Here is a 574,246-nt window from a genome sequence, read left to right on the forward strand (position 1 = left end):
CTCTTTTGTCTTATATAAGGATTTCTACCCTGTGTTTTTTTTGATGTCCATTAGCATGATAAATGGTTCTCCACCCCCTCACTATCCATCTGGAGGTGACTTTGGGTCTAAAGGAGTCTCTTGTAAACAGCATATGGATGGGTTTTGCTTTTTTATCCAATCTGATACCCTGTGTCTTTTGATTGGGGCATTTAGCCCATTTACATTCAGAGTAACTATTGAAAGATATCAATTTAGTGCCATTGTATTATCTATAAAGTCCCTGTTTCTGTAGATTGTGTCTGTTTCTTTCTGTTCTATGTTACTTTGGGATCCCCTTTAATATTTCTTGCAAAGCTGGTTTAGTGATCACAAATTCTTTTAGTTTCTGTTTGTCTTGGAAGCTCTTTCTCTCTCCTATTCTGAATGACAGCCTTGCTGGATAAAGTATTCTTGGCTGCATATTTTTCTCTATTAGCACCCTGAATATATCATGCCATGCCTTTCTGGCCTGCCAGGTCTCCTGGGATAGGTCTCCTGTCAGCTTATGTTTCTACCTCTATAGGTTAAGGACCTCTTGTCTTGAGCTGCTTTCAGGATTTTCTCTTTGTCTCTAAAATTTGCAAGCTTCACTATTACATGCTGATGTGCTGACCTATTTTTATTCATTTTGAGGGGGAGTTCTCTGTGCCTCCTGTACTTGAATGCCTGTTTCCTTCCCCATGTTACGGAATTTCTCAGCTATAATTTGCTCAAATATACCTTCTGCCCCCCTCCTTTATTCTTCCTCTGGGACCCCAATTATTCTGCTACTGTTTTGCTCTATGGTATCACTAATCTCCTAAATCCTCCCCTGGTGATCCAGTAGTTGTTTGTCTCTCTTTTTCTCATTTTCTTTATTCTCCATAATTATCTGTATCACTGATTCTCTCTTCTGCCTCATTTATCCTAGCAACTAGAGCGTACTTTTTTTAATTGCATCTCAGTAATACCCTTTTTTATTTCAATTAATTAGATTTTAGTTCTTTTATTTCCCCAGAAAGAGATCCTCTAGTGTCTTCTATGTATTTTTCAAGCCCAGCTAGTATCTTTATAATCATTATTCTGAATTCTAGCTCTGATAGCTAACCTATGTCCATATTGATTAAGTCTCAGGCAGTTAGTACTGCCTCTAGTTCTTTTATCTGGGGTGTTTTTCTGTCTTGTCATTTTGTCCAGATAAGAATAGATGAGTGAGGGAACCAAATACAAAAATATCAACCATGACCCCAGCAAAATATACACTAAAAAAAAAAAAAAAAAAATCAGAAGAGATCAGAAACCAAAAAAGAAAAAAGAAGGAAAAAAAGAATATAATCAAACGTGGACAGAACAGAATAATACACTAGGTCCTGCATGTGTTTTGGTCTGTTTGTTAGGAGAAGCTAGATGCTAAAATTGTATAGAAAGAAAACATATGTATACAAAAATAAAATTGAATACAATGAAAGGAAGCCAAAAATGAAGAATATATATTTAAAATGTAAAAATGAAAATTAAAAAAGACTTTAAAAAAGAGTTGATAAAATAAACTAGTTGAAAAGGAAAAAAAAGAATATTTAATCTGAAAGACTAAAGAATCATAAGGAAAAAAACATGAATTCTATACACTGTTTTCCCCTAGTGCTAGAGTTTTGTAATTCTATGTGATTGGTAAACTTGGTCTTAGCTGGATGTTCCTGCTGGTCTTCTGGGGGTGGGGCCTGTTGCACTGATTCCCAAGTGTCTTTGCCCTGGGCAGAATCACACCTCCCTTGACAGGGGGCCAGGCTAGGTATAAGCAGCTTCAAACTGCTCTGTGTGGCTTTTGTTAACTGAAGGGTTTCCATGCCACCTTAGAGGATGAAAATGAAAATGGTGGTGTTTCGATCCCCAGCCCTGGAGCTGAAAATTCATGCCCCCCACTCTTCAGTGGGCCCTCAGGGGAAAGCAGTCAAATACTCTTGTCTCCCTGGTTTCCGTCTGCACTCTGTGTTCATCCGGCCTGTGACCAAGCATTTTATCTCAGGCACCTGACCCCGTTTGGAGTCTCCAACTTTAGAGACTCCTGTGGCTCCCACTTGTGCCACCCCTCCCAGGGGAGGGAGGGGGGTCCTGCAGCAGTTCTGCTTGCTGGGCCCCTGCTCAGAGAGCAGTTTCTAGACTCTGCTGTGGTTCGTGGTTTATGGCAACCCTGAATTGAAAGCCCACTCCTGGGATCACTGATTGCAGCCAGCTTCCCTGCTCCAATGCCTGGGAACTCTCACACTCAGGCACCCCCGGTCTTTCTGTGACCCCGGGAATCCTGAGACTTCACTGTCCCATCTAGAATTCCATCCCACTTCGCCACCTGAGCATCTTTCAGGCAGGGATGGCCCTCACCAGAACAGACGTCTGAAAGTTCTGATTTTGCGCTCTACTGCTTTATCACTTTCCAGTAGCTGGCTTTCGGAGGCTCCCTCCCACCACAGTCTATCTTCCCTTATATCGTCTAGGATTCACTTCTCCACACCTCCTACCTTGCAGAAAGTGGTCTCTTTTCTTTTTGTAGAGTTGGCAGCAATTCTTATATCTCCAATCGAGTTCGCAGGTCTTCAGAATGAATTGATAGCTATCTAGCTGAATCCCAGGAACCAGACAAAACTAGAGTCTCCTACTCCTCCACCATCTTACTTCTGGAAGTTTGTACCTTTTGACCACCTTCCTCCACTTCTGGTAACCACAAACCTGATTTCTTTTTCTATGACTTTGGCAGGGTTTTGTTGGTTGGTTTGTTTTTAACATTCCCACATATAAATAAGATCATACAGTATTTGTCTTTCTCTGTCTGACCTATTTGAATTAGCATAATACCTTCAAGGTCCAACCATATTGTTGCATATGGTAGGATTTCCTCATTTTTTTTTTTTTATGGCTGAATAGCATTCATCATGTGTGCTTGCACACACACACACCACCACCACCACCACCATCTTTATTCATTCACCCATGCATGGATACTTAGGTTGTTTCCATGCCTTGGCTATTATAAACAATGCTGCTGTGAACATAGGGGGTGCACATATCTTTGAGTTAGTGTTTTGTTTCCTTTGATATTTGCCCGGAAGTGGAATTACTAGATCAATGATAATTCTCTTTTTAAATTTTTGAGGATCCTCCATACAGTTTTCCATGTGGCTGCTCCAATTTGCAGTCCCACCAACAGTGCACAAGGCTTCCCTTTTGTTCACATCCTTGCCAGCATATGTTTCTCTTGTCTTTTTGATGACAGCCATTCTAACAGGTGGGAGGTGATATCACATTGTGGTTTTGATTTGCATTTCCCTGATGACTAGTGATGTTGAGCATCTTCTCATGTACCCATTGGCCTTTCATATATCTTTTCTGGAGAAATGTTTATTCAGGTCCTTTGCCCATTTTCTAATTGGGTTGTTTTTTGTTACTGAGTTGTAGGAATTCTTTATATATTTTGGATATTAACCTCTTACCAGATACAGGATTTGTAAATATTTTCTCCCATTCAGTAAGTTGACTTTTCATTTTGTTGATAGTTTTCTTTTGCTGTGCTGAAGCTTTTTAGTTTGATGTAGTCCCACTTGTTTATATCTTATGTTGTTGCTTGCACTTTAGGTGTGATTTTACAAAGTCCCCTACCAATGAGGTTTATTCCTATGTCTTCTAAGAATTTCATGGTTTTAGGTTGTAAGTCTTTAATCCATTTTGAATTAATTTTTGTGAGTGGTGTAAGATAGAGGTCAAGTTTTATTCTTTCACATGTGAATATCCAGTTTCCCCAGCACCATTTACTGAAAAGCCGGTCTTTTTTTTTGTTGTGTATTCTTGACTCCCTTGTCAAATACTAGTTGACCACATATGCTTGGGTTTATTTCTGGGCTCTTGATTCTGTTCCATTGGTGTACTGGCCTGTTTTTATGCCAGGGTCATACTGTTTTAATGACTGTAGCTTTATAGTGTAGTTTTGAAATCAGGTGTGACACCTCCTGCTGTGTTCTTTCCCAGGATTTCCTTGGCTCTTTGTTTGTTTTGTTTTTTTTTTTGTGAATCCATATAGATTTTAGGAGTGTTTCTTTTTTTCTATTTCTATAAAAATGCCATTGAAATTTTGATAAGGTTTGCAGTGAATCTATAGATGGCTTTTGGTAGTATTGACATTTTAACAATATTAATTTTTCCAATCCATGAATATGGGATACCATTCCATTTATTTGTGTCTTCCTCGATTTATCAGTGTCTTGTGTTTTTCAGAATAGAGATCTTTTACCTCCTTGGTTACATTTATCCCCAAGTACTTTATTGTTTTTTTGGTTGTTCTTTTTTTTTTTTTAAAGATTTTCTTTATTCATTTGACACAGAGAGAGAGTACAAGTAGGGGGAATGGCAGGCAGAGGGAGAGGGAGAAACAGAGTCCCCGCTGAGCAAGGAGCCTGATGACATGGGGCTCAATCCCAGGACCCTGGGACCATGACCCGAGCCAAAGGTAGACAATCAACCAACTGAGCCACCCAGGCACCCCCCCCCCCCAGGTACTTTATCTGGAACTTCTGTGGTATCAGTTTCCCTTCTCATTTATAATTCTGTAATTTTGTTGATTTGGTCTTTCTCTTTTTTCCTTGGTTTGTCAATTTTGTTTATCTCTTCAAAGAGCCAACTCTTAGTTTGGTTAATCTTTTCTATTGTTTTTCTGTTTTCTGTTTCATTATTTCTGCTCTGATTTTTATTATTTCCTTCTTTCAGCTAACTTTGGGCTCAGTTTGTTCTTTCTCTAGTTCCTTAAGGCATAGAGGTAGGTTATTTGTTAATGTGGGTGTTTATTGCTATGAATGTCCCTGTAAGAACTGCTTTTGCTGCATCCTATAGATTCTGGTATTTTGTGTTTCCATTTTTGTTTGTCTCAAGAAAATTTTATTTCCCCTTTCAAATTACTCTGGTGCCTGTTTCTTTCAGTGGCATTTTAAGCTGTAATAGTGTAGACAGCATTCCAAGGTAAAGTACTGTCTACACGCCTGTAGTAATTGGGCAAATGTTTTTAAATTAAATCTAGAATATGGATGTTATAAAAATAGCAGCTCCTTTCATTGAGGGCCCCACATGGCAAGCACACTCTGTCCTCTAGTCTTTCCATGGGTGTTCCTGTTGGACAGGTAACATTTAAAAGCAATAGCCCATCAGGCATATTAATTTGAGATAAGGCTAATATTTGAACCACCCAGGTCTATAGTCTCCAAAATCTGTGCTGCCCTTTAATTGTAAGTAGGAAATCTTACAGAAGTGGGACAGATGCCAAATCACCTTAGAGGCCATGCCAAAGATGGGAGTGCCCTCACTCAGGGAAGACAGCAAGTGAGGAGGGGTTGGGGTCACCTGGCCCACACAGTGGGGGAGACTGACCTTTGTACTCTGGCTTTAAAGCATGCTTCCTCTGTTTGTTAGTGTGGCTTGCTAGAACCTTTGGTGCTTACAGATGCATGGTAACAGTAGCCACAGTACAACTCTAAATGCAAATGGCTTTGTAAACTGGTTAAGTTATACAGGAGCTACTATATACAGCTCTCTGTAAATATATATACAGACTTCCTGATAAGGCCTTTTGAAAGTCTACATTTCAGTCACCACCATGCTGTGTTCAAATGATTAAAACTGTAGCTTTGGCATTTCTGATTTTTTAGAAAAGTGTGTAAAGTAGGGCGAATGAGGTTTGTAAAAGCTGAAGTCTGAACAGAAGCATGATGTTAAAACAAAGAACTTCACAAATGCAAAGTTTTTACTTTGGGTCTGCTATTTTAAAATGTACATTGGAATTAGAATCCAAAGCAAAACAGCGTAACGAGCAATCTAATTATGATGTTCTAAGTAACAGACTCATTACAGAATGTTATGTGCAAGTATCAGCATGGAGAGTCACAAATACAGTGTTTTATTTCAAGGCTCACTATGAGTGGATCTCTGGAAGAGAATGCCCTGTGTTTCCAAATGTTCTCCTAAGGGGGCAGGAAGCGGGCAGCCGGAGGAGTGTGATTACTAGTTGCTCTGCTTAGCAGCCAGCAGCCCTGCTGTTTCACAAACAAGCTAATAAACAGAGTAAGTTGGTCAAAGGAAGCCAGAGATTGGAGGGGTTCGGGGTCTCGGGCAGGCATGTTTTGGCAGCACTGAAGTACTATGCCTCCCAGGTTGGGACACAAGGAAGCCCAGGCAGAAGTAGAGGTCATCATCAAGAAGGCGAGCTGTTGGGCTCTGTTCACGTACTGTGCTGAGTGTAAGCCTCTCTGGGAAAATGGTGGGTCCAGAACTGGGGGTTCCTCTCCCCCATCAGCAGTGCCTGGCTTTTGCAAGGACCTACTTGAGTGCAGTGTGCACCGTGGCAGAAGCGTGAAAGTTCCACTCCGGTGCTCCTTGGTCATGGTCATTTCAGCTCCAACTGGGAGGGATAGTTCCTACGCATGCTGGCAGCTTCCAGACATCAGTTGTCTGGGTTTTTCTACCTCGGAGCTTCTCCAGAAGTCTTTAGTTTGTTCCCACCCAGGGTGTCTGGGAAGATAATCCCAAAGGGCAACCCTCAACAGTGGAGATTGGTGTCCCCGCCTCCCCTCCTTCTTGGCACCATCTTGAGCCCCAACCACCTACAGTGGAAACCAGTGTGAACACCTTTGCCTGTCTCCTCTCTCATTACCTGCTTCATCCTCTGAGAACAGCTCCCAGGCAAGCTACCTGCATGGAGATCCTCTTCTCAGCTTTTGCTTTCAGGGAACCCCACACGGAGATAGCTACCAGGGGACACTTGGTATAGGTTCCTTGTGGCAGAGAGGGGTGGGGGTGCGGAGCTGTTTCTTTGCAGACCCCAGGGTTTACTGAACAGGATCAAGGAGGCATCTCAAGCCCTGAACCCCCTCATTCCTATGCAGAAGTTTCTCCATGAGGAAAGTTTATACTAGTCTTAGCTTCACTCAGGGATAGCAAGTTTGGGGGATATTTTTTAACATTTCTTGAATGATCTACTGAATAAGAGATTAGAGAATTTATTCCAGAGCATAGGATGATCTATCAATGACTATTTGCTATTTTGAGGAAAAGAAATTATTTTCTTATAGCTGTTTTCCTCCTTACACCTTTTTAATCCCCTTTACAAAACAATTTTAAAGAAATTAATTGAGGGGCACCTGGTGCCTCAGTTTCACATCCAACTCTTCATTTCGGCTCAGGTCATGATCTCAGGGTCATGAGATGGAGCCTCACATCAGGCGGGCATGGAGCCTCCTTAAGGTTCTCCCTCTCCCTCTGCCCCTCCCCATCTCTCTCTCTCTCTCTCTCTCTCTCTCTCACTCTCTCAAGAAAAAAATTGAGAATCTAGAATGGGTGTTATTACCAAAAATTATTTGCATGGCATTTTTTAAGATTTCAGTTTCCAAAGTTAATTTGTTTCCGAAGTTCATTACTAACATAGACATGCAAAAATAATTGTGTTTTTTGCAACCATGTTTAGTTCACTTATTCTAGTAATTTGGAAGATTGTGTGAGGTTTTGTGCATACACAATTATGTTATCTGTGAATCTGTATATGTAATTAGAGCTTAGAGATATTATTCTAATCTCTCAATGAAGGAAATTCTGAATCCTTTTGCTACGTGGTCACAGACTGAGAACCTCTAATGCCAAGGAACTTAAACCTCTGAGGCATCTGTCTCCAGGTTGAACAGTTCCCATTGCTAGAAATCTTTTTTTTTTTAAATATCTTCAGTTAGCCAGCATATATAGTACATCATAAGTTTTTAATGTAGTGTTCAACGATTCATTAGTTGCATATAACACCCAGTGCTCATCACAACACATGCCCTCCTTAATACCCATCACCCGGTCACCCCATCCCCCACCCACCTCCCCTTCAGCAACCCTGTTTGTTTCCCATAGTAAGAGTCTCTCATATTTGTCTCTCTCTCTGATTTCTTCCCATCCAGTTTTCCCTCCCTTTCCTTGTCATCTTCTGCACTGTTTCTTATATTCCACATATGAGTGAAACCATATGATGTCTTTCCCTGCTTAACTTATTTCACTTAGCATAATCCCCTCCAGTTCCATCCATGTCAATGCAATGGTGGGTATTCATCATTTCTGATGGCTGAGTAATATTCCATTGTATATATGGACCACATCTTCTTTATCCATTCATCTGTTGAAGGGCACCTTGGCTCCTTCCAGAGTTTGGCTATTGTGGACCCATTGCTAGAAATCTTGTTCATGTTTTGGTCTTAGCTGGTTTCTGTTTCTCTGTTACAGCCATCCCGAAACTGGGAGACAGCTACACAGCCCTCAGGTACCTCGGCTCAGGTGAAGCCATTCTCAATGGCTCCTCCCATGATGAGATCTGTGGGCAATTCCTGAACATTTCTATGTAGAACCTGGGCTTGAGGAAAGGTTAGCTGGGAAACCATAAGAATAGTGTTTCTTTGAGACTGGATTTTAAAACACATGTAGTTTCTCCCCCCCTCCCCCACATACGTGCTTTGTTTTTGAAAGATTGCAAAAAAGAAAAACAGGAGACACATGTATATCACTGATTATTTTTAATGATTTTGTGCTATGGTTTGACCACAGCATTAAGAACAAGCAGAAAAAGCTGATTTCATAACTAACAAACAGCACTTAGAGCAACATCTTTCTTTAAAAGTATTGCAGTTACAGACCTTAGGTCTAAGAACTACATCACCATTGCTCAGTTAAAAGAGGCAGATACACAACAGTTGGAAATATTTCTCTGTATATAACTTGGAATTATGTTGAAAAGTAAGCACAAAGGGCTGTTACAGACTTTAATGACCTGGTTATCAGAGCTCACATGAACTACTGAAAAGTTTGAATACAGTTGTACTTTTTTAGTTGGCTGCTTTATAATAAAAATTAAATGAACTCAATGCTATGAATAATGTTGTACACATTTAAAAATAGCTTTCCACTAGACAAAGTCAATTAGAAAATGTGATCTTTGAAAGCCATGAAGTGAAAAATAGCAAGATACCAACAAGCACATTAAGATGAACCAGTACCATTAACAGTAAAGTGTAAGCCTCAGTTAGTTCTGTAGAAAGGAAGCAATGGTGTGGTAACACAGTTTAGTACCTCTGAGTCTAGAACATTCTCTGATGACACTCATGCTCAATAGTTCTCCCAAGAGAAGGAACCGGGAAGGGTGGGAGTGTTGCTCCTGACAGCAGAGGGCCTTGGCTCCTAATGCCAAACCAGAACCACAAGGAGCCCCTGCAATTCACAAGGGAAGCAGACGGGGGCTGGACGGGGACAGAGCCCCCAGGAGATAGCGATCTGTCATGCCCTTTCAGAAACAGTGCGAGAAGGGCTGACTTTTCATCCTTCGGCATCAAGGGTCACATTGTAGAGGTGTTCTCAATGTCAGGAGAATCTGTAATAGTCTGCTTTCTGGAGGATAAGGGCATGATTCTCGTGATTTTCAAAATCAGAACATACGCCACAGAGCAAAGAAAAAACATGGGTTTTATTAGAATATCCTCTGGTGACAGAGTAGAGTGGAAATATGGATCAGACGGGCAAAATTTCCCTGACTGCCTTTATGGATGACACTGGAAAGGAGGCACACACCCATGATTCAACCGTGGTTTTGGTGAACACGTGATAGGCCTTTTCCTTTTTTTAGTATTAGGATATTTGAAGAAAAATGCAGAGGTCATAACGGACACTTAACACTGAGCTGAAAGGATAGATGCTGCGTAAGAGGTGTGACAGAACATGCGACTGAAAACGTCGTCCCTAACTGCTGGCAAAACCTAGCTTGTCAAGATCACCACGAGACACCGACAGGAATGGATAGAAGGAATATTCTTCACCTGACTGGCTGGTAGCTAATTCTCTGTGAATGATAACCCAAAACAAAACAGTTGTTTTTCTAAGAGTGGGGTCTTCTCCTAAGTGGATTTGTTTTTCCTGAGATACTCTTGCCCTACACACGCATTCATTCATTGGCTCCACAGCTTCCGTTTGTCAAAGAAAAAGGCACAGAGAGACTAGGGACACAGACGGCTGCCAACGCCTCTGTACGGAACAAAGTCCTCTGCTGCTGGCCAACTTACTGAACTTGGACATCATTTCTGCAGTTTTAACGAAGTACGTGCTTCTCCCTGGGGCCTGACGTCTCCACTATTCTACAACATGAGCTATCTTTTCATAAAGCAAAGGTGAAAACAACTTTTTTTTTTCTGACTACCACTGGTCCAACTGAGCCTTACTAAAGAGATGAAATTGAAGCATCTAGTGGCAACCAAAAAGCTGTGGGAATTCTTTTTAAATTATTTTTTTTAATAAAGGGTTTTCACAGCAAAGATGCAACTCTCAATTGCCATACATATGCTGGTCACAAACAGTGGCTTGCTTGTTCAGACTTCTTTCCCTTGTGTTATAATATTGATATTTAATAGGAAAATAAACTACATAGACTTTTATCTGTATGCATCCATTTGCAAATTTCCTTACAAAAGAGGACAAAGCACATAGGCATTCACAAATTCTATGCCATTTCTGTTAAAATCAGTATCTATACATTATATTACAGTATTAACAATCTTTTGTTCTACCCATTGGGTAGGATATGTGCATAATATATTCAAGTTATATACAGCACCTTACAAATAAAAACATAAGAGAAGACAGACAACTGAAAAAGCACCATTGTAAGTGAGGCACAACAAAGGTGGGGGCAGAGTGCGGTGGTGGGGGGCTCAGTTCCTGCGCCTGCTGAAGTCAGCAGGAGCCCCCGGCATGCAGAGCTCTTTGGAACGCCACGGGCGACGCGACATGCGGGTAGGGCGTCGGCACCCCCACCACACTGCACACAAACAAGCACACGCCGAGGAAGGAGAGAGGATCAGAGGAAGGCCGCGCTTTCTTGGCAAGGCCTTCTGACTCACACACCCCAGCGTCCTGATGGCCTGAAAGCGCTGCTGCAAACGACTAAGTCTGGCAGTAAATCACAAACTCGAGCTACGTGAAAGACGCAGTACTTTGGGTGGTAAAATAACCTCGGATGAAACCTTGGGTCCTGAAAAATGCAGGGTATGGCGAGGCAGGAGTATTTTGCAAGATCTCCTGGCCGGCCTTGGCAGCTGGTGCCAGTCAGGGGAGCTGCGAAGCTGCCAAGACTGGCTTTTGTGGTCTGGGGCCAAAGTGGTTTCTTCATCTGTGACTTTGGTGGGCACTGGTGGATACCGTGTGGCTCCCACTGAGGAGAGGAGACCTGCCAGCCCGTCACCCAATCATGTCATTTCATTCAGGTTCACCAAGGCCAAGGTAATCTGGGTGAGCGTCGGCAGAATGGAGCCCGTGTCGGACCCTTCAGCTAGGATTGGGGGCTCTGGCAGAGAGGGGAGGTGGCCTTGGGGGGGCGTGTCACCATACAAAGGCTTGGTGCCAAGCGTGGGCGTATGTCTTGTTTTAGCCACAGACAAAACCGCAAAGTTAAAAACCAAGTGTCCTTCCCACTTTCCCTCACCACCCCCCTTTGCACACTGCTGAGCTTTGGAAATCTGAAGAAAAATGAACGGCATACGAGACAACATGCAGTTAACGGTGCCGCTCTACATAGCAAAGCTCACCGCAGGAGCCCCGGCACAGCCAACACCAGACGGAGGCTGCAGGCAGGGAGGCACAGAGTGGGGGTGGTGAGGGGGGAGCGGCCCCCAGCCCTGCCCCAGAGGACCCTGCCAGGACCCTTCTACAGGAACCCCCTAGTCAGAAAAGCAACTGGACGGATGGCCAGTTGCAGGAGGGCCCTGTCAAGGGGGACAACTCTGCTTCTGAGGGGAAGGCTGTGATTTGACCAGATTCTTCCAGGTCAGTGCAGCTTTCTAGCAGTGCATGCCGTTTGAGCCCTTCTCATTCTTACGAAAGTAGACTAAAGGTGAAGAAGATCAAATGAAGATGTTCAGAAGCCCGAGGTGTGCTCATCTGTGCACCACATTCCTACGCCAGTGCTTCTGAAGGCCTCCCAGCCCCTGTCCTCTCCGAAGAGTTTGAACTAAAATCAGCAGATACACGTGAAGTCCTCCTCAGGACAAGTCTTTGCAAGTTTTAAATACTCTCTTCGGCTATCTTGAAATTTCTTGTGGGCTGTGTGTCTATGTGCCTATGCGGCAGGGAAGGACAGAAGGCATGCTTGTCAAACTCCTTAATACTAACTTTTGGTCAGGGACACAAAGAATGGAGCAACGTTTACTCAATTACACAGTTTGTTTAGCAAAATCTCATTTGTACTAAGGACTGCTTTGGCGACTGAAGAACACAGACCTCCTGAAAAAAGCAAATACACCCCTGAAGACTATGTTCCTAGAAACGGGATTCAACACGCCTTGGGTTTCCTGCTTCTGGAAGTCTGGGGACGGCAGCCGGATGCCCGGGAGCACCAGTTCCCACCCACTGCTCCTTTGAACAATGCAATCCTTTATCCTAACTCTCTACTGAAATAATAAACCTACCACGGATTGCCTACATCACAGGTTCCCAAGCCAGACCCGCGGGTCTCCTTAGTACGTGGGCTTCTTGAACATTGGGCCCCCGTACAAGCTGCCCCCTCACATCACCTCTTGTCCCTCAGCTGGCCAGTAATGTGGTACGAACAGGGCGGCCACACCTTCCAAGAAGCCACGGATCTAAATCACCTTTTCCCCATGTCGAAGGGAACTGACTAGTAATTCAATTCATGACCTTGGCTTTCAAACTAATTCATCACAGAGGTCCAGCCTCAAAGACCATCAAGTCATGGTTTGATAGGTCTGTGTCTTGAAATAACTATTTAACTCCAAAGGGCAATTATTCTCTAGGGAGGCCAAATGGGAGGAACCTCCTTTGAAGGACGATTAAAGTTATTTGAATTAAATAATTGCTTTGCCAATTATTGTGGACATCTGCAAAACATTCATAAACTTGCAAAGTAACTAGGGAATTTACCAGTTTCTGACCATAGCTCATTCCTGTAGCAGGTAGGAAAAAGGACTGTGAAACCATTTTGAGCAAGAGCTATATAAGGCGGGTTCACCACTTTACCAAAATTGCAGGTGAGGTTTGGAATGATGACTAAGCTTCTCCTTTTGCATCTGACAGGACACCTAACCTACCCTGAGCCCCCACCTGGGGGGGGTCCTGACTGGGTCACGTGCTAACATTACCCTGCGGGGCCAGGTCAGGCTTCAAGCCAAGGGGATGCCCAGCTTGCTTAAGTGCAGGCCTGTGACCCAGGCAGCGAGCAGAGCTGCGGGAGGGCCTGGGGCTTGGGAGAGGCAGTCTCTGGGTCTGAGTCCGGGCTCCCAGGGATCTGCCCGGTCTCAGAATCCCCGAGGCAGCCCCCGGAACACAAGCCTCCAACAGGCTCTGAGGCCTGAGTGTCAGCTTCTGCCCCACCTTTTCTCTCTCTCCTCTGAAGAGTGACTAGTCCTGTGGAGGTTACTGTGTGGAACGGGTGAGTCCAACGGACATTCCGATCCTCCAAACAAAACAAAAACCAGCCACCTCCTGACCAAGAGAAGTAGCAGAAAGCAGTGGATGGGACAGTCTCCAGCTCTGAGCCCACAGCACCACGTCACCTCCCTGAGAAACCACCCCGGAGACCCACAGACAGACATGAACACGCATGTGCAGATTCGGCAGGAAAACTGCAGAGATCAGAGTCACTGAGCCATCATTCCAAATTCACTGTTTTACACGCAGAGGCCAAAGGGGACGAGCCCTCCCGTGGCCTGGTGCGGGCCAAACCCACAGGCTACGGCTGTCACATGGGCCAGATGGGCTTCCACACAAGGAAGTTATCTATTCTACAGAAGAGCAAATGCCCGGAAATATCAGGAGTAGTAAAGCGAAGACTAGCAATATTTAAAATTAGCCTTCTAGTTGCATTGAACTACTTGTGCTTTTTATCCTGTGCGCTTCCAGTCGCTCCCCGCCCTGCACTGTTGGGTAACCGTCCGGGGAGCTGAGGACGCTCCCCCTGGAGCTGGGGTGGGCTCTGAGCACCGCATTCCTCCAAGAGCGCAGCGCCACCGGCAGTGAGGTGCAAGGGCTTGTTCCGGTGCGGGGCACCTCGGCGTGCTCTCATCTGCTCCAGGGGCCTCCTGCGCATGAAGAAGCCTTGCACACCGTGGCCAGGTAGGCCGCCCCGGGGGCCACGGCGGAGAGCCTCCAGAGCCCTGACCAGCCATCCAGGCCTGAACTGAACTACCTATCTAGAAAAGGAGAGAGAAAACGGGGAATACACTGAGAAGTCACATAGTTCAACAGTATTAAAAATAACCACCTTGCATTTTAAACAATTTATTGCATAAAATAATGTATGTATCTGAGTATATTTCATGCTACAGTGGAAAAAAAAACCTCTAAATTACTGAAGAAACTGCACCGCGGGAGGATGGGCAGCACTGCATGATACCGGGTACATAAATGCATGTGTTGGGGTCAAAGTTAATCAAATATGCAGCCTAAGACTAGCAGAGTAACTCAAACAAGTCAGAAATGCTGGGATTTAGTATTTCCTATCTTCCATCCAAAAGTCTCCAAATACTTCAGTGATGCACTGCTATGTGAGGCCAACTCCTGCAACAGGAATGGCTTCCAGACTTAGGTAAGTTGGCGTATGTGAGGCTACATCCCCAAACATCTTTTCTCGCGTGATTCTGGGGAACACTCCAGGTATTCCTCGGGCCTAATAATAATCCACAGGTGATAAGACAACATACAGAACTTCACATGGAACAGTCCCCTCATATATAAACATTTAGATAGTGCAACTTTTTAAAAACACATCGTCACAACACAAATTAACTCCTTGCATTCATCTGACTTCTTCACTTTATACCTTGGCACACAAAACAGGAATTTTGAATCATGTTTTTAAAACAAAATAAAAGTTCCACACCTTGGGAGAAAAAGCAAACTGGCCGATACTTCCCCATGATAATATATAATAATGCATCCTTCTTTATCAATTAGTTATAAAATGGGCCATTCTGGCCTCTTTCTCTGCAAAGTCTCCTTTCATAATTAAATAAATCAAATACCTCTGTGGGTCTTATTTCATGATCTCTTCCAAGCATCCCTTTCTCTGTGTTCCCAAGCCCGCCCTTTGCCAAAACCAGCCCCCACCCCCACCCCGTCCTGACGCCTGTCCCCAGATAAACACTGTTCGCGGTCAGACCGGATGGAAGTTTGTATTATTTCAGTCTAGTCTGCATGCAATTCCCCTGAAAGGAATCAGAAACAAAGACCACGTTTGCACATTTGGTTTTACTTCGTTGTAGCAGGTGAGACGGACCACCACCGTGCCGGGGGGGTGGCGGAGGCCGCGCGGCCCTCCTCCCTCCTCGGCATCTTCCTCCTCCTGCGCACGTGAGTGGGTCAGACAAGGTTGCCGGGCTTCCTGTCTTTGCCCTGGAGGGGCAGCACTGTGCCCCCTGAGCTGTCCTGCTGAAACGGCAGTCTGCTCGCCCGGTGCGCGCTGCTGTGCTGGTGATGGAAGAAGGAGGCGCCTGGGTAGTGGCCCATCACCTCGCTGTACGTCGGGGGCGGCCCCTCCATCCTCCGTTACTGCTGCGGGTGCTGGCGCTTATGCCTGAGTTGCTGCTCGGCGGACACGGGCCCCCACTGCACACGGAAATGTCTATCAAATCACTGTCGAATATGGTTCGGTTGGGCGGGGCCCGCACAGATTCTCGGTTGAGTTCCCTCTGCTGTTCAGGGTCCCTGAGCTGCAGGGCGCAGGGCCCCTGGTAAGGAGGCGGCTCCTCCCCGTCAGACAGGGAGATGGTGGGAGGAAGGTCGATCTCGTGCTGCACGTAGGGGTAGGTGGGCTGGAAACGGCTGAACCGGTCCCTCTGGATAAAGGATGGGGCGGTAAACCTGTCCCTGGACCTCGGGGCATACATGATCTGCAAGGGAAGGAGGAGAGGGTTGAAGACATCCACGACACAAGGACCACGAATGTGATGGTATCAAGAAAGTTCATGCCTGGTCTGTGTTCTCAGCAGTTTGGAGACTTTTTTTTTTTTTTTTTTTTTTACATTTTCTTTATTTATTTGACAGAGAGAGAGAGACAAAGCGAGAGAGGGAACACAAGCAGGGGGAGTGGGAGAGGGAGAAGCAGGCTTCCCCTGGAGCAGGGAGCCCCCGATGCGGGGCTCCATCCCAGGACCCTGGAATCGTGACCTGTGCGGAAGGCAGATGCCTAACGACTGAGCCACCCAAGCGCCTCAAACAGTCCTCAAACAGGAAACAACAGGAAAAGTCTACTTCAGAAAAAAAAAAAAGTCGTTTTCTTATTCCCTGTGACTTACACCACTCATCTTGCCAAACCACAGGTAATCTAGGATGGTTCAACAGCGGAGACTGTGGTTAACTGGTTTAATGGGAGTTACAGTGTATGCTATGCATACATTTTCTGGTTCCGGTAGAATACAACAGCAATTTCCGGAGTTCAGTAAACAGGAACGGGGTGGAAGAACGCTGTGCGGGTGGCACTGCAGTCCTGCCCACCTGGTGACAGTTCTGGGCCCCCAGCCCTTCACCTGGAGCAGAAGGACCATGCTGCCTGCTCTCTCACCTATGATTCAGAAGAGTAGGGGGCCCCTCAGAGTTTTCATTGTAAATGTAAGTTTAATTGCACACAATGGTACTTGGGGTAGGTACAAGGCACTGGGTCAATTTATGAATTATTTACAGGAGCATGTTGATCTATCAATTACTTAAGAAAATACAGAAAAAGTGCGTTCTTTTTCCTTCTAGGTTCTAGGCTTATCCAGTTGTTTCATTCTGGATAAAAGTTTCCTGTAGTTATTTTTAGTAACTGACATGAAAAATATTTTGTACTCCAAAGTAAATATAATTACAGATTTGTTTTCCCAAAATGAATCCAAGTACTATTCTTCTTACATAATCCTCTCACCTAGTCCACCATCCAAATTTCTTCTAGAGGAAAGAGATATATACAGATCTAAAGATATATATCTCCACTGACTTCTCTCACACCATAGTTTTAGCTTATAGGCAAAAATTTTGTTATTTAAAAAAATCATATTATTAAACTTGGAGATGTATTTATAAACTATGCCCACATCTGCCAAGCCTCATTATTAGCAGCTTATGGGATCATGTAAAGATCAGTGATTCTCAACCTGGTTTCTGTAAGGAGCTTCAGACTAGCAGGAATCATCTCTAGGACATTCCAGGGCAAAACTCCTCCCCACCTTTTGAACCCAAAGTTACAGCACATACCTTAAGGGAAATGCGTTATTTCTTACTCTATGCTGTTAATACACTTAGCCTTTCCACCAGTTCTGCTGCAATGGTTTTTCCCCTCCTCCCTCCCCTGACATGGGTGCAGCAGCTACCTCTGGCGGCCCACCCCCCACCCCTGCCCAACTCCTTACCTCTGAGGCCCCTGGCCGAGGCCCGGAGCTGCCTGAAGGCCACAGGCGCCCTTCCTGGCAGTGGGAGGACAAGAAACATCACAAGAAAATCATTAGTTTCATACAACAGCACCCAAAATCAAGGGATCACATTCCTCTTTGACAGAAGCAGACCTGTTTAAAACATGGAGTGACAAAGAACTGGTCCTTTTTCACACCTAACATCTAAACAGAATTGTGACCATAAGGAAAAGGTAGGAGGTTTTGGTCTCAGCCATAATAGATTTGAAATAGATCTGAAATCAAATATCTTCCGAACTATACACCTGTGTGTTTGCAATACATTCAAAATGTCCTCAAAACTGCATTCAAAACTGCATTCAATCACCACCCGGATCTGCGTAGGGTCTGGGTGAATCCAAGCTCTTATTCGGAGGCCTGCCTGCACAATGGATGCTAGCGGCACGGGGCCGAGTGCCAGACAACACCCTTCTGAACTGCAACCAGCTTTGACCTAAGCAACAGCAGTAGTAGAAGGAAAACGCTAGCTAGCCACACTGGTTGGCTTTCAGACCCAAAACTGAGTTTCCAAAAGCCCAAATGCCCTTCGAATGTCTTGTAGTGAGTTTATTCTTCAGTCTATATATTCATAAGGCAGATGTCACTGGACATCTAGTTGTTTAATATCTTTTTCAAAAATGTTTGACCAGACCCACAAGGTGACAAGCAAACAGTAGACATGATTAAGGGTCATTTCTAACTCCGTAAATTTGTTTACAAAGCATTTCAATATGTCATCGCTTTTGAACCCAAATTGTTGGCTATTAGCCAGTGTCTGTTGGGCTATTTATTAGCTTAAGGCCTGTTACTCTAAGAAAGAGAGTAAGAACAGCTGGGTTGGTGGTGGTGGTGGTGGTGGGGAGAGACGCCTGTATTTTTGGATTCCTAGAAATATGCATACATGACCTTGTGCCATCACTGAGCCTCCTGAAGTCTAAGAACGCCCACGAGTCGACCTGCCAGGTAAAACACCCCTACGTCTTTGGACACGAAGGCCAACCCTCTCTCGCTCCCTTTTGTAGGTCAGAATTCTAACACAAACACTCCCTTCACAGCTAAACAGTGTACTTGTCCGGTACATATAACCTGTTCCTAAGATACCCGCAGGACGACACGGAATCAGGGGCAAAAATATGAACAGGCCCAGCTGCACTTAAAGGAAGTTGGGGCTTAGGGTCTGACTATGAAATCACGTAATGGGCAGTTTTGGCTCCGGCGTGGCGACAGGTGACAGACGGCGCCAAGTCGAATCTAATCAAGCAGCTGCCCCGCACCCACAGGCAGCCCTTCACCAGGCCCAGAGCTGCATGGAGCTGGCGCAGCTTCCTCGGGGTCAAAGGGAAACGATCAGTATGCCTCTGGGTGGACGTCGCCACTCTCAGATTGAAAACAGCGGGAAAACGAAGCCTTGCATAGCTCTGTGACTTGTAATTTTGCCCCAGCAACTCTTCGTGTCCGTCACGTGAGCTTGGGGCCACTCCTGCGCCTGCACACACTGGCCACCCCCCTGACCCTGGGGGCTGGCACCAGGCGACAGCCAGAGCAGGAAGCTGACACAGAGTGAGCCGCCTAAGGGCCAGAAATAACAGCACCATGTGAGGTGACCTAGAAGTAGGGGCTCGCACGTTTTCTGAAAATGGAAATAGCCATCCTCGATGGTTTTACTTCCCTAGAAATGAACCAAACTGGGACACTGCCTGCAAGAGACCAGGCCTTGTGGTCTTGAGCCTCCATTCACCGAAGTCATACCCGACCCCCGTTGCCAGTTCCACTCGGTGCTTTGTGACCTCTCACTGGGACTCCTCTGAGCAACGCCGGGGCCGCTCTCCTGCCTTTGGCGCCACACTGCCTTCCTGGTCTGTGCTTTCGCCTCCCTGGCCACGCGGCCCCAAGCTCGGTGGTGCCTCCAGCTCTGCGTTTGGTAAAATGTGGGGAGGTCCTCAGACCCCGCCTGGGGCACGTCTGCTCTCACTGCGGGCTCCCTGGGCCACTCCCTCCCGCCCCCCTCCTTGCAGGGCCATCCTGGTGGGGGTGGGTCTACGCCACTGCACCTCCTCCCGGGAGCTCCAATACCCAGCTGTGGGGGCCTCCTGGATTCCAACGGAATCCCAGCACCGACCTGTTTGCACAGGAGCTCATCAGCTTCTCCCGGAATTTCATATTCCTCTGCCACTGGGGCTCATCATCCTCTTACCATTCCCCCTCGCCCCCACTCTACCTCCCTCATTGCCATCATGAATATTTTATTTATTTATTTATAATGATTTTATTTATTTATTTGTCAGAGAGAGAGCACAGGCAGGGGGAGAAGCAGGCTCCCCACTGAGCAAGGAGCCCGCGCAGGGTTCCATCCCAGGACCCCGGGATCATGACCTGAGCCGAAGGCAGCCACCCAACCGACTGAGCCACCCAGGCGCCCCTCCATCATTAATATTTTAACAATGACATGGTTTATGGACAACTCTCTGCCCCCTGATTCATTCGTTTTTACAGGACACTTCTTTTTTAGGGCTTTCACCCACACAGTACACAGGAGCCCATGAAAACTATGAGATCTCCAAGATGCCATGGTGAGAACAGTTAGGGTCAACAGCCCAGAAAAGCTGTCATTCTAGTTCTGTGCTGGTACATGGAGAACTGAGACCCAGAAGATGGCCAGAATTCTAGAAAGTCTGGCTCCCAGCCGACTTGATGGTTAGGGACCTGCCTCACTCAGGCCCTCATGCCATAAGCTGCAGTGGCCACACCCCGGGGGCTGTCCCATCACCAGACTGTCCTCAGGAGCACCCAATCCCACACTGCTGGCGAAGCCCGATGATTCCTGCCCCCCAGGTGAGGTGAAGTCCTTGGACTATGATTTGACCCCATGACCAGTGTCCTCCAAGGGGCCTGTACTATCTTTTCAGAAAGCTGTGGCTAGCTGAACTCAAAGACATGGGCCCTTTTGCCTAGACCCCTCTGTTTCTGCATCTCCAAACACTAGTGGTGACATTTTCAGGGAGAAGGGGCTCATCCTACAGCTGGATTTACTCAAATGGCAATATTTCTGGATCCTCATTATGGAAGCAATTTTTATTTCAACAGAGAAGTCTCCATTGTTCCTGGCTAATGCTTATATTATTACATGGTATTATACTTGGAAGAAGCTGTGAATTAAGATAATACTTAAAATAGTTCATAGAAATTTGAGCAATAGGAATAAAATTTTGCTAAACAAATTCCTTCCCTTACAGCTTTGTTTCTTTCCCTTGTTAGAATACCCACCAAAAGGAAGGGAAGCATTCGTTCATTACTTCATCATATATCTACTGAACACCTCCTGACAAGAGGTCTTGATCCCAACACGTGAGATGATGTGCATAATCGAATAGCCCCTGCACCACACCTCCCCATGGGATGGGGGGTTGGGGGAAACAGAGGGTCTGGACAACCCCCCGAGGTTAAGCTGTCACTCCTCCCTCCCCCTTGTTCCACTCAAGAAAGCATTCTGGAATATCATTTGTCGTGACATCACTCTATCACTGTGAATCAATTCTAGTTCATTTTTTTTTAAGGTATATTATCCTCAAGTCGCTCATGTTGTATCTGTTATTAGTCCCAGTTACTTGAGACACACATTGAAACTGAGGACAACACATGGGGGACTGTCACACCTGATCTAGGATGCTTACAAGAAAGGCACTCAGTTGGGTCCCTCTCTGTATGTGCACGGCCTTGCATGTATGTTTCTTACTCTCTAGTTTTCTGCCTGGAACAAAGGCTCTGTAACAAGAAAGGTAATGACTGATTATCTGACGACAACTTATCCAACGACAACCCGGATGGACGACACAGCTCTTGACACAGGCGGATCTGTAAGGACAAGTGAACTCTTGAGTTGGGAAAGCCCTTGGCCAGAATCCTGGCCCTGCACTCTTCAATCTGTGACTTCAGACAAGCTTGTTTAGTTTCTTCACGCGTCAGTTTCCTTATTTGTAGAAGAGTTTGTTGTGAGCCTCAATTACAGCAATGTATGTAAATTCCTTAGTCCATGCCTTGCACGTAAGTATTCAGTAAATGGTAGCTCTTAACGTTATAGGTAATGGCTACCTGCTGTTTTACACAACTAAAGTGGGGGCAATTTTCAGTTACGCTTTTAAAATAACAAAGTCATTGAAATTTCCTTATTTGTTTATTTACAAGACTATTCCAAAGGTGGCATTTTGCCTTTTTCAAAAAAACTGTTTCTGAGTCTAGCTGACACACAATGTTACCTGCGTTTCAGGTGTACAGCACAGGGATTCCACATCTCTGTACGTTAGGCTCTGCTCACCAAAAGTGTAACGACCATCTGTCACCAAAGGTGGCATTTTGAGTGGAAAGACTGGAAGCATCAGAAAGACTGAAGCGAAGTTGCATTTACCTCCGATTTCTTCAGAACCTTTCTCATAAGGTCGGGAGCTGATTTCTACAAGGGGCCTTACCCATGAGACCCCTCACAGCAAGGTCTTCTCCACAACTTCCTGCCACTGGGTTCCAGCAAGACCCCAGGTGCTACATAGAAGAAAGGCCCACTGCTGCATGATGACTCTCTGTGCTCTTTGGTCATTCGCTCAGCTGACAGTAGCCGTCCACTGAGGGGACCACCGGTAAGTACAGACATCAGCAGAAGCTGCCTAGGCCGTGCACCGCTCCTTCTGATGTCATGAGGTGAAAGCAGGGAGGCAGTAAACAGAATAAGAGCTTATCACAAGAGCTTATCTCTTACATCTTCTTTTATTTGCTAAAATGAAATCTTTCCTGTGAATGAGTCCTTCACCATTTGTCATTCTTCTGCTAATGCAGTCACTGTGGACTCATTGTTTGACCATCTCTGAGTCGGGGGACATTATTTCTTCTGAATCTGCAAGGCTGTGGGCAGAGCCTGGACTGCGGAAACATGCCAAGAGAGAGGCTTCCCTCATGGCAGTGCCTATCAGCCCAGATCCACAGAAAAGCACCCTGAACCCCTTGGACCACCCTGGGGGTGCTGGCTGGTCATCAAGAGGTGCTACTGAATCTACACCTTATGGGAAAAGGGCCACAGGACAGCTCTTAATCTTGCAGGCTTAAAGACAGGTATTTTCAGACCCTTCTATACTTGAGAAGTCGCTTTGTATTCTCCTCCTTCCCAATCGTCAATGAACAAACAGCCAAACTGACAGAAAAATTTCCTGTTAAGTCAAACCTGCTTGACGCTAAAACATCTGCATTAAAGACAAAAAAGATCACCTATCTTCCAAGTGATTGTCTTTATGATGCCAACAATCAAGATGTGTTATTTGCAGACCTGGAACACAGTGACTGCATTTTTTCCCTTTAAATCTGACCATCTGGTACATTTCAGGGGGTGGGTGGTGAGTGGGAAATCAAAACCAACTTGTCTTCTTTGTATTTTTTTTTATTGTGGCAAAATGTATATACATGAAATTTGCCATCTTAATCATTTAAAAGTGTGTTCTATGGCGTTAAGTACATTCGTATTGTTGTGCAACTATCACAACCATCCATCTCCCAGAACCTTTTCATCTTCTCAAATCGAAATGCTGGCCTCATTAGCCACTGACTTCCCATTTCTTCCCCGCCCTGGGCCTGCTGGCAACCACCATTCTACTCTCTGTCTCTGTGAATTTGACTATTCTAGGTACCTCTTATAACTGGAATCATACATTTGTCCTTTTGTGCACAGGTACAATATTGTATCCTTTTTTCCCTTAGCATAATATCTCTAAGGTTCATCAATGTTGTAGCATGTGTCAATATTCCCTTCCTTTTTAAGGCTAATTTCCATTATAGATATATGTCATTTTTTGTTTATTCATTCATCCATTGATGGATATTTTGGTTGTTTCCACCTTTTGGCTATTGTGAATAAAGCTGCTATAAACAGGGGTTTACAAATAACTCTTTGAATCTTTGCTTTTAATTATTTTAGGTCTAAAACCACAAGTGGAATTGCTGGATCATATGGTAATTCTATGGTTAATTTTTTGAGGAACCAACCATACTGTTTTCCTAGCAGCAGTACCATTTTACATTCCCATGAGCAATGCACAGGGTTCCAATTTCTTCACATCTTCACCAACATTTGTTATTTCCTGGGTTTTCCTGATAATAGCCATCCTAATGGGTGTGATGTGGTGTCTCATTTTGGTTTTGATTTTTGTATGATTAGTGTATTAAGTCAAGGTTTTCCAGAGAAACAAAACCAATAGGGAACATTGTTTTATATATATATATATACACACATATATATACACACACACACTATATATATATTTAAAATATATCATTTAATTTAATGTATATCCTATTATATATATAATAGGATAAATATATAATAGGATATTATAGGAATTGGCTTATATGGTTATAGAGACAGAGAAGTCTCACAATCTTCCATATGCAAGATGGAGAACCAGGAAAGCTCGTGGTATAATTCCAGTCAGTCTGATGACCTGAGAAGCTGGGGCGGGGGTGGGGGTGGGGAGGGTGCACAAATATAAATGTTGGAGTCCAAAGGCCCAAGAACCATGAGTTCTGATGTCCAAGGGCAGAAGATGTACCCCCCAGCTCAAGAAGAAAGAGAGAAAATCTACCCTTCCTTCACCTTTTTGTTCTATTCAAGCCCTCCAAAGATTGTATGATGCCAGCTCACACTGGAGAGGGCAGATTTTCTTTTCTCAGTCAGCTGAGTCAGATGTTCATTTCTTCCAGAATTACTCTCACAGACACATCCAAAAATAATGTTCTATTACTTATCTTAGCATTGCTTAGCCCAGTTAAGTCGACACATAAAATTAACCATCACAATTAGTTATACTGAGCTTTTCTCATGTGCTTATTGGCCATTTGCGTATCTTCTCTGGAGAAATGTCTATTCAAGTCCTTTGCCTATTTTTAACTTGGGTTGTCTAGGTGCACCTGGGTGGCTCAGGCGTTAAGCGTCTGCCTTCGGCTCGGGGCATGATCCCAGGGTGCTGGGATCGAGCCCCACATCGGGCTCCCTGCTCAGCGGGAAGCCTGCTTCTTCCTCTCCCACTCTCTCTGCTTGTGTTCCCTCTCTAGCTGTCTCTCTCTCTGTCAAATAAATAAAATCTTTGAAAAAAAATTGTGTTGTCTAGTATTTTGTTGTTGAATTGTAGGAGTTCTTAATATATTCTGGATATTAATCCCTTATCAGATATATGATTTGCAAATATTTTCTCCCATTCTGGGAGTTGCCTTTTCAGCTCTGGACATCTTTTTAATTTCTGAATTCTAATCTATCTTTTTCTTTTGTTGCCTGTGCTTTTGGTGTCATAGCCAAGAAATCATTGCCAAGCTCAACTTTATGAAGTTTTCCCCATTGTTTTCTTTAAGAGTTTTATAGCTTTAGCTCTTACATTTAGGTTTTTGGACCATGCTGAGTTAATTTTTTGTATATGGTATTAAATGATAAGGTTCAATGTCATTATTTTGCATGTGGACATCCAGTTTTCCCAACACCATTTTTGAAAACACTGTCCTTTCTCCTTGAATGGTCTTGGCATCCTTGTCAAAAATCACTTGACCATGTAGGTGAGAGTTTATTTCTGGGCTCCCTATTCTATTCCACTGGACTCTATGTCTGTCTTTATGCCAGTACCACACTGTTCCTTTGCAGTAAGTTTTGTAATCAAGAAGTATGAGACTTCCAACTTTGTTATTCCTCTTCAATATTACTGGCTACAGTGGGGGCCACTATCTCCCTGGAGATGGCATATGCATTTTAGGATGGACTTTTCTTTTTCTGCAAAAAACCATCATTGGGATTTTCACAGTATTTACACTGAATCTGTAGATTGCTTTGAGTAGTATTGACATTTTAAGAATATCAAGTCTTCCAATCCATGAACATAAATGTCTTTCCATTTATTTGTGTCTAAATTCTTTCAGCACTGTTGTATAGTTTTCAGTGTACACATCTTTCACCTCCTTGGTTAAGTTTCTTCCTAAGTATTTTATTCTTTTTGATGCTACTTGAAAAATTGAACTGATTTCTTAATTTCCTTTTCAGATTGTTCACTGTTAGTGTAAAAAATGCAACTGATTTTTGCATATTGATTTTTGTATCCTGCAACTTTGATCAATCTGTTTATTAGTTCCAGCAGGTTTTTGTTTGTTTGTTGGAATTTTTACGGTTTTCTATATATAAGATCATGTCATCTCTGAACAGAGATAATTCTAATTTTTCCTTTCTAATTGGAATGCCTTTTATTTCTTCTTCTTGCCAAGTTGTTCTGGCCAAAACTTCTAATAAATACTATGTTGAAATAGAAATGGTAAAAGCATGCATCCTTGTCTTGTTCCTGATCTTAGAGGAAAAGTTTTCAGTCCTTCACCACTGAGTATGTTAGCTATGGGCTTTTCATAAATGGCCTTTTATTATGTTGAGGTAGTTTCCTACTATTCTGGTTTCTTGAATGTTTTTAATCATAAAAAAGTACTGAATAATTTCAAATTCTTTCTCTGCATCAATGAGATGATCATTTACTTTTTTCCCTTCATTCTTTTTTTTTTTTAGAGATTTTATTTATTTATTTCACAGAGATAGAGAGAGCACAAGTACACAGAGTGGCAGGCAGAGGCAGAAGGAGAAGCAGACTCCCCGCTGAGCAGGGAGCCCGACGTGGGACTCAATCCCAGGACCCTGGGATCACAACCTGAGCTGAAGGCAGATGCTTGACCGACTGAGCCACCCAGGCGACCTTCCCTTCATTCTATTAACGAACAGTAGATTGATTTTCATATGTAGAAACATCCTTGCATGAGAGAAATAAACCTCATTTGGTTATAGTGTATAATCCTTTTAGTATGCTACCGAATTCAGTTTGAAGTATTTTGTTAAGGATTTTTTATTAAATTTTTTATTGTTATGTTAATCACCATACATTACATCATTAGTTTTGGATGTAGTGTTCCATGATTCATTGTTTGTGCATAACACCCAGTGCTCCATGCAGAACGTGCCCTCTTTAATACCCATCACCAGGCTAACCCATCCCCCCACCCCCTCCCCTCTAGAAACCACAGTTTGTTTTTCAGTGTCCATCGTCGCTCATGGTTGGTCTCCCCCTCCGAATTCCCCCCCTTCATTCTTCCCCTCCTGTTATCTTCTTTTTTTTTCTTAACATATATTGCATTATTTGTTTCAGAAGTACAGATCTGTGATTCAACAGTCTTGCACAAGTCACAGCACTCATCATAGCACATACCCTCCCCAATGTCTATCACCCAACCCCCCACCACTCGAACAACCCTCAGTTTGTTTCCTGAGATTAAGAATTCCTCATATCAGTGAGGTCATATGATACATGTCTTTCTCTGATTGACTTATTTCACTCAGCATAACACCCTCCAGTTCCAACCACGTCGTTCCAAATGGCAAGATCTCATTCCTTTTGATGACTGCATAATATTCCATTGTGTATATATACCACACCTTCTTTATCCATTCATCTGTCGATGGACATCTTGGCTCTTTCCACAGTTTGGCTATTGCGGACATTGCTGCTATAAACATTGGGGTGCACGTACCCCTTCGGATCCCTACATTTGTATCTCTGGGGTAAATACCCACTAGTGCAATTGCTGGATCGTATGGTAGCTCTATTTTTAACTGTTTGAGGAACCTCCATACTGTTTTGCAGGGTGGTTGCACCAGCTTGCATTCCCACCAACAGTGTAGGAGGGTTCCCCTTTCTCCACATCCCCGCCAACATCTGTCGTTTCCTGACTTGTTAATTTTAGCCATTCTGACGGGTGTGAGGTGGTATCTCATTGAGGTTTTGATTTGGATTTCCCTGATGCCGAGTGATGCGGAGCACTTTGTCATGTGTCTGTTGGCCATGTGGATGTCTTCTTTGGAAAAATGTCTGTTCATGTCTTCTGCCCATTTCTTGATTGGATTATTTGTTCTTTGGGTGTTGAGTTGGATAAGTTCTTTATACATTTTGGATACTAGCCCTTTATCTGATAGATCATTTGCAAATATTTTCTCCCATTCTGTCGGTTGTCTTTTGGTTTTGTGGACTGTTTCTTTTGCTGTGCAAAAGCTTTTTATCTTGATGAAATCCCAATAGTTCATTTTTGCCCTGGCTTCCCGTGCCTTTGGCGATGTTTCTAGGAAGAAGTTGCTGCGGCTGAGGTCGAAGAGGATCCTGCCTGTGTTCTCCTTTAGGATTCTGATGGACTCCTGTCTCACGTTTAGATCTTTCAACCATTTGGAGTCTATTTTTGTGTGTGGTGTAAGGAAATGGTCCAGTTTCATTCTTCTGCATGTGGCTGTCCAATTTTCCCAACACCATTTGTTGAAGAGACTGTCTTTTTATCATTGGACATTCTTTCCTGCTTTGTCAATGATTAGTTGACCAGAGAGTTGAGGGTCCATTTCTGGGCTCTCGATTCTGTTCCATTGATCTATGTGTCTGTTTTTGTGCCAGTACCATACTGTCTTGATGATGACAGCTTTGTAATAGACCTGGAAGTCCGGAATTGTGATGCCGCCAGCTTTGCTTTTTTTTTCAACATTCCTCTGGCTATTCGGGGTCTCTTCTGGTTCCATACAAATTTTAGGATTATTTGTTCCATTCCTTTGAATAAAGTGGATGATGGTATTTTGATGGGGATTTCACTGAATGTGTAGATTGCTCTAGGTAGCATTGACATCTTCACAATGTTTGTTCTTCCAATCCATGAGCATGGAACGTTTTTTCCATTTCTTTGTGTCTTCCTCAATTTCCTTCATTAGTATTTTCTAGTTTTCTGAGTACAGATCCTTTCCCTCTTTGGTTAGATTTATTCCTAGGTATCTTATGGTTTTGGGTGCAATTGTAAATGGGATCGACTCCTTAATTTCTCTCTCTTCTGTCTTGTTGTTGGTGTATAGGAATGCCACTGATTTCTGTGCATTGATTTTATATCCTGCTACTATACTGAATTCCTGTATGAGTTCTAGCAGTTTTGGGGTGGAGTCTTTAGGTTTTCCACATACAGTATCATATCATCTGCAAAGAGTGAGAGTTTGACCTCTTTTTTGCTGATTTGGATGCCTTTAATTTCTTTTTGTTGTCTGATTGCTGTGCCTAGGACTTCTAATACTATGTTGAATAGCAGTGGTGTGAGTGGACATCCCTGCCGCGTTCCTGACCTTAGGGGAAAAGCTCTCAGCTTTTCCCCATTGAGAATGATATTTGCTGTAGGTTTTTCATAGATGGCTTTTATGATATTGAGGTATGTACCCTCTATCCCTATACTCTGAAGAGTTTTGATCAAGAAATGATGCTGTACTTTGTCAAATGCTTTTTCTGCATCTATTGAGAGGATCATATGATTCTTGTTCTTTCTTTTGTTAATATATTGTATCACGTTGATTGATTTGCGGATGTTGAACCGACCTTGCAGCCCAGGGATAAATCCCACTTGGTCGTGGTGAATAATCTTTTAATGTACTGTTGGATCCTATTGCCTAGTATTTTGGTGAGAATTTTTGCATCCATGTTCATCAAGGATATTGGTCTGTAATTCTCCTTTTTGATGGGGTCTTTGTCTGGTTTTGGGATCAAGGTAATGCTGGCCTCATAAAATGAGTTTGGAAGTTTTCCTTCCATTTCTATTTTTTAGAACAGTTTCAAGAGAATAGGTATTAATTCTTCTTTAAATGTTTGGTAGAATTCCCCTGGGAAGCCATCTGGCCCCGGGCTTTTGTTTGTTGGGAGATTTTTGATGACTGCTTCAATTTCCTTAGTGGTTATAGGTCTGTTTAGGTTTTCTATTTCTTCCTGGTTCAATTTTGGTAGTTGATACATTTCTAGGAATGCACCCATTTCTTCCAGGTTATCTAATTTGCTGGCATAGAGTTGCTCATAATATGTTCTTATAATTGTTTGTATTTCTTTGGTGTTGGTTGTGATCTCTCTTCTTTCATTCATGATTTTGTTGATTTGGGTCCTTTCTCTTTTCTTTTTGATAAGTCTGGCCAGGGGTTTATCAATCTTGTTAATTCTTTCAAGGAACCAGCTCCTAGTTTCATCGATCTGTTCTACTGTTCTTTTCATTTCTATTTCATTGATTGCTGCTCTGATCTTTATTATTTCTCTTCTGCTGGGTTTAGGCTTTATTTGCTGTTTTTTCTCTAGCTCCTTTAGGTGTAGGGTTAGGTTGTGTATTTGAGACCTTTCTTGTTCCTTGAGAAAGGCTTGAATTGCTATATACTTTCCTCTCAGGACTGCCTTTTATGTATCCCAAAGATTTTGAACAGTTGTGTTTTCATTTTCATTGGTTTCCATGAAATTTTTAAATTCTTCTTTAATTTCCTGGTTGACCCATTCATTTTTTAGTAGGATGCTCTTTAGCCTCCATGTATTTGAGTTCTTTCCAACTTTCCTCCTGTGATTGAGTTCTAGTTTCAAAGCACTGTGGTCTGAAAATATGCAGGGAATAATCCCAATATTTTGGTACCAGCTGAGACCTGATTTGTGACCTAGGATGTGATCTATTCTGGAGAATGTTCCATGGGCACTAGAGAAGAATGTGTATTCCGTTGCTTTGGGATGGAATGTTCTGAATATGTCTGTGAAGTCCATTTGGTCCAGTGTGTCATTTAAAGTCTTTATTTCCTTGTTGATCTTTTGCTTAGATGATCTGTCCATTTCAGTCAGGGGGGTGTTAAAGTCCCCTACTATTATTGTATTGTTGTCAATGTGTTTCTTTGCTTTTGTTATTAATTGCCTTATATAATTGGCTGCTCCCATGTTAGGGGCATAGATATTTACAATTGTCAGATCTTTTTGTTGGATAGACCTTTTAAGTAGGATATAGTGTCCTTCCTCATCTCTTATTACAGTCTTTGTTTTAAAATCTAATTTGTCTGATATTAGGATTGCCAACCTGGCTTTCTTTTGGTGTCCATTAGCATGGTTAATTGTTTTCCACCCCCTCACTTTCAATCTGGGGGTGCCTTTGAGTCTAAAATGAGTCTCTTGTAGACAGCATATGGATGGGTCTCGTTTTTTAATCCAATCTGATAGCCTGTGTCTTTTGATTGGGGCATTTAGCCCATTTACATTCAGGGTAACTATTGAAAGATATGAATTTAGTGCCATTGTATTGCCTGTAAGGTGACTGTTACTCTATATTGTCTGTGCTCCTTTCTGGTCTATGCTGCTTTTAGGCTCTCTCTTTGCTTAGAGGACCCCTTTCAATATTTCCTGGAGGGCTGGTTTCGTGTTTGCAAATTCCTTTAGTTTTTGTTTGTCCTGGAAGCTTTTTATCTCTCCTTCTATTTTCAGTGACAGCCTAGCTGGATATAGTATTCTTGGCTGCATATTTTTCTCGTTTAGTGCTCTGAAGATATCCTGCCACTCCTTTCTGGCCTGCCAGGTCTCTGTGGATAGGTCTGTTGCCAGTCTAATGTTTCTACCCTTATAGGTTACATATCTCTTCTCCCGAGCTGCTTTCAAGATTTTCTCTTTGTCTCTGAGACTCGTAAGTTTTACTATTAGATGTCGGGGTGTTGACCTATTTTTATTGATTTTGAGAGGGGTTCTCTGTGCCTCCTGGATTTTGATGCCTGTTTCCTTCCCCACATTAGGGAAGTTCTCTGCTATAATTTGCTCCAATATACCTTCTGCCCCTCTCTCTCTTTCTTCTTCTTCTGGGATCCCAATTATTCTAATGTTGTTTCGTTTTATATCACTTATCTCTCAAGTTCTGCCTTTGTGATCCAGTCGTTTTTTCTCTCTCTTTTTCTCAGCTTCTTTATTTTCCTTCATTTGTTCTTCTATATCGCTGATTCTTTCTTCTGCCTCATTTATCCTAGTGTTAGTGCCCCCATTTTTGATTGCACTTTATTAATAGCCTTTTTGATTTCGATTTGGTTAGATTTTAGTCCTTTTATTTCTGCAGAAAGGGTTTCTCTAATAACTTCCATGCTTTTTTCAAGCCCAGCTAGTATCTTTCAAGTCATGATTCTGAACTCGAGGTCTGACATTGTACTAATGTCCGTATTGAGTAGGTCCCTGGCAGACGGTACTACCTCTTGTTCTTTTTGCTGAGGTGATTTTTTTCGTCTTGTCATTTCGTCCAGAGGCGAATAGATGAATGAGAGAACAAAATGCTAACAGGTTAACAACGTCCCCAGCAAATATACTCTAAACAAATCAGAAAAGACCTGAAACCAGGGGAAAAGAAAGGGAAAGAAAAAAGAAGGGAGAAAAAAAAAAAAAGAAAAAGAAAAAGATAAAAACAAACAAACAGGAAAAACAGAATGTGATCAAATATGATCAGGCTAGTGCATAGATCAGTGCCACACACTAGATTTTGGGCGTATTTATGTCTGTTAGAAAAAAGTGCCTCCTAAAATTTTAAAGAAAGAAAGACTTATATATGTACAAAATAAGGGCTGATACAATGAAGGGATGGAAGATACTGTAAAGATGAAAATTAGAAAATATTTTATAAAAGGAAATGATAAGAAGTTGTTTGAAAAAAGAAAGAAGAAGTTTTAAAAAAAAGAAAAGAAAAAAAAAGGGAGAATGTGATCAGGCAGGAGACTAGAACAAAGCCATACACCAGTGATTTAGGGTATATTTTGATCTGTTAGAAGAAACTGTATCTCAAAATTTTAAAGAGAGAATAACTTATATATATATATGCCAAAAATAAGGGTATCTACTATGAAGGGATAGAATATGACTCTAAAAATGAAAAATAAGAATTTTCTTTTCAAAAAGGGATCGATAAGATGTTGGTTGAAAAGGGGAAAAAGAAAAATTAAAAAAAAAGTTAAAAAAATTAACTTTGAGAAACTAATGAATCATGGTAAAAAAGCCATGAATTCTATGTGCAGTATTCCCCTAGCAGAGGAGTTCTCCCGTTCTCCTTGATCGGTAAACTTGGTCTTGGCTGGCTGTTCGCGCTGATCTTCTGGGGGAGGGGCCTGTTGCCGTGGTTTCCAAATGTCTTTGCCAGAGGCGGAATTGCCCCGCCCTTGTCGGTCCAGGCTAAGCAAGCTGCTTGGGTTTGCTCTCGGGAGCTTTTGTTCCCTGCCAGCTTTCCATACAGTTTTGGAGGAGAGTGAAAATGGCAGGCTTCCAATCTCTGCCCTGGAGAGGCAAGAACTCCGGGCCCTGCTCCTCAGTGCGCCCCCAGAGAAAAGCAGTCACTCCCGTGTCCCCGGTCTCCGGCCGCACTCTGTGCTCACCCGGCCTGTGACTGAGCGTTGCTATCTCTGGCACCCGACCCCGTGTGGAGTCTCCAAACCCAGCAGATCCCTGCGGTGTGTTCCCGTGCCGCTCCTCCAGCGGAAGGAAGGGGAGTCTCCCCGGCTCTGCCGCTTGTTGGGTCCCTGCTGGAGGAGCAGTGGCCCGACTGTCACCGATCACAGTTTATGGCCACCCCGAGCTGAGAGCCCGCGCCTCGGCTCCGTCTCTGCAGCCGGCTTCCCCGCTCCGATACCTGGGAGCTCTGCTGCCCTCAGGCACCCCCGGTCTTTCTGTGACCCCACGGGTCCTGAGACCACACTCCCGCGAGGGTTCCACCCCCCGCTAAGCCACTGGAGCGACGTCCCTCCGCGGAGCCGACTTCTAAATGTTCCAATTTTGTGCTCCGCGGCTCTATCACTTGCCAGAAGCGGCCAACGGAGGCCCCCTCCCCCGCCGTCTATCCTCCCGAATATCGCCTCGGATTCACTTCTCCGCACGTCCTACCTTCCAGTAAGTGGTCGCTTTTCTGTTCAGAGAGTTGTTGCTATTCTTTTCTTCGATCTCCCCTTGAGTTCGTAGGTGTTCAGAATGGTTTGATCCCTATTCAGCTGAATTCCTGAGACCAGACGAAATCCAGGTCTCCTACTTCTCCGCCATCTTGCTCCGCCCCCTCTTGTTGAGGATTTTTACATCACTATTCAAAGGGATACTGGTTTTCTTTTACTGTTGTGTTTTGTCCGGGTTGTGGGAAATGCTGGCCTCACAGAATGAGTTAGAAAGTGTTCCCTCCTCTTCAAATTTTTTGGAAGAGTTTGAGAAGGATTGGATTAATTCTTCTTTAAATGTTTGGTATAATTCACAATGAAGGTATCTGGTCTAGGTTATTTTCTTTGTTGTGAGGTTTTTGAATATTGATTCAATCTCCTTACTACTTACAGATCTATTCAGATTTTCTATTTCTTCATGAGTCAATCCTAGTAGGGTGTATTTCTAGGAATCTATCCATTTTGACTTGTTCATAGTACTCTCTTATAATCTTTTTTATTTCTGTACCTTTTTTGGATCTTCTTCCATCTAAAGTATACAACATTTATAGCATTAAAAGAGAGTAATATGTGACCATGATTTACTGGGGCTTCTGCTGTGACCTGCAGCTAAAGCCTTGCATCCACGTGCACTGTAACCATGTGTAAGGCCAGTCCTGTGCCCCGAATCTTCTTTGTTTTATGCTCTCAGTTCAACTCTCCTTTCCATAGACAGAGGACCACAGGAAGCATATTCGAGGACTGGAAACAACCAGATCTCTGCAAGACTGTAAACACCTAATACGGTGTTTTTCAAACTGTGAGCTGCAGCCTCTTAGAGAACTGGAAAATCGATTTAAGTGGGTCACAACCACCATTCCAAAAAACTGAAACAGAACAGATAATGACTGAGTACATTGTCTGTAAGTATTGTTTTTGCAAAACTTCTGCCTTAGTTGTGTAAATGAGTATTGTGGATTATGATGTAAAATGTGTTCTTTACTGTTCTTCAGGGTCAAAAACAATCTGAAGGCCTCTGATCTAAAAGCCAATTATCACTCATTTTAGATGGGAGAAAGGTGAGCCCAAAGAAGGTACACTGCTCATTGGAAGTGATAGCCAGTTTGTGGTAAAGCAAGGCTGTTGCTGGATATTTTGTCTTCTACCCTTCAAAGGTACCTCCCAGTGAATCAATGTATTGTATTGGCATCAAATATTTGGAACTCTATTTTCTCCCCATCTCAGGGTGAGAACTTCAAAGCACAGGTAAAACCCATCTTTGGATATTCAGCAACACCTTTACCATCTGGTAAAACATATTTTCTTTCATTTCTTCCTTTTCCTCACACAGTCTCTCACCATCCAAGTGCTTTAGTATTACTGTCTTTCCACCCTAGATGGCAGTAACAGCTTAGATGCAAAGGCGAGACCTCTAGGTATCAGTGACTGTTTTCTTCAGCACTTCCCCCTTTATTCCTCTTCAGGAATCCACCATCAGACTTACTCTCAAGACTTAAAATATCCTTCCCAACTCTACTCAATCTAGGGCACATCCCTTAAGAGAAAGACAAATCATCCAGGAAGATCTGTTGGGAGAAAAAGGGAATCCTCTATATTTCCAGAACAATGCAATGGGATCAGGGAGGTCTATAGGCTCTGAGGAGCAAGCAGAAAAGGAGCCACGAAGGCGCCTCTCCTGTACTTGGTGCTGGGGGAGGAGCGAGCGATTAGACCTGGAGACAAACCAGCCTGGGAATTAGAAAGCTCGGGGCAACAGAGAAATGTGGAACTACATGCTGTCAGCCCAGGCAGGCACAATCACCTCTTTTGTGAGATTAAGCCTAGGGACAGGGCCAGTGCTTTTCCCAAGGTCATAGAGCTGGTAGGGGATTAACACAGAGCCCGAACCCAGCTACCTCCCTTGGCGTCTTTTGATAGCCCTGGAGAGCCTCCTCAGCTAGGGCCACAGAATGAGAATAATTTAGAGAACTTTTCTTTCCCCGGAACAAATTTACACCAATTTCTAAGGACTAATTAAAAATAAACAAAACAGGCTTTACCATTAGATTATTAATGCTCCAGGGTCTATCTAAAACATCACTAAAACTTTATTAAAATTTTCATCTATTTTCCTTAAAAATCTGATTTTAGCATGCTTTTGTCATAATACAAACCACACTCCAACTCAGATGAGTTACCTTGGGAATCTACAGACGCTCAGAACATTATTGGACTTGTCTTCATCATCAGTTTATGTGAGCAGAGGATGTTTTTTAATTGCAAAAGTAACATATGAATATATTCTTATCAAAAAAGTTTTAACCCACAAACCAGGTTCTCTTTGTCTACCTCCTCCCATCCCAGCTCTTCCCCAGAGGAAGCCACTGGTTTGCTGTGAGTTTTTCCCGACCTTTCTCTACAGCATCGGTTTGTAACTCAGACAACATCAGTCTTAACTAATTGAGCCTCACTTGGTTTTGCACCAACCTTATATCATTTAGCCTGATCAGTCACATCATTTGTAAGATTTAGTTCTAAATGGATTTTGGCTGGTACGAAAAATCAAATCCATCCTCAGGGAGCAAGTAAGAAAAAGGAAGATTTGCCATCACTGAGATATTAAAAAAATATTTTTCCCTTGAAAAACCTCCAAAATATGACCTGCAAGCTCTGAAGGTAATTCCAAAACTGTTCTGAGCATTGGCAACATCAGTGGAGGGACAATCTGCACTACTCACATTGCTCTAAAGAAAAATCTTGGCTATTAAGAAGGACTTTCTACTTTTGTTCAGATGAGAATCTGCTGTGTAACGGTGTGTCCCAGCAACCTTACCCAATTTTTGCTAGCAACTTCACCTCCTGTTTCTCTTACTTGAAGGGAGACATCCTCATTCCGAAGCTGTTAAAATTATCTTCTAATGCTTCAATCAGACAGACCAAAGTGTAAAACCTCTGAAATGACCAGTCTGGCGGCTGGACTGCATCTTCACTCATTCAGAGAGAAACAGTTTGACATGCCCCTTGCCGTCCCTGTGATGTTAGGAAATGTAGTTCCAGAGGCTCATGAAATAATGAATTGTTCTGGGACAAAGTTGACAACAAGTACCCCTGGTCTTACAGTGCAGCAAGAATCTGCCTCAGCCACAGAGAAACTGTCCCCTGCCATCTTTCATCTCAGTCCAATGCTAAATAAAGCCAGTGGCTCTCTTCTCTTTAGTCTGGGGTGGTTAGAGACATGCCTATTATAACCACATCATCAAGCCCTTTAGTTTTTTTTTTTTTTGCACCTTGTTAAAATACATTTCTATCATTTTAGAAATGTTTTTCGAAATGCTTTTCTAAACCTAAGTAGAAATGAGAAAAGGCAGGTACACAGCAGCCCACCTCTCCAGTCAGAGCGGGAATGAGCTGTGTGTGTGGTGATGCCCCCACTCCCCGCACCCTTCACTGGGCCCAGGACACAGCCTGTGGGCTTCGCAAGCACCGTGAGCTCTGAGCCCAGTGTGGTGGATTCCTGAACTGCTTCTGTAAGGAAGTTCTCTCCCATTCCTTTGGAAATTAGTGGCTCTCTTGGTCTATCTTTTGTTTTCACCCTTGTGATAGAAGCATGAGTGCAGGATATACTTTCTCTAAAAACAACCACCACTGTGCAAAGCGATAGATGGCCACGGCACCCTACCCACAACTGAGGGCTCCCCATAGAAAGATGGGTGCACAGTCAAAAGGTGAGCACTAGTCCATTCAGAGTGGCCCCATCTTGGGGCTGCCAGGGAAGACTAGAGGCCAGTGTGGACTGACATGCTGACTTTTCAGAGAAGAGGTAAATTCCAGTTTTTATGTGAAATCTCCCAGTGTTTAGCGTTCCATCAAGTTTTGTCAGAACACCCTGTGAGGCAAGCCATACGCACTTGGCCACACCTTAGGCCAAGTCTGCAACATCTGCAGGGAGGGACTTTGCGTGTGGACTTCCCGCACCCTGGGTCACTTTGCATCTCCGGAACCCACATTTCTGTACTGACACAGCCGGTCGCTGTAGTCATGTCCTCCCTCCCAAAAGTGGGGAGACAAAACAAAGGGTGTCCTTCCCAGCATCCCACCTGCACCTTCCCGCGGAGCTGGGATGGCACAGGCGGTGCCGAGCGCTGGCCTGGCGCCGCTCCATCTCCGCGGGGAGGCCGAGGCACCCGTGTTTTCACGAGGGATTTAATCCCGGCAGCACTTAGCAAGGAAGAAATGCTTGACAGGCCTCCTTCTGTTAATTTTTAATTGAAATTGCTGTTTTTATAGGTCAGAATGGCTGAAGAGCCCCAATTTCATATAGTTCAAACTAAGTCAAATGTTTCTGTCCCTCTGCTGTTCCTCAGTAAGTGGCTGAGGACCTCACCTCTTTCCTCTGTCCACTGCACCCTGGGCTGTCCCGGTGGGTTCGCTACAGGCTGTCAGAGAAGGCTGCTCATGCCCCCATCACCCCCCGCAAACTCTGGTGAGAGAGGCTCCAGTGACGTGTGCAAATACCTCTCAGGGCTGTGTCTGGAATATTTATGCCCCTTTATTATTTTCCTGTTACTTGGCAGTCTAAGGTGATGGAAAGAGATCTAGACAGTCTCAAAGCCCTGAAATCACATAAACCCAGGCTCTGAAAAATAAGCCAAGGCTACCTCAGGGAGAATACATACAGGTTTCTATCACAAAGCCACTCACGGCTCTTTGCCATTAGTTAAGCATTTACTTTTCTTGTAATTGACGCCTAGGCTGCTACTTCTCATTTTCATCCAGAAATGGCGGCTTCTACCACATTCGTGGCCGGGACTGTCCTGTCCCTGGGCCCTCATGGACTGGTGTCTCAGAGATACCGCGGTGACGGAAGCTGACTGGCCGGGGCCAAAGCAGATTGCCATCCATTGCTTCCTTTGCCAGGGCGAGCCGGCACAGAAAGCGTGTGCTTCCAAAAGACACTGTCAGAGCTGGGGAGGGAGTCTCTGGGAGCGGGGGCCATGGGCGGAAGGAGGCGTGTGGTGGAGTCATGGAGGAAGGTACCTTTGACTTTACAAAGCAAACCTCCCAGAATCAGGGTGAGCCTGACACTCGGCCCAAAGGGGCAACTGGTCCAACCAACCATTTTCCATAAGAAGACTCTCCCTGAGAACCAGGGATATTCACAGCTATTAAGACTCTATCTTATGAACCTTAGTTCTGCTTTTCCCTTTGGTCTAAGTGGAAAGCCCATCAGTGAGGAGAGGGGGCAGCTCACACCAGGGCAGTGAAGTTTCCTCAGTCAAAACAGGACATCTACATGTTCAACCTCTTCCTCGAAAATGAAACCCAACTACTGTCTCACCTGCTGAGATCAGGGGTTCTTCACTTTGGCACTACTGACATTTAGGGTCTGATCGCTTTTTTTTTTGTCGTGGGGGCTGCCCTGTGCATTGCACAGCCCTTTTCACACAAGTTTAAAATGAATACGTCTTTCCTAACATGCGCAGCAGGCCTCACATGGTTCTAGAATAAATGGGCTAAAAGGCTCCCAGAAGTGAGGGGGTCTCTCAGCAGCGCACAGGCTTAGAACCATGAGACGCTCACCCATGGTGAGGCCGACGGGTGGCATCCTACACCCACAAGCTGCCAGCTAGCTGGGTCCTGCAGCCCCGCCACTCAGGCTCCAGGGAAGGCAGGATTTTGATGCTGATGTCCGGAAAGGTGCTTCAGTAGCAGATCACCTCAGGTGCTCTGATGACAGACAGGACTCTGAAACCACATGGACAGCAGCAACCACAAATGCACCCAGCTTCACCAGTCACCTTTCCCCCAAGGAGCGCAAATATGTACAACACCACGGGGAACCTGGGAGGCCATCAGCAACAAGCTCTGTCAGTAAGAGCCGGGCCTTCCTCAACGTCAAGTTCCGTCTAAGCCCCTCAGGGGAGGAGGCTGGTTGGCACAGGTGGTCAGTTTGGGATGCTGAGGGAGGGCCACCTGGATGTGCAACTTGAAACTTTCACTCTGAGTCCTCATGCCCCATCCCAAACCCCTCCTACCGTTTACACAAATGGCCACTGGAGACCCCTGGCCTGTCCCAGTGAGACTGATAAAATGCCAAACAGAATTAGCCAGCTGGATGTTGCTGATGGTAGCAGGGATGGTAAGGGGCAAGGAAACATCACACTGTTTCTTCATTATTTTGCTCAGCAAACGACTGAATGAACAAAGGAAGGCAGAAATGGGTGGGGGAAACTATTCCGAGGCACAGTCTCGGACCAGGACCCTCTGATCATGCAAGGGACCCCTAATACTTTCCACCATGCTGTGGGAAAGTGTTCTCTTCACTCTGTTGAAGCCTCAGCGCCAGCCCTGTGAGACCCACTTATACTAACAGGCCCCCTCTTCGAACAGCGAAGTTTCTCTAGAAAGGGTGGCATTCAACACCTGCTGAGATCAGGGGTCCTCCACTTTGGCACTACTGACATTTAGAGTCAGATCGTTTTTTTTTCTTTTTGTTGTGGGGGCTGCCTCGTGCCTTGCAGGATGTTTAGAGCATCGCTGTAGCATCTCCAAGTTATAACAACCAAAAATGTCTCCCAACATTGTCAGATGTGCCCCAGGGGGCCACAATCGCCCCATCGGGGAACCATGAGTGTAAATTAATCAATTGCTCTCCTAGTACTGTCCTAAGGGAGGCAGCATTTCTTGAAAGGCATTAAGGAGGAGAGGCAAGCAAAGAGGAGGCAAGAAGTCTGGTTGGGGGCACATTCCTGGGTGGCCAGGAACACTGTAAGTGGCCCACAGTGCTGGCGGTATTCATATTTGTGTCCAGAAGAGAAGTTAAGGTTTCTTTCTCACCCTCTCTCTTCCCTCTTTGGATTATACACAGATCAGTTGTCCTAGTCATGAAATGGGGCTATAGTCTGGGCCTGAATTGTCTCTAGTCACTGTGTAAAAATACATCTTGAGTTTGTGAAACACTGAACAGAGCCTATTGCTAAGCTGTGCCATATCCCCATTCCCATTTTATCGAGAAGGAAAATTCAAGCTTTGAGAAGCAACGGCACTCAGTACTGGGTCACGCAAAGAAAACACAAAATAGTAGAGTAGCAGCAAAGGAATTAAACCCCAAGTTGTGTGCAGCCCGCATCTCGGTCCAGCTCTCAGAGCTAAAACTTTCAGACATTTATTAACAAAATTAGGCACACAGTGGGTTAAAGACCTCTGTGGACGCGAGCACTAGATATTGATTATCTTCATTTGCTGTGTGGCCCTGAAGAGACATCCAAAAATTACTAATTACCTTCTCAATTTCAAGAAATGGAGGCTCTGCTGCCCAGCAACCCCTGGAGCAGGGTAGACACAGGCAAGCCACCACCCCCCGGAAGATGGCTCCACAAAGACCCATTCCCAAATGAAACAGAAGACACATTCTACATAAAAACAAACTTAAATGTTCACTTTTCTGCCTTTATAAAATTGTTATCCTGCTGGTAAGTGTGTGACTGTGTGTATGTATGTGTCCCATCATCTGATTGGGTTATGGAGCTCCCAGTCTGGGGAGCAGACCCATGGGCTGGTGCTTAGGCCACAGTGGACAGGGGCGGTGACAGCAGACATCGCCACATCTGCACTGAGGAGTGGAGGAAGGAGCCACCTCATCAATGCGAGGCAAGTCACGTGGAAGCAAGGTGAACCCTAAATGAAATCTGAGGGGAAGACAGAGGTAGGTGGGGACCCAGGCCAAACACAAGAAAGCAGTCTGAGTCCCTGTGTGCAGTGACTCCAGATCCTCTGGGGATTGGAACAGAAAGCCTAAGGCAGGGAACTTGGGTAAATTCATGGCAGGCACTTCATGGAAACTTGAGAGCTGCCTATTGATGACAAGGAGTGAGGATGGTTTTACCTCTTTCCCCCAAGACTGGGGGTCAGCACTTATGATCTTTGCATTAAGTCTTAGGCAAAGCAGTGATGGCTGATCCTTTTGCAGTTCTGAAACTGTTGCTATGAATATGCTTTTCTCTCTGTCCTCTCTCTTTAAACTCAGGGGAATTATGTGTCTTGTCTGATTGGGTAGGGGTTACACAGGTGTCTTTGGTTTGTGAGAACTCACTGAGCCTTACGCTCATGATGCACAGGCTTTTCTTGAAGTATAGGAAACTGCCATAGAGTTTTTGACACCGATGGGCCACAGTGGGCTGACTCAAGAGGCTGTCCTGCTTTGTGGCCCTTGCGGGCACCCAGCCTCACTTCTGGAGCCCGAGACAGAGGCGTGGGCAGCACCAAGAGGCTCAGGCCCACACTTACCGGCTGTAGCCCGTCCTCCTGCCTTCCGCTCTGATTCGGGCGGTTGATGAAGGACCGTGTGGAGACTTTGTAGTGATTTAGCAGGCAGACGATGACCACGACCATCACCGTGACCACCACGACGATAATGATGATCTGGGCAAACTCCAGCTCCGCTGTGATGGAAAGGGAAAGCCCGTTAGCCACGTGTCCCTTTGTGCCATCACCCAGCCCTCTGAGCAGCACAACTACCAGGTGCTGAGGGCTTCTTGCAAGCACCCGGTCCTCTCAAGGACCTCAAGAAAGAGAAACTGTTTTTCCCCAGCCCTGTTGCCCAAGGCCATTGCCAAACTTCGACAGTTGAAGAACATCTGAAGAAAGAGAACCCCTGGCATGGGGTTCTTTCCAAAAGACCTCTGGTGGTCAGCCCATGCACAGTGCTCAGACAAACCTTGCCTTTGCAAATTGCTTAATGAGTAAGGGCCTTAGGAAAATGTATTCTGCTGGCTCTACAAGACCTCTAGAGGTGCTGTGCTGTAACTGACCCTGTTCACACCCGGAACTCGAAGTTCTGGCCCTGTGTGCCTGCCACAGGTTGAGGGCTACACAGGCTACCCCTTCCCCTGGGCAGGCAGGCCCTGGAGGATGGCCCTGCCCCCGGGGGAGGTAAGAAAGTCTTGCAAAACTGAAGTTGCTCCTCCCAGTGTAATCTCTCCAGGAATGTTAAACCCATCTTTAGAGTTGAGTCACATTTTCCAAAGTACATCCACACAGGATCTACACAATACACCGAAGGGAAAATATGTTGATAAAAAGCTCCAACTTCCTTTACTCAGGGCCTTGCCTTTGGAAGTAATTTAGAAAACATATTTCCGCTGTCTCCAACCCTGCAGGCACCATATTTTACAAGCAGTCAGAAACTGCATTCCTGACACTGTCATTACGAAGGATTTCCGAACTGCCATTAACACATGCGTCACACTCTAGGACAGCGCCGTGGAGCTACTTCTAGAACACTGAGTTGGCACTGAGAGGTGGGTGATTCAAGCCCTTCAGATTTGCAGGGAGGAAGCAGAGGCTCGTTGCTCAAGGTCAATCCTAGAACCCAGATTTCCTGCTTTCTAACTTACAGCTCATGGCTTTGCTAAATGTTGCCCACCCGTTTCCTCAGAGTCAGTGAAAGGAAGTGATTGTGCAGGGGTGTCAACTTAAACAGTGAGAGGCTCTGGAAGATGGTGAGGAAGACAGCACACAACTTTGTTGTGAGGTAGGGAGGTATGGGCTTTAATGAAGAGGAAGAGAAAGGGGAGAGCTCTGTCAACTGTGTCCCTGCCTGGAACCTGCAACACACACATGCACACACCCACACATACACACCTGCATGCACACACATGCACACAGCCACACATACACACCTGCATGCACACACATGCACACACCCACACATACACACCTGCGTGCACACACATGCACACACATGGGCACAGTGCATTCGTGCACACACATACACACATGTATGCATGTGTTCGAGTAAATAACACATGTACATAGATATGCATACACACAAGGCATGCACGCACACACACACACACACACACACACACACACACACACCCTCTTGCTGTAGAACACAGGCTGATGGCCAGTGGAGAGGTGTTATCTCTCAGTGTATGGGCTCACATTTGGGATAACGCAGGAAGGGACTAGGTAGCACTGTCTAGACCCCAATGTCTGCACCTGTGAGCGCCCACTATCCATACCCTGGAAACAGGAGGGGTAGAGTTGGCATGGGAATAAACACAGGGTGTTCCTGGATCTCACCATGTCCAGTCCTGTGACACTGCCCTCCACTCTTGCCTTTGGCCCATACACACCCAAGGGACAAAGATGTACAAATGTGCTCGCTGGACTGGCTGGACTGTACTTGGCATGGCGCCTATAGCGGGATGGGCCCAGATGTGCACCCTGGAGAATGGAGAGCTGAGTGTGAGGGAACCGAACCGCTGCAACGAGGCAGTGAGTAGTTGAGGCCAGGTGGGTTTGCCAGGCACAGCCCTAGTGGGCAGTAAAAGGGTAGATCCCATGGTGGCGGCTGACTGAGGAAGCTCAAGAGGCAATGCTGGTAGTCAGCAAGGCCCTGGGGCTGTGCTACCTACCTTACCCCCACCCTGCATGGCTGTCATTGTTCTGGACACCACCCGAGGCCTAATGGCTGATCATCAGGTTAAATCAAGCCCTCGAATTGACAAATGTTTTCTTTTCTCAAAAAAGCTTCATTGAGGGGCGCCTGGGTGGCTCAGTCGTTAAGCAACTGCCTTTGGCTCAGGTCACGATCCCAGAGTCCTGGGATCCAGTCCCGCATTGGGCTCCTTGCTCAGTGGGGAGCCTGCTTCTCCCTCTGCCTGCCGCACCCCCGCTTGTGCGCACGTGCTCTCTCTCTCTCTGACAAATAAAATCTTAAAAAAAAGAAGCTTCATTGCTCTATGGACATGGAAAGAGAAGAAAATGATGATTACAGTGAGGGGTCCTGCACAAAGTCTTCAGGGGTTAATTCTTCACCTGGAGGATGTCTTTCTAGGTTATCTTTTCCTGTATATAGAAAGCTATGCAGATAACAATTTGTAACCACACAGTCAAATTATATTTTCCATAATTCTACGGGCACTGGGGGTATATCTGTGTTTCATTTGAAAAGGATTTTTATTATAAAAATAATGAAGACTTCCTTAAACTGTAAACAATACTGAAGGAAATAGTGTACAATGTCAAAGTTCTCCTTTGTAGGCCCGCAGCACTCCCTGGCCCCACCCAAGCCCATGCCGCCCTGGGAGACAGCACAGTTCATCCATTGTATGCAGCTGCGTGTTTGCCTATTGAATAAGGGCTTTCTTCTTTCAATGAGTGAAATCGTTGTACAAATACATTGTTCTGCTTTTTTTCACTTAATATATCACAAACATTTTTAAACAAGAATATATAAAAACCAACCTCATTCTTTATGGTGGCTGTCTATTCCAGAATACTGATATACTGGAATTTATATTCTCCAAGTGATAGATGTTTGGGTATTTTTTTTCCTTTTCTATTATGATCAAAAGATTGTGTGTGCATGTGTACGTATGTGTATGAATATGAGTGTTGACCCACATTTTGAGTATCCCTACAGGAAAGATTCCTAAAATTGAAATTTCTGGGTCAAGGACATATCCTTTTAAATGCTGATGGCTACTGAGACTGCCTTAGGAAAGGGCTCCACACGCTCATCAAAGCTGAATACTCGCACTTTTCATTTGCACTAATCTGATGGGCAAAAATACATATCTTGTTTTAATTTGTATTTCCCCAATTACTAGTAATTTTACATCCTCCCCTATGGTTACTGGCAATTTGTATTTTTCTTTTTCATAATCATATTAGTTCATATTAGCTTATTTGTGATTTTCTTATTTATTGGTAAGCAGCCTTTACGTATTATGACCACAAAGCTTTGTCTGTTACATGTGTTGCAAGTATTTTCTCCTAGTCTGTCACTGATTTTGCCATGAGTTTCTCCACAGAAGATATAAATAATTTTTATGTCATGAAATACTATTTTTTCCTTTTATGGCTTCTAAGCTTCCTGTTTGATTAGGAAGGTCTTCGCCAATATTCTAAAAATACTTTTTCTAAGGTTTTTATGTTTAGATCTGTATTCACTCTGGATTTGACTTCTTTTGGCCTGAGACAGCACATAGAACATTTTATATCATCTGAAAGGCATGAATCTTCTGATCTAACATTACATTAAAAAGTTCATCACAAGCAAGAGTTCTAAGAAAGATCTCAGTTGTGGGAAACAGTGTATGGAATCTTTCTTTTAAAGGAGGACTACCGCTTGAAGGTTGCGCCTCTTTAGCTTTCTTATGGACATGCCGTGTGCAGTGCACCCTACCCTGGCCCTGCTGAGGGCCAACACCTGGAAAGCCCACCCACCCCCACGACATGTCCTAACTTGCTGGCCTTCCTCCCTCGGCTCCATGCTCCCGCTCTGCTTACACTAACAGCTCTCCAGTGCTTTGCTCTCAGGAGCCCTCTATGCTCTTAAAAGCTACTGGTAACCCCCAAAAGAGCTGTATTCGTATGGATGACATCTATTGATATTTGCCACATTTACAACTAACACTGCAACATTTAAAAATTTATTCATTAAAAAATAAACTCATGTTAACATATATAACAATCAAATACACTGTTTTTCAAAACAAAAGTTTAGTGATAAGAGTGGCAATTGCTTTACCCTTCTGCGCGTCTCTTACAATATACGCCTTAATAAAAAGACAGCTGGATTCTCCCCTCTGCTTCACCTTCCATCTGTTGTGACATGTTTGTTTGGTTAAGGTGTTGAAGGAGATCTGCCCTTACTGACCACTGGAGACTGTTCTGGGAGACCCCCAGAGATCCTTGAGCCACAGTTGGAGAAATGGTGGTCTAGACTGGCTGACAGCAGGCACTCTAGTACAAACACTAATGGCCTGGACATCTTGGGGATCCTCCTGATGCCAGGATTTGAGACGTGGCCAGAACAGCTCCTGGGCCACTGTCCTGAGTTTCCATGCACAAGTACGACCACGGCAGGTGCACCTACAGAACGCAGGACATGCAGAGACCCCAGGGGTTCATGGCCATCGAAACAGTGCAGAGCTCACCTGGGGCAGGGCAAGGGCACAGGCTGTCAGGGACTGGGTTCCCAGGGTGCCACTCAAGAAGGCAAACAGCCCAGCGGTGTAGCCCTGTGGGCCAATCTGGGTGACAGAAGCCCAATCAGAGCCTCAGCTGCTACAGACCCCGGACCAGCGTGAGAGGCAGTTCTTCCCGCAGGGCCTGACCTGGGTCCCAAAGGTCATGGTCCCAACAACCAAGTCCTAACCAGATGCAGGAGCAACAGTAAACACAGCAGAAGCTAGTCGGCCCCCGCTGCAGTCCAGGGTCACCTGGGGTGCTCCCTGAAGCCTGAAGTGCGGCCTCTGGGGAAGGAGCCTCAGCAGAGCGGCGAGCCCCAGTCAAATGTGTAGCTGACCTTCACTTTGAACTCTGGGCAAAATACACAGTCAATAAAAACAAGACTGCTTTCTCAAACACTAACAACAGGGAAGTATGAAGGTTCTACTCTCTTTGGGGCTATCAATACTTCTCCAAGAGGGGTCCTGAGAATTCTCCGAGTGAAAATTGGAGTAAACAGAGTGAGTTTTCTTGGGGACAAGCCTGATGACATCCAGACTCCAGAGACCTCCGCTACTGATAACCTCTCCCTTCAAGACAAGGGGGTATGTGAGCAGCCCCTCCTCATACTGGTCCTTCCACACCCTCTTGTGCTTTAAACAGGAAAATTCTACTAAAACATGCATCATAAAAGGCAAATTAAATAAAGACCACACCACTATAGGATATCAACAGCCTGGACATGGTAGGTGGGAAACCCAGTCCAACCCCCTCCATACATGGTGTAATCATGGTGATGGTAATTTCTGTCTCTTCCTTGGCTGCTCCTGAACCCTTCACTCCTGCATGGATACTGCTCAGAGGCCGCGGGGCCCCTAAAGTGTTTGGCAGTCCCTGGGTGTGGCTTTGTTGCCAAGGGACTGATTTTACACCTTCTCAAGAAAATAACTCACAGGACAAGTAAAAGAAGCTTTACATTAAAAAACAAAACAAATCTTGCTTTCTCACTTCTGGATGCAAATATCAGATGAAGTTCAGCATACCTGTTCTTCAAGGTGTCCAGTTTCAAGACTGTTATACTCCTGATCTCAACCACAGACCTTTTGGGGGCTTCTGGGGACCTTATCCAGCAGTTTCCTGTACTGCACAGTCAGGGCTCAGGCAGGTTGAACACTTCACTTCTTGCTGAAACCACCTGCCCTTCAAGGTAGCAGTTCGTGACCACGTGTTTTCCCACACGTGTGCATGTCTATGGGGGTGTGCTCATGCGCCCCCACACACACCCTCCTCCTTTACACATCACTTACACATCACTGATTCATCTTGGAGGAATGTTCCTCCAAGCTTGGGAGGCCCAGGGTGCAAAGGCTGTATATACAGAGCAGCCGAAGGTACGGTGAGTTCTGTTACCCACCCCGTAGGAGACGCTTTTGACAGACCCTGAAGAGGCATATTCTTCAGACAGGCGCATGCATGCTACTGCTTCCTGAATCAAGGGGGCGTCTCGGAGCAATAGTCTGTGCACAGGAAGGAGGCAGACGCCTAATGAGGCCTGGTACTGCACTGGGACCTTGCTGCTTCTCCCTCTCTCACCCTGGGCTGCCCACATCTGGCCTGACAAGATGCTGTCTGTTTTCTCATGGTAGAGGAGAGGCAATGTGCAATGGTGCCCAGAAAGGAAAAATGCCTGTGATTTTGGTTTTGGGAATGGGGTGGAAAGAGGAGGCTAAGGAAGAACAATTTAAAACAAAGATTAAAAGATTTTTTAAAAAATCTACAGGAATAGTAGAGCCCTGAGAAAATAATAGGATATTTTAGGGTTTCCAAAATTTCATGCGCCAAGTTCGGACTCCGAACACAGCCCACTGGTCAGTTTTCCTTGATTCCAGTAGATACTGACATCAACAGAGGAATGCCAAAAAGCAATCCATGCAAGGAAATAATTTTAGGCCGAAGTCAAATTTTCACACTCCCCCTCCTTTCATGGGGCTCTGGTTCACAATGTTACAATGGATGAGTCACTGCAATCCAAACACCAGAAATCTTATGATAAATTTAGCCTAAAACTTACAGGAAGGCATCACAGCACCTTATTTTATTACTATAAAACAGAGACAGTGATGATAGTGATGATGGCATCTCTCTATTTTTATAGAATATCCCCAAGAAACTCCAGGCTGTGCAGTGGAGAACTGCAAGAACAGAGGAAATTGTGTGAAGCCTGTTGGTCTATTCTCTGGTTCAATGAAGAGCTGAACTGACTCATACTAGAGGCATAAGCATCTGTACTATTTTTAAAGAACTCGGGGGAAGCGTGGTTCTACCACCTTAGGTTCCTAATATAACCCTCATTTCTATTTGTGGGATGGTTAACACCGTCTTCCACTTGGTCTTTCCTCCGTTAATATATCATCCTTCACAGGAGTCCTATTTTCTCAATGTTTAATTTTAAAGCTCCAGATGTGTAATTTATGCCCTTACAGACTCTATAAATGGGGTGGGGGGTGCAAAGTCTGAGCCTCTCATCAGCCCCGCCCTCCTTCACCCAGCCCAGGAAATACCTTGGCGGCCCGCATTCAGAGAAGTTGCCATGCAGAATACCGTAATGTCACTGAAAACACCTAATGCTTTCCACAAAGCCCTACACACCACCGCAAACGGCTCCTGCCCCACCGTAAACGATGACAGCACTCCACTTTGCTCCCCCAAGTGCTACAGTCTATTGGGAATACTGAGACTGTGGCTAGCTGCCTCACAGGCCTACTCTGGGCAGCCCTCTCTCCCAGGAAGCTTTCCTAGGTCTCCAGCAGGGCTCATGCACCACGGATGAGTATGTGCATTTCCTGCCTCTCTGTCCTACTGGGCAGAGAGGACAGCCTCAGAGGGCGTCTTACTCTTTATTTATGGCTCTGTGACACTTCTAAAGTGCTGAATGTTCCTAAAGCCTGGTAAGTTCTTGCCCCAATCCTACAGAGACCGGGCGGTGGGGGCAGGAGTTGGAATCTACATAGACCATAATTGCCTCAAGTTTGTGAACTGTTAGTTTAAAAATACTCTTGGAGATTTTAATGGCTGAATGAAAATTCACACTCATTAAACACCATGGTTGAGGGGGGAAAATTCAGCCTGTGTTATATGAATAATTTTACAGCTTGAAGTTCAGAAGGCAAAACAGTAAGAGCTATAATCATAATAATTAGATTATATATTTTGAATTTTCTTTTCCTTGGGTGGGTTGGCTATTCCAATCTATCCTATAACAAGTAGAACAAAAGAAGGGGAAAAGAACTACCCCCAGAAATACGCCAATGTGGTGTCACCTCCCAGGCTTTATCTTCCTTAAGGAGTTCTTTCCTAACTGCTTGATAATGGTTCCCTTGGGAGGCTCCCTAGCATGCAGCTAAACCCTGTCACAGGACTTATCACTTACACTGCCCATTTTCTGGTCTTCTTCCTCATGGAGTAATCTCTGGGATAGTATCTTGATCTCCTTTAATATCGTCAGTAGGCAGCACATGACTTGCATAAAGTTAGTGTTCATTTTAGATAAACAGCTAAAGAGATCCATAGAAGGAAGGGTCCCAATTGCCTAATCTGCTTTTAACAATGTCTAGCACAGAGCCATATTCCACCAAACATTTACTAATGACTTCAGTGATGAAGTTTTGCCAAAGGTTTTCATATTTCCTAAAAATTACTCAACTATTACTATTCTAGGCAATGTGAACTATCACCCAAAAAAGAACCTCATGGTTGCTATAAGTTACCTGTTTACAGAATCCTATTTCTATTAATATATTTATATAAAATGTTTTGCATGATACTAAATGTGGGAAATGATACCTATGATCTCTAGGAGGAGAGGGGAAAGCAGAGCGCAGTCAAACGGCACAGGACTCTCTGAGGGCAAGGTGTGGCCCACATCTGCCTGACTCGAGCCCACAGCCAGGTGCCTTTAATGACACTGGCAGGCAAGGAGCAGTGACCAATAAATTGACTGACTACTGAATCCCTAGAACGCAGACACTGCAGGGCCATCCAGCTAGAAAAACGTCTTTTTAAATTACTAAGGTCCAAGCATTCATCCAATTCAACTTCTCTTCATACATTTTAGAATCTAGAGTCTCATGATCTCTTCAGAAAGAAATCTAGCTAAATATGTTCCACTCAAAGATGATTGACAGGATTTTTCTGAAAACATAGCAGAGGAGTAAAAGCAATTACAAACCTTTTAAAAGTCTATCCCTCCAAAAAAAAAAAAAAAGTCTATCCCTCCACTATGTTATAAATGGAAAAAAATACATACATAAATCCATAACTCCCTCTATAGGATTCATTTAAAATCCACCCCCACCCCACCCCCACATTATTAATTTAGGAAAATGTATCCGAAAAATATACAGCTGCACAAGTAACCATCTCCTTCACATTTAAGAGCAGAGTGGCTTCTGAATGCTCCCCAGCTAGCAGTCTCTGTCCCCACAGGCTGCCTCTCAAGAGTCACAGCTGGCTTGCCTCAGGTCTACTGTTACTAGACTGGTGACCTGAGAAACAACCCAGTAAACCACCCACATCCTGAGAAACACATCTTTTCTTTCAGATGCTGTTTTCAACGACTCCGGGTGAAAAAAAAAAGTACCCATGAATCTAGCAGTGAGTAATAGAATTTCCGGGGGTGGGGGAGAGTTAGTCTCAGTATAGAACATTTGAAAAAACAAAGCTCCAAAGCAACAAACCTGTATATTTACATGTATAGCATCTCCAGCAGGAACAAACTGATTGCAGATGAGAAAGAAGATGAGAAAGCCTAAAATACATCTTCCCACAGAGAGTCAAGCCCTGAGGCATTCTCAGAGCTGAAAGACCCTTCTTAGGTAGATATGAACTTCTTGAGAAAGAGTTCTTACTCTTCTCAACTCTGTCCTCAGACCAAACTCCAAGAACAACCACCACAAACCCCAGAGAACAGGTATCACCCACAGCTGCCCTTTGAAAGTGTACCTTTTTTCAAGAACAGGTCTTTAAACTGGGCCTCCTTCAGTGTGCTGTTGTTCAGGTGGTCACTGGACATAATCGGGTCCTTTGCAAGGGGGAGTCCACCGTGATGCAGCCCCCCCACCCCCCCAAGTTCAAAGCATCCCTTCAGCTTCAGGCCATCTCCTCTTTAGGCAGCTCAGAGCTGCAGTTATAGCCAGCGTGGGGTGTGAGTGTGTGACTGTGTGTGTGTGTGCGTGCTTCTGTCTGTCTCTCTCTCTCTACTGTATCAGCGGGGCCCAGCCCAGGTGCTAGACTCAAATGCTATGGCTCTGACCGCAGACTGTGGCTACCAATTATCAACTGCCATCCACAGAAATCAGGAGCTCTGTGGCAGGAAGCGGGCGGTGTCACAGAGCAGATAACAAGTCCAGGGTCTCAAATCCTGAGAGCAGCTGAACACCCAGTGTCATCATATACAGCAACAGACAGCAACGATTAGTCTGCATTTCTCATGTCTGGCCTCACCTGGGACATGTTACGCGCACAGACGAGCAAAATGCAGCTAGACAGATCATCGTGTTCCATTGCATTCAATAATCTTTTTAACAGGCAAATATCAAACTGGATAAGGCAGAAAGGGGGAGATCTACAAATCCCAATACAATATTTCTTCCCTTGATCCCTGCTGGAAGCTTTCAAGGTTGAAGAAATGAAGCGAGGGCTTACCGAGGCAGCGCGTGCAAACAGGCAGGGATGCTTAGCCACTTAGGCTTCTCTGCTGTGGATCGAGCTTCAAGAGCACATCCTGGCTTGAAGTGCCCACAGCGTCTCTCATACCAGGAGCCAGGCTGCAGGCTGTCCTCAGGGCCCTCCAATCCCCAAAGTTTCTCTCTAACTGATGGGAGCAGTTCACATAGCTCTCGCAGCTAAGCTGGGCACTGGCAACTGTCAAAGTCATAAGCACAGCAGGAAACACTCAGTTCTCCCCCCACTCTCACTTTCCTGTCGGCTCTGCCCTTTCTCTCCCCCCCGCCCCTATTTCTCAATGCATGGTGGCGAAAATATACCTACAGGGGTGCTGTAAAGGCAGGACTCTTACTACTAGGCGGTTTTAGTTTACAAGGTTCAGAAATTAGAGAGAAGAATCCAAATGGCAAAGCAGAGACAGCTCTCAGGAGGGCGCTTTTTCCTGGTTCATTTTGTGCAAGCACAGTCTGGGTCTCCCCTGAGGTCTAGGCAGTTTTTCATATGTGCGTAAAACATCTCCAGTGCATTCTGATGCCCTGGGGCTGTGTGAAAAGACTTAAGAGAAGGCCGTGTGTCTGTTGCAGCACTTTTCAGAAAAATCACGGTGTGGCCACAGTGAGAAGGGCAGCGTGCCATGGTAATATTGCAAATAAACCCAGCCACAAGCCCTGCTCTACGCCCAGAATAGCCTTTGTTTTTCCTTATTTAGGATAAATAGCAATGACATGTGGGCCATAACAATAGTTTTGGCTGTAGGAGGAGTTGTCAAAGCAAAACTAAACGCTGTTGGTTACTACCAGCATTAGAAATGAAGACAGTTACGTCAGCAGCCCGTCCCTGCTGTTGGCCCCAGCATGTCACCTGGGGCCAACAGCAGTGGCCTGGGCTTGATGTCACCACCAGGTCCTCAGGTTGGCCAGAAGACATCACTATTTCATGTTTTAATTACTGGGGGTGGGGGCAGAAAGGGAACAAAAGAATCATCAAGGAGATTCTTCAGAGATTTCGTGTGGATAAAGGAAATGGGAATTTCAGCAAGAAAATTAACAGTTGCGTACATTTGCATGTGCCAATCAAGACAGCCTGATTTTTCTTGAGCAATTTCCAAATTTAAAACATAACTCTCCTCTCTTGTTCTACGTGTCCCTGAATTCATCTCAGAGTCACATGGCTGGGTGAACGAAGAGGGTGAGGCTCAGGAGACTGGGCTGGGGTGTGATCACCAGGGCAGGGGACCCTCCTCAGAGAAGAGCCAGCATCAGAAAGCATCAGGCTTCAGGCACTGGCTTCAAGCCAGCCCTGCTGCTCTTTGGCTCTCCTTTGTCCCTGTAGTCCCTGGTCCTTGCCACCCGGGGATGGCACTTCCTTGTCGGTTTAGTCAGAGTGACAGGATCACTCCGAAATCAAGTCCTCAAAAGGGAATGTTCACAAGATTGCATATGACTGCTATGAGAGTCCGTTTTTAAAAATTAGGGATTTAGTCAATATGATGAAAACATTAGTCAACATTATGAAAATCGGTTCTGCCATTTGTTAATGATTATACCTGCATTTTTGAAATGGTTGCAAATAGTCCACTTCGGGGTTCAACATTAGTAAAGATGCATATTTCACGTATCTAAAAAAACTAACATATTTTTCACCTTTAATGGCCGCGTTGTATTCCCACTCTGCCTTAACACACTTATATTGTCTGGCTGGCCTCCTTATCACTGGGTATTTGTGCGGGATGGGAGGGGTGGGGGGGGTCAATCTTAATTAAGCTCCTTGTTCATTCCTTTTCATTGTTCTCAATGTTTATTAGGTTTATAAATTATAAATTATAAATAAAATCACTTTGACTTTATGGATGAGCTTGTTTTCAAAATGTTGCCCAAACTGCACACCAGGCCCAACCGCAGGCTGGCACAGGTTCCAGAGCCACTCTGGGCTGTGTCTGGCGTGTGCTGGCCACACTGCCTGACTAACACCAGCATGTCACCAATCTTCAGCATCCACTAAAGGCTAAATCACCCAGTGGTGGCCTTAATTTTGTTCTATTTCCTTTTAAGCCCTGGCCCGAGGACTTTAGGAAGAAAGCACAGAGGTCAGACCGGGGGTTCCCAGAAGCCAGGGGTTCGTGCCCTGATAAACACCTCATTCTAGCTGGCCCTGATGGTATGTGGATCCCTGGGGCTTTTTAACTGATAGGTGCCAATATTTCTCTTCCTTTAATTCGGAGAAAATGGCAGCACACACAGCAGAAGGGTGTGGGAAGACACTAGTCTGCTGAACAAAACACATAAGTAGGAAAGTGTAAAAGCCATTTGCATTTAAGAATTCTTTCCTCCCTCCTTGTCTTTAAATATGCATCTTTAAAATGAGTACTCTGATGGGCTGCTTTTGCTAGTAGTTAAAAAAATGTCCCAAAGCTGTATGTGGTTTCCCTGTGTACCCCAGAGGCCTTGGAAATGATGCAAGGAAGGGTCGGTCGCCTGCAATAGACATTTTCACAGGGTCTGTTGACAGCAACGATGACCTGAAGAGCCTTTGTCTCCATAGACCCACTCTACCAACATCTTCAGGTTTCCTCTATAAAGGTTTTCATTTCGTTTTTTCATCTGACAAATATTTACTAAGTGGTTAGAGACCTTAGGAGGAAATATACTGGACCTTCCATGTAATCTGACCGACACGCGTTTACCGTAGGGCTGAACTTGTCTTAGATGCCATGTGTAGGTAGTTCCTTATTTAAGGAACTTAACAAGCTCTAAGGATTGGCTTCCAGCCAGATCTGAATATGACAAGTTGAGGTGATTGGGAATATCTGTGACCTGAATGGCCAAAAGAGACAGCACAGAGCAGGGATTTTGGCTCAGGGGCTACTCAGGGCTCATTAGCTTCAGAAAATACCTCTGGGTGGTGTAGGGGAGCTCTGCTATACCAGAATCTTCCTCTGTCACATATAACCTGGGTTAGCATCTTGCCCGGCCCAATCCTTGGATTTAATCGCCATGCGCTTCTTGGCCATGCCCTGCTGTCTCCCGCACCATGTTCCCACCTTCAACAGGTATCCCACTCACAACAGAAATTTTGACAGAGAAATATCATTTGGAGAGTTAGGAATACTTTTATAATGGTTATATAGCAGAAAATTAGCATTTATAAACATTTCTAAAGATCTATTGCTATGTTCTAGGCACTTTCAAGTGCTGTATATCTTTTTACTTTCATGTCAACCCTGTGAGGAGGAAGGTGAGGTTCAGAGAGGGTGAGTACTTTGTCCAAGGTCAAGTTGGCTGCTAAGAGGCAAGCTGGGGTTCTCGGGGTCAGAGCCCTGGGCAGGCTGACTCAGAAGTTCCTACCCACCCCACCCCACCCATCATTCTGCTCAATGGGCAGTGAACTTATAATCTTCCAAACGAAAGTTCCCTGAACTAACTAAAGTATGTCAGCAGATCGATAATTGGATTTTTAGAGCTGGACTGCCAATTCCTTTTAGGCACTAACTTGCAAATCCATGTTAAAGATTCTGTATGTCCACATGTTGCCAGAGGCTCTTGGAACCATTTTATGTGTCTTGTATACCTGTTAATGTGACTCCTGTTAAGAATCAATGGCCCTGTCCATTACAAATTCCTATTCTTTGAGGTTTATAACTATGCTGTAAAATTCTGCTCTGAGGTGAAGTTTTCCACATAAAAATTAAGTCCTGGAATTTGGCCTTCAGAAAACAAAACAGTTCATTTTCAGTAACTTTGCTATGCTTAAAGTCATGAATGAGGATTTTAAAAGAACGCTGACTTCTGCAGACTCAAGACATAGTAATTGTTTGATATTTGTGGACATCAGCCTATAGCATGAAATAATGTACTAATGCATTCTTAGTGCTTAAAAAATTGTGATGGGGGGGCGCCTGGGTGGCTCAGTTAAGCACTAGACTCTTGATTTTGCCTCAAGTCATGATCTCAGGGTCATGAGAACAAGCTCCAGGATGGGCTCTGTGCCGGGCGTGGAGCCTGCTTAAGATTCTGTCTCCCTCTCCCTCTGCACCCCCACCCCTGGCTTGCTCACACACTCTCTCTCTGTCTTAAAGAAAAGAAGAGAAGAGAAGAGAAGAGAAGAGAAGAGAAGAGAAGAGAAGAGAAGAGAAAAGAAAAAAAAAAAAAGAAAAGCAACAGAGAGGTTTTTATGTAGAAATATGAACACTGCATATCCCCCAATCACAGTACTCGATACCCCCATCATTACCGGTAGAAATGTCAGCAAATATAAAAATATGCAACACGATGGAACTAGCAAGCTGACAAGGTAGATTAAAAGGTTATTAAATAAATTAGTCTAAATTAAATAGCCTTAAAATACTTCCTAATATGCAACAATACCCCCTGTATTAACAGACTTTGGCATTTACCTTACACATTATCTATGCCACCACAATACTTTTTCTTCTAATGGAAAAAAAAGAATTATGTATTATTCTGTGTTTATGGTGGTATAGATTTTCATAATGGCTAAGCAACTCCTTACTGAGTTACACACCTTTGAAAACTGCAGTTATTCTTCCAAGTCCCATTTAAAAAAAGGAAGGCAATATAAAGTTTTTACAGTGGCCAAATTCTGGGGCCAGTTAGACCCAAGTTTGAGTTCTAGTCCTGCCATCTGACAGGATTTAGCTAAGCCCCGTTTCCTCAACTGTAAAATGAAGCTAAGAATACCTGTATCACAGGGTGGTTGGAGGACAGAATAAGATGTCATATCTACACCCTTACCACTCAAATTAGTCCAGGGAACATCAACATCAGCATCACCTGGGAGCTGGCGAGAAATACAGGATCTTGGATCCTGCCCTGGACTTACTGAACCAGAGTCTGCATTTGAACAAAATCCCCAGGTGATTCACCTGCACATCAAAGTTTCTTCCAAAATTTTGGTCTAATTCAAACTCCTCATTCAGTTTAAATGAGCAAACTGGGGCTTGAAGGATTTATGACTTGTTCACATCACCCAAAGGAAATGAGAGTAGAATCCAGGTCTCCTGTTTTAGGGCCCAAGCAACTGCTACGCAACAATGATTTTAAACAATGATACTCAACATGCACGCATTTGTGTGCACATGTGTGTAAAATCATAATGCCGCCCTCTTGGGCTAAAGGCCAGGCCCAGTACCACAGGGCAGGTGCTTCCTGCTGTCCTCCCTGCTTGTGCTAATGGGCTGATACTGATCCACCCACACCTCTTGGAAAAGGTAGTAGGGGTGGACAGTGTTGTCAGGGCTCACAGTAGTGGTGAAGCTAAATTAGCTTATGTTAAAAGAGTGTGTTGAAATACAATTTCTAGGATATTTGGCATTCTTCATAAAAACTCTGGAAGTCCTTGAGGACTTCTGGATATCATATGTTAAGAAAGAATTCTAATTTTGCTTTCTGGAATAACTCAAGTGCCATGAGCAGACTCTTCTTAAAGACAGAATTATGAAGATGCCATCAGTCCACTCCATGAATGTGGCCCAGCTATCAGGTCCTCCCAGCCTCCTCGTTCCCTGAGAGAGCCAGGCACCAGGAAAATAGAGTCCTGGCACTGGGGTTAAGGAATCAGCTTTCTACTTCTGTTGCATGCATTCTTCCAGTGGCACCTCCCAAACTGTTTTTCCTATCAACAAGACTTATTGATGGTGCCTTCATAAGACTGCCACATCATCATCAAGGGAGGCCTTTTAAAGGTGTTGGTAGCCTCTTCCCATTTCAGGTAAAATATACACATATTCTATATAAAAACACACCAAATATTTTAATATTTAAAACATTCAATGTGGTTATTCAGAAAAATATTTTATTTTGCTTTTCAAATTTATTTATCAATTTTGTCTAAAAGCTAGAAGGCTAAATAACCTTCACAACTCATCCTATTTGTGGGCAGACCATAAAACATAAGCTCAAAATGTTTTTTTTTTTAAGATTTTATTTATTTATTTGGGAGAGCAAGAATGAGAGAGAGAGAGAGAGAGAGAGAGCACATGAGAGGGGGGAGGGTCAGAGGGAGAAACAGACTCCCCGCTGAGCAGGGAGCCCAATGCGGGACTCGATCCCGGGACTCCAGGATCATGACCTGAAGCTCAAGATGTTTACAACTCAGATCTTAGATACTATGATTCCATTCCTAGTTCTTAACCCTGTAAGAACTTTGACCCCTTGAAGATGGAAATACCAATTTCAATAGCACTATTCTATTGGCAAACATTGTGCATTCTTATACACATACAGTATATGGCACAATATATGGTATCTATATTTGGTGGGTGTTATTGCTAAATTACTGAACAATGCTGTGATCATAATTCTTGAGGATTCTAAAGCAGTGGTTTATTTGCAATCATAAGCATTTCTTGGACAATCTGAATTTGGAGGAGAGGCGCAGGCTATTGTCTCTGGAGCCCCTCTTTTGTCTTGCTTATAAATTCCAGGATGTGTCTGGGCAGTTCCAAGACCTTTAGGTTCCTGGCTTTAATGAAAGTGTTAATTTCTTCAAAAGTTGAGAAAAAGTCATGGCACATTCCAGAGTTTTAGTTACTGTTTTAAAGCATATACTAAGGCAAACACTAGAAAAATCACAGGCTAAAATCCAAGTTAATCCAAAATCACATCAGATCTATAGAACTATACTCAGTTCTCATCCTTGACACTTTAAGACAAGCCTAGCATACATATGCTTTAAAAATAAGAACCATTGTTCTCTGGTATCAGGTCACCCTTGAAAACATGAGGTCAATCCTCATTTATGTCAGAGCCGAGCACTCATTAAATACCAGTCACTGTGACAGACAGAATACAAAGAAAGCTGGGAACTGTCCCCGTCCATGACATTCCTAGTTCATCCTGAGCAAGAGGTAGTGAAGTAGTGAGAGTAGCAGAGTGCTCAGCAAGGAGCAGGTGAATGAATGAATGAATAAATGAATGAGTGAACAAGGGTCCTGTAGGAGGAGGGGTTCTTAACCTAAATAATAACAATAATACCTGACACTCATACAGCACTTACTACGTGACAGGCAGTATTCCAAAGCACTTTACTATTTACTTAAGCCATTTAATCTTTACAGGTAACATATGAATACTGGTTATTTTCCCAATCTTACAGATGAGGAAACTGAGTCATAGAGCGACTGTGTCCAATGTCACACAGCTAGTAAGTGGTGGTGCCAGGACTTGAACCAGGAAGTCTCACTCCAAAATCTATTCTTAACCACTAATCAGGTTAATTCTAAATGTGGCAGGTCCAAGGAAGACCCCTGAACCAAATCCTATTTTTTAGAAGGACCTTGATGGACAAGTCCCATTTAAAAGATTAAAGGAATGAATTAATTATCTGAGACCAAGGCTCTTGTAAGGGCCGACAGAACACAGAGACCGCTTTACTCTCTGAGAAGGAAGTCTTCCCATCTCAAGGAAGACACAGTTAGAAGCAAACTTAATTGTACCTTTGGGCAATTTTTTCTTTAGATTAAACTAAACCTCTGATAAATTTCCTTTTTGGGGGCTCTGAAAGGATGAAGTGGCTGGCTCTATACTGGTCATATAAAAAGGTAAATAAAAATAAATGTACATATTTATAAGAATCAGAGTTTTCAGGGGCGCCTGGGTGGCTCAGTCAGGTAAGCGTCTGCCTTCGGCTCAGGTCATGATCCCAGGGTCCTGGGATCGAGTCCCGTGTCCAGCTCCCTGCTCAGTGGGGAGCCTGCTTCTCCCTCTGCCTGCTACTCCCCCGATTGTGCTCTCTCTCTTTCTCTCTCTCTCGTTGACAAATAAATAAAAAATCTTTAAAAAAAATCAGTTTTCCAGAAAAAAAGCATCCCATCCTTTTTTTTCTCTATCTCTAGCTTGTTATGTCCATAGCCCTTTCTTTTCTTTCTAATTTAAAATGTCTTCATTTAGATTCACTGGAACCTATTCTAATACTGAAAATTGTAATGTGATTGAAGGAATTGTTCAGTTTAATATCTTACTCATTTGTGAATTGAAAAGTACTGAAACTAAAAGATAATTTTTAAGCCCACTATAATGTCAGTCAGATTTCTTTGTTCTTTCTACAAAGGCAATGAAATAACCACAAGGAAATGGGAAAATTTTAGGGGTGCCCATGAGGCCCCTGATTAGCCAGAGATAATGAAGATCAATTACGCTTTGAGGACATCTTGCCACCGTGAAACAGGCAGAAACCAAAAAGGTTAGAAGAGCAGGCACTCAAGAGTGCCTTTCATGTGGATAAGGTGAAATGTGGTCCCGTTTTTATTAAAAGTGACCTTAATCAAGACTGTTATTCTTAACCATAAACACCCAAATTAGTAAAGCAATAGAATACAATAAAATATAGTGGCAATAATAAAAATGTTTGGAATTTTCACAGGACGAATGGTTTTCTGGCAGAAACTCAATCTTGGTCATACAAATAAAACCAAATTTAAAAAAATTCAAAGGCCCAGAAATAGTAATGTTGCAAATGCCTTTATAATTTTTTCCCTGTAATGTACCTTAAAGAAAAAGCTTTCCAAAACTGTCTATTTACCATTTAACCCTTTTAGAAATAGAAACCCTGGTGAAGGTTGGCTGCAGTGTGGCAATTTGGTCACACATACCCTTGTTGGTAAGTTTTAGTTCAAACAGATAAAACAGCAAATGGAGAACCTTGATCAGATTTCAGATCAATGGCTCCTAGGTCTTAAGCTACATACAGGTTCTCTCTGCAGTCATTATGCCCAGAACACTTTGGCCTTAGCTCCTCCTAGTGTGGTCTAACCCTGGTCAGGAGACCAGTTTCTGGTGCTGCCTCCACTGTTGCCTGAAATTGCCATTAGCAAGTCATGTCAAGGCTCAGTGCTCATATGTTTTCTCACTTCACTGCTGGGACCAAATTCCAGTGTTCCGTATATTTCAGTCCTTCAAGGCCCGCACTCAGGATTCTTAAAATATCTGCATTCCACCTGTACTATTATTTACTTAATAGCAACTTTTAATTGGACTTTAAATTAATTCATTTGAAAAAATTTCAACCTAAGTAATAATATCTATGATATCACAGGTTTGATATGCTAGGGATTTTTTGTGAAGTATATTATTAAAAATTTATAGCAAAATTAAATTTCAATACAATCTTTAATACTACTTATAAAACACAAAGAAAAATATCTTACTGTTGCCCATTTAAAGAGAAATGTTTGCTATAAAATTTAGTTTCAGTCAATTATGTAAGGAAAACATGATTTATCTACATGTATGTTATAATATGTTTGAAACTGAACATATTTAAAATATAATCTGGGAGAGCCACTTCTAAAATAGTGGAGTAAGGAGGTTCATGGTAGGGGTACCTGGGTGGCTCAGTTGCTTAAGTGTCTGTCTTCAGCTCAGGTCATGATCCCAGGGTCCTGGGACAGAGTCCTGCATTGGGCTCACTGCTCTGCAGGGAGTCTACTTCTCCCTCTCCCTCCGCCCCTCCCTCTCCCTGGTCCCCGCTTGTGCTTTTTCACTCTCTCAAACAAATAAAATCTTAAAAAAAAAAAAAAAGGAGCTCCATGGTCCCACTCCCCAGGAAAATAAGCAATAAAAATTATTAAAAATTAACCATTTAAAATCTCTGAAAACTGTCTAAAGGGCATACAGCAAATTAAGAAATATTTAGGAGCAAATGAAATCGAAAGAAGGAGGGGAGCGGCACCTGGGTGGCTCAGTTGGTTAAGCGTCTGACTCTTGATTTCGGTCAGGTCATGATCTCAAGGTCATGAGATCAAGTCCTGCATCGGGCTCTGCACTCAGCATTGAGTCCACTTGAGATTCTCTCTCTCTCCCTCTCCCTCCACCCCTCCCCCGGCTCACATGCTCTCTCTCTCTCTCAATAAACTCTTTTTTTTAAAAAAGGAGGGGAATAATTAAGATTAGAGCAGAAAATAATGAAATATAAATAGAATAATAGAGAAAATCAACAAAAACAAAATTTCGTTCTTTGGAAAAATCAACAAAATTGACAAACCTTTAGTAGACTGACAAAAAAAGAAAAAAAAAAAGACTCGAGTTACTAAACTCAGGAACAAAAGAAGCAATGTCACTGTCCCCATCTTACAAATATAAAAAGGATTATAATGAAATAACATGAACAACTGTATGCCAACAAATGAGATAACTTAGATATAATGGAAGAATCCCTAGAAAGGCCCCTACTATCAAAACTGATTCAAGAAGAAATAAAAAATCTGAATGGACTTATAACAAGACATTGAATTAGTAATTTATAACTTCCCACAAAGAAAAGCCCAGGCCCAAATGGCTTTATTGGTGAATTTTACCAGACATTTAAAGAAGATTTAACTAATTCTTTACAAATTCTTCTAAAAAATAGAGAACATTTCCCAACTTATCCTATGAGAGAAATATTACCAAGATAACAAAACCAAAGACATTATAAGAATAGAAATAACAAACCAATATCTGTTATGAAATTAGATGAAAAATCCTCAACAAGAAAGTAGCAAACCAAAATCCATCAATATATAAAAAAGATTATGTATCATGATGAATTGGGATTCAGTCCAGGACTGCAAGGTTGGTTTAACATCCAAAAATCAATTAAAGTAATATACCATATTAATAAAATAAAGGACAAAAACGACATGATCAACTCAAAAGCTGCAAACAATGTGGTCCTGGCATAAGGCTAAGTACGATCAATGGAACAGAGGGTCTAGAAATAAACCCTCACATTTATAGTCAATTCATTTTTGACAGAAGTTTTGATCAATCATTGGGAAAGAAGAGTCTTTCCAACAAATGGTGATTGCATAATGGATATCCACAAGCAAAGAAATGAAACTGGACCTCTTCCTCGACCATACACAAAAATTAACTCAAAATGGATCTAAATGTAAGAACTAAAACTATTATAAAATTCTTAGAAGAAAACACAGGAGTAAATCTTTGTGATCTTTAATTATGCAAAGCCTTCTTAATTATCCCACCAAAAGCACAAACAACAAAAGAAAAACAGATATACTGTACTTAAAATTAGGAACTTGTGCATGAAGGAAAAGTGAAAAGACAACCCACATAATGAGAGAAAATTTCTACAAATCATGTATCTCATTATATATCTAAAATATATAAAGAACTTTTACAACTCAATAATAAAAAAGACAATCCAATTAAAAAATGGACAAAGGATCTAAATAGATAATTTTCCAAAAATATATACAAATGGCCAACAAGCACATGAAAAGATGTTCAGCATCATTAGCCATCAGGGAAATGCAAACCAATACCACAGTGAGATTCCACCTCATACCCACGAGGATGACTATAATCAAAAGACTGATAATAACAAGTATTGGTGAGAACATGGAGAAATGGAAACCCTCATACATTGTCGACAGGAATGTGAAATAGTGTAGCTGCTGTGGAAAATGGTCTGGCAGTTCCTCAAAGTTAAACATATATTTACTATATGACCCAGCAGTTCCACTCTAGGTATATAACCAAGAGAAATGAAAACATGTATACACACAAAAACTTCTATAAACGTTCACAGCAGTAATATTCGTAATAGCCAAAAAGTGGAAACAACTCAAATGTTCAACAACAGGAAAATGGCTAAACAAATTCACAGAATGAAATATTATTCAGCCATAAAAAGAAATGAAGCACTGATACATGCTAACACATGGATGAACCTTGAAAACATCATCCTAAATGAAAGAAGACTGTCACCAAAGACCACATATTATATCATTCCCTTTATATGAAATGTCCAAAATTGGCAAATCTATAGAGACTAAAAGTAGACTGGTGGTGATCTACAACTGTGATCTTGGGAGAAAATGGGAATGACCATTAACGGGTATGAGGTTTCTTTCTGGAGTAACAAAAGTGTATTGATTGTAGTGATGATTGCACAACTCTATGAATATACTAAAAAATACTGAGGGGCACACCTGCCTGGTTCAGTTGGAGCATGAGACTCGATCTCAGGGTCGTGAGTTTGACCCCACGTTGGGTATAGAGATTGCTTAAATGAATTAAATGAATAAATAAATAGGGGCTCCTGGGTGGCTCAGATGGTTAGGCATCTGCCTTCGGTTTAGGTCATGATCCCAGGGTCCTGGGATCGAGCCCCGCATCAGGCTCCCTGCTTGGCAGGGAGCCTGCTTCTCCCTCACCCTCCTACTGTTTCCCCAGCTTGTGCTCTCTTGCTCTCTCTGTCAAATAAATAAATAAAATCTTAAAAAAAAAGAATAAATAAATAAATATATATATATATTTTAAAGATTTTATTTATTTATTTGACACAGACAGAGAGAGAGGGAGAGAGCAAGCATAAGCAGGGGGAGCAGCAGAGGGAGAGGGAGAAGCAGGCTCCCTGCTGAACAAGGAGCCTGATGTGGGACTCAATCCCAGGACCCTGGGATCATGACCTGAGCCAAAGGCAGACCGCTTAACTGACTGAGCCACCCAGGCGCCCTGAATAAATATATTTTTAGAAATACTGAAATATATACTTTAAATGGGGGGGGAATGTATGGTAGGTGAATTATATCTCAATAAAGCTGGAATAATAATGAAATAAAATTGTTTTATGATTAACAATTAACTGCTTTTACTAACATTAATAAGTTTTGTATTTCCAACTTTAATAAACAATGAGCTTGCTTTTGCAATTTTTGTTTTGTGCCATTGTTTGCAAACACCTTTCTAGGTGCGAATGATGCTTATTCTCAATAAATATAAACTTAACCAGAATATAATTATCAACATATTTTTCCTCTTTAACATTACATTGTAAAAAACCAGAAACATCTATCAGAATAATTAAACATATAGATCTGAGCAAGGCATTGAGATAAATTTGCAGAGTGATTATAGTTTTTTAATCTTCTCACTAGTATTTCAACATTAGTGTTTTCTTCGTTAACCAGGGTTCACAATGGGAATAAATTAAACAATATTGTTTGGAATGAGGACAAGTTGAACCTCTAGCAGTCAGAATCACCATGGGGTCTGGCAGTGTCACCTGAAGGGCAGACACGCAGACTGCCAGGACTGAGCCAGGAGCCACCTCCTTTAGGTTCAGTTCCCACCAGGTGAGCCCATGGGCACACACTCTTGCGTGTAGGGGGTAGTTACAACCCTGCACATATAAATATATGGAAATGCTAAATGAGGATGCTGATGGAAAATCAGGATATAAAAATGTTTTGGAAGAAAAGAAAAATTTTAAAAAGGCTGCCCAATTTTCCCATCCTCAAAGTCTTCAGCATTCTCTTCTCCATTTTCAGGCTGTGGGCCAGACACCTAGGTGCAGGCTGAGCCTCCCTGTGACAAATGATCACAGAGCATCTCCCACGTAACCATCTCAGGCAAAGCACTGTGAGGAAGAAGAGAAATCCATGCCCAGGCCAGCTCGCAAAAACTTCACAATCATGCTTGTTGGAATGCAAGACCGCCCACCCCCCAAAGGCAGTTAGAAAAATTTAAATAATATTATTTTGCAAATGGTACTTCATATATTTAAAAATACCTTTGAAAGGCACTCTACATGTTGACTCTCATTTAATACAATCAGGTTTTAAAATGTAAGTCAGATAATTTCTTAAGAAATTGCTAGAACCTGGGGTGTCTGGGTGGCTCAGTCGGTTAAATGTCCGACTCTTAATTTCAGCTCAGGTCATGAGATGAAGCCCCAAGTCAATCTCCATGCTGGGCATGGAGCCTTCTTAGGATTCTCTCTCTCTCCCTCTCTATCTGCCCCTACCCCCCCCCCCCCCAAAAAAAGGAAAAACAAACAAACAAACTGAAGAGATCACAGCATTCATTATCCTGCCTTGGAAAAACCATATTCTTCATTGTAAGATTTTTCCTTAAAAGGGTTAAAAGCCTGGCTGAACACATAGCATCAAGACACCAAGCTTACAACTAATAATATTACCTATACACTGTACCAAATGATATTCATTCTTTGGCCTACAACAGATCTTTCCATAAAGGCTGTGTAAGACAGGTCATTCACTTCTCTAATCATGATGTTACCCTTTCTGTGGCCTTCAGAGAGAAGGGAAGCTGTACAGTTTTTCAGGTCATGGGTCCCAGTCCATTAAAGCAATCAGTGCAGCAGATTGCAACCAGCATTTAAAGAAATAGAATAGAATGGAAAATATTGGAGTGCAAATAGCAAGGGTAAGCACTAGTGAGACAGTTTACCTACAGTAAGGATAAGCACAATGAGAAGGTGTGTTCGGGCTCCGAATATATATATCTGTGTTTGTACTGGGTTTTGATAGAAGACGTTATTTCTCACTGGAGGTCAGGGGTAAAAAACTTTGAAAGGCACTGGCTGAAAAAGTAACCAACTATTCAAATATTTCATTCCTCCCCAATTAAACAAGGTGACTCATCTTCTACAAAATTCCATTCTTCATCAGGAACACACTAATGAAAGTCTTTTTGAGGTTTGTGGTTGTAATTTAGAGAACTAATACATGCACACCAGGGCAGCGTCCTTCCAGTTGGAGGTGCCGGGCTAGAACCAGACCCACTAACTGCAAATTGTGTGACTCTGGATTAGTCACATAAGCTTCTTTAGCCTCAGTTTCTTGATCTATAAAATGGTCATCATCACCCCTAAATGCCGTAAGGGTGTCATATAATTATAAAGCATGCATTATTTCTCATTAGCCTCATTTACAAGTGAGAGCTGAGTTCTATATTTGGCTCTATTGTTCACAGTCCTTGAATTCAACTCTGCACATATTCTTTAGAGCAGTGGCTGTCCTCACCTGGCTGCAGATTTTATCACCTGAGTATTTTACAAATACCAATACCTAGGCCTCATCTCAAACAGACTAAATCAGAAATCTGACAGGTGGGCTTAGGCATCTGTAATTTTTAAAGCTCCCCAGGGGATTTTAGTGTGCGGCTGGGGTTAAGAATCACTGTCCTTGACTTGGATTACTGCTATATTTTCCTTATTTTAAAAATTCCACCTGCTGTCTTCCTCTCTCTGTATATTCAGGCAGATAGGCACTCATGCACATACACACACATCTTTTTGGAATACATTCCTTCATATTGCAGCTGACTTCAGAAAGAGACAAAAAGCTAAGGCTGATTTACTTAAACCTCTTAATTCCTATTCTAATTACCTGGTAATGTTAAATGTGAAACTCAAAATCTTTGATACCAAACCAGTTTATATAATAAAAGTCTTAAACTAGACAAATTATTACTTTGGGTCTTCTCAAAGAAATCCCCAAAGAGTTTTTATTTATATGCCATTATTTTAAAATTGTTAAGAGAAGAAATGAAATTCTACAGTGAGTAAACAGAGGACAAGATTTGAATTCTTTTTTCTTCCAGATATTTTAATTGTTCAAAGATAGTAAGGCAGCCCCAAACTCCCTAATCAAAGGCACTCAAACCCACACATGATTACTGGGTTAGAGCCTTCTGCTCCTTTTTATTCATACCTAAAGAAACATCTGAAAACAAAAAGCCCCATGAATTCCACTGAAAAGACAAGCATCAGCCTCCAGGCCACCAACTCATTCTGCTGTTTTTTCCATTTCATAATAATGAGTCCTCTGGATTAAAACTAATAAATTGGTCTTTCAAACTAGTTTTAAATATAAGATGCTTTATAAATTTAAAACCCCAAAGTTACACTCAATCCCTAGTGCAAGTATTCAGGAAGTACTTCCTGAACTTTTATTTTTTAAAATTATTTATTTATTTGAGAGAGAGAGAGAAAGTGCACGAGCGGACAGAAAGGCAGAGGGAGAGAGGGAGGGAGAAGCAGACTCCCCACTGAGCATGGAGTCACTGCAGGGCTCGATCTCAGGACCCTAAGATCATGACCTGAGCCGAAGGCAGACGCTTAACCGACTGAGCCACCCAGGTGTCCCCTTCCTGAACTTTTAATGTGTTTACAGGTGTGGTGGATACAGAAGGACTAGTTATGTACGTCAAACAAGATGGGGCCCTTTTCAGCCAGAATTCCATGGTGGGTTAAATCGTTTGTAGTGATTATAAATACTGCAGATTTTAAGAGGAAAAGAAATCAAAGAGGACTGTGTGGTCAAGGGGGTGTTATATCAGAGGTAGCCCTCAGGAAGTGTGGCTGCTCCAGGGACATGCAAATTTTTATCATACAAATCAGAACATTTAAGAGGTGGCGTGCCTACATGGGTGAGGTTTCAGATTCTGGGTCATTTACATTTCTTGCTACACATGAGTGAACACTCAACACACGTGCACGTGTGCACACACACACTCCACTCTCTGAGTACCTGCTTGGTGTCTTTCCTCATTTGTTTTATGTTTTACCATTGTAGGGAAGGCCCAGCACCCCAAGCAGGTAGGGATTTTCTCCTCTGTCCTTTACTCCTTTTGCTAGTTTACTCCCTTCCAGCACACCTTCACCTCATTTACCTCACCTGAGAGTTCCTTAATTCTTAAGGCATCTTTCCTTTTCTCCAACACCCCTCTTCGTCTTTCTCTAAGCCTCTTCTCTCCCTTTTGACTTTTTCTTTCTTTCTAGCTTCACTATGGAGGTCTGATCAATACCCGCAATCTAAGGCCTGTTACGCTTGTAGCAACCCTGGATGCAATGACCCTACCTCGGGGAAAGATAGACCAAGGGTGCTAGAACAACTGGTAACATAACTATGGGTTCTGTTAGAGCCAGAGCCCATACCTATGGGTTCTGTTAGAGCCAGAGCCAAACACCGTCCCTCTCTGTGGCTACCCTGACTCAACTCTTTCTTGACTTCTGAGGTATGTGTGAGCGGGCATGGCTGTGCTACCACAATCCATCCTCAAGAAAAACATCAAAACAAGCCAGGCTGTGAGAAGAGTCAGTGGGAACAGCAACAAATACAAAAAAAAAAAATACAGTTCCTGCAAACTCTCCCTGGATCTCCACCAAGAATTTGCCAACAAAAACAAACACCTTAGGTCTTTCTGGATGAAGCTGAGTGTGTCACGGAGGCCTAAGCTCCTTTTCTACATCTCATGAGCCACCACACAACAGACTAAAACCCAAGCCGAGGAGAGCAACATACAGTGGCTTCAAACTGTTGTTTCACAGTCTTTCTCCTACCACAGATTATTTTAAAAAGATTAAAAGATTCTGGAGGCAGGTGCTAACAATAAAAGAGAAAAGCAAAAAAAAGGGTGATGGATGACTTAGCTGAGCTTCCTGAGTACACCAACAGCTGAATGAGGGCACATCAAACATAAAATCAATGTTGCTGGACTCTGGGATTAAGAGCGCATTTCCTCTAAAATAGGGTCAGGATATTTCCAAGGAACCAGTGGTGATCATAATTCTTCGTGAGGAGATTATGTTGATAGCACAAGAACAATTCAGTCCTAAGAGCACAGAGGAAGTAGGCCTAAAATACGTCTTCCAAAATTGAAGCTGCTTTATGGAAAACACCAGGTGAGTCTGCTGCAAACCAAATCATGGGGATACAAATGTGCCTTTTGTTTCTTCACCTGGTAAGGTAAAACAATCAGATACATTATACTTTTCTTAAAAAATTCTAAGGCAAGGGAGGTAAAATAATGCATTATTTTGATGATATATTTTAAAATATATTCCATATTGAAGTCCCATTTGTGAATTTATTTTAATATTCTGCTAAAAAAATAAAGAATAATAAAAAATAAAAAATAATAATCCAAAAATTTTCAGAAAATGAGGAAATCAACATACAGAATTTGTTTCCTCACCTCCGAAAATTATCAGTTTATCTATAAAATCCCTGTGTAAAAACGTTCAGCTCCAACTAGTTCACTCAGAGCAAAGAGACTCAAACTGATATTCAAATGGGGAATAAAAAGGAAGCATCTGCCAAGGGGGAGAGAGAAAGCACAGGGGTGTCCCCAAACACAGTGACACCACTTCTAGTCTAAATGTCACCAGGGGTTTCAAACTCAGACAGGAATGAGTCTACCTTTTCACAGTATTTTCATAAAGCTCCTCAAAGTGTCAGTGAGGTGAGAGGACAAGTAAATCATTCTTGTGAAAACAGTGTTTCATAATGAATGATGTTGGACTGTGTCCTCCTCAGGAACCTAGAAAACGGCACAGCTTACAAAAAGGCTTTCTGAATTCCAGATATGAGGTGTTCTTGAGTCTAAAATAAAGAAATTATTGGTAACTTAAAGGACAGCCATCCAATATACGTGAAAGAGATCCAAGGTCAGCTATTACTATTCCAAGTTATTTGGGGGCTAAATTTTTAAGGTTGAAAGTGACCTCAGTTATTTGTAGATACTCTATAGCTAAAGAAACAAAGGATTTGATGTGACTAAACAAGACTATGAATAAGTAAAGGCTTGATCATAAACGACAGTTCTTAAGTACTGGAGAAAAATAACCCTACTGTGTACCTGACCTGGGTAATGGCCCCAGAAAGGATCCAAGGACCTACAAATGTATACAAAAATTCATCTATCCAAGAAAGAGGTTGCTCTGCAAAACCTAACATCACATGTCTACTGGAGATGGGAAAGAGGTCTCCCAAGGAAAGGGAAAAGCAATTGGAATTGTTTACCCTTCTGTGTCTTGTAAACTAAGTATAGACCCAAGAATTACCAGATCTTCAACTTATCCCTGTAGGTGGACTAAGGGTAAACGCGGATTTTTCTGTGAAGGATGATGAACAGTTGTTTGCTCTCAATAAAGGCCAGGGGAGTGTGTTTCCCATATTCCATGCATCTAGCACAGTGCCTGGTACCTGGTGAGCATCTAATAAATATATGCAAAATATATGAGCATGAGACCCCAGACAGAATTCTGGAATGTGATGCCTAGGGCAGTTGTTCTCAAAAAGTGTAGTTCCTGAACCAGCAGCATCGGCATGAGTATCACTTGGGAACCTGTAAGAAATGCCAGTTTTCAGGCCCATCTCAAATCTACTGAATCAGAATCTCTGGGGATGGAGCCAACAATCTGGGTTTTATGGAGCCCTCCAGGAGACTGCAGTGTGTGCTAGAGTTCGAAAACCCAGGGAAGAGGTGGCATTTCAAGACTGAAATCTCCAAGAAGAAAATGAAAGCACATATAATGTTTTGATATTGCCAGATTCCTAGGCAATCAGACTTCCCTAGGTCTTTCATTTCCCATAACTGGACTGGCAACTCCTTCTGTCTTTTTGATTAGATGCAGTGTAATGTTACAGGGACACATACACATACAGGTCCACCCTAATTTTTTAGGCACTCAGACTATTTCAGAGTTAGATCCTTGAATATTTTAGTGTTTGTGAGCACACATGTGTGTGAGTATGTAGGTGTGTTATGAATAAATATAGAATCAGAAAGTGTACAGCATCTCCAACCGACCCATTCTGAAAACAAAAACAAAAACATATGATGGGAAACAATTTCCTTAAAGGGACTCTTGTAAAATCACAGTCTTGTTACATGCACTCTCTGACTTCCCATGAGACCACAGAGAAAACCAATGCCACCCGGGAGCAGAGAGTCTCAGGGAAGCCCTTGCCTACACAAGAAGCCTTCCCCTATTTTCCTAAGTAGGGCCTCTTTTTGATACAGTTTTACTTTTTTTTTTTTTTTAGCAAGCCATTATTTCAAGTTAATATTGTGACTGAATCAATTCCTTCTCTCTCTAACATCTTTCATTTGTGCTCATTTCATATGTAGGTCTAATTTTTTCAAGAATTCCAGAGATGAAGATAAACATGTGGACTATTCTGTATTTTGAGTTTCCTCAATTTCCATTTTGACTCAGCATCTGTAATGGGGCATCTAGAACTTATAGCCATGTTAATTAAAATGAATTTAAAAAGGGAATACTGAGTCAATATATCTTAATGATCAAAAGAAAGCTCTACTTCTGAACACATTGCACCCTCCCCCTCTCTGGCTGAGAGAATCAAATTCCTCTTTTCGTCATTTCAAAACCACATGAATGTCACAGAAAAACTAAGGTCAGGAGGGCATTTAGGTGCTAGAGTAGAGGAGGGCATGATAAATAATTCATGGAGGGTGGGGGCATAGTAGCTTTCTACTTTAATTCTCACACTCTCATTTTAGTTACAGCAACTGGCCAGTTCATCTTTAGTATTTATTCTAATACATTTCATAATATTTTCATGAGACTGTGTCTGTTACACAGATTTTTATTCTGTCATAACTGAAGGATATAAAAAGCATCCATCTATTAAGCCCTAGCAGATAAATCCCACAAACTCCCTGCCCTGGCTTCCACCTCATGCAGACAAGTATGTAATATGCAACAGAGAACATTCTGAAAAATTAAAACTTTTCTTATCAGAAGTCATTCTACAAACTTCCTACTTGAAATCTTTAGGTTTTAGAACATTCAAATGAAACATAGAAGCATTTTTTCTACATTCTAGGTTTGAAAAATAATTCTCCTTAGCTAATGTTCTTATTTCCTCTCTTGTTACTTTGCATTGTCTGCTATGTCTCAGCTCAAGTGATCGTCTTTAAAAAAAAAAAAAATAGAATCAAACAAATACCCAAGGAATGAGATACTGTATATTTAGGTAGGGAAGGAGAAAAAGGGGCGGGAAGGGGAGAGAGGAGGGCAGGAGAGACTGGGGCGGGAAGGGGAGAGAGGAGGGCAGGAGAGACCTCGTGCGTTCCGGGGCTCCGAGGCTTTCCTTACAGCGGGACAACTATGATCACGAACTGACTCACTTGGCTACAGTAGAAGAGAGACAAAATACTAACTGTAACTCAAAACCCTTCTTGGCTTCTATTCTTTACTAGGTACTTTGTTCAACTCCTAAATGACAGTAATTTTAGCTTCAATGATTTTGCCACACTTTTAGCTTTCATTCACTTCAATTCATCAGTTATTCGGGTATTAGCTAGCTCGCGCATTACAGGATATTTCTGATCAGCTTCTTTAAGGAAAGAAGCAGGGGAAATCTGAGGGTTTGGTGGACAAGTCCATTTGGGAGGAAGTAGGTTTACAGATATTAGCTAACTTTCTGTCCCACTGGCTTGGTTCAATGTTGAGATATTTTTCTTCCAACACAGGGCTTATTGTTCTGTAATATATTACCAGGAATCTGCAATCTCCACACAATTTAACACCAGTCTGAGTTACGTACAGATATTTTAGTTGATGTAGCAATTGTGCTTACATTTGGAGAGAATCTGGGAGAGCGGTTGTCTGCACCAGTAAAATTCATCACTAAAATTAAATGTTTTAATTTTCCTAATGGGCTTCAAAAGGGGAGGGAAACCAAATGTGCTTTTGAAAGGTAATCTCCTGGAAGAGGAAGTCTGTACAGAGGCTTAATCAAATCTGGGGCAGAAGTTATGATGCCAAAATTACTAATCATCAAAATGAACCTTCTTGCTCATTAGCACATTAATACGTGTGGACACCCTTCACCTGGAGTGAGCCACTAATCCCTGTGGTCAGGCACAATCCGTTTCTTCTCCCCTCTCTTCACCTTGACTTTAAAGTCTTTAAAAAGACCCCTTTTAAAGACAAAGCTTAGAAGGCACTGTTATTTACCACCAAAGATAACAAATTAATGCAGCTTACAGCATTTATGCCAGAATAAAGAGAGCTGGTAACAGATTTGTTCCTGATGCATTAGAAATAAGACCCTGTGACAAACTCCTGCTCTCTCTCCAGCAAAGCTGATGTATTGACTAGACAGGTAGATATTAGGTACTCAGGCTGTCTGGATGCTATGGAAATTGCGTCAAGTGCTTTTGACCATCGGCAACGGGGCCAGACAAGCATGAGGCTCATTCTTATTCCAGCCAGGGAAGAAGCCTCGTCTGCATTCGCCTTTTCATTGAAAGGCTGCCATATTTGTCAGCTCAGCCGTGTGTAAGATGAGCTCTGTCCTCGTTATCTAGTATTTCGCCAGGCAGGAGAACCAAAGGGCAGGGACAATCTAAATGCCCGTGTAGGCAGGAAAGCTTGAGTGCCGTCGGGCCGAACACAAAGCCTGAAGCCTGGACCAGAGGAAGTTTACGGTGGAAGTTAATCACTTCATTTGGAAGGAAAGCTAAGGGACTTGGACAAACAATTCTGATTGATCCTGGCTAGATAATGAATCAGGAGACAGATCTTAAGGCACTAACTGCAACATTACCGTTAGATAGGTTCTTCACTTTCTTCCCCACTACATGCTCTTCCCTTAAGTTTATCCTAAATTAAACAGAACTAAAAGAAGTGGAGATACGTAACCACTGGTCCAGAGCTAAAGAGGAACAGGTATAAGGAGAGATCACTTTTGCAGCCATCCCTCCACCTAGCCGCCCAATGGTCCATCCATTTCTTAAAGCTTCATGAGTACCAGACACAGTGCTAGTCACTGACGAGAACAAGTGGACAAGTGCCTGTTCTCAGAGAAGCCTGGAGTTGCTGGGGGCAGGCAGGGCCTAAAGTGATTGTTACAAACTAGGCAGCAAGGGCTGTACAGATATTCCAGACCACAAAGGGAGCAGACAGGAAGTACCTAGCCAGTGGGAGGAAGAGAGAGGTGGGAGAAGGCTTCCTGGAGGAGGTGGCCATTAATCTTAGTGTGAAGGGATAAGTAATAATTAGCCAGATGAAAGAGGGACGGGAGAAGGGTGCCAGATTCCAAAGCAGAGAGACTACCATGAAACAAAGTCTTCGAGATGGCAAAGAGCTTGGTCTATCTGGGGGCAACTTTAAGCAATGGGCTTGGTCACAAAGGGCTTTGTGACCAAGAGGCTAAACAAGGTGGGTGCAGACTCCAGATCCTGTGGGTGGGGGAGCAACTGAAGAGTGTGGGGTTATGTGATCTGGTTGGGGCTTCAGATCAACTGAGTTCTATGGAAAATGGTCTGTGTGGAAAATGGATGAGAGGAGGACCCGGGGATGGGTTAACAGGCCTAGCAGTACCCCAGGGACGAGGAGATGACGACATGAGCCAGGGTAGACTGGGAAGCGTTGGCAGGTCGTGGAAATACATAGCAGTACAATGATAGGACTTGGTGGGAGAGGAAGAAGCGGGTTCCAAAAGGACTCCTGGTGGTCAGAGTGTGGTGTAAAGTGGGTTACAAGTTCAATTCTCTTCACTCTGAGCATAACATTTTTTAAGCCCAGGGATACACCAGAAATGTGGAACTGAGAGAAGCCCCAAAGAAAGCCACAGGCAAAGCCAGAAAACAGTGACAGAATCTTGCCAGCAAAGCCACAAGGCAGGAGTACCCTGCCTCAGGGCGTGACCTGCTGGTGGACTTCTGTGATGGTGGAGATGGCACCCACAATGACCCAGGCAGTCCTTAGCATGGGGTGGGCACCCACAACTACTTATTAAGTGAGTAAATAAGTGAAAACCATATTTACTCACTTAATAGTGGTCAAGCCACCTAGTTTCTTACTCTGTGTATCTTTGGATAAATAACAATGTCTCTCAAAACCTCATTTCTCAGTTGAAGGTGGTGATAATAAAATGTCCCCCCAAATATCTTAGGGGCCAAACCACTTTCTTTTTGGAACTCTAATAAAACTTGCCATTTCTCCGAATTACTTGGGCTCCCAAGTCAGTTTTCTAGAATTACTAACTAGATTCTAAGCATCTGAAAGGCAGTGGGTGGGCCACATCCTTCCCAGAGAGTTCAGCAGCATCTAAGGGCACTCACGAAACACATGGGAATCAGGAGAGCAGTTCTAGCCCTGGCCCCAGGATCTGGGCATCCTTCAGTGAGGTGGGCATCCTTTCTGCACCTTATCCTATCATCAGCATACATAGGCAAACATTATTTCCTCTACCCATTTCATAAAGCTGTTTAAAAAAAAATGAGATCATAACAAAGGAAGTACTTTGACATCTTAAATTATATATATTTATAGGATTCAGTGATAATATTGCAACTAGAGCAACTAGTTTTTGGATAGCAAATAGTCCACTCTAGTAGTAGGAAGCCTTAGAATAAGAGCTAGGACTCACAACTGTCTTACAGTACAGGTAAATCATCTAATAAAACAATACAAATAAGAAAGCTCCTGGGCAGGAAATGTATCAGGGTTTGATCTAGACAAGTGTCAAGATGAAGTGAGGCCATTTGAGAGGTGGGCCATCCAGGGGCAGAGCCCAGCAGTGAGCTGGTGAGGACACAGGCCCAGGCTGATGCCTGTTGCCCACCATCCTGTCTCTGGCATTCAGCCCAGTGGGTTCGGGGTATTGAAACCCACATGTTGTCAAATGCCTCATCATACCCACTCACAGGAACCAAAGTGGATGAAGTAAAAGAGTTGTATCTAAGCTACCCTCCTCTAGGCCTGACCACTGGTCTTAGGACAGGCACCTGAGAAAGAATTATCTTTGCTCTGAAATAGCGTGCTCCTCTCAAGTTAATTCACATTCAAAGGGAGGTTTAGATGTAATTCTTTGATGTGCAACTACCATTATGCTGCCCAGAATGCCCAGTCCGGGCTCGGCACGGTACCCAGGACAGAACTGATATGGATGCAGATTCATCCCCTCTCCTTCTCTTCCCAAAAGCTTCTTGCCCTTTAGGTAGCTTGAAGGTCAAAGGGACCAGGAACTTACAGTTGCTAGCTGCTTCGGTACCACACATTGTGCTAACCACTTTATGTGTTTTTGGTTTTTCTTTTCTCTTACTTTTGCCAGGAATCACTCTGCACACTTTGAGAGAGGTAGATATTGAGGATGAGCAGTATGTTACTCGACTAGAGACGCCTGGCCAGCAAGTGACAGTGACTCCAACTCTCCAAGGCTATGCTTGCTTCAGTGTGGAGCAAATCATGAAAAAGACATATGCATTTTTAAGAAAAGCTCTAAACTGTCAAATGCTGTGATCTGACCCCCACTAACCTCCCGCCCCACACATGCATATACCCATGCACCTACGTACACACAAGCATGCACACCAGTCCTAGTAAGCATGGCAGCCAGGCTCAGAGTGCTCAGGTGCCATAGTGTCCTGAGTCCTCAGCTGCTGCCTACTCACACACTCCCCAAGATGGGTTTGCAATTTTTATTTTTAACGACTGGGTAAGTGTTTGGGAGCCAATAGAAACCACAGAACTAAAATTACCAGGTTCAAATTGCTGGACAAACTTTAGAAAAGGATGAATAGAAAATGAATGGTAGACAAAACAGAAGCTAATGCTAAGATGCAATTTTATAGCTGGATGATCTCTAGTTTCTTTTTATAACTGCACGAGTCCCTTTTTCATGTTCCCAGAGAGAAGGCTCCAAAGAATTTAGAAGAGTCTATCCAGAGAAGACAGAACACAAGCAGCTCAGCTGTTTGAAATATGCTAGACTGTCTCCAGACAGTTTGCTAGGGAGACAGAAAATGAGAGACAAGCCTCTGTAAAAACTGCATCACAAGAAAAACAGATCAGCAGAAATGTATCATAGGGAGCACAGATCCAGGTATCAACCACGTGGTAACCCCGTAGCTATGCAATTTCAGAACTAAAAGTCATATGCTATTAAATACAAGGTGAATTTGTAATAATTAAGTGATGCTGCTTCTCTCTTTGCTGAGGGCTCCCTTAAAAAAGAGAGCTGTAGTTAGTTTAAAGACATGTTATGGTTTCATAAGCCAGGAAAATGGAAAATCCTTAGGAACCATTATTAGGTCCAGAGCTCTGCCTCTCCACAACACCACGATCCAGTCAACCAGAAGAGGAGATGAAAGGTGGTCAGTTCCAGGAGAGATTCAGGGATGGGGACAGTCATCTTGTGCTTCTGTTAAGCAGCTACTCCAGTGCTAATCGTCCTCAGGTTCCAGAAGAGTCCTTCCGACCGCGGAAGTCATGTTCTTGTTGTCATTTAAGCTTATTCCAAGGGCATCCTTGTCAGCAGCAGCCAACCCTCACTGAGTACCCTCTCCTGTTGTCTGGGGGATCCTGGAGAACCCAGCAAATGGAGACACATCCCTGAGCTGGAGGACTCACCCTCCAGCTGGAGAGATAGTCCTATTACACCCCCAGGGATGTAAAGCCTCAGGGACTGAAGATGACTGCAGAGGCTGGGGAGGGTGGGGAAGCTTGCAGGAGACTGAGCAAAGGAATGGAGGCGGAGATACGCACCTCAGGGCCTGGAGTTGAGGCTCCTAAGGTCATCCAGAGGAAAGGTGTCAGTAGAAATGAGAAATTTATAAACAAAGAATGTGTGAAAAGCACCGCATTAATAATGTAGATTCATTTATAGCTAACGTGTGGTGAACTAGGGGAAGGGAAGGGAGAGCTAGGAGAGGCTTTAAGAAGGAACACTTGATGGGACTTGGCAGCTCACAGTGTCCACCACCAGCTCCGCTGAAAAGGGATGTGGCACAGAGAGGAAAATCTGACTCGGGCCAACTACATAAGGCCCCCTGATGCAGTACAGACAGACTGCATTCCAAAAATACACACAAAAGTCATTTGGAATTGGGAACTAATTTCTCTATAGAAAAAATATACCACAAATGGTGGGCTGGTGTCCAGGATACCTCACAAAAGCCTCTATAATCCATATATAACTGAAATAACAAGCTGTAGGCAAAGGTGGCATTTCAGCCCTATTATACATAGAATCTTTGGTGACTTTGCCTGCGAGGCCAAACCCAATGTTATCATATCTTCATTGGTTTAAACTTCAAATTCAGAATGATCCCAGGAATAGCTGGACTATACTGGCATCCACCAGCCACAGCAACCACCAGCCAAGAGAATGCCCTTCAGCTACCATGTGTAGACAAGGAGTTTTCTTCCTTTCAGCCGTGCGAGTCATCCATGAAGCAAGAGGTCCCTCAGGCTGGGAGAAGCTGGAACGCTCTGGGCTCAGTGAATGGGGAAGAAGTGATTTCCTATTAAAAAGGAATTCGCCCACTTAAGCACTTTCCATATACATTCAGATGACCACACACACACACACACACACATACACACACACATCAAAAGACTATAACATAATTACTTCTTTTGTGAGGATTTTCTGGATATTTCTCACACTCCATAAATCACCACTATCATTTTCAACACACACTATTATATCACCAACTCATAGCAACTTATGGTCCACTGTGATCCTCGACTCAAAAAAAGACTTGGACAACTTTTAAACCGGTCACTGTATTTCCATTCCATGGATTCTATTTTGATCTTTTGTATTTATCCCCACTGAACTTCAGCTTGTATTTCATCCCATCAAAAACCAAAAGTTGCTCCAAGCTAAATAGATTACAGTTAGTTAATAAGCCGGCACCCACATCCTATTCAGCTGTTTTCCATGATCTGCAATACATATCCACAAACACTATGTGTTTCTATTATTTCTCCCAAGGGGGTCTGTGCTTTCTTCCTTTGAAGGTTAATGCTTATATATGTCTCTTCTTTTTTTTTTTTTAAAGATTTTATTTCTTTATTTGACAAGAGAGAGACACAGTGAGATAGGGAACACAAGCAGGGGGAGTGGGAGAGGGAGAAGCAGGCTTCCCGCGGAGCAGGGAGCCTGATGTGGGGCTCGATCCCAGGACCCTGGGATCATGACCTGAGCCGAAGGCAGACGCTTAACGACTGAGCCACCCAGGCGCCCTTCTTCTTTTGTATATATATCCCCTCCAGCTCCTTTTCTGGTATCTCAAACCATAAGCAGCAAACATATTTGGAGGAGGGCAGAGAAGAAGATGGTGGTGGTGGTGGTGGTGATATGCTGGTCTGGCAGGTCACAAGGTGAGACTGGGAAGTCATTCTTATCTCCTGGGACAACAAGCAGGGTCTCAGATTAGTTTATCTACTTTGAGGGACATTTTCAAGGTGTTCCACGGGAATATAAATAGCTATTAAAATTAGAAAATAAAATAATAGCAAGGTAATCATTCATCAAAAAGATGATGCAACCAATCGCTTTATTTAAAAAATGTTTACAGCAGGTGCTTTAAACTGAGAATCCACGGATGGGCTTCAGGGATGTGCAAACCCCATAACTATATGTGAAGGTTGATGTATTTGCATTTTTCTGAGGTGAGAGTGGTTGGCCTGTGTTACATTCTCAAAGGCTAAGAACCACAGGCTATTAGAGATGGATTCCCCCCACCTGACCTGTTGTCACAACAAAAAGGATTGGAAAAGCACTGACCTCTCTCTCCTCACTCTCATCCCAGCCTCATTTGGGTGTGGAAGATATGCAGGTATACAATTTTTATCTCTAAATAGATAAAATCTCAACTTTAGAAATAACAACAGAAGAGCCCATCCACGATTCAGGAGCAAGTAAAAAATTTCAGGATAAAACTATGCTATGTCATAATTGTTTTTTTTCACCTAGAAAATAAGAATCCATTTTCATGTAACCTGATTTTGTTTTCTTAAGAGGTATAGTCAAACTATATTAGAATTAGCCCACAGCAAATCAATTTGCAACTGATAATGCAGCCCGTAGTTTTCTTTATCAAGGTTCCATTTATTCATTAAAGAGGATTTGTATAACTAAAGATACTATACACAAAAGCTCCCTTCTTCCTTCACCTTTTCTCTTTCCCTCACTATCCCTAAGAAAGAATTCATAGTTTAGATTTTAGAGAATAAGAACATCCTAATTTCTTATGTTTTCTCTTAAGATTTTTCTTAAAAGTTGTTTTTCCCCCTAATTACAATCAACAGAAAAGACTGGCCTCAGCTGAGCAAAAGCTGCTTGCTGGCATCTCTAGGTGTTGCCCAGCGGCTGGCAAACCAATTTCAATACAAGCCACTCTGAGACTCAGTATTAAAACTGCAGAGTAGTTAAATATCAATTCTCAAAGCCTGGCGATCATGCTTTTTTTGTCCATTACACAACCATTGAAATATCAGTCTCACTTCCCAAAGTAATCAAATTTCTTTCCAGTCAACGCAGGCATGGAACAGCAGGCCCAAGACTTTCCCTTACTTTCCCTTTATGAATCCTGTTTGTGTTTACTATCATATCTGCTTCAAATTGCACAGGTTGAAATTTGCAGAAATAGGAACCTCGTTTCATGTAAATTCAGACACTTAAGAAAAGGCTAAACCACAAAGCAAAACAAAAATGCCACCGAGATATTAAACACAGAACTTATTTGTTAAATGTCAGGTCAAGACATCCAATAGTGTTTCTAAAATTTATGCCTCAGCATTTCCACAGAAAGCGACATATTGTTTTGCTTAATGTTGTCAATTCTTCCTTCAAAGCCAGGTCCTCGCTGCCATCAAAGCAGCAGGTTTCCCTAAGTGGTGCCCATGGCCCTCCTCTGGGCCTCCCTCCCGAGATCCCAACACCAAGCTGTGGACATTCCTCACTTAACACTCCACCTTCCACTGCCACCAGACATCCTCTTGCTACTGCCTTTGAAAATGACTTAACTCATGGGTCTTTTGTTCTCTCACCAACAAATCCTAAAGGTCTGACAAAGGGCCTAGCAGAGTGCCATAAACAGAACAGATAATCGCGTCTGTTAAGTGAAAAGAGGATGAGGTCTTGATTTGACTAACCCTACAGAGCATTTGTCATCCAACTCATAGGCTTAGTTAAAACAATTTTTAGTTCCGGGAGCAAGATGGCGGAGCAGTAGGAGACCTGCATTTCGTCTGGTCTCAGGAATTCAGCTGAATAGGGATCAAACCATTCTGAACACCTACGAACTCAACAGGAGACCAAAGAAGAGAGTAGCAACAACTCTCTGAACAGAGAAGCGACCACTTTCTGGAAGGTAGGACGTGCGGAGAAGTGAACCCGAGGCGATAGTCGGGAGGATAGACGGCGGGGGAGGGGCCTCCGCTGGCCGCTTCTGGCAAGTGCTAGAGCCGCGGAGCACAAAATCGGAACTTTTAGAAGCCGGCTCCACTGAGGGACGTCGCTCCAGTGGCTAAGCGGGGGGAGGAACCCTCGTGGGACAGTGTGGTCTCAGGACCCTCGGGGTCGCAGAAAGACCGGGGTACCTGAGTGCAGCAGAGCTCCCAGGTATCGGAGCGGGGAAGCCAGCTGCAGAGACGGAGCCGAGGCGCGGGCTCTCAGCTCGGGGTTGCCATAGACTGTGATCCGCAGCCCAGTCGGGCCACTGCTCCTCCAGCAGGGACCCAACAGGCGGCAGAGCCGGGGAGACTCCCCTTTCTCCCCCGGGAGGAGCGGCGCGGGAGCGCACTGCAGGGATCTGCTGGGTTTGGAGACGCCACACGGGGTCGGGAGCCAGAGATAGAAACTCTTGGTCACAGGCCGGTGAGCACGGAGAGCGGCCGGAGACCGGGGACACGGGAGTGACTGCTTTTCTCTGGGGGCGCACTGAGGAGTGGGGCCCCGAGTTCTTGGCTCCTCTGAGCGGAGATTGGGAGGCCACCATTTTCACTCTGATCCTCCAAAGCTGTATCGAGAGCTTGCAGGGAACAAAAGCTCTCGAGAGCAAACCCGAGCAGATTGCTTAGCCCGGACCGACAAGGGCGGGGCAATTCCGCCTCCGGCAAAGACATTTGGGAACCACGGCAACAGGCCCCTCCCCCAGAAGATCAGCAGGAACAGCCAGTAAGCCAAGACCAAGTTTACCGATCAAGGAGAATGGGAGAACTCCAGCGCTAGGGGAATACTGCACATAGAATTCATGGCTTTTTTACCATGATTCATTAGTTTTTCAAAGTTAATTTTTTAACTGTTTTTTTTTTCATTTTTCTTTTTCCCTTTTCAACCAACATCTTATCAATCCCTTTTTTAAAAAAAAACATTTTTTATTTTTCTTTTTTAGAGTCATATTTTATCCCTTCATAGTAGTTACCCTTATTTTTCGCATATACACATAAGTTGTTCTCTCTTTAAAATTTTGAGATACAGTTTCTTCTAACAGATCAAAATATACCTAAATCACTGGTGTATGGCTTTGTTCTAGTCTCCTGCCTGATCACATTCTCTCCCTTTTTTTTTTAAATCTTCTTTCTTTTTTCAAACAACCTCATCAATTTCTTTTATAAACTCTTTTATAATTTTCATCTTTACAGTCATCTTCCATCCCTTCATTATATCAACCCTTATTTTGTACATATATAAGTCTTTCTTCCTTTAAAATTTTAGGAGGCACTTTCTTCTAACAGACCAAAATACGCCCAAAATCCAGTGTGTGGCACTGATCTATGCACTAGCCTGATCATATTTGATCATATTCTGTTTTATTTGTTTTGTTCTGTTTCTGTTTTTATCTTTTTCTTTTACTTTTTATTTTCTCCTCTTTCTTTTTTCTTTCTTTCCCTTTCTTTTCCCCTGGTTTCAGGTCTTTTCTGATTTGTATAGAGTATATTTGCTGGGGACATTGTTAACCTGTTAGCATTTTGTTCTCTCATTCATCTCTTCTCCTCTGGACAAAATGACAAGATGAAAAAAATCAGCTCAGCAAAAAGAAAAGAGGTAGTACCGTCAGCCAGGGACCTACTCAATATGGACATTAGTACGATGTCGGACCTAGAGTTCAGAATCATGACTTTAAAGATACTAGCTGGGCTTGAAAAAAGCGTGGAAGTTGTTAGAGAAACCCTTTCTGGAGAAATAAAAGAACTAAAACCTAACCAAGTCGAAATCAAAAAAGCTATTAATGAGGTGCAATCAAAAATGGGGGCACTCACTGCTAGGATAAATGAGGCAGAAGAGAGAATCAGTGATATGGAAGACCAAATGATGGAAAATAAAGAGGCTGAGAAAAAGAGAGAGAAACAACTACAGGATCACGAGGGCAGAATTCGACAGATAAGCGATATGATAAGACAAAACAATATTAGAATAATTGGGATCCCAGAAGAAGAAGAAAGAGAGAGAGGGGCAGAAGGTATATTGGAGCAAATTATAGCAGAGAACTTCCCTAATGTGGGGAAGGAAACAGGCATCAAAATCCAGAGGGCACAGAGAACCCCTCTCAAATTCAATAAAAATAGATCAACACCCCGACATCTAATAGTAAAACTTAGGAGTCTCAGAGACAAAGAGAAAATCCTGAAAGCAGCTCAGGAGAAGGGATATGTAACCTACAATGGTAGAAACATTAGATTGGCAACAGACCTATCCACAGAGACATGGCAGGCCAGAAAGGACTGGCAGGATATCTTCAGAGCACTAAACAAGAAAAATATGCAGCCAAGAATACTATATCCAGCTAGGCTGTATAGTATAGAAGGAGAGATAAAAAGCTTCCAGGACAAACAAAAACTAAAGGAATTTGCAAACACAAAACCAGCCCTCCAAGAAATATTGAAAGGGGTCCTCTAAGCAAAGAGAGAGACGAAAAGCAGCACAGATAAGAAAGGAACACAGACAATATACAGTCACAGTCACCTTACAGGCAATACAATGGCACTAAATTCATATCTTTCAATAGTTACTCTGAATGTAAATGGGCTAAATGCCCCAATCAAAAGACACAGGCTATCAGATTGGATTAAAAAACAAGACCCATCCATATGCTGTCTGCAAGAGACTCATTTTAGACCCAAAGACGCCCCCACATTGAACGTGAGGGGGTGGAAAACCATTTACCATGCTAATGGACACCAAAAGAAAGCTGAAGTGGCAATCCTTATATCAGACCAATTAGATTTTAAATCAAAGGCTGTAATAAGAGATGAGGAGGGACACCATATCCTACTTAAAGGGTCTATCCAACAAGAAGATCTAACAATTGTAAATATCTATGCCCCAAACATGGGAGCAGCCAATTATATAAGGCAATTAATAACAAAAGCGAAGAAACACATTGACAACAATACAATACAATAATACTGGGGGACTTTAACACCCCCCTGACTGAAATGGCCAGATCATCTAAGCAAAAGATCAACAAGGAAATAAAGACTTTAAATAAAACACTGGACCAAATGGACTTCACAGATATATTCGGAACATTCCATCCCAAAGCAATGGAATACACATTCTTCCCTAGTGCCCACGGAACATTCTCCAGAATTGATCACATCCTAGGTCACAAATCAGGTCTCAACCGGTACCAAAAGATTGGGATCATTCCCTGCATATTTTCAGACCACATGCTTTGAAACTAGAACTCAATCACAAGAGGAAAGTCGGAAAGAACTCAAATACATGGAGGCTAAAGAGCATCCTACTAAAGAATGAATGGGTCAACCAGGAAATTAAAGAAGAATTAAAAAAATTCATGGAAACCAATGAAAATGAAAACACAACGGTTCAAAATCTTTGGGATACAGCAAAGGCAGTCCTGAGAGGAAAGTATATAGCAATACAAGCCTTTGTCAAGAAACAAGAAAGGTCTCAAATACACAAACTAACCCTACACGGTTAGTGTAGGAGGAGCTAGAGAAAAAACAGCAAATAAAGCCTAAACCCAGCAGGAGAAGAGAAATCATAAAGATCAGAGCAGAAATCAATGAAATAGAAACCAAAAGAACAGTAGAACAGATCAACGAAACTAGGAGCTGGTTCTTTGAAAGAATTAACAAGATTGATAAACCCGTGGCCAGACTTATCAAAAAGAAAAGAGACATGACCCAAATCAACAAAATCATGAATGAAAGAGGAGAGATCAAAACCAACACCAAAGAAATACAAACAATTATAAGAACATATTATGAGCAACTCTATGCCAGCAAATTAGATAACCTGGAAGAAATGGATGCATTCCTAGAAATGTATCAACTACCAAAACTGAACCAGGAAGAAATAGACAACCTGAACAGAGCTATAACCACTAAGGAAATTGAAGCAGTCATCAAAAATCTCCCAAGAAACAAAAGCCCAGGGCCAGATGGCTTCCCAGGGGAATTCTACCAAACATTTAAAGAAGAATTAATACCTATTCTCCTGAAACTGTTCCAAAAAATAGAAATGGAAGGAAAACTTCCAAACTCATTTTATGAGGCCACCATTACCTTGATCCCAAAACCAGACAAAGACCCCATCAAAAAGGAGAATTACAGACCAATATCCTTGATGAACATGGATGCAAAAATTCTCACCAAAATACTAGCCAATAGGATCCAACAGTACATTAAAAGGATTATTCACCATGACCAAGTGGGATTTAGCCCTGGGCTGCAAGGTCGGTTCAACATCTGCAAATCAATCAACGTGATACAATACATTAACAAAAGAAAGAACAAGAACCATATGATCCTCTCAATAGATGCAGAAAAAGCATTTGACAAAGTACAGCATCCTTTCTTGATCAAAACTCTTCAGAGTATAGGGATAGAGGGTACATACCTCAATATCATAAAAGCCATCTATGAAAAACCTACAGCAAATATCATTCTCAATGGGGAAAAGCTGAGAGCTTTTCCCCTAAGGTCAGGAACGCAGCAGGGATGTCCACTATCACCACTGCTATTCAACACAGGATTAGAAGTCCTAGCCACAGCAATCAGACAACAAAAAGAAATCAAAGGCATCCAAATCGGCAAACAGGAAGTCAAACTCTCACTCTTTGCAGATGATATGATACTCTATGTGGAAAACCCAAAAGACTCCACCCCAAAACTGCTAGAACTCATACAGGAATTCAGTCAAGTAGCAGGATATGAAATCAATGCACAGAAATCAGTGGCATTCCTATACACCAACAATAAGACAGAAGACAGACAAATCAAGGAGTCGATCCCATTTACAATTGCACCCAAAACCATAAGATACCTAGGAATAAATTTAACCAAGGAGGCAAAGGATCTCTTTTCAGAAAACTATAAAATACTCATGAAAGAAATTGAAGAAGACAGAAAGAAATGGAAAAACGTTCCATGCTCATGAATTGGAAGAACAAACATTGTGAAGATGTCAATGCTACCTAGAGCAATCTACACATTCAATGCAATCCCCATCAAAATACCATCCACTTTTTTCAAAGAAATGGAACAAATAATTCAAAAATTTGTATGGAACCAGAAGAGAGCCCGAATAGCCAGAGGAATATTGAAAAAGAAAAGCAAACCAGGTGGCATCACGATTCCAGACTTCCAGCTCTATTACAAAGCTGTCATCATCAAGACAGTATGGTACTGGCACAAAAACAGACACATAGATCAATGGAACAGAATCGAGAGCCCAGAAATGGACCCTCAACTCTATGGTCAACTAATCTTTGACAAAGCATGAAAGAATGTCCAATGGCAAAAAGACAGTCCTTTCGACAAATGGTGTTGGGAAAATTGGACAGCCACATGCGGAAGAATGAAACTGGACCATTTCCTTACACCACACACAAAAATAGACTCCAAATGGTTGAAAGACCTAAACGTGAGACAGGAGTCCATCAAAATCCTAAAGGAGAACACAGACAGCAACCTCTTCGACCTCAGCCGCAGCAACTTCTTCCTAGAAACATCACCCAAGGCAAGGGAAGCAAGGGCAAAAATGAACTATTGGGATTTCATCAAGATAAAAAGCTTTTGCACAGCAAAAGAAACAGTCCACAAAACCAAAAGACAAGTGACAGAATGGGAGAGGATATTTGCAAATGACATATCAGATAAAGGGCTAGTATCCAAAATCTATAAAGAACTTATCAAACTCAACACCCAAAGAACAAATAATCCAATCAAGAAATGGGCAGAAGACATGAACAGACATTTTTCCAAAGAAGACATCCAAATTGCTGACAGACACATGAAAAAGTCCTCAGCATCGCTCAGCATCAGGGAAATCCAAATCAAAACCTCAATGAGATACCACCTCACACCCGTCAGAAAGGCTAAAATTAACAAGTCAGGAAACGACAGATGTTGGCGGGGATGCGGAGAAAGGGGAACCCTCCTACACTGTTGGTGGGAATGCAAGCTGGTGCAGCCACTCTGCAAAACAGTATGGAGGTTCCTCAAACAGTTGAAAATAGAGCTACCCTACAATCCAGCAATTGCACTACTGGGTATTTACCCCAAAGATACAAATGTAGGGATCCGAAGGGGTACATGCATCCCAATGTTTATAGTAGCAATGTCCACAATAGCCAAACTGTGGAAAGAGCCAAGATGTCCATCGACAGATGAATGGATAAAGAAGATGTGGTATATATATATATATATATATATATATATATATATATATATATATATATATATATATACACACACACACACACAATGGAATATTATGCAGCCATCAAAAGGAATGAGATCTTGCCATTTGCAACGACATGGATGGAACTGGAGGGTGTTATGCTGAGTGAAAGAAGTTAATCAGAGAAAGACATGTATCATATGACCTCACTGATATGAGGGAGGAATTCTTAATCTCAGGAAACAAACTGAGGGTTGCTGGAGTGGTCGGGGGTGGGAGGGAGGGGGTGGCTGGGTGACAGACCTTGGGGATGGTATGTGCTATGGTGAGCGCTGTGAATTGTACAAGACTGTTGAATCACAGATCTGTACCTCTGAAACAAATAATGCAATATATGTTAAGAAAAAAAAAGAAGATAGCAGGAGGGGAAGAATGAAGGGGAGTAAGTTGGAGAGGGAGACGAACCATGAGAGACGATGGACTCTGAAAAACAAACTGAGGGTTGTAGAGGGGAGGGGGTGGGGGGATGGGTTATCCTGGTCATGGGTATTAAAGAGGGCACATTCTGCGTGGAGCACTGGTTGTTATGCACAAACAATGAGTCATGGAACACTACATCAAAAGCTAATGATGTAATGTATGGTGTTAACATAACAATAAAAGAATTAAAAAAAATAAAATGTAAAAAAAAAACAAAAACAATTTTTAGTTCCAATCAGAAAGGTTTAAAATCAGAATATCAGAACGTGATTTGGTGAACATTAAATGGTGGGGTATAAACTAAGCAAGAAATTGGACAAGGAATCTACTGTCTTGACACCTGCAATAACTTTTAGGGGACAAGATATCCTCCCCAAAGACTTTTTCATAGTAACCCTCCCTTTCAATGTTTCCTTTGTATTTCTGGGAGTTTTCCTTTCTTTAAAGCATAACCAGTGACTCAGCTGGGGAAGGAGACAAAGGGGACGATATATCCTATCTCTTCCTTCTAAAAAAGCTTTGGGCTCTAAGGAGGTGTTGTATGGGGGCAAGAAACAAAAAGGGAGGGGTCTCTAATACAAATTCTCCCACCAGAAATACAAACTTTAAGCTTCGGATTCTTACTTTTTGGCTACTGTTTGGAACCCAGTAGAATCTGACTGAAGAGCAGCAGGAATGTCTTTGTTTATAAAACTTCACAAACATCTGTGACGAGGCTCTGAGAACACTTGCCACAATGGGAGTCCCTTCTAAGTGCTGGCATTTCAGAGGGCCAACCAGGAATAGTGGCCTGGGAAGTGCTCACACCTAGTTCAATGGAAGGTGGAAGTGCTGTCTCCATCAGCATCAAGGCCCAGGACTCTCAGGCGGCAAGGACAGTGAGCCCTGAGATAAGAAAGTGCAAGGAAAAGCCAAATTACCTCGCAGCTCTGCACACCTCGTACAGTAAACATTTCTGGAGCGCTTAGATACTGGATGCGGGTTGGGGAACAAAGATGAACAGAACATAGTTCCTGTCCCAAAGGAGTTAGTGCTGCGATGAGGAAGATGTCCAGCTGGATGGGTCACAATGTCACAACGCTCTAAATCACTGTGGAGAGCGGACAGAGCAGTCACTCTACCTGGGCTGGGGACAGCACCGGAGCAGGTCTGCCACAGCTGGCTTCACCCAAGAGCTGTAGTCCAGCCATGTTCTGCTTTTATCCTAGAAGACTTTCTAATAATACAGAAGCAATCAAGTAACAGGTAAACATAACAGATGACAGAACAGCCATTATTAACTTTGATAACAGTTGGATGTACTTATGCAAATCTGGTCATCTTAAAGCCTTCTTAATTGTCAAAGAAGAGAAGTGAGCATTACAAATGACTGAAAGTTACAGACTTCCACTAGGTGATCAAGAAAATTAAGCTTTCTTCAATGTCTTTTCATCAGCAGGCCAAAGGGTCTCCATCCAAGACTATGCATGAAGCCCAAAGACCTCAAACTGGTTATAGATGTCAGCCTAGAAAAGATGCAGCTTCTCTTTCATGAAGTTCTTGACTAGAAAATATTGAGATGAGGACATGAGATGGAGCATGTCAACTATAAAATACCTGGCTTCTCTTTCCTACAGAAGATCTAAACCTGTGGTCTCACCTTCATTACCTGAGAAAGTTCTAAACATGTGAAATTGAATTTGTCATCAGACTCCCACCCTGAGTTGGCTTCTCTGAAAATATTCCTTCTACCAAAAATTTATTACACTCCTCCCCTAACAGAAAGTGAATTCCAATCCAATGTTCATTTGCTTACAGTGTATGTAAGCAACACATATCTATCCTCATGACCTCTCACTTTAGCCCAGAATACTCCTAAGATTTCTATGGAAAAACTGAGAAAAACTTCATAGGAGAATCACTGTGAAACACAACTTTGAAAGCAACAATTCTTTCACAATTGAATAGTGCCCTTCCCAGTGTCCTGTAATAAGTACCGTATACAGGAAGGAGAAGCTCCATTCATAGAGCAATCACACATGCATCCCAGACTTCACTTGGGGCCTTGCAAGTCTAATTTGTGCTATCTGGCACCATCTATCCTCCTACTATTAGGACAGGAAAATTCAAGTCCTTCAAGTAGAACACTCATCCCTGGTATTGGTGAAAAATTCCCCATTATGAAGGTTCATGTAATAACGATCACTTCTGGATGAACAAATAAGCTACCCCGAAACACCACCTGCTGCGTACCGGGGTTTAGTGGTCCTAACTTAGGTAAAAGACAGTAAACTCTGGGCACTGAGAAACATTAGCAAGAGGCATGACGTAGAAATCATAAACCAACTCTAAGCACATCAACTTTGCTCCACTGATTGTTCCCTTCTCTGTCTTCCATCTGGGGTTTCTTACTCTATGTGCACTGAAGCACAGCAAAAGATTTATAGAGCCTCTTGACAAGGACTGAAGGATCCCTAAATCTTCTAAGGCAAACACAAAAATGAGCAAAAAGGCTGAAGGGTTCTCAGAGTCTCCTTCCATTCCAATCCCAGGTCTGCAAGCACTGTCGTCTACATTTAGATCCCCCTTCAGAGTGCAGGAGCTGAGGAATTCACAGCTAACGTTCAGCAACTACAGAATGACAGCTGGCTCAGAAGGCAGCCAGGGGGAGGGTGTGATGGGGGGCTGATTTCTTTCGATACTTGAAATCTATCATAAAAATCTGTAACTTTTTGGGAGCCTGGGTGGTGCAGTTGGTTAAGCGTCCAACTCTTGGTTTTGGCTCAGGTTGTGATCTCAGGGTCGTGGGATGCAGCCCCGTGTTGGGGCTCCTGCTCAGCAGGGAATCTGCTTGAGGATTCTCTCTGTTCCTCTGCCCCTCCCCACTGTGCTCTCTTTCTCTCTCTAAAAAAAAAATAAATAAATCTTAAAAAAACCACTGTAACTTTAAACCTTTTTCACTATACCCCCAAACAGTTAAGACACTGGCCCAGTCTAAAAAATGAATCCTATATATTCTTCATCCATCTTAGCAATGACTAATGAATTAATTCCAGTTTATGAATAATCGTTCTACTTTTTGTTCAGAATTCTGAGAAACACTGGCATGTGAACAGTATCAGGCAACCTCAAACTACCCAAAAAAGATGATCTACAATTTTAGAAGAACACATTTTCTGTGACTCCGATGAAGATTAAACACAGGTGTTCATCTCATTGGTCACCAGAGACAGCAGTGGGCATAGAATGGCGTGGAAGCGGCATGGCTTCTTGGTAATCCCCACGCTGATGGGGCAGTGGGTGGAGGTGGTGGAAATAGTCCTTGCTTTTTCTGGGGTCGTGTTCAGCTTCATATGCTTTATATATAGGGGCCTTGGAGCCACTGGGAGTTTCAGGGAAGTGGAACGCTTGTTTGAATTTAGTGCTTCTCAGCTTCTGACAGCTTTCCAGAGGGAAGGGAAGACATGCTTACTAACTCCACACTTCAAAAGTGCAGCCCAAAACTATACCTTATGGTCACCATGGTGGTGCTCACCACAAAGCAGTCCTGGGCACAGGAGACCTGGTAGACCCTGTTTACCTCTCCAAGCGCAAAATCAGGAGCATACCCTTTAAATGTACCTAGAGCTATGCTGGCCAGTGCCATTTATCCACTCATTAAGTGCTTGGCCAAGGCCATGTCACTTCCTTGGTGCCAGACTCCCGCCTTTCTTTACCGCCCAGCATCAGGAAGGTGCCTGGCAGAGCACTGAGAGTGCTGTGAGCTCTCCCATTCTCACTGAAGTCTTTGCCTCTCCCTGGCTCCCAGGATAGCTGATGTCTGGGCTCCCATTTGGCAGCAGTCTAAGCAACAAGCTGCAGGACAAGGTCATTTCATCCTGGACCATGTAGTTGCATTTTGAGAAGGGTGGGGTAGGGCTGACACACAGAGCCAGACTTCCACTTCCTATTGTCCAAACCCTCCTGAATGGTCACATGTCTGTAATTCTTCGTTGTACGACACAAAGTATTACGAGGGTCAGTTTGCTCAGCAAACTAAAATGTCATCTTCTATCACAGCCTTTTATCTTTGCTTCAGTTAGATTGAGACTGTCCTTCAAGGGCTTAATGATCTTTTAAAAAGAAGAAAAAAAACCCTGCAAAATAAAATACAACCATCACCTCCACCAAAATACACTTCTTAAGCCCTGCCCCTTAATTTTGCTGAAGACCAGCTGTCTTGCCTCACTTATGCGTAACAAAGAAAACAAATACATAAAAATAAATACTACCTTATTCTTTCAGGGGAAATTTCATACAATTCAACCAAATGGTTGGTACAATTATCAGTTATTATCGAAAGAGAAATTAACTCAAAGTAATGTTAATCATTAGCACAAAAGACTTTTAAAAAAATATTTCTTCCTCAAGAGACATAAAAGAGATTTTTCAAACAAGGTGAACATAAACAGAGTCCAACTTAGGGATTAGATTGGTTCCCAAAATTCAATTATAACTGACTTATCCTTCAACTGATAAGCATTTTTTTCTATGGAAACAAGAGTACCGTGATTTATTCCCTTGATAGCTCAGCTCTATTACTGAGCTAATATTTCAGTCTGAGTCTGAGCCCCTGTGCCTTTAGGAGGAGAGGGTGGCCATGAGAGAGCAGAGGGCTGGAAAGAAGCTTCTGGGGCTGAGCAGCATGAGGTGAAGGTTTCAACAGCAAGGAGGAGGGAGGAGACTTCAGCTTCTACTAAGTGCCAGGCTTCTTAAATGAAAGCCATTACCTAACATGAGCATCTCAAGACAATAAAGCCCCTAACACTGAATACATGTCACAACTTCTCTTACCTTACTTTTTTTTTTTTAATTATGTATTTGCTCCTGTTAATCTGCTGAAGTCAATTCATTCACAAAATGTTTATATACTTAGTGCCCATGAAGAGAGTTAGATTGAGCAGAGGGTGTAGGGTGAGTGGAGCTACCATCCCTTAAGACCTAGGTACTTGTCAAGGTGGGGGTATGAAGGCCTTTCCACGTGCCCTTTCACAACAAGTGTGCAGACTAGGTATGCTTATACTGACCAAATAGATGAGTTTATCCAAGCCATCAATTTAAATAACTTCACTAAGAAGCAGTTAGACCTGAAAAATCAGACCTAACTGGCCTCTAAGCACATGCTCTGCCTACCACAAACTGTGAACCCGGAATTAAGGTCACATGGGGCATGAACCTCCCTGGCTTTAATTCCTCCTTCCCTTTCCTTCTTTAGCAAGAGGGGGGCAGTGCCCAGCCTGTCCTGCCACCAGGTATGGCCATATGATGACCTTCTGGCCATGAGACATTCACAGATGTGTTTTGTAGGACTTCTAGGAGGGATCTTCAAAGGAAAGAAGTGAGTATCATTTTAGACTCTGTTCTTCCTCCATGGTCCAGCCTGCAATATGGATGTCAGGGTGGGTGGTGTTCCAGCAGCAATCCTAGACCAGGAAGCAACCTCAAAGTTGGAAGCAAAGTGCTGGGGGGTAGAGCTAAAAAAGAGAAAGATGCTGGGTCCATAAGGACTTAGTGGAATCACTCTACCACTCTACCAGCCCTATGCTAACTTCTTCCAGAATTGTTTTTAATGTGAGTGAAAAAATGCTTGTGGTTTTAAAGCTCTACAGACAGATGTCTGTTACTCACAATTCCTAATAGCTACACCCAATATAATAGCAAATCCATAGCATTATAACTGTATTAAACAACTACATATCTCCAAGAAACCAAGACATTTTCAAGCTAGAGTTCAAAAGCAGCAGTTACCATTTTGTTAATCTCATTTGAAGATAAGCAAATATTCTAATATTTTTGGCAAAAAGGTTCTCATAGTTTCATTTTAAAGGGAGAACCTTCTCTATTCCACCAACATAATAATTATGACTAGTAAGATGAATAGAAACCAGCAGAGGAAATTCATTTGCCTTCAGGAGAAAGAGAAAAAGAAGCCCAGAGAAAATGCTTGGTTTGGTGTTAATAGTCTCAAATCTTCAGAGAATTTCAATGCTGAGAAAAAGGCTTTTAAAAACTGTAAACAATTTGAGAGTTTTTATTCTTATTTAGGTGGCTGGGTCTTCTGCAAAAGCATAAGTTCCTTAGGGCTCCTGCAATGCAGGATGAAGAAAGTGTTTCTGTGAGCAGGCCTATGGGGACAGCCAAGTGTGTAGTTCCACTCCTGAATAACTATGAAGTTGAGCGAAATTAGCTTAGAAGAGCTTCTAAGCCAATAAGCCCGCACAGGTGAAAAGGCCTCATCTCTGCTTTCAATCCATCTACCCCAGGAATTTCAAGCAATTCAGATACCTCTGAATTAGGAATATATGAAGTACAAGTTTTTCTTCCCTAAGTGTATTCATTTCAGCTGCATCTAGGAAGGCCTATTGGGCTCACAGAAGTGTATTCCATAGCTCAAACAGCGACACTGTGGGATGGGGGAAATGATGAATACTGACCAAAACAAACCATAATAACAACATGAGATGAGGAAAAGGTCGGTGAACCCCAAATAGAAATAACTATGAGAAGTGTTAGCTGTGTTCCTTCCCTTGTAGAATATGGACCAGGCTTGGGCTTGGATTCTGCCTAGCCCCTCCGCATTAGCTGTGTGACTTTGGGCAAGGTACTTAACCATGCTGGGCTTCAGTGTTCTCTTCACTTCAGTGGGTACAGTAACACTCTTTAGAGAGATACCGAATTGATTAAATCTGCAGCACAGTACTTAGCACACAGCTAATGTTCAGTAAATCTAAGTACTTCTCACTTTCCATGACACTTTCATATCCTTTTGGGTAGATGCTTATAAATAAAACAAAGCAAAACAAACTATATATATATATTTTAATCCTCCCTTCTTTTTTTGGTGGGGGAGACTCATGTGTCAGGGATAGTATATATAAAACTATAGTATATTGGGGCACCTGGGTGGCTCAGTTGGTTAAGCGGCTGCCTTTGGCTCAGGTCGTGATCTCAGGGTCCTGGGATCGAGCCCTGCATCAGGCTCCCTGCTCCGCAGGGAATCTGCTTCTCTCTCTGCCTGCCACTCCCCCTGCTTGTGCTCTCTCTCTATCTCTCTGTCAGATAAACAAAATCTTTAGGAAAAAAAAAACTATAGTATAATACTACATTAGTTATTTTCACAGGGCCAAGACACACCCGTCATCATTTAACACCTACAAGGCATGACAGGAACACCATTCTATTGAAAACAAAAGAAAACTCAAGCCCATCATGCCAAGCAGAAGACAAATGTTGGGTTCCACTCTAGTACTATACTGACCTTTAAGAGACAAAGAAAGTTGCCAAAGAACACCTTGTTCACCTTGCCCAATGGCCTTCCCTATGATCACTTCTATGCTGACTGGAGGTCTGTGCCTGAGGCCCTTCAGTCTTATCCAGCAAATGGGTATGACTACCAAAGCCCCATGTCCAAGACCCTTGTCCCTTCCTACCAGATGCCATGCTGCTGGGAGCAGGGATCGTGGAGGTATGTTTCTGTATCCCCATGAGCAGACGGTGCTTGTATTAGAGAAAATTCACGACTCAGATTTGCTGAATGAAGGACATGATGACTCACATGCAGCACCCAAAGCTTTTTTTTTTTTTAATGCTGCATATAAAGTCATCCTATTCTTCAAATCCACATCTGATCAACACTGATGGAATTCTTCCCTCTAGTACAAACACAAGTCCTTTAAGGCTCCATCTGAAATGTGTGACCCAAGAAGTACACAGGAGTTCTGTCCTAGGAGCTATGAAAATAGAAAATAACACATTTCCTCCGCTCACACAAAAACAATGCATAGGTATAGAATCCTGCTATCCATGAGTGCAACCATTTCTTTCCCTCAGCTAAGAAAGGTTCTGTTCACTGCATGAGCCATAATATCATCCCTTTTGTTTGTTTGCCTGTTGATGAGGGAGTGTGAGATGGGAGAAAAGAATGAGTATTTCAGTACAGCTGGGCTGGCTCCCTCCATAGGCTCAAGACCAGGTGCCAGGACAGCCCAGCTGTGAGGGGCAGCTCGTGCCAATGTCACAACCCCGCTACTACAAGAGACTGTTATTTCCTGCTGCTGGCAGACGGCAGGCCCTGCCTGTGTGGCTGGGGATCTGCAGTCCCCTTCTGTCCAGCACCCTGGAGGGCTGCCCAGCTGTTCTCAGAATGGCACTGGCGGGCCCTGACTCCAGCTTGGTGTTGGAGATAGCTCTGTTCCCTTCTGCTGCTTAGGCCCCTTGCCACACAAGACATAGCGAGCCGTCTGAGGCCACAGAAGACACTTTCTTCAGCTAAGGCTGCTCTAGTCCCACCCCTCGGTGTCCCTTGTCGTCCCCTTTATTATTAGACAACTGGTAGACCTAAAAGCCAATGCATTACCAAAGCCCTCTGAGACATAACTAGCTGGGGATACTGTATGTTTTACGGGGAACTGTAGCCATACAAAGCCTATTTTTAGGGTGGCATGGCTCTGTTTTACATTAATACTTTGAGGTCAAATCATGATAACATGAGATTTCATTGCCTTTATTTTTCAGACAAGGGCATACAGGGTGAAATACTCTATGTTCCAAAGTAGTAATGTAGGCATAACTGACATGTGTGGAGCAAGTTTCACTACAAATTCCCACTGGCTGAGCCTCACTTTTAATGTGTCTCTTTTTCCTTTCTCTTTCTTTTTTTGGCAGGGGGTAGGGGGACAGTGTGGGCAGAGGCACAGAAAACAAGGACTCTTCAGAGGATTCAGGAGATTCAAACTTAAGTTGTGCCAAGCCTAAAGAATAATATACACCTGGACTCTTTAATGATCCCACAAGCTACAGGGAAGTTAGCAAGGGAAGACTGGATGGCTGCTACTGTAATGAAAGAAAAATGGTTTCCAGGCAAACTGCCAAATCAGGAGAAATGGGAGGTGGTGAGAAGAGGGAAGAGCCAGCAGGAGCAGAGGAACAGTCGCTGGGGCCCCTCAGTGTCCTTTACCTGCTGTGGGTAAACACTGACTTAGTCCCCAAGAGGTTTTAGGTTTGGGGTTTTTTTTGTGTGTGTTTTTTTAAAAAAAAATGGGAACATATAAATAAACTGTCTACATTCTCAAAAACACAAAAACTAAGGACAGCAGGTGAGGAAAAGGGTCTCAAAGCAGGTCTTATCAGGGAAAGACAAGCAACCCCAACCCTCAGGGACTGGCCCACTTAGCAGAGGTGGGCAGCACAGCGGCTGGCCTCGGTTTACAAACAGGAGGGAAAATTGCCAGAGATGTGTGATTTACCTTCAGACATAACAACTTACATTTGTTTCCAAAGAGGACTACTAGAATAACAGTCATTTTCTAATCCAGAACACTACTCCATGGGGGGGGGGGGGGGAGGAAAATAAAATTACTGTAACTAGCAACAAAAAGCATAGGAAGGGGAGAAATCTGGTGGTTTGAAAATAGTCTAGCTATGACCTATGAGGATTTAAACCACAGTTCAGACAATTATTGAGGGGTCTTGAAAGGCCATCTGTTCAGAGATCCTTGAGAACAGGGATCTGTTTTGTGGCTTTTCTATCTCTCATGGGGCCAGGCATTTGATAAGCACTTAAGTATTTCTTGATGTATAAGAACTATGGATCCTTCTGTTTATCAGCCCAGTAGGTATGACCATCTATCCCCGTAGACCTGCTAACGTTACTACTGTCAAGGCCTTCTGTAAGGAAACTCTGTAACTATATTTCTTTGGTTCAACTGAAAAGAGTAACATAGAAAAGCCACAGAAAATGTCATTTCTATAGACTTACCTAACCCTAATTGAGAAATAGCTAGCTCTCTTTTACTTCCTTCCTTATGCCATATATCTAGAAAACTATTCTTATGTGAACAGATTTTGGGAGTCAGGTCAGGACACTCAATATTCACTCACCAACAACTCTTTCAGTTGACGTACAGTCCACCCATCCAGAATCCACCTGCTCTTCCTACTGGCATCTACAGGCATGGCTGGAAAGATTTTCATTTGGGGTGCTTGGAAGGCATCTCTGTAATTCCACCGCCCACCCAAAATTAAACTGGATCTAATTATCAACCTTATAAATGCTCTATGGATTTTGGTTTAAAGATTAATTAGGTGTTGTGAACATGCTCACGTTACCAAAAATAATCAGTAGTTATCCCTAAAACCTTTGAAAGATATCTGTAATGCCCAATGATAAAAGTATCGTTTTACTAAATAAATAAATAAATAAATAAATAAATAAATAAATAAATAAATAAATAAAGTGACGAGAAATAGTAAGCCTTCAGGTATACCGATGGTAAACCATCAGGTGTGTCCCCAAATAGTCAGAAATGGGAAACGGAGGGTTAAGTTTCCTCCTCTCCCAACAAAGAACTGTACTAGTTACACTAGATCAAGCAAAACAGTCTCAATATAGAGGGTAACAGTTGGTTCAAGTTCTACCTTCCCTTCTCAGTCTGATCTATTTTAAGTCTGCAGCAGAGGAAACTTGGCAGCTGAATGTTTCCAAAAGTTAGCATGTCACTTCCCTACTTCAGATCACATATGAGGGCATAGCCTGAAAAGTACAGAGATTCCTGGGGTGGGAGGAGGGCAGGTGACAGCCCAGAATGCATATGTCTCATAAGTTCATCAATGTCCTATCAATAGCCTTTCCTGAAAACTTTTTTTAAAATTGAAATTCATTGAAAATAAATTTGAAAGGAAAGGACCTAGTTAAGTGGGTTGAGAAATGGGACAAGATCAGGTTTAACTGATTTGGGTCAGCAGAGCTGGCTGAGAGTTACAAAGTCTCAAGGTAGCCAATCTGGGTCTTAGGGGTCAAGGATGATGATGTCCCTGGCAGACCCTCTACCAAATACAGTGTACATTGTCATTTACTGTCCTAACAACCTACATCTACCTATAAAGCAAGTATGATTATCAACCTTTTTTTTACAGATGCAGAAAGGGAAGCTTGGAGACATTAAGCAACTTGCCCAAGGACACATCTTTTAAAAAGAGATGAAACCATGATTTGGGGGCCTGAATCCACTTAACCCCAAAGTTCTCAAACACTCTGTGACCCCAGAGGTGATATCAGATGGGTGAGTAAAACTGAGGAGCTATAGGATTCTTACTGGATATTTTAGACTTTCCATTTTTTCTTTCTTACTATTATTCATTCTTAGACATCTTTGGGTTTTTAAGTTTTCTCTAGTATAAATAATACAACAATTATCTGTAATGACAGGGGGATTCGATAATCAGAAAAACCTTCCGGTTCAGCTTTTCCAAAATTAATTTCAGATTCATAGTGCATTCTTCTTGCACTGTATCACTAAAGTAAACAAACATATATTTTAATGCCTGATCTTTCCCAAGGTCCAAGAAACACCAATGTAAGTCCCTCATCAAATAAAGGTAAGTTTCAGTGTATGTGCTTGTGAATGGGTGTCCTCACATTCCTGATTTCTCTGAATGTGTTTCTTGAACTATAATCAGGACACCACTCATGATGATGAAGTACACTTCCAACAAATAAAATGACTCCTCTGCTCATCAAGTATCTCAGCTGCAGTGTTTAATCACATGGCAGAAACCATTTATTTTCTCATATATTTCTCCTTCTTGAAAGATCTCTTAATTATCTCATTTACTCCAATATAAAAATGGTACTCAAAAGTTTAATTACAAGTGCAAAATCTTAAGGAGTAGTAAAGTTGCATCTACCATTGAGAAATTTTCAAAATTCCAAATTGTATGAGCTGAGGAAAAATAACTGGGTAATGCTCTAAGAAAAGAGCAAAGGACAATAAGATACATTAACAGAAGCCATCTTAAAAAGGGTAAAACAAAACTAATTTTCAACATGCTGTCTCCCAAAATAATTTGAGTCATTCTTTTCAGACCAAAAATCTGAACACCTTTCACCTTAAAGAATAGCTATAGTGGAGGGTCCCTAATATCCACTTGGGATATTTCCTGAGACAGTAAGATCTGGAAACTGAGAAGTTTTATACCCTCCAAGGTCATGTGATATATCATAGCCATTGTAGAAGTGAGAAAATAGAATCAAAACTCTTAGGAGACTTTCCTAGGGTCCCATAGATTGTATACAGAAAACTCAGGACTAGGCTCACTATCTTCCTTTATTCCACACAGACCTGAAGTTTCTTTGTTGAGAGAGCCAGAGTTACGGGTACCGAGTAGCTCACGTTCACCTGCAGATTCTTCAGTGGCTAATCTCAACCACAGCTCTGCATTCTATTTCCTGTATTTCCTATATTTTTATAATCACACCAACAAGAACTACTACTGCTTCTTGAACACTCAAAACACATGAAATTGGAGTCTTCTTTAATTATTATTCTCAAGATAAAAGGCTGAGGTTGAAAGAGGAAGCCTAATCTCATTAAGACACTTTCACAGACAAACCAAGATGAACTCAGATTTCTTGTGGGAAAAAAATTAAATTCAAAAATCATGGATAAAGAGAAAGATTATTGTTTTCCAAATCTTGTCACTTAGTGTCCTAAAGATCTTTAAGTGAGTCACTCGAAATCCTACTGAGTCATGGCTGAAATCCAAGTCACTTGGGATCTTTGGAAGAAGTGTCCGCCCCACCTTTTCCCACTGGCATGGAGACTGATACTTCTGATGCGGGGCTCTTCTAGAGCTAGCCCAAGTCAGTAGTCCCAGCCTGGGAAGGAGGAAACTAGAATACCCTAGAGTTCTGAGATTGTGTCAAGTTACCTATCACTTCCAAACATTTGTTCAGAAGCCACAAAGAAAAACTCAGCCATCGGACAGACGCTTAGTGACTTGGGTTGTCACGTATCTTCCTTTAGCAGTTTTACCTATGGTATTTTTTGGGGTGTAGCAGGCTCATGCCCGTAGATACAAAAGCAAAGGGACACTCTTATAATTGCCTCACCTGCTGAGGGCTTCAATTCCCTAAAAATAATTTATTGGTTCCTCTATTTGTTTTGAACACATAAATTTAGAAAGAATACACAAAAGCAAAACAGGAACCGAGGAGTTCCACTTTTTCTGCTAACAGTTAACCTAAAAGCTAAAAATACCCAGTATACCTGCAAATGACCACACCAAAGGACTGAACTAGAGATTCCTTATTGTTGGATTCAACACTCAGCCTGGTAGATTATGAAATGGCAGACTGAACATTTCACAGACAGAAGACTCATGCCTCCTGATTAGAGGGTGTTAAGGTACTGCCCAGACACATGCAGCAATCTCACAAACCACACAGTCTTTGAGGTAGAAGAGGCCTCACAGATTTCCAGCCAACTCCTGTGATGGGGAAGTTGAGGCCAGGAGAAGAGAAGTGATTTAGCCAAGGTCATTGAAAAAGCAATTTGTGCAGGTGCTATCAAAACCCAGTTTCTTGACTCTCAAGTAGTGTGATCTTGGTCTCTAGGCTTTGAGGAAATAATAAATATATGTACATATATACACATATATATACACAGACACAAATATTTAGAAATTCCAATTCTAGACAAATAGAGGCTAATAATCATGTTGCATTTTTTAGTTGACTGGCCTTTAAATGTAATTAACAAATTATAAAAACAACTTGGCTTAAGTATACAGACATTTTCCGTGAATGCTATTTCAGGGTAGGTACCACCTTTCCAGGTCTCTGTGAATCATTCATTTGCCAGGGGAATGAGTAACAGAAGTAGCTAGTAGCATTTCAGAGACCCCAGTGAGGAAGCAGCTACGCAGATGTTGTTCTAATCACCTCCTAAGTATTTAAGTACTCCTTTGTTATTAATTAGTCAACAATTATTTATTAAGGAAAAATGAAAATAGGGATTTTCTCTTTCCTTAAAGAGACATTTACAGCTACTAAAGACTTGTGATTCACAATCTTGAGTCATTAATTACTTTTATCTACAGTGTAATTTCCCATTGGTCTTGCAGAGATAGTGGATACTACTGTATTCTGGACTATTGGTAGGGACATATCTAGGGAGAGTAATAACAACACTTAAGTTCCTGAAAATTGTCAAGGCATTCCTGAGAAGAAAGGTATCAAAGGTATCCACTGGGTAGTTGATGTGCTTCACAAAACCATGATTGCCCAAGCTCATGAGATGGCCTACTGACGACTTTCTCTTGCTGCATGTTGGGGAGGGGAGGAGTTACTCCTGGGAGAATTAAAGGCATACATTTATTACATTAAGTCAAATTACATCATAACATTTATTCTTAGTTATACCTGTTAACAGAAAGTAGCATTGGCATAAATATTCTCTGGGCATTCATGTATGATGCTATTATATGGTTTTCATAGTTATAATGTATTTAACTATTATCAAAATTATTTTGCATTTCTGAGCAAACACTAATAGGGAAGATTACCCAGAAACACATGAAATTCCTGTGGGTATCCTTCAGCTATCCAATAAGCATTTACTATACAGGCCCTGTATACACCACCTTACTAGAGAGAAAAATTTGCTACCCACATCAAGTGCTGCCCATTATTCAGGTTTTGCCTACATGGATTATAGCTTTTCTTTTTATTGCTGCTTTAATGCTTTATGAGTAAGCTGGGTTGGCTGTGGCCAAAGTGTTGGGTTCAGAACAATGTCTTCCACAAGTGCTCCTCTTCACATTCCCTTGACAACCTGCCCCTGCTGGACAGAGAAACCCACATTAAAAAAATGAAAGAACTAAGGCCAGAGCAGGGGCCTCTGTGTGCCCCACCCGATCCCGATCCCGATCCCGATCCCGATCCCGATCCCGCCCTGGGCTGGTCTCCCATTAATGTCTTCCCACTCTTTGGAGCTCCTTATCTTGTTTTCTTCTGCCAGAGTGACACCTACTGGAAAGTATGTATAAATGCAGCCCATTCCAGTGGTATAGTCCTACTCAACATTCTCCCTGGTCTATTTTTGTACAAGGGTAAGAATTTCAACCAGCTTGGATAAACACACAAGTTGTGTGACGTGCAGATAAATTTGGCAATGGTTGCTTAGGAACTGACAACAGTGCAATCAATAGGCAGTTTCCCAGAGCACCCTACTCCAACACATTTTAAAGTGCCAATCAAATCTGCAAAAACCATTCATTATATTTTGATATGTAAAATTACGTTATACCTTGAAAAAATGATTCAATTTTGGTTTTGTTTAAAAAATTTTTCTAATTCAAATTCGAAGCAAAAACAGTGAGACTGGTTAGCAAGAATTTGGGTATACAGGTGTTTGGCATCAGGGTGCTTCAGCTATTCCATGACAAAGATCATGAGGAGGAGGAGGAGGAGAATGATGATAATGATGGTGAAAATTACGGCTAACACATATATAGTTATTTCTATACGTCAGATACTAAGATAAATGTCATTTAATTCATTTCTTACCAACTTCTAATCTCCCTATAAAAAACTTTGTGTAAAGGAAACCACCTTTAGATACTAATTTTTGAGAAGGTCAAGTTTAGATTAGGATCTTTTTCCAAGTATGGGCAAGGTCTAGTAATTGCTTATTATTTTCTTAAACCTGATGAACAGTCTGGAACATCCATGATTTTCATGGATTGATTTTTAGAACAATACATTGATAGTTATCTATATTTATATTACAGAGTATTAATCACACTTTAAAGGGTGGTTCCCTGTAGACAAGGGGGAAAAGAATCACTTTACAGTGGAGAAACCTGACAAACACTACCTCATCCAAGAGATCAAGGTCAACATCAACAGCCATATATTGTCTTGACAGTATAGATCCCAGATCAGATGTACAAAGACTAGGAGATAATCAGCAACAACCAATCCCCCATCATGGAATTTTCCCAATATATTCCAACTTCTTCCATTGGCATGTCTTTCTTTACCAGATGCAATTCCTTTTTCCTCAAATGCATCTCCTACCTCTGGAAACCTACATCACTTAAAAAACTGGCTCATGTGCTACCTATTCCATGAAGTTGTCCTTGCTCTCTAAGTCAGAAGTTATTACTCTCAAATTTGTCTATCTGGCTATTTGATCTAGGCTTATAATTGCTCTTTTTATAAAAAGCCTATCTGGGTTCAAGCAGAGCCAAGCACCGCATCCTATGTATTTCATATGATGAAAGAGGCATATACATTGCAGGTAATCATGTGTCCTCACTGGACCGTTAAGGTTCTTGAAAGCAGAGTTTATACCTATCTAATTTCTGTCATCTGAAACGTACTCATTCCAGTGAGGCCCTGTAGCCTCCTAATAACATGTAGAAATGACAACGACCTATCACAAGAAGGTAAGCTCTGTTCACTAAAAATGTTCTCTGATCGCCTGGAAATGATAACCAATAGTCTCAGAAATTCAAAGTGACAATAAATAACTTCTATTTAAATCAAGTTTCCAGACATGATGAATTCTACAAAACAATATCACTAATGCTAAAGAAGATGGGTTTTATTTACCCAATTTATGAATATGCAAATTATATATCTCAGCAACTGGCTAGTCGGGCAGAAGTGCATTCAAAAACTATCATTTGCCTCATGCTTTGGTGCATAATAAATCTAATGCTTAACACGGACTCTCATTCTCTCTATAATCACAAAGTCTACAAGGAAGACACTGACGACACTATTAAAACAGAATGGGAGAGAAAGATTCACACACAAAAAACTACTTACCACCTTCTTAGAAAATAATACAAGTCCCAAACAATTCCCAAGCTTTCAGTAACCACCTAAGCCCCAATCTTATTCCATCTATAAAATAATTCAATTATATACTGTATAAACTTATTTCAATTTGTAATTCTGTGTCTTTGTCTAATTATAGTGAGTTTCTTTGAGGCACACCTGGCTTACTTAATAGGAAAGACCATGAATTTTTTAACTCAAAAACCAACTGATCTACATTTCTTTGTATCCTAATATAACACCTGCTGTATACGTTATAGAGCTACACAACAAAATTTAGACACTTAGAGTTTGCTATCTTCTAGCCCATTTCCAATGCAAATTATTTTCAGTAACCTGAAAATCAACAATTAATCTAATACTTCATTCCACAGGTAAGAGAACATCAAGATGTTTCACCAGAAGTAATCTAGCTGAATAACTTCTGAAAACAGAAAAAGAAGAGAAAGAGATAAGAGGGAAGGAGAGGCAAGTTGTGACTAATTTTACTGCTGTCTTATTGCAGCTGAAGTCAAAATTTTGTATACCAAACTGATTCAGAAAGGTAGCGCTCAAGTAACATGACTCTACCATATGCCATTCTCTCCTCTTATGGATTACAATAAAAAAATTAACTGAAGTCCATAGTTTATCTATATTTCCTTATTTCTTTTAACATAATGTCCTTTTTCTGTTCCAGGATCCCGTCCGGGATCCCACAGTACATGTGGTGACATCGTGACTACCATGACTCCTTAGGTTTCTCTTGACTGTGACTGTTCTTCACATTTCACTTGTTTTTGATGACCATGACAGTTCTGAGGAATACTGGTCATATATTTTGTAGAATTCCCCTCAAATGGGATTTGTCTGATTTTTTCCCCTCACGATTAATGTTATGGGTTTGGGGGAGAAAAACCACAAAGGCAAAGTGTCATTTTTGTCACATCATATCAGAAAAGTACATACTATAAATATGACTCATGACCGTGGATGTTAACATTGATCACCCGGATGTGGTAGTGTCTGCCAGGTTTCTCTACTGCGAAGTTACTCTTCCCCCACTCCTTTTTATACTATATATTTGGAAGGCAGTCACAATGCAGAGCCCAAACCTAAGGAATAAGGAGTTATGCTCTTCCTCCGTGGAGGTGAAATACTTATATAAATTATTGATTACCTTTTGAAAATATGCACAAGTAGAAATTACTAACTAAAATATTATTTTTAATGGTTAAGGCACTAAGATTTAAATTCTGTTATAGTGGTCCTGAACATCAGTTTTCCCTGAAGGAAATAATAATAATAATATTAAAGGGCAATAGTTCATTGTAGCAAAAAACTAAGTATGTCCATTTGAAAGTAACTTTGGACCCCGAGTCTTTGGTGTCTAGACATTCATGTGTAAATTCAGTAGCTACACATTCTACCTATGCCTTGCCCTTTCTAGATTATACCTGATCATATAAAGGTGAAATATTAACAGAAAAGATCCTTTCTAAAACAATTTTAAATTAAAGCCTTGAAATAGTGCTACCAAAATGTACAACTATTTTATTTAACATATATGGATTTCCTGACTTAGAAAAACATATAAAAACAACTTATCTTTTACATTCCAGTTATATATACTGCCATGGGCAAATTTTGGATTTTGACCACAATTTGCAATATTTTTATAGGGGAATTATGTTTTTTGTTCAAACAACTGAAATATAAAACATTTACAATAATGCTTGCACTGCCTATGACTCATCCATCAATCTACTGATTCAATACCATTTATGTATGGAGTGCCTACTGTGTGCCAGGTATCAGGGAAGCAGAGAAAAATAAGATAATGATATTATCTATTCAAGCATAAGATAGACAACAAATGGGATAATGGGATTAAATTGACTAGAATATGACTATCTGACTAGGATAATTAGAAGAAATAGAACATACTAAGAGATAAAATGGTCTAGGAAAGGACACCTTCATAGACAGAGCCTTGGATGGTGAGACTTAATAATTTGCTGTACAAATGGCAACTTGACTTGCTCCCAGGTCAGAGACTGCACTCATCAGAACAATCAGACTTGCCTCCTGTATGAACACCAAAGGGGGAAACATACTCAAAACACACATCACAACATACTAGTGGTGGGTCAAAGCCACTGTTTTTATGTAAAGGACAAACACTATTATCAACAGTAGAAATGGAGATTAGCCAATGTGTCTGAGCCGGTCAAGATTTAAATAATAAAGGTATCAAAAAACTAAAGATTAATTAAGTTCCATGGCTATTAATGGGAATCACCGCCTGTTCTTGGCACAGTTCAGGGAACAAAATGTTTCAACTTCTGAAAAGGAAAAACTGATGTTCAAATCATGCAAATAATTATTTTAGAGGAAACAAATCCTTTTAATTTAGGATTTTGCTAACTCTGTAATTGAATTTATTTCTGTGTTAAGAGGCAGTTTGCAGACATATTTTGAGAGTACCATTCTTTAAAATCTTGTCTCACATTTTCAGATGCTTTTTTGTCACTATACCCAGTGTCTAGACACCCAAATTAAGTACTGTAAACCCAGTAACAACCAAAACGATCCTTGTGCCTTAGATAATGTGTACACAAGGTCACAAACACGTAAGTGTACAAATATTTTCAACATGCACCAAACAGGAGACCTTTATTTGTGGATAAAAACATTGATGTTGCTAAGTGATACTGAACAAATCATCAACTATAAGTCTTTTTATTTATTTTCATCTATTTCCCACTCATAAATAATTTTAACACTGTTCCAGGTCTGCATATATTTAGACTCAACCAGAATATCATATTTACTAAAAATATATAATAACAAAATACTAACCACTTGTCATTTTTCAAATCCTTCCTTAAGACTATAGCAAGGATGGGTGAAGTCTTAACTAATCAAATAATAAAGAAAATAAATGAACCCAAATCAAATCAAATCAAATGATTATGGTTAGTTTCAACCTAATTGTAGGTTCTTTTTTATATAGCAAACCCTCGATTTTTCTTAACAAGAGAGAAATAAAGCCAGGTAAAGAAAACCTGGGAAGTCATCAGAGAGGGAGAAAAACCATGAGAGACTCTTAACTGTAGGAAACAAACTGAGGGTTGCTGGAGGGGAGGTGAGCGGGGGGGGGGGGGTGGGGTAATTGGGTGATGTGCATTAAAGAGGGCATGTGATGTGATGAGCACTGGGTGTTATATGCAACTGATAATTTATTGAACACTACACCTGAAACTAATGATGTACTCTCAGTTGGCTAACTGAATTTAAATAAAAAAAAAAAAAAAATCTATAGGCAATCCCAAACTGAAACTCAGTAAATAACTACATGCACGTTCTCTACTAGGGTAGCCAATGAAGAGTGAAACTGGCCAAATGTAGGTTCTATCACCTTCCCCATACCTTCCAGAAGAGCAGCACCTTATAAAATCAAGACATACCAGGAAAGGGGAAGTAGAGAGCAAAACTCCCCCAGAAGCCATGGGGACAGTCAGCTATTGTCTTCCAGTCATTAGGAAGTAGTGGGATAAAGGGGAGTATCTGGCCACCAACCAAAGGCCCAAACCAAACTGTGCAGAGAACCATGAAGAGGGGCAGAGTCAAGGAAACATGAACATGAACCCAGGCTGGGCAGCACCATGACTTGTCAGGGGCTAAAGGAATCTTGAAGATATTTTTAAAGATGTGAAAACCAAGGTCTAGAGATAGTGCACAAGCCCTCCAAATCTGTCTGAGGCAGAGAGGACTAGGGCACATGAAATGTGAGCAGTAACTTTCACAACAGAAATGTGTGCCCTCCTCACAGCGCTGGGCTTCCAAGATGTCAGTAGCCATCCACCTGTACTTCCTTGCCCTGTCTCATCACTGGGTGTTGCAGGCCTGGGATGCTCACTTGGTCTCTCTGTGCCTCACCTGGTTGATCTGCCCACTTCACAAGTCCAAATGCACTGCAGGTCTGGGGCTTCTCAGCCTAACTGTGCAAGTGGTTTCTTTCCCATTCTCCCTGCTTTCCCCCTTGGCTAGGGGCCTTCAACTGTCCCCTCCCTCATCAGGTGCTCTGTGATACTGTCCTGCCCACTCATCTAGTATCACTTCTCCCAATTTCACCAAGTTTCAGCTTTTCAGCTACTTTCTTCTGTCTTTCTCGGGTCACTCTCACTCTCCCTGCAAACCTAGGGCCATCTCCTTGCTCTCTGCTCTATCACATATGCTCTATGACAGCTGAGGCTTCAGCCACCTTGCAGGACTCACTCTTCCCACTGTGTCAATATGTGATTCTGGCTCAGGAGCACGACACAAATGAGTCTGTACATAGATGGAACATAAAATGTGTTCTTTGTAGAAAGAAACCCAACAGGAGCACTTAATCTTTATAAGATGACCTTGAAGGGAAGGTCTGTGCAGCTGTCCCAGGACTAGGTGGGACAGCCCCTGTCATTCCATCAGACCAGCCTCTACTGCTGCTTACAGGGGGACGAAAGACCACTAGAGGTGAAGTTGAAAATTGGGTGCTGCTAAACGTTTTAGGAAGTGGGTTGTTGGTAGTGATAATATTCAGAGACACACAGAAATCACTGGCAGGGCACCTGGAAGACGTACTGACTGCTCTGCTACCTTGTGATCTAGAAGTCAAATCTCTGGGCACAGATGGGGAACTAGTGTTCACACCACACACTACTGCAAGGAGGGCGTGGCTGGGGATAGTATGTCAGAGGGTCCCAACCCAGGGTGGTGGCATCTGTGCATATCAGAGAGGGCTCAATGGAGGCAAAGAATGGGACATGCCAAATAGGAAATCAGCATTGGCTGGACACTGAGGAAGGGACTCATACTTGACACAAAGGTCAGGAGACAGACTCTGGACACCACTTTCCATGTGACTCAGGTTCTTGCCCTTCATGAGATTCTCTAGAACACCCCTAGATCTGGGCAGCCACCAGGGATCTGTCAGCTGGACCACTTTGATATGCTTGAGCTTATACCTAGACTTGTAGTTAGCTCCTGGTTCTCTAATTTTTCTTAAACTAATGGTGATGTGAACCCTTGTGTAGTTGCTATTATTTAAACATATTACAGAACACTACTCAGTACTACTCCATCTTTACAGGAACCTCAACATAGCCAGTCTACACCATCACACTCAGCACCTTCCTTATCACTGTTATCAGGAACATTTCCTTTCTTATTATCATAGTATGCTTTCATAATACAACTGAACCCAGCCATGTTCTACACCAGTGAGCTTGCAGTTATTCCAAACCCTTTGTAGTTCCCAATATTAAGTCTCTCCACAAATCCACTACGGGTTCTAGAATTTTGTTTTCATCAATCACAATCTGCATAACATCAATCAGGTGAAGATGTTTCTTTCTTTTTATTTTATTTATTTACTTATCTATTTACTTATTTATTTAGAGCGCATGCATGCGAGGGGGAAGGGGCAGAAGGAGAGGGAGAGAGAGAGAATCTCAAGCAGGCTGCACGCCCAGCATGGAGCCTGATGCAGGGTTTGATCTTGTGACCCCGTGATCACAACCTGAGCCAAAATCAAGAGTCAGATGCTCAATCGACTGAGACACCTAGGCTTCAGGTGAAGATTCTTCTTAAGCTAGCTTTCTCTTTATTACAGAAATTAAGCAATTCCGTGAATGAAACCATTTTCCTGTTACATGTGAGGTGAGTTTTTGCTCAAGGTTCTGTATTTTTTACACTCCCCATGAAGCCATCCCTTATTCTCTCTACAGATCTACAACATTTTTTTGGAAACTTTTTTGTGGCACTTGTCATGTTCTAATTTGTAATATTCTGTTTTCTTCAAGTCTTATATTAAGTAGGAGGAAGCCCATTGAAGACAACAACTGTGCCTAAGATTTCTCTTTGTGGACATGGTCAACATTCAAAAAAAAAGTTTGCTGAATAAAAATGTGGCGGTTGGATGATGGCAGTAGTTCAGAATGACCCATGAAGCAGGTAATATCATCTCCATTTTATAGAACAAATACAACTCAGAAAAATTAAGAAACTTCAGTTCCCCAGGCTACTAAACAAGTTCCCCAGGCTACTAAATTGGTAATGCCTCCATCTAACCTATTTTCACTTGAAAGCAAAGTCGTCTTCTTGACCACTCTGCTGTCCACTTCAGGAGAAAAACTAAGAAAGCAAGAGCTAAGAAGCTAGAAGCTGTTAAATGCCACAGACTAGAACATGAGAGTCCTATTTGCCCCCAGACACTGTTTGTCTGGAGCACAACATGGTCAGGGGCGAATTTTAACTCCTTCTTCTTCGTCTTTTTTTTTTTTTTTTTAACTCCTTATTCTTACCGAGTTTCTTCTTTCTGGTCTTCTACTAGAACTCCAAATCCTCTTCTCTCAGTAGCCACAGACTTTTATTTTATGTTTCACTCTCACGCTCAAATATTCAAGTTCAATTCCCTTTCTTTAGACATGTAAAAACACAATTACATATTTCTTCTTCAAATTAAATGCCTCTGTGAGTAAAATAAATTTAACAGAACCATTTGGTCTTTTAGAATCTTATACATAAAAATACCATGACCTTGAGCTCCCTAATCAGACCTTTTAGAAGCTGCACCTCGTCTGTGACCTGGACCAGCTCCCCTGATCAGTGTTGATTCCTCAACCGTGTGACTTTCATGGTTTCTGAGAAATGAAGACAGCTGTTTTCATTATGGTTTTAGCCTAAATAAAACTCCAAATTCTTATTAAGAATGTTTAATAAAATCAACAGGGCGTTAAAAACTGCCAGCAGGGAGCTTAGCAAATTAGATGCTTGCATGGTGCCTCCTTCTGTGCCTAGATGCAAATATTTCTCATCTTTATACAGCTTTTCTGAAACATCATAGTGCCATCCCAACCAAGCACCCCCCTCCACCCCATGTGACTATGTGTTTGTAAAGTGCACACCAACATCATATTTCTCTCTTGTTAAGAAAAATTGAGGATTTGCTATATAACAACATCATGTGACAAAAGTGAAACTCAACTAAGTAGCTGCTTGCTTTTGGGGAGCTGGAAATTCAAGAAGTTGCCCTTGGACTCATGAAATAATTAAGAGAGCCCCACCTTGAGAAGGCAAAATGGAAGCAATCAGTATTCATTATATTATGCCATCTAATATTTATTAAGTACTTAATAAAGTGGAACCACATTGTTAGACATTAATAGATCTTTTTTTCAACAAGTTTCAGACATTGTTCTTACTCTCAAGTAGTTTGTGCAGGAAGTTAATTTTTTTTAATAGTTCTAGCTTTCAAAGAAGCCCAGAATCTGTAATCCCAACTTAAGGTATAAAGAACCATGCACTCTGAATGGATGCTACTCAGGTAAATGATGAAATGCTACATATTTCCTTCCTTTTTATCTCAAGATGATTTAATTGAAATAAAGTCAATATCAGAAAGAAGAGTAACAAAGGGAGAAGCATAATTCTCACAGGCATGAGAATGTAAATGCTAACATCTGGGCCCATCGTAATCCTATCTAGCACCCATAAATTTCAAGATGTCAAAAAAATCGCAACAGCTCACAGCCTTACCTCATCAACCAGAATTTCAAATGTTATCTTTTTAAGTGACATAAATTCAAGAGAAGGGGATGCCTCCATCAAGGGGAATGCTGTAATACCATCTCTCTAAGTGAGCTCATGTTCCCCTAGTGATTTCACAACATTCCCTGCTGCTTCATAATCCCTGAGGTGAACCCACTTGCATGCAGGAGCCATACTCTCTTATCCGCACTTTCACTGAGCCAGGTGAGCAGTGTGACGGAGACCAGGTGTCCTTCCAGGGCATTATGCCTAGTTAGTTCATATTATGTGACCTACAAACCACAGGGAGCAAATGCGTCTTCAGGTATGACAACAGTTTGTCACTTTTCTTCCAGGACACCGAGTAAACCCATCATATTCTTCATCATATTATTCAGTTACATCAAACTGCGGTGGGGTTGTGGTATTTAAAAAAAAAAAAAATTGCCATCTTCAGCCATTTACTGCTGAGCTTTCTACCTGAAGAGCTATGAACATCAGAAAAAGACTGGACCCACCTCTCCATCTGTGCAGTAAATCTGTTTCTCTGTCTCAATTGCTGTTGGCTCTCACAAGCCCACTCCTAGCTGAACCCCCAACAGAATGGCAGAGGCTGACCCATAAGTCCTAATCCTGAAAGGCCTCTCAGCACAGACACAGATGCTCATTTTACACGTGGGAGAAATGAGGCCAGAAAGGGGAAGCAATGGGCTTGTGATTCCACAGTTACAGAGACCGCACTGGAACCCCACCCTCCCACACTGATAGTGTTCCATCTCAGCTTTGGGTGTAAGGTAACTCTAGTACTGTAACTCCAAATGAAGCCAAATGACTCCATCGATTGGGTTCTTCATAACCCCAATCTTGTTTGTGTGGCCTCCCCTGCCTTTTAAGAAACGTTAACAGGTATCATCTCTTAATGATTCAACCCCAGTATGACCCGAACACAGTAGGCACTCACTAAGTACCTTGGTGTAATAAATTAGCTTTCTTCCCTCCATAACATCTCCCATCTCTTTCCTGCCCTTCCAGTCTTATCATAGCCTCCTCTCTGCCCCTGTGACTCATTTGCTACTGACAAATACAACTCATGGTGGACTGCTGCATGGTAGTCACATCAAAGAGCAACCGAGCTTGCTTCTGGTACTAAACACATCACTCCATAAAAGAGAAAGCCATTACTGAATCCCAACAGGGTTAAGATAAGATTATACAGAACCATTTTCTTTGGGCACTGGGATGTGTACAGCATCCCTGAATAGGTCTTAATCTGTGAAAGTTTACACTTAATCAAATTTATATCAGCCTGAATTTTGGTTCTGCCAAAAGGATTCACTTACATATAATTTGGATATTATGGAGCAAAGCCCCCAAAGAGTCTCCTTCTCTTCCCTATTTATCACCTAGAGCTCTTGGATTCCAGGCATCTGATCTGAACATGCATGACTAGTGGGTAGCTCAACAGTGTGTTAAAGAGGCAATGAGCGTCAGGGAGCACGGCGCGAGACATGCAGGCTACTGGAGTCCCAGAACCATCTTCCCTCGCACTCCATCTGCAGTGTCCACGAGATCCATGCTGCCTAGGCAATTAGGACCATCAAGAAGAAAATGCTAACTCTGCCCTCTTCTCCCAGCTAAGAAACTTCCGAGGGCCCTGATGGATAAGCCTGAATGGTCTGACCATTAACACATCAGGGTTGACTTCATAGGATGGATGGTCACATTCTAAGAAAGTTTAATTTATACTTTGTCTAATGATACCTTCAATTACAAAAGTAATACCTTCTCATTTTAGAAAATTTGAAAAATACAGGTAAGCATGTAAAGAGACAATAGAAATGTGACCCCCCATTACTCCTGACATTCTGAAATGTTTCAGGGAGTTGAGCCCTTTGTCCGAGGTAACATCTGAAACTTGAACTAAGCCTCTCTTGGCCTATGAAACATCACAATTATAAAGATGGCTTCCCTCTGTCCTCTGAAAATTTTCTGGTGTGTTCAGATTTCAGTAAGTCCTTGGTTAGGTCCACCCACCTATAAGCTGACTGTCCTCCCTTCTCGTCTACTTATGTGAAAACAGTATGTTTTCAGTAGGTGCTTTGCAACTACACACAAACTCCACTTTCACAGTCCACCATGCAGGCTGCCGTCATCAACAATCAATTATTGCCAGAAGCCACTCAAGGTAAATCAATTTCTGGGCCTACTGCTGGGCTGGTTTCATAATTTTCTGTCTCCTGAAAACACATCTTTGTACATAGTTTTCTTTTCAGATCTGTAACTGTATTAAGCTCAGGGCTCAATTCTTTCCAGCTTCAAATACCTTCCCTGCTTAGGAAGTGGGAAGGAAAGCATAGCTTCTACTATTTATGGTGTTCAAGAAGGTTTGTTTACCCTATTAACAAAATCAACAGTTGTGACTCCATGGCACCCTAAAAATGTCCCTGGCCCAGGGCAGCACCCTGATTGGGAAATTACACTCCAGGAAAACAGCCCCGAGGCAGACCAGTGCCTCAGGCAATAATCTCATTTTCTACTAACATTTCTCAATCCTCTTTCTGAATGTTATTTTTGAAAAGCAGCATGGTTCCATAGCAGGCCCAGCAATTTAGACAGCAGTGTCAGGACTGAGAGTTGGCAAATGCTAGGCTCAGTTCCATGTCTGACTCATACTGTGTGTGTGTGTGTGTGTGTGTGTGTGCGTGCGCACATGTGTGGTGTGCATGTGCGGGGGCGGGGGTGTCCAGGTGTCCCTAGACACCTGCTGCATGCCAGAGGTTGTGCTGGTTCCCCTCATGTACATCTTCTTACTTAGTTCTCCCAGAAGTCCTGTTTGAGGTAGGTATTAGGTCCTTACTGAAGAAACTGTGATTTAGAAGTTTGACTGACTTCCCCAAGGGCACAAAGCAGATAAAGGGAAGAATCTGGGTTTGGATGACCCCACAGGCTGCCTCTCACTCACCAACAACAAACTCCAGGTGATTTCACCAATCTAGCTCTGCGACGTAATGTAAGACAGACCAAGAGGGTCAAATACGAAGATAATTTATATATGCTTACCAAAAGATGGGATGCTAATTTTAACAATAATGCAACAGTGCACATTTTCTCCTGTTGAAAAAGGTCTTGTTCTTCAATTCAGTTTGTTAAACCTCCTTCAGGGATTCTCATACCTTTTAGACCTTAAATTACACGCGTCCATGTCCCTTGTCCCCCACAAGCACACCATTCAGTAAAGAAAAGTATTGCTGCATACATTCCATGGGCTCAGGAGCACAATGGATAGAACCATAAAGGAAAGAGCCAGATGGTCTCAAAATTCAGATGGCTCCACACCCAAGAGGCTCACAGCTGCTGGGAGTGTTCTGGCAGGAGAAGGCTGCAGAGATAGGATGGAGATAATTTTAGGACCAGGCACTTAAGACTCTTAGCTCCAGCCCAACTTAGACACTGCTCATCCCAGGAAGGCACAAGGACACATGAAGCTGACTGCTCATCTATGTACTGGTTACCTGCACCTGACAAGCAAGCTTTCAAGGGAGGGCATTGATTTGACTTAATGGCAGGACTGAATCAGAAGAACCATGTTCAATAAGTAATCCTTAAGAAATGGAAATGGGTAAAATTATAAAAAAAAAAAGAAAGAAATAGAAATGGGTGATCCCTAAACTGCCTTTCCATAAGCAACCAGCCAACAGAGCAGGGGCACCCCTGCTATGGGAGCAGGCTGCTCTGCTTACTGCCCAACTGCACCAGGTAACTGCCTATAAAAGGCACCAACTTGCAGACCACATCTTCCTTGTTTATTCAGAGAGATGATTCTCCCTTAACAGCTGGGCAACCAGGCAAAAGAGAGATGGAGAAGGAAAGCATCAGAAAGGACTCAGAGGGGATACAGGCAAATGGGAGGCACCTTCTGTCCCTTAGAGCTTGAATACACAAGAAGCCTCTTTCCTTGTAAACCCCGGAGGACCGCAGATCTGTGCTCAAAATAGCATCTGAGGCAGGGAGAGGATTTGTTTAAAAACACCAAGGACTCACAAGAAAAAGCAACATAAAAAGAGAGGGGAGTTCTGTGTTTCTGGAACAGCACCTCTCTTCCCCTCCCACTCTTCCTGAGGGCTGCTATGAAGAGGACTACAAGCCCGCCCTCAGGAGCCCAACGGAAGGGGAAGGAGACTAACACTTACACAGCAAGGGTGACACCGTATGCACAGGATTGTCACAGGAACCTGTGCAGAGATGCAAGAAGAAACTGGCAGTTCTGCCTGGGGGGATCAAGGCTGGCTTCATCAAGGCGGGGACGTCGATCTGATTCGGGAAGAAAAGGTACATCAGGATAGAGGACACGGTGTGAGCACAGGCGTGCAGACGTGAAAGAGCCAGTAGTCCTGGGAAATACTGTGCAGAAAGTGATCAGACACGAGGTGGGAAGGGAAGTGATGCCAGATGGTGATCACGTGCTTCAGGACTATGCAATTGCCAAATATTTACTGAGTCAGCAAGGCCTAGTCCAAAAGTGGATATTAAATAACTTCACAAAATACACTGGCTTATATTCTGAATTGACACAACTTTTTAAGCCCCTGAGTCCCTAATGTAAATGACACAACATTCATTCCATGAAGAGAGCTCTACTACTGTTAGAAGTTGAATTTGAGTTCAAACTTTTTTTAAATTTTATTTATTCATTTGAGAGAGAGAGAGCAGAGAGAGCACAAGCCGGGAGACTGGCAAAGGGAGAGGAGAAGCAGACTCCCCGCTGAGCTGGGAGCCCGACATGGGGCTCGATCCCAGGACCTGGAGATCATGACCTAAGCCAAAGGCAGACACTTAACCATCTGAGCCACCCAGATGCCCCTATTTTTTTTCATATATTTAGTGAGTTAAATTTCTCACATCAGACAAGGTCCAAAGGTAATTCATACTCCAGACTTAGAAACATTTCCAAGCATTATGACCACAGAATAGTGTCCTGAGGCATCTTAATTGCTAGTAATGTTCAGTATTAACTAGACACATGCAGACTATTAAAACACTGGACAATCCTTTCAGTAAGAAACACAAGTTCTAGGGTCAACAAGCTCACATCCCAAAAGGGAACCTTGCTGCTCTACCACTTGAGAAAGCCACCATTGATGTTTTGGTGGTTACCCTTCTTCATGCCTCTGTATACAAACACACAAGTCTACACGCACACTTTTGCATAAGAGATCAAAGGGCTCTCACTGCTTTTTCTTTTTTTTCCCCCTCAGTAGTCTGTGGTAATTCTCCTTCTGTAATTTCTTAAACCAAGTCCCCATTCTTGGCACTGCTTATGTGAACTTGAGTTCTCAGTATTACAATGAGCAATTTAAAGTGAACCATTTTTGAGGCACCTGGGTGGTGCTGTCGGTTGAGCCTCTGACTCTTGGTTTCAGCTCAGATCATGATCTCAGGGTCGTGAGATCAAGCCCCATGTGGGGCTCTGCACGCAGCACGGAGTCTGCTTGAGATTTTCTCTCCCTCTCCCTCTGTCTACCCCCACTCATGCTCTCTTTCTCTCTCTAAAATAAATAAATAAATCTTTAAAGTGAACCATTTTTAACTGTTACAATGAGCATTCTTGAATATCTATCTTGTGCACTGGTCTAAACTGCTGGGTAGAACATTTTATGTTTTGTTACATTCTCCCCAAAACCTTCCAAAATGGCAGCCCAATTTATACCCTGGTGGGAATGCTTTGTTGGGTTAGGCTGGTCTTGAAGGTGAGGGATGAGGACTCAGCTCCTTGCCTTCTGAAGAGACATGGACCATGTCAGCCACAGGAAACTCCCATCACAGAGATTTGGCAGTGCCCACAGAAAGGGGACCAGGCACTGGCTTAGTCCCCACAAGGAGATGTCAACAGACTTGATGGGACCTCAGTGGGCAAAACTCCAGGCAACTCTAAAAGTAAGAGTAGAGAAAAAATGCTGTTGAGACACCAGGAGTGTCTTCCATCTTAAAAACTGCTATCAACAGACACTGATTATCTATGTGTTTCACACCAGATCTTTCTCCTGACACACTGTAACTAACAACATATGTGGAGTTTCCTTCAAACTACCTTTCCTACTGCTCATTATAATCTGAAGTGATTTATAATGTTCCTATGAATCACACTGGATAGATTATTTTCTTTAATTCCAGCCAGCAGCTGTTGAAGCAGACTAATAAATAACCACTGTAGAACCCCCCACTGAACTCTCTGAAAAGGCTGTAAATATATTTAACAACCCACAGCATAAACACATCTCCAGCTCCCAAACAGGATTGAATACCTTTCAGAAACTCTGTTAGTTATGAATGTATCTGAAGAAAAAAAAAAACAAACCAAAAACTCTATAGGACACATCTGAAATGCCTATTCCTTCCAGAAAAAAATACAAACCCCAGAACTCCCTGTTTCCCTTACCTGTGCCTTTAACAAATGCAGACATCTGTAAACATTAGTGCCCTTACATTACACTGGAGTTTATTTAATGTCCACTTAATTTTAAATATAAATCTACTTTGCCTTAGAGACTAAACAAAGAATTACAGAGTTCTCAATTTCGAGGCATATGACTCTTACCAGTTTTTTTTTAATTTGTTTTTTTTTTGTCAAAAGACAAATAAAGTGGAAAATTTGATGCAAAAACTAAAAACAAAAACAAAAAACCAACCCTGTTTTACCTAACCTCCACTGGCAGCTGGTCATGTAAATTTCAACTGTATGTTTTACCTATTTTCTTGTTCTTGGGCCAAAAGGAGCTTTAGGATGCTGGTGCCTACCATTTAGTCTGCCCATGGATGTCAGGGCCATCAGGGCTGTACCAATAGACCTAACCAAGGTTTTCAAGGACCCACTGGCTCTAGCTAGCCCAGGGCACAGCCACCTGGCTCCATATCTGGATATCTGTCTGCCAGCTAGGCACCCATTTCCTCTGCTCCACTACACTAGTTACACTTGCTTTTCATGAACTAGAGATTTTCTCTTTGAAATAAGAATTGTATTTAGACAGTATATTCTTTACCTGTTGCATGTACTTAATCCAGGATGCAACTGAGCAACTATGCATATAGTAATCCTTACGCTACTCCTACAAATTTCTGATATAACTTCTTTCCTCCAGCCAAGACACAGCCATCATGATACATATGTGATTCATTTGTTATTCCCATTTGGGCAAAGAAGAAAACATAAACACTATAACAGTGATGAATACTGAAATAGGCAGTATAAAGTAGGGTAGCACGGATCATCTTTAAAGAGCTGAAAAGGGGGTGGAAAATAATCTATGTTGTTCAACTGCAATGCACAAAGACAAGAACTTTCTATCGTGAAGGACACGGTGAAAAAAAGCGTGTATCTGTTTTTCCTGTTGGCAAAACTTGAGCTTCCTCAAGTTCTGGTTCCTTCCTTGAATAGCTCTATTTCTACACCAATAAAACAAAATGAAATTGAGCTACATTTAATGACTGAAACATTATACTACTAAATCCTTCCTTCAGCTAGTTAGACTTCAAACAGGCACGTCCCTGCTCCACAGGACGGGTTGCTGTGCTCATCCATCAAACGCATCATACCCACTTCTGCACCCCAAGTCTCTCCAGAGGCCTCCAGAATACAGGCTATTGGGAAGGTAAAAAGATGATTTCCCAACAAGAGTTTACTACTCAAACGTGCCTGTAAGAGCAACCACTCCACTTTGAGAAAAAGATAAGTTGGCAGGAACCACTTGTGGTGTGCTTTTTGTCCCCCCTTTGTAATAAGGAGAAGAGAATTCAAGCCAAAATCAAAAGTTACACTAAAGGAAAGTGAATTTCCCATTTAGAACCAAAGAGAAGCAAAACACTAGCCTCAATTTCGTAAAGAAGGCTTTTCATAGTGACAGTAAAAGAGTCACAAAAGAAGTCAAAAATTTAAATGACACCTTTCATATCCACACCCAGCAAAATCTATGAATGGAAAGCTGCTTTTTGCTCCCATTTACACCATACTGTCCCCTCTTATAAATAATTCTTTAATGGTGCTTTGTCATATGCAGAACTATCCATATACATTAATCTGATAGGAGATAAATACAAATGTATTCTTATCCCTTTTACAGATGAAGAAATCAATTACTGATAATATGATCAGGGTTATACAAACTAAACTCATCCATGCCTGTTTGCAATAATGAGGAGACTTGGTTTCCTGCTGCAACTCAGGTACAACAGGAACAGTTGATGAATTTTATATGTACAACCCTGACCAAACTGCCAATCCATAGTTTCCTCAGTTTCCAGGCAGTTTCTCAAGCTCCATTTCCATTAGACACTTACACTTTATACCCTGTGTGTTATGCAACTTTCAGAAATAAATAAATAGCTTCAGGTACACTGCCTGAAAAGATTTATATTGGCCCTTGAACAAAACAGGGGTCAGGAACCCCCTCCCATTCAGTCCAAACTCTGCATATAACCTTTTTTTTTTTTTAGATTTTTATTTATTTGGCAGAGAGAAAGAGTACAAGCAGGGAGAGCAGCAGGCAGGTCAGGCAGAGGGAGAAGCAGGCTCCCCGCCGAGCAAGGAGCCTGATGAGGGACTCGATCCCAGCATCCTGGGATCATGATCTGAGCTGAAGGCAGACGCTTAAACCGACTGAGCCACCTAGGCGTCGGTGCATATAACTTTTGACTTCCCCAAAACTTAATTAGTCATAGCATACTTTTGACTGGAAGCCTTACTGATAAGATAAATAACTGATTAACACAAATTTTTATGTTGTATGTATTATATACTGTATTCTTACAATAAAGAAAGCTAAAGAAAACAATATTAAGAAAATACATTTATAGAACTGTACTGTATGTATTCGACAAAATCCAAGTATAAGTGGACCCCCACAGTTCAAATCCATGTTGTTCAAGGATTAACTGTATAATACAAATAGTGAGCATAAGGATAGAATGGCAACATTAATATCAAATACAATAGACTTCATAATAATAAGTATCACCAGAGATAAAAAGGGACATTTCACTATAATGAAAGGGTCAATTCATTAGGAGGACATAACAATCACAAATGTGTAAATGCTTGAAAAGAGAATCAAAACACGTAAAGCAAAAACAAAATCAAAAGGAGAAATAGACAACTACAACTATCACAAATAAATATTTTAATCCCTTCTCCCCGGTAGTTGCTAGAACATTATAAAGTGGTGTTTCAGTAGAGGGGTCAAGACATTTTTTTCTATAAAGGACCAGATAAGAAATACTGTAGGCTTTCTGGGCGATACAGTCTCTATTAAAATTAATGAACTCTAACTTTGGTAGCACAAAACAGCCAGAGATGATATGTAAAAAATGAGTATAGCTGTCCTTCAATAAAACTTTATCTATAAAAACATGCAGCAGAATAGAGTTAGCCCACAAACTATAGTCTGCTGACCCAAAACTAATGATAATTACTTAGAAAATGGCAAAGACATAAAAGATCTGAAAAATACTGTCAACCACCAGGACTTACAAGAGACTTTACATCTAACCACAGCATAACAGACATTCATTTTCAAGTCTAGACCTTAAGACAAGGGGTAATTAATTTTAAATCCTGAAATCATCATACACAAGTGCACTGACCACAATGAAATTAAATTAGAAATTAACAATATTAAGATGACTAGGTAAGTCCCAATAATTAGAAATTAAACAATTCATTTTTAAATAATCCATGAGCCAAAGAAGAAATCATGAGGGAAATTAGAAAATATTTTGAAATAAATAGTAAAAATAAAACATTTCAAAATTTGTGGGACATAGGGAAAGCAGGGCTTTGAGTGATGCCTACAGCTTTAAATGCTCATATTAGAGAAGAAGATAGATATAAAATAAATGATCTGAGTTTCCACTTTAATAAATCAGAAAAAGAACAAACTAAATCCAAAGTAAGTAAATGGAAGAAAATCACACAGAGAAAAGCTGGTTATTTGACAAGATCAACAAAACTAATAAACCTGTAACTAGTCTGGTCAAGAAGAAAAGAGAGAAGACACAAATTACCAACATCAGGAATAAAAGAGGAAATACCACTACAAATCCTACAAATATTGAAAGGATAATAATGTTATGAAAAGTTTTGTGCCAATAAATTTTACAATTCAGATGAAAATGGACAAATTTCTTGAAAGACATATGAAAGCAAAATTGAATGCAAGAAAGAATAGAAAAACTGAAGAGCTCTACATCAATTAAACAATTTGAATATGTAATTAAATACCTGTCCCCCAGACCCAGATGGCTTCTCTGATGAATTTTATTGAAATTATCAAATATTTAAGGAAGAAATAATACCAATCATACAAATTATTTCAAAAAATAGAGGAGGAGGGGCATTTCTCATCTTATTTTATGAGGCCATTATTACACTGATACCAAAGCAAATAAAGGCATCACACAAGAGAGAAACAATAGGTCAGTATCTCTCATGAATCCAGATGCAAAAAGTCCTTGACAAAATTTTAGCAAATCCAACAATATATAAGAAGGATAATACATCATGGCCAAATGGGATTTATCCCAAGGATGAAAGGTTGGTTTAATATCTGAAAATCAATGTAATTAATCACATTTATAGAATAAATGTTTTTTAAAACACATTATCACTTCAATAGATGCAGAAAAAATATTTGACAAATCTCAACATGCAATACAGGTTGAAAAGAAAGAAGTAAAACAGTCTCTGTGCAGACAACAGGACTATACAGAGAAAACTTTAGAGAATCCACAAAACAACTGCTAGAACAAATACACAAATTTAGCAAGGTCACAGGATACAAGGTTAATGTATGAAAATCTACATTTCTTTAAACTAGCAATAATGAAATAGAAATAAAAATTTCATTTACAATAGCATAAAAATATCCTTAGGAGTAAGTATAATGAATTTAATGAATGACCTGTGTGCTAAAAATTACAAAACTTTACATAGAAAAATCAGAGTAGACCTTGGTATATGGAGAGATACACAATGTTAATGGACTATAAGACTCAATATTATTAAGATGGCAATTCTTCCCCAACTAACCTTTAAATTCAGGCAATTGCCATTAAATCTTAGCATACTTTTTTGAACAGACTGACAAAATTGCAATTTTATTATTTATTTATTTATTTTTAAAGATTTTATTTATTTATTTAACAGAGAGAGACACAGTGAGAGAGGGAACACAAGCAGGGGGAGTGGGGGAGGGAGAAGCAAGTTTCCTGTGAGCAGGGAGCCCGATGCGGGGCTCGATCCCAGGACCCTGGGATCACGACCTGAGCTGAAGGCAGACACTTAACGACTGAGCCACCCAGGCGCCCCCAAAATTGCAATTTTATGTGGAAAGGAAAAGAACCAAAGCCAAAGCAGTCTTGAAAAAGGGTAAGATTGGAAGACTTACAATACCTAACTTCAAGAGTTCTTATAAAGCTATAGTAATCATGAGATGTGGCAGTAATGTAAGGATAGACATAAACTTCAATGGAACAGAATAGAGTGACCAAAAATAGACCCATCCTTATAAGGCCCATTGATTTTCACAAAGGCTCCATGGTATTTCAATGGGGGAAAAGATAGCCTTTTCAAAAAAAAAAAAAAAAAAGGAAGAAGAAGAAGATAGCAGGAGAGGAAGAATGAAGGGGGGGAAATCGGAGGGGGAGACGAACCATGAGAGACGATGGACTCTGAAAAACAAACTGAGGGTTCTAGAGGGGAGGGGTGTGGGGGGATGGGTTAGCCTGGTGATGGGTATTAAAAAGGGCATGTTCTGCATGGAGTGCTGGGTGTTATGCACAAACAATGAATCATGGAACACTACATCCAAAACTAATGATGTAATGTATGGTGATTAACATAACAATAAAAAATTTAAAGGGAAAAAAAAAAGATAGCCTTTTCACCAAATGGGGTTGGAACAACTATCTACAGAAAAAAGTGAACTTGGGAATTTTATCTTACACAAAAATTAACTTGATAGGGATCACAGAACTAAAACATAAGAACATAAGAGCTAAAACTACAAACTTATATATAAGAAACCAGGAGAAAAATCTTTGTGACATTTAGGTTAAGCAAAGATTTCTTAAATAGGCCACAAAACTACAGTCTATATAAGAAAAAAATTATAAAATGGACTTCATAAAAATTAAATTTGAGGGACACCTGGGTGACTCAGTAGGTTAACCATCTGCCTTTGGTTCAGGTCATAATCCCAGGGTCCTGGAATCAAGCCCCGCATCGGTGTCTCTGCTCATGGGGAGACTGCTTCTCCCTCTCCTCCCTTCTCGTGCTCTCTCTTGATATCACTCTCTCTCTCTCTCTCAAATAAATTAAAAAATCTTAAAAGTATATTAAATTTTCCTCTTCAAAACACAGCTGAGAAAACAAAAACCAAGCCACTGACTCAGAGACATATCTGAAAAAAGTTTTATATGCAGAATATATACATGTTTCTAATAAATCAAAAGGAAAACAATCCGATTAAAAATGGGCAAAAGATTTTAACAAGCACTTTACAAAAGTAAATAAAAAGATAACCAATAAACACATAAAGAAGATGCTTAACATTAGATGCTTAGTCATCAAGGAAATGCATATGAAAACAACAATGAGATGTATTACATAAACACCCAAATGACTAATGGTAAAAAGACTGACAATATCAAGTGTTAGTGAGAATGTGGAGCAACTGGAACTTTCATTCATGCTAGATGTGATGCAAAACTGTAACAGCCACTTTGAAAACCAGTATGGCATTATCTGTTAAAATTAAATATATACTTACCATCCGATCTGGCCAGTCAACTCTTGGGTATTTACCAAAAAGAAATGAAAATATATGTCCACACAAAACTTCTATGTCAATATTTATAGAAGCATTATTCATAATAGCCCCAAACCAGAAACAAAGTATCCATCAAGTGATGAACAGATAAACAAAATATAGTACATTCATACCACGCAACATTACTCAGCAATTAAATGTTACACTAAATTAAAGCAAAATTAAAAAGACTATATAATATATGTTTCTATTTATATTATATTATAGAAAAGGAAAAAGGAGAATTACAGAAAGCACACTAGAAGTGGCCTGGGCCTGGGGCCTGAGGTCAGAGGAGTGAATTGAATACAAAGAATGAACTGAATACAAAGGCAGAGAGCAAACAAGATATGTGTATGTTGACTGGCCCACTGATAGCTGTGGTTAAAAGCCATTCTGCTCCATTAGATACAGTCTCTATAGCCAATGGCAAAGGAAATAAATAAGCCTCTGTGGTAGTCTTCCAGAGTGTTCCAAAGGATAAGGTGGCTTCTCAAGCACTCACTGCACGCTTTATATATGTCTCTCTGTCTACCTTACTCTCTTGGATAAACAGTCAACTTACATATAACTTACATATAACTAAAAGGAATGAGAACTCAGCAGGCCTGGCATCCCCTCCACTGAGGTAGCACACTCGAAATTAAAATTCCAGAGGGGCCTCACCTGGGCCGGGCATTCCCTCATGCTGCTGCTTCCTCCTTTGACCTGTGTAAGGAAGCTGGGCAGAGCTTCACCAGAAGTCCAAATACCAAACATAACCAGACTGGGCAGTGAGCTAATTACCCTCTAATTTTAAAAAGTGTTGATACATTCATGTGGATTTTACATCAAAGAAAAAAAGAGAGGGTTATAGGAAAGTGCAGATAAGAACAGCCTTGAAATAGCTTAAAAAAAAGAGAGATGGGGAGGAGTAGGAGACCTGGATTTCGTCTGGTCTCAGGAATTCAGCTGAACAGGGATCAATCCATTCTGAACACCTACGAACTCAACAGGAGATCGAAGAGGAGAGTAGCAACAACTCTCTGAACAGAGAAGCGACCACTTACTGGAAGGTAGGATGTACGGAGAAGTGAACCCAAGGCGATATTCGGGAGGACAGACGGCGGGGGAGGGGGCCTCCGTCGGCCGCTTCTGGAAAGTGATAGAGCCGCGGAGCACAAAATCGGAACTTTTAGAAGTCAGCTCCATGGAGGGACGTCGCTCCAGTGGCTAAGCGGGAGGTGGAACCCTCGCGGGACAGTGTGGTCTCAGGACCCTCGGGGTCACAGAAAGACCGGGGGAGCCTGAGTGCGGCAGAGCTCCCAGGAATCGGAGCGGGGAAGCCGGCTGCAGAGACGGAGCCGAGGCGCGGGCTCTCAACTCGGGGTTGCCATAAACTGTGATCTGCGGCCCAGTCGGGCCACTTCTCCTCCAGCAGGGACCCAACAAGAGGCAGAGCCGGGGAGACTCCCCTTTCTCCCCCGGGAGGAGCGGCGCGGGAGCGCACCGCAGGGATCTGCTGGGTTTGGAGACTCCACACGGGGTCAGGTGCCAGAGATAGAAACGCTCGGTCACAGGCCGGGTGAGCACGGAGTGCGGCCGGAGACTGGGGACACGGGAGTGACTGGCTGCTTTTCTCTGTGGGCGCACTGAGGAGTGGAGCCCCGAGTTCTTGCCTCCTCTGGGGCAGAGATTGGGAGGCCGCCATTTTCACTGTCATCCTCCAAAGCTGAACCGAGAGCTTGCAGGGAACAAAAGCTACTGAGAGCAAACCTGAGCAGCTTGCTTAGCTGGGACCGACAAGGGCGGGGCAATTCCGCCTCCGGCAAAGACCTTTGGGAACCACGGTAACAGGCCCCTCCCCCAGAAGATCAGCAAAAACAGCCAGCAAGCCAAGACCAAGGTTACCGATCAAGGAGAACGGGAGAACTCCCAGAGCTAGGGGAATGCTGCACATAGAATTCATGGCTTTTTTTTACCATGATTCACTAGTTTTTCAAAGTTAATTTTTTAACTGTTTTTTTAATTTCTCTTTTTCCCTTTATCAACCAACATCGTATCAATCCCTTTTTTTAAAAAAAAATATTTTTTATTTTTCATTTTTAGAGTCATATTTTATCCCTTCATAGTAGTTACCCTTATTTTTGGCATATATAAAGTTGTTCTCTCTTTAAAATTTTGAGATACAGTTTCTTCTAACAGATCAAAATATACCCTAAATCATTAGTGTATGGCTTTGTTCTAGTCTCTTGCCTGATCACAATCTCTCCATTTTTTTTTTAAATCTTCCTCTTTCTTTTTTCAAACAACTTCTTATCGTATCAATTCCTTTTATAAAATCTTTCATAATTTTCATCTTTACAGTCATCTTCCATCCCTTCATTGTATCAACCCTTATTTTGTACATATATAAGTCTTTCTTCCTTTAAAATTTTAGGAGGCACTTTTTTCGAACAGACCAAAATATGCCCAAGATCTAGTGAGTGGCACTGACCTATGCACTAGCCTGACATATTTGATCATAATCATTTTTTTTATTGTTCTGTTTCTGTTTTTATCTTTTTCTTTTTGTTTTTTTTTTCTTTCTTTCTTTTCTCTTTTTTCTTTCTTTCCCTTTCTTTTCCCCTGGTTTCAGGTCTTTTCTGATTTGTATAGAGTATATTTGCTGGGGACGTTGTTAACATGTTAGCATTTTGTTCTCTCATTCATCTATTCTCCTCTGGACAAAATGACAAGACGAAAAAAAATCACCTCAGCAAAAAGAACTAGAGGTACTACCGTCAGCCAGGGACCTACTCAATACGGACATTAGTACGATGTCGGACCTAGAGTTCAGAATCGTGACTTTAAAGATACTAGCTGGGCTTGAAAAAAGCGTGGAAGTTATTAGAGAAACCCTTTCTGGAGAAATAAAAGAACTAAAATCTAACCAAGTCAAAATCAAAAAGGCTATTAATGAGGTGCAATCAAAAACGGGGGCACTCACTACTAGGATAAATGAGGCAGAAGAGAGAATCAGCAATATAGAAGACCAAATGATGGAAAATAAAGAGGCTGAGAAAAAGAGAGAGAAACAACTACAGGATCACGTCGGCAGAATTCGAGAGATAAGCAATATGATAAGACAAAACAACATTAGAATAATTGGGATCCCAGAAGAAGAAGAAAGAGAGAGGGGGCAGAAGGTATATTGGAGCAAATTATAGCAGAGAACTTCCCTAATGTGAGGAAGGAAACAGGCATCAAAATCCAGGAGGCACAGAGAACCCCTCTCAAAATCAATAAAAATAGGTCAACACCCCGACATCTAATAGTAAAACTTACGAGTCTCAGAGACAAAGAGAAAATTCTGAAAGCAGCTCAGGAGAAGAGATATGTAACCTACAATGGTAGAAATATTAGATTGGCAACAGACCTATCCACAGAGACCTGGCAGGCCAGAAAGGACTAGCAAGATATCTTCAGGGCACTAAATGAGAAAAATATGCAGCCAAGAATACTATATCCAGCTAGGCTGTTATTGAAAATAGGAGAGATAAAAAGCTTCCAGAACAAACAAAAACTAAAGGAATTGGCAAACACGAAACCAGCCCTCCAAGAAATATTGAAAGGGGTCCTCTAAGCAAAGAGAGAGCCTAAAAGCAGCAAAGATCAGAAAGGAACAGAGACAATATACAGTAACAGTCACCTTACAGGCAATACAATGGCACTAAATTCATACCTTTCAATAGTTACCCTGAATGTAAATGGGCTAAATGCCCCAATCAAAAGACACAGGCTATCAGATTAGATTAAAAAACAAGACCCATCCATATGCTGTCTGCAAGAGACTCATTTTAGACCCAAAGACACCCCCACATTGAAAGTGGGGGTGGAAAACCATTTACCATGCTAATGGAGACCAAAAGAAAGCTAGAGTGGCAATCCTTATATCAGACAAATTAGATTTTAAAACAAAGACTGTAATAAGAGAAGAGGAAGGACACTATATCCTACTTAAAGGGTCTATCCAACAAGAAGATATGACAATTGTAAATATATCTATGCCCCGAACATGGGAGCAGCCAATTATATAAGGCAATTAATAACAAAAGCAAAGAACCACATTGACAACAATACAATAATAGTGGGGGACTTTAACACCCCCCTGACTGAAATGGACAGATCATCTAAGCAAAAGATCAACAAGGAAATAAAGACTTTAACTAAAACACTGGACCAAATGGACTTCACAGATATATTCAGAACATTCCATCCCAAAGCAACAGAATAACATTATTCTCTAGTGCCCATGGAACATTCTCCAGAATTGATCACATCCTAGGTCACAAATCAGGTCTCAACCGGTACCAAAAGATTGGGATCATTCCCTGCATATTTTCAGACCACAATGCTTTGAAACTAGAACTCAATCACAAGAGGAAAATCGGAAAGAACTCAAATACATGGAGGCTAAAGAGCATCCTACTAAAGAATGAATGGGTCAACCAGGAAATTAAAGAAGAATTAAAAAAATTCATGGAAACCAATGAAAATGAAAACACAACTGTTCAAAATCTTTGGGATACAGCAAAGGCAGTCCTGAGAGGAAAATATATAGCAATACAAGACTTTCTCAAGAAACAAGAAAGGTCTCAAATACACAATCTAACCCTACACCTAAAGGAGCTGGAGAAAGAACAGCAAATAAAGCCTAAACCCAGCAGGAGAAGAGAAATAATAAAGACCAGAGCAGAAATCAATGAAATAGAAACCAAAAGAACAGTAGAACAGATCAATGAAACTAGGAGCTGGTTCTTTGAAAGAATTAACAAGATTGATAAACCCCTGGCCAGACTTATCAAAAAGAAAAGAGACATGACCCAAATCAACAAAATCATGAATGAAAGAGGATAGATCACAACAAACACCAAAGAAATACAAACAATTATACGAACATATTATGAGCAACTCTATGCCAGCAAATTAGATAACCTGGAAGAAATGGGTGCATTCCTAGAGATGTATCAACTACCAAAATGGAACCAGGAAGAAATAGAAAACCTTAACAGACCTATAACCACTAAGGAAATTGAAGCAGTCATCAAAAATCTCCCAAAAAACAAAAGCCCGGGGCCAGATGGCTTCCCAGGGGAATTCTACCAGACATTTAAAGAAGAATTAATACCTATTCTCCTGAAACTGTTCCAAAAAATAGAAATGGAAGGAAAACTTCCAAACTCATTTTATGAGGCCACCATTACCTTGATCCCAAAACCAGACAAAGACCCCATCAAAAAGGAGAACTACAGACCAATATCCTTGATGAACATGGATGCAAAAATTCTCACCAAAATACCAGCCAATAGGGTCCAACAGTACATTAAAAGGATAATTCACCACGACCAAGTGGGATTTATCCCTGGGCTGCAAGGCTGGTTCAACATCCGCAAATCAATCAACGTGATACAATATATTAACAAAAGAAAGAACAAGAATCATATGATCCTCTCAATAGATGCAGAAAAAGCATTTGACAAAGCACAGCATCCTTTCTTGATCAAAACTCTTCAGAGTGTAGAGATAGAGGGTACATACCTCAATATCATAAAAGCCATCTATGAAAAACCTACAGCAAATATAATTCTCAATGGGGAAAAGCTGAGAGCTTTTCCCCTAAGGTCAGAACACGGCAGGGATGTCCACTATCACCACTGCTATTCAACATAGTATTAGAAGTCCTAGCCACAGCAATCAGACAACAAAAAGAAATCAAAGGCATCCAAATCGGCAAAGAGGAAGTCAAACTCTCACTCTTTGCAGATGATATGATACTGTATGTGGAAAACCCAAAAGACTCCACCCCAAAACTGCTAGAACTCATACAGGAATTCAGTAAAGTAGCAGGATATAAAATCAATGCACAGAAATCAGTGGCATTCCTATACACCAACAACAAGACAGAAGAGAGAGAAATTAAGGAGTTGATCCCATTTACAATTGCACCCAAAAACATAAGATACCTAGGAATAAATTTAACCAAAGAGGCAAGGGATCTGTACTCAGAAAACTATAAAATACTCATGAAAGAAATTGAAGAAGACACAAAGAAATGGAAAAACGTTCCATGCTCATGGATTGGAAGAACCAACATTGTGAAGATGTCAATGCTACCTAGAGCAATCTACACATTCAATGCAATCCCCATCAAAATACCATCCACTTTTTTCAAAGAAATGGAAAAAATAATCCTAAAATTTGTATGGAACCAGAAGAGACCCCGAATAGTCAGAGGAATACTGAAAAAGAAAAGCAAAGCTGGCGGCATCAGAATTCCAGACTTCCAGCTCTATTACAAAGCTGTCATCATCAAGACAGTATGGTACTGGCACAAAAACAGACACATAGATCTGAATTGAGAGCCCAGAAATGGACCCTCAACTCTATGGTCAACTCATCTTTGACAAAGCAGGAAAGAATGTCCAATGGAAAAAAGACAGTCTCTTCAACAAATAGTGTTGGGAAAATTGGGACAGCCACATGCAGAAGAATGGAACTGGACCATTTCCTTACACCACACACAAAAATAGACTCCAAATGGTTGAAAGACCTAGATGTGAGACAGGAGTTCATCAAAATCCTAAAGGAGAACACAGGTAGCAACCTCTTCGACCTCAGCCACAGCAACTTCTTCCTAGAAACATTGCCAAAATCAAGGGAAGCAAGGGCAAAAATGAACTATTGGGATTTCATCAAGATAAAAAGCTTTTGCACAGCAAAAGAAACAGTCCACAAAACCAAAAGACAACCGACAGAATGGGAGAAAATATTTGCAAATGACATATCAGATAAAGGGCTAGTATCCAAAAATCTATAAAGAACTTACGAAACTCAACACCCAAAGAACAAATAAAATCCAATCAAGAAATGGGCAGAAGACATGAACAGACATTTTTCCAAAGAAGACATCCAAATGGCCAACAGACACATGAAAAAGTGCTCAACATCACTCGGCATCAGGGAAATCCAAATCAAAACCTCCATGAGATACCACCTCACACCAGTCAGAATGGCTAAAATTAACAAGTCAAGAAACGACAGATGTTGGCGGGGATGTGGAGAAAGGGGAACCCTCCTACACTGTTGGTGGGAATGCAAGCTGGTGCAACCACTCTGCAAAACAGTATGGAGGTTCCTCAAACAGTTGAAAATAGAGCTACCATACGATCCAGCAATTGCACTACTGGCTATTTACCCCAATGATACAAATGTAGGGATCCGAAGGGGTACGTGCACCCCAATGTTTATAGCAGCAATGTCTGCAATAGCCAAACTGTGGAAAGAGCCAAGATGTCCATCGAGAGATGAATGGATAAAGAAGAGGTGGTATATATACACAATGGAATATTATGCAGCCATCAAAAGGAATGAGATCTTGCCATTTGCAACAATGTGGATGGAACTGGAGGGTGTTATGCTGAGTGAAATAAGTCAATCAGAGAAAGACATGTATCATATGACCTCACTGATATGAGGAATTCTTTATCTCAGGAAACAAACTGAGGGTTCCTGAGTGGTGGGGGGTGGGAGGGATGGGGTGGCTGGGTGATAGACATTGGGGAGGGTATGTGCTATGGTGAGCGCTGTGAATTGTGCAAGACTGTTGAATCACAGATTTGTAATTCTGAAACAAATAATGCAAGATATGTGAAGAAAAAAGAAAAAGAAGAAGATAGCAGGAGGGGAAGAATGAAAGGGAGTAAGTCGGAGGGGAAGACGAACCATGAGAGACGATGGACTCTGAAAAACAAACTGAGGGTTCTAGAGGGGAGGGGGGTGGGGGGATGGGTTAGCCTGGTGATGGGTATTAAAGAGGGCACGTTCTGCGTGGAGCACTGGATGTTATGCACAAACAATGAGTCATGGAACACTACATCAAGAACTAATGATGTAATGTATGGTGATTAACATAACAATAAAAAATTTTTTAAAAAAAGAAGAGCCTTGAAATAATAATCTAAAATCCAAAGAAGGCAGCAAAATATAAACCTACCAGGAGTTTCAATGACAGAAATGAGAAGGATGTGGCTGGTTCTAACATTCCACAGGAAGGCAGCTTGAAGAGCCAAGAGACATACCTGAAGTTATTCCAGGGAACAGAAATACAAATAGGAAGGCAACAGCTTCATGGCCCATTCAAATTAAATGCACTTTAAAACTGCATTTTAAATTAGTGCATTTCATACAGTTTTCACAGCATCATTCCATTTTGCCCTTTGTCAAAGGAGCTGTGCAGGTTTTGCAGACCCTTACAGTTCAGTGAAAGGCATATTATATTCAAGAGAGACACTCAGAGTCCCTTTATTTTCCAAAGTAGAACACTATTCACCTATTGAGGTGAGTCATTAAACTCAATTCAAAAAAAGCCTACCCATCCATCCAGCCATCCTTATAGCTATGGACACAGATATTTTTTAAAACCTTTATTATATAAATTCAGATATATGAAATACTGCTCTATGGTAAAGGTCAGGGCATTAGCACTTCTAAAACATCAATGGTAATGGGCAACTGGGGTACCATTCATAAATTGAATTAATATTTAAATTAAACCCAGATATTTAAAACCAAATTCTTGCTAGGCATAGTGGTAAATGCTCTGGTTATGAAAGTTGAGATCATGGGCTAAAAGTAAATCCTTAATTCTGTTTCTACTTTCTTCACCATTAAGCCTTTTCTCCTTAAGATGCTCTCCAATCACAAGATCTACTAATTTCAATGTTATTTTCTTTATCTTCCCTTTCTCACTCTTTCAAAGTAAGTAATGGGGAGTTAAACAGTCAAATGTTTGACAACAGTTGGGGACCAGAAATTTATCAAAGTGAATGGATTATGAGTCTGAAAAATCAATTGCAGCAAAAATAAATCTCTCTGTGCAGATTAATGTACACAAGTTAATTCTGATAGAAGCCCCTCTTGCTGTTGAACTTGAGCCTATAAACTAGAACAATGAGTACTATGAGAAGCAAGGACACTATTTTATTTACTGGCGTATCCCTTCACCCTTGACACACAGTAGGTGCTCAGAAATATGATGAATTGGGGCACCTGGGTGGCTCAGTCAGTTAAGCATCTGCCTTTGGCTCAGGTCATGATCCCAGGACCCTGGGATCAAGCCCCACATCAGGCTCCTTGCTCGGCTTCTCCCTCTCCCTCTGCTGCTCCCCCTGCTTGTGCTCTCTCTCTCTCTCTGTCAAATAAATAAAATCTTAAAAGAAATATGATGAATTAATTAATGGGAAACAATGAATGATTAGCTGTTAGTAACCAAGAAAAAAATCACAGCGCATCCTATTTATGACCAAGTGAGGCTCATTTTTATTTGCTGAGTTCTTTTTGCTTTCCAGCTAGCAGACTTGACATTGAGTCTTTGAGCTCCTGGCCAAGGGCTCCTTCTACTGTCCCTGACCAGGATGGGGTCCACTGGCCCCCAGAACCTCTCTGGAATCCAGAGGACTAAGGGCCCAGAGCTGAGTTTGCCATTATGTATTAGGAACACAAGGAGCAAAAAGGGCTTCTGCCCTAGGGGCTATGAATTGAAAGTATTTTACAGGCACTACTGCTATTAAAATTATTATATAAATGAACATGTCTCTGTTCTGCCAGGTCTGATGATGGGTGAGTCTTCCCCATGTATATAAAAACCACAGACAAGGTGATAAACATCAAAAGATTAGGGATAAGATTAGCCTAGTTACCCAGGTCAACTGGTTGCCTGAATTGATATCATTCCTTAGACAAATGCCCTTATTCCAATCCAATGTCATCCGCCTATACCCTTTCATACTTTTTTTTTTTTTAAAGAAATAGAGGAAACAGGAACTCTAATAGTGTCAATATTTCTTTTTTCCCAACTACAGTCTATGGGGTAGTAATTTGGCCCAACTTATTTAGAAATAAACTCAGATCACCAAATCATAGTAATTGGCAGACCTATTTTACAATCATCAATTTAATGTCACATTTAGTTCAGACAGAATACTACAGCAGAAGTCCCAGTCTCAAATTTGAATTTATAGTAATGTATCTCCAAGAGGGAGGAATAACACAACCAAAAAGTCCACTGCCTTGGTGCCCACCCCCACTCAAATCACTTTTTAATATTTGAATTAAAGAGTGTAAGCCCTCCCATCCCATGTAGTGTGGGAAGTTCACATCCTCAAAATTTAACAATCCCCAGGCACTTACGTCCTCAGGATCTAATTTACTGCTTCCACTGAGCTCTGCCCGCAGCCTGCTCCTGCACCTATTCCCTCTAGTACCATCACCCAGCATGGCACAAGGTCCTTGTTCTTTATTCTCTAAAACAACACCACTGGAAGATAAGCTACTACACCATGACTAAGTTGGAGGCAATGGAGGGGGTCAGTAATAACATCACTGCTCAGCATAACAAAGCATGAAGGTACTCCTGGCAACCAGCAGGGGAGACTTGATCAGTCACACCTCCTCCTCACTGCCAACCTCTGCATATGACCTCGGTCTCCCCACAAGTACCCTGTCTCCATTTTCCCCACCTATTCTGAATTTCTCATACTATCTGATTGTCAGCACAATTCCAGATTGCTCTAAAAAGAACCAGCACTTTGTGTATTTTCAGACTATGGCCAGCAGTCAGAGGGAGAAGAAATTTTCACCTTTCATACTAAAGGAGGCCCATCAGGGTTCTAACCCAAACTGCAGACCTTTATTACTAGGTATTCTTCCTCCTCCTCCTAATTCAGACAATAGCCAGCCAGAATAACCTTCTTTCTTCCTACTACACAACCTTCCTCCATTCTATTGTTATCATAAAGTGTGATTATTAAGCCATAAGACTGATTCCACAAGTAGGATACTCACTCATCTGTCTCTAATATTTGCGGTCTTTGTGCTGAAGGAACATCAAACACGAAGCCACTCGTAACTGGTGCCATCTGTTCCTAGGCCCTTTACTGCCTCCAGGACTGGGCTGATTCTGAACCCAAGGCAGACCTTAGAGTTAAGAAATAGCAACATGGAGGCGCCTGGGTGGCTCAGTCTGTAAATGACTGCCTTCAGCTCAGGTCATGATCTCAGGGTCCTGGGATCAAGCCCCGCATCGGGCTCTCTGCTCGGCGGGAAGCCTGCTTCTCCCTCTCCCACTCCCACTTGTGTTCCCTCTCTCGCTGTCTCTCTGCCAAATAAATATATAAGAAATCTTTAAAAAAGAAAAAAAGAAATAGCAACAGGTGGCTTTGTACAGTGCAGGAGCAGTGGATTGGTGGACCAGGCCTGAGGCAGCACAGTGTGGTCAGCAGATGAAATTAATGAGAACTATTCTGTTAAGAGGTAGCCTAATTCTACTCTAAATCTAACTCTGAGCATGGAAGCTCCTTCAGAATGAATATTTACTGCCTGGGACCACCCCAGACCACAGGACTATAAATCTGTGCCACTCTCCAAATACTGTACCCCAGCTAACATTTCTTACACCTTGACTTCTTCCTCTTGACTATAAGCTTCCAGGGGGCAGGACTTACAGTTTTCTCTGGGGATCCAGTCAGGGCTCTGCAGAGTCCCTGCACATTATACATATTACCAAACTAATTAAGAACCCATGTTTTTCACAGCAAGGGAATAAGAGCTGTGACTCAAGCCAGCACAGAGCCCATGGTACTTCATGTCACATGAGCCAGCAGACTTGGTCTGGTTTTCTCTCTCCTCCGGACCATGTGGAGATTACTCTTGGGTCAATTTGCTTGTACCGTAGATGTTGCTAGAAATGGCCAGATTATTTTTGGAATTGTGCTCAAAGGACACTTTGCCCAAGAACATCAAACACTGCTAGAATCATGCTCTTCCCTACTGAGAAACATACTTGGTATTTCATAAACATGCTCATTAAATGGCTATGGAATCCAGTTAAAAAAAATTTTAGGTATGCATTTTAGATCCAAAGATTGTTTTTCTTCTAGGAGAAAAAGAGAGGGAGATGTGTTTCTTCCTCTTGTTACTTTTATAGTCCTATAGCTACACACTACATTTCAACATAGTTATATTGATTTTTATGGTTTTTTATTTCAGCAGCTTGGTGACTCCACAAATTATCCTTCAAAGAATCTGGAGGAACATGGCTCGAATCACAGGTAGGGGCAAACTGCATTCTTTTGACTTAAATGTGAAATTTATGATCAGGTAATTTTTTCCCCTATTACTTGGACTCTGAGAACACACATTTGAGGATGACATTCACCCTAAAATATGATTTAGTCACCCTGAGTTACCTGAGATGTTTCAAAATAGAAAGCTTCCCACTAAAGTGACAAGCATATCATTTTCATGAAAGAAAACATTATTCAAGAATGACAGTGCTTCAAATTGGACTCTCTCCCACCTCAGTGGGATGGTGCCACAGTGTGTGTCTCTAACAAACAATAACAACATAATGCAATAGGATGCAATTTGGGTGGACAACATTTGTGGATGAAATACAAGTTAGTCACAACAGCAAGCTGTCTTTTGTGCACATGCATATTCAAATGTCCTGCCCAGTATACAGAGAAAGGCTCTCTGTTGATGTGAAGATTAATTTTTCTTTCTTAGTGTTTTTCCCACGGGACGGGCTGGCAGCTCACTTCTTGTTTCTTGGCATGTCCACTCTGAATATGAAGACGCCTCACAAAGCAACTTGATAGAGTCCATCATAAAAGCATGTATTATTTACTTGTGCCTCATGCTCTGAACTCTGCAGCAGCCCAGCTCCCTACAGGGCTTTCTAAAAGTCTCACATTGATACAGCAGGCCTTTGAGGCTGCCAAAGTCTCAATATGTATTTTCTCATCTGCCACATGTGAACGACTTCCTTTTCAAAGGAGCCATGTTCCAGGTAGCTTGCAGTAATCACCACCCATTTGTGTCATCCTCAGAATGTCCTTCTGGGGTACCATACCATTTGGAACATGGAGGAAATCAATCAGAAATAAATGCCTTGATGTCTCCTCCAGCACCTGTTCTTCCTGAAAAGCCACGACTGCTGTATGCTGAGCCTCTGGCCCATGCCAGACACCTGGAGAGCCAGCGCTGCCTGGCGAGTGGAAAGGTGGGGCAAGCCCTGGTATGCTCAGAATCAGACAGTGCAGTCTTTGACCCAATTCTCGCTATACATCCTTAATGTCGGTATTTTCCAAGCAAAGGTTTCAAGTAGCAAGTGCTATGTTGACTTCCCATCAGTTGACCTCAGTTGGGTCCTCTGTCTCTTTGGCCCTCCTGGAATCCAGAGCATTGCAAAAGCTAGATCTACAACCAACGATCTAAACCTTGCTAATCAAAGTGTGGTCCATGGACCAGCAGCAGGCGCATCCATCTGGAAATTTGTTTAGAAAGGTAGAATCTCAGGCTTCACCCTGACCTAAAAATCAGAATCCGCATCTTCACAAAACCCCCTGGGGACCTGTGTATATTAAAGGTGAGGAAACACTGTTACACAAGGGCTGGCTGGGTGCCCAAAGGGAGCCTCATGCTTTACTGCAGAATCTGATTCAACAACCAAAGCCAGTTCTGAGCAAACTATCCTTTTAAATATGCAATAAACTGGCTGTGTGACCTTGGGTGAGTTATGTTAATCTCTTCAAAAAAGATTTTTAAGAAGACATTAATAATAGTACCTGACTCATAGTGCTACTGTGAGGATTAAATTGGGTAATATAGGTAAAGAGTAGTTAGCTCAGCACCTGGCATGTGGATAACAGCTAACAAACATTGATTATTATGAGTTTGGGTTTTCGCATATGTACTTTTAGACACAAGGTGGAAAAAAGCACTCCATCTCAGACCTCTGTTACCAAGTTACTTCAGGAAAACCAAGGCAAATTGTCCAGGGCAGCACATCAGGCAATGAAGTGAAAAGGCCAGATGTAGAAGTTGCATCTTTGAGTAGAAAGAGGCAGTCACCAGGAAACTGAGAGGGTGGGTACCAGCTTACTGCACCACGAGAGCTAGCAGAGGGGAGAGGATGCTGGTTGAGGATGTCAAACCACAATAAAGCAGAAAGCAAGCTGCAAGACACTGCTGCCAACCAAGGAGGGACAGGCTGTGCCGTAGGAGCGTGGGAGGCTGGGTGCTCCAGCCCCAGACCCAACTCTCTGCCTCAGTAAAGACCACAGGTGCCATCCCGGACTCAGGCAGGTCCCATGAGGTCTGTCCTGCTCATTAGACCCACCAGTCTAAACCAGGGAGGGCTGCTCACTATTCTACTCCCCTCACTCTGTGTCCTTGTGACTTTGCCTCTCTTTCTCTCCCCATCCCTTTCTTCTGCTTCTTCCACCACAGTCAAACATGCAGCCAGGTCACCACAAATTCCTTAGGAGGGGGTAGTGGCTAGAATAAGGTCAGAAACCAGAAAGACCACTGGGAGAAAGACTGCAGACTGCAGAGTGGCTGATATTTGGTCAACTCGGAAGTAAGTCTTTGGATGCGGTTGGGAGAAATTGGGAAGAAGAATGGGGCTTTCTCAAAGCAGCATACTTCCTCAACATGCAGCCCAGTTCTGTGAGCAGCCCAACCTTCCAAAGGTAAGCTTGCAGGAGGCCACATGAACCCATGCTTCAGCATGGGGACAGCCTGCCTATATAAAAGGCATAGTATATGCCTCATTCAAGGACAAATTCATATGCCAAATGACAACCCTGTCGGCAATATTAAGACATCTCCCATGCACTACTTTCCAAGGCTGATCTGTAAAGGATGTCATGAAGTGTCTGGAGAACTGGCACTTTTTGAGCACCATTAAATTCATTTACTTGGCTTCTCTGCCTCCGAGCTTTCTCCATGGAGCTGAGTAAGGTCAACACCATGAAACTTAATGGTGTCTTACGAAGGGAATGCATCAGGTCATGAGGGCCAGGGTTTTCCATGTTCTACCAAAGACTCCAACCCCAGTCAGCATCACCTTCAGACTTGCCTCTCTTTGCCAAGGGCTACTGCAAATAACAGAGATGCTTTCATTATACAACACAAACATAACAATGACATGTATTACAAATACTCAACCAGATAATCTTTTACAATTGGGAGACATGTGGTAATGTAAAAAAAAGAAAGAGACCATGGGAAGAGAGGGAAGAAGGGAAGAGGGGAGGGAGGGAGGGAAGGAAGGAAGGAAGGAAGAGAAAGGGACGAGAGGACTCTAGAGCAGAACTCAGAAGTCCAGTGCCAACTGCGTCTCTCATCCTTAGGTCCCTGAGCAGTTCTCTTCCCCTGTCTGAATCTCAGTTCACTCACATGCAAATGGAGAAACACCTTCAGGCATTCAGTAAAGATGAAATGATAATATGTGGAAAGTGCTTTGTACACTATATATCAATGTAGAATTTACATTTTATTTTTGCCCTAAGAGAAATAACACCAAAAAAAGAGTTAAGATATAAATTGTGATTAATGCTCAAGACAGCTGAGAAAATTTTGTCCATTATTTCAAAAGTATGGCTCAAGTGCAAGTGACCTCAGGATAGAGAAAATATGTAACAGATTACTTTTCCTTCTGTACTTTCGGCTTTATTGTTACAGCTAACATCATTTCCCCTCTTAGAAATATTTCTTTTTCTCTTCTCACACGTGTAAACCTATTCAGAGCACATGATAGGTTTTCCAATATTATGAAAATCCCTTCCACACACTTTATGATCTGCTACATCTTATCTGGGGATGCTTTTCCTGCCACATGCAGATCAAGGAGTCACTACAGGCCCGTTGACAAGAAGGGGCCTAATAGGCTCCTACAGAAATCCTAAAGGCTCCAAAGGTACTGTTCATTTAAATTGGGAAGGGAAATGAACATGCACAGAGAACATATTTCATACATTTCCAATGGGAGTGTTTGCTTATAATAGTACCATAAAAAATCCCCACAGGAAATGAGCCCCCCCCAATAAAATAAGATTCCCAAATTGAAATAGAGTTCATGAGATTTCAAGCATGTTTAATACTTAAAAATGTTCTGAAATGGTAAAAGCTGCTCAAAATTTGCAAACACACACACACACACACACACACACACACACACACACACACACACACACACACACACACACACACACAGGCAAGCGGCCATTTAGAAAACCAGTGCTATAAGGAGGGAAGGGTGAGGTGGGGCAGCCATAATATAATACAGGATCCTGTAGTAAACATCATTGTTATAATCTTGCCTCAGGGTCTTGATCTTCCCTTGCTGAGCCACACTAATGTAGCAATGATAAGAGGTGGCCCAGCAAAGGTGTGTGTTGGGGGCTCCAGATTAGGCACATGGCAGGAGCACAGCTCGCAGAAAAGGGGCAGAGCTTAGGGGTCAGGACCCAGGGTACCCCAGCAAGGGGCAGTGGCAGCACAGAATAAACTTATTTGTGGACACATGGAGAATATCCCCAGGAAGCACCCCAAAATATTTGAGAGCACCAAGTAGAATCAAGTGAAACCACATTAACATAAATTTCCAAGGATCTGTGTCCCTTGCTGATATAGGACCTCCTGTCCCTTCAAAGTCACTCTCTGCTTGCAAATTTCTGCCAAGTCCTGGTGGCCACTTGGGCTCTGCGATCCTGTCACCAGTGCCCTAAACCCATCCTAGTGCTCAAACTCCTAGCGGCCCAGGATGCAGAGAGGAAGAATGGCAGTTTCTTCTTTCTGTTACACTCCTTTAGAGTTGTCACAACAGTGTTTTACATAGCTCAGTAAAATAGGCCTTCAGTTTTTCATTTACAGGGCATGATTCTCCCTGGGAACCAGTCCCAGTTAAGCTAGAGTTCTGGTCTGCAACCTGTGCTCAGGTCTCCTGCTCTCCGCCAATGGCTCCGTTGCTATGGCAGGGCCCGGTGCGATATGCCTGGTGCCCTTTCTGGAGGATGTCCTCAAATCTGCAGTGGCCCCTACCCGAGTTCATCTCTCAGAGGCTCCTCAAGCCAAATGAGGATGGGTCTCTTGTAGGCAGGTCATCCCCAGCAGGCTTTAAGACCTTTAAGAGATACAATGTAGACTCAAGATGGGATCTCTGCCACCTGAATCATGCCTGTTAACCCTCAGGGGTGTTGGCAAAATTTCTGCACAATCAATCAGGCTTAAGGGGATACTCATGTTTTCCTGGGGACCCTGACTAGTTAGTACCCCCAGCTGTCCAGGATTAGCATGATCTAGAAATGGCTCTATGGTCTGAAAGGCACACTTCAAAATGTTTAAATATCTGAATGAGAGACTCAAAGGGCATGGGAACTAATGCTTACTGAATACTTATTGTATGCCAGGTGCTGTGCGCTCTTCATTCTTCAGGCAAGAGAAGAAGTTGATGTTAGTATCTCTATTTTACAGATGGGGACACTAAAACTCTTGGATATTAAGTCATCTGCTGAAAGTCACAAAAATAGTAAGTCAGGACTTACGAAATGCAGGTCTGTTAACTCCCAATCCACTCTCTCCATCATTAAACACTATTTTCCAAAATAACGTGGTTCAGTGTACCAGAATAGCTGAATACAAGTGTGTCTAGTCTGCTTGTGAGCATGCACCCATGCAAGGGCACATACATACAAATCAAGCACAGGGATTGTAATTATGCTTTTCTAACTCTCAGGCACGGTGAGGATAAGTACCTTTAAACTAGGGCAGCCTTAATTTAGAAATGGGGTGAGATGGATAGTGACACAGCCAACTTAATTGGCATCTTAATTCTTTTTAAGATCAAGAAGATCAAGTCACACTTAAGGTTTTAGAAGCTGAGAATAAAATCATAGGCTTAGTTTTGACCTGGAAAAAAAAATGCAGAGCTTTAACCACAGAGACCTTGCATTAAGCAACATCTGCTCTGATGGGAGCTGTAATATATACAATTCATTCCATATGATCTGATTGCCCTTACTTTTGCTGGAATGAGCAGGTTTTGGAGTAAAGACAGGTGGGGGCTGATTAGTAAACAAAAAATAATAAATGATTACTGTTTTAAGCCTTAGAGTTTTTGGAGTCGTCTGTTACACAGTATAACTGAGGTACGAGCTAACTGATAGACAGTAATTTTCCTTTCTAGTGATAAGATTTTCTCAAAATCTATTGCCAGACAATAGTGTAACCACTCTGCTTATTTCTTTTTCCTAAAAAACTCGGGTTAAAAGATAGGCCTCTTAACTAACTTCATTTTTTTTTTCACATACAGAAACTATATATTAGTTTTCTTTAGGAAAGAAATTAAACAGGTATGACAGGATGTGAAATTGGTAGTTTTGAATTAAGTGTCAAGATGCAATAAAAATAACATGCCAAAGCAAGGGTACAGATCAACATGTATTTTCATAAGAAAACACAGGACTAAAATTAATAGTTGGCACCAGATATTTATAAGACCCTTCAATGCTGACTCACACTCAAGTACAAAAGAGCCATGGCAACAACTGAGAAGGGGCTTTCTCTGGTGTTCCCAGGTTCACTCCCAATCCTAAGGGTTAGAGGAGGGAACGTCTGGTCTAGACTGATCTATGGGGCACTGAAGTTTGAGAGAACTCTGTGAAGAGAAACCTCTCTGGAGAGCCAGTGCCGTACGTCTCCCTAGGACTCCCGGCCAGAGCACAGGGTGGAATGGTGCTACCCCCTTTGTCTCTGGCCAAGGCAGAGAGAGGGTCATGGGACCATTCAAAAAGCTTTAAACCAGTCAAGGAGGCTCAGTGCATTGCTGCCTGATTCCCACCAAGGAAATCTAGGTTTCAGAGAGATGGGCTGACGCCGGCTGTGGAGGCAACAAAGAAAAGCAGCTGTTCCTGCTGCATGTGATGGGAGCTACGGGATTTCCCAGCGTCTTCCTAAACAAAGGATGTGGATCATGAGGGAGAGCCCACTCAAGCTGGTGCAAATCTTCCACAAAAGTCCAACTGGAAAGACAAAGGAATCCTAACCAAAAGCGTCTGTGCAGGGGGCCATCCAGATAGAAAGAGCAACGGCCAGTGGAGGAAAAGGCATCCCCCACCCCAAGGAAAGTGCAAGAGAAAGCTCCCAGTGGGCAACTCTGAGCAACCCACATGCACCAGTTTTCCCACTGCACCATAACCAACAGCCATAAATTCTGTGGCTTAAAACACCCGGTGATTAGCTCACAGTTCTGTAGGTTGGAAGTCTAGCATGGCCTGGCTAGGTTGTCTGCTCAGGGTCTCATGAGGCTGGGCTGCCACGTGCAGCTTGGGGTTCTCTTCCACATCCACCCACGTTTGGGGCAGAGTTCACTTCCTTACTGTTGTAGGACTGGGGTCCATCTTTCCTTCAGCATGGTCCACTCCTCTGACAACAGGGCAGCTCATGTCGTCAAGGCCAGCAGGACGGTGCCTGCCTCTGCTTCTCATCTCTTTTAAGGCCTCACCTGATTAGACCAGGCCCATCCCGGGTAATCTCCCTTTTCACGAACTGACTGGGAACCTTAATTACATCTGCCACATCCCTTCACCTTTGCCATATAATCTTGAGAGTGACTATCCAAGCCCAACGTATGGCTGCCACCCACACTCAGGGGAAGGGATTATCGAGGGCCTCGGTATCTGGAGGCAGGGTTACTGGGGACCATCTCAGAATTCTGCTTCACATACCAAAAAATCACTAAACAGACAGCGACACATGCATGGAGACCCAAAGAACGCAAACCATCCCATGGCCTTGCCAGCATTCCTACTTCTCTTACCCTCTCTCTCTGTATGATTTATCTTGGTTAGCACGCTGGAGGAAGGGTGGAAGTGTGACAGGGTTTAAGGATAGATGACCACACCTGCTCTCTGGACTCCTACCCACAGACACTGGCCAAGGTACCTTTTACTGCCTAAAAATGGAGGAGTCAGGGAAATGCCTGAGCTTAACCATAAGGGTGAAGAACTTCCATGGGAGACAAACAAACGAAAATGTTTTTAAAGATTTTTTTTTTTATTTGAGGGAGCGAGAGCACAAGCAGGGGAGAAGCAGACTCCCCGCTGAGCTGGGAGCCCAACGTGGGGCTCGATCCCAGGACCCTGGGATCATGACCTGAGCCGAAGGCAGACGCTTAACCGACTGAGCCACTCAGGCGCCCCACCCCCCTCTGAAAATGTTTTTAAATTAAACCTTGAGTCCTGCTTGATCAATTATAAGGAGTGGTGGGTTTAGAGGCCACTTGGTTTTCTTCTTTATGCTTTCTGATCTTTAAACACCTAATAAACATATTAAACACATATTTATATGCTTTATATATTAAGGTAACACTATAAAATACTATTTACAAAAAAGTTGATCATATCATGAGTTTCTTCCTAAAATTCCCAAACAACAATAACAACAACAACAACATCACTCTAGGATTCACTGCTGGGATTTTAAGAGGTTGGGCTCATTTAAAGGACTAATAAAGTACCTTTGGCCCAGATTAAGAAGACAAATGTAAACATTCAGGATATGGCTTTTGTGGCTGATGTTACATCACTCTGGTCCCTTTTTGCAATGTTCAAGCTTCTACTTGAATGATGTGGATGAAGACTGGTGAGTATTTTGGGTAGGTGCCATGTTCCATGACATGAAGCTTAGTAAGTCAGTCACATCTCAGATAACACATCTCATTTGCACAGTAATTTTATACATAGAATTAAGCCCTCAGGACCACCCACTGCAGACATGGCCTCTCCAAGCATCTGGGAAAATAAGAAGTGTAAAAGGCATGTTGTTAAGGATATTTACATGATTAGCATACAGTATAATTCTACACAAATGTAAAAAAAAAAGGTCTGTTGTAGAAGATTTTCTAGAATCAATTATGGATAATGTTCCATTTCAAGGGGCTGCTTGGGGAGTGGGATCAAAGGCTGTTTTGTTCTACATACCACCAAGGCTTTCAAACAAGCTGGTCAGAGAATTGTGCAGCTTATCCAGGGAGGAGGAACTCAGCTTGAAGCAGCCAATACTGAAAAAGTAAATCAGGATAGGAATACCGAGGCATTTATTACTTTAAACAAAAGAACCAGATCAGAAATATTTTCATTTCAATACACTGCCTTTAGGAGAAAAATGATATTAGCAAACATAATCAACAAGTAAAATTTGTGAGGGGCATTGTAGGAGCCAGGAGTTAAGTAAGAGCTTTAGGTAACTTACTTTGCCATAACCCTGGAAAGCAAGAACTAGTACGGTAATCTAGCCTGCAGACAGGAGACCTAGACCAGGCAAGTTCAATAACTTGCCCACAAAAATAAAACCAAGCATTGGAGCTGATTATTCACCAGCCTTAGAGAAAACATGGATGGCTGTTAGATTTCAAATCATATTTCCAGTAATGACTCTTACTATTTTATAATAAATTTTTTTCCATATTTCTCATTCTTGTCCTAAGGTACCTCTCCTATTGAAGATATTTTTAAAATTCCAAAACACAGAGCAAGTAAGCAATCGGGCTGAAATAAACTCAGATGACTCCCAGTGGTGTGTTCATTAGAATGAACCCTGGGACAAGGACAGTTTCCAAGTCACAGGTCTTCCTCACACCACTCGTCATAAAACAGAGTAGTGATGTAACCAGGGTGTAACCTTGCGGCTTTTGTGCCACCTTCCGATTCATGACATCAGCAGTATGTCCAGCACAGGTACGCACAGAGGACGTTACTAAAGACGCTCTGTCATAATTTGAAATCTTCTGGCTTGTTTTATCGTGCTCCAGCTCTAAGGAAAGCAACAGCCAAAAGCTCTTAATGACCATAGTATACTTTCCACAACAGGCTGATTTTCACACCTGTATCAAATTACAAAATAGTCTAATCATGTAAATATGCTTAACAAGAAGATAATCGATCTTCTCAACTAAATTTTCCAAACAAATATTCACAGTTAAGACACAGAACAATTCCATTTAGGGAGTTCAGGGAAAATGCACTTGCTATTTAAAGCAGACAGACACACTGGAGTCGAAAAATGCAGAGCATGGGGGAAAGAATCTGGGTTCTGCGTGGAGAGTTCTGATCCATGAAAGGCAGATGAAGTGGGATAAGAAAAGGATACTTGGAGGGGAGGAAAGAGGAGAAAAGAGAATGGTTACCTCAGGTTTGGCTTAAGGGAGGGCCCCTGTGAAAGCTCCTAGGCAGGGCAGGCACACCATCTTCCACACTCTAGTTTTCTTCCCACCCTAGAACACTCATCTGTAGTACTCATGTTCCAGAAAACTAAGAGCTTGAATATCCTCATAATTTGTAATGCCAGGCAGCATGAGAAACTGAAAACATGAGCATCAGTTAGAACACTGTCTCCTCCCAAACTGGGCTCACAGAACATGCACGTTCCACAAGTTGCTAACAGGTCTTTTTCTAAAAACAAAAAGGACTCCATGGTCAAGTAGGTATGGAGATTGCTGCACTAAACAAAGTTGAACAGGCTTTCTGACTTCTCAGGACATTCAACAGACTAATGTGAATGATGAGTCTTTCAGCAGAGGAGTACCGATGGTGGGGCCAGGAGGCGGCCAACGGTAGGATGCACATTCTCCACCACCAACAGCCCCTCTAGTTTTTGACAAAGACAATGCCTGTCTTCTTAATCTCATATAAAGTTCTATGTGAGAACGTTTTTGAGTTGCCTCTTCTGGGTCAGTTGTCCTAAAGAACAGCTGCCCCTAGAAGCTTCCCATGTAGCATTTTTGAGCAGCTAGGTGTGTACACAGTGTCCCCAACCTTGTCTGAATATGGAGTTTCCTTTGTCAAAAGACATCTATTACTATGTCAGCGAACAGAATACTAAAAATACATGAAATATGGTTTAGCAAAATTCAGGCTAAAGATATTAAGGTGAGGCTGTTCTTCTATGCCCCACTACTATTCTAGGTTCATGTTTCTCTTCGTCACGGAATGCCAACTGGGCCACCTTCTGGTAATCTGCACAGTATTTAGCAGACTTGGTAAGCCACCTCCAGTGAAACAGTTAAGAAAATTAGACTCATCCTATGAATTCCTCTGAGGACTTATAGTAACTTACTTCATTGCCTGAGCCCCGAGTAAGTGTATTTTCAAAAAGAACTGGTAAATCACAGGGCTTTTAGAGGACACTCATGATTAAGAATTATTCTGTTTCAAACACACACACTTCCTACTCTCTTTTTCATGTATATTCATTATTTAAGTGCACCTGTACCTAGGTGCACATTTTACCTAGTAAATTCCAAGTATGTTTTAAACTTCAAGCCTTGGTAGGTAAACGGTATCTATTTTTACACAACAGTGCTTGGTTTTATACACCCAAAGAATAACTGGGAGCTCATGAAAATGAAAAATCTATATGAACTGGCAAACCACAGCACTTTTAGAGTATTTACTAGTGATAAAATGAGATATGGTAAAATGTTCATTTCTGCTAACTTTTGGAAGATGTTAAGTCTTTTTGGAAGAGGCCAAGTTCCCCTTGAGGGAAGTAATCAAAAGAAGGAAAACCCAAGGCAAGGCAGACAAAGGAAGTGTTGATGCTAACTCCCTATGGTAAACCAAGAAGAATGTGGCACATTGACTCCAAGTGTTTCTGGAACTAGAAAAATGATGAGTTCCATTTCTGGCAATACAATGAATGAGATTCCCAGACCTGCCCTTTGCTGGAAACAACTGAAGTGCTGGATAAAATAAAATGAACCATATTTAAAATAGAAGTAAAAAAGCAAAGAACGCTCAGAAGCTAAGTGAAAGCAGGCACTAAAGAAGTCACTGAGCACTGAACGAAGGCTTTCCCCTCCAAAGCATTTGCCAAGGCGATGAATTTGAGTGTTCATTTTAATGGCTCTTGCAGCACAGTAGAGAGGAGACAAAAAACCCAGGGCATTTCCACTGTGGGAGTCCTACAATAAACACTGCTGTTTGATAAAACTGGGTCTCTTGAGAATTATGTGCTTAGTGTAATGGTGAACGAGAAATAAACCCACCCCTGTGCCTATCTTACCCTACTGACCTATAAGGAAAATTACCAGTCTTGAGGAGTTGGGAAGACAATCTCCCATGAGAATGTATGACCCTAAGCTTGTCCTTAGGCAAGTGTATAAACTAAAATCATACTTTCTGAGTAAGTCAAAAACACTCAAGCCAATAATAGAAAATGGTCAAGAGCTAAGAATATTTAAGACATCTGGTGGCTATAAATGCAAGTAGACCCTGGAGGAACTCACCTTCAATCTAGGCCTCAGGAACGCCCATAGACATAGTTCTAAGAAATATAAGCTCACATTAAAACACACACACACACACAACCCAACAAAACAAGAAGCAAAGCACCATGAGTGAGAGTCAGCAGAAGCACAGAAAGCTGAATGAGACTTGCAAAGACTTCAGATGTGGAAAATAAGTTATTTAAAGAAAATTAAGTATGTTTAATATGTTAAAAAAGAGGGAAATGGAAACTTTATATAAGGAGCCAAACACAATTTTTAAAAATGACCAATCCACCTGAACAAAAAGAAACAAATAAAACTTCTAAAATGAAAAATATAATAACTTAAACACAAACTTATTGCATGGGTTTAACAACATATTAGCCACAGCCAAGCAGTGAATTAACGACTGGAGGGAATTATCCAGAATGAAGCACAGAAAAACAGAAGACATGGGAAATATAAAAGAGAGTTAAGAGACATGGGAGACAGAGTGAGAAGGATTAACATACAATTAATCATAAGGAGAGGAGAATGAGAACAATACAGGGACAATATCTGACGAAGTAACGGCTGACAATTTTTCAGAACGACTGAAAGACACCAATCCACAGATTCTGGAATCTCACAAAATTCAGAGAAGGGAGTAAGAGGTCGTGAGAAGGGGAAGGAGAGGGAGAATAGAAGGAGGAGGAGGAGGTAGAGAAAAGGAAAAAGAAATTCATGTCTATGCATATTATAGGGAGAACAGAATGTCACATATAAAGACCTTAAAAAAATTGCTGAGAAAAACTATCCACCCACGGGGTGCCGACAACTATAAACAACACTTTCTTTCCAGGGGCCCCATACAAGCCTCCATACTTCTTGTGTAGAAGACAGGTATTCACCTGCCAGCTTCCTGAAAACACAGTAACTTCACTTTAGTGGTGGTCATGAGAGATCATTGGAAGATTTAAGGAAATACCACCAGTATATCATGTAACCCTCAGGCACCTGGGGAGCTATCTCCAAAATGAAGCTACCTTTGGTTACACAGGGGGGTTCTTGGAGGAATAACTGCTTCATTATTTATGTGCACCCTGCAGGCAATGAGCATCTTACAAAGGGAGTCATCTGACTAGAAAAAGGGGAACAAAATTTGTCCTTGAACTTAGTGATCAATGGTTCCTTGGCCTTGGAAGGCATTCAGGGCAGCCTCAACTCACTGGGCACGGTTGGTATGGGTGACAGACTTGCCTTGGTCTCTTGTGGGCCAAGGCAATCTGTGCAACAACTTATCCATTCTGTCATGCCCAGATAAATGCCTCAGGTCATGTGGAAAGTTCAACAGAGAAATGTAAGGAAAAGCCACCTGGCTTTCTCAGGTAGACTTTGATGGTTTAATGGGATTTCTTCCGCTTGTTGGGTCTGGGATCCTGAGGGACAAGGCTGAGGTCATTATTTCAGGTTGGTCTTGTTCTGTGGATAACAGCCTTAATTAAATGCTGTATGAAACAAATCGAATGGATTTGGTTCTCAGCCTTTGTGGTGATCAACAGAATGGTGTACTCAGTGGCAAATTTCTCAGGAGCCAAGATGGTGTAGAAACAAGAGGTGGATATTATTGGAAAACAATTCTCCATGGGTCTCCTATGGTTCTGCACATCTTGTGAGCAAAGGCACCAACTGTCCTTTGTTCTGGATTATCATTTCAAGAATGTCTGTGTAGGAAGCAGCCTTGCAAGATAAAACCAGTATATCCCTCTGGAGCCAAGGGCAAGTGTGTTTATTTCAGTATAATAAAAGATAATATTTCCCTCCAGACTAAAGGAGGGGCATGGAGCACCTCAGTGGCTCAGTAGGTTAAGTGTCTGCCTTCGGCTCAGGTCATGATGCATCAGGCTCCCTGCTCAGTGAGGAGTCTACTTCTCTCTCTCCCTCTGCTCCTCCCCCACCCTACATTTGCACACACGCCTGAGCATGCTCTCTCTCTCTAATAAATAAATAAAAATCTTAAAAAAAATTAAGGAGGGGCATGCTTACTGCTAATTAAAAAGATTTGGGTTCCCTGAGCTCAGGGCTTATTTAATTCAACCCACTGCATATGCATCCATCTGGGCCGATGGCACCCCAGTGGGACTTGGGGCAAGGAGAAGTGATGCAAATATGCTGATGCTCATGCTGTTTGTTATTCTGGAAGTAAGAAAGTCCTTTGTTGATAATCCAGGAGTCTCATATCTTCTGCCAGCATCCATAAAACTGGCAGGCTAAGTTGTTAGCTTGCAAGTAGGGTAGAACCTCAGATACTTCACAGATCTTGACTCAAACAACCTAAAAGAAAATGGGCAAAAAACTTGAAGATGCAATTCATAGAAGAAAAATCAGGATAGCCAATAAACATACCAAGTAAATGAAAACTAGAGCTCCAATGAGATATTATTTCACACTGAAAAGCCTGACAAAAACTGAAGAGTCTCACAATATCAAGTGTGGGTGAGGACGGGAAGAAACTCAACACTTAGACACTGGCTGGTGAAAGTATAATTTGGCTAATCACTCTGGAAAACAATTTGGCCTTCCAGTACAATTGAAGACGTACATATCCCATGACCTGGCAATATCATTCAAAGGTGATTCACTGAATCCCTTGCACACATGCGCCATAAGACAAGCACTGTTTGCAATGACAAAATATTTAAAGCAGCTCACATATCTACCACTGGGAGAATGTACATATATCCACCTAGTGGCATATTTATACCACCCATGCAGCAATATGGATGGATGTCAGAAACTTGTTGAAAAATAAAGTTGCAAAAGAATACAGCTATTATGATTCATCATATAAAGTTTAAAAACCAAATTGTTTAGGAACACATACATATGAGGGAACCTGTAAAGAAAAGAAAATACATGATAACCACACATGCTGAGTAGTGGTGACCTGAGGAGAGAGAGAGGTGGCTGAGCCCCGAGTAGGCACATGAAGGACAGCAAAGATCAGGGCGACACTCTCCTGCTCGAACCAAGTGGTGGGAACATGAATGTCCACTGAACCGTGATGTTTCTTAACACCTCACATATATGTTACAAATATGTGCTTGTAAGAAGCCAATTTTTATAAAAGGGATGCCAACTACCTGAGGAGCACGGGCTGATTCCAGGTTGTTTCCCTTCAAAAAACAAAAACAACCAACACCATGAAGCAAGCATCACCAAGGGCTTTTTCTCCAGTGAGTTGCCACATTCCAGAGTAAACAAATCCAAACCTATTTTACGTAACTTCACGTAGAGTTTAGAAAACTTTTTAGGATCAAAATACATTGATGCTCTGTGACACTGACCCTGAATCAAAAATAGTGTCGATGTGAAGTACTGCGCTGTTGGTTTAGGAACCACTGAAACTCACAATGCTACCTGAACAATAAAGAGCCCAGCTACATGAGCAGGTGTCTGTGAAGAGTCTTGTCACCGAGACACAGAGTTCTGTCGGCGCCCTCAGACTGCTACACACATCATACCCTCAGCTGCCGCTTCACAGGTGGAGGAGGTACTCACTGGATCAGCATCATGCCTCTTCAGCCTATGAGGCCAAGGTGACAAAGATGGGAACACCCTTGGAAGTACTGGGATCTACAGCCATCCATAAAAAATGAGATCTTCAGAACACCATTAAAAGAGATCACTCATGATGCTACTCCTATAGGGGCTACTATAAAGGTTTAATCTTATTAGAACTTTGTTATGGTAACATGTATTTGCAATAGCCTCGGTATTTCTATCTTCATTGGGGGGGGGCAGGGAAAAAGGAAGAGATATAAATAAATATGGACACTTCTAGGAATCAGAATATTTCAGCTTCCTTAAGAAACGTTCCCCATAAAATGCAAATAAATACTTCAAGCAGTAATGATCTACATATAATTTAGAAATGTTTTTGGCCCTACAGATCTTGTATTATTGTCTGATTTTGGGGAGGGCGGGTCCTAAGTAAAGTGAAACAGAAATCATTGTTAAATGATGGGAATTAAATATTTGAATTTGTAAGTCTACTGAGATTTCTTCAAGACATTGGTAAAGCATGAGGGGAACTTCATCAGTGTTGTATATTAGCAGTACAAGCATCTGTACTTTCCTGAAAATCTGCCTAAATGTCTCATCAATTTAAAGTTTATTTCTTTATCTTGCATTCTACATGCTTTCAGTTTTTTTGTTTTGTTTTTTTGTTTTTTGAGAGAGAGAGTACATGCGCGTGTGGAGGGAGGCAGAGGAAGAAGGAGAGCATCTTAAGCAGGCTCCACACCCCATGCGGAGCCTGATGCAGGGCTTGATCTCACAGCCCTGAGATCATGACCTGAGCCAGAATCGAAAGTGGGATGCTTAACTGACTGAGCCACCCAGGTGCCCTGACATGCTTTCAGTTTTTTGAAGACAACTGTCCTGTAACTGCAAGTTTTCTGGGACAAAGTTAGCTTTCATAGTTACATTTAAATGGAAACACTGGAGCAACCCACAACTTCTCGGACCAGAACCCTGTTTGTCTCCTGCCCTTTGCTATATATTTGGAAGCTTTGCAAAAAGCAAAGTCAGAACTACTCATCTTTCCTTCCTCCACACCCACAGGCAGCTCACTATGGATTTGGGTTTATTTCAAACAGCCTCTCATGAAATAGAAGAGTGCATACCAATGTACGTTGTGCACGAGGCACGTATGCTCTCTGAGACATCTCCATCCATAAGGGAAGACTATTTACACTGTGCCCCACCATTTACATTCTGTCTCCAACAATAGCTAACCCTTCAAACGCTCATGAAACTTAATTACTTCCTAACTATTTAAACATTGTAAAAATGCCCATGAAGAGAAAAGTTGCCCAGCCACGGTGGTAATGGGAGAAGAAACGAGGTGCAGAGTTGGCACAGTTTTGGCTAATATGTCTTTCAATTACAGCACACAGCAATGTTATATTTTGCCACTTAGAAGAGCCTTTTTATTCTGCTCCTTTATAAACAGCAAGATAAGGCAGATTTGAACAGAATGGTTGAACCTGGAACTCTAACCTGCTCCCTGGGAAACTGGAAGAGGCTTTGGCAGCAACACAGGCCTGGGTTTCACCTCTGGGCTGATGATGCATGTGCTTAGATCATCAGTCTGCATTCCTTAAATCTGATTCTGGAATGGGCTCAGAGTCACTGCTTCTCAAGGTAGAATTTAGAGTACCAAATGGACCCACAGCTTCTTCAAATGAACTTACATAATGACACAAACACTGAACTGAAACAGAGTCAAGATTCTATGTAACAAGTGGCACCCTGATTAGGGATACTATGGCCATATTGTGCCTGCTCCCTTTCTATTTTGTACCCCAGAATCTTGGTTGATCTGTCAGCTAGGCCCACGTAACTCAGATATTTATGTTTAATTAAACAGGAATCAGACACTTAACTCTGAACTTCATAAATAGAGGGAAGGAGAAAGGAAATGTGATTAATATTTGTTGAGTTATCTATTGTATAGTAGAAATAGCGCTCAGTGACTTATTTGCATTCATTTAATTTCCACATAATTCCATGAAATCAGTTTATTATCTCATTGTATAAATAAAGAAACTGAGGTTAAAAGAAAGTAAGTCACATACCCAGTCATGAAGGGGTCAGGACTCAACCCAGGACTTCAGCAATCCAAAATATGGATTTGAAAACATGTGGGTCCATATTACAGAATGAGAATTATATACAGTTTACTAGATGTAAATGTAAAAGTTAATATATGCAACATGCTATAAATGAAATAAAATAGTAATGTATAATCTTTCCACCTTCCCATCTAGAAAATGGTAAAATCTTAAACAGAGTGGAGGTAAGAGACGTAACTCTGAAAATTTGAATCATCCTCTTTTCATCACCCCAGCTGCCTATATTTATCCATTGTGACTCTCTATGAGCCTTATAGCTGAAAAACCTTTACTACTTTCTGCTGTGAATTCTCTATCTGTCTACAATTTCTCCAAGTTCTGACTTTGAATCAGAGTCTTTATCAACTGGACTTCTCAACTCTCTTATATGTGGCAAACTTAAAAGGATACGCTAATGTGTGCCAGGTTAGGATATACCTTTCACTGTTACCTAGGTCTGACTGGTATTCTATAAATATCCTTTAACATACTCTAATGAAATCAAAGCGTAACATATCTCCAAGGCTTAGGGCCCTTATGTTTTTCTACCTGTCAAGAAAACTCAGCAAAAGTTCTTGAAGCTCACAGAAAACTGAGATGCCATGAATTGATGATCAAGAAAGGTGAGAGATGGAAAGTCTGCGATGACCCATGAGCCACCTATCAGCTAATGTGGGCCCAGAACCCCCACAGCCCCTCAGGAACATCTGAAGCTTCTGAAGTTTGAATTTTCCCTAATGAAACAAGGGAAAGAGGCATGTAATTTAACTACTTCTTAACTATTTCAGTACAGCAAAAAAAATGTTCATGAAGGAAAAAATTGCCCACCCACAAAAATATCTTATGTTTAGCTCATAGCAATAATGTGGAAAATGTGACTGGTCTTCTGCTGTCTAAATGCTTTTGGAAGAACTAGACAAGCAAGTTACATTCCAGAAACTAGTACTAGTTACATATAACCCTGGAGGCAGGAATGGTGCAGAGATTACAGCCCCTTCAGAACCAGCTCTGTGACCACAGGGCACGACTATCCAGAAAAACATGAAATGTAGCATAGGGCAGACTGGGCTGATCTGTTAATCAAACCATAAACATTTATCGAGCCTACGAAGCCTGCAGTATCCTGTTCTGGTGCTGAGCAGGCTCCTCTGGGCAGTTTAGGGCCTCATTAGTTTAAAGGAACTGCTGCTGGGCAACCAATGTCTGTAGCCAAATAGGAGCCACTGCCCTGATCATCTGATAACTCAGAGCACAATCTCTGAAGTCCAAATGCAGGGAGAGAAGATGGGGTATTTTCCCCGGGGTAATACATAAAATAAGTTAAAAAAATTTATTTTTCAGTATTGGTGGGAAGTAATTTATGTTATCAAAGTTATCTTCAAGCAAAATTTGACACTCCAAAATATTACAGCCAATGGGAATTCGGCTAATAATACCCAGGACAGTATTTGAACCTTATTAACCCTCAAAAAATAGATGGAAATTTTTAAATTAAAGATGAATACAGTTATGGTTAACTTGAAGTGGAAGGAGGTAGAATACTAGGAAAAAAAATCAATCCCCAATTTTCTCAAGTTAAATGTAGTAGTCATTAGTTTTCTAAGACTATTTCAAGCAAGAATTGATCAAGGCAATTTAACATAGTAACTATGAACCACATAAAATTAGCCAATGAATCTAAGGAAGTATGAATCCAGCATGTGAAGGGCAAAAGCAGCCCATCTATTAGGGATTTAACAAAGCATCAACATTTGAAAGGAACCCTGCATCAAAACAAGGAGCACTTGGGGCGCCTGGGTGGCTCAGTGGGTTAAGTAAGGGTCTGCCTTCAGCTCAGGTCATGATCCCAGGGTCCTGGGACGGAGCCCCCCATCAAGCCTCATATCGGAACCCACACCTGGTCCCACATCAGGTGGCCACTCAGTGGGGAGCCTGCTTCTCCCTCTCTCTCTGCTCCTTCCCCTGCTTGATCACCCTCTGCCCCTCCTCCTACTGTACTTGTGTGCGCGCTCTCTCTCAAATAAAATCTTTAAAAGAAAAAAAAAAAAAACCGCGAGCACCTGGGGTGCCAGGGTGGGTCAGTCAGTTAAGCATCAGACTCCTGGTTTTATCTCAGGGTCACAAGATGGAGCCCCAGGTCCAGCTCAGCGGTGCTAAGCGAAGAATCTGCTTAAGACTTTCTCCAGGCACTTGGGTGGCTCAGTCATTAAGCGTCTGCCTTCCGCTCAGGTCATGATTCCAGGGTCCTGGGATCGAGACCAGCATCGCGCTCCCTGCTCAGCGGGAAGCCTACTTCTCCCTCTCTCACTCCCCCTGCTTGTGTTCCCTCTCTTGCTGTGTCTCTCTCTGTCAAATAAACAAACAAAAAAAGACTCTCTCCCTCTCCCTCTGCTCCTCTCACCCCCACACCCGCGCATGCACACGTGCACACGTGCTGGCGCTCTCTCTCTCAAAAATAAATAAATCTTTAAAAAAATTGTGAGTACCCAACCTTTTCTACTCCAGGAGGTTTTGCCTTACAAAACCTATGTAGAACATTCCTGTTTCAGAATATTTTCTTACAAAGTTGTTCATAGGAAACAAGGCCATGGATGATTAGGCAGCTACTAACTACACAGGGATCTAAAACGATAAATCGTATATTGTGACTCTGAAGGGTAGTCCTTATTTTAGTCAGGTAGTTATGTCACAAAAGATGTGCAGCTGAGGGGTTAAAAAAAGGGGGTACCTAAAATATAGGCACATTTCCTTATTAAGCCTATATTCATCCTAGAAGTTAGTTCAATGCAAGAGACAACCATCAAAAGAAACAGAAGCAAATCACATTTAAAAACAAAACACTATGGTTTGCCTTCCAACCCATCTTAGATAAACACAATGACTGCTGGATGAGAATCCAAAGAATTTCAGTGATAAACAGTGAAAGTACTCCTTGTTATAAATTTAACTTCAATGCCCAAGAAATGTCTTCAACTAAATGCATAAGCACTCACAATAACGTACACTACAGATGCTTTACATCTTGCAGTCTCTGGAACATCTTTCCCAGTGCCAATGACAGTAAAAACAGATTTCTTGGGACAGTTTCTAATAGGGTCTGATTTGGGGAGTTAAGTCAAGCAACCAAAAGGGAGGGTAAGGTCTTCTGTTTTAGGTTTAGGTGTTTTTACTCTTGAGAGCCAATACTTCCTAATACAGCATGTTTAAAAAGAAAGAAATACTGCTGGATGGTATTATGGCAACTATAAGCTAAATGCTATAAGCCTTTCATTTCAGTGGGTCAAAACCAATCACTCATTTTCTCATCCCCAAATTTCCCAGTCAGTCCTCTAGGAAAATCTTCCCCTCTCAGGAGATCATAGAATTCATGATATATATTTTCTTTATCCATAATTTTGGAAGAGCATGCCCATTTTGTAGTGGAGTGATAGCTGTGTGATGATTTTAAAGAGTATTTTGCTTTCTCTTTTCAGAAACAGAATTAAAAAGCACAGTGGAGAAGAGGCCTTCTGAGCTTGCCCAGTTTTCTCCTACTTCTTCTTCGGGCTACACTCAGGCCATTCCTCAAAGATCCTTTTTGTAAAGACACAAATGACACGAGACCAACAGTCTCCATGGGTAACCCAATCTAGGCTCAAAGGACCTTGTTCTCAGAAATTATTTCCATTTCCCCAACCTCAGTGTGCTAGCTTTTATTTGGAAGACCTAATTTTAATTCCATGTTTCCTAAGTAGATGAAAAGACCACTTTGGCACCACCTCTATACCTCTTCCTTTTTTTTTTTTTTTTTTGCCTCTTAGTCCTCATACAAGCCACATTAATCCTATAATTGCTTCCTATAAAAGCTATAACTCCCTCATCCTTTAGGTTGCTCCTACTCTCAGTAACGGAGATGGAGAGGTGCTCACCAGGCTCTGGGTGTGAACCTCACAAGGGCTGAAATCTGTCATTTTATGTTAGGAAAGCTAACCCGGTTGTCATAACCTTTCCTCAGAGGTCTCCTTTTTCAACCCTTTAATCATCTTTAAATGACTTTCTTTGGAAGTCTCTCTAAAGTGGCCCCATACTGTACAATCAAATCATTTAAGAGCTCGAAGAGACATTGTAAAGTCATCCAGGCTTTTACAGAAGGGAAAACTGAGACCCAAAGAGGCTGAGTGACATGCAGAAAGTCTCCCAGCTGATCGCTAGATTTTACTGATTCTAGTTTTAACTAGAAGTGATGGATTCCTATTCCTATGAAACATATTACCTGTTCTGTTCAAGATCTGAGTACAGGCTATCTTTGCTTTACACACAGTTCAGATATGAAAAAATGTCAATTACCATACTTTAAATAACACCATCCCCAAACAACACAGTTCAAATTTCAGTTATCAGAGTACACTGACTAGGAGTAATTGCATAAAGTCCAAGCTCCACAGCTAGCACTTCAGGCTACAAATCACTATGTAAATAACAGCTGAGCATCGTGATCAGTAACCAATCACATCATTTCTTTCAAAATCCGCTGGTGACTGGTCACCACACAGCTGTTATTTACACATAAACAGCAAAGGGGGTAGTTATGTTGTGTCCTGTGTCCCAGGGATACATACATGCCATTTTACAAAAATGGGTAATCAGAAGAGAGAACTAGCCAATGAAGATAAAAAGAAACACAAAGTGATAATGCTGGAAGTGAAATTTGAATCTACCATAAGTGGAGGTACAGAAGAAATAGCTGACAGTGGGAACAGTGACCTTGATGCTGCTCAAGACTTATAATGTGCAGCTAGAAAACTCTGAGGAGGCAAGCTTAACGACACAAAGGAGGAAAGTAGTTGTGACAAAAAGGATAAAGGTGACCCAGGGGAAATGATGGCACTAAAAAAAAAAATTTACATTAAAAGAACTCTCAGAGACATTTCACAACATTGAAAGCCCAAAGGATAAAATATTGGAAGCTGATCCAAACTAAGAAAGGAGTATGACAACTCATCAAGGCACAGAAAAAGCGCTCGCTCCGTACCCTAAGTTACAGGACAAGAAAGAGATAGCAGGCTCTGTTCAAACTACTCTTGATAAGTTTTATAAAGAAATAGAACAGTTTAATTCTCAGTGTTTCTAATGTTTTAAATTACAATATGCTAAATGAATATTAGTTTTTCTACCATTTGCCACGCCCCTATATATTTATAATTGGTAATAAGAGTTTTTAATGTTTTGACAAAAAATGTTTAAAGGTCAAGGAACTATTATAATTTTGCCCATGATTATTAGTGGGGCTAACCTAAAAAAAAAAAAATCTCCTTTTTACTGCTGGTAGAAGCTAACTGAGACTTCGCTTACAGGTGACCAGCTCCTACAATCTACAGGAACTAAAAGACATTATTATATTTCTTTATTCAGAAGCCACCACCATACCCTGGGAGTCCCCAGGGTATGCAAGGGATTATACTATAGGCCATCACGATAACCCTGTGAGCTAGGGATCAAGTGTCTTGTCCACGCCGCTTGGACAGAGCTAAAATCCAAAGCCGGTTCCTCTGACTCCAAGCCACCCTCTCTGCCCACCCTTCCACAGCCTGTCCAGGTTCTCTGGTGGGAAGGATGGCATCTCTTACAAAGGATGACTATTTCCAACTCAGAATCCATCACCAACAACAATGGCAAGTAACGGGGGCATCCTTGTGGGAAGGTTGGCACAAGACTATTAATCATAACTTGCACTATTGCCTTTCGCAGACGAGGAAATGTGTATTCTGTATGACTTATTCATCCTTGAGTGTGCAATTGTTCATTTAAAGACAATGCATATTCTTCTTTAAAACAATGGTCTTGGTCTTTCCTTTTCACTTCTGCCCGATCTACAGCTTACAATGCCCTCCCAGAATAAAACAAAATTCACTTCAGAACAGGCCTTGTTCATAATGCACACAGTTTGCTTGTCCGGGTCCTCTCTAGCAATGCCTATGCTCTCACTCCCCTACCTGTGGCTCTTTATTTTACACGTAACTGCTGGAATATGCGCGGAAGGAAGTTCCTTCTGATCCTTTTTCCTCTTTCTTTTCTTACCTGTTTCCCTATCTGATATTTAAATCCCAGTTCCTATTTAGAGTATTTAGGGTATCCTTACTTAAGAGAGAGAACCTCATACATGTCAACATTTGTTCTGGTACCTGGTGGTGGGGAAACATGTTGTCTGCTGGAAACAGTGGCAGACTGTCAGCTATCTGTGGAAAAGGATTTTCAAAGCCTGCACAGAACAGAAATACTGCTGGAGCACAAAGTGCTGCATTTTTTTAAAAGATTTTATTTATTCATTTGAGACACAGAGATACAGAGAGAAAGAGAGAGCATGAGCAGGGGGAGAGGCAGAGGGAGAGGGAGAAGCAGGCTTCCCGCCGAGCCAGGAGCCCGATGCGGGACTCGATCCCAGGACCCTGGGATCACGACCCAAGCTGAAGGCAGACGCTTAATGACTGAGCCACCCAGGTGCCCCAAGTGCTGCATTTTCCAATGATACCATTTGTAATAGTATTTAGGGCCATCTTCCATGTAACTGAGTAAAAAAAGTCATAGAGTAAAATAAGTTTAAAAAAATCCTTGTCGATGAGCACAAGGTGATGTATGGCCTGAAACTAATATATCACTGTATGTTAATTGGAATTAAAATAAAAACTTAAAATTAAAAAATTAAAAATAAGAAATCGCATCAGAATAAAAAAACACCCTTTTATCAATCTCCACTTTCAGGTATATAAGTTATAAATATTTTACCACATAATCATCAACTGACTATGGCCATAGATGAACTGTAAGAGACACAATTCATGCACAGTCAAAACTTAAAACTCCATGTAATGCCACCAGTACCTTATGTTCATATTAATACAAATTATATAATACTGATTTATACAACAAACTCTGCTGTCACCTTTCATTCTTGAACATCTCCCCCAAATTCCTTCTATTACACCAGATATTTGCTGTATCTACTGACCTAAAACTCTCTGGACATAAAGCCCCCGTAAGATGGAAATAAATCCATCCCCCCCAAATAGCCCAGGGAGAGTTGTCTAAGGAGGACAGATCTCAGCCTGTGGACATGGAGCTGCTCTATGGATAACTGCACAGTTCACCAAAGATTCCCAGATGGCTGCACTCTCTGAGGATGCTGGGGAAAAGTCAAAAATCCATGCCGAAGCACTCAGAAGACCTGTTTCATAGGCAGCTCACCTTCCTAGGCTTAGCCCAAACAGTCCTCCCAGTGAGCAGTCCCTGTGTCGGTGTGCCTGTGGATTCTGGACAGTCACAGCCCAAGCTGGTTGAGAGTACATGAGGAGCAGAGCTACAGAGTTTGGCCCATTCTGCCACCAGAAGGAAGCTATTTTCTCAATACATTATTTTTTCTGTAAAGAGTTAAATAACTAAGAACTTAGTAGATAGCCAAACTGTATTTTTATGAGCTTAGCACGTATAGTATTACATTTTTTTAATGACTTGGTGGCTAGAATGAACTTCATTCACAAGAATGTGGTTAATGCATATAGGCCAATAATCGGTATTCAATTGTGGGTGTGTAAAGGAGTTAGTACAACCTAAATCCAAATAAGAGCATTTCAGAAAAAAACTCAGTTATCACAAAATGTACCTCAATACAGTCCTAACAACTGGTTAAAAATCAGGGCCAACACAGAAGCTGTTTAGCTCTGGGAAGGAATTTTAGAAGATGTGACACCAATTGATAGCACTAATTCACTTAGTAGTAATAGCACAAAACCTGTGTGATATGAAACTGAGTCAATAGCGAAAGAAAACATAAGGCAAACTGGTCCTAGGAGGAGATGGGGGTAGTTTTCCATACCTTATTTGGAAAACTTATGGAATGACCATTTGGTGCTTCCATGATAATTCAAAGCCTTGTCAATATTTTCAATATTACCCAAAGATTTTACTTCTAACCCAGATTTGTCTGTTGTGCCTATCCTGAGCCTCTATACTTTGTATAGTACTAAATTCAAAGTGGTTTAAAGCCAGTAGAATAAAAGGATTTTAAATGTTATGTTCTCTTAGGTTGAAAGCAGCAAAAACACAATTTAGTACAATTTAGTTCAATGTTTCAAAATATTATTTTAGTTGTTAAAGATCTTAAAATTTCTTCATTGTGCAATGTCCCTTGTATTTATCAAGAACTAAAAAAAACAAAAAAGGCTGTTTCATTCCCCTGTCCCTGATCCTTACAAAGACAGAGGAGTATGTGTGCTTGCAAGTGTAAGGATGTGTGTGTGTATGCACACAGGCGAGCTCGGGTGCATACACAGGCACTTTACTTTCCCTCCTAATTCCGACCTTTCAGGTTTCTATGTGTATTAATACCCACCCACCTGGCTGGCAGACCTTTTCACAGTGTGCCCTTCAAGATATATATATATGTATATATATATATATCAGCACAGTTTAAAAACAATGACAACCCTATGGAGTGCTGGAGAGAGAAAGAAAGGAACTAAGGGTGAGACAGACAGACAGACAGACATGCTCAAGAAAATCACTTCCAACCAGGGTCTGGGGCTACACAGCTAATCAGGCAGGTATTCAGCTCTTCACTTCTGCAGACTTGCTTAGCATTGAAATCGGCTGTCTGCCCAGGAGGATGAGGTAATGTCTAGGTTTAATGCCAAAATCTCTCTAACTGGCAGGACACATCGGGTAAATATTTCTACTGCAGGAGACCACATTCATTTGATGCTGCTGCCAGTTTTATTATTGTTATTATGCTCATTAATATTAATACCTGGCCATCATACCTGTTTAAGATTGAAGATGGAAAGCCAGGGTTTTTACTGAAATCACATTAGCAGGTATGGGGGGGGGGAAGCAAACCTCCTACTCTGCTCCCCACCCCCAAGCTTCCCCTAACAATGACAATCACAGCACTGACCTGCAATCGCTTTTACACACCCTGGGCTGCACAAACTCTCTCTCCCAGTGGCTGCAAATATGGAACCACACTCGGGTTTCCCCCTTTCATCCTGTCAGTGAGAATGGGTGAGGTGGTAGTAGGCAGGTGGGGCATCAAGCCCACTTCAAGCTACCTGGATAGTTGTGACATTTGGAAACAGTAGATTGCCAATGGTTTCTTCTTCCTTATTAAAAAAATTCTAAATTTGCTACACATCTATTTTTGATGACGTGGTTTATAGCCTCACAAATTACGGGCACCCTCGTGCTGATACGGAACAGGTCCCATAACTTGTTCCCTTGATGATCTGTCTCTGTGGTTACTGTCAACAATATACACTCATGTCACAGCATATGATCCTACAGAAGCATTTACAGAAATGCTCAGGGCTTCTTTAATTTAAATTTTCCCTGTTGTTACTGGATGAGTCCTCTGACATCAGCCTTTATTCAGTTAAAAAGACAGGACTTTTCGTTCTGGGAGTCAGCAACTGAATGCCAAACTTCCAATGGGTTCATGAAGGACCACCTACAAGGGACAGTCAAACTCTCACCCATCTTATCTTCTCTCACCAAAGATTTGAAAATAATGCTTCCCTCTTCCAGACATTATTCCAGGAAGGGGCAAGAAAGCATGATGCCAAGCAAAGCTTTCCTGCAAAAGGTGCCACAAGGGCAGTATTATGTGTGAACAACACAAAAGAACATCTGAAACCCAACATCATCCTGCAGCAAAACAGAGAGCAGCACCTCCGCACTCTGACATCACCTACACCATCTCACTGGGAAGGGGGAGCTCTGGAGAATGGAATCAGGAGCCGACTCCTCAAATGTGCCAAAGATTGGAAAATAAACAGACAGACGCTATTCTTGTACTTGGTTAGGGCCAGCCCAACCCAGCTAGCTGCTAACATTTATACACAGTGACTCCATGAGCTGAATGTTGTTTTAGTCTTGGTTTTGTTTTCAGATCAAACAACCCTCCATAAGCAAAGAGTTTCAACTTGTACAAGAGTCTTGTACAACATACATGTGCTTCGAAATGGGAACCCAAGATTCCCTATGAATCAGGAAGGTGATTCACTGTATTTGGGAACTGGAGATGGAGGTGGAAAGGAAACAAGACAATGGTAAGGTCCTTCTATTGTTAGGGGAGTGGGGACCTAGCTGCTGGTCCCAAGAAAAATACTGGAAAGAGAGATAAGAGTGAAAATGAAAGGGGAATCATAGAGATTTTCCACAACTGGGGAAGGTGTATGCTTGGAAGGATTTCTTCAATGTCATCCTCACCTGGGTGACTTCCCACTGTGATAGCTGAAAGGAATTTTCCTGTTTCCCCTCCCCCAAACAAAATATTTCTTCTCGTTGTAGCTTTGGTTTTCGGAAGTCATCCTTCTTTCTTCCCAAAAGGGGGGACCTTTGTCACCTACAAGAATATTTAGGCTCCCCAAATGTGTTTTGATCTGATATTATGACATGAAAGTCACTTGTGTCTTCTTACAGGGCTTGGTGAACTGCTTTTGAAAAACGGTAATAATTAAGAGAGGCTGAAAGTGTACAGTAGTCCCCCTTTTCAAAATGCTAAGAGGCTCTTTTTAAGCTGTAATAAAAAGAAGCTAAATAAAATTCCCAAAAGCTAAGCAGTCTAAATTTTATTTAGACTGGAGAATGTTCATTATGAGTCGGGCAACAGGCTGAATGGAAATTACTAAGTAATTGAACATTATAGCCTTAAAACCCATTAGTTCATCTTACTGCATTTCCTGAATACATGCATATTTTTTATGTTTTGTTAAACTAATAAAAAACAATTTTTAAAAATTAATGAAGAGGTTCTAATCCTTGTGCTACTTGGTTATCTATCTTCAAGTCCACTGAGGTTCTGGTTGCAGGGTTGACTGCCTTCAGATTTGCTGGAGCAAATAAATGTGTGAGCATGACACTTTATACTTTGTGGTTTTAATTTTGGCTTACATTAATGCAGTGGTTTGGTGGTAACTGCCACAAACCTTGAAATCACACTCTTCTCCTCCCACCTCCCTATCCTTATTAATCCTTATTAATCTCAACTATGGGAGGCTTTGACTCTAATACCAAAACCAAGAGTCAAGGTTCTGTGATATTCCTCTCCCTGAAACTATAGAATGATGCGACCCAGTTCAGGGCTGATTCTTGAGTCTCCCTAACTCTAAACACTCTAAATTTAACTGGATACTTTCAAGGTTGAATTCTGATCTGCTCTGCTCTTCATCCCCAGTGGGATCATGGCTTAACTTCCACAGGAAAGATTTAGGTCAGATGAAAAGATGGTATTAATATATTCAACAAAAGACTTGTTAAGCATTAGACTGTGCTACTGACTGTGGAAACCTCATCCCCTGCAAATCTTTTAATAGAATCAAGAGGGAGGATGGGAGGTCATCCAGTTTACCTCCTAACTTCAAGCAGACCCCACTAAAATCATTCTGGGCAGTGAGGCTGCCTTATTTTTAAGGTGTGCTTTTTGTTTTTCCAGAGAAGCAGATTCCACAATCTTCCTTAACAATTTACTCTAGTTCCTGACAGTCTTCATGACTCAGGATTCATTTCCTTATGCTTAACCTAAATCTTCCAAGCTGCCAGTGGTGCTCATTTCCTCCCGTGTTCTCACTGGTACCGATGCAGAACAGCTGGTGCCTGTCGTCTGCATAATAACTCTTCCTGTCCCTCCAGACACAGCCAATCTCCTCCAGGCCAAGCAGGGGAGTCCAGAGGGGTGCCAGAAGAGCCGAGAGAGCCTGGGGTTTGTTACAGAATTAAAAGAGGGACCTAAAAAGGTGGGGGGCGGTGGGGGCAGGGGGGCAGGAATCACTAGGAAAAAAAAATTCCACAAAGAGGCTGGCAGTGAAGGCAAAGGCAAGCTGACTGAGTTAGAAGATGAATGAGATCTTCGAGTTCACGGAATTTTATAAAATAACAGTGCTTATGATTTTACTATGTGATCTAGGTGGAGCATGTAATCCCTTTGAGTTTCAGCTATTATCACAGTACGAAATTAACACCTTAATTACCTAAAGACAGAGGCTAGGCCCAATGACCTTAGAGGTCTTTTCTTGTTCTAGAATTTGTAATTTTATTAACCTATTTCTGACCCATCCTAGCCACTTTAGAGGTTATTGACCCAGTTCTGAGAAGCAGCTAAGGGAAGATTTAAAAATCTTTAATGTATTTCTTTCCTTTGTACTAAGCCACATTATTTAAAACAAGCCCCTTTCAAGAACACCATCCCATGCTTCAGGAAAGGAGAAAAAATATACCCCTGTATTTCCTCTAAAAGATAAATACATGGACTCACTGCAAGTGACAGCACCAAAGCTGTTTCTTAGGCTGATGAATAGAAAACATTTGTTGACTGAAGGCAGGCTTAGAGAAACAGATGAGATACATTTACAATTTCATTTGTCAGTAGAATTTTAAGCTCTGAGATTTGTCAACTAAAGAACAAAAGTGATTTGGGTTCAATTCCTTCTTCCTTTCTCCCATCTACATTCACCTTTTTGACACTGGAGTTGAAACTGTTTCCCAATTTACAAAATGAGGCCATGAGATTTCTAACTTCTCTTCTATGACGAAACTCTGTTTAGACTGGAATTTTAATTCTCTTTCCTTAGAATCCTACCACATAAGCCCTTCTGAATAGACCCATACATTTACATTCAAAGGTCATTTTCTCAGACAATGACTTACTCACTGTGAAAACTTGGTGAACTTGAAAATGGATGCCAATAAAACCTTAAGGAGCCATCCTAACCACCTTGCCAGGAGGCCGAGGGTACTAAGGTCAAGATGAATATTAGCCCAGTAGGTTCACTCTCACTACTGTAATAACAGGAAAAGTGACCTTGAAGGACAACAAGTACAGAGAGAAGACACTAAATTACAAATTAACATTTTACAAGACTTGTTTAACAATACTTAATAATTCATTGATAAGGCCTATATCCTGGGAAGCAGTGGGAGGCGCACCCAAATTTCTTACAGGTCACATATTTTCTTCAAGTTCCCACTATAAATGTCATTTATTTAATGTATATTTTCTATACTACAAGCATACTGTCAACATGTAGCATGAGAGAAGATATATTTTACTTGTTTTATCAAACTCAGACATCAGCTTGAGAGAAATCTTAAGATAGAATTTGTTTCAGTGGGCACACTGCATCGTGAACTCACTAAGAAAAAGCTTTTACAGACTTCAATAACTAAACTCTTCAACTGAGGCGAGGCTGGAAATGAATCAAACTAAGCGCTCTCTCTCTTTTTTTTTTTTAGCTGAAGCCCCCTGAAGCAGAAGTTAGATGAAGATGTTATTTCCCCTTGCAGTGAATATATGTTTTTGTGTTAGACAAGCCAAGGCTACCACCGTTGGAATACAGTACATGTCAATATTTAATCTGTCCCTTCCTTTTCCATTTTTAAACCATAATACATCATCTCAGCATGATTAATAACAACCATCTCACTTCTCCCTGCCTGAGTCCAGCTCTTTTTGTTGCTAGGTAATGTCTGCAGTCAGCTGTCCTCCAAACATGGGGAAGATGGCCTCCTGGTAGCCACTCCACATCTGAGAACAGTAGTATGGCAGCTACTATGTCTAGGGCCAGCATGTCTGCCTCTGTACTGTGGGGCACCACCAGCGCCTTCTCAGGAAGCGGGTACCTCTCGGGTTGTCCGGCATATGGGTAGGAAGAAGCAAGGGCCCAACAGAGTTGAAGGAGGCCCAGTCTAACAAGCATTCTTCTTCCTAAGGACCACAGGGGCCAGGAGCATGGGTGGGTATGACTGTGGCTTTTACCTCTGTCATCCTTTGCCTAGTCTGTGTACTCTTTCTGTCTAAAATAGGGAGGCCCACCAGTGGACAAAGTAAAGAAACTATGTTCTGTTCTGAGCCCTGCATGGGATTTCCTGGTGCAGCAGAGAGAAAACCACTGAATCTCAGGCTCCTTCAGTTCCTTGCTTAAAGGAAAGGTCTTATGGGCACCCGGGTGGCTCAGACATTAAGCGTCTGCCTTGGGCTCAGGTCATGATCCCGGAGTCCTGGGATCGAGTCCCACATCGGGCTCCCTCCTCGGCACAAGCCTGCTTCTCCCTCTCCCACTCCCCCTGCTTGTGTTCCTGCTCTTGCTCTCTCTCTCTCTCTTTCTGTCAAATAAATAAATAAAATTTTTTTAAAAAAGAAAAAGCTCTTATATTATGAGCCACGTAGTGCCTTCTATGATTTCTTGAGAGGATACTATTCGAATATTGGAAAATATTTCCAAAGTATTCAAAGCAATTCCCAACTAAGAGTACCACAGGGATTCTCAGGACATTAGGAATAACATGAAGCAGTAGGGGGTGTACAGCGCAAAAAGAGGAAAAAAACAATATATTTGTTTTTACGTAAATTCTCTTTAGTGATGAATACTTCCAAGATCTAAATTTCTCTCTTAATTTTTTTCTAGCTCTAAAAGCTGATTCTGTGGTCTAACAAAAATGCAAAAAGAAACTTCATGATGTTTTACATAGGACTGCACTTTAGCACACACAAAAAACCAAAAACCAAAAAACCGCAAAACAAAAAAGACTCAAACAATTAAAAAGACCAGACTGTCAGGATGAGCCTCCAGATGAAGGGCATGCACATTCCCAGAATTGCTATACTTGTACAGAATGGCTCTAAAATTGTTTGAAACAATTAAATTTATTGATTGTGGGCAACATGTCAAGCTATTTAGAAGACAAGGGTCACGTCTTCGATTCCCCTCTGTCATACCATTTTGCTAGAGAAGAGACACTCAGAAACAGCAGGAGTAGGGGGGCCGTTGGGATGGAAGAAATGAAGGGTGCTCTGACAGGGCACCCAGACAGCCCAGGTACTTCAGCATCAGCCAGGGAGAGAGCTCAGTCTTTGGTACGTAAGACTGTGAGATCCTTGCAGGGCACCCTGAGCATCAGAATTCTGGGCATGCACCTAGCCCTGGTGGGTTCTGTGCACGGAGGCTCAGCGGAGGGTTAGTCCACCACACCCCAAGATGATCCCCAAGGCTGCCCCAGTCTGTGGAGACCCCACTGCTGGGTAAGGTCAGACAATGCCCCTTAGCCATACTGTGTCCTCTTCAGGGAGGTGGACTGTCCTGTTGGGCCAAGGGAGAGGCATTTGCTAAGGAACTGCTGCTTCTTAACAGATGACAAGACTGAATGAGCAAGAGCAAACTGGGAAAAGGACACAGAGGGAAGGGATAATCACTTTTGTTATACTAAATAATACAGACATTCCACATAATCTTTACCTTTACAGCAAGGCAAAGAAACAAGCAAAATCCTAGACAGCAAAACGATGTCACCTCAGGCGGAGACAACTTGTAACTAGAGGGAAGACTCTCAGAAAGGCAAGATACTATCAAGGGCCCAGAACATGGGGGAGAAATACTGAGATTCACCTTCCTGAATGCCTGGGTTGGGGAGAAGCCCGACAGCAGGCCGCTTGCATATGCACTTCTGTATTTCTAAGTCCTCACAGTGTCACCTCATGGTCTCAAGCCTTTCCCGAACATTCAAGGGGTAAACATGACCTGTGTCTGGCCAGGCCGGCCTGTGGTGGCATGGGTCCTAAAGCACAGCAAGCTTTTTCAACTCCCACCGAGATGCCTGTGTGCTTACACTAGCTCTGTTGTGGGCTGGCAATGAATGGGGGGGCGGGGCACAAAAGCTATATGAAAGCAACACAAATTATCTATATTTGTATTAATTGTATCCATAAAATACAGATTTACAGTTTTAGATACAATGAAGCAAGTTTAATGGCCATCCATAAATTGATGATAGCAACACCAGACATTAGACTTGGGTTCAAGAGGTCGTCAGCTACAGACAGGAAAAATAATTTTGGGGATGTCTTCATTATCCCAGTTGCCCTACACATAAACATTTATAATAAATTATTTACAAAACACTACCATAGAGGGGCACCTGGGTGGCACAGTCAGTTAAGCATCCAACTCTTGATATTGGCTCAAGTCATTATCGCAGGGTCGTGAGATCGAGCCCCACGTCAGGCTTCACACTCAGCGTGGAGTCTGCTTAAGACTCTCTCTGCCCCTCCACACCATGCCCTCCCTCTCTCTCTAAAGTAAGTAAATTAAAAAAAAAACTTTAAATAAAAAAAACACACTAGCATAGAAATGTAGCACATCTCAACCCCTCCTCATTAACTATAAAGGACACTGTATGGTATGTAGCAGGTTGAATAGAGTCTGTCTGCTGCCTTTTCCATAACGAGTCTAGATGGTACCAGAGTGGGCCTTTCTCCCATGAAAAGGAACGGAGACTGGCTGGCCACCCACTCTGTCCAACTAAATCCCTCTCACAGCCCAGGGATTCACTCTGTTGCCAATTTTCAACCTCTGAGAGCTTCAGGATAGAGTCACACAAACACTGTCACGAAAGGGAGGAGGCAGAAGGTAGCACAGGAGCTTCAGCCTGCGCTTCCCTGCCCTGTGCAACCTCTGGCATAGCCAACTTCTGGTAAGCTCCTTGGTTGTACGATTAACCCAAACCCACTACTTCACATCCTCGAAGGAGAAAAGCACTGCCAGATGAGTCTATTTCAGTTCTAAGGAAGGGAAGCACTTCCCTTCACAACATTACAGAACAGAGATTGTCAAGAGGCTGCCTCAGCCCCACCTTATGTCCCGGCTGTCTCTTTTCACGCAGCCCGGTTGGTCCTCACACTGAGCAGACCCTCATTTGCACACACTCACTGCTTCCAAGGACTGCTCCGTCCAGCCTAGATGGCAAAAATATGCCCTGCACGACCAAAGCCACACATGTCAGGGAGATGGAGGAAAGTTCACTTTTGCTTTTCATATTCCTTTCTGAAAACATTATAAAAAAAACTTCACCTAGCAGCTTCTATAAACTATAAGATGAGGTAAAGCTTAAAAGGGGTATGGGCTGTAATTTTAAAAAAATTTTAATGAGGTGTAATGTAAAGCACACATATCATAAGTTACATTTTCCGAAATGGAACACACCCATGTAAATGTTTTAATTTGGACTGTAATATTCTGAAATAAAAATCTCACAAAAGGATATATGAAGTGAAAAAAAAACTTTGATTTCACTTCATGTATTGGAAATTCACTTGCTGTTATTTCATAATAGACAGTAACAAAGTTATTAACAAAGCTTAAAGGAGTATAATCACTAGATCACATCACATCACAGTAGGTCACTTTGGGTACATTAGCTTTATATCCCATAATGGTGAGTTACTGGCTGTTAGCACTTGAGGAAGATAGCATATCCAAGACAGGAGTCTCCTGGTCTCTGAAGAACTAATCATGGTTTTCTAAGCATTTATAGAGGTTTAGGAAAAGCATTCACTTTACTTAGCCACATTCTCTTCCAAGTAGAGAAGATCTGAATTTTATTCATTTTTTTTTAAGATTTTATTTATGTATTTGACACAGAGAGAGAGAGACAGCAAAAGAGGGAACACAAGCAGGGGGAGTGGGAGAGGGAGAAGCAGGCTTCCCTCAGAGCAGGGAGCCTGATGCGGGGCTTGATCCCAGGACCCTGGGATCATGACCCGAGCCGAAGGCAGATGCTTAACGACTGAGCCACCCAGGTGCCCCAGGATTTTATTCACTTTTATCATGAGTTATTTACAGAAGGAAAAGTGATATATATAATTTTATTCATCTTTTAGCCATTTTCCTTCATGCCTGGCACATAATCCCCTACCTTCCTCTTCAATTCCAGGTTCCTGTAAGTCACTCATGTTAAAAGAAGCAGACAGACCACAGGGGCATTTTAACCCAGCAGAGATGTGATTCTAACCCACATGTTGGAAAGGCTGTTGTTATGACACAATTACATGGCTGTTTGTGTCAGGAATGTTAGGCTGGGGAGCCTCCATCCCCGCCCTGCTGCTCTTGGAACTGAGGTACTATGACTTACGAATGCTGACCAGTATTTCCAACCTGTGCATTTGCTGTCGATGTAACACGGTGTCAGTGCTCATATGTGAGTATGTATGTATGCTGTGTACATCTGTAGAGCAAGAGACACAGGACACCAGATCAAGAGCATACCAATGAGTTCTGAAAAATAAGGATGATTCTGTTACAATTAAAAATGCCAAGAGGCAAACATCAACCCAGTGTCTCCAGAGGTCTCACACCCCTTGTGTGTCCATAGGAGGTGCTTAACAAGGAATGTCGCGGGCTGATCAACAGAAAGCACCATCAGTGATGCAGCCTACACACCTCAGAAAGGCACGTAGAAGGGTGGCAGAGAGAAGGACCAAGTGGATTTTAAGCCCCTACAACAGTCAGGGCATATTTCAATCTTGCTCGTCTTCCCTCCAAGACAGCGGGATGTAGAAGGCACGGAGGGGCACTGAAGGAGATGTCAGCTCTGCCCTGGGACGCTCTCACCACCAGGGTGTAGGTGGAGGGGGACAAGGACTCAAGAGCAGAAACTTGAAGCAGGAGCAATGACACACAAGGCCAGGGTGGCAGGTGTGGAGGCAAGTGGGGCAGAAAGGGCACAGCTGTCTCTTGAAGTCCCTGATGGTCTGGGGAAAGGGTGAGCCCGGAGTGGGGCTGGGATGCTGGAGCCAAGGAGTCTGATGGTGTCTCTTCCATGATGTAGGCAGGGTTATCCTTTAAAAACCCCAATCAGCTCATGTTTTTCCTGGCCCAAAGCCCTACACTGCCTTCTCCTTTCACTTGGAGTAAAATCCAAGTTCCTTACCAAGGACCATGAAGACCTAACCGGGCCTCTGACCTCTGACCTCTGTGCCCCTTGCATATGGGTGCTCCAGCCAATGAAAGCATGCTCCTGCCTTAAGCCTCTGAATCGCTGCTCCTTGGGCCTGGATACCTTTCCATGAAATGGCCACGTGGGTACTCCCTCACGCAAAGACCTTCCCCACCATCTGTTGCCACCACTCTCCACCTCTGCCCCCACCGTTTCATTCTTCTCCAAGGTACCTCTAATCACATGATATTACATTATATTTTTACTGTTTTTTTTTTTTTCCATCTCCTAGAAGGCAGGAACTTTGTTTGGTGTTTTAGCTCCCATTCTGAAGATATAGCAGAACTCAGTGGTACTTACTGTATGAAATAAAGAAAAAAATGAACAAATTAATTAATTAATGCACACAGGCAGCCTGTGGGTATTAAAATCCCTGACAATGAGACAGAGCAACAGGAATGACAGCAAGAAATGAAGTTGATATTGTGACTGCCTCTCTGCAAAGGTTTTGGCATTTCTGGCCACATCAGGCAGGGGCGGAAGCTCCAAAGGTCAGGCGGGGGAGCCAGCCCTCTTCCTCCATCACCCTCCCCCTAACCTTGCCATGTAGCACTGCAAGTCATGAAGGCTCCCCGAACTGACATGCCTTTGTAACTCTTTCTGACCATATCCCCAACCAAAGAGCAAGGGCAAACCTAGCCAGACAGGGCTCTTGGCCACCACTGAGGGCAGTGTGCCTTTTGCTATACTGCAGAGGGGGGAAAGGGGAGGGAGAAATATTCTTTATGTTTCTGGAACTGAACTACGGTTGGTGAATGAAAGAGAAATGATCATCCTCACAGAAATTCTACTAAGGAAAGAAAGATCTCTATTTAAAACAGATTTATAAAGATTCAAAAAGACTGATAAACACAGGAAAAGTCACAGTCATCTAGGAAATGCAAATTAAAGCTTCAGTAAAATACTACTACCCACACACCAGAAATAGCTTAATGAAACAGTCCGACAATAGCAAGTACTGTGAAATATGTGGAGCAAGCAGAACTCTCACAGCTCCACTGGTCACTGGTTGGAGTGGAAATGGCCCCAGCAACTTCATTCCTACTTTTCCAATAAAAAAGCAGCTCATGGGAGCTCTGTAGGTGGGGCTGGTTGAAAAAAAAAAATACAGTGAGCTTCTGACATATGCACTTTTCTAATGTATATACTAATGCAATAAAAATTTTAAAAACGGAATGACAATATAAAAATGAGATCTCTTTTCTTCCCTCCATTCCTCAGAAGAACATTTGTTTTGTAAACAGAGGAAACATGTGTGCAGCATTTTCTCTTTAGCCATCTCTGTGTGGTTTCTTCTTTCTCCTTGGTGGAAGGAGCTTTGGTCACTCTGCTTACATATCATCAGATCCCTTCTCCTGGACGGTGTAAGGGTTTTCTGTGCATGTGACAAAACCTATCACTAACCTTTCCAGATGGCTTTAAATTATACTCTGCTATTTGTTTTCACAATTAGGCAAGCCAATACATTTCCAATTCTTTGGAGAAAGGAACTAAGGGAAAAAGTCATAAAGAAGTAATAATAACAAAAAATAAATGTGTAGAAAATTATTTTGCATGTGAAAATTACATACAATGTCGCATATCCCAGGGAACTGCATCTGCAACAAGCAAGTGCTTTTCATACTTGGCACTCACCATGCTAACAGCGCTCAGGGCCCTTGGAGAAATAATGGTGTGTGTTCAGTAACTACTTCCTCATTAGATGGTTTCTGAAGCCCCATCTCATTACTGTTTGGAGAGTAGATAATGGGGTTAAAATTCAGTTTCCAGGATTGCTTCTTAGTTCCTGATATTTCCAAGGAGCTGATGCATCCCAGAACCATGGGTAATTGTCAATAATCCATAGTTTCTTTAGGAGAGGCAGCTTCCAGATTACTATACAACTAAATAAACTAGAAGAAAAGAAGGGAAAAGGCCCCTTTTAAGGCAATTAATAAGGCCTTATCATTTTGTATTTTCAGCCACAGTTGATGTTTTCTGTTCTTATTTTTTGTGGTGATATTACTTATTTATCCTGGTGCCTTAATATAAAAGTTCTATTAATGCAGGACTCAGTACTCGGTGACATTCGGGGAAAAGGCTTAAATTACTAAAATTGCAGCACCTGAGCACATCAGTAATGAGACTCTAGTGCGTGGACAGGTGACCCTGGTGCCATGCACTGGGCCAGGTTACCACCCAGACCAGGGCAACTGCAATTATCACATCATCTGTGCTCTACCCACAGCTAGGTCAGTTGTGTGGCCAAGATGCAAATTGGGCCCAGAACCACTGGGCCTTACTGATTCCCAAATCTGTGTTTTTACTGCCCGGCTACACTGCCTCACACCAAGGCAAGATGTCCAGAGAACAAAAGCATACATAAGAAATGTGAGCACTCCCCCAGGAGGTTTCGGTCAGCTGTGAGAAGGTAAGCACACTGACAGCCACTCTCAATACACGTGGAAGTGTTTCCAGGAATCCCAGCGAGGCTGAAGAAGCAGATGCTCGTAACAAGAAAAACAAGCAGTGCGCAAATCCCTTGGGCTCCTAGACAAAGGATGTTATATAAGCCCAGAGTGAAAAACCAACCCAAGGTGCCACCCAGGTGTGACATTTGATCTACACAGACCAGCTGTGAAAGCTCTTACAGAGCCCAAGTTCTGACCATTCAGGAGGAAGTGAGGGACGGCTTCCAGTCCAGTCAGGTGGTACTCTATCTACCACCCCTAGAAAGCTTTGCTGCCTCCTCCATGAAGCCCTCTTGACTGTCCCAAGCAGACTCAGATACCAGGATGTGACCTCATTACACCTGGCATGTGTCATCACTGTAGTGATACTCACTATCTGTTCTCATGACTTCTCCCACTAGCTTATGAGCTCCCTTCAAGAAGCGTTTGTCTTTTCATCTTTAGATGCCCAATACCTAGCAAATAATAGGTGTTCAGTAAATATTGTCTGAATATGTGCTATAGATATAGTGTTTCTCCAAATATGAAGCTGGTGTGACCACAAATGACTTCCATTAGGTAACATGCCTTTCCAAAGTTTTCAGAGGAGCTACAGAAATAAAAGTTATGTTCTAATTTTATAGAATGATCCTCTACCATAAGTGTTAAAATGTCTGATAATACTGCTGTATCCAAGGCTGAAGCAACTTTGTGTAACTACCAAGGATATTTAAATCTACCCCCAAAACATCCAAATCAGTATCAGATTGGCTGACACTCATTTGAAAAATCAAATAAGGTACAGGCACCTATGTTGGGCAGATGCATTGGGGACTGTCCTACTGGGGCTGTGGTGGGGGCAGAGTTATATCTTTTTAAGTTTGATAGGAAATAGAATAGAAATAGAAAGTGAAATAGAAAGTGCACGCGCGCATGTGTGTGTTTAAGTAGGCTCCACACCCAAAGTGGGGCTTGAACTCACAACCCTGAGATCAAGAGCTGCATGCTCTACTGATTGAGCCAGCCAGGCACCTCTGAAATAGGGTTTGAATATCTTCTACAGGTAACATAAAAATCATAGCTTAAAATTTGTTTTCTAAAACTACTCCAAAGATACATATTTTGCCCACTCTGACCTTTCATCCTCCTAATCACTGGATCTCCTAGGAGTTCCTGCAGAATCTAGCATCTCCCACCCACTAGGAGGGGGAAGGAGAGGCTATGCAAAGGCATCACATGTCAGGTTCCCCTCCTGGACACATTCTAATTGTTGTCAGACAAAAATGTTTTCCTATTTGACTAGAACCTGGTCCCTCCTTCACTAACCAGGCTAGGAGGGTGGAGGCCTGGGCAGCCTGGATGATGTTCTGGCACAGAAGGACTACTCAAGAAATGCCTGCCGAGCTGGGAATAAAAGATATATATGACCAGGCATGAGTGCACACACACCTCTCTAGATCCCTTTTTAAATCTACCCCCAAAACATCATTCTCATGACTTCTCCCACTAGCTTATGAGCTCCCTTCAAGAAGGGTTTGTCTTTTCATCTTTAGCTGCCCAACAAACAACGTGTGTGTGTGTGGGGGGGGGGGGGGTGGGTGTGGTGGTGGGGTATTAATCATAATATTTAACAAGAAACTGGTTGACTATCAAAACAAGGACCTGTGTTGTGCCTGCAGTTTAGAGCTTTTGCTGAAAATTCCTTTTCTGAATGGAGTGAGAGAGAATGCAGATATTCTGTAGGCTTGGTCAGAGTGGGCCAGACCCAAGTCCATCAGATCAGGTTAGGAGTGAGGGAGGAATGAGCAGGAGACAAAGCATACATGCTGAGTCTGGAGTCCATTACAGAGGGCAGGGCCTCAGTGAAAAGAGACCCTTCCAGAACCTAGAGGAAAAGGCCTCAGAACTGGCAGAGCTGGAGCACTGCAGGGCAAGACCTAGGTAATGACCTGCCCCCATTAACTTCTTGCCTCAGCCCGTTTCCTCATCAGTAAAATGGAGATAAAAACATCCACCCTCACAGAGAGTGGGAAAATTAAATGACACAATATACACGGTGCCTGGCATTTTGCAAAATGATCAACAAACATGTCTCATCTATGTCTTCAAGACTACTGGGCCAGGAAAATGGACTTGAGACACAGAGCTCATGCTCTCTGCTCCCACTTGTGGCAGGTGCACTCAATACCGGTGCTCCTTTCCACTCCAGTGGATGCAGATTTAGAATCCTTCTCAACACAGCCGTTGGGCAGCCACATGGTTTAGTGATGACTTAAAACTGTCCTCAGGTCCAGGGGTCCAACTGGGCAAGGGCAGGACAGGTGTTTTACAAAGGTTTCCGCAGTAAACATGGAAAACTAGACTTGAGGACAAGGAGCTTCAAGGGTAGAAAACGTAGTTCTTGGGACATCAGGCAAAGCCCAGAGCTTCAGGACACATGAGCATCCATTAACTGCAGCCCTGAGTCACAGCAGCTCTGGTTGGATGTTAAGCCTAGGAGCCTGGAGCTCAAACTATTCCCTCCAGGTTTGAGTCCAGAGATGGAACCCACGTGGAAACATGGGCAAAGGTTTAAGAGCCCTCAGCAAGAAGGGGACAGGGAGGAGGAGACTCCCCTCTGCTGTACTTTTGAGCATTTCCAAGGTTTGAGAGTCCCAGGTCACCGGCCCTGAAGGGATGCTGCTCACTCTCCTGTGGGAGGGGTGAAATTTCCAGTCCAGACTCTCAGATCTTTTGTGACTTAAGTGGAAAGAATTCTTTTCCTCCCCTACCAGTATTTCTCTTTCTTTATACTTTCACATACCATGACAACAGCAAAGAAAAGATGCTAATGGAGTTGCAGCAAGGTCTGGCTACTGACAAGCTGTGTGGCCTTGGCCAAGTGGCTTAAAACTCAAATTGAGGGAGCTGGCCAGGTACCTTCCAAGACCCCTTCTTCCCTCTGTTATCACATCACAGAGGAAGGAATGGTCCATGAGAGGAATTGATTTGTTACAGATCAAAACTCTTCCTTACCTCTCTTCTTACTATTTCTTTCTAGTCAACTACTTGATCACCACCTGGCCTCAACAGCCTCCCCAGAATTATCAACCACATTGTTTTCTCCAGCAGAGCAGCTACAGATGTGATAAAAGTGTAAGCCGCTTGGGGATGGGGTGGGGGAAAAGGGAGGGGGTGGTGTCACTAAACATTCAGACTAAAACATTGGTTTCTAAGAAAATCAAATCAATTTTGACTTTTGGTAACTCTTGCAATTTCTGCCTGTCTCCTCCTTAGGTATGCTGCCTAAGGCATTCTCTGGATTTATTCGATCCCTAGGACAAGGATTTAAGGCACGAGAGGCGAATCATATGCTAAAGCATTAGCAGAGCTGCAAAGCTGTTTTGCAAGTAAAAAGGTTATCCTTTCTTTTCTGGAGAAAAGACATTTCTTATATGCTGCTCCAACTGGAGGTGGCAGGGGTAGGAAACAACCCAGAACAGAGATGAATTAGGGTCCTGGAAAAACACTTTTCCATCCAGCCTGTAAGGTTATTACCAGAAGTAAAGACAAATGAGAGTTTTACAAAACAAAATCAGAACATTCTGGATAAAAACTGTGAGCAACCTTAAAATTCCCCATGTTATTACAAGAGAAATCACTGACAACTCCAGAGTTGTACAGAGTATTTCACCAGCTCTCCCTCAGCCCCATACCCACTTTCTTCACTTTCCTTCACCTTTCAGACACATATAGTTCTCCATCCAATGGCCCATCCCACTCACTACCTGGTATTCATCAGGAATCACAAACTTAACATGTCTAAATCCAGACCACCCACCACCACACTGTCCCCGTCTCAGTGGATGGTATCTACGTCCATCCATGAGCTCAGGTCAACAACCCCAGAGCCTTCCTATCTCTTCCATCGCTCCCACATTCCAGACCTGATCCATCTGGTCCACAGCAAATTCTGTTGACTCAGCATTCAAAATATACCCTCTACTTCTTACCCCTTCACAGGTACCACCCTGTAGGGCCACACCACCATCACTGTTTCTTGCTTGTATTATTTCAGTCTCCCCACTCCCACTCTTGCCCTCAGTCTATTCTCAGATGAATCTTTTTAAACACAGGTCACATCATGTTGCATCTCTGTTCAGAACCTTCCAGTGCCTCCTCATTTCAGAGTAAGAAACTCCTCCTTTCATGCAGTGGTGCATGAAGCCTACATGATCTGGCCCTTCACTCTTCCATGATGAAGCTGCTTTCTTGATGTCCCTCAACTGTATCAGACATGCTCTGCCCCAGGGCCTTTGCACTGGGTGATCCTTTCCCTCTAGGTCTGCATGGTTTACTGCCTCCCCTCCCTTGGGTTATTATGCAAATGTCACATCCTCAGTGAGACCTTCCCTGATCAGAAGTGACCCCATTCTTTCCTTTACTTTCTTCAAAGCACTCATCACCTTCCCTGCACCAAAATGTCTGTTTTGTTCACAGTGCCTGGCACATAGCAGGTGCTCAATATTTGTTGAATGAATGAATGACATTTTCACCTTAAGTCTCCATACAGGGCTCACATATTATTTTATTAAGTGTCAACTTCCAGATATCTCCGAAGTCCCACCTTTCAACTCGAGCAAAACCTACAGTCTAAGATTTCTCATCATCACAAAACTGGTATTTGACGGATTTTCTTTTCACCAGTCTGTTTATAGCTCTTTTCCTATGGAAAAGAAAACTCTCCTCCCTCTCTCTGTCCTGTCCACTTCCAAGCCTCTCCGTCAACCCGCTTCACCAGACATCTCTTTAATACATGAGCACTTTCAATGACAAATACTGTTTTCTGTGATATACAGACACACCTACAACTGTTTCAGAAAGCAGACAAGAAACTCTGAAGTAGTACTACAGAACTATTCATCTTTACTATACATCTTAAAAAAGATATGTATTAGTTTAAAAAATATATATATGGGGGAGGCTCGGTCCAACCATGCAAAACCACATGAGGGTCATGCAAAACTCAGTGTTTATTAGCAATGCCAAGTGTCCTGATTCTTCAGATATAAAAAGAAACTAAAACCTGAACCATTAGAAAGTACCCAGAAGGGTGCCTGGGTGGCTCAGTTGGTTAAGCGACTGCCTTCGGCTCAGGTCATGATCCTGGAGTCCCAAGATCGAGTCCCACATCAGGCTCCCTGCTCAGCAGGGGGTCTGCTTCTCCCTCTGACCCTCTTCCCTCTTGTGCTCTCTGTCTCTCATTCTCTCTCTCTCAAATAAATAAATAAAATCTTTAAAAAAAAAAAAAAAAGAAAGTACCCAGAAGACCTGCAGACTTTGCAACAAATTTCCATTTAGTGATTTCAAAGGCAGAAAACTTACTACTTGAGGGGCTGGGTTTTTTTGTTTGTTTATCTGAAACTATAACAGTTGTGATTGTTTTGAAGTGCTCTAAATGGTTTCAGAATTTGGGGACAGTAATTTGGCCTTTTGCAAATACATAAATTTCTAAAATACAACTCTGAAACAAGCACCTCTAAAATAAAAAGCAATTCTTCCTTCCCTCGATTTGCCATCATTCCGGTTATTTGCCTTTCAAACATCTCAGTGCCTAGGGGTCCTCCTGTAGAATACAGAAAGACATCCTTTTACCCTCAATCCCTGCTCACTACCCTCAGACTTGTACATCCTTTAAAGTAGCGACCCAGAGACTTGTTTTGTTTTTGCTCCAGTGTCTTCCAGCTTCCTCTCCTTCCTTTCTTTCTATAACTGATTCCCCATCTCATTAGGCTACGTATGTACTCCTCAGGGCTTCAGGGCTCAGCTTTCCATCCCACTGAGACTTGGAGTTGCAACTCATCCCTCGGGGCTCACTGGGCACAGATGGACACCTCCACCAGGAGCTGAGGGTCGATACCAGCAGCCCCGACCCAAGCTAATTATCACCGCCCCCACAGGAGATGGTGACAAGCACTTCATCACCTCAAGCCGCCCAGCAAGCCCATCAGACACTGAGCAACCTCAGTCGCCTCATCACCAATCACCTTCAGGAGCCATCAACTCGCTACTTTATGTCCCACAGTCTTCCACAATGTGCAAATTAGCTGGCCTCCGAGTAGCATTGCCTTGCAGTCACTCTAGGTCCTGGGCCCCACAGGACACTTCCAGCCCAGCACCACACTGTTTCCCCGTGTTCCCTCCTCTTTGTGTAACTTGGCAATTCCCATTTTTTTAAATGTTTTTAAAGATTTTATTTATTTATTTGTCAGAGAGAGTGGGGGGAGAGAGAGAGAGAGAGCACAAGGGGCAGGGCAGCAGGCAGAGGGACAAGCAGGCTCCCCGCTCAGCAAGGAGCCCGGTGCGGGACTCAATCCCAGGACCCTGGGACCATGACCTGAGCCGAAGGCAGACGCTTAACCATCTGAGCCACCCAGGTGTCCCAGCAATTTCTATTTTTATATTTGAAGGGAGATGGGGAGAATTAAGATATTTAAGTACTTATAATAGTCTCTCATCTAGTTGCTCAGTAAGAATGGCAGTTTGTGCCAAGCAAAAGAACTTACTTATAATCACGTTCCTAACAGGAATCTGTGTTTTGGGGATAGTGGAAGACTGGTGTTCATAAAAGACAATGATGTGGTGCAGTAGAGATGCCTGGGCCCATCCATCACAGGTTCTCCCCTGAAATGCCCCACTCTGGCCCTTCTCTGTAGGCCCCCAGCTCTCACTGTGGTCCTGCTTCCCATCTCTCTCTCCTGCAGCATGGCATCCATCACCCCGAGCTTGCTCACCTCCACCCCTTCTCCACCTGCAGCCACAGAGGCCTCTCACTTTCCTTCCTAGCCCCCTAAGAGTCAGGCCTCCCTGGCCTTGCCTCTGTCACTCTGTTCATCCCCACCCCCATCCCTACTCCATACTCTGCCTACTCTCTCTCCTTCTCTTCCCCTCTGGGATTCTACATGCCAATCTCTTGCCCTCAAACTCTACTCACCTTTCACATCCCAACTTAAACGTCATTTCCTCTGGGAGACCTTTCCTGACCCTCCAGTTGAAGCCCCTTATTCAGGACCTCTTATAATTATTTATCTAATTGCCCACCTCTTCCAATAGATTGCAAGCTGTGGAGGACAGACGAGATTTTGCCTATCCTAAGCCCTGCAGAATCCACACACCTAGCACAAAACCAACATAGGGAAGGCATTTAATAAATATTTTTTGAGGGAACCAATAAGTAAATGGTGGTGTCTAGGGATAGAACAGGTTGTACTTGGAAGAAGTATGAGTGGTGGGGGTAAGTGCACAGAACTAGTGTGTGTGTGGGCGGGGGGAGGTGTGTGCCAGAGGTAGGAACTGTGACAACAGCTCAGGGGCCACGAGGGCTCTTCTCAGCAGATGGGACACATGCTCAACCTTGTCACATCGTGTCCCCCAAGAAATCAAGCCACTGCTACAGCCCAGCTAGTGTCAACGATCAGCCTCCATCTGTAGAAACCTTGCCTCCCACAGAAAACAGGTTTGAGCCTGAATCACCCCGTCTGCCCAGAAAGCAGTCATGGAGTTAAGGGCTTCCAGGTGAGGGAGGGAGGGAAACATCTCATCAGTGACTCTCCACTCCCAGACACTTTCCTCAGTGACACTTCCTCAGCCAGGCTACCTCCTCCTGGCAGGTGTGTTCACTGTTGAGAGCCAGAGAATCTGCCATCTTAAGATGACTGCAGGAGGCGGGAGGAGAGCTACATATGCTGTCAGTGGGGCCTGAAGCCAGGCTCCAGCCCATCCTGGTATGTCTGTCTGTGGCCCAAAGACACACACGTTCACAGCTTCCAGGTCAGGTCTCCTGGGAAGACTAAGCGGGCTTTGCCAGAATGCTAAATTTTTGCTTAGATGATCCTTACATCTTCTTTTTTAGATGCTCTGCTGGCCATGCCTCCCTGGCTGACATCAGGGACAGCCCGAATGTGGGGAACATGGGTGAAGATGTATGTTCTTTTTCAGACCTTTTGTTCCTGACACATATCAGGGCCCAAATCTAACTTTGAGAGCATTCTTCTACATTATGAAGCTCTATTCGGGATGTTTTTAATTAAGAGGGATAATCTGAAAACACTGAACATTTACACAATAGTGTATTTCAAATCTTTTTAGTAACTTTATCTTATTTGCTGTAAGTTACTATGCGATTCCCTCCTTTGCCAAAATAATCAAATAACTCCCCAATGAGAAAAAGCAAGCCTAATTTTAGTTCCAAATTACAATGAGATAGTTGTAGGTCAGACTCATTGAAGATGGAAATCGGTAACCCTAGCAAGAACATTGAACACGGCACACCGGTACAGGCGCGGCACTGAACACGGCCCGCCGGTACAGGTACAGGCGCGGCACTGAACACGGCACTGAACACGGCTCGCCGGTACAGGCGCGGCACTGAACACGGCACGCCGGTACAGGTACAGGCGCGGCACTGAACACGGCACTGAACACGGCCCGCCGGTACAGGCGCGGCACTGAACACGGCACTGAACACGGCCCGCCGGTACAGGTACAGGCGCGGCACTGAACACGGCACTGAACACGGCCCGCCGGTACAGGCGCGGCACCGAACACGGCACTGAACACGGCCCGCCGGTACAGGTACAGGCGCGGCACTGAACACGGCCCGCCGGTACAGGTACAGGCGCGGCACTGAACACGGCACTGAACACGGCCCGCCGGTACAGGCGCGGCACCGAACACGGCACTGAACACGGCCCGCCGGTACAGGTACAGGCGCGGCACTGAACAAAGCACTGAACACGGCACGCCGGTACAGGCACGGCACTGAACACGGCACTGAACACGGCCCGCCGGTACAGGTACAGGCGCGGCACTGAACACGGCACTGAACACGGCACGCCGGTACAGGCGCGGCACTGAACACGGCACTGAACACGGCCCGCCGGTACAGGTACAGGCGCGGCACTGAACACGGCACTGAACACGGCCTGCCGGTACAGGCGCGGCACTGAACACGGCACTGAACACGGCACGCCGGTACAGGCGCGGCACTGAACACGGCACTGAACACGGCCCGCCGGTACAGGTACAGGCGCGGCACTGAACACGGCACTGAACACGGCACGCCGGTACAGGCGCGGCACTGAACACGGCACTGAACACGGCCCGCCGGTACAGGTACAGGCGCGGCACTGAACACGGCCCGCCGGTACAGGTACAGGCGCGGCACTGAACACGGCACTGAACACGGCACGCCGGTACAGGCGCGGCACTGAACACGGCACTGAACACGGCCCGCCGGTACAGGTACAGGCGCGGCACTGAACACGGCACTGAACACGGCCTGCCGGTACAGGCGCGGCACCAAACACGGCCCAGCGGTACAGGCACCGACACTCGCCAGAGAGCACTCTGTGGGAGGCGACACTCAAAGCACAGTCCAGGCTACAGTCAGCTGGACCTAGAAGAAAGACACAGTGACAATAGTGAAGCTAGTGAAGATGTTTCACTGTGGGTTATTTTAAAAGCAAGACAGTAACATAATCTCATTATGACAGATTATTTTCCCTAAAATGAAGCCAAAAGCACCAAATCATGCTTGTTAGAACAAACCTGTAGTTTTTTAAAGACTTGTTTTTGTTTATAAGTCCTGAAAACTATTTTGTGATGAACTCCACTCTTGAAAAAAGTAACTCAACTTAATACCTATTGAGCTTGCTCACATCTCCTGTGAGTACATGTTTCTGTGCATCCGTCCCTTCCACACCCTGCATCTGGACTCTCTCAAACATGCCTGATATCAACAGACAAATGCCGCACTACAGCCTCCGCGGGCACTCGGGGCTCTCCCTTAACTTTTTCCTTCCTTCCCCCACCCCTGGCTGACCCCAGATCCCTGAGGGCTGAGTCTGACTACATCACAACCATAGCCTCCAAAGCTTTGGGAGCAGGGAGCAGGAGTTCTCTTCCTTCTCCTGAGGCCTGTGAGTCCAATTTCTACTTCTAAAAGGGCAAAGTCAGAGGGAAGAGGTTTAGATCACAGTAACAGGTAAGACATTTATGAAGAACTTCCCAGAATCTCAGGGATCTAGTGGCTTCAGATGTCAGAGGACTGGGGCTTTGCCTATCTTGGTCAGCCACTCAGACTAGTATTTATGAAACATAGGCCCACATCACCAAGCACTCTCGTATAAGATTCTTCTCCAGAAGTGTGTTAAAGGCATGCGTACCTTCCCAGGCAAAGGGATATAGAACATCAGTGACTCTCAAGCTTTTCTTGCTTGAAAATATAATGTTCAGCTCCAGGCCTTAAAGGGAACCACACTGTGGCTCTTTTTTAAATGGCTCACTTAATGTATGAGAGCTATCATCACACCATCAAAGCAGCCTGTTAACCTACAGAATAATCTTCCTATTGAGCTGAGGCCTCCTGGTGCCCTTTTCCACCACTGTTCACTCATCCAACACACACATACTGAGAACCTACTGTGCCCAGCACCATGCTAGGATCACAACATGCCCTGAGGACCACATGGAGAGCAGGCATCAGATGGACCATCAGTGAACTGGGCACATGAGCCTGGAGATGACATGATGCTTCACAGAAGAAGCCTGAGCAAAGCCTTAAAGCAAGCGTGGGCGTTGAGCCAACTGGGTGAGGGGAGAAAAACACTCAAGAAGTGAGGTTCAATGCAAAGAACCCAGGAGGTGTTACAGAGGGGACCAGGGTTGCCAGGTGGTCAAGTGAGGGCTAGCCTGCAAAAGGGCCTTGTGTCTGGTAAGCAATGGGGAGCCAAACAAGGATTTTAGGCAAGGAACTGACATAGCTAGATTTTGGTTGTTTTTGTTTTTTGGGTTTTTGGGGTTTTTTTTTTTTTTGAGGGGGCGTAGAGGAAGAGGGAGAGAGAGAACCTTAAGCAGGCTTCACGCCCAGTGCAGAGCCTGACACAGGGCTCAATCTCACGACTCCAAGATCATGACCTGAGCCCAAATCAAGAGGCAGATGCTTAACCAACTGAGCCACCTAGACACCCCAGCAAGATTTTGTTTTTGTTTTAAATCAGAACTCTGGCTGTTGTTCAGAATGGAAGGAGAACAAATGCTTAGGTGGAGGGAGAGGGAATATCCAGGGATATCTCAACTTGGATGTGCACACTCATCACCTAGCGATTGTGCTAAAGTGCAGTCTGTAATCCAGTAGGTCTGGATGGAGTCCAGGATTCTGATTTTCTGGCAATACCCTAGGCAGTGCAAATGCTGTGGGTTCTTAGATATTGAGTCACCAGGGTCTTGGGGAGAGAGAATGAAGGTCTGAGGTCAGGCAGAGTCAGTGAGGAAGGGACAGACTCCAGAGGCAGGTACATTTTTCTTCCACTGTTTCACCGCACCTGATTTTCAGAATTAGATCCAGCACAGGGAGGAAAATAGATGAAGGGGTCAGTGAATGGATGAATGAAGACAATGTGCCTTTTAGCACCTTCAGTTAACTTGAGATGGGTCATCAGAGCCAGGGACCAAGGAAAAGCTGCTGCCACCTTTCCCCTGACCAGTGAGATGTGTCTGTTGGATTTGTCCTACAGCGCTGGTCCTTCACTACATCAGTTTGAAGGTTCTACTTTACTGCCCATCAGCATGGGTGTGTGTCTCCTGTGTGGCTGCCTTCTCCTTCCTAAAAGTGAATATAGCTTATCAAAAGGACCAATGAATTGGGAGTCACATAAGTACCTGGATATCCCCTGGGCTCATCACCTCACTTTCTAGGTCACATTTTTTCTTAGCTATGAAAAGAAGGACTGGACTAAAAAATACCTACAGTCCTCTTTCCATAATCCTATAACCTGGGCTCCACCCTTAGCCTTCTATAGCTCTCCCCTTTGTTCCCAAAGATTTCCTCAGAGCCTCTCTACCTCACAGAGTTGGGCTTTACCCCAACTTTCAGCCTCCAGCAACTACTGGAGGAAAAAGCAAATAGTTCACAAAAGAAAAGAAGTTTGGGGAGCACTTTTCTAGAAACACTCCTACCATTGTTTTCATTTCCTTCATTGGTTATAAAGATTGATGGGTGGGCATGGAAGAATTTCAGTTGGCTGCTTTTTCAAGCAAGCTTGCATTTCCCAGCAAGGGGACATCTCTTTCAACTTGTTCTTCTAACCATGAGTCCCAGCAACAAATACCTCTTCTGGTCATTCAGACTGAGGAAAGGAAGTCTGACACCACAGTCTTGCTGGAAGGGAAACTGAGGTATAAAAGAAGTTCCCCTCTTGGGAAAAGTCAGGGCACAATCAGGGTTTCTTACTCCTGGTGTTCCTTCTTTTATTCTCTACCTCAGAAAATTTCACCAAATTATTAAAATACTCATTAATATAATAACTTCAGTCTCTTAAAAGGCCTAGTCCACCGTGGGGCCAAATTCAAACATATTTGTAAAAAGTGATTTAAGTAACCTTTCTTTAAAATCAAGATATAGCTGACATATCTGTATAGAATAACATTATATTAGTTTCATGTGTTACAACATAAGGATTCAATATATGTACGTGTGGTGAACGATCACAATAAGTCTAGCTAACATCCATTACCACACATAGTTATAAATATGTTCTCTTGTGGTGAGATCTTTTAAGATCTATTCTCTTAGCAATTTTCAAATATACGATATGGTATCATTAACTATAATGACCACGCTGTATGTTACATCCCTGGGGCTTATTTTATTTTGACACCTTGAACCATTTTGTATAAGTAACTTTTCTTGATACATCAAAAAAGATAAGACCAAAAATGCTAGTGGAGAACTTTTTCTGATGTAAGGCATAATCTAATTTAATTTAAATATTCTCCATATGACTCCACCCTCTTGTTTAAAGATATTAGGTCAGGCAAACATTTGCAGGGGACCATACCTAGGGCCAGCTGCTGAGCAGGTGATGTCAGTGAGTAAATTGGGCTGGATGGAAAAGACAGGGCAATAGTTACACCACCACAAAAGACTCTCTGCCTCTTTGTGAAGGAGACAGACAGAAAGGGCCTTGGGGAACCAGCTACTACTCGATCCCCACCAGGGACCACCAGCAATGCAGGCCCAACTGCTACTACATCTTCCCATTTTTTTGAGATAGAAATTTGGATTAATGTGAAGTCCCCTAATTTTTTTAATGTTGACAGTTTGTTCATAATTTCTAAAACACTGAGAGACAACAGAGTATATGCCAAATCAAACACATGTCTGGACCAGATGTGACTCAATACTGGCAATTTGCAACCTCTCACATACAACATACAAAGCAACCCCCCCCCCCATCCCTAAGGAACTTACAGTCCATGCGTTTATAATCAAGGCTCTCCCTTGCTTCCATATCAAGTGCTAATGCTGTTACAGATTTAAAGAGCCTTCACTGCCTGGGCCCCCAGATTAATCCAATTTTTAGTGCATATTCCTGAAAACACTCAATTCTAATGAAAACACTGTCCTGCATCCACATGATCATACCATTTTCATTTCCATCTCTGCCCCTTTGCTTAAGTTATTTTACGTTATTTCCCTATAATGGCTTCTCTTCTTCCTTCCATTCATCACATACAATCACATCCTCTCCACACCATTTTCCTCTATACCTCTGGTGAATGTATCTTTTATTATCAATACCACAGTTTAGCATGTCGTCATACACTGCTGTTATTGTGAGTCAATTGTTTCATATATATTCATTATTTCGGGCTGGGGGAAAGAGGCAAGGTCTTTTTGGCCATTCATAAGATCCCATGTGTTTTAAGCAGGGTCACAGGTGCCCATACATACCATAAGATATAAAGGCATGTGGGACATCAGCCCCCAAACACACTATGTTGTTTAAAATAAAACATAACAGCCACTCCTAGCTTGGCATTTCTTACAGTGGGAGGGAGAAGAGTTACCCAGGCTAAAATGGTCTAGTTAAGAAACAGTACAAAATTAGAACTGAAAACAGCAAACGAATGTTCACAACCTTGAATTCACCAGTCTACTCTATTTCCCTTTGGAGTCAAGTGAGTACCCACCTGGTACTAAACCTTACGTGGGGGGTTTCTGGAAACTGGAAAGAGTCATACCAGACCCAGGGCAAACTCAGGTCCCAAACTGTAGTTCTCAGGAGACCATGGCATTTGTCTCTGTTCCATGAACCATTTTAACCCCAGACCAAACAGGACCCATACTCTTGCCAGTGAACTGACTCCAAGAGGAATCCCGAACCAACCCCTTGCCTGGACTCCTATGGCTATACATTTTCCTATACATTTCCTGAGTCCTCTATAACTGCCACCAGCAAACTTTGAGCCAGACAAATCCAGCCTGACCTCAGGACTCCAACACCCACCAAGTGTTTGAATTTGTCTGGCTGGGATATCGTCGTATTCATTCACAAACACCTTGACTATGGACAGGTACCTACAACAACTAGAGAAGCTGGAGGTGGCAAGAAGAGGCCAGGCAGTGTGCTCTCCCTTTCCTGTCTAGGACTATAGTCTGGGGAAGATGAAAACAAATTTTAATGTCTCCATTTTGAAGAGAACACAACTCACCTGGCATAGGATCGTTAGGCTATAATTAGGTTTGCTTCTTCTGTGAACTATATTCTGTGATCAAGTGTTTAAACCCATCTGATGTGCGGAGGGGAGGGGGGCACTGGCGGCATTCACCCTATACCCATAAAGCATTTTTATTTCAGTTGAGAAGCTTAATTAATGTTGACTTCTACAAATAAATACTGTTCAGAGAATGATACTGACATACAGAGATTATGAGTAAATTAAAAATTAACATAATCTTTGAAAATCTGTAAAAGACATGCACCCACCCACAAAATCTTCTCTACATATCACCCAAGGAAAGTGATGCATTTTTGCCCATAAATGCCCACTGTGAATTATGAAACCTGCCCCTTTTCATCCATTGAAAACAAAGATGTAATAGATTCGTGGAGCAAGATTATTCATGAGATAATACAAAATTCTGTAGTGTGTTAACCAGTAATCTATGTGATTCATAAATAAAATCATTTTATTGCACTTGACCTTAAACTTTCTCTCCATGACCTCTCTGCTAACATTAAGGCCAGGCAGGTGCAAATTAAGGTAACAAGACAGAAAGGATCGGGGTAGGAGAATGAATAGGATGAAGGAGGCTGTCCGGTGGATTTTTCATTAGCTCAGGACGCCCAAATCCTCAGACTTGGCTCACAGCCTTGGCAGGGTCAGGATCCTGCCGACTCCACAGTGCTGCTCCTTTGTTCATATTCTAATGTGTTTCACAGCACAGAACAGAAGCTACACTGTTATGTTGGAACATTTCATGAACCTCAAGTCTTTTATCTGCAACTGAAGCCTAAATGACTCCTTTTATCTGCCCGGGTTGCTGGCCATTCCCTTCAAGTACCTGAATGAAAACAAGGAAGGCCAGCGCTTCACATTTCCAGGTTTCAATGAACTCCACAGCATCTCAGAGGGCAAAGAACGGATTTGGTTAGTGGGACTTCGGAAGGCCGCTCTTCAGAAGATGGCAGGGTGTAGAAAGCACTGCTTGTGGACTGGCTGGCTGAAACAGAGTGGGGCCTCGTCCAACAGGCATGTCTTTCACCCTCTGTCCCAGCGGGCTGCTGGTAGGTGGGAGGCTTTCATTTTAGTGGCCATGACAAATTCAACACAGCTAAACCCTCTGCCTAAAGCCACAAATCCAGTTTCTCTGAGTAGAAAGTCAAAATCAATACTTTTATGGTCTGAGTTTCCTTCTCTTCATGACTTTCTCTTATGAGAACTCTTAGAACAATAAGGCATAATTACTTAGTAAATGTCAAAAGCTCCGTAAAAGCCTTAAACAACAACAACGACACTGTTGTTCAAGAAAAATGTAGCACCATCCATGAGTGATTAGCAAGAAGTTGGGGAGCACCCAGTTTATGTGGACCTGTGGGCTGTCTCAGGCACAGCTGTGACGTATGCAAGTCTGCCTTGAGCCTTCCTCTCCTCCTCCAGCTGCCCCCAAGACCTGACTCTGCCACATTCTCTAGTGCTCTTAGGCTGATGGTCCTCAACTCAGCCCTTTAATGCTGCAGCAGCATCAGCATTATCTGCAAACTTACAGGAAACACAAACTCTCTGAACACCCCAGGACTTCTGAATCTCAGAGGACAGAGTGATAGCATGCACAAAAAATTAGACAATCACTGCCTGAGCCTTTTTCACCCTCCTCCCCATTAAAAAAGAAAAAGAGTGCTTGGTTCCTTTCTGATGGTCATGGCGATGCTTACTGTGATTGAGACATATGCTAAGTGTTTCACATTTCTACCACCATCACTGTCCCTATTTAGCAGATACACAGTGATAGGCTACTATGGCAAAGAACCTGATCAGCGTTCACTATTATTATTTGCACATTGCCTTCACCAGATCAAGGTTATGAGTCTGATTCCTACAGATGTCTATTTATGCTGGGTCACTCTGAGTCTACAAAGGGAAGTCCTCAGTCTGAGACAGACATCAGTGTACAGCCCACTGGAAAAACCAGTCACGAGGACCATGAAGAGCCACTGGGGGAGCAACCATCAGTCACTGGAACACAGAGAAAAGCGTTGCATACTAATTATGACATCGGTAATGATACCTACAGGACTTCACAAAAATATCTCCAAGTGTGCTATTTCGTCCATGCAGTGGCATTCCAACACACTGTCTGCAGACTAGGTCAGCCTGGCCATGGAGAAGTGAGTGTGGCTGTACGGTCAGCCGCAAGAGGAAGGGGGCAGTTCTGATGGCCCACACATATCATCAGAGTGCTCTCAGTGGTGCTCTGGGTGGGGAGAGATGATTGAGGGCAGGGCACTAGTGAGGACCACTAGATGCTTGTGCAGCCAACAGGTGAGGTATCAGTCTAGGGAAGGAGAAAACAATCCCTTTGCCCCTGGGGTTCCTGCACCCTGCACACAGGATGAGAGAAACAAGAAAGCTCCAGGCCCGACTTCAAAATGACAAAGAGGAAGTGTCATTACTATAGATCAAACATTCCATTTCTCAGAACGCATTCCTAATTTCAAAACATATTCTTTAAAAGCAATACCGTACTGAATAACCATAAGCACTGACAGATTTAGGTCTGTGATTTTAACTATTTGAAAGTGACCTACTGGGGCACCTGGGTGGCTGAGTCGGTTAAGCGTCCAATTCTTGATTTGGGCTCTGGTCATGATCTCAGGGTCCTGAGATGGGCCAGCTCCAGCTCTGTGCTCAGAAGGGACTCTGCTTGAAGACTCTGCCCCACCCCCACCCCACACATGTGCCCTCTCTCTCAAATAAAGAAATTAATCTTTAAAAAAAAGAAAGAAAAAGAAAGTGACATACTACTGATCCATCCATTCAAGGAATATTTCTAGAATTCATACTAATGCTATGTAGGATGCAAAATGACTTCATATACATCTCACAAAGCTTATGCCCCAGTGGTCCAGGCCATTTGCTGTTTTGCAAATCTGTACAAATTTGAGTCACGAGTTGTGAAGACTGTGGTACACAACCACGAGGTTGGTGAGGGAGCCAGCTAATGCCAAAAAGTTCATTTTTTTTCAAGAAACATGACCATTAAGCCTGAGGGTGAAGAAATACATAGTAAGCACTTACTTCTCTACGTAAACATGATTCCGGAGAAAGCCAGGAGAAGCTACAAACGTTTCTGTAGCTTCATATTTAAAGATTTGCAAAAGTCTTCAGGTGCGTCCCTCCTAATATAAAGGATCTACTGACTATTACTCTCTTATCATATGTAATCATAATAGAGAAAGCCTATTACTCAATTTCTTCTGACCCCCAGAACTGTAAGACTAATTCTGGAGAAGAAAAAATAAAACTCAACATTAATTCCATTCTACTTTTGGGGAGATAAAATATATAACACATTTTGCCATTTAAACCATTTTAAGTATACAGTTCAGTGGTATTAATTATATTCACAGTGTTGTGCAACAATCATCACTATATGTTTCCATCTTCCCCATCACCCCAAACAGAAACTCTGTAACCAGCAAGCACTAGAGCCCCCATTCTTCCCTCCCCACAGCTGGTAACTTCTAATCTACCTTCTGTCTCTATGAATTTGCCTTTCTAAAATCCTCCTGTAAGTGGAATTAAACAGTAATTGTCTTTTTATGCCCGACTTATTTCACTTATTATTATAAAATGTTTTTCAAGGTTCAACCCTATTGTAGCCTGTATAAGAATTTCGTTCCTTTCTATGGCTGAATAATATTCCATTGTGTGGATATATCATATTTTATTCACCCATTCATTACTTTATGATAGACAGTTAGGTTATTTCTACCTTTTGGCTATTATAAATAATGCTGCAATAAACACTGGTGTACAAGTATGTGTTCAAGTTCCTGTTTTCAGTTCTTTGGTGTATATACCTAGGGATGGAATTGCAGGGTCAGATGGTAATTCTACATTTACCTTTTGAGCCTTAACAACAAACTATTTTCCACAACAACTGTACCATTTTATATTCCTACCAGGAATGCCCAAAGGTTCCAGTTTTCCACATCCCTTCCAGTGCTTTCTGGTTTTTTATTATAGCCCCCATACTAGGTGTTAAGTGCTATCACATTATAGTTTTGATTTGTGTTTTCCTAATGACTAAGTATGTTGAGCATCTTTTCATGTGCTTTTTGGCCATCTGCATTTCCTCTTTGGAGAAATGTCTATTCAAGTCATTAACCCCATTTTTTTGGTATTTTATTGATTTTTATTTTTCAAATTTTTCTCAGTTTTATTAAGATATAATTGACATACAGCACTGTATAAGTTTAAGGTGTACATCACAATGATTTCATTCATATATACTGTGAAATGGTTACCACAATACATTTAGTTAATATCCATTATCTCATACAGATACAAAAAGAAAAAGAAAAAAATGGTTTCTATTCCTTGTGATGTGAACTCTCAGGATTTACTCTCTTAACAACTTTCATATATACCAAATCCTGTGATGTGAACTCTCAGGATTTACTCTCTTAACAACTTTCATATATACCAGCAGTGTTAAGTATAGTCATCATGTTGTATATTTCATCCCTAGTACTTACTTATAACTGGAAGTTTGTACCTTTTGACTGCCTTCCCTCAACTCCCCCCAAACCCCTACCTCTAGTAACCACAAATCTGATCTCTAGGAGGCTTTTTTCTTTTTTCTTTCTTTTTTTATTTTTTAAGATTCAACATATAAATGAAATCACTTACTATTTATCTTTCTCTGGCTGACTTATTTCAGTTAGCATAATGCCCTCAAGGTCTATCCATGTTGTTGCAAATGGCAGGAATTCCCTCTTTTTTGGTGGCTGAATAATATTCCATCAAACACACACAGCCCACATTTTCTTTATTCATTCATTCATGTTAGGTCGTTTCCATGTCTTTGCTATTGTAAATAATGCTGCTATGAACATGGGAGCACAGATTTCTCCTTAATATAGTGTTTTTGTTTCCATCAGATACAGTAGCTCCCCCTCCCCCGCCCTTATCCACAAGGCATACATTCCAAGTACCCTAGTGGATGCCACAAACTGTGGAGAGTACCAAACCCTATATATACCATGTTTTTCCCTATACAAACATACCTATGATAAAGTTTAATTTATAAATTAGGCACAGTAAGAGATTAACTATAATAACTAATAATAAAATAGCACAATTATAACAATATATTGTAACAAAACTTATGTGAATATGATTGACGTCTCTCTCAAAATACCCCATTGTACTGTACTCACACTTCTTCTGGGGATGATATGAGTTGGTAAATTGCCTACACAATGAGATGAAGTGAAATGAATGATAGAGGCATGTGACATAGTGTTGGGCTATTGTTAACCTTCTGATGATATGTCAGGAGGATCATCTGTTTCTGGACTGCAGCTGACCACAGGGAACTACATCTGCAGAAAGTAAAACTGCAAATAAGGAGAGGCTACTGCATATTTCCAGAAGTGCAATTTCTGGATCATTTTATAATTCTATTTTTAATTTTTTTTTTTGAGGAAACTTCACACTGCTTTCCATGGTGGCTGTACCATGGAATACCAAAAACAGAGCACAAGGCTTCCCTTTTCTCCACATCCTTACCAGCATATGTTATCTCTTGTCTTTTTGATGACAGCCATTCTAACAGGTGTGAGGTATCTCACTGTGGTTTTGATTTCCATTTCCCTTATGATAAGTGATGCTGAGCACCTTTTCATGTACCTGTTTGGCCATTAGTATATTTTCTTTGGAAAAATGTTTATTCAGGTCCTTTGCCCATTTTAGAACTTTTTCTTTTTTTGCTATTGAGTGGTGTAAGTTCTTCATATATTTGGATATTAACTCTTTGTTGGATATAACATTTGCAAATATTTTTCACATTCTTGAAGTTGTCTTTTTATTTTGTTTATCATTTCTTTTGCCATCCTTTGCCCATTTCTAAATTGGGTTGTCTTTTGGTTAAGTTTCAGGAGTTCTTTATATATTCTGCATATTAAAACGCTTATCAGGCATATGATTTGCAAATATTTTCTCCTATTTTGTAGAATGTCTTTTCACTTTCTTGATAATGTCTTTCGAGGCACAAAAGTTTTTAATTTTGGCAAAGACCAATTTACCTATTTTCCCTTTGGCTGCTTATGCTTTTGGAATCATATGTAAAAATATACTGCCAATTTTATGGCCATAAAGATGTTCTCCTGTGTTTCCTTCTAACAGTTTTGTGGTTTTAGCTCTTATGATCTTTGAGTTAATTTTTGTATCTGGTGTGAGGGTAGCATTCTGACTTCATGCTTTGGCATGTGGAAATTCAGTTGTCCCAGTACCGTTTGTTGAAAAGACTATTCTTTCCCCACTGAATGAACTTAGCACCCTTGTAAAAAATGAGTTGGCCACAGATATGTAAGTATTTATTTCCGGACTCTCAATTGTATTTCATTGGTCTATATGCCTATTCTTATGCCAGTACCATCCTATTTCGATTACTGCAGTTTTGTAAGCTTTTAAATTATGAGTCCTCCAGCTTCATTCTTTTTCAGGGTTATTTTGGTCATGTAGGATCCCATACAATTCCATGTGAATTTGAGGCTATTGGCATTTTGATAGGGATTGCACTGAATCTGCAGATCAACTTGGGGAAGATTGACATCTTAGCAATATTAAGTCTTCCTACCCACAAATATGTGATATCTTCCCATTTAATTAGGGCTTCTTTAAATTTCTTACAGCAATGTTTTGTAGTTTCCAGTGTACAAGTCTTTCCTACTTGTTTAAATTCTAGGTAGTTTATTCTTTTAGATGCTATTTTTAAATGTTATTAGTTTCTTAATTTCCTTTTCAGATCGTTCATTGCACATGTGTAGAAACATAATGGATATCTCTGTGTTAATCTTCTTCCCTGCAACTCCAATGAATTTTAAAAATTATCTCTAGTGAGCTTGTTTGTGGAATTTTGGGGATTTTCTATACATAAGATAATGTCATCTGCAAATTAGGGACAGTTTTATTTCTTTCTTTGCAATAGGATGCCTATTATTTCTTTTTCTTGTCTAATTGCTCTGGCTAAATTTCTAGTGCAATACTGAATAGAAGTGGTCAAAGAGGGCATCCTTGTTTGTTCCTGATCTTATAGGGAAAGCTTTCAGTACCCTATCACTGAGTATGGTGTTAGCTGTGAGTTTTTCATAAATGTCCTTTACTTTGTTAAGGAAGTTCCCTTCTATTCCTGCTTTTGTGAGTGTTTTTATCATGAAAGGATGTTGGATTTTGTCAAATGCCTTTTTTGTGTCTGTTGGGATGAACATATTTTTTTTTCTTCATTCTATTTATGTAGTATATTACTTTGGTTGACTTTCTTATGTTGAAGTACGATTTCATTATTTCTTAAAAGATAATTAATTGCAAATATGTATTACTATATAAAAACTATGCTCTGAGCATCATTTTAAAGATTAGTTCATTATTTCATTCATATATTAATTGTACACCCAGGCTTTATTCTAAGTACTGAGGGTACATCACACCAGTGAGCTAAACAGACATATCTACCCTCCTGGAAAGGTAGATTCTGATAAGTAAAATATAATAAGCAAGATAAAGTAAAATATACAGTATGTTAATTAGTGGCAAGTGACAGGAAAAATAATAAAGCAACAACGGGGACAGAGTATGAAGAGGTTGAGATTTTATTTAGAAGCCTACCTAACTTACAGCATTAGTTTATACACATGTCCATAACTTAGCATTACTTTAGAAATAAAAAAAAAAAAACTTTTAGTGAAAAAGGAAGAAATTGTCTAAATGGACTTAATGTCTTCCACAAAAATCCTCTGCCAAGCCACAACCCCTACTAGGAAATCCCATTTCCTTTTGGCTCCATGTCCTCCACCAAGAGATACTGACCCTGATGCCAAACGTAACATGGTTTTTAGGTGTTATGAGCCAATGAGGGCATAAACGGCACCAGATATTGCCCTCTTCAACCAGAAAAAGGTTGTAGAACCCATCAACTGATAAATGAGTAATAGTCCAGAGTCAAATGCTTCAATATACCCACCTTTTCCAGTTTTCATCCCTTTTATTCATTTTTGACAGCTGAAAATATTCAGGACTGTGCATTTGTCCTTAATTCCTATGGGCCAATTTCTCAATATTGTATGATTCTTTAAGTTATAAAAGTTTACATGGTCTTTTCATTGCTGACTCCAACATGCCACAGAATTTGAACATACTCATCTAACTTTCAGAATAATGAAAAATGCCACATGAGAATGAAGCGCATGCATGCTATTTGATAAACTGACCGTACATGGATGAATGCCACTTAACTAAATCACAGAAATAAAATATATCCAGGTTTTTAATTTTCTTTTAAGTAGGCTCCACACCCAGTGTGGAGCCCAACACGGGGCTCAAACTCACCACCCTGAGATCAACACCTGAGCTGAGATCAAGAGTCGGACACTTAACTGACTGAGCCACCCAGGTGCCCTGGTATATCCAGGTTTTTAAAACCAGTTATTATGCAGGTTAAACACAATTTAAATTACAAAATAGCAATATACTTATTAATAGCTATGTAGATTTTTAATAAGGAGCTTCCCAGAGAAAATAATCATTTTACTTTATATACACGAGGTTGCCGGTCATGGGCTGAGTGATGTCTTCCAGGCCGTTCACCTCACTCGTTTTTCTCCCATCACAGCAGACAGGACGCACTGTGTGAGCAACAGGAAACCTGTGCTTCCTAGTCTTGTGCCCAGGCCAACCAATTAGCATGTCACCAAGAGGGGCAGATGCACATGAATATGGAGCACAGAGCCTCATTTTTCTCTTCAGTCTATCAAGCCATGAATTCACTAATCCAGTTTTATCCTAGAACCTTGGGGGTGGGGCTGAAGGGAAGAAGGGTTTCCCAAGCCCCATCTATAGGGATGTGAAACTCGAAACAGTCAGGCTCTGTCAGCCCCAAAGGGTATTTCTGAATGCAATGGCTCCATCTTTCTATACCCAGGTGCACTTCCTGGCAGAAGATGCTAGGTATACAGTGACCTCCAAATTATTCTCTATGGTAGACAGTCTTGATGTTATGTCATTTTATATAAAGAAGGAAGGCTTGCTATAAAATTTTGAGCCTGAAAGGTAACAGGCATAACCAGACATTTAATAAAAAAGACCAAAATGCTGAAATGAGATTACTGGTTGCCTTATCTCAGGAAAAAATGTAGGGGAATGAAAATATGCAATGTTTAATTTTATTTATTAGATTAGATCAATTTCTATAGAGAATTACTATTCTTTGCTCATCAACACAGTTTAAGGCAATGTAAACACATCCCTATTGCTACTGTGCCCAAATATTTCTCTGCTGAGCTATTAGCCATAGTTTCATTTTATAAAAACCATAATAGAAAATGTGGCCAAACAGCTAGATGGAGTGTTCCCAGCAATATGGAGAAACAGTTGTGTTTATGCAGAGATTAGTCTTTCAAATTGAGAGATCTCCAAAGCTCCATTTGTACTTAAAAGGCTTGTCTTTTTGTTACCCAGTAAATAGCTCATTCATATTCTACAAAGAAAACCCTCTAAATTAGGAAAAATAGCCATATTTAACATTAGGTAAGGAAATGGGGCTGAAAGCGAGAAAATAAGTCTATTTCCCCCAGTTTCTTGGACTAGATTAAAGCCTGTCTTTATAATTTAAAATAGCCTCTGTTTTTTCCACATACAAGAGGCAGAAATTTCATGAAAGGCTGAGAAGTACTATCCATAAATGTAAAAATTATGCCAAAAAACAAGAAACACATTTTTTAAAAGAAATCTTGGGCCCTCTTCTCTTATTCTGCAGCACATATTTCTTAGCTGCTACATTTCCTACAAAGATGGAAGAAGGGTAGTTGTCAAGATGGTCTGAAAAGGCAGCATTCTGCAACAGGTCTTCATGCCAGGGCCATCCTTCCTACGCACAAGAGTGCCCAGGAGAATATTTTGGGATGACTTAAATGTGACCTGAAGTTCATTTCTCCGAATTAGGAAAAAATATCAGAATTGTGTGGGTGGCATGTACACTACGTGATGCAAATTAGAGCCTCTGGAAGGCACAATGTACATTGGTCAAGTCACTATCTCAAAAAAATGACAATTTGACAGATGTTTTTAAGTCTGTTTAAATAGTCAAATAACAGAATGGAGCTACAACACTACAAGACAACAAAGACCGTGTGTCCTGTCCTTCGTCAGACATGTGTCCACGGGCCACTCACTGGCCATGCTCCTCCAAACCCCAGGGTGGCATGCGGAGGGTGCAGAGAACTGACCAGTGGAGGCTGACAAGCACTGTGCCCTTTCAAAGGAGGAGAAAGGATCCCTGTCAAAGACAATGGAGGAGAAAGGAGTTCTCTTCAGATACAAAGAGGGTTGGGAAAAAGGAGAGCGCATGAGAGTCTGTCCTCACCTGTCAAAGCCCACTGATGTGGCCACACTTGGGTAGAAGTCAGCATTCACATGGCAGCCCTTCCCTAAGTGCACACACACATCATGCCTGAATCTAGAAATTCTGTGTGGGAATCACCAATTGGTTCACAAAGATTCTACAGCCATTGGTCCCTAAGAAGAGCAAGTCAGAAAACACACCACTCCCCTTAAAGCCATCCTTAGTGCAGCTGAAGTGCTGGACATGTCTGTCAGCTGTCCCTTAAGAGTCCAGGAAAGTCTCCATGGCAACCCCACCCAAAGTGTCCAGATCTCCCCATGAACACCTCTTCACAAGAATTATTATGCTCCTTCTGAGTCTGAGCAGCAAGTTGTTCACCAAAAGATTGGATCCATCTGGTTCCTTCATTACAGAAAAGTTCCTGGATGGGGCTTTGCTTGGGGTCTTTGCATTTCTGGGCAATGTCCTTACTGTCCATGCTCTACCCCTTGTAGCCACCACAACTGAGCCTGCCCTGTTCTTCTGGACCATCTCCCTGCTGCACTGACACACTCCTTTCTTGGAGAGCTTTTCAAGGCTTGGGCATAGAAGACTTCCGCATTAATTAAGAAGACAAGTCCCAATTGCATACCTTCCAGATTTCTTTTTTATAATCATTAAAATCAGTTCCAAGATCTAACTACTTATAGGACACTGAATGTCTCACAGTCCTATCTAAAATTCAGCTTATCTTACACCAAACTTGGCATCCTTTCCTGAAAAGCACCCTCCTCCCTGACTGTATGGTTTGATGAATCACACCTTCATTCACTTGACGCCTGAAAGCTTCCCCTGGGCTTCTCTCCCACCAACTCCACAGTCCTTTGATTATCCTTCTTCACTTAAGTTTTAAGAGTGTTCCCATTGACTGATTGCTTCCTGGTCTTACTGCTACTGTCCTGTTCAGACCTATCTCATACCTGGCGTGCTTTATTTCCCATCGGTCCACACAATCTGTCTGCTTTGGGGATGGCGAAGGACTCCATAAGCATTAGTTGTGTTCTTCTGCTGTAGCTGGTTGTTGCTGTCATGGTATATATGATGTCAGCCCACTGCTCAAAAATTTTCTGTAGTTTCTGTAGAATGAATCTCAACCACATTAACTAAATGAACAATTGACCCTGAACTCCTTCTTCAGCATAATTTCCTTTCCTACAAGAACCTATTAGAGCCTTCCACTATCCTTCAGTAAAGTGTTACTGTTAGTGTATGTGACCTAAGGCAGGAACTTAGGAAACGCTTACTAAAATGAAGTGGCTGGGCTAAAATTTGTAGACCTGAAGTGAATGTAAATGTCCATATTTCTCACAGAGTATAAACACTGAGAAAATGTAGTAGACATTTTTTTTACTTAATATCTTTATATACATAAGACCATGTCTATTAGGTTCCCTACTGCTGCTGTAAAAAATTACCACAAACTTGGTAACTTAAAACACAAATTCATTATTCTGCAGTTTTCTGAAGGTCAAAAGTTTGAAATGAATCTCACTGAGCTAAAATCACAGTGTCAATAGGGCTGCATTCTTTCCCAGAAGCTCTAGGAGAGGATGTTTCTTTGCCTTTTCCATCTTCTAGAATTTGCCACCCCCCCGCTGCCTTGGTTCAAAGCCCCTTTTCTCCATGTTCAAAGCCAGCAATGGCAGGCCATGTCCTTTTCAAATCACATCTCTCTGACCCTTCTTCCATCATCACATCTCCCTCTGACCATGGCTAAGAAAAGCTCTCCACTTTTTCAGGCCCGTGTATTTGGGGCTATCTGGACAGTCCATGATCATTCCTGCAACTCAAGGTCCTTAGCATAATCCTACGTGTAAAGTCTCTTTTCCCACTAAAGGTAATATATTCACAGGTTGTGGGGATTAAGACGTGGACAACTTTGGGGGGACATTATTCTGCCTACCACATCTATGTAAGCAGAGAAAGAAAACAATGCAGTGAATGTTTCAGTGTATTTCAGAACCGTTCTCATGGATACAGGTTAATTTTCACCTGACACGCACACTCCAACATGGCCACAAGTCTGCTCATGTAGGATGCCCAGGATGAGACTTGTATAAATGATATGTCCATGAAGGATAATACGTGCATAGGACTCATTCTCCTTCCCCAGCCAAAGAAGACGAGCTAAGTCTTCAATTTCACATGCTAACAAACAGCACTTTTAAAGTAATGTGCAGCTTTCCTTCTTAGTTGCTATTTTTTTTTTCCTGAATGGCATTTTGAATCCCTTATCATGTGGAGTTGATACAACTATGTAGATTTGTACCACTGCTACTGCCTTAGAATTAGCCACCAAGCTCTTCCCTTACGCTCCCTCCACCCAGGACCTTCCTGTTATTTATGCTGTGTTCTTGATCCATTTGGGGGACTTACTAAAACTATACTCTTCAACAAGAAATGAATGAATTTACAACTCTCACCATTAGTAAAAGACAAAGAAATCATCAGAACATGTACTAATGACCAACATTATGGTGCTGGAATATGCTGTTTTCTACAAATATTCATGGCTTTGTTCACTTAACATTTATTAAGTACTGTCTCTAGGGAGCTTATAACCAGGAAGGCCAGTAGGATAAGCACTGAAATAAGTAAACTGCAAAGGAGAAGTCAGGGCCTCACATGCTAATAAAATGGAGCTGAGAGAGAAATCCCTCACAGCAGAGAGCACCAGGGCAGCTTTGTGGGGTAAGGCATTAGAGCAGGACCATGAAGGAGGGGAAGATGTGAATTTTTAGAGATGAGAAGAAAAGCAAAGAAGTGACAGAAGTAATCTTAGATAACACTGTAAACCACAAAATTTAGAATAAACCATGTATGTTTAAGGAAAAGCACAGTCCTGAAGAACTATAATTTATTAAGATTCTTTAGCCTGAGACTGGGGTCCAAACCCACATTAATAGTATAAATTGGTTTATGTCTGCAAATATAAGATTGTTTTTGTGTTTCTATTTACATGAATAGTTTACAAAAATAAAATTATAATAAATATATGTATATATAATTATTTGCATGCATTTGTGTGTGTACAGATAAATGAATGTTATGTCAAAATCAACATGCACTGAGGGTCTGCTATGTGGTAGGCTTTGTGCTGGACAACACTAAGGGTCTAAAAATGCATAGAATATAGACCATATCCTGGAGGGATTACTCATTATCCAGCAGAGAGGGATAATTAAATAAATCATTAAAATCCAACATGATATGGGTTACGGGGATCCACAGTAATAAAAGAGCACCATGAAAAGAGAAATGGGAAATCAACTCACTGAGAACTTAAAGCAGCTCAGATACCGTGACAGCTGGAACACCTTTCCCAGGAGAGCAGCCAAGGTGTGCAGGAAGTGGTGGAAGAAGCCGGCAGTGCGCCCTGGCTGAGGAAGCCATACTCTCTCACAGGCAAGGCATGCTCAGAGAAAGACAGGCAGGAAGAAATAAAAGTTTTTACCACCTTTGAAATCTAGTCTCCCCTTCTCCGGCAGAACTCATGTCAGCCCCTCACTCCCCCACCACAGTTGGTCACTTGGGTAACGACTGATTCATACCCCAAACCAGACCACCGGTACACCGGACTTTTGCCCCATCTCTGGCGTATGAGTCCGTAAGAAGATGCCCCTTCGTTCTCGGAAGATGCTTTCTTACCACATCAGTGAAATATGTGATTCTTCCCCCATATGCTGGGAGCCAAACAAGAACATGCTTCATCTAACAATGGCAAGCACTTGTGAGACGACGGGTCCTCCTATAAGGAGACCTGTTAGACATACACATGGAAATCACAAGCAGTATATGCTGGAACAGTCACCTGCTGGGACTCAAAATAAAAGGTAGACTAGTAAATAGGCTTATTTCACAAATGTTTTTGCTTTCAACATAATCTTAAAAATATATAATTATAATGTATCATCCATTCATCTTAGCACCACCAATATTTGTTCAGTTGTATGTTAAACCACCAAAAATGACCTCAACGCATTGCAGTTTTCACAAGGGGACCAGTGATTGCATTTTGAGAAATTGAGAATGATTTTTACTATATAGATATAATAAAATAACTTTTCAAAAAACATCCCGTATGTATTAAAATTTTGGTTTTTCTAGTCCTTCATTAGTAAATGTCTGCTATCAATGCAATAAGAGCATTTTATTAAATGCTGATAAATTAATCCCTTTGTGTTAACAAATATACTTATTTTACCCCAAATTTATACACTCTAAAATAATACTTTTCAAGCTGTGACTTGTTTGCTACAGTACTTGTGTTTTTCTCCGTACAGTGACAGTGTATTGTATATATTTATTTTGTATATTATGATGTTTTGACATCCTAAAAAAAACTTTTTAACTGGGAAGAGACTGCCCCTCCCAGGACTAGCCAATTCTTGGAGCTAGCAAAGGGCACAGCCAGGAGCATGCCTTTGATATGCAAACTGACAGATCCAGAGTCAGACCTCTAAGGCCCACATGCCACAGGAGGCAATATTCTTGTGCCCTAATCAATCCCAGGGCCAGGTACCAGGCAAACTGGAGACCACCCCTATAGTCCAAAGCCTGCCAAAATTATTTGAACTAGCTAATCAAACCATTTACCCTGCCCTACCTTGTCTTTCCCACAGAAAACCCAGTAAAGACTGTGGCCCAAGCTCTCCCCTTATTTCCATCTTCTGCCTCCACCCTGTGGCCCTTAATGGCATGCACTGATTCCCTCTCTGGGACCAGTGATGTAATAAGCTTCCTTCCAAGCCTTGCTCTCTTCTCCTCCTGTGGCCACACTAATCTGACCTTACATAGCCATTTCTTATAGCAGATAGAAAACCTACATGAAGTGTATTAATATGCAAGAATTAGGTCCAAAGAATTTGTTAAGACAGAATTGCCAAGCAGAAAATTTACACCACAGAGGAGGCAAAGGACTGGAGAAAGGAGAAAACAAAACAAAAAAACGGAGAGAGGTTGAGATGAAATTCTCATGATTCATTCCTTTGATCTCTTTCTTGCACCTGTAACATTCTGTGGGAATGAGTCCAAGATGCATCTCCTCTAATAGGTGGTATTTCCCGTTGTAGGAAAGAGGGCAATTTCATTCTGTTCTTACTGAGTGCAAGGATAATGATTGGGTATAAATTTATATAAGGTTACTAGAGTTGAGTCTTTAAGAAAGGAGGGAAAAACCATATTGGTTCCCTGTCATTGCCAGCTGGTAAGTGGTATCCAAGAAGATTTACTTAAAGTGGGACTTCTGTTCAAAATGATGGAGAGATGCAGAGCACCTGGGTGGCTTAATCCGTTAAGCGTCTGCCTTCGGCTCAGGTCATGATCTCAGGGTCCTGGGATCGGGCCCTGAGTCCAGTTCCCTCCTCAGTGAGGAGTCTGCTTCTCCCTCCCCCCACCCCCGCTCCACTTCTTGCACGCTCTCTCTCTCTCTCTAATTAAATAAAATCTTATAAAATCTTATAAAATAAAATATAAAATAAAATGAGGACAGCTGCATCCAGAAAGAAGAGGTGGTTGCTGGAGTGAGGCTTGGCTCCTGAAAAAGCCATTTCAGGATTCTAAGAGATCTTTCAATTATGCAATTTAGAAGGTCAGAAGAGCATTTTCAAATAAACAGAAATGTAAACTACAGACATGTCCCGCCTCCCTGCCAACACACATCACACAGACCCTTTTGTCACTCTGCACTTTGTGCTCAAGTTTATTTCAGAGGACACCTCAAAGTCTTTATCAACTTGTGTGGCAAGTGCCTACAGTGTCTGAAAAGATCCCCAAAGGAGAGAGGCCACATCTGCAGGAGGCAGACTACCAGGGTAGATTCTTCTTCTAGTGTGTGGAGGAGCCACCGTTAGAGGGCTATGGACCCTCTGGGAAGCTCTGTCTCCCCCTGAAATTCACTCTCACTCCCTGTGCCATAACACCTCTGCTGAAACCTTCACTCCACATTTCATTTGAAACAGCCCTAAGTACAGACAGCAGATATCATTATCCAGTTTAAGAAAAAAAGAGAGAAAAGAAGAAAGAGAAGTGAAGGAGGGAATCAGATGGTGAGGGTGCAGGGAGGGAAGGGAAAAGAGATGAGGGGGAAAGGATGAGAGTATGTGTGTCTCAAAGTTTAGCTCCTATGTGAGAAGCAGAAAAAAAAACCTGTTACAACAAAATATCCTTCTAAAATTATTATAATAATGTGTTAAGAAAAACCTGAAGAAGGGATGCCTGTGGTTTTAATTAGAATCTATGACGAGTTTCCTACTATACAGCAAAGCACTTTATATGGTCTCCTCAACTGTATGTTAGTGACCTTGACTGCAGGTGCGACATATTAGCTATGAACGGTACTGTAGAGAGAGATACTGCAGAAGGATATGCTCCTGGTATGTATATATAGGTTGACAGAGTACCATCCATGAGACCATTGGGAGCCATTTCTCTCTCAAAATCCCCTTTGGCAATTCTGCTACTGTTCTGTTCTTCAGGTGAAGGGGTGCCCTCTCCCCTCTCCGGTGGGAAGAGGGTCCTCCCTCATGAGGATAATCTTGGCATGTGTTTGGCTAGGCTAGCAGACTAGATTCTTGGATGAGGGCAAACATTCCTTTGCAGATGGAACTGAGGGGGAGGCACGGGACTGGCCAAATAAGGAACTGAGACAGTGTGTCAGGATATGGGCATTTACCATGCCCTCCCTTTGCTATTGCCCTTTAACAGTAAGATGTATCTTACCACCTAAGCCCAACCATAAATTCCAAAAGAGCAGGGACTCTGGCTTTATTCATGTCACGATCACATTAGCAGGCTCCTCTATTGATAAATTTTTACTGTTCAATTCACATTTTCAGAGGTGCCCTGTGCCCACGCTCCTCCTTGACTGCTGTGGGCCTGAACACAGGTGAAGGGGAGGTTGGCAGGCAAGCTCCTGGGCAGCGTACTGGGAGCTGTGTGGACGGGAGAAAGGAGCAAACACACACTCTGCCCAGTTGCAGGGGGGTTACATCTTTGAACCTGCCCTTTTGCTCCTGCCTTAAGCACATGCACAAAGTGACCAAGCCCAACTCCTCCATGAAGAGTGAGGACACATGGGATGGTGAGGACACACCCTCAGTTGGATGTCTGGGCTATGAAATAATGCTGAGAAGCTCCTGGTATTTCTGTACCTTCTCAATCAGGAATAGGAATCACTGCAGGCTCCAGCCTTTTCTCGCCACAGGCTGACCAGGGTCACGTCAGCATCTGCAAGGGGCTCAAATATGCACCCCAAACCACTGAAGGGCACCCACATCCCACATGAGATAATAAACCACAATCAACTAGTTGATGTATGATAACATTATGTTGACATTTAATTACATGTGTTCATTTCAATTTTCCAGTCTTCTTTTCCTATCTCGGAGGCTGTATGATTTTTTTCAGGTTTCCATTACTTGTGTAGGTCCTCAAAAAGCTTAGAGACCCTGGGCTCCCTGCCTACGTGCCCACTGGGTAGAATGACCTGCCTGCTGAACCTGGGGAAACCCCAGCTCTGGTGCCAGGATGCGCTTCAGCATGCTTGGTCCTCTTCCGAGCCCCTCCTGGCCCTTCCTCGGCAGCGCCAACTCTTCTTTAGTCCCTGGTTCATATGCATTTACAGGTATCCCAGCATCAGTCTACTTTATGTCCTTTGTGCCCTTTGCAGGTGAGGACCGCCAAGTCTTACATGATTTGGATTACCCAGTACAGTGGCTGGTGTGTATGAATCCACTCAATAAGTACTGATTGAATATCTTCTAGGTCCTATGCCTTGTTCCTGCTTTGAGGGATGCACAGCTAAATGTACATTTGAGTGGGACATTTGATGAATGGATGAATATATAAATGATCATGACTTTTATCTCTAGACTCAGAGTTATATGATCTAAGGCAACACAAGACATCCAATATAACAGTATCTGTCACAAAAATGCAGTGCTCCCCTGGTCCCCAGAATCTTCTGGACGAGGCCTGCTGTGTGTATGCCCCAGACCTGGGTACCCTGGCACTCAGCACCCTGTCCACCTCATCTCTGCGAGTTGCCTGGACCTGCAGTTTAGGTAGACTCCCAAGGTGGGCCAGGCATGTCCTCCTGCCACCCTCCCTGCAGAGAGAGTCATCCTTCAATTTGGACAAATACTACCATCCCTGTACAGCAGATAGCATCTAGCTGTCTTGTCCACTCAGTCTGGCTATGTTTTCACCCAGTTGACTTCTGCAAAGTGAGAGCAAACAAATAAAGGGTGGGGGGACCTGAGGGTGTGTCTTCGCATTAATAAGAGCAAAGGTTATGAAAAGAATGGAGTCATTTGTTAATATGAGCCAGGAAGCAAATACAGAACAGAACTGTAAGACAGGAATTCAAAATTCTACATATTTAAATTTTAATGTAATGCGCTTAAATCATCCCTTTAAATTCGGTATACCAGAATTCTTTATGCATTTATATAACACATTTAGAACCCCTTTCTAGAGCTCAGAAACTCTGTCTAGATAAACATCAACCACAAACAGCACAAAATCTAATTTATTTTTAATCAAACGACTACATCCTATCATTATCATTAACATTTCTCCTCCACATGGGCTCTGCTCTCTTGTTCTAACAGTCCTACTAAAGGGGGTCCTTCTATCATTTCTAGTCCCAGAAAGGCAGCATACTTTACAAAGGAGACAGGAGGTCCCTTTTGGAGAATAACACTGCAATAAACAAAAGCCACCACCAAACACTGGGATATGAGCAGCACACCCTCCTGCTCTGTTCCCGCACTCGGCAGCGGCACCGGAATGAACATCTGCAGTGTAAGAGTGGCACCCATTAGCTCCTACAGCTTGTTAGCATATTTTAATGCTGAGATCACAGCTTTCTATTTCTGTCAAGGTGCTACTAGGTGCCAGACTCTGGATTCACACATTGCGTCATTATTGTCCCCAGTGAACAGATTACACAGCAATATTGGGGATGGAGGTTGAAATGTAATGAGAAGGGTAACAGTGGGAAAAGCAGACAGAGCACCTGGCACTTTGTAACGAATGAATGGGCTGATCACACAGAGGAAGGTTCTAATCTGAGGGGGCACTGGTAGACATATTTTACCCTGATGAGTACCTCTCTCAAAAACGTGAAAATAATTGCATTATTTACAAAGAAACGCCTCTCTTGAATAAATGTTGTGTCTGATACTTCCCTTATTCAAGTTAATAACAGAAGTAAAGTCACCAATTCAAGTGCTGTTTTGAGCCACAAGGGACTCTAGGATCAAAAACCATGTTACTTGCCAGAAGACCAAGAAACCCCATCTTGCTGATGATCTAAGGTCACTACAGAGTTTAGCAGAGCTGCTGCTTCTCTATTCTATTCTCTATTCTCTATTCTAACTCATTCCTGTGATACAAGTAAGCACAAACCCACCGTCATCCACGATAAAAACAAGTGTCAGTACTGGTCCTGCAAGAAAAATATCATTAAGGGTCCTGTCCCCTCCAAAAACATTACACCCCAAGTTTCTATGTAGCACTATCACAATTCACAGATTTCCTGATTTCCACAATGCATGCACATGAAAATACACCAAACACATCAGCAGCAAAGCAAAACACAGTCCATCATCAATTGTTTTCAAAGGGAAGAAGAGCTGGATCCTGTATCTTTCTTCAAACACAATTCTTGGGGCACCTGAGTGGCTCACTTGGTTAGGCATCTGCCTTCGGCTCAGGTCATGATCTCAGGGTCCTGGAATGAAGCCCCACATCTGGCTCCCTGCTCAGCAGGGAGTAGGCTGGTCCTTCTCCCTCTGCCCTTCCTCCCACTCATGTTCTCTCCCTCTCTCTCTCTCAAATAAATAAATAAATAAAATCTTTAAAAAAAAACAAATACAATTCTTGCTCTTATTCAAATGTTGCATTTGGGGGCACCTGGGTGTTTCAGTCGTTAAGCGTCTGCCTCCGGCTCAGGTCGTGATCTCAGGGTCCTGGGATCGAGCCCCGCATTGGGCTCCCTGCTCCGCGGGAAGCCCGCTTCTCCCTCTCCCGCTCCCCCTGCTTGTGTTCCCTCTCTCGCTGTGTCTCTCTGTGTCAAATAAGGAAACACTACATCAAAAACTAATGATGTAATGTATGGTGATTAACATAACATAATAAAAAAATAAAATAAATAAAATAAAATTGGTTAATCAAAAGAACCAAACAAATGTTGTATTTGCACACAATAAAATACACGACACACATCTCACTCACGTGCATCCCAGAAGGTAGGGAAAATAGGGAGAAGCTGGTAAAGGGGAACAAACTTACAGCTATAAGATAAGATCTGAGAATGTAATGTAAAACAAAGTGACTACAGTTAAAAATGCTCTACTGTATAAAAAAAAATTTGTGGAGAGAGAACTTAAATGTCCACTCCAAACAAAGATAAATGTGAGGTGACAGATACATAGTTAACCAGTGTTGGGGGGGGGTGTCTTTTCACAGCATTTACATAGATCCTATCACCATGATGTACGCTTTAAATACTTTATAATTTTATTTGTGAGTTATACCTCAATAAAGCTGAAATTTTAAAAAAAATTTTAAAGAAAGTTGCAAAGTACAACGAAGATGCTGCCCATTACGACCCCTCGGCCCCAGCTGACTGACAGGAGAGCCCAGGCCCCCCTTACTGTGAAGGCCTGCGCTATGAGGTCATCTTACCTCCTCCTGTCCCTCTCAGGGTGCTGCTCCACCTCACCACCAAGTTCCCCAGGAGGAGGTTTCTCCCCTTCTCTAGCCTGGACCCCGGCTCCCTCAAAGACTTGTCCCTGGGTCCTCCCCCTGCTCTGGAGCCACCCACTGGCCTCTCAAAGGCAGCCCGTGCCCAAAAGAACAGCAGTGCCTCCCTTCCTCCTCCCTCCCTCCCCCGTCTCCTTCCTTCCTTCCTTCATGGCCAGAGAGCCTCATAGGGCTGCCAGGCACTGTGCTGGGCCAACATTACAGGATGATGGAGCCTGCAGAGGCACAGGCAGGCTCCACACTGGGGCCACACCAAACTAAGGGATACCTCCAAGCTGGGGCACACTCTGACTACGTATCTAGTCATCTTCTGATGTGGCTTGCACAGATTCTTCCCAGCTCTTTTTCCTACATCATCTTTTTTTACAAAAGATTTTATTTATTTGAGAGAGAGAGAGAGAGAGCACAAGCAGGCGGAGAGGCAGAGGGAGAGGGAGAAGCAGGCTCCCCGCTGAGCAGGGAGCCCGATGCAGGGCTGGATCCCAGGACCCCGAGATCATGACCTGAGTCGTAATCAGACGCTTAACTGGCTGAGCCATGCAGGCGCCCCTTCCTACATAATCTTAACAACTACCATAGCAATAGATTATCTTCAAAAACTGTTGAAAAAGTGCCACTTGTGGTGAATGTGCTGGGGGCCTACCCCCTCTTATAACCTCCTGAGTTATGTCTCTGTGTCTCTGACCTCATGGGGTACATACCAAGATCACCTAAAGGCCACCTATTCTGTGAAGAAGGGCCCTTCCAGGTGACTCCCTCTTCATTCTTTGTCTTTCCCTGTCACTGCCTAAACTGACAAGTTAGCATGGAGCCATTATATAGTGGAAGGAAAACTGGCCTAAGAGATAGAAAGCATTCGTATCAGGGTCTCTGCCACTGACTATTTTTGTGACCTTGAGAGAGTTATTTACACTCCCTGGGTTTAAAGCTCCCAGGTCTATAAAGAGGAGCACTGAGCTAGGTGATCACTCGGGACCTTCCTGCACATAATTGCTTTGTAGCATAGCCTTACTCTCTTACTCAAAAACCTTCAGTGACTTCCTTCAGCATAGAGAAAAAAACTATTTGGCCTGATATCCCTGGATTTCTAGAATCTGGCCCCAACCTGCCTTTTCTAGTAAATGCTCCTCAAAATCAGCCCTTACCTCCACACAAGCAGGCTCATGACAATTCCTACATGATACATCCCTGCACATCCATTTCCCCCCACCTGTGCATACAGCCCCTCCTGCCTCTCAGGGAAATGAGAGTTCTCTAGAAACCCCCATGATGAGGTCTGCCCTGAGCACCCAAGCTCAAAGAGATTTTCCCTGCTGTCCCACCCACTAGCACTAGATGGAAACAGCTGGAAAACAGGGACCATATTCTGTATACCCTACACCCGCCCCATCACCCCGCCCTGTGCCTCTTATATATTCAACACTCACAAAAACACTCTCCATGAAATATGCCTCCAAAAAAGGGCATGTTGCTTCTATTTGGCATATCATTTTCTGCAAGCAACTACACTAAATGTATCTAGAACACTCTCCAGCCTCCTGTCTAGATATTACCTTTCAATGACTAATTCTCTTTCAACTTCTAAAAATTAATTGGTCCTGGTATCTTGTTTTTTTGGGAGAAGATAACTACACCAGCCATCAGTTCCTATCATTTCCAGATTAAAATGTCTCAACATGAGAACAAACATGGAACTTTAAGAACATGAGGAGGTAGTCCCTGGCTTCTGGCTACTGGCTTCTGATGGCCTTGTGAGGGTTAACAGGATGCACTAATAGGTCTAAGAAAGTGAAGATCCTTCTGTCTCCTAAGGTCAGGTTATTATTTAAAAACTAAGTGTCATGCCAAGCTCTCTTCCCATGGAACAGACAACACTCAACGTTTCTATCTTCTAAGCATACCTAACAGAAAGAAGAGTGTATCTCTGAGGAGTACATTTTCCTTGGTTGCCCTTCTGTGGAAAACCATGTCATGTCATAGACACAGACTTAAATCACGTCACAGAGGTAAATAATTGTCCTTACCTGGCTCAGTCACTCCCCCCCATGACACAGAGAGCTGCCACCAGCCTTCAACCTACGGCCTGCTTCAAACCCAGACTGGTTAGAGAGGCTTGCAAGTGTGAGCAAACCCCACTGCTGCACCTTACAGGAACAATACCTGGTCTTCTCCCCCAAGATCTAGGGAGAAAAGGGTCAGAGGTTTAGCTCAAGTTCTTTGTTCTTCCCTTTTTTAGAATCAAATCAAATAACAGAAGCCCAGAGCTCCTGCTAAAAAGAAACAGATGCGGAGGCAACACACCTAGGCACCCTTCCATAATAGGTGTGTGCCAACATGAGGGCAGGTGCCTTTTCTCAAAGAGGGGGAGCAATACCACATTCTCTTAGCCAAGGCACATACATGAGCCCACAAGTCACCCCACAAAATCTCTGGAGTCTTTAAAACAGGCAGATGCATGTTTTGTTTCTCTGATTGTAAGTGAATGGAACCAAGAGGTGTTGGGGTTCTGCCAAGTGTTGTGGTTCACCTTCCAGACACCCAAGGCCGTCAGCGTGAGCTGACATCACTCTCCCAACATTATGCCTTGTTGCCACCAATGGGACACTCTTTATAGGTTATCTAAAGGGTGGGCGAATTTATGCCATAAGTATAAGAGTCTGATGGTCACAGCAGGCAAAAGTTTTGGGGAAAGAAGATGCCTTTCTGAAAGACCACCAAACCTCCTGGGCAATCTCGGCAGTATTTCTGAGAAGAGCCATTTTGGAACAAGGACAGACTTGCTCACTGCTTATGGCTACAGCTCTGGAACACAGGATTTCTTGCTTTCCTCTCCAGCAATTGTATACTTAGAGAATATTTTTCTTTGATTTTCCTTTTCTTTCTGGGAAGGAAGAAGCAAAAACTGTCTACTGTTCCCTCTGCTCTTAGAACATAATAAGAATGGATGAAGGAGCAAAAAAGATTATTACTGTTAAATTTATGTTGCTGGGTTTTTTTTTCCAAATTAAAAGCCGATGCCCATGTCTTGGTTGAGACATGGCTGAAAGAGGTATGAGCGCAGATGGTTAATTCAGAGGCCTTACCCTCAGGGGGTGAGGGGTGTCAACTCCATCTCTGCAGCCCAGGACATGTCACAGGATGGTTGTATTTCAGCTGTATTTTTGCAATTACTCAAAGATGGTCCCTTCCAAGGTTTACTGCAGACCCTTGTGGGTAAGTTTTCTAAGGCAAACATATGACTACTCACATCAAGTCCAACAATGAAGCCCTTTCCAGCTGAGTGGAGTCATGCTCTTCTTATTGGTGGTCCCCGTCACCTTCCCCATAATTTCATCCTGATAGCAACAGCCCCTTCCCCACCAACACAACATTTAGATTGTGAGTTTTCGTGAACAGAAACTCACTACTTATGTCATGTAAACTCCACTCCTGGCACTGAGGGAATGTGGAGTAAAATGACCATCGGAAAGTAGCCATGTACTAGAGCACAACCAAGCAGGGCACTTGTGAGATTTTTATCTCATTTCCTACAGCCCCATTAGCACAGCTGCTTGTGATGAGGTCTAGCTTTGGAAAGTTCTCAGAGAGTCATCAGAAGCGAAAGCAAGCCATGTGAGTTTCTAAAACCCTTCTTAATTAAGAGGCTAAACCCTAGAAAATGAACAGTCAGAATGGACAGTCTTGACTGGATCAGCACCCTGCTCATCAATATACACAATTAATGCAGGTCACCCAATGGTCTGTGTTCTTGTTTTAATGATACAAGAAGTCATCCTCCTTTTCTGCTCTCTGGCCGTCCAAGGACCATGTCTGAATTAAATCATTCTGCATTCTGTGGCTGAGTACAGTTTAAATCAATAGTGTTATCATACTACAACTCGCCTTTCACGCTCTCCCTAATGCCTAATATTAGTCAAGTTTGCACTAAAATTGATCAGTAACAGAGGGCGGTTTCTCTTAACACCCTCTCCACATCTAGCCCCCCCTCCCACCCCTTGGCCTCCCCCAGGAACCAGGATCCACATTGATTTCTATCTGATTACAGGAGAGCTTGCCCTGACTTTCCCCGGTTACTTAAGCCGGCGTCTCATTGCGTGTCCTTAGAGACCAGGGCTTCGCTCAGGCAGAGAGCGTCTAGACAGTATTCATGACCCATCTGTCTGGCACGGCCCAGCGGATGGCAAACTCTATTAGAACTGAAACCATTTTTCCCTCCTCCTCCTCCCATCCCTCTCTCCCTTTGCGAAGCAGGAATCTGACACTGAAAATTACTATCATTGTTGCAATTCTCAAAATAGCACCGCCAGACTTTCATTAACATCCACGCTAGACTACTAAATATTTAAAGAAGTGGATAAATTTCATCTGAAGTGGGACAGCCCTGCACACATGAAAGCAGTAACAGAATCAAAATGTAAATCTAAGAGGTTGTTTTTATCCACGTAAATTTAGTGTCACAGCAGGAGGAAATGATGCCTCACGTTTATTGAAACTTTCCCTCCCATTTGTTCTCTGCCTTTGTTTATCTGAAAAGGCAGAATTGCCTTTCAAGACCCTACAAGACTTTAATTGATCAGAAAACTGTCTTGGAGAAACAAAGGCAGCAAACCAAAGGGGAGGGTGGGGGAAGAGCCCCCCCTTCCCCCCCACCCCGGGGGGAGGGGCAGTGAAGGAGGGTGAGCTCCCTGCTGGTGCTCCTCTGGCCTCCCCCACAAAACACATCCAGGTGGAATGTTGCCAGTGATAACCTGCAACCTGATCCCGCTCAGCTGAACAGATGCATATCCTTCTCACCTTGTTTTAAATACCGTCTTGGATCATTTTCATAGAGTCAATGATTGTTTTGTCATGCATTCTTTTTCTTTTTTTAAGTTGAGAAAGGGGTGGGGAGCCCTGTCAAAAAATATACACTGCTCTGTAGAACAGCCTGATTCACTGAAAGCGGCCTCTACTACTGGCCTTGACCAAAGTAAACCGGAATTCAGCAACCGGAACCTTCAGAGCACAAGCCACCCGGACCCCACCATGCTCTAGGACAACACAAGACACTGGAAGACCCTTGGTCCTCCCTCCCTGTAGTCAGCAATATCAAGAGTCTAATCCACTGAGTTGCTTAAGGGCCCAGGAAACTGGCAGGGGCCTCCGTCCACTGGGACAGCTGAAAGGGTCTGAAGGGGCCACGGTGTACACACAAGATCTGGAGGGAAATTAGGGGTCTAGGGCCACAAGCCCACATCTGGCCAAGGAGGGCTCTTAGGGCTCACAGCAGGTGAAAAGGGAAGAGTAATGGCAGAAAGAGTTGCTCTGCTCACTGGGTCCCACCAAGCTTGAGCCTCACAATCTGTCATGTTCACAAGGCAGCTGTTGTCACACTTAGCGTCCTGATGGGGAAAGTCAAACAGGGAGGGAAACGGGTTTCCCCCAAGTCATGTAAATAGTACACAGCCTGGGCGAACTGAAGGAGGTTTTAATTAATTAATTAGTAGAGGAAACCCAATGATCCCTGACATACTAGGACTACTGGGTTAAGTTTTTGTAATCTATTTGAAAATCCAGGACGAAATCAAGATTATCATCTACATATCAATTAAAAATTGTCATATAAATCATTGCTCTTGGAACACGCACTTCTATGGGCGTGTTAAATCTTTAAAAACTGATGAGTAAATCCTTACCTTGTTCAAAAAATTATCATGGAAAAAAAAATACCCAGAAACAAAAACAAAACCACAGCCTCACCACAGATTCCTAGCTGCAGCATATTCTAGCTGTGTGAGTCTGAATAAATTATCCAACCTCTCTGAGCACTATTTCCTATGAAAACTTTCTAGGATGGTTTTGAGAGATAAATGAGATGATGCATGTAAACACGTGGCACTCAGTAACATCAGCTCTCTGCCTAACTTATCCCCACCCCTGATGCTGCAGGCCTTCAGATAGACTCTTTGTAGCCCACCCCCTGCACTGGTCATCAGAGAAAGGGAGCAGTGTTTTAATACTTTATCTTTGAATAAGGGGTGATGAACTACATGGGAACCAGAAGCAGGTAAAAAACCAGGGTCAGTGAGCTCCTGGTGTACACTCCCGTTCTTTAACATTTGAGATGATGAACAGATTAAGAGTGGGAGGGATCTGACAGGTGTCCCAGCGCAGCCTCCTCGCAAGCAGTATTTCTGCTGAACATGACCGAGGCAACTGTCAACAGTTTAATGTGAACTATATATTGGAAAATAGTACTGTGTCACCATTACATTTTGTGGGTTTGGGTAACTATGTTATGATTATGAGAGTCTTTCTTTTTCTTAGGATCCTAATACACATTGAAGTATTTTGAGGTAAAGAGACCAACTTACTATAAACTGATTCAGAAAAAATGAAAATGTTAACACAGAGAGACAGAATGATAAAAAGGATAAATTTTATAACTTTATTCTCTTTGAAAATTATTTCAAAATGAATTTTAAAAGACAGCAAACAGAGAAACAGGGCTGTAAATGTAATAATATTTATTGAGCATTTACTATGTACCAGGCACTGTTATAATTGCTTTACCTAACTATTTTATTAAATCCTCAGAACAACCCTTTGAAGGAAATACCAATATTATGATCATCATTCTATGAATGAGAAAATCAAGATAGGAAGGTTAAGCAACTTGCTGAAAATCAAGATAGAGGTTAAGCAACTTGCTGAAAGCTATAGTCAGTAAGTGGTGACTGCAGCATTGGAACTCGGGACCTGATATTATATTTTATATTTTAAACAAATTGTAGGGCTAGTTTGGGATCCGAATCACAGTTTAAAACATTGAGTCTACAGGAAAATATGTTCTCCAGGAGTAATAAGAAACCCAGGATGCTAGGGATACATTGGCATAAAATCAGGACCTGCCGTGGTAGGACTAATCAGGTAAATGAAGCTACACACCATGCCTACACAGACACACTCACATACTTACACACACTCATGTATGCACGGACCACACACACTCACACACTCTGGCACATGCACTCACACTTCTTTAGGACCTGGAAGGAAGTATTTCACATTTCTTCTGGGCTTGGCATGAACCAGCCCTTCATATAAAGCATGCGGATATTCAGAAGCCAAAGATTGATCTTCCCAGGGTTGCGGTATTAGGAAACCTTGACCTCAAAAAGCAGTAAAAGTCTATCATACTGTTGGTCACAGAATAAACTAAAGTAGGCTTATACTCTGGTTAGTTTGGGTGGTTATGGTAACCCAATATATATTGTAATGACAGACAATGACTCATTGTCATCTCTTTCTGTGTCCTATCACGCAGGCTGCCAAGATTGTATAGATATTTTCAACTCCTCAGTTCCATTAGCAAGGTACTTGGCCATGCAAACAGAAATATTTCTGCATCCTCTTGTCAGACCTGAGTTTTCTAAAATAATCACATTCATCCATTCACTCAGCATATACATAGAGCCATGAACCACATGCTATATATTCCATGTATTATATACTATATATGCCATATACTATATGCTAGATATATGCCACATTACCATATGTTTTTATATGCCACAGACCGTATGCTATATATGCCATGTACCATATGCTGTATATGCCATGCACTACTGTGGGCACCAGGGCTACCACAGAGAACCTTACAGTCCCTGTTCACTGAAGGTCATACTTACAGCATGCTGAGAAGTAGCAGAGGAAGGATAAATGGTTTTCAATTTAATACAATAAATACTTCTCAAGTATATATGTATACTCTCAAGTATATATATATGTACTGTCCATGCTGTGCTAGGAGTATCAGTATTCCAAAGACAGAAGCAAAGCCCCTGCCCTCAAAGACTGTAATATCTAGTGGGAACCGTACTCGTATACACATAATGATCAAGCAGAACAAACAGCACCTCAGGAAGGACACCAAGTGCTAAAGGGATCTAAGCAGGAGAAATTGTTTCTGGCTTTAGGGAGGGGATCAGAGGAAGGGTGACCAACTTGATATAAATGGCAGATGGCCAAAACAAAAAGGCACCAAATGAGAAACTGGTCTGGGGTGGAGGGAAAAATCATTGCTTCAGCTTTAGATGCTCAGGCTTTAGGAGAGCAGAGTACAGCCCTGGGGTCTGCAAACTGGGTACAGCAGAAGGTGGTGGGCTCAGAGGCACAGGGCTGTAGGAAGCTCAGAGTGCAAGGGAGATAGAGGAAGAGTCAACTGGGTGAGGTGAAGGAGCAGGCATGAGGGAGTGAGCTCATGAGGCTCCTAGGCACTGGGGAATTGGACAGACGCTCCACTCCTGGAGTTTCACCTGTTTAAACAGGCCACTAGGGATCTAGAATCCTGCATAAGACCTGGGAGTTCGGTCACCAAGTGCAGCAGAGGGGGTTTCCCAAAAGGTTCCATATATACCTCAAATGTGCTTTAGGAGTGCCTGGGTGGCTCAGTCGGTTAAGCATCTGCCTTCACTCAGGTCATGATCCTGGAGTCCCAGGATTGAGCCCCATGTAGGGCTCCCTGCTCAGTGGGGAGTCTGCTTCTCCCTCTTCCTCTGCTCCTCTCCCTGAGGGGAGTCTGCTTCTCCCTCTGCTCCTCCCCTAGCTTGTGCTCTCTCTCTCTCAAATAAATAAATAAATAAATAAATAATAAAATCTTTTTAAAAATGTGCTTTGATTCATCAGTTCATAATGACAGATAAAGAAAATCTCATTGGTAACCTATGAAGGGTGATAGGGAACTTTCTCATTATTAAGAAAAATGATCCTATATGATACATACTTCGTGGTAATCATATAGTTCATGGAGAATTTCGCTTTATAGAAGCATCCCCACTAATAAATGGAGAAAAAAGGATAGACTTATGTTATGACTATTTTACAACCCCTCATGACTAATAATAATCACACAACAGAGGGGGTGGAGCAAGATGGCGGAGAAGTAGGAGATCTGGATTTCCTCTGGTCTCAGGAATTCAGCTGAATAGGGATCAAACCATTCTGAACACCTACGAACTCAACAGGAGATCGAAGAAGAGAGTAGCATCAACTCTCTGAACAGAGAAGCGACCACTGCCTGGAAGGTAGGACCGGCGGAGAAGTGAATCCGAGGCAATATTCGGGAGGATAGACGGCAGGGGAGGGGGCCTCCGTCTGCCGCTTCTGGAAAGTGATAGAGCCGCGGAGCACAAAATCGGAACTTTTAGAAGTCGGTTCCGCTGAGGGACGTCACTCCAGCAGATAAGGGAAGGTGAAAACCTCGCCGCACAGTGTGGTCTCAGGACCCTCAGGGACACAGAAAGACGGGGGTGCCTGAGTGCAGCAGAGCTCCCAGGTATCAGAGCGGGGAAGCCGGCTGCAGAGACGGAGCCGAGGCGCGGGCTGTCAGCTCGGGGTTGCCATAAACTGTGATCCGCGGCCCAGTTGGGCCACTGCACCTCCAGCAGGGACCCAACAAGCAGCAGAACCGGGGAGACTCCCCTTCCTCCCCCAGGAGGAGCGGCGCAGGAGCACGCCGCAGGGATCTGCTGGATTTGGAGACTCCACACGGGGTTGGGTGCCAGAGATAGAAACGCTTGGTCACAGGCCAGGTGAGCACGGAGTGCAGCCGGAGACCGGGGAGACGGGAGTGATTGCTTTTCTCTGGGGGCGCACTGAGGAGCGGGGCCCCAAGTTCGCAGCTCCTCCGGGCAGAGAGTGGGAGGCCACCATTTTCACCCTGGTCCTCCAAAGCTGTACCGAGAGCTTGCAGGGAACAAAAGCTCCTGAGAGCAAACCCAAGCAGCTTGCTTAGCCCGGCCCCAGCAAGGGCGGGGCAATTCCGCCTCCAGCAAAGACATTTGGGAACCACGGCAACATGCCCCTGCCCCAGAAGATCAGCACAAACAGCCAGCAAGCCAAGACCAAGTTTACCGATCAAGGAGAACAGGAGAACTCCAGCGCTAGGGGAATACTGCACATAGAATTCATGGCTTTTTTACCATGATTCATTAGTTTTTCAAAGTTAATTTTTTAACTGTTTTTTTTAATTTTTTATTGTTATGTTAATCACCATATATTACATCATTAGTTTTTGATGTAGTGTTCCATGATTCATTGTTTGTTCATAACACCCAGTGCTCCATGCAGAATGTGCCCTCTTTAATACCCATCACCAGGCTAACCCATCCCCCTACCCTCCTCCCCTCTAGAACCCTCAGTTTGTTTTTCAGAGTCCATCATCTCTCATGGTTCCTCTCCCCCTCTGACTTACTCCCCTTCATTCTTCCTCTCCTGTTATCTTCTTCTTTTTCTTTTTTCTTAAAATATGTTGCATTATTTGTTTCAGAAGTACAGATCTGTGATTCAACAGTCTTGCACAATTCACAGTGCTCACCGTAGCACATACCCTCCCCAATGTCTATCACCCAGCCACCCCATCCCTCCCACCCCCAACCACTCCAGTAACATTCAGTTTGTTTCCTGAGATTAAGAATTCCTCATATCAGTGAGGTCATATGATACATGTCTTTCTCTGATTGACTTAGTTCACTCAGCATAACACCCTCCAGTTCCATCCACGTCGTTGCAAATGGCAAGATCTCATTCCTTTTGATGGCTGCATAATATTCCATTGTGTATATATACCACCTCTTCTTTATCCATTCATCTCTCGATGGACATCTTGGCTCTTTCCACAGTTTGGCTATTGTGGACATTGCTGCTATAAACATTGGGGTGCACGTACCCCTTCGGGTCCCTACATTTGTATCTTTGTGTTAACTGTTTTTTGGGTTTTTTTTTTTGAATTTTTCTTTTTCCCTTTTTCAAACAACATCTTCTCAATCCCTTTTTTAAAAAAACATTTTTTATTTTTCATTTTCAGAGTCATATTTTATCCCTTCATAGTAGTTACCCTTATTTTTGGCATATATATATAAGTTCTTCTCTCTTTAAAATTTTGATATACACTTTCTTCTAACAGATCAAAATATACCCTAAATCACTGGTGTATGGCTTTGTTCTAGTCTCCTGCCTGATCACAGTTTCTCCCATTTTTCTTCTTTTCTTTTTTTTTTTATCTTCTTTCTTCGTTCAAACAACTTATCTTATCCATTCCGTTTATAAAATCTTTTATAATTTTCATCTTTACAGTCATCTTCCATCCCTTCATTGTATCAACCCTTATTTTGTACATATATAAGTCTTTCTTCCTTTAAAATTTTAGGAGGCACTTTCTTCTAACAGACCAAAATACACCCAAAATCTAGTGTGTGGCACTGATCTATGCACTAGCCTGATCATATCTGATCATATTCTGTTTTTGTTTGTTTTTATCTTTTGCTTTTTCTTTTTTTTCTCTTTCTTTCCCTTTCTATTCCCCTGGTTTCAGGTCTTTTCTGATTTGTATAGAGTATATTTGCTGGGGACGTCGTTAACCTGTTAGCATTTTGTTCTCTCATTCATCTATTCTCCTCTGGACAAAATGACAAGACAAAAAAAAATCATCTCAACAAAAAGGACAAGAGGTACTACTCTCTGCCAGGGACCTACTCAATACGGACATTAGTACGATGTCGGACATAGAGTTCAGAATCATGACTTGAAAGATACTAGCTGGGCTTGAAAAAAGCGTGGAAGTTATTAGAGAAACCCTTTCTGGAGAAATAAAAGAACTAAAACCTAACCAAGTCGAAATCAAAAAGGCTATTAATGAGGTGCAATAAAAAATGGGGGCACTAACTGCTAGGATAAATGAGGCAGAAGAGAGAATCAGCAATATAGAAGACCAAATGATGGAAAATAAAGAGGCTGAGAAAAAGAGAGAGAAACAACTGCAGGATCACGAGGGCAGAATTCGAGAAATAATCGATAGGATAAGACAAAACAACATTAGAATAATTGGGATCCCAGAAGAAGAAGAAAGAGAAAGAGGGGCAGAAGGTATATTGGAGCAAATTATAGCAGAGAACTAACCTAATGTGGGGAAGGAAACAGGCATCAAAATCCAGGAAGCACAGAGAACCCCTTTCAAAATCAGTAAAAATAGGTCAACACCCCGACATCTAATAGTAAAACTTACGAGTCTCAGAGACAAAGAGAAAATCCTGAAAGCAGCTCGGGAGAAGAGATATGTAACCTACAATGGTAGAAACAGATTGGCAACAGACCTATCCACAGAGACCTGGCAGGCCAGAAAGGACTGGCATGATATCTTCAGAGCACTAAACGAGAAAAATATGCAGCCAAGAATACTATATCCAGCTAGGCTGTCATTGAAAATAGAAGGAGAGATAAAAAGCTTCCAGGACAAACAAAAACTAAAGGAATTTGCAAACACAAAACCAGCCCTAGAAGAAATATTGAAAGGGGTCCTCTAATCAAAGAGAGAGCCTAAAAGCAGCATAGATCAGAAAGGAACACAGACAATATACAGTCATAGTCACCTTACAGGCAACACAATGGCACTGAATTCATATCTTTCAATAGTTACCCTGAAGGTAAATGGGCTAACTGCTCCAATCAAAAGACACAGGCTATCAGATTGGATTAAAAAACAAGACCCATCCATATGCTGTCTGCAAGAGACTCATTTTAGACCCAAAGACACCCCCAGATTGAAAGTGAGGGGTAGAAAACCATTTACCATGCTAATTGACACCAAAAGAAAGCTAGGGTGCCAATCCTTATATCAGACAAATTAGATTTTAAAACAAAGACTGTAATAAGAGATGAAGAAGGACACTATATCTTACTTAAAGGGTCCATCCAACAAGAAGATCTAACAATTGTAAATATCTATGCCCCTAACATGGGAGCAGCCAATTATATAAGGCAATTAATAACAAAAGCAAATAAACACATTGACAACAAGACAATAATAGTGGGGGACTTTAACAGCCCCCTGACTAAAATGGAAGATCATCTAAGCAAAAGATCCACAAGGAAATAAAGACTTTAAATGAAACACTGGACCAAATGGACTTCACAGATATATTCAGAACATTCCATCCCAAAGCAACGGAATACACATTCTTCTCTAGTGCCCATGGAACATTCTCCAAATTTGATCACATCCTAGGTCACAAATCAGGTCTCAACCGATACCAAAAGATTGGGATCATTCCTTGCATATTTTCAGACCACAGTGCTTTGAAACTAGAACTCAATCACAAGAGGAAAGTTGGAAAGAACTCAAATATATGGAGGCTAAAGAGCATCCTACTAAAGAATGAATGGGTCAACCAGGAAATTAAAGAAGAATTAAAAAAATTCATGGAAACCAATGAAAATGAAAACACAAATGTTCAAAATCTTTGGGATACAGCAAAGGCAGTCCTACGAGGAAAATATATAGTAATACAAGACTTTCTCAAGAAACAAGAAAGGTCTCAAATACACAACCTAACTCTATACCTCAAGGAGCTGGAGAAAGAACAGCAAATAAAGCCTAAACCCAGCAGGAGAAGAGAAATCATAAAGATCAGAGCAGAAATCAATGAAATAGAAACCAAAAGAACAGTAGAAGAGATCAACAAAACTAGGAGCTGATTCTTTGAAAGAATTAACAAGATTGATAAACCCCTAGCCAGACTTATCAAAAAGAAAAGAGACATGACCCAAATCAACAAAATCATGAATGAAAGAGGAGAGATCACAACCAATACCAAAGAAATACAAACAATTATAAGAACATATTATGAGTAACTCTATGCCAGCAAATTAGATAACCTGGAAGAAATGGGTGCATTCCTAGAGATTATCAACTACCAAAATTGAACCACGAAGAAATAGAAAACTTGAACAGACCTATAACCACTAAGGAAATTGAAACAGTCATCAAAAATCTCCCAACAAACAAAAGCCCAGGGCCAGATGGCTTCCCAGGGGAACTCTATCAAACATTTAAAGAAGAATTAATACCTATTCTCCTGAAACTGTTCCAAAAAATAGAAATGGAAGGAAAACTTCCAAACTCATTTTATGAGGCCACCATTACCTTGATCCCAAAACCAGACAAAGACCCCATCTAAAAGGAGAATTACAGACCAATATCCTTGATGAACATGGATGCAAAAATTCTCACCAAAATACTAGCTGATAGGATCCAACAGTACATTAAAAGGATTATTCACCACGACCAAGTGGGATTTATCCCTGGGCTGCAAGGCTGGTTCAACATCCGCAAATCAATCAACGTGATACAATACGTTAACAAAAGAAAGAACAAGAGTCATATGATCCTCTCAATAGATGCAGAAAAAGCATTTGACAAAGCACAGCATCCTTTCTTGATCAAAAATCTTCAGAGTATAGGGATAGAGGGTACATACCTCAATATCATAAAAGCCATCAATGAAAAACCTACAGCGAATATCATTCTCAATGGGGAAAAGCTGAGAGCTTTTCCCCTAAGGTCAGGAACGCGGCAGGGATGTCCACTCTCACCACTGCTATTCAACATAGTATTAGAAGTCCTAGTCACAGCAATCAGACAACAAAAAGAAATCAAAGGCATCCAAATCGGCAAAGAGGAAGTCAAACTCTCACTCTTTGCAGATGATATGATACTGTATGTGGAAAACCCAAAAGACTCCACCCCAAAACTGCTAGAACTCATACAGGAATTCAGTAAAGTAGCAGGATATAAAATCAATGCACAGAAATCAGTGGCATTCCTATACACCAGCAACAAGACAGAAGAGAGACAAATCAAGGAGTCGATCCCATTTACAATTGCACTCAAAACCATAAGATACCTAGGAATAAATCTAACCAAAGAGGCTAAGGATCTGTACTCAGAAAACTATAAAATACTCATGAAAGAAATTGAGGAAGACACAAAGAAATGGAAAAACGTTCCATGCTCATGGATTGGAAGAACAAACATTGTGAAGATGTCAATGCTACCTAGAGCAATCTACACATTCAAAGCAATCCCCATCAAAATACCATCCACTTTTTTCAAAGAAATGGAACAAATAATCCTAAAATTTGTATGGAACCAGAAGAGACCCCGAATAGCCAGAGGAATATTGAAAAAGAAAAGCAAAGCTGGCAGCATCACAATTCCGGATTTCCAGGTCTATTACAAAGCTGTCATCATCAAGACAGTATGGTACTGGCACAAAAACAGACACATAGATCAATGGAACAGAATAGAGAGCCCAGTAATGGACCCTCAACTCTATGTCCAACTCATCTTTGACAAAGCAGGAAAGAATGTCCAGTGGAAAAAAGACAGTCTCTTCAACAAATGGTGTTGGGAAAATTGGACAGCCACATTCAGAAGAATGAAACTGGACCATTTCCTTACACCACACACAAAAATAGACTCCAAATGGTTGAAAGACCTAAATGTGAGACAGCAGTCCATCAGAATCCTAAGGGAGAACACAGGCGGGAACCTCTTCGACCTCAGCCGCAGCAACTTCTTCCTAGAAACATCGCCCAAGGCCAGGGAAGCAAGGGCAACAATGAACTATTGGGATTTCATCAAGATAAAAAGCTTTTGCAGAGCAAAAGAAACAGTCCACAAAACCAAAAGACAACCAACAGAATGGGAGAAAATATTTGCAAATGACATATCAGATAAAGGGCTAGTATCCATAATCTATAAAGAACTTATCAAACTCAACACCCAAAGAACAAATGATCCAATGAAGAAATGGGCAGAAGACATGAACAGACATTTTTCCAAAGAAGACATCCAAATGGCCAACAGACACATGAAAAAGTGCTCAACATCACTCGGCATCAGGGAAATCCAAATCAAAACCTCCATGAGATACCACCTCACACCAGTCAGAAAGGCTAAAATTAACAAGTTAGGAAACGACAGATGTTGGCAGGGATGCGGAGAAAGAGGAACCCTCCTACACTGTTGGCAGGAATGCAAGCTGGTGCAGCCACTCTGGAAAACAGTATGGAGGTTCCTCAAAAAGTTGAAAACAGAGCTACCACACGACCCAGCAATTGCACTACTGGGTATTTACCCCAAAGATACAAATGTAGGGATCCGAAGGGCTACGTGCACTCCGATGTTTATAGCAGCAATGTCCACAATAGCCAAACTGTGGAAAGAGCCAAGATGTCCATCGACAGATGAATGGATAAAGAAGAGGTGGTATATTTACACAATGGAATATTATGCAGCCATCAAAAGGAATGAGATCTTGCCATTTGCAACGACATGGCTGGAACTGGAGGGTGTTATGCTGAGTGAAATAAGTCAATCAGAGAAAGACATGTATCATATGACCTCGCTGATATGAGGAATTTTTAACCTCAGGAAACAAAGTGAGGGTTGCTGGAGTGGTGGGAGGTGGGAGGGTTGGGGTGGCTGGGTGATAGACATTGGGGAGGGTATGTGCTACGGTGAGCGCTGTGAATTGTGCAAGACTGTTGAATCACAGATCTGTACTTCTGAAACAAATAATTCAGTATATGTTAAGAAAAAAAAAAGATAGCAGGAGGGGAAGAATGAAGGGGAGTTAGGTCGGAGGGGGAGATGAACCATGAGAGACAATGGACTCTGAAAAACAAACTGAAGTTTCTAGAGGGGAGGGGTGGGGGGATGGGTTAGCCTGGTGATGGGTATTAAAGAGGGCACGTTCTGCGTGGAGCACTGGGTGTTATGCACAATGAATCATGGAACACTACATCAAAAACTAATGATGTAATGTACGGTGATTAACATAACAATAAAAATTTTAAAAAAATAATCACACAACAGAGAGACAATCAGACAGGGGGCCTCTGGATGGAAGACAATGGCTCCAATAAAGCTACTTCACACACACAACATTCAAACCTAAATCTCCCCGAACTCTAGATATAACTACCAACTGACAGGAATTAGAGGGCACAGAGGAGCACATATAGTGACTTGATGAGAAAGTAGTCAGCAAAAGCCTGAGTATGGAAACCCTACAGAAGAAACAACCCAGACCCTTCTGCCAAAATTTACAAGAAGTTAGGGGGGGTATACTCTAGAGTAAAAAATTCTTAAGGGGCATATCAATCCCTCTTGGAGAAATATTTGGAACCTCTTTGGATACTGGTTCAAACAAACTGTAAAGAGAACAAAACAACATACACATTTATAAGACAACTGAAGAAATATGAACTCTGACAGGATATTTGATGACAGTAGTGACTGTTAATTTTTAACTGAAATAGTTACAGTACAAAAAAGGTCTTTGGGAAGCCTGGTTGTGGATAAGTTTTCCTCATGGTTATGAGCCTTGTCCCAAATATAAAATACCCGGTGTTAACTAAACTTTCACAATATATGTATGGCAGGTCCTTATGCTGTATACCTTAAATTTACACAGTGCTGTATGTCAATTCCATCTTAATAAAACTGAATGAATGAACGAACGAACAAACAAACATACTTGGAAGGTGGGGAGTTGACAGTCAAAGGTGAAGTACAGGGTAGTATAGCTCAGCGCCTAAGGGTGACTTTAGCCCAGGTGTCAGTCCCTTTGCAGGGGGAAAAAAAGAGGACTGTGAGAAGAGCTGGTTTGGGAAGAAAGACACTCAACTCAGATTTTACTATGTTGAATTTTATTTTATTTGGTTATTACTACCTTAAATAGCCTTGGGCCAAAAAAAAAATTCTTTCTTAAAAAGTCCTAAAGTTAAAATCCTGGCTTAATTGGGTACACTTTATTCATCTTTAGTTCGTTGGATTTTGAGGTTCAGTTTTATGAGACCACCTATAGAGAAAGAAGCAACTTCCCCCTCCAGTTGAGATGGGAGCTTTTCTACTCCCACTTTCCCTGAATCAGATCCCCTCAGTTAATTGGAAATTCCACTGAAGCTGAAAGTGAAAGTTGTTCTGATTAACTGCTGGCTTCATTTCAACTTTGAGCTTACTCAAGGTCTAGTGGCATGAATTCCTTAGCTGTGATTGCTTAAGGAAGGTTTGTTCTTGCCAGTATTTCCAAAGTACATGGCTCTTTCCAAGGCTACTCAATTATTGCTTCTGGGAAGTCAAAAGAACTCTGCTCTCCCCAACCAAGATGTGGCACAGGGACTTTGAAAATGCAATGTAACAGGAAATACTCAGCCTGTAGGAATGGTGAGGCAGAGTTCACTGGAAGTCTGGGAGCAGCAATGCCAGCACCACCCAGGGTGACAGGTGAGCTGTGCAGGTCTCCGCTACACATTTACAGCAGACCCACAAGCAATCCATCTCTTGTTACAGATGGGCAAAAAGTGTAGCATGACTTACTGGCTTTTCTCTATGGGCCACAACCCACTTTTCCAGCCCTATCTCAGGCTACCTGCTACCCCTCCTTCTCCCCATGATCGTGCTATTCTTGGCTCTGACACTCCATCTCTCTCCACACCTCCCTGCACACCTCCTCCAGAAAGCCACCATGACTACTAGTCCACCCAAAATAATTCTCTCTAAACTACTGAACCACAAAATACTAGAACTGCTTAGCTCTCACTACCCTGTGTTCATATTTATCTTCCAGTTCCCCAACTTGACTAGCACCTCGGTAAAAGGATCTATGTTTTTCTTCATCCCACACAGTTCTTGGTACAATGATCAAAGAAGGCACTTAATAATTTTATTTGTAAATATAATAATTTGTATAAAAATAATTTTATTTTTCTATATAATAAATCATTTTATTTGTATAATTTGTCTCTTTAGTAGCTCAGGAGTACAATATTTTGATGGAGCAGCCAAGAGTAAAGACATGAGAAACACTGGCAATTTAGGCTGATAGCATTTTTCCTCTTCTGTAAAAAAAGTGCATCCAGCAAAATTCTTTCCGTGTGAAACAACCAACACCAGCCTAGTCCTCCACATCTATGCAAACCCTTTGAGACTAACAGGAAAATAAACCAGCCTCAGTCAATGGATGGCCTAACCATAGTTAGTAGAAGTAGATAAGCAGGTAAAACCACTCAGTTTAGGTTCCAAAACATTTTTGAAGGGAAAAGCTACTTATAAGTACTGTAAGTGCCTCCATTATTATTAGCATTCCTGACTTCACAAATGACAGTAACATTTTCTTTCTAACTTTAATCCATGCTAAATTTTAGTAAGTATCAAATGAGAGACAGATGACCAAAACATCTGACCCATGGTGCATGCTCACAGCCAATAACATAGGCAGAAAACTGATTCTAGCTCATCTGGAAATCCGGAAGATTCCAGTTTGCTTTACCATAAGCACAATCAAATAGCAGAACACTGAATGTTCCCTACAGGTGGGAACAAAGCAGATCAAATAAATGAATCCTGTTCTTAAACGGGAACAAGGAGGAAGCACTATGTGTTTTTCTGGAGTGTGACATTTTATAGACAAGAATTCCTGTAGAACTTGAAGTTCTCAAGGCAGAGAGGAAGGAGAGCCTCATCATCAGAGTTAGTATTCTGTGAAGGGCATACTGTCCATCGGCTGGAGAAAATGCATTGGTAGGTCTAGTAAAACCCAATTTCACCCCCCCCAAATCGAAGGGGGAGACAAACCATGAGAGACTATGGACTCTGAGAAACAAACTGAGGGTTCTAGAGGGGAGGGGGGTGGCGGGATGGGTTAGCCTGGTGATGGGTATTAAAGAGGGCACATACTGCATGGAGCACTGGGTGTTATATGCCAACAATGAATCATGGAACACTACATCAAAAACTAATGATGTAATGTATGATGATTAACATAATATAACAAATAAATAAATCCCAATTTCAAATGGAGAGCCTCTAAGCCTCATTATTCAGCTATTAACAGGAAGTAACATATCCTTTGTTAATTCTATATTCTTGCCCAGTAGGGTATGGGGAAAAAATATATTCATTCAATATTAGATCATCTTCTGTCATCAACAAAGAGCAGGGAAGCTACAACCTTACCCCAAAGACTCCTGACAACAAAGAACACACCAGCGACAACAAACTCAGAGCAAGTGTCCCAATGTGACAAGGGAACCCAGCTTCCCTCTGGTGCCTGTGAAGAACTGGGGGAAAGGAGTACGGGGGGCTGCCAGCCAGATCAGAGCAAGCTGCCTTCAGCTGAGCAGGGGACAAGTAGATAGGAAACATCTAGAATCTGTAAAGATGAACTCACTTTTGGACACCTGAAAAATCCTGTTACATATGAAGAGTGACCCTGGCATTAGAGACAGAGGATAGAAGCCATGGGGGTCCAACTCCCCAAGAAATGGCCACACAATGAGTAGGGATGATGATAGCAATGATGCAATTATGTAGACTATGCTTTTCATGTATATTATTTCACTTAAATTCCCATAGTAACCTTATATGGCAGAGAACTATTCCCATTTCACAAATATGAAAACTAAGTCTTAAAGGGGTTTAGTCACTTCCTTAAGCTGGAACTTGAACCCAAGTCTACTTGAAGGCACAGCCATAGTCCTAACCTTTGTTCTTATGTCTCCTGGCTTTTGTCTTAATCTCTCATTTTAGCTATAAGGACACAAGTTTTAGTTATATCTGAACAGCAGGAACCAACAGTTTGCCAACAGGATCTTAAGGCTCCTATTAGGATAAACTTTTGTAGTTGCCTGGGCAATGTTGAGACATTTATAGATGTAACTCCTTCACCTAGCTTTAAGCAAAATTAAAGCATTCATATTGTTAAAAATGAATGAAAAAGATATCTGGAAATAGGCTTTAAAAACCAGAAAGCGCTACTCATGAGAAAGGGAGAAAGGTGGGAGGAAGGGAAGGGAATGGAAGGGAAGAGGGTTCAATACAATAAGAGGACTGCAGTTGAACTATCCTAAAGTGAAGGAGAAGAACCTTCAAGATACAGAGAAACAGTCTGCAAAGTGCTGCAGGTTAGAGGGCCAAAGGTTTGGTCTGCCTGCTTTTCACACAAAACTATCCAATCCAGTGAAAGTACCACACAATTGTAATATTCTCTGCACAGTTTATCACATAATAGGTTTGCTGTTATTCAAGTCTAGAGAAACAAAATATTGCCTTTACATTGTTCTTTTCCTTCTAAGACCCACTGGCTTGAGTCTAGTTGACCTACATCAAGTGCTTAGTACTAGCAAGATTCTAAGTGCTTTATGACCCTCCCACTTAATCCTCACAATACTCATTCTCATGCTCCATTTTGCAGATGAGGTCATAGAGCTGCCCCATTATTAGGTGAGTGCTGTGGCCAGGATCCCAACCCAACAGGCAGACGCAGAGTAGGACAATTCACCGTGGGGATCCTTTCCCTTGTCCAGGCAAACAGCATTATGCAAATTACAGTATTGATGACCATAAAGCTACTCAATTATTGATTCTGGGAAGTCAAAGGCATTCTGCTCTCCCCAACCAAGATGTGGCTTTAAAAACATCACCACAGGAAACACAAGGACCAAACACCAAGAAAGTACACTCCTAACCTTAAATTTTCTTCTCAAAGTATAGAGATGGGACTCTAAGGACATGCAATATAAGAAAATGCAAACTGACACAACAGAAAAACTTGAAAAGAACTATTGCACTATTAGATTCTTGAATTTAGCAAGCATAAATAACAGGCTTAAAACTCACTAGGCATGGTCATTTTCTGAGTTTGCCTTCAATATAAAAATAAAGCAAGAATAGAGAAAACCATTCTTTTTAAAAAATCTCCTCCCATTTCACATTACAGTATGAGTATTTATGCAGTCTGATAGCCATAACAAAAATTTTAAATCTGTAAATAAAAAACAAATATAACTTTTCAAAATAATGTCAGTAAAACTGGAGCAAGAAGCTGAATTCCATCAAATGATTTCAGTAGGACCCCAAGAAGAGGAGCAAACACTCCTCCTGCACGTGTTATTGCAAAGACATTCTCATCCTTAACCCACTTCACTAAGCTTGAGAAAACAAGTTTCCTAAGAGAAGTTCAGCAGTGTTTCAAAGCTGACTTCTTACTCCTTCCTCTTCATAAAAACCATGAGATCAAAACATTGATGAACTTCAAACTCTGATTTCACCTTTTCAAGTTCAAGAAATGCTCAAAGCCTCAGCCTTGGGATTCACACATGTAAACACCTTACTTAACTTGTTTTCCAAGTAGTACCAAACAGAAAAACACATAATCAGAACCTTTTTTCAAGTCCCACATAAATTCTTCTATTTTCTTATTTTAATTACATGATCAATTATGAGCTCTCCACATATCTTTCTTTGCTTCTTTAAAACTATTTTTAAATTATTATTTTAAATTACCATAAAAACTTTCTACAAAACTGACATGAATACTAAACCAATACATTATTTCTTATAATCCACTTAGTGTTTCTAAGATAAGTAGCCAAAGCCTATCCCAACACACAGCACCACTGGCCATCTCTGAAAGTAGAATGAATTTTCCACCTTTAGACACACCGTATTTCTATACTGAAAGAAAAAAACAAACAAACATTCCCTTTATGAAAGTACAAAATCTCTTTTCTTAACCAAAAATCAACATCCTTTCCATTTCCCTATGACCCCACTTCCTAACCATTTCAAAAACAGAATCCAACTTAATGATACCAAGGTAAGTAGGAGGTACTTACAGTTGAAGATGCCAGGAGGTGGATGTTCAGTCACCAGGAGACAATTTTCTTCATCACTATTGTCCCCACAGTCGTTCTGTTGGTTACAGACCAGTGAACCAAGATACAAGCATTTACCGCTGGTGCAGGTGAATTTGCACTCTGAAAAAGTATAATATAGAGCATAAAGTAGTCAATGCAAGCTTGATGCTCTTCAATTTTTTTTTCCTTCCCCATTTGTGTGCCATTGATAGTTTGGGAAATCAGTCTTTCTGTAGACACCAAAAAACTGAACTCAGAGAGGGCTATCTTGGTAAGGACCTTCATTCTATGAAATACACAAGACGGTGTCCTACCCAGGGGAACTCTGGGGCCTGCAGTACATTACTCACCCCATATCTCTAACCCAAAAATGAGTAACACAGGTGCTCTCTTTCCGCGACCTGCCCAGCAAAAGTCATAGATATGGGGTTCTTATTTTGCATGAAAACATCTGTGGCAGTTTTCCAAGCCTCCAAGAATGTAGGGAGTCTTAGAAGCAGCAGCTGGGGGTCCAGCAGAACTCGAGAGCTCAAGCTTAACAAAAGGAGGCTCATATATTTTATTTCCAATTTGTCACTGGATGTTGTGAAGCTCTGGGCAAAATATTTAACCTCTCTGGTATTCATTCATCTTATGCCTAAGAAAAACCAATTTTAATAGCAGGCAGGGGTAGCACTGACTTTATAATATAAAACATAGGAAAATAATATGTGCTTTCTGCTACCTGAGAAGCATCCATGCCAAGGGCCATGTGAGTAACTTAAAGAATATGATGAAGCCCAGCCCAAATCTCTGTAGGAACACTGAACATGGAATCCCTGAAATCTCTGCAAATCAATATATGAAAATGGAATTTACTTTTGTAAGACGTTGAAATAAATTTGCAAACTTAAACATTACTATCAACGTAAGCATTGAAGGATAAAGGAAATTACACAATTATATACACATGGGCACATAAACATCTATGTCTATCCTACATTGAATATCACTTTGCATTCTGACTGTGAGCTTTCTCCTAGGTGCACCCACAAAAGCTGGCAGAACTCACACTGGATGTACAAATCTGTGGGTAGAAAACCAAATCTCAAGAAAAGCATTCCAGACCCCTGCTGATGCTGCCTATCACAGCCTCCTCATTTCTCCTCTATTTTGTCTGTCTCGAATATGGGTGGCAGGCCTGCATCAAATCCAAGGTCCTTTCAATTCTAAAATTCCATTATTCAAATAGAAGATTGGGCATCAGCACACCAAGGCCTCCTCCAGCTATCCTACCAACAAACGGGGTTGCAAAGAGAATAACCCTTTTACCTGTTGCAAGGAGACAAAGAACTTAAACCCTCAAAGTATTTCTGTGACCCAGTATGAAAGGGATATTACAGTTCTCCATTTGTTCACATTTTCCTGAAAGAGTCTAGAAGATACCAGCCCACCCCCTGACCTAGTTTAGAATAGCATGTGAACATAGCCCAAATGCACATCTACAAGTTCATCACTGGCCACAGTGTCCAGGTTAAAAAATCTGTGTGCTAAATGTGATCCAGGCCATGTGGTAGGAACACTGCTGATGCCAAATGCTCTTCCCATAAGGTAGAAATATTAAAATACAGCTGTTTGAAATCATATTTATGAAGTGACTTTTTTTAACTTAATGGAAAAAAGGGATGTCAAGAAAAGAATTTATCTTTCTTTCGAAAAGAAATACTAGATTTCAGATTAATACCAAACATGAAAAGGACATTAGCCAAAAATAGGCTGATGCTGCTGAAATGGTAATTGGAATAAAGGGAATATTAACCTAAACTGAACTAAACTCCAACTAAAAGATTAGCCATTGCTGTGGTTTGAAAGGATCTCAGGTTAGACTACCACATTCCCGTTTGTGTGGAACTTTAAACCAGCAAGAACACGAAACCACCCCCACACTTGACTCATTTCAACTTGTTCAAGGGAGACCCAGTCCAGAGAACAAAATGTTTTCAAGGAAATGAATTATGTGATTCATTCATTTTTATAATCAATATTTTAGCCCCTTCTCTGTTATGTGCCAGGTATTAAGACATGGAAACACAGAGATGAAAGAGCATCCCTCTTCAAAGGGCTTACAACATGAATTTTTTTTTAATAATGTGAGAAGTGACCAATATATTTTCTCTTTCCAAAGACATACTTTCCTTCTTTATATCCTTCACATCTAGAGTGCTGCCTAGCAAGTTTGGCACTCAATGAATCACGTATTTGTTGAATAAATGAATGATCTAATCTAAGCCTCATAAGAACTCTGTGAAATAATTAGGGTAGGTATTACTCCCATTTCAGAGATGAGGAAATTAAGACTCAGAGATTAAGTGACTTGCCCATAATTAAACTCCTAATAAATTGCAAAATCCAGATGTGTGTCCAAATCTACCAGCTCTGGCCTCAGGCTCTCTCCAGAGCTGCCTCTCATTTTCCAAGTCTGTTTCATGAATGTGTAAGGTTCATTTGTAATGAGGATGCCCACATATGTAACAAGGTTCTCAAAACAGTTTATTTTTTTAAGTAGGCTTAACATTACTCAGGATGCATTAACAAGGCTTTTGCTACTGATTTGCTTAGAAAACTCCTACTTCTTAGATAATTGCAAACATCAATATCAACCCATAGAATCTCAAATTCAAAAAATCTCAATCTTCTCAATGGTAAGTCATTAGCTAAATATCAAACTAAAGGTCCTTCTAATACATGGCCACTTGAATCAAAACAACTAGATTGAAGTTTTGAATCCATTGACCTCTGGATGTGATATAGAAAATACTAGAAAATTGCTGTAATGCTATTAAGTGTTAAATATTAATGCTAAAGCTGGAATGAAACTGCAGAGTAAAACATCTGTCTAAGGTAACATAACTGGTACCAGACAGAGGCAGGCTTTCTTTTTTTTTTTAATTTAAATTCAACTTAATTAACATATAGTGTATTATTAGTTTCAGAGATAGAATTTAGTGATTCATCAGTTGCATATAACACCCAGTGCTCATTCCAGCGAGAGGCAAGCTTTCAACTGGATCCTGACTTACAAGGCCATCTCCACCATACTTTGCTATCCAAAAGCCCAGTATGTTCAGACATTAGTGAGTAGTCCTCTAATAACCAAGTTATTGTGATATTTGAAACAAACTAAGAACCCTAGATGAGAGGCTCTAACCTTAGCTGTGTACTGGAATCACCTGGGCATCTTTCAACATTTCTGATGCCTGAGTCCCAGCCTACCAACTGCTCTCAATGGTCCAAGGTGCAACCAGGGCAGTGGTTATACTAGAGATCCTTAGAATGACTCTGATGGGCAGCGAGGATGAGGAACCACTGCCTAGTGAGAATTAGATAACTTACTTATATTAAGCCCTTTTTAGCTAAAAGTATTTTATTAGAATGTTTAGTTGGTATTTGCTAACTTACTAAAAACTTCTTTCTTAAAATAGGCAGATATTTTGATGATTCCTGGACATTCAGACCCAGTTGTTAACAACTCTCTACTGCCAATAGGGTATTTCAGAAGCTTTGGGACCACAGGTGTGACCCCCAAACTACATTTTGACCCACTAAAGGCAGAAAACATCCTCAGTGAAATAAAACTCAAGTGAGAGAAAGAAGATAGAAGAATAAAAAAATGTTTTCTTACTATATTTCATCCACTCTTTGTGGAACTTGTTGAGTATTTCTGCCAAGCCTGAAGTTAAAAAATCAAAGATTGTTTAAACATTGGAAATATTTTGGCTACAAATGCATGGTGACTTCAGACGTGTAATACTGGAATGGACTACAGAAGGAACAACTTGGGAACTTAATTTTTCCTTCAGGAGCTACAGACATAATCTAAAAATCTGTAATACTTAAAAAATTCCTCTTCCTTAAAGTTGGGACTTTTTAAATGAAGAAAATGGTTGGGGTGCCTGGGTGGCTCAGTTGTTAAGCGTTTGCCTTCGGCTCAGGTCATGATTCCAGGGTCCTGGGATCGAGCCCCACATCGGGCTCCTTGCTCGGCGGGAAGCCTGCTTCTCCCTCTCCCATTCCCCCTGCTTGTGTTCCCTCTCTCGGTGTGTGTGTGTGTGTGTGTCTCTCTCTGTCAAATGAATAAATAAAATCTTTTAAAAAAATAAAAAATAAAAAATAAATGAAGAAAATGGCATTCCTTTCTGCCATAACTCTCCGTTTCTTACAAAAAAATTTCCAGAATCAGCCAACAGACTTTGGAATCACTTTATATACTCTTAACAATACAGAATTTCCTCCAAATTTAGGGTCTTCTTTAGTTTTCCTACATTCCTACATAAAGCTTTCTGATGATTTTATGACTTTGAATTGTCATAGCTTCATAAAATACTAATGCTAAGAGGGCCCTAGAGACACAGTGGTCAAACCTCTCATGTCACAGATGAGGAAATAGTCCAGAGAGAATGCCTGACTTACCCAAAGTCAAAAAATGAATTCCCTGTAATGGAACATCAAGCCCAATATTTCTATTAAATTGAGGGGAAAACTTTTTTGCCTTAAATATCATTCTAGTTATGTACAAACTATTACTAACCAATTGGAGTATACCATGTGAGAGAGGAAAAAGGAAAAGAATGATTCTGTGAATCCCAAACATACATACAAAAAACAAAAAAACAACCTATTTTAAAAAAAAACCTGGGGGGCACCTGGCTGGCTCAGTTGGTACAGCATACAACTCTTGATCTCGGGGTCATGAGTTTGAGCCACACATTGGTCAATATAGTCTACTTCCAAAATAAATTTTTTAAGGACAGGTAGCTTAACAATGTTATATTTTACACCTAAACTTGGACAGGATTCAAAGATAAATGCTCAATCTTGAACTCCAGGAGAACAAACTTGCATCTGAGAGACAAAAGTTAATCCACTTGGTAGAGTCAACATTCTATTAGTTAAAAGACAACAAAAAGTACTTGAAAGTTGCTAAGACAGTAGGTCTTAAATGTTCTCACCACAAAAAAAGGAAGTAATTAGGTGACCTGACCCAGGTGGTAGCTAATATGATAGCAGTCATCATTTTGCAATACCTAAGTATATCAAATCAACATGTTCACTTAAACTTATATGTCATTATACCTCAAAACTGGGGGGAAAGGGCAACAAAAAGTTGTTTTCATTTTTTCCTATACTCTTTTTTAAAGCCTTAGTTTTCACAGATATAATCTCAGTCACAAAATAAGGACCTATATACAGTATTACATCACAGCTGTAAAATCAGCCTTTTTTGTGAATTGGCAAAGTAGTATATGATATCTATTTCTGTTAAAATTCATATAGCAACATCGACTCATTCAGTTCACACTTCTATCACTCACAAACCTGAAAACTGAGAGTGATTCTGGCTCCAACATTTCTGACATTAAAATCTAGAATTTGCTCTCAGTAATGGGGGCCTTCTCAATGTACCTACATTGTGAATAACAGAGATTAAACTTAGTTGTTACCAACCTATAGGTGAAGAATTAATAGGTTTCTAAAATTAGTATAAATAATTTTAACCACAACCAACATAATTTTACATCTCCAAGCATAGAGATGACAGCAATATTTTTATTGACTTATACACACATCACCTACTCCCCAGCAAGGTACAAAATGACCTACCATAAAAGTAAAGTTCAATAAAAATGAAAAACAGTGAGTAGAAGACAAAAAACATGAACCAAAAAATGCAAGGGAAATGAGAAAAACTTTGTAACTTAAGAGAGCTCTAGTAAGTGGTCATTAAACTGAACTCCAAGGAAACGAGCTGCCCCAGAGACATGGTGGCAAGCCCTTGCTAGCCAAGACTGGTAGGCATTTCAATTAATCAGAAACAGACTTTTCCTGCTTCTCAGACTTAAAAGGGTCTGTCACCGTTTTTATCAAGGGGTGCTATACAACAGTATGGAAGCTATCTTAGATAACCAATTTTGTCAAAAAAGGGAAAAGGGCTCCCCATATAGTTATTTCCTTTATCAACTTTCAGTGAAGTTAGAATACTGGAGTAGTTTTTATAAAGTGAGCCAGAATGACAGCACCAGAAAGTAGTGATTTTGCAAATTGAAGATAAGGCTTTGAGAATCTTCAGAAATGAAAAGCTAATCCTTAGGGCTATTCTCAAATGTCAGCTTTTGACAGCATGTGAATGGCATAAGAATGATAATATGCATATTCTCCTACAAAATTTTTTAATGCGAAGAATACATTTTGAGTAACCTGTAAGAGACTTAGAATCTCACATATTAGCAACACTGATCTCTTTGGAAGTCTGAGGGAAGAGATCTCCAGAAGTTGCGTGTGCCTCGCCTAATATCACACAGTGATCTACACAGCATGCCAAAAGTCAAATGTAAAGACACTGTATCACTAATGATGCTCTCCCCTCCCTCAAAGACAGAGCTGACTCTCCTGGTTATAAATTTGGAACAAAGGGGAATTTAATTAGAAGGTTTATATTCTGTGTAATGAATTAAGTTACCCACAAGCATTTAATAAAAGTCATATCTTAAGTGGTGCTAACTGAAACTATAGTTGTCCTTCAAAAAGATGAATATGACATGATAAAAAGGATATTTGCCCATATAATAAGATTAACATAGAAGAGCCTCCCATCAAAGATAGTAATAAAAATTTTTTAAACTCAATCCATTTTATGATATGGCTTATCACTCCCACTATGGTGCTGAAAAGATGATTTTAATGTGTCTGAAATTATCTGAGAACCATAAGTGAAAAATGTGCTCTTAAAAGTCCAAGGTATTTTCAGGCTTTAGACTTCTGGTTCTACAATTTTCGAGCAACTTTAAACATTGCCCAACTTTCATCAAAACACCATAAGGCATTTTAAAAGTCAGTAAAAGTCTTTAGGACTTGAATTGGCAAACAGCACTATTTCTTTTTTGTGTTTAAAACCAATTAATGAATGAATTTATTTCTGTGTTTTTTTTTTATATAAAATGGGAGGAGGTATTCTTACTAATTTCTTAGCATAGTACTAAAACCAAGCGGGTAAAAACTACCTTAAAACACTATGAGGAACAAAGTGTTTATCAATATATGCAATGCACATGGGAAAATAGTTTGAAAGTTCAAAATACAAACAGTGTCTACCTCTGGGTGCTGCAGTCACTAAGTAATTTATAAGTTCCTTGACAATTTTAAGTATGACTTTATAACCAAGAAAAGTATAAATCCTTTTTTGGGGGGGGGAATCTCTGTGAAAATCTCGGTGAAAACCAAATGTTTGTAGAATTCTAAATCTATCACAATCCTAACTTAAACTTTAATAAAGTACCTAATTCCCCATGGCATCATCCAAAGAGAAATCCAGACAGACAGCTCCAACCTCATAAGGATAAACACTGTTTCAGTTACATTTCATTTCATGAAGTACATTATTGACCACCTATCATGGGTGGAGCGGTAGTAGCAGAAGGGATACAGTAGGCAGTGTCAGCCCAAGTAACTGCCTGAGCGGGAGTAACTGCCTGAGGGGACTAACTGCCTGAGGGGAGTGGCAAGTGAAAGAGGTCTGCCATGAGGTCAAGTCAGGCCTGTGGAGGCTTGAGGGCCACTGGACAGAAACCGGCTTTACTATGAGAACTGTGGCATTAAAGAATATTAAGCACATGGACTGATACACTCTGACATTTAAAAAAATATTTTATTGCAGTACAGTGTGTTTAAGAGTGCCTGTGTGTGAGAAAGAGAGATAAAGAGAGAGAGAGGGACAGAGAGAGACCTCCAGGTCTACGGGTTTATACAAAGAAAGAGAGAAAAAAAAAAAGAATGCTCATATAACCAGCACACTGATCAAGGTACAGAAAAGGCATGGGGTAGGGGTGTGGTTCCTGGGGTGTTCAACTTTCATTTTAACAGAATGTCACTGTACATAAAAATAAAGCAGGGGAGGTAGGGAGCAGGTATCCAGTCATGAAGAACCTTATATGCCTTGCTGAGGACTGTTAATGGCTCTCAATCTATAGGTTTTAAATAAATGTATTTGAGTGTAATGGTAACTGGACATTTAATATATACTCACCAGGACTAACGTCGGATAATGGTTTTCTTATTACTTTGCTCCACTGAGTGAGCAGCATAAACCACAAAACTCAACAAGAGTTTTTAAGTTTGTCCACTAACAAATGTTTCCATATGCATTTGAGGTATACAGCCTATGAGGACCACACCCAACTCGCAGGACTAACATAAATGGATGCACAAGTGTTTTACAGCACAAAGTTAGGCCCCAAAAAGGAGACCCACAGGGGCAAAAGGGAGGCATTTATCCTTCGGTATCACAACTTCTGGGCCTCAGGCTCTTTCTCTCTAAGCCATTCATTGCTTCATTCATTCATTCAAGAGTTTGGGACAAGGAACATGGCCATAGGCACCAAGGATAGACATAAATAGTCCACTGTCCTGAAACTCAGAAAACTGGCTTCTCTTCTAGTTCTTAAATACTGTTTCTCTTCAGGCAAGAATCTTAACCTCTAGATTCCTTGCTGGTAAATGAGGTATCTGGATTAAACCAGTAGTTTTGAATCTTTACTCTAAATAACCAAGGTGTTCCCTGTGAGGCCCCAGGATCATCTGCAGGAGATGGGGGTGGGGATGGGGTCAGTAAAGGCATCCTGGCAGTTCCACTAGCATCTGCATATGGATTAGGCTTTCCTCTGAGATTTCACTGGAAAAAGGCATCCCCAGCTAAAAATTCTGAAAGCCACCGAATGTCTTACATTCTAAAAGTCCTTTCAGTTCTTAAAATCCATGATTTAAGAAAGAAATTTTAATGAATGAAATCCCACTTTAGCCCTTTGGTACTTCTGTTGCCTGATCTTGATTATCCAAATGACAAGTGATCTTTAAAATTTCTGAATTCTGGATATTTTATACATACTGATTATCAACACCATCTCTATGGGATCCTTCACATTAGGTATACGAACATGCTATAACTTGCCCCATCTTTAAAATAAAAATGTTTTGGCCCCATTCTCTGCTTCCCTCCTCCCATAGCTTACTGCCTCCAATCTGCAATTCTCCCCCCAAACAAACTCCAGTCAGGCTTTGGCTGCCATCATTGCACCAAAAATGCTTTTCCAAGTCCCCAGTGACCTCCATGTTGTTTGCTCCAATGTGGTCACCTCAGGCCTCATCTTAGCAGACTGCTTTGACAGAGCTGATCAGTCCTACCACCTGGAACCAACTGCTTCATACATACAAGGACATGTCCTCCTACCTTAATGACCATTGCTTTCTCCAAACCTCCTCATTGGAGGGCACTTTTCGGTACCCAGGCTCACCCTCAGCCCATTCCCTTGAGATCTCAGGCAGTCCGGTGTCTCCATGCTACTAACTCCCACAATTATACTAGACCTTCCCACCTCTCCCTAGGCTCTCAATTCCTCCAATTACCTGCTCAACATCTCCATGTGGAATGTAACAAACATCTGAACTTACCAGGACCAAAACCAGATACCTCCTTTTCCCATGCAAACTGGCTCCACTAACAGCCTTCTATATCTTGAAATTTCATCCTTCCAGTTGCTCAGGCAAAAACACTGGAGTCATCTTTGGCTCTTTTCCCCAATCAATTAAAAAATTCTATTAGCTTCACCTTCAAAATACATCTGGAAACTGGCCCCTTCTCACCATCTCACTCCAGTCACCCTAGTCTAAGGTGCCATCATCTCTCAACCAGATTACTTCAATAGTCTCCTGACTCGTAACCTATCATATTCTAGTCCCAAGAGAGCAGCCAGACTGTTCCTGCTGAAATGGAAGCCAGATCAGGTCTCTCCTCTGCTCAAAACTCTCAAATACTGGGCGCCGGGGTGGCTCAGTCGATTAAGCATCTGCCTTCGGCTCAGGTCATGATCCCAGAGTCCTGGGATCCAGTCCCACATCAGGCTCCTTGCTCAGCAGGGAGACTGCTTCTCCCTCTCCCTCTACTGCTCCCCCTGCTTGTGCTCACTCTCTCTCTGACAAATAAATAAAATCTTTTAAAAAAATAAAATAAAATAAAATTGGAATCCTTTCTCCATTACACTCCCCCCAATACTCCTGGCCTTTGCCATCCTCCTTACCTATTTTCTGTTTCTCCACAACTCATTTCCAACTAATATTGTATTTAAATATATGCATAATCTTTTTTCCCCCGCTAGAATATAAACTACATGAAGGCAGGTAGGGATTTCTGTCTGCCTGGTTTTACTGAGGAATTCTCAGGGTCTGGAACAGGGTCTGGAACACAGCCTGGAACAGGGCCTGGTATACCATAAGTATTCAATAAATATTTGTGAAATAAATCAATGAACAGAAATAAAATTTCATCCAGAGGTTCTTTTTTTTGTAAAGATTTTATTTATTTATTTGTCAGAGAGAGAGAGAACTAGCAGGGGAAGGGGCAGAGGGTGAAGCAGGCTTCCCACTGAGCAAGGAGCCTGATTGCGGGGCTCGATCCCAGGACCATGGGATCATGACCTGAGCCAAAGGCAGATGCTTAACTGACTGAGCCACCCAGGCGTCCCGTGTCCAGAGGTTCTTATAGGAAACACAATTAACTACTGGTATCACTTTGAGTGACGGAAGTTTTCTCTAACTGAGCAAAAATCCTCACTAGGGATATATATACAGAAAATGACGTAGAAAAGAGACAAAAAGGAGATAAAATTCAAATATATTACTAACAAATTATGTAAGATTTTTTTAAGGCAAAGAATTAGTTAAAATTATTAGCCAGAGTAGTTTTTAATGACCTGTGGTCCTCATTTATGGAATTATCCTCTCTCCAGTGTTCAATGTCATAAATATTTAGGCTTTTTCCATCTGTCCCTTCCCAGTCATCTGGCCTAATTCCTAAATTGCAATATTCTCTCTCAGTGCAGTCTTGTGTGTTTTGGAGAGAAAGCCCATTGTCTGGCTAAAGCATTGGACTGTTTGTTCAGGAAACAGACAGCTCCTTCCAGCACCCTCAGAACTAGGTGTGGACACTGAGTTCCCCACCTGTTTTATTTTTTAATATTTACATTCAAGTTCACAGGAGTCAGGGAGTAAAGCAGGTATTTATCAAATCATGGTACTGCTGATCCAGTCTTGTCCTCAAGTTGATCACAGCTAGGTATTTTCTATTTGGGTACAAACTGCCTCACTTTCTTGTCTTCAGCCTGACAAAGCTGTCTGCCTGGGATCCTCCAACTGTTACATATCCTTGAAGAAATTTCCCTTCCCTGGAAACTTACACCTTCTGAGGCCTCCACAAATCCAATCTTGCTAACCTAAGAGTACAACAGGGAAATAGCTGTATAAACTCTTGTGTTCCCTTCTTCCTTTAGCCAACCCACACTGGAATTCTGAGATGTTACCTTTATCCTTTTTTAATGATTAGTAGGATGCTCTACTGAAAGGAGAATGTCCCTTGCCCCAATCAAAGAAGGTTTGCTATATTTTGTTTTGTCTTATTTCTCCTATTAGTTCCTTGAAAGCCCTTCTTTGGCCCCTCAAATAAACTTCCCACTTCAGGCCTTATTCAGCCCTGCTGTCCTCCAGGATAAGCTGATGACCTCCTATCCATGATGGTGCTGTATCTGGCCAAGTCTCAAAGCTCCTTCACAACACACACACATGGCCCTAGAGATGCTCAGGGTTGGTAGACAGAGCTATCCCTTCACGTCCAGAGGAAGATCTTCAGATACTTAAAATAAGAGCCTTTGGTTTCCACAACTAATCAAATTCAAAGCAGGGATCAGTGTGGGTGAAAAGCCATTGCCATGTCCTCCCTCAAATGCCATACTTTAGAGGGAGAAAAACTAGTGGGGAAATCCTCTTGGCTCTCAGCAGGAAGCTCCCACTGATCCAGGACCAATCCTGCCTTGGACAGGAGAGATGCAGAAACTTGCAGCCCTGTACTCTACCTTCCATCCACGGTTACTGCTTTATTGGAGAAAATGACCGGAATTGTAATGCCACCAGCTTTTGCTTTTCTTTTTCAATATTCCTTTGGCTATTCAGGGTCTTTTCTGGTTCCATACAAATTTTAGGATTATTTGTTCCATTTCTTGGAAAAAAGTGGATGGTATTTTGATGGGGATTGCATTGAATGTGTAGATTGCTCTAGGTAGCACTGACATCTTCACAATATTTGTTCTTCCAATCCATAAGCATGGAACGTTTTTCCATTTCTTTGTGTCTTCCTCAATTTCTTTCATGAGTATTTTATAGTTTTCTGAGTACAGATTCTTTGCCTCTTTGGTTAGATTTATTCCTAGGTATCTTATGGTTCTGGGTGCAGTTGAAAATGGGATCGACTCAGAGAGCCCAGAAATGGACCCTCAACTCTATGGTCAACTAATCTTTGACAAGGCAGGAAAGAATGTCCAATGGGAAAAAGACAGTCTCTTCAACAAATGGTGTTAGGAAAATTGGACAGCCACATGCAAGAATGAAACTGGACCATTTCCTTACACCACACACAAAAATAGACTCCAAATGGTTGAAAGACCTAAATGTGAGACAGGAGTCCATCAAAATCCTAAAGGAGAACACAGGCAGCAACCTCTTCGACCTCAGCCGCAGCAACTTCTTCCTAGAAACATCACCCAAGGCAAGGGAAGCAAGGGCAAAAATGAACTATTGGGACTTCAACAAGATAAAAAGCTTTTGCACAGCAAAAGAAACTGTCAACAAAACCAAAAGACAACCGACAGAATGGGAGAAAATATTTGCAAATGACATATCAGATAAAGGGCTAGTATCCAAAATCTATAAAGAACTTATCAAACTCAACACCCAAAGAACAAATGATCCAATGAAGAAATGGGCAGAAGACATGAACAGACATTTTTCCAAAGAAGACATCCAAATGGCCAACAGACACATGAAAAAGTGCTCAACAGCGCTCGGCATCAGGGAAATCCAAATCAAAACCTCAGTGAGTGAGATACCACTTCACACCAGTCAGAAAGGCTAAAATTAACAAGTCAGGAAACGACAGATGTTGGCAGGGATGCGGAGAAAGCGGAACCCTCCTACACTGTTGGCAGGAATGCAAGCTGGTGCAGCCACTCTGGAAAACAGTATGGAGGTTCCTCAAAAAGTTGAAAACAGAGCTACCACACGACCCAGCAATTGCACTACTGGGTATTTACCCCAAAGATACAAATGTAGGGATCCAAAGGGCTACGTGCACTCCGATGTTTATAGCAGCAATGTCCACAATAGCCAAACTGTGGAAAGAGCCAAGATGTCCATCGACAGATGAATGGATAAAGAAGATGTGGTATATATATACAATGGAATATTATGCAGCCATTAAAAGGAATGAAATCTTGCCATTTGTAACGACATGGCTGGAACTGGAGGGTGTTATGCTGAGTGAAATAAGTCAATCAAAGAAAGATGTATCATATGACCTCACTGATATGAGGAATTCCTAATCTCAGGAAACTGAGGGTTGCTGGAGTGGTGGGGGGTGGGAGGGATGGGGTGGCTGGGTGATAGACATTGGGGAGGGTATGTGCTATGGTGAGTGCTGTGAATTGTGTAAGACTGTTGAATCACAGACCTGTACCTCTGAAACAAATAATACATTATATGTTAAAAAAAAAAAAAAGAAGATAACAGGAAGGGAAAAATGAAGGGGGTGGAAATCGGAGGGGGAGACGAACCATGAGAGACTATGGACTCTGAGAAACAAACTGAGGGTTCTAGAGGGGAGGGGGGTAGGGGGATGGGTTAGCCTGGTGATGGGTATTAAAGAGGGCACATACCAAATGGAGCACTGGGTGTTATACACAAACAATGAATCATGGAACACTACATCAAAAACTACTGAAGTAATGTATGGTGATTAACATAACATAATAAAATAAAAATTAAAAAAGAAAAAAAGAAAAAGAATACAGTTGGCTTTAAAAAAAAGAAAAGAAAAGAAAAGAAAATGACCTACTTCTGACAACTGAGACAGGGTGAAAATCCCAAGTTCCACAAAGACAAGACATATTTTGTCCTGAATATGCTCATTTCAGGCCTTCGATAAAGAATTTCTCTATAGTACCATGGGCAAATTAAGGACTCCTGAATTCTTTTGCTTATCTACCCAATAACCAAAAAGAGACTATTTCTGGTAGACTTAAGAAACTTCAAAACAATTTGATTAATAACCTGGACCAGGATCTTAAAATCCATCTTCTTCAATGGAACACTGGTTGATAAAATTCTTACCTCCTGCAATTAACAACTAATCTGTCATTCTGCTCAATTTTTCCCTGAAGGCATGCCCAGTTGGGAGTTTGTTCCACTTGTGTGGTATGACCTGATGAGCCAGCACCCAGGAGCTCTGGACACCCTGTTGCTCTTGGTCATCTGTCCTTAAAATCTCCTCCCAAGATCCCTCTGCTCTAACCTTCATGGAATCGTGTCTCGCTTCATAGACTACAATCCCTTTCAACCTTTGTCTGGCTACCCTTCTGCACCACCTTCAAACAAAATGGGCCTCAAACACAATCAATGACCTACTCCAAGGACTTGTTCACCATTGCTGCAGTTGAGACCAGATCACCTGGACTGATAACCACAGTACTATCAATGATTCCATAAGTACAGAAGCACACGATAAGAACAATTCATCCAGCTCTCAAGGCCATCCACATCAGTATGGAAAACTCATGTTTCTTGTCATTTCAGCTCCAACATTCCTGCCGAAGCTAACCCCATTCTATCTTGTTCTGTCCTTAATGGAGACAGAAGAAAATGGTCTCACTTAAATAACCAATCATACCCTCCAATATAGTTCTGAGGTTACCCTTTTTTTTTTTTGGTCAAGATTTTATTTATTTGTTTACTTATTTATTTGAGAGAGAGAGAGAGAGAGAAAGCATGCACTGGGGGAGGGGCAGAAGGAGAGAACCTCAAGCAGACCCCATGCTGAGCATGGAGCCCAACACAGGGCTCAAACTCATGACCCCAAAATCACAACCTGAGCTAAAATCAAGAGTCAGTCAGGTGCCTCCTGAGGTTACTCTTTAGTTTTCTCATTTCCAAACTCCAATTCCTCATATTTGTCCACATTACTAGAAGGAGTTAATACACTAAATGGACATGAAGTGGAGTTTTAATGCCATTTCACAGCCAATATAGGAGGTTTCCTCAATACTATTTTTGTACACAAATTTATAAAACAGTAATAATAATGGACAAAACTAAAAGACAAATGTGGCATAGAACCTGAGTCCTCAAACATACACCAAAAACAAATTCATAAAAAAATACAAAATAAAGTAATTTTTCTGTATATTCAAGTAAAATAAAGCACTCTATTTAAAATGTAACCCTCCTGAGCCATGTCCAAGACTGCCTATCTATGTTGCTTGCTTTTCATCTTCTACAGCACTTAACACCTTTTAATAAGTCCTACAATTAACTTTTGTATTGTTTACACCCTCTGATCACTAGAATTTAAGTTTGCCTGAATGTAGGAAATTTTTAAGGTAATATTTAATATTATTTCCCTGAGGCCTACAAAAATATCTGGCATGAAACAGGTTCTCAAAAAAAATTGCTGAATGAAGGAAAGTTTATTCTATCAAGTAAATAGTTATTTCTAAATCATAAATAACATGTGTCTCTTCTACTTTAAATTCTTCAATAAATTGGCAAAGAAGTCAAACTCTCTCTCTTCACAGATGACATGATACTTTATGTGGAAAACCCAAAAGACTCCACCCCCAAATTACTAGAACTCATATGCAATTCAGCAACATGACAGGATACAAAATCAATGCACAGAAATCAATTGCATTTCTATACACTAACAATGTGACTGAAGAAAGAAAAATTAAGGAATTGATTCCATTTACAATAGCACCAAAAACCGTAAGATACCTAGGAATAAACCTAACCAAAGAGGTAAAGGATCTATACTCTAGAAACTACAGAACACTTATGAAAGAAATTGAAGAAGACACAAAGAGATGGAAAAACATTCCATGCTCTTGGATTAGAAGAATAAACATCGTTAAAATGTCTATGCTGTCCAGAGCAATCTACACTTTCAATGCAATCCCTATCAAAATACTATCGAGATTTTTCACAGAGCTGGAACAAACACTCCTAAAATTTATATGGAACCAGAAAAGACCCCGAATTGCCAGGGGACTGTGGAAAAAGAAAACCAAGGCTGGGGGCATCACAATGCCTGACTTCAAGCTATATTACAAAGCTGTGATCCTCAAAACAACATGGTATTGGCACAAAAACAGACAAGTAGATCAATGGAACAGAATAGAAAGCCCTGAAATGGACCCTCAACTCTATGGTCTTTGACAAATCTTTGACAAATCAGGAAGGAATATGCAATGGAAAAAAGACAGTCTCTTCAATAAATGGTGCTGGGAAAATTGGACAGCCACCTGCAGAAGAATGAAGCTGGACCATTTTCTTATACCACACACAAAGATAAACTCAAAATGGATGAAAGACCTCAATGTGAGACAGGAATCCATCAAAATCCTAGAGGAGAACATAGGCAGTAACCTCTTCGACATTGGCAACAGCGACTTCTTGCAAGACATGTCTCTAAAGGCAAGAGAAACAAAAGCAAAAATGAACTTTTGGGACTTCATCAAGATAAAAAGCTTCTGCACAGCAAAGGAAACAGTCAACAAAACTAAGAGGCAACCCATGGAATGGGAGAAGATATTTGCAAGTGGCATTACGGATAAAGGGCTGGTATCCAAGGTCTATAAAGAACTTCTCAAACTCAACACCCAAAAAACAAAGAATCTAGTCAAGAAATGGGCAGAAGACATGAACAGACACTTCTCCAAAGAAGACATACAAATGGCTAACAGACACATGAAAAAATGTTCAACATCACTAGCCATCAGGGAAATACAAATCAAAACCACAATGAAATACCACCTTACACCAGTTAGAATGCCAAAAATTAACAAGACAGGAAACAACAAGTGTTGGTGAGGATGTGGAGAAAGGGGAACCCTATTATACTGTTGATGGGAATGCAAGCTGGTAAGGCTACTTTGGAAAACAGTATGGAGGTTCCTCAAGATGTTAAAAATAGAGCTATCCTACAACCCAGCAATTGCACTACTAGGTATTTACCCCAAAGATACAGACATAGTGAAAAGAAGGGGCACATGTACCCCAATGTTCATAGCAGCAATGTCCACAATAGCCAAACTATTGGAGCCAAGACGCCCTTCAACAGAAGAATGGGTAAAGAAGAGGTGTTTCATATATACAATGGAATATTACTCAGCCATCAGAAAGGATGGATATCCATCATTTGCATCGACATGGATGGAACTGGAGGGGATTATGCTAAGTGAAAAAAGTCAAGCAGAGAAAGTCAATTATCATATGGTTTCACTCATATGTGGAACATAAGGAATAGTGCAGAGGGCCACAGCGGAAGGGAGGGAAAACTGAATGGGAAGAAATCAGAGAGGAAGACAAACCATGGAAGACTCTGAACTCCAGGAAACAAACTGACGGCTACAGAAGGGAGGACGGTGGGGGGATTGGGTAACCGGGTGATGGGTATTAAGGAGGGCTTATGTGGTGATGAGCGCTGGGTGTCATATACAACTAATGAATCGTTGAAACACTACATCAAAAACTAATGATGTATAATATATTGGCTAATGGAACATATTAAAAAACAAACAAACAAGTAAATAAATAAATAAAATTCTTCAATAGATTCCCATAACCTTCAAAATATAGTCCATACTAGTTAGGTGTATAAGACTCTTACTCCTAAAGTGCTCCTGACCACTTTTACAAACCTATTTCCCAGCTCCTCTACATATCACCCTGGAAGCCAGACACACCAAAGCACAAAGATGTTCTCAAGCACACCATGGCTTCCCACCATTGTGCTTTGGTGCACACTATTTCTCTTGCCTAGAATGACTTGCTCTTCCCATCCCTTACCCGACAAATGCTTACTGACCTTTCAGGAGAAAAAAAAAGTGCCATGTCTGTAAAGCCTTCCCCAACCACTCCATTCCCACTACAATAAAATACTGCTGTCTCCTTCTGCGTTCCCATGGCAACCAGCACATCGCTCCAGTACAGTGCTCATCAGGTTGCTGTCATTGTTTGTCTATTTGTCTGTCTCACCCACTGGTGAGACCTCCCCAGCCCACAACACATCACGTCTCTGCATCCCCAGCAGCTGGCAGAGCAGGTGATTAATAATTGCTTGGCCTTAAATTGAATCCAAAGCACATGGGGAGGGGAAGAGAGAAGTACACTCTGGGGTTCGGTTTTGTTTCTTTCAAACTTGCACCTGAAATCTATGCTTTCACCACGGACTATCCACACAGACATACAAGTTAAAGAGAAAGATGTCAAAAAAAAAAAAAAAAAAGTGGCACATACTTCACTCCATTGGTTTCACAATGAATCAAAAGGGCCCATTTGTCTTTGTTAATTTAAGCTATTAAAGCTGTGTAAGTCATACAAACTACTATGCTCACCCCCTCTCCACTACATGTCGAAATGAGGAGGCAATAAACACAAGAGGATAATTTAAGTATGTATGTTTTTCACACAGAGAAAATTATACACAAATTCTACACCAAAATGACAAAATGTCAATGATCACAGGTTACCGATGAGATAAAAGACATGTGAGAAGGAACCCCATGAATAGGACTTTCCACAATTCTTCAGGTGCACACATTGGCAAATAACCCCAATTAATCTTGGTAATGTGATCTCCACTACCCAGAAGTTCAAAGGTGATGCTGGGAAAGGAGTGTGTCTCTGGAGTTTTTAGGAGCAGCCCAGGTTGCTGAGTGAGGCCCATGGTTAATCCCAGCAGTTTCACTGGCTGGGCATAATTCAACCTGCTACTGGGGATTGATAAGCAAATGTCTGTAATATTATTGATGTCCAGAGCCTTTGTTTTATCCCATTAATACTGGGGTAATCATAGTGAGTTACCACTTGTCTGACAATTTGGGGCCTTTAGGGAAGAAAGTTTCTGGTTAGGAAAAAACCCATTTACTACATTTCCCATTGAGCTGTGACTTGAGTTGCTTCTGGAACTGGAAGGGCTGAGCCCATGGGTGCCCACACTCACTCTTTCTTCTGTACTTCTTACAGTTAATCACTGTTTTCTTGTATCTGTAGAATACCTGTACTGGTTTCTCCACAGCCTTGGACAAGTGTCAGCTTCCCTATTCTTCAACTTCCCCCTCAGAGTAACCAAAATTAAAGCAGTCACCTTTCCAACCTTAGTGTCACCAAACATCAGATGCCCTTAACTTTTGCTTTATCCCCACTGTTATTTATTCAATCACGTAGCATTTGGTCAACAACTACGTATGCCAGGTCCTGTATTAGAGGCTTTTTGCACATTACCTTGAAGAAGCTGATGCTCAGAAATCTTCACTGAGCAGATGGTCACCTGAGGAAAAGCCAGAAAACAATTCCTCACATGCTCACTCTCCCCTGCCCTGGGCTCTGGGCCTCCAGGCCCACACCAAGCTATGGGATGTAGGTCAGAGGTAGAGGGGCAGGAAGAGGGGGCTCTTGTGGCAATGGTGACCATGCTGCAGCATCTACAGATTGGAGGAGAGTGGGACAAAACCCAGGCTGGCTTCCTAAATTCCACACAACTTCCCCCACCTATCTACTGCTTCTTCCCAGGACACAAATGATCTGGAAGTAAGTGTCAAGACAAACAAAAGTATCCTCATACGTGGACTCAGAAACACATGCCCACAAACACCACGCCCCCCCCACACACACACATACGCACACACAAATACAGACAAGGGCCTGAAAGGCAACTTGACTTTTCCATCCTGCACAGCTATCCCATTCTACAGAGATTTTTAAAAAGTTAGTCTGTGGTACTAAATGCAGAAAGATAATCTCTGCTCCTACTAAAATACTCAATGATTATTTTGCTCAGTAACCCTGGTATGTTTTCCTCTGTACAATGTGGAGGAAGGCTACTTAGGGGAGCTTCCCCATCCTATCAGCACACTCAGTAGCTGCTCTGATGAGGACATCCTGCCAACTTAAGCATCTGCCAGGCTGCACTGAGTTCCTTGTACATTTGGGACACAGAGGATTGAGGTGCCTTCTAACACCAACAAAAACTAACATCTTCTATGGGGTCCAGAGTATTCTAAAGTAAGTATTCCATAGTCAGCCATTACCCTCTGCAAAGTGCAGGAAGTGATGAGTCACAGCTGAATGGGGACTGCTGTGTTCTATAAGCCATGCAAGGAAGCTCCACACTTGTGTTCCAAAGCCTGAGCAACATTTTACTTAGATGTCTGTAGCAGAATAAACACTGGAGCTCAAATACGCTTTTGTGAAATTTATCTTCAATTAAGACCCATGTTCCTTATTTTTGTGAAGAATTAAGGTGTTAAAAAGACACTCTGTGCTCTGCTAGGCTGTGTCTCAAGAACCTCCCCTCTTTAAAAAAGGTTCTCAATATTGTGGCACTTTTTCCATTATAAATCACAAGTGTGGGAGCCAATTAGCAAGGGACAAACAGTTGCTTCTCCTCTGAAGATGCATGCAGAATGGCATAAATAGTCTGTCCTCATCCAGGGCATCAGACACAGTATTTATGCAGGCATTTCAACCAGACCATTCAGCTGACTTCTGTGTATGTGGGGCCTGTGTGAACATGTGCACAGGAGTGTGTGTCCGGTCTTCTACCAGCTGAGAACAGAGAATGTTAGGGCTGGAAGAAACACTAGAAATTGTGTAATCCAACTCCCTTATTTTAGAGATGAGAAATTTCAGGCCCAAAGAAAGGAGGAGCTATAACCTGGTGGAACTAGAATCAGACCACCTGGGTTCAAATCCTGGTGCAACCATTGATTACCTAGCTGATCTTGGGCAAGTTACTTATCTTCTCTGGGTCAGAGTTCACATGCTACCTCATGGGGATATTTTAAGGATGAAATTATATGATTCATGTGAAGAACTTAAAAACTCCCAGATATATAATATCATATCTGAAACTAAGTTCAGGCCAAGCCACAATCTAAAACTCCGGCTTAATGACTTCCATGCTAACTGCTTTCCAACTTGGATCATCACTTACACTGTACCAGATGTTGTAAAAGGACAAAAAGACTGAATGAACATCAAAGAACATGAATCTGTGTTATATATGTCTATATACAGAGGTCCTTGTCCTAAAACTTACGTGGATTTCCAAATATCATTATAGCACATAATTTCCCCCAATAAAATGCTGCAAAGTATAACTGAAAAATTTAAGGGACCCCTTTAGACTCTTAATGATTCTATAAATATAGCCCTAAGGTAATTTACAAAGCTAATAAAATACATTCCAACTGAAGCATTTAACTCTAAGTTTTTATTGTTGGTGACAAAAGTACCTGAAGCAGTTTTCTATGTCATACAATCAAACCACCATAGAATTAAAAAATCTTTGCTTTCATACAGAATTTCTATTGTCTGGTTTTGAAACCCAACTGCTCAGAGTCTAAAGGTGGCAGGACTGAGCTGAAAGCCCCTATGAGTGGGAGCTAAAGTGACAGGCCAGCACTCTGTCTCTGGCACGGTGCCTGGCCCATGTATGTACGCTTCTGGAACCAAACTCCATCTGACAGATAGTGCCAGCCAACCATATCTCAAAATGTTTGTTCACTAGCTGCTGCTCAAAACTTTGAACCTGGCATACCAAAGGCAGTTGAGGTGTCTCAACATGCAACATACAAAAGTACGGGTTATTCAAAAGTTGACTGTATTAGACCTGAGGCCTGTCCATAGTGACAAGTGCCCACCACAGAATAACAAAGACCCAGAACCCATAAGAGATGAGGGACAAAGAAAACCTGAGAAGGGATTCAGGGCATCAATAGGAGATGCAGTTTTAAAAGCCCCTCAGGCAGGAAGAATGATCTGAAAGAGGCCTGGCACAGGCAAGGTCTAATGGCATAAGCTTCCATGTCCCAGATGGCGAGTCAGACAGGAGCACAGGGGTTGTGAGTTGATAGAACCAGGTGAGACTCCCAAAAAAGATGGCTCCTAAAGGTGAGTGTCCAGACAGGGGTGGAGGTTCCAGCATAGAGTCAGTGCCCGAGAGTGGGGGAGCATGAAGGAGGCTGTTTCCACCACTGAGTGCCCACCATGGTCAGGGCTGGGCCGGCCTGGGCTGGGCTGGGCTGGGAGGTAGAAAAGAGACTAAGTGGAGAAGAGGCTACCGAGGGAGGGCAGGACCACCCCTTAAGGGTCTCAGGTGACAAGCAAGTGTTCAGGGCTCAGTGTGGGCTCAGGACTCTTGAACGTCTGGAAAGCCAAGCCTCCATGACTACCAATATCAATACTTCAACAAGAGGTGAGCCACAGAATTGGGAAAGCTTTTTATTTCCCAGGGCCTTTCTTCCTCGGTAGATGAATGTTATCTACCAACAACATAGCCTGGTGTTTTACAACATGTGCCATGTTGTAAAACATATAGTAAGAAAGGGAGATAAAAGGAAACACACACAAAATTACTTACAATAAATTGAGCAAAAAGGACTCTTGACATAAACAGGCCACAATCCAGGCCATGTAATGGGAGCACAAATCCATGTGCTTTGAAATATAGCAAACCATCAGATCACTCTCCGCAAATTAAGAGATGTATTCAGGCCACCATTCAAAAGTAGAAAAAACTGGCAGTCCTCCGCCTCTTGCTTTTGCCTTGAAGTTTTACACAAAGCTTGTGAATTATGGCAGGTAAACTTGAGAGACAAGGAATCTATTTATGCAAATACATTTTAAGTTTAAGTTAAATAAGTTTTTATTTATTTGTTCATTTAAGTAATCTCTACATCCAATGTGGGGCTTGAACTTATGACCCCAAAATCAAGAGTCACGTGCTCTTCTGACTGAGCCAGCCAGGCACTCCACAAATCCATTTCTTAAAATACTTCTCTGTGTTCCAGATCTTGATCAGATCTTGGCCTGATCTCTCCCTGCCACACCAAGATGTGAACTACGGAAACTCAAGCTATGAGCCATTTCTCATTCACAATCATCTGCCCTCATCTTTCTAATGGCAGCAGTTGACTCCAGAGGTGGTGTAAAAAAGCGTTTAAGAGTGGGTACCGCTGCCAGAGTACCTGGATTTGATGCACGGCTCTATTACTTACTGGCTTGGCAACGCTGGACAAGTCACTCAATCTCTCTGTGCTTCAGTTCACTTACCTATAAAGAGGAGTCCGAAATAGTACCTGTCTCATAAGGTTGCTACGTGAATTAACTCAAATAACATACATAGAAATCACCAAGAATAGTGTGCAGCATAGAGAGCAACATGTAAGTGTGTCCTATGATTATTAATGATACCTTCTATTATAAAAATTTGTTATCTTTTATTATAAATCTTGTACAGTTTATGTTGTTTCAGCAATAACATGCAGTATGGCTTTCTTGCTATAGCAATTACATTTTTTCGCAAATAGAAAATAAAATTTTGTTCAATAAGTGAGTGAATGAATGAATTCCTATTTCATTAGATACAGGTGCCAGTATTATGCCAAGAAACAGAGAAATCTGAAGTACACACACCGACCTTTCCCTAAGCCGCTACATAATTGACACAGTGGTTCTTGGATGAGGTCTGTTTTCATTATTTATCTCTATAGCAGGGTGTGATAATGAGCCCTGCTGACCTCAGGCATCACATAAGATAATGGACCTGTAAATGAAGGTGGAACCGCAAACCACTAAAGATAAAGTCATTGTTATTATGGGAAAGAAAACTGGGAACAAAACCAGAATTTCAAAAGGTGAGGGTGCTAGGATGATCCCATTCACAAAACTTGAAAAAAAATGCAAGAACGTGAAGAGGCCCAGGGCTGCCTCATATTCTGGCTGGTGAACATGGCAATTATTCACTATCACTCACATTTATAACTAGACAAGGGGCTTCCTGTGCATTGTCCCATTTAAGCTTCACAACAAACCCACAAGAGGTATTATTGGGCATCACTGGGCCCACCCGCCCAAGGGTAAACCAAGGATGATGATTTGCCACAGTTCAGAACAGCCAATGTTTCCAGTATCAGGTCTGCTAAAGAGTGCTTGCATGACTTTAAACTCTGGGCCTTGGTTTTTCATACCTGAAAAACATGAGGAAACTAAAGAGAAGATTTTCCCCAATGATTTTTGATAAGATTGAACTTAACTTTAAACTACCTTTAGCATTAACTTCCTAATTATGTCCTACTGGACAGCCATGGTATTCCTTGTCTTAGTTCAGGACCCTGCTTCCTAGCCTGCTGCCCTCCTGTGCTGAATCCTTTTCCTTTATCTTTCATTCAACCCAGCAGCTTCCATTATCACAAAGACTCAAAGCCCTCCACCAGTCCCATGTCATTACTGACGATCTGGTTGACCCTCCCTTCAATCCCCAGACCTGCAAGTCACTAAGTGACTAACAGCCAATATAGAGCCTACCAAAGATCTCCACAGTGGGCGAAGCACTTGTGGAAATGAGGCTCGCAGCCAAACACAGTCCTATCCACCCCACCTTCCATCCTGGAAGGCTTTCTGTTGAATGAACATGCAGCTTCAGGAAGGACCCACTCAGGGTCTAGGCAGACAAGCCTGCCCACCCACCCTGCCGAATGATGAGGCAGCACATGAGGCAGCCAGAAGGCTTTCTCTCCAGACAATAGCTTTGGATTTGGATGGAATCCTGTGGGAAAGATGAAGCAGTGGATTGCAAAGGGCTGCCAAGACCTGTCCTGGGGGGTGAGGTTTGCCCCTCTGGTAAGCTGAGGGTGTCGTCCACTTCACATATTTACTGCAGCTGTTCAAAAACAAATCCACTTCCCTTATGAGGCACGATGCGCCTCACAGCCCTGGGACCATGGCCGGCTCCTTCAGATATTTTTGACAATGTAGGAGACACATCTGCCCTGCAACCACACCTCCCACGATGCAGAAAGCACCCATACCCCATCCTCAGCAGAACAGCATCAGCACCTCCCCTGCTGCTCTTCATAAACAGTCTTAACAACCCAGGCATACCACAGGCTGGATGGACATACACAAACCCTACTTTTTGGGGAGGATAATCATCTGAAGAAAATGTTATTCCTCTAGGCTATTATTCATCTTAATGAACAAATAAAAATGATAGTTTTTCAGATCATAAGAGACTGTGTATGTTCTAGAAATGTGAATAATCTCTTGGCTGAGGAGTAAATCAGCACTTCTGGGACTAAGGACCCTACATTGTACAGAGACCTACCTCTATGCAAGAGTGCCACCAAATATCTTACCTCCAGTTTGAACTGTAGGTGAATTTCAATTGTCCATGATCATGAGTGAAAACAGGAGTAAAGATGATCTCCAAAGAACTATTTACGTACGCTTCACAAAGAATTTTTGTACCTCTTTTTGCATGAGCCTAGTGAATGGAGATTTTACTTCATGGCGAATAGTGAGGCCCCCCTCAGAAGGACTATACTGTCAAAGGGCTTAGGGTTCTCTGGGCTCCCCCCTATTCTGAGCTCCCCAACACTTCAAGCAGAAGACAGTGCAGGCAGCTATCTGAAAGCCAGCCTCCTCATTCACTATCCCTCGCCTAAAATGATAATGAGGCCTTTTGGTTTAACGGACCTCCTCCTAGGCTGCAGCAAACACAGAAATGCAAAAGTAAGTAAAAATGGTTCATTGTGTCAATGGGGGACTTTATCATATTCTCCAATTAGCCATATAATTATAAAATTGAAACATGATTTCCCCCTGTGAAATCCAAGCCCTCTGGCCTCTAAGTGACAATGACAACAAGGATGCTAACTGTACAAGGAACTGAAATAGGCACTGTACATACACTGCCCTGATGAATCCAATGAGGTAGGTATCAATAACCCCATATTGCAAGGATGGAATAGGCTCCAAGAAATGGTGGGAATGACAGTTTCTCAAGTCTGCATCACTGCAAAGCCCACCTGTTTGTCCCTTCAATCAGGAGATCTGCTTTGTAAAGGAAGGCTCTCCAACTTATTCATCTTTGTATTTCTTTTGAGCAGGGCACAAAACTGCCTCTAATAGGGATTTGTAGAACAAAGTGTAGTTAATCATAGTGTAGCTGATCATACAGTTCATCTATGGCTTGAGAAAATATGTCCCAAATGTCATCCATTTATTTAATTACCACAAACCCTGGGTTTGGCTAGAAATGCTAACACTTTTATAATTCTTGTTTTCCCCAATGATTTCATGTGCAAACTGTATTCTTTCACAGAAAGAAGATCTAAAATGTCTTAGACAAACTTACTAAGTAATGGAAGTTATGCAGCAACCACAATGGACACCAGACATCCAGTAAATTTTGCTGAATGACTAAATGATTGACTAGAATTCCCTGATTCCTAAGATGTAATTTCTGTACTCAAGCAGAGACTCTATCCCTTTTCCCAAATCACATTCCACCACACTGTTTTCTGTAAAAGATACTGTTCTGGGAAAATTACAAACGTCTGGTCACAGACCTGATCACACTGGCGATAGGGTTAAAAAGAAAAATGCAATTTACAAACAACTTGACACACATTTAAAATACACTGTGATACAAACTCGGGCAGAAGTATTTACTCTGTCCAAATTTTCTATCAACTTTAACACAAAATAGCTGGAATTTACGAACAATCAACCAATTGCATTTCAGTGACTAGTATACATTTACAATTCTATTTTGCTGACCGGCACTGAAACTCTTAGGGAATTCCTTATTTTTTGTCCTGTGGGAATTGGAGCATCTTCACAACAGAAAATGCAAATACAAATAATGCCTTGGGTTCCAGCCTCACAAGCAGCCAGGGTACAGTCATGTGACCTTAGTTCCAAGAACCCAATGCCCCCTCCTGGGCTTGACCCGGAGCTAGTGGTATGACATAGAAAGGTCAAGAAGAGCCCATCCTACTGGTTTGTGTTGCTTGAATCCTGTCACATATGTCACCCTCACCATGTGTAAGAAGAAAGAAGCAGCACTCCCAGTACATCAAAGAGAAAAATCAATAAGTCTTCCTTTGATTAGCTCAGTTCATAGATGATAAATAAAAATTTGGGAGGCAGCTGAGAGTAAAGTGATCAGCCATATAATCATGTGCAAATAGGTACATTAAGTGCTCAATTCATTTCTACATTTACTGAGCACCTACTAGCTGCCAGACTCCTGTTCTACACACTAGGACTATAAAAATAAGGGAGACAAAACCCATGCCTTCAAAGAACTCATAATCTAGCCATGAAAATAGGTACACAGGTCATCTTCTCACAACCATAATTACTTAATTAGCTATGCCTGCCTGCCCTGCTAAAATGGAGGCCCATAAAGTCAGGAACCCTGTCTGCGCTTTTACTGCTGTCTCTATAGTTCCTCACAAGTATCCAGCCCGTAACAGGCAGTCAATATCAGATGAATAAAAGAGTAAATGAATGAATGAATTTAATTCATTTAAATAGAAACACCATGGTAAATGTTATACTAAAGAACTATGGAATCCTGTGATCAGGGTCGAGTTCCCAGAGGAAACACTTGCTGACCTGAGTTCCAAAGATGAATACGAATTTCTCAGAGAGAGAAGGTGAGGATGCTCGGCAGGAACAACAAACAGAGCCTGATGGTAAAGGATATGCTATGCTCTGGGGGCGCCTGGGTGGCTCAGTCGTTAAGTGTCTGCCTTCAGCTCAGGTCATGGTCCCAGGGTCCTGGGATCGAGCCCCGCATCGGGCTCCCTGCTCCGCGGGAGGCCTGCTTCTCCCTCTCCCATCCCCCCTCCTTGTGTTCCCTCTCTCACTGTGTTGACTCTGTCAGATAAAAAAATAAAATCTTTAAAAAAAAAAAAAAAGGATCTGCTATGCTCTGCAGAAGAGCAAGCAGTGTGTCAAGGCCAGTGTGGAAGAGGCAAACAGTGCAGTAACAGGCAAAGTCGTGTCACTGAGCTGACCGCTGTGAAGGAGTTAGGGAGCTACTCTGAGCAAACACCAACTTAAGAATTCAGTGCAGACTTCTGGGCTGAGTCTTATAATGCCAATTTCAACAAAAAAATTCTACTCACAGGCTTACAACAGTAACTAAAATACCTGCTCTTTTATGTGAAGCCATTGTGACTATAGGGGGTTCCTGCCGGAGTAGTAACATACTAGTTTACAGCAAAAGCTTTGTTCAAACATTTATTGAGCACCTACTCAATATCTAAGTATTGAGTATCTAAGATACTGGGACTAAAAAAGATGATTCTCCTCATTAAGAATATAAAATCTGGTAAATAATAAAATTTTAAATGGTAAATCAGAAAAAAATAATCTATGTAGACTTGCTTATCACCAACTGCCACCTTCTGTGGCGGCCATGTGCCTCACAGACCTCCAACTGCAAGGGGCAGCTGCTGTGCTCAAAATCCATCCTCAGAGCAACAACAACAACAACAACAACAACAACAACAAATCCATCCTCTTGTTTGTTCTGAATCTCTGCTTCCCACCAGCAAAAAATCATCACCAAAATCAAGCTATCCTTTTAGAAACAGAACTTTCAGTTTCCCATAAAATGGGTTATCAGTTTTATGAATTTTTTTAGGCATTCAACGTCTTTGGTCTCACCTCATATTCTGTTAGGTTAATCACAAGGCAAATCTGAAGAAGGGAAAAAATTTACATACACTGTATTTTAAAGTCCAGTGTAAACCAGTATCTATGATTTTGGACTCCATATAGGCTATGCTTCCACCCATTAATGCAGATGATCAAGCAAAACAATAAACATTAGCAAAGTTGTATGTTCACTTAAAGGGTATAAATATCCATAATGAATTTTTTTAGCTTCTTACTTTGAGATAATTTTAGACTTACGGAAGAGATGCAAAAATACTTCAGAATTTCTATAATACTGTTAACCCCACTTCCCTTAGTGTTATAATCTGACAACTATAGGACATTTATCAAAACTAAGAAAGTAACACTGGTATAATCCATTACAGACGTTTTTCAGATTTCACCAATTTTCCTCATTAATGTCCGTTTTCTCTTCCAGGATCTAATACAGGAGCCCAGCTTTCGTTTACTTGTCTCATCTCTTTAGTCTCCTCCATCTGTGACAGGTCCTCAATCTTTCCTTGTCTTTCAGGGCCTTGACACTTTTGAAAAGTATTGGCCAGGTATTTGGTAGAATGTCCTTTGACTTGGGTTTGTGTGTTGTCTTATCATTATTAGACTAAGATTATGCATATAGGGAAGAATACCGCAGAGGTGATCCCCCCACCCATAGCACCCTATCCAGAGATACAAAACGAGAATATGTTTATTACTGCTGCTATTAACCTTGAGCGCTTGACATCTGCCAGTTTTTTCTAACTGTAAAGTTATTATTTTCTCTTTGTAATCATAAATATTTATCTTGGGGGGAGATACTTTCAGACTATTCAAATATCCTGTTTCTCCTTAACTTTCACCAACTAATTTCAGCACGTTTTACCTACAGCAGTGATTATTATGGTATTCTAATGAGGAATTTCTATTTTCCTCATTTCGTCTACATGTAATAACTGGAATTCTTCCATAAGGGAAAGTTGTCCCTTCTCTTCCATACCATAACGCTTTTTACTCTTGTGAACTATATCTAATGCAAGAATTAATCCAGGGGATGCTCGTATTGCAGTTTATGTAATGCAAACCTTGTATATATTCTAGTATTAGATGATGAAATATAGGTTGTAGATAGAGTTCTAAGAATATAAGTTCCACATAAGATATACTAGGTTAATAGTTTCACCTATCAGTAGCTTAAAGTCTTCCTATATGTACCCATAATAAATAAGATGCAAGGTTATTTAATAATCCATAGGCAAGATAACCACAAATGGCATGGTGTAGAATTATCTACAGTTAAGGACAAATCCCCTAGAGGGCAATTAAAAGCATTTTACACAGTATCCCCAGGGGGACCTCACACACCTTTCCCTTTGCTGGGGAGTGGAAGCAACAGCTTTCCCCTCCTGGGCTCACTTCCAGGAGGCATGTCTTGCCTACATTAGGAAGGTGGCCCACTTACTTCCCTGGTGAGAGAAAACGGTGTAATTATTTCATGTAACACAGGTAAAGCCGGAAACAGGCAGAACTGAACTCACCAAGGAGGGCAAACCTATTTGGGGGGTTAGGGTGGGGCTATGACACACAGGCACAATCTCACAACTCCTCTGAACTCAGTGTGCTCAGACATCTTTGCTCTGTGCACACTAAAACAAATATAATCATCACTTCCTGTAAAGTGGTTTTCAGCTAATTTCCATCACTCAAAAAGGTAATTCATATGCGTGGTACAAAATTTAGAAAACCTAGACAAACTGGAAACAAAAGAAAAAGGAAGAGGAGAAAGAAAAAGGACAAGAAGAGAGAAAAGAAGAAAATGCATCCTGACCTCACGAACCAAAAGAAAGCACCATTACAAGGTGTGTCCTTTCTATGGACCATTCTTTAATTTGCACGCATTATCTTTTTTTTACACTTTACCTAATCTATTTCTTTTAACATGCTATATTTAATTGAATCAAAGGGGACAGTAACTGTAAGACAATATTTTATGTCAATAAGAAAGAAAAAGAAAACACAAGCAATTTTAAGATGTGATCATATCTCAGGTGTTGGAGATGTCGTAATGGGGGCGGGAAAGGGTAATAGGCTTCAAATTGACTACCTACTTAGGGTTTCCTCAATACTTCTCATGTTATTAAAAATGCCTTCCCTGCCTCATTTTCATGGCTGTATGTTGTCATATACACTGCCGAACTACCTCCAGAGAAGTTCACTTATTTACTCAGTATTTACTGAGCACTTACTTTGCCCCATGTGCTGGAAGCAGACTAATTGGTATATTAGAAGCTTCAGGGACTTGGGGAGACAAACACTAGGAAAAAAACCCCACATAAATATATCATTAGAAATTATGGTAAGGGTGTGACAGAAAGGTCTGTGAGGCACAGACAGGCAGCCCACTCCCAGGGTACCCTTTTTTGGACAGTGACCAGCTGCATTCCTATCATTTGGCCAGAAGGTGGTTCTCTGAGTTCTGAACAGCCATCTCCACTAAGGGAGGCCAAAACCTTGGACAGAGAGCATTGACACAATTCCTCCCTCGGGCAATCTTGGTATAGATCAGAAGAGTCAGGTAATGTGTACAAGTGACTAGACAGGAGACACCTTCTCTTGTTTGTCTTTACATCTAATCACAGTGTTAATGTAATGCCTCAGCACCGTAGTTCTATAAACATGGGGCAAAAATTATTCAAGATGTTACACCACCCTCAATCCCTTGTTATAATGAAGGGAAAATGGCCTTTTCCTATAAGCCAGATTATTTGTATGCCTCTGATAAGAAATGAAATTAGAGAAGCTGTATAGTCACAGATTGGCCTTTATGAGTGAAGCACCCCAGGTCAAGCAGGTGATGTCAAGGAGTAATGAACAATAATATGTGCATTTGAAACAATCATAAGAAAAATCTACCAAGTTCTCTCTCTCTCTTATTCTCAGATTATCCAAAGTACAGCAAAGAAAAAAGTCAGAAAAAAAATCTTAAAATCCATACCACCATGTGCCTTGTTTATTATTATTCTGTTCCACAGTATGTCAGACCATGTTAAATTTATGGGACATATGAAAGGGCAGAGGCCAACAGTCCTGGCCTTAAATTGCCATTAATAAACAGTCATTTTATTTTACTGCTGAATCAGTGTCTGGGCTCCAAAGGTCAAGGACTCAAATCCACCTCCAATTGCCACACCACCCAATCCTTAGCACTCTGACAGTCACCTTTCACCTCACAGACAGGCCTCTGGAGGACATACACTTCACCCTGTGAGAATGCGGAGGCCCCTGGCCATCTATCTCCCTCTGTGTCCTCTCACCCAGTGTGTGCTGGGACTGCCATACTGAGGTCCCACAGGCAAGCAGAGGCAATATGCTGTCAGGTGTGAGTCAGCCCTGGTGCCATGAGAAATTGTGTGCTATGCACCTGGCTCTGCGTTCCAGTCCATCAGGTCCTGGGGTATGCCCCAGCTCCACTCCAATTTCCCCTCGCAGAGGCAAGCAGAATGATCAAGCATGAATGGAAATTCTGGAGAAGACAGGTTTAGCATTAACAGGGAAGCACGTCCCCCAGTAAGCATAATTACCATGTGCTCCATGACATGGAAGGGGCAAAGGAGACAGAGTGTCCTCCTTAATATATAATCCTGTCTTGGTCCTACATGATGCCAGACCCTTCATCTTCTCTGTAACAACAACAAGAACAACAATAACAAAAGCCTAGGTAGCATGGCTCAGGTCACTTCCTAATAAAGATGGACCCACAGCTTCTTGTTTACAGGTCACTGTCATTTCAGAAAGCCAAGTAACTTGCAAAAACCAGCCCTTAGGACCTCAGTGCCACTTTCCCAATGGAGACACATGAGTCTTACCAGCTGGAAGCTGCTGAGGTCACTTGGAGTTGGAAATTGGCCAGGTGTTATCAGTCAGGAGGGCCGGTTAGTAAGAATCCAGGGCAGATCTGTCTAGAAGTCGTAGGCACACCACTCTGATGAGAAGCAGCTGTCATGGTGTGTAGCTCGGTTAGACCACAGAATGAAATATGCTGCACAACTAGAGGTGACTGTATCAGTCTCCATAAAGACATGTGATACTGATGCGTTGGAAGATGCATAGTAAGAATCTTCACAAAAATTCTACTCAGTCTAAAAAAAAAGAAATTAGGCAGGGACCATCTGCTTTAGAGGAAAGGGTCTAGGAGCCCCTCGGTGCTCACGCACACTCCCAGCACCATCACATACCCCCCAAGTCGGTGAGGGGCAGAGAGCCCACGCATGCTCAAACAAGTCAACAGTAAAAATCTTGAAATGGTGAAAATGCTCACACATCCACATATCAACATTTCAACATTTTTCTTTCATTCATAATAACTCTTGTGCCCATGGTACTGACATATGAGAAAAAAGACTGGTGGCAGAGATCAAATTATTGTGATAGTGTTGTCTTTGAAGAGGGGGCGACGAACTCGTTAGTTTATAGCTTCCATTCTCAACATGGTACTTTAGGAAGAGCACATACACTAGTTAAGGCAATGGGCTTGGGTACAAATTCCAACTGTACCTTCAATAAGCTGTGCTGCATTGTCTCTGTAAGCCTTGGCTTTTTGTGTATAAAACAGGTTTAATACCTACTTCTTAAAGTTGCTGTGAAGATTACACAAGATGCTACACATGAAGTGCTTACTAGTGTCTGACCCATGGTTCATATATAATAAAATGTCAGCTCCTAATATTGTATTTATTGTCGTTAATAATTATTACCACCCGTTCATCAAAAAATAAATTTGAGGGCCGCCCGGGTGGCTCAGTTGGTTAAGCGACTGCCTCCAGCTCAGGTCATGATCCTGGAGTCCCGGGATCGAGTCCCACATCGGGCTCCCTGCTCAGTGGGGAGTCTGCTTCTTCCTGCCCCCTCTCATGTGCTCTCTCTCTCTCATTCTCTCTCTCTCAAATAAATAAATAAAATCTTTAAAAAAACCTTTTTGAAGCTATAGTTAAGACAACCAAGCCATTTCCCCGGGGGCAGGGGGGTCACACTGCATCAGGGAAGAGCAGTACAGTCGTCACAAAAGAAGGGCATTTTAGGCTGCTATGTCACGTCTACTTTTATATAAATATATCTTCATTAGGTTTCTCTCACACTACACTTCTTTTCATTACTTACATAACCTACGTATTAGATTTCTGATTTCTGTTCTTTGCATGTGTTTCGGAAATGTCACAGACAACTGAAATGGATATTAAAAGTAGGTCTTAAATTTGTATAATTACTTTTTAAAAAATCTAAAACATAAATTTAAAATAACGAAAAATATTACTTTGGGAGAAAATCTCGCTTAGCAACAGTTCCCATGAAAAGAATTAGGAGTATTCATGTTCAGTAACTCAGCATATCTCTCAATTCACATTGTGACAAGCACAATCCCTGGCACAGAGGACGCTCACAGTAAGTAGGCCATGCCAGGGTGGGAAGGTTGCCAAAAAGATGAGTATAATCTCAGGCTGTGTTTTAAAGCATATAGCCCAAGTTGAGGTCACATATCACTGCACTCGATGCCTTCAGACGTCTGGATTTGGGCGTATCATGTGCACATGTGGACACGCGCCTTACAGGGGACTATAAACAGAACGCAGAGCAATGTGACACCAAAGCCCCCATAGGAAAGGGTGATTTGTGACAGAGCACACATCCTAGGATGGAGGGGTCAAGTTCAGGATGTAAAACCACGTATCAGAGATGCTCAAGAAAGGATTCCAGTCTCTAAGGCACCTATCAACCCTACAGGACATTAATCAAGAACTAGCAGAATTTGAAATCATTTGGCCTTTTAGTAAAATAAAAGGAGAAGTAAAAATCATTTCCCAGGCCACGTTAACCATGGGGAAGGGGGTGGGACTGGGATACTGTGATTTATAGTAAGAAATACAAATCTGATCTTAGTCCCTGTTTTTGGCACAGAGCTCCTAAAACTCTTGGAATTTCCCAAGTGATAAGAGAGCCATAAAGATGTCTATGGTTATTCACAACAAGCCCCTTTCAACCGCACCTGGGTTTAAGTTAATGAGGTGACTTTTGGAAACCACTAAAAATGGGGGCTGATTTGCCAGGGGTAGACAAGTGTGTGATTAAGGGGGTGGAGCTTTCAGCCCGACCTCTCGATCTTTGGGGAAAGGAGAGGGGTTGGAGATTGACTTAATCGCCAGTGATTTAATCAAACATGTCTACACAATGAAGCCTCCAAAAAACCCAAAAGGACAGGGTTTGGAGAGCTTCCAGGTTGGTGAACACAAGGAGGTGCTGGGAAAGTGGCACCCCCAGAGAACATGGGCGCTCCCTCCACCCCTTCCCACATACCTTGCCCTTAGCATCTCTTCCATCTGGCTGTTCCTGGGTTATATCCTTTAAAAACAAATTAGTAATCTAATAAGTAAAATGTTTCTCTGAGTTTTGTGAGCTGTTCTAGCAAATTAATGGAATCTAGGAGGGGTCACAGCCAGTCAGAAAACCTGGACTTGCGACTGGCCTCTGATGCAGGAGTTCATGTGGGACTGAGCCCTTACCTTGTGGGAGCTGATGCTGACTCCAGGAAGACGGTCAGAATTACATTAAATTTTAGGATTATCCAGCTGGTGTCACAGAACTGCTTGGTTGGCCAAAAGTATGGGTGTTATGTGTAGATAAGGAAAATAGAAGAGATTTTTCCTCTATAAGGACAAACAAAATAGCAAACAAACAAACAAACAAACCAGAGCTGTCTCTAGCCAGTGGGGGCAGGGTGCCTGCACACCATCTTACTCTCTTTCACCCAAATATTCTCTTCCTCATCCTTGCCACTCCCATCATCCTGGGATTTATACACAACAGAAAAAGACTGCTGTTAAGGCCACAGTCTCCCACACCCTCTCTTTTAGAGGTAAAATAGATTAGGCCCAATTTGAATTCTGTTTGTTTACACTCTGGGCCCTATAAAGACACAGTCCTAGGAGATTTCTCTGTGGCAGTAAGACACCCCCCCCCAGGAAAGACAACTAAATGAGGTCAGGATGCAGGTGTACAGAATCTTGAAATCACACAATTCACCATCAGAAGGGGGTTTCAGGGATCATTTTAATTCCTGATTTCACAGAGAAACGGAGGCCCAGAGAGGTTAAGTGGGTCACACAACTATGTAATGGGAAGAACTGCCTACATTCACCTCGCTGTCATTTGTTTCTAAAGCTAACAGTGAGAGTTTTAGTATCCATTCTCAAATGTACTTTTAATAATCATGATATTATAAAGTAATAATATTAAACTATACTGGACATGTACAACCAACTGTTTTTTACCACGAAAGTAAGAGTCATTACTGACCCACTATTTATAAAACATTTTGATTTTTACCTAAAAAAAAAAAAGGAATTCGGAAGTACAGATAAGTACAAGAAAGTAAAAATTCTATCTAATGCTATCACTCATAAGTAGCCACCATTAACATTTTGGTGCATATCAAAACATACTGTCTGCTCCTTGAGTATAAAAAAAAGATCATCTTCTTCATATTATTTTATGACCTACTTTTTTTTCACTTAAAAATATATCATAAGCATTTCTCTAGGACATGAAATGCTCTTCTCAAAAATCCTTTGTAATAGCTACACAGTATTTCATTATAAGGATGTGCCACTATTATTTAACCATGTGTTATTCTGGGACTGGTTCATCATGATATTTTTTTTTAAAGATTTTATTTATTTATTTGAGAGAGAGAGAGAATGAGAGATAGAAAGCACGAGAGGGAAGAGGGTCAGAGGGAGAAGCAGACTCCCTGCTGAGCAGGGAGCCCGATGCGGGACTCGATCCCGGGACTCCAGGATCATGACCTGAGCCGAAGGCAGTCGCTTAACCAACTGAGCCACCCAGGCGTCCCCATCATGATATTTTAATATTGTTATCTTTCTAAATTTTAATTGTGTCAGCAAAGGACTGACCAATTCCTTCTAGTCACTTGAAAATTTGATAAGCATGCTTTTTATCACCTTCACCCAAGTTCTTGACAAAATCCTTGAGATAACAACCATTAGACAGTTCCCACCTGGCTGACACTTACTCATTCATCAACATTCTTTAGGATCACCAATTAGGAAATCGAATTATGAGAGAGCCACCTAATCATCACAAACATTTGGTATCTCATTTATTCAGTATATGTGTGTTCACTTCTGTCTATAAACAGCACTGATAGAGAAGCTATAAAAATGTCTGCAAAGTGTTAGGAATACTTACATAAGTTAGAACTTTTATAACTCTTGTTTACAAAAATGCACCTAGATTTGACATCCTAAAAGTTACAATGTTTTCCACTTTTTTAAAATCTAAGAGACTTTATGCTATTCCTTATGTTCCACAAATATATGAACCCATACGATAACTGACTTTCTCTGCTTGACTTATTTCACTTAGGAGAAGGAAGGGGAAAATAAAGACAGGGGAAATCGGAGGGGGAGATGAACCATGAGAGACTATGGACTCTGAGAAACAAACTGAGGGTTCTAGAGGGGAGGGGGGTGGGAAGATGGGGTTAGCCTGGTGATGGGTATTAAGGAGGGCACGTACTGCATGGAGCACTGGGTGTTATAGGCATACAGTGAATCATGGAACACTACATCAAAAACTAATGATATAATGTATGGTGACTAACAACATAATAAAGTAAAATAAATAAAATAAAATCTAAGAGACTTTAAAACTTTTCACAAGTTTCTTTTTAATAACAAAAAAAAAATCCCTGTAATACCAAAAACATGTTTTGGAAATGTATCTGGATTATAAAAATTAATCAAGTTACTGGAGATTAAAAAAAAAATCTCACAATTCAAGATTTAGCTATTGGGCAACTATCATTGCTAAGCAATGAGTTTCTGAAAATGGGATGTTTATAATGAAAGTACGAATTCAGGTCACAGTAGCACTGTCCTATAACAAGAGAAGCAGCTTGAGTTTTGAAGAAAGGGCAATAGGCTGTGCCTGACTTCTTCGAACAAACAAGTAAACTCATGGAGTTACAAGCAAAGAGGAACCAAGAGCTGAAAGCCTCACGAGAAGAGTCGGAAGAGGAGGACAAAGGATATTTTTGGTGCATATCTTTTTAAAAGGCGGTATTTAATGCTGAAAATATCATGAAAAGTGCATCAGATGTTCTCATTTTAAGTGAGAAGAGACAAAGTATGGCAAGATTAAAAAGTGATTTGGCAAAGTGCCATTGGTACTGATTCCCATCACTATTTTATTATGTACTTGCCCTGCTTAAGGACAAACCATCCTTGGAAACTGTGCTTATGAAGTCAGTCCAGAAATCTAAGAAAAATAAATTCCAACATGAACTGGTGATGATATTACCTGCTAGAGGGTGGCATTTTGAAAGGATACATCATGAGAAGTAGCCTTTGTGTTGGCTGAGGGGAACCCAGTTTAGAAAATGAGAACCAGGGCTGAAAGCGGATCCCATTCTCCACGTGTCTGGCCCGGAGTGACTGCAGTCTGCATTTAAGGGGGCAAAACTGGGGGTGCTAAGATGCAAAATGTCTGTCATGTCCCTCCCCAAACCTAGGAGCTCATTATATGGGAGCATCTTTTCCCCCACTAGACTTGCTGTTCTGTTTCACATTTCTCAGTGACTAACAATGAGAATTTGCTCAGTCACCACCTGCAGTTGTTTCTCTCGAACTTGTATCAACATGTCTGAGCAATGTGTTTAGAAAGTGCCAAGAAATAAAGAAACGGAAGTCCAAGAACTGACCTTGAATATAGGACTCTCCTAGTAGACTCAGTGTTTGGGAGATAGACAATTTTTTAAAAAGCAGTGATTCAAAATAAGATATAATGTACTAAATATATAGCAAACAGTGCTAGCTAAAATTTACAGATACCCAGATTCTCCCTCCCTTTGGAAAGAACAGTGAGAATCAAAACAAATTAAAACAAAAGCACAGGGACCACCAATCCGCCCAGCCCATTCCAGGGCATGTGACCATCCAAACAACCATCTTGCCGTTCATCCAGCACCAACTTTGTTGTGAACCCAAGCCCTCTGCCCTTGCTGGGCCCTCTGCCCAGAACTCTTGCTGCATCTCCACATGCTCTCTCCCTTCCTTTTCCTTAGAGATGCCTTCCCCGATCATCCTATCAGCAATAGTGATTCCCTCTCACTGTCTTAGCTTCTTCCCCACTTTTTTTTTAATTTTTTAAATTTAAATTCAATTAATTAACATATAATGTATTATTAGTTTCAGAGGTAGAGGTGATTCATCAGTCTTATATAATGCCCAGAGCTCATTACATCACGTGCGATGTGTTTGTTTACTTCTATATTATTTGTCTCCCAGCCAATTTGTAAATTCCTTGAATGCCGGTACCTCTGTCTGTTCATCCCTATAACCCCAGTACCTACTACAGTTCCTAGTATATAGCAAGTGTTCGATAAACATGTGCCAAATGAATAAATCTAAGAGGAGGCCTCAGGTCATGGACCTATAAATAAACCACATCCATTCCTCAATCATCCTTAAGGCAAAAATAAGGCCTCCTCCTGGTCAGTGTTTTTAAAGGATGTAAGAGAGAAGAAAGATTTGCTGCCACACATATGCTCTCAGTCCTGATCAACTTATAAAAATACATGTGAACACAGCTGGGTTTGTTATTACCCTGGTTCATTTCCAGCCATGGACTCCCATCATAAATACTCTTTTCACCATCCTAAAGGGTCTCCATACCTGTGGCCATAGCTAAGAGTTTTGTCTGCTCACCTGTGAATTGGGCTACACACGTAGAAGGACTTGCCTGGTGCCAGCCAGTCTGGGCTCCACATCAGGTACTGAGTACCAAGTCTGAGCTTCCTGAGGGATGCAGCCCTACCCTCAACCCTCTGGACTTTGACCCAACTCCAAATCCTGCTGGAAATGGAAATTTCTAAAGGCTCCCAGCATCTTAAAGGGACGTTGAGAGACACAAAGAACACCCTTCTGACGCTTTTTTATATGTAGAAATAAAATCTCCAAGTCTTATATGCTTCTCTCTTTTCTTCCACACGAAAAAATAACTTAACTGTACAAATGCATATGACCTGGGCACGCTGTCCTGAAGAAGCCTGCCACTCAAGTAAACTATATAGTGTTTTTATTAAATGAAATGTTCTTTTGTTTAATAAGTCCTTTCATCCTTATACCCCCAGCACCTCGCCCAGTGTCTGGCATAAAATTCAATGAAAGTGAATAAGGCAACCAGTGCCGATCGGCTCTCCAGGCCCAGAAGTGCTCTTCACATCTAGCAAGACAAAAAGGAGGAAGATTAACAAAAAAGATACAGAATCTAAACCGTTTAGCAATATGTAAGTTTAAATTAATTTCTGCCTTATTATAAAATATAGCAAAAGAATTATATTTAAATGACAAACATATAATAAAGATTCACACTGCTGTGGGAAATTAATCTTCAGTGAATGCACTGGGAACAACAAGGGAATATTAAGTTCAAACTACAAGGGGTATCCAAGAATTGGACGCTTGTTTTCTTGTTGTTGTTTGACAAATGAACTAGGAAAGCATATATCCACATGAGTTTAACCCATTAATTCCAATACTGTTGCAATCATTCAAAACCCTTTGGAATGGCTCTTCTGGAAATGTCCTCAGAACCCATGGGCAAACATGATACCCACATATGGACCTGCTGACGGTGGGTTGAGGTGTGCAGAGGCAGGAAAAATTAATCTGGGCACTAAGTTGTGTAAACGAGGTGAGTCTATGCCTAACAATTGCTTGTTGCCATAAAGCCGTACCTGCATAAACTCATGTATTTTCCCAACAACCCTCTTAAGTATATACTATTGTTACTTATAATATATATACTTATATTATAGTATATATACTTATATATACTATATAGTTATTCTCATGTAATAGATGAGGAAAGTAAGGCACAGAGAGATTAAGTTACTCACCCAATGCCACAAAGGCTGCTATGGCAGAGCCAGGATTTGAACCCAGGTAGTCTGAATCACAGACCACATGTGCTTAAGCACACTGCAGTTCTATATATCTCTATTGCAAAATACATACAGTGTCTTAAGAAGGTTGCTACTTAGAGTATCACTGATTTGGATAACAAAGTTTTAGACACCTCTGGGAAAAGGGCCATGAATGCAGATATATATGTTATGGTTGGAGAGTGGGTGAAAAGAGCTCTTTCCTCCACAGGGATCCAGTAAGTTCTTGGAATGAGACCCCTTAAGAGGAGGTCATGAATCTAGCCACCATCTCCATTGGTGGGCTTTACATCCTAGTCTTATGAGAGTTAACAGGACCAATCTTACGGATAGATAAGACACACTAAACAGCCAAAACAATCTGGAGAAAGAAGAACAAAGCTAGAGGCATTATGCACCCTGATTTCAAACTATATTATAAAGCTTTAGTAATTAATACAGTATGGTATTGGCATAAAAACAGACACATAGATCAATGGGACAGAACAGGGAGTCTAGAAATAAACTGAAGCATGAACAATTAATATACAACATTAATACAATGAAGGAGCCAAGAATATACAATGGGGGAAAAGACAATTTCTATAATAAACAGTGTTGAGAAAACCGGACATCCACTTGCAAAAAAATGAAGCTGGACCACTATCTTACACCATGAACAAAAATTAATTCAAAATGGATTCAAGACTTGAATGTAAGACCTAAAACCATAAAATTATAAGAAAACATGGGCAGGAAGCTCCTTGACATAGGTCTTGGTGATGATTTTTTGAACCTGACACCAAAAGTTAAAGCAACAAAAGCGAAAATAAACAAGTGGAACTACATCAAACTAAAACGTTTCTGTACAGCAAAGGAAACCATCAACAAAATGAAAAGGTAACCTACTGAATGGTAAAAAGTATTTGCAAATCATGTATCTGCTGAGGGGCTAATATCCAAAATATATAAAGAACTCATACAACTCAATAGCAAAAGAATGAACAATCCTCTTTAAAAAATGGGCCCAAGATCTGAATAAACATTTTTCCAAAGACTTACAGATGGCCAACACACACATAAAAAGGATGCTCTACATGATCAATCACCAGAGAAACACAAATAAAAGCCCCAATGAGGTATCACCTCACACCTGTTAGAATAGCTATTATCAAAAAGACAAAAATAACAACCGTTGGTGAGGATGTGAAGAAAAGGATCCCTTATGCATTGTTGGTGGGAATGTAAATTGGTGTAGTCACTCTGGAAAACAGTACGAAGGTCCCTCAAAAAATTAAAAATAGAACTACCACTATGACCCAGCAATTCCATGCCTGGGTATTTATGCGAAGAAAATAAAAACACTAATTTGTGAAGATCCCCCGCATCATGTTTATAGCAGCATTGTTTAAACAGGCTAGATATGGAAACAACCTAAGTGTTCCCTGAGGGATGAATGGATACAGAAATTGTAAAACATACATACATACACAGGAATATTAGTCATAAAAAAAGAATGAAACCTGCCATTTGTGACAACACAAATGGACCTCAAGGGCATCAGGCTAAGCGAAGTAAGTCAAAGACAAATACTATATGATCTCTCTTATATGTGGAATCTTAAAACAAAAACAAACCAAAAACCCTACTCAGTTCATAGATGTAGAGAAGAGACTGGTGGTTGTCAGAAGGCAGGAGTGAAATGGGTGAATTCTTGATTTTTTGTAAAAAAGATATATTTTTTGTGGGGCGCCTGAGTGGTTCAGTCGGTTAAGCCTCTGCCCTCGGCTCAGGTCGTGATCCCAGGGTCCCAGGATTGAGCCCCAAGTCAGGCTCCCTGCTCAGCGGGGAGTCTGCTTCTCCCTCTCTCTACTGCTCGTTCTCTCTCTCAAATAAATAAATAAATAAATAATCTTTTTTTTTTTTTTTTTTAAAGATTTATTTTTTGGGAGAGAGAGTTCGCGCTTAACCAACTGAGCCACCCAGGTGCCCCTGATGGTATGGGTTTTTTTTAGGTTAAATAAAAAGAAGGAAAAAAATCAACTAGTTCAACTTCTTCATTTTTACAACAAATAAATTGTTCAGAGATGTTAACTGACTTTCTAAATATTTTTATATATTGTGGGGGGGAGAAATGGGGGAGAATTAAAATAAATGCTGTCTACATGGATTATATTATTTCTCACTAAGGGCTTCTGGTGAAGAGAAACAGGAGAAAGAAGTTGTCCCCCTTGGGCTCTGCTAATTTGGCCCTATGGAGACTTGCACTTCTACCACTTCTAGATGGGTGCAGTCTACCCTTGACATTACTGACTCATATTTTCCTTCTCTTTTTTACTCTCTTCTTTCCTTCTATAAGCATTCCTTTCACTGTTTATCTATCTTCGTCTTTTCTTAAATTCCCTTTATTTCAGAGTCTAAAATGTTGCACCGATGGAGAGAATTTACCAAGATTAGGTTCAAGTTCGGGTTCATGCTTGAAGAGTTAGAGACAGTTTCTGGTACAGCAACAACTCCACCCTGTGCCACATTCTCCCACCATCATTTTTATGCCTGGAAACACAATAATGTTCTTCATAACAAAGCTTTTCAACCACCAAGTTCATTATCCTCTTTGTAGCTAATTGATCTATACATGTATTTAAATCTTCCAAGTATTATGAGAAAAAAAATATCATGAGAAGCTTGATGATACACACATCAGTATTTTTTTAGCTATAAGCAACAGGACCAAACTCTTGCTAACTAAAGCATAAAAGCAAGGAAGCAAAGTGAGTAAATGTATTCTAAGGCTGTTGAGCAGCATGCTAAATAACCAGGCCTAGGAAAACCAGGAAGTTGAACATTGAGGTGATACATATTGTGGGAATTCCTGTGTTGACTATGTTAGGAGCTGCCATCAGATGAGTCCAGTCTATCTTCCTCCTTGTCCTGTGTGTCTCTGTTCACAGTTGAAGCTTCTAGAAGAGAGAACCTGATCATTTTGGCTTAGCTTGTCTCTGGAGTCCTTTGACTGAAAGCTCACTATAATCAAGTAGGGTGCCAGGACAGCTCCCACAAAGGCATGGATGCTGGGAAGGAAACAGAAACAAAAGAAGTCTCCACATTATAATTACTGGTTATACAACACGCACACATGCCTTTTTTTTTATTATTATGTTATGTTAGTCACCATACATTACATCATTAGTTTGTGATGTAGTGTTCCATGATTCATTGTTTGCGTACAACACCCGGTGCTCCATGCAGAACGTGAGAGACTATGGACTCTGAGAAGCACACGTGCCTTTCTTTCCACAAACACCATATGAAATTATTTCAAATATAATGCAAATACTAAAAAAGAAAAAAACACTAAACAAAAAATGACTCCCCTCTCACCCCACACTGCCTGAACTTCATACCCCATGTTGTCACGTTACTAAATTCCCACTAATGACAATTAGCACAAAATCTTCTATTAAAATACAGTCACCCCTGCAAGGACCTTTCAAACTCAAACTAGAATCTAATGAGGGCTAAGAGGAGTGGGGAGGTGAGGAGGGCCGGAGCAAAGGAGCAGAGCTGGCCCAGTTCCTCTCTCCAGACGTGAATGGGCTGATGTATTGTTTCCAGCAAGCGTGGCCACATGGAAACTCTCCTTATCTATTCAGAACCAAGGAGTGGACTTCGGGGGTCCCCAGAACTCAGATCCAGGTAATGTCGGACTTTTGCCAAGAGAACCTGAGTAACCCTCCAAGGAAGCAGACAACAAGGGTGGGGGTTGAATGGCGAGACCCAGAAACAAGACACGCACCTGGAGGAGTTTGCAGAGGCAACCCTCTGTTAACTTTAAGGTCCAGCCAAGGGTAGCTTAGGCTGGCAGAAACACCCAGGGCACCCATACCAAATTCCTTCTCCTGTTCCAGACTGCAGTCTGCCAAAAGAGCTCCCAGATTTCCAGTTGGATGTTGGGGAGTATCAGTCTACTTCTGGACTCTTTAGTTATTCCCAGAATCTGTCTAAAGTCTAGATCATGTCCTTCCTCTCACTCTGAACCACAGACGGGCTTCACTTCCATTCCACAATCACTCCTGTTCCCCTGTCAGTCCTCCTCTGTGTCCAGGAGGAAAGGAAGAGGACGCGACCCGGCCCCAAAGTGCTCACCTGGGCACGAGGACCCCGCAGCTTGGCCTCGCTGCCTCCCCTCACTCTTCCACGCGGCCGTCCCAATGAGCTGGGGTCCATTTTCCCACTACACTGTCTCTTCTAATCTAACACATATTTTTCTGGCAGTTTGCTCCCTGTGTCCTCCTTGACCCACCTCTCCCTTTACCCCTTTCTCCCTTCTGCAAACGTCTTCACACAAAGTCATTCATACTCCCTGTCTCTGCCTCCCCACCGCCCATTCATGTATCTACCCCTGAGCCCTCAGGCCACATCTTGACACCCTCCCCTGAATGGCCTCCTCGCGTTGTCCTTAAATACTGAAATTCCACACAGTCCTACTTGGAGCCTCTCTTCTCGAGCTAGATACCGTCTCTCCATAACTGTGTTCCTTCCCTCTCTCGGCCACATTACCCCCCAGAATAATGATGAAAAATAGCCCCAGAAACTTCCATGTAAAGACGCTAAAATACAATGAAGTTGTGTGTGACCCAAGATAAAAGAACAACAACCTCTAATCCTGAAGCTCTTGAAGGCCTCTGTACCTATGGAGTAGTCAGCCCTTTTTCAGAAAGGACCAGTGACGGACTCTACCTCTTAAATGTTAGTGGGCTCTGGGTTTGGTCTGGAAGCAAAAGAAAAGAGGAAGCACATAATAATGTGCAGTGACAGAATTGAAGTCTCTGGACCGGCTTTACTGCCTCTAGGAAATAAAATGTGAGATCCTTAGGAGATACGTGTGAGAATGCATAGGTGGACACCAGTCACCAAGAGAAAACTGGAGTCTCAGGGAGAACACAGGGAATACAGCTTCAGCTCACACTGGCCCAGAGACCTCAAAGGGAAGTATCCTCTGGGGCTTCATCCACCATGGACTAGGCAGCAAGGCTATATACAGGGTTGTGTCCTACGGACTGCTCCATGAGGGAAGAGGGTAAATCCCAGGGCAAAACATGCCTTAGGAAGTGGGGGAAACAGAGATTTACAGGGAAGGGCTCCATGAAGGAGGAAGGGGCTCTCTTTCTGAAGAGGTAAGAGACAGGGCAGACCCGTGGGCAGGAAAGAAAGGGCAGGAGTAGGCTGCCCCATGAGAGAATTATCTGTGAAGAATGTGACTTATGCTTTTCTCTCAAATTCTGTAAATTGTCTTATTTGATTTTAAAAGTTTTTCCCCTATCCTGAGTTCCTAGTGGCCATCTGCAGTCTTCTGTTAGCACTACTGCAGGGTTCAGAGAGCAATGGAGAGCTGGCCTCACCCCCTGCAGGAACAGCAACATTTCTGAGAGCAGACACAGGGGTGGGTGGCTCAGAGTGGAGTGGGACAAATAGGGAGGTGCTGGGGGCAGAGAAGCAGTGAGAAAGGAGGGCTGTGAAATGGGCTCCTTTCCCCAAAAGCAGGGGACACGGGTATCTGCAGTGCATACAGTACCATAATCTACAACTGCTGATCCCCAAATCTCCACATCCAGCCTCTGAATCATCTCTCACTTCACATCCCTTCTTTACCTATCCACTGCCACTGTCTGGGGCCCACTTACCCATCCTCCCTGTCTCCACCACAATGTAAACTCTAGCTCTGGCTGGATAGAACCACCACCCAGGCTCTTCTTGCTCATCTCTGGGTTGTTGCTCTTGCTGCCAAGTCTTCCTGGGACTCCTTCCTACTCCATCTACCCCTCATCTGGCCAAGTCCTACTTCTGATCTCGGTCTCTAAGTCATTTCTTATTGAAAACTCTTCCCTGGTGCCCATGACATAGTGCAGGTGACACTACTATGCAGGCCATGGGAATGGGTCTCAGTGATGATAATGGTTCACCCCCTTGTCCAGGTCGTCTCTCAAGCTTTATGCTCCCTGGGGGCTCAGCTCCTACCGTGCTCAGAACATACTGGAAATTCAACAAATACTGCAGATGGAAAGGATGAATTTGGTTTTTACTTAGTGGAGCAGTCTCATCAGCAGAGGTTTATAGAGCAATCATTTTTAGGTGCAGTGATTATTTAACATGGATGAAACAAAGTGATGCCACCTAATTCTTCAATATACAATTCCTCTCTCAGCTGAGAGACTCTAATATTTTGATAACTTCATTTGGCAAGCATTTCTTTTTAAGGAAGAAACACAAAGTCTACCAAGAAGAAAAGGAAAGGAGAGGAGAGGGAGAGGGGGATGGGAAAGGGAAAGAGGAAAGGGGAGAAGGGTGAGGGGAGAGGGGAGGGGAGGGGAGGGAAGGGGAGGGAAGGGGAGGGAAGGAAAGATGTGACTATCAATCACAACTTGGTTTTGGTCATTCTATTCATCTTCCCAAAACACCAAGTTGAGCGAATCCCACAAGGCTGTCTGTGGTTGCACGGCCACCTGAACCCTACAGTCAGAGAAAAAGCACATAATGGCTTTTAAAACAATTCAATCTTCAGCAAGAAAATAACATTCCATCAGCTAACTAATGCTACTTACTGTTTGCAGGTTATTCTACTTCTTGGTAAAAACTACATTTATGATGTACATATTTTCACTTTTCCTTTTTTTGTCTTAACCAATGAAACCCTCTTTCCACTCTCCGAGCGCTGACAGGTGTTCATAAATTTCTCAGCCATACGTCTGACTTTGAGCAACAAGGAAAAGGTTCTTTATGCTCAAAAGAGAGTGTGCGCCTTTGAGATAAACAGACAAAAAAAGCTGGTGAGCACTGCCCAGACCATCGGGGGGGGGGGGGGGGGGGGGGAGGTGAAGGGGAATAAAAAAAACATTCCCCCGGCTAAGCATTGTCTATGACCAAGCACAACTTCCTTCTGCCAGGCCTCCTTTGCCTCCGCCCTCCCGGGGACAGAGCTGCCACAGCAGCTCTGATAAAGTCACTGCCCAGCTGGAAACCTTCAAAGGCTCTTCACTCACCACCAGATAAACTCCAAACCCTCACTCTAACTGCCCACCCTATTCCTCACACTCCTGGTCATGAACCGCTGCTTCCACCTTAATCTCCCTCTTCCACTGCCTGGACTCTCCCTCCCTGGGCTCTGAGCTCAGCTCGTTTTCCCTGAGCTAGCCCATGAGCCTGCCTACTGTGAACTCCCAGGGAGGCTCATCAGCGTTCCTCCGCACTCAGAACCTCCTACTCCACATTGTAGCTACCCTGTTCATATGTGGTATCACCACATAGGAAAGTGGGCATTTAAACATTTTCCATCTTATAGATGAAGATGGTTTCAGAGAAATAAAACATTTGTGAAGGTGCATAGTTGCCAGGAGAAGAACCAGCCAGACCCAACGCTTGCATGTCCACCATCTCTGTGTGTCCTGGTGTGCCCTCACGACTCCAGGAGACCATCTTCTGGAGAGAACAAGACATCAGCACTGACGAGTGCCAGGACAGGGAGGAGAGGGAGAAGGTGTGACCCCAAGGTGGACAGAGGGCTCCAGCGGGGCACTGAGGGACCCCAAGGGAAGGAACAAACAATAACAAGGATGGATTTTCCCCATACTGGTTTTTACTTGAGTTAGTCTAATATCTTAAGCCAATACATGAATATTCAACATTAGAAGACAGTTTGGGCCTAACAACTGCTCCACCCCAAACACAGGAAAGTTGCTCAAAACTGGATAAAGAAACAACAGAGACACAGACTGTACTGTCACTTCACACATCACAAACCCACAGAAGGGCAGGACAGGGACAAAATTAACTGCCAAATCCATCCATAATCCACTCACCCCATTTTGGCCTAAAGGTCCCAGCACCTCAACCATCTAAACAGTGTTTGCACTATTCACATGCAACCACATGGCTAAGTTTCAGTTGTTTTTGCCCCCCCTGCTCATGTCCACCCTCTGTGAATATGCCACAGACACATGAAATAAAGACTACAGGCAGGCACAGAGGAGGCCTGGGTCCAGCAGCAAAAGCGTCATCCCAGACAACCTGTCTCTGAGGCCAGACCTGTCTCCACATCAAGGCCTGGGCAGACTCCAAGGGACTTCCCAACACAACTCCAAGGGCTTCCAGCATGGTAAGGAGGCCATGGAGGGAAACAGGCAGCCTGCTCCAGCACTGTCACCTAGATTCTCTCTTTAGCTACCAGTCGTATGGGTTGAGGTCACGACTATTATTTTACAGGGAAAAAAGTTGGGGTCCAGATTAAGTAACTTGCCCAGATCTCACCCCTAACAAATGGTAGGACTTAGATCAAAATTCAGACCTTATGAGTCTAAGCCCATCCGCTCCTATCGTTACTGCATCCTCAGCGCAGAAAATTGACCCTGTGCGTGAAGGATGATCTATATGCTTACAAGAGGTATTCTCCAGAATCTTCATGCTCTGGGTCCAAAAGAACCTCCTCTTGCACTAGGAACTAGTTGCCCAATGTCTAAGCATTGAAGGGAGCACCAGGAGTCAGGAGCAAATCAGAAACATGAGGTAGGCAGATCTTTCTTCTATTCTAGAACATTAGCCAGCATATCTAAGTAAAGGGAACTTTTCTTGTTCATTTTATGTTTTTAAAAGGAAAAAAAAGATTTTGTGAGAAACAAGATTTGCACTGAAAATATACCAGCTAGACTGTTGAACAATATAGGGCCTGCATGGGGCTACAAACAGAAGAAACACAGGAATTCCTGTGCTTCCGCACTTGCTTACTTGCAGACCCCTAAAAGGCCATCACAGTGACAAGACACACTCCTGTGTGGTCTAACTAAGCCTAGAATTAGAGAAGGAAAACAAGGCTGTAAGCCCATATAGTGGACGCCACAGTTTACAGATACGCTATGATGTTATCATTATTATGTCCAAAACAATATCCTTATAGGCCAAGTTTTCTTAAACACACATCTATAAAATGCATCTCTCCACGAACTAAACCACCTCTCCAAGAGCAGCATCTGGATCATAGGTCTCTGTGGACGCTGATAAGCTGGAAGGGAAACACTTCCTGACAAAGGCTGGCCCTGACCATATTCCAGGCGCAGTCCCGTCGTTTGTGCTGAGGTTACAGGTTCTCATCTCAGCCACTCATCTTACCAGGGGTGCTACCTTCACTCAGCCTGCGCCTGTCTTTCCTCATCTGTCAAAAGCACTTCATAAGAGCAACTCTTTTATAGAATTGTTTTGAGGCTTGAATAAGATTATACATATAAAGTGCTTAGAACATGGCTTGGCACATACTAATACTCAGTTACTATCATTGACTCACTCTCCATAACACTCTTCCTGAGGAAGCAGGGATAAGGAACCCTACGCTTATATTCATGGCATACTTAGTCAAGACTGGATGAGAGGAGAAAGCAATCAGGGAAGGTCAAGGCTGATTGCTTCACAGACAGGAAAAGGGGCTGATAGCTTAAATGGTGAAGGCAACTCACAGTAGGAGCAGTGAGCAGGGTGTGCACGACCAGTGTGGTTCATACGCTCCCACCTGGAAAATGGTACTCCCTGATACAAGCATCGGCCTGGGTACAGGCTATCAGAGGATCATCTCCATAAAGAGAGCTAGAATGGGAAGATGCAGGCTATACCTATAGCCAGGTACACAGAGCAGCCAAAATTCCAAGTACAAGCAAGGAAAATGGGTCTAAGAGTCCTAGGCCAAAGACAAACTCAGGAGACTCAGAGATACAGAGCACTGGCCGCTGCCAGTTGGTGAGAGGCAGAGGCAAGGACCAGAAAGAACTCAAATAATGTTACACAAGGAGATGCATGCGGCAAGAGGGGCCGGAGGTCCTAAACAAGCAACAGGGAAGTGTGCCTGTACCAACACCTCTTTTTGAGTGACAGTTGCCTTTTGTCTATGCCATTTCTGGAGTGGGGGCTTCTGCCCCTGGTCAGTCTAGATGCTCCTGAGGTGGTCACAGCACAGTCTCTCACCAGTTACTAGGCGCCATCTCTTTTGCCAGATAGGCTATGATGTTATCATATGATGACGTATCATATAATGCATGAGGCCATGCATCAGTTCAAGTCACAACAGAACCGACGGTGACAAAGGGAGATCCCAAGAAACCACGAGGTTCTAGCCCCACAACCCGTGCTTTCCATGGAGAGTAGTCTTCCAGAATCTCCTGGCTTAATCTCATCCAAGGAGAACCACCTTCCAGGGCATGCCAGCCAAGAAGCCATCCAGGATGCCTCTCTATGCTGAGCACCAACGCAGTCCTGGTGCCCCCAAACATCTTTACAAATAACAAGAGTTGGGAGAAACTGCATTTATCTTACCTCTTTGCATAAACCCTGCAGGCAGTTGGAAGCCACGTTATAGTCAGTGTTCTGCACAGGAAGTGAGTCCCAAGTAGTAACAGATCATTGTTAAAATGCCTTCTAGGGAATGGAGTTGCTTACCTGTAGGGCCTTGCTTTGCTGTATGGGATCCACGTGCTTACAGCCGGCAGCCCAGAGGCTGTGTGGGGTACCAGCAGGCCACCCAAACGCAAACCCTCCTGCAATGTGCACTGAACCAACATTCAAGGAATATCAGCTGACCAGCACGCCCAACTGTGGGTGCACCCACTTTGCCCCAAATCTGCCCTTAAGCCAAAGAGACCCTTGCTCTTCCTCCCACACACGACTATTCCCACCTTCCCACACATCTTTCTGCTTCTTTGCCTCTCCATCAAGGCCCTGCTCAAATCTGAGCTCTTCTGATAAGCTCAACAGGATTGGTTCTTCTTTTTCTTTAAGTGTTTATTTTGATTGTGGGCAAATATATATAATATAAAAGTTACCATTTTAACCATTTTTAGGTGTACAGCTCTGTGGCATTAAGTACATTCACGTGGCTGTGCAACCATCACTGCTACGGTTCATTCTTCTTTCATGCCTATAACCTTCTAAAAGCAGAAGGACATAAAAGCTGGTGAGGTTAAGAGGCAGACATGTAAAAGTCTTTATCTGCCAAGTTAGAAAATAGACAACACTAGCTGACAAATACTACGTGAGTTCAGTTTCAAGCTTCAAATTCCTGTCTCTCTCTCTCTCTCTCTCTCTCTCTCTCTCTCTCCCTATGTTCTTCACGCCCTGCTTTGACTTCTAAAGGAAAAGGCCTGTTTCTCTCTGCTTCCCCGCATGCTCAGGATCCAGCTCCAGCACAGACAGACCTGTGTTTCAACTCTGGTACTGCAACTTGCTAGACAACAGGGCTTCAAGTAGGCCTACTTTGGGCCTGTGTTGTTCCCTTACCAATAAACCTGGGAAAATATGTGTTACCACCCAGGGCTGTTGCGAGGACTGAATGAGACTGCATATGCGAAAGCACCTGGCAGAGGAGACAATTAATCTTCACTCCTTATGTCAGCTCTGTGAAATATTGTATCTGCTATCAGGGATAACTAATTCCAAAGGACAAGGAAAAGACTCTTAATTTTCTGAAATTTCACCACAAAAGAAAAACAATAAATTTAAATGATAAGACAGCTTGGTTTCCCATCTTACTTCTGATATGAAGGAGCCCTGAGCCCAGATGCTACCTACAGGTATGCAGGACCATGCACAGTCATCCTGAATCTGGAACCAAGAAGTGTCTTCCTCACACTGCTCTGGAAACGGTCTAAAATAACAAAGTCTGCTGAGAGGAAAAAATGTCCATGTTACCATATTCACTGTTGTTGGTTAAAATTTTTTAATAGAACCATAAAACATCCACCCAGATGTCAGGCATGTTTATTTCTGAATCCCCCTCTGAGTTTTCATATTTGAACATAATGTCCTGAAAGAAGTACATGCAGAGCTGTTACTCCAACTTGGACCCTTCAAGGCACACACCCATGACCTGTGATGACTTCACAGAGTTGCTGCCCTGAAGGCCTCTAGAGAGAAACCATCACCCGGGGCTGTCTCTGAGCAAGGCAGGTAGAGTGACTTGAGTGTAGAGACAGAAACCATATGGGACGGAATATAAATGAGGGAGAGAGGAAACCATATGCTGGAGATTTCCATGAGCAGAGAGGCCAGGGGTCTGAGCAAAAGTCCACAGCCTCTCTAGACCATGCTTCCAGCTCCACAACAGCATTGATGCATCTGCCCTGCACCGGACATCTAGATCGTGAGCTCTAGGGAGAGGGATCGATATCAATCTGCTCTGAACCCCTCACAGATATGGCGTGAGCTCCCATCAAACATTTGCTAAATGAACCCCTGGTTTTTCTAAGGCCTTTACTTATAGTTAACCTCTTGAAATTGGTGATGGGAGAAGAAAACCATTTATTGAGCACCAACTATGTACTAGGCTCTATATTTGATACTTTACATATGTTACTTCATTTAACCTTTACTAAAATCCTACTGAGTAGTTATTATAATCTCCATTTTAGTGTTGTAAAAGGTATGCCTCAGAATGGTTAGCTAACTCATCAACATCCACTGAGCAAGAATTTGGGGGAAAGTACTACCCAGGACTGGCTGCTTTTTTTGGAAGCCATGCCTTCTCTGGCCTCTGAGGTCATCCTGCAATGGTAAGCATAAGAAAGTCAAAACAAAGGATTCTGAAACCTCTGCACACCAATACAGCAAGAATCTGGGACCCAAGAAAGAAATTCAAGAGGTCACATGTTGAAGCAGTCACCTGCTTTCTGCACAAGTCTTTGATTTCTCTAGAGCTAAACCACTCCTTTCAAGGGTAACATAAACATCCAAGTTTCAGATGTATCATGGACAAAAGCCAACACTTTTCAAAGAACCTAATGAGATTTGTAGGTCATTTTTGACCCTGGATATTCAAGAACAAGGAATTCATCTTAAACCAGTGCTAATTACTTAAAACCAACATTCAAACCAGTCTTGACTTTTGTGTGTTTATACTAAAATCCAGCAAAGAGTAACCACCATCACTTTGAATCACCCTTTAGGATGCTCTGCTCATAAATTTAAAAAGCTAGGAAATGGAAGCCTTCAGCAAAATAAAAGTATACATCAGATTAAACAGTAATTTCAATGTTTTTGACTTTATAATTTCTATAATATTTGTTTTGATGTTAAAGCTATTTAAAAGCTATCAAAGTAAGGAGTTAATAACTATATTTATGTTGTACATATTTAAGTAACCTAAAATAAATACAATTTCAAGCAACATTGAAATTATTTCTTGTCCTTATTTAAAATGGGTATATACACTCCTCAGACATTAGGCTACCATAAAGTCTCTAAAAAAGAAGATGATCACATCTGTCACAGTAGGAAAACTCTAGAAACAGTACAGAATAGTTTAGAGGGAAGAAAATGGAGATACTCTCAGGACTTATTAAAAAACAACTTGAATTATGTATTATTTACACATAGAAAAAATGTTATTAAATAAGGGTTAGGTTTGTAACTGAGGAGCAGACGCCAAGCTAAACAGGGCAATGTAAAAACCAAGCATATACACCACAGTATGTTCTGACAGCTCTCTTAGTAAATCTAACTTCTCTCAAGCCAGAGCATTCAAGATTTTTCAAAAAGCTATTATTATCAAGCATTTCTACAGCTATTAAATTGCAAGTAGGAAGATCATCTGGGCTTCTCCCATGCACATCACAAAAGATTTCATGGAACTAATATAGACCCTGAGGTCAGAGAAAAATGGTAGAAGGATAAAGTCTAAGGGAGATGAAAAAATTTAGTAAAGCATTGAGATATTTAAAAATGTAAAAAAAAAAAAAAAAAAAAAACGAGTGGTCCAGTTTATCTAGAACTTGTTACACCAAGAGAATAAAGGAAGAAAACACCAGGGAACTTTGAACTACAGGCTGAGGACTCTAGACCCTTTTTAGGAAGCAAGAAGAAGCCTTGAAAAGTTTGGGGGCAAGAGAAGGTATAATTAAAGCTGCACTTTAAAGACTGGCAGAACTAGAAAAGGGGGAGAATGGAGGCAGGAAGACAGACTGCCTCATTACCTTTTTTCCATCTGCAGCATTTCACACATGTCTGGCAAGAGTTCTGTAAACATGGACTCAATAAAAGCTGCCCCAATAGGGGACCGCTTCACTAGCACCGGAGGAGAGCGACATCTGAACTACAGCCAGAAGGAAGGCAACATCACAGACTGGCAACATGTGCTGTCCTCTACGTTTTCCTTTCGAAAAAGCCCTCAAGGTCTTGTCATTTGGGAAAGGCTGCCCATCATCTGCCCATTTGGGACCTTCATACTGCAAGTCTCGTATTAAAGACTTTGAAAAGTTCTATAGTTAAGAAAAGAATTTAATTTCTTCTTCCAGAATTTGGCCATGAATCCACCCCCCTCCACCACCACCCCTTTAATTGAGAAACAACTCTTCTAAAACAAGCATCCTCCAGGCAGATCTGGAAAGTGTGGACTAAGGTCATCCATGGTCAGCACACGGGCACAACCTCAAAGGAGTCAGTAATAAGCTGCAAGTCTGGTCAGGATCCTTCAGGGCTGTTCAGAGTCCTGGGAACAGTGTAGCTCCATTCAAGCCTCCAAGTAAAGCCACATCCACCCCACACAGAGTCCCAGTGCTCTACCTAGCGTGAAAGAATTCCATGGGAGAAAAATAAGCATCCTGACAATTCAATTTAAGTGCTTCTTCCTTTTTGGTCATTAGTGGCTAAGAAAACCCAATCACCTAAATCCATAAAATAGCTCTCTTTCAGACACCTGAACACTATTAAATCAACTCTCATCCTTCTCCTTTATGAGTGAAATAACCTTAATGTATTTAACAACTAGGTCTGATTATCCTTTTCACAAGAAAGACTTATAAATTCTACAGGAATTTGGTTCACTTACTTAGTCATCCAAGGACATACATTTCTTCCAACACAGAATGAAATGATTCTAAAAGCCTAAGAAATTTAATTATACAAAACAGTATTTAAGGGTGGCATTGGAGGTGGGGAGGAGGCAGAATCTGAAACCAGCATCTTCTTCAGGATATAATAGTGATAACCCAGGCAGGATGCTTTCCAAGTCCTCAGAGAGTACAGTAAACCTCAGATGAAATCTCCATCACTATTAGGATGCTTCAACGAAGAGCTGACTGAGCCAGCCTGGAAGGATTCCCATTTCTTTATGCCTAGAGGCACTGAGGTACTGTTTTTACAAGAGTCTGATCTTGCTGGAGTCTGTCCATCTACATTATTGCTTCCATGAACTAAAGCCAAGCAGAAAGACTGCCCAAAAGAACAAAAACACTGAACCTAGGATACTTGAGTTTTCACTTGCCCAAATGAAATATCAGCATCATTGTCCTAACTCGTGGCACTCAGGGAGCCTTACAACATCATGCTGCAAAGAGCTCCATAAAGGTGCATTACTCTCATGACACCCTGTAGTGCAGGCAGGGCTGGGGCATCTCCCAGCTGAATGGCAGGGACTGGCCACAGCAACTATGAGCAGACAACTGGAGAAAAACTGAGCTCAGCACAGTCTTAGAAGCTAGGCCCACCCAATCCCTTTGAAAATTCAATCATAAACCTTAATAAAGCTCACATCTTTGGACTCCATAATTCTGATTCTGGGAACTTAACCTAAGAAAATGGCCCAATACATAGAAGAGCTTTTTGCACAACGGTGTTCATCAAAGCATTATTTATAAGGGCAAAAGCTGTCAAAAACTGCAATGTCTAATAATAAGAGCACAATTTAAAGAGTCAAGTACACATACATAAAAGAATACTATGTAGCAATTTTAAAACATATATATAAAGAAAATACTGGGGTGCCTGGGTGGCTCAGTTGGTTGAGTGTCCAACTCTTGATTTCAGCTTGGGTTGTGATCTCCAGGTCATGAGATTGAGCCCTGAGTCAGGTTCTGTGCTCAGTGGGGGGGAGGGGGAGGGTCTGGTTGGGATTCTGCCTCTCCCCACCCATGCATGCTCTCTAAATTAATTAATTAATTAAATAAAATCTTTTTGAAAAAATGTTCATAATGTAATGTTAAAGGGGAATGATCAATGAAAGACGATGGACTCTGAAAAACAAACTGAGGGTTCTGGAGGGGAGGGGGGTGGGAGGATGGGTTAGCCTGGTGATGGGTATTAAAGAGGGCACGTTCTGCACGGAGCACTGGGTGTTATACGCAAATAATGAATCATGGAATGCTACATCAAAAACTAATGATGTAATGTATGGTGATTAACATAACATAATTAAAAAAAAGAAAGAAAGCTGTCATCGAGTAAAAAAAAGGGGGGGGGAATGATCAGGTGATAAAACTGAATACATACTACAAACAGTTCCACCGGAAGAAATTTATGCAGGAAAGAAAAGACTGAAAAGACATAAGCTAGATGTTAACAGTGGAAAGCTTCATATGGCAAGACTGTATGTATGGGTAATTATTTGTCTAACTGTAATTTTTCTGTGCTTTCCAAATTTGCCTACAATGAACAGATATACTTGTAAAAGAGAAAATTAAGGTTTTTTGTTATAAAATAGTATCTAAATGATTAAAATCATTTCTAAATTATATGTGCTGAGGGGTGCCTGGGTGACTCAGTTGGTTAATCATCTGCCTTCAGCTCAGGTAATGATCCCAGGGTCCTGGAATTGAGCCCTGCATCAGGCTCCCTGGCAGGGAGCCTATTTCTCCCTCTCCCTCTGCCACTCCCTCTGCTTGTGCTCTCTCTCTCTCTCTCTCCCTTTTCAATAAATAAATAAAATCTTTTAAAAAAATAAAAATAAATTATATGTGCTGAGAAAATTTAAAACAATGTATAAATTCCTGTATATGAGGAATAGCTAAGAAAATCATAATTAGGAGGAAGAAATTGCAATATGTATCCATGTATGTACACCTACATTCACACATGAAATAAGATGTAAGAGGGGACTTTGAAAAACACAGGCAAACCAGCACTGGCATGGTGAGGAAGTGGCTTCCAAGCTCCCACCAGCCATCACAATAACTGCATGCACTCCAAAACAAGCAGTGGGCTTGCCATGCAAACACAGCTTCACACTGTCTCCCAGGCCTCCCTCCCAGCCAGACTGCAGCCCCTAAGCCCTTCTTTACTAGGAATCCTGAGTCCCCCAGGCCCCCATCAGCAAGGGAATTGAAACATAAAACATAAACTGACAAATCTTTTTAAGTGGAGGTATGGCTAACTATATAATGATTTTTGTCATGCTCTAAAACAAGATTTAAAGCCAAGGAAAAATGCCTTAACCCCTTCACCATTTTAAATATCTAAGGCAAGACTCTTTTCCACTGGCCTGGAGAATCCACAAAATCAGTGCATCTTCAATTCCAGAAACTAAGACATTAGCACCTTTCGTTGCCCTGGGATAAGAAAAGACAAAAGTCGGGCTACTGGGTGGCTCAGTGGGTTAAAGCAACTGCCTTCAGCTCAGGTCATGATCCGGGGGTCCTGGGATCGAGTCCCGCATTGGGCTCCCTACTCGGGGGGCAAGGAGTCTGCTTCTCCCTCTGCCCCTCCCCCCCTTGTGCTCACTTTCTCTCTCTCCCTCTCAAAAATAAATTAATTAATTAATTAAAAAGAAAAGAAAAGACTAAAGTCAAGAAACATAAGAAGAGCAAACCAATTAAGGGGGTGGGCACCAGCCTCCGACTCACCTCTAAGACTACACAGCTTTACCCCACTACTTGGGCAGGGACAGAGGATCGTCCCTTTCATTCTACATCATAAGTAACTGACCAACTATATGGGGAAAGAAAGATGAGATGAGCAGGCAAAGAATAAAAAATGATGAGCCCAGTCCACAGGGACCCACTTCCAGAGAAGGCTAAGTACATGCATCTCCTTTATTCTACCACTGATTATTTCCCTAGAGATACCGGGAAGCTAAAACCATTGTCCTACAGGTTCTCGTGGGCCCAGCTCTTATAGCTAATATTCAATAATTGACAGCTTCTTTAAGAATGCACAGATTAGGAGCACCCGGGTGGCTCAGTCAGTTAAGCATCCAACTCTTGGTTTCGGCTCAGGTCATGATCTCGCTGTTGTGGGATGGAGCCCCGCGTTGGGCTCTGCGCTCAGCATGGAGTCTGCTTCAGATTCTCACTCCCTCTCCTGCCCACTGTCTCTCTCTCTCTCTCAAATAAATGAAAAAATAATATCTTAAAAAAAAAAAGAATGTGAGATTAGTTAATTCAATCACTTCTGTTGAGGAAATGGGACAAGTCAGTTCCTTTTTTCAGGAACTGACTCTCCCAACCTACCCTCTCCTCTAACTTTCATATGCACTAGGCACCTGGGAATCTTATTAGGATATAGGTCCTGGTTTAGCAGGGCCAGGTGATACAAAGGTTAATTAAATTCCAATCTCTGATGGGGAGACCCAGGCAGCGGTAAGGCTCCCTAGGTGACCTTCATGTGCAGCTGAGGTTGCACACACAGTGCTAGAAGATTTGGAAAGGCTACCAGCTCAGTCCAACTGCTGGCTTTGCTGAGTGGACCCCTGCACCAATAATACCAGCACACTAACAATGCCTTGGAGTTGTTGTGAAGACAGACAGAGTTAAGGCAGATAAAGCACATGGTAAGTTCTCTAAAACACTGGATATTATTTTATTACTGCTACCGATATGATTATTATTCAGGTAGGCCGATGCAAGTAGGAGGAGGCCAAATTTGTAAGGAAACAGAGTTCTTGGGTAAACTATAAGTTTAAAGAAGTTAAGAAAATATGAGCTGGGGAGGAGCCTTGAGAGCGTGGCTAAGAGCAAATGCGTGAGGAAGTGACCAGGGTCCTGTGCATAGCCCACAACCAGGGTAACAGTCATAATTATAGCTGCCATTTTCTTGGGCCTTAATGTTTCAGGCACTGTCCTAACTACTGTGAATTCTCCAGGCAGAACCCAGGGGTTTCCATTACTCAGAGTCTCAAGGCCCTAGGCACAAGCCGGCCTGGGATCCTGACAGGGGTGGCGAGCATGCTTCCTTTCTCCTCAGAGCAGAGGAGCTACAGAGCAACCCAGTAAGCGGTGAGGACTGGACACAACTGCATTAAGTGTGAACCATGGCAGACCAATGCCAGGCTCAGGAGAGACTGTGTCTAGAATCCAGTGGGGCACCCCTGTCACCTCCACTCCCTGGTCAGGCCCCTCTCAAGGGCTGACTGCCCAAGAAGGCACCGGCAAATAAGGCAGGAGTCTCAGGAGCCAGGCAGGAGGAGGCAACAACTACAGGAGTTTCCACCTCCTGGGAAGGCGGACGAGGCTAGTCTACATTTTGAACCATATGCTGCTCTTTACTCTAGTGCTTTTTGTTCCTTCTTCCTCTCAGAATCGCCTTAAAAGCTTCTTTCCATGCATCTCCTAGGTGCCCTTCCTCCCCAGCTGTCTCCCAGGGAGAGGGGAAGAAGAGTTTGAAGGCCTGGCCACTTCACAGAGATGCTTCGTGTCACAGCCCTGTATGCCACCCTCCACACAGAAGAGTGGCAGTGACATCCCATGAAGGAGCAGCTCATGAGACTGAAACAGCTGAAGTGTACTCATTAAGGGAGACCAGGAGGGCAGGGTTTCCAGTCAGCCCGGCTGGAAGTCTGAAGATGGTTCTACAGCACTCAACTTTGTGTGCTCTTCTGAATCTACATTTAAATAATGTTTCATTCACTTTCAAAGGGCTGTGACCACCCTAAGAGGACCTTCCCCAGAACAATCCCCAGGATGTGGGCTCCCATCTTACAGATGCAGATGCTGACAGGTCTAAGGAGCTCACGCAAATGTGTGAGCACAGAGAGCAAGAAGGACTGGACCGGGCAACCAGGCTCAACACTGTAACTCCACATCAAGAAACAGCCAAGGCCTGGAAAGCACTGAACTCCATATTCAGCATCCCACATATGTAATCTCATTTTTCCTCAGAGCAGCACCACTGAGAGCTGAACATGACCATCTTCATTTACCAATAGGCAAAGGGAAACATAAAGGAGCTCAATGACTGTCCAAGGGCAGAGCTCTAGTCAGGGAAGAAGGCAGAGTCCAATCCAAGTTCATGTGGCCCTCAGACTGAACCTGCCACCTCTCCAAGCACCCAACAACCTGACCTGCTCTCTCCACAAAATTTGAAATGCTGCAAACTTTCAGGTCTGGTCACTTCTCATGATTATTCTACCATCTTTCCTTTTGAAACAACAACAACAACAACAAAAAAAAAACCCTCTTTTTATGTAGAAATGTTTCTTCTGGATTCCATGAATTTCTTCAACTTCACAGCCCCCATTTTATAAATAAGGAGCCAGAGGCCCAGAAGGATTAAATGGCTTACTGGGATGTTAAGTGAATCAGACAAGAAAGAAGGACCCAAATTCAAAAGGCCCTGTGTTTCAGGCCATGGCTCTGCGGTATCAGCCAGACTAAGTGATTCCCTGCAAAATGTGCAAACTGGAAGCCAGGGGGCAAAGCAATGTCAAATAGTGATGTGGGGCTTCCCCATTAGCTCACTTATATGAAAAGAATCCTAAGGACATGGTCAGTTCAGCAGAACTGCCACCCCACCGCCATTTGCACATTAATAAATCAGAGAAGGAAAACTAAAGATTGGGAGGGAGAAGTTACTCATCATCAATAACTTTATTCCCTCAGTCTTCCCAGTTGTGTAAAGAAAAACATACCCCCATAAATTGCTCTGAAAGTGACATTTCCATTAGAGAACAATGACTTGCAGGACATTGTGTGTGCCGTATTACTCAACAAAAGCAGAATCATAAAATGTCAAATGCTTTTCAAATTCCTATTTAGAGAGCAGAAAAACATACTGTTATTTTGTCAAAATCAGTTACCATGGCAGCCTGAGCCCCTTGACTCTGTTTGGCCTTCAGTTCATAAATGCAAATGCACACTCATTTTATAGAGTTGTTTGGTATTTTATTACCTACCAATTAAGAGCTGAAACAAAGTTTTAAGTGTGGAGGATTCTCACCTGTGAAAGCATTTGTGGCCTGATAATCAGTTTCCTGCATACTGCTCCCCAGACAAGCCTGTGCTCCAACTCTTAAGCTATCCTGTCAAGAGGAAACCGCCTGGGCGAGGCCTCAGGTCACTTCCATCTTAGCTTGTCGGAGTCCATCGCTCTGCCCCGTCCGGCTTTTGGTAGCATCTGATGCCCACCTGCCCTGCTCCCAGACCCTGAGAGCAGGCAGTACCTGGGACAGCACCCAGTCCAGCAGCGTGCACACTTGGGGCACACAGTCACGTCAGCCGTCCAGCCAAAGAGTGAAGGCCATGGTGAGCCCAGGAGCAGAGGAAGCTGTCCCGCTGACACCTGCTTTCCCACCTTAGAGTGAGGCCCTCCTCAGCACTTGACAGCCAGCATCCTCCACGGGTCTCAGCCGCTCTAAGGGAGCTCAGTATGGTCTGATCTGCTGCTCTCTGCTTCGCCTCTCCCCTTGCTGAAATTAAAAAGAAAGAGATCACTTTCCTGATGACCTGTAGGAGCATTAAATTTAGTAGACCCGTAGAGGCCAAAAAAAGAGAGAAAAAAGAAAATGTCACCCAGAGTGGTGTTCATGGCCATGCTATGGGCACTGGGGGAGCTCTGGGGAGGGAGCAGGTGCAACACCTTTTCCTGAGTGTCTGAGAAGGGGCAGGGAGCAGAGGTAGCTGTTACTTGCACCCCCAAAAAAAGACAGAAGGAGACAGCATTCTCTGCTCTAAGCCTCCCTAAAAATGGCTACAAAGGTCACACAACATTCAAATGTCTTTCCCTCAGTTACTCATAGTTCATATATACCCTGAAGAAGAAACCCATTTCCCAAGCTTGTTCCTGAGGTATTAGAACTGAGGTCTATGGTTCATATCCACTGACATCAGCACTCCAGGAAACTTGGGTTGAGTAGTTTTAGAAAATGATTCTTGGGGGCGCCTGGGTGGCCCAGTTGTTAAGCATCTGCCTTCGGCTCAGGTCATGATCACAGGGCCCTGGGATCAAGCCCCACATCAGGCTCCCTGCTCAGCGGGAAGCCTGCTTATCCCTCTCCCACTCCCCCTGCTTGTGTTCCCTCTCTCGCTGTGTCTCTCTCTGTCAAATAAACAAATACAATCTTTGAAAAAAAAATGATTCTTGGGGCACCCAGGTGGTTCAGTCGGTTAAGCATCTGCCTTCCGCTTGGGTCATGATCCCAGGGACCGGGGCGGGGGGCAGGGGGGTCCCGCTCAGCCGGGAGCCTGCTTCTCCCTCTCTCTCTGCCTGCCACTCTGCCTGCTTGTGCTCTCTCTCTGTCAAAAAATAAAAAATCTTTAAAAAATGACTCTCAAGGGGGAAAACAAAGGCCTGTATCAATATTTTAAAAGAATGAGAAGGAAAAGCAAATTTCACCTGAAAATTTACATTATATATTACATAATAATAAAAGTACTTTACAAAATACTTTTCCAGATATTTTAGTGTTGTTATACTAAACAAGAAGCAACACTAATAACAAGAATGTTAGAAGTCCGAAGGATGAGATTTTTAAAAGAGAACCTGAATAGGAATCTCCAGTATTAGAGAAAAGAAACCTTTTTTTCCATTATCATCACTTCACACTAATCAATTCACATCAATCTTTCGAAAATATAACCTTTATTCCTATTTTTCACCATTAAACTAGAGGAAAGAAAAATAATTTAAGAAAACAGCACATAACAGAAAGGAACACCCTGTTAAGCATTTTGTTGTAAATATAAATATAAAGTAGTAAGGGAAAATATCACTAATACAGACTAACTATAAGGAAGACCTTCTATATTAATGAAGCACTATAATTATATAAAGAAATTCAATTGCACTGCCTTCATGTACCTGTAGTATCACAGTTAATAAGATATAGCATACCATGAGTACTTAAATTTAATGAATAGGTAAAAACCTTATTTTAATTAAAAAATCATTTATGCAAATGATAGTTTTGAAGTGCTTGAAAATGTAACAAAACATTTTTTCTGTGAATTGAAACATTCCACATAAAATGACCAACACACACAGTATCAGCATCCTAAAGTCCTACACTAACTTCTAAAGTAAAACTAATCACATGTACTATACCTATCAATTTTAGAAAATGAAATTGCCAGAAAAAAACAAAAACCTACTTGCCCTGTAAAACCTTGATTTTCTTTGCCCTTTGCTATGGTGCTTTCAATGCACAGAAATGCTAGACTTTCTTTGTTCTCTGTTTCTAAACTCAGAGACAATCTGAAGTGTGATAAGGTGTTTGTTGTTGTTCTACTCTGGGCTTTCTGTTTATTTTTTGTTTCATTGCAAAAGGTATGCTACCTCACTTTATTTTTTTTTTAAGATTTTGTTTATTTATTTGTCTGAGGAGAGAGAGAGAGAGCACACAAGCAGGGGAAGTGGCAGGCAGAGGGAGAAGCAGTTTCCCCGCTGAGCAAGGAGTTCTATTCAGGACTTGATCCCAGGACCCTGGGATCATGACCTGAGCTGAAGGCAGGCGCTTAACAGACTAAGCTACCCACTAGTCCCGCTACCTTACTTAAAAAAAAAAAAATCAAGCTATCCTATATCACATTTCAAATGACTGTGGGAAAGACTAAAGCATATGTGGACAGAAATAGAAATTTTTTTTTCTTTCTTTTACCATCTTTATCACACTCACCAATTCTTAACTTTACTTCTTCTAAAAGAGAAGTACAGTAAGAGGTGTGTAACAGTTCATTTTGGGATTTCAGACATAGCATTGGCATGGATTTTTAGGATTTTTAGGGCATGATGTATGTGGTTCCCAATAAAGACCAGAGGGACACAACTATATTATCTTATTAATGAATTTTATATTCCTGCATACACTCAGTCTCCAATATATGCAATTTTTAAGTTAAAATTTAACTGTAACTGCCATAAAATGTTTTCTTAATAGCGACTAACAACACAGATACCCTTTCTAGAAATATACAAGAAAGAGGTGAGAGTGCCCAGGACCTGGAGACTGTTCTGTTCAGTAAGGGACCCAATCATCCAAGACAGGGCCAGGAACCCAGCCACACTCAGTAAGAAAGTGTCAGATGACCCAACAGGCTGGGCAACAGAGGTGGATGATTAGGACCCAGAAATAGCAGAGGCAAAGCACATCTCCTTTCACAGCTTAATAACCAACAAAGAATCAGCAAAAAGGCCGAGAAACAGATCAAATGGCACCTCATCCACTTTTCCCATCTAACCCTCCCCTATGGCTCTTGCTCATGATTCTGTTCACCTTCCAATCTCAGCTCAAATGACCCTCATCAGAGAGGTTTCCTTCATCATCCCCCAGGCTAAATTCAGAGCCTGGCTACTTGCCATAGTCATGGCTGCATGCAGGGGTCCTGATCACTTAGCACCCATCTCTCTTACTGGACTGTAAGTGCCATGAGGACAAGGACAGTGATTGGCTGACTTTCCATTTCCCTTCAGCAGCTAAGACACTGTCTGATGCCTGTGTCTGCTGAATGAATGGAAGAGTGGATGAAGGCCATCAGTGTTCAGAGGGGTACACACAGAGGAGTTCGGCAAACACTTCCAAGACAAACCCACCCCAAGCAGTGAACTGAAAGCAGCATTTCCTGGCTGAGAGGCTACTCTACGGTGCTGGCTCTGAGCCTGTGACCTGGGAGGGCTCTGAGCCTGTGACCTGGAAGGGCTTTTCCTACCACCCACTGGTCAAGGTGAGACAGTGATTACCAGCGATAATTCTTACTGCACTCACACTTCACAGGAACATCCTATCCAATAGAGGCCCTTAGAGGACATTGCTTGAAATCCCCTCAAACCACAGAGGAAAAACTCTAATCCCAGAGAGGTTAGATAACACCAAAAACTATTGTGCAGTAAAGTCAGGACTAATGCCTGTGTCTCTTGCCTCTCCAACCAACTGTTCTCCCAAGCTACTTCTCAATGTCAGGTAAACCTAAATGGTAAACATAAATTCCCTAAACCGATATGCCTTAAACCTGACAATATTCAAAGCAGAGAAATCAAGGGGGAGAAAATGAAGAAAGAGTAAAGAGAGAAAGGCAATTTACCCAGGACACAGGTTCACAGAGTAATCCTGAGCCTCACATTCAAGAGCCCCCACTACAGCAAGCAGGCTAACATCATTCTGTCTTCTACACACACACACACACACACACACACACACACACACACACGTTCTATTTATACTGGGAAGATGGGTAGGCCTAACCAGAAAATAAATTAATTCGATACTGCACTTGAAAAATGTCATCAAGTCCCTCCCATAATAGAGCAACAGTTACTAAGGAAATAGAGCACACCAAACGGAAAAACAACCCCACAGGAAGGAACACTTTTTAAAAAATGAACACCCACAAAACCTAACCAAGTAAGTTATAGAATATGTTTGCTTTACCACTTATTCATAAAAACTTACATGAAATGCAGTCTCCTAGGAATCACTGGGGAATGAGAACTGCATTCATCAGATCACAGCTTTCACAAAATTACACTACAAAAATAGATATATGTAATTCAGGAAACATTAGGGTCACACACTAGGCACAAAGGCCAAAATCCAGAAGCAAAGTGAAATAACAATCTTTTTTAAAAATCTAGTAACATTCAAGAAACTTGTAGTGTGTAAGGAATAAACACTGCAGTTTCATTTTTTATTTTCTCTAACTGTGGACAGACTGCTTCACTGGCTGAGTGTCGGTTACCTAGGTGATGGCTAGACTGAGCAGCCTAACGGGCTCCAGGCTGAAGGGACTCAGGGAGTTGAGGCCCCATGCCTGTGTCTGATGATTTGTCACTGCTCTACCCACCAAAGAAGTCCCAGGGAAAAAAGAACACTGAGAAATGAAGAAACAGCTCTAACCTTGACCAAAAAAAACATAAAAATTAACACATTAAGAGTTAAGTACTGTACTGCTTACTGAAAAAAATCTCAACTACTGGCAGGCTCACTTACGTTTAAAGTGATAATGGACTTTCAGCAAGACAGGTGTAAGAATAAGTAGAGAGAAGAAACCTGAGGATCTATTTCCAACCAGAGTTTGAATCAGGTGTCACCCTGGGAGAGAGATGTCACACTTTCCCACATGAGCTCCTTTACCTCATGGACAGATAGCTTGGACCTTGTCAAGTGCCCATGAGTCTCAACATTTCCTCACAGCAAAAAAAGTATGTCCCTGGAAAAAACATGGCCCCTACCCTCAAGGCAGCCATGGGCCAGAGAGCACCAGACAGGGCATCCTTTCCCTGGTTCTGGGCCCACTTACAGGACTTGGTCAAGTCCCTCAGCCTGTCAGGCTTCCACTTTCTCATTTTAAAGTGAGAACATGAAACTTGAGGTCCCTTCTGATCCTGAGTATTCTCCTGTGGCCCTGTCTCTGGTCGAGGGAGACAGGACAATGTGTATGAAAAGAACATAATGACCAAGCACAGAATATCTGCACATAAACCCAAGTCTGAGAACAAGTCAGAGAAATGAGCTGCCTATAACCAGGGGAGGCTGAATTGGGGTGATGTAGATCCTTCATACTACTTTTAATTTCCATGATTCAGGGGTATAGAACAATCTGAGGTTGTGTTATAAAAGCTATAAAGCCATCCTAGCCCTGAGCAGCTTGATGGGCTCCAGATAGGTAGGTCATGATTTTAGGAAGCAAGTACAAAATCTAAAACACTCATTTCAAATATATACACAAGCTGCAAAAGGAAAAAGCAGCAATTATATTAGAACATCCTTTAAAATGTCACTTTGGCAAATACAACACTAGATAAATCCTGAAGGATCTATAGTCTGAGGCTCTATACTCCAACCAAATTGGAGAACGTTTCCCCCTAAATAAGTTAGTAGGATAACTGTCCCTAGTGATTCACTTAAGTTTATAACTATCTTCTCATATTATTTAGGAATAACGGACGCAATAAGCGGTCATCTACCACACCCCTTCATTTTATGGAGGAGACTGAGGCTCCAGGAGGAGAGGGAATGCGTTGAAAGTGACTGTGATAATAAAGGCAGCACTGGGAACAAAACCAGGTGTCAGTCTAGGCCCAAGCTCCAAGTTCCTCCGTGCACACAAACTGGCCAAAAGGAAGAAGCTAAGAAACGGGTGCAGCACACACCAATAGCCAATGGAGATCAAGGAATACTGAGATGATTTCCACTTTCCCAGGCCCAAATTGGCCTATGCCCACACGACCAACATGCTGAAAAGAAAAGGCAAGGAAGGGTCAGGGGCTTGGCACAGAATCAGAATGTGCACTAAAGGTTACCTGACCTAGTGTGAGCACATCAGGGCCACCTCAGCTCTGAACACCAGCCAAGCAGAAAGTGGCCTTGAGAGAAATGGTTACCCCTCCCAGCCTGGTGCGAGACGCACAGACTGGCCACACCAAGGAGCTGGGCTCTGAGACGTTCCACACCTAGCACGCTCCCCCAACCCAACTGTCTTCAGATAACATTAGCTTACAATGGGCATGACAGGCAAAGAAAAAGGGGCTCCCATAGGAAACTGAGCAGCGAGAGCGGTAAGGAAGGGGAGCTGTCCTCTGGTTCCTTTGGTAAGAGTAGGCGAGAACGAAGACTAATGAGCTGTTTGTATGCGACACTGTCCTCCTTGTATGCACCCCCAGTGCCCTCATCACCTACCAAGGCCTGCTCTGCCAGTGCCGGCACTCATGGCATCCCACACCAAGCCACTCCCTTCCCCAGCTAACTGCAGCCTTCCATTGAACACTCAGGCCTTGCCCATGACTACCCCTGCTCTCTGGCCTACGGAACACTGTACAAGCTGCATCCTCCCATTCAGCATTTCAATAGCTCTTTGTGGGATTATTACTGTAGCAAGGTATTATTTTAGGTGATGGGGAGACAGGAATGAGTAAAACAAACCAAGCTCCTATCCCCAAGTTGTCTATAGTGTTTATGGCGGTATTTCCTAATGGAAACCTTTTGCTAATCTTTGCATCCTCGGCAGTGACCACCATGGGGCCTAGAATACAGCAGGTGCCCAATAAATGCTGGTTGTACTGCACTGAATCATATCTGAGCTTGAGCTTGATCACCTCCTTGTCACTATGCATCAGGTGCACAAAGTACCAAGGGCATGGTACACAAAGAGACTGCTGGGCCCAGGGCACTCTGTGAGGGAAGTTCCAGCTGGGAGTCTGGGGCCCAGGCAGTGCCAACCCATCCACCATTGAAAACAAACTCAAATGAGAGCTTTATACACAAACAGGCCAGAGGACAAAAGGCCAGGCTCTGAGTTGGACCACCTTGGGTTCACCTTCTTTGGGGCTCTGTGTGATTTTAGCAGTTACTTAACCCTTTGAGCTTCAGTTTCCTCATCTGTAAAAGAAGCAATGATAGAACCTATCTCATAGAATTATTGTACATTTAATGAGGAAACATATACAGAATACTGGCCTCTAATGAATGGTAAGGACATAATAGTTGCTACACTGATTAAACTCACCTCAGCATCTTCAAAGAATATTCCCACCCACCCTTTTCTAGTTTTCATCTGACCTAATTGGGCAAAAGATGGCATTTTATCGCATAGTTCCTCAATTGATTTGTCTTGATTTTTTAAAGTTCATGAGAGATAAAAATCTAAGCTGAAAATCATTTCATATCAGCTAAAATTCATAACGGGATCAGGGGAAAGCATACAAAATTAGACAAAATGTGTGGGTGAGATATTTGGTATGAAATGTGGTAGAATAGTAAAAGAAAAAAATAACAAAAAAAGAAACTTGCCTTTAAAAGGAAAAAGAGCCTCCTGGTATTCAATTTTTTCAAGTTTTCATATTGAAATATCAAGTTTAAAAAATAGCAATAGACAGTAATAAATAAATTTAACCAAGGTTTTACATCTCTTTGCCAGAAAATAATCATGCAGGGTCCAATCTTCCAATCTGACTTTCTTCCTTTTCCCCATTTGTTCATTCCCTTTGTAAAGTGCTGACTTTTTAAGCCCTTTACGTGCATTTCTCAAACTTCCATAAGGCCCCGAGAATGAAACTCTGCACACAGAGGACATCCTACCACCCTCCCAACAGCGTGACAAATCCAGCACTCTTCTACATAACAGGAGGTGTTGGAACAGAAATACCAACACTTTAAAAGCTAATAAAAATTGATCAACAATAAAACAGCTGATACTCCCTATAGAAATGAATGATCTATATAATTTTAGTTGCTTGCATTAGCAAAGGTTTCCTAAACTTCCCTTGTTTATGAAGCTCCAGACCAGCTCCATATTTGCATCTTTAATCAAAACACACAGGGAATGTCTAAATTTTCATTATGTAGTTTTGTCTTGTTTGCTCATATTCATTTTCTGAAAAATATATTCATTTAGGAAAAAGATAACTTTGTTTTATAACTTTTTTTTAAGATTTTATCTTTCTTAAGTAATGTCTACACCCAACATGGGGCTCAAACTTACAACCCTAAGATCAAGAGTCACGTGCTCTACCAACTGAGCCTGCCCAGTACCCCTCTGTTTTATAATTTTTTACCACTCAATATCCTGTTTGAGGTGGGTAGTGTTGGATAGGAATACTCCAATAATATTTTTCTTAGACATTTCCAAAGTCTATGTTGTCCTGGGACAGACATGAGAGACGAGAGATGTATAGTGAGCACCTGACAGGCAACTCCCCAACACTGTAAGGCTCTGACAATAGCCAGCAGAGTCTACCGCTCATTTAATGTAGATGCAAATGTGGGACACACACACACACACACACACACACACACACACACACACACACACACCTGTTTAGCAATTAGTGCCCTGGCAGAAAGACTCCTTACTGCCTGAACACGTCCATTACAACAAAATTTAGGATAAGTCCCACTTAACCTCCAGAAAGAGAAAACAGTTCCTTCCTATAGTCTGAACAGCAGACATAGACACAGACCCATCTCATATCCTCTTAGAACTTAAGCTTCCTTTCAAAACGGTGTTGTTTCTATCATTTAAGGGAACCAGAAAAAGAAACGATATATAATGTGTCAAACACCATCCTAGGAAGATCACAGATTCCCTGACTACCTTAGAGAAAACACACATTCTCATATGAAAGTGAAAAGGTAATCTCTAGACCAACCTTTCAAGAATGACTTGGAATTCAATTGGGAAGACTTGTCATCTGAGACATACCAAATTCTGGAAACAGAACTCATTTAGTTCAGTCAGTTAGCATTGGTGGAACAACTTAATCTGATCACAGAAATCCAAGGGGACGACCATTTCAGGAGATGTCTGAAGGACATAACACAAAATGGTACTGTCCGAGGTTGGCCCCCGGAGCTGATGTCACCAGCAGCAACCAGTCTAAGTGTGTGACAAACGAGCTCTCAGTGGTACAGTTATACACAATAATGAACGCTACATCTGTGAGAGGCCCCAGCACACCAAGCCATTTGACGAGCAGTGCCTGACTCCACATATATTAGGGAAACGCTGATAGAGTTTCACATCTTCCTGGAAGGCTGGAGAGAGGCAGAGCCATGAAAGTGCATCTGTCCTGAAGAACAGCTGTTGAAGGGGACAGAGAATTCACGGGAAAGGCTGACTGGTATTTAACTAATGGGACTACACAGCCCCTGTCCCTGTGTGTCCTGGAGGCCTCCAGCCAAGCAGAAAGACTTCATTAGACCAATTTCCGCTGCCTTGGTAACAAAGGCCTACGCGTGTGCTCTTACACAGTAAAAGCAAACGAGTGTTACTCATGGGGGAAAGCACTACAGACAGGTACCACGCATCCCGCCTAGCAGCCCAGGGGGCAGTAGAAACATGCCCTTCTAGAATGTAGAACTGGCCCCTCCACAAGCCCAGTGTGATCGGAAGCAGGCTCCTACAGCACCCGAGGCCAAGTGTTTGCAAGTTTGCTGAGTTTGCTCAGCTTTAGAAGCACTTACTGGCAGCTACAGAAACTATCTCATTCTGAATAGCATACTCAACCCAGCACCACTATCCTTGATGCCTTCTAAGTCCACTGTCGGATCTGGACAAGAGAAATCCTGGGATGCCACCAAAGAAAACTGCCGAACTCTAGCAGCAAGAGGAAATTTTAACCATCAAATTTGAAACCTGAAGTCACCGTTCATTTTCCCATCACTTGCCAAAGTTAGCTACACAGTGTCTATGAGGCCTTTCACGATCTAAGTACACCACGGACCTCACCAGCCTGAAAGGCAGCTTTCTCTGCATTTAAAACAGCATTTTCTTTCAGTTTTTCCATTTTCCTTCTCAAAATCTAGCTTTTATTTATTCCCTCCCCTTCTGGAATCAACAAGTAGAGACTGACTCATTCTAACCTCCGCTCTGCAGTTGGGAGCCCTCAGCTAGCTTCTTCAGATAGAAGCTGGGGCCTCCTACCTCCACATCCCTGAGAGGACAGGAGGGGGGCCTCCTACCTCCACATCCCTGAGAGGACAGGAGGGGGGCCTCCTACCTCCACATCCCTGAGAGGACAGGAGGGAAGCACAGGTGGCAGGGACCATAGGTGGGAAGGCAGGAAGAGACTTTACCATAGTATACAACAACATCACCCTACTCCCCACCTTCCCATAGTCTAGTGAGTAAATTAGTTCCATCAAACAGCAAGAATGGGGATTTAATTTTGTTCCTTACAGGAAAGCAAGCTGTTGCTGTTTTTCACCAAAATACTATCCCTAGGCCACTGTTCCCCAAATATTTGAGAGGAAGCATGCCATCATCAAAACTAAATTTTGTCCATTTTGACTTAAAAACTAAACATATTGACAAATACATTTGAAAGAGGAAATACCCATATGTAAATACACAAGACTAATGTCAAAAAGCACGGAGCTGCCTGTTTATCTGGGCTGGCTAGTTGGAAGAAATGATAGAAAGGTTGCGGGCAGGGGAGGCAGGTGCTGAGAGAGGCTCCCGTTAAATGATGAACTACTGCAGTCAGGAGCTCTGCAATACCCCTTGGCACTGACACAGCTACTCACTCTATGGGGGTGCTGTGCTCAGAGAAGTAAGCAGGGCTTTGGGGCCAAACAGAAGGGGCTTAGAATGACAATTCTGCTGAGCAGCATGGCACACACTACTTGGGCAGGTGACAACCTCTGTAAGCCTCAATCTACTCATCTGTCAAATGGGGCATTAATGTAACTATAAAGGCAGTGGTGTTGACTAAGTGAGAAAATATATGAAATGCATGTACATGGCATCAGAAAATCTAACTGGCCTTCCAAAAAAGGTTAAGGCAGTAATGGGAAGCAGGGAAGAAGGGCGGGAATGATACTGCCTCTGGTTGTCTAACCCTTGAGAAATGCATTAAAGGTGAGATCAGTTGACCAGGCTGTAAGAAAGTTTAAAAAAAAATAAGCAGGGGAGTGGGGGGGTGAGAAAAATTGAGCACCTCGATGGGTCCCATTCAACTCCACTGTGTAGCTGAACACTTGAAGAGATAAAATCTAGGGCCTAGTAGATTACAAATCAATTAATTCTCATTTGCAAATACTTAAATATGTCAACATCAGGTACATTTCACTTCTTCCTGACCATAGGCCCAAATTTCCACATCTAACCCAGACAGTCACCCTGTTAAGCCTGGCCCCCCTTTCACCTCACAAGACCCTCATTCCTACCCCAACATGCAGAGCCAGGCAATATTTACTGTATACCCACTAACCATAGGGATTCCCCACATCAGAGAAATCACTCTTATTGAAATGACTCATCTCTTCACTTCCTTTGAATAAAAACATGTTATTATGTTCAATAAAACCATACAAGAAATAATAGCTAAAGATGACATTTAAATAACTTATACCAACACCTAAAAATGGCTTCTTGGAAGAAAAGGAAATGATTGGCATTGCAAGGATATTTTAAGAGCTCCATCTTTTCCCCTCCTTCTCCACCCACCAGGTCCCACAGATGAGTCACAGCTACATTCAGAGCCACACGGGCCCCTGGCCTAGAGGTAAACTTGGGCAAAAGAGGGTTTTATAGTGAGGACGAAGGCTGCCATTGAAATTTAAAAGCAGTCTAGCTACTCTACTACCATCTTTTCCCTTCTGGTTCCCATGGCAACAGACCTCAGATCGCCAAAAACAGGGTAAAGATAGCACCATGCCCAGTTTTCCTGCAATCTGTTTCCATGGGAACTGGATGAGAAGGGAATGGAGGCTGGGTAGCTAGACTGCCTGCAAATCTCCATGCCATCAGCTGGAGATGCAAACAGCGCTAGCGCACGGGTCCAACTGCCTGCAGGCCTCCATAGACTCTTCAAGAATGACATGTCCACTCAGGGATGGAGTCTCAGAGAAAGGGAAGCTCACAGTGAGCTAGACTGTGGGACCAACAGCAGCTGCGAACCTCCAGACACCCACTCAGCAAGTGATTCACCTTCTCAAACATCCCTTCACCAACCAGAGGTGATACACTTCAGACCAGTGGTTCCCATGTCTGGCTGGGCAGCAGGATCATCCCAGACCCAGGGAATCAAAGTCTCAGAGGCTGGGACCAGGATTCTATAATAGTTTTTAATCAGCTCCAAAGGTGATTTTGATGCGTGGCCATTCTGGGAGACCAATGATCTAGACCAGAGCTTCCCAAAGTTTAAGGTGCTCACGGACCCCAGGGGGACCATGGTGAACTGCAAAGTCTAGTTCAGCAGGTCTGGGGCAGGGTGTGAGATTCTACACTGCTCACTTCAAACTAGCTCCCAGAGGATGCTGATGATTCTGCTCCTTGAACCACATCTGAGTAGTGAGAATCCAGATTCCAATGAGTTTAGCTCTAAAATTTTCTCAACTGACCAAAAATGGAGGCTACAGCCATTCCCACACGAGCAGCTTATTCCCATCTTCAGCCATCATCAGTCCACACCCAGGCCAGGCCTCTGAGACAGCCAGCATGGTGTTAGGGGTTGAAGAAGGATTCAAGTCATGCTTTATATTACCATCCCTCTACCTGTTTCCACTGCCGCCTGGGACAATCCTGCATGGATAAAAAGGTAACAAAATAGTCAAAAATTTATGTATAATCATCAGGGGAACCGTGATTGTCTCTCCAAATCTGATTTCTCTAAAACGGTAAAAAGCAAATTCTATGTAATTGAGGCTCAAACTAGTGGTGGAAAAATGTATGAAATACTTATTTAAAATTTAGATGTATGAGCAAAGAAGAACAGAACCCCCACGAGTCATTCTAAAAGAAATAAGAGGTAATTTTGAAAAACTCTATAATTACAAGGAAATAACTCAGCTAGCCTTAAGATTCTTAGTCTTAACAGAAAATATACAGAGTAACAGTAAGTTCCACATTTCAGCTAAAAGTATGCAGAGTAATACAAAAGTAATGTTGATTTCTATACTGAACCATAAAATAATTTTAAACACAGTGTGCTACTCAAAAGCAAGTCACTGATTTTCTATTTTAGGAAACCTCCATTTTGCCTATGTATAAAAAGGGAGCTATTTCAGTTTGTTTCATTAAATACATTTTGTATCTACGTTCTTCAAAAAGCATAACATAAACTAATCTCTGAAAACTAAAATATGAACAAAGAATTCAACTATAAATCACTGAATTATGTTAGAAGCTTACTTGAAAAACAATCTTCTGATTCAAAAAATGTAAATGGGAAAAAAATCAATTCTTTGATTAGTCAGCACACAAGCAACAAAGAGAGCTCAGCATTTTGCACAGTCCTGTAAGTCCTGCAGGCAGCCAAAGAAAACTTCGCACATACAGTCTGTGATACATTTTCATTCCAATGAGGCAAAAATATACATATATTTATTTATACATGCGTATATAATGTCACACACAAACTTTAAAAAAAGCCATGAGTTAGTATGAGACTCAGTTGCTTTTTAGGTTCCCAAAGCACATGAAGCTAGAGTGCTACAACTGCTGTGATAAGAAAATAAAGTCAAAATGAGGGATTTCTGCATTTGCTTAAAAGAGAACACACACACACACACACGCACACGCACACAAAACAACAAATTAAACAGCTGCAGTAGAGGAAGCCAAAGGGGGGTGAGCTGTTAAGTGTTCCATTAAAAAAGATAAAAATAATTGGGAATAAATGCAGAGTTGTGCTTACACCCAGCTCCACCGCAATCTGTTAGTCTGTGAGACCCTAGCCAAAGAATCAGTTGCAGATATTTATTGTGTACCTATGTTTGTTTACTTTGTGTTTACATAAAGAAGCAACTGGAGCAGAGCCCACAAACTTCCACCAGAAGGCCAGATGGTAAATAGCTTTGCAAGGCATATAGTCTCTGTCCCTACTCCTCACCTCTGTCATTACAGCAGAAAGCAGCCACCACAAATACATAAACGAGTAAGTGGGATGTGTTCCGATAAAACTTTATGTACACAAACAAGTGCTAGCCAGGATGTGGACTGTGAGCTATAATTCACCAACCACTGGGCTAGACTATAAATTCCATATTTTGAAGGAAATGTCTTATTCCACGTCCTCTCCATAGCTTCAAGTGAGGAAGGAGAAAAAAGGCTGCAGTATCTGTCTCATATCAGTTTTTCAGCCACCCCTCAGGAATGCCTTGGACTCTCAATAGCAATTCGAGCATTTCCCAGCACTTATATACCAGCTCTGTACAGCTGCTAGTAATTAACATACAATAATTATTTGTTGTGTGCTGTTTGTGTTCTCTGCATCTTGTCTTGTGCTGTCTTGCATTTATCTTGTTTCCTTCACTACATTCTAATGGTCCCAAGGGCAAGACTTTTATTTTATTTTTTTATTATTATGTTAATCACCATATATAACATCATTAGTTTTTGATGTAGTGTTCCATGATTCATTGTTTGCGTATAACACCCAGTGCTCCATGCAGTACGTGCCCTCTTTAATACCCATCACCAGGCTAGCCCATCCCCCCACCCCCTCCCCTCTAGAACCCTCAGTTTGTTTTTCAGAGCAAGACTTTTTAATTTGCGCTTTCCCTCAGAATTTAGCTTAATGTTCAGCAAAAGATACTGCTGACAAACAAATCCTCCCCTCCTCTCAAAGGGTACATTAAAATATGGCTAAACAGGGGGAAAAAAAACACTACCATCTTTTATGTTTACTACCAATGTGACTGTGGTAGAGAGGACAATCTTCAGGTCTACCCTATGAAGGCCGAGTACATAATGATAAGTTCATTAGAACTTCCGGAGGGCTATGACTGGCCTTACCCAATAGTGTCCCTGGGTACTGCACATGGAAATATCTACTAAATTCAGCAGTACGATGAACTGTATGGTGAACTAAGCTAATTTCTTACACTTGAACAGAACTCTGGAATTTGGGAATAGGAAAAGCTTTTAGATATCATCATCTACTACAACTCATTGTCCCAGAAATTATGGCTCAGATATCATGAAAAGTTATTCAGAGCTGGGCCTTGAACAGAGTATAAAATTGAGCAAATCTGACGCTCCTTTAAACATAATAAAGAAATTCCTGATGTTTTAGGGAATTCTATAATGAATCTTCTTCCCTCATATATAAAAATATATGCACTAGTAAAAAGATGTTTTCTCCCTAATTGAGCAGCTCTGTGAATCTAGATTCTCACAGACTCAGTCTGCCTAGTGGAAGGCACACCAGTCATCACTCACAGTGTTTATACAGGAGATTACTACAGTCTGAAGCAACACAGAGAGACAATATAAAATTGTGGCTTGGGATCCAGCAGCAGCAGGGTATGGAATGCCATGCCTCTGGGGACAGCCCCAATCTTAGAGCACAGGAGACACCATAATTTTCACAGACCTGGGTCCTCAGCAACATTTCACAGACCTGGGTCCTCAGCAACATTTCACAGACCTGGGTCCTCAGCAACATTTCACAGACCTGGGTCCTCAATCTCGGTTTCTCCGTAGACTGTTCCCATGAAGCATCAAATTAAGATGAACATAGGCAGCAACTTCCATAGCCATCTAAATCCCAACGGAGGAGGGCCTTCTCTGCAGCCATCTCTACCTCCCACCACTAGCACCTGGTTTTTCAAGGACAGCAAAACCTTCCTGGAGCCACTAGCTCAGTCTAAAACTTGTTAGCATAATCTGATGAGAAAAGGTAGAAAGATCAAAAACCATGAAGTAGACATCACCCACATCTAAAAACAAGGTAACGCCTGATGTCACAGAAAATGGCCAGCTCCCTGGACCATTCCAAGCTGTTTCTTTCAGCCACTCTGGCAGTAGATGAAATGGAAAGGGCATCATCTTTTGTGTTTTTAGTACTGTGAATCATGAAACTTGCCTTACAGGGGTGATGCAAATACTAAACTCTATAGGGTCCATGTAAAGTGCCTTACACAGAGCACCACTGTAATGGGAATCATTAAGGAAGTCAACACAGTCAACTCAAGTAAACAAAAGCCATAAAACTAGTTTTCAAATAATGTGTTCACATGCGGCTCATTGATGACAGTGTTTAATCCCAGCCTAGATTCTCAGTGAAACCTGTCATAGTTCTCCATGACCACTCTTGCCTTTTCCTGTCTGTGCCCACTAGAATATGAGCAGAGGCCACAAGTCCATTATTACACCCAGGACTGTAAGGTCCTACAGGACAATGTTTTAAAACTGGGTTGTGACCCACTAGTGGGCTGTGAAATTAATGTCGTGAATCATAACCAGTACATTTTTTTTTAACAGAGAAGGAAAGAGAGTACATCTCAGAAAGTAAGGGTGAGTATTGCCTCAAGAAACTTCTGTACAATGACAGATATGTGAGGACTGGTATGTGCATGCTGTGTCACAATGCAACATTTATTTCTTACTATGAATCATGGTCAGGACATAAAATTCACTTCTTACTGAGAAATACTATGCTACTAATACAGATCATCACCACAGCTCCCTGTGTGAAAGGTCACTTGTAACCAGGAATATAATTAGTGTGTTGGCGGAATACTAAAAATGTCCATGTACTAACTACTTCATACTAATGGAGACATACTCTAGTGACAAGAGCTTAAGAACTCCCCAGAACCTGCCACGGTTCCAAGCCCGAGTGAGCCCTGCTCCTGAGCAGCCAGCCTGGCTAGGGAGCAGAGCTGGGCTGAAAGGGATGATCTTCACAATTACCCCTGATTTAAGGGTGAGGCAGAAGACGTGGGAGAGGCAGTCTAACTGTGTAAGCCCACTCAGTATTTACTAGAAGACTGTCATCTGAGGAAAAGACACTCAAGGACAGGATATTTATCTACAGAATATGACATTCATTTTCCATATTTACTAAGAGGTCGTCAGAGCATTTATCAAAGGTCTGAGGGCACAGATGTAGCTCTCTAAAATGCCAATCTGATCAGGCTGCTTTCCTGCTTAACATTCTTCAGTGGCTCCCCACTGCCTACAGGATATAGTTCAAACTCCGAAGCCTCTGTGGCCTTTCGAGGTCCAGCTGCTGCCTCCTTTTCCCATATTCATCTCCCTCCAGCTGCAGTGCAAGCCCCATGTTCCAGCCACCCCGAAGAGCTCCACAAGTTGCCACGGGCCAGCCCCAGTGCCTGGAGTGTCCCTGCCAGCAGTGCCCTCACCAGCACCTCCCCCTACCCCCACCCCCCACACACACTCACAACCAACCTGGGATTCATGCCTCTGGGGGCTCCTGCCACACACAGCCCTTTCTTAAAGCACCTGTTACCCCAGCATAGTTTTCATGTTTCTGTCACTACCAGGTTGACTGGCTTCTTGACGGCAATAAATGCGTATCACTCTGGCTCCAAACACAGGGCTCCAGAGGTAAGAAGTGCTCCATAAGCATTTAACTCAATGGAAAAAGACAAAACTACTCTTAGAAGAATGGTGAGTGGTCATTGCTCTTCAGTTAACACATGCCCTATCTATGTGAGCCCGGTATCGGCATCTGGTTAAAGTACACTGTGCTACAGCCTGCCTTGGCCCTCCATTCTTCATCCTGGTGTCCAGTTCACTGCTGGACATATGCACAACTGACTTCTTCCTCTGGCAAAAACAACTATGGCATATAACACTTTCCTCCTTCTCCATTGGCCCTCCACCCCACCAGAACACAAAGTCACAACACTAACCAGCAGGGTGACCAGAAAGGAGAACAGATAGCAACCAAGGCCAAAGACAGCTCCCAAGATAAGGACTCTGGTAAATACATCTTTGTGATATACAAAAAATGTATAGTTACATACAAGCTACATATGTGTCATATGTTGTACATTACACATTATACATACAGGGTACACACACAAGTATGTGTGTATGGAGACAGACGCAGAAAGAGAGATAGAGTTAGAACATGTCTTTCAATAATGATGAATTAACCCATGGCACTGAGGGGGGGAAAGGCACACATATTAGGTTCATCTCACCAAGATGACAAGTTCACTCCAAAATCCAACAGATGACTGATGCTGCTTGTGAAGTTTTAATAAACATTAGAAAGAACGCAATTACAAATGATAAAGCCACTACTGAGGGAAAAAAAAAAAAAAAAAACTAAAAATCTGTATCTGGTAAGCTCCTGGAGACAATGTACTGTGATTCCATCTAGTCCTTGAGCACCCAAAAGCATTCTCTCCGGCTGAGCCTGCTCAAGCCCACATGCCTGGGGTAAGAGAAACTCATCACTTGATGAGCAAATGCAGGTTACTCACCTGCATGAGCCACTGGTGGGAAAGCGAGGTGGACCTACTTTTGAAGTGACTGGGTACGATTAAAGCACAGGACAGCCTAGCTCCTTGTCCTTGCCTTTGGAACTGGAGAACTTCTGAGCAAGCAAGTAAATATCTTCTCATACTGGGCAAGCCCACCCTTCTGACCCAATCCACACCCACAAGGAAAGTCCTATCTGTTTCTCTCTATGGACAAAGAGGATATTACTATCCAAAGAGACAAGAAGGAACAGGAGTTGCCCTAGTTGTTGCTACTGACAAATCCCTGGCACAGGTAAAACCTCATTAGTGTTTTCAAATCCAATGTGTAAACTTATTAGAGCCTGGAAACAATGTTCCCTGCTACAGCGAATTTGCCATGGAGATTCTATCCCCTCCTTCCTATATTAACCCTCCCAGCTTTCAGAAATGTAAGTATTTCAATTTTTTTTAAAGATTTTATTTATTTATTTGACAGAGAGAGAGAGCACAAGCAGGGGGAGTGGGAGATGGAGAAGCAGGCTTCCTGCCGAGCAGGTGCCTGATGTGGGGCTTGATCCCAGGACCCTGGATCATGATCTGACCGAAGGCAGACACTTAACAAATGAGCCACCCAGGCGCCCCTGAAATGTAAGTATTTCAGATGAAAAGTAAGAGGGAATTGCCAGAGCTGGCGCACGGCTATATAATCATTTTGCATATCACTAGTAAGCAACATGATTAGCAGAGCTAAAGGCATCTCAGAGCCTCTACCCTGCCCTGAACCTGAACCTTAATGCCCCTCCCCAAACCCACTCCTGTTCATGGCACACCTGGCTTCCTGCCATATTTGCTGTCTAAATACCTCTGTGCCCCTGAGGGAGATGTGGGCTAAGAAGGGGCACACTCTTTGCGGGAAAGCAGCTCTGCTCCTTTCCAATCCTGCCTCCCTGGTGATCAGCTCTGGGTGGCTACCTCCAGACACTCCCCACCATGGACTCCCTGAGTCACAGAACTTCAGGCTGTCAAAGAGTTCATCTTACAGAACACCCTGTGGTCACTTTTTAATCCTGATAGGTATTTCAAATAACATTCTAAAACTAAAATTGGTATGTGTATACATTTCTTTTTACTGTAATACTGCTTCATATCTATTATAAGGCTGGTCTTTCCCCCACAGTCAAATAATTTTACCCATTCCTCCTTTATAGACAGGTAAGACTGGGGTCAGAGAAGCCTCTGCGAGGTAAGACTGTAACAAAATCTGACTTATAGGAGCTCTTTCCAATGGAAAGCCAGCCTCTTTGGACCACACCAACTTCGCTTCTCCAGAGAAGCAGGGTTAGGGCTGCAGCATCCGCAGACATCCCCACCACAAAAGAATAAGAAAAAATGCCCCTTCCCCTGCCTTGGGGTGGGGGTGGGGACCTTTCCCACCCTCAGGAGATACTCCATGAGACCATGTCTACCCAGAACCTGTGCAGATGGATCCAGCACCTATGATAACAAACAATAAACAAGAAATACTACAAAACAAAGAAAGCCAGTTTGTCCTCTACCTCTTCCAACTAAAATCGTTCAGAAACGGTAAAAACATAAATGGGACAAAAAAGAACCATAAAAAAAGTTCTAGCACTTTGCTAAATGAACAAATTCAGGTTTCAAAAGGGAAAAGGTAATAAATAAACAGACAGATAGATAAATAAAATTAGAATGCAGACAGACAGGAAATTGTGCTTGGCTGGTAAGGAGTGAAGACAACTCAGTTCATTGAAGCCTGGGCTCCTGTCACCCTCCCTATGATCTTGCACAACTTCTCTAGTCTCGAGTTTCCTCACAGGTAAAGGGAAAGATTGAACTAGAACCCTAGCAGAGTCGCTTTCCACCACAAAATGTATGAAAGAAGAAATTTGTAAAGAGCACAAATTAAACCACTTATGAATATTTTCTATAAGGTTCAAACAGGACCTTGGCCAGGCGCACAATCCAAAACTTCAGGTGTTCCTCAACAAGCTGGCCCCAAATCACCTAAGAGGAAGTGCCTAGAGAAATAATATAAAAGAAGTAAATCAGGTAAGTGCCATGGAAGCATCTAGAAGAGCACCTGGCACACAGCAGGCTCTCATCTACCTAGACAGATGGACAGTACAGAGGGACCACACACAGATAGGTGACAGGTGAAAAAAATCATAGTTGCTTTATGAGAAAAAACGGCCTTATACCTATGTTTTTAATATTTGTTCAACTCAGATATGATTTGTAAAGTTAAATTCTGATATAGGCTGGGTGATTAAGAAGCCACAGCTGAGAGGGGTCCGGGCCAGGGGGCAACACACACTTCTCATGGCCAGAACTGCCACATGCATTCTCCCCATTCCACTGTGCACCAGACATCCAGGTCCTTACCCTCTCCTGGTCCCCTCCTTACATGTCTACTTTTCCTCTCTTTCTTTTGTTGCTTCTTCCTCCTTTGCTCATCCCCTAAGTGTTGGTGTCCCCGAAGTCCCATTGTCAGGCCCCTCAGCTTCTCCCACTAGAGACTTATCTTCACAACCACCTATGAACTGATAACCCCAAATCTGTAACTTTGGCTCAGAAAACTTTCCTGAGCTCCAAATCCACTCCCTAGATAGTCTCACTTGCATATCCCTCAAATATACCCAACTTTAAGACATCAAAGACAACCCTTTCTTCCCAAACAAAGCTGTTCCTTCTCTTTTTATACACCCTGACTTAAAACAGCAGGTTTTAAGTCATCCCAAATCCTTTATGTTTCTGACCCTCAGCCACCCATATACCTATCAACCCCCTTCAGTCCACTCTGTTCACACTGCCAGGGCTATGTTTCTGTAAAACCCCTCTCTTTAGAGCTTTCCTGGATGGAAACTGAATGGTTCCCCAATACCTGCAGTGTAATATGTAATTCCTGAGTGTGACCAACAGAGTCCTTTACAGTCTGACTTTTCCAGACTATTGACCTGCCCTCTATCCAGTCCTACAATCAGCCACACTGGGCCTGCTCCCTGCCCCTAAAATCACCAGGCTCCTTCCTGTCCCAAGGAATGACCCACCCAAGTCTGGGCCTGAGACCCCTTTTACCTCCTTCCCTGCCTGCTAGTTCCTGTATCTGTGGGAGTTCTTCTTAAACTTTATGTGCCCTCCTCTGCCAGACCCACTACATCCCACCAGCTGTCCACACCACCTGACACACAGCCTTCTCACGCTGTCCCAAGCCACTGGTTTCTCCCACCCACGCAGTGATTCTCAGACTCTGCACATGGATCAAAACCATCTGGGGAGTTTATTTAAAACAAAGGTTCCAAGTTCTATCACAGGTTGTGATTTGTTGGGCCTGGAGTGGGTTATAATGCATTCCTTCACATAGCCAAAGGACTTTCCCGCGGACAGCACATAGGATTGCAGTACATAGCTCTCATGATCAGAACTAGGACCACTAAGTGAAAAATCTGGCTTCTACTCATTGACAGGAAATAAATTTAAATAATTTAGAACCATGCAAAACTGAAGTTGACTGCTTTATGAAGCAGTAGGCTCCCCATCACTGCAGCTGTTGGAGAAAGGCTGAATGACCACGTGTCAAGGGTACTGAAGAGGAATTCATCCATCAGACAGGACTGCATCAGATAACCAGGAAATGTCCTCCACTTCTGAATGATGTTATAAAAACAGTAATTGTGTATGGGTTAACCCTTGTTGAGTCTCACTCAGAGATCTGTTATCAGCAGTGACCTCAAGGACACACCCTAAAAGGACAAAGAGGTTCTCTCAGATACCTACCATAAAGATCAGTCATGACCCAGATTCCCGGAGAAGCCATTTACAGACAGAGGTTCAGGAGACAAGGCCAGTAGTCATCAATTTTGCCTTAAAAATGGGACTTGAATGTCAAGTATTTTTGCTACTTGAAGCAAGGAGCTATGAAGGTGTTTTCTTTTTTTTTTTTTTTAAGGAGGGATTAAACCAAAGACGGAATTCAGATGTTAAAGATCAAACAACCCACATATTTATTCAGAAGGACTTTTTTTTCTCACGTTGAAGTTTATAATATCAAATAAATATATTATAGACCCTGATCTCTAAGAGCTTATATTATAAAATGGTCAATCCAGGGATAAAAAAATACTAACCTTCAAAGGTCAAATATTTAATTTTAGCTGAACATCCAGCAAGACTGATTTTTCCACAGAAGGATCTGTGAATCATTCCATTAACTGTCTTTAGGGAGACAGTGTAAGAAAGAAACTGTGCTGTGGATTATTCTCTCCTTCATTTAAAAGCAACAAGGGTCTCTCGCAGAACACTTATCAACTTTGAGATAAACTCTCAATTCACTGTGAGTTCAGAACTTATAGGAACAGATATTTACTTTGAATTTCAAATAATCAGTATATCCTTACAGTCAAAAAAATAATAAAACCCAGCTAAGGAATCTTTGTTACTTGAGACAGGCAGCCCTTTGAATGAAATGACTTCAATCAAATGGGTTTTTACAGGAAGTGTATTTCAGAATCAAGTCAATTTATTCTTATGACATTTCCCCATGTCTAGATACAAACTGGGTATTATCAGAAAAGGAAAACTGTCAGTGGAGAGTATTCATATGCACAGGCTGTCTTCTAAGTGACACTGTTGAATTTTTCTTATGAGCAAAAAAAGGTGGAGAAGGTTTTAAGGAATTTCACCACTCTCTACAAAGTACTACAAATATTGAAAATTATTATTTCTGTAACAGTGATCACAGAGTTAAAAGCAGCCTGACTTTGTGCTAGAATTATCTGTCTTGTTTCTCGCAGCGCAGCTTCCATTCTGTGGCATTAATGAAGATGTGTGAGGGAAACAAAGTTTTCCGTGTACCTAGGAGAACACAGTACCCGGTTTAGTTAAGAGACCTTTCTTTTTTAACAACTCTTGTAGAGCCAACACTCGAGGTAAAGAGCAAAGGACTGATGCTGGAGCACCAAGGGTGCTGCTATGCAGGAGACTTTTCCAAGGACAGACACCTGTCTTCCAGGGGGAAGAACACACAAAACAATACTAAAGAGTTTCCTCAGTGACTCCTACCTACATTCACCTTTCCCTTCCTATGTGCTTCACACCCACTGTCTGCATCACATCTTGAGCAGCTTTTCTTTTTTTTTTTTTTAAGTAGCTTATTAATTCACAAGATTATCAGAATTAAACACATAGCACAGAAGAAAAGTTAAAATACAATTGAAATACTGTAAATCAACAAACACAAAACTAGAGCCCAAGACTGTATCAATCACGTTATTTTCTGTTATCTTACGAAGCTTTGATATCTTGGGAGCCTCACTGACCAGAAACAGAATTCCCCTCCCAGGTCTAGCTAATTCCTAGAGATAGTAAATGACTTGTCTAGGAGCAAGTCTTTGATATGCAAACCAAACAATCCAGAGCCCATACTCTCTGAACCAGCTCTTCAGTCTTCTACACTTCAGGAGGCAATATTCCTAGGCCCTAATCATCCCAGGGCCCAGTACTAGACCATGAGGATGAGCAGCTTTTCTAACTACTTGTACTGTACAACGTACAACCACATACTGTATCCTTCACTAACTGCTTTGAGGGTACACCTTGTCTCCCCAGTCAGACTATAAACTGCTGATGGGCAAGGACACTGCCCTATATTCCTTGCATCTACTCCCTCAGAGCATTTCACACACTTCAAACACAGCAAGTACATGGTTTAATACCTGCCTACGGGGTTACTTGCTCCCTTCCTTTCCTTCTTCAGTGAGGAATTACTGAGAGAAGCCTGCAAACATAATACTATTCAAAGCATCACTGTCTTTAGTTATGCAGGAAAAAGAACAAAGTGCATCCACTGAGGAGGATTTTTAAAATGACTTGCTATTTGTATAACATGTGCCCCTACACAAAAAAATCAAATAATACCTGTCATTAAAGAACACTTCTTTGAAAAAAAGCAATAATATTCATTGTGGGAAAGAATGGAAAATACGGATAAGTAATATAAAAACTTAACATTTATAATCCCATCATCAAAACTAATATTAATATCTTGGTATATATCCTTCAGATTAAATATGCATATATATTTTTAACAAAAAATAGTATCATACCACAGAGATTACTGTATAATGCTTTCATTTAATATATGTTAAAACTCATTCTATGTTAATTATTCTTTGGAACAGAATATTTATATGACCTCAGTATATCTGAAGACAATCTAATAAAATTTAGAATAAAACTCATCTTCACCCCTTGCTGATAACAGGATCAGGTCTAAAAGAGAGTCAGCAAAGAACATGCACAGTACAAAGAATTATTCAGAGACTTTTAATACTGACAGGCATCACAAAAAGTAAAGCGTCAAATCATATTACAATTCCACCTAAAAGAGTACTCTAATGCTGTTAATCTAGCAATTAAAATGTTGCACATTTTTTAAAATGAGACTTAATTATAATTATAAAGACTTAAGGTATCTATGAGACCCCAACCAATATTTATTTTATTTTTATTACAGTACTACTCCAGACACTACATATTTTATTGTGGAAATGAGAACTACTATTATCATTGACAGCTGTCAAAACACTTCCTAAAAGTCTAGGTCATAAGCCAACACAAACTCAAAGACAACATGATAGTTAAAAATGCAAAACTGTCCTCAGAGCTGACTCCTAGCCCCTCTGACATAATGCATAACAGGTTTTGTTCTGTTTAGACAAAGCTCTTTTTGGTGTTGGAATAATTAAACCACATCAGGCACACTTGAGAAATCTGCATTTTAATTTCTAATGTCGTTTTCCTTTGGTGCAGTCAATCCTAAAGACTTTCATTAAGGGAAGCAACTCACAGCCTGCCCATCCACCCCCATTCTCCATTCTTCTTATTCTCAAGCCTTTCCACCAACTGACGTTTTTGTGATTAACCTGATAACTACAGCACACAGAACTGGTTAGAAACATGATTAGTTTTTCCCAAAAGATGAGTCAGGCTCTCATATCTCAAGCAAAGAAAGGAAAAAATTGTAGTTTTCCAATTAAGCTCTTTTCTGAAGGCATAGAAGTATTCAACAAGCTCCTATCCAGTGATTCACAGACTTCTCATGTAATTTTCATAATGGAAGTCAGAAGGAACCTTCCTGCCCTTAACACAATACTAAATCTCCACTCAAGAATAATTTATGATGTTTATCATCTTTGCCTTCCCCTTTTCATTTCTATTAAATTGGTTTCCATACTGTTAGATCTATCAAGCTGCTTTCTGTTACTTTCACTTTTTGAATTTTCTACTTGTTTTATTCAGTTTGTCTTCTAAGATGTGTTTATATTTCTACTCAATCCTAGCTGAAACATGTGGGTGCATACCTGAAGCAAGCAGACAGACCTGAAGCAAGTAGACTGAGATCTGAAGGTCACCTGGGCTGTACCCTGCCAGGGCGGTGTTTCATAATCACAGGGCGATACCACATTGGCTCAATGGTATTCCCAAATAGCTGCTCCAAATCATACTTTGATCTCCTATGTGTCAGTCCCCCTACCTACAAACTTTACTGGTCTATTCCAAAGTTCCACACTATAAGGTTTATTTGGACTACAAAAGACTCTGATTGATAAGGTCACTAGAACACTACACTGACACAAATATATGAAAGTAAAATTGTGACTCACGTGCAGAAAAACCAAGAAATGTTCTAGTACAAGCCGTGAGAATAACACAACTTATACTAGACAGTTCTACATAAGCTAGCACAGCACACAACTGGCCTCAACAGAAATGTCGGTGTACAAGGCAAAGCAACTACGACAAATTCTAAAAACCGCCTCTTTTCTCTTAACATCGCTGTTCACACTGTATTCCAAATACATGTCCTTGCCCATCCACCTCCGTGGATAACGATCACAAGTTTTTGCTCCCTTTACCCATTAAACCACCATAGTCAAGATGTGCCAACTATGTCGAAGCCCACTGCTGACAGGAATGGGATCAGGCATGCCTGGCTCTGCCATGACCCTGCTCTGATTGACCAGGGGCAAAACCCTCACATGGGACAACACAGTGTGTAGCTGACATCATGCTAGGAGATGCCCTTAATGAGAAAAATGCAACTCATTATTTTTCATCTATCAAACAGGCCCTTTTCAACCCTGTCAGTGTAGACTTCACTACAGTGATAATGCCTGGCACGGATGAGGTAGCGATGATGTCATCCAGACAACTCATGAGATGACAAGCACATGAGCCAATGAAAGAACCCACACGGAGAGGCCCAGAAAGGTGATGTTCTAATCTCTTGGCAGATGAGATAATACCAATCTGGCTCAGGGCCACGGTGATGTTGGCTGTCCTGTCTGAGGGGTTGTGCTTATAGCCACAGAACCACCCCCTCAAAGTGAAGTGCAAAAAGAAGCGCTTAGAATTTAAGGAAAGATAAATGCACTCTTCTTCAAACCCACTCTCTCTCCCCTACTAGAATTTATCACTAGAAAAGTTGGCATGCTGTGTATATTAAAATGACAGAAGAATGGTAACTTACATTCAGAGGCATATTCTTAGTGAACAACAAAAGGGAAGCCCTGAGGCCACATCGACAATCATCTTGAAGAGCAATTGAGCTCCTTTCACAGGGGGTTGCTTGGTACTCAAAACTTTAAGCATGTGCTACTATCTCCACTCCCTCTCTCTATAAGCCAATAATTACAAAATACATTCAATATCCAAATATTTGGTGCAAACCTGAAAGACAATTCTGTTTTTCTTTTTCTTCTGAAAGGCAATTCTTTTTTTTTTTAAGATTTTTTTTATTTGATGGGGAGTGGGGGGATGGGGCAGGAGATGGACAGAGGGAGAGAAATCCTCAAGCCAACTCCCCATTGAGCGCAGAGCCCAACTCCGGGCTCAATCTCAGGACCCTGAGATCATGACCTGAGCCAAAACCAAGAGTCGGATGTTTAACCAACTGAGCCACCCAGGCGCCCTAGAAAGGCAATTTTTAAAAAAAATTTTTTTTAAGATTTTATTTATTTATTCATGAGAGACAGAGGGAGAGAGAGAGAGAGAGAAGCAGAGGGAGAAGCAGGCTCCCAAGGAGCAGGGAGCCCGATGCAGGACTCAATCCCAGGACCCTGGGATCATGACCTGAGCCGAAGGCAGACGCTTAACCATCCGAGCCACCCAGGCAATTCTTTTTTTTTTTTTAATTTTTTATTGTTATGTTAATCACCATACATTACATCATTAGTTCTTGATGTAGTGTTCCATGATTCATTGTTTGTGCATAACACCCAGTGCTCCACGCAGAACGTGCCCTCTTTAATACCCATCACCAGGCTAACCCATCCCCTCACCCTCCTCCCCTCTAGAACCCTCAGTTTGTTTTTCAGAGTCCATCATCCCTCATGGTTCGTCTCCCCCTCCGACTTACTCCCCTTCATTCTTCCCCTCCTGCCATCTTCTTCTTTTTCTTTTTTCTTTTTTTTTTTTTTAATTTTTTATTGTTATGTTAATCACCATATATTACATCATTAGTTTTTGGTGCAGTGTTCCATGATTCATTGTTTGTTCATAACACCCAGTGCTCCATGCAGAACGTGCCCTCCTCAATACCCATCACCAGGCTAACCCATCCCCCTACCCCCCTCCCCTCTAGAACCCTCAGTTTGTTTTTCAGAGTCCATCATCTCTCATGGTTCGTCTCCCCCTCTGACATACTCCCCTTTTCTTCCTCTCCTGTTATCTTCTTCTTTTTCTTTTTTCTTAAAATATGTTGCATTATTTGTTTCAGAAGTACAGATCTGTGATTCAACAGTCTTGCACAATTCACAGCGCTCACCGTAGCACATACCCTCCCCAATGTCTATCACCCAGCCACCCCATCCCTCCCACCCCCCACCACTCCAGCAACACTCAGTTTGTTTCCTGAGATTAAGAATTCCTCCTATCAGTGAGGTCATATGATACATGTCTTTCTCTGATTGACTTATTTCACTCAGCATAACACCCTCCAGTTCCATCCACGTCATTGCAAATGGCAAGATCTCATTCCTTTTGATGGCTGCGTAATATTCCATTGTGTATATATACCACACCTTCTTTATCCATTCATCTGTCGATGGACATCTTGGCTCTTTCCACAGTTTGGCTATTGTGGACATTGCTGCTATAAACATCGGAGTGCACGTAGCCCTTCGGATCCCTACATTTGTATCTTTGGGGTAAATACCCAGTAGTGCAATTGCTGGATCGTAGGGTAGCTCTATTTTCAACTGTTTGAGGAACCTCCATACTGTTTTCCAGAGGGGTTGCACCAGCTTGCATTCCCACCAACAGTGTAGGAGGGTTCCCCTTTCTCCGCATCCCTGCCAACATCTGTCGTTTCCTGACTTGTTAATTTTAGCCATTCTGACTGGTGTGAGGTGGTATCTCATGGAGGTTTTGATTTGAATTTCCCTGATGCCGAGCAATGTTGAGCACTTTTTCATGTGTCTGTTGGCCATTTGGATGTCTTCTTTGGAAAAATGTCTGTTCATGTCTTCTGCCCATTTCTTGATTGGATTATTTGTTCTTTGGCCACCCAGGCAATTCTTAATGCAAAATTTGGTGGGGTTGTCTTATCCATTTCCCAACCATTTGCCACTTCCTCTTGGGGAAAGAAGGGCCAAATTCAGTGGGGAGAAAAGGAGGGAAAAGACGGGACCAAAAAAATCTCAGAAATTCTCGCTGGTTCCAGGAACAGACACTTTCACAGCCCCTCTAACTTGCATTATGAAAAAGCAGCACATGTTAGTCTTTCTCTTTTTACTCAGTTTCCACTCCTGAGAGGCTTTGTATGAGGAGTGCAATCGCCCTACTTCTCAGTTTACCTTTTGAGTAATGATACTGGAGAATTTTTTGAACCAAATTATCTTTGTAAATAAATTTAAATGGCCAGTACATTTAAGGGCAGAAATTGGAAAATCCACATATTTACTTAAGTTCCTTTCACAGCAATTCATGATCATTTTCTAAGTATGACCTGGAAATTCCATGACTTAAAATTGCAGACAACTTTTGTCATACTTACCTATTTTAGTACTGATATCTATAATGGAGGCCCAAGGTCTAACAGGATAAAACACATGATAGCATGGAGACCAAAAACTATACAGAATTATCACTGATAAATAATGACAACTATCCTTGCTGGGTACATTATAATGCTGCATATCTCTTCACTTGTATTTATCTTGCTGTGCCTCCAATTAAATTACAACCTTCCTGAGAGCAGAGAACACATTTTTCTGGGAAGAGAAGCTCTACAGGATATTTATTCTTAATCCGACCCTAAAATAAACCTGCTTCCAAAGTGGTTCAGAGATGTGATTTTTTTTCTCCACTGATAATAAGAGAAATCAAGAAAGTGGAAAGCCTGCTTGGGTAAGGAGAGCCTGGATGGGATCTTGGGGGTGGGGGGTGGAGCCACACCTCAGTTACCACTCAAGAGAGACACCATTCTCCAAGACTCGCTAAAGTGTGAAGTTTAAGTCTTTTGATTCTATGGCCTACCCACAACTCACATTCATCAGAAACTGCAAACACATTAAGTCTCATTGATTTCAAAGGCCAACAACAGTCAGAAAAAAACTAATCAATTTCCAGCTGTGCCTTAACCATACACCTGTTGGTTGAAAGGAAATCTTTGAAACACACAAGTCAATCTCAAGAGTAGTGTCATCTGAGGATGAACAGGTTGGAGGAATCTTTACCCTCTGTAATTATTATGGTTGGCTTGCACAAAGATATGTTTAATTTAGCTGTCACCAGAAAGTTTTAATTCTTCGGGACAATATTTCTGATGAAGTACCAATGTTCATATTATTCATCATCTATGTGATTACAATATCAAAGTCAACTGGCAGTGTCTCCTTATTAGGTGTCCACAAGAGACAACTCCAGGAAAATTAAATTCTCAGAAATGAGTTCACAATCACATTTATCTGCCATAAAAAAAAAAATCCTTCCTTGCTATTATTACATAGTAAATTGAATAGCAGAGTATTAGAGTTAGCAGGTAACCATAGGACTCTGCTTATAAACTGGCTTAAACGATTGTGAAGACAGGAAAGCTCAAGGCACCCAGCTAGCTCAGTCAATACAGCATGCAGCTCTTGAGTTCAAGCCCCACGTTGGGTGTAGAAATTACTTAAAAATAAAATCTTAAAAAAAAAAAAAAAGGCAAGGAAGCTCATTACTTGACAAGTCCATCCCACTGTTGGACAACTCCACCTGTCAGAGAAGCCACCTCCCAACAATGGAGCAGACTTTTGCTTCCCCATACCATGTACTCACAGGCTTTAGAATGATAATCTCAAGCAATGCTAAAACCCACTTCCCCCTTCGCCAAAGAACTGCTCCATTTATTTGAAGGCCTGTGTTTGACAAACATGGAACCCTTTCCATCCTTCGGTTCCTCAATTTACTTCTCATGCAACATGATGCCCAAATTTTTGAGTGTGTCATTGTCCATACTTTAGCATGAAACCTAAAACTGAACACAGATGAGGCCTGACCAATGTGGGTTTCCTCAGGGAAATCACAGGCACTGATTAGACACTAGGCTTTTATGACTGCAGCATGAAAATTTGATGGTGGGGTTTTGTTTGTTTTCAGCTGCCTCATATTCTTTTTTTAATTAACATATAATGTATTATTTGTTTCAGGGGTACCAGTCTGTGATTCATCAGCCTTATACAATTCACAGCACTCACCAGAGTACTTACCCTCCCCAATGTCCATCACCCAGCCACCCCATCCTCCCCAGCCCCCACCACTCCAGCAACCCTGAGTTTGTTTCCTGAGATTAAAAGTCTCTTATGGTTTGTCTCCCTCTCTGGTTTTGTCCCGTTTCATCTTTCCCTCCCTTCCCCTTTGATCCTCTGTCTTTTGTTTCTCAAATTCCTCATATCAGTGAGATCATATGATACTTGTCTTTCTCAGCTGCCTCATTTTCTTAACATACATCATAGTTTCCAGTTTTCTCCATGTTTTATTTTACTACTAACACTTTCTCCATCTAATCCTTTTCACTTTCCCATCCTAAAATTATGTAACTCTGTTTCTAAGCTAAAATACAATGCAAACTTGCATTTTCATCCTTGTCAAATTGCATCATATTGGTGTAATTTTTCTAGCCTATCAATGTCATTCTGAATTATGACCCTTTTATAATATATTTACTGTTTCCACATGGAAATATAGACCATCTGTCTTAGTCCATCAGGCTGCTATAACAAAAAGACCATAAACGGGGTGACATATAACCAACATTTATTTCTCATAGTTCTGGAGACTTGAGAAGTCCAAGATCTTTGTGCTGGCAGAGTCTGTGTGTGGTGTCTCATGAGACCACACTACCTCAAAAACAGCCATGATCCCACTGTAACCCCACATAGTAGAAGGGGTGAGCTAACTCTCTGGTGTCTCCTTTTTAAGGGCAATAATTCCATTCAGAAGGGCTTGACCCTCGTACCTAATCACCTTCTAATCACCTCCCTATGGCCTCACTTTCTAACACTATAACCTTGGAGGCTGGGATTTCAACATATAAATTTTAGGGGGACACAAACATTCAGACCTTAGCATCATTTTTCAAAACTTCAATTACTGAAAAACTCTAATGGGGACAGAGTTAGAATATCCATTCCTCTGTAATAAACTTTTTAGAATTCATAATTGGTGGTTATAGTGTTAGTATTTTTCTTCTAGCTCTGCTGTACATGTAAAATGAGATAAATCAAAGGAGTAAGCATGAGATATACTAATTTCATCATTCCTCACGTCCTTGAGAACCAGGACTCTCAGTGTAGAAAGGAGATAATGTAATACAGAAAATGTTGATAAAAACCCAGTAATCCTGAAATCCTAAATTTGAATTGAATATATTAAGATAAAATCACAAGACCTTTTTTATCTTGCACTATGTGCTATATGCCTCGCTCTATTCACTGAAAAGGCCTAAAAACAATAACCTAGTATCTGTGAGCATCCCTAGCACTTAGATTATGTTCTTAAAATGCAACTTCCTCTCCGTTACCTTGGAGAGCTAAGTAGTGGGAGATCCTTTGGCCACGGTGTGGGCCGGAGATCAAAACAACATAAACATTAAACATTGCAGCTGCCTCAGACTGCTGGGAATTTCAGGATGACAGACACTTCTGAAGCTGTTCCCAATTTTGAAGATGTTTGCCAGTAGATTCACAGAAGATGACAAGGAGTACCAGGAATACCTGAAACACCCTCCTGAGTCCCCTCCAATCATTGAGGAATGGAATAGCAGAGCTGGTAGGAACCAGAGAAAGAGAGGCAATCGGTTGCAAGATAACAGTTTAGAGGTAGGGACAGCAGAAGGTGGTGGCCAAGTGACAATCAATCCAATCAGTGGCATGGACAATCCTGGGGTAACAATTACCCGCAGCACAGACAAGAACCTTACTACCCCCCCATCAATATGGACACCATGGTTACTACTGATGGAAATGTCAGCAGCTTTTAGTAAAACCATTTCCTCTGTTAACATGACAAAAGTTTGTGTGTATCTTCTGTTGGTCATAGTTTTACATCTGATTTCAGAGTGTGGATTATTAACTTTTTGGAACTTGTGACTTTTTTTAAAAAATGAGCTCTTACTAGAGATGTGATGGTTCAGTGTGCCCCTAAAAATGTTGTAGATTATATTGCCTGACTTCTACCTCAGATTCTTCTTTGTTTCATGACTTAATAGTGCTTTGAACTTGGCATCTGTTTTCCTTGTTTGAACTACATGGGGTTCTGTCTTTGTTTTACACAGAAATAAAAATTTTACAGTAGAAAAATGCCTGATTTGACTTTGTAAGATAAGGAAGTATCCATATACTCAGATGTGCTCATTCCTAAATTTTTACAGAGGTTAGTACAGTCAACTCCTGAATGCACAACGATGCTTACTTGTAAGGTATTGTACGTGACATCAGCAGTTAAAGGTAAAACAATTGTAGATGCTTCTTTTGGCTTTTGTTGTCATGTCTGTGGTACTTTATCATTACTCCAGGTATGAGTCAGTTCCATAATCGCTTTGGTCTCTTTTTAGAGGGATGTCAAGAAAAAAGCCATAAACTGGGGAAGGGACCTTCTCAGTTTCAGTGGTGGTCAAATTGGGGCACACAGTCATTTCATTACAAACCGTGAGGCTTTTTGCTAACTTAAACAATGCTGATCAAAATTCACATGTTATAAAAAAGTTTAACTGTGTAAATGTTCCCTTTTCCTTTTCAATAGTATGTATATAATGCTGCATTCCTACTACTTACTTTTATGGTATTTAATGTGAATTGATTGTACAATGTTATATTCACTTCTGAATGTACACCTTTGCTGCTTCCTCTTGTATAAATACAGTGATGCCGTAAATTCCTTTTAGACTGATTAGTTCATTCCAGATCATTTTAATGGCCATTTCAATGGTTTTATTCAAATAAACTACTTACAAGATTAAAAAAAAAAAAAGCAACTTCCCATTTAAAGAAGCCAGGGCTTTTTGAAAAAATGGCTGGTTCCAGGTCTAGTGCAGAAAATGTACAAGATGGGGGCGCCTGGGTGGCTCAGATGGTTAAGTGTCTGCCTTCGGTACAGGTCATGATCCCAGGGTCCTGGGATCAAGCCCCGCATCGGGCTCCCTGCTCAGCGGGAGTCTGCTTCCCCCTCTCCCTCTGCCTATAGCTCACTCTGCTTGTGCACACCCTCTCTCTCTTTCTGTCAAATAAACGAATAAAATCTTAAAAAAATAAAGAAAATGTACAAGATGAACATGGAATATCGTGTCACAACAGATAGCAAGAAAATCATCAAAGACTACTATGGTCATGTCAAAAGAACTCAGCAAAAAACTGGAAGAGATTCTCATTGGTCAAAGATGGAACCATTTTTAACTTCAATAATAACAATTGTAATGGACTGAAACCCATTTGTTTAAATCCATAAATGGAGAGCACCTGGGTGGCACAGTCGGTTGAGCACCCGGTCTTGGTTTTGGCTCAGATTGTGATCTCATGGTTGTGAGACTGAGCCCCAGAACAGACTCCACACTCTGCCCAGAATCTGCTTCAGACTCTCCTTCACTCTCCCTGTCCCCCTACTCTCTCTTACTCTCTTTCTCTCTCTCTAAAATAAATAAATAAATCTCAAAAAAATAAAATAAAGCCTTAAGTTTGTAACTATATTTTAAAAACTAATCAGTCATCTTTGCAGGATGACAGGGAAACTTGGTGACTAAAAGGAACATCAAGTATTTAAATGAACTGTACTACTGGGTAACCAAATGGTAGATGAGGGGAGGCATCTCCTTACAAAAATGTTCCAGCTAACAAGAAAAAAAATGTAATTACAACATGACTAGTTTATAGCCTCCAATAAACTAATGGAGCTAGGAACATAATATTTAAAAAAAGGTGGACAAGCAGACATTACATGTCTCCTGATGAAAGAACACAAATCATCTTCTAGACCAAATTCTGAACCTTCTGGATACAGCTACCAATTTACAGGAATTATAAAGGACAGAGAAACATGCTGAATTGCACTATATCAATGCAAGTACCAAAATCCAAAGTGAAGGAAACTATAGGTCAATAGGTCCCAGGTCTTTAACAAATAAACTTCAAGGAAAACAAAGGGATAAAGGGAAAACCTATATATTAAAAGAAACTTAAAAGACTTATCATATTCTATTTAAATATAGAGAAAGATCAAATTATATATTAAACTTGGATGATAAAATCATAATGAAATGCCAATAAGTCATTATTATAAAGACAAGACAGTGGTTACTTTTGTAAGGAAGATGGAAAAAGAGAAGGGAAAGGGGCACTTACAGGAGCTTCTTGGGTGGGTAGCAAAGTTCTATTCTTTTTTTTTTTTAAGATTTTATTTATTTGACAGAGAGAGAGAGGGAGAAAAAGATCACAAGTAGGCAGACAGGCAGGCAGAGGGAGAGGGAGAAACAGACTCCATGCTGAGCATGGAGCCCGATGGAGGGCTCAATCCCAGGATGCTGGCATCATGACCTGAGCCAAAGGCAGACGTTTAACCCACTGAGCCACCCAGGCGCCCTGCAAAGTTCTGTTCTTGATATTAGTAGTAGTTACAGGCATTTTCACCATAGGATAATTTGCTGAACTATAAATTTTTTCTATGTTTCTGTTATCTGTGTTTTATCTTACAGTAAATTAGAAATTAGAAGAAAAATTATTTTTAGTTTTAAATAAAATGCCTATCTTAGTTTTTTCTTCCTTCTATACCCCTGCGTCTTTTCCACTCGACTTAGGATAAAACAGATAGTAAGAGTGGACAATCAGAGGGTTCTTTCCTTCAATTAAATATGCTAAACTACCTCAAAACAATGCATTTACATCATCTGAGTTTATTGCATACTTGGTTTATTGGCACTGCACCCATCCTGAGCAGCTGTGGGTGCTGGCTCCCAACAGCTTACAGACACTCCTTCTAAAGAAATTCTCCTTGGCTGAATGGAAGCCACCACCCCCAGAGGTTATGCTAATGGCCCACCCCATACCTCAGCACCTCCAGCCCTCGGGCAACCAGTAGCCAGAAAGTGACTGATAATGAGTACAAAAGCCCTACCACCTTCCCTCATAGTTAGACCAATTCACGCTGGGGAGTCCCCAGAGGATGATGCTAAAGTAAGACTCTGGCTGAGACCACTTACCTGCTTAGCTCCTCCCCCTACTGCCCAATCCTGCTCTCCTCAACCCCCTATTCCTGAGAATATGTCCTCAATAAATCACTTGCAACTGTATTGCTGTCTCAGGCTTTGCTTCTAGAAAACCAACTAAAGGGGTGCCTGGGTGGCTCAGTCAGTTAAGTACCTGACCTTCAGCTCGGGTCATGCATGATCTCAGGGTCCTGAGAGCCCTGCATTGGGCTCCCTGCTCAGCAGAGAGTCCACTTGTCCCCCTCCCTCTCCCTCTGCCTCTCCCCCAACTCGTGCTCTCTCTCTCAAATAAATAAAATCTTTAAAAGAAAGAAAGAAAGAAGAAAGAAAGAAAGAAAGAAAGAAAGAAAGAAAGAAAGAAAGAAAGAAAGAAAGAAAGAAAGAAAGAAAGAAAGAAAAAGAAAGAAAGAAAGAAAGAAAGAAAGAAAGAAAGAAAGAAAGAAAGAAAGAAAGAAAGAAAGAAAGAAAAAGAAAACCAACTTAAAACTTGAAAAGAAAAAGTCACTTTTGCAGTGATGAAAGTGACTTCAGCATAAGAGAAATGAATTACTGATAGGTATAAGAGGTCTCCATAAATCATCATGATTAAACATTTTGTCATTCTAGAAACACTAAATGCCACCAGCATGTCCCAACATCTTTCATTATTTAATGTGGATGAGCCACTAACTCCCTCATAAGATTCCTTAATAACTGGCTCTAATATCAACTCCATAGAAAAGACAAAGAGCAAAGGGTCCTGATTTCTTTTGCTAGTTGATTACCTGAGCCTTCTATTAAACAGCATCTCAAGAATCATCCAAGTTATCCAAATGGAAAGATCAAGTTGGCTTCTCACTAGACCTCCAGATTCATCAAGTCTCCAAGTCTTCCTACATTTTAAGCACTGTCTGGAATGTCCAATTATAGATGAAAAGAATAGGTAAGGTCTGATTAAATGAAACAGACAAACAAAAATCTTGACAACATAGACTAACTGGAGGAGCATCCACAGCCTCTAAAGTTCCCCTGTGACATTGTGCCAAACATTCTTTGCCACAGTGTGACAGTATGACAACCTTAATCTACACACTGAACGTATATATTTATTATCAACGTGTCAAAAAGGCATGGAAGTGAGGTGGAAACAAGCACTCTTTCCATTCATTTCAGTTTCAGGGGTCCAATTAAGTCACTTGGTGTTTGACAGCGGGTTCCAGAGAAGAACCTCCATGAAGATGAATATTGCTGACACTGAGCTGGCCTCTGGGCACAAGGTCCACCCTAAACTGCCAAAGGACTCCATAAAGGCCTATAGTACATCTATCATTACCTAACAACATGCACTCCTACCTTTCAATCAGTATTGAGAGGCAAACTGTACACTGAGGAAGACTTTAGCAAATCCTCTGCAAAATGATTTTGGAGTATATTTTACAAGAAAGTTTGCTTTACATCCATTAACAGATTCTAGGTCTGTTAAAAACACCAGATGAATAATCTCTGAATCACACAATCAGAAGGCTCAGATGGTCATTTACCCATTCCCCTTCCTTCAAGAAGGATAGTACCTAAGTCATTACAGGCCCAGCTATATTGGCACTTTGATTTAACAGGCTATAAATCAGTTCACTGCCTCTAATTCTCTACATCTTTCCATCACACAAACAAATATAATTTCTAAATCACAGTAGCCTATGTGAACATTAAAGAGTGTAAACCCAATAGCAGTGGGAAAAGATTCCCATTTTATGGCCATTCCATGCTGATTGCCCCAAAATCATACAAAAATTCATACCAGTACTAAAAGTAAATCCCCTTTTTGTGAATAAAAAAGAAGTTGCATTGCACTTATACCAGCACAATGAAAACTTCAATATGAGAAATTTTAGTGTAAAAAGTTGACAATTTCAATTCCATTTCTGAAAATAGTTGGATAAGTTAAACTTTAAATGTTTTTAGTCATCTGAGCTAAATCACTGATGTATTAACTGGACAAACTTCTGGAGAAGTGATGTCAGCAACAAGCAGACTAACTAAGAACTCCAAGCCCTTGTTCACCTACAGACACAACTTCAGACCAGCTACCTTAATTTTATAGGAGCTATAGAAAAACAAAAGTCTACATCAACCAAGCAAAGGACCAAACAAGAAGCTACATTCAAAACAGTAGGAAATTTCCTGGCACTTTTATTCACCCATGACCCAACCCCTTCCCAGCCTGGCGTGGCCTTTATCGGAAGAGGTGGCAGCCCAGTTCCCAATTTCCTCTCTTGAAACAGAGGGAGCAGAGCAGACCTATTTTGCAAAATTCCAACCTGTCTGGGGACTGCATAAAGGATTGGTTTTTGTGCCCTAACTCAGAGCTCACACAGCAAAAAGGCAACACAGCTTGGATCTAAGGCTAGGAAAATTCCTAGGAAAGAGGAAGCAGCAATAAAACCTGCAGGGAGATTACAAGACACACAAATGCTTGTGCAAGAGATTTACAGAGAGGCATACAATAGAAAATGAAAGGCCAAGAGAGGAAATCAAAGGGAGAATCATAGGGAATTAAGACACTGAAAAGCAGCCACATATATGGGAAAATCAAGAAAGCACACATATGCTGAAGCAAGACACATATCCAGAAAAGGCCACCTCATTTCTCCATATGTTTGTCCAGTTAATACATCAGTGAATTGAAAAATTCCCTAGAGAGTTTTAATAACAAACTTCAAAAGGTACAAGAATCAGATAACCTGAAGACAGGTCATTTGAAATTATCAAGTCTGAGAAGGAGAAAAAATTGAAGAAAAGTGAACACAGCCTAAAGAACTTTATATGACACTATCAAGTGGACCAAAATATGCATTATGTGAGTCTCAGGGGGTAAGGAAAGAAAGGGTAGATATTATTTGAAGAAATAATAGCCAAAAATTTCCCAAATTTGAGAAAAAAAAATCCCAGATCTACAACTCCAAGTAGCCCAACAAACGCCAAATAGGTTAAACACAAAGACACTCACACCAAGACAGAATATAATCAAACCCTTGAAAATCAGAGACAGAATAGTGAAAGCAGCAAGAAGAAAGCAACCTATGACATAAAACAGATCCTCAACAGGATTATCAGGAGATTTCTCAGAAGAAACCTGGCAGGCCAGAACACAGTGCAATGATAAATTTTAAATGATGAAAGGGGGAAAATGTATCAATTAAAAATTCTGTATCTGGCAAACTGCCTTATTTAAAAATGAGAGGGAGGGGTGCCTGGGAGGCTCAGTCAGTTAATGTCTGACTCTTGATTTTGGCTCAGGTCATGGTCTCAGGGTCCTGGGATCAAGCCCCATCTCAGTCTCTGTGCTCAGTGCAGAGTCTGCTTGAGACTCTCTCTTCCTCCCTCTCCTTCTGCCCCTCCCCTTCACACTTGCACTCTTTCTCTCTCTCAAATGGATAAATAAATCTTAAAAACAAAAAAAGAATTGCAGAGAGAAATTAGACAAGTCTACAATAATAGGAAATTTCACTACCCCAACTTCAATAGTGGATACAAAGAAGACCAATAAGGAAATAGATGACTCAAAACTAGAACCAACTGTACCAGAGCAGACATATACAAAATACTCCACATAACAACAGCAGAATACACTTTTTACAAGTGCACCAGGAATATTCTTCGTGACAGAACATTTGATAGAACCACAGAACAAGTCAGTGAATTTTTAAAGACTGAAATAATACAAAGTATCTTCTCAACCACAATGGAAAAAAAACTAGAAATCAATACCACAAGGAAAAGTCAAAGATTTGCAAAGTTGAGGAACCTAAATAATATGCTATTATTTGGGTCAAAGAAAAAAATCATAACAGAAATCAGACAATATCTTGAGACAAATGAAAATAAAACACAACATACCAAAACATGAAATTAGCAAAGCAATGCTAATAGGGAAATTTACAGCTATAAACACATATTTAAAAACATCTAAGATCATCAACCTAACCTTACACCTTAAGGAACTAAAAAAAAAAAAAAAAAAAAAAGAACAAATTAAACTCAAAGCTAGAAGGACAAAAATAATAAAGGTAAGAGATAAATGAAAGAGAGAATAGAAAAATATTAGAGAAAAATTAACAAAACCAAGAAAGGATTCATTGAAAAAAATCAACCAAATTGTCACACCTTTTAGCTGGACTATCCAAGAAAAAAAGAAAAGATTCAAAATACTAAAATTAAAAGTAAATGTGGGAACACTACTACCAGTTTGACAGAAATAAAAAGGATTATAAGAGGATTATATGCCACATATTGGACACCTTGATGGTATCCAATTGGATAGCAAATGGACAAATTCCTAGAAATACATAACCCACAAAGACTGTATTATGAAAATATAGGAAAAGACCTATACAAGTAAGGCAATTGAGTCAGTAATCCAAAACCTCCATTAAAAAAAGCCCAGGACCAGATGTCTTCACGGATGAATTCTACCAAACATTTAAAGAATTAACACCAATCCCTCTCAAACTCTTCCAAAATACCTAAGATAAGGAAACACTTCCTAACTCATTCTATGACACAAGAATTACTAATAACCAAAGCAGAAAAAAACACTATAAGAAAACTACAGACCACTATCCCTTATGAACATTGATGCAAAAACCCTCAACAAAATACCAGCAAACCAAATTCAACAGCATATTAAAAGGATTATACAACATGATGAAGTAGGATTTATTCCTTGAATGCAAGGACTGTTTGCATAATCAATAAAAATTATATCAATGTAATACATTACATTAACAAAATGAAGGGGAAAAAAATCACATGATCATCTCAACTGATAGAGAAAAAAGCATGACAAAATTCAACATTGTTCATGATAAAAATACTCAACAAACTAGGAACAGAAAGAAATACTACAACATTATAGAGGTCCATTTATGAAAAACTCACAGCTAATATCATACTCAATGGTGAAAGACTGAAAGCTTTTCCTCTAATACTGGGAACAGACAAGGATGCCGACTGCCATCACTTCTATTTAATATAGTACTGGAAATCCTAGCCAGAGCAATTTGGCAGGAAAAAAAAATACAAGACATCCAAACTGGAAAAAAAGAAGTAAAATTATCTCTGTTCACAAATGACATGATCTTATACATATAAAATCCTGAAGATTTCACACAAACAAAAAAAGAAAAACCAATAGCACTAATAAATGAAAATAGTTAAGTTGCAGGACACAAAATCACGTAAAATTCAGTTGCATATCTATAGGCACATATCTATATACACTAAGAATGAACAATACAAAAAGGAAATTAACAAAACAATTCCACTTACAATAGCATCAAAAAGAATAAAGAATAAAATACTTAGAAATAAACTTAAATAAATGAAAGATCTGTACACTGAAAACTAAAAAATATTGCTGAAATTAAAAAATGGAAAGACATCTCATGTTCATAAATTAGAGGACTTACTATAGTTAAGATGTCAATACTATCCAAAGTGACTCTTCACATTCATTGCAATTCCTATCAAAATCTCAATTATGTTTTTTGCAGAAATAGACAAATCTATTCTAAAATTCATATAAAATATCAAAGGACCCCAAAGAGCCAAAAGAATCTTAGAAAGGAAAAACTGAGTTGGAGTTCTCACACTTCCTAATTTCAAAACTTGCTACAGAACTACAAGAATTAAAACAGTGTAGTACTGGCATAAATACATATAGTCCAATGGGACAGAGATCCCAGACCATGCAATTGGCAAAGGACTCAACTGGCAAAATGAAATAACCACATGCAAAAGATGAAGTTGGACCCTTACTTAACACCATATATAAAATTTAACTTAAAGTGCCCGCCTGGCTCAGTTGGAAGAGCACACAACTCTCGATCTTGGGGTCATGAGTTCAAACCTCACATTGGGGGTAGAGATTACTTAAATAGATAACACTTAAAAATTTTTATAAAATAAAATGTAACGCAAAATGAATCAATTTAAACATAAGGAACTAAAAATATAAAACTCTTAGAAGAAAACATAGGAGGAAAGTTTTACATGACATTAGATTTGGTAATGATTTTAGACAACACACCAAAAATTCAGGCAACAAAAGAATAAATAGATAAACTGGACTCATCAAATTTAAAAACTTGTACACCAAAGGAAACTTGTATCAAGAGACTGAAGAGAAAACCCACAGAATTGGAGAAAGTATTTCAAATAATGTTTCTGATAAGGATTGATATCCAAAATATAAATACCCACAACCCAAAAACAAACAAAAAGCAAATGAACTGATTAAAATATGGGCAAAGGACTTGAACAGATGTTTCTCCAAAGAGATACACAAATGGCCAATAAGCACATGAAAAGATGTTCAACATCATAAATCATTAGGAAAATGCAAAATAAAACACAGTGAGAGACCACTTCATACCCAATAGATTGGTTATTATCAAAAAGAAAAGAAAAAAATAAAATAACAAGTGTTGGTAAGGACATGGAGAAACAGAAACCCTTGTACACTGCTGGTGGGAATGAATAATGGTACAGCTGCTATGGAAAACACTACCGAGGTTCCTCAAAATATGAAACAGAGAATTACAATATGCTCAAGAAATTCAACTTCTGCGTACATAACCCAGAAGCACTGAAAGCAGAATTTGAACAGGTAATGTGTATACCAATGTTCATAGCATTATTCATAGTAACCAAAAGGAAACAAGCCAAGTGTCTTTCAAAAGATGAACAGATAAACAAAATGTGGTATATACACACAACTGACTATCATTCAGCCTTGAAAAGGAAAGAAGTTCTGACATTTGATACAGCATGGATGAACCGGGAAGAAATGCTAAATAAAATAAGCCAAACACAAGAAGACAAATACTTTGTTTCCACAAAAAGCACTTAAATTCATAGAGTAGAATGGCAGTTGTTGAGAGGCTGGGGGCACAGGAAACAGTGACTCGGTGTTTAATGGAAACATAGTTTCAGTTTGGGAAGAAGAAATAGTTCCGGTGGTATTGGTTGCACAACACTATAAAAGTACTTAATGTCATGGAGCTATTCGATTAAAAATGGTTAAAACAGGGGTGTCTGGCTGGCTCAGTCAGTGGAGCTTGCAACTCTTGATCTTGGGGTCATGACTTCCAGCCCCACGGGTGCAGAGATTACTTTAAATAATAATAATAATTATTATTATTATTATTATTATTAAGGGAATAATAATAATAATAATTATTATTATTATTATTATTATTAAGGGGTGCCTGGGTGGCTCAGTCAGTTAAGCATCTGCCTTTGGCTCCAGTCATGATCCCAGAGTCCCAGGATGGAGGCCCACATCAGGCTCCCTGCTCAGCTGAGAGTCTGCTTCTCCCTCTCCCTCTGCTCCTCCCCCCACTAATGCTCTCTCTCTCAAGTAAATAAATAAAATCTTTTAAAGTTAAAATAGTAATTTTTGTTACACATATTTAACCACGATATTAAAAACTTAACAAAAAGAGGGGCGCCTGGGTGGCTCAGTTGGTTAAGCGACTGCCTTCGGCTCAGGTCATGATCCCGGGGTCCCGGGATCGAGCCCCGCATCGGGCTCCCTGCTAGGCAGGAAGCCTGCTTCTCCCTCTCCCACTCCCCCTGCTTGTGTTCCCCCTCTCTCTGTCTCTCTCTCTGTCAATTAAATAATAAAATCTTTAAAAAAAAAAAAACTTAACAAAAAGATAAAATGACATGGCTACTTCCAGGAAGTGGGACTGGGTAATTTTTATTTCCTTTTTAAATTATTTCTTATCTCTATTTTCAATATGTTTTCATAATCTCTTATTACCATCTAAATAATAAAAGATAAAACCTTTTTGTTTTATTGTTTCTAAAAAACAAGTATCAGCATTATATTTTGGTACTGTACCTATTCTGGCTATATATAGTTTTGTTACACTTTTAACCTAACTCTTTTCTTCTACATATGAAAACAAACAAAAAAAAAGCTTAAGATACAGATAGATACATAAAAGGACAAGAAATGAGGGGCGCCTAGGTGGCTTATCAGTTGAGCGTTTGACTATTGGTTTCGGCTCAGGTCACAATCTCAGGGTTGTGAGACAGAGCCCCACAACAGGCTTCCCGCTCAGCAGGGAGGGGAGTCTACTTGTGAGTCTCTCCCTCTCCCTCTGCCCCTCCCCACCTCAAATAAATAAATAAATAAATAAATCTTTAAAAACATGAAATGATATGTTCACCATATAAAATTAATTTTGAAAGAGCCATTAATTTAATCAGTGACTGTTACTCATAAGCTGCAACGCAAAACAGTCCCTGAAATATGGAAAACCAAACTATCAAATGCCTCTGTCTTTCCTACTAAATTAGGCTGCTATGTCACAGTTATTATAAATTAAGCATAAACAAAATTTTTAACTGATGAATTCTTCAGAAAGAATGTGTCTTTTCCTTCATTCAGCCCCAAAGCAGACTAAAAATAAGGTCCCTTAGACTCACCACTGTCCTCTTCAGAGGAAACAAAGTCAATGAAAAGCATCATCTCCAAACACCATCATCTTCCCTGTCTACTCTCCACCCTGAATCTCCCACAAATCTACCCAGCTAATAACAAAAAAGCACACAAGCCAGAAATTGTGTATAGGATCCATATGGACAAACAACTAAGTCTGATCCTAAGATGATCCTAAGTGTTAGCAATGAAGGCTTTGATTGATACACACACACATACATACACACACACACACACACACACACATACAGATTAACAACCATCAATAACCTCTGAAAACTGTGTTCTTCACAGAAATGTAAAGATGGAGAACATGGCAGTTCAGTTCTACTTTCACCAGAACCTTATCTTGACAAAGTAAACATATGTGTGAAAGTAACCTTTACACTCTCAGAAACATTCACAAACAAATCCACCAACGCTGTATTCAAGATGGGCACAGCAGTATTCAGGGCTGAGGATCTTGTTAAGAGTCAACAGCAGTAAGTACTGTTTTTAGATCTCTCTGTTTGAGAGCCTCGACCCACTCTAAATTTGTGAAACTAGAAAAGATTAAAAAAGAAATATGATTTTACCCACTCATCCCTCACCTCCAACGAATGTCTGACTAGAGGTCCCCTTAAACAAAACAAAGAGAGAACACATATTATATTAGTGAGGCTACTCCTAAAAAGGAAAAATCAAGGGAGAATAGAAAGGAAGAATGAGGAGTGATATAAAGCATCATCATGTTCAAAGATGTGGCAAGAAAGACGGCAGATGAAAACAGAGAGCCTTATCTATCTCTAGTCTCCTTTTTGAGTCACAGAAGATGGAAAAAATGGAAGAAGGGAGGGAGGAAATGTGAAGCTGTAGAAGATCATGAAGTTCTTAACGTTCCAGTAAATTAAAGTTCAAAAATTTTCCAGGACCATTACTTGCTACTTAGATGTAGCTACCTCTGTGACAAATATCTAAAGAGACTAAGGTTTCTTTGACCATATAACTATTCTGTTGTAAATACATTTTCCAATCCTGAATAAACACCAGGGTATAGTGACAGAGCATAAGCTTTTAAACTTGATTTTGAATCCTCACTCTGCCTTTTGCTGGGTGACAATTTTCAAGTTACTTAACTTTCATGAAACTATTTTCCTTATCCATAAATAATGGAAATAGCAGAATTTTCTCCTCCTCTGGATATTAAACAAACACAAAAAGACAATGAATTAAATGGAATTTTCAAACATCATTTTCAATGCAACGAGGAAACAGGTGCAATCTAAAGACTTCAAAATATCTGTAACAACTGCCACAATCAGGTTAGACCGGGCAGAAAGTAAACAGAGGGAAATGAAGGAAAAGAAGTACAGAGAATTAAACAGACTCAGTATTAGAAGATCCCAAGCACCACAAGCAAAAACATACTTGAAGGTGAAGAGCACATCTTGAAGAAAACAAGCTATATTCCATGTTTGCAACAATGGGTACAAGAAATGGTATGAGCAAGGTGGTAGCAGAAGCTCTCCAGGATTTCAGGTTCAAAAAAATCAGAAGAGATGAGACTATTCAAAAAATCTCACAGCTGGGAAAAAAAAAAAAAATCTCATGAATGAGCCATATTTGTTGTTAGTAGCCCTATCTATGCTGCCTCAGAGATGGAGGGAGGCTCTGGATTATGAAGTCTGAAAAGCTACCCTGAAAGCTTCCCCATACCACAATACCTCTTGAAAAAACCTGCACTCAGAAAATCCAGTGAACTCAATGATGAATAGTAAAAAAAGAACTGGGGAAGCAAGAAAAAAGATATTCTATTGAAAAACTATAAAACCATAAAACTTACCAAGAGACACAGAACATTCCCTAGAATGCTGCTACAAATCAGATGAAAATTGTGACCAAATATTTTCCATTTTTAAAACTTAACAAGGAAAGGGCGCCTGGGTGGCTCAGTTGGTTAAGTGACTGCCTTCGGCTCAGGTCATGATCCTGGAGTCCCGGGATCGAGTCCCACATTGGGCTCCCCGCTCAGCGGGGGGTCTGCTTCTCCCTCTGACCCTCTTCCCTCTCATGCTATCTGTCTCTCATTCTCTCTCTCTCAAATAAATAAATAAAATCTTAAAAAAAAAAAACAAGGAAATCACCTCTATGAAAACAAGGGGATGTTAAAAAAACACTACAAAGTACAATTATAAAAATACAAGAGAGATATGGTAAGAATCAAGAGGAGGGAAATAAAATATGAGCTGGCAGAAATCACAAAATAAATTTTAGAGGAAGAAAAAATCATAGAAATGAAAATGAATTTGAAATGAGCACAAAACAGAAAAGAAATCACAGAAAATAAAAGAAAGAGCAGAGAACAGGATTTTAAAAGCAAAAAAACAAAACTGAACTAAAAGTAAGACTTAAGAAGGATTGGGGAGATAGATTCTGAAAAATGGCAAATGAGTTTCAGCATACGCATAATTGGGATCTCTAAAATATTTTTTAAAAAGACAAGAGAATGAAACAAATACCTGAAGACATCATTCAAGAACATTTTCCTGCATACAAAAATACATAAATGTATTTAGTGAAAGGACACAGAAGCAACTGATGTGACAAAGAAACTGACCCGGAATGGTCAACCATCAGGCATATCTTAGTAAAATTGGACTTATTAAATTTGGACTTTCAAAATGAGAAAAAACTCCTTAGAGCAGCTAGCCAAAAAGAAAAAAAAAAAAAATCAAGTCACCTATCAGAGGTAGGTGCATTAATCTTCCCTGGCAGTTCTTTACAATAATAGCCAATGTAATCAATCAGGAGAGTAAATCTTCCAAATACTTAAAATACATAAGCAAATAAAGTATGAACCAAGGATGATGATCATATCCAGCTAGATATTCCTTCAAGTATAAAAATCACAAACTAATAGTTTTGTACAAATAGAATTCAAGAACTGTCACCCTGAAACCGAGAGACAACTGGAGAAACAAAGGCAAAAGAACTTGCGATTGAATTCATTTAACTATAGAACTGAGATTAAAATAAATATAAGGATTAAAGGGATAAGCCAAATGTAAATTTTATAATGTATGACAATGTAAAATGATACAACCACCAAAAATTGGGGCAGTAACGGAAAAGGAGTAAAAGATGGTGAGATATAAGGTAATGTCAGTGACTGAATGCCTAGAAGCTGAGACTCAAAAGATCTTCAAGTGTAATGAAAAAAGTAATATGTATAAGCATAACTAACAATATGAAGATAAACACTAATAAGATGATTGACTAACATCAAGTACCAGAGGGGAAAGAGGGGACAGAGAGAAAGCAGACATAGGCTAAACAGCACTGTTCATTTTAGAAGTTTCTCTCTAACAAAAGAGAAGAGGTAAAGGTATTTCATAAAGTTATAATCAAAAAAGTTATTACAAAAAAAACAACTATAAATAAAAAATAGAGGCGGAGCAAGATGGTGGAGGAGTAGGAGACCTGGATTTCGTCTGGTCTCAGGAATTCAGCTGAATAGGGATCAAACCATTCTGAACAACTACAAACTCAACAGGAGACGGAAGAAGAGAGTAGCAACAACTCTCTGAACAGAGAAGCGACCACTTTCTGGAAGGTAGGACGTGCGGAGAAGTGAATCCAAGGCGATACTCGGGAGGATAGACGGTGGGGGAGGGGGCCTCCGTCGGCCGCTTCTGACAAGTGATAGAGCCACGGAGCACAAAATCGGAACTTTCAGAAGCCGGCTCCACTGAGGGATGTCGCTCCAGTGGCTAAGCGAGGGGTGGAACACTCATGGGACAGTGTGGTCTCAGGACCCTCGGGGTCACAGAAAGACCGGGGTGCCTGAGTGCAGCAGAGCTCTCAGGTATCAGAGCGGGGAAGCCGGCTGCAGAGACGGAGCCGAGGCGCGGGCTCTCAGCTCGGGGTGGCCATAAACTGTGATCCGAGGCCCAGTCGGGCCACTGCTCCTCCAGCAGGGACCCAACAAGCGGCAGAGCCGGGGAGACTCACCTTCCTCCCCCTGGGAGGAGCGGCGCGGGAACACGCCGCAGAGAGTTGCTGGGTTTGGAGACTCCACACGGGGTCAGGTGCCAGAGATAGAAACGCTCGGTCACAGGCCGGGTGAGCACGGAGTGCTGCTGGAGACCAGGGACACGGGAGTGACTGGCTGCTTTTCTCTGGGGGCGCACTGAGGAGCGGGGCCCCAAGTTCTCAGCTCCTCCGGGCAGAGATTGGGAGGCCACCATTTTCACTCTCGTCCTCCAAAGCTGTACCCAGAGCTTGCAGGGAACAAAAGCTCCCGAGATCAAACCCGAGCAGATTGCTTAGCCTGGACCGGCAAGGGCGGGGCAATTCCGCCTCCGGCAAAGACATTTGGGAACCATGGCAACAGGCCCCTCCCCCAGAAGATCAACATGAACAGCCAGTCAAGACCAAGTTTATCGATCAAGGAGAACGGGAGAACTCCAGCGCTAGGGGAATACTGCACATAGAATTCATGGCTTTTTTACCATGATTCATTAGTCTTTGAAAGTTAACTTTTTTTTAACTGTTTTTTTTTATTTTTCTTATTCCCTTTTTAAAAAAAACCTATTTTTCATTTTTAGAGTCATATTCTATCCCTTTATAGAGGTTACCCTTATTTTTAGCACATATATATGTTGTTCTCTCTTTAAAATTTTGAGACACAGTTTCTTCTAAAATATCAAACTATACCCTAAATCACTAGTGTATGGCTTTATTCTAGTCTCCTGCCTGACCACATTCTCTCCCCTTTATTCTTTCTTTTTTTTTTTAAATCTTCTTCTTTCAAACAACTTCTCATCAATTCCTTTTATAAAATCTTTTATAATTTTCATCTTTACATTCATATTCCATCCCTTAATTGTATCAGCCCTTATTTTGTACATATATAAGTGTTTCTTCCTTTAAAATTTTAGGAGGCACTTTCTTCTAACAGACCAAAACACACCCAAAATCTAGTGTGTGGCACTAATCTATGCACTAGCCTAATCATATTTGATCATATTCTGTTTTTTTTTTTGTTTTCTTCTGTTTTTGTTTGTTTTTATCTTTTTCTTTTTTTTTTCCTCGTTCTTTTTTCTTTCTTTCCCTTTCTTTTCCCCTGGTTTCAGGTCTTTTCTGATTTCTTTAGAGTATATTTTCTCGGGATGTTGTTAACCTGTTAGCATTATGTTTTCTAATTCATCTATTCTCCTCTGGACAAAACGACAAGACAAAAAAAACCATCTCAACAAAAAGGACAAGAGGTACTACTCTCTGCCAGGTACCTACTCAATACGAACATTAGTACGATGTCGGACCTAGAGTTCAGAATCATGATTTTAAAGATACTAGCTGGGCTTGAAAAAAGCGTGGAGATTATTAGAGAAACCCTTTCTGGAGAAATAAAAGAACTAAAATCTAACCAAGTCAAAATCAAAAAGGCTATTAATGAGGTACAATAAAAAATGGGGGCACTCACTGCTAGGATAAATGAGGCAGAAGAGAAAATTAGCGATAGAGAACACCAAATGATGGAAAATAAAGAAGCTGAGAAAAAGAGAGAGAAACAACTACTGGATCACGAGGGCAGAATTCAAGAGATAAGCGATACGGTAAGACGAAACAACATTAGAATAATTGGGATCCCAGAAGAAGAAAGACAGAAAGGGGCAAAAGGTATATTGAAGCAAAATATAGCAGAGAACTTCCCTAATGTGGGGAAGGAAACAGGCATCAAAATTCAGGAGGCACAGAGAACCCCTCTCAAAATCAATAAATATAGGTCAACACCCCGACATCTAATAGTAAAACTTACAAGTCTCAGAGACAAAGAGGAAATCCTGAAAGCAGCTCGGGAGAAGAGATATGTAACCTACAATGGTAGAAACATTAGATTGGCAACAGACCTATCCACAGAGACCTGGCAGGCCAGAAAGGACTGGCAGGATATCTTCAGAGCACTAAACGAGAAAAATATGCAGCCAAGAATACTATATCCAGCTAGGTGTCATTGAAAATTGAAGGAGAGATAAAAAGCTTCCAGGACAAACAAAAACTAAAGGAATTTGCAAACACAAAACCAGCCCTAGAAGAAATATTGAAAGGGGTCCTCGAAGCAAAGAGAGAGCCTAAAAGCAACATAGATCAGAAAGGAACACAGACAATATACAGTCACAGTCACCTTACAGGCAATACAATGGCACTAAATTCATACCTTTCAATCATTACCCTGAATGTAAATGGACTAACTGCCCCAATCAAAAGACACAGGCTATCAGATTGGATTAAAAAACAAGACCCATCCATATGCTGTCTGCAAGAGATTCATTTTAGACCCAAAGACACCCCCACATTGAACGTGAGGGGGTGGAAAACCATTTACCATGCTAATGGACACCAAAAGAAAGCTGGGGTGGCAATCCTTATATCAGACAAATTAGATTTTAAAACAAAGACCGTAATAAGAGATGAGGAAGGACACTATATCCTACTTAAAGGGTCTATCCAAAAAGAAGATCTAACAATTGTAAATATCTATGCCCCTAACATAGGAGCAGCCAATTATATAAGGCAATTAATAACAAAAGCAAAGAAACACATTGACAACAATACAATGATAGTGGGGGACTTTAACACCCCCCTGACTGAAATGGACAGATCATCTAAGCAAAAGATCAACAAGGAAATAAAGACTTTAAATGACACACTGGACCAAATGGACTTCACAGACATATTCAGAACATTCCATCCCAAAGCAACGGAATACACATTCTTCTCTAGTGCCCATGGAACATTCTCCAGAATAGATCACATCCTAGGTCACAAATCAGGTCTCAACCGGTATCAAAATATTGGGATTATTCCCTGCATATTTTCAGACCACAGTGCTTTGAAACTAGAACTCAATCACAAGAGGAAAGTCAGAAAGAACTCAAATAAATGGAGGCTAAAGAGCATCCTACTAAAGAATAAATGGGTCAAACAGGAAATTAAAGAAGAATTCAAATATTCATGGAAACCAATGAAAATGAAAACACAAACGTTCAAAATCTTTGGGATACACCAAAGGCAGTCCTAAGAGGAAAGTATATAGCAATACAAGCCTTTCTCAAGAAACAAGAAAGGTCTCAAATACACAACCTAACCCTACACCTAAAGGAGCTAGAGGAAAAACAGCAAATAAAGCCTAAACCCAGCAGGAGAAGAGAAATCATAAAGATCAGAGCAGAAATCAATGAAATAGAAACGAAAAGAACAGTAGAACAGATCAACGAAACTAGGAGCTGGTTCTTTGAAAGAATTAACAAGATTGATAAACCCCTGGCCAGACTTATCAAAAAGAAAAGAGAAATGACCCAAATCAACAAAATCATGAATGAAAGAGGAGAGATCAAACCAACACCAAAGAAATGCAAACAATTAAGAACATATTATGGGCAACTCTATGCCAGCAAATTAGATAACCTGGAAGAAATGGATGCATTCCTAGAGATGTATCAACTACCAAAACTGAACCAGGAAGAAATAGAAAACCTGAACAGACCTATAACCACTAAGGAAATTGAAGCAGTCATCAAAAATCTCCCAACAAACAAAAGCCCAGGGCCAGATGGCTTCCCAGGGGAATTCTCCCAAACATTTAAAGAAGAATTAATACCTATTCTCCTGAAACTGTTCCAAAAAATAGAAAGGGAAGGAAAACTTCCAAACTCATTTTATGAGGCCACCATTACCTTGATCCCAAAACCAGACAAAGACCCCATCAAAAAGGAGAATTACAGACCAATATCCTTGATGAACATGGATGCAAAAATTCTCACCAAAATACTAGCCAATAGGATCCAACAGTACATTAAAAGGATTATTCACCACGACCAAGTGGGATTTATCCCTGGGCTACAAGGCTGGTTCAACATCCGCAAATCAATCAACGTGATACAATATGTTAACAAAAGTAAGAACAAGAATCATTTGATCCTCTCAATAGATGCAGAAAAAGCATTTGACAAAGTACAGCATCCTTTCTTGATCAAAACTCTTCAGAGTATAGGGATAGAGGGTACATACCTCAATATCATAAAAGCCATCTATGAAAAACCTACAGCAAATATCATTCTCAATGGGGAAAAGCTGAGAGCTTTTCCCCTAAGGTCAGGAACGCGGCAGGGATGTCCACTATCACCACTGCTATTCAACATAGTATTAGAAGTCCCAGCCACAGCAATCAGACAACAAAAAGAAATCAAAGGCATCCAAATCGGCAAAGAGGAAGTCAAACTCTCACTCTTTGCAGATGATATGATACTGTATGTGGAAAACCCAAAAGACTCCACCCCAAAACTGCTAGAACTCATACAGGAATTCAGTAAAGTACCAGGATATAAAATCAATGCACAGAAATCAGTGGCATTCCTATACAACAGCAACAAGACAGAAGAGAGACAAATCAAGGAGTCGATCCCATTTACAATTGCACTCAAAACCACAAGATACCTAGGAATAAATTTAACCAAAGAGGCAAAGGATCTGTACTCAGAAAACTATAAAATACTCATGAAAGAAATTGAGGAAGACACAAAGAAATGGAAAAACGTTCCATGCTCATGGATTGGAAGAACAAACATTGTGAAGATGTCAATGCTACCTAGAGCAATCTACACATTCAATGCAATCCCCATCAAAATACCACCCACTTTTTTCAAAGAAATGGAACAAATAATCCTGAAATTTTTATGGAACCAGAAGAGACCCCGAATAGTCAGAGGAATATTGAAAAAGAAAAGCAAAGCTGGCGGCATCACAATTCCGGACTTCCAGCTCTATTACAAAGCTGTCATCATCAAGACAGTATGGTACTGGCACAAAAACAGACACATAGATCAATGGACCAGAATCGAGAGCCCAGAAATGGACCCTCAACTCTATGGTCAACTAATCTTTGACAAAGCAGGAAAGAATGCCCAATGGAATAAAGACAGTCTCTTCAACAAATGGTGCTGGGAAAATTGGACAGCCACATGCAGAAGAATGAAACTGGACCATTTCCTTACACCACACACAAAAATAGACTCCAAATGGTTGAAAGACCTAAACGTGAGACTGGAGTCCATCAAAATCGTAAAGGAGAACACAGGTAGCAACCTCTTCGACCTCAGCCACAGCAACTTCTTCCTAGAAACATCGCCAAAGGCAAGGGAAGCAAGGGCAAAAATGAACTATTGGGATTTCATCAAGATAAAAAGCTTTTGCACAGCAAAAGAAACAGTCCACAAAACCAAAAGACAAGTGACAGAATGGGAGAGGATATTTGCAAATGACATATCAGATAAAGGGCTAGTATCCAAAATCTATAAAGAACTTATCAAACTCAACACCCAAAGAACAAATAATCCAATCAAGAAATGGGCAGAAGACATGAACAGACATTTTTCCAAAGAAGACATCCAAATGGCCAACAGGCACATGAAAAAGTGCTCAACATTGCTCGGCATCAGGGAAATCCAAATCAAAACCTCCATGAGATACCACCTCACACCCGTCAGAATGGCTAGAATTAACAAGTCAGGAAACGACCGATGTTGGCGGGGATGTGGAGAAAGGGGAACCCTCCTACACTGTTGGTGGGAATGCAAGCTGGTGCAACTACTCTGGAAAACAGTATGGAGGTTCCTCAAACAGTTGAAAATAGAGCTACCCTACGATCCAGCAATTGCACTACTGGGTATTTACCCCAAAGATACAAATGTAGGGATCCGAAGGGGTACGTGCACCCCCATGTTTATAGCAGCAATGTCCACAATAGCCAAACTGTGGAAAGAGCCAAGATGTCCATCGACAGATGAATATATAAAGAAGATGTGGTATATATACACAGTGGAATATTATGCAGCCATAAAAAGGAATGAGATCTTGCCATTTGTAATGACGTGGATGGAACTGGAGGGTGTTATGCTAAGTTAAATAAGTCAATCAGACAAAGACATGTATCATATTACCTCGCTGATATGAGGAATTTTTAACCTCAGGAAACAAAGTGAGGGTTGCTGGAGTGGTGGGGGGTGGGAGGGATGGGGTGGCTGGGTGACAGACATTGGGGAGGGTATGTTCTATGGTGAGCGTTGTGAATTGTGCAAGACTGTTGAATCACAGATCGGTACTTCTGAAACAAATAATGCAAAATATGTTAAGAAAAAAAAAAGAAGATAGCAGGAGGGGAAGAATGAAGGGGAGTAAGTCGGAGGGGGAGACGAACCATGAGAGAAGATGGACTCTGAAAAACAAACTGAGGTTTCTAGAGGGGAGGGGTTTGGGGGGATGGGTTATCCTGGTGATGGGTATTAAAGAGGGCACATTCTGCGTGGAGCACTGGGTGTTATGCACAAACAATGAATCATGGAACACTACATCAAAAACTAATGATGTATCGTGATTAACATAACAATAAAAAATTAAAAAAAAGAGAGACTTGAAAATGAAAGCTACAAAAGAATTTATAATGCGATATGCAATAAAGTTCATTATCTCATCAGAGAGTTGGTACCTCAGGATACCAGAAGAAGTAACTAAGGTTATGCAGCAGTCCGGACACCACTATTCCCAAGTCAAAACAAAAATGTTTTAATGGTTGTTTTGGGGCACCACAAACCATACCCATATAAGACAGCGAACTTAATAAGTATTGTGTGTTCTTACTGCTCTACCTACTGACTGTTCCCCGACTTCTCTCCCCCTCTTTGGCCCTCCATATTTCCTGGGACACAATAATATTGAATCTAGGCCAATCAATAACCCTACAAAGGCCTCTATGTATTCAAGTGAAAGGAAAAGTTGTACATCTCTAACTGTAAATCAAAAGCTGAAAATGATCTGAGTTACTGAGAAAGGCATGTCAAAAGCCAAGATAGGCCAAAAACAAGGCCTCCTGAACAAAACACTTAGCCAAGTTGTGAATACAAAGGAAAAGTTCTTGAAGGAAATTAAAAGTGCAACTCCAGTGAACACACGGATAATAAGAAAGCAAAACAGCCATTTGCTGATATGGAGAAAGTTTTAGGGATCTGGATAGATCAAACCAGCCACAACATTCCCTTAAGCCAAAGCCTGAACCAGAGCAAGGCCCTAACTCTCTTCAATTCTACGAAGACTCAGAGAGGTGACAAAGCTGCAGAAGTCTGAAAGAAGCAGAGGTTGGTTCATGAGGTTTAAGGAAAGAAGCTGTCTCCAGAACATAAAAAGGAAAGGTGCAACACAAGTGCTGATGTCTGGAAGTACAGCCATTTACGCAGATCAAGTTAAGATAATTCATGAAGGAGGCTACACAAAACAACAGATTTTCAATGTAAACAAAACAGCCTTATATTAGAAGAAGATGCTATCCTGGACTTTCATAGCTAGAGAGGAGCAGTCAATGCCTCACTTTAAAATTTCAAAGTTCAGGCTGACTCTCCTGTTAGGGACTGATGCAGCTAGTGATTTTCAGTTGAAGCTAATGCTCATGTGTCATTCTGAAAATCCTAGGGCCCTTAAGAATTATGCCAAATCTACTCTGCCTGTGCTCTATAAATGAAACAACAAAGCCAGAATGGCAGCACATCTATTTACAACATAGTTGACTAAATATTTTAAATCCTCTGCTGAGACCTATGCTCAGGAAAAAGAAAGATTCCTTTCAAAATACTACTGCTCACTGGGGGCACCTGGGTGGCTAAGTCGTTAAGCGTCTGCCTTTGGCTCAGACCCTGATCCCAGGGTCCTGGGATCAAGCCCCACATCGGGCTCTCTGCTCTGTGGGAAGCCTGCTTCTCCCTCTCCCACTCCCCCTGCTTGTGTTCCCTCTCTTGCTGTCTCTCTCTGTCTCTCAAATAAATAAAATAAAATCTTTAAAAAATATGTATTACTGCTCACTGACAATGCACCTGGTCATTCAAGAGCTCTGATGGAGATACACAATGAGATTAGTGTTGTTTTTATGCCTACTGACATAACATCCATTCCGCTGTTCAAGGATCAAGGAGTAATTTCAACTCTCAAGTTTTCTTATGTCAGAAATACATTTCGTTAAGGCAATAGCTGCCATAGTGATTACTTTGATAGATCTGAACAAAGTAAATCAAAACTTTCTGGAAATGATCACCATTGTAGATGCCGTGAAGAGCATTCATGATTCATGGAAAGAGGTCAAAATATCAACATATACAGGAGTCTGGAAGAAGCTGATTCCAACCCTCACAGATGACCTTGAGGGGTTCAAGACTTCAGTGCAGGAAGGAACTACAGATATTATAGAAATAACAAGAGAACTAGAATTAGAAGTGTAGCTTGAAGATGTGACTGAATTGCTGCAATCTCATAAAACTTGAGCAGAGGAGGAGTTGCTTCTTACGGATGCCCAAAGAAAGTGATTTTTTGAGACGAAAGCTGCTCCTGGTAAAGATACTGTGAACACTGTTGAAATGACAACAAAGGATTTAGAATTTTACATAAACTTAGTTGATAAAGCAGTGGTGAGGTTTGGGAGGACTGACTCTAATTTTTTTAAAGAAGTTCTACTGTGGGTAAAATTCTATCAAACTGGATAACATGCTACAGAGAAATCATTCGTGAAAGGAGGAGTCAACTGGTAAATCAATGCTCATTGTGGTCTTATTTTAAGAAATTGTGACAGCCACCCCAACCTTCAGCAACCACCACCCTGATCAATCAGCAGCCATCAATATCAAGGTAAGACCCTCTATCAGCAAAAAGATTCAATTCACTGAAAGCTCACATGATGGTTAGCTTTTTTTTTTACCAATGAAGTATTTTAAGATTTTATTTATTTGATAGAGACAGAGAGCACAAGCAGAGGGAGTGGCAGAGGGAGAGGGAGAAGCAGGCTCCCCACTGAGCAGGGAGCCCGATGCAGAGCTCGATTCCAAGACACTAGGACCAAGACCCAAGCCGAAGGCAGATGCTTAACCACCTGAGCCACCCAGGTGCCCCAGTGAAGTAATTTTTTTAATTAAGGTATATACAAGATATTATTTTGTTGTTGATGCTCTACAGTCAATATTATGTAGAACTATCTACATAGTTACTGTTTTTGTTACTCTTCTATTCTTCCTATATTTCCATGCTTCCATTTGGAATCATTTTTCCTTCTGTCTAAAAGAATTCTCTTCAATATTTCTTTTACTATGGGTCTTCTGGTGACAAATTCTCTCTGCTTTTGTCTGAAAATGTCCTTTGGTTGCCTTCGTTTTTGAAAGATATTTTCACTGGGAAGTGAATTAGATCGACAGTTACTTTCTTCATCACTTTAAAGGTCATTTCATTGTCTTCTCATGTAAATTATTTTTGTGGAAAAGCCTGCTCCCAGTTTTACAGTAGCCCTTTTAAGATAATGTATGTTTTTTCCCTATGGTAGTTTTATACCTTTATTTATAATCAGCAGTTAGTTCTCATCCACATCAAACATCTGTAGATTTTTGAAAGTGGTGACAGGTACACAGGTAACCAACATATAGAGTTTATTTGGTGAATCTTCATCCTTTGTTGCATTTTCTGGACAACCGCACACAGATACAGTGTGGAACATTCCTTATTCCTTTGGCTCAGACAGCTTTGTTGAACTCTCCGAGTGCCCAAGGGGCACACTTCTTGAAACCCACTCCATGGATGTGCTTGCAAATGTTGATGGTGTGTTCTCTGGTCACTACGTTGTTGATGGCAGAATGGCCCTTCTTCTCACCACCATTCTTTGTGGGAGTCATTCTGCTGGGCCCTGGTTAGAAAACACACTGGCTGCTTCTTAACACTTTCTCTCTGTTTTGGTTTTATTATGATGTCAGGTGTGGTTTTCTTTCTATTTATCATGTTTGGAGTTTGTAGAGCTTCCTGAATCTCTGACTTAATATCTTTATACGGTTTGGGATTAATTCTCAGCCAGTATCATTTCAAACATTGCTTCTGCCCCAATCTGTCTCTTCTCTCATCATTTCCCTCTACTTACACACATCCTGGGTCATTTTGCCATGTCTCATATGGTTCTTATGCTCTTCTATTTTTCTACTCTTTTTTCTCTCTATGCTTCAGTATGGATATTTCCTATTGGCCTATATTTCAGAGTTCACTAATTTCCTATGTCCAATCTGCTATCAAACTTATCTATTTAATTCATTTTATTTACTGTATCTTTCATTTCCAGCATTTCCATTTGGGTCCTTTTTCTATACATTCCATTTTATTTGTGAAATTCTCAACTACTTTCTTGAACATATTAATGACAGCTCTTTTAAAATTCATATCTAATTATTTTAATAGCTGGATCACCTGTTGTTGTTTTCATCATTAGTTTTTATTTTTTTCCTTTTAATCATTTAGCCCTATTTCCTAGCATGCTTGTTGATTTTTCATTAAATGCAAGGCATTGAGTATCAAAACTAATGAGACAATCCGAGATTCTGGCTGATGTTATTCTTCAGAGAGGATTTATGTTTGCTTTCTGACAGGCAGTTAGAATAAGGACAGATCACTGTAATCCACTCTAAGTTAAACTGGTTCAAAGCAAAATTTCAGTCTTTTATGAAGGATGCCATATTTCAAGTTTACTCTTATTCCTTGGTGAGGCCAGGCCCAAGCAAGAAGTCCAGGTGCTTACCAGGTCTCCTTTTCCTTTGCAAGTCCTAAACTCCAAATTTTGTTTCCCCAGATCCCTGACACTGCCTGCTTAGCCTCCCAGCCTTTAGGAATAGCTTTCTCTAGGGGTGCCTGGGTGGCTCAGTAGGTTAAGCAGCCGCCTTCAGCTCAGGTCATGATCCCAGCATCCTGGGATGGAGTCCCACATTCGGATCCCTGCTCAGTGGGAGTCTGCTTTTCCCTCCCCCTGCTCTTGTGCACTCACTTGCTCGTTCACTCTCTCTCTCCCCCTCCCTCTCAAATAAATAAAATATTAAAAAAATAGCTTTCTCTTCACTTCTTAGCCTTGAGCTGTTAACACATGCCTTGAAGAGAACAGCAGTGCAGATTATTGGGCTCATCCTAACATTCTTCCCTTCTCTCCAAGATCCTAACCTCTTAAGTCCACACAGTCTTCATAGCTTCAATTCCAAGTTTTGTCTCCCCATAAGACTGCCAACAGCTCCATTAATGGTCCCAGCTTCTTGGAAAGCACTTTCGGTTTGATTTCTTTGCCTTACAATTCCCAGAGCCCTTATAAACCAGCAAATACCTCAAGGAGAAAAGCATCACAGAATGTTGGCTTGATCAGTATGCTTCCCTTCTCTTCAGTACCCTGGTCCCTCAAGTCCTGGCCACCTTTTTTGTACTTTGTCCAGCTTTTCTAGATAGCTTTGTGGTAAAGTTCACCTATTAGCTACTCCACTTTCACTAAAAGCAGAAATGAACTACTGGCTTTCATCTTTGGAGCTCTGTCCTATCCAGAAATCTCTCTTCTTTTTGAAGCTACTCTAAAAGCCCTTAAAGGTACATAGCTAAATAGCTGCTGATTTGAAAGCCCAGATAAGCAGCATCCAATTATTTCAACTACCCATCAGAATTCTACCCAGGCTCACAACATACACTACTCTGCTCTGATTGCAACTCTGAATATTTCCTGGGGTTTGACAAACCTGGATTTGCCAACTCTCACTGCTGGGTTCACCTCTACATAAATCCAACTAACTTACATCTGGTCCAACCCATTTTGTTTTATGAGTCTTCCTTCTGGGCCTACATGCTCCATATTCCCAGTTACTACGCCACATAATCAGACCTAAACATAAGACTCAACTCCACCTACCTATCTGGACAAATCTGCCCGTACTCTCAAAACCCAAGTCAAGCACCATCCAATGTTTATATTCTAAGCTTTGAGGCCCTCCTCCCCTTTTCAAGTCTCATCTGTGAACTGTCAGTAAGCAGGCCTCCACTTTCAGGGGAGAAAAGACCAGCTCTGTTATGCAATACAGTGATTTATAGAAATATATATTTGGTCAAAATACATTTCTCAGATATATTTGGTCTTCACCCATAGTTCCTGAAAATGTTTCAGAGCCATGAAGGTGAAAAGGGTGTCTTATTATTAATAAAGGTGACTTCTGAAATCCACCCAAGGGCAGGGGCTGGTTGCCAGGAGAACCCCTGATTCTGAGGGATTGGAACTTTCAGTGCCCCCCACCCCGTGACCTCCAGGGAGGGAGAGGGGCTGAAGGTTGAATCAGCCAATGACCAATGACTTAGTTAATCATGACTATATAATGAAACCCAAGAGGACAGCCTTTTTAGTCCCTTTTTCAGAGCGCTTCCATGGCTGGGGAACTAGAATGCTTCCATATGTCACTGAGCCAGGCTCAGGGTCCATGAGGGCAGAGACTCCTTTTGTTTGAGACCTTGCCCTTGTATGTCTCTTCTTCTGGCTATTGATTGTATCCTTTATTATATCCTTTAATAAACTGGTAAACAGAAGTGTTTCCCTGAGTTCTTTCTCTAAGTCACTCTAGCAAATTATTTGAACCTAAGAAGAAGGTCCTTGGATCCTCCAATCTGTAGCCAGCTGGTCAGAAGCATAGGTAACAAACAGCCTGGGTCTCACAACTGACATCTGAAGGGGGGTGGGGTGGCAGTCTTGTAGGACTGAACCCTTAGCCTGTGGAATCTGATGCTATCTCTGGGTAGCGTCAAAATTGAGTTGAATTCTTGGACACCCTGCTAATGGGGACTGCATGCACACACACACATACACCCAGTTTGGAATTGAGTGCAGGAACCTCAAAAGAGATGCTGTTGGCTAGGAATGCCTGAGGCACTCACCTGGGCCATAATACTTGTGGCAAGCTGACAGGGCCTTATGGTTCCAATTATGACTGCAAATGCACCTAAGAAAAAACCGTCAGGGAACTCTGAAGAACAAGATTTACTACTCAAAGGTCCTGGAGGGTACATGGCAGGCCTGGGGGTCACACAGCAAAGTCAGAGGTAGAGAGAAAGGAAGCTCTGCCTTTATTAGGGTCTGACAGTGGGGTAGCTTAGGATTTCATGGGTTCACTCTTTATTGGCAAATTTAAGACTTAAGAGTAGGAATTAAAGAACAGAAAGGAAAAAGCAGGGTTACTCAAGTGGTCAGTTATCTATATGTTACCCAGGGCTTTCTAAGAAGAACTTCATGGATGGAGGCGGCCTGGTTCACATGTATGAAATGTTGGGGTGGAGGGACCTGACTGGTTTACAACCCTTCAAGCAAGGCTTCTTCTTCCCCCATGGACTTCAGGGCACACAACCCAATGGTCCATTATTCCCAACTGCTATTCCCCATTAGCAAAACCCCTATGCTAGACATGCTAGGGCACATACCTGGCTGCAAGGCCAGCATTACACATCATGGATAGGGGAGTTATATGGGACCTGGGGAGCCTGCAATCCAGTGTTCTGAAGGCTTGATGCCTCATTAAGAACTCTTATGGCCTATGGAACTACCCAAGAAAAAAGAGGTAGAGCTTTCTTCCTCTAAGCCAATGACCTGAGACCTTCTGAGCACACGTGGGAGGGAGAGCCGCTCTCCTGGTTTACACAGAGTCAGCCTATGCAAACCACCTAGGAAAGGGTCTACTTTTTTTTTTAAAGATGTATTTATTTATTTGAGAAAGAGAGCACATGCGTGTGTACGAGAAGGAGGGGGCAGAGGATGAGGGAGAGAGAGATTCTCAAGCAGACTCCCTGCTAAGCACTGAGCCTTACAGGGGGCTCAATCCTATGACCCTGAGATCACAACCCTGAGATCATGACCTGAGCCGAAATCAAGAGTCTGACGCTTAACTGACTGAGCCACCCAGGCGCTCCAAGGGTCTACTGATTAGATACATAGGTCAACCTTCTGACAGGAAGTTAAACAACTGGTTTCATGGTCACCTCCAAAACATGTACCACTCACCTGCCATGCTTAACTATCACTAGAACAGTTTTCAAATGCACTGGGCCAATGGGGACTACTGTTTAATTCTAGTTGATAACACTTTTTCAACAAATGTGAGGTTTCTAATGTTAATATTTAAAATAAAGCTAAGTCATTTTTATCCCTTATACACACATATTACTACAAGAGTAACAGCCACATCACAAAAAGTGTTAAAATTAAGAGAACACTTTCTAAATAAATTATCTGACATGGTTTAACAATATAAAAATGACTACCATTTTTCCAAAGCCCTTTGCTCATAGCCCTTTGCTACCTCTACTTCATAAAATATTCTTAGGTCAAAAATAGTCTCTTTTACAAACAAAACCCAGGCTCTTAAATACAGAGAGCAAACTTGTGGTTACTAGAGACGGGGTGTGGGAGGGGATGGATGAAATAGGTGAAGGGGGTTAAGGGCACACTTATCTTGATAAGCACTGAGTAATGTATAGAATTGTTGAATCACTACATTGTACACCTCAAACTAATACAACACTGTATGTTAATTATACTGGAATTTAAAAAATTTTGAAATAGTTTCTTTTCAAGTGTCCTTTCTAATCTACTATTTGGTGACTGAGAATTCCCAGTCTGTTAGAAAATTTGCCAAAACCCCCATAAATTATACCAAGATATTTCCCCTTGAGCCCCACTGATTCCCAAATTCAAAATAGACATTTAAACATTGACTCTGTGCTAAATTTCTTTAGGAGATATTACTAAAGGATGGGCTGAGAGCAGTGGGAAGATATTTTTTGGATGCACCTAATTCACAATAGAGTAATAATGATTTCCTCTTGCTTCCCTCCATTTCTGACTTCCAAAACACAAAAAGAAACTGCAAAGAGAAATGATGTTTCTCAACCCTAGCACTAAAATATCATTCAGGGGAGGAGAGGATCAGCCCACCCCTGTACAGGGTTGGTTTAAGAAAACGGGCATGCAGACTAGCATGAGATAAAGGGAGCAAAGGCAAAAACAGGCAGAAACCATCACTGTCCTCAACATCCTTACAATTTAGAAGAGAGAAAAAAAAGAAAGAAAACAGCTGTGAACAATTAAAAAGCAGTAAGTACATCAACAGGTGCAAAATGTTCTTGTTCAAATGAAATGCACAAGAATGCCAAGGAGACTACCCGTTCCCCCTGTGGGGAAGACTTCGGGGGGGAAGACAGTCCTTTAAACAACTGTTTACCACAGGGAAATTGGGTTCACCACAGAGATAAAAACAACCCAAACTTGCTCTTTTGCCACAAGAAGAAAAACGGTCAAGGGCACATGTGAATGGTACTTGCAGCCCATAACCACTCCCTTATGACCACCCCGCTGAGGCATGGGGCTGCCAGCTAGCTGGCTGTGTCACAGGGCTAGGGTATAACTGACTTCGGCCCCCAGTGTGAGGCCAAAAGAGGCTAGCATCCTAACCCAGACAGGGTGGCCATACATTATGTACTGATTCACACAGGTCTCTGCGAAAATAAGGACACAAAAAGTTTTTGCAAGCTTGTCCTTTCTTCCAAAGACTAGAGATAGCAGAAAATGAACAAAATAACAGATCCTCTCTAGTAAGCTCCAAATTCTATGAAGCGGGAGGCCCTCTTTAGCACTTCATCACCAAAAATGCTTACATATGTAGATCAAGCCCCACAGCCAACACAAAGTAGATCAACCCCTTCCTATAGTTAACAATCAGTAAAAAGATGAAAGGTAAAGATAAAAAAAGGAAAATCACACACAAATAGAACCTTGTGTTTCTTTTATATTATTTTATTACCATCTCTTTTAAGCTCTAGGCTTAAACGAAACGTAAGACATATAATGCACCTGAGGCTTAGGAAGAGTTCTCCCCACTGTTTTTATAATTATAATTATTTAAGGTATCTCATTCATGTAACTTTAAGAGGAAAATCATGCAGTAGTTTCTTTAACTTTGAATTTATTTTTTTTTAATGGTGCTTTCCTATATAGTTCCTTAAAGTATATACCTTCCTCTGGATTTTTATTTTTCAGGTTAGCCAAGGGCAGCCTGGATGACTCAGGAGATTTTTCCAAAGTAACCTGAATATGTAGGACTCCTTCTAGTCAGGACTGGGAGTATTTCCTCTACCTCCCAGCTAATCTACCATCTTTCCTAAACAGGAAGACAAGGAAACCAGAAGGCATTGCCCGTTGTCACAGTCCCTAATGTATTCACCTCCAAAGACCTCCATAAAAGTTATTTTAAAATCTCACCTGAGCACACTGTAATAACCAACTGAAAACATCAGTGTGGTTTGCTCTCTTGAGGATGAAACTGGGGTAAAAGTCAGCTCCGCTGGCCAATGAAAGTGGTGCTACCAATGGCCCGAAGAATAATGGTCCCTGAGAGTCCAATAGAAGAGAGCTGATGACATCAAAGAGAACTGACGGACATGAGAGTTTCTTGCTGCCACCACCCCCACCACACCACCCTCTCAGTGCTGCTTCCAGGACACACAAGTACTCTCTCACGTAAGGATGGATCTATAGGCAGAGTATCAGAAGGTCCTGAGTGGGCTCTGCTGCCCCATGCTGACAAGACTGAAAGTCAGCTCCCTGAGTAGCTACTTAAGGATGGGATGGAATCTTTTTTTTAAAAAAAGATTTTATTTATTTATATGACAGAGAGAGAGAGAGAGACACAGTGAGAGAGGGAACACAAGCAGGGGGAGTGGCAGAGGGAGAAGCAGGCTTCCCGCCGAGCAGGGAGCCCGATGCGGGGCTCAATCCCAGGACCCTGGGATCATGACCTGAGCCGAAGGCAGACGCTTAACGACTGAGCCACCCAGGTGCCCCCAGCATGGAATCTTATTTGTATTTGTGCCCCACCTACCACAAATCCTGGCATATGGGAAGCACTCAATAAACTCTAACTCGGCAGTAAAATGGACAGATGAATGAAGGAATGAATGAATTTGAAATATAAAATAGGAAAATCACACGGATCCTCTACCTTCCCCAGTAATAGTCAAAGCTTTTAATTTGTCCTTATCTTTCTAACGGCCCTCCAGGTAGGTAGCATTCTCCTCATTTGTAGAGCAGGGAACAGAGGCTCAGTGAGTTAAATAGTTTGTCTAAGGCCATAGTAATTAATGCTAAGGGTGGAATAGGAATTTGAACTTCTATTTCTTCTATCAAAACCTGCATCTTTCCAAAACCCCAAATCATCTTCTTAAGGAAAGCTTAACTCTGCAAAGTTTCCCCAGTAAAATTCAAAAATAAGCAAAAGTAAATAAGGTAATTTCAGAACTAAAAAATAATATTTCTCAGACTGTCTACTCTAAGTAATATAAACCAAAACATGCCAAAACACAAAACTGAAGATCAGGGGCGCCTGGGTGGCTCAGTTGGTTAAGCAACTGCCTTTGGCTCAGGTCATGATCCTGGAGTCCCCGGATCAAGTCCCGCAGCAGGCTCCCTGCTCAGCAGCTTCTCCCTCTGACCCTCCCCCCCTCTTATGTGCTCTCTCTTTCTTTCTCTCTGTCTCAAATAAATAAATAAAATCTTTAAAAAAAAAAAACTGAAGATCAAAACCCATCTGGAAGCTGTTATTCCAGACAGAAATAGCAAAAGAAACCTGGAAACCTCAGACCCAGTGACAAGGAACTCAGGTCAGGAGCACATGTAGAAGAGGAATCTAGGGGATAAGAAAGCCACAGGGCCAGCTCTGGCTGCCCCCTCTAACCCTCCTTCAGGGGGAATTTACTGGTCATTCCACTCCAGTGCTAATGGCCTCTCTGATCAGATCAGACTGTAAAATCTCTGAGAGCAAGGACTGCGTCTTCTACCCATATATGTTTTTTTCTACCATGACATCTATCCCCACATTGTACATATCACAAAATGTTAGTTGGATTAATGTTGAATTAATGAATGAACAAATGAATGGCAAACTCTATAAGCAAATCAAATGTAACAAAAGCAAAAAACAAAAACCCTGAAGTACTCCCTGGCCATGGAAAGGGTTAGGTTTTCTCCTGGTTATTAGAGCAAACACAGTCCCGCTCTTTCCTTTCCCCTGACTGCAAGCCCAAGCAGGCCTAACAGCGTCTCCTGTCTTCTTCTAGTCTGAAAGAAGTGGATAATGCCAGTCTGCACATCAAAAACACTATCATCTTGGCCATTTATCTAGCTCTATATTTCTTTTAAGCGATCACATTCTCAGTTTTTGTGCATCTTTAAGTGATCACATTATCATTCTATCAGTAGTTTTAAGTTCAGTAATAGAATTCTTTGGAGAAGGTAGACCCCGTAGAATGAAGGCCATATGGATTCAAATCACAAAGAAAGGCAATACGGGGCACCTGGGTGGTGTAGTATGTTAAGCGTCCGACTCTTGGTTTCAGCTCAGGTCATGATCTCAGGGTCGTGAGATCATGTAACAGCCACATCACAAAAAAGTGTTAAAATTAAGAGAACACTTGGGCTTGGGCTCCATGCTCAGCATGGAGTCTTCTTCAGATTCTCTCTCCCTCTGCCCCTCCTGTTCTCTCTCTTCCTCTAAAATAAATAAATAATCTTAAAAAAAAGAAAGGCATACCCCCCCACATACACACACACCAAATTCACTTTCTGGGTATCGTGATAAATCACAAATAGAAACTGTTGTTTTTTTTTTTAATTTTATGTTTGGCCAGTATGGTACTGGCACAAAAACAGACACATGGATGAATGGAACAGAATAGAAAACCCAGAAATGAGCCCACAATTATACGGTCAATTAATCTTTGACAAAGCAGAAAAGAATACCCAGTAGAAAAAAGTCTCTTCAACAAATGGTGATGGGAAAACTAGACAGCAACACTCAAAAGAATGAAACTGGACCACTTTTTTACACCATACACAAAAATAAACTCAAAATGGATTAAAGACCTAAATGTGAGACCTGAAACCATAAAAATCCTATAAGAAAACAGAGGCAATAACTTCTTTGACATCAGCTGTAGCATATTCTTTCTAGATATGTCTCCTGACACAAGGGAAACAAAAAGAAAAATAAATTACTGAGATACATCAAAATAAAAAACTTGTGCACAGTGAAGGAAACAATCAACAAAACTAAAAGGCAACTGGGAGGCCTGAGTGGCTCAGTCGGTCAAGCAACCGACTTTTTTTTTCTTTAAATTTTGTTATTGTTATGTTAATCACCATACATCACATCATTAATTTTTGATGTAGTGTTCCATGATTCATTGTTTGCGTATAACACCCAGTGCTCCATGCAGAACATGCCCTCTTTAATACCCATCACCAGGCTAACCCATCCCCCCACCCCCTCCCCTCTAGAACCCTCAGTTTGTTTTTCAGAGTCCATCATCTCTCATAGTTCGTCTCCCCCTCCGATTTACTCCCCTTCACTCTTCCCCTCCTGCTATCTTTTTTTTTCTTAACATATATTGCATTATTCGTTTCAGATGTACAGATCTGTGATTCAACAGTCTTGCACAATTCACAGCGCTCACCATAGCACATACCCTCCCCAATGTCTATCACCCAGCCACCCCATCCCTCCCACCCCACCCCCACTCCAGCAACCCTCAGTTTGTTTCCTGAGATTAAGAATTCCTCATATCAGTGAGGTCATATGATACATGTCTTTCTCTGATTGACTTATTTCGCTCAGCATAACACCCTCCAGTTCCATCCACGTTGTTGCAAATGGCAAGATCCCATTCCTTTTGATGGCTGCATAATATTCCATTGTATATATACCACATCTTCTTTATCCATTCATCTGTCGATGGACATCTAGGCTCTTTCCACAGTTTGGCTATTGTGGACATTGCAAGCAACTGACTCTTGATTTCAGCTCAGGCCATGATCTCAGGGTTGTGATATCGAGCCCCACATTGGGCTCCATGCTCAGCTCGAAGTCTGCTTGAGATTCTCTCTCCCTCTCCCTCTGCCCCTCCACTCCACTCCCACGCTCTATCTCTAAAATAAATAAATAGGGGCGCCTCTGTGGCTCAGATGGTTGAGTATCTGCCTTCAGCTCAGGTCATGGTCTCCAGGTCCTGGGATCAAGCCCCATGTCAAGCTCCTAGCTCAGCGGGGAGTCTGCTTCTCCCTCTCCCTCTGCCTCTCCCCCTGCTTGTGCCCTCTTTGTCTTTCTCTCAAAATGAATAAATAAAATCTTTTTAAAAAATAAGATAAAATAAATAAAATCTTTAAAAAAAAAAAACAACTAAAAGGCAGCCTAAGGAATGGGAGAAGATATTTGCAAATGACATATCCAATAAGGGGTTAGTATCAAAAATATATAAAGAACTTATAAAACTCAACACCCAAAAAACAAATAATTCAGTTAAAAAATGGGTAGAAGACATGAATAGACAGTTTTCCAAAGAAGACATACATATGGCCCAACAGATGCACAAAAAGATGTTCAACATTACTTATCATCAGGGAAATACAAATCCAAACTATGATAAGATACCACCTCACACCTGTCAAAACAGCTAAAATCAACAACACAACAAACAACAGGTGTTGGCAAGGATATGGAGAGAAGGGAACCCTCTTGCACTACTGGTGGGAATGCAAACTGGTGCAGCCACTTTGGAAAACAATAAGGAATTTCCTCAAAAAGTTAAAAATAGAACTATCCAGCTTCACACTACGGGGTATTTACCCAAAGAATACAAAAATACTAATTAGAAGGGATAATTATACCCCTATGTTTACAACAGCATTATCTACAATAGCCACATTATGGAAACAGCCCAAGTGTCCATCAATAAATGAATGGATAAAGAAGATGTGGTGTGTGTATACACACACACACACACACACACACACACACACACACACACACACACACACACACACACAATGGAGTATTACTCAGTCATAAAAAAGAATGAAATCTTGCCATTTGCAACAACATGGATGGAGCTAACAAGTGTTATGCTAAGTGAAATAAGTCAGTCAGAGAAAGACAAATACCATATGGTCTCATTCATATATGGAATTTAAGAAACAAAACAAATTAGCAAAGCAAAAATAAAAAAGAGAGAAAGGCAAACCAAGAAACAGACTCTTAACTATAGAGAACAAACTGATAGTTACCATAGGAGAGGTGGGGGGATGTGTTAAATACGTGATGGGGATTAAGGAGGGCACTTGTGATGAGCACCAGGTGATGTATGCAAATGTTGAATTACTATATTGTACACCTGAAACTAATATTACACTGTTAACTGGAATTTAAATTAAAACTTAAAAAAAACGCTTCATGTTTGGCAAGAGCTCGGCAGTTAAGTCACATGGGCATTATATATCACACCAGCAGATCTAATAATAACAACTTTGTGATAACTTATGCAATAGTTCATATAGCACAGATGATCTTAAATAAACAATGGTCTCCCATGGGTCAGCCTTTCCATTCAACAGTGTCTGTGAGGAAGGAACTCCTGAAACTGAGCAGAACGTTCACTTTTCATCCCACAGTCAGGCTTCTGAAAGTGCTCTGGCAAAACTCTCCAGTGCCCTCCTAACTTCCAGATCCAATGCGCATCATTCAGTCGCCGTCTTCTGTAACCTCTCAGCAGCATCTGATGCTCCGACAGCACCTGCCTGTCCCCCTCCACAGTTACCAGGACTCCACTGTCCCAGTCTCTCTCTGACCATCAATGGCCTCTGACACCCTTGCAGCAGCTCTTCCTCCACCAAGCCCTAAAACTTTGCCGCTGCCTAGAGTGCTTTCCTTAGCAAAATCACCCATCCTGAATTTTACTGACTTGACCTAAATTTGCTTACCAACGGAGAAACGCTAAATGAAGGACAGCAAGAAGGGAGTAGCAGGAGGAAGATGATGAACCACAGGCTTGCTCAGCGACACCTGGGTAATTGGCAGCTACGCAGCCAAGACTCAACTGTGTACAGAATTTAGCCGAGGCTGTCCAACGGCAGGAATTCAAGGCCTAATGTTGAAAAGTCACCTTCATTTGCTTAAAATGATATACAGGTAGAATGCTAACAGACAAGACAGACTTACTGTAGTTGACAAAAATAATACCTAGTATAAGCTGGTAACAGCTCCAGCAGGGACAGGCTGAATCCTCAACAAATAATTTTTCAGAAAGCTAGACATCAGACTAGCTCGTATTTTTCAGTCTTAAATAGTCATCTCAAAGTCCCTCTTTCCCGTCTCTCCTGTTATCACTCCCAGTGTCCCTCAGACCCCACTTTCACCCTATCTCCCAAATCACAGAAAATGCTTACTCCACAAAGATGGATCATACATAAGATCTTATTCTAAGTGATCAAGGTAAAATTGCTGTTCTGAGACCAATTCTAATGTGTGTGTGCACGCGGGGATGGGTCCCTCACACAACCAAGCAACTCTCGGACACCAACAGGGTGTCCAAGGGGAATTCAACTGAATTCTGATGCTATCTATCCAGAGATAGCATCAGATCCTACAGGGTAAGGGCTCAGTCCTGCAACACTGTTCTCCCCTGCCAATGAAGGGGCCAGTCGCAGGCCCAGGTTGTTACCTATCCTTCTGACCTAACTGCTATACAGAAGAGGTTCCCACAACCTCCTCCTTGGATTTCAAATGCCAGTCACAAATCCAGGTTGTTATCTGTACTTCTGACTGACTAGCTATAAAATCAGAGGTTCCCAGGAGCTCCTCCTCAGGTTCCATTAATTTGCTACCGTGGCTCACAGAACCCAGAGAAACATCTTACTTACTAGATTATCATTTCATTATAAAAGGATGTAACTCAGAAACAGCCAGAAGCAAGAGATGCATTCGACAAGCTGTGGGAAAAGGGCACAGAGCTTCCAAGCCCTTTCCAGGTGCTACACTCTCCCCAATCTCTGCGTATTCACCAACCCGGAAGCTCTCTAAACACTGTCCCTTTGGAATGTTTATGATGGCTTCATTACATACATTACATTGATTAAATATTGGCCATTAGCGACGTGTCAACTTCCAGCCCCTCTCCCCTCCCTAGAGGTCAGGGGGTGGAACTAAAAGTTCCAACCCTCTAATCACCAGGTTGGCTCCATTGGCAACCAGCACCCCCATCCTTAAGTGCTTTTCAAAGACTTACTCATTAACATAACAAATAACACCTTTTATCACTCTCAAGGCATAACCTAGGAAATTCCAAGGGTTTTAGAAGCTGTGAACCATGAATTATAAACAAAGACCAAAAATATATAAGAAATATATTTTGGTCATCTAAATAACCAAATATATATATATATATAATGTATATATATATATACACACACATATATATATACACATATATATATCTTATAAATCACAGTATCACTCACAAAGGTCTAAGTTATCTGACCGACCCTAATTTGTCTTTTTAAGGTCTTTAACATCATTACCACATGAATACTGAGTACTATGCAGACCATAGGAGATGGGGTAATGTATCATATCAGACTCCTCCCCATGAACCAACCCCCAAATCCTCAGTAAACTCACATAGAAAAATATTTAACTGTAGGTAATAAACATAACACGCTTGGCTTGCAAGAGAAACTGGGAACCAGAACGAATAGAAAACGACATATTTGGAGTTCTATTTTCACTGGCCAAATCATCCTCATCCAACTCATAAATTTCCAAGGCTACTTGATGGGTATTTGTTACCAGTATTGAGGCACTCTAGACCGACACGCAGAGCCATACCCTACTTCCCTTCCATGACAGTGCACAGTCCCACCAGGAAGAACCACTCACAGCTCTACAAATCTAATCCACCCCACTGAGAGCATGCCCTTCATTTTCCACTTGGGTGGCAATTAAAATCTCTTTCCAGTTATGGGAAATGGAAAAATGTAGTAAATATATTAAATAAAGTCAAGAAGAAAGGACAAAAGGAAATTACACAAAACAAAAAGCAAATATAATTTGAATAAACTTTAATTTTTAGGTTTTAGAAACAGAAACCAACAGAATTTCTAAAACCAGTTAATCCTAAACAATACTGTGGTTCTACAGCCAAGTTGGAAATTCCTTCCTAACTATGACTCAAAATCCAGAAGCCACAAAAGAAAGAATGATAAATATAACCACATAAACATCAGAAATGTCAGTCTGGTAAAAATCAGTTAAAAGACAAATGACAAAAACTTCAAAACAGTATTTGCAAGTTTTATCACAAAATCTACTTCTCTAATATACAAAATGCTCCTAGAAATCCATGAGAAAAAAAGGACAATCCACAAATAGAAAGGGCTCGCACAATCACATGAAAGATGCAGAACTCCTCATAGTAATAGAAATATATGTTAAAACTACATTTAGATACCACTTTCCCCCTATCTGTTTGGTAAACTCCCAAAACGTGGTAACATGGTCTATTGCTAAGAATGTGGTAAAACAGGCACCTTCACCCACTGCTGATGGGGTGTGCAATGTCAGTCAGAACTACAAATGCATATACTCTTGGATTTAACAATTCCAAATCTGGGAATTTATCCTTAAGGTTATGATTGCATGTGATTAAGTGCAATGAAATTAAGTGAAATGAAATACGTTATTCATTGTAATTTGTTTGTATAAGCAAACTTGGAAATAAGTCAAATGTTCATAAGTAGAGGAATGACTGGTTCAATAAATTATGGCATGTGCATTAAATGGGACACCAGGCATCTCTAAACAGGAGGGGAGGGGAGAGGAGGAATGGAGAGAGAGGGGATGAGGAGGAAGCTTTGTATGTGCTGATATGGAAGGATCTCCAAGACACATTAAGCATGAAAAGCAAGGTGCAAGAAAATGGGTATGAGACCTTTTGGATAGATGGAGGGTGGTGATGATTAATATATTTTCAAATTTATAAATATATAAGGAAATTCTAGGAAGATACATAAGAAACAATAACAGTGACTATGGGTACAGAGTAGACAGAAGTAGGCTTCTGAATGAATACCTTTTGATAAATGATTTTATTTTGAACCATGTAATGATATTACCTAATAAAAAATAAAACAAAAATAGTAACAATAGTTTTTAAACACGATATTACAGTTGTCTTTCCTACCAGATTCCATATCAGCAAGCTGACGCATAAGAAGACTGTGCGTCCACTTTCCTCAGATGATCTTTTTGTCTCCTCCATCATCTACCCCTCCCCATTTTCAGGGGATCCTCAATATTTCCTAACGGTACTTAGATTACCAATCCTCTATCCTCAAGCTTGTTTCTACGACAAGGAGTTTCAGAAAACAGAAATTATTCTTGAATATCATAATTTGAAACTAAAACGCATGGAATCCATTGTCCTAAAACTGCACTACATAAACCTGAAAGAGCTGAAATCTCTTGGGTTAATCAAATGAGAATAGCTGGTTGGTACTGTTGCACAGGGGTGAGTATGAAAGACAACCACCCTCCCTAGCCTCTTCCCCAGTACTTGCCTAGGTGGTGTGACCCACAGCCTGCACTGTGCCCAGACCTCCAGGGGTATCTAAGGTCCAAGGCCTTCGACAACATCAATCAAGACTGGAGCTGAGCATGGAAGCCACAAAGCCACCCACAGGTCCTGGCATGAAAGACTCTGTCTGGGGTCCAAGACGACCCACCTGGATGGAGGTACCTGGATGCATCCTTGCACAGTATAGAACTGTACTCAAATTTTTCCAGCTGTTTACTTTTACATCCTAAAACTTTCCAGAAATGACTTTCCTTGGTGATAAACAGCACTCTCAAACATTTCAGGCCATAGTTTTTGCAAGACTGCTTCGCCTCTGTACAATTTAAGCGAGTTCCTTCTTATCATCATATCTTATAGAGCAATTAGAACTACTTTAATTCTTTTCTATTAGAACCTAGTGCTCATCTATTTAAACCCTTTAATCAAGAGAGCCATTGGAACAACACATGTGCTTTCCATTCACAAAAGTGCTTTATTTTGTTTTGTCTTGTTTTAGCTTCCTTCCTTTTTTGTATCATCTTGGGAAATGAGGAGACTTAGTTCAGAAAAATTTAGCTCACATATAAAATAACTCCTTTTTTTCCTGCATCAAAAGCTAAGTTCTTGGAAGGCAAAGTTAATCTAGTTCCCCTTCAGTGGATATGAGAAGATGCACGGGTAACCCCAAGATGGCCAGGCAGGCATCAAGACCATGTATGGTGTGTAGTCCCACACACGCTCTCCTTATGCTGCACTTTACTGTTGGCAACTATAGGGTCAACTGAGCAGCCAAAGTCAGACAGCCTTACACTGCAGGAGGAATCTAGAGAATCAGTCTATTCATTAAAGACTACCCCCCAATAAATCTTTCTAAAAAGAAGGAACCAAAAGCTTTCCTTTTGGACCATGGCCAAGTTCTCATTTTACAACCAGCAGCAGGTCCCAGTACTCCAAAACAGAAACAGTAACTGCATATTTTCCTCTTTTCCCTCTGCAGCTGGAGAGCAAGCATGAAGTCCCCAGGGAGAGACCACAGCAGGGGGGCGGGGGGGGGGGGGGAGACTGTCTCCAGGAGCATTCTCACCTGCCTGCCCTGTTACAAGAACAAATGCAAACATTTTCCTTTCATTCTGGCAGTATAAATTTCCAAAAGGCACTCCTCTGCATTTGGCCTTCATGCACATGAGTTAATATATGAACTAAAAATGTAAAATATATCCCATGAATAACACTGAAACAGGTAAAACAGTGTAAAGTCTCCTTAACCTATCCCCAAACTACCTGTTCTCCTGAAGTATCACTTACCTCAGGTAGCATCAGTCCTTCCTGAAGCAGTTGCTTTTTAACAGTTTTCTTGGAAACTAAATACCATCCTAGCAAGCTGTTACTCCCCTCCACAGAGCTGCTGTAAACTAATAATTGAGCTACAAACACCAGGTTTGGCAAACTTTGGCTACAGAAAACCATTAATCTTATGATGGCATTTTAGAGGTCTCCACAAAATCACATTTCCAAATGAAATAAACCTAGTCTCCCAACTGGGCTGCATTGGAACAAGGAAACAAACAGCCCGAGACAGCAATGAATTACAAATGGCATGCTAATTACCAGTCTACATCCAGAAATAGCTGAAGACTGCAGGATTTTTGTTGTTGTTGTTAAAATAACTACAGCCTTTATTCTAGGGTTGGGCAAAAGCATCTGATTTATTCAAATGCTTCAGCTTCTAAACATAATCGCATTTATATGTACTTATCTAGGAGGGGGAGTGGATGGAGAGAAACTCTGGGGGTGGGGCATGGGCTCCCAGAGACAGCAGTGGGTGATCAGTAGAGAGCAGCAGACCACAGGGCATGTCCACAGGCAGGCATCACCAAACCCACCTGGCGAAGCTGACATGGGGGGGAGGGGCGCACGTGGGACAGGGAACAACAGGACACTCTCCTGCTTGCCCTGTTGGTGGTGCTCATCTCAGACCCTACAGAAGAAGGAAGGGGACAGTGGAAACCAAGTCTCTACAGTGCCTTTTAGCACTTTCATCACTTATTCCACGGTAGGTGAAAAACTAGTAACAATGCCCAGGAGAGTTTTACAGATTTTTGATTAGAGTCCTGCTTTCAAGATATTTACAATCTGTTAAAAATAAAAACAAGAAAAAGCGCATGAGCATGACAGAAACATGGTCATCTTGTCCACTGAGCTAGGTTTCCTAGGACAAGATGAGCATCTCTGTGCATGTGTGAGATCAGCTCAGGAGATAAATACTTCACCCGAGATTCCTGTTCATGCTATGGATGAAGAGTGTGCCGTACAATGTTTACTTTCAAAATCTGGAGTCTGAGCCCTGTTGAGAGACTAACCCTACCCTATCCTCTCGCCCCAAACTTCTATCACCTTATTACCCCTCTAAGTATGTCCCATCCTCCCAACCCTACTCTCAAATTCTAGAATGCTCCAGCAGCAAGTCTCCTTCAAGGTATTCTGCTTCAGCAAAAGTTTCTCCAGCTTCATGGAGCTGTAGGCAAAGGGTGTTCTTGAGTCAAATAAGTTTAGGAAATTCTGGGTTCAACAACACAGGTTTTCTTTACCACAGGACTTCTCACGGCATCTAATACGCCAATGGTACATTAAGAATCTCCAAGAAAGGGGAGCGCCTGGGTGGCTCAGTCGAGTCAACATCCAACTCTTGATCTCAGCTCAGGTCATGATCTCAGAGTTGTGAGATCAAGCCCCTCGTTGGACTCTGCACTGGGTGCAGAGCCTGCTTAAGACTCTTTCTCTCCCTCTCCTTCTGCCCTCCCCTTCAAATAAAGAAAGAAAGAAATAAACAAGAATCTCCAAGAAAGGGAATTAACAGACAGTATTTATAAAATTCAGTTGACTGGAAAATCTTTTCTTTTGCCCACCTCCTAAACTCTGAACACACACTGGGCTAGGCTCTGGGACCACCTTCTCCTTCCACTGTTAGACAAACATTCACTGAGCACCTACGTCTGCCAGGCACATGCTGGATGTCAAGGATATAAACATGGAAAAGACACACACTCCTCAGGTATTCAGAAACTCTGTAATGTGAGCTGCTTAAAATAATGCAACTGGTTAGCAACTGGTTTCAGAGCTTCAACTAGTTGCCAGCTCCCAGTTCACCATACTTTCTTTCTTACCAAACACCACATCTCTCTGATCATAAGAGGTGTTCAGCTTGAGAAATTTAAGATCAGATGGAGGTCTCCATAAGCCTAAATCCTTCATTAAAATAGAACACAATGCATTCCCTTTGCCCACTTGAACAATCCTGTTTAGTGTTAATACAAGGAAGGAATTCTTGAATCAGGCGGCTGATAATATAAAGATGAAATAAAGATACCAAATTCCCTCATCCTGCTGTTGAGTACTCAAGTTTTCATTTCATGGCCAATTTTCACATACCTGCCCAAAAAAATAAGCCAAGATGATTCTAGGCATCTCCACTGGCACAGGCCTAGAGGAGGCAGCAACACCGCCCAGTATAGGTACTGGTCCCTACATCACAGACCTCCCTTGGCCATGTCCTTAGCGCAAAAGACCATCAGAGCAGAGGTTGCCCCTCTTCTTCTTTTTAAAGATTTTATTGATTGATTGATTGATTGATTTGAGAGAAAGAGTGCATGTGTGAGAGAGTATGGGGGGGAGGGGCAGAAGAAGGAGAGGGAGACACAGACTCCCGCTGAGCAGGGAGCCCGACTTGGAGCTCGATCCCAGGACCCTGGGATCATGACCTGAGCCGAAGGCAGACGCTTAACCGACTGAGCCACCCAGGCACCCTGAGGTTGCCCCTTTTGTTGCTAGGGCCCCACAACAAGGGTTCAGGTCCCCACCACAATCATCCATTCTGCCTCAAGAAGTTGGGCATGCGAGGGTGGGTGAGAGCATGGGAAGGAAAGCCACAGTCTCTGTGCTCTGGATTGGCCCCATCTGTAAGAAAGCACTGGCTGGGCTTTAAAACCATGGCTCTCCAGAGATAAGCAAGGACCAGAAGCTGTGGCTGGGGAGGGAGGAATTCCTCAGGAGCCAAAAACTTGTCAGACACTGGGTAGAGCCAGATGGGCTATGACCAGCTATTCTCCTGAATACAGGCATCTTCTCTCCAGACAGAGCCCACAGAGCCCCCTTTACCATGAAAGGCTGATCTGTGCAGGCATCAGGTGAACACAGGTAGGCAATCTTTCAACCCACCCCCTCTTTTGAGGGGAACAGCATCTTCTAGGAGCCCAGAAGCAGTGGACTCCCCCTTGTTTCTACACCCCTACAAGAGGACCCTAAAACACACTTCACCACCAATGCAGACATCACCAACAGTATCCATGAGGAGGTCACAAGTCTGAATGTCTCCCTGAAATTCACTTGTACAACTGTCATGGCAGCCTGGCTCCCCCACTTAAAACTAAAAGTTGCATCACAAAGGGCTTTAATCTTAAATCCAGGACTGGCTCAAGAGTGCTAGTCCCAGCTGCATACATCTCTGGCCCACGCAGTCAGTTACTTGGGCTTTCTCTTCCTCTGAAGCAGAGGGGTTGAGGGGGTTAGGGCGTGTTACCCATTTAACTTGATTCAGTGAGGAAGAGGCAGGTGTTCCAAAAACAAAACTCTAAAGAGAGATTTTTAAATGCTTTTACTTTGAGATATCAAACAGGCACACTATAAACTTGAAAAGCTCTACCGCTGCTATTAAAATTTGTTCATTTCCATAAAGAGTCTGGCCCAGGATTCATCTTCCATAGCCACTCACACACACCCACTGTCCAGAGCAGTAGGGTACGGCTGATTGTGGAGGCCGCTCTGATGTCCCTGTATGGTTTGGGTGCATTATAAAAATCTTCACTTTTCAAAGGAAATCAACACCCCCTTTTATTAACTACAAATGTCCACTTCAGATGCTTACCTACATGCTATATAAAATCACTGCTCTAAGTATTCGTCTCTGAACTTCGGAGGGAATGATGAAGGCATCCCGCGGATGTTTCCCCCAGAATTTCAAAAACGCAGTAATTTCGAACAAGCTTCTATGTTCAAACTACACATGACATACTGACTTCTGCTTTCCCAGAATTTGACAAGAGGGGCCACTGATAATCCTACTCTAGCCCTCAGAAGAATCCCAAGTTGAAGCAGGACAGACTTAAACTAGGCTGCTGCACCCCAGGTGCTCAGCAGCAAGTCCTGTCAGTGCCAAACTAACCCCAAGAGCTGTGTCCTAATCAAAGCGCATTTTTATCCAAGCTCCTTGGCCCCAGACCCGATAGGCCAGTGAATTTCTACCAGATTCCACTGAACACCAGCTTCCCATTGATAAATGCTAGGAGTCTCCACTGTCTTTAAAAGCTAAGCACCGGGGCACCTGGCTGGCTCAGCTGGTAGAACATGCAACTCTTGATCTCGGGGTTGAGTTCGAGTCCCATGCTGGGTGCAAGAATTACTTAAAAATAAAATCTTTTCAAAAAATAAATAAATCGAAGCTAATTACCCCTTATTCTTATACTATCTCACCCTAGGACCAGAGTTCTGCCCCTAAACAATGGCAGGGAGGCTGCCCCTCCATAGCCACCTGGCTCCCCCATGGCTATGCCAGGCCTCTCCACAGTGCCCCTATATGCCTGCTCCAGGGAGCCCTCCTGCAAATAGGAGACGTCCCACTCTACTGCCAGCTTTGGTCCAAATCCTAGCCCAACTGCTCCTTCTCATCTGAATGATCAAAGAAAGGCCTAGCCATCATCTTAGATAGGACAGATAGGCCTGGCAGAGACTCTATGTTAGAGTTGAAATTTGGGCACCAGTAACATGGCTCTGGCATTCAGGAAACCATGCTTCAATAACTGGAACTGGTACTTCCCTTCAATCCAGTCCGTGTTTACCAGGCTCCAGTAAAGAGGGCTGAATTGTCCCAGCCCTTTATAGGATACCAGAAAAAGGGCTGTGTGACCTCTACTAGGCCAGAAAACACTAAAGAGCACAGTGTCACTCCTCCCCTTCCCCTCCACCCTCAGGTCAGCAAAGCAAAGGCCCCTCCAAGATGCAGAGACCCTTGGGGCCCCAGAGTCACTCAGTCCAAAGGCCAGCCATGGGGACCTGGGGACTTCTCTCATCAAAGAGGGCAGTAATTTCCTTTGAGACCATGCAGCCAAATGAAAAACAAATGCCCAGGAGAGAATATTAAGCAGGGAATGGTGTACCACAAAAGGCAAGGTACTTCATGTATAGTATCTCCTTCAACCCTGCAAGAATCCTATGTGAGTTTAAGGTGTTAGCTCATTTTACATATGAAGAAACTGAAATGCACAAAAGTGAAGGAACTTGCCCAAGGTCACATAACTAGTAATTGGTAGGCCCAGAAATCAAACCCAGGTCTGTCTGCTTCCAAAGATCACGAACCTTTCACACAGCCATGGGATTATGACCTTGTAGAAAGCACATATTTTTAAAAATTTTTAAATATTAAAAGACAAAAGAAATGCACAGGAAGAAAAATGGTTGTATGAAAATAATGAAATCATGGGTGACTTTTGCCTTTTCCTTTGTTCCTAAGGTTTCTTACCTTTATCACTTAAAAATGTTTTAAATTAAGAAAGAAGGGGTGCCTGGGTGGCTCAGTCGGTTGGGTGGCTGCCTTCGGCTCAGGTCATGATCCTGGGGTCCTGGGATCAAGCCCCACGTCCGGCTCTCTGCTCGGCGGGAAGCCTGCTTCTCCCTCTCCCTCTGCCTGCCACTCTGCCTACTTGTGCTCTCTCTCTCTCTGTCAAATAAATAAATAAAATATTTAAAATTAATTAATTAATTAATTAAGAAAGAAAATGCTACTCATAAATCAAAACTGTATGTATTCAGTGAATGGGTACTTCCATGAGTTCTATTATAATTGCTTAAGAAAACAAAATGGGGCCTGTCAGTTATCAGTGATATTCCTGGATAGACACATGGAAGGGCAAAAACTCCTGTCCCCACATGGTCAGAGGGGGCCATGTGATCAGTATTGGTCACTTCAGGGTTATAGCCTAAAATTCCTAGAACAAGCTTTCCAGAGCTCCTTTTCCCTACTTTATGCAAGCTTATATTTAAGAATTCCAAAAGTTTCGGGGCACCTGGGTGGCTCAATTGGTTAAGCATCTGCCTTCGGCTCAGGTCATGATCCCAGGGTCCTGGGATCAAGCCCCACATTGGGCTTTGTGTTCAGTGGGGAGTCTGCTTGAGGAGTCTCTCTCTCCCTCTCCCTCTACCCCTCCTCCACTCACTCACTCTCTCTCTAAAAATAAATAAATAAATCTTTAAAAAAAATATTTAAAAAGCACACACATGAGCATACACATTATAGCTTACTTCTATTGGAAAGGTCTTAAAGCCTCATAGGAATACGTGTATTTAAGCAACAGCAGCCATGCCATTTGTTCCAGATATTCAAGAGCATGAAACAACAACATAAAGATTCTCTTCCTACTTGGATGTCACCAACCACAACCATTATAATTTACTGAGTATAATGATGTTAAACATTTCAAGGTGCCAGGTGAGCCTTTAAAATTCATGCCACTTCTTCCACAGGTTTAAGCTTACATACAATACATTTGGATATGTAAAGCTATGTTTTATGTTCCTGGTAGTCCTGGGTGACAGCACAACTACAGGCCATCATGTGGGGAGACGCTGAGGGAGCCCTGGGCCCACACTTGGGCTTCCAAATGTAGAAGCCACTGTTTTTCCCTGGTTCAGGCTCAGGGACCATGTGATCTCCACACACATGGCTTGATAGGGTAGTGATTCTATAACAGGTACTCTACAGAAGAATCAACTTGCAAGGTTTCCCCAATTACAAGGTCCATCACAGCTTTCTAAAATGTTGGGCACATTACACAAGGTTATATATGTTGGTATAGCAAGGGCAAGCCACCGTATGAGGGAAAATTCTAAGCAAAAGAGTAAAGTAACTATCTCAAGTTTCTACAAAATCCGATGCCAATAAGGAGCCTCACTACTGTTGATACCTTTGTTTAAGCAACTTCCCTTAGAAAAGCTGTTGGCTTAATTCTTCAGTTGCAAACAAAGATTCCATAATTCATTTCTTCCAGGGCAAGGGTTTACCTACAAATCAAATGCTTAATTTTCATTTGTAAACAAAATATTTAAGTATGTCCCTAAAATCTGACCAGCCAGTCCTCAAAGTGTTTTTTGTTTCTGAGCATTTTCTAACAACTACTGAATAAATCTGAGAGAATTCACTTTTATACCCCTTAAGAGTACCAAAAATTTCTCAGCTCTTCTAACAATATAAGACCAAATGAAAAAGATAAATATTTTTTACTGTTCTACACAATAGGCTGGCACTCAAACAAGTAGGCAAGATGCACTAACATCAATTATGATGTGAAAAGTATTCAATCAGAATTTTCCTAGCAACCATTAAAATTATTTTTTTTTTGAGAGGGAGAGAGAGGGTGGGGGCCAGAGGGAGCGGGAGAGAGAGAATCTTAAGCAGGCTCCACGCCCAGCATGGAGTCCTATGCAGGGCCCAATCCCACAACCCTGAGATCATGACTTGAACTGAAATCAAGAGTCAGATGCATAACCAACAACTAAGCCACCAGGCGCCCCCAAAATTACCATTTTCACGTCAGCTGACAACACCCTCCATCCACACCCTGTGGTGTAGAACAAGGTCTGAAAGGGGCATAGGCTGCAGTGTGGGGCTCTCACATCAAGGCTCACTCCATCATTTACTCAAGGTCTGACTCTGGGCATGTCACTTAACCTCTCTGACTTGTACTTCCTCACTTGTAGTTGAGGTTTTTGAATATATATGATAGCTTTGGTCCCTTTCAATTCTAAAGAAAAAGATACAACTTGCTTTTCTGTTAATAACAGCTTTGAACTACCACAGACTTTATCCTTTTGACAACAAAAATCTCTTGCTATGTATTCAGATTGAGTGATTAAGCTTTTTTAAGAAGAGACCATTTATCAAAATTATCTTGTATTTAAGCCATTTCTGGTCAGGTCCTTCTGATGTGCTCCCAGCCTACAGCCTCAAAGTGACAGTCACCTTGACCATCACCAGCCCTTTCATCATGGGCAGTAACTAGCATTTAACATGTACATTTCTCAGCTTACTTTATAGAATTAAACTTAAATAGCCAGAGGTTAAAAGAAGAACCACTAGGACAAATCTGTCATTCCAGCTTCACAAATAATTTACCATAAATTTACCACTGAACTTGTACTAAAGAACTCCTCCAGCCCCCACAAGTCTGTGAGCCTGACTCCTACAAGATCCCTAAGGAAAACGGGCCTACCTTCAGACAGTGCCATTAACATATGATTTTCCAGAACTTAAGGCAAGGTAAGATGCACTATTAAAAAAAAAGTTTAAAGATAAACTTTAAAAGTAGCTTTAGAGGATGATCAGAAGAGGTAACAATGACTAAGGAGGTAATACTGACACCTAAAAATTCACATGCACTGTGAAAAAAATGAAGGAAGGTGACATTCATCCAAGACTTCTGAGTGAGGCAAACACTTTTTTTTAAAAAAGCATCCTATGGACGCCTGGGTGGCTCAGTCCGTTAAGCATCTGCCTTCGGCTCAGGTCATGATCCCAGGGTCCTGGGATGGAGCCCCACATCGGGCTCCCTGTTCGGCTGGGAACCTGCTCCTCCCTCTGCCACTCCCCCTGCTTGTGCTCTCTCTCTCTCTGTTGACTAAATGAATAAAATTTAAAAAAAAAAAAGCATCCTGAAATTGAGATTCAATCTAAAAGTGAATAAGACAACTGTACTACCGTATTTCTTCTTCTATGATGGCAATTCAGAGCTGGTGTAATACAGTATTCCAGTCCAGCCAAGCCAACTCATTTGTACATTATTTGCATACATTTGCATAACGTCTAAACAAGTAGGTATTCTCTTTGTGCATCTAAGTTTAATTAAATAATTTCAGTATCTGTTCAGAGATGGTACAGGGGAAACAGAAGCCATAAAATAACCACAGTCCAACTACGCTGACTTAGAGAAAGCATACAAACACATGAGATCAGCTACAGTTTGTCTATATGGCAAAAGCTTCACAGCAGCAACCAAGAAATAATGTCTCTTCCGCTAAGTTAATATGTCCATAAAAAGATCAGTTTTCCTTTTTGGAAAGGAAATTCTACAGAGACCATAGAAAGGATATAATTCTACAGAGCATAGAAGGGATATAAAACTGAATTACAAGGAATGCCAAACCATGCTCCAATGTTTCGAAGATCATCAAAAATTGTGTAACTTTGTCAAGACCTAAACCAGTGACTTCAGGTTTATGCTTTCATCATGTGTCTACCTTAAAAATCAAAAGGTCAACAATGAAGGCTCACAGTATTCCTTCGACGGGGTGGCCAAGCCCCAGAAACAAAGCACACCTGCCTCAGGAGAATTCTTACCAACACCCAGAATTGATCTACTGGAGTCCCCACTGCCTTGGTCATCATCCCATTTCCTAGTGTCTCCTGAATTGGAAAGATCCCAAATCTCTCTCCAGTGGCCTTTGTTCTCCAGAATTACCAAAGAACAATAAAAGGGTAGCAAACAAAAAAACTTACATCAGGACTGTTGATCTCCCACAAAGCAGAAGGAAGTTTATTGCTGCCTCATTTACTACAAAGTAAATCCTCCATGTAAGAACCAGAAAACAATGTGCTGCTCAATCAGGTGGAGTAAGCAGAAACCAAGAAATCTCCAACTTCCATGCTTCATGATATTCAATCAATCATGTGACTCTCTTACGCTCCAATTTCTTTACCTAGAGGCATGATTTTTTTAAATTTTTTATTGTTATGTTAATCACCATATATTACATCATTTGTTTTGGTGTAGTGTTCCATGATTCATTGTTTGTTCATAACACCCAGTGCTCCATGCAGAATGTGCCCTCTTTAATACCCATCACCAGGCTAACCCATCCCCCTACCCTCCTCCCCTCTAGAACCCTCAGTTTGTTTTTCAGAGTCCATCATCTCTCCTGGTTCGTCTCCCCCTCTGACTTACTCCCCTTCATTCTTCCTCTCCTGCTATCTTCTTCTTTTTCTTTTTTCTTAAAATATGTTGCATTATTTGTTTCAGAAGTACAGATCTGTGATTCAACAGTCTTGCACAATTCACAGCGCTCACCGTAGCACATACCCTCCCCAATGTCTATCACTCAGCCACCCCATCCCTCCCACCCCCGACCACTCCAGCAACCCTCAGTTTGTTCCTGAGATTAAGAATTCCTCATATCAATGAGGTCATATGATACATGTCTTTCTCTGATTGACTTATTTCACTAAGCATAACACCCTCCAGTTCCATCCACGTCATTGCAAATGGCAAGATCTCATTCCTTTTGATGGCTGCATAATATTCCATTGTGTATATATACCACACCTTCTTTATCCATTCATCTGTCGATGAACATCTCGGCTCTTTCCACAGTTTGGCTATTGTGGACATTGCTGCTATAAACATTGGGGTGCACGTACCCCTTTGGGTCCCTACATTTGTATCTTTGGGGTAAATACCCAGTAGTGCAATTGCTGGGTCGTGTGGTAGCTCTGTTTTCAACTTTTTGAGGAACCTCCATACTGTTTTCCAGAGTGGCTGCACCAGCTTGCATTCCTGCCAACAGTGTAGGAGGGTTCCCCTTTCTCCACATCCCCGCCAACATCTGTCGTTCCCTGACTTGTTAATTTTAGCCATTCTGACTGGTGTGAGGTGGATCTCATTGAGGTTTTGATTTGGATTTCCCTGATGCCGAGCGATGTTGAGCACTTTTTCATGTGCCTGTTGGCCATTTGGATGTCTTCTTTGGAAAAATGTCTGTTCATGTTTTCTGCCCATTTCTTGATTGGATTATTTGTTCTTTGGGTGTTGAGTTTGATAAGTTCTTTATAGATTTTGGATACTAGCCCTTTATCTGATATGTCATTTGCAAATATTTTCTCCCATTCTGTCGGTTGTCTTTTGGTTTTGTGGACTGTTTCTTTTGCTGTGCAAAAGCTTTTTATCTTGATGAAATCCCAATAGTTCATTTTTGCCCTGGCTTCCCGTGCCTTTGGTGATGTTTCTAGGAAGAAGTTGCTGCGGCTGAGGTCGAAGAGGTTGCTACCTGTGTTCTCCTTTACGATTTTGATGGGACTCCTGTCTCACGTTTTGGTCTTTCAACCATTTGGAGTCTATTTTTGTGTGTGGTGTAAGGAAATGGTCCAGTTTCATTCTTCTGCATGTGGCTGTCCAATTTTCCCAACACCATTGGTTGAAGAGACTGTCTTTTTTCCATTGGACATTCTTTCCTGCTTTGTCAAAGATAAGTTGACCATAGAGTTGAGGGTCCATTTCTGGGCTCTCGATTCTGTTCCATTGATCTATGTGTCTGTTTTTGTGCCAGTACCATACTGTCTTGATGATGACAGCTTTGTAATAGAGCTGGAAGTCTGGAATTGTGATGCCGCCAGCTTTGCTTTTCTTTTTCAATATTCCTCTGGCTATTCGGGGTCTCTTCTGGTTCCATACAAATTTTAGGATTATTTGTTCCATTCCTCTGAAAAAAGTGGATGGTATTTTGATGGGGATTGCATTGAATGTGTAGATTGCTCTAGGTAGCATTGACTTCTTCACAATGTTGGTTCTCCCAGTCCATGAGCATGGAACGTTTTTCCATTTCTTTGTGTCTTCTTCAATTTCTTTCCTGAGTATTTTATAGTTTTCTGAGCACAGATCCTTTGCTAGAGGCATGATTTTTAAAAGTTTTCAACATTGCCCTTATAAATTTTGAAGAACTGGACATGAGAAAACTCACCCAAAAGTGTCCTCTCTCCTTTCTCAAAATGTATTAGAGATGTTTCATTTCATTTGGCATTGTGAAGGGTATGCCAAAGCCTAAAGACTAAAGAATGCTGAGATATTTCTAGCACTAAAGAGATTTGTAACTCAGGTTTCCCTGACCTATAGTCATCTCAAGCCACATAGCCATCTGAATTAGCTGGAGAAACAACACAGTAGAGCATGGCTCACAGAATCACAAATATGCACACAACACATCCAGGAATAATGTCAGTAGCCAACCCACAGATAATCTATGTTCACATGAAGATGCACTCAACATTGTTATTGTTTGCCATATGCTTTTGAAACACTAAGGCAACACCTAAGACCGAGAAAAACATCAGGCCTTCAGAAATGCTTTATCATCATCTCCATCCACTCTACCATCCAAATAGCAGACAAATTGCTTCTTGAGGACACGAAACTTCTGAATCCCATAGTGCTTTGTCAGAAAAAAAAAATCCCATAGTGCTTTCTTGAGCCCCTGGATGACACACAACAAACACATAAGGACTGGCTATACTGAAAGTACCCAACATCTAACACTTCTTGTTAGTAGTCTAGAAGGGAAAATCTTGTTTCACTGGGACATTTTGCAAAATTTCATCTGATTGGTCAAAAGTAACCTAATCAGCTAGCCCAACAAATTTAGGGGTAATATTCCTAAGGTAAACAGAAAACTCCCTATGCTAGAGCCACTGCTTGGGACTCTCAGTTCTAATCTCAAGAATAAAAGGCACAATTTTTCGAAAAAAGAATTGTAAGAAAGAAAAGAGAAGAAAAGGAGGGGAGGGGAGGGGAGGGGTGGGGAAGGGAGAGGAGAGGGGAGGAGAGGAGAGGAATTGTAAGCTTAAGAATGCAGGAGAAAACTACATTGGTTGTGAGGTGACACATTTTTATTCCTCAGAAACATTGCTTTGTTAGAATTCTGGAATTCTTAAAGATAAATCACATTTATATTGAATGTGACCCTACTGTTCCAAAGAATCTTAAGATCATAGTTGCCAAGGTTTGGAATAAATCAGCTGCAGTTCAGACCAGGCCAGTCTGCAGAGTTCACTGTGGGAGTAAGAAAGACTGAGCCTGTAATAAGGTGAAAGGTGCATGAGGGATTTGGAGACCTGAGTCAGGACCTTGCTGCTCCATTTACATGCTCTATAACCACATGCAAATCATTACAGCTGTCTGAGCCTCAACTTCTCCAACTATAAAATTCAACTGGTAAGAGGTTTTTGCCAGGACTAATACTTTATGGTTTCAATCAACAAGTATTCAGTTAATTATTTACTGAATGAGTGAATGTGTAAAATGAATGAAAGAATTAAAACTGATTTTGCCTTCAGATGTCCCTCTTGATGGCAAAGAAGGCTTTGCTGCTTATTTTATCATTTATCATTTTGTTTTTGGAGCACAACAGATTGGGCCTCAGGCAGAAAGGTATAAAGACGTCAATGAACACAGACTGACAGACGGGACAAAGGGAGGATCAGTGAATATATATGCCATTACTCACTCTCTTTGCAAACTATTTTGCTGTGACTCAGAGGCCCAAACTCTATCCAATCTGGATAGTCCATTCTAGTTTTGTTTAGGTTTTTACTGCCTGTAAACTAAGAATATACTTAAGAGTTTAGTTAGCCTCAGGATATTAAAATCCACACGTATCACAACAGATCTGGATCTGGCCCCTGTGTGGGCTTTTTCTCAGAAAGCTGTGGTGCAGACCAAGGTCTCCAGATTTGCTCACTGGTACTGGCAATGACAGTACTTACATAGACTGTACCCTCTTCTATTTTTTTTAAGATTTTATTTATTTATTTGACAGAGAGAGAGCATGCACAAGCAGGAGGAGGGGCAGGCAGAGGGAGAAGCAGGCTCCCCACCAAGCAGGGTGCCTGACTCAGAGCTTGATCCTAGGACCCTGGGATCACAACCTGAGCCGAAGGCAGATGCTTAACCAACTGAGCCACCCAGGCACCCCCTCTTCTATTTTTATAGGCCTATCTTGGAGGCAAAGGTTTGGTATAAGTCAGCTATGATTTAAAAATAGGGGGGCGCCTGGGTGGCTCAGTGTTAAGCGTCTGCCTTCGGCTCAGGTCATGATCCCAGGGTCCTGGGATGGGGCCCCACATGGGTCTCCCTGCTCAGCAGGAAGTCTGCTTCCGCCTCTCCCACTCCCTCTGCTTGTGTTCCCTCTCTCGCTGTCTCTCTCTCTGTCAAATAAAATCTTTAAAAAAAGAAAATACGAATAAGACTTTTTCATTTTTCTGCTATACTCTAACTTCTTAGAATATACCCAGAGCTTGACCTCTAATTAGTTTCATATTTCACTAAGTGTTTCACTGCTACCTACCAATAAGGAGTAGGTCACACAACTGATGGTGGACAACAAAACTCTTTCAGGAAACCTTGACTGACTTCTTATAAAAAAGGAAAATATGCACATACAAATATAGGAATAAGGCACAAAAATATGCCTAAAACAAACCCAAATCTTTTTTGTTAAGAATAACTGTCTGGAGAATGAATACAGAAAAAGAGAAAACTGAAGAAACAGAACCTTTAATAGCTATCAATCCTTCTGGCCAAGAGAAAATTCTAGAGTGTTCTAATGACTTGAGGATTGTTTTATCTAGAGTAAGTTAGATATGCAAAAAGGTGGATGTTGAGATAGAAGAATGCTTAGAATATAAACAAAATCAGATTAATATAGAGGCAGCTGCTACCAACTCTTAAGCTGACTGTATTAGTCAGGGTTCTCCAGAGAAACAAAAGCAACAGGATACACACCACACACACACACACACCAGGGTTCTCCAGAGAAACAAAAGCAATAGGACACACACACACACACACACACACACACACACACACACACACACACACACACACACACCCCACAGGTGAGAAAGGGAGTGGAAGGAGGGAGAGGAAGGAAGGAAGGGAAAGAGGGAGGGAGGGAAGAAGAAAATTGATTATGAGGAATTGGTTCACACAATTACAGAGGCTGACAAGTCCCAGGATCTGCCATCTGCAAGCTGCAGATCCAGGAATGTCAGTAGTATAATTCCAGTCCGAGTCTAAAAGCCGGAGAACCAGGAAGCCGATGGTGTAAACCCCAGTCCAAGGACAGGAGAAAAACCAATGTCACAGCTGAAGCAGGCAGACAGGAAGCAAAAGATGCAAATTCATTCGTCCCTCACCTTCTGTTCTATGCAGGCCCTCAACAGATTGGATGGTGTCCACCCACAATGAGGAGGGCAATCTACTGAGTTCACCAACTCAAATGCTAACCTCATCTGGAAACATCCTCACAGACATGCCCAGAAATGTTTAATCTGGGCACCTCTTGACCCAGTCAAGTTAACACATAGAATTAACCATCACATTGACTACAAACTAAACATTTAAGGCACCCAAAGTATTAACACTTTTCTAAGAACCATGAACAGAAAGGAATGCCCAGTTCCTCTTTCTCTTGAAGGATCATGGGATTGAGGTCCCTGAGAATCATGGAGAAACAAAGTCATCCAGTCTGATGATAAAGAGGAAGGAATGGATGCTCCCATCAACAAAGAGGAGGCATCAACTGCCCAGCCACACTCAGGAGGACTGAAGTCTTCTGCAGGGTTATCATCCCACCGGGTTCCTAAACCCACCACATCTACCAATATATAAGAACTACACACTGGACATGGGAAAGGTATACACAAAGAGCCAAGAATCAGTCTTGTTGTCCCAAACTGAAAATACAGAATGTTCCAGTGGTTCCCCTAGACGCTGTTGCACCTCTCATGTGATGCCCCAATTTTCATATGAAAGACTAAAATAGAATATGGTTCTTCTTTAGGTAAGAAGAAGCCTATTTTTGAGCATGATTCTTCACCCCTGAAACTAAAAGTTCAAACACCAAACTTCAGCAAGGGAGAGTTCACCTTTGGTGATCTGCAATACAGCTGTTCTCTCTGTGGCAATCCCCACGGCTCATGACTGGACACAGCTGTGTCTGCAGGTAAGCAAAACCCTCTAAAACAGAGACAGATGGACCCCAGACAATTTTACCAATCTATCTTTTACTTTTCAAAGTACTACAATGAACAACTAGCAATTCTTAATCACAGTCCCTATTTATGCTTTCTCTACTAAAAATTAAAGTTCCCAAAAGATGGAGTCAATATTTTTTATTCAATTGTAAATTAAAGACAGATGACACTTCTGAAGAAGGTTTAAAGTTAAGTAATTAGACAATTAATCAGCCAACTAATAGTATAAAATCTCACTTATATTTACACATTTATGAAACCTTGAACCGTTCAATGTGCTGCAATCTACAATATTCTATTAATCCCTTCCAACAGCGTAAAAGTCATCAGAAATCCTATTATATGCCTCATGTAATCGTTCATTCCCTCAGTTTATTCATCTATGCAATAGATACAAATGAGAAAACAAACCTGATATAAGTCCCTCAGATGTAAACCATTAGAACTCAACAGAACATTATACAAGCTCAGAGCATATTCAAAACAAGTACTACATAGGTCTGTGTTGGGGATCCTTACAATAATGTGGAAATTACCAAGCTGTGGAGCATTCTCAATTCTGCAAAGGAGAACAGTGCCTAAATTCCTTATGAGGTCCAACTGGTGCCTCTAAAGGCCCCCAACTGCCAGAATGCCCAAAGGCTTGGCTAATGCTCTTTCCATAGTGTTTTTGTTCTTTTGCCAAAGCTCCATATTTGTTTGTTTTTTTCTAGGTGGTGTTTTAAATGTTTCTGCACAGGACAGTTTTATTAGTAGGTCTTAACTGCTTTGTCAGGGTCACCAAAGTACAGAAAGTACGGTCTATTGCCAAAGTTGGTAGATCTATTATTATGGCCCTTGATTCACTTTACAGCAGTGGTTTCTAAAACATTTTTCACTTGTACTCACAATATTATGCAAATTACTTTATGGATTCCTTTATGGATCCTTTTTGTTATACTGAAATTGTATTGTCAACAATATTTTAGTATGAAATAGCCAAAGCTGTCGATCTGGTCCTTTCCAAAATTTTACTTTGCTGTAAAATTGACATAGTTTTAATGTAAACAGTTCTATTATGGATGTCCAAAGTACCTCTTTCAATTTCAATAAACTTTTGTCCTTTAAACAGATATGGTATAGACCTTTATTGATGTAATTTGGGCTAACATGATGGAAGGTGGTTAAAAAGAGATCATTTCACTTTAATCATCTGAAATTGAGGTTGGAGCATATGCCCATTTTATTCTGGTTTATATTCCACATACATTTAGTTGAGGAATTACACAACTGCTATGTTTTATCAATAAAAAAAACCCACAGACTACATTAGAATTGCTACATAAGCAAATCTTTTGTTCAAAACGTGAGAGGACTAAAAATTGATAAATTATTCCCATTCCACCTTCTTCATGGAATAACTGTATTCCATGAGGAATACAGTTGGAATCCAATAACTGAATTCCAATCATTTTTTAAGATAATGATAATAGTACCTGGTCATTTATCTGATAGCTTCTAGGTCTATATTAGAATTTCTAAAAACTCTAGAAACTCAGATGACTATACTAAAACTAGCTTTACAGGTACATTTTGCTTTAAACTCTTTGCCTCCTCTGATATAAAGTTTTTAACATTTTTCTCTGCACTGAACCAATGTCATCAGTGTTTAATTGAGCTATTAATTATTTTTTTAAGATTTTATTTATTTATTTGACAGAGAGAGCCACAGCAAGAGAGGGAACACAAGCAGGGGGAGCGGGAGAGGGAGAAGCAGGCTTCCCTCTGAGCAGGGAGCCCGATACGGGGCTCGATCCCAGGACCCTGGGATCATGACCTGAGCCACACAGGTGCCCCTCCTATTAATTATTCTTAATTGCAGGAAGCTTATATTAATTACTAGAGTTTTCTCTGAAATAAATATTCAATTATCTGATTTTAATTAGACTAAGGCTACTCCTCATAATAAGTGTTTTTCTCTCCACTCACCCAAACTAAGTTCTACATGAAATCAGACTAGAAATAGTAATAATTTGAGCACACCCCCCCCGTCCATAATGTGAGAGCAGATGGTGGAGAAAATGTAAAAGCCCCCTCAGCAGAGTCAAATCATCACAGCCAGGGCGTGAGACAAGAATGTAAATGAGTATACACAGGCCAAGAGTAGATTATTTACCCAAAAAATGTTGCCACCCCCTCACCCACCTTCCAAAGTAAAACAAGACAAGAGCTCATTCAACCCAGGAGATACAGAACACAAAACCCATTTTATCCTTACCTTTGGTTCTGTATTAATAAAGTAATATTCATTAAATGCATTTTTAAAAGAAGATTGATTACAAAGCTTTTGAGTGTTCCCAATTTCTAAAGGCAGAATATCAACAAGGTAATTTTTCCAATTGCATTTTAGAGATGGAGTGAAAATTTTTTTTCCAGCTTTATGAGGTATGATTGCTAAATGCAGTAAAATTCTTTTGTTTTTTTAAAGATTTTACTTATGTATTTGTCAGAGAGAAAGAGTACAAGCAGGGGGAGCAGCAGGCAGAGGGAGAAGCAGACTCCCCACTGAGCAAGGAGCCTGATGTGGGACTCAATCCCAGAACCCTGGGATCATGACCTGAGCCGAAGGCAGACACTTAACCGACTGAGCCACCCAGGCATCCCTGGGGTAAAATTCTTAAAAGTACTTCTAGATAGTTAAAGGAAGAAGACAAGATATTATGTTAAGGGATTTTGAAACCAGGAGTTCATGGGCAAAATCACCCCAAATTGAAGGCTGACTATAATATGCACTATTTGGAGTAATTTTTTTTTTAGATGATACATATGACAGTGAGTGTGATTGCAACAGGCCTTAAGGCATCCAGGTATAGACAGGAAATGCTTTGGATATGGATACACCAAGAGGAAAATCCCTAAGGCTGCACTGATGAGGTAAAAGGATACACAGTACTAAATATTAAAGCTTAACGACTGTTTTCAGACAACTCAAAAAACAGACAAAAACTTGACAACAGAATAGATGATCATCATCATTATAAGACAAAGAAAGTTATATATTTGCGGCCTTCATGCCCTTTTCAGAAGTCCTGCTCCCTTACTTGTTCTACACCTTTCTGATGATCTTGCCACATGCTGATGACTCCCAAATCTCCCATCTTGTTGTCACGACCTCTCCTCTCCTCAGACTGCTATCTAACTGACCTCTAGCCACCCCCCACAGATGTCCTACAGGCATGCTGGTCAAGAAATCTCACCCTGGGTGAGCTCCACCCCCTAGGTTGCCTGTCTCTGCCCACACCATCTTCTCATTTACCCAAGGCTGAACCCCAAGTTATTTTGGAATCCACATTTGCTCAATGGGCCCACCCAAGGCCTCTCTGCTCTAGGCCCTCTTCTCCGCCACTGCTGCCCAGTGCAGGCCTTTTCACCTCTTCCCCTGAAAAACCTCCATGCTATTCTTTCTGGCTGGCTGATCTTAGCTTCTGTCTCTCCCCTCCATTCACTCCTACCCATGGCCACCAGACTTGATTTCCCTAAACACATATCTAATGTCATCATCTTCCCTGAAAAGCCCAAAATGGGGTTTCCCCACACTACAGGATAATCTATGCACCACATTCAAATACTTTATGGTCTGGTCCAACTTCCTTTTCTAATCTATCTCTTTCTCTTGCCTTCCTTCTCAAGCACCCTACATCCCAGCCACATTTCTACTCTCCTAACACATTGTTAACTTTCCCACACCCATGCATTTGTGTGAGACTTACCCAGTGCTCAGAATGCTCTCACCTTACAGACCAACCATGAGAGACGATGGACTCTGAAAAACAAACTGAGGGTTCTAGAGGGGAGGGGCGTGGGGGGATGGGTTAGGCTGGTGATGGGTATTAAAGAGGGCACGTTCTGCGTGGAGCACTAGGTATTATGCACAAACAATGAATCATGGAACACATTAAAAACTAATGATGTAATGTATGGTGATTAACATAACAATAAAAAATTTAAAAAAAAAAGAATGCTCTCACCTTACATTTGTCCACCTGGAAAACTACAGTTCATGGTTTAAGACCCACTTTAAATATCACCACCCCTGTGAGTGTACCAACAAACTTTCCTAGATGGGTACACAAGATATCTCTGCCCTGGGTCCCCTCAGCACAATGTGCTGGGGACATGTCAGTATGAACTATGACTAAGGACATATTGTGGATCTCCTCCATGAGGAGGAGATGTGTCCCTCTGTAAGGCAAGAACTACTCCCATTATCTTTGTGCCCAAGTCCTCCTCAGAGTGCCCAGCTCTGTAAATGTGTGTTAAAGACAAATTTTATCACAAACAGCTAATTATTTTCCTACTGCTCCCCTTCCAGCTTCTTCATCTTAGTGACTTATAGACATCTTCATACTTTTGAAAGCCAAAGTTTGCTCAGATTAAGATGAGCTTCTCTATACTCTCACATATTAGTTTTATTTCTTGATTTGATGGGGCATTTCATACACTAAAGAAAATGGGGGCATAGTAAGTGGTAGGTTCCTAATGGTGAGTCTATCCTTACAAGCTGCCATACCACACAGAAGGCACTGCAATGAACTGACACTGCAAACCTAACATGAAAACCTTCCTATTTCATATCATTGTTACAAGTCATTCTAGTAAAAACTCTGAAGAATTCTTATCATAAAATAATGTACTATTATACTTAAAAGGTCACAACTTAATATTCTTCCAACATTCAAGAAAAACAAGAATCGGATTAGAAATTTTTCCATTTCTCCATTTCTTCACATTTCCTGACAATTTCCCCTATCAGCAGTCCTGACAACACAAGAACAATTTGTAGGCTAACTGTGTTGTTCCTGGAAGTTGGTTATCTGGCCCTACCCAGAGTCTTGTCTAAGAATAATGCCTCACTCAGAAACATGTACTAGAGGCTCACTGGCCGCTAATAACATTTACTATCTACAATAATGTAGAGTTATTAATTTTATTCTTTTATTTCCCTTTAATTAGTTTATATTTGTAAATCTTGTAGTTCAAGTAGATCACCTCCATACTTCAATATACCTTTCTTTTGGATTCCTTTTTTTTTAAGATTTTATTTATTTATTTGAGAGAGAAAGAGACAGAGAGCATGAGCAGGGGAATGGGCAGAGGCAGAGAAGGAGAAGCAGACTCCCCGCTGAGCAGGGAGCCTGACATGCAGCTCAATCCCAGGACCCTGAAATCATGACCTGAGCTGAAGGCAGACACCCACCGACCAAGCCACCTGGGCACCCCTCTTTTGGATTCTTAATAGTGTCTACTTGAGAGTGTGCTTTAAAAAATAAGTTTGGGGGAAAAAAATAATAAGTTTTGGGAGTTTTACTTTTTTTAAAAATGAGGATACCCAAAAGAACTGAAAGCAGGGATTCAAAGAGATATATGGACACCCATGTTTATAGCAGCATTATTCACAATAGCCAAAAGGTAGAACCAAGCCAAGGGTCCAACAATGAATAAATGGATAAACAAAATGTGGTATATACCCATACAATGTAATATTACCAGCCTTAAAAGAGGAAGAAAATTCTGACACATGCTATAACACTGATGAACCCTTAGCACCCATCATGCTAAGTGCAGTAAGCCAGTCACAAAAACACAAATACTGTATGATGCCACTCATATGAGGTAACTAGACTAGTCAAATTCATAGAGACAGGAGAATGGTTGTTGCCAGGGGCTAGGGGCAGGAAACAGGAGGAATGGGGAGTTAGTGTTTAATGGGTACAGAGTTCTAAGTTTTTCAAAATGAAAACAGTTCTAGGGATGGATGGTGATGATGGCTGCAGAACAATGAAAATGTATTTAATGCCACTGAACTCTACACTTAAAATGGTTAAAACATACTGTTTTCCACAGCAGCTGTACCATTTTTCATTCCTACCAGCTATGCACAGGGTTCCAAATTCTCCATCTTACATACATTTTACCACAATTAAAAAAAAAAACAAAAACAGAGCACCTGATGGCTCAGTGATTCAGCATCCAACTCTTGATCTCAGCTCAGGTCTTGATCTCAGGGTCAAAAGTTCAAGCCCCGTTTTGGGCTCCACACTGGGTGTGGAGCCTACTTTAAAAAAAAAAAAGAGAGAGAGAAAGAAAGGAAGAGAAGAAGTTTGTGAACCAATTAAAGATCAAAAAATAGGTAACTAACCTAAATATGACAATCCTAAATTGTAACAATTTCTTTTAATGACTCAAAAGCACCATTATACCTTACAAAGTACTAAAAAAACATTTCACAAACCCACCTGGCCCCGTGGGAAGAAACAACTCTTTCTCAAATGATCCAAGAATCTCAGGGCCTTTTGTTATTTTTATGCCTCACACGTGGCAGTTGCCAGACTAAACAGCATAGGAAGTAGAACTCCCTGCCGAGTCACTGTACTGGGTAAATGCAGCTCAACCCAAGTCTAGAAGTAAAGAATGCCAAGGGGTTATATTCTTGGGCTATAACAGCACAGGAAAAATATTAGAACAGAACAGAACCTACATGACAGATAGCAACTTAGGAACTTTTTAAAAAGTTAATGCAGACTCAGGTCAGAGAGTGTTTAGGATGAGTACTTCCCTGCCCCAAATGCCTCATCTCCAAAGCGCTGCTGTGAAGACGGAGAAGTGGCCATTGTAACTGACAAGGCCACCAATACCATAGTTTCCCTGCTCCTGTAGCTCTATCTGCGAACTCAACAGAACAACTTCTGTTCCTAAGTGGAGCATGTAGCCCAGGCAGTGCAGCACTGCTGACCTGCCCTGGCACTCTCTCCTACATGACCACTGGCAGCTGTAATGCTCTGCATTTGTAAATTAGCTGTACACTTATTCGGCAATCTTGTCTCCCAAATATGACGGGCCCGGTTAGGCTGAAGGTATGAAGCAGAGCACCGTTGAGCAAGCCCCAAAGCCCACAGCGTGCTGTGGAGCTGAGATGAAGCACTCTTATTGCCTAATGTTTCCTCTATCATCTCTGAACAAGCGAGTCCCCTGACTGCCCTGTCATAATGTCCAGGTGTGGAAAACGTGGAGAACCGTGGCAAAGTGGATCCCCAAGAAAAGAGAGAGAAACCATTAAATGCCAGGCTGAATCCATACAGACCCCAGACATCTTGTGAGCAGCAGGTACCTTCTCAAGCACTGAGCTTGCAAAGTTAACCAAGCATCGATTGCCAAACAGCCTTCAGCAGAAATCATCTCTGACACAAAAACAAATATTACATGAGGTTCAAGAAAAAAGCCTACAAAGCAAAATCCCAATGGAAACCTCCCGCAGTCCCCTTTTGCGTTGTTGGGTTAAACACTTTCTAACTGGATCCCTCTCCTTCCTCTGCCTGTCGTCTTTATTCCTGTCGACCTCTTCCCTCTGTCCGTACTCATTACATTTCCAAAATGATTTTTCCAAGTTATGTGAACTTCACATCTCATGCTCTACTGCAAATGCTCTTAACCTTTTTGGAGGTCAAAATCTTACTGAGAATCCCATCAAAGCCCTCTGGCTTTCTCTGCAGGAACAGGCACAATTTCAAGGAATTCACATATGCCCTGGGTCCCCTGGAGGTTAAAAACCTCTGTCCCACAGTGGCGGCTTCCTCCCATCTCCTTTCTACATTGAATTTGAGAAACACCTGGCTACCCACCTCCATTTGTGAAAATTATGTAACTGACAAATTTCAAGAATCCGTAAGGACTCCTTTTGATGGGGTGGCCCATCCACCCCACTGATAATCAAAACTCTAAGGGGAGGTCATCTCATATAAGCTCAAGACATTCAGCCAGTCTGACACCAAGCAGCCCTGAAGGACAACTCCCCCCCAGATGATGATACCTGCTCCCAGTGACCGCGCTCACACATGTACCAATGTGACTTTGTGGGGACCGCTGAGACTCAGTCTGTTACAATTGGCATCAGTTGCTATCGGCAAGTCATCACAAGAACCTGACCTTGGTAAGCGCATTTTACACTTGAGTGCTATTCATCCGGGTGACACCAAGCGGGGGCTGGGGAGGCAGGAAGACAGACAGTGACAGTGCCAGAGCATGCTGCCAGGCACTGCCCCCCACCCCACAGGCTGCAGAAGCTGCCTCACCCACACAGAGAGACTGAGCCTGCAAAGCCAAATTTCTGAGCTGCTGCTGAGACTCCCATAAAAAGCAATGCTATTTCTAACCTCCCTCACCATGGAAAACTACACATGCCACCAAGCAACCCAGAATCTCTGAAAGGTTTATTTTTATACTCTTCCCCACGCCCCCTACCCTTACCTCCCCCACAAAATTTTTAGGTGGAAAATTTGCTAGCTTTTTAGCAGTTTGACACTACTGTGCTAGGCATGGGCTGACGAAGCTGCTAGTTTGTTTGATTTTAAAGCAAAATGAAAAGGTATTTTTCTGATACAGCTCTGAATGAGTCTACTTTAAGAAAATAATGTAGTATAATAATAGAAGGACACAATCCAACAAATAGGCAAAGAAAATTCCCAAGTTCGCAGACCACAGACAGAAATAACAGAGCTAACAAGTTTCTCTTCCCTGTCTCTAAAAGTGGTGCTTCTGCTTGCCGGACTTTCTCTTCACATTGCTGATTTTTCCTAATTCGAACATGCCACAAAGTATCCCTGATGCCCTTGCAGAGTTCCGATTTTTCTTTTGCTGTTCTTAACCTTAAAGACTGAGGCAAAAGCAGTGAGATGGACTTCAGATCTGAGTCCCCTGACACTGTGTATACATGGGGTAGGCAGGAGGGAGGGAGGAAGGAGAGAGAGGAAACAGGAAGAAGGAGGGCCTGAATGAGGCCTCGAGAACCCAAAAACTCTTTCAGAAGCCAAGGGGCAACCTAGAACTAGTCAACCCGGGCTCTGTCCCGGAACTCCTCCCAATGGGAACTTTGGTGTCACTTCTCTAATGACAAACTGGAAGGCCAGAGAGGCACCAACCCACCACCGTCTGGCTTCTCACACAGACAGGAAGTTTTAGTGCAGCCTCTGAATGATCCTAACCTAATTGTAAAGCAGAGTTTAATCCTCCTTCAAGTTAGGGAACCTCCAGCACAATATGGTCATTCACACCATAGCTCCAAATGTTTTTGTCTGATCACATTTTCACAGTTTAATCTATTTTATTATACATGCCAAGGAAACATCTGGAGAAAATAAGCCTTGCTTTATTTACCAGTGTAGAAAGCAGGGACCTACACTCAAAAGTGTCCCTTCTCCCAACACTACTGATCCTCTTTGAGTTTCCTTAATAGTTTAAATTTATGGGACTCCTGAGTGGCTCAGTCGGTTAAGTGTCTGCCTTTAGCTCAGTTCATGATCCCGGGGTCCTGGGATCGAGCCCCACATGGGGCTCCTTGCTCAGCGGGGAGCCTGCTTCTCCTTCTGCCTGCCGCTCCCCCCTGCTTATGCGCTCGCTCTCTCTCTCAGAAATAAATAAATAAAATCTATAAAAAAAAATTCAACACAAAGCCAAGGAAGTTCAGGTCAGGGATGTATGGCCAGCATCTAAGGTTATGTTTTTATATATTTTATTCATTTATTTGTCAGAGAGAGAGAGAGCACAAGCAGGGGGAGCAGCAGAGGGAGAAGGAGAAGCAGGCTCCCCACCTAGCAGGGAGCCAGATGCGGGGATCAATCCCAGGACCCTGGGATCGTGACCTGAGCCGAAGGCAGACGCTTAACCGACTGAGCCACCCAGGATCCCCTCAGGTTATTTTTTTAATGCTGAAGCATCTCCCCACTGGGACCATAGGTCTTACACGGGAAGACTTTGACACTGCTCCCTGTTCCTCACCATCTACTTCAGATCCTTTAAAAGGATTCCTTTTAAAGGAAACCAACAGAGAGGTGGGATTTTCCCCATCTGAACCTTTCCTATGTGTGCTGAGAGCCAACCAGATATAAGTCTGAGGTTTCTTTCTCTCACGACAAGGACAGAAAAGGGTGTGAAAAGCTTGAATTAATGATTTCTTCACCTACATCCTAGAGGCATTGTGCTCAGTCAAGTCACCAGCACTAGCATTCCACCACACCTGGCTCCAGCAAGAAGATGCCTCATGAAATTCCTCAGCAAACCTCTTCCATCCTAAAGGGGACAGAGAGATCCATGCCTCTACTCCCTTTTCTCTGATCCTGCCAGCACATGGTCCTTGGACCAGAACTAGCATTTGGATGGCAAATAACTGACATTTTACTGAACTCCTACTGTGTGTGAATGCTGAACTAGACATCTTCACAATAATTCCACAAGATATATATTATCCCATTTAAAGATGAGAAAAGCTGAGACTCAGAGAGGCTTAGGACTTGTCAGAGTAAAACAGTGAAGGAAAGTGGCAAGGACAGAATTTGAGCCAAAGGCCATGTTTCCAGCTATACCTTACAAATGTGATACAGCCAAGAGGTATCTGTCTTCAAATTTATCAAGCAGGTCACAATTTTAAATTTTAAAATACATTTAATAACAACCTAAACATGGTAACCCAACCCCATTTTAGAACCAAGTCCAAAAAAACCCACCATACAGTAAGACAGGCACATTCTGCAGTTAGTGCAAAAATCCAGACCTCCTTGGGCTTTCCCAGCCAAGCAGTTGGAGCAGAGTCGTAATGCCACCTTGTCCATCTTATCAGCACTTAGGAATGTCTCACGGTCCAGCTGTGAGCTTTGAGAGGCAGAATTTTACAAGTAACAGAACAAATATAAATTCCAGGACAGTCAGCTGTAAGAACCTATTTTAGAGGTGTGAAAGTTCTTGCAACACCTCAGAATCCAAGTATGGTGCCTGAAAATGACCCGAGATGCACAAAGCAACAAGCAGGTCTGCAGACAGGGATCTGTTCTTTAACCATTCTAATGTTCATAAGGAGCAACACAGCCTTGTATTTAATTTAAAATCCATATACAGTAATGTAGTCAAGAGAAAGATTTCCATTACCAATTTTGAAACCTGCTTAAAATAACTGACAGAATGAGGTAACCCCATATATGGTGGGAAATCGGGTTCTTATGTAATTTGCAAGTATATTTCTACTTTTGTCAAAATTTTGTAAATCAAGCTGTACAGTCCTTAGGAGCATAATCCAGTGGTGTTTCAATTATCCAGTAAAATTCTATTTGAAGATGGCTTTAGTTTTTGGTGGTTAAGATTAAAGAGGACTGTATCTGAGATGATGAAAGAGTAACTAAACCGTGCCCCCACTCTCTTCGGCTCTGGTAGGGATGAGTTGTTGCCTCCCACCTTAAGCTGGTAGTGGGCATGCCAAATTATGGAAGAAAAATAGCACAACTCATCAACACTCACCAAGTAAGGGGCGCCTGGGTGGCTCAGTCGGTTAAGTGTCCAACTCAGGAAAGAAACATTTGAACTGCATTCACTCAACAACTCAGAGGAACTGCCCCCAACATGGACTCAGAGTGTGTGTGTGGTTTGTTACATACTGCATGCTTCGTAGCACCTACAGTTTTAGGAAGGTTCCAAACTGTGAAAAGTCCATTTAAATTCAAGGGTCTGTGTGCCTCAGTGAGGAAGCACATTAAATCACTCCAACTGCCTCATCTACTTTCAACCGCAACCATAAATAGAAAGCTTGGATATGCTCTGAGAGAGCATCCAGGGTGGGAATCTTCATCAGTTCATTTCATGTGACAAAAGTTTTACTGAACTCCTCCATTATACCAGGCACTGCTTTAGGCACTGGCCGGGGGGGAGCTGGGGGATAGCGGGAGGGAAGGAGGGAGATTCTCGCCCTTATAAAGCTTACAGTCTAGTAAAAAACTTGGAATAAACAATGAGTCATACCTGGCACATTAAAATTTAGGAAAAAGTTGCACCTTATATCTTACAGAATTTCTTACTTTCCTGAAGACCCTCGTGTATTTCTTCATTTAATGTTCGCCATAGACTGGCAATTAGGCAGAACAAGAATCACTAAAATCAATTAAGAGTTGACAAAATAGAGGCACTGAGAGGTGAAGAGGTATGCCTAAAGTGAAAAGCTGGTGGCGGGCAAGGTGAGGCAGGGTAGGATGCTCCTGGCACCCTCTCAGCACCTTCAATGACTGTCCCCCCAAGGGCTGGCTCTGAATCAGTCTTTGGGTCTGAGGATGTCCAGGGATGACCGAAATACACAGGTGTCACCTAAGCTTCTACTTCCAGATAACCCAATGCCCAGCTACTTAGACCCACTCTCCAAAACAGAAACAGGCACACAAACATAAAGCCAAATGCAGTAAATTAGGAAGCCAACCCCCTCTTCACAATAACAAACCATACGTGCTACCAATACAGAGAAAGAAAAACCTGCCCACTTGATGTTACAACAGCTAAGAAAGAGAAAGGAACTAACATTTATTTAGTGTATGCTATATGCCAGATGCTGTATTAAATATGATGACTCCTTTATTACTGATGGCAATCCCATTATTATCCCCATTTTATGAAGTAGGAAACCAAACAAAACACAGAATTTAGAATGACAAATAAGGAATCCCATTTCCCATGGATCTTAAGTGTTTTTAAGTATCTGGGCATTAAATGCTCAGGCTCAGCAACAGATACAAGTTGAATCGTAAGATTATTTTTTTCAGTAAATCTAGGAATATGTATTTTTATATACATTCACAGCTCAAGGTGAATTATAAACAAAAAAGAAAAGTCACATTTAATCTGATATCATACAACTTTCCTCCTATCGGAAAAAGCTAAATTAGTAAGATAGTCTTTGTGCCTAGAAATTGCATGACTTTTTTGAGAGGTACATATGATGTACCCCTCATAACAGTTAGTGCTGTGACAAACTCTGCTTCACAAACTTTATCGAAGAGTCTTAACTTCTACTCACCTTTTAAGCTGTATGAAAACTGATGTGAGTTCTTGAAAATGGTCCAGTCAGGAGACAACGGTGTGATGTTACAAATATAGAGCTTGAACTGCTAAAAGGAAAAATAAAGAATTTCACCAAACCATTTCTTTGTTTCTCTTAATGCACCCTCCCTTTCCCCAAGTTCCAAAAAAAAAAAAAAAAAAATAGTAAGTTGAGGACTATCACAATAAAAGCCACAAATACCAAAATGAATAAAATAAGAACACAAAGGTAAACATCAAATAATAAAGGGAGAATTATAGTAAAAAATCTGAGGTAAGGGACATGACTGAGCTAGGGACAAAATCCCCCTATCAGTTCTCGAGCAACCACAAGGGGCACCCTGTTCTTACCTTCCAAACAAAAGAGACACAACTTATTCCTCTAAACACACAAAACTTTTCTTCAATGAGGGCCCACGAACAAATGAACAATGTCCTTATTGGATTTGGGTTTTTTTTTTTTAATCATAACAGTCAGAATTAACTTGTGAGCACATGGATCCACGCAATCCTTAACTGTAAAGAGGGGCAGGATCAGGGGCACCTTTTTCCTCCCATGAAATATGTTTAATTTTGTGGGAGCAGCAAGGACCCTTGCTTAGTGAAGACCCTTGGGGGAACACCCCTGGTTCTGTCTGAAAGGTCGTCTTTACACCCGCCCCTCGCCCTGTTGGTAGAACACCCTCCAGTGTGGTGCTCCAGACTTTGTCCAGGTCTAGTCCCAGTTCACACAACCTGTCATGATCATCCTCATCCCACCTTGACGAGTATACTGTGTGCATCACACCATTCCAGGTCACATCGGGTGGCTGCCTTGTGCCTTACAAAACAGTTTCAGGTAAACTCAGTCAACTCTGCCTCAGATACCACAAGCACCTCTCAGCACCCAGCCTGCCAATGTGTAGGATGACACTCCTGTCCAAGGTTGAATAAGGCACCATCTGTCTAGCTTGTGTGCTGTAGTGTACTCTCCAGGAGACTTGTCCCTTAAAGTGTGTTCCTACCATATGTCACTCCTGAGTGATCAGCCAATGCTAAGACATCCAGATAAAAAATTACTGTGTCTAGCCAGAGGATCCTATGAGATTCCTATGGAGGTCCACCCTGAACACCTGAGCCAAACACCTTGCTGTTTTTATGTAACTCCTTAGTATCAATACTATGAAGCCACAGACATTACTTTCTCCTGTTTACTGTCTACTAAGAGAAGAAAACAAGCCACTTCTGGTTTTATAAACAGTAGTTTTTATTCCTCAACTGGGATTGCTCTCATCAGTCTTCCGAGGATTCAAATGTTCAGACTTATTGAGAAAAAAAGTCAGTGGAATAACCAGAAATGTACTGGGTTGGGCAAAATGACCCTTGAGTGCAGGCAGAACCTGTGACATGCTTCTAACCAACAGAATTTGGCAGAAGTAATGAGATGTCATTCCCTTGATCAGGCAATGCTATACAAGACTCCATCTCAGCAGACTAGAGAGTGACAGACTCCCTTTTTACCTCTGAAGAAGTGAACTGCTATATGGTGACAAGGACGGTGAGGAGGCCACATGGCAAGGAACTGCAGGGGCCTCGAGGAGCTGAGAGGCCCCCAGCTGACACCCAGCAAGGAAACAGGAACATCAGTCCTATAGCTTCAAGGAAATGAACTCTACCAACAACTTGAATGATCTTAGAAGTGGATTCTTCCCAATCCTACCTCCAGATGCAAACACAGCTGGGACCACACCTTGACTGCTGACTTCTGATATCCTGAGCAAAGAGCCAATTAAGCCATGCCCAGACTCCTGACCCATAGAAACTGTGAAATATTTTATGGGTGTTGGTTTAAGCTACTAAGTTTATGGCAATTTGTTAAGCAGCAACAGAAAATAAATTCAATTTAGTAATTAAGTATAGGGATGTATAAAATACATATATATTATATGCATACATAATTGGTACAATAGAACAGCTCTTCCTACCTGCCTCATCCATCCATAAGTGAAAATTCGTTTCTCCTACTTGACTATGAGCTCCTTCTGGGCAAGAACCACATCACCATCACCCTGACATCCCCTTAGACTCTGCAGAGTATGTGGCACATGGGAGGCCCTTACATTTTTTTTAAATAAACCAGATTAAAAGAGTTATGATTTGTCAATCTCTAGTTGACTGCAATAAGGCCAAAGCAACGGAATTTATGCAAACCTTCAAAACAGAGCAAAGAACCTCTAAATTGATTTCAACTTGGTGGAAGACACTTAGCCTCATGCTCTACCCCCAAATGATGAATCCACAATTTTTCCAGTATTGGTTATTTCATTTTACCTGTGAACCTGAGTCAGTGCTTAGAAATGTTCCTCAGTAGTCACTACTTTTGCCAAATATCCTTGCCACTTTTCTGGCATTTAGCTATCTAACAGCTAAAGGTTAAAAACAAAAAGATCCCTAAGAAATTTTCCAAAGGAAGAATTTGTTACTTGTTCTTAATTTCCCATTCATATCAATAATTCATTCCCAACCAAAATGGAAAAACCTGTTATAGGTCAAATAACCCAGCTCTAATTCTGAAACAAAATGCTAATCCAACTTCATGACAACCTATATCAAAAGTGCTTTAAGATTGATTTTTTATTTTTAAACAGATGATTTTGAATTCTCTTAAGATTTTACTTAAGCCCTGTTTAAAATAAAAGTTGAATATGTAAATATGTTCAGTTTCTGCTATCCTTAAGAGACAAATTGTTTTTTATTACAAAGAAGATGGTGACTAAAGCTCTATTTTAGATTTTCAAAGGACTGGTTTAATAAAAGAGATATTTTAAAACATTCAAATCCGTTAAATTACTTAAGACACTACAGAATAAAAATTTCATTCACTATAGAAACCTATCTTACTCTCCGGAAGTCTATATGCAGGATTATATTATATAGTCCCACTCCCTCATAAATCACTCAGTAAACCTTAACATTATCTCCAAGGTTTATCCCCTGGTGCTGAGCCTCTCAGGCAACATAGTTTTCACACTCAAGCCAAAAAAAACTAAAAACACCAGTTCCATGACATAGGAGGCAGAGAATTTCAATAAATTCGCCTCTTCTTCTCAGCATAATTTTAACTCTCTTGGAGCCCAACTCTATGTGTGAAAATAACCAATGCCCCACAACAGGGAACTTCACCCCATGCAAAGAAAGAAACAGGCCCAGTTTATAGACCCCACCCAGGTCCCTCCACCCACAATTCTAATAAGTACATGCCTTTTCCATAATCTCACAAAACACAGCTCAACACAAAGTCCAGTGCTTCAAAGAAAGAAGACTGAGAGTTAATATCATGCCCCCACAAAGGAAATTAAGCCTTCAGTTCACCCGGAGGATGACCCTAAAGAGAATTATTATGCCTAGGACCTTAGAGAAGATGGTGGCAGAGTTCTTTATACATAGACAACCATACCCTGCTGCTTGTAATATGAAGCATTTGAGGAATCCATACATGGTTTTTCAAAGTGATAAACTATGGTCCTGTGGGGATGATGATCTCACTAGCCCCAAACCAACTTTTTTTACTTCTTCTTCTTCTTTTTAATTTAAATTTTAGTTAACATACAGTGGTTAACAACATAGTTAACAACACTGGTTTCTGGAGCAGAATTCAGTGATTCATCACTTACATACAACACCCAGTGCTCATCACAAAAAGTGCCCTCCTTAATACCCTTCATCCATCTATCCCATCCCCCCCACCTACCTCCCTCCATCAACCCTCAGTTTGTTCTCTATGGTTAAGTGTCCCTTATGGTTTATTTCCCTCTCTCCCTCCCCCCCCCAATATTCACCTATTTTGTTTCTTAAATTCCACATGAGTGAGATCATATATTTGTCTTTCTCTGACTGACTTATTTCACTTAGCATAATACACTCTAGCTCCTCCATCCATGTTGTTGCAAACGGCAAGATTTCATTCTTTTTGATGGCTGAGTAATATTCCATTGTGTGCAGGTATGTGTGTGCACGTGTGTGTGTGTGTGTATCTCACATCTTCTTTATCCATTCATCATTCGATGGGCATTTGGGCTCTCTCCATAGTTTGGCTATTGTTGATAATGCTGCTATAAACATCAGGGTGCACATAGCCCTTCAAATCTATATTTTTGTATCCTATGAGTAAATACCTAGTAGTGCAATTGCTGGGTCGTAGGGTAGCTCTATTTTTAACTTTCTGAGGAACCTCCATACTGTTCTCCAGAGTGGCTGCGCCAGCCCAAACCATCTTCTAAATGCCATGTTCCCAACACGTTTCCAGCAGTTTACACAGCACTGTAGGTTCAGTGGCCACAGTTTGGGAACCATGAGCTGGTGAGAGGCAGGGCAAGACTCAGAGGCAGAGTTGCAGGTATTCCTGGAAAGTAACATGAAGCAAGGAGGTCACCTCCCTTGCCCCAAGAAGGGGATACATGAGTGGTAATTAGACTGAAAAACCATAAGGGAAGTGAGACACATTTATTCTTTTTTATTATTATTTATTTGACAGAGAGAGAGAGAGGGATAGCGATAGCAGGAACACAAGCAGGGGGAGTGGAAGAGGGAGAAGAAGGCTTCCCGCTGAGCAGGGAGCCTGATGCGGGGCTCGATCTCAGGACCCTGGGATCATGACCTGAACTGAAGGCAGACGCTTAACGACTGAGCCACCCAGGCGCCTGAGACACATTTATTCTTAACCTTCACAGTATTCTCACTTTATCTTTAAGGTAAAGGAAGACATTTATTCCAGACAAAGGTTAAGAGAAATCTGGCTGCACGCTTCCTTTCTCTGAAACAGGGCTGGCTTCCAGCTGGGAACTGGAGCCATTTAAAACACAATGATGCCTGGAGACAAGAGAGCCCTTTTGTGAAATTATAAGTTGGGCTGGAAAAAAAACACAAAGTAGTAGGTAATATACTTCAGTGTTACACAAAGAGATCAAGGAAAATAGAAAACAGAGGTCTCTTTCCCAAATCTATACTTACATCATTTTTCAGAAATGTTGAGGCATTCGTTAAGGATGGACTTACACTTCCACCCCAGATGCATAAATTTTTTTGTCAAGTACATTTCCACGACATAAAATGTGTGTGTCCATTTATTCAACCCATAAGTACCATACAATTTGGTTTTGGTGTCTTTCTCTCATGGGGAATTATTTCACAGGACACTTATGCCAAGAAGTACTGGACCAGAGGTGTGTCTTTGCAGCCCAAGTGCCCAGCACAAGGATCTGCTCTCTCACTAATTTGAGTCTGGTCTGGGAAAGGGTCAGGCCAGCAGGGAGCAACCTCCCTGCAGAGCCCAGGGTGAGATGCAAAGATGATGAGTGCAGGTTCCAGCCGCAGAGCCAAGACCAAGAGTTTGACAAGTTGTATCTTAACAAAGCATCACCAACCATTTCATCGGTGCCTTTCAAAATCGAGGAATGCACAGGAAGAGGGCAGCTTTGGGTAACTCCCAGCAGACACAAAACCAGCGGGGACCAGGACTCGGGAGAGGGATCCCGAAGCCAGCTGCCTTCTGTCGGCTGTCTGGCTTACTTCTAACAGGGATTTCTGTTCCCAAAATAGAAACGAAGTACCTCTTGAAAGCAGATGCAAAACAAAGAAACAGTCCCATTCTGCTTGCCAGGAAGAAATAAGGCGCGGCGACACCCGAAAGTCATCTCTTCTGGAGCACAAAGGGCCGGACGAAGGGCCTTTCCTGGGGCACAGCTGAAACGGCCAGCTTCCTCAAAGACCTGGTCCCCAAAGCCCCTCGGGGGTGCACCCACTGGAGTAAGGCAGTACTGGCGGGCTCCCACCCACGCCTCCTCCCGCCCAGCATAGGACAGCAACAGCTTCGAGGGCTACGCTCACAGGACAGCGGGACAGCCAACAAACCTTCGCAGGCTCTCCCCGCCCTGCCTCGCCCTTCAACCAAGAAAATCTTTCAGTCAAAGCAAAAACGGTCCATCTGCCTATGGCTAAACAGACAGGTTTTGTTCTATCTTCCCTGCTGTTTTGGCTTGAGCTCTTCCGACTCCAAAGTTCTGAAGCTCCCTTTGCTAAGCTTTATAAGGGCCAGAACTATGTATGAGGAAACTGGGACAAGGCCACCCTCGGGCAGCCCTGCGCTGCGAGGAAACACCACAGCCAACAGGGCAGCCCGGGCTCCTGCCGGATAAGGCGACGCGGCCTCTGCGCACGCGCACGCGCACGCGCACGCACTCACAAGCACGCAGATGCACATGAGCGTGCACGCACGTAGGCAGGCGCGCACGCACAAGCGCTGAGGGCGCTTGTAAAATCTAAAAATGGGATGCTTCGGGACCCATAAAGGCAGAATTAAATGTTTCAAAGCACACAAAGAGCGAATAAAGTTCTTAACAAAGCTAGAATGTGCACCTTAAGGAAACAACAACAAAGAGGATTTCTTTTTTTTTTTAAGATTTTATTTATTTATTTATTTATTTTTAAGATTTTATTTATTTATTCATGAGAGAGGGAGAGAGAGAGAAGCAGAGGGAGAAGCAGGCTCCCCGAGCAGGGAGCCCGATGCGGGACTCGATCCCAGGATCCTGGGATCATGACCTGAGCCGAAGGCAGACGCTTAACCATCTGAGCCACCCAGGCACCCAAAGAGGATTTCTTTTAAGTGACATCAAGTCCAACAGCGAAGTTTCCTTGTTATTTCCAAACTCAAGGGGAGGAAGACAGAGACCGACCCCTCCACAAAGGATCACAAAATACTTTAAAGTAATAAAAAACTTGACAGTGATTGGGACATCAAGATCCTTTTTTGCTTCTTAAGCAATGAAGTACTGTCTCATTTCTCAGGCATCCTGGAAGGAGTTCTCAGGGCCAAACCATACTCTTTAAAGCATATTAGCACACATCCAAATGGAGATGTTACCGTTTCTGTTACAAGCCAAAAAGGGAATCAAACACCCAGTCACTATGGCAGGAACTCCATGAGCACGTGGACTGGCGGAGTAAGGTAAGAGCCAAACGCACAGCCTGCCCTGAGTTCAAATCCAGATCCACCACTTACTGCTTGTCTGACCCCAGGGAAATCATGTCATCTCTGAGACACAACAGCTAACAAATGACGATATGGTTATCTACCTTCAGGTCACTGCAGAGACTTAGAAAGACAGTAGGGGCCTTAGTAACCGATCATAAATATTAATATAGTCAAGTGATATAAAGAGCAGCATGGCTTCTAATCAGAGAAAACCGGCTGCTAATACCTATGACTCACAACAGAAGTACCTCTTCCCAAGAGTCCTCCTGGTTTACCTCACTCTCTACAGTCCTCCTCACTCAGTTTCCAGTGTTCCTGGGCTATCTGCACATACCCTCTTTCATGTTCACTCAGGACTCCCCATGAGAATACCAACTCTTAAGAACAAGTCTCATATTTTCTAAGGAGAGGTCTCATATTTCTGGGTGTTTTATACAATCTACTTCCTTCCCTGTAGCCCTCAACCATACCTGTATCTCCATATCTGGCATTCACCAGAATAACAGCCTCAGAGGAAGACTTGAGGCAAACTCCCACCTTTCACATCTTATAAGCTCTCACACTTAATGAGCTCAAGCCCTGTCCCTTTGTTGTAAGTGAGGAAGAAATCAAGGAACGTGGTGGTGAATAGTATTAACCAAGTCACACAGGTGGGTCAAGTCCCTGGGGCAAAGACCTGGGCTTCTTGCCTCCCCCACCATACCATTGGCATCTCCTTATCACAGAGCCTACCTTATAAGAAAGAACAATTGCCACTGGCATTATAAAGATACATGTCCAAATGACCCACATATCTTACCACACAGCACTGGGCCTTGGGGTTTCAACATTCCTGACAGCAAGATAAGGCCTACTTCAAGAAACAGTCCTGCATACCCAGGATTCTGAGCTCTGGCCCAAGTGTTCTGTTCTCTGCTCTTTTTGACCTCCTGTTTGGATACTTAATTAATTACAACAAGAAGAAATCAAACAGATAAAAATACTCAGGCATCTTGGTCATTCATTGCTAGGTAATAATAGTAACAATAACAATAAAGCTAACATTCATTTAATCTTTGCTCAGTGCCTCTCTTGCAAGACCCTTTATGTATCTCATTTAATGCTCACAGCAACCTTGTATGGATGTTATTAGTAATTCTCAGTTAACAGATGAGACAATCAGAGTCTAGAAAATTTAGGTGATTTGTCTAGGGTCATACAACTCTTAAGAGGCAAAGCTAAGATTTGAACCCTATTCCATCTTACAAGCAGATCCACAGAGCAATCAAAACAAAGGGTTATAATAAGAAATAAAGCAAAGCTGAGGTATCAAAAAATGAATATGTTTTAATCTTGGGAATTCCTTTGAAAACTAAGGGTGTATTTTTGTTGTAATATTATCTTCAAACCCAGACTTTATGAGTCTGTTTGGAAATAGCAACAAGTCATTCACCAATAAGCACACTTCTTTCAGACCCTTTTGGTCACTTCCCGTGAACACAGGAAGTGTGTCCTGTGTGTTCCCCTTCTCCACAGGCAGAAACAAATGTGGATACTGTGGAACCCAGCTGGCACATGAGAGTCCTGACCCCCAAAGACTGGCGCAGCAGGCGGCCACAGCTGGGGCTTCTCAGGAGTCACAGCAGACTCAGTCCCAGGCTGGTGAGGCAGCAATGTTTTTGGAGACCCATTATGTCCCAAATTTTCCACCACATGCTATCAGAAAATAAAAAGGACCTAAGTTGTTATTTCTCTGAAATTCTAAAATTTAGTATGGAGAATAGGGCAAACATAAATAAGTCTGTGCTTTTGTAACTAAATGTCAAGACTGGTTTTCAGATGGCAAAGATAAAAATTGATATCAATATTTTATTGACCTCTATTAATATTTAACATTAAATATGGAGCCAACTCTCTGTAGAAAGCTGTTTCAATGTACTGAATCCCTAGCACTGTGAGGGGGTGATGCTAAATGCCAGGAACAGACCAAAGAAGTCACCATGTCATGTGAGGTAGAAAGAAGAAACCCAAGTATCTCAAACTCATTCGACCATGAAATCCACTGGCAGGCTGTATGAACACCCACCAAGTGCCAGACACGATTCCAGGCAGTTGGGCACATCAGTGAGCAGAACAAGGGTGTAGAGTTGAATAATAAACCTACTCAACAGGTGAATTAAGTAGTTTGCTCAGAAATGGTAAGGCAAGTGCAGAGCAGAGCGGAGGACAGCCAATACAGCCAGAGGGAAGCAGTGCCAGAGAATGCTCCCTGAGAAGGCAGTATCAGAGACAAGGCCTGAAGGAGGAAGGGGGGTTGGACACAGGGATGTTTGAGAAAGAGCGTTTCAGGGAGGGGTCCAAGAACAAAGAAGCAGCCTAGCTGGACAGAGTGAATGAGGGCAAAAGTATCAGGAGATGAGGTCAAAGAGGCAATGGGGGGTCCCAAGAGCTTGTGGGCAACTGTAAGGACATGGCATTTACTCAAGAAGAATGAGGAGCTACTGAAAGAGTCATGCATTCATTCAACAAGGACTTACCAGATGCTAAACATGTCAAGCCCTGTGCCAAATACTAAAGTCATAAGAACAGGAAGAAGGCTGAAAAGATGCAAAAAAAAAAAAAAAAAAAAAAAAAAACTAGACTCCTCAACCTTCAATGGTAGCTAAGGTCTTCTTTAGTAGACTAAGTAACCAGGAGTACATTCCAACCCTCACATGGGAACCTGGACATGAGCACTCAGTGGGCTCGAAGGACACCTCTCCACCCCCTACTTACATATAGATCCTGAATGTCTACCAGGAGAACACCAAAAATACAGAAGATCCTAAAGTTGTGTAAATCAGCAGTGAAAATCAAATGAAATCCAAAAATCATTTTAGTCCTGATTATACCTCATTAGATTCTAAATATTTAAATCTATCGATGGTACTATAATAGCTCTGTAATAACTACAATGGTTTAAAATCTTAACCTATATTTCCTAATATTTCTAAATGGCAGAATGTTTACTGTTCATTGATATCTAGATATGTATTTGTCATTTTGGTAAACTAAGACAGTAATAAACATCAATGCTTGGTCTTTCTCCTCTACTAAACTACACAGATTATATCTCCTTAATACTTCCTCTGTAACTCACCCGTGATACTGATCATTATGGACTTTCAAACACTCTTAACATATGCAATATATACATGTATATACATACATACATATATACGTGAAAATGGGCGCCTGGGTGGCTCAGTTGTTGAGCGTCTGCCTTCAGCTCAGGTCGTGGTCCCAGGGTCCTGGGATCGAGTCCCACATCGGGCTCCCTGCTCGGCGGGAGACCTGCTTCTCCCTCTCCCGCTCCCCCTGCTTGTGTTCCTGCTCTCACTGTCTGTCAAATAAATAAATAAAATCTTAAAAAAAAAAAAAAGAAAATGCATATATATGTATACACATATATACATATACTGAGTTGTGACATTAAAAATCTCTATATACAGGGGCGCCGGGTGGCTCAGTCATTAAGCGTCTGCCTTTGGCTCAGGTCATGGTCCCAGGGTCCTGGGATCGAGCCCCGCATCAGGCTCTCTGCTTGGTGGGCAGCCTGCTTCTCCCTCTCCCGCTCCCCCTGCTTGTGTTCCCTCTCTCGCTGTGTCTCTCTCTGTCAAATAAATAAAATCTTTAAAAAAAAATAAAAAATAAAAAATAAAAATAAAAATCTCTATATACATATGTATACCACACATACAACTTTTTTAAAGTTCCTAAAAACAAAAATAAAAAAATAAAGTTTCTAAAAACAATACTTAGCCTTATAGTTGTGAACTATATTCTATCTTCTATTACACATCACTTTTTTTTTTTTAAGATTTTATTTATTTATTTGACCGAGAGAGAGATAGCGAGAGCAGGAACACAAGCAGGGGGAGTGGGAGAGGGAGAAGCAGGCTTCCTGCCGAGCAGGGAGCCCGATGTGGGACTTCGATCCCAGGACCCTGGGATCATGACCTGAGCCGAAGGCAGACGCTTAACGACTGAGCCACCCAGGGGCCCTACACATCACTTTTTGAGGGCTGGTTGTGACCTACTAAAATGATTTCGTGACCTGCAATTCTAAAACACTAGTCAAGGCACTTAACCAATTAACTATTAATTAATAAATAACCTCAAATTCATCACAACATCGCCTGTCCCCTACTTTGTCCACCTACCCTCTCAACCCGCAGAGAAGAGCAAACTCTAGTCTACTCCTAAAATTTCAGAGTGTCCCGAAGGATGATCTTTCAGAGCACAGCCCTGCAAGACTCATGAACTAACCAGAAGGCAGAAAGAAACTAACTGTTCTCTGCTGGAGCCAAACAGAACTCAAGCCATCCGCACTATCTGTGCATGAACTTGTTAAATAAAGTCTCCAGTATTCTGAAATAACTTAATGAAAACACATTCTACTGCTAAACGATCTTTGGCTTTGGCTTCCAGTGCTTTGATAAACTGGTAAATGGTCATTAAAATAGGACCAGTATAAGCACTACTTTGCATTTGAGAGTAGGGCAGATTCAGACTCAGCAGGTCTGCAGTGAGCCCCAAGATTCTTCATTTCTAACAAGCTCCCAGGGGATGCCAATGCGGTGGTCCAGTAACAAAGCCCTAGACAGCACTGGGTAGTTTACAGATCAAGGTAGCCCTCCCTAGCAACCCCTAATAATTATGTTCAAATACACAGCAAAGCCCTCAGCAGACAGCACCTGCTGTGAAGGCAGGTGTAGAGGTGATATCCACAAGCACATTAATGTGGGCTTCAGCTGATGGCAACCCATCGGTAGTGGTGATGGAAAGGGCCATCTGGGAAGACTGGAGAACAGCACCTAAGTGAGGGAGTAGAAGAACCACACGGAGGAAACTGACTTGGAAAGCAGGTCCAGGCTCCTTCAGAAATCTACAGAATGTCCACAGAAGAAAAGAGAACATCTATTTGGAAGTAACTCAAGTGGAGGTCACTTTCAAGCAAAAAGGCTTGAGCAATGGAACGCAGAAAAGACCCATCAAAATATCCATAGGCTCTTACTGACCAATGGGCCACTTACAACTAGGCACAGTTACCAAAAAAGGGAGAATTCCATACATTGCCATACCTCCTCTTCCTCCCCCTTTACCCCACCCACTACATCACTGCAGATAATCTCTCCTCTGCTGTCCTGACCACTCCTCTCTTGCGGTGTTTGTTCTGCCCCTGGTGAATTCTTGTGCAGCCTGCACCACTGACTTCCACCCTACCGTTGCCCCACATTTGGGGGCCCCCATCCAATTTAGACACCACAACTCATATACTACCAACTTGAATACACTAAAAGTTAGCTATGTCTAACAGACCTGCTAGAGTTCCAGTTGGCTGTAAAAAAACATACATTGACAATGAAAACCATCATTCAAGAAAAAAAAAAGTCCACCTCCACCCCTTTTTTTGAGACAGAGAGTAGGACTCGGGGGGGGGGGGTGCAGAGGAGGGGAGAGAAAGAGAGAGAGAGAATCTTAAGCAGGTTCCACATCCAGCATGGAGCCCAATGCAGGGCTCAATCTCACAACTCTGAGATCATGACCTGAGCCAAAATCAAGAGTCAGGCGCTTAACCAACTGAGCCACCTAAGCACCCCCCACCTACCCTATTTTATTTGAAAGGAACACAGATGCTCCAAATACTCCGTGTCAACTGGTCACTTTAATTGAAATTAGATACATGCTTCTACTACTTCATTAGAAGTCAAGTTCAGAACACAATGTCTGAGTGTAAAAACTATCATCAGCCAATCGCTTATATTCCATTAGTTCACAGTTGTTGTTGTTTTTATTTTTGGTTTTTTTTTTTTTGAGATTTTATTTTTAAGTAATCTCTACACCCAACATGGGGCTTGAACTCAACAACCCCGAAACCAACAGTCTCATGCTCTACAGACTGAGCCAGTCAGGCACCCCTGTTGTTGTTGTTTTTAAATTACCATATTCCTCTTCATTTTATACCATTCTTAGAAAATATTTCCCAGCATCTTCTCCATCAAATCATCAAAAAGTAACTATTGGGAGTTGAAATTCTACCCATTTGGAGGTCACTATTAGCCAACTAAAGTTTGGACATGCTATTCTACATGTTCTACATGTTATTGAATTAATAAGAGTAAAAATAAAATTCCAGAAAAGGCAAAGCCTACACTAGTACAGCCTTTCCTTATTTGAAGCCATGCAGTCTTTCCTCATTCTTGTGGGTTTCATTAAACTAAGAAGCACAGAACACTGTAAACTGATTTGCTAGTTTCCATACTTGCTGCCAAATTTCCACTTCTGCAAAATCAATTTCAATCAAAAAAAAAAAAAAAGTAAAGTTAATCTAGTTCTTCACAAACGGTCCAGAATGTGAGGTAAAAATTTGGAAGAAAGGAAAGCAGTGGTTGGCAAATAATGCAAATGTTAATTTATTATCTTTATTTTTTAAATTGCTACATTGCCTCAGAATCATTTCCTCCTCTTAGCTTTGGAAAGTTTTTAAAATGTGGACACTGCCAAACAATGACCTTGTTATAAGCCAAAGTTCAGTTATTTTAAGGAATTTACTACCTTTTTGCTGAAGGAGTTCTCATGGAAATCCTTCCAAACCACCAACTTTGTTTAGAAGTTTTACACATTTACAATATAATGCCGTACAGTTTCTAAAAATTTTAGGGTTTTACTTTGTGCACTGCTTCAGGCTTTAAGAAAGCAGTACAACCTAAAATCAGTGACACAGGTAGACGAAGGGACACTTAAAAGGGAAAAGCATGAAGTAACTTTGGTGTAGCATGGTTACATTACAGGGAAAATCAAGCTAGGGAGAGGATGCAATGTATGCCGTTTGCCCCAGCTGCTAAGTCCTAGACAGAAGAGCAGTTTTGAAAGCATACCATTTCGCATCTGCTGACTTATTAAAATACACCCCCCCCCTTGGTGTCTTAACAGAAAACTCAGATATGCATGTAAAGACCAATTGGCACCACGTTTTCAGATCCTCAGATGAAATAACTCCCACTTAGCCAGAATCCAAACAACTGGGAAATTCAAATAACTGGAATTTTTGGGAAAAGGAAAATAATTACAACCACAAGAACTTAACACACAATGTAATCAGCCAACTTCCCAAGTACAATGGCTTGCCAGGACAGGAGGGAGAGGGGAAAGGAGAGGGGTCAAAGTCAAGAGGTGAAAGCAAGAGGAAATGGTCCAAATGGGAGACGAGGGTGAAGGAGGAAACTAAGGCACCAGAAAGAGAAGGCAAAAAGTCAGCCCTGTCTACAACCCAACAACAGAGATACAAAATACTCTGGCACGTGACATGAAAGTGAAGGAAATCAGTATAAAACTGTGGTCTTTGCCACAGTTGCATCTCTCTCCATGCACATCTTGAAAAGCACAAGAATTAAAGTTTGACGAGAGCATGCACTGGTCTGCACGTTACTTAAATCAAAGGTCAGAAGGACAGTTAGGACTCAGGGTCTGCATTAGTTCTCCTGGCAAGACAACCTGCTACCTATTACCATGAGCCCAGGAAAGCGGCTGGACAATGCTAGGCAGTGCTCACGAGTGGGCGGTCTCTACCGCACCAGTCTGAGTGAGGTTCCGTTGCCTCTGCTTCAAACTCCCAGGGAAGCAAACTGTGAGAACGAACAAGCAACCGAGCTGCATGCTACATCTGAAGTGAGGCTTATTCATCTCAAGCTGTGTGGTGTCAGAGCTAGATCTGAGTGAGAACAGCTGGCTTGTGTCAAGCATGCGGTCATTGCACGGGTTACTGTAGAAAGCGAATGAGCGTGCACGGGCTATTCCCCTGGAACACTTCCCAATCCTGATAAAACTGTCCTGGTTCTTCTCAAACCCCACCACGACATGTGACAGGTGGAAGGGGTGCGCTGGTTTCAAAATAAGTAAGACAGACGCTCTTCTGCTGTTAATGTTGTGGGCCTTGTGTACCCACACCAAAAACAACACACACACACACGCACGCACGCACACAGACGCCTCTCATCACTGCAAGTACTGTTTTCAAACATACCAAACATTTCTCTGATAATTTAAAAGTGCAAGATATTACACTATCACATGCAGTGAATATTTCTAATACAGTCGATTATTTGAACCTTTCGAGCAAAAGTACATCTTGCAAATACAGGTATGACTGTAGACTGCTACACAATGACTTTAGAAGTCTTCTTCGTAATTCGGATTGCCATCTGAGAACATTTTTATCAGCCTCCCCTGTTGCCAAAGATCTCCTGTTGACTCTAGCCAAGAGCTAGCCCAGAACTCAGACAATGATGTTATTACAGGAAGAGATTCCATGTGAAAGTAGGTCTATCGTTCAGTTAACACAGATTTTCAATCTCACTGGAACATAAAAATTGCAACCTTTAGAATTGCTCTTACTCCGAATTCTGTTCATTTCCATTCTACACCAAGTCAGTGACTCACCACCCTTTGAGGTTGTGATGAAAACTGTAGCTAACACCCTGAAGGCGACTCCAAAGGGTGGGGTGAGGACAAGGCTCCAGGGACGAGAGCAGGAGTCCAGCCAGGACATCAGAGCCGGGCTCCCTTTAGAGCAGCTCTCTTCCTTGCACATAAAAGCCATCAGCGGCTGCCATCCCAGTATGAACGCCAGCCACTTCAGCAGCTTCCCTTTGATCTGACATGATCATTTTGCCAATTAAAAGGCAACTCGTCCTCAGCCATGCCCAGAACTGGGGAAGACAGCCACTGGAGACCCTAAGAATCCTCCCCACCTCTGGATATGGGAGCATCATGCCAGAAAGAAAACAAAAAGCAAAACCCCGAGTTGGGTGCCTCCCTAAGTCTGTGGTATGCCTGCCTACATCAGTCTCAAGTCCGGGGGGGGGGGGGGGGGGGTCGTGCAGGAAGAGTACAGCATGTGTCCATGGTCCAGTCCTGAATCTCAAGCTGGGTAGCCAAATGACTCAACTATTTGTAGCAAAATGGCCCTTTGTGTTTCTGGGCCTAATGGGAGAAAGCAGGAGGGGTCGGGCAAGTAGCCCATGTCCTACAGGACAACTACAAAAGTGCCTAACATTCTTATTACCACACATACTCCTGGGCACCACCTCTCTTCCTGAGTCATAATCTCTTAAGGTGGAGTTGTGGGAATCTGCATTTTTAACAAGCTTCCCCCTTAAAATTCTTAAACATACCAACATTTGAAAAACAGGTCTAAACCCAAATTAAACTGATGTGTGGGAGAATGGGACAGGAGGCTACGGGAGCAGAGGTGGAAGGGATGGAGACAGGAAGAGCAGGCTCCCCAGGTTTGGCACCAAGGCACCCCCTACCTTGCCTTGGTGCCAAGCAAACAGGACCCACCACCAGTGAAGTAGGCGGGAGGGGGATGAGCAACAAGTCCTGAGGTCCACACCCCACCACCAAATGACTGACAGAAACCATCTTACTTTTCTTGGTGAGTCAGGGCTCACATGAGATCTAATTGCTCTAGAAAAATAGAGATGTGGCATGCCTTGCTTCTGAGTGCCATGGAATGATTCATTCCTGTTATGCATTTTAACAAGTCAGGATGAACCCAGAAAAGTACTCACCTCTCCCGCTGACATCCATGCTTCACAACAGAGGAGGGTGGCATTCCAGGCAGAGGAGCCGGGAAGGAGGTCTACAAGGTGTCTAACTAGAGAAATGGGGTGAAACAGGGAGAAGTGGGAGAGGGGCCCGGAGACAGAGACCAGGCCAGGCCACTGTGACCCATGGCCACAGGCAAGTCCAGCCTTTACCTTTTTTGAAGCAAGGCAGTGACATGTCAGTTGTGCGGGCCAGAGGGGGTCCCAGACCAGGAGCATCAGCATCCCCCGGGAAAATGTGAGAAATGCAAAGTCTCGGGCTCCACTCCTACCAAATCAGAAACTGCATTTTAAAGAGCCCTCAGGGGCACCTGGGTGGCTCGGTCGTGAAGCATCTGCCTTCGGCTCAGGTCATGACCCCAGGGTCCTGGGATCGAGCCCCACATCGGGCTCCCTGCTCAGCGGGAAGCCTGCTTCTCCCTCTGCCACTCCCCCTTCTTGTGTTCCCTCTCTCACTGTGTCTCTCTCTGTCAAATAAATAAATAAAATCTTTAAAAAATAAAATAAAATAAAAAATAAAGAGCCCTCCAGGTGATTCTGACACTCACTGAAGTCTGAGACCCTCTGCTCCAGAACACAGTGAGAACACGGGAGGAGAGGAGAGAAAACCAGAGGTCAAGGGCAGAGAGCAGTCTGTGCAGCGGCGGTTACAGAAGTCTACACATGAAGCATGAAGCACTAAGAATCGAAGGCAGTAACTACACGGAGGAACGAGAAAAGCCACGTGAAAAAAAAGAGTCAAAAGTAAACTTGCAGGACTTGGTGATACAGAGGCTGGATGTGCAGAGAGGAAGGTAGAGAGCCAGAACAAGACCAGGTTCCTGGCCTGGGTAACCAGCTTTCAATCAGGGGAAAGACAAGAGATTAACTTTTATTATCATTGTACAGATAAATGTGCCAATGTCTGCCTCAACCTTGAAACACTCAAGTCTGTTTTTGTAAGCCAGCTTGGAGGCTTCCAGATTCAGGAAGATTGTATTTAAATGCTTTTATAAAACAGCACAGTTGTGAAATGCATCCATGTGCTTTCTTCAGATACATTCTTCAACTATTTTTTTCAGCAATGCATCTTGGAAAGCTTTATAAACAAAAATCAATCCAGATTCAAAGTCTTGGAAGAAGGGAAGGGCTATAGAGAAATTACTTCACACAATCCAAAGAACAGCCATTTGCAGAGAAAAGTATGAAACACTGCTTAATGCTCATCACAATGTTAAATAGAAAGGAAACACAGTATGGTGTCTAATACAAAACACATGTTAAAGGTTTCTCTGCCCAAGAACGGTATTTACCTTAAGTCATTGGGCTCGAGATATTGATGGGAAAAAAAAAAGTCCATTCTTAATTAACTATACTCATAAAGGATGCAGTATAATTGAATGGCGGCAAATGTTTCAAAAATAATTTCTGGGTTTATAAAATGTTTTTACACTTATTGTTAAATATGCATGTGTCTAATGTTCCGGATATTCTCTTTTAAAAAAGCAACAAGGCCCACTGTGAAGATGTGACTCCAGGGAGCTGGGAAGCCGTCCAACATCTCCATATCCAGGCCCCATCCTTCCTTTGGCCACTTAACACAGAGCAGCCGTCTGGCAGGACGGTCAGGTCGTGTGGTCCTGAGTTGTACAGAGCCATGCACAGCCACTTCCGCCCCCCTTCCACCTGTAATCTTTGAAATGGCATCCAACCAACAGCAGCGAGCCTGGAAAGGGAGGAACGGGGTCCTATCTGCTGCAGGAGGGATGGGGCCCCATGCCCCTCCCTGACTCTATCATAGCATCCTACACACTCCTCGCCAGGGTGTCCTGCATGCAACAACCACCTTACAGACTTACTCCAGAGTTGTCTTACAGTCCCCCACCCCCAAAATCCTAAAGTCATGCTGACTGGACTTTATTAAATGAAATAAGATTACTAACACAGGAGAAGCTGAAGTTTGGCTGTAACTCAGTAAGGACCTTCTGACAGAAAGGGAGGTAATGCAAGTCAGGTGGACCAGTGTCCTCACTTAGAATCGTTAACACTTAGGATAGGTCAGCCCTGTTTTACGCACTTTACATTATTAACTCAAAATCTTTATAAGAACTCTATGAGGTGGGTAATGCTATTACCAGCATCCTCCTTTTATAGATGGGGAAAATGAGGCACAGGCAGTTTGAGTGAATCACCCAAGATCCCACAGTGAGGACCGGGCAGAGCTGGGATTTGAACCGGCAGGTGGGGTGAGGTACCACCACGTGTCACCACCTCTCTCCTGGCCAGCTCCTACCTCCATGAGCCCAGGTTCTTTTCCTGCTGCCCTCGCTGGCCTTGCCAGGCCACTGTGCAGTCGGTGAGAGCAGAGATGGAAGGCTGGCCCACGACCTTCAGGAGTGCTCAGCGCAGGCACCGTTCACACTTCTGTTCCCACATACACAACTCCCCGTGGGTCGCACCATCCCCACGGCGTCATCACCGTCTCCTGACATCCCCCTTGCTCTCTCCCACACCCAGCTGCACGTGCACCCCTGCCTCCACAGCCCCCACCATTGTCCCCTTCCTACTGCACAGCACGGGTTCTGCGCAGAGGCCTGGGATGACACCACCAGCCTCTAAGCCAGAAGTCTTGGCAGCCTTCAGTACAGATGAGGTCTTTGAAAATCCTGGAGCTGGCCTCTGAAATTCAAAAGTAGGACAGAAATACCATACTTTCTAACAACACTGCTGAAATTCTCACCCACAGGTTAATTTCCCCGGGTGGGCTTCTCACTAGCTCTATGGACCTCATCGGTCTTGCCTTTGGGATACAGCTGCCCAAACAACCCCCCAAAGTTCTGAAGGTCAGAGGTTGAAACCAATAGCAAGGATTCTTAGCCCACAGCTTGAACTGAACTGGGAGTTTAGCAAACACTTGCTGAAATCTACCCTGTCCCAGGCAGAGCATTTTCTTGAAGCTGTCTTTCTTATAAATGAAGAGACTCGGAGCATTCTAACAACTGTTCACCAGGAACCAGGAATCCAAGTCCTTGGCTGCAAAACCACATTCTTTCTTGGTAAACAGTATGAAGAAAATCTATCATCTAATAAGCAGAACAGCAAGAACCCACTGATCTGTTTTTCTACCAGTAAATGGAATGCTGGGGCAGAGTCTTGCTGTTCACTGGTGCCAGGACTAAATGCCCCCAGCATCTCCTCCTGGTCAGTGCCCCGCTCACCTCACCAAGCCTGCCGCTCTAAGACACAGTACATTGTAGTTGGGCTCTGGAAAACACTCCTACCACTATTTGGTGAGCACGCCCTTGTCTAAAGGAGGAGCAAAGAGGGACAGTCAGTACAAATGAAGGCAAGCTGGGCCATCCAACCCAGAAAAGAGGAGGATCAGATGGGGCATCAGAAGTGTCTTCAAATATCTGCCAACATGGAAGAAAAGCAAACCCTGCTCTTAATCATGGCCAGAAGAGGCACATTTCAATCCAGCCTGGGGATGTTTCCAGCTGGTATACTGTCCTCAAAATGGGCTACATTCAGTGGTGATGAGCTAGGTCAGATGGGTGCAGGTGACTATTGTGTCTGTGAGACAGAGGTCAAAAAAGACATCTGCAAGGAGAGAAGGAAATAGCAGGAGAAAGAACAGCAACAACAAATAACACAATATGAAAAAGGAAATAATTGGTTGAGTCACAGAAATAACTATACTTAAGAATCTCACCATTCCCCACTAATTGGCATATGCCCCCATTCACCCCAAACATGAACAAATTTGGTCAAGTTCATGTAAAACCAATATTACTCCGCTATTTCTCAAAACAGATTAAAGAAAGATTTGCAAAGTGCTGTCCTACATGTCAGCAGCTTATGACACTACATAAAAGACAATCTTTTCCACGTAGGTTCCTGAGGCAAAAAGAAAGGCTTCAGAGCTCTCAAAAGGGCTTCTGAAAAGCCAGAGAAGGTACTGTGTCAAGGGTAGCAATCAGCTACCAGAGAATGTATTTGCTGCTGTGGCCAGAAAGAAGCTCAGGCAGCAAAGGGTGTGTTTCCAAAGCTGTAGCACATGGGCTGCCACATGAAAACCAGTAGGTCAAAGCAATGACCTTCAATAAAAAAGCAGTATGTGCTCCTAGGAGAGTGTCTGAAAATAAATTATAGCCTTTTCTCTTTAAGGGGAAAGTAGAATACATGCTCCTTGAGTTTTGTTAGTAGGATGGATGGATAGATGGATGGATAGATGGATGGATGGATGGATGGATGGATGGATGGATAGATAGAGAGAGAGAGAGAGAGAGATAGATGATATATAGGTAAAAATAGATGTAGATGACAGGCAGACAGATATACAGACAAATGGATGGACAGACAGAAACAGAGATGATAAAGATAGATCAATAGATAGACAAGGCAGACAGGAGGATAGGTAGAAATAGGTATAGATAGTTGATAAAGATGATAGAAATATAAACAGAGGGGCGCCTGGGTGGCTCAGTCATTAAGCGTCTGCCTTCGGCTCAGGTCATGGTCCCAGGGTCCTGGGATCGAGTCCCACATCGGGCTCCTTGCTCCGCAGGAAGCCTGCTTCTCTCTCTCCCACTCCCCCTGCTTGTGTTCCCTCTCTCGCTGTCTCTGTCAAAAAATAAATAAAATCTTTAATATATATATATATATATATATATACACACACACACACAGATAAAATCAGAAAATAAGCTTAAGAAACAATTGTGAAGAAAATGAACCAAAACTCTCTAACAATCTATATAATAGAACATTCTAAAGCTTGTGGTTTCTTTTATTTAGTATTTTAGTACCTCTCTAAGGGCTTACAACTGTGGGATGTTTTAGTACTAAAATTCACTCTACCCAAAGGTCCATCAGAAATGAGGAGGTAGCCACAAATGATGCAAATTCACCTTTCACTGAGGACACGTGCAACTGTGCATGTGCTACAAGAAAACAGCAGTCTCCAACAATGGAGGAACACGCTGTTATCCTGAAATGAGCATGAGATGATAAGCTATAAGCTGCCCCGGGACTCACTGGTCTGCCATTGCACTGGGTCCACTTACGTATGGCAGCAGCACCAGTTGATTCTGGATTAAAATTATGAGTTCCCATGAGAGGGCACTTTCTGGGAAGACTTCGTTATAATCCTTTCTCTGCCTCCTTTGAACGTTGTCAGTAATCTAGCCAAGGAAAGAGGAATTCTGTATCATGAAGGACTGAACCACAGCCTTAGTAATAAGCTAGAAAGAACTACTATTGGCCTAAATACTGAATTAATTAACAACAAATTTCTTAACTGCAAATTTCTATAAGGTGTAATCAGACAACAAAACCTTTTAAGGGACCTGGTCAAAGAAGGAAGGGCAATTGTGAAAAGGGCTTGGAGCTCAGTGCACAGGTGCCAGGATATTCCATCCCCTGGACTTCCCTCTAGTCAACTGTACACATTTGTTTAGAGACTTGAATTGTGAGGTCATGAAAGCAAAATATAAGTAAATACCCAAATTCAGTAACCATAAAATCTTGAAGAAAATGTATCACACTTCCAGCATTTTCACTATTGTCCCAGTGGGTATCTTATTAGCAGATTCCATTTTAATGCTAACAAGAAAGAATTTCATAGAATTCACTGATTAAGACAAACCAAGAGTTTAAAAAAGAAAAGGCTTATTATGCCTTTAGAGATGTGCTTCTTCACTGTTAAGCAAAATGTTCTGGAAGCACAGAAGAGAAGTAGGGCTACCTCTGATAAAGGGGTCTGCCATCTGAACCTCAGCAGTTTGGGACTGTCTGTCCTGGGTTAGAAAAAATGGATTTGGGACAATGGAACTTCTTTTCTGACTATTAAGTAAACACGTGAAAAAGGAACAGAAGCAGACACTGGAGATCTGACATCTTTTCAACCTCTATCTGGCCAACAGACATGTTCTATGTTTACCCACCATTATCCACCTGTCAAAACTGCCCCTAGCTCTAAAGCAGGGTTTCTCAACCTCAGCACTACTGACAACTGGAGCTGGAGGATTCTTTGTTGGGGGGACTGTCGTGTGCATTGTAGGACACTTACAGGACCCCTGGTCTCTACACACTAGATGCTAGCAGCACCTCCTGCCTCCCAGTTATGATAAGCAAACATGTCTCCAAACATTTTCAAATGTCCCCTGGGAGACAAAATTGCCCCTAGTTGAGAACAACTGCTCTAAAGCATCCGGACCAACGATAAAACACCCCACAAGATCATTTAGCTTCTCACAGTTTGAGGCCACAGGGTACACTGTGAACCCCAGACAACCATCTTGCAAATGTCCACCATGAGCACAGGGTGGATGGGGTAGGACAGATGGGTCAGGGCAGATGCACCATTATCAGTGAGAAAGCAACGGCATGCCATGTTCCAGCAGTGGTGAGAACAGATAACAGCGCCATCCCTGAGTGTGACAAACACTATCGTAAAAAAAAACAAAAGGACAGACACTGAATTCCTCTTTATGCTAGCCATTGAAAGAAAGGCTGAGTCTCAAACTTATGCCTTAACGTTAGCCTTCTGAAGACCATTAAAACAGAGACGATTTTCAAAACAGAGCTGTTCCACAGGAACCAGACCATTTTCACTCTACAATTCAATTCACCAATTTAAAAACCAGACCCACAGCGTCCATGCTTGGGCCCTTCTTGAGCTGGGGCCATGAGATCACACGTATCCTCCCAGACTCTTCCACAGCTACTTGATTTAACGGCAGCATATTTTAACTGGAAATGATTTGTGACAGCTCATAAACAGCTCTGAATACAAACCATTGTCAAAGGAGGTATTAACAAATTTGCACTTCTCAGAGTTCCCACACAGGCAATTTTCTCATCATTCTGACAAGAGAAATGTTTAAGGAAGATGCAACAAACAGTTCTGAGATCTATGGGCAATGTTTCCCAAATAAGTGCATCGAACAGCTATTTCATTTCAGCAATATGAATTTCCTCTCACCCCACCAAGTGCACCTGCAGCATGGGATGCCCAGGCACCTGGGCTTTCCCCTCCATTCACTCAACCCCCTGCTTTTGACCCTCTTCTTAGAAAAGAGAAGGCTCTCTACCGCATGCCAATACACATAACTAGCTTACCAGGGGTCTCATTTGCAAAGGTCTAAGAAAGCATCCCCAGGGTGCCAGACTGCTGGAGATGCTGTTGGGAGTGTTCTGTAACTTGACCCTGTTCACACCAGCTCTGGATGGAAACCCAGCAGCCCTGATGAAATGCCCACCCTGAAGCTAGGCTTCAGAAACACTTAACATTGTTCTCACTCAGTACTTCTCAAACTTTAAGGTGCCCAAAACCCCTGGGGACCTTGTTAAAAGGCAGTTTGTGATTTGTGGGGCAGGGGCAGGGGTGAGAGTCTGCATTTCTAACCAGCATCACAGGGAGGTAACTCGGATAACAGAGCCAGGAAAGTGACTCTAACTTAAAAGATGGGTGATTTCTACTCCCAACATAGATAGGACCCACCTCTGATAATGGAGGATGTTTTTAGAGGAAGCAAACAGATTTAGTTTGCTTCCCAAAGTTCCAACCACCAGATTCAGGGCAGTTCATGGATCTGAATCCTGTCAACATATATAATCACTGTTCTAATTTTCGATAGAATAATAGAGCATTAAAACCTGCTGTGTACATACAGCACCTCCTCCCCCAGGGAATCAAAGCGCTTTAAACTGAATCTTTCTTGCAAAGAAATTCCATTTGATTTCCCGACAATGACTAACGCTCATAATGTCCTAAATAAGTGGTACACTGTTTTCTAAAAGGTTGCTGTGCACAAAGGTTAAGCAGAAACAAGAAGACAATAAACCATAGTAATAAAAGTAGGCCAAAACCACTACTACTATTACTACTCATAATAATTATTATCATAATAAAAAATTGTCTCCTTATAAAAAATAACAATCAAAACTGCTCCTTCCCTAATCTTCCCCAACCTGATAAACTACAACTCCAGTTGCTCAGCCAAAAATTCGGATGCACCCTTGTCTTTCTCAGCCCTCACCAAATCCTCAAAACTCCGCCTTCCAAGTCCTGGCTCATTCTCTGCACCGGGACCACCCTGACCTGGGAAACCCTCATCTCTTGGGACTTGGGACTATAACAGCCTCCTGTACTGTCACCCACTTCACTCCAAAGAGATCCACGTGAATCTAAGCTGAGACACTGCTCTGCTCCACACCTGGAATGGCACCCATTCACCAGAGCCCTACAGGGCCCCATAGGACCATGTGCCCACCTGTGCACCTGGCCTCCCTCCTCTCGCTCTCCCCTCCCCCTGCTCCTCTTCAGCCACCTGACCTTGCCCAGGGCCTTCGCACAGAGTTGTCTCTGCCTGGAAATCATCCTAAATACCCACATGGGCCACTCCCTTGTGTCCCTACTCAAATGTCACCTGAATGATAAAGCCTTCCCTGACCCCCTAGACACACGGAATCCCATTTTCATTAACAGTGGAGCTTTTCAGTAACAAAATATTGGATGTATCTGTAAGGGCAAAGACTGTCCCTGGAGCTCTAGGCCCAGCTATGCCCCCTAGATCAGGTGAGCAGCCTCAAAGCATCCTGTGCCTGGTCTGCACCCAGTCTTCCTTGGCCATGCAAGGGGAGACCTTCCATACCCCTGCCCAGTCTCCACTCTGCAACCAAGTGAACAGAGCTTGTCATCCTGCAGCTTTGAACACTCCAATGACTTCCCAAAGCCTATAAGATCCCACCGTCTCAGAGGAGAAAACCCTTAAGCCTCCTGCAGGAACCCCTACCTTGGCCTGCTGCACCCCCAGCCCATGCTACTTTCCACTCCCTGTCGCTGAGTCTGTTCCCCTGCCTCTCGTGTGAGCACCTGTTCTAGGCTGGCTCTCCTTCACCACCCAGCTCCCACCTCCAGAAATCCCCAGCGACCCCAGGAAACCAGAGAACCTCTCTCGTGTTTATGCTTGCCCTCGCCAGCTCTCCCAGAAGCAAGTCTACATCTATTCCCAGGACTGCTTGATCCCTGCATTCTCCCCACTTTACAGTCAGCTCTGTGAGGTTGGGCTGAGCTCGCTGAGTCAGTGAGCAGGTTGTCAGGAACTCAAGCAAAGGTCTCACGGTCAGTGACGCCTGAGTGTAAAGGGCCAAGTGCTCTGTGCCCAGTCAAGAGAGGCTGTGTTCATTTCCACAGAAAAGAAATAAAAATATGATAGATCCTGATCGTTAGGACATTAATATCAAAAAGATGACTCTGAATTCCAGCTTTTTCTGTTATCGAATATATTCCTTCTTTCGTGCTGTCTCTGTCTCTCTCCCTCTCTTACGTGCAGAATTCATAAGGTAATACACACCATACCTCCCTTTACAAATTAACCCCCATTAGCACCTTGTGCCATAATCAATCCCAAAAGGAACCTTGCCTGCTGGTATTAAACCAGTCATTAGAAAGACTTACTAGCTTATCCTAATGCTAGTTTACCTGCAGGCTTAGAAATTTCATCAAATAGTGAAGGGAAAGAAGAAAAAAACAGGATTTTTAAAATATTACTCCTCCTAGATTCTTATTACATCTCTATAAAGAAATGAAGTAAATAACACACTTCAGTAAACAGCCTAAGCACGTTCATGCTAAGAACGGCAGCATACAAAAACATGTCAGGCTTCCCCCCACAAGGACCTCTGGTCACCTGGAGGCTCTGGCTTCTGCTACCCATTCCCCATGTCCTCGGCAGCTGCAATGCCTGACACTTCTCCCTCCACTTTCCCCCTGTGGTACCTGTCCGCACCTCAGTGCATCAAGACTGAAGGCATCACCCACTCGGGGCTCCCCTGGGACACCCAGCATTCTGATCCTGCATCCAGAGCCCAGGCCAGGCAGAAATCACTCAGACTTGGGAGCAGGGGTGGGAGAGGCCGTGTGCCAAGAGCAGGCAGGCCTGGACCCTGGACCCTCTGGCTGCCCCTGCTTCCACACGAGCATGCGTTTGTCTCGTGCCATCTGTTCTCGGAGGCCTCGTGGTACAGCCAGTGGTTTGGAAAATAAGCAAAATGCCGAGATACAAAATAAACAGAAGAAAAACCCAACACGACTATATGGGTACTATACTAGAACAGGGCCCAGCTTCCAATATCCTGGTGCAGCCATGACTGTGGACATGGAAGGAAGATGGCAAAGGAGGCTGCTTCTCAATGTTTCGTGTAAGCTTTGCTTGTAGTATCAGCCGATGGCATCCCAGTTTCTCCCGCTGGCTTCTTCACATTCTTCAGCAGCCTTTACACATTATATATTCAGATATTTGCCACACACGTCGTGACTGAGATTCCACCCTGTAAGTGTGGACTCATTCACATGAGGACACTATATGACACCACAGAGATGCAATGTCACAGTTGTATGTCACAGGTACACACACAAAAAAATGCGTCGATATCTACCCGTAATGAATTCCTAATTCTGAAGATGACTAGGTACAGAGGCCGGACCTTGTCACCCACATGTGCAGCAGTCCCAGTGCCTAAGCTGCAGGCTGCACTGGGGACCCATCAACTTCCAGTGAATGACTACAGTGCAACCCTGTCATCGGTCTCAGGTTTCTCTTCATAATTATATTAGCAATGGCTACTGGAAGTATGTCTCGTGTGCATCAAAGGTCAGTCACCTGGTCCAATACAGGGCTGTGGCCCTCCGCTGGGTCCCCAGAACCCGGCTGCACCCGGCAGAATGCACACAGTAAATAACTGTTGAAGAAATGAATGCGTATTTGCATTTGAGCTTCAGCAGTGACATCTACTTTTCACTGAAAACTTCATGTTCAGCAAGGAGGCTTATTCTTGTTCCAATATGGGGAGGCTTCCAACATGACCTGTTTCTCACTGGAAGACCCAAGTCCCCTTTGAATCATTTCTGTGCAACCACAAAAATAACATTCTTTTCATTTTGCATCATTTCCAGAGTTGAGTTTTCATAGAAGCCACATATTTGTTTTGAAGACCCGTAAGAAATGTATCTTAGCCTCCTCCAAGGAGGCCACAGGTCAGGAATTCCACATTTGGATTAAGCAATTGTTCCTCAAGACACCATCTCCTTAAAATGTAAATGATCCTGAGGGCTCAATTCTGAAAACACTAATAGCTACTAACACCTTGGTGCGAAGTAGCTTAGCAGTTAAACCCATAAACCTATTTATTAGTAATCTGGTGGTCATTCATTCACTCAACAAACAATTATCAGATAACGCCTAATGAACTTAATGAGGTGCCCGTGCCTGGCACCAGCCAATAACAGGGGAAAAGCATAAGAAAGTCAGCTCTGCCAGCAGAAAGGAGTACATCAGCAGCAAGGGGTAACTCTTCAATCCCTTGGCATCCAAGTGATGCTGTACAGATCCAGGGCACCTAGGGAAGGTGGGATATGGAAGTAAAGCCATTGTTCTGTGAGATCCTGCCCTCTAGCCTGGCTCTTACAGTTACATATCTCTAGAGAAATGGACCTTTCCTGAGGTCATACTAGGTCACAAGGAATAACAAACACAAACAGCAAGTGCCAAATAAAGGCTCCAGAGAGACTTTTCCAAGAAATCCTACTCCCTACTCCTTGCATGTAGAGTATTCTCCTTGGAAACTGTGGCAAAAAGCAGGAAAAAGATCAAACCAAGTCTGCATTTAAAGGTGCCTGCAGTAGCAACCCTAGAGCATCAGGAAGAGACCACATGGTAACACACAAGCATGCCAGGTGAGATCCCACAGGTTGCGGGTACACGTGTGGGAAGGGCACTGCTGAGGGAGGGTCACAATGACCCATTTAAGGCCAAGTTACTCAACAGGAAAAGAGAGTTGGTGGTGACACAGTGTGATTAGCCATAAGCTAATACCCAGAATGGGTAATGACCAACTCAGACTCACTCTCTTGTTCTCTACTTTTAGAGAGTTTGAAATGTTACCCCAATAAAAAGTTAAAAATAAAATTATTTAAAGAATAAAAAAGGGCAGTGGCTAAATGTAATGCGGCATACTGGATGGAATCCAAGAACAGAAAAAGGACTTTAGTAGAAAAGCTAGTAAAATCCAAATCAAGTCTGTGGTATTAGTTAGCAGTTCTGTACCAACGTTAACTTGATATGTGATCAAATTATCACAATGCTAATGTGGTTAAGTATGCACTGGTTAGGCAAAATGGAAATACTAGGGGACGCTGGGTGAAGGGTATACAGGAACTCTCGGCACCTTCTTTGCAACTCTTCCAGAAATCCACAGTTACTCCAAAGTAATTGATGGCAAGGTTTAAAAAAAAAAAAAAAAAAGCAGTGGCTTAGTGATAGAAAGGGAAGGGGTATGGACTTTAAAATCCTGCAGCCACCCTGAAAATGCAACCCATAAGACCTACTACCTCCTGGCATCTAAAAGCTAGTCAGGTTGGAATTTAACAGACTCCTCGCGAGGAGGGATGTGTTCTGAATGATGATGCTTAAAGGTCTTGAGTTTACCCTGCTCTTTTTTGTCCTTTGCATGCATGCCATTACTGCATCTGTGTGCAATGAATATACATTTGCTGTTAGGAAATTTTTTTTTAAGTGCTTGTAGATAAAACAGCCATCACAGACTTTCAGGAACAAAACTAACCTAACTTTTAAAAATCCTGAGTTATAGATCTTGTGATCTACCTGCAAGACTACTAACCCTGAGATTACTAAGTGCATATGTTCTCATTTCTAAGTGTGACGAACAGAACATCGGGACTGCAGAGTACCAGGTCCTCCAAATAAACCAGCTAAATGTTGCAATGGGAGAAGACAGCCTCTGACACAGCTCACTCCACAGTTCATTTCTGGAGGCCAGTTTTCCAAAACAGACAAACACCAGGAATCCTATCACCATGAATCACGTAGAACCGTGGCCACTCTAATATCTACTCCAGCCACTAAACTGTGGTCCAGTCACCCAGAAGGGGCTGTGGCATCTGCATTTTACATTACGGCAGGGGCCACAGAAAGGGAAGCAATCTGCACAGTCTTGGTGTGTGAACATGCATCAATAATAAATCTCTCTCCCTCTCTCCCCATCACCAATGAAGCACTTTACAGAAACCTGACCGCAGATTTCTGCGAGTGATTTAGACAAGTGGCATGGGAGAACTCCACATGTGTCCCAAACTCAGGGCTGCAGAAACACAGCGAATGCACACCACCAGGTGCCGGACAGCCGAGGTGCTCAGGGCCAGCACCGATGGGCACCCAGTTTGATCTCTATACGGGCAAAGCAGACGGAACTTGATGGCAGACCACTTGGACCTCTCAGGCTGCCAGCACAGTGTCCCATGCAATTAGCTCTTTAGTGAATGCTTTATGGGGATTTTAGACGATATGGGTTATCTGAATTTATCATTGTTCATGCACTTTAATTAGCCTCTAAAAATACTGGGACCCAACCTTCATGCCAATCTTTGTTCACACATTGAATCCATTTTTAACAATGCATTTTTAATTTGCTCTTGAGCATCTACTTATACATCTGTCAGTGCCCGCCTTGTAATTCCAGGCAGAGACCCACTCTGCAGAAATGAGTAATGACAGCGACAGTGTACGGAGCGCTGAGTCCCACTACATGCTGGACACACCTCCTCACTCTGTGTGCCTGTTCCCTTAGTCCTCCCACTGGGCTGCAGGCAAGTCGACACGGAAGCCCAGGAGAAGAGAGGGAACGGGCAGGCCCATGCTCACATCTGGGAGCCAGGAGCAGCAGTCTGTGCAGGTGACCTGGGAACCAATATCGCTTCCCTTGCTCCTTGTGAAGCAGAAACGATCATGCTGCTTGCTCTCACCTCTGCTGTCCACGATCTTTAGCAACAAGTTAGAGAGCCGGGGTCCAAGATGTGGGTTTAAGGGACACAGCCAACAACTTCCGCCCCGGGTTGACTTGGGCACATCACTCAATCTCTCTGGGTCTCAGTTTTCACATTTGGAAAGCAAGGATGACAACAATATCTACATAGCATGCATTTGGCAAAGTCTTACATGAATATTAATTAGAAGTAGTAGCATTTTCTGTTAGAACAAACTCAGCAAAAACTTCAGGCACCTCCCCGAATTGATAATTGCTTAAATCCAATGCATGAATAAAAACTCTCCCCTCACTTGCCTGTCTCACCTTGACTCTCCCCCACTACCCCTGGTACTACTGAATGAGAGCTCACTAATGGTGGGGCCAGGGTGGAATTAAGCTCGCCTCCCATGGGGTGGGGCCGCGGTATAATCAGTGCTCCACTGGGTGACACACACGGTATTCTTCCAAATCCAGGGACACGTGGTCCCTAAAAGTCAGGGTCATTCCTGCGTACACACTTCATACAAACTACTCACCCCTTAAAAGCATTTCTTAACATTTTCCCCTTATGGCACTGACAACGGCACAGCTCCACTTTCAGGAACCCGTCCATCACCTCCACCAAATGGAGTGTATTGCAGTCCCACCAAAATGAGACAGATGACAATACTCTCCAAGGATCTCATTCATGTGCATAAAAAGTAATGAGCTCCCCCCACCCTAAATGAGAGGTCCGTGGGACACAGATAATTCATGGGCTTTTGTTTTTCTTCCAGAGCATCTGACAAAATTGCTAATGAGACATCTGATACACACTTTCTAAATATTTATTAAATTTAACTTTTTTTTAGAGAGAGGGAGAGAGGGGCAGGGACGAGGAGAGGGGGAGAAAGAATCTTAAGCAGGCTCCATGCCCAGCACAGAGCCCAATGTGGGGCTCCATCTCACAACTTTTGATGACACTTGCAGGGTAGATTCAGGTGATCATATTAACCACAACATACTCTATGTGGATCAATAAATAATATTTAAAGATTTCAAAGGCTAATTAGTAACCATAATAACAAAAAGAAAGGCACAGGTAGGTAACAGAGAAAACTGGGGGTCTTCACTGTAACATTAATTTAATTTATGCTTGGCAATTTAGTTTACTAAATGCCAGGTAGGTGTGGAGTTGGGAGGATGGATGGATGCTGATGTAAAGTTTCGAGTGCTGTCCCGACATTTTGTCTCATGTTTCCTCGTCGTGGTTTGAGAGGCGTTATTATGCCCATTCTACAAAAGTTCATCGCGTGCGCAACAGTTAAGAACCAGAAGTGGCAGGGGCCAGGCACAGCGCCGGCAGGGCCCTATCCCCCACCGCAGGCTGGCCCAGGGCAAGGTGGTTCTCAAGGAAAACGTGGCCTGGTTGGGAAATTAAGATTAGCTGGGACCAGACACGAAGACTCTAAGTGCTTCCATTATAAAAGACACAGCTCCAAGACACTCAAATAGGGGACACGGAACAGAGGGATGTGGGAACAAAGGCACAAAGGAGGAGCCAGTCCACGGGGAGAGCTGAGCCTCTAGAGACAAGCAGACTAGAGGCTCCCAGCAAAACGGAGAGAAAACAAAGCAGCAGCTAGGACCGCAGCTCCCAATAAACAAGATGACAGCGCTAATTTGGACCTAAGCGGGCTCTAATTGTTTAACAGCTGAGATTAAGTTGGGACACGTGGGGTCAGAGCTGAGTGCAAGGCCACACAAAACTGTTAGATGATATTAAAATAAACTACTTAGAAGTTACTTTTATTAGAGTTAATAAAACAATACACCTTTTACATTTAGTTCTTATTTCTTATTCTATGTACTTCAGAGACTGCATAATATTCCATAATTACCATATTTCAAAAGGTAAAATATTATCAATCTCTGTATTATTGTTCTGAAAAATCCATTTCCTAATGAAAATCATTAGTAAGTGCTTGAAGGTAGTTCTTCTATATCTGACTCGAGTCTATAAAGCTCCTGCCTGCCCTCCCGTAATTAGGTGTCACTAATCACCCAAACACAGCTCCAGGCCTGAAACCAAAACACCAGTAGGAATTAAACAGCCTATTTAGAGAGCATATCCTAAAAACCTTAACCCCTTATCTGTAAAAGATACGTGAGTTGGTACTGGGGTCACCTGAAATTTCCTTTTCTTTGGTGAAACCTGAAATACTGGAATCCTAAAAAAAATTGTTTTGATAGACTTTCCTGGACATGTGTAAATAAAGGATTCTGGTAAGTCAACAGGTCTGAAGCAGTTTAATAAAACTGCTCTCTGGTTTAATAAAACTGCTGAAACACATTTTCTTTTTCCTGAAAACCTCAATCTTTTATTATTATTTTAACGCTATAGGTATTTTTCTAAGCTGTCTTTAAATCAACTTCTGGAAGCAAGCTGGGCATGCATAAAGAAATAAATAGACTGCAACCGTACAGAAGGGGGAACGCATCCAAGCTCTCCTTACGGGATCTATTCTCTGTTGGAGACATAGGTCTGAGCTAGTCTCAAACATGATGAAACTAGACTCTGGGGCCTGAGCCTGATTCCCACAGCAGACGGTGGCCAGCACAGGCAACAGAAACCATTCCAGATAGCCTAACAGGGTCATCCTGTCTCATGCAGAAGGTGTGGATGTAACAGTCAACCACTTCTCCAGAAATCCAACCTACTCTCTGGTACATAAGAGTCTCTCAGTCGTGAACCCTGCCAACATTTATTCTTCATTACGGTAAAATACGGACATACGGCAGACAGTGGGGCAGTCGTCTTTACAACCTCGGCCTCCACCAGGAGTGGTTATGATGTGGGATGTGCTTGGATGTGCTTGGATGTGCTCAGTAGTGTTCCATGAAACCAACACCCAGAAGGCTCCATCACGAGATGCACCTGGTGGAAGGTGGGGGGGGGTTGTGATGGAGGAGCAATATTTTGCTTTTGAACGAAGAGCCCTTCACAACACCAACTTCAGCTGGGAAATGCCAAAGTTTGGAGGGTCACCCCTGCAACAGCCAGTGAGGGGTAAGAAGCTGTGAGGCTGCCTAACCATCAAGGCCCACAAACAGCGGCCTTTTGGCAAGAAAGCCTCGGGCCTGAATTCACCTGCTGCTCCCTCTGCAATGTTTGTCCCTGAGACATGCCCACGGTCCAACCATGCTAAATTCGATATAGCCACGGTTTTTCACTCTCTCTCTAGGTGGGATCTCTGCATTTCAACTCTCAAAGTATCAAAACTTTTTTTCTGAAAGATTTTATTTATTTATTTATTTATTTGACAGAGAGACACAGCAAGAAAGGAAACACAGCAGGGGGAGTGGGAGAGGGAGAAGCAGGCTTCCCGCTGAGCAGGGAGCCCGATGCGGGGCTCAATCCCAGGACCCTGGGCTCATGACATGAGCTGAAGGCAGACGCTTAATGACTGAGCCCCCCAGGTGCCCCAAAGTATCAAAACTTTTCTTTTAAGAGCAATGATGCATGTTAGAATTGCTGAAGACCATGTGGGAGGTCACCACCGAAGAGTGTTCTGGCTGAACTCATGAATCCACAATGATGGGAAATCACACAGGAAGCACTATGTTCAGTGTTGAACTTAACATGTCTTTGGGTCCTCATAAACTAGCACTGGGTCACATGAGGTGCCCAACGGGACACAAAATAGAGGAGCAGGTAACCAAGTCTGCATAAAACAAGGCCAATTCTCTCTTAGCGAAACAGCGTGAGACTAGGCCACAATCTGCCATCATCCTCCAAAGCTGCTGGGTCATTGTGCATTCTCCCATTGATCACTGTAGACCTACATGCAGCAGGCCCTATGCTGGGCCTTGGAATATAAAAGTGCACAGTACAGACAGTTTGTGTTGTGTGGGCATGAGCACAGTCCAATAGGAAACAATGGTGTGAACACACAGCGCCATACACACACACACAACACATATACATGCATGCACACACTGTGACCAAACTCTGAGGAAGCACAGCGGAGGGAGGGGACCTGTCAGCCCAGGGTGCGAACATGGCCTTGGAAAGCCTCAGGGGGAGGGGGAAGGTGAAGCACCACCTCCCAATCTGGAGAACCCAGAGGAAGGACAGGAGGGTAGGGAGCGAGAGCCTGGAGGAGGGCAGGGGCACTCAAGAGGGGAGGGCCCAGGCTGCTAAGCACCTGCCAATCAGGAGACGGACTTTCAGCGCGCTAGACCATTGAGGTCTTTTGTAAATGAGCTGGTGACGCTTTCCAAAACAACCTGATCCTGCGCGTGTGGCCCATCACCATCACTGAAATGGGTCTGGGCTGGGTATTTTACAACACTCACCTATGTAACCATGCAACGAGTTTCCATGTGCAATGTTGTCTGAAACACAGCAAGGCCAAAGACATATTGATATACTTATGAATTCCCTTCGTTGGCCAAAAGGAGCAGCACTCCCCTACCCCCCCGTCCCCGACACTGGCGTGGGGAGGGCTTGCAGTGCCAGCCCCTGCAAACATAAACACTGCTGCTCCAGAAAAGGTCAAGGCCAGCCCTGGGAGGCAACATCCGAGGGCTTTTCTAGTAAGGAAGCTGGTGCAGCCGCGTGGCAGGGTGCACCGCAGAGGGCGTCTGGAGGACTGCCAGCCACAGATGCGGGCTCCGCTCCTTCCAGGGCCACCAAGGAGAGAGAGGGGGGCCGCGTCTTGTCCCCACTTCATGCTGCTCCAGTCCGGGCTTTAAAGGGTGAAGAATGCAGTGTGAAAAGAGAGCACAGCCTTTCTAAGACTATTTAAAGTCCCCCCCTGCCCCCCGGGGCCGGATGGCTGGCCGAAGCCCCCTTTGGATAACCGCTACTTTCATTTGCTCTAAGACTGTACAATCATTAATACCTGTAATTCATCCTAACTAATCAAAATTCATACTAGTTAATTCACCAGCTAATTAGAATTTAAAAGGGCGCTATTGCCATTCAGGCCAGCTCATTTAGGAGCTATTGAAATCCTTATACAAGACGTAGGTGAAAAGGGAGAACGGAGTCTGTTTAAACTTCTAAGTGGTCCCTTCAATACCCTTTGTTCCCTCAAATCCCTCAGCTCAGGAGGCTAATCTCATTGGATTAGCTGCATTAACATTTCCAGTACCCTCTCCCCTTCCACCAGGCACCCCCACCAGCAAGCTGGGTCTGAGGACACAAGTGCCCTCTCCACCCCGCAGTTACAAGCAAGCAGCAATGCTCTAGGCTCCGTCTAGAAACTGCCACATGAGCTGGGCTGGAGCAGGGGCTGGGGCCAGCGGGTCGTGGGCAAGCCTCGCTTTCGCCAAGCCATCTCACAGCCAGCCTGAATCCAGCTCCACAAACATTTATTTCCACACTCCAAACACAGGCAGCCCTACCAGGCCCAGCTGTGTGCTGGCCCCACCCCAGGCATCACCTCCTTTAGCCTCTCCAGGATCTAAAAAAGTAACACATCTTTAGTATGCATTTCAGCAGAGACTGGAACCCAGGTTAGTGGGACTCCACAGCCCACATCCCCCACCCTGCACCAGGCTGTCTCTTGGTTTTGTGTATGTAAAATTCCCTAATCGGCACATCTCTCTCACTCACCCTCTTCTCTTAACTAACCAGCAACTCTCCCAGCTTATCACAGAAAGTCGGCATACAAAGTAAGATATAGAAGTCTTCCTTTGGTGTGAAAATTAGCAACCCAAATAAAGGCTTTAAGGGCATTTAGAAATAAAATATTGCACAGCACAGGAAATTCCAATATCCTTCCAGGTGAGAAGAGGAACTCCAACAGGAGCTAACACCTAAAGGGCACAAGCCAGACAGCAGTGTGTTTTGAGAACAAAGACAAAGACATTTTATCATTAATCGGTCAGTCCTTAGGATTCTGTCTCCAGTTCCTATCTTGGACACTAACAAAGAGAATCCTAGATCTGTTTTGGTGCTTAGATGGCAAAGTGATGGGATACCCCTACATCTCAAGAAAGGCAGATATACTGGGTGTTGTTATTAAGTTTCTGGGTCCCAGCAGTTCCTGGGTTTTTAGGTGGGGCTTCAGAGCACGTACTTAATGGGTAACATAGAATGGGAACAACTCCTCACCACTGCCCATGTCCTATACAATCAGCCCATGAGCTATGACTCCCAAGGGAACCAGAGTCCTTGAACTTGCAAGCCCAGGAGGGGCCCAGGGAGCCACCAGGCTCCACACCAGGCGCTCATTTGGAGATGAGATCTTAACAGCATGTATGATCAGAACACTACCCAACCCCACAAATGAATTAAATGAACAAAATGAAATAATGCGCAGGAAGTGCTAGACAGCAATGCTGACATGAAGGGAGTTCTCAGTGGGGGAACTGAAGCCAGAGGTCTTAAGTGTCCACGGTGCCTGGCCCAGGGCAGTCAAGCAATCCCATCCACTGAAGGACTAGATGCTGAGTTGCTCAGGGACAATGTTGCCTGGAGACAGAACTGGGAATGAGAATCCATGTTTCCTGAATGTCTTCCAACTGCTTTTTCCATTAAGTAGAACCACCCAGGTTCCACTTGATCCTGGGGCTGAGTGAAATTACCACCTTTGTCTCCAAGGCCAGAATGAAAGAGTATTCTTCTACAGTGGTTGTCTACAAGTCCATCATCACAGGCTTTTAAGCTAGAAGCTGTAGGTACTACAAGGCCATCCATGATGACATCATAGAGCCATGTCCTATCAGATCATCAGAGGAAGGGGGCCGGACACAGCACGACACACAGGGACCCTGCCAGCAGGATGTGGGGGCAACGCACCATTCAAGAACTCAGTTCTCTGCTTTTCAAAGCAGACACCTGAACCATCTTATCTGATGGTCACAATAACCTTATGAGAAGGCAAGCATCGCCACCCCCATTTTCCAGATAAGGGAACAAGAACTAGCCTAAGAGCACACCCCGAAACGGAGACCAAGAGCAGCAACAACATGGGGTCCGCAGACATCTAGTTCAGGGCCCCCACCAGGCTTCTGAGAATACCACCAATTCCAACCAGCTGGCCGCCAGCCATTCCCAAACCAGGATCTCATCTCCGACACTGCATCAGCCCCAGTAGTACTCCAGTGATAAATGAAGACCCACAGACAAAGAGAAGCCTACTGCTTTTCTTAATCACTTTGTTTCGTTCTCCATGAAATGTAAAACTGAACTTTATTTGCATGCATCATGTCCCCAGCATGCCCCCAGTGCAGAATGTTAAAACCTCATCTCTAATTGAGATGGGACCACATCGGTTCTAAGCAAGTTCAGGAAGGGAAGGAGGCCATGGTTTCGAAGGGGAAGCCAAGGGAAACGAAAACAATGCCTCTCAAAGAGATGTCAACACGTCTGCAAAAGAAAATGAATTCCAACCATGATAAAGGTACAACGCTGTGCACCCTGCTCAGGAAACACCCCGGCTCCACCAGCAAAGACAGAACCCCTTCAGACTGTAAGCAAGGCACCCGTCTCAGACATGATGACAGGCACGGAGGTCAGAGGCTGTAGAAAGCAGTTTAGCACTGTGTCCTGCTATTAGATCAAAGCTAAATGGTGATTTAGGGGAAAAAAGATGGAATCATGATTCTATGTGTAATTGTTTCCACATCTAATGAGAAACTCTGCTGTGCGTAGGACTGCCCAGCTTGGCTCAGGGAGCGTGTGGTGCCAGATGGAACCACTCTCTGCAGAGAGTAAACCTTACCATCCCCATAGCAACTCCACCCGTGCTTCTAAAATGCTTAAAAAGACACACATCAAATTGTTTTCCACAATGTTTCAGAAACTGACTTTTTATTCCACACCCTGAGGAAATCAAGTTCACTGGGAATTTTCTTGTTATAAAAATGATCATGGTAGGAAATATGGAAAAGGTGAAAAGGCAGAATTTTTTAAATCACCCTTAGTACTATACTGGAAGACATCTATTTTTAACGTCCCGGTGCAATTCCTTCCGGTCTGTTTTCCGGATGGAGGTGCATGTGTATGTGTCATTTAAATCAGATTCCTGATGGAGGCAAAGACTGGAGCTTGGCCCTCAAGAAAAGCCACCCACCCTGGGGCTGGACATGTGCGGGTCAGGCAGGACTGCAGAGGTCCACGTGGTCTGGATGGGAGGGAAGAACCTGTAAAGCAAAGAGCTTGCCCCACCCACGGCTGCCCTTCTCATTCACAAGCAAGGCTCCCGTGTGATGATAGACCACACAAGCTAAAAACCACTCGTAGAAATAAATTGCTGTACTACTTGCCACTATTTGGAATTTGTCTTATTCGGGTTTTTTGCCTTGTTCCACTAGGTACTTAGTTTTCACATCCTTGTGGATTTTAAATCCAAGGCAAGAAAATAAAACTCTAGAAGACGTAGCTAATCCCGGAATAAAAGCACAGTCAGATGTCTGGAGGGTGAGTCAGACTTCCAGGTAACTGTCAAACACTTAGTCTTTTGTGAAAAGATGGAAGAAAGACTCACAGACCACCGTTTTCTCCATCTTGAACTTTTCCTGATCCCAAGAACAGAAGAAAACAGCTGAGGGGAACCAAGATTGTAAAAGAAACACACTGAAGAGGAAACGTGTACCTATGATGATTTTACTAAAATTAATAAATCTGATGATCTTTTACAGTTTTATCAATTTTCTTGAAACATAAATAGTATCTAATTTATCTATAATTTATTTAGCTAGCAAGTTAAATGGAGGAGGAGAGAGGGAAGGCAAGAGTCTATCTGGAAAACAACTGCTTCTCCTACTCTCAGCCCGTAGTTTACCTTGGGAAGAAACAGAAAAACAGAGCTTTAATGCAGGTGAGTAGAAAAGCCCCAGGAGGGAAGGAGTGGGAGGGGTGACCGCGAAGACGTCGCCCGGGATGTGTCCACCTCTCTGCACCCCTTTCCCTTCTGCCGCTGTACTTTAGCCCTTCTGGCAGGTCTTTCTGTTTGCACTGAGGTCTGACCTGACCCATGGGAACTGAGGTGAGACACCCAGCACCCACAAGTAGCTCCACCCAGGAGGGAGTAGACCGCTCAGCCCAGCAGCATCGTGTCCGCTGCTGGCCTGCACCCCGCCCGAGTCCGCTTGGTCATGCTCTGCGGTCCCCAGGCTGCTGCTGGGCACCTCCTGGGAACGAGAGACAAGGCAACATGGCTCCCTTCCCGCACTTATTTTCCAGTGTGGGGGGTAACAACCTGCACGTGAACAGATGGAGAAAACCGGGGCAGGGTCTGGGCAGGGCCTGAGGTCAGGGACAGCCACCTGAGGAGGGTTACCCAACTGAGGACTGAATGAAGTGAGAGACAGATGTGTGGCCCCCAGGGGGCAGTTTCAGCTGAGCAACCACAAAGGCCCGTGAGGAGGAGCCACAGAGGAAGGGTTGCCAGACCCCAGAGCCCCCAGCAGAGGAGTTACTCAACTGCTGGGCTGAGACTAGACTCCGGGGGTGTGGGGTGGGGCGGGGCGGGGGGGGGGCGGGTGGCAGTCAGGAGACTCTGGTCTGAGTCGGGAAGGGACACACTGAGCTGCGAGCAGCCGTGCCAGTGACAAGTGAGCAGGTTTGGGTAAAACTTGGAAGACAGAACAAACAGGATCTGTTGATGGATTGAGGTGAACTATGAAAAAAAAGAGTCAAAGAGGACTCCAAGATGTGTGACCTGAATCACTGCGCAGACTGGAACGCTGTTACCGAGACAGCGAAGGGCAGGTGGGAGAAACCAAAGGGACGATGGGGATGGGTGTGGTGGGAAATCAGGACATCGTTTTTAGACACGGGTTTGGAGATGCCCAATGGATACTGGAGATGCCCAACAGGCAGTCAGATATGAGTTTGGACTTCAGAGTTCAGGGGTGAGATCCTCTATGTAAATATACTGTTGACTCTTGAACAATGTAGAAGGTAGGGGTACTGACCCCTGTACAGTCGAAAATCCATCTCTAACTTTTGACTCCCCCAAACTCAACTATTAATAGCTGTTGACTTTGATTAACACTTATTCTGTATGTTATATGTATTCTATGTCATATTCTTAAAATAAAGTAAGATAGAGAAATGAAATGTTATTAACAAAATCACAGGGGGGCACGTAGCTGGCTCAGTTGGTAGAACATGCGACTCTTGATCTCAGGGTCATGAGTTTGAGCCCCACACTGGGTGCAGAGATGCCTTAAATAAACAATTTTTTTAAAAAAGGAAATCACAAGGAAGAGAAAATATATTTAATTTCTAGCAGTGTACGGTATTTACCAAAAATAAATAAATAAATAACCCACACGTAAGTGGCCCAACACAGTTCAAGCCTGTGTTGTTCAAGGGTCAACGGTACAGCCAATTTCAATACATGCAAAAGAATTCTGCCTCTAAGCTTTCCAGATGTGGGTATAGGGTTCCAAGTTCAGAAACCTTCTCCACTGACAGATAAGGGAGAGACTCCACTGTGAACACCAACTCTGAGACTGGCCCTCCCTGGCAGCTTTGCTTGGAGGGCCGCATCATAGAGGTCGGGAGACCAGGGGCTCAGACACACCTAGAGAAGGCTGTCAATGAAACAGCACTGGAGGGGCGCCTGGGTGACTCAGTCGTTAAGCGTCTGCCTTTGGCTCAGGTCATGATCCTAGGGTCCTGGGATCCAGCCCCGCATCGGGCTCCCTGCTCAGCGGAAACCTGCTTCTCCCTCTCCCACTCCCCCCTGTTTGTGTTCCCTCTCTCGCTGTCTCTGTCAAATAAATTTAAAAATCTTAAGAAAAAAAAAAGAAAAGAAAAGAAACAGCACCAGAGACAGTGGCAAAGAGTCACAGAAGGGAGTATTTCAAACAAGAGGGGACTCGGTTCTTCAGCCAGCGTGCAGAAGCAGCTACTCTGTGTTGGGTTCTGCTTGCCATTCCCCTGTCAACTCTGCAAGCAAGCCGGAAGGGCTGCCTGACATCTTGCCATCTCCTCTCAATCAGCGAACAAGCCCATGAAGTTAACAGATCATGTTACCACTCTATTTTCCAACAGCAGAGAATATATCCGAATGGTACAGGAGACAAGTTCACTTTCTAAAGGATGGAAAGAGCTCATCCCATCAGCACCACCCTCAGGGCAGACACCTTCCTCAGAGACAGGGCTACTTCATTACAAGCTCTCCACCTAATTCACCCTGTGCAGCTACCAACTGAGCCTCAGTCCTTATTGATCACGAAAACTAATTACCTAAGGAAATCAGAAAGCACTTCATTTGCCACCTCAACTATTGAACGATAACTAAACCACTGTCAGTGGGAGTCCAACCTGGGAAAAGCCAGCAGACCCTGCAGCCTCTGTCTCTATCATGGGCCTAGGACTGCAGGGAGCAGGCCTCGAGCACTGGAGCTAGGCAGTCTCCACACGTGGTTTCAGGGAGGGAGGGTAGGACGCAGCACTTGAGGTCTGCGGAGAGAGAGCAGAAAACTGCAAAGCAAGTGTGAACGGCGGCGTGAATGACTTCCACTTGGAATACAAGAAGGGAATCAGAATACTTGGCAGCCACAGAGGAAGAAGCAGAACCACACACAACAGTAAATAGCTGAGTGGAGAAGAGGTAGAGGTGCAAACTGGGCAGAGGCGGCCAGGCGCTGGCCGAGGGCGCAGCCTTATGTAACCGTGACAGAGGGCCCCAACTCGGAATGAAAACGATTTTGCTAAAACGAGAGAGACAGAACTGATGGTTACTTGCCTGCAAAGCTGAACAAACGGATACCACGAGAGAAGCCAAAACCACCTTGAGGAAAAAGGAGCACAAGCTGAGGACAGAGATCCCAAGTGCACTGGACCCAGAGCATGTAGGACGGTGTGCGGGGTACCTGCTCCCCCGTGACCAACGGCTGGTCACTTCAGATTTGCCGGAACCTACTACAGCTTTTTAAGTGCCACAAAGGGCTCACCAGCAAGCCTCCCTTCCACAAAGGAGAAGAAATGAGAGGAGCCTCCCACATCCACCCGGGCCGCCTGCACACTTGACTTCCGTGGGGTCTCTGGTCTGCACAATCCATCTGAGAAAGGACTGTGTGGTTTGGCTGCGCTCTTGAATTGGATTTTGAGTGCTTTAGCGTAACCTCTCAAACTTATGTCGACTGAGTGCCTGCCCAGCAAGCAAGGGGCAAAGCCTTGGTCCCAGCAACTGCAGAAAATACCTTGCCATGGGGCTTGGACAATGACAGAGCATCTCTTTCCCATTAGGTTTTGCACATTAAAATAAACTCCAGTCTGAATTCCACATTCAGCTAATAGCCACATTAGAGAAGAGTAAGGAACAAATCCGTTAATTACAGTTCTGTGTACATTTCATTAATTATTTGTTCCTTAAAGCCAAGGAACCTGAAATTAGATACTGTCTGTGAAGAGCTTTAAAAAGTTACAAATGTTTTGCAAATAGCATTATTATTACCATGTGAAAGTGATAAACCTGGCTTCCTGGTATGAACTGCATGGAGGATGAAATGTAAGCATTTTGTGAGATGTGGACAAATATTGAGTATTAAAGAACCGCAGTCAAGACAGAGTATCCAGTGCAAATAAATAGGTAAGGAAATAAGATAGAAGGCAGGTCTCCCAACAGGCTTGTTTCTCCTCACCATTACTGGCTGTTGATTCGGTTCTCAGCAAAGATGGGAGGAAACACTCCACAGCAGAAAGAGTCCTGCCTACCTTAATCCAGTGTCATGACACAAGAACAAAAATGATAATGACAACAGCTAATGTTTACCGGCTCCAATAATGACAGAGTCTCCAACAGACTGGTGTTCGCCAAATGCCCCTCCATGTTCCCCCGCCTTTATCCACACATCCACACCCTTCCAGCAAACCTTTCTCTTCCCGTCCTTGCCCATCTATGGAGGCACGTGTCAGCTGCATTTTTTCCCCCACAAATCCCTCTTGCCCTTCCACCTCTCCCCCATGAGAGCCCCTTTCACTAACACCATCAGCATGGAGCTCCCTCCCCTCTGCATGCTGCCTCGCCGACTACCACCACCATGTGTCTGACACTCAAAACTCTGGCCATAATGTTCAGTCTCTGAAGGCAGGAGAAGAACCCGTCTTTACTTATCCCTGCAGCCCCCACGGCCCCCTCGGCATATTAATGGAACTTCACCATTCTCATGGATGCATGGGGCCCCTAAAACTGTGCCCCTACTCAGAGCATGAATAATCTCAACGTCTTGACGATTATTTCTCTGGGTCAACAAAGCAGTCCTATTAGCACTTCATACTACCTAAAACGGAGCGCAAAATCCCCGCCCCCTTCACCATACTCCAACAGCTGGAAACTCAGGAAAAGGTACCTGCAAAAGTGAAGGCAGCAAAGTGGCAAAATATGGCACACGGATTCTGAGCTGGCAGCAAACACTAATAATTTAGAGATTTCTTCACCAGGCTCACCCCTTCATGGGGTAGGTGCAGTCGGAGTTCTAAATTTCAAGAGCTATATGCATCATTACTGACCTGTGAAATAACCAGCCCCTTCCTTGCTCACCCTTAACACCTGCTTTCTCTCTCATCCCTGAACACTTGTTTCCACTGCCCACCAGTGGTCCCCCAATTTTTTAAAAGACTCTTTTTTTACTTCTGGGGCACCTGGGTGGCTCCGATGGTTAAGCATCTGCCTTCAGCTCGGATCATGATCTCCGGGTCCTGGGATCGAGCCCCGCATCGGGCTCCCAGCTCACCAGGGAGTCTGCTTCTCCCTCTCCCTCTGCCTCTCCCACTGCTTGTGCTCTCTCTCTCTCTTAAATGAATAAATAAAATCTTCTTTAAAAAAAAAAGATTTTTTTCTTTAAAAAAAAGTTTTTTACTTTTAAGTAACCTCTACACCCAACGTGGGGCTCGAATTTACAACCCCGAGATCAAGAGTCGTGTACTCCACTGACTGAGCCAGCCAGGCGCCCAGGTCCCCCAGTGTTTTAAGCATATACTCCTCTGAGCAAAAAAGTATGAGCACACACATGGGTCACATATATTTATTTATAAATCATCACACATTTACTGCATTAAATATGTATTAAATGCTTATACAAAGAAGTTTGAAACTCTGATATTTGCCTTCTAGAGCCCAGTGCACATAGCTTTCTAGAAGCCAGTGACTGTGAATACCCTCTCCCTGCTTGTCCACCTGGCAAAACTGTGTTCTTCCGCAGGTCTCAGCCCAAAGTCAGCCTCTCTCTGAAGTCTTCCTTGGCCGACCAGAGCAGACCCAGATGTCCTCCTCGCTCCTCCAGGCCCTTTATACCTCCCAGTGCCACCAATACCCTGCTGAGGCCATCACCCAGGGCGGCAAGCATGTGGGCACCTGCTTTCCAGCAGTGTGGGGACAGAGCCAGTGCCTGGACATCACAATGCTCCACAAGAATACAGAGCAGGGAAGGAAGGCAACAGATGAGACCATCAGAGCTCACCTTCAGACCCACTCTCTCCATGTACAAAGCCTTTCCTGACTCATGGCTTAAATAGGGTTTCCCACTCTTAACTTGAGACCTGATTATAAACTGCCCGCTCCCATTTGCTGGGTGCTTCCTGTACACTTAGTCTATCTTGTCTTTGAGTCTCCAAGTCCCCAGAGGGCTTGGGGAGCTGGGTCTCTGCCACACTAGGCTGGGCAGGTGCCTCACAAGTACTTACCTGACTTCATAATAGCTGCCATTTACTGAGCACTCTCCCAACTGGTTTGCATATGCATTATCTTATTTAATCCTAAAAGGTGGGCAAATGGTTGTTTTATAGAAGGGCAAACAGATCTTCCCAAGGTCGTGCAGCCTCCCCAGGGCTGGGTCAGAAGAGAGCCCGGAAGATTCAGCTATAGGAGAGGCAGAGGGAAGCACCCCCCTTACAACACATCTACTGAAATACCTCCACACACACTGTGGACAGTGGGCTGCTGCGGGCCCTGTGCTCAGGCCCACGTTGTTGCCCTGACATTGCTTCCTCAGGTGGGTCACGGGCAAACAGCCTGCTGCATGGCAGATGCCAGAATGGAAGCCACCCGCTTAAGCACACAAATGTGCCCCAATTTTTAAAATCCAATATATAAACAATGTTATAACAGTAAAAGGGTGTATTCACATTGCAAAGTACTGCACTGAGAGTTCCATTAAATAACTCCAACTCCATTTAATGTCCAACTGTATTTATCAGAAAACAAATAAGATTTCTCTGGATTAAATTTACTACATAATTATGTAGTTATGACGGTATATGTACAATATTTAATATTTTTACATTATTCTTCAGATAAAAAAAAATTTTTAAATCCCAGGACCCACTTCTAGTAAACTAAAGAAGTAAAGATTTTGTAAAGTCCCTCTTCTAAAGTAAAGATTTTGAATCTCACATTTAAACACCAATAGGATGAAAGCTAAATTCTGTAAGGGTACAATATTTATCTTAATAACTGAAGTAGCAGAAAAACAAACATTCACCCAAGCCATCCATCTGTAAATATTACCTCCACCTTTAAAATTATGCACGCATTATGTCCAAAAAGGCCCTCTGTCCCTCCTAGAAAAACATTCTGGCATTTTATCATTCTGCTGAAGGAGCAAGCCAAATGCAGGGAGGTCAAATTAAACAAAAGTCTGTCAGCTCCCGTACACATCAGCCAACAGCAAACAGAAGGAAAGTACACAAGGTGTATTTTTCAGTCACCCAAAGTGCCCTGAGTAAATGTTCCAGCAAACTCTTCAATAACATCACTAGCACGCAACTCCCTGGGAAACTCCTAGCCAATTTCAGCAAGGGACCCAGCACAAGCTGCTGCCCTAAAGATGCTGCCTGACCCCTCATGGTCAGACCACCCGGGGGGCCACCAACCAGCCCTCCCACACACTGGTGGTCTTCTGCACACTCCATTTCCAAGGCCTTGGCACCGTCCACACTACCTGCCACGGCAAGAGCAGGTGTGCACCTGGAATGTAGCAGGGGGTTGACTGCATGGCCATCGGGGGAGAGATGCAAGCCGAGAAACAACTGCCCACGCAGAGTGGGGCACCATCCATGCCTGAGGTGCCAGGCGCACTCACCTGAGCACAGAGGAGAGGACCCTGCCCACCGCTTGCCAGGCCATGCCCCAGATGGGGCACACTTCCACCACGCACCCCAGAACACAGTTAGCACCCACACCTGCTAAACAAATGCATGAAGGTGAGTGTGAACACAACAAGCTAAGTGGGACTGGCCCCAAAGACGCGGATGTTACGTTTTGCTCCCTCCAAACAGCATTGTGAATGGGCTCCCCTTGGGCCAGCCGGTCCCAACCTTCCAGCAGAAAAGGCTGCCTTTGGAAGAAAACAAAACTGTTCTGCCTTTACTTAATCGAAATCTACTAAGATGGTTTTTCTTTTCTCTCAAGCTTCAGGAGCAATCAGCTTAGCAGGCCAGACACTGCTGATAGTTGCATGTGCCTCCAAAAGGGCATAGGCCTCTGCTAGAAGCAGAAAGTGGCCAAACCCGTGGACGGAAGGAAGGGAGTGCCCTCCGCAGGGGCACCACCGTCAAGCGCTGTGCATCAGTCGTCAAGTAAAACACACGAGGGTGAATTCCATGTTGGCACCCTTGGGGACAAGGCCATGGAGGAGGGCGATCTTGGAAAGTGGTCCTTCGCAAGGGAAAGAAGTGACTAAAGGAGATGTCACACCATCTTCAAGCAGCCGGCTACTGAATCCACTCTCTGTCCTGGACCTCACTCTTCCACTGCGAGCCCAAGTTACCCCGTGGGGTAGGGTGGGGATGCAGGGAAAACCAGATGCAGTCCTTGGCCAAAAAATCCTCTACTTTTATTTTAAAATATATGAGATTATTTAGTGTCCTTAAGCTACCTAACTAGAATTTATTTCGAATTTAAAATAGCACAAAGATCCTAACCCTCCCTGAGGAGATCATCCACTAAATCACTGTTTGCCCATAACAAAACTCTAGAAAACAGCAAAACTCTTCTCACCTATGATCCAGATGATATAGACCTAGATTCTTACAACAAAAAGATGGAAAGGAAAATTTAAACATCACAACATTTACTGCCCACTTTGCAAAGATTTTTTTCATCAGCACTGGCAAGGGTGCAGCCACCCTCATGTCTGTGGGAGTACAAAACGCCCCATCCTTCCTGAAAAGCAAGCTGGTGATACTTCTGAGGGACCCTCTAAAAGTTCTTATACCCAAGATCCTCCCTTTTAGCAATCTATCCAAAGATAGATCAAAATGTCCAATGCAGTATCATTTATAATACAGAAAACAGGTAACACCCTCAATGTTCCAAACAGATTTTTTTTAAAATAACAATATAACCACAGAGTAGAATGTTAGAGTTATCAGCAGTGGTACTTCTGGAGAACATTTAAATAACATGAAAAAACGTTCAGGGTAAAATACCAAGTCTGAAAACGTACGTAAGTTCTATATATAATTTTATAATACATCAGTAAATAAGCCTAGAAAGAATCTACTAAACTATTAACAGAGGTCTTCTAAAGGTAGTAGAATCAAAGACAATTTCGGGCATTTTTATTTTCTTCTTTGTTTCTTTCTTCTTCTTTGTTTCATTGTTTCTAATTGTCCTCAATAAGAATATGATCAGGAAAAAAAGAATTTCAGAGACTAGATCTGTGGCAATGGTTTCAGCCAGGCCTAAAAGACTCTGTGGAATAAAAAGTCAGGTTCAACTAGAGTGGGCGGAGCTGGACTGGCAACCCGTGCACCCAGGCCTCCATGTCTGTCCTCGACAGGCCGTGATGGGCACGTCCCAGGGGTTGACGACTATGATGCACTCTGGGACACGCCACATGAAAACATGGGTGCTCGGTGCTATGGAGATGGGGAGGACAGAGCATAGACCAGAACAGGAACTTCCAGAGGACTGCATCAACCAACCCCGCAGGAGGACAGCATTTGTCCAACCCCATTCAGGTGACTGCAGGGATCAAGTACCCCACAATGTGTGGACACCATAATACATTCTATAGGGGACAGTGCCATCCCAGTCACCTGGGTGAGCTCAGGGGCTACAATGGATTCCCATGGATTCCTGTTCCTGCCCCACTGCCGTGGGTTTGCAAAGAGCTGAAGAGCTGTCCTGCCAGGCCCAAGGAAATCAGCATCTCCTAAGAACTCCCTGCGAGGTCCTGTAATCCCAAACATGTAATCCCAATGTAATATCAAACATTTAAGTTTGTCCAAAATGGACACTATTTCACAAGTACACATCGACACATGTGGTTGATTAATCTATGCCCTCATTGATCAAAATAGAGAATCTTAAAGATAGGATTATTTTTTCATTTTTTTTTCTCAAATGAGGGAAGCAAAGGGAAACGAAATGGTAGCATTCCACGTACTGGATGAGCTGGATCCTTCTAAGTGAACGAACAACTGAGTAGGGCCTCATCCAGCCTCCCCCTCAAGACCCACAGCAGACAGAGGGCTTCTCCTCCACCGGCCTCAGTTCACCCCCTAGAAAACAGGTCCTAATGCTTCAACAATTGACACCCAGACAAGACTAACGAAAGAGGTTTTTAAGGAATGGTGCAGAATACCTCAGCCAGGAACACTGCTGCTGATTTTTACTTCGCCTGTCTTTCGAGGGACTCAAGGTTCAACGTGGACAAAACAAAGCCACCAATGGTACAATTCTCCAAACCAAGGCTCTTGTCACCAGCATGATATGCACAGAAAGCAGAGGCTAGAAATAAGAATGGGGAATGGGGGTGAGGGGAGCATAATGAGAGCCACAGATGAAGGCAGGAAGGAAGAAGAAAGGAGCTTGCTGACTGAGCAGTCACTGGGACCCGTTCTGGAACAGGAGAGAAAGGGCACCATCTTCCTCCACCCCACTGGTGAACAATCCCTGATGAAGAGTTCTGACTTGGGCCCAGCCTCGGTGACCTGGAGTCAAAGCCCAGACCCCAAGTGAGAGAATGTCTGGGTTGTGTCTGACTCCACCCTTTATTTACCAGAGGTGTGACTCTGGGTGATTTCCAGACTTTTCCTACAAGCTGGGGATGCAGCAGTCCAGATGTCACAGGGCTGCACTGAGGACTAAATTAGTTCATATATGTGCAACACTAAGAACAGCTTGGCGCATAGTCAGTGCTATGCAAGTGTCTGGAACTACCGCTACTATTCTCTGACCAAGTGCCCTAGTGGAGGCGGGCCCGCCACTGGTCCAGGAGCCCTTCCAAAAGCAGCCTGGCCTTTTGCCATGGGCTCTCCACTCCCGCCTTCCGGAAACCATGAGATTTTACCATGGAAATCCCCTCCCCAGCTCTGTGCAGAGGTTGTAGGCCCTTGGGACCCCAGACAATGAACACCATGCCTGGCTGAGACTCTACCAGCCATAGGCCCAGCTCATTTCTGGAGAATGGTGGCCATGCACAGGAACTGACAAGGCACAGCAGGAAGCCCGCCACTCTGCAAACCTGGGGGGGGGGGGCAAGGAGTCCACACACCTACACAGAGGGTCCTTGCCACACCTTTCTTGGAGGACTGACTAGCCAAGAGTGGATGGGATGGATCCTTTCTGCAAAATGGATGCAATGGTTTTATTTGCGGAGAAATTCTAGGTCCATTTAGGGACCACGTGGCTGAGGACACACAGATGTTGGCTCACGCCCACCTCATTCCTGACCTTAACGTCCCTGGAGTAGTCCAGGCCCTGAATCTTGTCTGCAAAGAGAAGAGCAAGTCATTTGGCAGGGGCCCAACTTAGGAGGTGGCTTTGTAATGCGAGCAGTGTGTCCACTAACAACTAGAGCGAGACCATTAAGTTCATTACACCTGTCACTCTGCCAACTGACTATCCAAACTGCCAGAGATGAAAGTACATTATGCCCAAGGAGTGCCACCGAGCCCCCTCCCCGGGGCCGCCACACACACTTATCTCAGACAATTTGTTCTCAATGTCTGCACCTGCAGAAAGAACGCAACTTGTAAACAGCCTGAAACTTGGCTTTGAGAAAACTTAAGGCCTGAGCAGCTAAGAACAAAGTTTAGTTTTGTCTGCTGCAGGTCCCTGGGAGGAAGACTAGGTGCCATGCCCCCTGGTGCACAGGGAAGAATATGGTGGGGTGAGAGGAGGAGGGGAAGGGGAGGGGAAGGGGTCAGAGCTGCCCAGCAAAACGAAGGACACACAGCTGCTACGTGCATTCTGCCGCCCTGCAGCATTGCCAAAAATAAAAGCGAGACACACCCTTTTCGTTTCCGAACCAAGTCACAGAATTCTAGGCAATAGGCAGAGGCCTTCCTCCCAGCTGCACATCCAACAGGCTCCCTGGGTGCGCAGCGCCCGGACGCCGGCTGCAGAGTGCGTTTGCAGTGCAAGCGTGTTGCAGACAGCGGTAATTTATTTATCCCTGTCATGTAACATTAGCAATCTGTCTGGAGCTTGGCAAGCACCAACTTGCACTGTCATATAAACTGTCTGACAAACTTAAAGTTTCGTAAATGGTTCTCTTCCAGCAGACAATAAAGCATCATAAAAAAAAAAAAGTTGTCCTCTCTCTTTCTGTTCCTTTTCTCTCTTCCTCTTCTAAAAAAGGGCTGGGAGGGGAGAAAAAGAAAGAAAAGCCACAACAAAAGAACCTATGCAAACAGAAATGATCCCTCAGCAGGATTCTTAACCTTGAAAGTCTCAACATTTTTCCAATGCCAAGTAAATGAGTAAATAAATGGATGGGGGAAGGGGTGGTGTGGAGGGGGTCAGTCATGAGGGGGTACAGAGCAAAATCTGCAAAACAAAAGTACAGTCATTAAAAATTAATAAAGGGTGTGGACATCAGCTCCCCACCCCCTTCTGCTCATGGGGATTTGAGCCAGACATTCTGCATCCTCATTAAGTGGTGTCTGGCAGGCTGCCGGAGTTTTAGTGGGTTCTGGGAATGCCAATATATTAACCAGAGGACTTTTTGCATACCCTTTAGAGTTTTTATTCTAGAAAAGTCAACCATTTGGCACAGTGTAGCCTTATTTTTGTTCGGGAAAGCTCTCAGCTGCCAATCAAGAGAGAAATTATAGCTATGTTCTTCGTAATTTCCAAGACCTATCTGGAAAACAAGCCTAGTGGAAAGAAAAGTCCTCACAAAAACAGCTTAAAAGGCCAAAGTGCCATTTTTAGTGGAAATTCAAAGAAAAACAATCCATACTTAAATCACATGGATATGAGACAACACAAACACTATTTTCAATTCCTCTTATGATAGAGGAAAAAAACAATAGTAATGGGAATATGAATCCAGTATTTCTGTAGCACTTAATAGTACGGGTGGTTGGGGCTGTTGTTTTAGTTGCCTAACAGTGAAACAAATAACGCCACACACACACAAAATTTCCCCTAAAAAAGTGGCAGGTCTTGTAGCCTAAATTTTCAAGGCAGAAACTTTATGTTCCTATTTTAAAAACTTAAGATTCATGTTCCATGCACACCCATAATATAGGTCAAGGTGTAATTGTAGACTAAAGAATCCCACGTAGGCAGAAAGTCACTCTGACACTAGAAAATAATGGCTTCCAGAAGAGTTTTCTGAGACAGGAAGAAAGCGAGAAAGGGAGGAAGGAAGGAAGGAAGGAAGGAAGGAAGGAAGGAAGGAAGGAAGGAAGGAAGGAAGGAAGGAAGGGAGGGAGGGAGGGAGGGAGGGAGGGAGGGAGGGAGGGAGGGAGGAAAGACTAGAGGAAGGGAGGAGGAGGAAGAAGAGACAAAAGGGCAAGATGGGGCTACAATGGCAATTTTGCTACTGTTTACATTTAATAGCCATGTGTCTACATCAAGTATGTTTAACATTTCTAAAAACTTTCCAGGTTAATATGGAATAATCTTTTTATAGCTATTGCTCCTTGAGTTTTCTTTCTTCTCTACTAACTCTCACCCAAAAGGACAGACACATCATAGAAACTCCATAAGCGCAGATGATTAAACATGAGAAGAAATATGGCAAGGATTACCAGAAAGATTTGACTAGCAAGTGTCACAACAGCAAGTGTCCCTGCCCCAGCCCCGAGAGTGCCTGGCTTTTATACGATGACACAGAGCAACCCTCTCGAGCCTAGACCACGGGGTGACTGAGAGCTAGGTGAAAGCAAAGGGGTCCAGACAGAGTTTAAGGGTCTCTGCTTGACATCAGGACAGAAACTACCCTCATAGAGCAAAAGTCATTCTCAGCTTTCTATGATGCCCTGTCCAGCTGGGAATTGCCCCTCCAAGCAGCCTAGATGAAAAACAGACAGTGTCCTATGAGCTACAAGGCTACTCTGCCAGGCTGCTAAGTCAACCAAGACTACAGCACAGTCCCAAACTGTAAACACCTCTGCAGACCGGTCCTTGCTCTCAGAGCGCCAGGCAAGAAAACTATTCTTAGAACACTGTCAGCAGTTGGGGGGAAATATTTGTCTATGTATGTATATACTATGGCAGAGGCGGGCGGCGGGGGGAGCTTTGATTCTCAAACTATGTGCCAACAAATTGGCACAAAATCCCTTAATAAGCAGGTGGCACTGGCTGGATTCCTCTGCAGGACTGTGGTCATGCAAACCAAGCCCCCAAGAGGATTCAAGAGACAGTCCTAAAACCCTGTGGGAAAAGTCTTCTCCATAGTAAATACAAACCTACATGAACTAGGACCATGGCCAATGACGGCAAACTCTTCCAAGGGCAACAGAAAAAAATATTAAGAAATTAAAAGGGTCTTTTAAAACAAGGGAGGAAGGTAGTTACAACTCCATCACAGCAAATCCTAACTGGCATTTACCGTCTTAGTCCTAACAGTGTGTTCAATGTCAATTGCAAAGTGAAGCTCTTAAAAGAATTAAGCTTTCAAAGATCATGAGGAATTTACCCATGTTTTAAAAATTACTGCTTTGCAAGGGCCATCAAATAGAATTCAAGGGTTGATAGGAAACCAAATATTATAATTCAATAAATGTGCATGGGATGGGCAATATTCAGATCTACTCATTTGTCTACGTAATGACTCAAATTTGACATTATGATCTTTTACTGAACATAAAGAATATTGCAAGAAAACTGTGCGGAGTGCAAAGACAGATGTACAGATGACAGTAAATTCAATATAAATACTAGAAAGAACTAAATAGTCACATAAAAAATGCAGAACATGGCTTGATGCAATGCCAGTTTCTCAGAGCAGACTCTACAGAACATTCCTTGTTAATTCAAAGCTCGGTCCAGAAGCTCCAGGGGAGATACAAATGGAAGAATATCTTTCTTGGCTAGCCTAACAAGAGGAAAGGGCCATTTTAAAGGGAAGTTTCCTAATACTAGTCATAAAGGAAGGCACCAACCTCCATGCCAGCCACGGGACCCATATATTTTTAAGGACCAAGGCTGCTCACCATCTCTACCCACCCCTACTGCAAGAAACTTAATTATAGTAGCTCTAGGAATCAACATCCTGTAACAGCTTATCTCACCTCACAGCCTACAATGCCTAACACATAGTAGGTCATCAGTGAGTATTTATCACAGTAATTAATTACCATTGTAGAAAGCAGCACTGTACCGTAAGTGGGGCCTGGGGATAAGAACCTGCCAAAGTAACTGCAAAGAAAGAGAAGGTAATAGATGGGACACAGAGAAAGAGAAAAGCAGCAAATCAAAATTATCCAATTCTAGCTCATTAAAAGACTCTTTGGGGAAAACAAAAATTAAGCTAGTTTATGAGGCCATTGCCACTCAGCAATCATTCCCGTGCCCGGCTAGGAGCAAGGAAGCCCTGCTTGCTTTAAAGGGTTTCTCGCTGTTGTGACCGGCGGCACCGGTGCCCCGCCAGCTAAACCAGGAACCAGGGCACTGACGGACGCGCCTTCTCCAGGTGCCACCCACCCACCACGCGTCCGTGCAGTCCTCCTGAAAATCTCTGCCTCAACGAGAAGCCTCTTCCTTTTGCAATTAAAATAAAAGTTTTGAAACAAGCAAATGCCCTCTCCGCCAGCACAGCGAATTAACCTGAACCGAGCCCACCGTCTTCCAGCCGCTTACTTACGGGGCGCGCCCTCAACGCCACGCCGGGCGGCGCACCGGGCAGGGGTCCCAGAGAAGCCTCCTCGCCACAGTGCAAAGTGGACCCCACAACAAAGGCAAGTGCTGAGCCCGGGCTGGGTGCTCGTCGTTTCCTGTTTATTCCACCATGAGAGTCAAAGAGAAATTCAACACACGCCTGCTTCCTCCGGGGCTCAGAGACCCAGCCTAAGTGTAACAGCAGCCGCCCGAGACAATCGACTTCCCAGCCAATGCCGGGAGCTCCGGGCGGCCCCGCGACCGACGTCAACGCGCGCAGGGGGACCCGGGCAGACGCCGGGTGAGGCGGGGGCCCCAGGGGCGCGAGACGCGGGGTGCCGAGATGCCGAGCCGCGGGCTGCGGGGTGTCCAGCAGCGGGATGCAGGGTTCACGGTACGGCCCGCTCCCGCCCCTTTTCCTTCCCGCAAACTCCCCAGCAAGGTCCTGCACAATCTTCCCGCTTCCCGCTGACCTCCAGTTCCCCCACCCCCGCCTGCAGTGGTTCGCTGACAGGCCCAAGGGAACCGAGACCTCAGTTTGGGCAGTTACCGCGGCGCTTACCCCGGCCTCCCGGCGGTGCAGAATTAAGTCCTGCAACCGTAGGACACCCCGCACCGGGCACCGAGAAATAGGTCGGCAGTGTTCCTCCAGCAGAGCACACAAGCAGAGGCGCCGGGGCCTCGGAAGTGCTGGGTCGCCCTCCCCACACCCGCCCGGGGCGAGCGCCCCAGGACGCCGCCGTGCCCACGGGCTACACTGACTCAGACCTCGAGAACTCGTCTCCGGGGGACTCGCCGGTCTGGGGAGGACTCACGGGGCTGGGCAGCTCCCTCCGGGCCCCGCCGACGGCGCAGGCTCGCGGACGTCCCGTTCCCGGAGCGTCCTGTCCCCGCGTCCTCCGCCCCCTGCCCTCCCCAACACCCTCCCTCCCCCCGCCCCCCAGCCCCAGCGCAGCGCTGAACTTGGGCCGGACGCCGAGACCACAACAGCCACCTCGGGTCTGCACTCACCTGCGGCCGTCCCTCCGGAGTGGAGGCGGGGTACCGCCCGCAGTGCGGCCCGCCTGGCCACCGGCCCTTCTGGCCGCGGGGGAGGGGCGCGGGATGCGGGGCCGCCGCGGCGGGGGGCGCGCAGCGGGTCGGCGGGGAGCGCGGCGCGGTGCGCCGGGTCTCTTTAAGAGCCGGGGACCTTACCCCCGGGCCTCCCCCGCGCTCCCCGCCCCCCTTTCACTTTCCCAGGGACTCGCAGCCTGTCTGGCGGCGGCGGCGGCGGCTCCTCCCCGGCTCGCAGGGGATCCCCGGCCGGCCGCGGCGGCGCGCGGGGCGGGCAGGGCCAGCCGCACTCGCCTGCCTGTCCCGCCGGGCCCGGCCCGCAGCCTCCGGGAGGGGGGCGGGGGAGGAGGGAGACGGTGCGGCAGCAGCCGAGGGAGGTGTCCCGCCTCCCGTCGCCGGAGGGGGGGAGTGTTCCGCCTCCCGCCGCCGTCTGTCTCCAGCCGTAACTGTGCTCGCCGAGGCTGTGTCTGTCTCCAACTCCTCCAGTCTCTCCTCCCTCCCCATCCCCCTCCGCGGCGGGGACCCGGCGTGCGGCCAGGCCCGCCGTACTGCCGGCGGGTGGGCCGGTCTCGACCCCGAGTGCACGAGACGCCCCAACCTCTGCAGGCTGCGTGCACGGAGCTGGGGGCGTGTGGGCGCCGAGGCCGCGGGACCCCAAGGCTCGGCGGGTCCGGCCCGCTCTGCACATGGCAGCGGGCTCGGGCCTCGTGGGGCGCGCGCCTACCGCCGGCCGGACAGGGAACTCCAAGTGCCGAGAGACGGCTGGCTGGCGCGCCGGGAGGAGCGGGCTTGCCCCGGCTGGCTAAGGACGGTTTAGGAGAGCAGGCCGACTTGTTCCGTGCGCCAGTTACCTCGCGGGGTACGTGCGCCCAGTGGGCAGCCGGCCTTTGGGCGCCAGTCCCGAGACACACAGTATGGCTGCAGAACACGTATTGGGGCCCATGAATCCTCCCTGGGCCAGCCCCACCGGGCTCCTCCTGACCCCATGCGGTCACCCCCTTAAGGATTCCCTGCCCTTTATAAGGGCAATGGCTCCTTACTGGAAAGTGCGCTGGATTCTTCCTGTTACAACCCTTTCTCCTTGAAGGACCTACATCTCTCTTCCTCTGAAGGCCCTTTAGGACTTGAACTCCGCCTGAGTGCAGACAATATGCATCTTGTCCTCCATAAGTAATAGCATTGACGGCCAAGGAGTTTGGGTACTGCCCTAGCATATAGCATTTTAACCCAATTTTATTACAGTCGCCAAAATTAGATAATTCCCCTCTGCCCAAATTAAACCCCCTGCAGACGTACCAAAATATACTAACCTGGGGTTTCAGGCAGGATCTGTGAGAGGTACAGCTAATTAAATTAATTTTCAACTTCCCATGGTGTCAGAGAAGAGAATCTTTTGAAACCTATGAATAATTTGTCGGTAACGTTTTAGTTAGTGAAATGTTGGCTTAATTCAGCTTTCTTTAAAGAGCTCTCTGCTCTCTTCTACTATCATGGTAATTATTACGTAGAATTTGATCAGTCCTCATATGTAATGTAATAGCTACCATTTATTGTGTCAAGCCCCCTACTAAGTAGATTGTCTTAGTTAATAGTCAGAATAACTGGGGCAGCCAATACTTTCCCATCTTACAGATGAGAAAGTTGAGGCTATAAAAGATTTAGTAACTTGTCCCCAGACCACCAAGAAATGGGTTTAAAATTCCTAACTGGCTGCATATGAAGTGGGGAATTGAACCATACTGCCACCTACCTACAGTAGCTTTGACCTCCAGTTCAGTTAAGCTCAGCCCCAGCAACAATGGATAGCATCTGTTCTAGGCCAGGCACTGCACCAGCACCAGTTGAGAATGCCCAGGTCCCAGGCTAACAGAGGAGCATTTAGACTACAAAGACAACTTTAAATCTGGCTGCTAGGGTAAACTTATTAAGTGAGAAGTGAGCTAATTGTTTAATACAGGCTATTGGAATGTGACAAGCATATACTTATTCGTTTATATTTCATGTACATGAATGCATACCACACAAATAGCAACTCACATGCTATGGGGTTGGAGAAACTGTGTTCTTGCCTTCTTGGGGCAGAAAGAGAAATGACTTTTTCCTTCTAAATGAGAAACTGCCCATGGACAATGAAAAAGAATTTTTTTTTCTAAGACCACAAAACAATTTATTCTTCTATTTCAACTGCACGATTTCCTTGTGCAAGATTTAACCCTTTTAAATCGAGATCTGGGTTTTAAAATCTTAACCTCATTTTTATCATTTATGATGAGTCTTAATCTTGCTTTGACTTTCCTCATCTTCTTTAATTCATAACTAGAAACTGCAGGTCTCTATCTCTATTTCTAGAAAATAGCCATGGAAGGAACCTATCCCTGTATTTTCCACTTGGTCCTCCCTGTATTTGTTTTCCATTTCAGCTGTTCCCTCTCATACCCCTACATACACACACACACACACACACACACACACACATATGGCAATGGGAGAGTTGGAGGCATTTAGATATATGTTTGATCTCTGTAAAATTCAACATAATTATGTGTCAGCTTTACCCTGCCCATTAGTAATCTATCACATACCCTCCAAGGACTCACAATGCAGCTCAGAAGACCAGGACTTACTTTTGCTCAAAATGGCGGAGAATGTGTATTCCCATTACACAGAACTGTGCCTGACCCTCCCTAAGGACTCAAGAGATATCTGGGGAATGCATGGAGCCTACTATTGGGATAGACAAGTAAATAATATTGAGGTAGAATATCACTAAATTGGGTGAAAATCAACCAAAATTGGTTTCAAAGAGTAGGACATGAGAAAAATTCTTTCTCAGTATAAACCCATTACGGTTTACCTGGTATTGATTACCAACAATACTTACTCCACAGAAGGTCAGTCATTTAAGGAGACAAAAATAGAAAGGGCAAACGTGAGTGTAGAGGCTGCGTTTAGGCAAACGGGCTTGAGCAATGGAGTACAGAACGGGCCCTCAGCACCCACCTGGCTGACTACACACAGGTCCATCAGGTGACCTCCAGCTCAAAATATCCATAAGCCCTAACTAACCAATGGGCTACTTACAACCAGGCACAATTACCAAAAAAGGGAAAATTCCATACTTTGCCCGCCCTACCTTCTCATCTGCCCCCTTTACAAACAGTCCCCCACCCTTGCTTGGGGCACCTAAGTGGCTCAGTTGTTTAAGTGCCTCACTTTTGATTTTTGGCTCACATCATGATCTCAGGGTTGTGAGATCCAGCCTGCTTAAGATTATCTCTCTCCTTCCACCTCTGCCCTTCCACCCCCAGAAAAAACAGCCCCCACCCACTGCCTCCTTGCAGACAGCCACTCCTCTGCTGTCCTGCCCACCACTCCCTTGCAGTATATTCAGTAAATTCCTATCTCCTTTGTTCTGCCTTAGGTGAATTCTTTCAGGGCCAGTGTCACTAGCTTCTACCCCATCATTGCCCAACATTTGGAAGCCCCCATCCCATAAGGAGAGACACCACATTTAGACACCACAATGAACAGACGTTGAAAAAAAAATGATTCTGAGGACCCCAACTGACCACAAAATATATGTGAATCAGAGAACATAATTCTGTTACTCTGATCTCATGCATAACATTTAGATGAAACTTAAGCTATCCAAAATGATCCTTACTACTCTTTGTACTTTTTAATTTTTAAATAAGAAACAGAGAGGAGGAAGTAAGAAGAGAAGCTTGCATTGCAGGTTCTGCTGGGGAAGTGAGACTCCCAGTCTGGATAAATACTTACGACCCAAATCCATGGATGAGCTCAGCTCCAGGAGACAAGGATCTGTCCCTTATTTCTTGATGATGTCATAGGCACGTTTCATCATGTTACTCTGCACCATCAGACTGTCTCAGAGTTCAGTCTGTAAACCAGAGATATAATTCCTACCTCATGCAGTCTGTTGTGAGGTTGGCCATGTCCCCATCTACATATGTATGTAGACCCTCTCTGAGATCCTGCTGTCCCCACTGCTCCAGAACCCACGAATTTTACTCCTCTATGGGTGTAGGTTTTGTGTGGGAGGAAAAATAATTTCCCTCTACCCTTCTAGGTTCTTGGCTAAGACACTATTGTGATAAAAAGATTAACGAGAGAAAAACGAAAATTTAGTAACATGCCAAACCCCATGTACATGGGAAAGACCCAAGAAAACCGAGTAACTCTCTGAAATGGCCCAGGCCATGCCCTTAAAAAACATCTCCAGCTAAAGACAAAAGATGTAGGTAGGGGGAGACCAGTTATGGGAGGTAACCAGGAAAAGCACAGTAAACAAGGGTAGGGTTCTTATGCACATTTAAGTCTTTGCCTTCTTCATTGAGAACAGCTTTTGGAGACTCAGAGTCACCCTTCTCTTCCTAGTACAGAGAGGGAGACACCCTTACAAATGGAGATTTGTACATTACATGTTACACATGTAAATATCTCCTTCAAAAGAGTAACTTCTGCTTGGTTTTCAGAGCTTCTCTCATGCCTGCTGTTTTTAAAAAAAATAATCAACCTAAAATAATCCTTATTCCAAAGAGGCATATTTGGGGGTAGTATATTCTGCTCCCCTTCAGTTTAAAATCACAAAAGACAGAAAGGAAAATGTTTTGCAGGCAACTTCTGCTTTCAGCCTTGCTGCAATACTCTTCCTGGGAAAAAACAAAAACAGTATCTGTTCTTTCTCCATAAAGGGAAGGAAAAGGAAAAATACAGCAAGAAAAAAAACATAAATGATTACTTCAAAGATCGCCCATCCAGGGGAACCTGGGTGGCTCAGTCGTGAAGCGTCTGCCTTCGGCTCAGGTCATGATCCCAGGGTCCTGGAATCAAGTCCCACATCGGGCTCCCTGCTCAGCGGGAAGCCTGCTTCTCCCTCTCCCACTCCCCCTGCTTGTGTTCCCTCTCTCACTGTGTCTCTCTCTGTCAAATAAATAAATAAAATATTTAAAAATAACATTAAAAAAACAAAGATTACCCATCCAAACATTTATGTATGCTATCTATACATCAGTTACCAAACATGATGGAACAACGGGGCACCTGGCTGGCTCATTTGGTGGAGCATGCGACTCTTAATCTCAGGGGGTTGAAAGTTGGGTGTAGAGATTACTTTAAAAAACAAAATAAAATCTTAAAAAAAAATGATGGATCAATTCCTGGGCAATTACACATGTAGTTTCAAATCATTTACAAATATATAAGTATAACAAAATCCCCTCAGTCTGTTAAGGTCACAGCAGCTCACAGCTTCTGCCTCTGCCTCTGCCTCTTCTAGTGCCCAGGTGGCCCCCAGTAACCCACATGGGGGCAGGGTATCTCAGGGCTCACTGATACCTCCCTGGGCTTTGGGGATGTGATGCATGTCCAAAATCTGGGTGTAAAGTGGCTGCCGCAACCCCACCTTATTGCATTGCTTTCCTGACACCTGGTCCAGGGAGCTCCCTACTAAGGTATTAACTATCAAGTTCAGGATGTAGCATAGTACCTGGCCCAAAATGTATTCCATAAATATTAGCTTCCTTTAGTCCTTTTCCTTGCCAGCAAAGACAGGTTCTCTGGTGATTTTGTACCCTGACAATTTAGCCATGCTAGATCCATGCTTCCCAGAATTTCCCTCCCATGGGGTTCCAGTTTGAAATAAATTTCTAGGCCTAAGATGGAGCCACTCCTGCCCTGAGTGCCCCATCAGCAAACGGGAAACTTAGATAACTTTCATCTCCCTGACCTGAAATGCAGCATATCCAGTCAGCCAGTCCTTAACTGCCAAGCCAACACTGGGCCTTCTCACCCCAAACAAGCCAGTCAAGTATTTCCCATTATTTTCTTCCTTCTCCTTTATGTTTTACCCTACAAAAGCTTCTTGCCTTTGACCCATTTTGCAGTTCAAAACGAAACTATCCATTTCATGAAACATTAAAGTTTGTTTGTATCACCTAAATTGCCTTTCTTAATCTTTTTTTTTTTTTTTAAATACAGGTTAGGACTGTGGGGAGCCTGGGTGACTTAGTCATTTAAGGGTCCAACTCTTGATCTCAGCTCAGGTCTTGATCTCAGGGTCATGAGTTCAAACCCTACGTTGGCTCACAGTTTGGAGCCTACTTAAAATGAATGAATGAATGAATGAATAAAATACAGGTTAGGGATGCTGTCAGAGGAACTAAGCAGCAGCTGATACTCCTGCAGGGTAGCATGGGGAAAAAAGCACTGTGAAGCCCACATATGTCCCTAACCTGCTCACTCTCTGTCCCCTGTCCCCCTAGGATCCTGGGTCAGGTGGAGACGCAAGAGCCCTGTGATGAAGGGTGCCAGCCTCTTCTACAGGTTGCCTTTGTCATTGAAGTTTAAGGGACAAAAGAAAACCTCGATTTGTTTGTCTTCATGGGTTCCAGGTTTTCCCAGTGTGTGCCAGTCTGCCCTTCCTCTCGGTCACTTCATGCTCAGTTTTCCTGCCAACTTGCCAGGCCTGCCAGACCCAGATTCAATGGTCTTCCATGGGCTTCTCACTATTGCCTATAATAAATCCTGATTCTGTGTCACCTACAAAGAGTCTTGTGATCTAACCCTGACTGATTAAGAATCATACACGTGTGCATCTGCCTCTCTTTGCTTGTTTGAGAAAACATAACCCCCTCAATCTAGCTTTCTTTAAGGAATGGTGTTCCCCCACCCCAAAATGGGCAAATACTTGAAAAGATACTTTATCAAAGAAGATACTAAATAGCCAATAAGCACATGAAAATGTACTTAACTCATTTAAGGAAATGTAAATTAAAACAGTAATGAAATAGCACACCTACTGTAATGGCAAAAATTAGAAGACTGACAATTTGAAATGTTCACAAGGATGTGAAACAACTAGAACTTGCATACCTAGCATTTCCACTCCCAAGAGAGCACAGGAAAAAAGTGTTCACGTGTCTGCCAAAATGTAAGTACAAGAATGTTCATACCAGTTTATTCATTAATATTAAAGAGGAAAGGACTGAAACAACCCAAATGGCCATCAGTGGATAAATAATAAATGAATCATGGTAAACTCATATAATGGAAGACCACACAGCAGTTAAAAAAATTTTAAATTGCAAGGGAGGAGTTAAGATGGCTGGGGAGTAGGGGACCCTAAGTTCATCTGGTCCCTCAAATACAGCTAGATGGTTATCAAACCATTCTGAACACCTGCAAAATCAATCAGAGACTTGAGAAAAGAAACACTGCAATTCTACAAATAGAAAAGCTTTTGGAAGGTAGGAGGTGCAGAAACTTACACTTTTTGGAAGGTAGGAGGTGCTGAGACTTGAATCCGGGGTGATATACTGGAGAATACAGCAGAAGGGAGGGAGCCAGCTTAACGAGGCAACCACAAAGTATTATAAGCAGCAGGACACAAAATCAAAACTTTAAGAAGTCTGCTATAGTAGGGGATGTCCCTGGCTTAAAGGTGCTCAGGTGACAAAGTCGGGAGGAATCCGAAGTGGGACAGTGTGGTCTCAGGATTCCTGGAGTCATAAGAACAGGAGTGCCTGAGTACGGCAGAGTTCCCAGGCATAGGAGCAGGGAAGGTGGACAAAAACAGCGAATCTAGGTGCCGGCTTTCTCCCCTCTGTTGCCATAAACTGTGAACCGCTGCCCGGTCCTGCGACCACTCTCCAAACAGGGGCCTAACAAAAGGCAGAAGCACAGGGAGACCCCTTCCCTCCACCAGGAGGAATAGTGCAGGTCCATACCTCAGGAGTGTGTAAAATTTGAACCTTGAAACTCAGTTGTGTACTTGAGATAAAAATGCTCAGTCACAGGCTAGGTAAACACAGAGTTCAGACAGAAACCTGGGAGACAAGAGGGATTGACTGCTTTTCTGTGAAGGCTCAGCGAAGAATGGGAGGTGAAAACTTTCAGTTCCAGGGCTGAGAGTGAGGCACCACCATCTTCATCCCCACCCCGCATCAGTGCTGAAAGCCTTCAGGGAGAAAACACTGCCATATAGCAGAATCTGGAGCCACATACACAGAGCCTGGCACCCTGGCAAGTGAGGTGCATTTCCACAAGGGCAAGAGCACCTGAGAATCAGCACAACAAGAGTAAGGACCCCTGAGAATCAGAACAATAAAATTTTATTTTATTTTGTTTTGTTTTTGTGTATATATATGAGTTTTTCTTTCTTTCCCATTTTGGGTCCCTACCCAGAAGACCAGCACAAACAACTGGCTCCCACCAAGTTTACTGATCATAGAGGGCTGTGAAGCTTTAGCTCTTGGGGAAAAAAATTATACAGCATTTGTTGTGGTTTATTTCCTTTTTAATTCTTTAGTCTTTCAGTATTATTTCTTCAGCTATTTTCTAATTTTTAATTCTTTTTTAATTTTTATTTTTATATGTATGTTATATATATTTTTTATTTTTGAAGATTTCATTTTATTTTATATATATATATTATATATATATGAGTTTTTCTTTCTTTCCTATTTTGGGATCTAGTTTCTTGTAACAAGCACACCAAAATACACCCAGGATCTAGTTTTCTGTTTTGTTTTGTTTTGATTCTTGTTTGATTTTTATTTTGTTTTGTTTTTGTTTTTGTTTCTGTTTTTTGTTTTTTTTCTGTTGTCGTTGTTATTATTGTTGTCTTTTCTCTTTTCTTCCTTCTACTGTTTTCTGGACAAATTGACAAAAATGGAGAAATTCACCCCAAAGAAAGAACAGGAGGTAGTACTCACTGCCATGGATTTAATCAATATGGATATAAGATTTCTGAACTACAATTTAAAACAATGATTATAAAGATACTGTCTGGGGGCTTGAAAAAAGCATTGAAGACACCAGAGAATCTCTTACTGTAGAAATAAAAATTAAAATCTAGTCAGGCCAAAATTGAAAAGGCTAGTAAGAGATGCAGTCCCAAATGGAGGCTATAAATATGAGGATAAATGAGGCAGCAGAGAAAGTCAGTGATATAGAAGATAAAATGGTGGAAAATAAGGAAGCTGAAAGGAAGAAAGACTACTATTGGATCACAAAAGGAGACTTTGAGAGGTCAGCGATTCCATAAAGCAAAATAATATCTGGATAATGGGGGTCCTAGAAGATGAAGAGAAGGAGAGAGATGCAGAAGGTTTCCTTGAACAAAATATACCTGGGAATGTCCCTAATCTGGGGAAGAAAACATGCATTCAAGTCTAGGAGAACACCCCTCAAAAATTAATAAAAATAAGTCAACACATCAGCATATAATAGTGAAGCTTGCAAATTTCACAGATAAAGAGGAAATTCTGAAAGCAGCTTGGGACAAGAGGTCCTTAAACTACAAGGGTAGATACACAAGGCTGGCAGCAGAACTGTCTACAGGGACCTGGCAGGCCAGAAAGGACTGGCATGATATATTCAAGGTGATAAATGGCAAAAATATGCAGCCAAGAATGCTTTTATCCAGCAAGGCTGCCATTCAGAATAGAAGGAGAGATAAAGAGTTTCCAGGACAAACAAAAACTAAATGAATTTGTGAACACTAAACCAGCCCTGCAAGAAATATTACAGAGGATCCTTTGAGTGGAGAGAGAGCCCAAAAGTAACAAAGATCAGAAAGGAACAGAGACAATCTATAGGAACAACAACTTTACAGGTAATACAATGGCACTAAATTCCTATCTTTCAATAGTTACTCTGAATGTTAATGGACTAAGTGCTCCAATCAAAAGACATAGGGTATCAGAATGGATAAAAACAAAAACGAAAACAAGACCCATCGGTATGCTGCTTATAAGAGACTCATTGTACACCCGAAGACGCCTTCAGATTGAAAGTGAAGGGGTGGAGAACCACTTAACATGCCAAAGGACATCAAAAGAAAGTCAGAGTAGCCATCCTTCTATCAGACAAACTAGATTTAAAAACAAAGACTGTATTACGAGATGGAGAAGGACACTATATCATAATAAAATGGTCTATCCAACAAGAAGATTTGACAACTGTAACTATTTATGCCCCTAACTTGGAAGTGGCCAAATATAGAAACCAATTAATAACAACATTAAAGAAACTCATTGATAATAATACAATAACAGTCAGGGACTTGAACACCTCACTCACAGCAATGGACAGATCATCTAAGCGGAAGATCAACAAGGGAACAAGGGCTTTGAATGACACACCGGACCAGGTGGACTTCACAGACATATTCAGAGCATTTCATCCTAAAGCAGCAGAATACACATTCTTCTCCAGTGCACATGTCACTTCTCCAGAAGAGATCACATACTGGGTCACAAATCAGGTCTCAACCCGTACAAAAAGATGGAGATTATACCATGCATATTTTCAGACCACGGTGCTTTAAAACTTCAAGCCAACCACAAGAAAAAATTTGGAAGGAACACAAACACATGGTGGTGAAAGAATGAATGGGTCAACCAGGAAATTAAGGAAGAATTTTAAAAATACATGGAAGCAACTGAAAATGAAAACACGACAGTTCAGAACCTTTGGGATGCAACAAAGGCAGTCCTAAGAGGGAAGTATACAGCAAATACAGGCCTTCCTCAAGAAACAAGAGAAGTCTCAACTAAACAACCTAACTGTACACCTAAAAGAGCTGGAGAAAGAACAGCAAATAAGGCCTAAATCCAGCAGGAGAAGAGAAATCATAAAGATCAGAGCAGAAATCAATGATATAGAAATCAAAAAACCAGGAGAACTGATCAACTAAGCTAGGAGCTGGTTCTTTGAAAGAATTAATAAAATTGATAAACCTCTAGCCAGACTTATCAAAAAGAAAAGAGCAAGGACTCAAATAAATAAAATCACAAATGAAAGAGAAGAGATCACCACCGACACCAAAGAAATACAAACAATTATTTATTTATTTACTTATTTACTTATTTATTTACTTATTTACTTATTTTTGCAAACATTTCTAGGAATATTATGAGCAATTATATGCCAACAAATGAGGCAATCTGGAAGAAATGGATGCATTCCCAGAAACATATAAACTACCAAAACTAAAACAGGAAGAAATAGAAAACCTGAACAGACCCATAACCAGCAAGGAAATTGAAACAACAATTAAAAATCTCCCAACAAACAAGAGTCCAGGGCCAGACGGACTCCCAGCGGAATTTTACCAAACATGTAAAGAAGAATTAATACCTATTCTTCTGAAGCTGTTTCAAAAAATAAGAATGGAAGGAAAACTTCCAAACCCATTCTATGAGGCAGCATTACCTTGATCCTAAATCCAGACAAATATCCCATTAAAAAGGAGCATTACAGACCAATATCCCTGATGAACATGGATGCAAAATTTCTCACCAAGATACTAGCCAATAGGATCCAACAGTACACTGAAAGGATTATTCACCACGAGCAAGTGGCATTTATTCCTGGGCTGCAAGGGTGGTTCAACATCCACAAATCAATCAATGTGATACGCCACATTCAGAAAAGAAAGGACAAGAACCATATCATCCTCTCAATAGATGCAGGTAAAGCATTTGACAAAGTACAGCATCCTTTCTTGATAAAAACTCTTTACAGTGTAGGGATAGAGGGAACATACCTCAATATCATAAAAGCTATATATGAAAAGCCCACAACGAATATCATTCTCAATGGGGAAAAACTGAGAGCTTTTCTCCTAAGGTCAGGAACATGGCAGAGATGTCCACTACCCCACTGCTGTTCAACAGAGTACTAGAAGTCTTAGTCTCAGCAATCAGATAACAAAAAGAAGTAAAGGCAGACAAATTGGAGAAGAAGAAGTAGTCAAATGTTCACACTTCCCGGACAACATGGTGCTCTATGTAGAAAACCCAAAGGACTCCACCAAAAAATTTCTGGAACTGATACAGGAATTCAGCAAAGTCGCAGGATACAAAATCAATGCACAGAAGTCAGTTGCATTTCTATACATTAACAATGAGACAGAAGAAAGAGAAATCCAGGAATCGATCCCATTTACAATTGCACCAAAAGTCATACAATACCTGTGAATAAACCTCACCTAAGAGGTAAAGGATCTGTACTCTGCAAACTATAGAACACTTATGAATGAAATTGAGGAAAACACAAAGAAAAGGAAAAACATTCCATCCTCATGGATTAGAAGAACAAATATTGTTAAAATGTCTGTTACCCAGGGGTGCCTGGGTGGCTCAGTCGTTAAGTGTCTGCCTTCGGCTCAGGTCACGATCCCAGGGTCCTGGGATCAAGCCCCGCATTGGGCTCCCTGCTCAGTGGGAGGCCTGCTTCTCCCTCTCTCACTCCCCCTGCTTGTGTTCCCTCTCTTACTGTGTCTCTCTCTGTCAAATAAATAAATAAAATCTTTTTAAAAAAAAGTCTGTTACCCAAAGCAAACTACACATTCAATGGAATCCTTATCAAAATACAATCAGCATTTTTCAGAGCTAGAGCAAACAATCCAAAATGTATATGGAACCAGAAAAAAAAACCGGGAATAGCCAAAGGAACGTTGAAAAGGAAAACCAAAGCTGGAGGAATCACAATTCTGGACTTCAAGCTGTATTAGAAAGTTGTAATCATCAAGACAGCATAGTATTGGCACAAAAACAAACATCTAGATCAATGGAACAGAATAGAGGACCTAGAAATGGACCTTCCTCTGTTGTCAACTAATCTTTGACAAAGCAAGAAAAATATCCATTGGAAAAAAGACAGTCTCTTCAACAAATGGTGTTGGGAAAATTGGACAACCACATGCAGAAGAAAGAAACTGGACCATATCCTTAGACCATACACAAAAATAAACTCAACATGGATTAAAGACCTAAGTGTTTGGCAGGAATCCATCCAAATCCTAGAGGAGACACAGGCAGCAACCTCTTTGACCTCAGCCGCAACAACTTCTTGCTAGACATGTCTCCAAAGGCAAGAGAAACAAAGGCAAAAATAAACTATTGGGACTTCACCAAGATAAAAAGCTTTTGCACAGCAAAGGAAACAGTATACAAAACCAAAAGACAACCGACAGAATGGGAGAAGATATTTGCAAATGACATATCAGATAAAAGATTAGTATCCAAAATGTATAAAGAACTTATCAAACTCAACACCCAAAGAACAAATAATCCAATCAAGAAATGGGCAGAAGACATGAACAACATTTCTCCAAGGAAGAAATACAAATGGTCAACAGACACATGAAAAAGTACTCAGCATCACTCAGCATCAGGGAAATACAAATCAAAACCACAGTGAAATACCACCTCACACCAATCAAATGGCTAAAATTAACAAGTCAGGAAACAACAGATGCTGGCAAGCATGCGGAGAAAGGAGAACCCTCCTACACTGTTGGTGGGAATGCAAGCTGGTGCAGCCACTCTGGAAAACAGTATGGAGGTTCCCCAAACAGTTGAAAATAGAGCTACCATACGATCCAGCCACTGCACTACGGGGTATTTACCCCAAAGATATAAATGTAGTGATCAGAAGGGGCACCTGCACCCCAGTGTGTATAGTAGCAATGTCTACAACGGCGAAACTATGGAAAGAGCTGAGAAGTCCATTGACAGATCAATGAATAAAGAAAATATGGTATATATATACAATGGAATACTACTCAGCCACGAAAAAAATGAAATCTTGCCATTTGCAACAATGTGGATGGAACTAAAACTAAAAAAACAAAAACAAAAACAAACAAACAAACCTTTCATGCTTTCATTCAATGAATATTTGTTGAGGTCCTACTATGCGCCAAGCCCTGAGCCAGGCACTGGGATCACACCTATGAATCAAAGTCTCGATCCTCACCAGACTTGAATTTCCCATGGGAGTATTTGACAGCTCAGGAAGAAGAGGGATACCATTTAAAAAAAAAAAAACAAAAACCAAAAAACAAAAAACAAACCTGGCTGTTTTAGGCTGCTATAGTTCCCACTAGCTTCATTCTGCCTTTTCCAGGTGAAATCTCAGGTCAACCCACCTCATCATGGCCATGGTGGCCTCACCCACGGAAAACATCGGAAAGTCAAAGCAGGTAAGTATGATTTGAAGGAGCAAGGGCTGTGAAGAATGGTAGAAACTCCAACTCATTCTGTTTCAGCATTTTGGGCAAGACCCTCCCTTCAGTTCACTTGGCCACTGAAGGAGTGATTAAAAAACATTTAGAATCAAGCCCAACCTTTGATTAGGCCAAAAATGTTAAGCAGGCAACTTGTTCCCAACTAGCTGCCAACTAATCTCAATTAAAGAAAGAGCCAATAGCTTGACATTTTTATAGAATGTTACAATCTCTGGGGAAGTGCCCTGAAGGTAAACCAGTCTCAGAAATCTCTCAACTACATTCTTGCCAAGTAGTTTTCCAACTCTCCTCAAATTCACTGCATTCTTGGGCAGCCCTGTGGCCCATGCTGAGTTTTGGAAAGCTGGGTCTTGCTTGCACTGAGCTGAGACTAGGGTCCAAGTAGGCTTCTTCCCATTGCCCCAGCTCTTGTGCCAGAGCAAGAGGACATCTTCTACATGAATCCCTACTTGAAGGTAGCTTTCCTGCCTGCCATGCTTTCCCTCCCCAGATAGCCATGGTTCTTCCAACCATTTCTCATATGCTATGGGCTTGAGTTCCCTCAGCACCCTGGCCATTCTCTTCCAGACACTCCCTACTGCAGTCTGGTGCCCAAAACCCAGCCCAATGCCATGTGTGGTTTTCACCAACTAAGTCAAGTTGGTCACCTTCCTGGACATGGTAGTCTGGTCAGTGCAAACTAAATACTCTATGAGTTCATTTTAGCAGCCAATCACAAATAGCCTACAACTAAACATCTAAAACCCCAAAGTCCCTTTTCAAGACTTTGATGGCAAATGATAAGGGAAAGTGACACTGAAAATGGAATTTGGGGCTCACTTTATTTGGGAATTTCAAATGTTAAATGTGGTTTTATGCAGGTCTGAAGCCAGGTCTTCAAGGAAAATGCCATAGTTCTGTCTGTCTGTTTCTTTCCATGCCATGTTCCCTCTCTGCTGCTTCAGTTGGGTCTGATTCTCAGTCGGGGGCCTCTCCATAGGGTAACAGTGGCTGCCAGGTGCTGCAACCTACCATCCTGCCTGCAGTTTCACGCTCCCAGTGGAAAAGTGTATCTATTCCAAGGTCCTGGGAGAACTCTAGCCTGGCTGAACACATGTTTACCCAATATTCAATCATCAAAGCAGGAAAATGGGGTGCACTAATTGATCAGGGCCGAGTTTTGCATTGACCCTGGTGTAATGGGCTCCACAGAGAAGAGTGTTTCTAAGACCAAATGAAGGTAAGAGGAACACTGCTTAGGCAAGAACAGTAAACATGCACTCCAGCCATGATGGCCATATTTAAATCTTAGCCACACCCTGCACCCATCCCAGGCATGAAATCAGCACCAAACCCAGTGCCTGTGCAGAGCAATACCAGCCCTCTCAACACAGGTGATACTGCATGCTGTTTTGTAGCCTGCTTTGTTTTACTTAACATTATAGTATAAACATGCCCTCAAGTCATTAACACTTCCTTATGACATATTTTAAAATACTGGTTACTGTTTCATAGATGTACCATAATTTGTATAACTGTTCCTCTGCTGTTAGACATCATGTTTCTTTCTTTTTTTGTGTCTATAAAAAAATATACACCAATATGAACATTTTTTACATCTTTTTTCAGAATTTCTGATTATTTCTTTAGAAGAGGTTTTTAGAAGTTGCATAAATGTATCAAAGAGTATTTCAAAGTTCTTGGTACATATAACCAAATTGTTTCCCAGAAAGATTATACCAAATTACATACTTATGGAGATAGTGGTAAATGGTAACTTTGATCTGAAAACAAAACCACAACATATAAATAAGGTCCTCGTTAGCTCAGAGACTGAAACTTTCAGTACCTTCGGTGCCTGCAGGTTGTGCCTCGATATGTCCAGATTAAATCTGGGGGACTGTGAGTTGGGGGTTTCTCAGATCATACCGTCCAGAATGGATGGTGTAGTTGGCAAAGTTTGCATCAGCCACACCAGCATCACAGTCTTGTCCCCTGTGTCACCCCGCCTCACCCGTTTCCCCATCCCTGCCATTTTTAGAAAAAGCACTAACGACATCATTCACACTAAATGGCTGTAGGGTTTAATCCAAGGAGATTAATTAATGAAACAAAGTTAAATAAATTAATTCCTCATTCTAACCTTTCAGGCATCAGTAAGCTGATTGGAAAGGTGTTCTTGGATAAACCTCCTTATGTTCCTATAATCACACAGGGCAAGCAGCTACCTTTCCAAACCAGTCCTAAAATTCACCTTAGTCATATAAATGCTTAAGGACCCAGTGAGTTGTTGGCTGAGTGGTTGTTGATGTATCAGTAGCCCACAGTATATTATTTATAGTGTATCAAAGTATCAGTGAGAAATCAACATAGAAATTGGAAATTCTGAGAATAGTTTTTGTTTACCAGAGGAAGAAATAGGCCAATTATGTCAAGATAATTCTGTGCCAGTTACTGTTTATTGAGCATATATGAGCACACAGGCACCATGCTAAGAAGTTACATATTTATTTCATCCTTAAAAGAAAACCTTGGTTTTCACATATCTTAAATGATGTGAACATATCATACAACCACTGCTTCTGGCATCTGACTCCCAGATCCATGTCTTCCTGCTACATCTCCACGTCTTGAAATCAGCTGCCCACCTATCCTGGCCTCTCTGACGTTGAACTATCACTTGTCCCCCTACAGGTGTAGCATAATGTTGTTAAATGAAAAAATAGTCAAAGCCAATAAAATTGCTTTAAACTACTGGTGAAACCACTATGGATGCTTTAATATTGGTCATTCATAATGAGCAAAGTGTCTGACCCTTGGTCATTGTTGGGAACAAGAGCATCTTCTTCTGAACAGCATCATTTCAAGGTCAAGGCTGCAAATCCAATCCTCCTTCAGAATTATTTGCCCTCCCTGTCTTTGTCCTTATACCTAATGGCAGACATGGACAGTGCCTGGTGATTACAACCCCATCTGAGGACTACTGTCATAAGGCTCCCTTCAATCCCACCCCCCTTTGGAGGTCCTGACCCACCCCACTTTCCCTGGGGGCTTGCCCTCCATCATCTTCCCCTTACCCTTCCTGTCATAATCACTACCACTGTTTCATACTTTTCCCTAGCTATATCAAGGGGAAAAGTTTAAAGACCAACAGTAATATTAAAAAAAACCCTAAACTGTGTAAATATTTCATCTTTTTTATGCCCACTCATTCTGTCACTTTTTCCATCCAGCAAACTTTGCAACTACTTCCTATGAACAGAAGTCAAACTCTCATCAGTGACATGTCTCATTTGAACTTTGTTATTCTAAGAGGTAGGATTTGAACGATTTCACATAAAAAATGGACATTTCTACTTCTCCGAAAAATGAGAAGACCTAGCTCTTCAGGCCTGCATCCCCACCAGGCAACTGGTGGGAGTCGACAGCAGCGCCCTATGGGTGGTTGTGGGCAGGTGTCCTCATATACTCTCCTGCTGAGTTTTGAAGGGGAAGTGATATGGCATGATTGAGTTTTAAAAGTTTGCCCTGGCTGGATGATGGGCTTAGTTTGGATAGACACTCAGGTGGATATACCCAGAATCTGATTGCTTCTCTCCACTCCCACCTTCCTAGTATGAGCCATCAATCTCTGCCACCTGGACCATTACAAAAGCCCCCTAACTTCCTTGCTCTGTGGTCTCTTCTCATAGGCAACCTGAATCATACCTGAGGAAACTACTCAAAACCTCCAGTGGCTCCCATCTCACTTGGATTCCAACCCAACGTCCTTCCCAGAGTCTACACAGCCCCTGCCTACCTCTCTGGCCTCTCTTCCCACCTCCTCCTGTGCCCCTGGCACATTCTGGCCTCCCCTGCAGCTCCCCGGCAAGCCAAATGCTCTCCTCCTAACCCTCACCTTTGCATGCACTGTTCCAGTCTCAGTGTCCTCTTGTCAGCTCAGCTGGCTGACAACTTCCCTACCCTGGCTATCTGCTTATGTTGCCTCAATTCCCCTGCCAACTGAAATCAAACAGGATCCCGTATCACTGGTGTCCTTCACCATCGCTCCATCCCACTGTTCTGTTTTATTCTTTACACACCACTAGCTAACAGAAGGTTCTGTTTTGTCATCAGTCTCTGCCCTCAGCACAATCTGCACCATGAGTCTACTTCTGTGGCCATAGAACCCAACAAAGACCCAGCACGTGGGCACACACAGCAGCTGCTGTGGAGGGAGAAGCTGAGAGATGGTCTGTAGCAAGGCTGTCATGTGAGGCCAAGGGCAAGATCATGGGGATGTGGCCAAGAGACTGTGGTGGACATGGAGCAAGGAGCAATATGAGGAAATTATCCAGGGCAACAGAGGTGATGAGCTATAGGGGGCATCAGAAAGTGCTCCAGGTGGACAGCCAGGTGGAAGATGGTAGCATTTCATCCAGAGGGGTCACCAGGAGATACCAGGCTAGAGGGGAAGGCCATCAGTTTGGGTTTAGACATTGGACATTGTGTGGGAAGTACAAGATATAAGGATGTCAGAAGATGGACTTTTCTGTGGTCATTCTGAGATCTTTCTGTTCAGTACAAGGGACATGAGAATCCATTGCCAGAAGAGGAGTCACTCAGAGGGAGGACGCTCTGGGTTTGGGCTGGTAGCCTCTCTTTTCTGCGTCAAGCAGCTGCTGGCAACAAAAAATCAGGAGTACTGATCGGGGACTCTCCATACCTGGTGAGCCTGCTTCCTACAGGCTGCTGAAATCTGGGTAGGACAAGGAGGCTCTAAAAAGCCACAGCTGACTCTTTGATACAACTGGCTGTCCTTGAATAAAGTAAAGCCTTTCTTTCTTTAAAACCTGGGGGCATGACTTTTTGGATGGAAATCAATTCAAAATCTTTATATAACCACTGCAGCTTAATGGCAGGGGCAGCATTACGGAATTTGGAAAGTGATATAAAAGCAAGGAGAATGAAGCCCCCCAGCTGTCAGGACTACCTAATGGAGGCATAGATATCTGGCTGCCCAGGAATTCTAGAGCCTTCTAGAAAATTTAACACAGTGGAACTAGAAAGATATTTTTTCACACAGTCCTGAGGATTCGTTGCTCTAGATGTAGAAAGGGATTAAAAATGAAAGTAAAGCACTGGTTCACAAAGCAGGCTTGGGAGTGAGGTAAGTGGCTAGAGTAGAGACACATGGCTGGCATGAAAGATTAAACACAGAAGGTGCCACGGGTATGGGCAAATCAGCCCCCCACCCTCACCACTGATGAAGCCATGATTCTGGTAACTAGGGACTTGTTTATAGCATAAATTAACTGAGAGAGTCCTCCTCAATTAAGAGGGAGGAGAGAGAGAGAAGATGAGAAAAGCTTCACATTTTCAGAGATTAAATCTTTCCCATAGACCACAAAAGGGAGACCAATTACAGGAAAATTTCATTTTAATGGGCACTCTGGTTAACTATTATCACCTTGACTGTGAGTAATTCTGTTTTAGTATGTGTGAGTTAAAACTTCTGCTTTTTCAGACAAGAGTACTTTCTGCCAATGAACTGTGACTTGAAGCTATGTGATTTGTGTAAATGTGTTATAATTAATTGAGCTTTAAAAATTGACTTTGAGGGTCTGAAGTTTTTGGAAATGGATGTTGGCTTGGAAAAAGGCACCTTCTAAGAAGGTGATCAAAGATACTTAACTGACAGGAAGCTCCTCTCAACTTATTTTGGTGGGGGCAATTAAAAAAAAAATCTGTACAGTTCAAAAGAGGTAAAATTTAACTTAAAAATATTTTAGCATTAGAACAAAGTAAAGAATGGCTTAGTAAAGTTATAGTTGAATGAGAAACATCAGTATGAATTCACGTACTTTAAAGAGATTCTAATTCTATCACTAACAGGAGCACTGGACAGCCCCTGCAAGGGGTAATACCTGTCTACAGCCTATGCTCACAGAGAGCCCCAAGGCCTACCTCTTGGTCTCTATTAACTTCCCCATAAATAGGGGTCAAAAATCCTTGAAAGATCACTAAATTTGTGTTAAGGATAGGGAAAATCAAGATGGGCCCAGGATACTTGGTGGTTGCCAGAAAATGTTTTCCAAACTGTTTGAAATATTGCTAAATAAAAGAACCCTCACTAACCAAACTGTTGCTTTTTCAAAAAGAAAGTACTCATTCTAGTCAATTGAAGCTTGTCAAGGCTGTAAAAAGCCATGAGACTATACTAAATCTAAAGGAAAGGAGTTTTTTTTTTTTTAAACTAAAGGTTAATCTATTCAAATTGTGTGAGTCATACACTCAAGTTCTGATCACCTAAGTTGGCAATCTTAAATCATATGCAAGAATATAGGGGTGGCTGGTTGGCTCAGTTGGTAGAACATGCAACTCTTAATGTCAGAGTTATGGGTTTGAGTCCCATATTGAGGGTAGAGATTACTTTTTAAAAAAAGAATATAAAGATATGATTACAGTAAACTTAAAAAATAAACACTGCTTATGTCCTTTGAAGGTACAGTGTATTAAAATATATATTGACAACGTAGGGATGTAGTTATCCAAAAACTAAGGTAAGGACAAGTGTACAAAATGGTAGCTAAATGAAACTTTTATAAACAATTTTGAAAGCTGAACTCCAGTAATCCTGCTCTTTGGTATTTACCCGGTTCACACACATATTTATAGCAACTTTATTTATAAGTGACCAAACTTGGAAGAAACTAAGATGTCAGGGTGCCTGGGTGGCTCAGTCAGTTAAGCGTTTTCCTTCTGCTGGGGTCATGAGTCAAGGGTCCTGGGATCAAGCCCCACATTGGGTTCCCTGCTCAGCGGGGAGCCTGCTTCTGCCTCTCCCTCTGCTCTCTCTCTCATGCTCTTTCAAATAAATAAATAAAATCTTTAAAAAAAAAGAAAAAAAACCGAGATGTTCCTCAGTAGGCGAATAGATAAATGAACTGTGGTACATCCAAACAATGGAATATTATTCAGCAATTAAATAAAAAACTATCAAGCCATGAAAATCCATGGAAGAACCTCAAATGCATATTGTTAGCTAAAAGAAGCAAATCTGAAAAGGCTACATATGATATAATTCCAACTATATGACATTCTAGAAAAAGCAAAACTATAAAGAGTTAAAAAAAAGAATCAGTGAGGGGCACCTGGGTGGCTCAGTCGTTAAGTGTCTGCCTTCGGCTCAGGTCATGATCCCAGGGTTCTGGAATAGACCCCACATCACGCTCCCTGCTCAGCGGGAAGCCTGCTTCTCCCTCTCCCACTCCCCCTGCTTGTGTTCTCTCTCTCGCTGTCTCTCTCTCTGTTAAATAAATAAATAAAATCTTTAAAAATAAATAAATTTAAAAAAGAAATTAAAAAAGAATCAGTGGTTGCAAGTAGCTCAGGGGAAAGAGGGATGAATAGGTAGAGTATGGGGAATTTTTAAAACAGTTTGAAACTACTCTATATGATACTGTAATGGTTGATACATATCATTATACATTTGTTAAAATCCATAGAAAGTACAACACCAAGAGTGAACCTTAATGTAAATTATGGAGTTTAGTTAATAAAAAGGTATCAGTGGGGGCACCTGGGTGGCTTGGTCAACAAGCGTCTGCCTTTTGCTCAGGTCCTGATCTCAGGGTTCTGGGATGGAGCCCCATGTCGGGCTCCCTGCTCAGTGGGGAGTCCTCTTCTCCATCTCCTTTTCTTAAATAAATAAATGAAATCTTAAAAAAAGAAAGTATCAATATTGGCTCATCAATTGAAACATTAGTGTATCACACTAATATAAGATGTCAATAATAAATAAAACAGGGGGAGAAGCAGTGAGAAAATGTATGATAATCCACTATACTTTCCACTCAATTTTTCTATAAATCCAAAACTGCTCAAAAATTGAAGTTTATTAGTCAAAGTAAAACGCTAGTTTCTTATCTACCCACCTCATAAAATGGAGTCTCCAACAGAAGAGTAAGCCAGTATCTCTATTATCAGACAACTAGAAATTAGGTTTGGTCCAACAACAAAGGCTTATCTATGCATCACAAGTGCAAAAGACTCAAAAGATGGTCATCAAAGCAATCGCTAAGCTAAACCTAGGTATGTGTCCAATAAAATCAACATTCTTAATAGTTATTTTATTATTATGTTGGGCTCATTATTTATATTGCCATATTTGTTGCTTCAATTATCAAATTCAACTTCTTACAAAGTTAATAGTACATATACTTAAAAAACTAGTTTGTAGGACAAGGGACTTGGGCTTCCAGTCAAGCATGGGAGATTAGCCTTGTGTTTATTGCTCCCCCTTCAAAAGTCCTGCTGAAGTGATAATAAAAGAATAGAAAAAAATGCAAACACATGAGGTTGAAAAAAATGAAAGAGGAGACCAGCTCAGTGCATCTCAGTGGATTTTTGGAGAATGGAAAGAAGATGAAACTTAGAAAAAACACCATAGAGGTGAGTAGATATATCAATCATTCAATTTGTTGCACAGAACCTGTAAGGAATGGCAAGGGGTGAGAGGGAAGCTGGGTAGGCATGAGACTGGGAAAAGGAGCATTTGTAGAGTGATTTAACTACTGGGTCCCCTTTGCCACCCCGAGCAGCCAAGAGACCTCCCTCTACCAGCTCCCTCCTTAGAGACCAAGGATTATTTTGCAGAGATATCACACCTCATGGGCTTTATACTAGGGGCAGTAAATGAAGCAAGGAAGCATGATGGTAAAGGCAGAAAGATGAAGTGCCCAACTGTGCGACCCTCTGACACTTCTTTCTGCCCTGCTATCAATCATTTATTCAACAAACATTTATTCTGTGAAACTTGTGCTGGATACTGTTTTAGGGGACTCAACAGTGAACCAGACAGGCAAGTCCCTGATCTCATGGAGCTGGCATTCTCGTAGGGCAGACAGGCAATACATAAATATATTAAGAAATATATATTAAAAGAACAGGTAATGCTTGAAGAAAACTGAAATAGGACAATGGGACAGAGTGGCAGGACTCTACTATTGAAGGGTAGAGAGGGTTGAACTTCAGAGGAAGATATCAGAGTAAGTGATACAGAATCAGAGACTTGAATAAAATGAAGGCCCCCATCAGGGAGTTGGGCACCAAGTACAAAGGTCATGAGACAGAAGCATGCAAGGCTTGCTCAGTGAACAGCAAGGAGGCCAGTGGGTGCCAGGCATGCAAAGATCCGGGGAAAAGTAGGGGATGAGGTGGGAGAGATCCTGTAGAGTTTCAAGATTATGATGAGAACCTGAGATGGATTCTAAGAGAGACTGGGAAGTCAGCGGAAGAATCTGAACATAAGATCTCATCCATTTTACATAACTCTGGATGCCATGTAGAAAACAGATGAGGGGAAGATGGTGGAGGTGGCCAGACCTGTCAGGGGCTAGAGCAGAGCACCAGTATCAGACTACCCATCACCACTATCATGCCAGCAAGAGGGAGGAGGGGCTCCTTTGGCACCAACAAATAGCCTCTGAGAAAAGTTTTACCTACCAGCCCCAGGGTCTGCTGCTGAAAGGTGCTGGAGTCCTGGTCAGACCTTTGCACAGTCCGCCAGGCCACTAGACAGAAAGATCCCCACACATGAACACACAGAGTTTCCAATCCCCATTCTTAATTTTTCTAATTTTCAATTATATAACAATGCAAACATATAAATACAAGAATAATATGACACCTAGCATCACTGGCAAGATAAAAACAGAAATTGACATATTATTTTATTTGCTTCATATCTTTCTATGTTGAAAAATGAATAGATGAACTAATAAAAAAGAAAAATATTATAAATGTAGGTGAAGTTTTCTCTTCTTCCCTACAGGTAGACATTACTATGAAGTTAATGGGCATTGTACCTTTTTTGCACTTTTATTATTATTACATCCATAACAATCTGAACTATTGCTTTGTGTTTTTAAAATTACATGATATCGTACAGTATATATCTTTTCCATCTTGATTTATTCACCCAATGTAATGTATTTGAGATACTTCCACTGATATGAGAGATAGCTTATTAATTTTAACTGCTGAAGTGAATGATATTAAATGAACAAACCACCACCAAAACAACCAACTTGAAATTTGCCAGGCAAATCCACTTTATTTGAATTAAGTGGTTTTGTCCACAAAATGACCCTAAAATATAGGAACGATTGTGACAACCCTTCTAGAGATGACAGAACAGCTACAGAGAAGTCAAGAAAATTGCTAAAAGTTACACAGCTCGTAAATGGCTGAGTTGGAATTTGAATCAAAGCAGTTTGGCTTCAGAGTTATCTTCTTAGCCACTATTCTGGAAAAAAGAAGTTATCTCCAACGTTTTACTATTATACAGGTTTCTACGCTAAACATCCTTATCCATATCTACTTGTATAAATATGGGAAAGTCTCTCGAAAGCAGACAACCATAAGTGGATTATAGGACATGTGCATGCTTGATGTGGTACGCTGAATAATGGCCCCCAAGATGTTCATGTCCTAATCCTTGGAACCTGTGGATACGGTATTTTATATGAGAAAAGGGATTTGCAGATATGATTAAGTTAAGGACTTTGAGATGAGAAGATTATCCTGGATTATCTGGGTAAACCTAGTGTAATCACAAGGATCCTTATAAGAGGGAAGCATGAGGGTCAGAGTCAGAGAAGGAGATGTGATAATGGGAGGAAAGGTGAAAGAGGGAAAATGGGAGAGAGAAAAGAGGGGGAGAAACAGGGAGAGAGGGGAGAGAGAGAGACTTAAAGTTACTACTACCCCATTGGTTATGAATATGGAGGAAAGGCCATGAGCCAAGGAACACAAGCAGCTTCTAGAAGCTGGAAAGGGCACAGAAACAGATTCTGCCCTAGAGAGGCCAGAAGGAATCAGCCCTGCTGACTCATTTTGGACTTCTGACCTCCAAAACTGTAAGACAGTAAATTTATGTTGTTTTAAACCAACAAATTTGAGGTAGCTTGTTATAGCCACAACAGTTAATTAGTACATCTGGAGTGTGGAAAGCCAGGTGGGGTGGCTGATGTGGAAGGGTGGAGGTAAGAGTACAGGGTACTGAGGTGGAGTTAGACGCAATGGGGGCTGGATGGCCTTCTAGGTCAGGGTCAGGACAACAGCTTTTACTCTGAGTTGATGTGGGGAACCACCTAGGGTATAGCACAAAGGAGTGAAATGATTTCATTTACCTTATAAAGAATGACTCTGGCTGCTAAGTAAGAATAAGGAGGTAGCAGAATAAGAGATGCAGGAGGGTCCTTGAGCATATCGAAATCTGTGCCTCCCTGAGGAGCCAACATCAGAGGCGTAACATCACAGGTGGAAATAACTTCTCTAAAGTAATCCAGCCAGCCACTGAACACATAAACAAGCAGATAACCACAACAAGCCCCAAGGTGGGGGACCACTACCCAGAGGTTCTACAATATTTTATGTAAAATGTCCAATTTCTAACAAAAAAATACGAAATGTACAAAGAAACAAGAAAGCATGACCTGTACCCACACAGACACACACAATCAGGGAGCAGAAACTTCTCATTAAAAAAAACTTAGGGAAACCATGCTTAAAGAAGTAAAGAAGAGTATGATGCTATTGTCATATCAAAGAGAGAACATCAATAAAGAGAAATTATTAAAAACAACCAGAGGCACTTGGGTGGTATAGTCAGTTAATCATCTCTTATTTTCAGCTCAGGTCGTGATCTCAGGGTCATGGGATGGAGTCTCACATCAGGCTCCATGTTGGCCACAGAGTCTGCTTGCATTTCTCTCTCCTTCCTTCTCCCTCTACTGCTCCCCATCTCCCCCCTGCATGCTCATTCTCTCTCTCTTCAAAATTAAAAAACAAAAAAAAAAGGAAATTCTGGAGTTGAAAAGTACAATAACTGAAGTGAAAATTTCTTTGAAGAGACTCAGCAGTAGGTTTGAACTGACAGAAGAAAGAATTAGCAAACTGGAAGATAGGTTGATGGAGAATATGTAATCTGAAGAACTAAGAGAAAAAATAATGAGGAAAAATGAACATAGCCTCAGAGAACAGTGGGACACAATTAAGCACACCACATATGCATAATGGAAGTATCTGGAGAGAAAAGAGAAAGGAGCAGAAAAATATTTAAAGAAATAATGGCTTGGAAACTCCCAAATTTTTGAAAAATATTAACCTACACACCTAAGAAACTCAAAGAAATCCAAGTAGGATAAGTTCAAAGACAGCCACAAACACTTTGTGGTAAAAATGCTGAAAGTGAAAGACAAGGAGAAAATCTTGAAAGCAGCAAGAAGAAAATCACTCAGGACTTGCAAGGGAGCCCCAGTGAGATCAACAACTGACTTAAGCAGGAGAAACACTGGAGGTCAGAAGGCAAGGAAGTAACATTCAAAGTGCTCAAAAGAAAAAACTGTTCACCAAGGATCTTATCAACAGCAAAGCTGTCTTTCAAAACGGAAGATGATATAAAGACATTCCCAGATAAAAACTGAGAGAATTTGTCATTAGCTAACTTACTTTCCAAGAAATAATAAAGATATTTTTTTCAGGTTAAAAGCAATGACCCTAGAGAGTAATCAAATACACAATGTGGATGCACCTCAAAAATATTATGTTAAATGAAAGAAGCCTCCCTGATACCACCCGTATGACATTTCCAGAGTCGGTAAATCCACAGAAACAGAACGCATATTGGAGGTTGCTAAGAGCTGGGGGGAGGGGAGATTGGAGAGTAACTGCTTAGTGAGTACAGGGTTTTTTTTGGAATGATGAAAATGTTTCAAATTTAGATAGAGGTGGTGGTTGCACAACATTGCCAAAGTACTAAATGCCACTAAATCGTTCACTTTAAAATGGTTAACTTTATGTTATATGAATTTCATCTCAATAAAAAATTTTGAATCACATTTTTAAAAAAGAAAGTAGAGATAAAAATACAAAGAGATTAACGTGATGAAAAATAATATGAAGTGGGGGGTGCCTGGCTGGCTCAGTTGGAAGGAAGAGCATGCAACTATTGATCTTGAGGTTATGAATTCAAGCCCTACATTGGGTGCAGAGATTACTAAAGATAATAATAATAATATGGAAGAAAAAAGAAAGGAGATCCAATCTGTAGATTACAGGTTTCCTCAAGAGTAATCAAGAAAGAATAAAACATAGGCAATCATCAGGCCCAATAAGGAAAATGCAATTTAAAAAAAGTGAAAAGCTTGGAGGGAGCGGAGCAAGATGGCAGAGGAGTAGGAGACCTGGATTTCGTCTGGTCTCAGGAATTCAGCTGAATAGGGATCAAACCATTCTGAACACCTACGAACCCAACAGGAGATCAAAGAAAAGAATAGCAACAACTCTCTGAACAGAAAAGCGACCACTTACTGGGAGGTAGGACGTGCAGAGAAGTGAATCCGAGGCGATATTCGGGAGGATAGACGGCAGGGGAGGGGGCCTCCGTCGGCCACTTCTGGCAAGTGATAGAGCCGCGGAGCACAAAATCGGAACTTTTAGAAGTCGGCTCCACTGAGGGACGTCACTCCAGTGGCTAAGTGGGGGGTGGAACCCTCGCGGGAGTGTGGTCTCAGGACCCTCGGGGTCACAGAAAGACCGGGGGTGCCTGAGTGCGGCAGAGCTCCCAGGTATCGGAGCGGGGAAGCTGGCTGCACAGAAGAAGCCGAGGCGCGGGCTCTCAGCTCGGGGTTGCCATAAACTGTGATCGGCGACACAGTCGGGCCACTGCTCCTCCAGCAGGGACCCAACAAGCGGCAGAGTTGGGGAGACTCCCCTTCCTCCCCCGGGAGGAGCGGCGCGGGAGCGCACCGCAGGGATCTGCTGGGTTTGGAGACTCCACACTGAGTCGGGTGCCAGAGAGAGAAACGTTCGGTCACAGGCCGGGTGAGCACGGAGTGAGGCCGGAGACCAGGGAGACGGGAGTGACTGACTGCTTTTCTCTGGGGGTGCACTGAGGAACGGAGCCCCGAGTTCTCAGCTCCTCCGGGCGGAGATTGGGAAGCCACCCTTTTCACTCTCGTCCTCCAAAGCTGTACCCAGAGCTTGAAGGGAACAAAACCTCCCGAGAGCAAACCCAAGCAGCTTGCTTAGCCCAGACTGGCAAGGGCGGGGCAATTCCGCCTCCGGCAAAGACATTTGGAAACCACAGCAACAGGCCCCTCCCCCAGAAGATCAGCACGAACAGCCAGCAAGCCAAGACCAAGTTTACCGATCAAGGAGAACGGGAGAACTCCAGCGCTAGGGGAATACTGCACATAGAATTCATGGCTTTTTTTTACCATGATTTACTAGTTCATCAAAGTTAATTTTTGTTAACTGTTTTTTTTTTCTTTTTCCCTTTTTCAATCAACATCTTATCAATCTCTTTTTTAAAAAAAAATTTTTTTTATTTTTCATTTTTAGAGTCATATTTTATCCCTTCATAGTAGTTACCCTTATTTTTGGCATATATATATAAGTTGTTCTCTCTTTAAAATTTTGAGATACAGTTTCTTCTAACAGATTAAAATATACCTTAAATCACTAGTGTATGGCTTTGTTCTAGTCTTCTGCCTGACCACATTCTCCCCTTTTTTTAAAAAAAAATCTTCTTTCTTTTTTCAAACAACTTATCTTATCAATTCCTTTTATAAAATCTTTTATAATTTTCATCTCTACAGTCATCTTCCATCCCTTCATTGTATCAACCCTTATTTTGTACATATATAAGTCTTTCTTTAAAATTTTAGGAGGCACTTTCTTCTAACAGACCAAAATACACCCAATATCTAGTGTGTGGCACTGATCTGTGCACTAGCCTGATCATATTTGATCATATTCTGTTTTTTTTGTTTTATTCTGTTTTTGTTTGTTTTTATCTTTTTCTTGTTCTTTTTTTTTCTCTTTCCTTTTTCATTCTTTCCCTTTCTTTTCCCCTGGTTGCAGGTCTTTTCTGATTTCTTTAGAGTATATTTGCTGGGGACGTTGTTAACCTGTTAGCATTTTGTTCTCTCATTCATCTATTCTCCTCCGGACAAAATGACAAGACGAAAAAAATCACCTCAGCAAAAAGAACAAGAGGTAGTACCGTCTGTCAGTGACCTACTCAATATAGACATTAGTACGATGTCGGACCTAGAGTTCAGAATCATGACTTTAAAGATACTAGCTGGACTTGAAAAAAGCATGGAAGTTATTAGAGACACCCTTCCTGGAGAAATAGAAGAACTAAAATCTAACCAAATCGAAATCAAAAAGGCTATTAATGAAGTGCAATCGAAAATGGGGGCACGAACTGCTAGGATAAACGAGGCAGAAGAGAGAATCAGCGATATAGAAGACCAAATGATGGAAAATAAAGAGGCTGAGAAAAAGAGAGATAAACAAGTACTGGATCACGAGGGCAGACTTCGAGAGATAAGCGATACCATATGATGAAACAACATTAGAATAATTGGGATCCCGGAAGAAAAAGAAAGAGAGAGAGGGGCAGAAGGTATATTGGAGCAAATTATAGCAGAGAACTTCCCTAGTGTGGGAAAGGAAACAGGTATCAAAATGCAGGAGGCACAGAGAACCCCTCTCAAAATCAATAAAAATAGGTCAACACCCTGACATCTAATAGCAAAACTTACGAGTCTCAGAGACAAAGAGAAAATCTTGAAAGCAGCTCGGAAGAAGAGATATGTAAGCTATAATGGTAGAAACATTAGATTGGCAACAGACCTATCCACAGAGACCTGGCAGGCCAGAAAGGACTGGCAGGATATCTTCAGAGCACTAAATGAGAAAAATATGCAGCCAAGAATACTATATCAAGCTAGGCTGTCATTGAAAATTGAAGGAGAGATAAAAAGCTTCCAAGACAAACAAAAACTAAAGGAATTTGCAAATACGAAACCAGCCCTCCAAGAAATATTGAAAGGGGTCCTCTAAGCAAAGAGAGAGCCTAAAAGCAGCATAGATCAGAAAGGAACACACACAATATACAGTCACAGTCACCTTACAGGCAATACAGTGGCACTAAATTCCTATCTTTCAATAGTTACCCTGAATGTAAATAGGCTAACTACCCGAATCAAAAGACACAGGCTATCAGAATGGATTAAAAAACAAGACCCATCCATATGCTGTCTGCAAGAGACTCATTTTAGACCCAAAGACACCCCCACATTGAAAGTGAGGGGGTGGAAAACCATTTACCATGTTAATGGACACCAAAAGAAAGCTGGGGTGGCAATCCTTATATCAGACAAATTAGATTTTAAAACAAAGACTGTAATAAGAGATGAGGAAGGACACCATATCCTACTTAAAGGGTCTATCCAACAAGAATATCTAACAATTGTAAATATCTGTGCCCCGAACATGGGAGCAGCCACTTTTATAAGGCAATTAATAACAAAAGCAAAGAAACACATTGACAACCATACAATAATAGTGAGGGACTTTAACACCCCCCTGACTGGAATGGACAGATCATCTAAGCAAAAGATCAACAAGGAAATAAAGACTTTAAAAGACACACTGGACCAAATGGACTTCACAGATATTCAGAACATTCCATCCCAAAGCAACGGAATACACATTCTTCTCTAGTGCCCATGGAACATTCTCCAGAATTGATCACATCCTAGGTCACAAATCAAGTCTCAACCAATACCAAAAGATTGGGATTATTCCCCGCATATTTTCAGACCACAGTGCTTTGAAACTAGAACTCAGTCACAAGAGGAAAGTTGGAAAGAACTCAAATACATGGAAGCTAAAGAGCATCCTACTAAAGAATGAATGGGTCAACCAGGAAATTAAAGAAGAATTAAAAAAATTCATGGAAACCAATGAAAATGAAAACACAACTGTTCAAAATCTTTGGGATACAGCAAAGGCAGTCCTGAGAGGAAAGTATATAGCAATACAAGCCTTTCTCAAGAAACAAGAAAGGTCTCAAATACACAACCTAACCCTACACCTAAAGGAGCTAGAGAAAAAAGAGCAAATAAAGCCTAAACCCAGCAGGAGAAGAGAAATCATAAAGATCAGAGCAGAAATCAATGAACTAGAAACCAAAGGAACAGTAGAACAGATCAACGAAACTAGGAGCTGGTTCTTGAAAGAATTAACAAGATTGATAAACCCCTGGCCAGACTTATCAAAAAGAAAAGAGAAATGACCCAAATGAACAAAATCATGAATGAAAGAGGAGAGATCACAACCAACAACAAAGACATACAAACAATTATAAGAACATATTATGAGCAACTCTATGCCAGCAAATTAGATAACCTGGAAGAAATGGATGCATTCCTAGAGATGTATCAACTACCAAAATGGAACCAGGAAGAAATAGAAAACCTGAACAGACCTATAGCCTCTAAGGAAATTGAAGCAGTCATCAAAAATCTCCCAATAAACAAAAGCCCAGGGCCAGATGGCTTCCCAGTGGAATTCTATCAAACATTTGAAGAAGAATTAATACTATTCTCCTGAAACTGTTCCAAAAAATAGAAATGGAAGGAAAACTTCCAAACTCATTTTATGAGGCCACCATTACCTTGATCCCAAAACCAGACAAAGACCCCATCAAAAAGGAGAATTACAGACCAATATCCTTGATGAACATGGATGCAAAAATTCTCACCAAAATACTAGCCAATAGGATCCAACAGTACATTAAAAGGATTATTCACCATGACCAAGTGGGATTTATCCCTGGGCTGCAAGGTTGGTTCAACATCTGCAAATCAATCAACATGATACAATACGTTAACAAAAGAAAGAACAAGAATCATATGATCCTCTCAATAGATGCAGAAAAAGCATTTGACAAAGTACAGCATCCTTTCTTGATCAAAACTCTTCAGAGTATAGGGATAGAGGGTACATACCTCAATATCATAAAAACGATCTATGAAAAACCTACAGCGGATATCATTCTCAATGGGGAAAAGCTGAGAGCTTTTCCCCTAAGGTCAGGAATGCGGCAGGGATGTCCACTCTCACCACTGCTTTTCAACATAATATTAGAAGTCCTAGCCACAGCAATCAGACAACAAAAAGAAATCAAAGGCATCCAAATCGGCAAAGAGGAAGTCAAACTCTCACTCTTTGCAGATGATATGATACTGTATGTGGAAAACCCAAAAGACTCCACCCCAAAACTGCTAGAACTTATACAGCAATTCAGTCAAGTGGCAGGATATAAAATCAATGCACAGAAATCAGTGGCATTCCTATACACCAACAACAAGACAGAAGAGAGACAAATCAAGGAGTTGATCCCATTTACAACTGCACCCAAAACCATAAGATACCTAGGAATAAATCTAACCAAAGAGGCAAAGGATTTGTACTCAGAAAACTATAAAATACTCATGAAAGAAATTGAGGAAGACACAAAGAAATGGAAAAACGTTCCATGCTTATGGATTGGAAGAAAAAACATTGTGAAGATGTCAATGCTACCTAGAGCAGTCTACACATTCAATGCAATCCCTATCAAAATACCATCCACCTTTTTCAAAGAAATGGAACAAATAATCCTAAAATTTGTATGGAACCAGAAGAGACCCAGAATAGCCAGAGGAATCTTGAAAAAGAAAAGCAAAGCTGGCAGCATCACAATTCCGGACTTCCAGCTCTATTACAAAGCTGTCATCATCAAGACAGTATGGTACTGGCACAAAAACAGACATATAGATCAATGGAACAGAATAGAGAGCCCAGTAATGGACCCTCAACTCTATGTCCAACTCATCTTTGACAAAGCAGGAAAGAATGTCCAGTGGAAAAAAGAAAGTCTCTTCAACAAATGGTGTTGGGAAAATTGGACAGCCACATGCAGAAGAATGAAACTGGACCATTTCCTTACACCACACACAAAAATAGACTCCAAATGGTTGAAAGACCTAAACGTGAGACAGGAGTCCATCAAAATCCGAAAGGAGAACACAGGCAGGAACCTCTTCGACCTCAGCCACAGCAACTTCTTCCTAGAAACATCGCCCAAGGCAAGGGAAGCAAGGGCAAAAATGAACTATTGGGATTTCATCAAGATAAAAAGCTTTTGCACAGCAAAAGAAACAGTCCACAGAACCAAAAGACAACCGACAGAATGGGAGAAGATATTTGAAAATGACATATCAGATAAAGGGTTAGTATCCAAAATCTATAAAGAACTTATCAAACTCAACACCCAAAGAACAAATAATCCAATGAAGAAATGGGCAGAAGACATGAACAGACATTTTTCCAGAGAAGACATCCAAATGGCCTACAGACACATGAAAAAGTGCTCAACATCGCTCGGCATCAGGGAAATCCAAATCAAAACCTCAATGAGATGCCACCTCACACCAGTCAGAATGGCTGAAATTAACAAGTCAGGAAACCACAGATGTTGGCGGGGATGTGGAGAAAGGGGAACCCTCCTACACTGTTGGTGGGAATGTAAGCTGGTGCAACCACTCTGGAAAACAGTATGGAGGTTCCTCAAACAGTTGATAATAGAGGTACCATACGATCCAGCAATTGCACTCCTGGGTATTTACCCCAAAGTTACAAATGTAGGGATCCGAAGGGGTACGTGCACCCCGATGTTTTAGCAGCAATGTCCACAACAGCCAAAGTGTGGAAAGAGCCTAGATGTTCATCGACAGATGAATGGATAAAGAAGAAGTGGTATATATACACAATGGAATATTATGCAGCCATCAAAAGGAATGAGATCTTGCCATTTGCAACGATGTGGATGGAACTGGAAGGTGTTATGATGAGTGAAATAAGTCAATTAGAGAAAGACATGTATCGTATGACCTCACTGATATGAGGAATTCTTAATCTCAGGAAACAAACTGATTGTTGCTGGAGTGGTGGGGGGGTGGAAGGGATGGGTGCCTGGGTGATAGACTTTGGGGAGTGTATGTGCTATGGCGAATGCTGTGAATTGTGCAAGACTGTTGAATCACAGACCTGTACCTCTGAAACAAATAATGGAATATATGTTAAGAAAAAAAAAAGAAGAAGATAGCAGGAGGGGAAGAATGAAGGGGGGAAATCGGAGGGGGAGACCAACCAGGAGAACGATGGACTCTGAAAAACAAACTGAGGGTTCTAGAAGGAAGGGATGTGGGGGGATGGGTTAGCCTGGTGATGGGTATTAAAGAGGGCACGTTCTGTGTGGCCACTGGGTGTTATGCACAAACAATGAATCATGGAACACTACATCCAAAACTAATGATGTAATGTATGGTGATTAACATAACAATAAAAACATTAAAAGAAAAAGGTGAAAAGCTTTCCAGAGTTGAAACAAGACTTGGTTCATGGAATAATAGTACTTAGCGCATTTCAGGGCCTCCTGGGTAGCTTAACCAGTTAAGCATCCGATTTTAGCTCATGTCATGATCTCAGGGTTGTGAGATTAAATCCCACACCCGGCTCCATGCCAGGTGTGGAGCCTGCTTAAGATTCTCTCCCTCTCCTGCTCCCCCCCCCAAAAAAAGAGTACTTAGCACATTTCAGATAAAATTAATAGAAAAAGATCCATACTTAGAAATAGTCTGATAACATTTTTATATTTAAGGATAAACAGAAAAATTCTACGGGGATCCAATCAGAAAAACATGAGTTACCTACGAAGGAGTAAGAGTCAAAGCGCCTTTTATACTTCTGCATAGCATTGAGTTTCAGGAGAAATATCACAGTAGGTACGGAGATTTGAAGAGCAGAATTCTAGCCAAATATTCATATATTATACAAAGACTCAGGAAATATATTTCTCAAAATTATTTCTTGAATTATTGGAATACATAATATGTAGTATGTATATGTTTATTATGAATATATACTACATCTGAAAGCCAAATGAGAAGAAGAAATTTGCAGTGTAAGGTATTGTTAGTAAAATTCAAAAGCAATTAAAAATGTGGATCCTGAAACAGTGGTGTGCTAGCAAGATCTGGGGTGCAAAGCAAAGCTCTGGCTTGTAGTCATTTCTGGAGCTAAGTTCTCCCATTATGACTGTTTCCAGCTATCAACACGATTTGACAGAAAAAAAAATTATAATCTCATCTCAAATTGTATTAGCATGAACGCATCAAATGTAAGAAACATCAAAACCTACTACAAACCTATAAAATCAAAATAGTGTAGTACTGGCATAAAGACAAACTATAGACCAATGGAATAGAATAGAAAGCCCAGAAATAAATCCTGCATGGCCAAATGATTTCTGACAAGGGTGCCAAGACCGCCCAATATCAAAAAGACACTCTTTTCAGCAAATCGTGTTGGGAAAACTGTATATCCACATGCAAAAGTATGAAGTTGGACTCTTACCTAACACCATATATAAAAATTAAGTCAATATGGGTCAAAGACCTCAATGTAAGAGCCAGAACTATAAAATTCCTAGAAGAAAACATAGGGGAAAACTTTATAATATTCATTTTGGCAATCACTGGGGTGCCTGGGTGGCTTAGTCGTTAAGTGTCTGCCTTCGGCTCAGGTCATGATCCCAGTTCTGGGATCGAGCCCCGCATCGGGCTCCCTGCTCGGCGGGAAGACTGCTTCTCCCTCTCCCACTCCCCCTGCTTGTGCTCTCTCTCTCTCGCTGTCTCTCTGTCAAATAAATAAATAAAACCCTAAAAAAAAAACAATTTGGCAATCATTTCTTGAATATGATACTTTTGGTCGTTGTCATAGGCAACAAAAGAAAAAAACATAAATTGGACTGTATCAAAATTAAAAGCTTCTGGATATCAAGGACATAATCCACAGAGTGAAAAGGCAGCCTACAGAATGGAAGAAAATATGTGCAATCATGTATCCGACAAGGGATTAATATCCAGAATTTACTAAGAACTACAACTCAATAACAGTGACAACAAAATAAACAACCTAAAATTAAAAAATGGATATAGGACTTGAATAGATATTTCTCTAAAGAAGATATGCTAATGACCAATAAGCACATGAAAAGATTCTTTTTTTTTTTTAAGATTTTTATTTATTCATGAAAGAGAGAGAGAAAGTGAGAGGCAGAGGGAGAAGCAGGCTCCCAAGGAGCAGGGAGCCCGATGCGGGACTCGATCCCAGGACGCTGGGATCATGACCTGAGCCGAAGGCAGACGCTTAACCATCTGAGCCACCCAAGCGCCCCATATGAAAAGATTCTTAACATCACTAATCACTTAGGGACATGCAAATCAGCAATGAGATAACATCTCACACCCATTTGGATGGCTACTATTAAAAAAAAAGGAAAAAAATTAAAAACAAAAAAGGAAAATAAGTATTAGTGAAGATAAATTGGAACTGTGTGCACTATTGGTGGAGATTGAAAATGGTGCAGCTGTTGTGGAAAATAGTAAAAAAGTTAAACAAACAATTACCTTATGATCCGGCAATTCCACTTCTGGGTATATAACCAAAAGATCTGAGAGCAGGGTCTCAAAGAGATATATGGACACCCACGTTCATAGCAGCATTATTTACAATAGCCAAAAGGTAGAAGCAACTCAAGTGCCCATCAGTGGATGAATAGATAAAATGCAGTATATATGGAATATTATTCAGCCTTTAAAAGGAGGGAAATTCTGACACATGCTACAACATGGATGAAAATTTAGGACATTATGCTACGTGAAATAAGTTAATTGCACATAGAAAAATACTGTATGATCCCATTTATATGAGGTCCCTAGCATAGTCAAATTCATAGAGACAGTAGAATAGTAGCTGCCAACAGCTCGGGGCATGGGAAATGAGGTGTTAGTGTTTAATGGGTACAGACCTCGAGTTTTTCAAGATGAAAGTAATTCTGGGAATGATGGTGGTGATGGTTGCACAATAGTGTGAATGTACTTAAAGCTACAGAACTATACACTTAAAAATAGTTAAGATGGTAAATTTTACATTATGTGTATCTTCTCAGAAATAAAAAATTCTTTTCTGTAAGGAAAAACACAAATGAGAAACATTCATATTGATACTCAGAAAAAGAATAAGATGGGCACCCCTACCGAAACCCTGAAGAACTTAAACTGTACAGGTCAACTAGAGAAAGAGGATCTGACAAGACCTATGAAGGAGCAGAGAGATAAGTAGGAAACTCGGACACTGCTGTACTTCAAAGCCAGAGGAAGAGTTACCAGGGAAAGAGTGTGATTCTCTGTATCTGAAAGTTGTGTGGCATCCATGTCAGCATATATTTTTTCCTCTTATCTCTTAAAAAATACCTATGTTCTTAGAGCTATCCTACAATCCAGTAATCTCACTACTGGGTATTTACCCAAAAAGTACAAAAACACTAATTCAAAGGGATACATGCACCCCGATCTTTACTGCAGTATTATTTACAATAGCCAAATGATAGAAGCAGATCAAGTGTCCACTGACTGATGAATAGATAAAGATGTGGTATATATATTACTCAGCCATAAAAAAGAAGGAAATCTTGCCATTTGCAAGAACATGGACGGAGCTAGAGTATGGTGATATGCAAAATAAGTCAGTCAGAGAGAGATAAATACCATATGATTTCCCTTATATGTGGAATTTAAGAAACAAAACAAATGAGCAAAGGAAAAAAGGAGAGAGAGAGAGAGAGAGAGAGACAAACCAAGAAACAGACTCTTAACTATAGAGATCAAACTGATGGTTCCGGGAGGGGCTGTGGGGGAGGGAATGGGTAAAATAGGTGATGGGTGAAACTGCTTAAAAGCATAAAGTGCTAGATCCTGTATTTCCCTATAAAACCCCTAGCGCCTTCTCGGTAGGCTTGCAGTTTTTTGAAGACCATAGCCTGCTGAAGCCTCCTTTACCCAGCAAAGCAATAAAGCTATTGTTCCTCTTTATCCCAAACTCTGTCTTCCAGTTATATTTTGGCCCTGAAGCATGGAGTTCAGTTTTTGACAATATGAGGATTAAAAAGTACACTTATCATGATGAGCACTGAGTAACGTATAGAAGTGTTGAATCACTCTGTTGCACACCTGAAACTAATATAACACTATGTTAACTCTTGGAATCAAAATAAGAAACTAAAGGCAATAAAAAGTCATGTTCAAAGTAAAACAAGGTAAAACACTTATGTTCTTCCTCTCTGTATCTCTGTCAATTTCCTTCTCTCTCTTCTCATTTTTGTTTCCTTTATGAGTTCCTTCCCATGTTGTCTCCTCTAGCCATAATAAGGAACTGAAGATAGTATTTTATTTGTTGCTCTTAAGTATTTATGTTCATTTACTTGATGAAAACAAATAAATGAATGGATTATCTTAATATTACATAAACATGGAAAAATACAACCAAGTAAGTATATTATTGGCCCTTGGTTGATTTTTTTTCTGTTAATAAGTGGCTTGAAGTCAATGAAAAAATGTGAAACTTATCTGAGGAATAAAAATATTAAACATTGTTCTGGGATTTTCTCTTTTGGACATACCAAGAAATAAAGAAAAACATAACAAACACACATACTAGCATGTTGCCATATTTGTTCAGAGCTTTTTCTTGAGAAATTAAATGTTACAGTCCTCCTTTGACCCCACTCTTATTCTATTTGCCTTCCTCCCTTCTTAGAGATAACTTTCCCCCTGAAGGATGTAGTTTTGGAGTAGTGTTGTTGGTGGTGAGGTTGGGACCCAACAGCCAAGAAAGAATTCCCGAAACATCTTTGGTGCAAAAAGGTAATTTTATTAAAGTACAAGCACAGGATCCGTGGGCAGCAAGAGCTACTGCCTAGGGGTTGTGAGGAATGGCTGATTATATCCTCAGGAGTTTGGGGAATGTATGGAAAAAGGGAGGTGTCCAAAAGGACTTTCATATGCTAAAGAAGACCCTCAGGATACTAGAGGCCTGGCTATTATCAAGCTAAGGTTGTTTTGCCCTCTAGCAAAGCATTCACATTAAGACAGTTTCCTGGAGAAATGTCATACATATCCCACCCAGGAGTTGGGGAGGTGGGGGGGTGGTTGCGGGGTGTCAGCTTGTGCTTTGTCTTCAGCTTGCCTTCTGCTCCTTCATCAGTAATTGTCAAGAACTATGAAGAATCTGAAATTTTACCCTGCATGTGAACTAATAAATTAGCCTGTAAAAAGGAAAAACTGAGTTATCCACCTCCTGTGTAGGGAAAAATCCAGGTCTTCCCTGTGAGTCTACCCTTTACTACTCAAAACACTTTACGTCTGACACTTCCAGTCACCAAATGTGTGGAGCTTTTACCCCACACCAAGCAATAATCGGCAACATCTTCTGGGTATCCTACAATTAAATTCATTCTAAAACCGTCTACCTGGAAATAGCATCAGGTCTTACTGGTTAAGGGCTCAGTCCCACAAGACTGCCTCCACCCTACTTCAGATGCCAATAGCAAGCAGTTCCCAGGTTACCCACAGCTTCTGTCCAATCAGCTACAAATTAGAGATTCCCACGACCCTCAACTCAGGTTAGATTAATTTGCTAGTGGCTCAAAGAACCCAAGGAAACACTAACTTATGTTTACCAATTTATTAAAGGAAATGATAAAGGATATAGATGAACTCCAGATGAAGAGATACATAGTGTGAGTGCAGAAGCTTCTGTCCCCATGGAGTTAGGGTCACCTTGCTTGTGTGGATGTGTTTGCCAACCTGGAAACTCTCCAAATCCCATACTATTGGGATTTTTATGAAGGCTTCATCACATAGGCATGACCTATCATTAACTTCATCTTCAGCCCTCCTCCCTTCTCAAGAGAAAGGGGGGCAGGGCTGAACATGTCAAGCTTCTAAATATGGCTTGGTCTTTCTGGTGACCAGCTCTCATCCAGAAGCCATCCAGAAGTCCACCCAGAGTCATCTCACTAGAACAAAGACACTCCTATCACCCAGGAAATTGTAAGGGTTTCAGAAGCCCTGTGTCAGGAACCAGGGTCAAAAACCAAATATTAGAACAAAAGATGCCCCTGGTGCATCTCACCCAGGAAATTACAAAGATTTCAAGAGCCCCATGTCAGGAACTGGGAGCAGAGACTGATAAACATTTTTCTTCTTTTTTAAAAGAAGATTTATTTATTTATTTATTTATTTATTTGAGAGAGAGAGAGAGAGAGAGAGAGAGCGAGAGAGCACATGAACTCATGAGTTGTGGGAGGGGCAGAGGGAGAGAAACTTAAGCAGACTCCCTGCTGAGCAGGGAGCGATGTGGGGCTCGATCCCACTATGTGTGAACCAAAGGCAGAAGGAAATGTAGATAAAATTAAATGTCCTTATAACCTGCAGCCCATTGTCAAATACTTGAGGCAGGCAGAGTATAATGTTCCTCCAGGAAGCTCCCAACTATCTTAACGTGAAGGCCTTGCTGGAGGGGGAAAACAACCTTAGTTTGATAATAGCCAGGCCTCCAGTATCCAGTCTTCTTTAGTATATGAAAATCCCTTTGGAACTTCCCTTATCTTTACTTCCCCCAACCCCAAAGTATAGAATCATTTGCTCCTCAGAATCCCAGGACGACAGGCAGCAGCAAGTACTCTTGCTGCCCAAGGGTCCTGTCCCCAGGTCTTAATAAGGCCACCTTTTCGTATCAAAGATGGCTCAAGAATTCTTTCTTGGCCGTTGGCTCCAGACCCCATCAAACTTCACCAACATGTCAAAACTACATCACCATGACCCATGAGATCATGACGTGAGCCAAAACCAAGAGTCAGAGGCTTAACCAACTGAGTCACCCACGTGCCTCTATATATTTTTCTATTATCTCTCCACTGTTAACATCTCTTGGATTCTGGCAGAAGACATGAGACTCCAGGGTCAAAGACAAAGGACAATTTATTACAACAATAGCAGGTCAGCATATTTGCACTAATATTTTGAGCCCCAGTTCTCACATGGCAATGCAGAAAGGGCCAGATGACAATTAGATGACAGTGAGTTGCATTACATTGAGTTTAGGGACCTGAATCTTTTATACTGGCCAATAAGCATGGCTGGCTTTGCCCCCAAAGGAGACACTGTCTTCCAAGTTTGTTGACTATACAAACATCCTTCAAACGCTAGTCTAGAACAAAAATCAGTCAATGACTCACTTGTAAGGCATGCTAACGTATAAAAGACCAGCATTAGTGTGTCCCTTCTACCTGTGTTGTTATTCTAATGCTGCGTATATCATATTCCTTCACTATATATAAGCTACATTGCTTTGTATGTTTGTAAACTTTATATAAATGCTCTTCTAGTATACATATGACCTTTTGTTCACTTCTTGCATTGTTTAAATTTATTCAAGTTGACACATGTAGTTTTATTTCATTTTTATTTATTTATTTTTAAAAGAATTTTATTTATTTATTTGACAGAAAGTGGGAGAGAGCGAGAGTGAGAGTAAGAGAAAGCAAAAGCAAGGGGGAGCAGCAGAGGGAGAGGGAAAAGCAGACTCCCTGCCGAGCAGGGAGCCCAACACGGTCATGACCCCAGGACCCTGGGAGCGATCATGACCTGAGCTGAAGGCAGACACTTAACTGACTGAGCCACCCAGGTGCCCCGACACATGTAGTTTAGTTCATTTATTTTAACTGGTAATAGTATTTCATTATGTGAATATATCATGATGTACTTATCCATTCTCCTGTTGATGACATTAAAGAGTTTCCAGTTCTTTTCCTCTTAGTCCGTTGTTGTAATGAACATCATTGTACATGTCTCTTTGCACACAGGTGTGAGATTTTTTCCTAGTGTCTATATTAGAATGGGATTTCTGGGTCTTAATATATGTTCATCTTCAATTTTTAGTTGCTTCTTTTCTAAACAGAATCTTGATAAAATTAAATTTTAGTGGTTATCTCCACGCTTCCTGCTGGAGATCTTCCTCTCTGACCCAATTTAACATGGGGGCAACATGTAACCTAGACAAGCCCAATTAGATGATCTCAAGGGCTTAAGTGAGTGGTTTAAGGAAGTGGGAACTACTGGAAGTCAAATTCATCACGAAAGGGATACCCAAACCAGGTTAGGTCTGCTGTGTGCCCTCATCTGAGGCTCTGTGTACTCAGAACCCCAGAGGCTCTCAGCGCTGCTCTGTGTTCAAGCCTACTTCTTATTCTACCATTGAGAACATGTGCCAATAAGTTTCCTTTGTGCCTAAGAGAACTACAGTCAAATCCTATTGCAGGCAAATAAGAACTCTTTTTGATAGGTTATAGGAAAAAACAGAAGAGGTGTACCTGGGGGGCCCAGTCAGTAGAGCATGAGACTCTTGATCTCAGGGTCATGAGTTCAAGCCCCACATTGGGTGTATTGCTTACTTGAGAAAAAAAAAAAGCAGAAGAGGGTAGAAGGAAAAGAGAAAGAGGGAGGAATAAGGATAAAGAGAAGGAAGGGAAGAGAAAGCTCTTCACAAATTTCAATTTTTTTTTAATTCAGAGAAACACTTTGCCAAGTAAGCAGGAAAAATGTCTCTTCAGCAGTATTAGTAAGACTTTGCTGGCAAAGTTTTAAAACATGTAAAAGGATAATAACAACAAAGCAATTACAACATACTGCCTACAAAAAAAAATAAAATAATAGGCAATGAAGCTTATTTTGCAAAAAGAAGATTGCTACCCTGGTTATGGAGGGTATTTTGTTTTTTCAAACAAATACAGTTGTCTTCCAGTTATCTGGGGGGAATATGTTCCAAGACCCCCAGGGGATGCCTGAAACTGCAGATAGTATCCATTTCCATACATACTATGTATTTTCCTACACATATATACCTATGACAGTTTAAGTTATGTTAGGTGCAGTAAGAGAGCAACAAAAATAACTAATAATAAAATAGAACAATTAAAACAATATATTGTGATGAAAGTTCTGTGAATGTGGTCTCTCTCAAAATATCTTACTTTAACTGTACTTACACCCCTTCTCGTGATGATGTGAGATCATAAAATGCCTACGTGATGACATGAGGTGAGGTGAATGATGTGGGTGTTGGGATGTAGTGTTAGGCTGCTACTAACCTTTTTTTTTTTTAAGATTTTATTTATTTATTTGACAAAGAGAGAGAAAGAGATACAGCACAAGCAGGGGGAGTGGGAGAGGGAGAAGCAGGCTTCCCACCAAGCAGGGAGCCCGATGCGGGGCTCCATCCCAGGACCCTGGGATCATGACCTGAGCCGAAGGCAGATGTTTAACCAACTGAGCCACCCAGGCACCCCTGCTACTGACCTTCTGACCATCATTTCTGGACAGAAAGTGAAATGACAGATAAGAGAGGACCACTATATTAACACTATAATACCTTTTACATAAAGTTTAATAACTCTTTTTCCTTAGTTTCCTATTATAAATGGCTTAGTTGACTCTATCAGTGAATGGAGCTAGATCTTTGGTTAAAAAAACAAAAGGTAAAGTACATTAATGTGTTATATAAAAAGGAAATAAATTATGTAAGGAAATAGCAGCACGAGACATTTTTTCTCCATAGAAACTTTCTCCATAGAAACCAAGATTGTTGTTGTATGCTATACTTGTTGATTGCTGCATAACAAACTACCTTAAACCTTGGTCATTTAAAGTAACCACTTTATTTATTTATTTATTTTTAAAGATTTTATTTATTTATTTGACAGAGAGAGCACAAGCAGGCAGAGCTGCAGGCAGAGGGAGAGGGAGAAGTAGGCCTCCCGCTGAGCAGGGAGCCTGACGCGGGGCTCGATCCCAGGACCCTGGATCATGACCTGAGCCAAAGGCAGACGCTCAACCAACAGAGCCACCCAGGCGCTCCGTGTAACCACTTTATTTTGTGCACATTAGTGTGGGTCAGGAATCTGGGGAAGGGTGGTCTGTAACCTGAGGGGCATCAGCTGGGATGACTGGGGCAAGGTACTGATTCCAAGCTGGTTACTCTTCTCACCCTTTGGCACCTCAGGCCCCTTGGCCTCTCCTCCCCTGTGTTTTATATTCTAGGGCTTCTCAAAGTAAGGTGTTTTCAGGATTTTTGCAATTTTTACATGGTGCCAGCTTCTAAGAATAAGGCAGAACCTATCAGGCCAGTCAAAGGCTGTGCTGGATCTGGCCATTATCACTTCTGTCAGGTTTTGTTGGCTCATGCAATCATAGAGCCAGCCCAGAGTCAACAGGTTGGAGGAATAGATCCCACTCTTGGTGAGGGAGTGGAAGCCCACATCTCAAAAGAGCGTGGGAAATGGCAGATACGGCTGCAGCCAACTTTAGGAAATATACTCAGCCACACTGTGCAACAATGTTTGCTCTTTGCTGGCTTGCAGTGTCTTAGGATCAAAAGATCCTCAACTAGAAATACCAAGGTTTTTTTCTTTATTGATTTTAACTTTTTTTCTTCATATAACTTTTCTTTGAAATTAGTAAAATCATGTAATGTTAACAAAAGAAACTACCCAAAGATATATATTTTAAAGGTAATAAAATCTCTCCTGCACTCACTGGATTTCCACTTCCCCAATGTAACCAACGTGTCTTTCCACGTGTTCCTGCCTGCGCATACACAAACATGAATACTCATACATGCAGATATTGATTGGTGATTGTGTTTAGAAAACTGGGGTAATAGTGTACATCTTGCTCTGCAACTTGCTGGTCACTTACAAGACCATGGGCATCCCTCCAGGCATAAACTGACCTAATTTTATTAAAACTATGTAATATTCCATGTTGGATATAACTGTAATTTACTCAACCATTCCCTTTGTAGTAGAGATTTTTATAGTTCATCAGTATCCTGCTACCCTTCTGGGCACACACACCTTAACGTTTGGCACCATCAAGGGTGTCACTTACCTGCTAAAGCATTGCATTGCGTTTGTGGGTCCTTGTGGCCTGCTCTTCTACTGCGGCAAGTATGCACACACATCCCAACAGGGTCACTCAGCCTGGTTCCTGAGAGGTCAATGTTAGCACAGCTGTCCACAGTCTTGATCGTGTGTGTTGCTTTTGCTGATTTAAACCCTTGATTTTTGGAACCAAATTAATTTATGTTTATGTTTATTCGTTATGCTTCTTTCCTTTTTTTGGTTACACTTATTTCCACTAGATAAGCTTATTTGTTATGTTTATTTCTATTGGATAAACTAGCACACCCTAATCCCTAATGTGTACAGCCCTTTTGGTGCACATTAGATTATTTGGAGTTTTTCGCTGCTGCAAACAATGCTGTGATAAACTTTCTCATAGACAGAAATATCTATGCTCTCTGGTGATTTCATTTTTATAGGATAGACTCCCAAAGGTTCATTGCTGGGTCAAAGGACTTTTAAGTTTTAATAGACATTTTTAGATTACATTCCTCAAAAGTTTTAGCAGTTCACACCCCTACCAGCAAAGTAAGGCTGTTTCTCATTCACTTTAATTTTTAATTTTTGTTGACTTGAGGAGCAAAAAAAAAAAAAAAAATCTTATTATTGCTTTAATTTGCATTTCCCATACCAATTTCCAGTAGTTCATACTCACCAGCAATGTAGGGATCCATGATGCATTTTAATTTTTCAATCCAGTGGGTTAAAAGAAATGGCACTTCATGATTGCTTTCATTTGCATTTTCTCAACCAATTTTCAGACGTCTATTAGCCAGTTTTTCATTCTGTGAAATGTCTATGCTTTTTTTTTAAAGATTTTATTTATTTATTTGAGAGAGAGAGAGAGAATGAGAGACAGAGAGCACGAGAAGGAAGAGGGTCAGAGGGAGAAGCAGACGCCCTGCTAAGCAGGGAGCCCGATGTGGGACTCGATCCCGGGACTCCAGGATCATGACCTGAGCTGAAGGCAGTCGCTTAACCAACTGAGCCACCCAGGTGCCCCTGTCTATGCTTTTTTATCTACTTTTCTAGTAATTGTCTTTCCTTATCAATTTATGGGAGAACTTGGTGTGCTAGAAATAGCACGTGTTGTAAATGGTTTTACCCAACAGACTGTCTCTTCTCTTTGCTTATGATATCTTCTTGGTGTTCAGTATGTAAAATTTAGGTGTTTAAATACATCCACTGAGGGGCACCTGGGTGGCTCAGTCGTTAAGCGTCTGCCTTTGGCTCAGGTCATGATCCCAGGGTCCTGGGATCGAGCCCCGCATTGGGCTCCCTGGTCGGCGGGAAGCCTGCTTCTCTCCCTCTGCCACTCCCCCTGCTTGTGTTCTTGCTCTCACTATCTCTCTTTCTCTCTGTCAAATAAATATATAAAATCTTAAAAAAAAAAAGTACATCCACTGGGAAAATGGAAAAATTCTGGTGATGGGGATGCCTGGGTAGCTCAGTCGGTTAAGCGTCTGCTTTGGCTCAGGTCATGATCCCAGGGTCCTGGGCTCAAGCCCTGCATTGGGCTCTCTCACCCTCTCAAATAAATAAATAAAATCTCTTAAAAAATTCTGGTGATGGATGGTGGTGATGGTTGCACAATAATGTGAATGTGCTTAATACCACTGAACTGTACACTTAAAAATGGTAAAATGGTAAATTTTATGTTATTTATATTTTAGAATAAAGAGCAATACAGAGAACTTTTCCTTATAGCTTCTGGGTCTCTTCCACTTAAAGTTATAGAAATATTCCCTTAAAATTATAGTTTTATTTTTTACATTAAAAACTTGACTCTGGGGCACCTGGGTGGCTCAGTTGTTAAGCATCTGCCCTCGGCTCAGGTCCTGGGATCGAGCCCCACATCAGGCTCCCTGCTCAGCGGGAAGTCTGCTTCTCCCTCTCCCACTCCCCCTGCTTGTGTTTCTGCTCTTGCTGTGGCTCTGTCAATAAATTAAATAAATAAATAAATAAATAAATAAATAAATAAATTGAATCCATCTGGAATTTACTTGTAAATATGACATTAAGTATTGGTTTTCCAGTTGTTTTAGTCAATTATACCATCATGATTATTTTTCTTTTATTTCCATTAATCTATTTTCTGGCCTTATCTTTATTTAATAATTAGAAATTACTGCTGCATGTTTTTCTACTAAAGTCAATAAGTTATCTTTTGTGAGCAGACTATGAGATTTCTATAACTGGTGAGATTTCTAATCACTCTCAAGGAAAGAAATAAGCAAACACATACCTATATAAATTAAATCATCCCAAAGTGTAAGAGTTATTCTCTCTTACACTCCTCTAAATATGCGATGGAGAGGGTTTTTCTAAAAGTCTGTATTCATGTAACCAAAATGAAGTTGAAATTTGGCAATTAATTGAATTAATCAATGTGAACAATAAAACAAAATGTCTGTTGAGGCTTGAATTATTCACTTTGACTAATCTACAAGACTTATAATTATCTAGTTCAATTTTTATATGTAGATATGACATAATCATTTTTGAATATTAGCTTCATGGTTTAATTTTCTTCATTACATTGTTTTATAAATCAAGATTAAAATTAAAATAATACTTCGCATTGTAGGTACTTAGCAGCCATAGCCGTGTCCTATATCTATTTTTTCTAGGACTGTTACTGTTGATGAGTCTTAATTGCTTGGGAGCGTTTTCAGTGGACAGAGATGGAAATATGGATTTTTTTTTTTTAAATCATGAGTGCAAGCTAATATTTCTGATTTAAATTTAACTTCAAAAGGATTTTACTTAATACCTTAATTTATCTTTGAATTGTAACATCACCTTTATCTTGTACTAAAAATCCCGTTGCTAACAATCTTAATTCAATTACTCATTTACTTTATCCTGATATGTATATCTGTAGACATTTTAAGAGTTTTTAATAAACATATAAAATATATAAATATCCATGTATGTTATATATTTTATACAACATATGTAAAATAAACTATAGATTAAATGGTTTTCAAAGTAACAATCCCATATTACTACAAATGACCATAGTACTGCATGAAGGTGAGGATGTCTTTGCCGCTCTACCTCTGTTTAGGTTTCTCACTAAGGATAGGTAATGTAAATACTGTGTTCTAAGTCTCTTAAAATAATTATTTTTCTCTGAATGGATATGTCACCAACCAAACAGGGTCATTCATTTCAGTTTGTTTTCAATTGTTAGGAACTGGTTTTTGTTTTTGGACTGTTTACAATATATAACGTGTTTACATGACCCTGAAGTCAAAACTGTATGACACATTCTACTCTGAGAAGCCTCAATTCCCCATCGTTGGCCTCCTCACTCTGACCTTTCCTTCCCCTGCAGTATTTGGGTCGTCATCCTCTTTTGCACAAATATGAGCAAATTCATATGCACATATTCATGTTTCTCTATCTTTCTCACCAAAAGTGAATGTAGCACATATACTGTTGTGTAACTCGGGCCTTCCCACTTCACAGCATACCCCAGGGCTCCCTGTGTATCTATGCTTCGCATCCCCTGGCCACTCCACTGTGTGGGTGGACCCCCGGGTACTAAGCCAGACCCACAATGGACATTTTGCAATCACAAATATTGCCATGATGAATAACCTTGTGCCTGAGTTACTTTGGATTTTTACCTGTGTACCTCCAAAATATTATTATGTTGACATCAGATTTAGGAGAAATGCCTGATAGCTAAAAGACTGTGAGATTTAATTTTGAGACTAAAATAATCCTAAAACATTTTCTCTAGCCTTTTCCACTCCCATTCTGCTGGATGGCATGCACAGTTTCCCAGGTCCTGGCTGGGCTCTGGATGGATACAGGGTCCCCCTTGCACGTGAGGCTCAGAGTGCTGGCGATCTGACTCCTGGGGACACGGTCTCCTCCAGGCATGGGCGAGGCAGAGATGGCTCACTTCAGTATGATGTCAGATGACAAAACACACAAACATTTCTCCTAAATACAAGAAGTGAGTGGAACAGATTTAGAAATTAGGTTCCAACTTTTATGTAATTTATATCCTTAAGTTAGGTAACAATTATTGAAACAATATAAATACGAAGATGAAAGCGCATAATATATAATTCACAAAACAATGCGTATGTATAAACAAATGGTATTGCTCCTTTATTTCATTAAATCATTTTTTTCCCCTTTCTCTGATGAACTTTTGCCTGTAGAATATGGCATGGGCTTTTGTTTAAAACACATGTAAGAATTATTAACTCTAGTTCCTTTATAGTAAGCCATAACCCCTTACAAAATGCCTGACATGTACTAATCAATAAATATGCAATAGATTTTTACAATGAAATTTTTCCCTAAGAAACCATTAGGCATACATGACAGCTATGATCGAGAAAGAAAGGGCACAGGAGTTTTGAATTAATTGATTGATTATTTTCCTGCCGGAGTGTACCTGGCTCATGATCTTCCTTGGGGCGTAAGGTGAGCCTTTCAGAAGCTGTGTTAAGTGCATCAGGTAGTAGATCTCTGTTCAACTTTGAAGCAAGCTGATTTTTCAGGACACTGTGTCCTTCACTTGGGGTGTATGGGGGCGGACAGAGCAGTGCAGCCAGAGAGTAAGGGTGTGGCTTCTGAGCCTCCTGGAGGCATATTTACCCCTCTGTTTTAGGTTTCTCATCAGCAGAGTGGCAGTTAAGACTGGCTGTTCTCACAGGGGCACTGGATTTTTTTTAAAGTGAAAAGTTCATATGAGTGTGTTCTTTGAAAGGAAAGCACCATGAAAGGTGTATTTGCCTTACCCCTTGGCCTGGATTCTGAGATTTGAGGACAGACGCTGGTCTCATCAGTCTGTGTCTTGAGCCCGCTGGGAACGTAGCAGCACCTAACGTGTTCACCGGGCTGTGGAGGGTCCCTGAGAAAGCGCGGAGGTCTGTTCTCCGTTTGGCAGTGTTTCCTCTGAGTGGCTGGAGAGTAGCTGCGTGTGTTAGGCCACCTCCCAGGAAGGGGAGTTTTAAGACTAAGATGGAGGCCCCGCCAGGAGCTTCTGCTGCAGTTGGATTGGGCCCTGGCTGCGCTGCAGGTTCCCTGCTCAGGGGGTATCTCTCTGGTTGGCAGGCCCCAGTTTCCTCCCCTGTAAGGAGGCCAGCGCTCCTCCTTCACCAGGAATTCATCAGCCACCTACCTGGGCCCCACGTGTGGCTACAGAAATAGGCAGCAACGGCCCCACCGTGGAGAAGTTGCCCTGCAGAAGGGAAGACACCCCAGGAACTCGAGCTGATGAGACCAGTAGAGGCGGACAGGCGGGAACGGGACCCCAAGTGTCCCTGCAGGGTGGCTCTCTCGGTCCTCAGTCTCTGTGGGTGCCGAGCTTACCAACCAGCCTCAAAGAGGGAGGCTCCCCCACAGCCAATGCCCCCCCAGGGGTGAGGGTGCAGCCAAGGCCCCAGCTATCCTCAGCTTTTCCCTGCACTGCACGGTCCCATGCTCCTGGGCTGGTGGGATGAAGGGCAGAGACTCCTCCTGCTGTCCTGGCCTCCCCTGCACCGGCTGTCACGTGAGGCACAGCTGGGGACACATCCTGCCACCAGCCAGCTGTCAGTCACAGCCAGGGGACACACGCACAGTGGCAGGTGCACAGTGGCCAGGGCTGGTCCTCATGCTGCAGCGATAACCCAATACGTCTGAGACCGAGAAGGCCGTGCGAGCTGCTGCCCCCAGAGCCCCAGGCCAGGGCCAGGGCTACTCCTCCAGCTGAGTTTGCAATTTGTGTGCAGGCCAGGGTCGTCCCCAGAGCCTTTTGCTCCACTGACTGCCCTCAGGTCTTCCCATGCCCTCGGAAACCCTCACTGCCTAGGGAAGGGAGGGATCACTCATCAGGACCCGAAACTGGGCTGCTCAATTCTGGTTGAACTTCATGCCGCAGGGCCACCTAAACCCACAGCAGTAGTGAAGGCAAGTGTATATGGGATGCTCTCTGGGCCAGGTACCGCGTCTGATGCTTTATTGGCATTATCACAGCTAACTGCCCAGCATCTGTACGGAGGTGCTAACACTATTATTACCAACCCCCATTGACAGAGGAAACGGAGGCCTGTGAAAACAGTAAGAAGTGGCTAGTCAGACGCCAAAGCTCTGACAGATCCTCCAAGCCTTGGCTGGATCTCCCCCATGAGCAGATAAAAGCTTCACATCTGCCTCGCCATGTGAGTGTTGAGGGCTCTCCCTGGCACCCCTGTGTGGCGGTGTGCGCTCTACATTCAGCAAAAGTGTCTTCTCTTTCCCTGGATGTCTGACGGGCCTGATGCCCTGCCCCTGGAAGACTCTGGAAACCAACAGGAAGGCAAATTAGGCCCAGAATCTGGCGCTCAGGAGCCCGGCTCTCACAGCAAACCACATTCCCAAGTGCCAAGGATAAAACCGACATGGCCAGCCAGAGGGATGAAATTGCAGTTTCATTAAGGGCAGGCTTCATGGCATCTTCTGGCTGCAGGAAGAAGTTTTGGGATAAAAATCTAATCCCTGATTAGCCTTATGTTTCAGTCCTAACAAATCTTCCTCCTCATCAACCTTTACTCCCTTGGCCAGTGTCTCCCTGGGCCACTCTATTCCACGCTCTAGGTGCACTTCCACCCTCCTCCCCGTATATGCATGAGTTTATTTCTGGGCTCCCTATTCTGTTCTATTGATCTATGTGTCTGTTGTTATGCCAATACCACACTGTTTTAATTACTATAGCTTTATAATATAGTTTGGAATCAAGGTGTGTACTGCCTCCAGCTTTGTTATTTTCTCAAGATTGCTTTGGCTCTTCAGGGTCTTTTATGGTTTTGTACAAATTTTAGAACTGTTTATTCTATTTCTGTGAAAAGTGCCATCGAAATTTTACTAAGGATCACATTGAAACTGAATATTGCTTTGGGTGCTATGGAAATTTTAACAATATAAATTCTTCTAATTTATGAGCATGGAATATCTTTCCATTTATTTGTGTCTTCTTGAAATTCTTTCATTAATGTCGTGTGGTTTTCAGTACACATGGTTTTCACCTACTTGCTTAAATTTATTCCTAGGTATAAATTTTTACTCTTTTTAATGTAAGTGGGATTGTTTTCTATTTATTATGGTTCTTTATTAGTGTATAGAAATGCATCAGATTTTTGTGTATTGATTTTGTATCCTGCAACATTACTAAACTTGTTTATTAGTTTTAACAATTTTCTGATGAAATCTTTTGGGTTTTCTATATATAATATCATGTCATCTGCAAATAGTGAAAGTTTTACTTCTTCCTTTCCAACTTGGAATTCCAATTTTGTTTCTTTTTCTTGCCTTATTGCTCTGGCTAGGCCTGCCAATACTATGTAGAATAAAAGTGGCAAGAGTGGACATCCTTGTCTTGTTCCTGATCTTGAGGAAAAGCTTTTAGCTTTTCGCCATGGAGTATGATGTTAGCTGTGGGCTTGTCATATGTAGCCTTCATTATGTTCAAGTATGTTCCCTCTACACCTGCACTGTTGAGAGTGTTTATCACAAATGGATGTTGAATTTTGTCACATGCTTTTTCTGCATCTATTGAGATGGTCATGTGAGTTTTATCCTTTAGTTTGGTTAATGTATTGTATCACATTGACTGTGGATGTTGAACCATCCTTGCATCCCTGGAATAAATCCCACTTGATCATGGTGTATGATCTTTTTTAATGCATTACTGAACACAGTTTATTAATATTTGTTGAGGATTTTTACATCTATTTTCTTCAGGGATATTGGCCTGTAACTTTCTGTTTTTGCTGTGTCCTTGTCTGGTTTTAGTATTAGGGTAATGCTGACCTCATAAAATGAGTTTGGAAAAGTTCCCTCCTCTTCTATTTTTTGGAAGTGTTTGAGGATTGGTATTAATCCTTTGAATCTTTGGCAGAATTCACCAGTGAAGCTGTCTGGTCCTGTACTTTCATTTGTTGATAAGTTTTTGATTGTGGATTCAATCTCCTTACCAGTAATTGGTCTCTTCAGATTTTCTATTTCATCATGATTCAGTTTCGGTAGGTTGTATGTTTCTAGGAATTTATCTATTTTTTCTAGATTGTCCAATTTGTTGGCATATAATTGTTCATGGTCATCTCTTATGATCCTTTGTATTTCTGTGGTATCAGCTGTAACATCTATTTCATTTATGACTATTTATTTGAGCCCTCTCTCTTTTTATCTTGATGAATCTAGCTAAAGGTTTGTCAAGGTTTTATCTTTTCAAAGATCCTGTTCTTAGTATCATTAACCATTGTCTTTTTAGTCATCATTTCATTTATTTCTGCTCTAATTTTTGTTATTTCCTTTCTTCTGCTAACTTTAGGCTTTGTAATTCTTTTTCTGGTTCCTTGAGGTGTAAAGTTAAGTTGTTAATTTGAGATTTTTCTTGTTTCTTGAGGTAGGCATTTCTTGTTATGAATTGCCCTCTTAGAACTTCTTTTGCTGCATCCCACAAATTTTGGTATGTTACTTTTTATTTCTCTTTTGATTTCTTCATTGACCCATTGGTTGTTCAATAGCATGTTGTTTAATCTCTACATATTTGGGAATTTTCCAGTTTTCTTCACGTAATTAATTTCTAGTTTCATATCACTGTATTTAGAAAAAATGTTTGATATGATTTCAATCCTCCTAAACTAGCAAGTTTTGGCCTAGCTTGTTTTTGGCCTAATATATGATCTGTCTTGGAAAATGTTTCATATGCACATGAGAAGAATGTATATTCTGCTCCATTTGGATAGAATGCTCTGTAAGTTTCTGTGAAATCCATCTGGTCAAGCATGTTGTTTAGGGTGATATTTCCTTACTGATTTTCTGCCTGGATGATCTATCCATTGATGTAAATAGGATATTTAAGTTTATTATTATTGTATTGCTGTCAGTACCTTCCTTTAGGTCTGTTAATATTTGTTTTATATATTTAGGTGCTCTGATATTGGGTGCATAAATATTTACAAATATATATCTTCTTGTTGGATTGACACCTTTGTCATTCTGTAATGCCCTTCTTTGTCTCATTAGTGTTTGTTTTATTATTTTTATTACATTTTTTATAGTCTTTGTTTGAAAGTATATTTTGCCTGAAATAAGTATAGGTACTCCAGCTTTCTTCTGGTTTCTATTTGCATGGAATATCTTTTTCTATCCCTTCACCTTCAGTTTGTATGTTTTCTTACAGCTAAAGCTAGTCTCTTATAGGTGAGTCTTGTTTTGGGGGGTGTTTTTTTTTTGTTTGTTTGCTTTTATCCATTCAGCCTCTCTATGTCTTTTTAATGGAGAATTAATCCATTTATATTTCAGTTAATTATTGATACATATGTGCTTATTGCCATTTTGTTAATCATTTTCTGGTGGTTTTTGTAGTTCTTCTCTGTTCTTTCTCTTGCTCAGTTCATTTGTGGTTTGAAGCTTCAGTGATATTCCTTTCTCTTTTCTTTTTGTGTATTTACTATAGGTTTTTGCTTTGTGGTTACCATGAGGCTTATATTACTACTTTTAAGTTGATTATAGCTTAACTTTGATCCCATTGTAAAGCTCAACATTATTATTCTCCCTTCAATGTTTATGTTGGTATTTTTGGTTTTGGGATTGTTTTTGTTTTTGTTTTAAGATTTTATTTATTTATTTGGTGGGGGAGGGACAGAGGGAGAGGGAGAGAATCTCAAGCAGACTCCCCACTGAGTGTGGAGTCTGATGTGGGGGTTCGATCCCATGACCCTGAGATCATGACCTGAGCTGAAACCAAGAGCTGAACACTTAACTGACTGAGCCACCAGAGAGCCCCAACATTTTGTTTCTGAAGTCACATTTTTTATTTTGTGTATTACTTAACTAAATGATCTACTATAAACTAAATACTTAACTAAATAACTTACCTAAAAAATCAGTTATTTTCACTAGTTTTGTCTTTAAATTTTTATACTAGCTTTATAAGTGATTAATCAACTACCTTTACTACATATTTACCTTTCCAACAAGATTATTCTTTTGTATGTATTCTTGTTACTAATTAGCACCTTTTCTTTTCTGCTTAAAGAAGTTCCTTTAACTTTTCTTGTGAGTCTCGTTTAATGGTGATGGACTCCTTTAGTTTTTTGCTTGTCTAGAAAACTCTTTATTTCTCCTTCAATTCTGACTGATAACCTTGCCGGATAAAGTATTCTTGAATAGCAGGATTTTTTTTTTTTTTCTTTCAGCACCTTGAATATATTGTGACAATCCCTTTTGGCCTGCAAATTTTCTGCTGAAAAAATTTACTTATAGTTGTTTCCTTGTACAGAACAATTTATTTTTCTCTTGCTGTTTTATAGTATTTTTTTCTTGTCTTTAACTTTTGACATTTTAATTATAATGTGTCTTGATGTGGGTTTCTTTGGGTTCCTCTTATTTGGAACTTTCTGGACTGCCTTCTCTAGGTTCAGGAAGTTTTCAGCCATTATTTCAAGTAAGATCGCTGCCCCCTTCTTTATCTCTTCTCCTTCTAAGACCCCAGTGCTACAAATGTTAGCCTGTTTGATGTTGTCCCGTTAGTCCCTTAAGCTATCCCCATATTTCTTTTCATTCTTTTTCTTTTTGTTGCTCTGACTGGGTGAATTCCACTGTCTTGCCTTCTAGTTGACTGATCCTTTCCTCTGCTTCATCTAGACAGCTGTTGGATCCCTCTAGTGTATTTTTCAGTTCAATTATTCTATTCTTCAGCTCTATGACTTCTATTTGGTACTTTCTTGTATTTTCCTTCTCTTTGTTGAAGTTCTCTCTGTGTGCATCCATTCTTCTCTACAGTTTGGTGATCTTCTTATAACCATTACTTTGAACACTTTATCAGGTTAAATCACTTATCTCTATTTCATTAGGTTTTGCTTTGTTTTGTTTTCCTGAGGTTTTATCTTGTTATTTCATTTGGAACATATTCTTCTGTTCTTCATTTTGCTTGATGGTCTGTGTTGGTTTTTATACAATAGATGAAACAACCTCCTCTTGCAATCTTAAAGGACTGGCCTCATGTAGGAGATGAAACTTGTCATTCAACCCTGCCTCAGGTCTTGGCTATCTCTCAAACCTTTGTGTTTGTCCAAGCAAACTATCATACTTTTAATAGCTCCCAGTATTTGAGGATGTGCAAGTCCTGTCAATGTGCCAAAAAGGAGAATCATCTCAGCTCCTAGATTCAGGCTGATTGAACACTAGACCTACAGGCATCAGCTTTTTAAAGTATGGACATATATACAGTCCTGTGGAGCCACAAGTGTAAGCCCTGTTGACTACTAACTACAGGCAATCTATAGGTGTCCGTCCCCTGGGCAACATTACAGAGATCTGGACTCCAGGTGAGTGTATAAGCTTTTTTTGTGGGTAACACCAGTGAAGTGGAGCAAGGCAGCGGGACAACACCAAGATGGTGTCCACAGCTTATGATCCTAGAGAGCAGTTCTGTAGCCATTAAAAGTTTGAAAGACCTGAAGTTTGCCCCTCAGGCCAAAGATCCAAGACAAGCAAAGAGGCCTCTTTCTCTTTCACAGAAAGACTGGGGAATGTGCCTCAGTCCACTATCTGTGCAAGATGTGCCAAGAACCATCTCTCCAATTGCCACAGTTCTGTGGGACCCAAGAATGCAAACCCCTTCACAGCCACTAGAGCCAGGTGATAGAGGGGCATCCGCTGGACAGCAGCCTCAAAAGCCAGGGCACCAGATGTATGTAAAGCTCCCCTCCATGACACATTGGTGCTCTGTGAATGTAGCACCTACCCTCTGAGGTCTCTGGGAAGAATGACTGTCAGTATCAAGATGCATCTTTAACTAGAAGCCTGCCCCTCAGGTCACAGTCATGATGATTAGCTAATAGGCCTCCTTCACAGAAAGACGGAGCTCTGGGTCTGTTGTCTCTAGCTGTGCCCTGAGGATAGTAGCTGTTTAAGAACTCTTTTTCTGTTTGTTGCAGTCCTGTGGGACCCAGCAGTGTAAGCCCCACTGGCCACCAGAGCCAGGTAACGTAGAGGTGTCCCTGGAAACAATAGCAAAAATCAGGGTGCCAGACGGGGGTATGCCCTCCTTTCTGAGTGACACTCTTTATTACAATCCCATAGGACCAGGAACACAAGCTCCCCTGACCTCCAGAGCCAGGTGATCAAGAGGTGGCAGCTGCAAAAATAGGGCACCAGACACATGTAAAAGCTCCCTTCGAGGAGATGCTGGAGTTCTGGGACACAGGAAAGGGAGAGCTCAGAGATGGCACCTGCCAGTCCCGGACCCCCAGAGAGTGTTCCAGCAGGCTCCTCGATGTCTGTGTTAAATTACATGCCTGCCCCTTAGGCTTATGTTTAATGTAAACAGGTGAGCCTCCTTCACTTTAAGTCTGGGCACAATCGTCTGCTCTGAGCCGGGCCCTGGGGCCAGTGGGTATGAGGGAATGAGCCCTTTTAGAGCTTTAGATCAGTCTTGTGGGTCTTGGGACATAAGCCCTGTTGGTTTTCAAAATTAGATGTTTTGAGGGTCTTGTCTCAGAACTGTATGTCTTAAAAGTTGGGAAGCCTGATAAGGGGTTCAAACTCTCTACTTTTCAGGGAGAAGCTCCAGGTTTTTTGTTTTTGTTTTTTTAAAGATTTTATTTATTTAATTTGTCAGAGAGAAAGATTGAGCACACAAGCAGGGGGAGCGGCAGGCAGAGGGAGAAGCAGGCTCCCTGCTGAGCAAGGAGCTCAATTTGGGACTAGATCCCAGGACCCTAGGGTCATGACCTGAGCTGAAGGCAGACACTTAACCGACTGACGCACCCAGGCACCCCGGGAAGCTCCAGGTTTTGAGTTCCCTCCTGAATGTGGGACACCACACTGGGGGTGGTCTATGGCAGGAAGGTGTCCTAGCCTCTCCTTCCCATTTCAATGTGGTTTACTTCTTGCTTGATCAATGTGTAGTTATCAGTCAGCCAGCCTTCAGGTTGTTTTTTTTTTAAAGATTTTATTTATTGATTTGAGAGAGAGAATGAGAGAGAGAGAACACATGAGGGGGGGAGGGTCAGAGGGAGAAGCAGACTCCCCGCTGAGCAGGGAGCCCGACGCGGGACATCGTTCTACATGTGGCTGCGGGAGGAGGTGAGTTCAGGATCTTCCTATGGCACCATCTTGAACTGGAACTTCTATTATCTCTTTCTTTAATAACAGCTTTATTGAGATATAATTCACATGCTATACAATTCATCCATTTAAGTATATAATGCAATTCAGAGTTGTACCATCATCTCCACAATCAATTTTAGAACATTTTAATTACCCCCCAACACACACACACAAAATCTGTACTTTTGGCTATCACCTCCCACTTCCTACCCACCCTAGGTCTAGGCAACCAAAGTTTACTTTCTGTCTCTATGGATTTGCTTATTCTAGAAATTTCACATAAATGGAGTCATACAATATGTAGTCTTTTGTGTCTGGCTTTTTTCCCTTAGCATACTGTTTTCAAAGTTCTTCCACATTGTATTATATATCAGTACTCTGTTTCTTTTTATTGATGAATAATTCCACTATATGGATATACCATATTTTATTCATCAGTTGATAGATATTTGATGTTTCCACTTTTTAGCTATTAGAATAATGCTTCTATGAACCTCTGTGTACAGGTTTTATTGTGGCTGTATGTTTCCATTTCTCTTGAGTATATATCTAGCAGAGGAATTGCTGGGTCATATGGTAACTCTGTTTTACTTTTTGAGGAACTGTCAAACTGTTTTCCACAGTGGCTTCAAGATTTTATATTCTCTCCAGCAGTGTATGAGAATTCTAATTTCCCCACATCGTCTCCAACACTTTCTATTATCTGCCTTTTTTATGATAGCCATCTTAGTGGTGTGAAGTAGTATTCACTGTGACTTTGATCTGAATTTCCCTTGTGGCTAATATTAGTAGTGCTTCCTATCCTCATGATCCATGTACCTTGCTCAGGTGTTTCTTCTGCCCAGAAAATCATTCTCTTTCTTGCATTCCCTCGAGAGCTGTTGCACAGTCATGTCTGTGAATTAACTGTGGTGCATGGATGTGTTTATTACCTTGATTGTGGTGGTGGTTTCACATGGTATGCACATGTCAGAACTTACGCAATTGTATACATCTAAGTATATGCAGTCAATTGTACATAATTTATATCTTAATAAAGCTGTCAAGACAAATAACCACCAGGGCGCCTGGCTGGCTCAGTTGGTAGAACATTCGACTCTTGATCTCAGGGTCATGAGTTTGAGCCCCATATTGGGTGTAAAGATTACTTAAAAAAAAAAAAAGGAAGCAAAGAAATAAAACAACAACAAAAAACGAATAACCACGTTCCCCACCCCCCCCACCCCCCCCCCTGCCAAGCGATGATGATGATCCATGCCAGCTGTCTGGAACTATATCACCTTGTTCTATAAAGTTTCTGGACTCTGTTTTTGCCTGAGAGCCTTTTTGCCTATGTGTCTTTTTTTTTTTAAGATTTTATTTATTTATTTGACAGAGAGAGACACAGCGAAGAGAGGGAACACCAGCAGGGGGAGAGGGAGAGGAAGAAGCAGGCTCCCCGCCGAGCAGGGGGCCCGATGTGGGACTCGATCCCAGGACCCTGGACTCATGACCTGAGCCGAAGGCAGATGCTTAATGACTGAGCCACCCAGGCGCCCCTTGCCTATGTGTCTTAATATTGTAGTGTCTCAAAATTTCTTGGGCAATAGGCCTGATATGAGAACAGAAAGGCAGAGGGACTTCGGAGAGGGTGAGGGGCCCTCTGGGGGACCAGTTGGGGAGGAAGCATGTTGGTGGGGAGGGATGAGAAGTGCTGAATACACAGGCTCTCTGTCTCGCCCTCCAGCTCGGAGTGCTCCTGCGTGATGCGCCATCAGCCGGGGCCCCTGGAGAAGCTCTGGGTCTTAGCTCTTTACATTCAAATCAACCCCATACTCTCGGGGACAGATAACAAATGATCTAAACCTGAAAACAAATCTCCGTCTATTTATAAACAATTGGCAGTTTTAATAATATCATTTAAATGTCTATGTGGCTTGACTGACAGTCTCATATGCCGAAAGCACTAACAAATGCTAATTAATAATGAACGCTAAATAATTATAAGATGACGATAAAGTTAGTATCACTTTATAATTATAATCAGGAAGATAATAATTAATAAATAAACCCTAAACAAAGAATACAGAAAATAATTCATGTAGACTCAATTCTCTTGTACTTTCCATTAAATCCATTAAAGAAACTTAAAAATCACAATAAAATTTACAATATCATATTCTTTTTTTAAAAGATTTTATTCATTTATTTTAGAGAGAGAGTGAGAAAGCATGAGCAAAGGGGAGGGGCAGAGGGAGAAGGAGAAGCAGACTCTCTGCTGGGCTCTCTCTTAAGCAACTGAGCCACCCAGGCACCCCTCTAATATCCTATTTTTTTTTAAAGATTTTATTTATTTATTTGACAGAGAGAGACACAGCGAGAGAGGGAACACAAGCAGGCGGAGTGGGAGAGGGAGAAGCAGGCTTCCCGCCGAGCAGGGAGCCCGATGTGGGGTTCGATCCGAGGACCTGGGATCGTTACCTGAGCCGAAGGCAGACGCCTAACGACTGAGCCACCCAGGCGTCCCTCCAATATCCTATTCTTGACAAGTGAGTTAGGACGCCACAGGAACATGAAAAAACAAAAACACAATGATCCGGTCTCTAATGATGAATTACATACTGAGTTCGCAAATCAACACAAATGGTGAAAGATATGCATGCATTATAAATTGCTTAAACATCCATGAAGATAAGATTACTGAAGCTCTAGTAAAATGTGAACATATAGATTTCTGCTATTCAGAAAATAACACAATAAATCATAAGTAAATATATGTACTAACCACATATGTATTAAACATATATGTGAAAACTTTGTCAATTGAAGTTCTAAGATACGTAAATGAATTTTAAAAGCCAGTTTGAATATGGACTAGAAAGTCAAATGTATATGTTTTGGTAAGTCATACATTTGTGTGGGGTGAAGCTTGTGACACCAAATGTGCAGTGTAGAAAGGCAAAGGTCCCTGTCCGTGTTTCCAAGGCAATTCCCAGAGCTAAGGGGCCCTTCCTCCGCAAACAACCCGGTGTGTGGTAGCCAGCTAACTTCCTCCTCATACTGCTCATGTGATCCTGAAATGACTCCCTGTGTTGGTGGTTTGTTTTCAAAGTCCTGCCCCAAACATCCCTCAGCTCCAGTAACACCTTCAATTCAGCAATCCCACCTGTAAATACATTTATGCTGCTCAAATGTCAAACACAATTACAGGTTCAGGAAATTCTCCCCTTTTACTCATTGACAATAGTGCCTTCAAGTAACACATCACCAATACCAGGCAGAGATTTGATCACGCCTTAGTGCAATGATTTACAACTGCTTGGAAACACCTTTTTTAAAGTCCAGACAATTTACTAATTCTCTGAAAGTCCCTGCATTTTAATAAAATGTAGTTTACACTTCTGCTGTAGACCCAGAAACTGTCTTTTAACATTGGCTCTTAGCACCAGATACCATCTCCAGCGACCCAGGAGCTCCATCAGGGCCAGTGTCCCAGTCCTAATATTGTCACCCTGTGGCCTGAGCTGGTTACAGACTCTGTGTCATCGGTGAAATGGTCACAGTGTAGTGTTCACCCTGGTTTTTCAGAGAAATTTTAAAAACCAAATAAAGATTTTTTGAGCCGAAGTATCTGTAAGATGCAGAGTGCTGTCTAACCTGAGATCCATGGAGAGGGGACAGGGGAGAGAAGAGAACCAAGCAAGAAGAAAAAGGGAGAGAGTCACGGTACTGAATTAAGACACCAGCACATGAGAAAAATATATAGAAAAAATAGAATAAATAAGTTCATCCTCAGAAGCTTTAGTTGAGACATTCCTCCTCACACAGGTGAAAGGGTACTACTTAGACTGAAGAATTCAGCTTTCCGAGGGCCATCTGTAGAAGGTGCTCACAGGGGTGGTAAGGGCCCCTCACAGACCAACTCTCCCTCAGACAACAGCCATAAACTCAGGACAAAATATAAGCAGCTTCGAGGAGGCACTAGAGGGCCCCCAGAGCAGACCGACCTTGAATGGAGTCTGTATTTGGAGGAAGGAATCCGCAAATTCTTGTTTTCTGCAGCTTTTAGCCTGTAAACTAAGGACCCCCGTCCCTGCTAAGCTGGGGTCGCAGGGATTCGCATAGAAAGTCGGCAGGCTTGGTGGCTTGAAGAACAAGAGAACAGAATTTGAGCAGCCCCGAAACCCTGGGAAAAGAAAAAGCCAAAGAAGAGGAGTCCTAAATTCTGTGGCTACCTAAATCTCCTGGGAGACTCCAGCTAAGGCGGGGGTTTGTAATTGATGGGTCTCTTTGCCAGATCAGATGCATTTTTAAAATAATATCAACATGGCCTAGTAGCATATTGCGATATTATTTATTCTGGAATAAACTATGTTGAAAGAAACTGGTCATTGGTAGGAATGATAGTGCTTACAAAGCATGTTAATGTAGGCAACCATAACTTTTTATTGGCGTGAAAGTTTTAGTAACATTTTGCTATGCAAAAAAAAAAAAAAAAAAAAATTTTTTTTTTGGCATTGATTCAATACAACAAACTTTTGACTAAAAGGCAAGCGGATTTCTTCAGGAGAGAAGGCCTCCGTGGAGCTACTGGAGGAGGCTGGTAGTATGAGCTTCTGTGGAATGATGGCCTTAGTCTCCCAGGAAGTGAGTGATACCCAAAGTCACCACTGGCTTTGTGTCCACATCAAAATGTGGACCTTGGAAAAGCCTGCAGGCTTCAGAGAACTATGATCAGCAGTCAGCTATTTTCTTCACATGCTGTTTCTGTGCATGCACATCAGGGTGCCTGTGGGATCCTTTAATTTCTCACTCTTGGTCACGTCCCTCAGTAGGCCCAGGTAGACAGCCATAACCAAAGGAGTCCCATAATATCCTGCCATCATATAGAGATAGTCAACAGGACTTTTTCCTGTGTAAACTGTGGGGTGCAGCTAAGCCCACCAGAAAGATATTTCAAAAGAGTAACGTGGGCATTAACTTTACCGTCCTCCTTGTTCCCTTCCTGGCGAGTTCAATAAATGTGTTACATGTCTTCATTCTACATTTGAATGAAGGTTATGTTTTTTTCTCGTTCTACAAATGAGTTGGACAATTTTGGAGGCCCCTTCGAGATGCCTGGCAGACTCACCCGACAGAGCCACAGAACTCCCCCTCCTGTTAGTGCCCCAAGGCTATAAAACTGATGCTTGATCTCCAGGGTAAATCCCAAATGGCACTAGAACATTCCCTTCACTGACTCGCTGGTTCTTTTTCTCTTGACCCTGTGTTTCTGTTTTTGTTTCTGGTTCTTGGCCAGCTTTGATTCTGGTTCTGGTTTGGCCAGATCCAGTACTTTCTTCCCCACTAGCAGCAGCAATGCCCGAGAACCAGGTTTTATGGTTGGCCCTTAGGAGGCCCATCTCCTTTGGGGTGGGAGGGATCAACTCTAACAAGTGACAGATGACAAAAAATCTGGTTTAGTCACCTTTTTTTTCTGTCTGTTTGTGTGCTTGCCTCCATCAAAATGATGTGTTGGGTCCCCTAAGAAGAAGAATGGTTTTTAAGGGCTAGATCAGGGATTTGTCACGTTTCTGGAGCTGAGGTTATAGAAAGAGAGCTGCAAGTGCTTTCTCTGTGTTTCCAGTGAGACTTTCCTCATTTTCTCTTTACCTCTCACATCAAGCATTTGAAATATTTTCTGTATTAATATTATATTATATTATATAGAATATTAGTGTATCAATAAATTAGATTATAAAGTCTATCACAATAAATAAATTTTCTGATTGGCTAATAGCCACTAATAATGCTTACATCAATTTAATGCTCCCAGAATTCCCAGAAAATATAGAAACTGAACTTGTAATACTTTATTTAATGTGCCAACCTTTTAACAGAAAATCTTCCTCCCCCAAAAAAATTTCTCCCCAATTTTCTGTAAAAAAAAAGTGAATCTAATCAAAGTGATTAAACAAATCATACTAAGTTAATAAGTATGGTTTAAAAACAGCTAACATGCTTTTTTCTTGGTTTTAACCTATGTGAAGTATAATGCAAGCATACATTTATTTCTTATAAATTTGAGTTTGTCTTATCTTGAATAGATTAAATAATCTGAACTTCCTATACTTCTTATATTTATCAAATAAGCTAATATTACTTCCATCTAAATTTTCAGATTTAAAAAATGTAAAATCGTGTTCAACTCTATTGAATTACAAATCTAACAAACTTTGTTGTACCAATAGTAATTATGTTCGGTAGAATGTCATTTTTATGTATCATTTCCAACGTCCTGAATTAACTTTAAGACTTGCGTTAATATTAAACTAATCAACAGATAATCTTTAAGTACTTATTTTTCTTATTTTTATATGTCACGGAGTGGTGATACCTTTGGGCCATGTTACAAGTGTGTCCATTTTTCCACTTTGATGGGTTGATATGAAACACTCTTTAGTATCTTTTTTTAAAAGATTTTATTTATTTGTTTGAGAGAGAGAGCCCAAGAAGGGAGAGGAGCAGAGGGAGAAGCAGACTCCCCACTGAGCAGGGAGCCCGATGTGGGCTCAGTCCTGGAACTCCAGGATCATGACCTGAGCCAAAGGCAATTGCTTAATGGCTAAGCCACCCAGGCGCCCTCACTCTTTAATATCTTACTCTTAATTGTATCTCAGAATTCATAAACAAATAGTTTTATTGAGTTTCTTTGCTTTGAATGGCATTATCTGTGTACATTCAATAAGAATCTGTCCTTATTTTTAATCAGGATACAACTGGACAAATTGTGCAACTTTGTTTGCATTCTTTTGTAGTGTTATATTTGATAATAAATTCTATTTGATCAGGTGTAACAACCTCAACGTTGAGGAACATGGATTGGACTTCAAATCTGGTAATAATACCTCTAAAACCCTCCTGGGGAAAAGGAAGGAAGGACATTTTCTCACAGGCTGGGAATCTTAGCAGTTTTTAGGACTTCGAGGAGAGTGGAATTAACCCTCTTTTATAGGTTCTGCAGGCAAAACTGAGTGGAGATTCCTTTCGTGGGTTGAGTGTCCCAGCCTCAGAGTAGAACATGTAAGAGAATCTTTAAATCTCTGGAATGGTAACGGTTATTGAAAATGCAGTCCTCGAATCCTCGTGCAATCTCCACAACGTGAGGTTAATTTTCCGGCCTCATTTGTTACTAACGCTCTGAGCTCCAGTTCCCCTGACAGATGACAAGGAGTCTGACCTGGCTTAACACCTTGGCTGGACCTGTGTCAGCGAGCCAGACCGGCCTTCCTGTGTTCAGGGTAACATTGGGAGCTTATCTGCGATTACAAGGGGGAGCACTTAAGAAAAGAACTATATCAAACTTGGAAACAGGAACACAGCTGAGAGCCTGTTCTCCCAATGCCACCCCAAAGCACCCACCAACAGGCCCACTCGAGGCCAGTCTGTTCTCCAGCAGCGGGCACGCTGGTTTTCACTGAATGCACTCTATTGAGGAGGGTAATTTATAAACCTCCTGGGGTAGATGTTCACTGACAGCAATGCAAATTATCCTTGCCCAATAGCAACGTGGTGAGTTTTGTCTTGCAAACATACAAATGGTCACTGTCCAGTAGAAAAGATTACAACCCAGAGGTTACAGTTTTATTACCCTGGGGCGTTGACCACTTTTGTATGTAATTTAGCAACTTTATTCCTACAATCTTTCAATGACTAAAATACGTTTTAAACCAGCTCTGTCATCTTACTTGTCCCCTCATTAATGAGTTAAATAAGTCCTTGGCATGTGCTCATTCTTAAAAACAAACAAACAAAAAGAACAACATCAAGGTCACTTTACAGTGGGTGCTGTCGCTGGCTAAAGCACCGGCCCCCGCTGTCTGCAGGGCTTCACCCTCGGAGTGCCCGGGCTCTCCCCCAGTCACTACCCTTGCCCCATCCTCCTGTGGGTATTAGCAGGTGTCCCTGGAGCCTAGGTCCAGCACAATGCCTCACAAGTCTAGCACTTCCAGAAAACCAGCCCCGGGTTGCTTGGACAGAAGCAGCCACATGCTGGAGTGGCTCTCCTCCCGACTTTGACCCCTTCTTCCCCTCGCCAGCACCTACTCCAGGCTGGGGCCGCCCGGGCATAGTGGTCAAACAGCAAGATGGGGAAACCAGTGGCTTTCCTGACATATCCCCACACGTACGCGTACCTTTGGGGGCTGATAATTTTCTGCTAATGGCTCAAGTGAGTCTGGAAGCTGCACAAATTCCATCATTATGATAAAATTCTTTCTGTAGACCAGTTACAGCCCCAGTTAAGTCGTTGCCCTTTCTCGAGGGAATAGAAGCACCAACCCCGAGCTGATAGAAAAGTCCTTCCGGATGGAGAGGCCAGTGCAGGGGGCATGCGGGGTGCTCCCCTCACCATGTCCCTGGGGATCAGACCCCACGCGCTCTTAGCCACCCAGAGGGTGTGGGCAGGCTCCCCAACATCAAGTGGTCTGTAGTCTAAGGTGACGCAGCAAGCGGGGCCCTTTCCCAGTTCTCTGTCCCTTAGGCCTGGGCCACGCTCTGCGTGATTCCTGTGACTCTTTCCACCCCCCTTCCCCGGGTTCCCAGCCAGGCACCTCTGATCACTCCTATCTTCTGTTCCTTTGACTCTGTTCCTTTCCCCCCGGGCCCTCTGTCTGAAGTCATCTGTGTCTGGGCTCTCACAGGGCCTGCTTTCCCGGAGGCGTGTCCGATCAGGCCACTATCCTCCCCATCACCTTTCCCTGGTTCCCACCGTGTGAAGCCAACCCCCCAACTTGTCACGCGCTGCCGCCCCCATGCCACACTCCCGAGGCCATCATGGTCCCCGTGCTACAGGCCCAAGGCCTGTGGTGGCCGCCTGCTGGCTCCCAGCGCTGCCTGGCCCGGCCACCCCTGCCCCGGAGGGCTGTCCCGCCCACGGTCACCACACGCCTCTCCCACCGGCCTTTACCACATTCTGTCTCATAACCACCCACGTGTAGAGCGTGTTGGCCCAGAAGCTGGAGAGCCTCTAGCAGAGCTGAGGATGGGCAGGGGGGACACATCCCTGGGGAGAGGTCTGGACCACATGGACTCAGCCCCCTTTAAGCTAGAGTTCAACTCTCCGGTGGGACAGACAGACCCAGTCACACGGCCTGTTTTGAGGCTGCCCAGAGAGGAGAGAATCTGGCCCCAAGGCAGGCTGTCTTCATTCTTGGCTGACGGCCGGCACAAAGGGATCCCAAGGGCTTATATGGTAGGCTTCATTACTGTCCTTTCCTCCTCCAGAACAACCGCACAACTCCTAGGCTTCTAAAGTCTATTCTTGGAACTTGTTCTGTCTGAGTGCTTTTTGGCCAGCAAGCAGCACGCTCTCTGTCATCCCCATGAACCTTATGCCAACCCTAATACTTGGATTCCAGGGCCCCAGCTTGCCACTGGGGTCAACAGCATGCAGATGGCCTCACTGCTGAGGGTGAGACTGAAGGGATGCTGCCTCTCAACAAATGGCATTCACGTAAATGTAAAATTCAAACCCCTCTCCTTTTTTTAAGTTTTTTGTTTGTTTTGGTTTGGCTTTTACTGATCTCTACACCCAATATGGGGCTCGGACTCACGACCAGAGATCAAGAATCTCATGTTCTTCCTACTGAGCTAGCCAGGCGCCCCAAACTCCTCTTCTTGACCTGCCAAACCATGTTCTTGCCCACTAGAATGAAAGTGGGGATATCCTGAGGACAGAATGCCCAGCACGTGGCCCTGAGTCCAGTCATTGCTGTCACCTGCTGCTAACCAGCTCTGGCATCCTGTGTCTTCCCTTGAGGTAGTCTTCTACAGAGACTAAGGAAGCCTCAGCTTCAGGAAGGTGGATTGTCCATCAAGGGATGGTGCAAAGAGGCCTGGAGTCAGAACGTGAAGACTTGGGTTCTAGTCTTGGATACACCCCTTTCATACTGTGCAGTTGGAGCAGGTCACTTCATCAGACCTTCAGTTTCCTTATCTGAGGAATGGGGATACTAATTCTTTCTTTTCCATTTTGCAACATTATTCAAATGAAATGATCATTTCCTTAGCCAATATAACAAACAATGCTCAATTATTCATTGATTTATTACTTCCTAAGTAGTCTTTTCACTTTTTTTCTCTGAAAGTATTTTAGTCTTGGGGAGCCTGGGTACCTCAGTCAGTTGAGTGTCTGACTTTTGATTTCTGCTCAGGTCATGATCTCAGGGTTGTGGGACTGAGCCTTGCATCAGGCTCTGCACTCAGTGTGAAGTCTGCTTGTCCATCTCCCTCTCCTTTTCTTGCTTGCTCTCTCTCTCTCTCTCAAATAAATCAAGAAAAATAAATAAATAGCCATTGACAAAGCACCAGATTATCCTTCCCAAAACAAAATTACTTCTGGCACAAAAACACTCCTTACTACCTCTGAGCTGGATACTTAAAAATGGTTAAAATGGTAAATTTAATTTTGTTTTAATTTTCCTACACTTATACAGAAAGCACTCCTAACTCTCCTGGAATGTTCCTTTCATTCCAACACACCCTCAGTCTCTGCTCTCTCACAGTGCCCTGCACCAGTCCATAAGGTACTTCCTTGATCCCCCTGTCATCAGGGCACCTGTCACCCAGTGGTGACACCCACTTATGGGACATTGTGCCTCCCCAGCAAGATGGCCATCACCAAAATTCAAAAACCAAGACTTCCAGCATGTTGGCCAACACCTTATGCAAGAGGGATAGTCAGCTGATTTCTCCATCCACAGTGAAGGGAGGGAGGTGAGGCTCAGGCCTTTCAGGGATGTGACTCCTTGATAGTATGTCCTTTATTCCTCATGAATTTTGCTCACTGCATCTTTTTGATATCCATATTAATTCCTATTGCTGTCCTAAGAAGTTACCACAAGGGAGTTATATCAACTAGATGGCTAGGAAGCCCCAGATCTCATTTCCCCACAAAGACACCAACGAAGCAAAAATATATAGTCCAAAAAAAGCATTATGAGAACTCTAGAGATCACTAAATAAGTCATAGTAGCCCAGGCAGGCTCAAAGCCAAGAACAAACAAGTTCAAATAGGTAAGAAGAGCTGTTTAATTTCAACCCAATAGCCTTTCCCCAAGCTGGAAAGCTTGGTGCAGTAGGGAGAAAGCATCCCACATATAGCTTCTCCCTCAGGAGGGGAAAAAAAGAAGAGTAGAATGTATGTCCAACATTTCAGCTTTTCAAGACACTTCCTGAGGGACTGGTTTTGGTTTCACCTGCCTCAGAAGGCTCATGGAACCAACATACTTTGGATGCCTGAGGCCATGGAAAGCAAAAGAGAGCTCAGAGGCTTGTTGAAACACCCAGGACTTGCAGTACATTAGACAGACACCAAAGGAAGTGACAGATTATTAGCTTCTAAAAAAGAAAAAGCAGGGGCGCCTGGGTGGCTCAGTCGTTGTCTGCCTTCGGCTCAGGTCATGATCCCAGGGTCCTGGGATGGAGCCCCGCATCAGGCTCCCTGCTGAGCAGGAAGTCTGTTTCTCCCTCCCCTGTTCCCCCTGCTTCTGTTCCCTCTCTCGCTGTTTCTCTCTCTTCAAATGAATAAATAAAATCTTTAAATAAATAAATAAATAAATAAATAAATAAATAAATAAATAAATAAGAAAAGGCAAATGTCTCTGATTAGGAGATTACCATACAAGCCCAGAGAAGACACATCCTCAGAAAAGGATTAAGAGGCTTCCAGCATCTCTAGCTGTGCTGATTGGTGAGGGCTTTTCCGGTATGAAGCCAGTTGAAGACCACACACAAAAAAATTTTTTAAATTTTTTTATTGTTATGTTAATCACCATACATTACATCATTAGTTCTTGATGTAGTGTTCCATGATTCATTGTTTGTGCATAACACCCAGTGCTCCACGCAGAATGTGCCCTCTTTAATACCCATCACCAGGCTAACCCATCCCCCAACCCCCTCCCCTCTAGAACCCTCAGTTTGTCTTTCAGAGTCCATCGTCTCTCATGGTTCGTCTCCCCCTCCGATTTCTCCCCCTTCATTCTTCCCCTCCTGCTATCTTCTTCTTTTTTTTTTCTTAACATATATTGCACTATTTGTTTCAGAAGTACAGATCTGTGATTCAACAGTCTTGCACAATTCACAGCGCTCACCATAGCACATACCCTACCCAATGTCTATCACCCAGCCACCCCATCCCTCCCACCCCCCACCACTCCAGCAACACTCAGTTTGTTTCCTGAGATTAAGAATTCCTCCTATCAGTGAGGTCATATGATACATGTCTTTCTCTGATTGACTTATTGCACTCAGCATAACACCCTCCAGTTCCATCCACGTCGTCGCAAATGGCAAGATCTCATTCCTTTTGATGGCTGCATAATATTCCATTGTGTATATATACCACCTCTTCTTTATCCATTCATCTGTCGATGGACATCTCGGCTCTTTCCACAGTTCGGCTATTGTGGACATTGCTGCTAGAAACATCGGGGTGCACGTACCCCTTCGGATCCCTACATTTGTGTCTTTGGGGTAAATACCCCGTAGTGCAATTGCTGGATCGTAGGGTAGCTCTATTTTCAACTGTTTGAGGAACCTCCATACTGTTTTCCAGAGGGGTTGCACCAGCTTGCATTCCCACCAACAGTGTAGGAGGGTTCCCCTTTCTCTGCATCCCCGCCAACATCTGTCGTTTCCTGACTTGTTAATTTTAGCCATTCTGACGGGTGTGAGGTGGTATCTCATTGAGGTTTTGATTTGGATTTCCCTGATGCCGAGCGATGTTGAGCACTTTTTCATGTGTCTGTTGGCCATTTGGATGTCTTCTCTGGAAAAATGTCTGTTCATGTCTTCTGCCCATTTCTTCATTGGATTATTTGTTCTTTGGGTGTTGAGTTTGATAAGTTCTTTATAGATTTTAGATACTAGCCCTTTATCTGATATGTCATTTGCAAATATTTTCTCCCATTCTGTCGGTTGTCTTTTGGTTCTGTGGACTGTTTCTTTTGCTGTGCAAAAGCTTTTTATCTTGATGAAATCCCAATAGTTCATTTTTGCCCTTGCTTCCCTTGCCTTGGGCGATGTTTCTAGGAAGAAGTTGCTGCGGCTGAGGTCGAAGAGGTTGCTACCTGTGTTCTCCTTTCGGATTTTGATGGACTCCTGTCTCACGTTTAGGTCTTTCAACCATGTGGAGTCTATTTTTGTGTGTGGTGTAAGGAAATGGTCCAGTTTCATTCTTCTGCATGTGGCTGTCCAATGTTCCCAACACCATTGGTTGAAGAGACTGTCTTTTTTCCATTGGACATTCTTTCCTGCTTTGTCAAAGATAAGTTGACCATAGAGTTGAGGGTCCATTTCTGGGCTCTCAATTCTGGTCCATTGATCTATGTGTCTGTTTTTGTGCCAGTACCATACTGTCTTGATGATGACAGCTTTGTAATAGAGCTGGAAGTCCGGAATTGTGATGCCGCCAGCTTTGCTTTTCTTTTTCAAGATTCCTCTGGCTATTCGGGGTCTCTTCTGGTTCCATACAAATTTTAGGATTATTTGTTCCATTTCTTTGAAAAAAGTGACTGGTATTTTGATGGGGATTGCATTGAATGTGTAGATTGCTCTAGGTAGCATTGACATCGTCACAATGTTTGTTCTTCCAATCCATGAGTATGGAACGTTTTTCCATTTCTTTGTGTCTTCTTCAATTTCTTTCATGAGTATTTTATAGTTTTCTGAGTACAGATCCTTTGCTTCTTTGGTTAAATTTATTCCTAGGTATCTTATGGTTTTGGGTGCAGTTGTAAATGGGATCGACTCCTTGATTTGTCTCTCTTCTGTCTTGTTGTTGGTGTATAGGAATGCCACTGATGTCTGTGTATTGATTTTATATCCTGCTACTTGACTGAATTGCTGTATAAGTTCTAGCAGTTTTGGGGTGGAGTCTTTTGGGTTTTCCACATACAGTGTCATATCATCTGCAAAGAGTGAGAGTTTGACTTCCTCTTTGCCGATTTGGATGCCTTTGATTTCTTTTTGTTGTCTGATTGCTGTGGCTAGGACTTCTAATACTATGTTGAAAAGCAGTGGTGAGGGTGGACATCCCTGCCGTGTTCCTGACCTTAGGGGAAAAGCTCTCAGCTTTTCCCCATTGAGAATGATATTCGCTGTAGATTTTTCATAGATGGCTTTTATGATATTGAGGTATGTACCCCCTATCCCTATACTCTGAAGAGTTTTGATCAAGAAGGGATGCTGTACTTTGTCAAATGCTCTTTCTGCATCTATTGAGAGGATCATATGATTCTTGTTCTTTCTTTTGTTAACGTATTGTATCATGTTGATTGATTTGCGGATGTTGAACCAACCTTGCAGCCCAGGGATAAATCCCACTTGGTCGTGGTGAATAATCCTTTTAATGTACTGTTGGATCCTATTGGCTAGTATTTTGGTGAGAATTTTTGCATCCATGTTCATTAAGGATATTGTTCTGTAATTCTCCTTTTTGATGGGGTCTTTGTCTGGTTTTGGGATCAAGGTAATGGTGGCCTCATCACAAAAAAAATTTTTTAAAGGCACATGAAGAAACAAGGAAACATGGCCCTATCAAAGAAAAAAATTTAATCTCCAGAAATCAATCCTAAAGAAATAATATATGAATTGCCTCACAAGAATTCAATACAGTCATCTTAAAGAAGCTCAATGTACTATAAGAGAACACAAATAGATAACCAAGGAAAATCAGGAAAAAATGCATGAACAAAATGAGAATACCAACAAGGACACTGAAATGAAAAAAGAACCAAACACAGATTCTGGGAAGATGGCAGAATAGGAAGCACCAGGAATCTGTTTCCCCACCTAGACAGTAACTACACTGGCAGAATCTTCTGCTATAACTATTTTGGAACTCAGGAGCCTATTGAAGGCTTGCAACTTCCAGGGGAAGGCTTGGATAAAAAGTTGCAGTTTGGGCACCTGGGTGGTGCAGTCGGTTAAGGGGCCAACTCTTGGTTCTGGCTCAGGTCAGCATCTCAGGGTCTTGCGATCAAGCCCTGCATTAGGCTCAGCTTTCAGCAGGGAGACAGCTTGAGGATTCTCTTCCTCTCCCTCTGCCTCTCCCCCTGCTCATGTGCACACATTCTCTCTCTCTAAAATAAGTAAATATATTTTTTTAAAGTTTCAGTTAATTTCAGTCAATTTTAGCTCTTAACACAGTAGCAGCTATACATCCTCCACCCGTCAGCCATGTGACAGGCAGCTGGGCATATGTTCCTGGAGCAGCTTGCATGCAGCTTGCCGGAGTCAAGGTGGGCAGAAAGGACTCTGTCTTCCAAACCTCAGATATGTGCTCTGACTGCTAATAGTTGCTTCTGATCACAGAAGAGCAGACACGGAAGTGAGTACCCATTGTTATACCTCCCTGATTATAGCAAGCCTCTCCTTCCTCTGGCTGAGGTGACTTCTTGGGGATTTAAAGAGCCAATGCCCACCCCCCAACCCCCACACTTCATCTTTCTATTTTTCCCCTTTTGGGAGCCAGACATAAAGACTAGGACACTCAAAAACAACTGTAGAGGTGGAGTTAAGATGGCGGAGGAGTAGGGGACCTGAGTTTGTCTGGTCCCTTGAATACAGCCAGATAGTTATCAAATCATTCTGAACACTTGCAAAATCAATCAGGGATCTGAGAAAAGAAATGCTGCAATTCTACAAATAGAAAATGACGCTTTTTTGGAAGGTAAGAAGTACAGAGACTTGAATCCAGGGTGATATATCAGACAATACAACAGAGGGTAGGGAGCTAGCTTAAGGAGGCTACCACAAAGTATTATAAACAGTGGGGAGCAAAATCAGAACTTTCAGAAGTCTGTTACAGTGGGGGATGTTCCTGGCTTAAAGGTGTTCAGGTGGTGAAGTGGGGTGGAATCCCAGGTGGGACAGCATGGTCTCAGGATCCCCGGGGTCACAAGAGTAATGGGGATACCTGAGTGGGCAGAGTTCTCAGGCACAAGAGTGGGGAAAACAGCTGAAAACAGTGAGTCTAAGTGCTGGCTTTCTGCTCTGTGTTGCCATAAACTGCAAACCAGTGCATGGTCATGCAACCGCTTTCCTGGCAGGGACCCAGCAAAAGGCAGAAGTGTGGTGAGACTGACCCCCCCTCCATCCCCTAAGAGGAACAGCAAGGGTCCACACTGCAGAACTCCATAAGATTTGGAGTTTTGAAACTCAGTCGCATGCCTGAGATAAAAACGCTTCGTCAGGGGCACCTGGGTGGCTCAGTCAGTTAAGCATCTGCCTTCGGCTCAGGCCATGATCCCAGGGTCCTGGGATCAAGCCCCACATCAGGCTCCCTGCTCAGCAGGGAACCTGGTTCTCTCCCTCCCTCTACCTGCCTGTCTGCCTACTGGTGATCTCTCTCTCTCTCTGTCTGCCAAATAAATAAATAAAATCTTAAAACAAAAAAAAAAGCTTCATCACATACTGGGTAAACACAGAGTTCGGACAAAAACCAGGGAGACAAAAGTGACTGCTTTTCTGAGGGCTCACTGAAGAGTAAGTGGGCGGGGGGGGGGGGTGCAAACTTTCAGTTCCAGCGCTAGAAAGCAGGGCGCCACCATGTTCATCCCACCATCAGTGCTGAAAACCTTCAGGGAGCAAAATAGCACCACATAGTAGAATCCAGAGCTGCTTACACTGAGCCCTCTCTCCCTGTGATGGGAGGCACACTTCCACTAAGGCAAGTGGACCTGGAGATTGGCACAACAGGCCCCTCCCCGAGAAGACCAGCCTGAACAACTGGCTCCCACCAAGTTTATTGACCAAAGAGGGCTGCAAAACCTCAGCTCTTGGGGAAAACAGTGTGGAGCCTTTGTTGATTTTGTTTTTTTCCTTAGTCTTTCAGTATTTTTTCAGCTCTTTTCTTATTTTTTCAATTCTTTTTTATTCTCTTTTAATTTTTATTTATATATATATGTTTTATATATATATAATTTTTGGTTTCCTTTCATTGTATTTTACTTTATTTTTGCATGTATATATCAGTTTTTCTTTTGTTCCTATTTTGGGATCAGTTTCTTGTAATAAGCACACCAAAACACACCCAGGATCTAGTGTTCTGTCTTGGTCTGTTTCTTGTTTGTTTTTTTCTTATTTTGTTTTGTTTTGTGTTTTGTTTGGTTTGTTTCATTTTCTGTTGTTCTTCTTGTTGTCTTTTTCTTTCTTCTATTCTTTTCTGGACAAATTAACAAAATGGAGAAATTCACCCTAAAGAAAGAACAGGAGGTAGTAATTATTGCCAGGGATTTAATCAATATGGATATAAGATGTCTGAACTAGAATTTAAAACATTGATTATAAAGATACTGCCTGGGCTTGAAAAAAACATAGAAGACACTAGAGAATCCCTTGCTGTAGAAATAAAAGAACTAAAATCTGGTCAAGCTGAATTTGAAAATGCTATTACTACAACACAGTCCTAAATGGGAGCTATAAAAATGAGAATAAATGAGGCAGCAGAGAGAGTGAGAGATACAGGAGATAAAATGAAGGAAAATAAGGAAGCTGAAAGGAAGAAAGACTACTATTGGATCACAAAGGGAGACTTAGAGAACTTAGTGATTTCATAAAACAAAATAGTATCTGGATTATAGTGGTCCCAGAAGATGAAGAGAAGGAGAGAGGTACAGAAGGTTTCTTTGAACAAATTATAGCTGAGAATGTCCTTAATCTGGGGAAGAAAACAGGCATTCAAGTCCAGGAGCACAGAGAACACTCCTCAAAAATCAATAAAAACAGGTCAACACATCAGCATGTAATAGTGAAGCTTGCAAATTTCACAGATAAAGAGAAAATTCTGAAAGCAGCTTGGGACAAGAGGTCCTTAAACTACAAGGGTAGATACACAAGGCTGGCAGCAGAACTGTTTACAGGGACCTGGCAGGCCAGAAAGGACTGGCATGATATATTCAAGGTGATAAATGGCAAAAATATGCAGCCAAGAATGCTTTTATCCAGCAAGGCTGCCATTCAGAATAGAAGGAGAGATAAGGAGTTTCCAGGACAAACAAAAACTAAATGAATTTGTGAACACTAAACCAGCCCTGCAAGAAATATTACAGAGGATCCTTTGAGTGGAGAGAGAGCCCAAAAGTAACAAAGATCAGAAAGGAACAGAGACAATCTATAGGAACAACAACTTTACAGGTAATACAATGGCACTAAATTCCTATCTTTCAATAGTTACTCTGAATGTTAATGGACTAAGTGCTCCAATCAAAAGACACAGGGTATCAGAATGGATAAAAACAAAAACGAAAACAAGACCCATCGGTATGCTGCTTATAAGAGACTCATTGTACACCCGAAGACGCCTTCAGATTGAAAGTGAAGGGGTGGAGAACCACTTAACATGCCAAAGGACATCAAAAGAAAGTCAGAGTAGCCATCCTTCTATCAGACAAACTAGATTTAAAAACAAAGACTGTATTACGAGATGGAGAAGGACACTATATCATAATAAAATGGTCTATCCAACAAGAAGATTTGACAACTGTAACTATTTATGCCCCTAACTTGGAAGTGGCCAAATATAGAAACCAATTAATAACAACATTAAAGAAACTCATTGATAATAATACAATAACAGTCGGGGACTTGAACACCTCACTCACAGCAATGGACAGATCATCTAAGCGGAAGATCAACAAGGGAACAAGGGCTTTGAATGACACACCGGACCAGGTGGACTTCACAGACATATTCAGAGCATTTCATCCTAAAGCAGCAGAATACACATTCTTCTCCAGTGCACATGTCACTTCTCCAGAAGAGATCACATACTGGGTCACAAATCAGGTCTCAACCGGTACAAAAAGATGGAGATTATACCATGCATATTTTCAGACCACGGTGCTTTAAAACTTCAAGCCAACCACAAGAAAAAATTTGGAAGGAACACAAACACATGGTGGTGAAAGAATGAATGGGTCAACCAGGAAATTAAGGAAGAATTTTAAAAATACATGGAAGCAACTGAAAATGAAAACACGACAGTTCAGAACCTTTGGGATGCAACAAAGGCAGTCCTAAGAGGGAAGTATACAGCAAATACAGGCCTTCCTCAAGAAACAAGAGAAGTCTCAACTAAACAACCTAACTGTACACCTAAAAGAGCTGGAGAAAGAACAGCAAATAAGGCCTAAATCCAGCAGGAGAAGAGAAATCATAAAGATCAGAGCAGAAATCAATGATATAGAAATCAAAAAACCAGGAGAACTGATCAACCAAGCTAGGAGCTGGTTCTTTGAAAGAATTAATAAGATTGATAAACCTCTAGCCAGACTTATCAAAAAGAAAAGAGCAAGGACTCAAATAAATAAAATCACAAATGAAAGAGAAGAGATCACCACCAACACCAAAGAAATACAAACAATTATTTATTTATTTATTTACTTATTTACTTATTTACTTATTTACTTATTTTTGCAAACACTTCTAGGAATATTGTGAGCAATTATATGCCAACAAATGAGGCAATCTGGAAGAAATGGATGCATTCCCAGAAACATATAAACTACCAAAACTAAAACAGGAAGAAATAGAAAACCTGAACAGACCCATAACCAGCAAGGAAATTGAAACAACAATTAAAAATCTCCCAACAAACAAGAGTCCAGGGCCAGACGGACTCCCAGCGGAATTTTACCAAGCATGTAAAGAAGAATTAATACCTATTCTTCTGAAGCTGTTTCAAAAAATAGGAATGGAAGGAAAACTTCCAAACCCATTCTATGAGGCAGCATTACCTTGATCCTAAATCCAGACAAATGTCCCATTAAAAAGGAGCATTACAGACCAATATCCCTGATGAACATGGATGCAAAATTTCTCACCAAGATACTAGCCAATAGGACCCAACAGTACACTGAAAGGATTATTCACCACGAGCAAGTGGCATTTATTCCTGGGCTGCAAGGGCGGTTCAACATCCACAAATCAATCAATGTGATATGCCACATTCAGAAAAGAAAGGACAAGAACCATATCATCCTCTCAATAGATGCAGGTAAAGCATTTGACAAAGTACAGCATCCTTTCTTGATAAAAACTCTTTACAGTGTAGGGATAGAGGGAACATACCTCAATATCATAAAAGCTATATATGAAAAGCCCACAACGAATATCATTCTCAATGGGGAAAAACTGAGAGCTTTTCTCCTAAGGCCAGGAACACGGCAGAGATGTCCACTATCCCCACTGCTGTTCAACAGAGTACTAGAAGTCTTAGCCTCAGCAATCAGATAACAAAAAGAAGTAAAGGCAGACAAATTGGAGAAGAAGAAGTAGTCAAATGTTCACACTTCCCGGACAACATGGTGCTCTACGTAGAAAACCCAAAGGACTCCACCAAAAAATGTCTAGAACTGATACAGGAATTCAGCAAAGTCGCAGGATACAAAATCAATGCACAGAAGTCAGTTGCATTTCTATATACTAACAATGAAACAGAAAAAAAGAAATCCAGGAATCGAACCCATTTATAATTGCATCAAAACCATAAGAAAAGTAGGAGTAAACCTCACCTAAGAGGTAAAGGATCTGTACTCTGAAAACTATAGAACACTTATGAATGAAATTGGGGAAGACACAAAGAGATGGAAAAACATTGCATGCTTATGGATTGGAAGAATAAATATTGTTAAAATGTCTATGTTACCCAAAGCAATCCACACATTCAGTGCAATTCCTATCAAAATACCATCAGCATTTTTCACAGAGCTGGAACAAACAATCCCAAAATATGTATGGAACCAGAAAAAAACCCAAGTAGCCAAAGGAATGTTGAAAAGGAAAACCAAAACTGGAGGCATCACAACTCTGGACTTTAAGCTGTATTAGAAAGTTGTAATCATCAAGACAGCATGGTACTGGCACAACAGACACACAGATCAATGGAACAGAATAGAGAATCCAGAAATGGGCCCTCAACTCTGTGGGTCAACTAATCTTTGGCCAAGCAGCAAAGATTATCAAATGGAAAAAAGACAGTCTCTTCTACAAATGGTGTTGGGATAATTGGACAGCCACATGCAGAAGAATGAAACTGGACCACTTTCTTACACTGTACACAAAAAGAAACTCAAAAATGGGTGAAAGACCTATATGTTTGACAAGAATCCATCCAAATCCTTGAGGAGAACACAGGCAGCAACCTCTTTGACCTTAGCCACAGCAACTTCTTGCTAGACATGTCTCTAAAGGCAAGAGAAACAAAAGCAAATATGAACTATTGGGACTTCATCAAGATAAAAAGCTCTTGCACAGCAAAGGAAACAGTTGACAAAACTAAAAGGCAACCTACGGAATGGGAGAAGATATTTACAAATGTCTTATCAGATAAAAGGCTAGTATCCAAAATTTATAAAGAACTTATCAAGCTCAATACCCAAAAAAACAAAAAATCCAGTCAAGAAATGGTCAGAAGATATGAACAGACATTTCTCCAAGGAGGACATACAAGTGGCCAACAGACACATCAAAAAATGCTACACATCACTTGTCATCCAGGAATTACAAATCAAAACCACAATGAGATACCACCTCACATGGGTCTGAATGACTAAAATTAACAACTTAGGAAATAACAGATGTTAGCGAGGATGTAGAAAAAGGGGAACTCTCTTACACTGTTGGTGTGAATGTAAACTGGTGCAGCCACTCTGGAAAAGAATATGGAGGTTCCTCAAAAAGTTAAAAATAGAGTTACCCTCTGACCCAGCACTACTAGGTATTTATCCAAGAGATAGAAACATAGTGATTCAAAGAGGCACATGCACCCCAATGTTTAGAGCAGCAATGTCCACAATAGCTAAACTATGGAAAGAGCCCAGATCCATCAACAGATGAATGGATAAAGAAGATGTGGGGTGTGTGTGTGTGTGTGTGTGTGTGTGTGTATGATGGAATATTAATCAGCCAACACAAAGAATGAAATCTTGCCATTTGCAATGACATGGATGGAACTAGAGGGTATCATGTTAAGCAAAATAATTCAGTCAGAGAAAGACAAATACCTTATGATTTCACTCATATGTGGAATGTAAGAAACAAAAGAGATGAACATAGGGGTAGGGAAGGAAAAATAAAATATGATGAAAATAGAGAGGGAAGCAAACCATAAGAGATGCTGAATTCAAGGAAATAATGAGGGTTGCTGGAGGGAAAGTGGGTGGAGGGAAGAGATTATTGGGTGATGGGCATTAAGCAGGGCACTTGATGTAATAAGCACTGGATGTTATGTGCAACTGATGAATCACTAAATTCCACCCCTCAACTAATAATAAAGTATATGTTAACTAAATTGACTTTAAATAAAGATTTTAAAAAACCAACTGTATATAGGGAGAATTTTAGAAAGTGACCATGCCTGCCTAAAAAGCTCAGAAAAGACCTGAGATTTACAGCTCATGATGACCCTGGCCACAAAGAAAACCTACAAGAACCACAAAACCAAAACAGCAACAAAGCCCAGCAAATCCTGGGGAAAGAGGAGAATCTGATTTCCAGAGTTACCACATTGTTGGATTCAAGTGTCCAGTGTTGAACAAAAAATTCATAAGGCACACGAAGAAGTAGGAACTATGGCCCATTCAGAGGAAAAAAAATAGATCAACAACAAAAAATTAATCAAACAGTGGCAGGGTGCCTGGGTGGCTCAATTGATGAAGCTTCCACCTCTTGATCTCAGCTCAGATCTTGATTTTAGGGTGGTGAGTTGAAGCCCCGCCCCCCTTGGTCTCTATGCTGGGCATGGAGCCTACTTAAAAAAACAAACAGTGGCAGGTATACCAGACCTGGTGGAAGGTATACTAGACAAAGCTATCTTAAAGATGCTCAATGAACTAAAGGAAGATGTCAATAAAGTCAAGAAAATCATGTGTGAACAAAATGAAAATATGAAAGAGATAGAAAAGAAATTCTGGAGCTGTAAAATACAATAACTGAAATTAAATATTCTCTAGAAGGAGTCATAGACAGATTTGAGCAAGCAGAAGAAAGGATCAGTGAACTTGAATATAGGATAATGGAAATTACTGAGTCTGAGGCACTGAAAGAAAAAAAGTTCAAAGAAGCCTGAACAGAACCTGAGGGACTCCTAGGAAACCATCAAGTGGACCAATATACATATTGTGGGAGTCCCAGGTGGAAGAGAGTGAGAAAGGGGCAGAGAGAATATTTGAAGAAATAATGGCTGAAAGCTTCCCACATGTGATGTAAGACATGAATATAAACATCCAAGAAGCTCTGTGAACTTTGAGTAAGATGAACTCAAATAGATTGACCTGAGATACATAATAATAAAACTTTCAAAAGAGAAGAAAACCTGGAAAGCAGCAAGAAAGGAGAGAATTATCACATTCAAGGGAGCCTCAGTAAGATTTTCAGCAGATTTCTCATCAGAAACTTTGGAGGGCAGAAAGCAGTGGGTTGATATATTCAAGGAGCTAAAAGAAAAAAACTGTCAATTAAGAATCCTATGTCTGGCAAAACTGTCCTTCAAAGTGAGGGAGAAATTAAGACATTCCCAGATAAATGGAAGTTGAGGGTGTATGTGACCACCAGTCCTGCCCTAGAAGAAATGCTCAAGTGAGTCCTGCAAGGTATAATGAAACTGTAACCTGAAGCCATTTGAAGAAATAGAGATCTCAATAAAGGTAAATACGTGGGTAATTATACAAACTAGTATTATTATAACAATGGTTTGTAATTCTACTTTTTGCTTTGTACAGGATTTTTAAAAACAAATACATTTTCTTAAAAGCTAGTATTATTGTAACTTTGGTTTGTAATTCCAAATTTTGTTTCTAGATAATTTAAGACACTAATGCATTTCAAGAATTATTAGCTTATGTTTGCAGGAACACAATGTGTAAAGTTGTTATTTGGTGACATCAACTAGCAAAAGAGGTGAAGACAGAGCTGTAGAGGAGCAGCGTTTTTATATGTAATTACTGAAGTTAAGCTGGTATAAATTCAAATGAGAATGTTATAACTTTAGGATGTTAAATGTAATCCCCATGGTAACCATAGAGAAAAATAGCTACAGAATATATACAAAAGGAAATGAGAAAAGAATTTAAACACTTCACTACAAAAAAAAAAAAAAAATCAAACATGAGAGAATAGTAATGCAGGACATAAGGGACAAAAAAAGCTATAAGGCAAATAGCAAATTGTTATATCAAATAGAAAAATGACAGAGGTAAGTCCCTCCTGATAAGTAATTACTTGAAATGTAAAGAGATTAAACTCTCCAGTCAAAAGACAGAAGTTGGCAGAATGTATAAAAAACACATGATCCAGCTATATTCTGTCTACAATAGACTCACTTTATTTTGTGTGTGTGTGGTTCTGAAAATGTTTTTTTCTTTACTGTTATTTTGTAATGGAGCATGACAATCTTTTCCAGGCACCTGGGGGAAGTCCCCTACAGAAAGACAGAGAACACTGTAGTTGGATCAAAAGGCTGCTGGCAACAAGACTGACACCAACAGCAAAGTATTAGCTTAACATCAAAGCACTTAGCCTGGCAAATGCCTGCCAGGGAAAGCATGGTCAGCAATATTCTCATCAGAGAAATTAGAATTGAAGGCCAAAGGCATTAAAGATATGGGCCCCTTTGGCCCCTACCTCTGCCCCTCACTCTCCTGACATCTTGTACATCTCTTTGCATCCAATGAAATGCATCTTCTGGTTTTTTTCTTAGCTCTTTCTGAGCCCTTGACATAGCTCCACATTCTCTCATCAACTCCTCACTAACCAAATGCCTTTCCTGTAAGTCCTCCTGATGGTCCTTGGGGGAATGATCCAACCTCCCATTTTTCTTTTTGCTTTTCTGGGCACATAATCTTCAGCTAGGTGCTTTTTGGCAGCCCATGGCTCAGCCATGGCTTTTGCCAGAGATTCTGGCTTGCCCTCACTATGTGGTTTTTCTCTCATTTTCAGACGTGCCCTGCTTTTCTTGCTTTCTCTCACCTTCTGGTTGTCTTTCATCATCTGGCTGTCCCTCATTCTGGAGCTTTCCCTCATTGCCTGGTTTCCCTTCCACTTCCAGCTTTTCCTCTCATCTGATTTTCCTTCATCATCAGGCTCTGCTTTATCTTTTGGCTTTCCTTCAATTTCCACCATTCCTTCATTTTTATTGTAGAGTTTTTCCATGTTGATATTTCCCCTTCTTTCCCTGTCCTGCAAGGATTCTGGACAGGCTCTTCCTCCTTTTCCAGCCTTGCAGAGTGCTGGAGACAGACACACAAACCTGCAGGCCCAGGGCAGGCCTGTGCCTTCTCAGGCTCACCAAAGTCCTCTTGCCTACCACCAGGCAGCTCAGGGAGCTGCTTCCATGCAGACAATAGGAGTGCACAGTGCAGGAACAAGACCGCAGGACAGATGAGCCGGCTACAACAGACTCACTTTAGACTCAAAGATACAAATAGATTAATAGTGAAAGGATGACAAAAGATTCCATGTAAATAGTAACCAAAAGAGAGCAGGGGAGGATGTACTAATATCGGCAAAATAGATGTTAAATCAAAAAATTTATAAGAGACAAAAAAAGACATTATACATTAATAAAATATTTGATAGAGCAAGAAGCTATAACAATTTAAACATTTATGCATCCAATATCAGGCCATCAAAATATGTGAATCAAAAATAGATTAGAATTGAAGGCAGAAATACACAGTTCTAAAACAATGGTTGGAAACTTCGATATCCTATTCTCAATAATGAATAGAACAACCAGACAGAAGATGGGGAAGGAAATAGAGGACTTAATATAATAAACCAACCAGATCAAACAGACACATACAGAAAACTCTGCCCAACAAAAATAGCATGTAATTCTTCTCAAGTGCACATGAGATATTCCAGGATAGATCATATATTAGACCACAAATTAAGTTTCAGTAGGTTAAAATATATAGATATTATCTGACAATCTTTTCTATCCACAATGGGATAAGGTTAAAAGTCAGTAACAGACATAACAGGCACCTGGATGGCTCAGTCAGCTAAGCATCTGACTCTTGATCTCAACTCAGGTCATGATCTCATGGGTCATGAGATCAAGCCCTGCATTGGGCTTTGTGCTCAGTGGGGAGACTGCTTGAGATTCTCTCTCCCTCTGTCCCTCCCCCTACTCACGCACATGCTCTCTCTCTCTCTCTCAAATAAATAAAGAAATCTTTAAAAAAATCAGTAACAGACATAAAACTTGAAGGATCAGAAACTTGTGGAAATTGAACAATACACAAACAACCAGTGGATCAAAGAATAAATCACAAAAGAAACTGCAAAGTACTTAGAGATAAATAAAAATGAAAGCACAGCATACCAAGACTTTTCGAACTCATCAAAAGCAGTGCTAAGTGGGAAATCTATAGCTATAAGCACTTATATTTAAAACAAGGGCGCCTGGGTGGCACAGTCATTTAGGCCTCTGACAATTGATTTCAGCTCAGGTCATGATCTCAGGGTCATGGGATCAAGCCTTGCATGCAGCTCTGCATTTGGCAGGGAGTCTGCTTGAGATTCTCTCCCTCTCCTTCTCTCTCTGCCCCTCCCCCCTGCTCATGTGCATGCTCTCTTTCTCTCTCTCTGTCAAATAAATAAATCTTTGAAAAAGATAAATAAAAACAGGAAAGATCTCAGGGCACCTGGGTGGCTCAGTCGGTTGAGCATCCCACTTTTGGTTTTGGCCCAGGTCATGATCTCGGGGTCATGGGATTGAGCCCCTTGGAGTCTGTTTGAGATTCTTTCCCTCTCCCTCTCCCTTCCCCTCTGTCTTTCCTCCTGCTCAGGCATGCACATGCTCTCTCTCTCTCTCAAATAAATAAATAAAATATTTAAAAACAGGAAAATCTCAAATCAACAACCTAACTTTACAAATTACAGAACTAGAAAGAAAAGAACAATCTAAACCCAAAGTGAGCAGAAGGAAGAGAATAATAAAAATTAGAGCAGAGATAGAAAAACAATAAAGAAAATTAATGAAACTGAAAGTTAGTTCTTTGAAACTGACAAGCCTTTAGCTAGATGGACTATGAAAAAAAGAAGACTCAAAATTAGAAGTGAAAATAGGAACATTATTACTGATATGACAGAAAAAAGAAAGATTATAGGAGAATGTTATGAACAACTATACACCAACAAATGGGATAACCTAGGTGAAATGGACAAATTTCTGGAAATACACCAAGGAAAAATTACAAAGAAATAGAAAATCTGAATAGAGTTATAACTAGTAAGTAGATTGAATCAGTAATAAAAATCTCCCAACAAAGAAAAGGCCTGGACCCTATGGTTTCATTGATGAATATCTCAAACACTTAAAGGAGAATTAACACCAATATTTCTCAAACTTTTCAAAAAAATGAAAGTGGAAGAAATACTTCCTAATACACTTTAAAAAGCCAGCATTAACCTGATAATGAAGCCAGACAAAGACACTACAAGACATGAAAACTACAGACCAATAGTCCTTATGAACATTGATGTAAAAATCCTTAACAAAATGCTATCTATCAGATTCAACAACACATTAAAAGGATTATCCACCATGACTAAGTGGAATTTTTTTTCCCCTGGAATGAAAGGATGGTTCAACATTAAAAAAAAAAATCAATTAATGTAATACATCACATTAACGGAATGAAGTATAAAATCTCAATTGATGCAATAAAAGCATTTGACAAAATTCAACACCCTTTTATGATAAAAACATAACAAACAAGCTTGAAATAGAGGGAAACTACCTCAACATAATAAAGGCCAGATACAAAAAGCCCACAGTGAACATCGCATTCAATGGTGAAAGACTGAAAGTTTTCCTGTAAGATCAGGAACAAAGCAAGGATGTCCACTCTTGCCACTTCTGGTCAACATAGTACTACTAGCCAGAGCAATCAGACAAGAAAAAGAAATGCAGGGTATCTGCTTCAGAAAGGAAAAGGCAAAGTTATCTGTTTGCAGATGACGTGATCTTATATGTAGAAGACACTAAAGATTCCACAAAGAAAAAAATTGTTAGAAAGTTCCAGGATACAAAGTCAACACACAAAAAGCAGTTGTTGTTTTTTTTATGCAGTGACAATGAACAGTCTGAAAAGGAAATTAAGAAAATGCCTTTTAGAGTAACACTGAGGGGCACTTGGGTGGCTCAGTTAGTTGGGTGTCTGACTCTTGATTTGGGCTCAGGTCATGATCTCAGGGTCGTGGGATCATGCCCTGCATCAGGGTCCCTGCTCAGCAGGGAGTCTGCTTGAGATTTTCTCCCGCTCGCTCATTCTCTCTAAAATAAATAAATAAAATCTTAAAAAAAAAAAAAAAACAAAAAAACAAAAAGAGTAAAGTACTTAGGAACAGATTTAACCAAGCAGGCAAGAGACTTGTACACTGAAAATTACAAACACTGAAATTAAAGAAGGCACAAATAAATGGAAAGAAACCCTTGTTTATGGATTGGTAAACTTAATGTTGTTAAAATGTCCATACTACAAGAAGTGACCAAGAGATTCAATACAACACCTACCAAAATCTCAGTGGCATTTTTGCAGAAATAGAGAAAACCATCCTAATATTAAGAGGACCCCGAATAGCCAAAATAATCCTGAGAAAGAGAAACAAAGCTGGAGGCCTCGCACTTCCTGAATTCAAAACATATTACAAAACCATAATGCAGTTTTGCAAAATGAAAAAGTTTTAGAGATCTATTGTAAAGTGCTTATAGTTAATACAATCGTACTGTATACTTCGAAATGGTTAAGATGTTAAATTTTATGTTTTGTGCTTTTTATCACAGTAAAAAGAAATGGAAGATAATTCTATGATGACAAAGACCTTGTCTCCAGGGTCTAACACAGTGCTGCCACATAGTAGTTGTTCAATAACAACTTTATTTGCTGAATAAATGAATGAATTCATGAAACTAAACCCTATGCTTTTAATTATTATGATGTTCTCTTTCTAAAGTGGTAATGACCATCTTATTTTGAAGATCTGAAATTATCTTGTCCAGTCTTTTCATTTAGTGGAAAAAGAAACTGAATCTCAAAGCAGTTCTGTAATTTTTTTCAAGGTCACAAAACAATCCCATAGGATGATTTCTGTAGAAATTATTGTATACAAATGTTTTAAGGACTTACTTTTACTAAATAAAATGATTTTCTTGGAAAACAAATCACCACAAGCTTAGAACTTTAATCAAAACAAATGTTTTCTCCTGTAGTTCTGGGAGTCAGAAGTTCCATTTGGGTTTCACCAAGCTAAAGTTTGTGTTGGCTTGCTGCCTTCCTTCCTCAAAGCTTTTTTTCCTGCTGATTCGGTGGTTGGCAAAATTCAGAGTGTATGCCAGAGGTCCCTGTTTCTCTGCCGGCCGTCAGCTGAGGGCCATTCCCCACTTGTAGCAGCCACCCACAGTCTGTGGCTCCATCCTCAAAACCAGCACAGCAGACTGGGTCTGTTCGTTGCTTGCCTCTGAACTTCTCCTGGGGTGCCATCTCTCTCTCATACACTGGGAAGGGTTCTCTGCTTTTAAAGACTCAAAGTCCACAATGTTAGTCACATCTGCAAGTCCCTTTTTGTCAAGTGTCAGGGGACATCACAGGGCAGTGGACTTCTTTGAGGGGACCATTATTTTGTCTACCATGCTGTCACTAACATTTCTTGTACACCCGAATTTGCTGTAAACTATATTTAAATCTAGAGATTTGTACATATTCAGGCTTGATTTCTTTGGCAAGACTATGTTATATGTTATGCAATGTACCATAAGAGGAAGCACAGGTCTCTCGTTTTGTGAGGCTGAGATTAACCAGTGGGTGTTGCTGTTGTCAGACTGATGTATCCATTCCACATCAACAGTTCCCCTGATTGAGCAACCATGGATGAATATTGCCTTGACCTATTCTTTCATTAAAGGTTGCAAAATAGCGGCACCTGGGTGGCTCAGTCAGTTAAGCGTCTGCCCTAGGCTCAGGTCATGATCCCAGGGTGCTGGGGTTGAGTCCCACGTCAGGCTCCCTGCTCAGCGGGGAGCCTGCTTATCCCTCTGTCTGCCACTCCCCCTGCTTGTGCTGTCTCTCTGACAAATAAATGAATAAAATCTTTTTAAAAAAATAAAGGTTGCAAAATGGTAATATTCTATTTTTCCTTCTTTATTCTGGTCAATAAGTTGGAATTTCTCTATAAGAAAAAGGATTTCTCCTCATCAACTCTTTGATTACTATGAGTTACAGTTTATAACACAAAGGCAGGTTAAATTGATGATTGTTTTTTTACAAGTTTTCAGACAATAAGCATTGGCTTCTTAGCATCATCCAAAGGTAAGTGATGAGTTGTGGGTTTTGTTTGTTTCAGTATTATTATGAAGTCCTGGATTTAGACGTATTAAATGTGTTTCAATCCTTTGTAGTTACTATTCTTTTCATGTTCAAATGGTCACCTCTGGGGCCTAAGGAAACCCCTTCAAGTTGACATCTGAGTCTTTCTGACATGACCCTGGTCGTCTGTGATGACTTCCTTGCCTTCTGGTGAGGCAGGATGTTCCAGATTCTGGACATATTGTGCCTCAAGCCTGGAAGCAGTGTTTCTCCAGGGACGTCTGGTTCTTTTTCCTGTAGAAGTTCTTCTGGGTCCCTTGCTCCTCAGTTAACGTAGGTTGTTGTAGTATTTTTCAACAGATAGAACCAGGAAATAAATTTTTTCAAAAGAAACTTATCATGAGGTTATTCTATTCCCAATTCAAATTTAGTATTAAAGGGGTTTTATTTAATTTCTTTAATTTCATACTTCTTTCTCTTCTCTTATGCTGAAAATTTTGGCTCCTAATGACATAATACAATTAAATATTTGCTTTAGCCTACCAAACATAATAGCTTTTGAGTAACAATGCCAATAATATTAGTAGTAGTAATCATATTATTAATAATGCTGGTATACAATTCTTCACAATAGAGTTCAAGATACATTTGTAATACTTTTTGGCCTTAGGATATATCCCACTAGGGATGTACAATTAAATTATTGAAATCTAAAGTCATTTGAAATCATTTCTCTTTGTGTGGTGTGAAGTCATAATTCAGTAGAATTAGTTTCACTTGTTTTATTTTTTATTTTTACAGATTGATCTTTTAAGCTTTAATATTGATTTATAATTGTGTAACATGTTCATGTAGATTTTAAAGTCAAATCTACAAAGCAAAATACATTCAGGTTAGTGTAACTTTCATCCTGTGTTTCCTCCCTCACACTATATATAATGATTTTTATTAGCTTTCTCTTCTTTCATTTTAAAAAAGTATAAACAAATATACATTCGTATTCATTGGCCCCCATACTAGTTTTCTTGTTGCTGCATAACAAATCACCACAAACAGAGAGGCTTAAAACAACACCCACTGATTAGCTAGCTCATGGTTCTGTAGGTTGGAGCCCAGCAAGGCATGGCTAGGTTCTCTGCTCAGGGTCTCAGGAGGCTGAAATCAATGTGTCGGCTGGGCTTTGTCTCATCTGGAGCTCAGAGTGCCCTTCTAAGCTCATTCCTTTGGTAACATTCAGTTTGTGGCTGGTTGTCAACCACTAGTCACTGTCTGGGAGGTTTCTCTCAGCTTCTTGGGCAGGTCACACCAATAGCTGTTTGCTTCTTCCAGGCCAGCAGGAGCTCACCTATAGGTCTTCTTCTGTAACTTCCTGGAGAAAACCCAACTCCTAAAAGGCTCATCTGATTAGGTTGGACCCACCCCAGATGCTCTCTCTTCTGCCCGGGAACATAACATAATCACAGGCATGATCTGATTCTATTTAGAGGGACACCCACACTCAAGGGGTGTGTACACAGGGGGCAGGAATTGTGGGGACCACCTTAGGATCTGGCCTGCTATTCCCCCTTTCTTAGATAAAAGGTAGCATATAATTTACACCATTCTAAACTTCCTGTTTCCACTTATTGTTTCCTATAGCTTATCCTAAAGAAGGGGATAGACATATTCCCTCATCCCTTTTGTTGTTGCTGCAGTTTCACTTCCATTTTATTATCTTAAAGTTTCACATGCAGGAAATTCACCCTTTTTGGTGCATAGTTCTACGAGCATAAACAAATGCACACAGTGATGTATCACCAACACATTCAAGATCAAAAAGTTTTATTGGGGCACCTGGGTGGTTTAGTCAGTTAAGCATCTGCCTTCAACTCAGCTCAAGATCCCAGGATCCTCACATCGAGCCCCACATGGGGCTCCCTGCTCAGCAGGGAGTCTGCTTCTCCCTCCTCCTCTACCCCTCCCCCTGTGGGTGCTCTCTCTCTCTCTCTTGCTCACTCTCTCTCTCAAATAAATAAAATCTTTAAAAAAAACAAACTGGTTTTATCAGCCCTCAAACTTTCCCCCATGCTTCCTTTTTGTATTTAACCCTTCACTTCACTTTTACTTCCTAGAAAACACTGATCTGTTTTCTGTACCAATAATTTTGCCTTTTCCAGAATGTCTTGTAAACAGAATCGGATAATATGTGGCTTTTGAGTTTGGCTTTTTTTTTTTACTTTTTATTTAGCAAACTACATTTGACATTTATTTATGTTATTGCATATATCAGTAGTTTCTTCCTTTTTATTGCTGAGTAGTATTCCATTATGGTATTTATCCATTCACCATTTGAAAGATATTTAAACCTGGTTGTTTCCAGGTTTTTTGGCTATGATAAATAAAACTGCTATGAACATTCAGGTAAGGATTTTCCCATGAATGCATGTTTTCATTTCTCTTTGGTTAATATTTAGGAGTAGGATTGGTGGTCATATGCTAACTACATGTTTAATTTAATAAGAGATTGTGAAACTGTCTCCAAAGTGACTGTACCATTTTGCATTCCCACCAATGAATGAGAGTTCTGGTCCCTCCACATCTTCATCAGCACTTGGTATTGTCAACTTTTTTTCTTTTTATTTTTAATGCTGTTCTAATAGATGAACACTGGTATCTCATTGGTGTTTTAATATGCATTTCTCTAATGAATAATGATATTGAGTATCTTTTGCTGGGTTTAATTGCCATCTGTATCTCTTCTTTAATGATGAGTCTGTTTAAATTGTTTCCTCATTTAAAATTTTCCTTATTTTGGGGCACCTGGGTGGCTCAGTCAGTTAAGCGTCTGCTTTCAGCTCAGGTCATGATCCCGGCATCCTGGGATCGAGCCCCACACGGGGATCTGTGTTCACTGGGGAGCCTGCTTCTCCCTCTCCTTCTGCCTGCCGCCTGTGTGCCTACTTGTGATCTCTCTGTCAAATAAATAAATAAAATCTTAAAATAAAATAAAATAAAATAAAATAATAAAATAAATTTTTCTTATTTTGACTTTTGAAGATTCTTTACATGTGATGGATACAAGTCCTTTGTCATTTATGTGATAATAAATATTTTCTCCCGGTCTGTGTCTCCTTCTTTCATTCTCTTAATCTTGCCTTTTGTAGAACAGGAGTTTTAAATTTGATAGAGTCCAATTTACCCAACTTTTTCTTTTATGGATCTTATTTTTTTGGAAAGATTTTATTTATTTATTTGATGGAGAGAGCACACAAGTAGGCAGAGTGGCAGGCAGAGGGAGAAGGAAGCTTTCCACTGAGCAGGGAGCCTGACTCAGGGCTCGATCCCAGGACCCTGGGATCATGACCTGAGCCAAAGGCAGAGGCTTAACCTACTGAGCCACCCAGGTGTCCCTATGGATCTTATTTTTTACAGTGTATTTAAAAACTCTGCCTTTCCCAAGGACGCAAAGATTTTCTCCCGTGTTTTCCTCTAAAAATTTTATGATTTTAGATTTTATATTTAAGTCTATGATTCATTTTGGGTTCATTTTGGTATAAGGTGCAAGGACATGTTAAAGTTCATTTTTTTCTTTTTTTCATATTTGCTTTAAAAGGTAAATGCAAACCTCCAGATTATTAGGAATATTAAAGTTGCAGATATTGATAAATTTGACAACATAATTAAATTTTTATTGTTTTTATTTTAATTCCAGTATAGTTAACATATAGTGTTGTATTAGTTTCAGGTATACAAATACAGTGATTCAACACTTCCATACAACACTTGGTGCTCATCACAAGTGTCCTCCTCAAGTCCCATCACCTATTTCACCCATCCCTCCACCCACCTCCCCTCTAGTAACCCTCAGTTTTTTCTCTATAGTTAAGGTCTTTTTCTTGGTTTGTCTCTCTTTTCTCCTTTGCTTGTTTATTTTGTTTCTTATATTCCACATATGAGTGAAATCATATGGCATTTGTCTTTCTCTGATTTATTTTGCTTAGCATAATACTCATCCATGTAATTGCAAATGGCAAGATTTCATTCTTTTTATGGCTGAATAAAATTCCATTGTGTATATATACATATACCACAACTTCTTTTTGCATTCATCCATCAGTAGACATTTGGGCTGCTTCCGTAATTTGGCTCTTGTAGATAATGCTGCTATAAACATAGGGGTACAATTATCCCTTTGAATTAGTGTTTTTGTATCCTTTGGGTAAATACCCAGTAGTGTGATTGCTGGATTGTAGGGTAGCTCTATTTTTAATTTTTTGAGGAAACCCCATCCTATTTTCCACATTGGCTGCATCAGTTTGGTTTTCCAGCAGTGCAAGAAGGTTCCTTTTTCTCCACTTGTTTCTTGTGTTTTTGATTGTAGCCATTCTGACAGGCATGAGGTGGTATCTCATTGTGGTTTTGACTTTCATTTCCCTGATGATTAGGGATGTTGAACATCTTTTCATGAGTCTGTTGACCATCTGTCTTCTTTGGAGAAATGTGTCTTCTGTCCATTTTTTAATTGGATTATTTGTTTTTTGTGTGTTGAGTTGTATCAGTTCTTTATATATTTTGGATACTAACCCTTTATCAGATATGTCATTTGCAAATATCTTCTCCCATATTGTCAGTTGCGTTTTAGTTTTGTTGAGTGTTTCCTTCATTGTGCAGAAATCTTTTATTTTGGTGTAGTTCCAATAGTTTATTTTTGCTTTTATTTCCCTTGCCTCCAGAGAAATATCTAGGAAGAAGTTGCTACAGCCAATGTCAGAGACATTACTGTTTGTGTTTTCTTCTAGGAGTTTCATGGTTTTAGGTCTCACATTTAAGGTCTTTAATCCATTTTGCATTTATTTTTGTGTATGGCATAAGAAAGTGGCCTAGTTTCATTTCTTTGCATATAGCTGTCCAGTTTTCCCAACACCATTTGCTAAAGAGACTGTCTTTGTCCCATTGGATATCCTTTCCTGCTTTGTCAAAGATTAATTGACCATATAATTGAGGGTTTATTTCTGGGCTTCCTATTTGTTCCATTGATCTATGTGTCTATTTTTGTGTCAGTACCATACTGTTTTTATTACTATAGCTTTGTAATATAACTTGAAGTCTGGAATTGTGATACCTCCAAGCTTTGCTTTTCTTTTTCAAAATTGCTTTGGCTATTTGAGGTCTTTTGTGGTTCCACATAAGTTTTAGGTGTCCTAGCTCTGTGAAAAATGTTGTTGGTGCTTTGATAGGGATTGAATTAAATCTGTTGATTGCTTTGGGTAGTATGGATATTTTAACAATATTTGTTTTTTGGGGCACCTGGGTGGCTCAGTCAGTTAAGCATCCAATTCTTGATTTTGGCTCAGGTCATGATCTTGGGGTCATGGGATCGAGCCCTGTGTTGGGCTCCACACTCAGTGTGAAGTCTGCTTGAGATTCTCTCTCTCTCCCCCTTGCCTCCCCCACTTGCTAAATAAATAAATAAAATCTTAAACAAACAAACAAACAGTATTTGTTCTTCCAGTCCATGAGCATGGAAAATCTTTCCATTTTTTTTGTGTCATCTTCAATTTCTTTCATCAATGTTTTATAGTTTTCAGAGTACAGGTCTTTTACCTCTTTTGTTAGGTTTATTTCTAGGTATCTTATTATTTCTGGTGCATTGTAAATGGGATTGTTTTCTTAATTTCTCTTTCTGCTGCTTCATTTATTAGTGTCTTCAAATGCAACAGATTTCTACACATTAAATTTGTATCCTGCAAGGTACTGAATTCACTTATCAGTTCTAATAGTTTTTTGGTGGAGTCTTTAGGGTTTTCTATAGATAGTATCATGTCATCTGCAAATTGTGCAAGTTTTACTTCTTCCTTATTGATTTGGATGCCCTTTATTTCATTTTGTTGTCTGGTTGCTGTGACTAGTATTTCCAGTAGTATTTTGAATAGAAATGGACATCTTTGTCTTGTTCCTGATCTTAGGGGAAAAACTCTCAGTTTTTCCCCATTGAGTGTGATGTTTGCTGTGAACTTTTCACATATAGCCTTTAACATGTAGGGGTATGTTCCCTCTAAACCTACTTTGTTGAGGGCTTTTATCATGAATGGATGTTGTACTTTGTCAAATGCACTTTCTGCATCTATTGAAATGCTCACATGGTTTTTATCCTTCCTCTTATTGATGCTATGTATCACATTGATTGATTTGCAACTATTGAACCTCTCCTGTATCCCAGAAATAATCCTACTTGATTGTGGTGAATGTTTTTTTAAGTGTACGATTCAGTTTGTTAGTATTTTGTTGAGGATTTTTGCATCTATATTCATCAGAGATATTGGCTTATAGTTCCCTTTTATTGTGGTGTCTATCTGATTTTGGTATTAGGGTAATACTGGCCTCATATAATGAATTTGGAAGTTTTCCTTCTTCTTTAATCTTTTGGAATAGTTTGAGAGGAATAGGTATTAACTCTTCTTAAATGTTTGGTAGAATTCCTCTGTGAACCCATCTGGTTCTGGACTTCTGTTTCTTTGGAATTTTTTGGTACTGATTCAATTTCTTCGCAGGTTATTAGTCTACTTAAATTTTCTATTTCTTCCTGCTTCGGTTTTGGCAGGTTATATGTTTCGAGGAATTTATCCATTTCTTCTAAATTGCCTAATTTGTTGGCATGTAGTTTTTCATAATATTCTCTTAAAATAATATTTCTGTCACATCGGTTGGATTTCTCTGCTTTCATTTGTGATTTTATTTGAGTCCTTTCTTTTTTTCTTGATGAGTCTGGCTAGAGGATACCAATTTTGTTGATCTTTTCAAAGAACCAGCCCCTGGTTTCATTGATTAGGTCTCTTGGTTTTTTGTTTTGTTTTTTTAGTTACTATATTGTTTATTTCTGCTCTAATCTTTATTATTTCCTTCTGGTTTGGGGTTTTGTTCATTCTTTTTCTAGCTCCTTTAGGTGTAAGTATGTATATTTGAGATTTTGCTTGCTTCTTGAGGTAGGCTTGTATTGCTATAAAATTTCTGCTATATAATTCCCTCTTAGAACCACTTTTGCTGAATCCCAAAGGTTTTGGACCATTGTGTTTTCATTTTTGTTTCTTTCCAAGTACTTTTTTATTTCTTCTTTGATTTCTTGGTTGACCTATTCATTGTTTAGTAGCATGTTATTTAGATTCCATATATTTGTGCTCTTTCCAGATTTTTTCTTGTGTTCGATCTCTAGTTTCATAGTGTTGTGGTCGTAAAAGATTCATGGTATGAATTTGATCTTTTTGAATTTGTTGAGGCTTGTTTTGTGGCCTAACATGATCCATTCTGGAGAATGTTCCATGTGCACTTGAAATGAATATGTATTCTGCTGTTTTAGGATGGAATGATCTGAATATGTCTGCTAAACCCATCTGGTCCAGTGTGTCATTCAAAGCCCTTGTTTCCTTGTTGATTTTCTGTTTGGATGATCTGTCCATCGATGTAAATGAGGTGTTAAAGTCCCCTACTATTATTATGTTACTATTGATTAGTTCCTTTATGTTTGTTATTAACTGTTTTATGTGTTTGGGTGCTTCCATGTTGGGTGCATAAATATTTACAATTGTTATATCTTCTTGTTGGATTGTCTCCTTTATTATTATATAGTGTCCTTCTTTGTCTCTTTTTACAGTCTTTGTTTCAAAGTCTAGTTTGTCTAGTATAAGTATTGCTACTCTGGCTTTCTTCTGACATCCATTTACATGATAAATGTGTCTCCATCCTCTCACTTTCAATCTGCAGGTGTCTTTAGGTCTGAAATGTGTCTCTTATAGGCAGTATGTAAATGAGTCTTGTTTTTTTATCCATTCTGACACCCTATGTCTTTTGATTGTAGCATGTAGTCCATTTACATTCAAACTATTTATTGATATATATGTATTTATTACCATTTTATTGGTTGTTTTTGTGGTTTTTCTCAGATCCTTTCTTCTCTTTCTCTCTTACATGGTTTGCTGGTTTTCTTTAGTGATATACCTGGATTCCTTACTCTTTATTTTTTGCATATATATTACTGTTTTTTATGTGCAGTTATCATTCTGCTTATATAGAACATCTTCTGCCTGTAGCAGTCTATATTAAGCTCATGGTCCCAGGCATTAACAAAATTGCAGTGAGCCCAGGGCCTCGGCCAACAGGTTTGAAGTGGGCGAGTCCTTAGGAGAACAAGTGGGCAAAGCACACCACTAGCTAGTAGGTAGTAAGTGTCTGTGCAGCACTGCCTCCCAAAGTTGGCCCTGTGTTTACACCAGGGAGTGGGAAAATGGCACCTGCCATTTCCTTTGTTTCCAGAGAAGTCCCCCAACAGGCTCTGAAATCAGAATAAACAGATCTTCCTCCCATTTGCCCTATGCATTTTGCAAACAGTCACTTCTATGTTGCCTCTCCATGAGCTGCTGTCTCTTTAAGGGCAGGGACCCAACTATCTCTGGCCCTCCTGGCTGGCCCAGTGCTAAGTCAGCTGACTTTTAAAGCTCCTGCTGGTTACACAAATCAGGGAATTCAACCCCTCTGGTTTTCAAAGCTAGATGTTATGGGGGCTCCCTGGTGCTTTCCCCTCTCCACGACTGCAGCTCTCTTCCTCCTGTGGGCAGTTTCCAACAGCCATTTTTGCCCTTCCTAAACTCTCAGATGCTGCTTCTCTTCTACCTTCAGTTGTGGAATTTGTTCTGCTAGTCTTCAGATCGCTCTTCAGTTTATTTACATGGATGTGAATGATATCTAGTTGAAAACGTGGGACAGGGTAAGCTTTGGGTCTTCCTACTTCGCCATCTTCCCAAGCTCCTAAAAGTTAATTTTTTTCATATGGATGTCCCGTTGTTCCAGCACAATGTGTTGAAAAGATTATATTTTCTTCACTGAATTGCCTTTGCACCCTTGTCAAAAATTAATTGACTATGTATGTGTAGGTCCATGATACATTTTCATTTAGTTTTATACCAAGTGCGAGGTATATGTCTAGGTTCTTTTTTTTTTCCATATGGACATCCAATTATTCCAGCACCATTTGTTAAACAGACTGTCATTTCTCCATTAATTACTTTTGCAGTTAAAATCAGTTGAATATATTTGTGTGGGTCTACTTCTTGGATTCCCATTATGTTCCATTGATCTAGATATGTCTATCATTTTGCCACTACTCTTGATTCTTGTAGCTTTATCATAAATCTTGAAGTCAGGTAGTGTAATTCCTTCTATTTTGTTCTTTTTCAAAATTGTTTAGCTCTTCTATTCCTTTTGCTTTTCCATATAAATTTTTGAATCACCTTGTCAATATCTATACAAAATCCTGATAGGATTTTGATTAGGATTGCATTAAATCTAAAGTTCAGTTTGGGGATAATCACTATTTTAACAATTTAAGTGTTCCAATCCATGAACATGGTACATCTTTTAATTTGTTTTGAACTTTGATTTCTTTTGTAAGTGTTTATAGTTGTCTGCATAGAGATCCTGCACATATTTTGCTAGATTTATACCTAAATACTTCTGCATTAAAATGTTATCTCAACAATTAATTTTGAAAATTTTAAACAAATGAAGATATTGATAAGTGATCTCTGTACTATAATCTCTATCAGACTGAGTGTACCCAGGTGGGTTGGTGAACAGCATTGTGAGGAGTGACCATGAGGAATCCCTGGGAATAGAAACAAACATGTTGTTTAGTCTCCATGGATATTCAGAGCAAAGTGACCTCTCTGTTTAAATGAAACGCTAAACAATTAGTACAGATTGTAAATTCCATTAAGAGCTGTGCACTAAATGAACAAGTTTGCTTTCATCTCCTCTGAGATGAAAGATCTAAGCAAGTACATGTACTATTTCATGCTGGAATAATCTTGAATGAGTCTTAAAAGGATCAAGTTATAAAAATGAACTTAAAACAGTGCTCGAAAAAGGAATTAGAATTTTTCTAATTTATTTTTACTCACACAAAACAATGAACTGGAAAGCTTGCTAATAAGGCAAACTTCACCTTTAAAAATAAGCTAACTATGACTTTCAAGGGAAACTCTGACCACTGCCTTCCATTTGTGTAATAAATTTGACAACTTTTTTTCAGAAATTAAACATTTGGTTGATATGCACGCAGGAAAGTAATTAGGACACATTACCTGCATTTTGTTTTGTTTTGCTTGAGAGAGAAGGTGGGGGGAGGGGAGAGGCAGAGGGAGAGGGAGAGAGAGAGAATCTCAAGCAGGCTCCACGATAAGCATGGGCTCCATCTCACAACCCTGAGATCATGACCTGAACTGAAATCAAGAGTTGAATGCTTAACCGACTGAGCCACCCAGGCTCCCAATCTACACTTTTTTTTACAAAGCATTCCTATGCATTCTTTGAGAATGCATGTACACAATTTATGGAATGTTAAAAGACTACTGTCTCCCTGAAGAATATATTTTGGAAAAATCTGTGGATTGATCTGCATTCAAGAATCACCCAAAGAATCTCATGAACTTTGGGGGCCTGAGTGGCTCAGTCGGTTAAGCATCTGCCTGCGGCTCAGGTCATGATCCCAGGGTCCTGGGATTGAGCCCCGAGTCAGGCTCCCTGCTCAGTGGGACGCCTGTGTCTCCCTTTCCCTCTGCATGCCGCTCCCCCAGCTTGTGCTCTCTCTCTGTCAGATAAATAAATAAAATTTATTTTATTTTATTATTTATTTATTTTATTAAATAAAATTTATCTGACAGAGAGAGAGAGACACACACAGCGAGAGCAGGAACACAAGCAGGGGGAGTAGGGGAGGGAGAAGCAGGCTTCCCACCAAGCAGGGAGCCTCATGTGGAGCTCAATCCCAGGACCCTGGGATCATGACCTGAGCTGAAGGCAGAGGCTTAACGACTGAGCCACCCAGGTGCCCCAAATATATTAAATCTGAAAAAATAAAATCTCATGAACTTTGAAGGAGAGAAACTTACATCTCCGGATTTAAGTTATAATCAATATTTTGTTCAGTGACTATAGCTCAGTTTTAGGTGAAATAAGTCAGAAAGCTCCGCTTTCTACAAAAAAAAAAGCAGTGGATACTTTATTGTTGTTTTGAACTGTATCTTTATCTGAAGATCAGTTTCAGCTCTGACAAATAATGAGCTCAATGCAAGGATTCCACAGCCCCGGAGAAACATAATGAATGAAAAGAGCCACTATTACCATACTGCTTCTATTCCATTTCAGGTTGGTTATTATTTTTATCTTACTTACTTTTAAAAGTTACTCCTAAATATAATCTGCTAAAAAGGATTCATTTTACGTAAGTGATAAAACATAATGAAAACCAAAACTAATTTTTTTAAATGTTAACATCCATGATCACGTGCCTATGACATCATAGCCCCTACAAGAGAGGCGGTAGGCATTCTGAGCCCACACTGTTGTTGGGGCTGGAAGTAGCAATCTGCTGCCAGGTCCCAGCGTAAGGGCTCGGCACCGTGGTGACAAAGAGCAGGGAGACAATGGTGTGGTGGTCCAAGAGCTCCCTGGTGTTAAGGGCAGGGGTTAGTATGCTTGGTTTGTTTTATAAAAGAAGAACCCCAGTGTTTGGGGACAGGGCCTTGCCTCCTGGGGGCAGCGCTGGGATCCAGCTCCCCCTCTGGTCCTGGGGCTCTTTCCACAGCAGAGCCCAGGGAAGGTTGTGCTCAGTCTTGAGTCCTGACAATTCACACTATGCCTTCCAGCAGCTCTAGGGTCAGGGAGCCACTCTGGGGCTGGTCAGTCACTCAGCACCAGTCCAAAGCTGGAATTTGGAACCTTGTAAAGGAGCCGGGTGTGACCCTGATGCCACCACACTGTGTCCTGAGACTGTGCTCAGGCCCTCGGCTGGTTGCCTCCTTTTTGGGGGGTTAGAAGTGTCCTCTCTCAGCCTTCATGGTGGAATCTGGCAGGTCTCACTGTCATCATTTCTGATATTCTTTACAGGGTTTTTAAATGTTAGAAAATATGAAAAACAAAATTAAGTTATAAATCACCCATAATTTCGGTGCCAAATAACTAAAGAAGTGTCCAAGACTCCAAGAACATCTCTGATTTCCCCTGAATTTGCATATATATAAGTATGTACACACATCTGCCCTTCCATCTATACTTTATTAAAGGGAAATGCTCTGTACCTATTGGGAGACAGCTTTTTATTTTCACTCAGTGTGATAATTTAGACCTTTATATCAAAACAGACCTACTTCCCTTTCTTTCCTGGTTGCATGGCATTCTGTTGCATGCGGGGGACTTGGTGGGCCCCCAGCACCATCCCAGGCTGCTGCTGGTCCACCACCAGCTAGCCGTGGCAGAGACCCCTGCGCATGGGTCCCTGTGGACTTAAGCACATGTGTCTATACAGATGTCCCATGAAAGCCAATCTCCTGCTTCCACTCTGGCCGAGAGGCTCTTTCCACAAGCAGGCTCCAGTGCAACTTGTCCACCGAGTGAGATTCTGTTGGGAAAAGGGAAAAGGTTGGGCCAGGGACAGAGCGGAAGGCTGCAGTCTTGCCTTTCCAGGCGGTGGAGAACAGGCGTCCTGGTCCCCCGCAGGAGGGGCTTGTGGTAGAGGGGCCTCAGCCTCCCGAGCAGAGCAGTTGCCCAAGTTGGTTAAGGCCTCCAAAATGTTTCTAGCACTTCTCCATGTCAAACTGCTCTCCTGAGGACATTACGCAGGCTCAAGGTTTCCATTTCCTTCCCGAAAAGATGGCGTTCCCGAACATTGTATAAGCTAGCCGGCCGACGTCTGTCTCGGGACCAGCGCATGGACAGGTGGACCTATTAGTGCCCAGAGGCGACCAAGTCGGACGGCGGAGGTGGGGACTCCCCCTTCCCACCGCACTGGAGGGCGCCCGGGCCCCTGCGACCCTGCACCACCCCCTCACGGCCCCAGAGGTGACTCCTGGGTGTCCAGGGAAAGGTGGGGGCAGGCCCGGTGGTGTGCCTCAAAAAAGGAAACCTCAGAGACTGGAAGATAGGCCAGCTGACCAGAAACCTGGAACCCAAACCATTCATTCATCTCTCAACAAACGCCCGGGGCTCCTCCAGTGTGCCCCGCGCTGGTACCTACCCTCTCCGAGGTTCATTCCGCAGCTGGTGATATTAGCGGGTAAAAGATGCTATCATGAAAAATTAAAAGGGGAGAAGGAAGAAGGAGAGGGGTGAGGGACATTTTCCTTGGGGACGGCAGGGAAGACCCAGTGGAGAGAGTGATGTGGGGTGAGAGTCGCCCATAAGAGTCTGTGGGAGAACATTCCAGGCAGAGGGAACAGGGGTGCCACGCTGGAGGCCGGAACAGGCCTGGCTGTCAGTGCTGCCCTGGCCTCTGCATGACTTAATATGAGAAAAAATGGTTATATCCAAATATTATTTTGTGACTTACTCTTCAACCTTAACATTTTATTATAGACATCTTTAAACATAGGCAAAGGTAGAAAGAATAGAGAATATGAACCCCTACATCACTCACCTTCTATACTTACTAATATTCTTCAGGTTTTCCTTCATCTATTCTCCCCCTCCCAGCTTTGCTATTGTCTATTGCTTTTCCTAAGACTCTAAAGCAAATCCCAGACAACACATCGTTTTATCCATAAATGTTTCAGCATGTACCACTGACATAAGGAAATTTTAAAAAATTATCACACCCAATAAAGTTAACAATACTTTTGTAATAGCCAATCCCTTGTCCATTTGTCAATTTCACTTGTCTCAAAGTATCTTTCTACAGGTGGTTTGTTTGAATCAGGACCCAAACGGGGGGCCTTAGGCTTCTGTGGTTGGCGTCTCTTTTATGCCTCTGTCACCTTTTATTTAATTGAAGTATAACTGCCATAAAATATCCTATTAGTTTCAGGTGCACACAGTATTGATTTGGTATTTCTGTACATTATGAAGTGGTCCCCAGAATAAGTCTAGTTACCATCTGGTGTTCTGGTCTCTTGACCTGGGTTCACTCTTCCGGGCTGTGTGTGGGGCCCCGCCTGGCTGTACTGGCATTTCCACCTGTGAAACTTGAGTACTGAACCCTCCCTTCACCTTCCTTACTGGACACCTGACGGGACACCTGCATAGAGCCAGGGATTAGAAATTGTCACCATTTCCTGTGGCCCAGCTGGGCACACAGAGTATAATTGAAGCACGCTGACTCGAAGGTGGGTGAGTCTTCATTCTGCCCTGGAAGGGTGGTCGGGGTGTGTGTGGGGGGCTGCGGCAGACAGGCTGACACAAAGCAAGGCTCATCAGCACACTCCTCAGCAGGTGCACCTGCGGCAAACACACAGCTGGGCCAACCAGCGATCACAGGCCTGACCGTCCCTTGTCACATTAGGCAAACTCTCCAGGAGCCCCGTTTTCTGCCCCTCCCCCAGATGCCTCCCACAAAACAAACAAATGCGCAAAAACCAAAACAGAACATGACCCTTCCAAAGGGGCAGATCCTAGTCGAGGGCACCATAAACTTGACCCCTTGAGACAGCAGTTCAGGAGCACAGGATTCACGAGTTGAGGGCCGAGTGGCAGCCAGCCACAGCCACCCTCCCCTCTAAGCCCTTCCATTACATGCTCACCGCCTACAGGGGAAGACCTATTAGGAGCCCTACTTTCCGAAGAAGGAAACGAGGCACAGAACAGAAAGGCTCTGAGGTCTGGTCGCCAGGCACTTGAGCCCAGGTGGCCTGCTGCAGTGCCCCTTCCTGTCCTCTGTGTCACACTGCACCCCAAACCCAGAACAGGTGGGCTAGCCCCCTGGAGAGACTTGGGGGAGAAACTGAGGCTGGAGATGGATTTTGAGGAGAACGAAGGAGAAAAGAATAAAGGGCAGAGAGTGAGAGGCGGGGAGGGAAGAAGAGGGGAGCAGACCAGAGTGGGGCATATCAGATGGTGAGGGCATCAACCCTCTTTGCCCAGGGAATGATCTCCACGCCAACCCTCCGCCCGGGGCCAGTCTGAGAGAGCGAGTGGTGGGAGAGCTCTTTCACCCCCATCTGGGACATAGACCGCGCCCGGAATTGCCCCAGCCGGCCCAGCAACCTCTCCAGAACCTAGATCCTCGAGCTTAGCAAAACATTTTTATCCTGCTAACACTTTAGCCTGCATGACAGCTGCAGTAAGACTGAATTTTAGGCTTTGAGATAAAATAGGAAGCAAATGAGATGTGTACTCTTTTATCCCTTTCAAAATTCAAGGTGTGCACGTGTGTGTGGGGGAGAGGTACCCTCCATGTGTCACTCTGGGGAAAGAAAACAGGTTTTCCCTTGCTCTCCCCACTCCCGGGTCGAATCTCCCACCTCCCTCCACCTGGAGAAGCAGTTTTGTCCCCTAGATCCTTTTAGTTGTCCTCCTGGGAATTCTTCCAGCTCTAGCTTGCCTTTCCTCCCTTGCTCCTGACTTCAGTGCTGTGGTGGGGAGTGGTCCCAGGAGGGAGAAGTCCCAGGACTTCAGGGTCCCTAAAGTCCCTCTCTGCTTTAGGATCCCTGAAGCTCCTGGCTGTGTAAAAACTTCATTCCTTTTTATCAGCGCAGGAGACCCTGCCTGAAGACAGTCTCCCCAGATGGCTCAGGGCTCCTGAGGCCGGCAAGGGGTGAGGCGGGATGGGTCTGGAGGCCAGAGCTCTGGCCAAAGGCAAAGTGAGCTACCGTAGCATTTTCTTTTTGCCTTTATATTGTCTCATGTGTGGGGTTTTGGAATCCACAGAAGATGGATAGGCAGAGGATGTAGGGACATCACTCAGTTCTCTGTGTTGAGATTCAAGACACTTCAAGGCAGAAACTCAGAACACCCTAAATTGAAAGGAGACCCCCCGCCCCTGGTAAGAGGCTCCCGGGAGCTGGTCTCGGGGTCCCTCGGGGAAATTTTCTAGCACCAAGAGTGGAAGCAAACAGGATTGCTTGAATGTGCTCAGAAGAGGGTACTTCAGTGAGAAAAGCTGCTCCCTCCCATTGGAGTGCCGCTAGAAGTCTCTAAATGGGACCCCTGTAGCTTTTTGTCTAGAGACCTGCGGGACACAAAAGCTTGCAGAGTGCAGAGAGGTTGCTGCAGCGCTCGGTGGCCCCCTGAGTCTGTGTGTGGTTCTGAGCTCATGTGGTCTACTCACCAGGAACTTAAGAGATGCCAACTCTAAAATGAAAAAGGAAGAAAGAGAAAGAAAGAAAAAGAAAGAAAGAAGAAAGAAATCTTGAAGGACTGATGAAGGATGTGATGAAAGTGTGAGACATGGAATTTGTCAGCCTTCAGTGTGTCCAAAGGTTCAATTTGGGACACTCGGGAGAAAACCAAGAAAGCACCGTCTGCTGAACGGTCTTCAGTGAGCCTGTTTGTTTGCGGTCAGGTTCTCTTCTGCCCCGACTGCACTGAACAACTTTGGAAAGGGAAGTCATCTGTATCCAATGCCTCTTCCTGGACCTGAGGCCCAAACCAGCCAACAAATCCAAGCGCCTGGGGACCTTGGGGCTGTGTGAGGCCCTGCCCTCGCTCCTGTCCCCTCCACAAGGAGCTCCTGGCCCTGCGCTGTGACAGTCCAATCACCGGCATGATACAAAATTCCAGACCGAATGAAATGCCATCAGGAAGAGCTGTATATTGGAGGTTTTGGCATCTTTCCATGACTGATTTTACTAATTTTATGCTAGAGAAAAGAGGTTAATTGTTTTTTTCCCCACAGTGGGCTGACTGCAGATTTTTTTTTTTTTTTTTTTTTTTGTATTCTTTCCTTTCCCTTTTCCTATCCATTCCCATGTGGCTAGGTTTTCCTCTTTGACCAAAGCAGAGAAAGGCAATGGAGCGATGCCCTGAAGTTGCATGGTGGGCTGCCTCCTATGAAGTGGGGGGAGACATGTGTGCTCCCCAGAGCCGCCCCAGCAGTTTGCCTCGGTGATCCCAGGTCCTGGGGCTGTGTGGTCTGCTTATTCAGATATCGCAAGGGCTGGATTTGAACTTCCAAAATGGCAAATGTAAATGGTTTCACTGCAAATGGTTATCTGGTGTTCACAACACACTGAGCGTTTGAATATTTATTGTGAGTGCGCAGCATTTGTCAGAGAACATACAAAGATCTCTTACTGCAATTATCTTGTTCCAGCTTTAAAATATCAGCTGTCACTTCTTTCATGGGTCTTGTGAGAAAGGAAAGTCCCTCTTTCTTTAACTCTCTTTTCCCTTGAACGCAATTACCACCTCATTCATGGCTCTTTGTGGCCACCTAATCTTGCTGATTATGCTGGTGACATGGCCACAAAGCAACATGACTGACGTACCTGACAGCTCTGGCTGGTGACAGAGCGGCCACAAAGAGGGACAGCCCTTTGTGGGATGAGTCCCACTGACCGCCTAGCTCTGAAGAACGCAGGGCGGGAAGGTGCACACAGAGAGGGAGGGCAGGGCGACCCCTTCCTCACCCGCAGGGGTCCCTTGCTTTTAACTTGATAGCCTGGTGCCAGGAAGAGCAAGGACTCCTGAGCACACCTACAAAATTCGTCCATTGTTGCCTCAACACAACACTCTGCACAATGAGGCAGGCAGGTCTGGAGGCCCGGCTTCTGTGGGGCCACCGGGGCCTAATCTGCCTTCCCCAGGCCCTCCCTGAGTCCTGCCCCACCCCCACAGGCTGGGAGGCCCGCTGCAGCCAGGCGCCCAGCTGCACACCTGGTGCAGGGACCCCATGCACTGAATCTCCATGTGCAGCCATCCTGGGTCGGAAGGAAGCAGATACACTAAACTGACCTGTGCAGGGCCCCCCAAAGAAGCCCCAGTGCCCTCAAGCTGACCCCTAGCTCGACTCTTTGGTGCAGGAAGTGACCGTGAGATTCGCCCCTTAGATGGCTTAGCTAGCATCAGATGCATTGGCTTGGTTATATTCTCTGAATTTTGGTCTTTTCCCCTCACCTTTCCTTTTGGGACGACATCAGTACTACATATTGATTTTTAAAACATTATCCAACCTCCCATAATGCAACCTGGTTGTCATTGCAGAGCATGTTCTCCAAAAGGTTCTCTGTGCGTTTATGGACATCCACACCATTAGTAGTCATCCGTCTTAGAGAAAAGGACCGCACCACGCATACTGTCTTACAACCTAACTTTTTTCTTTATTCTATCGTGGCCATCTTTGCATGACTGACATTTTTAGTAACTGATCTTTGGTCAGTTTTAGGGATAGCTCAGGCTTGGGCTTGAGGGGAAGCAGTCGGCAACCCTAAGAATCAAAACTCACCTCGCTGGCTGGAGCCCACTCTGCAGCCATTGCTCTGGGGGAACTGACTCAGCACCCTGAAAACAGGCTTGCTTCATGTCTAAAGATTTAAGTAGCTAGAAACGCAGAAAACTCTTGGGGGCTTAGGATGGACATTAAAATAACAAAAACCCTTATCAACTGAACTTCAATAAAAACACAAACAGAAAACCAAACTTTAAATGCAACAGCGCAACCAGAAGCACTGTGACCAAAGGTACCCAGGCATGGTGAACATTTCACTTCCCGAAGGCAGGGCAGGTTAGGGGAGCAGCCCTGCACTGGAGAATGACCGAGAAATCCTTCCAGATCTCTCAGACCCTCTGGGATCTCTGTCACCAAAGGCTCTCCAAGGTGACCGGCCAGGGGAAACCAAGCCACCCAGCTCTGTAAGCGGTTTCTCACCGTGAACACCAAACTGAAACACTTTGTAAGCAGGGCTGATGGAGAGCATCCAGCTACCTGGTTACTTCTGCTGGCTGAGAGTTCCCGAGAGGGACCCTAGCCTCTGTGGTTCATCAGAAACACCTGGGAGAAGAGTGAGGCTCTAGAGAGCAGACTCTTCAGAAGGAAAGAATCCATCTAGAATTTTACTGGAAGGTGTCACTTCAAAAGCCTTCTGAGTGGCGCCTGGGGTGGGGGGCTCAATTGGTTAAGTGTCTGACTTCAGCTCAGGTCATGATCTCAGGGTCCTGGAATCGAGCCCCGCGTCGGGCTCCTTGATCAGCGGGGAGTCTGCTTGTCCCTCTCTCAAATAAATAAATAAAATCTTTAAAAAAAAAAAAAAGCCTTCTGAAAAGGGCTACCGTCAATGGGTAATATTTGGTTGCCCAATTAATTGGCCCAAATACCTTAATTAATAAGTGATAACTTCCAACAAGTTTACTGAATGTTGGCAGAAAAAATCTCTTACTAAACTAATTTGTTATGTTTAGCTTTTAAAACATCATTACAAAAATTGTTAATACTTGAACATGTTAGAAAATTTGGATAGTCCAGCAAAGGCAAGCTTTCCCCCTACCTCAGTCTAGAGGTTCTGGGGTTCTGCTGTTACAGGGCGCTGCCATGGGAGGGTAGTCTGTGCAGGATCCTAGCTGTTGTAAGACAACAGGACATCAAGGCTGGCAGCTCCATAGTGGCCTACATGGCCCAGGGCATCATCCTCTGCTCTGCCATTCTCAGAAGTGGCTTCTTGTCCACATATTTGTCAATACTTGTGGTCACAGATGGCTGTCATTGCTCCGGGTTGCATGTGACAGCATCCAGAGCCCAAAGGGAAGGATGGTCCTGGGCTCAGAGGGTCTCTCTTTTGAGCTCAGCTTCAGGGGGTGCTAGGATAACCAATGTCTGGCACATTCGACCTTCTTTGCTGGAGTCAGCCCTGATGAGAAGTGGGTGAGGGATGGCTACTGGTGGGTACCTGTCATGGTGGGCTCTGCTCCAGGGTTTGAACCCATTGTGCACATTAAACCAGACACCACCTTTCACCTATTAGAGTGGGAAAACTAAAAGTTGGCTAACAGATTGTCTTGGCAAGGATGTAGAGGAACAGGCGCTTTTCATAAATTTCTGGCAGGAGTAAAAGCTTGTATAACCACCATGGAGAGCAATTTGGCAATATCTATCCAAATTAAAACTGCTCATACCCTTTGACCCAGCAATTCCACACTCCTAGTATTTTATCCTACAGATATCCTTGAACATATGTGAAATGACATCTGTATGTAGACAGTCTTAGTAGTACTGTTCACGATAGAAAAATACTAGAATAGCCAATATGTCCATCAAATAAAGATTGTCAAATAAATAATGGCACAGCCATACGAAGATGCTAGGCAGCCATTAATGAGAAAGAGGCAGTTTTATATGTGCTGATACAGAATGATTTCCAAGTTATATTTTAAAGTTAAAAAGAAAGCAAATATAGTATACTGACTTGTGTTTTAAAAATTATGTAATTATACGAAACTAAAATTATATGGGCATCCGGGCAGCTTAATCTGACTCTTGATTTCAGCTCAGGTCATGATCTCAGGGTCGTGAGATCGAGTCCCACATCGGGCTCTATGCTGGGTGTGGAGCCTGCTTAAGATTCTCCCTCTTCCTCTGCCCCTACCCCCCTCTAAAAAACCCCTACAATTATATATACAACTTTATATCATTTATTATGTGTCAGGTACTGTTCTAAGCATTTTACAAATATTTACTCATTTTCACAAAAAATCTAGGAAGTAGATACTAGTATTGGATGGTACTAGTGAGGAAAATGAAGCACAGGTGAGATCTTCCCAATGTCACAGAACCAGTGAAGTAAGTAGGTGGGATATGAACAGTGTCAACCTGGTGCATGAACGAGCTCTCTCTCTCTCTCTCTCTCACACACACACAGGAAAGACAAGAAACTGACCCACCCATTTGCTTCTGAGAGTCATTCCATGGCTAGAGGACAGATGTGAGCAGATATTTACTATAAACCTTTTGTACTTTATACCATGTGCATGAATCACCTATTCAAAAGAATATACATCATGGCTAATTGGTTGTTGTTCCACATTCTTCATGCTTCCCATATTACGTTAGAATTACACCCCGAACCTTCTGGGCCCCCATGTTGGGTTTGCCCGTGTGACATGCTCTGGCCCATGGGAAGGCAGTGGACTGGCAATGACAAGGGCTTAGGAGGCAAGCCAAGGCCTTAGAGGAGTCGTGGCGTGTGTCTGCAGGGCCACCTGTATCTCTGGTCTCACCCCAAAGAGAACATGACACACACTGGCCAAGGAGAGTGAGAAACACAGGAGCTACCTGAACCATGCGCAGCCTGGAACCTGGCCCGCCACGTGCAGGTGTGATACACCACATCCTAGGAGTCTCCGCACCCCATGACTGAGAAAGACAAATGCGTCCATTTAGACCACTGAGATTGAGATCATTTAAGAGTTAATTAGCACACTTATTTAAACATTTTTTAAAAAGTTATTTGTGTTCCCTTTCTATTAACTGTCTGCCCATGTCTTTTGCCTATTTTTCTATTGAATTGTTTTTTTAATATCTAAAGCCCCTTTACACAAGTGCAAATTTCTCCCCAGCTTGTCATTTGCCTTTTGACTGTGGTTATGCTTTCTCCACCCAGAAAATTTTAATTTGTGTGTATTTCTATGTGGTTGAATTTATCAGTCTTCCTTAGAGGACTTCTAGTTTTTGTTTCATAATTAGAAGTTAGCTGAAATTCCTGTCCCATATTTTCTTCTGGGACTTTGATAATTTCACTTTTAACATACAATTCATCTGGAGGATATTTTGGGATAACGCATCTTTTCCCCACTAAAATGCCACCATATACTAAATTTCTGTATGTATTTGGGTCTTTCTGGAGTCCATTCTGTTTCATTAATTTTTCATAAGCCAGTCTCACCCAGGCCATCTTAATTACTGTTGTTATGGCTTGAAGCGGCCAATGAATCCCACCAGAAGCTTCTTCCTACAGGTTTCCACTGACAGATGGAAGATCAGATATAAGCTTCCTTGCTGCCATGTTGCTTCCTGGTACTTCCTGTCCTGAAGGAAGGCAGGAACCCCAGCCAGCAGCAGCCCAGGCCTTCAGCCCTCAGATGGAGGGGACAAGACCCAGAGCTGACTTTTCCTCCCCAGAGGGCTGGGACTGAGGCTGGAGGTGGGGCTGCCCCCTCTCTCTCCAAGGGCTGGAGGGTCCTCACCTCTTTAGGGTGCCAGGAGGCCAATGGCTGGAGCCTCCCCCTCTCACTACCTTTTTCCACACTGTCCTGGTGACTTGTCACGGCACTGTTCCACAGCAACATTAGAGCCACTTTTCCACTTAAAAAATACTTTGAAGGTATTGTTACTGGAAAGGAATTAAACGAGATCAGTTTAGGGAGAACTGACAGATTCAATTATTGGATCTTTTTCTTCAAAAGCAGATTCCACTATGATGCAAAATATGTATTCCTAACTAGCCTCCCATTCACACACTGAAACTGAGGAAAACAGAGTTTGGGGATGACTACTTAAAATCAAATTTGTGGGCACCTGGATGGCTCAGTCGGTTAAGCATCTGCCTTCAGCTTAGGTCGTGATCTCAGGGTCCTGGGATCAAGTCCCACATCAGGCTCCCTGCTCAGCCGGAAGCCTGCTTCTCCCTCTCCCTCTTGCCTGACGCTACCCCTGCTTGTGCTCTCTCTGTCAAATAAATAAATAAAATCTTAAAAAAAAATCAGCTTTATAACTAAAGCATTAATAGTTGTTATATAATTCTCACTAAGCTTTAGCGCCATTAAAAGGACATGTAAAATCCTAATAAAGATATATGTTAAGTATAGGGTTTTATCCTTTAAAAACAGGAGATGCTAGGTTGATGGAGGTGCCCTACAGAGGGCGGAGGCAAGAGCACAAATGTGGCTGCTGGACAGTCAGTCTCAGGCCCAGCGCCAAGCGCAGTGACGCCACAGATGAGGGTTGAGGCCATCCCCTGTGTTTGTGGAGAACTCTCCACCAGGAGTGGGCGCAAAGCGTTAGTCGTGGGGGAGGGGGGCGCCACCAGGCAGGCGTGTGTGACTCAGGCTACAGGTCCTGCACAGTGAAGTGGGCCCGTGTCCTTCCTCCTATTCAAGCTTCCTTCTGCACCCTCCAGGGAGACTTTCAAGTCTTCTTCATACACATTTTACACATTTCTTTATACATTTATTCCTAGGTGTTTTAACTTGTCTTCCAGTATATTCCGACTGCTCGTTATTACTTTCTCAGATACAGAAAGATGACAGATTTTTTATATCAATTTTGTACTCATCACATGACTGAATTCTCTTATTGTTTATAATTTTTAAAGGAAATTCTCTTGGAAAGCCGCATCAACAATGAAATCACCTGTCTGATCCATCTCATCTCTTCCCCTTGTCCACCTGCTCAGGGGCCATCAGGTAGGCCTCCAGAGTCATACCACGTGACACCTGTGCCGTAGACAGGGTACCCTGCTCCTGACTCCAGTGCTGCTCCATTAGCACCATTTGCTCGGGGCTTGAGATAGAAATACATCATTATATTAGGGGCACCTGGCTGGCTCAGTCGGGAGAGCACGCAGGGTCGTGGGTTCAAGCCCCAAGTTGGGAGTGGAGCCTACTTAAAAAAAAAAAGAAATACATCATTAAATACATATTAAACAAGGGTCCATCCGTTCCTCTATTATTATTCATATATTCTTGGTATTTCCACTTAAATATAGGCACAGAGGCTTCAGAGGTAAACCAGCCAGCCCTGGTCCCTGCCCTCATTGTGCTTCCAGTTGAATATATGGAACAGAAGCTCAACAGAGAATCATTCAACACAATTACCCATTAGTCAATGGGCTATCTTCCCTGAGGACCTGGAAGCCAAGTAAGAAAGGTCCTCCTGTGGGGAAAGTGTCCCCATGAAAGGGAAAAACTGTTGGGAGGCCCACTCCCAGGGTGGGGGTGGGGTCTGCCTGTGGAAGAGCAAGTGAGGGGGAACCAGGCCGGCATAGAGGGATTAGGGCATGCGTGGCCCCAGCAGCAGAACAAACTGGACTTTCTGGATGTTTTAATAAAGACAAGTTCCCAAAGAAGCTGTTGAAGAACCAACCTCCAAGACTGGGGATACAGTGCTCTGCCCATAGAGGTGCCCTCTGCAAAGCTGTGCCATAGCCAAGTGGCACTGGTGCCCTCCCTCACCCCGCAGCAGTGTTACACCCACCCCCCATGGGTCTGGAGGATGCCTGTTGTGAGTGCATTCAGATGATGGGGGTGTGTCCGGCCCTGCCTCAAAGCTTCTCAGGGCAAGCATAAAAGACTGCATTTCCTCACGCTGATCCCTACACAAGGGCAATTTTGTGGGTCAACCACAATATAAGGAGAATCTGGCTGAACCAAGCAGCAGAAGGCTTCCTGTCCCACCTGAAGTCATATTAGAAGAAAGCTGCCTTAGGCTGTGTATGCCAAGCCTGCTTTTGGAATTAAACACAATCACTTTCAGGAGCTTATACCTATCTTTCAGGGTAGGCACTGGCTGTAGAAGTAAAAGTTATAAAAATTCCAAGGAGGGCTAAACGTCCAATTGTGCTTTTACCTGCCTAGCTCCTCCTTCACCTCAGTGTTACGCTCCTCAAAGCCAGGGTTGCTCAGCTGTCAACTTTCAGTCAAACAGGTGCTCCCTTAGGCATGCACCACCCACCCCACACACCCTCCTGTCTACACAAGCCCATCCCTCTGGCAACCCGAGATTAGTAACACGGACTCTCCTTCTGTTTCCCTTAGTGCTAAGCTTTAAATGCTTGTAATCGTTTGGTGTGCATTTGAAAACTTACAGGGTTCTTGGTGCCAGTCTGCCTAGATCTTTACTTGAGCATAAAGGGGAGTGTCCATTTGCGATGTAAAGAGAGCCTTCTAATCACAAAAGGATCAATAGTTGTTGGTCTCCATCCGTTACAGATAATTATTTACCACTGCAGCTGATTTCTATGAGCTTGTTCCATTGACAACAGGTATTTTTTTCATTAAGCACCACTGTGTTAGGTATCTTCTGCCCCATAACAAATTACCACAAACTTAGTGGCTTCATCAACAAGCATGTATGATCTCAGTTTCTATGGGCTGGGAATTGGGGCCAGCTTAGCAACTCGGTGTTGGAGTCTCTCACAGGCTACAGTCAGGGTGTTGGATGAGACTAGGGTCTTGTCTGAAGGCTCAACTGGGGAAGGACCCACTTTCAAAGCTCATTTACGTGGTGGTCCGCAGGATTCACTCACTGCCTTTTGACCTCCTGGACTGCACTTCTAGGCTTCCTCCAAGATTTCTTATCTAGTTTCTCATCAGTCTCCTGTAGACTGTTCCTCACCATAATAGGTAAACATTAATTGAGTGCTTTCTATGCGGCAGGTAGTGTTCTCAAGTGCCCTATATGCATTGTCACCCTTAATTCTCGTCAGCTTTATAGAGACAGACCCTTTCTTGGCAGGGAGGCCTGGGGGAGAGAGGGTCAGAGGCCTTTCTCCTGCTGTAGCCTCTACACACCTGTGACCGTGTCTGGGAACAGAGTGCTGAGTTGGTAGCAGGTTGTGGCAATAGGATACCTTATATTTCACATATGAGTGAAACCATGTAATTGTCTTTCTCTGACTTATTTCCGTCAGTATAATACCCTCTAGTTCCATCCACGTTGATGTAAATGGTATTTGTCCTTTCTGATGGCAGAGTAGTATTCCATTGTGTGTGTGTGTGTGTGTGTGTGTGTGTGTGTGTGTGTATCACATCTTCATCCATTCATCTGTCAATGGACATCTCGGTTCTTTCCACATTTGAGCTATTGTGGACATTGCTGCTATAAACACAGGAACTACATTTGTATCTTTGGGGTAAATACCCAGTAGTGCAATTGCTGGATCAGAGGGTAGCTCTATTTTTAACTTTTTGAGGAACCTCCATACTGTTTTCCAGAGTGGCTGCACCAGCTTGCTTTCCCACCAACAGTGTAGGGGGGTTCCCCTTTCTCCACATCCTTGCCAACATTTGTTGTTCCCTATTTTGATAATTTTAGCCATTCTTACTGGTGTAAGGTGGTATCTCATTGTGATATTGATTTGTATTTCCAAGTGATGTGGAGCTTTCTTTCTCATGTCGCTTGGCCATTTGTAGGTCTTCTTCAGAGAGATGTCTGTTCATGTCTTCTGCCCATTTCTTGACTGGATTGTTTTTTGGGTGTTGAGTTTGATAAGCTCTTTATAGATTTTGGATACTAGCCCTTTATCTGATTAAGATATTTGCAAATATCTTCTACCATTCTGTAGGCTGCCTTTTAGTTTTGTCGACTGTTTCCTTTGCTATGCAGAAGTTTCTTATCTTGATGAAGTCCCAATAGTTCATTTTTGCTTTTGCCTTTGGAGACATGTCTAGCAAGAAGTTGTTGTGGCCGAGGTCAGAGGTTGCTGCCTGTCTTCTCCTCCAGGATTTGGATGGATTCCTGTCTCACATTTAGGTCTTTCATCCATTTTGAGTTTATTTTTGTGTACAAGGTAAGAAAGTGGTCCAGTTTCATTCTCCTATATGTGGCTGCCCAATTTTCCCAACACCATTTATTGAAGAGACTGTCCTTTTTCCATTGGATATTCTTTCCTGTTTTGTCAAAGATTAGTTAATCACAGAATTGAGGGTCCATTTCTGGGTTCTCTATTCTGTTCCATGGATCTATGTGCCCGTTTTTGTGCAAGTACCATAATATCTTGATGATTGCAGCTTTGTAATATAGGTTGAAGTAAAGCATTGTGATGCCACCAGCTTTGGTTTTTTTTTTTAAGATTTTTATTTATTTCAGAGAGTGAGAGAGAGAGAGCGTGTGCACGCACACATTGAGCAGGGGCAGAAGAAGAGGGAGAAGCAGACCTCCCACTGAGCAGGGGGCCCGATGCAGGGCTTGATCCCAGGACCCTGGGATCATGACCTGAGCTGAAGGCAGACACTCAACCGACTGAGCCACCCAGGCACCCCTGGTTTTCTTTTTCAACATTCCTCTGGCTATTCAGGGTCTTTTCTGGTTCCATACAAATTTTAGGATTATTTGTTCCAGCTCTGTGAAGAATGTCGATGGTAGTTTGATAGGGATAGCATTGAATGTGTAGATTGCTCTAGGTAACATAGACATTTTAACAATATTTCTTCTTCCAATCCATGAATATGGAATGTTTTTCCATTTCTTTGGGTCTTTCCTCAATTTCTTTCATAAGCATTGTATAGTTTTTAGAGTACAGATCCTTTGCCTCTTTGAGTTAGGTTTATTCCTAGGTATCTTATGGCTTTTGGTGCAATTATAAATGGGACTGATTCCTTATTTTCTCTTTCTTCTGTCTCACTGTTAGTGTATAGAAATGTAACTGAAAATCATCCCTGAGTTTAACTGAAGACTAAAAACAGATGCCCTCTTACCCAGTCTCATTTCTGGACTAATTAAATCAGTAATGATGCACATTAATCATCCCTGAATTCTATGGAACTTTAGGTCTTGCCTGCTAAGTATCTTGCTTGGCTGAGAAGCAGAACTGTGTGTCAGATGTGCTAATTTGTGATCTCAGGTTGCTTTATAACCAAAGGGAATCAAACTTTTAAAAAGCAGACATATACCAATGTTATAATTTCTCTAATTACCACAAGAACAGTTTCTATTATCTGCAACTAGGCACCCAAGTCAGAAAAACCAAGGTTTGGATCCCAGCCCCAGCCTATAGTCTGAGCCTGAGTTTGCTCATCCACACCAGGCTATCCGGGCTATCCTGCCCTCCTGAGACGCAGCACCACCCACAGCCTGCTACCAATCCACCATTCTGTTCCCAGACATGGTCACAGGTGCCTGGAGGCTACAGCAGGAGAAAGGCCTCTGACCCTCTCCCCCAGGCCTCCCTGCCAAGAAAGGGTCTCTATAAAGCTGACGAGAATTAAGGGTGACAATGCATATAGGGCACTTGAGAACACTACCTGCCGCATAGAAAGCACTCAATTAATGTTTACCTATTATGGTGAGGAACAGTCTACAGGAGACTGATGAGAAGCTAGATAAGGAATCTTGGGAGAAGCCTGGGATGATGTTTACTGGAGCTGGTTAGAAGCATGACTGGGCTTCTGGGTCAGGACAGTGTGCAGAGAACCTTCCAGAACAATGAGTGCGGTCAGTCATATCATACATACATGGGGCTGACCAGGTCTGGGGATGTAGTGGTCAGGAGGGGATCCCAGGCCCGTGGTCACACAAAGCTTACATTCTTGAGGGAGACAAGTAAACTAGTCAACAAGTATGTAAGAAAGGGTCAGGTAGAGAGAGGGTTGTAATGTGAAGTATGCAGTGTGATGTGAGATAGTTTGGGGGGGTTCCCCTGGACACAGTGGTCAGGAAAGGCCCCCCTGGGGAGAGGAGGAACCAGCCATGCCAAGATCTGGGGAAGAGCTTTAGAGGCCAAGGGTCCAGCACAAGAGAAGGCCCTAGTGACTGAGTCAGAAAACAAAGGTCGCAGAGCTGGTGCAAAGTGGTTGGAGAGGGGATGAGGCCACAGAGGGAGGCAGAGGCCAGATGACGAAGAGCCTCCTAGGACAACAGGGGAGTGAGTGTGGACTCAGACCATGTGTAATGTAATGATATATTTAAGCAGGGGAGCCTCGGCTCTGGTCTGTATTTTTATAAATGTAACCCTGCCTGCTGGTGGAGAAGGGCTTCCTGAGGCAGGAGCACCAGGAGCAGTGTTATGAGGGGACTACGGCAACAGTCTGAGAGTGAAGATGGTGGCCTGTGCTATAGTGGCCACTCTTGGACACAGACTGAAGAACTTCTGTGAGACAGGTTCATCGGAGTTGATGGGGATGAGGGTAAAACACCCAAACCTAGAGTTTTAGCTAAGATATTGGATGGACAGTGAGGACATCTGTGGAGATGAGGAAAGCTAGAGAAAAACATCTTTGAGGTTAGGGAGGGAATCCAAAGTCTGAGATGCTTATTTGATAACCAAGTGGAAATGTCCTGCTGAGTTTGAAGCTCAGAGGAGAGGTTAAGACTCAAGATATCGATCTGGGAAGGAATGAGAAAGAAAGGGGACCAGCTTCGAGATGGAAAGCTAATTAGAGAAAGCATATATGGTAACTTTGCCTATTAGATGCTCTTCCACACTGCATATCATAGTGAAGAGAGCCAGTGGTCATATAGCAGCGATGAATGGTGGCAGTCAATCACTGGTTCACATTTAACTGCTCTCGAAACTTGAAGCATCCAGTTTCCAAATCACAGAGGCACAGGAAGAAATGCATATCCATAAAAGCATACATCTATGGAAGGAGAGTCACTTAAAGTTTATTTGCTTAACATCCCTTCCCCCCGCCCTTTTTTTTTGACCTTCTGAGTATAACCTAAAAGGCAAAGTGATGGTTCCACAGAATTGTAACAACCCTGAGGAATTGAAAAACCATGGCAAACATTTTTTAAAAAGCAATACTGGGGCACCTGCGCGGTTCATTCGGTTAAGCATCTGCCTTTGGCTCAGGTCATGATCCTAGGGGCCTGGGATCAAGTCCCCTGTTGGGCTCCCTACTCAGGGAGCTTCTCTCTCTCCGTCTCTCCCCACCACTTGTGCTCTCTCTTTCTTGCTCAGCATTCTCTCTCAAATAAATAAAATCTTTAAAAAATTGTTTAAAAATAAAAAAGCAGTACCACTATTTCAAAATTTTTGAGGCTGAATGTTATCAAGTAAGTACACATTCAAGCATGAAGTCACCCACATTTGATGTATGAAATCTAAATTAGAGTAGGGCAATATCAGTAACAGCAATGACTGTTTTACTTGTGTTAAAATATAAATGTTTTTTATTTTATAAAATATAAAAAAATGTTTTTATAAAGAAAGAATTTCTAAGCAAGAGAAAATAAGGTAGAAGAGGAAAGAAGAAATTTTCTTTTTTTTTAAAGATTTATTTTTTAGAGAGAGTGTGTGTGTGCACAAGCTGGGGGCGGGGCAGAATGAGAGAGAGAATTTCAAGCAGAGCACCGTACCTGATGTGGGGCTCAATTTCATGACCCTGAGATCATGACCTGAGCTGAAACCAAGAGTTGGACCTCTAACCGACTGAGCCACCCAGGCACTGCCCCCCATTTCTAAAGATTTATTTGAGAGAGAAAGAGAGAGAGAGACGTTTGTTTTTCTAGCTCCAGCTCACCATAACTGGTTCCAAACTGTTGTAGATTGAGGCCATCCAGGAAACTTTTTGTATGTTCCATGGTCTTTCTGCACCATCAATAATATGGAACCACTACACAACTGCTCACAATCCGGGATTTTGCTGCTCCAAACAAGGCTGTCAGCTGGGCTCAGGAAACTTTAACAGGGGACTTAATAGTAATGGTTGAGAAGCAATTCATAATCATGTTCTTCCCGGACAGAACCAGGTTAACAGTGTCACACCTTTTCCACCTCACAGCTCAAGATGCCAGAACAGGGCA

General features: G+C 42.2%; 2 protein-coding genes, 1 long non-coding RNA gene and 1 pseudogene across 3 annotated transcripts; 1 reads left to right on the top strand and 3 right to left on the bottom strand.

Annotated features, from left to right (window-relative positions):
* Positions 1-8,486: 8,486 nt before the first annotated feature.
* On the bottom strand, positions 8,487-455,985 carry LDLRAD4 (low density lipoprotein receptor class A domain containing 4). Its single transcript, XM_027577445.2, is given in 7 exon segments — positions 8,487-15,596; positions 15,599-15,944; positions 17,442-17,495; positions 41,533-41,687; positions 234,707-234,847; positions 400,292-400,382; positions 455,784-455,985. Coding segments are annotated over 4 exon segments (687 nt in total). The 5' UTR covers positions 41,638-41,687; positions 234,707-234,847; positions 400,292-400,382; positions 455,784-455,985; the 3' UTR covers positions 8,487-15,414.
* On the bottom strand, positions 184,707-189,746 carry LOC118356241 (keratin-associated protein 10-7-like). The gene is made up of 2 exons (XM_035723866.1): positions 189,740-189,746; positions 184,707-185,884 (listed from the first exon to the last, which is right to left on the bottom strand). The coding sequence occupies exons 1-2, from the start codon at positions 189,744-189,746 to the stop codon at positions 184,707-184,709; spliced, it is 1,185 nt and encodes a 394-aa protein (XP_035579759.1).
* Positions 437,535-439,390, top strand: LOC118356298. Its single transcript, XR_004819623.1, has 2 exons — positions 437,535-438,155; positions 439,069-439,390. It is a non-coding gene; the product is annotated as an uncharacterized LOC118356298 (long non-coding RNA).
* A 66,489-nt stretch (positions 455,986-522,474) lies between the features above and the next one.
* LOC113912348 lies at positions 522,475-538,989 on the bottom strand (annotated as a pseudogene).
* Between the last annotated feature and the right edge of the window lie 35,257 nt (positions 538,990-574,246).

This window comes from Zalophus californianus, chromosome 14 (assembly GCF_009762305.2).
Source record: "Zalophus californianus isolate mZalCal1 chromosome 14, mZalCal1.pri.v2, whole genome shotgun sequence".
NCBI classification, from domain to species: domain Eukaryota; kingdom Metazoa; phylum Chordata; class Mammalia; order Carnivora; family Otariidae; genus Zalophus; species Zalophus californianus.